Here is a 500,669-nt window from a genome sequence, read left to right as displayed (position 1 = left end):
CTGCTCACGATTTGACTGTGCCATCAAGTCTTGGGGACTAGGAGGGGCATCATGTGTACAGACGTTGCTTTGTTTTCAGTAGTAGGGCATGGACAAGGGACTTAATTTTCCTGGGTTTTACCATTTATTATGCAGTGATAAGGAAACACTTCCCTTTCCTACCCTCCAGGAATATTGAAAGAAACTAATTAAGCAGAAATTCAGTTTGAAATCCATGAAAGAAAAATAGTATGTAAATGTATATTAAAATGGTATTGATTATATCATTGTTAGAGCATACCTGCCAAGTTCTTGATATAAAACATAAGTTCTGAAAGAGAAATGATTAAAAATTAGTAAAGCAAATTTTATCTCTGAGATTCTGTTAGCTACAGCTCTTTGATCCTTTTCTCAAACCAAGATATTGTACTTGGAATTATCATTCACAGCGACATAGAGAAGACATTCGAGAAGAGAAGCAGAGTGAGGTCAGCAAGCCCCAGGAACCTCACAGCAATTACTCGAAGTGTCCATCTTCTGTAATTAAACCAGAGCTGTTATGACTTCTCAATCTTAAGTCTTACCTTTTCATAAGTTATCAACTATAAGGACTTAACCAAAGTTTAGATTTTTCTTTTTTCGAAAACAGTTAATGATCTTGACGCTTCACCTCCCTTAAAGACTGACTCCAATCACAGGTCAAGGTATGCATCATGGCTGGCGGCAGTGGTATTAATGGTTTTCAGGGGCTCACTTCGGCTAGACGTGCCAGCCTGATGGTAACTACAGTAAACTGAGATTTTAACTTCTGTGTTGGATTCACTTAGGACATGCAAGCATAGCATATCACAAAATATGCCATGTCAAATGCCTACCTTTAGGGTTTCTCAAACCTGTGTTCTGATGGCCGTTGAAGTCGTCTTCACTTTGGAGACTGAAGAGTGACCTATTAAAGGTGCCATTAAAGTCCCCATATGCAAAAAAATAAATAAATAAAGTCCCCATACGCGGCCTTATTACATTTCTGTTTAAGATTCTTAGAGGCTCCAGGAAATGGACTGAGTGTGGAGAAGAAAATATCACTTGGGAATATGGATCTTCAAATAACTGAAGGAATGTTCTATGGATGCTATTAAGAAAACAAGAGCAAAGCAAGTGGGTTTGTACTGTAGAATGATTTAAGTTAGGTTTTTATGAAATCTTGTAGTGGGCTAAAGAAATGGAAAAGTTGTTCCTGGGGGAGAACAGAGTCTTGAGTAGAGATCTGAAAAGGAAAGGTACTTTCAATATTTATTTTACAGATGTGTATTTCCTTTAAAATCTTTTGTGTATGGATTCTATTTTTTCTGTCAGCTTTTGCCTTTGTAGATGTAACGGATATGGAAAGCGTCTTGCTGATTTAACAGTTTCTAGGTCTTATACTGGTAGATGATTTGAGATTTTATCTTTGAAATACACTGAGGGTTTTAAAATGTAGGCAAGGACTTGAAGTTCAAAGAGACATCTTGTTTCAGTACAGTAGTTTTACTAAGATGTTTAAGGGAGGATATAGAGAGGCAAAATTGTAAGCAGTTCCTTAAACCCACTTATTTTCAAATCTAGATTTCTAGTTTTCCCTTTCAATTTGGAATTTTCTATTTTAAAGTTTTAGATGACTGAATATTAAAAATTCACAAAACTAAAGATTAAAGAAATTTAAAGAATTAAACTTTGTCATTTTGGGGGTAAGTTTGTAGCACTTATACTATTAAAGCTAAGACTGCATCAAGTATTTCAGGACACTATTTAAGAATGGAAAAAAACACTGGCTTTACAGAATAGTTTTCAATACCTGACACAGTCTGGGCCACTCTCTAGACTAAGAGTTGGATCTCTGAGGACTCTTCCTGCAATTTGATCTTGTTAGCTATGCTTCAAGTTGTATTATACAAATTCAGGAATGAAGGTATCATGCCATCATGATACCATTAAAATACCCAGGTTACCATGCCACCATTAAAATACCCAGGTTAATCTAATGTGCGAGGCAGAAAACATAGCTATTATAAAAATTATAAAAATACATACATTCTAAGCTGTTAGAATCGATGATCTTTGTTGAAATGCATTGTGATCTAAATTCTTTGATGAATAAGTAAAGTGTGAAGTTCATCTGCCAATGCAGGATTCAGACGACAAGCCTTCAAATTCAGAGAAAGTTATTTAGACATATTTTGGACTGTTGAACCTTTTGTTTTTAAGAAGTAGAGTACAGTGATTTAAGGGAATTTTGTAATTGAAATACATTTCTACTCTAATTGCTTAATTAGGGGAATTCAAGATAACCTACGCAAAATAGATCATACTAAAAATAACCATGCTATTATCATTTGGGGGAGAGAGAATTTTCAGTGCCCAAAATAATGAATTTACACATTGATGTGAATTATTAAAGTAATTAAACTAGAAAGCATTACTATTTGACCTCAAACTTGCTATCTCATGTGAATAGCAGCATGGATAATTTTTAAATATATGGTTTTGTTATGCCTAAATCAGTGATAAGGTGCATAATGTCATAGTATGTCAAACTTTGAAAGACAGAAGGCACCTTGCCCAAACCTCACTCCCTGCAGAAACTGTCTCCTTAGTCCCCTCAACAGTGGGTCACTGGGCACCTGCTTGCTGCCCTCCCCTTCCCATAACTGCCTGGGCTGTAAGCCTCTCCCCACTGTGCCTCTCTTCTAGGACAGCCTCACAGTCTGCTGAAGACCACCACTGAAGCCCCTCAAGTCCTTTTTCTCAGAGTAAAATGCTTAGAATTTCCCTTATTGTGCCTCATCTGATGTGATTCCAGACCCTTCACGAGTATACTTTTAAAATGCAGAAAATTTAGAGGAAGTATCTCCCATAAAATCCAGTGACCAAAACTGAGTAATGGGTCTGTCTTATCTCCCAACCTAAGGAAAACAGTTTTACAGTTGTACCTGTTCATTATGCTGTTTTGTTTAGGATGAACATGTACCACATTTCTGGATATTTTTCACCCAGAGTTCTCTTTGCTTATGTCTACTTGGAAAGGATACCTAGTACAGAATCTAAAACTGACTTGGTTTGGAAACTGGTATAATAAAAGAATATTTAGATTTTAAAAAAGACAGCTGTTACTCATACTGATAGAATGGTGTAATGGTAGATATCTCAAAGGTTAGTTGTATTTTTGTACCATATTCTGATATTTGTGTTGATATGGGTTTAATACTGTGGACATTTAATTTCCAACAAAATAATTTAGGGTTCCAAACTTGCTGACATATTTCAACCTCCTGGGGAACTTAAATCTGCCCATGTCCACTCTAGGACATTAAATTGTTCTGAAATAAGGCCTAGGTTTTGGGATTCTTAAGAGATCCCCATGTGATTTTAACATGCAAATAATTTTGAGAACCACTGCTATAACATAATCAGATTTTTAGGCAAGGGACTTAGAAAATTCTTCTTTGCTCTGTTCTCCTGCTCCAGCTGAACAATTTGTGTATTATGCAAATGTTTATGATCTACTTCCAGTTTGGACTTATGGATGTCATGGACCTAAAGTGTGCAATTTTTTGCTTTCTTTTTATTAAAAAATGAACTTGCAGTTACTATTCATAATGACTGCCTTTCTCACTTCCTCTACAGTTTTTAACAGTTGCGTTTAAATGTGAAATCTATTTGGTATAAATAAACTGATCACATGGATTAAAACATGAAAAGGCTTATTTTAACTGGTTGTAGTAGATGTCATGCATAAAGAAACCTTAATGAAATGTACTCTAATGTATACAGAAGGAAAATAGAGATGCACACTTTTTCTGGGTGAACTAAGGCATGCTTGTGCAGGCCTTAAGGTCTTAGTGCTGAGCCTTAGGCTGCAGACAGTGAAATAGAATAATTTGCATCAATAGAAATTTTACCATCTGAGCTTAATTATGTTAAAAAAAGAATGAGAAAATTGTCTGCAAACAAGCTGCATGTCTGACAACTTCTGGGTAGACAGAGGTTATCTGCATAGTAAGTAAGAAAACACTATAAAAAACATTTTATAAATGTTTTATAAAAGTCTCAACTAAAAACCTAGAAGTTCTAATTGAGTCCATTTATGTTTATGATAGGGCTTACTTTAGAATAATAGCGTTTAGCTGTCGCCTCATCCTTTGTGACCCCCAAGCCGAGCTGCAGACAGCGTGCGTGGTAGAAGGAGGCCAGGGCCATGCCTCTGATGATGAATTCCGGGAGACAGTCCGTGACCTGGGCTATCATGGGGATGTCGTGAACCTCATCATAGTCAGCGATCCTGGAACACCCAGTTGTCAGATTTAAAGACACTATCACTTATGGTTTACATTTTTATAAATGCATCCAGAAATTGTCCTTGTGCCCCAAGTGGTTTCCCTAGCATTTCTACAAGTTTTAGAACTGCTGTGTGGGGAAGGGTAAATACAGTCAACTAACACGAGTGGAAGAGGAACTAACCACAGTGGTTACTTTACAGCCCCTCTAGGATTACACTTGTCAGGCTTAATAACCACTAGAAAATATTAAATTTAAAATATTACTACAAAAACTCTTACCACTTTGCAGATTTAAACAATGGAAAGAAAAGCAGTCTTCTATCTCTCTGGGTATTTATACATCAGCCTTGAATTTGGACTTCAGTCACAGAGGACCAGAAAACACATTGAGAAACTTGCACATCTATGTTAGTGGGCAATAAAAAGCCATTCTTTATAACCCAGATACAGAGATGGACAATTATATGGAAGAGTCCATTCCATATCAGCTGTGATACTGTAGGAAACAGGAACATGGACAATAATGGAAAGTTCCAAAGATTTTTAAAGGACTATTTGAAGTCTTAGTTTTACCCAGGTGGGCACTTGGGAGATTTGAGACACTGGAGACCACACTGTCAAGTGGCCTGCTGCCGGAGCCCATGATGCTGGGGAGGTGAGGGCAAAAGGCGTTGCTTCATCCTCCAGTGTAGATGTCCACTTCACACTAGGTGCCTGTGGGCTCTGTGGGAGGGCGTGTGGGGAGGAAGATGTCAGCATGGCCTTACAGCCATTCTAGAGGACACCACGGTCTCTTTCTCCTGGCGTGTTGCACTTGTGCATTGTGGATAAAGACGGGAAAGTACACGGCCTCAAAACAAATTTCCATATCCTTTATGTTAGTGTTGAGTCTTTTAACCATTCTCATTTTGCTGTCCTCATCAAGCTACAGTGTAACTGCAGTTACAGAACCTGGGGCTGAGGGTGTAGGAAGAAAAAAAATTTCTCATGTGCCAAGCTATGTTACATGCTTTATATTCACTATTATTTTGAATCAAGAAGAAAATACTTCTGCAAGATTGCAAAACAACAACTGGTGCCCTCAGAAGTAAGATTTGCTTAAGATCACTTAGCCGGCATATAAAGCAAAGAGCACTGAAATCATGCAGACTGATGGCACAGATGTTTCATCAATCACTATCTGATACGGTAGCCATGGGCTGTGTGTGTCTGTTTAAATTAAAATCCAATGAAAGTTACAAGTTAAGTCCTCAGCTGCACTGGCCACTTTGCAAGTGCCAACAGCCATCATTTCCAATACTGCAGTGAGTTCTATTAAATAGACCAGGCACAGAACATGTAGTAAGTTTTGTAAATACTTTTATCCAGCTTACTCACCTTTTGGAAAATGCAACACACTTTGTAAAGAACTTCATCTTATAGTAATATTCCACAAGATTCCCTTGAGCATAGACGTTGCCACGCTCCGCTGCTTCCCTCAGGCAGTGCAGGGCGGCCTCAGTATCCTGGCGAATACCTTGTCCATAGAAGTACATGAGCCCCAGGGCACCCTGGGACTCTAGGTTTCCATTGCCACAAGCTTCTGAATGCCAATAAAATGCCTAAGAAAAAGCACAATTCCATAGTATTCACCAGGTGGAATTTAATTCATCTCTAGGACACAGCTCCAGCCTCTTGAACACAAATCAGGCTGGCACCAGTTTCACAGGCCTCAGAGAGGGTGCTGAGGGAGGCTCCCCTTTTCTCTCCCCACAGTTCAGGCCAGGTCACTGGCTTGAGCTCAGCTATTCAGGTTTGGGGATTTTCAAGTTTTCCAGAGGAAGCACAGAGAAGGTGGGAAACAGGAGCCAAGTGTCTGAAAGGCTTTGTGAAGCGGCACAGCAAGGAGACCAGCTGATGACGTTAGATGGCGGCCATCTCTCAGGCTCACCTGGAGCTCTGACAGGACCAAAAACAACCAAGGACACAAACCTGCATGTGGCACATCCGCCCTGTGAGTCTGAGTTCACAGGGATTTCCAGGTAGCTGTTCAGCTAACTGCCAAGGATCTGGGGGGGGTGGGGTGGGCCCAGGGAGCGGGTGGTGGTGGTTACGTGCCTCCTACAAGCTTGCCTTGAACGCCTCATTTCCTCCTCCCTGTAAGATTTCTTGGCAACAGCTCCCATCACTGATGATTAAGAGACTGTACTAACTCACCCTCCTCTTAACCTTTTATGATAGAGTATATTGTAGGTGTGTTTTCCACAGCACAGAAAGTGCTCATATCTGTGGTCTCCTTTGGTAGAAGGAGGCAGCATTCATGGTTGAGGAAAGGGCAAGATGAGCTTGGAGATCCTAATATGTAAGTTTCCTTTACATTTTAAAGAATTATGAGCTATACAGGACTACGTACTTATTCCTCACCATCCTCCATTCACAGAAGGAATAGTGAACCAAATATTAATCTACACATGATACTACAGTTTATCAAATGCACCGCTGTTACCTTCTCCAGCTCTCTGGGCTCCTTTGTTGAGTAATACAATCCTAGGATACTCTGAGCCTTCACACTAGCTTTTGGGTTTCCATTGTCTGCAGCAAAAAGCCACAGTCTAGAAGAGAAGGAGAAGGTGAGTTATTCTTTGTTTAGAACATTTGATTGAAACAAAATCTTGTTCTTAGGCCAGATTACCTTTCAGCTTCCTTGTCCGATCGTTTAACACCTTTTCCTTCATAATAAGCTCTTCCAAGGTTGTAAGCTGCTGCAAATTTTAAGTGTCTTGCTTTGGGGCATGGAGAATCAACAATTTTCTTCATATACTCCACTCCTTTTTCCTTCCACAAAGGAAAAGAACAAGACAGAAAGTCTCAGTTTAGTTTTACCCAAATTCCAGTTTAGTTTTACCAAAACTAAGTTTTCTGACAATGCCATGAAGCGTTCCCGCTCTGACATGATGCAGAGTCTCGAGTCTGTACCTAACAGTATGGTTGTCCTGGAGTTTGCAGAACTAGAAGTAAAATAAAAGTCCATCTCCCAAGTCAGCGTTCCTAGGAGCTCTGGGATGTAAGGCATTCCTCCCATATTACAGCTTCCACAATTGCATCATGTCTCAATGAGTGCCTTTGTCTCTTCTCATGGTCCTTATTTTGAATCAGCACAGTTCTTAGAACTTGTCAAAATGTACGAATAACCAGACACTTTCAAATTTTTAACCCTTACAGGATGCATGTGAGCCCTAAACCCTGTCTTCTTTAAGCACACTTTCCCTAGCCGTGCTCAGTGATAAATTTATATCTACTACACTCATCTTCATATATGTCTGTGTAGTTACAAAACACAGACGACATCCTCAGTTCAGTTCAGTCGCTCACTCATGTGACTCTTTGCGACCCCATGAATTGCAGCACGCCAGGCCTCCCTGTCCATCACCAACTCCCGGAGTTCACTCAAACTCACGTCCATCAAGTCGGTGATGCCATCCAGCCATCTCATCCTCTATCATCCCCTTCTCTTCCTGCCCCTAAATCCCTCCCAGCATCAGAGTCTTTTCCAATGAGTCAACTCCTCGCACGAGATGGCCAAAGTACTGGAGTTTCAGCTTTAGCATCATTCCTTCCAAAGAACACCCAGGACTGATCTCCTTCAGAATGGACTGGTTGGATCTCCTTGCAGTCCAAGGGACTCTCAAGAGTCTTCTCCAACACCACATTTCAAAAGCATCGATTCTTTGGCACTCAGCCTTCTTCACAGTACAACTCTCACATCCATACATGACTACTGGAAGAACCATAGCCTTGACTAGATGGACCTTTGTTGGCAAAGTAATGTCTGCTTTTGAATATGCTATCTAGGTTGGTCATAACTTTCCTTCCAAGGAGTGTCTTTTAATTTCATGGCTGCAATCACCATCTGCAGTGATTTTGGAGCCCCCCAAAATAAAGTTTTTGACACTGTTTCCCATCCTAACTGCTAATAAAAGGCTTGCCCTGCCTCCAAAAACCCAGACACTAACTGTTTACCAAACCAGGTTCCTCTTGCCCAATGCCCAGCAAGCCAAAACACTGAGACACCAAGGTTTGCAGCAAGGAGGGTTTACAAGGCAGCCAAGTAGATGGGAGAACAAATCTCAGATTCCTGCATACAAGAGGTTTTGAGTATTTATGGGATGAAGAAAGCAGCCACTGGAGGCCTGGGGCGCATGGGGAAAAGTGACTGGAAAAAGGTGTGGGAGTCTTTGTTCTGTGCAAGTTTACCTAAGCTGTAGGGCTCCGCATGTTCAAAAGGTCACCAAGCAATGGATACTTGGGCATGCCCAGATGAAGGGCCAATGGTTCCATCCCATCTGAACTAGCTCAGCTCGAAGGAGACATACCTGACTCCAGGTTCCTAAAAGGAGCTCGGGCAAGCATCTTGTTTAGGCTACATGCTGCCTGGGGGACATACCAGTCTTCAAAGCACCTGGATTAGTGAAGGCAATCGAAATGGATTTGAACATGGTTTCAGTCGCCGCCTTACCTTTTGACCATTTCTCACTCTTGAGGAAAAGGGGCAAGGACAGCTCTGGCTAATTCCTGCTGAAAAGGCCTAACATGGGCTTGAATCAATCTCTTAAGCACTTATTTGAGAATATGTTCCTGGTTTCAAGTGAACATCTTTTTTAATGTGGATGATTTTTAAAATCTTTATTGAATTTGTCATGACATTGCTTCCGTTTTATGCTTTGGCTTTTGGGCTGGGAGGCATGTGGGGTCTTAGCTCCCCAACCAGGAATCAGATCCACACCCCCAACACTCGGAGGTGGAAATCTCAACTGGATCACCAGGCAAGTCCCTCAAGTTAACATTGTGATCCCAAACAAATATCACTTATGCACCAGCTGTCAGGGTATTCACAGGCCCAACACTAGTAATAAAAATTGTAGATAAATATGTAGCAGGTTGGAATGGGGACAACTATGTACCCTCTGAGGGCACACAGAATACCAGACATGTTAAAACTTAAGACTCTCATCCTTGGGGATTTTAACTGGGACACAGCGAGCCAGGGATCTCTGTCTAATAATACTTTTTACCTATTGGAGTGTCTTGATCATTATCAGTTGATGGAAACACTCAGATAATATGGAAGGGACACAGGCTGGTAAAGTGAAGTGTGGTTTCTGAAATATCCTCACCAAACAGAACCTTGGCAAGGGGAGATGCCAAAGGTTTGGTTTTGTTTTTTTATTCTGAGGACAAGAGGAGAAGACCAAATTTTCACTTAGTCAAGAAAATACAAAGGATAGGAAATTTACTGATTATTCTAATTCAACAGTCACACCTAAGTCACAGTGAAGTTAGGGATGGTCAACAATTAATGACAGACACAACTAAGGGGTCAACATGATCAAATACAGAAGGTTTTGGATGACAGCCAAAAGGTAGAGAAATTACCTACTTTTGCCAAAGACTGAAAAATTCTGATCACTGAACTATCCTTCTGAGCCTGGAAGGTTATAAACAAAGAGAAAGCGGAACAAATAACAATCCGATAACTAATGAGTTATTTAAATTGCTCTCTGAATTTTACTTTCTCAAGCCCACCACCGCAGCAACCCCATTCACCTTTCTTTCCTCTTAAGTTCCTCAATAGAAACTTAAGATCTGTTGGGGGTTCACTGGCCCCCTGGGAGCAGCTGGGGTTGATATTCCTGCTGCAGCGTGGTTTCCCTCTCCTGGCCAGTTCCCCATAAGGTCCCGGTTGTTGAAGATGGAGCTGGGCTTCACAATGTTTATTCTCCACAACTTCAGTCTAGAGGTTCATTATCTCCTCCTTTAAGAACTTCTGAAAGGGGTTTTGCTGTGCATCCAAAGCTGAGGACCCAAATATGCAGAAGCCGGCTACTCCCAGAGATTCCTGCAGCAGTCTCTTGGTGGGGGCTGCAGCTCTGCCTAGAGCTCCCTTTCTGTCAGAGGGCAAGTCTCTGTCCTTATGAGACAAATATCAAAATCCAAATATTTACCAGAGGGCTGAGAACTCTGCTTTTTCTTGGATACCTGATAGCCTTGTTCAACCAAAAAGGCTGAAATCAAAATCATGTTCTGTCAACTTCCCTGGTGGTACAATGGATAGGAACCTGCCTGCCAGCGTAGAGCACACAGGTTGGATCCCTGGTCTCGGAGCAACTAAGCCCATGTGCCAACAACTATTGAGCTTGTGCTCTAGAGCCTGGGAGCTGCAACTACTGAAGGCCGCACGCCTAGAGCCCATGCCCAGCAATGGGAGAAGCCACTGCAATGAGAAGCTCAAGCACTACAACGAAGAGGAGCCCCTGCTCACCGCCAGCAACAAAGACCTAGCATAGCCAAAAAAATAAAGAAATAAAAATCATATTCTGGTCTCAAGTGTCCTTTGTCTTACTGGTAATCTGAATACCATCCTACCTCCCTCATTTAGTTGAGGGTCCCTTAATCTTTTGCCACAATTTCTCCAAATATGATGGCTGAAGTTTTAAATCCTTGAGGTAGTACTGTCTGGCAGTACTGTTGTTTACCTTAGTATCAGATCTTCCCACTTGAAAGCAAACAACTCTTGGGATTTAAAACAAGGACATGCAAGAAAAGTCATCTGTCACCTCTCATACAGTAGACCCACACTTTGCGGACAGATCAGTGACAGTGCATGGCTTAGGGACTGCCCCATGAGCCTCTTTTACAATCTGACTGCTCTTAAATCTTGTACAAGCTGACTTCAGGTGATGCCCTAACTTATATAGGCCTAGCTCTCTGCTCTTGCTGATCTCTTGTCCACCCAGGCCTCTGGACTCTTCTTTGCAATCTCTCCTGGAATAGCTGCAGGCTCTTCTCTTTGGGGTACAGCCTGCAATTTGCAAGCCTGCTCTGGTGGCACTTTAATGCCCGTTTGCCCAGGTGCAAAGGTAACCCTGGTATTTAGTAAATCTCTCAGATGGGGAATGGGACATTCAGGTATATATATAAAGTTATGCTTTTTCCCCATCTGACAGTCTAGCTCCTGGGGAAAAAAAAAAAAAAAGGCATTTTCAAGGCTTGTTTGGACACCTCAGCTCAATCCCCAGTAGCCAATTCCTAACATTTAGATAGTCAGACACACACATACATGGACAAGCAAGACTAAAACAAAACTATGGCCCTGGGCCTGTGACCCAGATACAGAGGCCTGTAACTGTCTGTACTGCCTGCCAAAGTCCCTCCAAGTAGGCCTCTGGTCCATGATCCATTCAGGGTTGCAAAGACAATCCAGGCATAGTTGAGTTTCTTTAACAAAGTTACTCACCCAAAGAAATCTTCCAAAGCCCAAAACCTCCAAAATATGTTACTGAAAATCAGGTCTGACTGCTCACTGCTCAGAAGCCAATACTTGACAGACAAGTCTGGTGGAAAGGAAAGTTTTTTTTTTATTCTGGAGGCCAGCAGTAGGAGAGAACGGTGGTCTCAAGTCTGAAAGCCAACTCCTCACTGACAATCAGTGGGCAAGAACTTTTATAGTTGGAGAGTGGGCCGCATGCAGAACAGCACCGTCAGTTCTGACAGTCATCTTGAAATTGGTCGTGAAGTGGTCTGGTCAGTGTCATCTTGATTGTTTTAAGTACACTTAATCTTCAGTTCCAGGGTTTGTTTGTTCCCATTTCTTTGGGGCCAGTTCTTATGGCTAGTCTGGTCATCATGTATTTAACTTCTTCCACCTGGTGGCAGTTTCAGTGGCTACAAAACAGCTCAAAGGCTGTGGTTTAGAATATTACCTGTAGCCCTTGAGGAGGAACTAAAGGGCCTTGGCTTCGTTTAATGACTGAAGTAGTGTAATTTGGTCTTGTTTTCCTTTGCTTCAACACTTTCATTTCTCTGAATTCATTCTTTGACTGAAGTTTTTCTCCACACAAAAGGCAGGCAAAGGATGCGGGGATGGGGAGCAAGGGCCATAGGGTCTGCTCGTCCCCAGGTCCTCAGCGCCTGCAAGGGGCTAACGAGCCACAGGTGAAAGGTTTATTTTTACTTACCTCTTGGCTGGCTCACCACATATGTTACCAAGCTAGATTTGTCTTGCCAGACACACTGCAAGGCAAACGCTGAGACACCAAGGTCTGCAGCAAAAAGAGGGTTTATTTGCAAGGCAGTCAAACCAGAAGACAGGAAGAACAAACCTCAAACCAGCTTCCCAAGGCAAGTGGCTCCAGGTAGTCACAGGATAATGAATAACACAGCATGGCAGTTGGAGGTGTGGGGAGCGTGGAGGCTATCGGGAAAGGTGCGGTGACTGGTGGATAATTTTCGCTCTGTGCAGGTGTAACTAAGCTACAGGCTTCGGCACATTTAAAAGATCACCAAGCAATGGACACCTGTGGATGCCTAGCTGGAGGGTGGGCCCGATCCAGTCTCAACCAGCTGCTCAAACTAGATGCAGCTGACTCCCAGTTTCTAGACAACCATTTGGGTAATGGTTTATGGTTTATGCTCATGCTGCCTGGAGGGCGTGTTAGCTTTAAAACAACCTTGACAAATGAAGGCAGGTGAAATGGACTTAATCCTCAGTTTCAAAACCTTCAAAAGTCACTCCAAAGAAAACAATTATATTTAACAGGCATGTACAGTTGTGTACACTTCATTCTAACTTTTACCCCTCACTGCTCTCTCAAAATGCTGTTCTTGGCTAAACACCACAGTAAAAGGTGAGAAAATAAAGTGTTTTACTGAGTCCCAGATCACATGGATCTATTTCTGTGAGTGTGTGAAGTAGATGTCTACTATCCCCCCCTAGCTTGTTAGTAAAAGAGAACTTTGGGTACAACTACAGTGGAGTGACAGGTTTGTGCAAATCCTCCCACAGATGGCAGTGATTGAACTGGGACCAACATAGAGAACCACTTATTAAAGGCACTAGGAAGTTTACCAAAGCAAACATTAACTGGAAAAGGAATAACTCTTGAAAACTGCAACTGAAAGGGATCCTTGAAATTCAGTAAACCCCAGAGAGGATATACAAAAACCCTCTCCAAGGCACACATCATAGTCAAACTGCTGAAAGCTACAGACACCTTGCAAGCAGCCAGAGAAAAAGGCCACAGTACATACAGGAAACATAATACAGAGCTTCCCTGGTGGTTCAGATGGTAAGGTATCTGCCTGCAATGCAGGAGACAGGGGTTTGATCCCTGGGTTGGGAAGATCCCCTAGAGAAGGGAATGGCAACCCACTCCAGTATTCTTGCCTGGAGAACTCCATGGACAGAGGAGCCTGATGGGCTATAGTATATGGAGTCACAAACAATCGGACATGACTGAGCGACTAACACACAATACTAACACACAAACAGACTGACTTCTCATGAGAAGCCAGGAGATTTTAGAATGGCATTTTTAAAGTGGAGTAAGAAAGACCTCAACACCAAAACAATTCATTAGAAATGAAGGTAGATTGAAGACATTTTCAGGTACTCACAATTGGAGATAACTCATCACCTGCACATTATACAAAAGATGCTCTTTAAAGGAAGTTTTTCAGGTGGAAAAGAAATGGAATACAGTGCCAAACAGGAACCCACCTTGATAGGAAGGACTGAAGAGCCCCAGAAATGGTAAATATGTACAAATATAAAAGATAAACAGGCACATCTATACATCAGTTCAGTTCAGTTCAGTCACTCAGTCGTGTCCGACTCTTTACGACCCCATGAATCACAGCACACCAGGCCTCCCTGTCCATCACCAACTCCCGGAGTTCACTCAGATTCACGTCCATCGAGTCAGTGATGCCATCCAGCCATCTCATCCTAGGTCGTCCCCTTCTCCTCCTGCCCCCAATCCCTCCCAGCATCAGAGTCTTTTCCAATGAGTCAACTCTTCGCATGAGGTGGCCAAAGTACTGGAGTTTCAGCTTTAGCATCATTCCTTCCAAAGAAATCCCAAGCCTGATCTCCTTCAGAATGGACTGGTTGGATCTCCTTGCAGTCCAAGAGACTCTCAAGAGTCTTCTCCAACACCACAGTTCAAAAGCATCAATTCTTTGGCGCTCAGCCTTCTTCACAGTCCAACTCTCACATCCATACATGACCACTGGAAAAACCATAGCCTTGACTAGACGGACCTTAGTCGGCAATGTCTCTGCTTTTGAATATGCTATCTAGGTTGGTCATGACTTTTCTTCCAAGGAGTAAGCGTCTTTTAATTTCATGACTGCAATCACCATCTGCAGTGATTTTGGAGCCCAAAGAAATAAAGTCTGACACTGTTTCCACTGTTTCTCCATCTGTTTCCCATGAAGTGATGGGACCGGATGCCATGATCTTAATTTTTTGAATATTGAGCTTTAAGCCAACTTTTTCACTCCCCTCTTTCACTTTCATCAAGAGGCTTTTCAGTTCCTCTTCACTTTCTGCCATCATGGTGGTGTCATCTGCATATCTGAGGTTATTGATATTTCTCCCAGGAATCTTGATTCCACCTTGTGTTTCTTCCAGTCCAGCACTTCTTATGATGTACTCTGCATATAAGTTAAATAAGCAGGGTGACAATATACAGCCTTGACGTACTCCTTTTCCTATTTGGAACCAGTCTGTTGTTCCATGTCCAGTTCTAACTGTTGCTTCCTGACCTGCATACAGATTTCTCAAGAGGCAGGTCAGGTGGTTAGGTATTCCCATCTCTCTCCGATTTTTCTACAGTTTATTGTGATCCACACAGTCAAAGGCTTTGGCATAGTCAATAAAGCAGAAATAGATGTTTTTCTGGAACTCTCTTGCTTTTTCCATGATCCAGCAGATGTTGGCAATTTGATCTCTGGTTCCTCTGCGTTTTCTAAAACCAGCTTGAACATCACGAAGTTCACGGTTCACGTATTGCTGAAGCCTGGCTTGGAGAATTTTGAGCATTACTTTACCAGCACGTGAGATGAGTGCAATTGTGCAGTAGTTTGAGCATTCTTTGGCATTGCCTTTCTTTGGGATTGGAATGAAAACTGACGTTTTCCAGTCCTGTGGCCACTGCTGAGTTTTCCAAATTTGCTGGCATGTTGAGTGCAGCACTTTCACAGCATCATCTTTCAGGATTTGAAATAGCTCAACTGGAATGCCATCACCTCTACTAGCTTTGTTCATAGTGATGCTTTCTAAGGCCCACTTGACTTCACATTCCAGGATGTCTGGCTCTAGATGAGTGATCACACCATCGTGATTATCTGGGTCACTTGTGTGTATTTATTTTTTCCTCTCAATTTCTTTCCAAAGATATATGATTAAAGTAAACATAACTATTTTGTATTTGGGGATTTATAATGTAAATTTCAAGACATTTCAGGTCTACCACACAAAGCACATTTGCTTCAACCAGACTCTGGGCCAAATTAGTCTCAAGAACAACTCAGTAAATTTATAAAGTGATAAAAATTAAAAGAATTTGCTCTTTGTTCCTTTACCTTGGGGTTAACTGAAGAGACCTACAGAAGCCATCTTCCTTTTTGCTCCTCTGGTCTCCATATGTAATCACATTGAAGTCATTCTACTTTGTGGAGTTGCCATATCCCAACCCACTGAATCTACCCATTTTCCTTATCTTTCCACACCTTCATGTTCTTCCCACATTACCAGCTTATTCATTATCTGTCACTGTACTCATTCCTTTGTCCCTCTTTCCCTCCATGACACTCACTCATGAGGCACATACCCTATTTCTCCCTACTCTGCTGTACTTAAACCATTGAACATGGCTGGAAAAAAAATAACCATGCTAACAGGTCCTTCTTAAGATTTATGACTATAAATTTTAGAGCAAGCTCTCAGCCCTCACAAGTAATACTATCAATTTGTTTCAACAATAGTCTCTCCCACTTATCTTAAAGAGAGGATACTATTTCAAACCTTCTTTCTCTTCAAACTTCTGCTCTCCCTGCTCCCACTCCTCAGCCTCAGCTCATGGCTTTGATTTTTTAAATATTTTTTTTTATAAAAAGTATGGAACAGTTCATGAGTTTGTGTGTCATCTTTGCACAGGCTCTGCATACATGCTGCTAAAGCAAACACATGGCCTCACTTTTATTTCACTGAGAAAACAGAAAGAATGGAAAGTAACACCAAATCTATGAATTTGATTCATAGATTCAAATCTGATTCATCATTTAGGGAAAGGCAGGCAGCAGGCTATGTGGATCTCAGAATTAGTTTCTGCTATGAAGACAGTGATCAGAAAGTTTTTAAAAGTGTCAGCCATGGGACTGGATGAGCCTACTCAAGGAGAGCATGAAAGGAGAAGGAGTCAGGAAGGGCTGAGGCCAAGGTTCTGACATATTTCAACATTAGATGGGAGAGAAGCAGCTAGCACAAGGGTCTGAGGAGCGGCTGTGAAGAGGCAAACAGAAAAAACTGTATTTCAGATATACAAACAATGGTAGAATGATGTGTGCGAAGTATGAGGGAGAATCAGATGAACTAAAGATATCTCAGATGCTAAGGGGGGAGGGTGTTGCAAGGAGGGTGTGGTCAGCTGTATTAAATTTGGGAATGCAGGCAATGTAGTAATGGATAATGTAGGTTACTAAACTTTCAAAAATTAAACTATACATAGGTTACAATGAGTATCTTACAATTAATGCAAATATTTATTTTTACCATTCATTTCATCATAGGGTACAATGATTATAAATATGGAAAAAAAAAGAATTTCAGGAATTAGAGTATGGTCCTCATTATTAGCTTTATACAAGATAAAGTCAGGGAGGAAAATGCTTCTTGGACACTTACTCCATGTGCCTTGTGTTAGTTATTTTTATGTGTTGTCATCCAATCTCATTAACAACTATGTGAGTTAGGTTAATGAGTTTTAATTTTTATGCTGCCTCCAATGGATTAACCTGGTAATGTATCCTTAAAGCTTTGTACTGATAAAAGTTCTGAGACCATGTCTGGACTTAGTTACTCTTTGTAGCTGATTGGGTTGTACTCAGTCATCAAGGCTGACCATGACCAAAGCCTAGGGGAAAATGACAGATGTATCTCTGAGGTTATTTATCTTCATTTTACAAATAAGGACACTAAAGCTAGAAAAGTTGGCTTCAAGCTCAACATTCAGAAAATTAAGATCATGGCATCTGGTCCCATCACTTCATGGGAAATAGATGGGGAAACAGTGGAAACAGTGTCAGACTTTATTTTGGGGGGCTCTAAAATCACTGCAGATGGTGACTGCAGCCATGAAATTAAAAGATGCTTACTCCTTGGAAGAAAAGTTATGACCAACCTAGATAGCATATTCAAAAGCAGAGACATTACTTTGTTGACTAAGGTCCATCTAGTCAAGGCTATGGTGTTTCCAGTGGTCATGTATGGATGTGAGAGTTGGACTGTAAAGAAGGCTGAGCACCGAAGAATTGATGCTTCTGAACTGTAGTGTTGGAAAAGACTCTTGAGAGTCCCTTGGACTGCAAGGAGATCCAACCAGTCCATTCTGAAGGAGATCAGCCCTGGGATTTCTTTGGAAGGAATGATGCTAAAGCTGAAACTCCAGTACTTTGGCCACCTCATGCGAAGAGTTGACTCATTGGAAAAGACTCTGATGCTGGGAGGGATTGGGGGCAGGAGAAGAAGGGGACGACCGAGGATGAGATGGCTGGATGGCATCACTGACTCGATGGACGTGAATCTAAGTGAACTCTGGGAGTTGGTGATGGACAGGGAGGCCTGGTGTGCTGTGATTCATGGGGTCGCAAAGACTCTGACACAACTGAGTGACTGAACTGAACTGAAAGCTAGAAATAAGTTTCCCAAGATTGTACTGCTAATAGGTGGCGAAACCAAGATTTGAAACCAGTCATAAAGACAAAATTTGAAAGCCTGATGTACTTTCACATTTTAGAATTTGTAATAGACCTGTATAGACAGGACACCTTTGCAAGTGAATACAGGGAAATTAAATTCTAAGTATCTTTGAAAATTTTTAAAATAAATTTCATAGGAAATTTCTTTGTAAGATGAGGCAAAAAAAGGGGAAAGAATTTAAAAATGAAAACCATAAAGCATACAGAAAATTGTATTACTGATCTCCAAATCTCATAATTTAACTTATTCTTTCATCTTTGAGCATGACAAAAATATGAGGCCTAAAAATACTATTGATATACAATAGATTATTAGACAAGTATTTAAATGAAAATGTAGACTATTATCTATTGACAATGAAGGACATTCAAAACACAGGTGGAAAAAAAAGATTACAATACAGTATGTATACTTGGTCTTATATTTAAAAATGTAGGTGTGTATACACATAATTTTTTTCTGCATAGGGTAATACATGAAAGAATATACTCTAAAATAATAACTATAATAACTTCATATTTGATAGGAAAATTTGGAGTGATCTTAATTTTGCTTATTTTTTAACTTCTCTCCATGTTCATGTAGCTTTAAAGTAACCTTTAAGAAGAAAGGAAAACATTTTAAAACATAAATGTTATTGATGGCTAATGGTAGCAAGGAGGGGGCAAAAAGAAATTTTGTTTTCATGTAAATGCTGAAAGAACAGATAATTATTTAAATATGAGTACTGCTGCTGCTGCTGCTAAGTCGCTTCAGTTGTGTCTGACTCTGTGTGACCCCATAGACGGCAGCCCATCAGGCTTCCCCGTCCCTGGGATTCTCTAGGCAAGAACACTGGAGTGGGTTGCCATTTCCTTCTCTAATGCATGAAAGTGAAAAGTGAAAGTGAAGTCGCTCAGTCATGTCCGACTCTTAGCGACCCCATGGACTGTAGCCTACCAGGCTCCTGCATCAAGAGTATTGGAATGGGGTGCCATTGCCTTCTCCGAAATATGAGTACAGATATGTATTATTAAAATATAAATAATTTTAAATATTACAAATAATCCAGAAACCATGAAATCTTAAACACTGAACAAAACAATCACTTACAGAGTCTGTGGCTGTCCCCAGGCCATCATAATACATCACTCCTAGCTGGTAAGTTGCCTGATGATCCTTTTCCTTGATTTCTTCAAACTGTTCTAATGCTTCTTCATACCATCCCTGTAAGCTCCCAGGAAATATCGAATTATTTTCTTTATTATCTTAAAGTAATCACAGATACTTAGTTCCCACCTAAATCTAGCTAGCAGCACCAAATAAAACAAAAAAAGACAGAAAGAAAATTATAGAATTTACAAGTGAGCCATTGACAACAACCAACACACTATAAAAATCAGTAAAATAAACCTAAGCATGGGAACTGAGGGAAGTAATGAGGAGGAACCTAGGAGGGGCTTTCTTTGACTTTCACTGTTATTCTTGGCTATTACTGAACTACCCTCTAATGATAGCCTAGCTCGGTACTCATCCCAGCCTGCCATATCACTCATCACTCCCAGAATCTGAGAAACTTCAGAGTTGGGGCCAAAGTACCTGAGAAAAGATAAGCATCAGGACATCTATTATTATTAAATATCCACTCTACTATGGCTTTTCCAGTTTTGCCATTTTCTAGCTAAAGAAGACACAGAAAAGCAAATGTGTGATTCTCAAAAATTATTCTTCCTCCCATATGTCCTATAGAAATCTCCATGTCACAAGTCATTCATTTAAGTCTCCTTAGCATCATAGGATATAATAAGAAATATGCTAACGTGTAAGGAACAAACATGGAGCTTGTATCTTAATCCTCCATGGAAAATGCCTTAAAGAATAAATCATTTGAAACAATGGAAAAAGAGTCTCTGAGTTGAAAGGTCAATATTAGGATGAGAAGGCCTGACAAAAACTTTTGGAAAACACAGAAACTACTGAATTTCTCTTTTCCTAAACTGTAATTAATCAACAAATTGATAAAATTAATAAAAATTGCACCAAAATGCTAACAATAAGTAAATGACTTGTAAAGTCATTCTCTTTTCTGGCTAATGTTTGGCCAAGATACGAAGGCTGGAAAACTCAGAATACTCTATACAGAGAAAGAGAAGAGAGGCCCTTACAGTTTTTGTGATTTTAAATGTCATATACATGCTGGAAAAATCTCAGATATATATTTACTTTCTGACTTTTCTTTTGAGATCTAGAGTATTACATGTAGTTTCTACTTTGAAACCTTATAGTTGGATGACGATGGGGAATCTTAAACATAAAATGTCCAAAAACTGAACTCTTGATGGTTTCCTCAAAACTCACCCACTTCTCCATTTTTCAGTCCATGCCACCATTCCTCGTATCTCCAAAATAAATCCAGGACCCAGTTCCACTGCCACCACTCTGGTCAAGACCACCATCTTCTCTTGCCCCAACTAGTATAATTTCTCTCTAAAACTGGTCTTGGTTCTATGCTTCCCTTCCAGTCCATTCATCACAGTCTCAAAACACTTTCAACAGCTTCTCACTACTTTTGAAACAAAGTTTGTCTAGAGCCCTTCAGTTCAGTCGCTCAGTCGTGTCCAACTTTTTGCAACCCCATGGACTGCAGCATGCCAGGCTTCCCTGTCTATCACCCACTCCTGGAGCTTGCTCAAATGCATGTCCATTGAGTCAGTGATGCCATCCAACCATCTCGTCCTCTACCGTCCCCTTCTCCTCCCGCCTTCAATCTTTCCTAGCATCAGGGTGTTTTCCAGTGAGTTAGTTTTTCACATCAGGTGGCCAAAGTATTGGAGTTTCAGCTTCAGCATCAATCCTTCTAATGAATATTCAGGACTGATTTCCTTTACGATGGACTGGTTGGATCTCCTTGCAGTCCAAGGGACTCTCAAGAGTCTTCTCCAACACCACAGCTCAAAAGCATCAATTCTTTGCGCTCAGCTTTCTTTATAGTCCAACTCTCACATCCATACGTGACTACTGGAAAAACCATATCTATAACAAGATGGAGCTTGTTGGCAAAGTATTGGAGTTTCAGCTTCAGCATCAATCGTTCTAGTGAATATTCAGGACTGATTTCCTTTAGCATGGACTGGTTGGATCTCCTTACAGTCCAAGGGACTCTCAAGAGTCTTCTCCAACACCAGAGTTCAAAAGCATCAATTCTTCCACATTCAGCAGTCTATGGGATTGCACAGAGTTGGACACGACTGAAGTGACTTAGCAGCAGCAGCTTTCTTTATAGTCCAACTCTCACATCCATACATGACCACTGGAAAAACAATAGCCTTGACTAGATGGACCTTTGTGGGCAAAGTAATGTCTCTGCTTTTTAATATGCTCTCTAGGTTGGTCATAAGTTTTCTTCCAAGGAGCAAGCATCTTTTAATTTTATGGCTGCAGTCACCATCTGCAGTCATTTTGGAGCCCCAGAAAATAAAGTCTGTTACTGTTTCCATTGTTTCCCATCTATTGGCCATGAAGTGATGGGACCGGATGCCATGATCTTAATTTTCTGAATGTTGACCTTTAAGCCAACTTTTTCACTCCCCTCTTTCACTTTCATCAAGAGGCTCTTTAGCTCTTCTTTGCTTTCTGCCATAAGGGTAGTGTCATCTACATATCTGAGTTATTGATATTTCTCCCGGCAATCTTGATTCCAGCTTGTGCTTCATCCAGCCCAGCATTTCTCATGATGTACTCTGCATATAAGTTAAATAAACAGGGTGACAATATACAGCCTTAATGTACTCCTTTTCCTATTTGGAACCAGTCTGTTGTTCCATGTACAGTTCTAACTATTGCTTTTTGACCTGCAGACAGATTTCTCAAGAGGCAGGTCAGGCGGTCTGTTTTTCCCATCTCTTTCAGAATTTTCCACAGTTTGTTGTGATCCACACAGTCAAAGGCTTTGGCATAGTCAATAAAGCCATAGTAGACGTTTTTCTGGAACTCTCTTGCTTTTTCCATGATCCAGCGGATGTTGGCAATTTGATCTCTGGTTCCTCTGCCTTTTCTAAAACCAGCTTGATCATCTGGAAGTTCACGGTTCATGTACTATTGAAGCCTGGCTTGGAGAATTTTGAGCATTACTTTGCTAATGTGTGAGATGAGTACAATTGTGCAGTAGTTTGAGCATTCTTTGGCATTGCCTTTCTTTGGGATTGGAATGAAAACTCACCTTTCCAGTCCTGTGGCCACTGCTGAGTTTTCCAAATTTGCTGGCATATTGAGTGCAGCACTTTCACAGCATCATCTTTTAGGATTTGAAATGGCTCAACTGGAATTCCATCACCTCCACTACCTTTGTTCGTAGTGATGCTTCCGAAGGCCCACTTGACTTTGTATTCTGTTCACATTGTAGAGTTCACCAAAGTCTTCATCTCAGAAATGTTGCATTTGTTTCCTCTTCTACCTGGGATGTACTTTCCTGTGGCTGTTTGCATTGCCTGTTTCCTTAAGTTTCAGTTTCAACAACAGGTCTTTCTTCCCTACCCCTAAGTTATTCTCTATCAGAGTAGCCAGTTAATTGCTTTCATAGTATTTTTAATTTATTTGTAATCATATATTAACTTGTTATCCTCCTCTTGACTATAAGCTCCATAAAATGGGGACCATTCTAATTCCCTCACCACTGTATAGTTAGTACCTAGCATAATAGTAGCAAATACTTATAAAGCACTTATCAAGTGGCAGGCCTTATTAGTCAGTATTTTTACAATTAATATATCCTCATAATAGCTCTATGGCACACATATTATTACCCTTCCTTTAGAGATGAGGAAACTGAGGCACTAAGAGGTTAAGCCTTTGTGTCCAAGGGTATAGTTAACAAGCAATAGAACCGCAATTGAACCCATGCTCAAAGCTGAAAAATCATTCTCTTAAACATTATGCTACGTGATCCTCAGAGTGACAGGTACATGATGAGTCCTCAACAAATATTTGTTGTCAGAATGAAGGAAGGAGCCATAAAAAGATTAGTAAGTGGGATATAGGTGAAGGGTGCCCAAGCATTCAAGAGATAGTGAAGGGCTGGGGACAGCTGCTCCCTTTTTGCATCTTCCCTTGGGGTTCAATGAACAATTGAAGCTATCTTGCTGAAGCTGGAGTGTTATCTTGCACAGGTGTACCTAGACCTACTTTGTAAATCTCACCATAATGTGGATAAAGAGGGAAATTCTCTCCTTAATCCATAGAGAAACTTACTTAAAGCTACCTTTAAGTACTATTAACTGATAAGAATCAGGATTTTTAATTGTTAATAATAAGAAAATATTTTACAAATGACACTGAATATTTTAGCAAAATATAAAAATTAGACTTTTTATTTATTATGTGCAAATGGATTTCATAACAAAATGACTCCCATAAATGACATTTATTAGAATGACTTATGGAGAAAGGTTGAATAGCTCTGTAAGCTGGGACCAACATATCATGCTCAAAGCCACAAACACAATCTAGGGAATTTGACAGAACTTCCCTAGCTTAACAATGGTAAGGAACTCTATAGGAAACTTTGCTATGAAGATCTAACAATGGCTTTATATGAAATGAAAACAAATCCACAATAACTGGTACCTCTTCAAAATACAGTTGACCTCGTAGAAAATATGCCATAGTATCCCCTCTTCTTATCCTTTCCTTCAAGAGCTGCAAGGCCTTATCCACCAAATTAGCATGGCTGTAATGATCTGGTTTTTAAAAAAGTAAAGAATTCCATTTTTACCCATACAATGTGAATTTTTTCTCTTAAAGTAATAAAGTATATAGAATTCATCTGACACTGTTTATACTGGTTTCCTTCCTAGTTCTCATTCCTAAAACTGACCTCCTTAGTTCAAGGAAAAAGCACCACCTTAGAAAAAAGAAAGTGCTATCACAATACCAGACATTGTACCTTATATAATTAAGAAGTGTATGGTGGGCTGTCAAACTAACCCTCTTTCCTACTAGGCAAGAGCTCTAGCAATGTACTCTGTGTGGAATTCTTTAGACAAAGCTGGCCTCTGTGTGAAATTCTTAATTTCAGTCTTAATTAGAGCTACTCTAACTAAATGAGCTAACCATCCCCAATTTTTTTTAGGTCTATAGAAAAAGAAATGGTAGCTTTAAATGCCTATTTCAAATAAAGTATGGTACCGTCCTCTCTAACAGAAGTGACATCTGGCTTCTTTTTTCAAGAAGGGTGTTCTAAAGTCCTGAGAGTAAAACCAGGAGCAGGATCTCATGATGAAACTTCTTCATTGATGATCTGCTACCAGATAAGCTGGGTAGCAATTCCACAAATTCATACAGAAAAGCTAGTAAGGACTGTAAACCACTTCCTTGCCAGGAATAAGACTCATATTTCCTGTCTCTTTTGCTCTGGTGTACGTAATTAACTTTAAGTGAAAATACTATCAGGACTTGTACCAGTCTTTTCCTTTCTCCACTGGAAGATTTTTGCATTCTTAGCAGCGAAGTGGGATAGGGAAGTATAAGAGGGGTTCTTGGGCAACTTTTCACTGGTCAACTTCATCCTGTCTCCACAGTGGGTATTCTGTAAAAGAGAATAAAATAATAATATGGTAGAAATATCTTCCTCCAGGAAAATGCACCAAGAGATTCCATTTCCACTTGACAGAAAGAGCATCCTCCCCGCATCACTGAGGGATAGGGCACCAAACTAATAGCTCTGGTATATGAGCATTCCTTCTTAGGAAACTAGGACCTTTCACAGCTACGAGAAGCACAGCCCTTGTCCATGTCTGTTCCCACCGCATGGAGTCAATGATCAGAGCTATCTGCAAGTCCTCTCTGGCTGTGAAATCACATGCTCTAGCAAATCCTGTCACCCACCACAGCTGCTGCCACTAGTAGGAATTGGTGACACTGCTCATAGGTACAGTTCTTGTGCACCAGTATCTTCCCATTAACGGAAGCTCATCAAACTAATCCATTTTAAATAAAAGCACCTGTCTATTTTACCTGGGAATACACTTTATTTCAACTGTGTTGTTCAGTTTTATCTTTCCATCTGTATTGGGTTTCCATGTTATAAGGTGGATCACAGTTGAACGGAAAATCAGAGCCTTCATATAAAATGTAGAGGCCACCTCATGTGGGATGAAGGAGTCCAGGTTGGTCTAGGCTGAGGATAGTGAGACCGCAAACTCAGTTGTTGCTACGCTTTTTTGTTTACTCCATGGAATTCCACTGTTACAGCATGCTCTCACCAATCAGGAACAAGCTTCCGGTAAAGCTTCCTGATTGGTGGTGAACTCAATAGATCTTTAGCATGACTGGAAAGCCACAATCATACAATTTTATGATACTATTTTGGACAATAAATTGCTTTATGAGAAGGGAATGGCAACCCACTCCACTATGCTTGCCTGGAGAATTCCATGAAGAGAAGAGCCTGGTGAGCTACAGTCTACAGGGTCGCAAAGAGTCAGACATGACTGAATGACTAACACACACAATGAGAATGAAGTGCAGAAAGGGAGATAAATCAGTATACCAGAGGAAAAAATCACCAAAGTATCTGTGATTTTAATTTTTTTTAAGAGTTAATTTTCTCATCTGTAGTTTGGATTATAAATAGTTTGAACTAGAGGATTTCAAAATATCTGTTCCTAGATTTGTAAACTGCTTGGATTATATGATTCCAAAAACCTATGGTTGTACTAGTAAATATAGAAGTTTCCAAAGAACTTTAGGGTGAAGCAGTTACAAGGTACAAGTCCTGATAATATTTTCACTAAATGTTAATTAGGTGAAGTGTTTAGAAGAACTAAGACAATCCAAATACGAGTATGTTCACAGCATGTTTCTGTTATCTCTGAATTGCCAATATCTCGACTCTTGTGCTTTGGGGCCATCAGTAAGTAAATAAGGCTTATTAGAATACAAGTAAATTTGATAACCCAGGTGGCTACTAGGTGACTAACCTGGACAAAAGGGGTGATTCACCTCCCAGGAGGGATGGAGTGCAATTTCATCACACTACTCAGAGCAGCATGCAATTTAAAATTTATGAATTGCTTATTTCTGTAATTTTCCATTTACTATTTCCGGATGATGATGGGCCTGAAACCACAGGAATTGAAAATGCAGGTAACAGGGGACTACTGTTATTTCGTCTTTCTGTTCCAGGATCCCATAGTCATCATGTCTCCTTAGCCTCCTCTGGTCTATGACAGATTCTCAGGTTTTCCTTGTTTTAACAACTTTGACAGTTTTGTACTGGCCAGATATCCTGTAGAATGTTTCCCAATCAGGGTTTACCTGATATTTTACTCATGGTTAGACTTGGGTTATGGACTTTTGGGAAGATGCAGAGGTGAAGTATCTTTTCGGCAGACCATATCAAGGGTGCATGACTTATCACTGATGATAAACAAACACCTGGCCAGGGCAGTGTTTCACAGGTTCCCCCACTGTGAAGTCACTTCCCCTCACTTCCCATACTCTACTTTTTGGAAGCAAGTCATTATGCAGAGCCCACACTCAGAGGAGGATGGGGTGAGGTAGGGATTAACCTCTACTTTCTGGAGTGAGGAATGTCTAAATGATGTGTTTGGAATGCTTTTGTAAAGAAGAGCTGTCTTTTTCCTTACTTCTTTCCTTACTATCTATCCATCTTTATCAGTTATCTATTGAGTTGGCCAAAAAATCCATTTGGGTTTTTCCATAAGATGTTACAGAAAAACCTGAACGAACTTTCTCACCAACCCAGTATCTATTCTTTGTGCCATAATATCCTGGAGCAGTAGTTGTTTAGAATAACTATATAATTTATCATCTTTTCCCAGAAGTTTGAGTAAGCAAGGCTGGAAGGATTTATACAGTATAAACTAGGCACAAGAAGAATTTTTTTGTGGGAAATCCTTTTGCTTTTACATGTGCTAGTCATTCAGTGGTGTCCAACTCTTTGCAACCCCATGGACTCTTAACTCTCCAGGCTCCTCTGTCCATGTGATTTTCCAGGCAAGAACAGTGGAGTGTGCTCCCAGTTCCTTCTCCATTTATAATCATACTAGGATCATATATGGATTTCCTGACTGCCTATGCCAATGAAGGTCATAATTATATTGATTAGTTCAAGTTATTTTCAATCTGTGGATTAAAAAAAAACTTAAAAATAAAAAAAACAGTTATTGAAATTCCATCTCTGACTATCATCTTCTGTCTTTGAAAAGTTTTCCTATTTGCAGTGATATATTATCTTCAGTGTATGAGCTATAGAAATATATCTGCCACACATGTTTATTAATAATTAATATCTAGTTACTTTTAAGGCTCACTGGAATCTGGTCAACATTAATATAAATAACAGGGCACCTAGCTGGCAATAAATAATTGAAACATCATGTTCAGAAATGTCTGAGGAATATTACTTGAATATGTTTGGGGGTTATACAATTCTCAAGAGATCTAAATAATACATGTGAAACCAAGTAAACTATTGAGATTTTTAGTTTTACTTTATATTTCTTCATTTGCTTTAGAGCTAAAGTTCTCTATAGCATTATTGCTAAATGTATACAATGTAATTAAATATTACATAATGGTGATAAATGGGGATTAGAAGCTATTCCCAATTACTCCTCCTTTCAATGCTATGCATTTAGGGAATGTTTTCTAGTCATCTTTTTGGCCAATAAAGGCAAACAGGAAATAGATGAAATTAGCCTAATCTAATTAATTAGCCTGTCCACCAAATACTTTAATAATTTTCACCAACTGGCACGTATTCATTCATTCATTAAAAAGGAACTCCTTGAATAGAAGGCATTGGACTAAGCACTGTGGGAGATTCAGTTCTAGAAACAAGGCTACATTAAGTCATCATTAAGAGTGTTTTTCAATGGATTGTAGTAATCTTCTCTGAGGACTTCATTTTGCTTTAAAGCAGTCAATCTTAGTAGCTTTGAACTACCAAAGATGACCACAATTCTTTAAAATATAGGTATAAGAATGTGGGCTCTGCAGTCAAATTGCCTGAGTTCCAGCTCCACTCCTTAATAGTGATATGATCTTAGATAAGTTATAGAAATCTCCCTAAGTATCAGTTTCCTTTCCTATCTGTATTAACCATGGGGCATAATAAGTGCCCAATTAATGTCAATGTACCTCAACACAATAACATATTGGAATAGACATTAGTGGTCACTTAATATAACTTCCCATTTGTATATCTTTATTTCACATCACTGCTATATGTGTAACATATATTGCAACCAGGCTGAATTACACACAGTTCTCAACACTGGAAGATATTTAACACTTCTTATAAATTCTCTTCCTCTTCTGGATGACCTAGCAAACTCTTACCCTTCAAGTCTTAGTCCACACATCTTTCGCTCATTTGGTCACTTAGTCATCATTCAACCTTTTTTTTTTTTTTAAACTCACTCTAAATGACATCCTTCTGGAAACACAACTACCAGCAAACTACACATAAGTAGAATTGGCGATGCTTAGAAGAGTGACTACTCCATATGCTTCTTAGACCATCTACCACTTTAGAAAATTGATCCCACCTGCTATATGTTCTGTAAAATCTCCAGTCCCTTGCCAGTAAGATACTGTCCCCTAGTCACACACACACACACACACACACACACACACACACACACACACACACACACACACAAAGGTATAAATGAACTTAATTGACAAAACAGAAGTAGAGTAACAGATTTAGAAAACAGACTTATGGTTACCAAGGGATAAGTGAGGAAGGGATAAATTGGGAGATGGGGCTTATAGTATACACACACTACTCTATATAAAATAGATAATAAAGAACCTACTACATAGAACAGGGAACTCTACTCAATACTCTTTAATAGCCCATGTGGACAAAGAAACAAAGAGTGGATATCTGTATATGTATAACTGATTTACTTTGCTGTATACCTGAGACTAACACAATATTGTGAATCAACTATACTCTAATAAAAATTTAAAAATAAAGAAAAAACAACAAAAAAGAAAAACAAAAGAAAAAAAGATATTGTTCTCCAAATGTATTTATTCTGTATACTTCCACCAGCTCTATTCAGTTTTCAGAAAGCTTTTAGGCCCATTTCTAAGAGTAAATCAGATACTTAGCTGAGACATAGCTGAGACATAAAGAGTTGTCTGGAAACATTATGAGCGATGGACAAGTATGCAGTGATTAAAGGGACAAAAGCTTTAAAAACTACTCACAAAATTCCCTTTCCTTGTGAAATTTAAATATGTCACAGGAAGTTAACAATAAGTACCAGATTTAATGCATGCTGAACAGAATCTTGTTTTCAAGAAAAAGGATGTAATGTGGAGGTGCATGTATCACACAAATACTCCATTTTATATGTTAACTGCAAAACGTATGTTTTAGAACTCTAAGAACTTCTTTGATGACACCCTGTATTAGTTAGGAATTCTTGAAAATGAACATCGTGCAAACTTGAAGCTTAATTATATGCTTTGAAAAATAGTGCTTATCTAGATGAAAAACACGAGAAAAGGAAAACTGGCAATATGGACATGCGTTCTCATATATCTCTGACAGTCTTTAAACAGCACAAAAAGCACTGCGAATAGTTTAAATTTAAAAAAAGAACACAAGCATGATTCTATACATGTTTGAATATAAGTGTGTGTGTGTATATGCTTAAGTACACATATAAACAAAGATGTTTAAAATTACCCCTATGCAAACAAAAGAGAAGAGAATTTTGCTCACCAAGTCTTTTAGGCAGCAAGGCACTGGATACTTCAGATAAAGAGACTAAGGTGATAACAGGAGGTGCACTCAGTGCTTCAGACAGAGGAAATAAAAGATGAAAAGGGGATGCTCTGTGCTTTGGACAACCAGGCCCTTAGTTAAATGCATTTCCTGAAGAATTTTAATGAACTCTGCTTCCCATACATAGAAAAGCACTATAATCATTAACTTGGAATATTTGTTCTTTGTAATTAGCAGAGATCTTTTACCAAGATACATGTTGACTGTAGGTACTCCCTAACATCAAAAAAATCACATATAAGCTAGCTTCCCCACTCCCACCGCTTCGGCGCCGTTCCTCAGCGCTGTCTGAAGGCTGTCTCCGGGGCTACAGTCCGCAGGAAAACCCTGAATAAACTTTAGCTCACACCTCTCGTGCTGCACATTTTTCTCTCAGTCGACACCTTGGATCAACTGCATAAATCTGGTAATATAAATGACTGCAAAATTAGTTTATGGCTCTTATTACAAAATAAACAAGAAACTGTAACCAAAATTAGAACAAAAAGGCCACCCATCTATCTTCAGAGGACACTGAGCTTGTTCTCCAAAAACAGAATAAACTCAGTCTGGCCCTCAAAAGGTACCAGCACATAGAGGGGAACAGATTAAGATATCAGGGAAAACAAACACATGGTTGGAACTTTAGCTTTTAGCTAGATTAACCTGGGGAAGAAAAAAAAAGTGCTTGGGAACTGTCCAGACATAAAAATACACGGTCAATGGCTATGGCTTTGAAGTCAGATGTCTTGTTTCTACAATTTTCTGAGGTACGGTCAGCCCTGCCCACGGGGAAGAGCCCCAGTGGTCATAAACATCCATGGCCTGAGTGCGGGGCTCCAGGCTCAGCGAGCTCAGGACTAAGAGCTGGCACCACCATTTCCCCAGGCCACAAGTCCAGCACTGTACCTGACCTGTCTCTGAGGGGCCACATTACAATGGCAGGCTCACTTTACGTCACTCCCGGAAAGGGCACGGTGTCATTTTGGGGTGTGGGTGAAGCCGTCCTGTGGGAAAACCTAGCCCCTTGGCTCATGTTAACCGCCCCTCCACCATCACCCGCTCTAGCTTTCCTAAATGTCTGAGGGCCTGAGGGACAGAGGCAAGTCTGGGGCGGCTTTGAACACGATGACTCAGAAAGAGCTTTCTTTCCTCAGGAGCCAGAGGCTGGGGCCCCGGGGGTCCAGCACCAAGCGCAGTAGCAGCTTCTAAAGGTTGCGTTGCCGCCCAACATCAAGATCCTGGTAGCTCCCTCATTTCCTGGTTACGTGCGCGCTAGCAGAAACCAAAACCTCCACCCGCGACTTCCGCTTCCCCAAAGGGCCTAATGAGCTAGGCACAAGCAGCGTGAGACGTGCCGAACTCTGAGCGCCTCATGGCGGCGGGTGAAACCCAGCATTCCTGACTCCGGTCCTTCATGGCGCACGCGTAACGAGGCCTGGGAGGGAACGGCCTCAGGGCTCCGCCCCAAGGTGGGCGGGCCTGACAACTCCCCTTGGCCAATCAGCTGGCGCATCCTCGCTGCCTCCTCCTCAACCCTGCCCCAGCCAGCCTCACTGGGCTCCAGGTTACACGTGCTACTGTTTGTGTACGTGCGGCTACTGCTGGGCGGAGAAAGGCTGACAGCCTAGGGTTGGGCTGCTCAGGTCGAGCCGCAGCTGGGGCACGGCGGGGAGGGGCTGGCTCCCTGGCTCTGGTGATCTTTTAAATTCTCCGGCTCTCGGGCTGCCTGTCCACTCTTAACCTGTCCGTCTGCAGCGAGCGCTGCACTGCTCAGCTCTCCCAAGGACGCCTGTCCTCTACTTTAGGCGGGAGATGCTGCTGCTCGATTGCAACCCAGAGGTGAGACTCAGGCTGCTTTTGTCCGGCAGGCTTAAGCGTCCAGATGTCTGTCTTCTAGAGAGGGCTAGATAGGGTGAGGGTGTACTGACCACTTGGCGCTGCCAAGTCAAGCCTCTTCAGAGTTGGAGGGTTTTTGGAGTAGCTGAGGATTTCAATCCCCGGAGGGCAGGAGCCTGGACAAAAGCGAGAAGGGGTGCTGGAGCTGTTCTTTTCTCGCAGGTGGATAGTCTGAAGCATCTGCTGGAGACCGGGGCCTCCGTTAACGCACCCCCGGATTCCTGCGAGCAGTCGCCTGTCCACTTGGCTGCAGGTGGCGGCCTTGCTTGCTTTCTTCTCTGGCAGCTGCAGACGGGCGCTGACCTCAACCAGCAGGTAACTAGGTAACTGATTGTTGCCGTTTGCAACCCTCCCCTTCACCCCAAATCCACACAAACATTTCTTAGACATCAAGATATTGTCGTTTCAGTTGTTAGAAACATGATTAGTACAGCGATGCCCACAGAAGTGTGAGACACTATGTAATTTAACAATTTTCCAGTAGCCACATTAATGAAGCGAAACATTTTAGTAAACTGACCCAATTAATCAAAAATATTATCATTTCATGTGTAATCAATATAAAACATAACTGATATATATATAGGACATGCCTTCTCACCCTCCGTGTATTTTACATTGACAGCACATTTCAGTTCAGACTAGCCACATTTTAGGTGCTCATTAGCTGGATGGATGGCTGCTGGCTACTACATCGGACATTTCCAGGGTCTACCATTTATTGCCAAAGGAACTGCTCCGTTACAAAATTAAGTCTCAGGGTAGCACAACTTGTAAGACATGCTCACAATCAATATAATTCCTTATAGAACTTAGGGTAGTTTGCATCTTCCATTGAATGTTAAATTTTAAATTGTAATTTTTACTTCTGTAGGATTCTATTTTGCTTTTAATCACTTAAAATTTAATGTATGTAGCTATGACTGCACATGCTTTTATTAGTGACAATTCTATATTTAATAGGGCACCAAGTGAACTTTATTTTAAAAAAGAATTAAAAGATTCAGTCCAGTACAATGCAGTTCTAACCCTACTTCCTCAAATAGCTTCGTCAAGCAATAAACCTCACTCATCAACTTCCACAAGAGTGTTTTGGGGAGACTAAAATATGCTGTCTTGTCTGTAAGGATGTTTTTGGAGAAGCTCCACTACACAAAGCAGCAAGAGTTGGAAGCATGGAATGCCTCAGCCTGCTTGTAGCCAGTGATGCCCAAATTGAGTGAGTATGGAATCAGTGACTTCAAATGTTATATTTTCTTGGGTTAATCAGACTCCTGCAGCTCAATTACATATGCTTGCCTAATTGATAATGTAGTGGAACCATTTAAATGTTAACTTAGGCTGTTAATGATTACCTGATACTACTCAAGTAAATTAAAAAATGCATCCTAAGCAATCAGAGGTGCAGTTCTTTTCATATGTCATGGCAGTATTACATCTTAGTTTTAAAAAATCCATTCTGTAGATGTTCTCACTGACTTCCTTTGTGTACTCACTCATTGTGTTGAAAACAGAATACTTATTTGTGCAGAAATGAAGTGCCCATTCTGTGCTGTCCTCTGTGCCAAGTAAGGACAAACAGTGAGCAAACATGGAATTCCTCTGTGCTTCCTTTACCTCTTTTATTCTGCAACCAACATTTGTATGAGCCCAAAGCACCTTTGTTAGAAATATATTTTAAAAAGGCTAAACAACTGTCAACTTTTACTTGAACACTTTTTTTTTTTTGTCTTAGTTTATGTAATAAGAATGGGCAAACAGCTGAAGATCTTGCTTGGTCATGTGGATTTCCAGAATGTGCCAAGTTTCTTACAACAATTAAATGTATGCAGACAATAAAATCAAGGGAACACCCCAATAAAGATCATTGTGTTCAAGTGCTCACACAGAAACGAAGTTTGGGAAGTGAGGAAAATACAAGTGGGAAAAGGAAGTGTTGGTAAGTAATTCAGTTTCTTCGTTCTTCCTCTCTTAAGGATTTCTTATTTAAAACAGAATTTATTGTTTCATTTAAATATTGCCAGTCTTATGTTTTATATATCTTTTCATTCTCATTAACACATTTTAATACTGGATGTAGTAACTACTACTTGACTTTAGAGACCAAAAGTTGTCCTGCATGGTGGAAGATTGGGGAGGAAACCTTTAAAAAAAAAAGTTTTAATGTTAATATGTTTTTCAACAACAGATGTATTGGTCATGAAGAGGTGTGGAGAAGGTCTTCACTTCATGCAGGTTTACCGCTCAGCTAAAAGCTGTGGCTTCAGGCTCATCAAGTGTGTCTAAACTCCTTCTAAGAAGGAGGAAACCTTTCTTCTAAGCGAAGATAACATTCAAGAATACATGTATTTACATGCCTATAATGTTCCAGTTGTGCATGCTTTGTCTCTTAACTTCTTAAAAGAATGTCTAAAGAATAAATTGTTTTCTTCGTGATATTTACAACCTTTGGAAAAACTCATAAAAACCATCAAACTTGAAATTAAAAAACTCGTAAAAACCATCAAATTTGAAATTAAATTTATTCTTTATCAACAAAGTTACAAAGTAAAACTTTACTACAGTCTTTGAGTCCAAGATATTTTAAATAGTATTTGGTCGCTGAGGGAGACATAAGTTATAGTAAGCATCCTTGTTCCAAAACTCTGGGCCCTTCCATCCACACCAGCCCTAGATGTGGGAGAAGGGAAAGGAAAACCTTTTAAGAAGTTACAGGACTACTTAATTGAAATTGTAACGTTTGACAACTGAATCTTGCAGTAAGACTGTAAATACCTATACAAAGCAAGTATCTGAATTCCTATTAAGCACAGAAAAGTAGCTTATTTGGGTTCATTTCAGATAGAATTAAAAAATTTTATATTCTATGATATTTAATCATAGGAATCATTTTAAAAAGGAAAACCTTCATTATGGTACTATTACTCAATGTCATATTTTATTGATTTTTAAGATGTATGGTTTTATAATTCTGGTAGTTGATGGCATGTGATAATTTAACTGCCATCTGTCCCATGGAAGACTGTAGAGACAGTGAGAAAGCCTATGAGCCTTTTCATTGAAAGTGCGCCTCCTCAACCACTGATTTCCCAGCAGTGGCATCTCAGCAGTGATACCAGATAGTAAAGGAATCTGAACCTGCCCTTGGGAGTTGCATTCTACATTCTTCATTTTTCTCAGGCCGTAATCACTGCCACTTCCTAGCTTCATGTCAGTATTAATCCTTTTTTCCAGCAGAGAAAATTACTTTCAAACAACATTTCATTGTGAATATAGTTAAATTCATCAAATTTCTTCTAGGGCCATTGATTTATTTTCTTAAAGACCCAGCTAATGACTTGTCTGAGTTTACATCATTCTGAAATGAAACGCTTGCTTACACATACTTGTTCAGTGAGGAGTCAAAATGTCATTGTGTTGAGTGACAGGCAGTGGCCTTGCTCCTTTACCCTACCTAGCTGGGAGTGTATGAGTGCGTGCTCAGTCATGACCTACTCTCGTGACCCCATGGACCCTACCTGGCTCCTCTGTCCATGGGATTTTCCAGGCAAGAGTACTGGAGTGGGTTGCCATTTCCTCCTCCAGGGATCTTCCCAACCCAGAGATGGAACCCAAGTCTCCTGTGTCTCCTGCATTGGTAGGCAGATTCTTTACCACCTGAGTTATCAGGGAAGCCCACCTAACTAGGAGGCTGCTGGGCATTCTGGCAGGGACCTGAAGTCAAAGGTCATAGTTCCTACAGAGGAAGATGGTCTATTAGCCACTTTTTCAGTGTGGAGGAGAGAGGGTTGAGTAGAGATGCTCTTTAGGTCTTTATTATTTTTCTGATTGCAAAAATAAGATACACATAAAAAAATTCAAATGAGGTGAAAGTAAAAATTAAAAAGTCCTCTATCAGTTCTGCTCCCCCTGCCTACAGATACCACCAATTAAGTCTCATTTATTTCCATTGAGAGTTGTTTCTTTACATAAAATTCTTTTCATCATCTCATTTTCTCAGCAAAACTTTCTCTAATGAATTTCATGTCCTAAAATCTGTTTTCCTAACGATAGAAAAAGGCTTATACTTTCTGTTTTAATCTTCCACACATATGGGCCATCTCTAGGTAACTGGTCTCAAATTTTTTTCAAGAAAAGTGGGTAGAGACGGTGCCCAAACCAGCAACTGTGGGGGTAAGGAGAGGAGCTGGACGCCTTTCTTTTGAGGTGACTGGCTTAGGAAACTTACACAGGAAAGCTCCCCAAGTGGGTAGAGAGGTCAGGCAGAGGGAGGATGATCCCTCCGGCCCCTGACATAGACTGAATGTATCTAAGACTTGTATGATGAACCCTAGTCTCCAATGTGCTGGCATCTGAAGTGGCATTAATGACAATAGAGCCATCATTAGAGTGCCCAGAGAGCTCCCTCATCCCTTATACCACGTGGGGACAGTGAGGAAGTCTGCCGTCTTTGAACTAGAAAGTGGGCCTCACCACCCACCAAATCAGCTGCCACCCCCATCCTGGATTTCCCAGCCTCCAGAACTCTGAGAAATAAACCTCCGCTACTGGAAGCTGCTCCCTCTACAGTGTTCCGTTACAGCAGCTGTAAGGCTTCTCAGTGCCTTTAAGATAAAATCTGAACGCGTGTGTCTCAGTGGCCATCCTGACTTAGCTCCTGCAGATCCCTCCAGCCATCAGCCACCCCTCTCCACTAGCTCAAGTCATGTTAAAAATGCCACAGTTCTCAGAAAATGCCCAGCTTTCCTTTCACTTACTTTGAGTGATCCCTTTGCAAGGGCAGCCTTGTAAGCGCCACCAAAGACACCATATTTTGGGGAGGAAGGAATCCTTTATGGTGGAGGAGGAAATATCAACCCACTCCAGTATTCTTGCCTGGAAAATCCCACGGACAGAGCAGCCTGGTAGGCTGTGGTCCATGGGGTCACTAAGAGTCGGACATGACTGAGCATCTTCACTTTCACTTTCATGCATTGGAGAAGGAAAGGGCAACCCACTCCAGTATTCTTGCCTAGAGAATCCCAGGGACGGAAGAGCCTGGTGGCTGCTGTCTATGAGGTCGCACAGAGTCAGACGCGCCTGAAGCGACTAAGCAGCAGCAGCAGCCCTTTATGGACTCTCCTTCTTTGTCCTTCTAAAGATCCATTTTAATAACCCCAGTGCTTAGGACAGTGGATGGTAAATATTAGGTACTTAATGAATGTCCAATGAATGAACACTTTGCTACAGAAATTGCTCCTGCTTTCAGGAAGATATGTATACCAGCCAAGAACATGTCCTAGAAGTCCAAATGCCTTGAAAGAGAAAACTGTGTGTATGTGGCATTTAAAATTTTAAGAATGTGTTTATATTCTGTTAGTACTTATAGATGCTCCAATAATTGGCAAAAGACTTTACTAAAGTGGGGATATAAGAGTTCAGCTACATAAAACACTAAAAACTCTTTACATGAACATCTCATCCATAGGGTTTTACTAATCTCATATAGCTATTCAGTTTTGAAGATCTCTCATAAGTGAATTTCAATGTTAAACCATCCATTTCCCCAGAATTCCCTAGTATTTCTGATTTAAGAAATCTTTTTATTGGTACTAATGACTTATTTGGCAAAAAATATGAAACTTTTAAAAAATTCAAGTTGTGTCGTATAACACTTGCCTCCAAAAGATTTAGTACGGGTTTCATGGAAATTTAGTACTAATTTCTCATTAAAACTCAGTACTAAATCTGAATTAGTTGCCTATAAATTAACATAAATTTATACCTCCTTTAGCTGGTAGTTTGCTGCTGCTGCTGCTGCTGCTGCTGCTGCTGCTAAGTCACTTCAGTCGTGTCCGACTCTGTGTGACCCCATAGATGGCAGCCCACCAGGCTCCCCCGTTCCTGGGATTCTCCAGGTAAGAATGCTGGAGTGGGTTGCCATTTCCTTCTCCAATGCATGAAAGTAAAAAGTGAAAGTGAAGTCGCTCAGTAGTGTCTGACTCTTAGCGACCCCATGGACTGCGGCCTACCAGGCTCCTCTGTCCGTGGGATTTTCCAGGCAAGAGTACTGGAGTAGGGTGCCATTGCCTTCTCCGAGCTGGTAGTTTAAGCATTAACAAATATTCTTAAATTTGTTTCAAATTCAAATCTTTCATAGAATGAGATTAAGTTATATGTAAAAAAAAAAAAAAAAATATATATATATATATATATATAAAAGCAGCCAAGTCTCCATAATGTCCATCATACTGCCAATTTTTGGTTAATTTGAAACTTATAAACATTATATATTTCACTCTCTTTTGAGGCATTGATAAATCTCACTATATTCACAAAATGCTGTAAAGTCTCCAAAGGAATATATTTATGAGTTTCGTATTCTATTACTTTAGTTCCCCCCTGGCCTTCATACCTAGAGAGAGTTACTCATCACAGGCTTAGAGTCCTTCCTTATAGTGAGGATCTCTGTTCTCAGTTTACAATCCATCTTTCTGTTAGCTTCCAGTTCTCCCTCCTGGTTTTGGGTTCTTTTCCTTGTATTTATTTGTTAAACAGACACTTACCTTTTCCAAAATAACCTGCAGATCTTCAGCACCTGTATAATGTGGATCTAAAATCAGAAATTTTATCTTTCCTGTAATTTCATTCCATGCAACTCCTAGTATTGTGTGAGCCAAAACTCCTCCCCCTATAGAAGAGGAAATAAAGAAATGAGAGGGCATATATTAGTCTCAACTTTCCATTCAATTTCAGTTGAAAAAGATTATTTTGCTTATGAATTGATCTAACATAATATTAAAATTGATTGCCCTAAACTGGTAAAGACATAATGTCAAATATACTCCGAAAAGACAAAATCACATCTTTAGGACAGAAAAGGTACAATCACATCTATAATCATATTAGGTTTCTATGTCACTTTAATACTCATGGAATTACCTAAACTGGATTTAAAGAGGGCCAGAGAGGGTCTAAACTCCTCACAGCAGGGTGACAGTCATTGCTGTTGGTGCCTCTCAGCAGACAAGCCACGTTATCTCTGCTTTGAGTGCCTCCAATGGTGCAGCCTGTCTACTCAGCCAGTACTTTCTGTAGTTTGTTGGCATCTGCCTACCTGCATTTTTTCCACACCAGTCTTAGCTTGCCTTCTGTCACCCAGGACAAGTCTTATTTCTCATAGAATTGTGAATCTTCAGATTAGCAAATCCAATTCTCTTATTTTACAAAGAAAGCCCAGAGAGGTTAAGCAATTTGCATAATGTCACATAGCGAGCCAAGTTCCTGACAGCCATGACTTCCGATGCTATACTGAGTGACCACTGTCTCTTTTCCAATCTGCTCTGAAGTCTATTTGAACACAGTTATCAAACCTCTTCTTAGCCTTTACTACTTCTAGTTATTATAATCTTTTTTATAACTTTCCTCCCACCTTGGAAATTTTAAAAAATATCCAGAGGTCAGTATGCATGATGTAAAAGCTAATTTTAATATGTTTACAAAGGACTGATATTATGTGCCATTATGTATTTACATTAATGATAAGTTTCACATACTCTCCATCTACCAAAAGAACACAAGATTCCAAAACATCTTACCAATCATTATTGGAGTTCCTTCACTCTGGAAATGATTAGCCAGTTCCCGTCCCTGAGAGGCCATTTCAGAACCTTGGCTAGAAAGAAACCAGTTTCTATCAGATGAACTATTCTGAAGATCAAATGAGCTTGGGAACTAATGTTTTCTATCTTTTTGGTTATTAAAAATATAGATATAAATTTAAGTAAAATTAAGTGGTAGGGAACTGAGAGCAATTTAAAGCAATACAACCTCTAAATATTTAAGGTCACTAAATGAGCTAGGAAAGAAGATCTTGATTCTTTGCTTCTAGAACTGCATAAAGAAGGTTCTGGATTTCTAACCTAAGATTGAAAGTGGTCATTTTGATACTGAGGGGATTCTTATGGGTGGATTTAATTTCAGAAGGATAGGTTTTAAATCCTGAGATTTTGTCTTCTTACCATCAAACTCTGAGCCTGTAATTCCTCATCTTTAATCTGGGACCAAAAATACCTGCCGTTCTATGTGACAGGAGATTCCAGGACTAAAACAGACAATGTCTATGAAGCCAGTGTGAAAACTGCAAAACGTTTTCAAGTACAACCTATTTTTAGGGAATCTTTCAATATCATACAATTTTTACTTCTGAGAATAGAAAAGATGAATAGATGAATTTTTGTTTCTTTTTAGAATGGAGGTGCCAGGTGGTGCTAACTAACCCTTAGCTCTTGCTTCGTAAGGAATATATGAAGCAACATTTTCATGTGTCAAAACTTTCACTTTTTAATCACCATCTACTTCACTACTTAATCTATTATTTATTTGTTAGCACTGATTTCCACATCCAATCCAAATTGCAACTGTGAAATCAGATGTACTAAAGTACTTGGACAATAAGGATTATGACATTATAGTTATCAAGGTTGTCATAATAAATGTATTAAAAACATAAGCTCATATATAAGGAGTAAGCTAGAGATGGTCATAGAATTCAATCTTATCTAATATTTGCTCATATTTAATACTAGAAGTGTGATTAGAATAGTAATATTCTATTTTTAATAGATAAGGAAAAGAAAATTTCCTATTATAAATTTCCTATTTATAAATTTTATATTTCTATATTATAAATTTCCTATTTCCTATATAAAATTTCCTATTGTAATAGATAAGGAAAAGATAAAATTATATTTGGATACATGATTAGTTTCTTAAGATCTCAGGAAGCAAAAGAGTAGGAATAAACAAAAAGGTAGGTAATAGATCAATATGTGATTTTTCCCTTCCAAGAATTCAATGACTTCTGCATTAAAAAACCAGATCTTCTGTAACTACTCAAAGTTGACATATTTCCAATTTTTCCTCTTCTAGACTAAGACTAGGCCTAGATCGTACAAGTACATATCACAAAGTTTACTCACCAACATCTTCTAAAAAATAACAGCAAAAAAATTTAGGACTGGAAAAAATGAGGTTTATAAAGCAAGGGGGCAATGTGGAAGAAGAGAAAAGAGCAAAAACAAATTGGGGGAAAAATGCACTTTTTTCTTTTAATAAAAGTGACAAACTCTCTTTGAAGTGATGTCTCAAATTTCTTAAAGTTTCCTTACCTGACAAACAGTATTTTTGAAGTTACACCAATCAAATGGTTCAGCACCAGCTGTACCTCGACAGATCCAATCCACTGCCGTGATCCGACAAACGCTGCTGGTTTGTCCCCGGCATCAACTAGAGCCTTATTTAAAAATACAAAAAAAAATCATAGACAAGACAGCTATTAAAAATTATGTGTAGGGCATTTCCCTTGATTACCAGTATGTATGTTTTTTCCCTTCAAAACAGAAGTAAGTCTGGACCATGAGGTAGGTATAATTATTTAATGGTATATTAGGGTTCATGAAACGTCCATGTAATTCCCAATGGCATGTTCTGTACCTGCTGGATTTCTCTGTGTGTTGGAATGGATCTCTCTGTGTATCCCTGGTGTTTGAACCAGGAGCAGATGGTCTGCAGAGACCGATAAGCACAGCCCCAGCCATTGTCATCTATTCGATCCTGCATATAATGATGGTAACCATATGTACCCTGGACCACACAAACCTATATAAAAAGAAGAAACACAGTAAAGTATTAACTGTAGATGTATATGTTACATGTATACATATGTATACCATCTATTAAGATAACATATACATACACATGCTCAAGTCACTTACTGTTTTCAGAGCTAGACTGTTACTTTTAGTGCCTTATAAAAAATTAAAAAAAAAAATACTCTCCAACTCTTTCAGTGTATCAGTGTATTACTGATACAAAAGTGAACTAAGAACAGTATGAGAAAATAAAATTATAAGACAGTATCATTACATAAATGCAAAAATCTTAACAAAATATTAGCAACCTAAGTCCTGCCGAGAATAAAAAAATAATTAATCATAATCAAACATCCACTGGGCACAAGCAAAAAACAACTAATGACACTAATGATCAACCAACTTGTATAAATAATTACTAAACTCACCATACCAGTCTCTATGTTAGGTGGATTGAGATAAGTATGTGGATTTCTAATATAACCATCTTTGTATGGTTCATCTGGAAAATGATAAGCATTAGACCTTTTGAAATAAGGTCTGTCATGAGGCAGATTGAAGACATCGTGTAATTCCTAAATAAAACCAGAATCAACAGGAAATAAGAGAAAAAAGGTTAAATGATATAGGTTCCTAGTCAATAAATAAACCCAAACTAGATACAAAACAGAAAATTTACTATATACTGGTTATACAAGTTATCAAACACTTATGATTTAATTCATGAAGGTCAAAGAGGGTGAGATTTAAACTAAAACCAAAAAGGATTTATTTTTGTTTATCTATGTATATGGATAGAAACTGGAAGAGATTATAGAAAATTGAATATAATTTGTTACAGTGAAAGAACTGAGATAATTTAAAATTACTTATTGTAACACAGTCTGCTAAAATAAATCCAGGCTAAAGACTAGTTTTGAAAGTCTTGTAAATGAGTAATTAACAATGATATAACTATACCAAAAAAGTCATGCTTAGGTTTTCAGTTTTAAAAATCATGCTTAAGAGTATTTAACAAATATAAGGGGTAATGATTAGATTACAGAATGGAAATTGGTGGTTTAAAGACCAATATGGCATCAAAATAAAAATACACATATATGTTTAAAAGGTAACATATTCCTAAATGTATAAAAACATGTAATAGTTACTCTGAAAGTCTGACATCTTTTTGATATCTCCTATGTATTGGAGCAGTTTGAATGAGATCATTAGCTTGTGTAACTGTTGCCTCTGCAAATCAATTCATTTGGCACTTACAGAGAGGCACAGAAGGTTACAGTGTTACATCTCTTTTCAGGGACAGAGATTGCGAAGATGTTTCCATGGCATAATTTGATGGGTACTAGGTGGGACACGACTGAGCGACTTCACTTTCACGTTTCACTTTCATGCACTGGAGAAGGAAATGGCAACCCACTCCAGTGTTCTTGCCCGGAGAATCCCAGGGGCGGCGGAGCCTGGTGGGCTGCCGTCTATGGGGTTGCACAGAGCTAGACACGACTGAAGCAACTTAGCAGCAGAAGCAGCAGGCAAGGCCACATATCAAAAATATATACTAACAAAAAATACATACTACCAAAAAAAAAAAATATATATATATATATACACACTATCAAACCAGTCATTTGCCAATAAATCTCATTTCTTTGAATGCTGATCATGTTTTCTTCAAAACGCCTCTAATAAAACCCAAATGACCCTGGGAGGTGGGGGATGGAGTAGTACTAAAAATCTTAATTAGAAACAGAATAAAATGTAATTTCCCTTCTCTAACTGTAATCTTGTATTTTTTATAAATCTGCAAGTAATGGAAAAAAAAAGAAGTTATTAAATAGCACTCATCAGCTACTCTAGGCATGTAAGCATCTTTTCATTCTTAAATTTCACTACAGAAAAATAACATATGAACTTCACTGAATATATGAAATTAAAATGTTATATATAATTTAGCATAATATTTTTTTAAAAGACTTTAAATAGTTACATGAGAATAGACATCAAATAAGATGTAAAGCCAATAGTGTGCATCCACACTTTATAAAATTAAATCACAAAACACTGGCTATTTATTAGAAGCACAAAATTAAATACAAAATGAATGATATTTTTATTTTTCTAAGAATGAATTGGTTTTACCTTTCTATAGGCCTGCAGCTGACCATCTGGAATTCCTGATGGATATGAAATTGTTACAAGATTTTTTTCCCCTGGTAATAAAAAGTGCAGTGGTTCAGGAACCACAATAGATGTTCCTTTCATGTATTTCAAAATGCATTTTTCCATATCAGTTAGTTGATTATGAATTGCATCAACGAGAAGTTTACGAACTCTGTGGGGGGGGAGGCAGAATATACAAGTGCATTAATAAAAGTTATAACAGTTATGATACTTGAAAGTGTAGAGTGAATATATTCCTAATATGCCCTTGATAGGACTGGGTTTATTAAAGTAAGTCTAAATAATAAAAAGTTAATGTTAAATAAACTAAATTTCCTCTGTGCAGATAAATGGAAAATTCTATAGGTTTTGCATATTATCCTATTTCCTCAATAAACACTGAATTACTAGATGACTCTTAGTTTAATAATAAACACGGAGTAAATCATAGTAAAAAAGAACAACCACCACCCTAGATATGCCTCAATGACACTTAAAAATGGGCTTTGATTACTTTGGGGGAGGGTCCTCATTTAAAGGTGACAGTAGTATTAGAAGATACCTACTTTCCCCACGTTTCTTCTGGAGCAACAGATAAAACTGCATCAACTGGTAAAGTCATACTAACATAGTGGTGTCCTCCGCTTTCTCTTTCAATAATGGGCGTTACAGCGGCCAGAGGGGTTGATACTTCCAGCATCAGATCTATATTTACTATTTGATGCTATAAAGATAAACAGTAATAGTTAACTTAAAGCACACTGAACAATAATATAAAAGGTAAGTAAAAGGACTTTTTAAGGACCATATAAACTATATTACTGGAGAAGGCAATGGCACCCCACTCCAGTACTCTTGCCTGGCAAATCCCATGGATGGAGAAGCCTGGTAGGCTGCAGTCCATGGGGTCACTAGGAGTCGGACACAACTGAGCGACTTCACTTTCACTTTTCACTTTCATGCATTGGAGAACAAAACGGCAACCCACTCCAGTGTTCTTGCCTGGAGAATCCCAGGGACGGGGGAGCCTGGTGCGCTGCCATCTCTGGGGTCGCACAGAGTTGGACACGACTGAAGCGACTTAGCAGCAGCAAACTATATTACAGTAAATTATTTAAAAGCACAATTTTTAGCTTAAAGAAAAATTCTTCTCTGCTTCAAAATAATCTGAGGAGAGGCATAGAGTGAGTGGGAAGTGAAGATGAAACCAGACCGATTATGTATCCAGAAGCATTAAAAGTTCACCATGGTTCATTGTACTATATTTGTATAGATTTAAAATTTTCCAAAAAAATGAATAAACAAGATACAATACCACACATCAAGACAACTTTTAAACATATATTATGACTATATACCTCTGCTCTAAAGACATACTAATAATGAACTCTATTAGAAGGTTTGATTTTGATAGTGGTATGGAAAAACAATTCTGAAAATGCTTTCTGTATATTAAACAAATTTAGCAAAATATTAAAGAGTACTGGAAGCCAGGTTTCTCACCAGGAAAAGGTTAGGAATTGTGTGAGACTGAAGTAGAACTGGAGGTATATGATTTACATGGGTAAATATTGATGTGTGCGTTCTATAACTATAGTATGTGTGCATACATGTCTGCCTTCCTTGGGGAAATGGCTGATTCTTGAGATGAAATAGCAAAAGTACGTGAACCTGGAACATCCTTGGAAGAAAGTACGAAGTATTCAAAAGTACAGTATCAAGAGGACACTGGAGCCAGCATAAAGATTCTCTTGGCCAAATTAGAAAATATGAGCATCAAAATAACTGATGACAGTTAACAGACAACTCATTGCATAAAGCAGGAATCCATGCTTCCACACAGTTAATACACAGCAAAGAGGAAAAGCTCTTCCTTACAGTACAAAGTCATCTTGTAAATGTAAAAGGAAACAAGACTTAGAAAAAAATCACCACTATGCAACCATCAGATTAATGCTAGATTCTGACAACAATTATCAATTGATGTTAGAAGTGTTGGGTAAAAACTTGATGAGGAATAGGATATATACATAAACTCAAAGCATCTTCCCACAAGATACCTTCTAGTTATCAGGGCAAAAAATAGGACCCTCACAGTGGAGAAAAGTGGCAGTTACCACATTAAGTGATCAACGTTAACGTCATTGATACGAGAACCAACTAAGTATATGCCTCTTTCATACGGTGTGCTGAGGACATCGTTACTTCTTTGGTATTCCTATCAACAATGACCACCTGAACCTACCATAAGGTGGCCTAGAACAAATTCAAACCCAATCTGAGAAACATTCTACAAAATAACTGACCTGTAACCCTCAAGATGTCAACCTCCTGCTGCTACTGCTACTGCTGCTAAGTCGCTTCAGTCGTGTCCGACTCTGTGCGGCCCCATAGATGGCAGCCCACTAGGCTCCCCTGTCCCTGGGATTCTCCAGGCAAGAACACTAGAGTGGGTTGCCATTTCCTTCTCCAATGCATGAAGGTGAAAAGTGAAAGTGAAGTCGCTCAGTCGTGTCTGACTCTTAGCGACCCCATGGACTGCAGCCTACCAGGCTTTTCCGTCCATGGGATTTTCCAGGCGAGAGTACTGGAGTAGGGTGCCATTGCCTTCCTCCAACGACTGGTAACTCTCAAATCCTTATCCAAAGTCCATAGTTTTTTTGTACATTCCACATTTAAAAATCTCACAGCTCTGGTCGACACCTCACTGGTGTCTCAAACACTGACCTCATGTCTTCCCCATCTCCCATCTTTATCCAAGCAAGAAGCTGGTCCAATTAGTCCAATTAATTGGAAGCTCACATCCAATTAGTCTCCAAGTACAATCCTTCTCATTCCCTAAATATTTCTTGTATCCATTCCCTTCTCTTTATTACTACAGCTACTGGTTTTGTTCAGAGTCCCTGGTCTCCGTCCACATCTCCAGCCTCATGTCCACTCTGGAAAAATGCTACAGTCATATTAAATATTAACTTTCTACAGCTTCCTGCCTTGAAGTAGCTGCTCTGTTTTTCATCTCTAATACCTGGCAAAGTTTGTGGCACGCGGCAGATACTCAAGAGTACTGGTTCAAAAATCAACAGAACCAAAACTGTGAAGAAAAGTAAATCACTTATCATTTACTATTTCATACAGCATAATGTGTCACTGTCAAGTTTCAGAATGATTCCTTTTTAAGTAATTTGTAAACATACTCAAGGACAAAAGTTTAGATATATAAAACAGAGGTATAACCTTGGGCATGTCACTTAATCTTTCTGGATTTGAATCACCTGATCTGTAAAAAAAAAAAAAATAAGAACTTTCTAAGATCTCACTCAACTCCAAATTCAAGGGCTGAAAATTTTTATCACTAAGAAGACAGGTGATTTGCTTACCATATCTGATAACTTTTTATCTTTCTTCTTCATGAACTTTCGTTTTGTATCTTCTTCCTGTTCAAATCTAAAAATTTAATATACAGAGATATTTATAATATGAAATGATATTGTAAAGACATTTCTAGCAATCTTCAAGCATACTCACTGAATAAAGCGCATTATGTTCTTACAGGCAGAACTATCGGTCAGCTCTCCTGGAATGGTGTTCATGTCACTGTTAGGCCATATGTACACTGAACTATGGCAAATTCTGAACACAAGGGCATCTGAAGAAAGCTTGGTTGACAGGTCACTCAGTACATGTTTTAGTGCGTTCTTGATAAAAATTTCTAAATTAGAAGAACACAAATAGAAGTTAATATGAAAAACTGTAAACTTTTCAACATGAAGGCATCCAAGCACACAGATATAGAGCACAGTAAAAGTGACCCCCAAATATCCATTCCTCAGATTCAATAATGTAAAAAAGGTTTGTTTTGTCTTTAAAAAAATGGAGATAAAATTCATAGACCAGAAAATTCATTCTTTTAATGTGTACAATTCAGTTGCTTTTAGTATACCACAAAGTTTACAATCATCACTATCTAATCCCAGAACATTCCGTCACCCCCAAATAAACCCTGGACTTCCCAGCAGTCACTCCCCAAACCCCTGCACTTACTCATGGCAATCACTAACCTACTTTTGGTCTCTACAGACTGGCTTACTCTGGACACTTCATATGAATAAAATCACACATTTTGTGGCCTTTTGTGTCTGGCTTCTTTCACTCAGCCTAATATTTTCAAGATTCAACCAACTGTGAATCCATCCCTAGCATGAATTAGCACTTCACTCTTTTTTATAGCTGAATAATATTCTATTATGTGAACAGAATATACTGTTTATTCATTTGTAAGCTGATACATATTTGGGTTGTGTCTATCTTTTAGCTATCATGAATAATGATTTTACAAATATTTGTGCGGAAGTTAGTGTGTGGATATGTCTTTCATTCTTTTAGGTAATAACCCAGAAGGGACTGCTGGATCATATAGTGACTCTCTTTCTGTGGACCTGTCAAACTGCTTTCTAGAGGAACTGCATCATTTTAGCCTCCTATCAACAATGGATGGATTCCAATTACTCTCAAAATATCATATTACTTACAGAAATAAAACTCGAGTGAGATATGAATTTCTTAGTAGTTCTCTTCCTCAAACTATATCCCACTAAGACTGTACAAAGTATTGGGTTCTTAACTCATGTTCTTTTTCCCTCTATGTGGTATGTCATCAACCTGGTATTTGACTTCATTTTCAATGATTTCATTTTTACTTAATAGAATTTTTTGAATATAAAAACCATTTTCATGGTTCCAGAGTCAAAACTATATAAAAAGATACATCTGAAGAAGACAATATTTAAATATTTGTCCCAGTTTTATACTCCTAAATCCTAAACCTATTTAACTCTGTGGTTAAAATATTTAACTATCACATCAATATCTTGATAAATAAATACCTTGAAGTTGTGGGAGAGAAAGATTACTTATAACAAGTCAGATATAAAGGCAACCTAATATGTTTCAGAGATCCAAATTTAAAGATTTATAGTTTCACTACAAAAGACAAACATAATTCCTGGATTACCTTCTGCCCATCCCTGAAGACCATGAAATATCTAAATAATTGTGATGTCTTTAAAGTTAAGCACCTCCGTTCTCAGTACTTCCTCATTAATGATTCCCTTCAAGGAGTGTTTCAAAGAGTTGGGTACAGCAGGGGGAATACTATAAAGTCAGAAGACAAGCTCAAATACATCAATTATTTGGGTAAAAAGTATGTGCAGTCTGTATTTACATTTGAAATTACATTATTATGTCTGTTGACTGATAGATCAGTTATACTTTGCAGTTAAGTTCATAGCAAAGGATAACTTCAATCTGTAGCGAGCTGTAAAATGTAAGGCTTTATCCACACAAGTAACACACTGTGTGGGAGCTCAGTAGTTAAGTAATATCCGGCTCTTTGTGACACCATGGACTACAGCCTCGCCAGGCTCCTGTCTATGGGATCTTCCAGGCAAGAATACCAGAGTGAGCTGCCATTTCCTTCTCTAGAGGATCTTCCCAACTCAGGGATCCAACCCATGTCTCCTGCACTGGTGGATAGATTCTTCACCACTGAGCCACCAGGGAAGCCCAAGAAACAATACTTTACTGATAAGATAGGCTTAAAAACGAGTTTGACTTAGTTCTTGCAAAATGATTCTCATCTTGATTGCACATTAGAGAATCAACTAAAAAACTTACTGATGCCCAAGTCTCTGTCCTTGAGACTTACTTATTTGGCTGGGGAGTGGGGATCAGGATGTGGACCAACACAGAGAACAATTTTTTAATATGAAGGGATGGGTCAGAAAGACCATCTTACATTCTCTCCCTTCCTCTTTCCAAGGGGCCAGTAAATAATCATCAGCTGGTGATCTTGAAGGAACTCTGACACTGTTTATTCCTCACCTTTCTGAACTTCTCTGTGGCTCCTGACACCCTTGATCATACTTTTCTTGAGTGATTTCATCTAATACAAGGCATTAACTATCATCCTTGGGATATACTAAGTTCTCTATCTCCAATTCTGACCACTCTCCCCCAAGTTTCAGACTTAAATTACCAATTGCCTGCTGCGAATTCACACTTGATGTACTGTGGCATTTCAAATGAAACACATCTCAAACACAGCTCCTTGTCATCCTCCTCTGATATCCTTTAGCTTGGTTTGTGGCAGCAGTCAGAAACAGGAAGACATCCTAGAGTTTGGTTTATACCAACACTGCTGATTTTTCTCCCATAGAACCTGCCTGCCATTCCTAAACCACACGACCTCAAGAGAATGGGTTCTGGAGTCTTAGGATTATATACTATTTAAGTCTGCAAAGTGTAAGTCTAGCTGTCTCATTTACAGTATGCTCAGGGTGGATATTTATATTTATTGTGACAATTTTCTTGGAGAGGGCAGTAAAGCTTCTTAAGTAAGGGGACACCTTAATGTGCAGAGGAGCCCCATGGGCTAGCAGTGGTGGTGAATGCAGCGTCTAAATCCAATTCATATCACTTACTACTTGACTTTAGACAGTTTATTCACCCTCACACTCAGTTTCATTTGCAAAATGGGAAGAATCTCACCATATTTCATTGTCGCTTTTATAGTAAAAAAGGAGAGTATCTTGGAAGACCTACCATTAGGAGTAGCTAGCTGAAAAGCTAGATCAAGGCCACCTCTTATTCTGAAGAGTATATCCATAGTCTCTGAAATAACCTAAGACAAACAAAACCAAAATTTCATTGTAAAACAAAAGAAACTCATCCTTATATAAATTAGACTCTAACTGAATTTAGATTAAGGCATAAATTAACTGTGACTTTTCAAATTATTTTCTGAGTTAATTCCTTGCTTTATGGAGAAAAACACAATACCATAAATTCTGTATTAGAGATTCTCAGCCTTTGTTCCACATTGAAATCACCTGAGAATTTTAAAGTACCCATTCCTAGGCTACACTCCCAGACATTCTGATAAATTGGTCTGGGGAGGATATTTAAAAACTCTTCTATATCAGTGATTCTAAAGGAAAAAGGTTGCGGACCACACTGCTCTGGGACAGTATTTCTAAATTGTAGTCTTCACAATCATAGGGTTTAACAATGCCATGAAAAGATCAACAGTCAAGAAATGGTTTAAGAATGGGACAGGAACACTGAACCTATTATGATAACAACTGGTGGGCAAGACAATGAGAGGAAACTAATATATCACTGATGGTGGAAGTATAAACTCTTAGAATTCATCATAGGGTGATGTAGCAATAAAAATCCAAAGCCTTACATTCACATTCTTGGGCTAGTAATTCTGCATATAGAAATTTAATCTAAGGAAATCTGCAAAACACACAAAGATTAGTGTATACGAATGTTAGCCTGTCAACAAGAGGAAACCAATTAAATAATTACAAACATTATATAGCAATGAAAAATCATGCTTTATGTGAATATTTAATGCTGTAGGAAAATGCGCACAACTTGTAAAGGCGAAAAAAGCACTTGTAAAATGAAATTATTAGCAGTTCTTAATTTGGGTCCATATGTTGAGTTTCATGTAGTTGATGACATATGACAAAAGATATATCATTTTGCTTGGGGAGAAGGGTGGGAAAGAGAAAGGCAACCTCTGGGAAAAGGTTTCAAAGATTTCATCAGATTCTCAAAATATGCCCCGAACAAGATGAAGAACCATACTACACAGTAAGAGTCCTATTTTTAACTAAATCAGTAAGTAGTACATTTACTGAGGTCTTAAAAAAGTAGAAGGCACTATGCTAAATGACTGGACATATACTAACTTTGATACTCAAAATAGGTACCATTACTATTTTTCTCATTTATAATCTCTGTCGCATTGTTCCAAAGGCGACTGCTTCTATTTTCCAAATTATAACCTATTTAAAGGCCATACCCTTTGCCCCAGTTATACTTCTTGGAATTTATCCTAAAGAAATAATCAAGAAAGTTCAGGACAAAGTTAGCTTGAATGCTGTCCACTTCTCATACTGTTGTTCATCACAGCAAAAAACAAACAAAATTCCACCTAAATTGCTATCAATAAGAATCTATTAAGTATAAGAAGTTGGTTAAATACTATGTACCTATTTGAATAAAAAATATTTAATGGCACTGAAAGATACTGACAATAAAAGTTAACAGCAGCAACCCTTAACTGTGACTTTCTGTATGACCTTGTAACTAATCACTCAAGTGTGTCTTTTCTGTAATACTGGAAAAATATACATCACAGGGTTGTTCTGAAGGCTCCATAGAGATCTTATGTGAACACACTAGAATCTCCTTACGCTTCTGAATTGACTCTCTCTCTGTGGAAATAATATTTAAACTGAGATCTGAGGGGTAAGTAGATAAGAGTATTCCAAAGGAAACACTCCAAAGAACATTCCAAATTCTAAAGTAAAGATAGGGGTGAAGGTGGCCAAGCCTTTCCCAGGCAGAGGCTCTGACTGTGAAAGCCTGCTTAAAAGACCACTTAAGAGACCAAAGCAGAGGGTTAGATCTCATGATGCCAAGGACAAGAATAACTGGAGACTGTGACGACTGACAACCATTTAGGTGTCAGTTGTGTCCGACTCTTCGTGACCCCATGGACTATACAGTCAGGCCAGAATGCTGGAGCAGGTAGCTGTTCCCTTCTCCAGGGGATCTTCCCAACCCAGGTCTCCCGCGTTGCAGGCGGATTCTTAACCAGCTGAGCCACAAGGGAAGCCCAAGAATACTGGAGTGGGTAGCCTATCCCTTCTCCAGGGGATCTTCCCAACCCAGGGATTGAACCGGGGTCTCCTGCATTGCAGGCGGAGTCTTTACCAACTGAGCTATCAGGGAATCCCCTGTAGATTTCATAGGATCTGGTCACGGAACAGATGTTCAGGAGCTGCGAAGAGGGCGATGTCAAGGATGATTTCCAGGTGTTTGGCATGAACAACGGTGCGGTGAGTGGTGGCGCAATGACCCGAGACAGGGTCACTGGAGGAAGAGCAGGATGAGGTGGGTATGGTTAAGTCAGTTTTGAACTTGCTGAGTTTAAAATATATATGGGCCAACTAAGTGGAGGTACAGTTAGTAGATATGCGGCTCTGGAGCTCATAATACATCTCTAAGCTAGAGATACAAATTCTGGAGAAAGCACAGGGTGTAAAGAAAAGTACTGAACACACATCCAGGGATACCGGACTGCAGCAGAACCTGCCTGAGCAGTCAGGGGGAAACCAGGGAAGTGTTACCACCACACTGCCGAGAGAACAAGAGTTACGTGGAAAGTTACTCTTCTCTTTTCCATGTCCACTCTTTCTTCGAAACCTTCAAAAACGTCTCATGATTCCCTCGTTCTCAAAATGCACGCGCAAGGGAAAGGTGCAGGGAGCGCAGTGGAGCCGGGCAGCCGAAGGTCGTCCGGAGGCGGCTTCCCTCCGGCCCTATCGGGAAGGCCCAGACCAAGGCCCGGACCACCGGTCCGCGGCAGTCTCAGTTCTTTCAAGGGCCGCAGAGCGCCACTCGCAGGCAGCTAGTGAGGTCGGAAGTGACCACACAGGAGTCGGTGGCGGGCTAGGGGGGTAATACTCACCATATCAGCTACGCGGCACCGACAGCAACACCGAGGTACACCCACCGCTCAGGAGGCTGGCTCGGAAGTGGTTCCGCCGGGGGGCGGGATTTGGGAGGGCCGACTACCGTTCCCAACATGCCCTGCGGCGTGCGTCACGGGGCGTACCACCACTCCAGATCTCGCGGGGGGATAACGGGGCGGGGAGCGGAAGTCCAAACGAATGATGGACGCAGGTCCTCCGCATCCTCTTGGCGTCTTTCTGTCTGTGTCTTCCTCGACCGTATGCGAACCCTCCACCTAGCCTCCCTCTACGTTCGTTCTCGGAATGGATTCTCCCGTAGCCGGGGCAACGCGGGGCGGAAGGTCTCCGCCGCTCGGCTAGCGTGCAGACCCGCTGCGTGGCTAAGTCCAGCGCGGGAATCGTTCGCGCGGGGGCAGCTTCGTGGCGCTGGTCGCTCTTGCAGCTTGGGTCGGACTGAAGCTGAAACAGTCTGATCTCTGATCTTTGTACCCTTCTCCGAGGTGACTTGGTACTCGCAGCTATCAGGTACTGTCTTTTAGATACCTGAACCTCCGTTTCCCTAATGGGACATCATTTTCCCCAGAAGTTTTCTGTCCCTCCTTCATCCCCTAAGACACTTTATCCATAACTTTGGAAGGGTACTTGCCGTGTTCCACTATGTTATACTTTATTGTCTTGTCTAAGAGTATAAGCTCTCTAACAGCAGTATCTATGCCTTTTAAAATCTCAGTTTTATAACTTCTACCAGCAAGCCCTACTCAGAGGAGGGTTTTGCAAAACGTTAAATAAGTGAATGAAAAATTTTGCCAATGCTGCTCAAGAAGAGTTAAGTAGTGGAAAAATTCAAGGCAAAAACTCTCCTTTTGTTCCCTTTCCTTTCTTCCCTCTGTGTCACACTGGAGCCCACAGTTTAGTGAGGGAAAACAGCAGTTAATTCAAGATCCCCCCGGACGGTAAAGTGTCTGCCTGCAGTGCGGGAAACCCGTGTTCGATCCCTGGGTTGGGAAGATCCTCTGGAGAAGGAAATGGCAACCCACTCCAGTACTCTTGCCTGGAAAATTCCATGGACTGGGGAGCCTGGTGGGCTAACGTCCATGGGGTCGCAAAGAGTCGGACACGACTGAGCTACTTCACTTTCACTTTTCACAGTTCAGTTCAGTTCAGTTCAGTCGCTCAATAGTGTCCGACTCTTTGCGACCCCATGAACTGCAGCACGCCAGGCCTCCCTGCCATCACCAACTCCCGGAGTCCACCCAAACCCATGTCCATCGAGTCGATGATGCCATCCAACCATCTCATCCTCTGCTGTCCCCTTCTCATCCAGCCCTCAGTCTTTCCCAGCATCAGGGTCTTTTTCAGTTAGTCAGCTCTTCGCATCAGGTGGCCAAAGTATTGGAGTTTGAGGCTCAACATCAGTCCTTCCTATGAACACCCAGGACTGATCTCCTTTAGGATGGACAGGTTGGATTTCCTTGCAGTCCAAGGGACTCTCAAGAGTCCTCTCCAACACCACAGTTCAAAAGCATCAATTCTTCACTGCTCAGCTTTCTTTATAGTCCAACTCTCACATCCATACATGACCACTGGAAAAACCAAGTGAGGGAAAACAGCAGTTAATTCAAGATCCCTACAAGGTGAATGTAAAATAACCCAATATAAAATAAGCATCCATGATCAGGGCTTGGAGAGGGAAGTACATGGCGCTATGATGAAGTGAATTAAGGAAGTGAAGAATGAGCTAATCAGAAGGATCAGTATTTATTGAGGAAAGAATGGAGTAGGCACAGTGAAGTACCTGGCGAAAGTGAGACAGCATGTGCTAGTGTCCTGTGGTTGGAGAGGCTGACTTGAGAACTGAAAGACAATTGGCGCTTAGGTTCCAGGGAGAGGGGTTGCCATGGTGACAGATGAGGGTGATAGTGGCCTTATGAGCCATTTAAAGGATTTGAGTCCCTGTAGCAGCACAGGAAGGCTTTAGGTTGCGGTGGAGATGGAGCCTTGAAACATGAAACAAATCGAATTAGTGCCCTCCAACTGACTGACGTTTAGTTTTAAAGCATAGGTGATGAGAGGTAGGATGGCAAGGAGGAGGAGAGTATGAGCCACAGATTCAAATAGGCAATCCTGTCATTGAAACAGCTTGCTATAAATTCAAAGCAGAAGTTTCTTGCCTTGGATTATAAACTGGGAAGTGTAAGCCGAAGTTTGTTTTATTCATCACCTTACGTGTCCAGTACCTAGATCTAGTTGGTGCTTCAAAAATATTACCATGAAATGGAGGCAAGCATTCTTAGTTCTTTGGTCCAACTTTTTAGAACGTGTCTAGTTAAAGGAAACATCCAAATATGTAGTTGCATATTTAGAGTGATATTTCAAGAACTCATAGTTGCAGTCTGCTCTTTAACAAATACTCTGAATTCTTTGTGGATTTTTGTTTTGCTCTTCTTTGTGTTTATCTTGCTTAGTCAGTTGTCCTCTCTTCCTATCTATCCCCGTTGTGAACTGATTTCGCCAAGTGGCACATTTGTTATATACATTTAAACTTGAAAAAATTCAAGAATTATAGGGTAATGCCCTAGGTGTGTTGTGCATTCTGTAAAAGTAAGTTGTAATTTTTAATACAAGGGACAATGTAGTATGTTTAGATAGAAGGGTTTAAACTAAAAATGACTGCCTTATATAATTAAGATCTTACAGTCAACTTTGAACTTCTCAAAAGAAGGATGTTGTTTATACAGTAATTATACCACACTGTAGAGTGCCTGATGAACTAAGGAATGAGGTTAGTGACATTGTACAGGAGACAGGGATCAAGACCATCCCCATGGAAAAGAAATGCAAAAAGGCAAAGTGGCTGTCTGGGGAGGCCTTACAAATAGCTGTGAAAAGAAGAGAGGCGAAAAGCAAAGGAGAAAAGGAAAGATATAAGCATCTGAATGCAGAGTTCCAAAGAATAGCAAGAAGAGATAAGAAAACCTTCTTCAGCAATCAATGCAAAGAAATAGAGGAAAAGAACAGAATGGGAAAGACTAGAGATCTCTTCAAGAAAATTAGAGATACCAAGGGAATATTTCATGCAAAGATGGGCTCGATAAAGGACAGAAATGGTATGGACCTAACAGAAGCAGAAGATATTAAGAAGAGGTGGCAAGAATACATGGAAGAACTGTGCAAAAAGGATCTTCACAACCCAGATAATCATGATGATGTGATCACTAATCTAGAGCCAGACATCTTGGAAAGTGAAGTCAAGTGGGCCTTAGAAAGCATCACTACAAACAAAGCTAGTGGAGGTGATGGAATTCCAGTTGAGCTGTTTCAAATCCTAAAAGATGATGCTGTGAAAGGGCTGCACTCAGTATGCCAGCACATTTGGAAAACTCAGCAGTGGCCACAGGACTGGAAAAGGTCAGTTTTCATTCCAATCCCAAAGAAAGGCAATGCCAAAGAATGCTCAAACTACTGCACAGTTGTACTCATCTCACATGCTAGTGAAGTAATGCTTAAAATTCTCCAAGCCAGGCTTCAGCAATATGTGAACCATGAACTCCCTGATGTTCAAGCTGGTTTTAGAAAAGGCAGAGGAACCAGAGATCAAATTGCCAACATCCACTGGATCATGAAAAAAGCAGAAGAGTTTCAGAAAAACATCTATTTCTGCTTTATTGACTATGCCAAAGCCTTTGACTGTGTGGATCACAATAAACTGTGGAAAATTCTGAAAGAGATGGGAATACCAGACCGCCTAACCTGCCTCTTGAGAAATCTGTATGCGGGTCAGGAAGCAATAGTTAGAACTGGGCATGGAACAACGGACTGGTTCCAAATAGGAAAAGGAGTACGTCAAGGCTGTATATTGTCACCCTGCTTATTTAACTTATATGCAGAGTACATCATGAGAAACGCTGGACTGGAAGAAACACAAGCTGGAATCAAGATTGCTGGGAGAGATATCAATAACCTCAGATATGCAGATGACACCACCCTTATGGCACAAAGTGAAGAGGAACTAAAAAGCCTCTTGATGAAAGTGAAAGAGGAGAGTGAAAAAGTTGACTTAAAGCTCAATATTCAGAAAACAAAGATCATGGCATCTGGTCCCATCACTTCATGGGAAAATAGATGGGGAAACAGTGGAAACAGTGGCAGACTTTATTTTGGGGGGCTCCAAAATCACTGCAGATGGTGATTGCAGCCATGAAATTAAAAGACGCTTACTCCTTGGAAGAAAAGTTATGACCAACCTAGATAGCATATTCAAAAGCAGAGACATTACTTTGCCGACTAAGGTCCGTCTAGTCAAGGCTATGGTTTTTCCAGTGGTCATGTATGGATGTGAGAGTTGGACTGTGAAGAAGGCTGAGCGCCAAAGAATTGATGCTTTTGAACTGTGGTGTTGGAGAAGACTCTTGAGAGTCCCTTGGACTGCAAGGAGATCCAACCAGTCCATTCTAAATGAGATCAACCCTGGGATTTCTTTGGAAGGAATGATGCTAAAGCTGAAACTCCAGTACTTTGACCACCTCATGAGAAGAATTGACTCATTGGAAAAGACTCTGATGCTGGGAGGGATTGGGGGCAGGAGGAGAAGGGGACGACCGAGGATGAGATGGCTGGATGGTATCACGGACTCGATGGACGTGAGTCTGAGTGAACTCTGGGAGATGGTGATGAGCAGGGAGGCCTGGCGTGCTGCGATTCATGGGGTCGCAAAGAGTCAGACACAACTGAGAGACTGAACTGAACTGAACTGTACCGTCATAATATTACTGTTTGTGACAGATGAATGGCAGTGCCACAGGTAAACATTCCTTTGTAGTTTGTGGATATTTCAGCTGGAGACTCAAGGGGAGAGTTCGTGGTGATAATTTTGAATCTCCATTATTCCCCCCAGCCCCACAAAGTAGATTCTTTCCCCATATATAGCTTGGGACTATTGTTTTATGATGTAACTATGTGCATGTTAACTCTCAGACTGAAACTATTTGCGACTGAAAGTTAGAATCACATTTTCCCTACATTTTCTCCTGTATTTTTCAGTGTGGAGTAGAATTTTGCTATAGAAGTAGCACTAAGAAACCCGCTGAAGTCACCAACATAGAGCACACGGCCAGCAGGGAGCAGCCATGCCTGTGGAAGGAGGGAAGACTGACATGGAGAGGATTGGCCTCTTCAGTGAGATGGAATATATCACTGTGGGGGATAAATATGTGTCACAGTTTAATCGTAAGTATAATTTGGTTTTCTTTACAGCCTGAGTGGATGTTCCCTCTATAAAATTCTGATTTTAATGTTTGTTAAATGATCTTTTTGAATGGTCTGTATTTTAAAGCTTTAGGTATAAAGTTGAAAATACCTGTGAAACTTCAGTATCGGTAAGAGATAACTTTTTTAAGCTAGATCAGGAAGCTCGTTTTCTTGGACTATCCTACCTTCATATATTCTCCTCATAGGTATTTGTATTTTATTCTCAAGGTGCATGGCAGTTTTCTCCCAGAATATTTTGTTTGTTGTCTAGTCGCTAGGTTGTGTTTGGCTCTTTTGCAAGCCCATGGACTGTAGCCCTCCAGGCTCCTCTGTCTGTGGGATTTCTCAGACAAGAATACTAGAGTGAGTTGCCATTTCCTTCTCCAAGGAATCTTCTGGACCCAGGAATCTCCCCAATGCCCTGTCGCTCCTGCATTGGCAGGCAGACTCTTTACCACTGGCACCCCTCCTGGAAAGCCCAAAAAGGGAATCACAGCCATGAAGGGACTGAACCGTTGGCTTTTTTTTTTTCCCCTTAGTTGGGACACTCTACTATACAAATAGCGTTTACATTTACATCTAAAATGGCCATCCACGATCACTTTCTTGAAAATGAAGTGCCAAATAAATACCTGAGAGATTTTTAGAAGTCATAAATAAAACAATAAAAAAGAATATGCTGAGTTTTTTAGAAGTCATAAATAAAACAATAAAAAAGAATATGCTGATATGGAACATCTCTAAGATAAATTGTTAAAAAGGCAAGATGCAAAACAGTTTTCTATGGGAAAGCATTGGATTCAGTGACCTGTAAGGCTTCTTCCAGCTCTCAGATTCAGAGTTTAAGAGAATCTCAATCTAATTATTAAACTGTTTTATGGCAATGCCTTAGTTCTTATTGTCAGTGAAGCCTTTGATATGGATCTTTCAGTGACCATTTTGAAACAGCATTTAAGAGCTCAAAACTCATCAGCTCAAATCATGTTTTGAAACTTTTCTCTGTTGCCCTGGTGTTCTAGTGGCAAGGATCAGGAAAGTTTTCTATTATTTTTCATTTCCTTTTATTAATGAGCTCAAAATTGTCATATTCCTATTTTATCTTTAAAGGACCTTTTAATGAAGCTGCAAGCAAAAATAGACAGATGCTACCTGGGGGATCCAAAGAAATGTCCAATCTCCAGGCAGGTTATTTTGATCCCCATTTTGCAAGGATTTTTGAAGGTGAAAGCTATGTCAATCCAAATCAAGTGAGGAGACGGTACATGATGGAGGAAGCCAAAAAAAATCTAAGCAAAGCTTTCCTCCCCAGCAGTGGAGAGAAAAAGCCGTAAGTATTGGGGAGAAAATCTTAAATCTATCTCCTGCATCACTCTCTCTGCTGCAGCCTAAATTGTTGATTTTTCTGTAGGACTGACTTTTGTATGACTCATTTTTTAAAGTGTGACTTTTAGGTTAAGTTTGTCTTAGATGGAGACAGTTATATTGGGTGATTTAAGTTGCAGGGTAATTGATTAAGTAGATTCTCATTGTCACATTAAATTTTTAGTCATCTATGTCACTATTTTCTATCAATTTATACTAATAAAGCCAACTAAATAATGAAAATGAGTTTTAGTTGAAAATCTTGCAATAGTCAGACTAGAAAAAAAATTGCCTTGGGTCATCATGTCTGTGGCCTTGACTATTTTTTCTGCTTTTTAAAACTTTAAAAAAGTATAAATAAAAAATGTGAAATTAGGAGAAATCTTTTTTGGGTAAAAAGGATAATTTATCAAAGGTACATTGTTTAAAAATCATGATGAAGTTACATGTAGGGGCTTAACAGTATTTTAGTTGTAAAAATTGTCAGTATAAGTTTCCTTTGTTTTTACCCTTTAAATCCTTAAACTGATAAAATCATATAATCTATGTGATATACTATAGCTGAGTTTTATAATATGATGTTAATTCACACTCAGTAACATTGACTTTCAATCTAGAGTTTATGACAGATGAGGATTGGTTGAAAAATAATTTTGTGCTTATTTGTGATTTTGAGATTAGTAAAGCTTCAGTCTTCCAAGTTAAATTGTCTTTATTAAGAGTAGAGAATGTCTTCTTTTCTGTTATTATAGTTTTATCTTTTCCTACCTTTGTACACTTTGGAGAAGTGTGAACTATTTATTATTATTATTACTACTTTTTTGGGGTTTCTTACTTTTCTTCTTAGATGTAAATTCCAATGTGTATTTTTGGGGCTACTACTTTATTTCTTTTTCATGTAACATATGTATTTTATCCTTAAAACAACTTTTCCTGTTCAACTTTCCCATCCCCTGGAACTAATATAATATTGTCAATAAACTATGCTTAAACAAAAAATGATTTTAGAAAAAACACAGCAGAAGAACACACAAAGGGTCTGTTTATCCTTGTGGTTAACTGAACTAATGTAAACTCTTCTAACCTCCTAGAGATTGCTAAAGCTTTGCTTATGTAGAACATTTAAAATGGAATTTTTGACTTTGAATAATAGGGAAAATTAGATTAAAAAAATAACAAGAGTTTTTTTTTTTTCTTACTGAAGTTAAGCAAGTCAAATCTACTGCGTATATTTTGCTCCTCTTTCAATAATATTTTATAAATTTTGGTAAAATACATATAACACAAAGTTCACTATTTGAACTTGCTTCTTTTTGTTCTTGTTACACTGTATTTAAGCTGTGGATTAGGAAGTTACTATGGAACCATAGGGGGACCAGTCCCGTTTTTCAGTGCTCAGTCTAAACCCAAAGACAAATATGAGCCACCTGGAAAGAATTTATACACAAACCCAGGAAAGAAAGGAACTGGATATGGGTAAGATATTTCAATACTTTCATATCATTTGTTTTGAATTTTAAAAATTTAATTTCTGAACCCTGAAGTCATCATCATTATTTTCCTTCCTTAGCTATGCAAATATTACCATAGGTAAGCAGTTTCCACACTCTTCTGATCTCTATGATGCAGCAAAACTAAATAACAAGGTAAAGGAATCTCTTGTAACTTATTTCACTCTTTCTCTTATTTAGTTGACTTACAGAATTCACTTGTGATCCAATTAGGGTTTATTTTATCTATTTGTATTATGTTGGCAATGGCAGATTGATGTTTAGGAATTGTAATAATTTTACCGTTTTGATTTTAGATTCCCTGGATGAGCTTTAATTTCTGCTATAGTTTATCTTCCATCTCTCTAAACTGGCTGTGAGACTTCTGTCAGCATGGCCTGATCAACTCTTCTCTATTTTGATTCTAAGCATTGTATCCTAATCCTTAGCTGTATTCCCAACACACCTAATATTTTGTGCCTAAGAAAGTAGTGGTAGTCCTTTTGGGCTGATCAGGCCATTATGGTGAGTGAACAGAATGGAAGAGTACTGGGGAGAAGGGAAGAAGTGGAGACTAGAAAAGGATATAAGTTTTTAAATTTTTGTTTTTTTTTCAGCATGCAATCTTCAATAATTTTGGCTGTGGTGACTTTAAATGGCAGTGAGATAGATGGAGGAGGGCATGGCAACCCACTCCAGTATTCTTGCCTGAAGAATCCCCATGGACAGAGGAGCCTAGCGGGCTATAATCCATAGGGTCACACTGAGTCAGACACGACTGAAGTGACTTAGCACGCATGCACGCATGAGATAGAAGAATAGTGGCCAATTTTGCAAATGGGCATGTCCAAACCCAGGAAAGGTTTTCTATTAAATTGAGCAGAAACCTTGGTCATTTGAAAATAGTCATCTCTTGTTTCTGTGTATGGACTCTTCACTTTATATAAAATTCAATGTTAACTACTTTTTACATAGAATAGAATAATATATTCTGTAGGAATGTTAATACCTAATATATAAATACATACAAGGCAGTTTTATCAATAGCTTAGTAATTAGTCTTTCATCCTACGTTTATGGATATAAGATACTTTTCTCTCTTTAGAATAAAACTCTTTCATTCCACATTTAGAACTTACTATTCCTAAGTCAGAAATTTTATGTCCCTGAATTTCCTAAAATAATATTGTAACATAAAAGTGTTGTAATGTAAAAAGTAAGTATTCCTTATTCTTAGGAGAAAAGCTGACATTTCTTTGAAGGCCTACCATGTGCCAGGTACTTTGAACACATAATCGCATTTAATCTTTATCATAGCATTAAGGGTCAGGGGGATGTTATAATCGTCATTTATAGTTGAAGAAAATGTGACACTAAAAGGGTCAGTAGTTTTCCCAGTGTTCCTGGGAAATGCTAGAAAGCGGGAAGGAGTTAGGGTTTGAACTAGAAACTGACTTTTATTTTTAACGTATTATATCATATTATAGATAGTTAATAAAGATTTGCTCAAGTGATATATCTATATACATCAAATAAATTTATATTCAAGATGAACCATCATAGCTGTGCTTCTTCCTAAGCAAGCATATCTTTTGTATCATAAAAATAGAACATAGCAAAGGAATGTTTCAAAAAAGTGAACCTAGAAGTATATACTTAAAAAATCTGCACGCTTATATTAAAATTTAAAGTTAAGTTAACTTTACGTTACTTGCAGTGTTGAGTAATTTTTGCTACCTAATGTAATTTCAGACTCCTTAATTTACAGAAAGAGAATGAAGAACATCATCGTTTACTTAAAGGGACAGCTTTCAAATTAAATCTTTACCCAAGGGAATATTTTGATACCAATCCTTACATGTCTGACAAACCTTTACCACCAATTAAAAAAGCAGAGAAGAAAGAAACAGTTGGAAACCCTTTTAAGCCCTCTTCTCCTGGTAAAAAGGTAAGTTAAATTTTTTAGAATGAAAAAATATTAAGCATCGTAAAGAAATGTTGCCTCTTGCTGTCATATTATTTTATTTCCCATTTGTTTATATTCTTGCCATGAATCATGAAACCCGTTTTGATGAAATTATGAAGTCATAGAATGTGGATACCATAAGGAATAATGATGCCCTTATGAAATAATTATTACTCATCTCTAAAGTATTTTAATTTACAATGAATTTTCTAAGTACCTGTCTAGATCTTAGGTATAGTTTTTCTCAAAACCATAAAAAGTCAGACCATCTTTAGTTTTTGAAGGGTGATTAAATGAACTGTCTTCCTTCTGCTGAGGTTTACAAGTGTGAATAAAAATAAAAATCTCCCTTACAGTTTATAGACTTAGTTTATACCTTAGTTTTTTTTTTTTTTTTGGTGAATTGTGTGTTCCTTTTACTTGCAAATGTTCTATTAAGACATTTGTCTTTTTCATATTGATCTGTAAGATCTTTTCATATATTAAGGATATTGTTTTATCATTTGTGTTGAAAATAATTTTTCTAGTCTATTGAATCTTTGACTTTGGTTATAGTATTCTGTGCTATTCAGAAATAGCAATAATGATTTATCATTATAAAATATAAACTTTATAATGATAAAATCATATAAAATAATGATTTTATGAGTCCTCTGTGCTGAGTTTATGTCATTCTCAGAATGACTTTCCTTCCCAGCAACATTAGTGAAATATGCATTCTTGATTTCTTAACTAGTCTTATCCTTTTGCATTTAAATTTTCATCTGGAATATATTTTGATGGAAAGAACAAGGTAAGGATCCAGCTTTTATCTTTTTCAAAATTCAGTTTTATGGACAGAAGGATGCTTTGAGGGGAGGATATGTTCCATATCTTGATTGCCTTTGTGGTTTCAAGGGTGTATCAGTCAGTCAGTTCAGTCACTCAGTCATGTCTGACTCTTTGCAACCCCATGGACTGCAGCATGCCAGGCCTTCCTGTCCATCACCAACTCCTGAAGTTTACCCAAACTCATGTCCATTGAGTCAGTGATGCCATCCAACCATCTCATCCTCTGTTGTCCCCTTCTCCGCCTGCCCTCAATCTTTCCCAGCATCAGGGTCTTTTCAAATGAGTCAGCTCTTCACATCAGGCAGCCAAAATATTGGAGTTTCAGCTTCAGCATCAGTCCTTCCAATGAACACCAGCCCTGATCTCCTTTAGGATGGACTGGTTGGATCTCCTTGCAGTCCAAGGGACTCTCAAGAGTCTTCTCCAACACTACAGTTCAAAAGCATCAATTCTTCAGCACTCAGCTTTCTTTATAGTCCAATTCTCACATCCATACATGACTACTGGAAAAATCACATCTGTCAAAACTCACAGAATCTGTAAACTTAAAATGGGTGCAGCTTATTATACTGAGACTTAAATTTTTTTTAAAGAGCCAATTGTTCCTGATCTCACGGATAGAATAATTAACACCCCTGTTTTGAAATGCCACTTTATCCAATCAAAATTCCCATTTTTAGTGTTTTTTTCCCCTGAATTTTCATTCTATTTAATTGATGTTTATTTCTACCAGTACCAAACTATTTTTAATTATTATTGCATTTTAATATTGGGTGGTCTAGTTTCTTATTTATATGACTGTTTCCCAGTAGTTATTATTTAGAACTTTGGAATTATTTTGTGAAGTTCTGGGGAAAAAAGACCTTTGGTGTTTTGCTCTAAAATGAGATCTTTAGATTTTAGCTTGTATTAGCATTTTTATACTTTGAATCTTCTTATCTAGAAATAAGCTACTTACAGAAACCTTTATTTGTCTTATAGATGTTTATATTTTGTTTCACATAGATTTATGTATCATATTTATTCTTATTTTAAGGTCCTGGTCAATAGTTTCTTTTCCCCATCAATCCACTTATATTATTTGCTCTTATTAAAACATCTGATTTTTTTAAAGTAACTGGCACTTTATTAAATTTTATATTCTAGTAGGTATTTCATTGATTCTCTTTGGATCTTTAGATATATGATTATATTATCTGCAAATAATTTTGCTCCTTCCTTGCCAATATTTCTCTCTCTCATGTCATGCTTGTGCCCAATGTTTAGACATGATATGGGGATCATGGGAATACCTCTAGCGTTCATGTTTAAATAAATAAGACTAAATCAGGAATGTTTGTAGAATTATGTTGAATGTTTTGGTATAATCTATCTAGACCATCTTGTTTTTCTCCATTAACTTATTATAAGGTGAGTAAAAATAATAGATTTCTTGAAATGATTCTCACTTGACTGTGTTGTATTAATCTTTAAGTGTAATACTGTGTTTTATTTGCTAATATTTTATTAAGTATTTTTGCATCAATTATTATAAATGTTGTGACTGGTCTATATTTTTACATTTCTTGTTCTATTTTGATATAAGTAGATGCTAGCATCTTAAAGTAAGAGTTTAATAGCATCAAATATATCTTTTCCTTGAAAATTTAAAACACTTCTCATAGTAAGTGTTCTGATCTTAATTTCTTACATGATGTCCACCTATTTTCTGTAGGTGTCCTCTCTTTGAGTCACTTTGACAATATTTTTCTTTGAGAACCATTCATTTAATTCAGGTTTTCAAATTTGTCAATGTAGAGGTGTAAAAAAATATTATCTTACAGTTTTTGATATTCCATATATGTATAGGTTTCTTCCACCTGCTTCTCAATCTTTATAATGTAGATTTACCTGTTAATTTTTTAAGCATCATCTGGTGAGTTGGTTTACTTACCATATATATTTTTCTATTTTCTATTCATCTGTTTTGCTTTTACATTAATTAATCAATTGTATTTTCTTTAGAATCCTTATTATTTATTGCTTTTAAACTAATCCATATGTCTCAATCTTGATAACTTGAAAAATTACAACTATATCTTTCAAATAAGTCACATTTTCTTATATATCTGGCTTAGACACTATAAGAGAAAGGATAACTAATTAAATGGATTATTGTGATTGAATAGAGTTTTCTTGGTGACCATATATGATGAAAATCCTGTTGATATGTATCAGTTTAAAAAGTCAAAGCAAATGTTTGTTTTGCATATAGGTCAAAAATGATTGACTTCTCTTAATAGATTATAAGAAAAGTACAATGTATGGTACAGTTATTCCTCAGTATCAATGGGGGATTGGTTTCAAGACCACTACCCCCTACCCCCAGAATACCAAAATTCAAGGATGCTCAGGTCCCTTACATAAAATGGCCTAGTATTTGCATGTAACCTTTGCACATCCTCCTGTATAATGTAAATCATCTCTAGACTACTTACAATATCTAATACAATGCAAATGCTATGTAAATAGTTTCCCGTGCATGTCAAGTTCAATTTTTCTTTTGGGGAACTTTCTGGAATTCTTCGTTTAAAAAATATTTTCACCCTGAGATTGGATGAATCTGAGGATGCAGACCTTGCTGGTGTGGAGGACTGTTGTGGATTATGTTTGCCTCTCACTCTCTTTTTCTATGTACTGTTCCTTTATTTTTATTAAAAACTTTTTTTCAATATCTTCCCCATCATTTACTGATGTTTACTGAATTCATGTTGTGCCAGGCTTCCTTTTGGATAAACCTTACCTTTGGCCTCATCTCTTGTCCTCTGGTTCTGAACCCTAACTTCTTCCTGTATCAAAATACATGTGACCTGGGTCTCACTCCCTCAGGAATGGACTCACATCCTGTGTAGTTCATAGCCTGATCTGATAAACTCACTAGTATATTAACTGTTGGCAATAGTTGAGAATATTACCTTCTTATAACTATATGCATTTTAATAGAGAACTTTTGGAGTTATAGTGTCTTAACCCATAAACTTGGTGGTAGGAAGACCCTTTGTTGGTATTTGAATTAAACAGAAGAAACAGTTTTCTTTAAAACCAGCTCCATGTACAGTACACAAATATGTATGACCTTTTTCACATCTAATTTTTGTTAGAAGCATTTTGACAGAACCACATTAAACTGTCTCATTTTTACTTGTAGGCTGGTGGAATGAAGGCAGGAACATTTGATCCTTACCCTTCACATTCTGCTGACCCTTACGTGGCTAAATTGAAAAGCCCATCCAGCAAAAGTGCTAAGGTTTTCCATCCACCAAGTGGACCAAAAAGCAGACCAGTTGAAAGTATAATGGCTTTGAATGTCAAAAGGTGGTAATGTTAGCTCATAAATTATTTCCAGCTTTTGGATTTCTTCAGAGTAATATCTTTTATTTACATACACTTTCAAAAGTTGACAAATCTGAGTGACTGTAGAAATCTCAGCTTCTTCTTTATACCTGCCCTCCCCTATAGAAGTTCTTTCCCATCTTCTGAAATTCTCAATTGAAAAAGCTTAATTTATCTGTACCAAACAGACAAAGGTTCAATCCCTGGGTTGGGAAGATCCCCTGGAGAAGGAAATGGCAATCTACTCCAGTATTCTTGCCTGGAGAATCCCATAAATAGAGGAGCCTGGTGGGCTACAGTCCATAGGGTCACAAAGAGTTGGATACAACTGAAGTGACTTAGCATGCATATATATATATATATATATATATATATATTTCACTTAGTAGTACATATTAACATTGTCTGTTTCTTAAAAGGATCTTTTGACTCATTAAATTATTATCTCTGTATAGGCCCCAGACTCTCAGTAATTGTGTGAACTCTTAATGATACTTATTCTGTCTTAAACTTTAAATAACCCTCTATGAGAACTGGAAATATTCTGATTAATTAAAAATACTTGGAGGAAAAGTATATATTATTCATGTATCATAAAACTCGAATCTTTCGTAGGTTTTGAGCACTCTCAAAACTGAAAAGTTCTTAGAAGTTCAGAATATAATTTAGAAAAGGACAGCCTGTCATTCTTTTGTTATATGTGAAAGATCATAATTACTAAGAATTCATTTGATTCCCTTTCTGCCTATTCACTGAAAAAGTTTTAATGCCAATTTGACTAACTTACATATTTCTAACTTAATTGTAATCATACTATGGATTAGGAAAAGGACATCAAATTAATATGCCTTTTGTAGAAACACTAGTACATCTTTATTACTTGTGGATAGTGATTGCAAAAACATCATTATTATAATCACAAAAGTAAGGCTGCCCCTTCATTATTTATATAGTTTAACTGTTGTCTATAGGAATATTTTTTTGCAGGCTAGTTGGTAGAGGATTCATTTGGGAAACAAACATGTGGAGCCTTTTTTCCATGTCCTTTGACCTTTATCCTTTGACAACCGAACTGACAGTAAAGTTAGAATTTTCCTCAACACACTCACACTCAAATAAATGGAATTTTGTGTGGGGTGGGGAGGAGTGTGGTTTCAAGTTTTCTGGCTTTCCAGAGAACAGATTTGAGGAAATTCTATGATGCTCTAGCACATATGTTTAAAGCAAAGGAAAAAAAGTATCTGACTGTTCAGAAGTTTATCATTTATTTAGTATTTTGAGTTTATTGAAATATCTTTTTTTTACATTATCACAAATATTATCCTAAATCAAGTTATAGCTTCTTTTAGCCTAATTTTAAAACTCTGAGAAGTAGTATTTAAAATTGGTCTCATAAACCAGTTTTTCCTCTTAAATTACATTTTAAAAGTATATCTGATATACATGAAGCTTTTTCTTTAGTGAGAAAGTTTGGTTTTGTTTGGATTGTTAACTATTAATTGCAAAATGTTTTTTTCTGTATATTTTTTAGAATATACAGATCTATTACCTGTACCTATCAAATTAAATGTGCATTTATTTTCCAATTTTAGGGCACTAAATACGAAGAACTACAAGACTGCTTCAGTACAGTCCTATTAGCATCTGAAAGACAAATAACCTTACAGGTCATGACTACCAAAAATATACTACCAAGTACTCATTATCTGAAAAAATATGTAAGATGTGTGGAGCAAATAGCTCAAACATTTAGAAGAAATTTAAGGCTGAGACTCTAATGCTCTTCCTTCTTTTCATACTATTATATCAATAAATGACTAATATTTGTTAATAATTGCTCTGTTTCTTGATCTGTGTTTCTGAGGAGATGTTTAGGAATGTTTGAAACTGTTATAAGATCTCAAAGTGTACTCTTTCATTTGACATATTTTGCTCCTAACATTAAAAATATTGCCGAGTTGGAGGGTAGGGATGAAAATGGGGACTGGAGGGGTAGAACGTGGACAACGAATGCTTATTTTTCTATTAAGTGTTATTGTTTTTCTGGTTGGTTTTTTTTTAAGATTAATTTTTATTGGAGTATAGTTGCTTTACAGTAAATTCTTAATTTGCTGTTTCTTCTTGGAGGTATCTGGAGGTTGAATTGACAGCTATCCAAGTGTCTCGGTCCATTAAAGCATTCTTAACATCAGGGAAGTACTGATCCAATCTTATTTAATAGATTCTCATATACATACGTTGTATAGTGAAGCAGATAGCTCAGTTAATATGGTATGGTGCCTTCTAGGTATATCCCGTGTAAAGCGTCAGATCTGCCAGTGGCAGCCCCAGGCTGAGCAGGGTTGGTGAGGGTCTAGGGTGTGTGTGGGAGATGAGAGACTGTGGAATGCACTTTCAGTTCAGTATCTTATAAAAAATGGCCAGGTTTCAAGATGGATGAAGTTGGTCCTTGTGTTCTCTCATTCTCCTCTGTAGCTGCCTCTCTAGGTCTTATCCTCTTCCTTCCCATGTTACCTCTTCACTGGCCCTATCACTTTAAAGAAGTCTGTTCTCAAAAGTTATGATTTAAATACATTCCCGTAATTCATAGTGAGGTATCTCTCAATAGTTCTCATTCAGTTGGGGTGGGGTAGTGGTGGTATTTAAAAGGGAAGTTTACAGTATCTATTAATTAAACTGTGGTGTTGGAGAAGACTCTTGAGAGTTCCTTGGATTGCAAGGAGGCCAAACCAGTCAATCCTAAAGGAAATCAGTCCTGAATATTCTTTGGAAGGACTGATGCTGAAGCTGAAGCCCCAATACTTTGGTCACCTGATGTGAAGAACTGACTCATTTGAAAAGACCCTAATGCTGGGAAAGACTGAAGGCAGGAAGAGAGGGGAGGACAGAGGATGAGATGGTTGGATGGCATCACTGACTTGATGAACATGAGTTTGGGTAAGCTCCGGGAGTTGGTGATAGACAGGGAAGCCTGGCATGCTGCAGTCCATGGGGTCGCAAAGAGTCAGATACGACTGAGCGACTGAACTGAACTGATTAGTACAATGTGTTGGGGGAGTTATTTTTGATTCATGGTTTTTTTCTTAGTACTCGTCCCTCTGCCATTCTAGGCCTCCCAGAGCTGAAAATCAGAATGTGTAGAGGCTGCAGTGCTCTGCTTCAAGACCTAATTTTTTCCAATGGTGGAGAAGCCTGGTCAATCCAGATACACATGTGACTTTTGAAGGGATTCAGAGGGTACAGAGAAGTTTTCCTGTTGTCAAATGTGTATTTTTATTTCATGCCTCATCACTGTTTACTTTTTTTCTAAAAGAATAAATTTTTAAAGAAAACTGGAAGATGTTTTCTAAAGGAATATTTAAGATTTTTATTTCCTATCCAAAGGACAGTGTGGAATGAACATCTCAAAGACAGTATCAGGGATATCATGAGCCTCAGAAGGGAATATGTTTGTCTCAGAGTAGCTAAGCTTTTTCCGGGTAGACATAAATGAATAAAAATTCATTTAGTTACATAGTGATAAATGTCACCAAACAAGCCAAGGCTAGGTTGTTCCCACCTCTGCATTCGGCGGTGGCTCCAGAGCTGCTAGGGTAGGCTAGAGGCTACTCTGCACCCACCCTAATGAAAGTCTAAAAAACCAGGCTCAAAAGGATCTGACTGAAAGAGAAGTAAGTACAACCAGTTCCAACAGAAGTAAGCACAACCCAGCACAACCAGGTCCAACAATCTGTGAAGGAAGACACCAAATTCAGATGCTCAACAACGGAAAATTCACAAAAATCCTGGTTTCGCTGGTGGCTCAGTGGTGAAGAATCCACCTGGCAATACAGGAGACACAGTTTTGCACTCTGATCCGGGAAGATCTCACATGCCATGGAGCTACTAAGCCTGTGTGTGTCACAACTACTGAGCCTGTGCCCTAGAGCCCACGAGCAGCAACTGCCGAAGCCTACCTGCCAGGGCTGCCTGCACACCGCAGCTGGAGAAAAGCCTGCGCAGCAACAAAGACCCAGCGCGGCCAAAAATAAACAAGTAAATACAATTATTAAAAAAAAAATCCATCTTCCAGTTTAAAAACAAAAACAAAACACAACTACTAGACTTGCCAGGAAGCAGGAAAACGTAACTCACAACGGGGAGAAAAATCAGTCAATAGAAATGAACCCCATAATGGTAGAGAAGATGGAATTAGCAAATAAAGACATTAAAATGGCTATTTGACATATTATTGTATTTAAAGGAAAAGCTCAGAGTTCTCTCTTGTAATAACTACTGTGTGACTTTTTTCATGTTGCCTGTCGGAATTGGAAGAACCCATGGGAAACTGCTGTTACTCTGCCTTGCTGTTGCTGTGAGCAACAAGCTCCTTTGTCTCTGATCCAGGATTCTCATGTCTTCCACTGGAACTCACAACACTGCGTCAGGCTATAACACATTATTAGCTTACAAACTGGATAAAGTTTCAAGGTGTTTATAGTTCTTGACAGCATGAGAATATATACCTAATTCCAATTTCTAATTAAAAAATTAGCCCAATCAATTATAAGGTAATCGTGATCATATGTGGAGGTAAATTTAAAGCTTTTTGTTGAAAAAAGTACCCGGATGAAAGATTTTGAAATGTTGTTTTCAGAAATTTATTTACATGTCTTGGATGGAAGCAGTTGATACAGTTTACTTGGAGTTCCTGGGGGGGAAAAAAAGAATTTTTGAAAAGATGGGACTGCTAAGTGTACTGTAGAAAAATAATAATTAACAAAATTTCCTGCTTGCTACCAAAGTTGCTTTAGCCATATACAATATATAGAAGTAGTATAAATAACACATCTCATCAAAGGACCAAAATCTCTAAGTAATTCAATTGTGTAATGATTTGGATACAAATCTTACAAAAATAATGTTTGCCTTCTTATTACTGTCCTCTGGCTAATGCCTGATAAACAAAAGAAATCTTAAACACATTTCTATGAATCCACCAAGATACACATACCTTTCAAACCAAGGGCTAAAGGCCTATTCCCAGGACTAGAGGTGTCTTCATAAATATCATAGATGTCAAAATGGAATTTATCTTTCCTTGAAACGTGACCCATTTTTGAGAGGTCAATATGGTGACTGCAGATTTTTTCACTTAGATTTGAATATTCTCTTTGAAGATTCCGCATCTCAAATTCCAAGGTGTCCCTTTCATTCTCTATACTTCTTACATAGTTTTCTAGGAGTATTTTGTCTTCCTCAAGTCTACTGATGCTATTTTCAAATTTTATACTTTCTTGACTATTTTTTTTTAGTTCTTCTTTTAGAAGCTGATTATCGGTCTTAATTTCCATTACCATTTTTGATAACAGTTCACATTCGTTGCCCATTTCTGACAAACTATTCTTATAAATACTTGCTTCTGACTTTGCATTTTTTATCTCTTGCAGAAAATTCTCTTCTGCGGTAGACTGGTATGTTTGAATATCCTCAATTTCTCTTGCCATCATCTCTCTCGCAGCAGTAGATTCTTGTAAGGTGGTTTCAAGATGAAGCTTTTCATTCTTAACTGTTTCTACTATTTGAAGAAGTGTCTCTTGTTCGATTTTTGCCAGTCTGTCTTTCTCTTTCAGCTGTGCTGTCTCTAGGTGGGTTTCTTTCAGTTCATTTTCCAGTGCACCTTTTTCCTTTAGAAGCTGATGCGTTTTTTTCTCTAACATTTCTTTTTCCTCTTGTATCAATAGAATATTTGTTTTCATTGATTCCATTTCTATGCTCAGTCGTTTGTTTTCATTATTGACAATGGCCATATCACTTTGAGTTTTGTGTTCCTTGCTTTTCAGTTGATCTAATGCTTCTATTATTTGTTGATTCTCCAAAGAAAGTTGACTGTTTTTTTCCTCGAGGGTTTTGTTTTGTCCTTGGAGAACATTATAGTTGCTAACTACTTTTTTCAATTCTTTAAGACATTCTTTGCCATCTTCTTCTGTTTTAGTTAACTTGGACTGGAGAGTATTCTTTTCTTCAACCAATGTCTTAAGTTGCTTTTCATACATTTCAATTTTCTGTATCAGAGATTGTGTGGTAAAGACAAGAGGTTTAATTTTTGTTTTAAGGGTTAGGTTTTCATTCTCTAGTTTCATTACTTTTTTCTGTATTTGCATAGATTCTTTCAAATAATTCTGTAAGTACTGAATTTTTGCTACACATTGCTCAGTAACAGAATTGACTTTGGATGTTTTCTCATTTTCAAATATTATTGATCCTCGTTTTACTGTAAATGGTTGTTTTTCTTTGTCTTTCATTTCATATTTTGTTGGGTCAAAGAATGCCAATGTATGTCTCGGGACTCTGGAATGGAGTTTTAAATCTCCAATATTCTTGTCAGTGATAGGAATTTCTTTATTGTTTTTCTCATTCCTTTTTCCCCTGTGTATTTCACTCCGAGATAATTTTTTACATTTCCTACAAAAATTCACATGGAATTTTGACACAGTTTCCCTAAGTGGGAGCAATTTGTTTACTAATGCCTCTAATTCCAAAATTCTCTTTGATTTTATATCTTCACTTAAGTTACTTTCAATATTTTCTTCCTTAATGAAATTGTTTTTTTCCTTGTGAACCGGGGGCAGGTCATAATTCCCATGCCTTGGAACAGCTTTTAAAGTCTGCAGTTCGTTTGTAAGTGCCAGTTCCCTATTATGTGACTTTTGAAGCTCTTCCTTCATTTGTTTGATGGAATGGCAAATATCATCTAAATTTTCACAAAATGCATTCTTGACAAAAGGCATTGTCATTCTGGACTTATCCAGAATTAATGTCTCAGCTTGAGACATCCCATTTTGAGGTGCATTAGGTAGAAAATTATAAAAGTTATTATAATCCTTCAACCTGTCAGAATTTTCTGAAGCTGAATTATCTGTTGAAGTTCTCAGAGTTAATATGTCCTTGAAATGTATCTGGCATGGAACATCTATACTTTGAGGAAGACTGTCAATACTGTCACTACTGAATTTTTCTTCTGCTGAATGAAGAGTCCTGGAATCCTCAAAATGGTGAATTTTCTCCGTAGAAAGGGTTTCTTCTTGATTCTCTACAGGCTAGTAAAAATAAAAATCACACTGTAAATGTACTATCATTTGCTACATGACCAACAAATTAAGACAATATTTGGGGAGGATATATTTTTACAACCAGAATGAACATTTTATCCATTTCTTCAGCAGAGAAGCCTAACAAGTATGATTCATTTTCTGCAGGAAAATCTACCTTTATTTTGAGGTCTGTAACTCTGGTCTTCACAGGTTGCTTAGAAATTATACTTATTTTCTCAAGTAGTGAGATAGCAGGGTCAACCCCTCAATTTCAGAAATAGAAATCTAGCATTTCTCAAGAGACCATCATACATTGATGGGGAAGAGAGGAACCGTAGTTCGAAGGGAAGTTTAAAGAAAATGAAAATTTCCATTCCTTCTGTATGTCAACCTTAGCCTGTCTTCCTAGTTTCAAGTGTATCTAGGGCTGTGACTGTTCTGGAAATGTGAGTTCTAATAAGTGGAGACACAGTGACTCTGGTTTGGAGCTGTTCGAGAGAATTCACTCTAGGTCTAAGTCAATCCTAAAAGCAGGAGAACTCATAAGTGGGCAGAAAGGCCATAAAAGTTGCCTTGCATTTCCGTTTACTTGGGACTCTTTAGATATCTGGACTAAGTCAAATGCCCCTCGTCTGCTCTTCTAAGAGAAACAAGAAAACTGTAGAAGGATGGAGGAGGTGAACATACATCTTTCAGGGTTTTCAGGACAGGAGTTTCCTTATTTTCACCTCTGACAATCCAATCATCCTGTAAGAAGGGGAGAACGTAAAGAGGAAGATCAAAGGTTGTACCATTTCTGAAGTACCGAAATGTAGAAATGACTTTATATTGAAGAACATACCAAAGCCGTTTCACTGTGTGTGCTGAATACTAGATTTTTTTCTGGGTTAAATTGTGGGTTTTCTACTTCAATAATACTTTTGTTCAATATTTCACTGATTTCAGACTGTACCTTTAAAAGACAAGAATATCAGACCTTATAAACTTATGAATGCACAAGAATAATAGATATTATAATTAAAAGATATCTTTAAATTTCCTATACATAAAAATTATTGGCCATCATATAAAATATAAATAAGTTAAACTTATTATAATCTCTGTCACTGAAGGAATCTTTAAGAAAAGTATGCCTTTCCTATGTGATTATAAAATCAGAAAGACTTAACTGAGGAAAGTAAAATCTTCTGAATTAAAATAACTTTAGATGTTTGCTTTTTATGTTGTTGAATAAATCAGAGATCCTTGATCTCTGTCATCAGAGTGGAATCTGTTGTGTCAGCCTCAGGAGGATTTTATCTTCTCTTCCCATTTCCCTGCACTTGCTTCTAGTACAGGAATATCAGGATGAAGTTTATAGAGGGTTTACAACCCTCTAGTTGTAAGTTTTGTGTTTTGTATCCCCAGTATCCACACCCTGTCCTCTTAACACTACCCCTTGTTTCTTCTGGATAAAGTCCCTGTGCCTTTGGCAATGGTAGAGAGCCCACCTCCAGCTCCAAGGGGTGAGCATGTGACCAGTTAGAGCGTTGCCTCCCTCTGAACAGGGACTGCTTTCAAGAATACATGTGGGGCCATCAGAATCAGGACAAAGTGCTAAGAGAGAAAAGCACAGTCTCTTCTCTAACTAGAGTCTGGAAAGATAAAAGGCCAGAACTTTTAGCAACCCTTTTGCTACCACCTAGAGTCTGAGAATCCGATACTGTCAAAAGCAGAACCATGATAAGGAGGGAGGCTGGTTCTCAGATGATATAGTCCTGGTCATATGGATAAAGATGTCCCCAAGTGCACTATGCGGAGAAGAAGGCAATGGCACCCCACTCCAGTACTCTTGCCTGGAAAATCCCATGGACAGAGGAGCCTGGTAGGCTGTGGTCCATGGGGTCACAAAGAGTTGGACACGACTGAGCGACTTCACTTTCACTTTTCACTTTCATGCATTGGAGAAGGAAATGGCAACCCACTCCAGTGTTCTTGCCTGGAGAATCCCAGGGACGGGGGAGCCTGGTGGGCTGCCGTCTATGGGGTCGCACAGAGTCGGACACGACTGAAGCGACTTAGCAGCAGCAGCAGCAAGTGCACTATCCCTGGGGTTTTCATTACCAGAGCTAACAAAGTGCACTTTCCCCTTACTTTGAGTTATATTTTCTATCAATTATGACGAGAGTCCCTATTTGTAGACTGTATATGGGTAGCAGTTTAAACATACTTTAAAAAAAAAAATACAGGTATAACAGAATGTAGTTTCCTCCAAATTTGGGGTCTAGAATAGATTGCAGCTCTATTTTATCACGTTTAGTTTCAAGTAATCAAGTGGTTAGGGGTCGTCAGCTTAGACATGTATGATGGTGTCCTCAGTTTGGATATTTTCTATGTAAATTAAAAGAAACATACCATGCTAACATTTTGCAGAGTCTGTATTCGGAGAGCCTGAAACGATTCCAGTTGTTGCTGAAGGGCCTATAACAAAGTTATACAGGGATGCAATTGAACATCTGTAGGTGAACATACACTTTGTTATGGGATTCCCTAGTGGCCCAGATGGTAAAGAATCTGCCTGCAATGCAGGAGACCTGGGTCAGGAAGATCCCCTGGAGAAGGGCATGACAACCCACTCTGGTATTCTTGCCTGGAGAATCCCATGGACAGAAGAGCCTGTCAGGCTACAGTCCATGGGGTCGCACAGAGTCCGACATGACTGAAACGACTTAGCATGCATGAATGCACACTTTGTTAGAATTTTAAAAAGATATCCCTCAAAGTTGCCTATTACAGGGATCATATGGAGAGTCAGGTGGCTGGGTTACATTCTTAATCATTCTTGCTCACTCTCAACTTTTCTAAGAAAGAAAAGACTTTACATAGGTTTTCTGAGAAAATGAAATATACTCACTTTCAATGCTGATTGTGGCTGGATTTGATTTTCTGATTCTGATACACAGCCGTGTTCTAAAAAGTAAATTTGAAAAATGATGTGATTTAATTCTTGTTATTTTTAAACAATGTTAATGGAAAGCAATCTTTTAGCTTTTTGGATGGTGAGGCAAAGAGATAATGAGACAACGGATACTCACATTAGGAAAAACCCAGTGCTACCTATATAACGAATTAAGAAATAATTTTCATCTGACTTAAAATACTCCACCTACTTGAGGTTGTAACAGTTGTTTTACTTTTATAATAAATCATTAACTTGTAACACCAAACTTAGACTACTCTGAAACTTAGATATCTTTGTTTGTTTCAGGGATATAAACTATATATTTTTTGGTATAAAAATGAACAGTTCTCATATGATGGGAGACCCTTGGCAAAGTACTATGTAGGTGTCAGTGTCTATGAAACAGCCATGTGATGTTTTTCTTCCTTAATCTGGAAAACAGTTTGGATTAATAGAACATAGGTCTTATCATGTTCTTAAGCAAAGTGCTATAAAGATCCATGTGTTCCTAAAAAACAGATCATAGATCTGCCGGAGACACTATATAATGTTTTCAAATTTCATGACATATGCAAAATTTTTATTTAAAAAATTTTGGAAAGATGTCCTGAATGAAATGAAAGTTACATTAGAATGTTCCCCCTAGGCTGGCAATTTCTGATGTTTAAGAGAAGGTTTCTGAAGAGTTCAGCATAGCTCCTTTGGAATGGAAGTCTGCCAGATGTTATAGAAACTGGTTGCAAAGCCTCTTCCCTCCCATCCTGTCCCAATCTGGCCCTTATCACTGAGAGAGCAGGTTTGGTTCACAACCTGGAGTCATTTGGCCAACTGAAGAATCCCACCTTCATCAAAGGGCAGGGATGGACAATGAGTCCATCTGATTACTGCTCAGCTTTGCATCTTACTGGGAATAAAATGGTAGTCAGAAATGTTCATTTCAGAGAGGAAAAAAGGCACTCAAGTTAAGGTCTGGACCAGTCCTGTAAGGCATCCCAAAGTTTTTCAAACTCTAAAATAACCACTACAATATTGTAAAGTAATTAGCCTCCAATTAAAATGAATAAATAAAATTTTAAAATAAATAAATAACCTCTTCTGATGAACTCAAATATTAATAGCTCAAAATGCAAATGAAAAAAGAATATATCACCTGCTGCTGCTAAGTCGCTTCAGTCATGTCCGACTCTGTACGACCCCATAGACGGCAGCCCACTAGGCTCCTCTGTCCCTGGGATTCTCCAGGCAAGAATACTGGAGTGGGTTGCCATTTCCTTCTCCAATGCATGAAAGTGAAAAGTGAAAGTGAAGTCACTCAGTCGTGCCCGACTCTTAGGGACCCCATGGACTGCAGCCTACCAGGCTCCTCCATCCATGGGATTTTCCAGGCAAGAGTACTGGAGTGGGTTGCCATTGCCTTCTCCGAATATATCACCTAGAATCTCACCATCCAGAATAAAAGATGCTTGCTCCTTGGAAGGAAAGCTATGACATACCTAAACAGCGTATTAAAAGCAGAGGCATCACTTTGCTGACAAAGGTCCGTATAGTCAAACCTATGTATGGTTTTCCCAGTAGTCATGTACGAGTGAAAGAGTTGGACCGTAAAGAGGACTGAGCACTGAAAAACTGATGCTTTCAAATGGTGGTGCTGGAGAAGACTTTTGAGAGTCCCTTGGACAGCAAGGAGCTCAAACCAGTCAATCCTAAAGGAAATCAACCCTGAATATTCACTGGAAGGACCGATGCTAAAGCTGAAGCTCCAATACTTTGGCCATGTGATACAAAGAGCTGACTCACTGGAAAAGAGCCTGATGCTGGGAAAGAATGATGGCAGGAAGAGAAGGGGGTGACAGAAGATGAGATGGTTAGATAGCATCACTGACTCAATGGCCATGAGTTTGAGCAAACTCCAGGAGGCAGTGAAGGACAGGGAAGCCTGGTGTTCTGCAGTCCATGGGGTCACAAAGAGTCAGACACAACTTAGAGACTGATCAACAACAACAACAAAACTTTAGGTACCTACCCTTTAGTCAGCTGTCTAGATACATATGTGGAAAAAAACAAATGATTTTCAATCAATGAGATCATATTATGCATTCTACTTTTAAATAATAATATTAGACTTTATTTGATAAAATAAAACTGCAGATAGTCAAATTTATTGCTAGTATTCAGATTTTTACTCACTACATGAGAGATTATTTCTTATGCGAGCCCTCTCATAAAATATTGGAAATGGGTCATGAAATAGATTAAGAGATTGGAAGTTTTATGTTTTAAGTGGGGCTTCCCTGATGGCTCAGCAGGTAAAGAAGCCGCCTGCAAATAACATACATTTCTGATGTGAATATTCAGTGTGATTCACTCCATCCATGCCAAAAAAGGGGGTAAATGATGAGAAAATTGGCCTCGTCCTTCCTCCCCAGTTGTCATGATGTTTGATAGTGATATTTTCATGTTTCATGATGTTCACACTTTGTTGTGTAACTATAATTCTCACAAAACTATTTAAACCCGAAGATAAGATATTATTGCTGTAAATATTCCCAGGCTTTAGCTTTATTCTTAATGAATTTCCTATTCACAATTTTATCTCTTCCTGCACCCATAGCAACAGTCTCCCTTTTCTGCACAGATTTCCTTTGTCTTGTTAGGACTTGCAAGCTTACGGCTGAATATAAGGACTCCTTTTGCTAAGATGGAGTAAGAAATGTGGGTCAAAAAGAAATCCAAAGACTTGGTTAAGAGATGAAGCGAATGAAGATCTTAAGGAAAGAGCATGGGCTTTCTAGACGGCTTCTACATGGACCTCCCTCCCTCCATCTCATTCTCCTGTGGAAGGTCCTCATTCTCCTGTGGAAGGTGGAGCCATTTTCTGGCTCTACTGTGGCAGTGGATAAGGTGCCTGGGTGGGCACAGGCATTTGGGGGAAGAGATATGAAGGTCCAAGAAATTTTTTAACTTGAGAGAATCTAATCTACCTGCTTGCTATGGAAACCATGTAGTGGAAATGGAGAAGAAGAATAATTCTGGAGAATGAGGCCAAAGTTAAGAGCTACAGAATTCCAGGAGAGATATGATCTGGAGGAAATGGCCTGTGATGGAGCAGGGACAGTCCTTCCATGGAAGTGGGGGCGGCAGAGAATGTGGGACACAGCCAGGTAGCTTAGCAGAATTTAAGGTTGAGGGTCAGGGTGTTTGGGTCTGACTGCTTCTAATTTTTTCATACAGTATGAGATCATGTTGCCCATTGAGAGGTAGTGGTGAGAGGTGCTAGAGATTTCATGAAACAAGAAAAGTAAAATAGTTATCTTGGAGGGGGCTTGATAAAGTGTTTTCTGGGAAAATAAAGTAACTTTTCCAAATAGCATTGAGATCCACAGTATGACTCAGAAGTGAGTGTTTTTCTCCAGCAAAGTTCCGAGGATTCAGTGAAGAAAGAGGCTAGGCAGACAGAGTCATTTATTTTAAAAAGCTATCAAAAGAACTTTTTATTTTTCTTATGAGTTTCAGAGACACTGGCTGCTCCTTACTCCCAACGGGAAGATGATTTTAAAATTCATCAATACTTAAAGAACCACATAGGATTTTGTGATTCTAGAATTGGAGAGAAGTTATGAATGAAGCACAGGAGAGGGAACAGAATCACACATCACAGTTTATTAAGTCCTTGCTAAACGTACAATATTGGGAAATATTTAGACTAAGGAGAGGATGTGGTGCCAGTCCTGAAGAGGCCTAATCTCTATTCAGATTGAAAGAAATATTATTCAGATTAGATTCAACTTAAATTCTCTAGCTGTTTCATATTTAAATGTCGGAATTTAAAAACAAGATGGTTTGCAACAGGATGCCTTTTGAGATAATTTAGGTAAAGATATGGGGAATTTATTCTAAAGTCTAAAAGGAGCTTATGTCATAGTAGACATATTTTTGTTGTTTAGTCACTAAGTTATGTCTGACCCCTTGGACTATAGCCCACCAGATTTGCCCATAGGACTTCACAGGCAAGAAACTGCAGTGGGTTGCCGTTTCCTTCTCCAGCGCATCTTTCCCACCAAGGAATCAAACTCAAGTCTCCTGCATTGGCAGGTGGATTCTTAACCACTGAGCCACCAGGGCAGCCCATTCAGTGTATAGAGAAAGTTTTAAGGACATAGCTGTAGCTAACGGAGCAGGGAGAACAATCGAATTTTTAAAATGCGATGTGGTAATAATTCTGTACATGATGTTAGATACTCTGTAATTGAAGCTTTTTAATTCTCAGGTTCAAACACTGATTTTTGGTGTGGCAATTCCCATTCACTCCTAGAAGGAATTGTTTTCTGAAGCCTTGTGAGCTGCTCCATCCAAACCTTCATTCATTTATGCAACAACTGTTTTTGAACACCTTGTATCTATCAAGTACTGTCCAAGGTGCTGGCGATCTTACAGTTGAACAAAACACGCAACAGCTCTGCCCATGTGAAGTTCCCCTTCTAGTGAGGAGCACAGAGGATAGAGTGTGTAGGATGGGAGTAACTCCTTTGGGGGAAATGTAGGACACAGGGGAGGGTATGTCCCTGCACAAGGCACTGTCCTGGGAGCTCTGCAGCCAGGCTGCCTGGGCTGGAAGCCTGACTTCGCCAGACGCTTGCTGTGAGGGATAGTGTCTAGTTTCTAGGCAAAGCCTTACACAGTGCATGGCATACAGTAAGTACTCAAGAAAATGTTACTAATATTACTGCAGCAGCAAGGATGTTATCAATATGATGATGGTTTGATAAATTTAAAATTTCTAATTGAGATGGAGAGCAGGGATGATTGCTCCAGTTCTCCACTGCTTCCTGGTTTGCTCAGATCAAGCCCTCTCATCGTACATGGAACTGCAAAGCCCAGTTTCCTCTCTGAACCCTCCTGCCATCCTCCTCCTCCTCGCTCATTCTGTCCCCATCACTATTCCTCAAACATACCAGGCCTCCTCCCACCTCAGGGCCCCTGCATCTGTTCTCCTCTCTTTCCGGAATGTTCTTTCCCCAGAAATCTGCACTGACAACTCCTTGAGCTCCTTCAGGCCTTTGCCCAGATGTCACCTGCTAATGAAGTCTCCTCCCATCCTGTTTGAAATAAAATTGCTCACTCCCCACCCACCTCTGACATTCCATATACTCCACCACTTCATATATTAACTACTTAAAATCAGAGACCTGAGAACTATTGCAGAGCATTGTAATTCGGTGTTATTTATGCAAATCACGTTAATGTTCTGTTGGTCAGTACCCAAAGAACAGATCTCGTGGTGATGACGAAATGTAGCTAAGAGAACAGAAAGAGGGCAGGGCACAGGGTCACACGTCCGAGTTTCGTCTTTAGCTGTAGGCAGAAGATCCCTGCCATCCTTCATCACGCCTGACTTGGAATATTTCTCACTGATTGAGCCCCTACCCTTATACCCACCATGCTCTAGCGAGAAAGACAGGCTCTCTCAGCCAAGCCTATGTGCTATTTTGTATGTAACGTCATTTTCTGTGAATGCTGGCATTTTCCTCCAGAGCCTTACATCTCGCTCACGTTGGAGAACACATCCTTGCCAAATTCAAGGCCCTCAGTCTCTTCTGACCTTAAAACGTGCTCCCTGCGGTATGGAACTGTCTAAACCATCTGTGAGGACTTCTCCCTGGGTCAGGACTTCGGGAACCACCCCCACCCACCCACACATTGCACAGGGGTGCCTGCCTGGCCTCCCCCCAGAAGATGGGCGGTGCTCAGAAGAGCGGAGAAGGGGCAGGTCAGCCCACTGTCCCCTTGGGGGCCACTGAGGTATGGCTTATCCTGGTGGTCACGGGCATCCCGCTGTCTTTGTCTACAGGGGTGTGGCTGTGCCAGCCCTGTTTTCAGAGCCCTTAACAAAGCCTTTGTGAAGGTCCCTGGTCTCTGAAGGTGGACAAACCTGTCCTGACCTCAGATCTCCGGTTACTTCTCCCAGTCCCTCTGCGTGGAGATGGCCCACGTGTCCTGTGTGGCTTAGGGGCAACTGTAGATCCGAACGTGGCCCATTAGTTTAGAGACGGCCTCCCGCCCCCAGCTCTCTGCGCCTCTCCTGACATCTCTCATGAACACCAGGCCCCTGTGAGAGCCCTGGAGCCTCCTGCAGCCTCTCTGGAGGAAGCCAGACTCCAACTTCAGTGTGTTTAGATGCCCCCCCACCCCCGCACATCTTATTCATGGTTTATATGGAGCTTGAAAACTGCGGCTCTAATTATTTCAAACACCCTCCCTATACACCCTTCCAGTAGTCCACAGATATTTACTTTAAAAGCAGTTCTTTTGGAAAGAATTGCTATCTTTTTAGTGATTGTCCAGAAAAATCAGCAATTTCTTATTTGATATTCAGAGAAGCAGTATAGTGTAGCAGGTGTGTTAAGGCCTGGACATTTGCAGCTACCCTGCTGAATGCTGGCTCTATCACTTGCTGTGTGACCTTGGGGAGTTAGTTAACCTCTCTGTGCCTCAGTTCCCTCACCTGTAATATGAGAACAGTCGTACCTACTTCATAAGGTTGTTGTGAAGATTAAGTTGATCCATTTAAGTGCTCAGGACCGCAGTAGCCCAAAGGAAATGTTCTGTGTTAGTTACTGTTAGTACCAGCCGAACAGTTACTGGAAGTACACCAGCTGGGCCAGGGGATTTAGGCGGCGTACTGGTTGCTACGTCATTTATTGTAGTTTTGCTACAGTAAAAAGGCAGAAGCATCACTGTGGGCCAAGCTTGGCCAGTTTTTTTTGTTGTTTGTTTGGTTTTTTTTTTACCTGTTTCACTGCTACCATTTTCCTTTACTCCCTCAGAAGAATTTAGGATCTTGGATGCTGAAAGGAGGACGCAGTCAACCTCATCCTCTTCCTCAGGACGCTTTTCTGTAATAAAACAGCACTGGGCTTCAGCCTTTTGGCTTTGCCGGGAAGAGGGAAACGAGGCCTGGGGAGGAGGGTGACAGGGCCTGGGGATGCGGGGCGCGGGCGCGCTGAGAGGCCACCGGAGGGCGCGCTGGGCCGGAGGCTGGGCCGGAGGCTGGGCGGGCGCCGGGATGCCTTTCTCCTGGCCGACGGAGGTGCGCTGCTGGTCCTGCAGATCCGCACCCCAGACCGGACTCGCTCTGGGGGTAAAGGGGCCGGGGTCGGGGAGGCGGCGCTCTCCAGTACCCGTCCACCTCCCAGGGCGCCCCCTCAAAGGCCAGTCCCACCCCAGCCTGGCTCTTACCCGGGCTCATTTCTGCTACTCAAGGCCTCTTCCCAACTGCCTTCCCTCCTCCCAGGCATTCTGCTCGGTTGCTGCTAGCCCAGGCATCTCGTTGCTTGGCAACGGGGTGGCGGGGACCGCGCGAGGGGCAGTAGGGGCTCGCGCAGCGGTGGAGGTGGGAAGAAGAAAGATGCGCGCTGGGGTCTGGGGTCCCGGGTCCCAAACGCCCTCCCCACCCGAGCGGCGCTTGCAAGGGTCGCGTGTTGGGAACGTCCCACCTTCGCTGCTGCTGCTAAGTCGCTTCAGTCGTGTCCGACTCTGCGACCCCATAGACGGCAGCCCACCAGGCTCCTCTGTTCCTGGGATTCTCCAGGCAAGAATACTGGAGTGGGTTGCCATATCCTTCTCCATTGCATGCATGCATGCTAAGTCGCTTCAGTCGTGTCCGACTCTGTGCGACCCCATGGACAGCAGTCCACCAGGCTCCTCTGTCCAGGGGATACTCTAGGCAAGAATACTGGAGTGGATTGCCATTTCCTTCTCCACCAACCTTCGCTGTGCCCCCCAAATCCAGTGACAAACTCATTAGGGCGCCCCCCTCCCTGCCCCCCGCGTCTCCCCTGCTCATCCAGAAATTGATCAGACTCTGACTTAACGCAGCACCTGTTGAGCCGAAGTTGTGTGGACAGAGCGGGGTGTTTGGAGAGACACAGACACTGGGAACTCCCCTCCTGCTCTGATCTCTGATTGCCATTTCATTGTTTTATTCTGTTCGGTTCCTCTTGTTTCAACCCATCTGTCAGGTCAGTTTCAGCGACTTGAGATTCAAGCTATCCTAGACAGGGACATCTATTGGCTGCGGTCAAAAGGAGACCCCTATTTCCAGTAATGAACTTAAAATAGCAGTGTATTGAAACGTCCGCATTAGAGCTGTCCCAGAGGCGCCAATCTTCATTCGTAGAGCGTGCTGCTTTCCTGAGCAGCTGGGTAAACCACTTGTAAAAGGCGGATGTTGCCTTGGAAGCAGGGGCTTGTTCAAGTAAAGACGGGTTGACCCTGGCCACAGTCAATCCCCTTGCCCATCAGAAAATGGAGCTCTTTAAGTGAAACTATTAAATGAGTATATGTTATTATTTTGTGATAACAGCCATTATAGATGGATTATAAAATAATTGAAAGTTCAGATTTTAAGTCACAGTAAGGAATTTCAAGTCATGATGGAATAATTTATTATGTAATAATTCTGTGCCTCAATTTCATGGAAATGAAGTTCTTTATCATAGTTTCATTGTTTACTAGCTGTAAATTTCTTGTTTCCTAGCCTATAGAAATGGCCTCTGGAAGATTTGGCCATCTTTTTTGTGGTGTTGTAGACAGTTTTGGCAAGCTGTAATTTTGAGAACTTAGGTTCTCCACTGATGACTGATGGTGACAAAGTTAACTTTTTCTGAAGAGCTGCAAACATTTTCGTCAATGTATCTGTCAAATGACTCTTCTGAATAAACTTCAGTATTTTGAAGGGAGAATGTAGACAAAAAAGCATTACATTTTAGGAAGTTAATCACTATACTAATGAAATTTCCATAGGAAATAAGAAATTACTAGAAAATAGTTTATTTTATGCAACATTATATATTAATATCTAATAACACGATAATTAATATAATGTAATATTCTACAATAGCTGCTTTGTCTGTGTCGTGTTTGTGGGTTAGGATGGCAGATGTGTGCACAGAAATTACTTGTAGATTTACATGAGATGATTCAACCAAACCGTTCAGTACAGGATATAAAAAGGAGATGGTAAGAGCTACAGTATCAAAAACCTCAAAGTTGGCCAGTGTGCTAATTTCAGTAGATGTTTACTCTAATTTTAAGATACTTCCCAATCAATTCATCAATGAGAGCAGCAGTTCTTTACTTCGAAGTTCAGTTGATTTTAGATGTTAGGTCAACAAGATCATTTGATTACAAGCTTCATTTCTCTTTTGTAAACTAAAGAATAACTTTTAAAAATGATTTATTTGTCCAAAAATCATTATCATTAATATACAACAAGCCCATCTTTGGAGCCAACAAAGTTATAATACATTTAAAAAATATCTTTAATAATTAAAGTGCCTACGATATGAGTGGTATCCCGTCAGAAGAGGCCCTTTGTGAGGGCCTCACACCAAGAGACACGTGGAGACCCTGTTCTTTGGTGAGAGAGAGAAACTGGATAGTTAAGGAGAGAAACTGTCACCCCCAAAATGGACGTATTTGGTCACTTTGGGGAGTATTTATTGCATTTGTGAATGTATGTCCAGGGAAGTCTTATCTGATTACTCATGGCCCCACCTATCATAGTTCTGGGCCTGTGACACTAAAAAGGTTGATGATCCCAGCTGAAATTGGTGAGCAAAGTTTAGAATCAAAACACTTACTCTGAGGGATGCTCAATTTTTTCCCTCCCTAGTGTAATTATTGCCCCAATAATTAAGTTTTTGGTGAAATATTCTTAGCTTATACTTCATGGTGTTGAGAGGTGTGGAATTTCATGGAAAAATGTTATTTTCCAGATTTGTATGGAAAACACTGAAACATGGGAAGGTTTAGGAACTTTTCAAAAACTCTCCTAACTGGTCAGGGCTAGACTTCTTGATTCTGAAACCCTAGTTTTGCCACAAATCAGTTTATTTTGTTTTGTTTTGTTTTTTACCCATAGCAAATCACAGTTTTATGATATAGGACAACATTTCATTTAAATTTTACCAAAGTATAGAGGAGGTATAAATGTTAGAACTAAAAGTTTGTTTCCCTGATATGGTGTCGCATGCCATCTGTACTATTTTCTCAGTATGGTGAGACTGTTCCTATTTCATTTGACCTCATATCAGGTGGACGGTGGAGAATTTTCTGTCAGGGGATATGCCTTCTCTGGCCATACATGTCAGTCAGTCCGGAAACTGCTGTGAAAATGTCTGTTTGTCTATTTATGGTTTATTGTGAAGCTCATTGCTAAGGGTTGGAATTAAAATCTTTACTGCCAGTTTGTTTGTTTGTTTTTAAATCTGTGAGTCACAATATTTCAGAATCTTCAAATAGTAGCTCTTCTTACAGAATCCATTTTCACCTGTTGACTAACAGCTGCAGAATCAAGAATCTGGAACAAATTCAAGAGCTTGCACAAAAACAAGCTAGTCAAAGCTATTCTTAGCAATTTATTACCAGACTGAAATGCTTCTGGGGTTTTAGCTCCAGAAGATCTTTTTAGAACCCTGAGATCACAAGGCTATCATTAATCATAGCTGAGGTCTATAGTAGTGTGAAAAAGTGACAAGTGAGTGAGTGAGTAAAAGTCGCTCAGTCGTGTCTGACTCTTTGTGACCCCATGGACTATATAGTCCATGGAATTCTCCAGGCCAGAATACTGGAGTGGGTAGCCTTTCCCTTCTCCAGGGGGTCTTCCCAACCCAGGGATCAAACCCAGGTCTCCCACATTGCAGGCGAATTCTTACCAGATGAGCCACGAGGGACATGGTAAATTTGGACAATTGTCATGAGGTTAGTGCTTTGGTCAGGGGAACTCTGTGCTGGTGACTTACGTCTTGTATGCCTACTGGACCATCTCAAAGTCTACTACGTGCAAATGCAAATCCACAGCCATCTTTAGGTATCTTTTGGAGTTAATTTTAACCTGATTTCGTCTATATAGGAGAATAGACCCCACAACTCACTAAGAATAGCCAGTAGCTTTGGCTCTTAGGAAGTTAATTGCTGCCTTAGGGGACTTATAAATAGTGGTGTAGTGGGGAAACTCAGAAAGTGGGGTTGATCTGCCTGGACTAAAGAGATACACAGAGGATTATCAAGGGAGCTTGAGAAGGGATAGATATAAGGGAAAGAGAGAGTTTTAGCATGGTGGAGAGTATGTGAGCATACTTGCAGGCTGAGAAGAGTCCATGACACAGAAAGACTGAGTGGGAAAAATAGGCACCCTCTGTAAGATTCACAAACACAGCCTTATCTAATGGAAGTGCCTCGTTTCCGAGAAAGTGCATTCCATATTGCTTCAGCCTCTGTCAGAGAGCCAAGCTCAGTATCATCATCTCTACAGATCGGACAAACCTTCCTAAGGTCAAAGAGACTGTTGGTCTGAACTTCCCTGGTAATCCAGTGGTTAAGAATCTGTCTGCCAATGCAAGGGACATGGGTGCAATTCCTGGTCCGGGAAGATTCCACATGATTTGGGGCAACTAAGCCCATGTGCCACACTTTAGGGTAGTCTCGCTCGCAGCATCTAGAGAAAGCCCATGTGTAGCAACAAAGACCTAGCACTGTCAAAAAAAAAAGGAGAGAGAGACTTGGTCCTTATTGGTCCAGATCATGCGCATTACTCTATTCCTCAAGTTCTCTTTCCAACTTTTTTTCCCATATATCTAGAATTCCTACCCTTGAAGTCTTCCATATGTCTAGAATTCCTACCCTTGAAGTCTTTTTTTTTTTTTTTTTTAGATTAAAGGGCTGTCTTCAGAACAAGACACAAGTATTTGATTTGACATAAAGGGGGCGTAGAAAATTAATAGTACTTGTTAGTGGCAATTAGTCTTTTCCATTGGCTGGCAGAAGCAGCACTGGAATCAAGGACTGTCTTCATGTGGAGGAGCGACAAGGTTTGAGACATGAAGCAGGGTTCCGGAAGGGTCAAGGCTGAAAGCCTCGGGAACTCAGCAGCATCTGGAGCCCAGATGTGTGAAGGGGTAGGCGGAACAGCATGTGCCCCTGTGTGAGGCATCATGGTATACAAAGCAGGCTCTTTCATGCCACATGAGTAGCGTAACCTTGGTGCGTTAGTGAACCACAGATACACGTGTGCTTTAGCATATATACACATGATAGGTAATTCATGTTGTGTTTTTCAATTCTCTCTACTTCAGGAAAGGAGATAAAATGGGAATTTGATCTCATAAGAGGTAGGTCTGAGACTCTGCAACATATTCTTGCCCTTGGCTCAGAAACAACTTGTATATAATCATTTTATGCCCTTCTGAAGTGTGATGAATAACATTGCTCCAAAATTTGAACAAAAGAAATTATGATAAAGCAACCAGTTCTGATAGGTGCTTTGTTTTAACCTTCACCACATGAAGCATTCTAGCTAGCTTGAAAATGTCAGTTTGTAAATATAGCCAGTGTATTCAAAAATCCATTTCGTTGGGTTCGGTGTCAACATATCTTACTTGGTAAGGGGTCAACTAAGTATTTATTGAGTGCTCTCCAACATGAATAGAAGCTTAAGACAATTATCTTGAAATATTCATGTAGATCAAGTAAATGGTTTATTTGCTTGAATTATCTGAATGCTCTCAATCTTTCTCCAATTTTGTTTTTTATGCTTAAGATTCAGATAGCACAGCATAAGTAAAAAAAAAAGGACATTAGGCCATGATGACATGGTAATAAAGAGTAATGGTTATAAAGTAACAGTTTCTCAAGGCTAAAATCAAATCTGTTTAAAGGACAGCTTGACAAACTTTTGCAACTCAGGTTGTTAGTAGAAGAACCCCCAAGCTCCATCCTGCCTATCTTGGAATGTTCCTGTGATGGACAAACTTTAGATTATCTTATGTAGAGATAAAGAAACTGTTTGCATATCATATTAGCCATTAACTTTACTTTGCTTACACAGGGGCAAATGTATGTGATAACCAGAACTGTTTTTTATTCAAACAGTTGTCCCATTGGTAGAGGGTGTGGCAACTCTATCCGGGGTTTACTCTGAAAAAAGAGCAATTTAGTTAATCATGAGCCTAGAGTTGTTAAACAGAGATGATTTCATTGATCATTGCTGGTTTTAATAAGTTTATAAATATTAAAAACAGTGACTAATCTGTTTTCTCAGAAGATATAGTATTCTGAGAGCCAAATAAAAACCAGTTGGCATTCTTTGTCTGTGGCATGAATATATATAAGCCCAGGTGTGAATTCATTATTGAAAGACAAAGTGCTAGTACAGGGAGAAATATTGCTTTCTTATTTGTTTACTTTTTTAAAAAGTTTTAATTCCTTTCCATTTTAACATTGCTATTTTCACCCTGTACTTTGTATGTTTTAAAATGATTTTTATATTGCATTCATTTCTACTGGTTAAATTGTCATAAATTTATCTTTATGTTCAAATTCTAGGTTTAATGATCAAAAGAATAATTTTAATTAAAAATAATGAACATGCAATTTGAGAATTTGCTTCATAAGCCTAGGGGCTTCCCAGGTAAAGAATCTGTCTGCCAATGTGGGACACATGAGTTGGATCCTGGGTAAGGAAGATCCCCTGGAGGAGGAAACAGCAACTCACTCCTGTATTCTTGCCTGGGAAATCCCATAGACAGAGGAGCCTGATAGGCTACAGTCCAGGGGGTTGCAAAGAGTTGGACATGACCTAGTGACTAAACAACAATAATCACAAACCTTAGTCATATAGACTGAATTATCAGCTTTAAGCCATATGGCTCCTGAATTTCAGATTAGAGCTATACTACTACTATTTTTCAAACTGTACTACTTTTCCCCCTCATTATTGAACATCTGAACTTAAGAATGTCATTATAAAATATGTAAAATATAATTTTAAGGAAAATACTGTCTGATATCTAACATAAAGTATGCATTAATGTATAGCATAATGTCTAATGTACACTTTTCTTCTCATGAGTCTATCATTCTTATTTAACTTCTTTTTAGTATGGTACACGTACCCTCAACTTTGCTTCCTGACTCCAGAGATGCTATTTTACTTTCTCCAGATAATACCAGGCAAACTTCCACTAGGAAAGGCTATGGGTGTGTGAGAGAGGGGCAGAGAGGGGATACAGTGGGGATTAAGTGCTTCTCAAACAGCTTGTCCATGGCCCTCATTATCATTAACCCCACCTTTATCCCCTAGTCTAGAAATGCCTATGTTATCAGTTCCCTTTTCAAGATTCGGGGTTGAGTCTTCAGTTTTCTCCATTGCTGCTTTGGATTTTAACTTTCTCAGCTTTCCTAAGTCAGTTCCCACTCCTTTGCTCTCTAGCTTCCAAACTTTTAAGACGATGTTCTTCCCAGAAAAAAAAAAATTAAAAATAACATCTGAACCAAAAAAGTAATGTGTTTGAACACAATCATTTCTTTGATCACATAGTTTTCTATTTCCTTTGAATTGCTCTGTGGATGAATTTGTGTTTTGGTGCAGGGGTTCCGGTTTCTATCTCAAATGGCCCAGAGGGGTGGGGCAGGTATTCTGTCTTGTGTCACTAGTTCAAAACCCCAGACCGGTCAGAGTCAGAAATAATCAGAGAAGTTTAGGAGAATCCCAGAGCAGTACAACACGGGCCTTAGTTTCCATCTGGGACAATAGGAGGATCCTTGCTCCCAGCCCAGAGGCAGCAGCTGCAGTCGGGTAGACATGGCTTTGTGACAAGGGGGTGAGACCAAGGACCTGAGACAGTCCTCACCTCCCCAGCCTGCTGGTTCCCATGGTTTATACTTGGAGAGGACGGTTTCGTAACTTCTCCTTTGTCCCCAGGGACAAGCTTGGGAAGTAGGTAAGACATGCATGTCAGGGGGCATTGCCATGGCACCACCATGGTGAAGGGCAAGGTGCCCGAGCTGAGCCAGGAGCCAGATGGGGTTTTTGTCTGAGATGCAAAGAAACCATGACTCCAGGGAAAGCTGAGCTGAGGCTTTTGGAGGTGGTGGTAAAGGTGGCTTGTTGCCTGGTTCCAACTATGTTGAGAAAACAGCACAAGTAGAACCATGGATTTTCAGCAGAGAATACAAGCAGGACCCCAGGAACGCAGCAGCCCCCCTCCTCCCCAGAGGGTCCCCTGAATGTCTCCTCTTGGAGCTGCTACCTTTGGGAAGTGAAGATGATGGTGGTGAGCCTTGAGAATAAAGAACTAGCCTTGATGGAGTCTGAACTTTGAATATTTATCTGAAAGAGACATTTAAAATGAAAGAGACTATTTCAAAGCAACAGAAACTGTTTTAATCTGAGACTGTATCACCTTTAACTGGCAAATTTAAAACTGCCCCTCCAATCAGCAGAAATTGTGGGCTCTAAGAAAGAGCAAATGAGTTATAAAAATTAAAGAAACCATATTTTTTTCCTTAAAATATTCGAGTTATCACTCGTGTACAACTCAGGTTGTACACGGCAAGTTAGGACTGGGCTCCCTCATTGGAATGTTGATTTTATCTGAATTCAGCAAGTGCCACTTTGTTAGGTATTTTAAAAATATTTTATGTATTTATTATGTTATGTTGCATCCAGCAGTATGACTGTTGAATATGAAACTAGAGAGATCTAGAAAATTTCTGACATGCACTGTAATTGTTGAAACAGATAACAGACACTGCAGGTTTTGTTAGAATACAAGATTGTCATTTGGTATTTACTAGAATTGCAAAATCAGCTGGTTAAGGAAAGACAATTGGACTCCCCAAATATCTTGATGTTTACATGTTTGATGGTCATAATAATATAAATGGAAACTGTGGAGAATGGCATGAAAAAATTATTGCTTTAAATGCCATTAAGTTATTGCTAAGCTCCCCCCCAAACAGTTGAATGCATGTTTGTGTTACAACAGGCATGTACCTCCAATTCTTTCTCCTAAAAATACAGTAAGTGTCTAAAATCTTGGTTCTAGATTTGGCGTCAACACTTTGCTATAAATCTGCCCCAAAGCCATTAACACCAGCCTGTGTGGACGCGCGTGGGTGTGTGCGTGCTCGTTCTGCCCAAGGCTTAAGCTTTGGGATAAAGGGTGACTGTGTCGTAGCCCTCTGGGGGCCTCATGCGGGCCCGGGCGTGAGTTTCGCAGTACAGCTCCCCCTCCACGAAGAAGTAGCCCTTCTGTTTGAGGTTGAGGTTACAGTCTGCGCACACGAAGCACTCCGGATGCCGGTATTTGTCCCGCGCTTTCACAACCGCACCACTGGTGGGGAAAAAGGAGACCCTCGTGAACACACAAACACACACATACAGCCAAAAATATGACCCAAAGGGAGACAACACTACAGATAAGGCAGGTGTTTCACATTCAGGAAAGAATAGCTGTAAAACTGGGCACAGCTGTGGAACTGATGCAGTTACCAGGGAGAGCCAAGACAACAACAATAAATCTGCATGGGTTTCTCTCTGTTGTTCACGTGTGAATATTTTTCAGATTTTTTTTTTCAAACAAATTTTCTTTTTTTTTTTTTTTTTTTTTAGAGAAATGATAGGATCTTCTTCATGATCTCTCCCCATTGTTTCTTTGGAAGCAGGAGAGATGATGTAGATATCAATCCTCTGCAAAGGAATCGGATTGTGACCAAGGTTGTTGTCTATACAACCAAAGTCCCTCTGCTTAAACTGTCTAGCTTGGTGGTCCAGCGTCCACTCTATGGAACACAGAACACGTCAAAGGGCAGAGATGGAATTTCCATGGGTGGGTACACTTGCATTTCGACAGTAAACTGTTGAGACAGTTTACTCCAACTTGGGAGCAACAATTGTTAGATTGGCCAAAAAAAATCCTTTCGGGTTTGTCCATTTCGGCATATGGAAAAACCCAAACAAACTTTTTGGCCATCCCAATACTTTGGGTAACATCACGACCTGTCGTGTGTTACGAGGTCCTCTCTGCCCCTAGCCCCCTGTCCTGCTAGTTTCTCTGTCTCCCAGCCCCGTCTGTGCTATAAGCAGGCTTATCTCCTTCCCCTACCCTCCTGGGATGCCTCCTGGGTGACTACACTGATAGCTCCTCAGTGTGAGAGCTAGTGACAGGCGAACAGAAAACGGGGATGGAAGATGTGCTCCCACGGGCCAGGAGGTGGAGGGACTGAAATGATCTGGTTCACCTGAAGATCTGAAACTAGCAAGGGTGGGTATTTACACCTAAAGCCCCTTAAAATGGAAGCTGACTGTGTGTCTAAAGATCATATTTCAGTATTTGTGCAACTCTAAGAAACTGACTAAGGATAATGTGCTTTAATGAACAACTGGGTGACCCCCATATTTGTTTTCCTGGGTTTATACAGAAAAGGAAGAATTCAAAGACTGCATCAACAAAGGGAGGGCTTTTTGAAGTGAAGTCATGATTCTCGGAAATGACTTTTAGGATATACTTCTGGGGCATTTTCCTTTTACGAACATATACCTGAAATTATAAGTCAGGATTTCCAGCTCACCTTCTATGCTAATTTGGGGGTACACCTAAAAGGATTTCTGGTCAGACTGCCCTCAGTGTTGTGGACATTTATATTTCAGTTCGCTGAATAGAAATTTGTCTTTTGCAAAACTTCAAGTCTCTTCTAGAGGAAGTAGGGAACTGACGCCAAGACTGATGGTGAATTTGGGGTTGAAAACGAAACTTACACGATGCCACTCCCGCACTTGTCACAGAATGGCATCTTCTGCGTGCCGCCAGCGCCGCCATGGACCTTTGTGACTGGAGCCCTTACGCTCCGAGTTCCAGCAGGACGGTCATCTGAAAAGCAAAGTGCTTCCATTTATGGCCAGGGAGCAGCTGGGTACGGTTGATACTTTGCTTCTATTTTAAGGTGTGCACTTTAACCTGAGGAATTCTTAGCTCTACCCACAATGATCATTTGGAAAGAACCAGGGTTCCTTCAAGCATAATTTATTCTGAAACAGGACCTTAGGAAACAAAATTAGTTAAAAAACTGTTGTTGTAGGAAGCTGTTACCAAATGCCCAAAGGAACAGAGAACATTTTGCATCTTTCTTTTTTTAAATTGTGGTAAAATATACATAGCATAAACTGGACCATCTTTGCCATTTTAAGTGTGTAATTCAGTAGCATTAAGTATGGTCACAATTTTGTGCAGCCATCACTGATACCTATTTCTAGAATATTTTCATCATCTAAAACAGAAACTCTGTAACCAGGAAACATTAACTCTGTATTTCACTCTCCTTCCAGACCCTGGTGTCCTCTATTATACTTTCTGTCCCTATGACTGGACTATTCTAAGGTCCTCATATAAATGGAATCATGCTATATCTGTCTCTATGTCTCTGGTTTATTTTATTTAGCAGAATGTTTTCAAGGTTCATCCATGTTGCAGCATATATCAGAATTTTCATTCCCTTTTAAGGCTGAATAATAGCATACTTTATGGATATATACCACATTATGTTTTTCCATTCATGTGTAAATAGACATTTAGGTTGTTCCCAACTTTTGGCTGTTGTGAATAATGTGGATGTTGTGAATAATTCTGTGGATGCTGGTGCATAAGTTTTGGTTTGAGTCCCTGCTTCCAGTTCTTCTGAGCATACATCTAGGAGCGGAATTGCAGGGTCCTGTGGCAATTCTGTTTCACTTTTTGAGGAACCGCCATACTGTTTTTCCCAGTGGTTGCACCATTTCATATTCCCCATCGGCAGTGCACAAGGGTCCCCATTTCTCCACATCCTCACCAACGCTTATTTTCCATTTTTTTAATAATGGCTATACTAATGGGGCATTTTGCATTTCTGTGCAACTTTTGAAGGACAGTATATATCTTTTGGACACGGAAAATCATTGGTAAGAGCATGAACTCTGAAGACCCCAGGAGTGGGCTGGAAACCCAACTCTGTTTCTTACTGGCTGTGTGGCTTTGCGCAAATCTACCCTCTCTATGCCTCATTTTCTCTTTTGTTAAACAAGGGAAATAACAGCTCCTACCTCACTGAGTTATTGTGGGGATTAAATGATCACATGTGCAAGGCAGCTTGGCACAGGATTTGGGACATAGTGAGTGTTCATTCCAGTGTTATCTAAAAATTTGATGATTATGATAGCCTGGGATATGGGGGAGGCTGAGAAATCTTGCAGTATTTTATGATCGATAAGCTGAACTAGCCCTTGACTACTGAGATAGGATTTATCTTTGATGATCTTTTACCATCAAGTTGATGGCTCCTTAAATATGTTCTGGGTGTTCTCCTCCTAAACCAGGCAACACCAAACCCTTTTACAGCAAAGAGTCATTTGACGACTGATGAAAATAAATTTTTAGACTTTCATTCCCATTATGCTTGCTGCCCTCCCCTCCCCTGACCCTTGCAATAACCTCTGTCAACAACGTCTCAGCAGACATTCACGGACTGCTCACCAGGGCCATCGTTCACTAGTTCCTGGAGCACCCTGAAGGAGCCCGACTGGCGAGGCTGACTAGGTTCATTCCGATTGTCGTGGAGCATCCGGTACACATCCGACTCGGGGGGCACGGAGGCCGTGGGTTCACTGAAACAACATGGCAGGCGAAGCCGCATCAGGAGCGTGCGTATGCGCAGGAAGACACAAGATATCAATAAGCAGTGACTGCTATATTTACAGCAACTCCCGAACAGAGATTCCGTATTCTCAAGTTAATTTCTATTACAGCTAAGTATAATGTGAATTCACACGGGTTGCCTTAAAAATATCATTGATTAACCTGGGGGTCACTTCAGCACTTCTCCATGTGGAAGAATCTTTTGGAGGGCAACTGAAATGTTGTTAGGAAATAGTAATTTAAAAAATAATGCGTGCGTCTGATGGATATATAATTATAATGTGAACAAAATTAACCTTTTAGAAATAAAAAACCACATATGTGTGATAGAAAGTGCATGAGTGAGCCCAGTTTATCTCAGTCATAAAGATGTTAATAAAATTCAGATTCAATTTTGATATTAAACCAAATATCAAATATGGTTTAGTTTTGTTAACTCCTGATTCAAGGTAACATTTTGCTTGTAAATCAAAGAATTCAACTTGTTAGTGTTTGAAAACGCATAATATAGTGACTTTCACACAGAAGTCAGTTGTATAGGCTACTAAATAGCTACATTATAATTCATTTACAAAAATGATAGATGATATATTTTAATAAACTTTCTACAAATATATTCATGATGAACAATAAAAAATACCACAATAAAAATACATGTCAGGCACTGTAATATTTTACTATTTTGTCATTTAATTGCATTATCTAGAAAAGGTAGTTGCTATTTGCACAAATTTTTATTGCCTATATCATATTTGGAAATAATCATCTTACGTATCTGAAGCTCCTTGCAAATGGCTTTGAAATACATTATGCTATTATTATCTCATCCCAAGGGCTACCTTTGGGATATTGTTACATAGCACTTGTAAGCATCATAATACTTTATAATGGTTCTATAATATTGAAAGAAGTAATAAGGTTTTATCTTCTAATAAATCTTTTTAATTGAAAAGTACTTTGAACAAATATGCATAATAAAGAAGAAATTAGTCAAAATAGAGACCAATGGAAATTAGATATCTACATTAGTAGCCTGAGATATTCACTTACAAACCTTTACTCATGGCACAAATAGTAAATGGAAAAATAATTAACTCTTCCACAAGCTGCCATTAGAAGAGACAAAAGGTATCATTTCTTTTAAAACTTCTCTGAACCTCCCATCCCTTCCCCAGTTTTTGATACCCAAAGAAGAAACACAGTATCCCAGATTATAAATCACTTTTGAGAAGTACTGTACCAGAGATTTGTAAAGTACATTGTAGCTTTTCAAAAGACATGTACATTTCATCCTGCCATGATTTCATTTTATTGCTATCTGTCACATAAAACCCTGCTTGCTTAATTTCCCAAATTGCCATTATCACAAGGCCTAGATATCTGCAATAAATCCTTAGTACTTTTTTTTTTCTTGAAAGCTTTCTTTCGATTAAGACAATGTTACAAGATAACAGTAAAGTCGACATTGCCCATGTGTTTAGTTAATATGCCCACGGTTCAGAAAGACTCTTATTACCTCATCGAGGGTGTTTCCCCTAGAGCTGTTGAAACCTGACCCTGAAGTGTTTCCATAATATTGTCATCTGAGTACAACTGCATGGGTGTATTAAATTGAGCATGTACAATCTTCACACCAGGAAGTTCCATTTCCAAAGGAATGTTAGGGGCCATCTTAGCAGCAACTTTCAAGTCACCTGGGCAAATAGTACTAAGAGTACTGAGAGAAGAAGGGGTGCTACGCCCACTGCCGCCGTCAACACCGGACGGAGTACTGCGTCCGCTGTGTTAATGCCCACGCCACACAGAAGACGGCACAGGAACCAGAAAGTCCAGACAGGGGGACACAGAGAACAAGCACAGAGAGGTTAAACGTGAGAGGTGAATTGAACCAAGTGGAAGAGAAATGCTTATTTCTGGCTAGAATTTGTTTTAGAAAGGGAACACTTTAAAAGATTCACGACTGAAAAAAGTTTCACAGAATTAAAAGATACCGGTGATACTGCATTTTTTGGCTCCGCTGTACTATAAAATAGGCTCTGCTAGGTGAAAGCTTCATGGGAAAAGAGTGGTGTAGAAAGGAAGTGGCTCAGGGGAATTGCATTAGCTGGAATCCTTTTACATTTCTGAGCTGCAGTATTTAAAATTAAAATATGAATGAATGATCCTACGCAAATAGTAATATGAATATGCAGCGTGAAGATCCAATCAAATATTTAGGCTAAACATTGCAAAACAAGTATTTTCAGAAATACAGTTGGGCTCAATTCAAAGTAATTGGCAACTTGAGGTTATGTGATAAAGATTCTGTTTTATGACATTTTATAAATATTTTGTTACTATTTTAACTTTTTCTATTTAATTCTCTAATTTTGTGGAGACTACACATTAAGAAATTGTTTGGTGACTTAATATAGGTCCTAGAAATAGCCAATAAATGCTTGTCACCTTGAAATTAATAATTAGAGAGCAAATAAAGTGATCTCAGACTCTTTGGATGCAACTTAGGGCTAAGATATGTATATATATTTCTTTAATGCACAGCTATTTCTTGCAAAATTTTGAAAGCACATATATATTTTCATGCATATTTTTCATTTCCTTTTAAAGTCAAGTTAAAGGAACTTACCAAAACACCAGAAAGGCCAGTCATGCAATTTTAAGAACTACAGAAATTTCATATTCTCTATGAATAGAATTCTCTACAGATATGAGGTTAGTCATAACTGACATGCTGATGACTAAAAGTCATTTTTCTACATGCATTTTAAATGCAGCATGACAAATGCATTTTTTTGAGAAATGGAATATATTGTGTGTTTTTTTTTAAGCATAGTTATTTAAGACAAAGCCAAAGGAAATATTAGTATTGATGTCAGCTTCTATCATGTCTGCAAGTTAGTGTTGCTGTAAACTCAAGGCAGAGAACAGTTTATATGGCGTGTTTATCTCAAAGTCAGTGTTCCCTTAGGGCTCAAGTATGGCCCCTGCCTGCATTTACTCTCTAGGGCTATTAATGTCAATCTCAGGCCCATACAGAGAGGAAAAATTCCAAACCCAATATATTGAGGATTGATTTTGTTGGCTTCATCAGTGTTGCAGCCTGGTTAGTCTGGGCAACCCATGTCGCTAAATAAATTACAAAAAAATTTTTTGTGTGTTGTGTTATCCGATTTGACCTGCACAGACTAAACGAAGCAGGTTAATATGAATGTGCTCCTTCACTTCCTGGCTGTTAAGAACCTGTTTGAAACCCAGTCAGTAAATTGGCTGATCACGCACAAAAATATCAAGTGGTTTATTCACCTTTTTCATAGGGTTAACACTATACTGGTTGCTGAAATTGACTTCAGTTGGTAAAAGAGTAGAAATGAAATTTCAGTTAGAGTGCAGTTCAGTCAGGATCATACCGATTTGACCTCAGTATAATGAAGTTTATTAAATTGTAATTTAGGGATTTGAGACACTGAATTTCAATATTGGGAGACTGGAGCTTAAAATAGTGAACCTTTTCCACAAGCATTTTATAACTACTCTGACCTTACTGTGTTCCCGGCATGGTGTTAGATAGTGAAGATGTAAACTATGGTTAACTCAGAACTAATAGATAGAACTTATTTTGTAGTTGTAATTAATATTATTTTTCCTCTCTTATTAGTGTTCTTATATACATGCATGTCTGTGTACATAATTTTGTTTAAGCAGAGATTGTGTCTTCTATTTCCTAGTTTCTTAATCACTCTATTTAAGGGCACATGTCTATCTATTCACATAGGAAATAAAACCTAAGCAAATGACAATTATCTTTTTATACATTTCTGGAACGATTTTAAATAAGCTCTTGAACTGATGCTTAAAAAATAGTTTTCATGGACTCTAGTCACTGCGGAGATAATCATGGGTCAGCATGACCTATTCCTGTGACTTGGAAAGGTAGATACTGCTGAAATTTCATGACATTGAGCTATTGACTTGGCAACCTGTAAGGCTGATGATACACTCAATTACTCTCATACAACTGGATAGATCATTAGACACAGAACTCATTTCCCTGCTGTGTATATGGACTTTTGGGGACGTGCTTTCGGATGCAGCTTGTCCAAAAACCACTAACCGGATTGTATTTTATCACTTGGATCTATAAACTGCCTTATATGTACTTTTAATGTTAGTTTTGACTTTAAACATTTACATATTTTCATATGAAAACACTTTTCTTTTAATATGGGTCAGTTATGATGAAACCATTAAAAGAACCCTAACTAGTATTAAGACCCAGGGAGATGACTATATTGGTATCTCCAACTTACATTTGATTCAAAAGTCATTTATTAATGGTGTAGTTATTGCTTGGTAAGTAGCCACTCAAAATTCCACCTTGATGAAGAATTATTTGGTAAGAACAAGAAATTCGGAAGCTAGAGCAAATAGTGAGGGGCCACAGGAAGACAGGGAGGATAATAGAAGCAATTTTAGAATTTTTTAAGGTTTGTTTACTGGTACCTGCTTTTTAAGCAAATCCTTTCATATCTGGTTTTCCTCTCCCCTCTTCCAAACTTAGCTAGATTGAAAGGCACCTTACAATGAAAAAATTATGAGTAGCTTATCATTATCACCATGTTTGAATTAAATGAAAATATAAAAGAAGGGCATTACGTACCTGAATCTCTGACTTACCCTGAATTTTGCTATTAGACGTTATTGGTCTTTAGCAGAAGCAAGATCTGTGTTACTCGTATCATTTTACTCAAGCCTTATGGAGTTCTTTAGCTCATGTTAGTGAGCTTACATTTATGTTAACCTCAAAAGAATGCAAGTGTATCTGCTTTACTATGCTTCTTTAGGAAGATGTATGTATATATATTTATTCAATAGTAAAAGAGCATTTTAACTTTTAACCCAATTTTTTTTTTAATGTTATTGAGAGTGGGGTTGGAAAACTGTTGAATGTGGGGAAATAGAGAGGGATGTAGAGGAGAATGAAATATGAAGGAGGAAAAAACTGAAAGAAGCCAAAAAGGATTGTTCAAAGTTGCCAGTATGCAGGAGGAATAACAGCTCCTGATTCTTCTTGCTACTCAGGAAGTCTAATTAGGCACTCTCGAGATTTTGTTCCTTTATCTAATGAACATTTGCTGAGCATTTATGTCCTAGCCTCATTTCTTGGTAGTGGAGATATAATATGTTTACATTCTAGTGGGGTCAGATGTCTTTGGTGGTCATTGCCTTATTATTAATAGCATCTTTCTCCAGCTCTTTTACTCCATTTCCTCTTTCTGAGTCTGATATCACAAAATTGGCTTACTTTGAGGTCATTTTCTGGCCCTGACTCTAGCTCATGGAAAGGTCTGCACATGGAAATCATATATCAAGTGATGACTGACCATCCATGGCAAGCAGCATAAACTCAGATGTCTCCAGGGGCCAGGAGGGTCACACATATATGAAAATGGGCCAGGTGTGATATGCTTGGGAGTTAAGGGTATTTTGCCAAGATGGAGAGTAGATGGTCCATCTTAAGGCACTGACCTAAATTCCGTACGTTTAAACAACGGGAGGGTTAAAGAAAACATTGTCTGTGAATTGACTCCACCTATGGACCACCAATTGGGACACCTGATGTAAATCATTGTTCACTGATCTGTTAGGGTTGATCCAGCCGAACCCCCACTTCCTTCCTCTGGGCTGGTTGATGGAGCTGAGGTCAGAGGACTTCAGGTTTCCTGAAGTCACTGTTTCCTGATGCGGCAATACAGGATGTTCATTTCTTTCCTCGTAGGTTGGAATTTAATTTCTAGAGATTTGTAAAGGATCATCTGACGATGATCTGTTTCTCTGACAGACAAGAAGAGATCTTGCTCATTATTATTCCAGTCTATGCACAGTTATCCATGAGGGTTACCCAGTAAATCTCCCTCCCTCCCAACTCTCTCTTTATATTTATTTTCCCCAAGTGGAAAAATGCCAAGTGGCCTCTCTTTCTTTGCAAGTTTCCATGTATATGTGTGTGTGTGTACGTATGTGTGCTAGTCTCTCAGTTGTGTCCAACTTTGCGGCACCACGGACTGTGGCCTGCCAGGCTCCTCTGTCCATGGATTTCTCCAGGCCAGAATACTGGAGTGGGTAGCCATTTCCTCCTCCAGGGGATCTTCCCAACTCAGGGATTGAACCCAGGTCTCCTGCATTGCAGGCAGGTTCTTTACCAGCTGACCACCAGGGAAGCCACACAAGTATCCATAAGAAGGCAAATTTATTTTTATGTAAGAGCTAGAATGAGTGGGATTACCCAGCAGGCTCTGATGACACAGTGAGAACTAGGTGCTGAGATGGGATGAATGGAGTCCATTAAACACAGAAAGCTGCACCAGCCTTTCCACGTTTGCCTCACCTGCTTCTTTACTCCTGACTGGGGGCTGGTTTTCATGTTTGTTCCTGCTAACTGGGCCATCCTGCCCTAGGACAGGGTATGTCTGCTAACCTCAAAGGTCACTGTGTTCTGGATGGGATTCTCAGAGCAGCCGGCGTATCAGTTATAAATACACACAGCGATTGCATAATATTTCACAGCTCTATAATCTTGTCAATATTTACTCTCAGAAATGGAGGTGAGTTGGCTGCTAGCCTCTTGTTTCTTTTGCTTTTGCAGTAAGCTTCAAAAAAAAAAAAAAGTCACTCCAAACACCTAAGAGTTATGTATCTTGGTGATTAGTAGGATTTATTAAGGAGGCATGCACTCCACACTTCACCATCTTAAAGCTTATGACCTGCTTCGGCCTGGGATTATGAAAGGTTTGGGCCGAACGTTGTGCTTGTGTTCAAAGTAGTTCACATCCTGTAAAAACAAAGCGTTAAAGAGCCCCTCAGTGGAGGATTAATATATATATATATTTTTTAGATAAAATTACATGCACAATTGTACAGAAAGGATTATTTATCACCTGATATTGACATGAGTAAGAAGGGTGATATGGAGCCAGAGCGATTTCTTCCTCTCAACCATTTATTCACTAAACGTTCAGGAACTGGCAGACTGGACCCTAGAACCATGTTCTAGATGCTTGTCTTTAAAAGAAAAATCTGATCCGTGCCTTCAGGAAAGTAAAAATCAAACAGCAAGAGCTGGACTTTGGAAAGGAAAAGCAGCCTTACTATCACCATGGAGAGCATGGCAGCCAGAAACCAGTGGAATACTTACTTTTGAGGCGAGCTAGGAATGAGCCCCCGCAGCTGCCCGTGAAGCGCATCTTGTATGTTGCTGGTTGAATAGAGCCCAATGGGTGAGTTATAGGACGCGCTCACTACCTGTCTTTTGTCATCAATGTTTGCTGCTGCAACAAAAGGCTGGGCCCTTCTGTTGTGCGCGGCACCAATGGGTTTGAACTCCTGTACAATGGCAGACAAAATACACAAAGCCACAGAATGCACAACAAAGCCATTAGCGCGCAAACCAACAGCATCGCTCTTGTTAATCAAGGCTTCTTTATCCACTACGAGATTAATGGCAGGGTTAAAGGAGGACTACGTTTGCCGTGAACTGCATATGTGTTGTGAATGTCACTGTATGTTAAGGTGCAAAGGAGCTGATATTATTTGAAGTATAAAATAATGCAAATATTGTACCATTTGTCTGTTCGCTACTGACTTCATCTAAGAAAGTCTCATAGGACTCATTTCAATCCAGAAATTTTGTGTCAAAAATAAGATTTTTGGCTTAGAAAAATGATTCTATGTCACACTGTCTTAAGTAGAACTTAGATAAAATTTCTCTTTTAACATTTCTCCCATTTTAGGAAATAGGAGACTAAAGCAATCAGAAAGGGAGTGAACATTTATGAATAACTGTCCTGCATCATTGTAACTAATCAAGTCTTTTCTCCTGTTTTTTCTTAATTCCTACAATAAACAAAATTCTTAATTTGCATTAAGATGTAGCCTTAAATTTTGAAAAAATAATAGAAATTAAAGGACTTCCATTATTAAAGCAGGAAAAACATTTACAGAAAACCCTCCCTTTTATTGTGCTGATTTCATGTTGTGGGTTCAAGTTTACAGAGACAGTGAATGTAGGTGATTTACAGAAGCATTTTCACTTTATTGCTCAGGGAAAAAGAACAAACTTCAATCCAAAACTCTGAGTTTGAAACATGCCTGAATGATCTGAAACTCTGTTATTATCTTTCAATGTAGGAATCAAGTTTTCCAATTTTTATACAGATGGATAATTTTGTCAAGTCACTAAACTTTTTCTTCTTGTAAGCAACAGAAGAAAACCAAAAACAAATGCTAAAATACACACAAGCTGATTCTCTTTCAAACCTTCTCATTTGGCAGAATTAGTTAAGATCCGTCTTTACATTATTTTCACTCACACATTCACATCAACCTCCTTTACTTTTGTGACTTCACCGACAGTGTTTCACAGAGATCTCAAATAGTACAAACATTTATGATTACTTGAAATGTTAATGGAGACGATTTTGATTTAAAAACTAAAAGCATCTAGTAATATTCTTATTTGTGTCATTTTCCCCTTGTGATTATAGATGAGTAAGGTGTGAAAGTGTGCTTTTTAGAAAAAAGCTTGTGTTCCTTTCTTAGGGGTGGAATCACAGTTTTGCATGGATTTCAGGGACTGCCAACAACTTACATTAGGGACCCAACCAGAACAATGCTTCTTCTTGGTTCTCCTGAGCAGGCAGTCATCATATACACTCCTGTTCCCCCATTTAGGCCTATTGGAAAAAGCCCACTTACAAAATAGCTATGACAAGGCAAATGGGGTGCAGCTTCAAACACTAGCTCTAACAGAGACTTTGACTCCAACTGCCCCAAGTCTCATGGTACCTGAAAATCTGTAATGTGCTGAATAAGAGCTTTTCTCTTAACTACTTTGGACAGCATATTTTAATAGCCTCTTGAACTTGAAAACAAGGTCTGTGATTCTATAGTATGATTGACTTGACTCATATCTTATTGATTCAATCTTTAATCTCCAGAATAATGGCTCACTGCCTAGGAGTTGGTTGAGTGACAATGTAGTTGCTGATATTAGAGAGAAGAATGATTGAAACAATCAAATATGGCTTTAGAAGAGTGCTGAATCCCAGAAAATGTGAAAACATGTACAAAGATTGATACAGTGGTACCATCTGATTGCTTTGACTGATTTAATAATGAATTTGGATTGGCTGTGTTTTATGATTAACCATTACGATTAGCCGTTATTATGGCATGAAAAAAAGTAAATGGGAAATAATTGTAAATAATGACGATGGACATGATTCAAGCCTTGGTTACTTTGGATGTGAAAGAAGACAGAAGGCTAATTGCCCAGTTTAGTTTTGGTGTATTATAAATCTCTCAGGTTAATTAAACGAGTATATAAAGAAATACTGAAGGACTCAAGCTTTGTGGAATTTAGCTTTTTTTTTTTTTAAGTGAGAGTGATAAGCCTTAAAGATGTTGGTATGTAATACCGATTTTACAAAAAATTAGGTAACATAATGTGATCGCTTTATGAGGGAAAAAAAATCTCTGCCCTTATTTCTTAGTCTTAAAATGATAAATAAACATGGATGGCAACTGACCTATAAATGAGGCATCTGCTCTGAAAATATTTGTGCAATAATAGCCCCTAGTAGTACTTCAAAAAGCAGCACATAAGTTAATTAGCTCCAAGCTTTTCTTTGCTATTTTCAGTTTTAGTTATATATTGCAAATGTCACAAAAATGTAATTTGTTAAAATGAAACAATAAAACCCTCTCTCTTTTTCACTCAGATCCTAAAAGGAAATGTTTCTAATACAGGCTTCAAACATTTGTATTCAGGCTTTGCAAAGCATTAGTTTATGGGTTGCTGGAGTTATTCCAAAAAAGCACAGTGAAGTGTATACACTAAAGGTAAACAAAAAATGTAAATATGGCACAGAGAGGCAACATTCTATCCAAGTCTTACATCACTATCGATGGTCAAACAGAATCAAAAGACAAGACCAATTAGAAGCTTGCTATTCTACTTTAATTCCTTTTTATATTTTCCTGGAAAATCATTAGTAATGGAAAAATACTGTCAAAATTTTATCTAGCAGTTAATATAGTCCAGCTCTTGTGTTTCTGCTACCCAGACAACAGCATCTAAATGACGCTTCTCTCTTAGGAATTCAATAAGTAATTATTGCGATTAATTAGATTTTTCAATGTTATTTTTAAATGGTAGGATCTCATATTAAAGAATAATATTTTGAATTAATGAAATGCTAGAGCTGCCAGATTGAAAGCTAAGAAACGTAACAGAGATCTGCTGACACTGGGAGAATGCAGCTCTTGACAGCAATCTCCCCAGTCCTTGAAATGACCTCAGAGATGTTGTCATTCATAGAGAGCTCACCTTTCAGTTTTTCGCTTGAATAAATATTTGGTCTGAGAACTGAGGCAATGACCAGCTTTGACACAACATGTCTGATACATGTGTGACAGTATGCAGAGCTACTTATAAGAAAAAACAGTGGCAAAATTAGGAAACAAACTATATCAAGCGCTCAGATCAAAGTACACTTAGTAAATGATTATATTTTATCATGGTTGAAATGTATCAACAATCCCTGTCCCATCATCATGCTCACCCCTTAAGTGAAGAACAAAACCACTCATATTTTCACTTCAGTGATATGTTTCAAGTGTTCTCCCATAAGTCAGTGGGGAGGAGTTTGGGGAAACGATTTTATGAAAACTCGTTTTGGGCAGGCTGCCGCCCAGTTATCAGAACATTGCAGAATGAAGTTATTTCATGAAAATCTGACAACTTCAAGCCTACTTCTGCACCCTACTTGACCGTGCAGATAGCATGTTTTTATTGTCAAACCTTTTATGGAAAGGATGCAGTCTTTTCTCATTTAGAAAACAGCATTTTTATTTCTGAAAAGCGTCTTTCCTGTCTTGTGATAACTACATTATAATTTTGAATAGTTCAGCTAATATTAAACAAAGATGAGGGTAATACCTTATTGGAGAATGTAACCTTTGAAGAAGGACAAAGAACTCTAACATATACCTTTTGTCCTTTTCTATACTTTATAAAGAAAAATGCACCCATCTGCTCATAGGCATGTTCAGGATTGTCTAGAAGGAGTTTATCCAATGGCCAGGGGTTGATCTAAACAACCTCTAAGGTTTCTTTTAAGCCTAAGATTGGAGTCTAAATTCATAAAATCAAAATTTAGCTATTTAATAATAGCATGGAAAAATGAAAAAAAATCTAGATGTTAAAATTTAGTATCATTTATTACTATAACTGTGTAAGAAAAAGTCCCCAAAGCTTAAACCTATTCCTAGGGGAAAAGCTGGAAAAAAAAATACACTAACATTTTATTATTTGTGGCTGTACTTGCATGGTAGGGTGTCATGGTTTCCACCACCACCCCTCCAGTAAATATATATTGCCTTTAAAATGAAAAATAGTGTGTTAGTTCAATAGCAAAGGTCACATAACTTACAACAGAAGTTTGACTTGGGTTGAGAAACAAGAACTCAACTATTCTATCACTCAAATGCAACATTTTACCATTCATATACAATGGCGTTTTAAAGACTTACTGGCATTTGTTTTTCAGACTGACACACTTTTATTGCTCAGAAGGGGTTGCTTTAGTTGTGGAGTTCTCATTTGGGGAAAGAAAAGATATCTGTTTGCAAGATGTTTCTTTGCATAGCTTTGTGTTAATTTTTTTTAGAAAAAGAATACAAACATAAGCACAGTTTGGCCAGTTCTTCAGTCTCAGTCTACAAGTTAATTCACTGTTTGATACTTATCCCTACATTTTGTTCCAGTTTGTGCTATGGAATTTTCAGATAGCAGAGGTTATGCTGAAATTTAGCTATATTTTGTAGGGAAGGTCTTTCCTGAAATGCCAAGTTATATGAGCTGGTCATGCAGAAATCTGGCTGAGGGTCATAAGGAGTAGGAATATTTTGGTCCTTTAGGGGAAGAACAGAAATGGTCCTTATCTCTGAGCTCTTCAAACACCAGCCTCTTAGAGAGAGGGTGCAAGTAAGAAGTTAGTCATGACTCAGTCTAATGGAATGTTCAAAGGCTCCATCTGACTGACTTCTGTAGCCCTTAACTCAGTCTTCACCTCTTTTTTTTTTTTTAATAAAAACTATCCCATTCTTTATCTTTTCCCCATGTGTAGTATCATAAATATTTATATTGTCTGACCCCAAAATGCAGGACACATGTGCTAACAAATGATTGACAAGAGGCCAGGGTATTTAACATTTGGATTATCTTTTAAAATTAAGTCTTGGAATAACCATAGTCATAAATTAAAACTCATGGATCTGCAATAAAGAATAAAGGTCAGATAAGCTCCAAGTCTGGTCTGGGGAGATGATAGAAAAACACAGGCTCGCAGCAAGCTCTCAGCTTACCCTGTGCTTAATAAAATCCATACTTGCTGAATCATCCATGTGCCTGAGTAGGTGCTCCAACGTGATCAGGGATCACTGAGGATTTGGTACTTTGGTCAAGCATGTGTAGTTGGTCCCTTGTTTTAATATCAGTGAAATTGGGTTTAAAAAATTAGGAGAAAGTTTGAATAGAAATGTGCAGAAGGGTGCCGTACAATTTTCAATGTGTCCTCTACATGGATCAAGGAAATTCAGAATTCTATCCAGTTTGTCCTAGTGATAATAGGAGATGGGGGTGTCAATATATGCATGTAAATTTCCTTCTTTGTTTGTTTTTCTTTAAAGCACCACATGCTCTCTGTTTTCCTGTGTTGCCTCTGAGTGATGAGGGTTGGAGGAAGCAGGTGGGTTTGGGCATTACTGCCAAGGGCTGTCCACAAGTGACCGCTCTGCCTGGAGGACTTTGCCCTTGCTCCTCCTTCCAACCTTTTCTTCTATCAGAGAAGATGTTGATGACAAGTGTTATTCACCCACCCACCTCTGAGGCCAGGCTAAGCCACCTTCAGCCTCTGTCACAGAGGCAGCCTCCTATGTCACCGACAGGAGGGGCCAGGAGCCCTTCCGGTCGCAGCCTGGCAGGAGGGGGTGGCACACCAGCAATAATGAGAGCGCCCACTGAACTGAGTCTAAGAGCAATGCAATATGCCAAGTTATTTTCCTATCTTATTTTATTTCAATCTTTAGAAGCCCTATGAGACACATGTAGTATGTACTCTCCACATATTTTACCAAGAATAAAATGAATGGGGGCCTAGGCCCTCAAGGGGAAAATGTGAGGCACAAATTCAGGAGTTGATGATCCTGAAAATGGAAACCTTGCTGAAGCACAAATTATAAATATATTTTCAGTTCATTTTCATTAGATATAATCAGTTTAGTAGTGATACTTGTTTAAAAGGGACTATTCAAACTGTCTGTCTGTCTCTCTAAATGGGGGGAGCGTCTAACCAAGCAGAGGTTCCTTTTCTTGATTATACTGTCCACACAGCACAACTGGGGGTCAGTTTAATTTCAGGTTTTTTGTTTGTTTGTTTTGGCGATTTTGAAAGTAGACAGATAAGCATCAGATTATTAGATTAATTTAGCTCATTAGAGTTGCCTGAAGGGAAAATCCTTTTCTTTTGTCATTCAGCTGCATAGGCAGAATATTATTGTGATTACATAATGCAAAACTCTCTTCCTAGAGTAAACTTAATTATAGAATGCCTGAACTGATAATTAAAGAAGGATGTAACCTAAGAGTTGGGTGAAGACTTTGAGGAATTGAAGGTCACAATAACTATTAGATTAGAGACACCTGTTTCAAATGGTCGACCTTTCTTTGTTTTAACATCTTAAATTTTTTGAGTTACCTCATGGTCATTTGGCAGACGTCCATCATGAAAAATGAAAAAATAAGCAGACTATAGATAGATATAGCCTCTTTTTCCCTAATGAGAACATATTTGTCTTTTAACAAGATATTTACCTAAGAATACTTCTCTTCATAATGTGAACATCGTTTAACTCCAAAATTCATACCTGTGGTTCTGATTCTAAGTTGATTTTGAAAGGATGAGCCTTTCCATCTTCAGTTACCTGTGGAGACCATAAGCGAGCTTCCGCCCTGTAAATAAAAATAAAATTTGTAAACCCAAATTCTAATGGGACTTCTACTTTTAATACAGTTTAATTTCCTGTGTTTGTGAATCCCGAAAACCCAACCATGCTGGCTCCCTGATGTTGAACTTTCAGCCTCCATAACTGTGAGAAATAAATGTTTGTTGCTTAAGCCAGCCAGTCTATGGTATTCGATTGTAGCAACTTGGACTAAGGCAAGGACACCACAGAGTTTCTGGAGAAAGCGGGTCTGCCATGCATGGGGGAAGCATACGGGAGAGGGAGATCCTGGTGACCTGCCCTGCAGATGACCACAGGGCAACCCCCCTGGATCTCCTCAACTTCCCTCCTGTCCTATGTAGGGCACCACAGGAGGCAGTGAATGATGTGCCAGGTGGATTTGCTGCTGGCATCAAGGAAATGGGCTCCGTCCAGCTCTTCTCATGTATCTACTCAGGGTCGTGTGGCTCCTGCAGAACTATGTGCTTGGCAGGAACACAGGTGATGCAGAGACAGGGACAGAGTCAGTTTCACCCCATGAAATGGCAGACTGGCTGATGGATTGTGTCCTCTGGACCACAGCAGGGAAAACTGTGGATACAACAGCAGCAGAATAGACACACATGCTAACCACGGCCACAGATCATCCTTTTCACAGTTCAGTTCCAGATCTCGGGTCTGATGGCAAAAGATCAGGTTCGATTTCCTAATATTGTTTTTGATCAGAAATGTCTCCTTGTCTAAAAACCCTCATGTGCCCATGTCCTCTCATACCTTGTGAGATTCTTCCGGGCTGAATTCAGTACAAAACAGAAAACAGCATACAGGACATTAGCAACCAGATTTTAATAGGATCACACTTCGGCAAGCAGAAGATTCTTTTGGGAAATTCCATTCCATTCTCTACCATGTTTAGAACAGCAGTGTAGCTAGACATGCTGTTTGGTGTTTATATGGCCAGTACTATTTTCTCGGTCGACCAACTGGGTTAGTGAAGGAAAAAAAATTCTTTTAGCCTCTTTCATTATTCTGACATTCCAGAGAATTCTTTTTAGAAATCCTTTGTTAACAGCTACCAGACTGACTTCAGTGAAGGACAGACCAAAGTGGCCAACATATAAAAAAGCCAGTTAAAATTCTGGGTCCTGCAATATTCTTCCTCACGGGGAGGATGAAGTCATTTATCATTCTGGTTCAGGTTCTCCTGCAAAACAGATCAAATTTTACCCCCATTAATTAAAGATCACCTGTCAACTTTGAGACAGAGCTGGTGTCCTGCTGCCTTAATCCTGTCCTGTGCATCAGCGTGAGTCATGGACTCTGTCCCGAAGCCATCAATAGCCAGGATGACATCTCCAGGACATAGGTTGGCAGCTGCCGCCTTGCTTCCTGGAGTGATCTGGAAGAAATCATCACATAGCTAAAAATCAACACCCTGTGGCATCTTGAGTTTTGTGCCTGACATTTGTACTTCACCTTGGTAACATTCTAAATGCTTCACTGGGCAGGAACTACTGTGCTCAGTGGCTCAGCCCTGTGTGACTCTTTGTGACCCCATGGACTGCAGCCTGCCAGGCTCCTCTATCCATGGGATTTCCCAGGCAAGAGTACTGGAGTAGGTTGCCATTTCCTCCTCCAGGGGATCTTCCAGACCCAAGAATCAAACCTGAGTCTCCTGCAGCTCCTGCATTGGCAGGTGGATTCTTTACCCCCGAGCCACCTGGGAAATCCCCTGCAGAAAATATTATATCTAGCTTAACTCTTAATTGGCCAATTGTATTCTACTTTCCTGCTATGTGAGATAATTCTATTTCTTACTAACCACATTTTCTCCATCTTGACATTTCTAATTCTCTTTGAAAACATCTTCCATGACTCCCTGTTTGAATCTTATTTTTGCTTTAAATAAAAATTTGCTTTCTTAGAGTCTTTGGTCACCCCAGACTCTCTATTTGGGAATATAACTTTACTATTAATATATTTGGGGTGCTTTTATATTTGAATTGAAACAGCTTTAGCATCCCTATAATGCACTTGGGTGGGATATAGAAAGCTGGAAAGAGAATCACTCTTGTATTAACAAGAAGCCAGATAATATGCAAAATTATAACTTTGCACAGACTCCAGAGAACTGAAGTTGCAGGGCAACCAACTAGCTTGGAATCTAAGGAAAGATGGCCATCTCCATGGAAAGATGAGATGTAAGCACAGGCTCACTTGTACCAGAGCACAAAGGAAGATGGGGCCAAGTGTACAAGCTATTGAGAAGAATTTAGCTAAAATTTTGAACAAATTGCTAAAGGCCAAGTATGAGTTAACCAGTGAGAGTCTAGAACCCCTGGGAACTACAGACACAAGAGAAGTTTGTGTCCACTTAGAGTCTCTTCTCCATAAACGAAGAAGAGATGGAATAAGTAGAAAACAACTAATAAGATGGCAGCTTTCAATTAAACTGTGCCACTGATTACATTGTCATAGCATTCTTCCAAGGAGCAAGCGTAATGATTCTTTTGATTGCTATACCCACTCCCAGCTTTTCTGGGTAAATCCAATTGACAACGAATAGTCCTCACTTGGTGTCACCCTGCCTACTTCTCTAGCGTGATCTCACAACATTCTGCTCCTCTTTGTCCACTGCCCTACGGCCAGTCAGATTTCCTTTGAGCTCCTCAGAGAGGCCAAGCTTGCACCCTCTTCTGGGCTTTCACGCACTGTTCCTTCTGCCTGAAATGCTCCGCATGCTTGTCACCCTGTTGCTCCTTCTCATCCTTTTGGTTTAGGTTTAAACGTCCTGAAGGGACCTCCCCAGACCTCTGATACAGCGTCTCCAGCCCCTCCCCATCGTTCTCCACTGTGACGCCCCATTCTTTCCCTCTGTGAAGACAACTTGTACTTGCATGTCTGTTTATTTACTTGGGTATTGTGTCTTCCCAACCTCAACTTCTTGAAGGACAATACTATATATATTCCTAATGCTTCCCAGTGCATACTCAGTGTTCCCAACTGATGAATAACTACTTGAAAGATAGAGCTTATGAAACGAAAAAGAACTAGTCCGCACATACCCAAAGATGATGGCTATTAATGTCAATCTGTCACTGCTCCTTTTGCAAGTTCCCACTGGTTAGAGCAGGATAATATGTGGAAAGAAAGAAAAGAAAGGTAGTGCTAAGACATGTCCGACTTTTGCGGCCCTGTGGACTGTAGCCTGCCAGGCTCTTCTGTCCATGGGATTCTCCAGGCAATAATACTGGAGTGGGTTGCCATTTCCTTCTCCAGGGGATCTTCCCTACCCAGGAATCAAACCCAGGTCTCCAGCATTGCAGGCGGATTCTTTACCAACTGAGCTACACAGGAAGCCTGGATAATATGTGGAACTTGACTTAAACCTCAAACTGCTCCAGGAATAAATTAGATCATTCCTAATGTTTAACTGAGGATCAGTCATTATTTCATTTTTTCTCCACTTGCTTAATCTAGTCATCGATATAACTAGTCATTGAATTAACTTCATGGCTCTAAGAGAGATCCAAGATTCACATAATTGAATGAAGTGAAGTGAGTCATTCAGTCATGTCCGACTCTTTGCAATCCCATGGACTATACAATCCGTGGAATTCTCCAGCCCAGAATACTGGAGTAGGTAGCTTTGCCCTTCTCCAGGGGATCGTCCCAATCCAGGGATTGAACTCAGGTCTCCCACATTGCAGGAGGATTCTTTACCAGCTGAGCTACAAGGGAAGCCCGAGAATACCCGAGTAGGTAGCCTTTCCCTTCTCCAGAGGATCTTCCCGACCTAGGAATCGAACCAGGGTCTCCTGCATTGCAGGCAGATTCTTTACCAACTGAGCTATGAGGGAAGCCCTGTATAAATGAATAATTCATATAAATTTATATTCATTAGAAGAAAATAAAAAATTCTCATGTGTCCTAGATCTTCAGTCTCATCAATAAAATGTTTATTGTACCCAGTTCATGTCTCTGATCACCTCACAGTAGCAATCATGATTATTTTCCAGTAGGGACACATAATGGGGCTCTGGGTGAAGACAACTGGAGATTATTACATCTCAACTTTCGGGAGGCATGCCATTTTTCCATTTAGAAATTCTCCCAGACTCACAACTGTTAGAAGAATAAGAGTTTCCATTCCCAGTGTGGCTTGTAGAGATAAAAATAACCTCAAACTTTTAATTTTCTCTAGCTATAGTTCATCAAAATCAATACAGTCTATTTTAAAACTTCTAAGACCAGAATGCTTTTCTTTGAGTTAAAACATGAGAAAGCATGGCTCAATGTGTTTACTTTTAAAGACTCAACTAGCTTTTCTAATATACTTAAATTTGGTTTACATATAATACTCAATATTGGTTTAGAAAAGCCTAACGTTATTTCTTAGCTCTGGTTCCAGTGAGTGTAAACATCTGAGGGTAGGCTTGGTGCATATTGCTCTATATAAATTTTAAACAGAGACATCTGGTGTGCTGAACTTAGATACTGAATATTACTAAATGTGGGCCTTCCCAGTGGCTCAGTGGTAAAGAATCAGCCTGCAATGCAGGAGCTGCAGGAGACAATGGTTCTATCCCTGGGTAAGGATGATTCCTGGAGGAGGGCATGGCAACCCACTCCAGTGTTCCTGCCTGGAGAATCCCATGGACAGAGGAGGCTAGTGGGCTACAGTCCATGGGGTCGCACAGAGTCGGATATGACTGCAGTGACTTAGTTTGCACGCATTAGTAAATGTAATTAGCAATGTTAATATGGAAGTTAATAACTATCTTATACTTACCCAAAATATTACATTTACAAAACTCTTTCTAATAACTCTATCATTACAGCTCTAAGACAGGCTGGACAAAGGAGGCTGCTTTTTTTCCATGAGAGGAGGTAAAGTGACTAAGGAACCTATGGCTTCTCACTAAGCTGGGAGCTCTGTCGCCAGTGGTTTCATTAAGTCACATAGGAAAGGTGGCTGATGGCGACGCAGGAACCAGAGTCTGACTTTGCATTCAACCTGGACATTGATTTCCTGGGACCTCCAAGGTGAGAGTTGATAAGAAAGAAAAAAAGTGTGTGGAGAGATGGATGAGAGAGAAGGAGAAAATAGGATCTTCCCTTCTTCCTGGGTCTCAGGTTCAGCGAGGTTAGTGATCAGCAAGTGACCACTAAATTGGCCTGGTTTTAGGAAGTTAAACGATCTGTTTAATCACAAGAATCTATTATTTCCCAGCGTTACTTTATATTATTGCTTTGCATTTCATTTATATTACTGCTTATAGTTTAACATTTCCCCAAATTAGGAGAAGAGAGAGGTAAAATGAGGCAAGAGGTTTTCAATGGATTATTATTCATTTCATTAGTGTCTCAAAAGTCAAAAGCATTCAAGAGATCATTGGAAACAGTACTGCCGCCAGTCACTGAACACGTGGTTTCAAACTTGTCGGATGAGAAGAATCACTGGGTGAGGGGGAGGGGAGGAGGGGGGTCTTTGCTCAACATAAAGATTCCAGTCCAATCCAGAAGCCTAGGTACATCCTCCTGTATACTTGAAATCATCTCTAGATTACTTATAATACCTAATGTGATGTAAATACTATGTAAGTAGTTGCCGAGGGCTATGTGGGAAAAGACCGCATTCAACTGTAAACATTTCTTTCTAAAAGTTCAAATTTCCGATATAGTTTATATTAAAGTACTATTCCGCGTTAAAGCCTAACATTGTCTATGTTGGGACCCGGGTCCGTATACAGCATTCTCAGTCACAGTGATCTTGATCCTGGGTGTGCTCGGTATACAAAGGAGGGAAGAGGAAGTGAGTGGGAAGGGACATACTGGCAGGAGATGTATACAGTCATTTTACATCATGTACACAAAAGAAGCCTGTGCTTTTTTCCAAACTGGACCATTTGTGAAAACAAACTGTCTGTAACTTGGCTGTGATAATAGATCTACCTTCAGGGTGGTCCAAACATTTAAGACAGAGAGAGATTCCTTAGACACTTTTTCCAGAAGAAGAAAAGCTGCTCACTTAGAGACTTGAACCTTCTGTGAAATACCTAGGCCAGCTGTATACAATGTTTGCAGTAACAATGCCCTCTCCCACACTAAACATCCGTAACTTAAATTCACATTGCACCAAGTAAAGAGCACCTTTGCCTAGAAACTGCTGCTACTGCTAAGTCGTGTCAGACTCTGTGCGACCCCATAGACGGCAGCCCACCAGGCTCTCCTATCCCTGGGATTCTCCAGGCAAGAATACTGGAGTGGGTTGCCATTTCCTTCTCCAATGTATGAAACTGAAAAGTCAAATTGAAGTCGCTCAGTCATGTCCGACTCTTAGTGACCCCATGGACTGCAGCCTACCAGCCTCCTCCGTCCATGGGATTTTCCAGGCAAGAGTACTGGAGTGGGGTGCCATTGCCTTCTCCGCCTAGAAACTACTTTCCTACAAATCAGATCACAACCAATTTGCTCAAAAAATTTTTTGAGATTGTTTGATATTTGATTTATCATCTGAGCCATCAGGGAAGCCCCAATTTATCTTACTTCTAATGTTTTTTTTTTTAATGATACAGAGTTTTACCTGGCTGATTAATTGGATGGTAAACAATTATTGGGTGGGGACCCTTTGTCCTAATTTTGTGAACTGTAATTTCAACTGATGGAAAGAGTTATTTTGTAAACCATGCTCCCCAGCAGAGGCTGGAGCAGAGGACCACTGTCTAAGTAGCATTGCTATCATCTGCTTTTGTAGAGTGTGAGGAAGGGAAGGGTGGGCATTGCTTGCAGGATAAAAATTGAATTGTCTTGAGGACCATATCTCATTCATGGGACTCATTCTGGTGTCCAGTACAGGCACTGGTGTTTTAATTCTTTGCATGCTTAAGAACTTACATAAAACAAATCAGTGAACAAAGAAGTTTTCCTTTTTATTTATTGTGGGATATTTCTGAGAACATAACTTGCACCTACTAGGAAAATAAAGTTATGTCAAAAGTGAACAATTTAATAACTCATATTGTGTCTATTTTTATTCTGTAACATATATGAGGTACTAGACGCTGTGCTTGGCACTGAATAGCGCCCCCCTCCCAAATTTGCTGGTTGTTGCCAAGAGGGGGCCATGCAATCTGTGGGATACAGATGTATTCAGACAACTGTGGTACAAGGAGTAATGTAAGGAGATGTAGGTCAAGAGCTACAGTAATTAAGTGGATGAAATGATGGCTACCAGAATCAGGCCGGAGGAATGGTATTTAAATAGGTTTCCAGAGGCACAGAGGACAGTGGAATGGGTGGGGAAGAGAATTCTGGAGAAAAATGATAGCAAGAGCAAAGCTACATTAGACAAAACTATGTTAGAGAAAGCATAAGCGGTCCAGAGTATGGGCCCCACTACATATTTGTGGGGTGAGAGGAAGAAAGGAGAGAGAAGAGAGGGAGGAAACGGAGTTGGACACTTGAGTAGAGAGAAGGTGAAAGCCGTGAATGTCATGCTAAAATCCACACATTTTATTCTCTATAAACTGGGGATACCACTGAAGGACTTTTAAAAATGGGGAAGATAGGATCAACCAGCAACCGTCTCAGAGATGGGGTGAGAATATGCATGGTGAATCGAGAAGGGAGACAACTAGGTTTCAACTTATGAAATCTTGATGGGGGACAGTGGAAGAAAAAGAGGAAAATGGTAGATCTGAAAGACGTAGGATCAACAGGACCTGGTGATGAGTTGCATGGCGCAAAATGCCTCTTTGGAAATATCTGTACAATAAGCAGAATCTTTCATGTGTTTGGAGGATGCAGGCTTTGGAAGCAAGTCGACCTGCATCAAAGTTCATCCCACCACTGTGGTCATCGGCAGGTTATAAAGCTCTTGAAGCCTTACTCCCTTCATCTACAGAAAGGGATATTGCTACTACTACTCTGATAGGATTATTGTGAGATTCAAGTGAGTTAGTGGGTATGAAAGGCTTAGAAGAGTGCATGGCAGGCAAAAGTATACTAATGCACACACAACCTCATCCACTACCTTTTAACACAGTATAAAAATTATGAAATTAATACAATTATTCTACCACCTAATTATAATACTGATAAGTATGTTCATATCTTTTAGTCTTTTTCCCAAATGATTTTTAGTATTCTAATAATTTCAGTGGAAGTACTCTCAATTAGGTGTTCATTAAAGCAAAAAAGTTCAAGTGACTATGTTTTCATTTATTGAATAAGAATCTACTGTGTGAATCGCTTTGGGTACACTTGGATAATAAAGTGTACACCTATTAGAATAATAAAAGGTACACCAATTAGGATAAATTTATAAAGTTATCTCAAAAGTAAGTGACTTAATCACTCATATTGTGTCTACTTTTATTCTGTAACATAAGAGATACTAGACACTGTGCTTGGCACTGATTAGCCCCCTAAATCTGCTGGTTGTTGCCCTAAGCAGGGGAGCATGTAATCTGGGATACAGATGTATTCAAACAATTGTGGTACAAGGTATAATGTAAGAAGAGGTTGTAGGTAAATTAAGTGGATGAAATGAATTAAGTGGATGAAAACAAAGCAGTGTAGCGGTACCTGCTGTCCTTGAGTTAAATTAATTGAAGAGAAAATCAGTCAAATAAAATAATCATATGTGTTCATATGCACTGTTATTGAACCAAGTGTCACTGTGAGTGACACAAATTAATTATGAGTTAAAAATTCAAAGAGAATTGGCTTCCCAAATAATAGTTGTCATTATATCAAATATATTTACTGATAGCTCCGGCAGTCAAGTGCAAAATGTTAAGTTCTGCTTTGAAATAATCATTGTTTATAAAGTCAACAACTCAACATTTCAAGCATGAGATTAATCATATTGATATGTTCCACAGTAATAGCAAGATACTTCTTTTATAAATCACTGAAAGGATTTTTGTGACAAGGTTGTTTCCCTAAGATTTACTATAAAATGATTTGTTAGGATTTATAATATAAATAGAATTTGTTAGGATTCAAAAGCTTATTTCATTTAATATAAACAAATGAACACTATACTTTAGAAACTTTAAAAATATTTCTCTGTAGAGATAATGGAAATTGTTTCCTTTGGTAAATCCATAAAAGGCATTGCTTGGCCCAGATCATTGAACCATTTTCTGCCTAATTTACTTAGGAACATTTTGGGAATATGTTAAGGTCTTACGTCCATATGAAAACACATGTCAGATGTGTTTATGTTTTCAAAAAATGTAAAACAAAGCTTGAAATGTTCCATGCATCCGTATGTTTTGAGGTATTTTTAAAAAGCCATTGGTTCTTAAAACCCATAAGTAGAATTTAGAATTTAGAATTCTTTGTTCAAAGTCTATGTTAGTCAGATTATAAAGTATACATTTATAAAATATAGTACGAGCAATAAGGAAGAAAATAAAGCATAGTAAAGATATAAATATGCTGAAAGTTTATGTTTGAAAATTAGGTTTAATATATATATTCATATGTGATAATTGAAATAATATCAATTTTATGTTAAGACGATGTTAGAAACAAATCAACTAGACCAACTATAAATTTACTGACAGGACAGATCCTGAATTTTTTTCACTTCCTTTTTTCTTAATTGGACAATACTTCAGAAAATTGAAAGTTTAAGGAAAGCTTGATTTTGATAATGAAGTATTATCTTCAGAGTTACTAGTCTGAAAGATGGCTCTCCATCAGATGAAGGAAGCTGTCTGACACGTTTTCTTTGTAGTTTGAGTTATAGGTGATGATATCTAAGCCAAGTTCCAGCTTTGGAAAGTATTTACTCAAAATGCCTGGAAACCTAGTAATACAAATTAGTAACTTTTCCCCTGTCTGGGCTGATATGATAGATTCCAGCTTGGCCAGCCCAGGTGGTGCCCTGCGAACAGCGCCCTGAACTTTTCATCCAGACAAGGAAAGCATTCAGACGCGCATCTCTCTCCAACAAAGCACCACTACCGTCTCCGCGTTTCTGATCCCACCTCGTTTGTTATTGAAAGGAAACCTGGCTTCGAGGGAGAGAAGGCAGCCCACCTCACAGGGAAACCACGCAGCCAGTTCACCCCATCGGAAAACTGTGGGAGGTCAAGAGGCTGCAGAGACCACCAGGACGGACGTGGTTAATTCTTTAAGCCGCTCCGCATCCTCCGAACTTTGTTCGCTGAGATGCTGCCGTCCCTCGACCTGTGAACCCGAAGCCAGGACCCACCCAGCACACCCCAGTGGCTCACTGGCCGCTCTCCTCCCCCGAGGGGGCCCGCGGCACGCCAGAGTCCCCGACTTGCAGCCGAAGGATGGAAAACACATACCCTGGTGATGACCAAAGGCTGGTTGAAGTCTATGCCCCCCGAAAGTCTGAAGCCCCAGGGCGCCGGCCCGGGCAGGACCACGTTTTGGGGCATGGTGCCTCCTGGCACGGCCTTGCTCGGGCGGGGCCGCAGCGAGTGTCCCCGAGCGGCACGGCCCACTCCACTCCCGGGGCAGTGTCCTCGCTGGACCGCGACCCGGGAGCTTTATCCCCGCTCCCGTGTGACGTCACTGGCTTCCCCTCCTCCCCGCCCCCTCCCACCAAGGAGAGCTCCAACTTTGGAAGAAAGAGACGTGCCAGATCCGCGGGAGTTTACAGACGCACCGGCTCGGGCGCAGCCTCCCAGACTTCTTGGGCTTAAGGCTGGAGGAGGCTTCGGGTTACAACTCCCATCCCTCTCTTAAAGTAACACCTGTCCTACTGTTTATCTTCTGCTTGGAGAGCCACAGGGAACTTCATTGGAAGTTAAAAGCAGTTAAACCACAGCCTCTATACTTCAAGTTAAAAGAAGACCAGCATCATCAGTGCAATTGGTTATTGAGCAATTTTGAGTTCTTTGATGGTGGCTTACTAGTGTGTGACCCTGGCTAAGGTACTTTCTTAAGCCTCAGTTTCCCCTGCAGGGAATTATGGTCCTTCTCTGGTAGGGTTGCTGTGAGAATTAAATGAGCTATTTCTGCACATTGCTTCCCACCACATGTGGGTGTGTACCTGTGCACTAAGTCACTTCAGTCAAGTTTGACTCTGTGACTCCATGGACTCTAGCCCACCAGGCTCCTCTGCCCGTGGGATTTCCCAGGCAAGAATAATGGAGTGGGATGCCATTTCCTACTCCAGATCTTTCCCACCCAGGGACAGAACCCGCATCTCCTATGTCTCTTGCCTTGGCAGGCAGTTTTTCTTTTTTACCACTAACGCCACCTGGGAAGCCCTTATGTAATCTATGATAATATAACTATATTAAACTTCTATTTTTTAAAAAACAAAGAAATCTAAAAGTGAAAATATTATGCAAAGGTCCCCAATCCAATGGGTCATCTAAAAGTGTATATGAAAAGATAATTCGTCAGTATACTCAAAGTGTTAGTGAAAGTGTTAGTCCCTCAGTCGTGTCCAGCTCTTTGCGACCCCATGAACTGTAACCTGCACCAAGCTTCTCTGTCCATGGAATTCTCCAGGCAAGAATGCTGAGTGGGTTGCCATGACCTCCTGCAGGGGATCTTGCCCACCCAGGGATCGAACTCAGGTCTCACTCAGGTCTCCTGCATTGCAGGCAGATTCTTTACTGTCTGAGACACCAGGGAACCCCAGTATACCCAAAGTATTGTTTAATTTTGATTGGAGTAATTGTACTTCCCTCAAATTCAGTCTGTAAACTTATGTTTTTGACACACGGGTGGCGAGTGTAACAGAAACCTAGGAGCTGAGACTGTCCTGTGTGAGCTGTGCAAGAGGACCCCTGAACAGGATGAAACTGGGTATAGGAGAAAGAGGGGGGTGGGTGTTCAGTGAACATCTTAATTGTCCAGGTGCTATGGTGAGTGCTTTATCCCTGTCCTTTTCATCCCCGTGGCAAGCCCATCAGATTGCTCTTTTTCTTTCAGATTGCTCTTCTCAATTTTTTTTTTTCTGATAAAGAAGTAATTTCGTAGAAGTTACTTGCATAGATCACATAGCTAATAAGTGATACAGTTGTGATCACAAACCCAGGTCTGCCTGACTCCAGGGTGTGGCTGGTGTAGGTCTGAAGACCAGGATAGTCTGAGAGGGGTCCTGCCTCAGAACCCCCCTCACAAGGAATCAGATATTTCTTGTGTTATATTCCAGGATGCTCTGATTCCCAAGGAGAAGGGGAGGGACAAGGGAGGAGAAGTATGAAATGCTTAAAAAGCCCAAGGATGAGTGTCTTGGACTTCATGCCCTATACGACAGGGCTGTCTCACTTCAGGTAAGAAGAGCTAGAGTATGCCTTATTAGCAGCCTAGTCTATTTGTATGTGGTTTTAAGACTCAGAGAGGGGACAGATTCAGGAAGCAGAAAGCAAAGTTGCCTAGCCCAGAAATCGTATAAATCGCAAAACCTGGGTTGGAACTACTTTGTCCACTGTGGCGGGTTATATAAAATCCTAGAGGATAGGTGTTTTCTGGTCCCAAACAGTTCTTTCATCCTTTCTTCCTTCCCTACTTCTCTTTCTGTCTTTAAAGGAAGAGTATGTGTTTAAGTCTAAGACCCCCTCAGTCAGTGGTTCTGAATTTTGATGCTCATTAAGAGAGCCTGGGGGGCTTCCCTGGTAGCTCAGATGGTAAAGAATCTGCCTGCAACACAGGAGGCCTGGGTTCTACCCCTGGCTTGGGAAGATCTCCTGGAGGAGGGCATGGCAACTCACTCCGGTATTCCTGCCTGGAGAATCCCCATGGACAGAGGAGCCTGGCAGGCTACAGTCCATGGGGTCTCAAAGTGTTGGACATGACTGAACAACTCAGCTGTTGAACTCAGTTGCTCAGTTGTGTCCAACTCAGCACAGCACATTGCACAAGACAGCCTGGGTGCTTATTAGAGATGTGGACTCCTGGGCTCCACTCTACAGAGATCTGAATTCAGTTGCTCAGGCCAAAATCCACTGTGGGTGGTCTGTGGACCACACATTAAGAAAAAGTAAATCAATGCATAGGATTTTAACATCTTATACTGTGGCTTCATATGTGTGGTTCATCCTTTCGGAAATGTCCTCTTTTCTCTATCACAGCCCACTGCCTTTCCACATTTTATGGGAAGACTTGATTGGCCACCAGTATCTACCCCAAACATTTTCTTGACTTAACTCTTATTTCTCGTCAATATATCCTGATTTTGAATTTAGCTCTTCTCCAGTATAACCAAGCACCTGCTAACGTGATGGATGCTGGATTAAACACAGGGACAAGGGATGAGTCTGGATTTTGACAGGCACATAATCTTCCAAGGATGATGTTTTATTTTTATTCTTTACTTTTATTTATTTATTGGCTGCTTGGCATATGGGATCTTAGTTCCCTGACCAGGGATCAAGAATTTCCCTGCATTGGAAGCATAGTCTTAACCACTGGCTCACCAGGGGAGTCCCAAGGTTGACATTTTCCTGAGAGTTATTTTGCATTCCCAACAAGACAATAGGTTCCTCCAGGGCAGGTGTCCTATTTCATTGGAATTTACCAAAACTGCCATCTAGTACTGGGCTTTGAGGAGGTGGTCGGTAATTACCGGTAAGTGTGCCGTGCTGTGCTAAGTCGCTTTAGTCGTCTCCGACTCTTTGTGACCCCATGGACTGTAGCCCGCCAGGCTCTTCTGTCCATGGGATTCTCCAGGCAAGAATACTGGAGTGAGTTGCCGTGCCCTCCTCCAGGGGGTCTTCCATAGGCAGAAGCAGGTTTTGGTCTTGACTGGAATTGGTTGGATTAGGGAAGCTCATTGTTCCTTCTTGACTCTCCCTTCCACAATAGTCCTACCAAGAAGTACCTTTCCTGACAGCTTCTGTTATGCTCATTGTTCACAAGGGTTTCAGCTCCCCCAGCCCTACCTTGCTGGTGCTGTATTTGCGTGTCTTTGCTGGTATGGGCCACACAAACCAACTTATCCAGGGGCCCGGGCAGCCAGCCAGTGCTCCCAAGCCCTTCCCTGCATTGTATCTGACTTCCTCTTTGGTAAGAGCCCGTGTGATTTTCATGCTTTGGAGGATTTGGGCCCTTGTGAAATCTCTTCTGGAGAATTAACCACACTGAATTCCATGCTCTGTGCCTGCCCTCGGTGCTGGCAGGAGCCTCCATTGTTTCATTCCCACGTCGTCACACTCCTTGGGACCATGTGATGGTTCAGCTCAAGTTCATTTGGTATTCCCCTCTGAAATGTCACTGAGTTTTCCCACTGTTTGTACTGAATTAACTAATAACAATCAAGAGACTCATCAGTATGCTGGAAATGAGAACTGAGGCACTGCGGACTGAGCAGCAGATAGGGGCGACTTCTGGGTACCAGCCTCTCTTACTGCTGGTGGCTGCCGTTTGCATGCTAGGCCTTTGCAAATTGCAGTGTCAGAGAGAGAGAGAGTTGGTCAGAGGATGAGAGTTTTTTATCATGTTTTCCCATTGTAGCCGCTTTTCTGGGCTATTTCCATCCTTACTAGATTGTCCTCTGGGTGGACTTCAAGCTGAGTGAGGGCAGGTTGCTTCCTGGCACTGGCAGCTTGAGGAAGAAGCTTCTTTCTTTGTGGACTACTTACCTGTTTCTAGTTCTGCCAAAGTGAACTTGATCTTGACCAGAAGAGCTACTATGGCATGTCAGGCATTGTGCTAAGCATTTAACAGGCTAGTTATTTCTGATTCCTAAGACAATCCTGCAGAATAGATATTATTATGAAATTATTATTCAGAAATAGGGACTGTGAAAAGAAAAGGAAGCTACCTAAGATCTTATACCTGATAAGTGGCAGAGTTGGATTCAAGCTTAGATCTGTCCCTTTCTGCCACTTCCTGCTTCTTCTATTATTTCACAGTGCTTCTTCTTCTTTTTTTTTTCTTTTTGGCTGTGCTGGATTTTTGCTGCAGTGCACAGGCTTTCTCTCTAGCTAGGGAGCCCCTGGCTCTAGAGCATGGGTTCGGTAGTTGTGGTACATGGGCTTAGCTGCCCTGCAGCAGGTGGGATCTTAGTTCCCTGACTAGGGACAAAACCCATGTCTCCTTCGTTTGGAAGGCAGATTCTTAGCCACTGGACCACCAGGGAAGTCCCTTCATGTTGCCTCTTAATGCACATTTGCTAAGGTTTATCCACCCCAGACAGCCTCTAACAACCTCTCCTGGCCATTCAGTGCCATGGTTTGAGGTCTTTTAGAAGCCAGAAGCTTGTTTTCCCTGGGGACCTAGGTGGAGTCACAAATCCCAGTGGAAAAGGACTCCTCAGAAAGTTGGCGTTGATCTTGCTCACCGCAACCTGTTCTTGATGTTTCAGGGTCCCTAGAAGTTCCTGCCTAAATGGGTCTTGGGAAATCAAAGACCTGATCTTCAGTCACATGGTATTTTACTTGGTAGGGTTAACTACCATCAGATTCTATCTAGATTTCTCTTTTAAACATGCTTACGAGCCATTAGAAGAGCCAAGATAATAGTTATAATAGAAATACATTAGAACTCATGCTTCGGTAACAGAGACCATGTGTTTTGGAGCTTTTCTGTTTGGAGACATTTTATCATCACTATAAAAACATTTCAGATGAGAACAGAGTGAGTGGAAACCCTGGGGAAACGTACAGGGAGCTCTAGACTTGGATGGCTGGATGCCTGGCCTGGATTAAGTCACCCAGAAGGTTTGAAGGGAAGCACTAAAGCTAGAATTTAATCTATCACAGACGCCTTGGCCATCTCCTTGAGCGTTTCCACCTGCTTCACCACTGGGCCGCGTGACTGGTGTCTGAACAAATAAAACGTGTGTGTTCTGTACTTGGTATATCAGTTTAGTCCAGATAGAACTGGGTTCCATACACAGTCATCTTAGTGGCCCCATGTTTTCTTTTCTTAAAATTCTTCAAGACTTTTAAGATGAAAAACGAGGACAATAACTGGTGAGTAATTACTATATATAGGCTGTGTTTATATTATTTGGACAATGTTATTGCTGTTCTAGAATAATGGGCTCAGCCTCCACTTGTGTGAGTGGAGGGAAATGAGTACTTCTGTCCCATCTGTCCCAGTTTTCTGGTCACACAAAGAGAATGAACATTTCAGGTTCCAAGTCCTGGCCAAGCAGTTGTAGTTGGAGGAAAGCCTTCTCACTACAGGAAGACCATCTGCAAAGCACACACACTTGCTCTTCCTCCAAGATAATGAAACCTCTAAGTTTTATATGTAGAACTGGATGCTCTTGGTACAAACTAAAACCAATTCAGTGAAGGCTCTGGTCTACTTATTCCATTAAAATTGTGCATCTGTTCAGTTCAGTTCAGTTCAGTCGCCCAGTCATGTCCGATTCTTTGCGACCCCATGAATTGCAGCATGCCAGGCCTCCCTGTCCATCACCAACTCCCGGAGCTCACTCAGACTCACGTCCATCAAGTCCGTGATGCCATCCAGACTCATCCTCAGTCGTCCCCTTCTCCTCCTGCACCCAATCCCTCCCAGCATCAGAGTCTTTTCCAATGAGGCAACTCTTCGCATGAGGTGGCCAAAGTACTGGAGTTTCAGCCTTAGCATCATTCCTTCCAAAGAAATCCCAGGGCTGATCTCCTTCAGAATGGACTGGCTGGATCTCCTTCAGTCCAACGGACTCTCAAGAGTCTTCTCCAACACCACAGTTCAAAAGCATCAGTTCTTCGGTGCTCAGCCTTCTTCACAGTCCAATTCTCACAGCCATACATGACCACAGGAAAAACCATAGCCTTGACTACACAGACCTTAGTCGGCAAAGTAATGTCTCTGCTTTTGAATATGCTATCTAGGTTGGTCATAACTTTTCTTCCAAGGAGTAAGCGTCTTTTAATTTCATGGCTGCAATCACCATCTGCAGTGATTTTGGAGCACCCCAAAATAAAGTCTGACACTGTTTCCACTGTTTCTCCATCTGTTTCCCATGGATCTGTTAGATCCTGTCATGGAATTTTCTGGATTTTTTTCCTGGCACTATCACTGGAAGCTCCTGAGTTTCTTCAAAAGCTCCCTTCCATAATTGCCTCTTAAATGTCAGTGGTTCCAGGATCATCTCATGTTCTGGAATCTCACTGCGAGGTTTCATAAAAGCCTGCAGCTACTTAAAGTCTGGGGACTTCCCTGCGGTCCAGTGGTTAAGACGTCATCTGCCATGCTGGGGGTGTGGGTTCAATCCCTGGTTGGGGAACTAAGATCCTACATGCCAAAAAAACAGGACATAAAACAGAGGCAAGGTTCTAACGAACACAATAAGGGCTTTAAAAATAGCCTATGTTAAAAAAAAAAAACAACACACCTTAAAAAAAATTCTGGATGGCTGTCTGGCTTCCCTTATCAGCCAGCAAGGAGGCAGAGGGCCTGGAGAAGGGCTCCGCAGAGCTGGAAACCTGGGGAAGGGAGTGACCGGAAACCAGAGGCAGAGGAGGAACAGGAGGAACCCAAGAGGCTGTGGCAAGAGACGGATACCCTCTGTGTACATTGCGGCCCCGGACCGCTTCAGGCCTCTGCACATAGGGAAACTTTGGGGACCTTCTCGGCACGCGTGGAAACTTTTCAGCTCTGTGAGGTCGGGCGCAGTAGTTTTCCAGGGAGGCCACGGGTTTGTGAGGTGCTAGAGGGAGGTCGCAGGAGGAAAAAGCAGTCCAGGTGCCGCGAGGCCTGCGCCGAGGGCTGGGTGTGTCCTGACACTCGAGGAGGCTTCAGGCGCAGCCTCTGCTCGAGCAGCCGCCGCGTGGTACCCGGTCCCGCCCCAGCGAGCATCTTGCAGTCTGAGCGCCAGGTGTGCAGGCGGCGCCCGAGGGGTCAGGTTGGCCGGGTCAAGGGTGAAACCGGTGTCTGTCTTCCGGGTGTGGTGCGCGGACAGCATCTCCTCGTGGCAGATGGGGACTCAACCCGCCCGGACGGCTCCTGAGCCTCTGGCCGGGTGACCTCCGAGTAGGAGCTGAGGGCCGGACAGCAGGACGGCCGGGGGGACGCGGACCACTCGCCTGGTAACCGTTCAGGACCCGCCCCGCTCGGTCCCAGGGCTTCTTGTCACCTGGGAGTCGGACACCCTCAGAGACCATGGAGGGCTCCTCACTGGTCAGGAGTTCTTGAGGGGCAGAGAGGGTCCTTGCTAGCCGAGCCTCTCTACTGATAATGGCTATAGCCAGGTGGACGTTCTATGGTGTTTATCAAGCACTGGTGAGTCCTCAGACATTGGTTTTCTAGGCTTCTCCATCTGCCTCCAGCTTCTGTACCTGCCTGAGTGAGCCACCTAGTTCTTAACTAGCATGACTATGACTATTGCAGATGTCTGGGGTTGGTTGGTTGGTTTTACTCATTTTTAGCAGCAGTATCTAATTGAATTTTTAATTCTATTCTATTGTGTTTTTTGGCTGTGCTTGGGGTGTGTGAACTCTCCAGCTGTGGCTTGTGGGCCCCGGAGCTCAGGGGTCTCAGCAGTTGTGGTGCTTAGGTTTAGTTGTCCTGCTGGCGTGTGAGATTTCAGTTCCCTGACTAAGGCTCAAACTTGGGTTCCCTAAGCTCAACCACTGGATCATCAGGGAAGTCCCCTAGATCTCTGTTTTGTCTTTGTTTCTTGACTGCTTTCCTCTTGCCCTCTGCTGCTGCTGCTGCTGCTAAGTTGCTTCAGTCGTGTCCGACTCTGTGCGAGACTCTGGGCTCCTATAGACGGCAGCCCACCAGGCTCCCCCGTCCCTGGGATTCTCCAGGCAAGAACACTGGAGTGGGTTGCCATTTCCTTCTCCAATGCTTGCCTCTGGGCCCCTATAAAAATCTACTTTCAGGCCCCAAGAAGAGTCTTTATTTTGAGCTAGCATGATACTGGCTAGTCCACACAAATGTTTACTAACCATGGTACTGGGAGGTAGCAACATCCTTTTTGTTTAGAGAACATTAACAGGGACAGGGGTTAATGGGCTGGAGTGGCTTGGGAGCCTCCTTCCAAATATTTTTTATAGAAAAGGATATATACTGTATATGCCTTTGTAGTTTATGGTGGGTGGGGATGGTCACTGGATAAGTTCCAACTTCGTCTTTGTCTCATTCATTCACCTTCACTCCTCTCTTGGTCTCAGTCCCCAGTTCAACTTAAACCCTTTCCTATGTATCTAATCAACTTCCCTGGCTTCCCTGGTGCTTCAGTGGTAAGGAATCCTCCTGCAATGCAGGAGATACAGGTTTGATCCCTGGGTTGGGAAGATCCCTTGGGGAAGGAAATGGCAACTCACTCTAGTATTCTTGCCAGAAAATCCCATTAACAGAGGTGACCAGCAGGCTACAGTTCATGGGGTCACAAGAATTGGACATGACTCAGAGACTAAGGAAATAGCAACCCACTCCAGTGTTCTTGCTTAGAGAATCCCAGAGCCTGGTGGGCTGTTGTCTATGGGGTCTCACATAGTGGGACATGACTGAAGTGACTTAGCAGCAGCAGCAGCGACTAAACCACCACCCCCACCACCAGTTTCTTAGGCCATGTTACTAACAGTTATGTGATTAATTACTTTTAGTCACTATATGAGAACATAGAGTGACAATGGGCAATAACACGTGGCTCTTGGTATAAGTCTTGTAGACTACTAAAAAAGATAGATGTTGGGACTTCCCAGGTGGTCTAGTAGTGAAAGACTTTGCCTTCCAATGTAGGGAATGTGAGTTTGATCCCTGGTTGGGGAACCAGGATCCCACATGCCTCCAGGACAAAAAACTGGAACATAAACCACAGAGGCAGTGTTGTAACAGATTCAGTAAAGACTTTAAAATGATCCATGTAAAAAAAAATTTTTTTTTTAAGGTGGATGTTTAAGAGATAAATGTACAGAAGGACTATAGGCATCGTGACCGATGTGTAAGAGGGGAGGAGTGGGGCCATGGGAATCAAGGTTGACTCCTTCTGGGTGGGTAGGTAAGCCATGCTCTCAATGTGGAGGTGACTTCTGATCAGAGGCTTCTGAGATGGGTCAGTTTTTACCAAATCTTTCAGATCATTCCTGAAATCTGAAAGAACCTATGTATGTATGAATGGATACTCCATTGTGTCCAGCTCTTTGCGACCCCATGGACTGTAGCCCATGAGGCTCCTGTGTCCATGGGGTTCTCCAGGAAAGAATACCAGAGTGGGTTGCCATTTCCTCCTCCAGGGGATCTTCCTTATCTAGGGATTGAACCTGCATCTTCTGAGTCTCCTGCATTGCAGGCAGATTCTTTACCCACTGAGCCACTGTGGAAGTCCAAAAGAGCCTAGTGTATGCCTATAATTGCAAACAAAGCTCCCTGGTTATAGAGTGTTGGGTCAAGACCATGGTAAAGGTAGGCAAAGCCTGGGAAGTATTTGTGTACATGTGGTATCCCTGTGGTGCACTTATACATGTTGTCTATGCTTAGACAAGGAGGGGTTCACAGACAGTGTGCAGAGTTGCTCTAGACGTGACAGAGAATGCCTGTAAGCCCCTAAGGGGAGCTGAAAACTGAGGTGTCACCATAAACCAAGACAAGTCTCCATACGGCCTCATAAGAGATTAAAATTCTGGTCAGTACCCAGGCTTTTAAACTTACAGGAAGTGTTAGAGTGATAATATAAATAATTGAGTTTCAAAGCAAAACTGAAAGTCTGTCTCCCCCAATGAGATATATATATTCCGCCATTACTTTCTTTTTCTGGATGCAAGAGCCATATATCGAAGTGTCTGCTAACCTTTTCCCTCAGAGAAAGGCAGGCTCAGATTGTCCAAAATTTGAATCCTCTGCCACTTTCCCTTCCTCTCCCCTCCGTTCTGGTGAGGAGCACCTCCAGTGTTGCTAGTCAAGGCTCAGACCTAGGTGTTGGCTCCCCTTCTCCTCGCAGCCACCTAATGAGCACTCCCCACATGTTGTATGATTCCATTTATCTGAATATTCAGAACAGCCATATCCATAGAGACAGAAAGCAGATTAGTTGTGTCTGGGGCTGGAGACTGTGGGAAATGGGGAGTGACTATTTCATGGGTGCAGGATTTCATTTTGGGGGAGATGAAAAGATTCTGGAACTAAATAGTGGTTCCTGAGAGAGAATGCCCCTACTGCTACTGAATTGCATTCTAGATGAACTTGGAGGACATTATGTTAAGTGACATAAACCGGTCACAAAAGGACAAATACTGTGTAACGTTACTTAGATGTGTGTGTGTGAAAGTCGCTCAGTCATGTCTGACTCTCTTTTGTGACTCTTTTGTGACTCCAGGCCGGAATACTGGAGTGGGTAGCCTTTCCCTTCTCCAGGGGATCTTCCCAACCCAGGGATCAAACCCAGGTCTCACATACTGCAGGAGGATTCTTTACCAGCTGAGCCATGAGGGCATGAGGGAAATTTAGATGAGGTGTCTAAAATAGTCAAACCCACAGAAACTCATAGAAACAGGGGCCTGAGGGAAGGGGAAATGAGGAACTGCTGTTCAGTGGGGGTAACATTTCAGTTATGTAAGGTGAATAAGTTTTGGGTCTGTTGTACAACACTGTGCCTCTAGTTAGCAATTCCGTACTGTACGCTTAAAACTTTGCTAAGAGGGTAGATCTCGTATTAAGTGTCCTTACCACACAAAAAAGTTAACTTGAATCATGAACGAGATCAGATCCATAATTCACATGTCATTACTCAGCTTACCAAAGATGATCAGCGAGGCAACTGGAGTCCTTCCATGCTTTTGATAAACTCTCCACCCTGATACTCAGCCGGAGTCTGTAGTCTTCTTTGAAGGTCTTCTGAATTCCTACATCAGGGAGTACTATCGTCTTGGAGCTGTTTGCTTGGAAGTTAATGAGGCACGTGAACTTGGTGAACATTTTCTGTTCTCAGGATAGTGAATGGTAGCATTATTCTTGGGGTCATCTATATTCTTAGAAATTAGAAGAGGTAGATATAATTATGCATTTCTTTAGGTGAAAAAATGAATTCCTTTCAAGAGGTCAGGTCTTTGGGGAGTTTTCTATCAATGGTTATGCATTTTTGCTGTTCTGTACATACATGCATGCTCAGTCATGTCCGACTCTTTTGTGAGCCCATGGACTGTAGCCCACCAGGCTCATCTGTCCATGGGATTTCCCAGACAAGAATACTGGAGTGCACTGCCTTTTCTTCCTCCAGGGGATCGTTCTGAGCCAAGGATCGAACTTGCATCTCCTGCATTGCAGGCAGATTCTTTACCAACTGCTGAACCATCAGGGAAACTCTCTGCATTTTGTCTAATTTCCCTAATTTTGTCTAAGTTCCCTGTTACTGGGTATGTGCATACTTTAGGTGGTTGACTGGGCTTGTGGAGTGGTCTAAGGGCGTGAAATAGGTTGTAGCCAGCTTGTTAATATGGCAACTGAATCCTTTGATTTATATTTCCCTAAATTCTTGCCTCCAGCTAGCAAATTGACCTACCACAGATTAAAAGCTTCCTGAAAATGAAACCGTGAAAGGATTTAAAAGCTATTTTGAAATGTGTCAAATATTGAAAAATGTTAGTTGATTGTGTATTTCTTAAGATATATACATATATATTTCTTAAGATTGTGTCTTTCTTAAAAATCTCAGTGAAACAGTTTGATTATGCTAGTCTGCAAGTGAAACGTAAATAATGGATTGTACATTTACCTGGCAGTGTGACGTTTAAAAGAACCTAACACGAGAAAGAAAACAGTGCATCTGTGGATGTCACAGAGACTCTACTACAAAGACTGCCTGCCAATCGTATTTTACATGCTCATCTGTTTAGTGGAGACATACCCTTTTGTCCTAGGAAAACACCGTAGGTTTTCTCTCTCTTTCCTGGGTTAAACTTAGCACATCTCCACCCATAGCTTATGGTATACTTTTAAATAACACAGGGCCCCACTGGAAGCAAGATATCCCTTTAGCTAAATATTTTTTGAAGGTGGATGAGATGGTGATTGACTTGAGAGGTTGGTGAGAGGCTTAGCAGGCATTCTTAGAATTGCAGGCATGTCTGATTTCATTTTACCAAGCAGTTTAAAATAGATGACAAAGAATTAGTCTGTCTGGGGGGCTTTCGTATCGCCTGGTCATCCAGCTGTGATGGGGAGTGGGTGGAGCAGTGGCAACCGGGGCGTCCACGTCTGACAGCAGTGTATCTTCTTGTGGGTCTTTCTCTGTGACCCTCAAATTAGAAGAGCACTCTTTATCACAGATTTGTCAAAGAGAGTCCTGTGATCCTTACATTGTGATACCTGGTTATGAAATTTAAATTCCAATTAATTACTGTGGTATTAAATGAATTGTAAGAAATTCAAAACTTCTTTTCTTGATACTAACTTTCTGTACCATATTCTGTTAAGGTTTTGGTGGGTTTTCTCAGAATTAGGACACAGATTTTAACTTCTTTAAAGAAGATCTGAAGTTACTTCTAGAGACACCCACAAAAGAAACAAAGAAAAACAAAATTACCAAGTCGTCAAAACTGAGCTGGTTCAGTTCAGTTCAGTTCAGTTGCTCAGTCATGTCCGACTCTGTGACCCCATGAATCGCAGCACGCCAGGCCTCCCTGTCCATAGCCTATGCTTTTTGGAACTCAAGTTTTGAACTTCTAGGTTTGTCTACCACTTGGCATCAACAAAGATAAGACCATTTCTTATTATCTTTGAAGTAAATACTCCCCAAAAGAGAAAACACATAGTTGTAGCAGGCAGGCCATGGAATTCCAGATTGTCTGGCATATATAAAGGACTCATGAGCTGACCAGGCACTAAAGTGTTAGTTTCTATCTACTAGGTGCAGTGTTGGAGAAGGCGATGGCACCCCACCCCAGTACTCTTGCCTGGAAAATCCCATGGATGGAGGAGCTTGGTGGGCTGCAGTCCATGGGGTCGTGAAGAGTCGGACACAACTGAATGACTTCACTTTCACTTTTCACTTTCATGCATTGGAGAAGGAAATGGCAACTCACTCCAGTGTTCTTGCCTGGAGAATCCCAGGGACTGGGGAGTCTGGTGGGCTTCCATCTATGGGGTCACACCGAGTCAGACACGACTGAAGTGACTTAGCAGCAGCAGCAGCAGCAGCAGTTGCATGTAGTTGGGGCTTCCCTGGTGGCCCAGATTGTAAAGAATCTGTTTTCAATGCAGGAGACCCAGGTTCCATCCCTGGGTTGGGAAGATCCCCTGGAGAAGGGAATGGCTACCCACTCCAGTATTCTGGCCTGGAGAGTTCCATGGACAGAAGAGCCCGGCAGGTAGTTGTGGTGAGTAACCTCTTCTGAAGAAATTGATCCCAGAGCAAGAGAGAATAAGAAATTGGATAATACTCAGAGGTTTGGTATAAGTCCATAAGTTCAGTTCAGTTCAGTTCAGTCACTCAGTCATGTGACCTCATGAACCACAGTACTCCAGGCCTCTCTGTCCATCACCAACTCCTGGAGTCCACCCAAACCCATGTCCATTGAGTCGGTGATGCCATCCAACCATCTCATTCTCTGTCGTCCCCTTCTCCTCCTGCCCTCAATCTTTTCCAGCACCAGGGTCTTTTCAAATGAGTCAGCTCTTTGCATCAGGTGGCCAAAGTATTAGAGTTTCAGCTTCAGCATCAGTCCTTCCAGTGAATATTCAGGACTGATTTCCTTTAGGATGGACTGGTTGGATCTCCTTGCAGTCCAAGGGACTCTCAAGAGTCTTCTCCAACACCACAGTTTAAAAGCATCAATTCTTCAGCGCTCAGCTTTCTTTATAGTCCAACTCTTACATCCATACATGACTACTGGAAAAACCATAGCCTTGACTAGACAGACCTTTGTTGATGAAGTAATGTCTCTGTTTTTCAATATGCTGTCTAGGTTGGCCATAACTTTCCTTGCAGGGAGTAAGCGTCTTTTAATTTCATGGTTGCAGTCACCATCTGCAGTGACTTCTGAGCCCAGAAAAATAAAGTCAGCCACTGTTACCCCATCTATTTGCCATGAAGTGATGGGACTGGATCCCATGATCTTAGTTTTCTGAATGTTGAGCTTTAAGCCAACTTTTTCACTCTCCTCTTTCACTTTCATTAAGAGGCTCTTTAGTTCTTCTTCACTTTCTGCTGTAAGGGTGGTGTTATCTGCATATCTGAGGTTACTGTTATTTCTCCCGGCAATCTTGATTCCAGCTTGTGCTTCCTCCAGCCCAGTATTTCTCATGGTGTACTCTGCATAGAAGTTAAATAAGCAGGGTGACAATATACAGCCTTGACGTACTCCTTTTCCTATTTGTTACCAGTCTGTTGTTCCATGTCCAGTTCTAACTGTTGCTTCCTGACCTGCATACAGGTTTCTCAAGAGGCAGTTCAAGTGGTCTGGTATTCCCATCTTTCAGGATTTTCCACAGTTTACCATGATCCACACAGTCAGAGGCTTTGGCCTAGTCAATAAAGCAGAAATAGATGTCTTTTTGGAACTCTCTTGCTTTTTCGATGATCTGTCGGATGTTGGCAATTTGATCTCTGGTTCCTCTGCCTTTTCTAAAACCAGCTTGAACATCTGGAAGTTCATGGTTTATGTATTACTGAAGCCTGGCTTGGAGAATTTAAAAGGGTGGGGGTGTTGTACTTAGTAGTTATCATTTCAGGTCAGCCACACCAGTCAATATCAAAACATGTATCAATGGGTTTCAAAGCCCTAAGGCAAGAAGTTATAAGAATGAGAAAGAGTGATTTCATGAAAATGTCAATGTGATTTAAGACACATAGTGTCAGTTACAGGCTTCCTCGGTGGCTCAGTGGTAACGAATATGCCTGTCAACGCAGGAGACATGGGTTTGATCTCTGGGTCAGGAAGATCCCCTGGAGAAGGAAATGGCAACCCACTCCAATATTCTTCGCTGGGAAATTCCATAGACAGAGGAGCCTGGCAGGCTACAGTCCATGGAGTCACAAAAGAATCAGACACGACTTAGTGACTAAACAACAACTGACAGTTACTCTAGTGTGAACAAACTGGTAGCTTCAGAGGGCAACTTCGTTAGCCAGCAGTACCCTCAACAGTGGGCATGGTTCACTCCTGGGGATTGGTGGCCCAACAACATAAGTAGACATTAGCAGTAATGTCATTGCTTCTGGGAGGGAGCAGGCACATTTTGGACTTGGTGTAGCTGTATTGTCCACTTTTCTTGGAACTGTTATTTGGATCGGTGACTTCAGTGGGCATAGGCAAGAGTGATAGAAGCTTCTCTGGGCATTGGTGATTTTGACTTCATCATGTTACATTGGCAGAAGCTGTCATTTTTGGTATAAACAGTTCTAGGAACCAGACCATGAAAGAAGGCATCGTGGTGTACAATTGAGGTACTCCTGGGGAGAACAGGGAAGTTGGGAGGACTGCCCAGTCGTGGGGGCAGAGTCAGATAGTAGTCTTCTGCCACTGAGTGTGGCCTTCTTTTTAATCTCAGGTTAAAGCAACCTGAGAATGAGATTTGACCAATTTGGGCAGATAATCAGCTTACATTTTGAAGTTTTGAAGTTTTAGGCATCTAGAGGGAACCAGTGAATAATCGAGAAGGGAGAATTATAAAGCATTCCTTGCTTTCCTGTTTTTTTCCCGTCTTTCTTCTGTTTATGTCAGAAATGTTTAAAAGTTCCTTAATCTCAAGAAACGTTCAATTTAACTTTACACTGAAAGAAACTTTTATTCTAAATATTCTGTTTACATTCTTTACAAACATGTGAAAAGAATATAAATGAGGATGAGATTTACTGAAGCCCTACCGGCCAAAGCCAGCTAGATAGATCCTTTAAAAATACATTATGGCTGTTCCTCTGGAAATTGGGCATCATTATTTTCCATTCTGTCATTTTCTCCTCAGTGGCTCAGCGCCATATTGATAGAATCAAACGTCATCTCCAAGTTTGGCAAACAGCTGCCCTGACTTGGTTTAGGGCTGAGGCCTATTCTGGCAAAGAAGATGGATCTGTTCATTCCAGATGAGAAGATTTGGATGGAAATGGTGGGCCGTCAGCCAGAGCTTCAGGGATCAGAGCAAGGGCCGCAGTCCACGTACAATGTGAGCTGGACCCAGGAGTGCGGATGGAATCTACGGTCTCAGGAGCCTGTGTGCCTGTGAGCAAATGTGGAGCTCTCCAGCCAGCAAAATCCACTCATGGAACAATTGTATGGCCTTGAATCTAGGTATGTTGCATCATCTCTGAAAATACTTACACATGACAAAGGTCAGTCATATTTCAGTTCTCTTAGCAGAGGAAAATTAGCTTGGTTTTTCTTAAAATTCCTTGTCCATATATCATACTTAATTGCAATAGTAGTTTATTATTCCTACTGAAAATATTTTGGATAATACTGTGTTAGATTAGCCTTTAAGCAGCCATTCTGAATCTGCCAGTTTTTCGATTATTCATTTATTTAAAAAACTCCTATGTGTCTTGCATTGGATAATGACAGAAAAAAATGGAACATAAGATGACATTCCCTGGCTTCGAGAAGACAAATATGGTTGTACAAAACAACTTGAGATCAGTAAATGGGTCAAATGAGCGTTAGCAGTTTCAAAAGTTAAAGACAATTCTAAACAACAGTCTCAAGGATGGGAAATAGTCAGGGAAGGATACCTGGGTGTTTTGTACTTTGTGAAGAGTATGTTTGTTATTAGTTGGCAGAGAAGAGAGGATTTGGCTTTGCAGGCTGGTAAACATTAGCAAAAACTATGTAGGTGGAAAAACGCATCTTGTGTGATTGAAGGTAAAGAAGAGGTAGTGGGGAGCTTGGAAAATGGTTGGAGCGGGAGGAGAAAGGCTGAGCAAGAAGAAGACCAGCCTAAAATTTGTCTTGTGAAGGTTATTGGAAGAAAACGTTGGATAGAATGGGTGGATCCATCTGATGGAGGTTCTTACAATGTCTGGCAGGGGCCTTTGAGTTATCATTCATTCATGCATTTGTTCATTTATTTATCACATGTTTGTATGTGAGGCATTGGACAAGACATTGGAGATGAACATACCCATTGCTCGCTCTAATGACTTGACATTAGGGAAAAGAGGCACATAGACAGTCACGGCAACATAATAAAGGTCTGTTGGAAATAGCCTGTAACAATACAGAAGATTCATTTTGCCTGGAATAGAGGCAGGGCTGAAAAATCTTTGGAAAATATATATTCTTAAGCAGGTGGAACTGATGAAGCAGGCTCTGGAAGCTGTTGCAGACTGACAGAAATCAAGATACAATGAGAGGCGTACACACTCTAACATAAAGTGCAGTGGGTGCTAGCAATGAAGGAGGGCAGAAGGAACACCTTAAAGATGTGTGCAGTTTAGGTGTGTAGTTGGCCTGGGGTTGGGCTGCTGGGAAGAGGCAGTGACACAGAGCAGTTTGGTGCTTACAGTTAGAAAGTGCTGACATTGAAGGCAGAGATGAATTCCTGGAATCACTGTGAGCAGCAACATGCTGCGTGGGCTGGCCGCTGAACTGCCACCCAAGTCCCCATTCACAGAGACGGCAGTCTTGGCCGTTTTCTTTGCTGGTCCTCCAGGACTTCAGATATTATTTTGTGCATCTCAGTCTGTGAGTATTTCACTCCTTTCCCCTTCTACCACCTGAAAGCCCTTGTTCTTCTGGAGAAATCTTATTCATGTTTCAAATGTCATTTTTCTGACACCCCAAGGAACTCCTCATTCCTACAGATACGTATCTCTATTTAGTATACAGCTCTGCTTTGGCATTTATATCTTATTATATTTAGTCATTTACTTGTGAACCTTTACTGTAGATTGTTCATTCTTCAAAGACAGAGCTTGTGTTTATAGCAAAAGCAGCATTAAGCTTAGTTTTGACTTCAAGTCCTTGCCTTACCACATATTAGCTCTGTAACCTTACAAAAATATGGTTAATCTGTCTTTATCCATGTTCCTCATTTAAAACACAGGGCAAATCGTATCTACTTAATAAGATCTCTAATAAAAAGTTATTAAGAGAATATATGTAAAACACTATCAGAGTGATTTATTCATGAACACTCAAGAAGCATTCATTTTTTTCTTCCTCCTTTTTTGTCCTCAGCCGTATATAGGAGTTTACCACATCCAGGCACTGTTCTAAGCACTTTAGATATATATTAACTCATTTAATACTCTCTGTAACACCATGAAGAAAACACTTAATATCCTTCTTTTGTTTGTGAGGAATCCAGGACACAAAAATATTAAGTACTTATTGAGGCAAGTCCAGGGAATAAATGGCAGAGGCAAGATATTTTTAAAATATAATTTATTTATTTTTGGCTGTGCTGGGTCTTTGTTGTTGTGTGAGCTTTTCTCTAGTTGTGGCGAGTGGGGGTTTCTCATTGTGGTGCCTTCTCTTGTTGTGGAGCACGGGCTCTCGGGCCCTGGGGCTTCAGCCGTTGCAGCCCCTGGGCTCCATAGTTGAGACGCACGCTCTAGAGTGCTGGCTCTGTAGTTGTGGTACGCGGGCTTAGTTGTTCTACAGCATGTGGGATCTTCCTGGATTGGGCATTGAACCCTTGTCCCCTGGCAGGCAGATTCTTTACCACTGAGCCACCAAGGGACACCCAGAGGCAAGATTTGAATCCAGGGAGATGCAACTCTGAAGTCCATGCTCTTATCTTAACCTTGATTCTATACATAGTTTAAATTTGATGTTGAACCTTCTGGAAAATTTCTCATGGTGATGAGCTGGCCCCCTCAATAGAGTTCCAAAAGTAGGACTGCCCTGTGTTTGAGCAAACCCACTCCTAGTATGCTCTTTCAAGGACTTCTGACTGCTCTTAAATTCTTGAGAAATTATTTCCCAAATAAAAAAGAGTCAGTTCTTTCTTTCATGGGAACTCCCTGACCCACATGGACATCCATTCAGATTAGAATATGAATTAACTGCTTTTGAACTGTGGTGTTGGAGAAGACTCTTGAGAGTCCCTTGGACTGCAAGGAGATCCAACCAGTCCATTCTGAAGGAGATCAGCCCTGGGATTTCTTTGGAAGGAATGATGCTAAAGCTGAAACTCCAGTACTTTGGCCACCTCATGCAAAGAGTTGACTCATTGGAAAAGATTCTGATGCTGGGAGGGATTGGGGGCAGGAGGAGAAGGGGACGACAGAGAATGAGATGGCTGGATGGCATCACTGACTCAATGGACGTGAGTCTGAGTGAGCTCCGGGAGTTGGTGATGGACAGGGAGGCCTGGTGTGCTGCGATTCATGGGGTCACAAAGAGTCGGACACGACTGAGTGACCGAACTGAACTGAATTGAAGTAGCTTATTCATCTGAGTCCTCCTTAGAGGTTGCTTGATTGTTGTTAAGCTACAGAGGTGTAAGACATGGCAGTTGCCCTTGTCTTGGTGTTGGTGTTATGGAAATATTTTGGAGTAAGTTCTGCTATAGCTTCATGTGGCAGCTGAGAAAGTTGAAGCTCACAGAGGTAACTTGTCATGGTCATAGACAGAGCAAATATTTATACCTAGGTTTTCCTGACTCAGGCACTACTGGGAATGCAAAAGCAACATCATTAGAGAAGCTGGGTGATGGTTCTGTAGTGGCTTGTCCATGGTTTGTCTCAAGAGGAAAGAATGCAGTGGATGTTGTCAGTACCCTCCTGGGAAGCTTTCAATATTTGTGTGTCCAAGACATCAGGCAGGATGTCTTGGGTTTGAGCCTGGAATCTCCACTCAAGTCTCCTAACTCCTTGATTTATTTTTAAAAAAAAAGAGTGGAACCGCCATCTTCCAGTGATTCTCCAAGATGACCAACACAAAGGGAAAGAGGCGGGGCACCTGCTGCATGTTCTCCAGGCCTTTCAGAAAACATGGAGTTGTCCCTTTGGCCACATACATGCGAATCTACAGGAAGGGTGATATTGTAGATATCAAGGGAATGGGTACTGCTCAAAAAGGAATGCCCCACAAATGTTACCATGGCAAAACTGGGAGAGTCTACAGTGTTACCCAGCATGCTGTTGGCATCATTGTAAACAAACAAGTTAAGGGCAAGATTCTTGCCAGGAGAATTAATGTGCGTATTGAGCATATTAAGCACCCTAAGAGCCGAGATAGCTTCCTGAAACGTGTGAAGGAAAATGATCAGAAAAAGAAGAAAGCCAAAGAGAAAGGGACTTGGGTTCAGCTGAAGCTCCAGCCTGCTCCACCTAGAGAAGCACACTTTGTGAGGACCAATGGAAAGGAACCCGAACTGTTGGAGCCCATCCCCTATGAATTCATGGCCTGATGGGTGTAAAAATAAAGACCTGGACTGTAAAAAAAAAAAAAAGAGAGAGAGAGAGAATAATAATGACATTCACCCCAAAGGGCTGTTTTGAGGATTAGTTGACGTTACGAAGGTGCTTCAGCAAGGTAAGGCACTTTTGAGGACATTTATTGTTTCGTCTGTCCAGCTTCTACGAAATAGAGACATTCACTTATGAGTGGGAGCATGAGAAAAGATATGTGGGCATGAAGTAGGAGAGTCCTGAAGAAACCATGAGTATGAGGAGTCAAAATGCAGAGAATCAAGGATGTGGGCTGCTTATCACACACAGGTTGGTAGCATTGTCACATTTCTATCCCTGAGTGGCAAGAAGGTAACTAACACATTAATCTTCTATTGTTGAATATCAAATGAGCATAGACTCAGCTGCTTAAGACAAATCTATTTTACCCCAATTTCAAAAGTCTAGGCACAGCTTAGCTGGGTCCTCCGCTCAGGCTCTCACAGGCCGAAGTCAAGGTGTCAGCAGGGCTGTGGTCATATGAGGCTCGGGGTTTTCCAGGCTCATCGGTTGTTGGCAGAATTCAGTTCCCGTGGCTGTGGGACTGAGGCTCTCAGCTCCCAGAGGTTGCCTGTCATTCCCTGCTGCATGGCCATCTCCGCACTTGGCAGGATGCTTCTTCAAGCCCAGCATGGGGATTTCACTCCAGTCTTCTACTCAGCGTCTTATATAACAGTGTAATCATGAGTGACTGTCTTACCATACTCACTGCTCCACATTCAAGAGGAGGCGATTACACAGGGTGTGGACTCCGGGGAGTGGGAGTCTTTGGGGCCACCTTAGGATTTTGCCTACCACGCTCAGTCCAGTCCCAAGGTGCCCCCAGCTGTGCTCTACCTTCCTGGGTTCCCACACAATTCCTGTCTCTCATCACTAAATATTGTAATTCCTTGAGTGAATCAAAAGACCCTATTTAACATATAGGAAGGAAGCATAAGAAAAACTATATCTTCTGAGAAATGATCATTTTTAGTCAAAAAGAAAAAAGTGCACATCAAACATTTTAATTATGCCTGATTTAACTACTAGTTTAATATGAATTTTTATTTCAGCAAAATAGTGATTCTGTGACCTATAGTTCCTCTAAGTCAGACTTTTTCTTGAAGAAAAATAGAAAGCTTCAAAATCAGTTTATTTTCTGACTGTTCAGATGGAAGAATATTTTTCTGCAACAGATTTCACTTTAAAATTAACCAATGGGGCTACAATAGTTTTCTTTGTTTTTTTTTTTTTTTTCTAGCTTACAATATAACTTTTCAATTTGTGGGGAGGCCAGAAGATGAATTTCTTTTTAGGAAATGAAACAAAACATAAATATTTTCTCAAAAGAGGCCTGCACAGACAATATTAATTATTAGTGATGAAATGGTATAACCTTATGACATCTAATTTTGGTTGTGTTTCAGAGTATTGATTGATGGAATTCAATTTCCTTTTTGCTTTATTTAAACCCATTTTATAGTTCCTGAGCAAAAGCTTGAAAGCCAGCAAACATGATAAATAAGACTAATGTACACCAAGTACATATTCCTTTCCAAACTGGAAAGTACATACATTCCTTCTTTTTTTTTTTTTTTTGCTCTTGAGGGGGTTACTTGGCCAGATAAGCACAGACTGTACTTATGACTAAGTCAAGAATAAAGTCATAAACTTATAAACTTCAGGAAAGCAGTGTTGAAAATGAATAGATATATGTGAATTTCCACATATATGAGACTCCATGGGAAGTCAGTTCAGATGCCCAGCACAGAGAGGACTGGGTCTTGCTCCCCTGGCTTGGGTGCCCTGGGGCCCTTCCCTCCTGCTGGCGTTAGTGTGCTGCTGGAGTCAGCGGAGAGCGATGCCCCCAGGCCTCTCTCGCTGGGAGAATGAGGGGCAGACATGCTCCAAGGTTTCTAATGTTATTATTTTTGCAGTGGGCCTGGGTCTCTTTTCTTCGGACACTAACCCTCAACACAGTAGGACCAATCTGGCCAATTTGCTCTTTCTTGGTCTCTTCCTTTCATCGTGAAGGCAGTCCTTATACAGGTGTTGAGAAAACACCTGCTTCTGTTTTGCTCCAGGATGCACTGGTACTTAAGTGATGGAGTTTACATGACAGGTAGACCCATGGGGCTCCTGGGATGATGGAGCCTCTGGGCTGGATGCTAGCACTTCTGGTCCTGGCACCTTCTGGTCTCTGTGGTCACCAGCATCTCTGCCTCCCAAGGGGACTGACTGAACTTTTTACTCCTTGTGGTTGCTTAAGCCTATATTCAGCCAAGAATATCCCACAACAAACCTCCTTGACAACAAAACACCAAAGCCTTATAGCTCCAATGACACATCTCTTTCCATTACCGTGATTACCATTTGCCTTTCAGCATACATATTGTGACAGTGTGGCTGGAGCGTCAGCTACACTCCTGGCTGGGGATCAGCAGTTTTCCTACCTAGGCCCTGCTATTGTGTCTGGGATCCATCCTCCAGACCCCCTTCTCCCATCATGATGATAAATGTCTCTACCATGGTCTTTTGCTGTTCTTGGGACACACATAAGATTATGCTAGTTCAGCAGGCAGATTTTGAAATTCTTTGGCTTTTAAACAGAAAGAATCAGGCCACTAATCAATCAATTGTCTTCTTGGTCCTCTGCCTCTTGGTTGGTCGTGGTTGCAAAATGATACATGGGGAAAGGCAGCACTCCGTAACTTTACCAGCCGAAATGCAGATAGATATTTTGGTGGATGGTGACATCTGTCTCCTCCACCAGTGGTGTCCAGGACTCAAGGTCTTGCCGTGCTCTATGTAATGTGAGGACAGCGAAGGGATTTGAGCTGCCTCCATATGCTGATGAGCAAGTGCTCACAGCATTCGGGGTATGGTGCTGCTTACTTGCAGGTAACAGTGTTTCTGCTCTCAACAGTCCCCTCTGACTAGGTTCCATTTATTTTTCTGTGATGTGCTGAAAACTTCTGTAGTTGCTGAGAGGCTTGGTGTGACTTGTTTATCAAGTGGTGTGATGACAGAGGGATTTATCTCCAAAGCACTGCCATCATAGCTGGGTTCTCTCACTCTCTTGATTCCAGAGCAATGCCTTTGTGTTGAAGTGACATTTCTTCCTGGAACATGTGCTCTTTGTCCCCTTAGATGTGGATCTGTTCCTCTGAATGATAAAATTCAGGTTTGGAGACCTTAACAGCATTTTCTTCAATGTTCCTTTCCCGTATTTCTGAAGCAAACCCCTTCTGGTTTTGAGGGGACCACACACCCCCTCTGCATGCAGAGGGTATTTGCCAGTGCCTGCTCCTTGGGATCAGAGATGAGCTTCTGAAAAAATATAGACATCCTGGGGCCAAGGAGGAGCTTAGTCAGCAGTTACCAGCTAGCTTGAGATAGGAAAAGTCCATTTATCAAGAATAAAATTGTATTACCCTGTAAGTATCTCTCTCTCTCTTCTTTTCTGTCTCTATAGATTAACTTTTCCCAGACATTACACAAATGCAGTCATATTATATATGGTCTTTTTCTCAGTTTTAGAGGAAACAGCATTGTCTTTCACCAATAAGTGTGATGGTAGCTGGAGATTTTTTCAAAGAATCCTTTTATCTAGTTGACAAAATTCTTTCCATCTCTAGTTTTGAGACTTTTTTATCATGACTGAGTGTTAGATATTGACAAATGCTTTTTTTCTATATGTTGAAATGAGCATATGGTTTTTGTCCTATATTGATATGATATTAAAATGATTTTACATTGACTTTTAGATATTAAGTCAACTTTGTACTCATACTCAGTTATGGTATATAATCCTTTTGATATGTTGTTGAATTCAGCTTGCTGACATTTTGTTGAGAATTTTTGCATTTAGACTCAAGAAGACTGTTGGCCTGTAGTTTTCTTGTGATGTCTTTGTCTTTTTAGTATTAGGGGAATACTAGCCCTGAGTGACTAGTTGGGAAGTGTTCTCTCTTGTGTTTTGTGGAAGAGTTTGGAAGGAATGGTGGTGTTTGTCCTTTAGATATTTTATAGCATACGCCTGTGAAGACATCTGGCCCTAGCCTTTTATTTGAAGAAAGATTTTCAATTACTAATTTAAATTCTTTATTTGTCATGGATCTGTTCATATTTTATCCTTTTCACTCAGTTTTGTTACTGTATACCTTTTTTTTGGAATATTATTTCATCTACATTGCCTAATTTGTTAGCAAAGAAGTATTCATAGCATGTCCTTATAATCCTTTTACTTTCTGTAGGATTGGTAGTGATGTCTCATCTTTCATTCCTGAGTTTAGTAATTTGAGTCTTCTCACTTTTTGGTTGGTCAGACTAGCTCAGGTTTCTCAGCCTCAGCACTACTGATATTTGGGCCGAGGGGGCTTTCATACTATGTAAGATGTTTGGCAGCATCTTTCCCTGGCCTTGGGCAACCACTCATCTGCTTTTTGTCTCAATGACTTCGTTCACGTTTTCTAGAATTTTATATAAATGGGCTTATGCAGTGTGGACTCTTGTGTTTGGCTTCTTTCATTTAGCATAATGATTTTAAGATTCACCTATATTTTGTATCAGTTGTCCACTCTTCCTCCTCCTCTGTTATTTTTTTCCTTAGTAGTATTCTGTACTGTGGATATTCCACAGTTTGTGTATCTTTACCTATTGATGAAAAATTGTTTTTTTTCCCCTCAGTTTGGGGTTATTATGAATAAACTGCTTTGAATGCTTATATTTAACTCTGTGTGGACTTATGTTTTCATTTGTGAATTCCTAGGAGTGGACTGACTGGATCCTATGGAAGGTGTATATTTAACTAAAGAGACTGATAAATAGTTTTTCTATGTGGTTGTTCTCTTCTGCATTCCTACTAGCAGTATATGTGACCAGTTACTCTATATCCTTGCTAGCAATTGGTATTGTCAGTATATACCACAGTTTCATAACGTATAAATTCATGTGAGTGAATGGTTGCAAATATAAGTAATTACATGTATTGAAAATCTTGAAGAATTATTGTGTTTTAGTAACTAAAGTGCTTCCCAGGTGGTGCAGGGATGAAATATCTGCCTGCTGGTGCAGGAGATGAAGGAGATGTGGGTTTGGTCTCTGGGTCTGGAATATTCCTTGAATTAGGAAATGGCAACCCACTCCAGTATCCTTGCCATGGACTACGTCCACGGGGTTACAAAGAGTCAGACATGTCTAAGCACACAGGCAACTGAAGTAGTTTATAGATCTCCCTCTTCTTTTGTTCTCTGATGTTGTATTAAGTCAATTTCTTTTCACTAAGGGAAGGAGGTTCATATTCTAGTCACTAGTGGACAGTTAAACCCATTGTAGCTGAGGTTAATGAAAAGCACTGCTATTAGTATCCTGGCAGAAAAAAAAAAAATCTATAAATTACAATTGGGGGAAAATGGAGAAGGAACAACAAGTGATTAAATATTGTACGTGAAACTGAGGGACTAGGTTAGAATATTCACAGTAGTTCTAATCATACACTGTCACATTGCTGTCCCCAGACCAGAGCTCCACCTTTAGATTTCAGAAGCTGGGCAGCCAAATTGCACCACACCTATCTTAACGGTGAGTGTACTTTCCACTCAGTTTTCCATTTCCCACCATCACTCCCTGTCCATGTTAGCAGGGCCTCCTAGGAGACCAGAGGTCATGAGAAATTGGCAATAGCTATGACTGCTTCCCCTGTTTTCCCCGAGGCTGCCCATTTGCTGCCTTCACTATTCAGTTATCAGCAAACAAAGCAGCTGGAGTCAGGCTGGGTGAGGAGGAGGGTGTGGGTGGGGTGGTCACTACTGGCCACAGCCAGTACCCTGGGAAGTCCTGAGTTCATGAGCTTCCTTTTACTCTTGGGGCTCCAGTGTAAGTTGAGTGTGTAAAAGTGGAGAGAGAAAGGAGAAAAGAGGAAGAGGTAGAGGAAGAGAAAAACACAAAGACAAAATTTGTGACCAAGGAAAAGAGCTTTAAAAAAAATACAAACAGTATACAACAAAGTTTCCTGTTTTTACGGGAAAAATGCTCACTATGCCCTCTGCCTGCTCATGCAGTGGCATGCTCTGATGGGAGCAGGACCAGCACTGTAGGAGTGGCTTGTTGTACCCACATGTGTCACTACAGCCTTACCTGAATCACAGTATGTTCAGGATAGAGGCTGGATGAAGGGGAGAGGCAGTCCTGGCTTAGGCTGGAAGCCTGGCTCTGATGCTTACAGACCTCAGCTCCTCTGGGCCTCAGTTTCCTCATGTGTAATGCAGTAGAGATAATATCCTTGTGTGCATGCATGCCTGCTTAGTCGCTTCAGTCATGTCCGACTGTTTGCAACCCCATGAACTGTAGCCCACCAGGCTCCTCTGTCCTTGGGATTCTCCAGCAAGAATACTGAAGTGGGTTGCCATGCCCTCCTCTAGGGGGTCTTTCTGACTCTGGGATCGAACCTGCATTTCCCGCATTGCAGGCGATTTCTTTACTGTTGAGCCACCGGGGAAGCCCAGATAATATCCTTATCAACGAGCTATTGTGGGGATCAAGATGAGCAAGAAAGTTGGCATTCAGTATAAAAACTCTGTTCACAATATTTTTGCTTTTTCCAATTTTGAAACGTTGTTCATGAGTTAGTTCTTAACTATCTCTTAACTGTCATATGTCTTCAAGGACCTAGTGGGAATATAGGATTAAATAATTTCTTCTAGGTGTCCTTTACTTTCATTGCTTTGATGATTAGCATCCCAGATAACTTGCCAACAGGCAGCACTTGAAGGATCATGGCTCACAAAAGTTTAATTCTTGCACTCAATTACTGAAGCTTAGCATATTTTAGTTATTCTCAGTTTAGGTTTCATACTCTCTGGCCTTGCAGTATTGCACCAAACTATCCTTCCCTCTTGAGGATTCTCCACAGTTTTTTCTCCATTAAACCCTGCAATGAGTTTTGTTACCAAGATGCCTGCTGTTTCCATGCCTACAAGTCCTGTTTTCCAAACTGGCTGTTCTCAGGCTGGCGAGAGTGAACTGATTTAACTCCAGAAACATTTTCAACTTCCTGAAAGCTTCAGTGGCCAGGGATGCTCCCACAGATCCTCTGCGGTACTTTTTTTTTTTTTTTAAGTTTCTGCTTTCTTTACAGACATGACGATTTTCTGTAATGCTCTCTAAAATGTAGCATCCATCAAGGCTGTTCTGTGGTTATCAACAAAAACCTCCCAATCTCCTCCCTACTCCTCTGTTCCAGCATCTCTTGAATGCTTTGATCTCCAGCTGCTTTTTCGGTCATTTTGGTTTCCAGAACTTTTACCTGTTCTGGAGGAACATGTCATCCTTGAACTGCCTTGGCCATGACTTCCTGTGGTGTCTGACACCAAAGACTAAAAATAGCAAGATGAAGCCCAAAGCATTCCCCAAGGAAGTAAAATTGAATAACGTAACCAGATTATTCTTGGTTATCTTGCAGATATCCCTGTGACCAGACGTCTACAAATGGCGGTGAGATCATTTCTAGTCGCCCTTTAATCTGTTGGCAGCTGGCTTCTGAAAGCTTCTTGTGAGTTTTTTTCTTTTGTTTTCCCCCAAGCCAAAGGCAGCCAACAGTGTTTGAAACTTTCTGTACTGGATTGTCCTTCTGACTTTCACATGGACCTTGGTCAGGTCCCTTTTCCTTTCTTTCCTCATTTCAGGCTTGTTTTGGGGGTGGGGGAAGGGAGTGTTCTATGTTTTCACAGTGGTTGCTAAGAAAGCATCTTCTCTGTTTATAGGCCCCTAACAAATAGTGACAGCTGAAAGACAAATATGGTATGGTGTTAGCAGGAGGAGGATGGAAGGCGGCCAGCAATTAGCAGCTCCGAGCACCAGCAGTCACAATGAGGCCTTTGAGAGTGGGGGTTGGCATTATGCTTCCACAGATTGCTTGCAATAATTTAAAAAGGTGCTTGCCTCATGCCTTCAATGACAAACTTATTTCCAGAAATCAGCCAGGGTTGTATAACTTGATAGGGTTGTAAAATAACGCAGTCTTTTCTTTCTCAAAGAAGCCTTTGCTTATGAACGGGAGCCAAATCGCCATTCTCCAAATCTCCAATATCCATTTCCAGAACAGGGTTCTTGAACCTTCTAGTCAGAGGCTGGAGTGTCACCAGCCAGAAAAGGAAAGCCAGGTGTAGTTTCATTCATGTTCACCCTTTGTTTGGGAGCCTTTACTCCATTCTGGTGGAGTGGCCAGAGTAGGAGTTTGGAAAAGCATTATGCAAAGAAAAGAGAAGATGAAGTTGTCTTTCTATCTAATACTGATATCTCATAGGTATTTGGGTTCTTCATTTCCTAATTTTACAGTATAAAAGAAACGGTTGTGTGTGTGTTGCTCAGTCGCTCAGTTGTGCCTGACTCTTTGCGACCCTAGGGACTGTAGCCTGCCGGGCTCTTCTCTCCATGGAATTCTCCAGGCAAGAATACTGGAGAGGATTGCCATTTCCTCCTCCAAGGGATTTTTCCGACGCAGGGAACGAACCTGCATCTCCTGCATTGCAGGTGGGTTCTTTACCACTGAGCCACAAGGGAAGCCCCCAAAAGAAATGGTTCAGTTCAGTCTCTCAGTTGTGTCCGACTCTTTGCAGCTCCATGGACTGCAGCACGCCAGGCCTCCCTGTCCATCACCAAGTCCCGGAGCCTGCTCAAACTCATGTCCATTGAGTCGGTGATGCCATCCAACCATTTCACCCTCTGTCATCCCCTTCTCCTCCCGCCTTCAGTCTTTCCCAGCATCAGGGTCTTTTCCAATAAGTCAGTTCTTCATATCAGGTAGCCAAAGTATTGGAGTTTCAGCTTCAGCATCAGTCCTTCCAATGAATATTCAGGACTGATTTCCTTTAGGATGAACTGGTTGGATCTCCTTACTGTCCAAGGGACTCTCAAGAGTCTTCTCCAACACCACAGTTCAAAAGCATCAATTCTTCAGCGTTTAGCTTGATTTATAGTCCAACTCTCACATTTATACATGACTACTGGAAAAACCATAGCTTTGACTAGATGGACCTTTGTTGGCAAATAATGTCTCTGCTTTTTAATTTGCTATCTAGGTTGGTCATAAGTTTTCTTCCAAGGAGCAAGTGTCTTTTAATTTCACGGCTGCAGTCACCATCTGCAGTGATTTTGGAGTTCCCCAAAATAAAACCTGTCACTGTTTCCCCATCTATTTGCCATGAAGTGATGGGACTGGATCCCATGATCTTTGTTTTCTGAATGTTGAGCTTTAAGCCAACTTTTTCACTCTCCTCTTTCACTTTCATCAAGAGGCTTTTTAGTTCCTCTTTACTTTCTGCCATAAGGGTGGTGTCATCTGCATATCTGAGGTTATTGATATGTCTCCCAGCAATCTTGAATCTAGCTTGTACTTCATCCAGTCCAGTATTTCTCATGATGTACTCTGTACATAAGTTAAATAAGCAGAGTGACAATATACAGCCTTGACATACTCCTTACCCAATTTGGAACCAGTCTGTTGTTCCATGTCCAGTTCTAACTGTTGCCTCCTAACTTGCATATAGGTTTCTCAAGACGCGGGTCAGGTGGTCTGGTATTTCCATCTCTTGAAGAATTTTCCACAGTTTGTTGTGATCACACAAAGGCTTTGGCATAGTCAATAAAGCAGAAGTAGATGTTTTCTGGAACTCTGTCATGTTTTTGATGATCCAGTGGATGTTGCAATTAGATCTCTGGTTCCTCTGCCTTTTCTAAAACCAGCTTGAACATCTGGAAATTCACGGTTCACATACTATTGAAGCCTGGCTTGGAGAATTTTGAGCATTACTTTGCTAGCGTGTGAGACGAGTGCAGTTATGTGGTAGTTTGAGTGTTCTTTGGCATTTCCTTTCTTTGGGATTGGAATGAAAAGTGACCTTTCCCAGTCCTGTGGCCACTGCTGAATTTTCCCAATTTTCTGGCATATTGAGTGCAGCACTTTCACAGCAGGAGGGAACACAGCCCCACTATTTAACAGAAAACTGAATTAAAAATTTACTTACTGAGCATGGCCCCGCCCATCAGAACAAGACCCAGTTTTCCCCTCAGTCAGTGTCTCCCGTCAGGAATCTTCTGTAAGCCTCTTATCCTCTGTCAGAGGGCAGACAGACTGAAAACCACAGTCTCAGAAAACTAACCAATCTGATCACATGGACCACAGCCTTGTATAATTCAATGAAACTATGAGCCATGCAGTGTAGGGCCACCCAAGATGGATGGGTCATGGTGGAGAGTTTTGACAAAACATGGTCCACTGGAGAGGGGAATGGCAAACCACTTCAGTATTCTTGCTTTGAGAACCCCATGAACAGTATGAAAAGGCAAAAAGGTAGGACACTGAAAGATCAACTCCCCAGGTTGGTAGGTACCCAAATGCTACTGGAGAAAAGTGGATAAATAATTCCAGAAAGAATGAAGAGATGGAGCCAAAGAGAAAACAACGCCCAGTTGTGGATGTGACTGGTGATGGAAGTAAAGTCCGATTCTGTAAAGAGCAATGTTGCATAGAAACCTGGAATGTTAGGTCCATGAATCAAGACAAATTGAAAGTGGTTAAACGTTGAATATTGACATTTTAGGAGTCAGTGAACTAAAATGGACTGCAATGGGTGAATTTAACTCAGATGACCATTGTATCTACTACTGTGGGCAAGAATCCCTGAGAAGAAATGGAGTAGCCATCACAATCAACAGGAGTCTGAAATGCAGTACTTGGATGCAATCTCAAAAATGACAGAATGATCTTTGTTCATTTCCAAGGCAAAGAAATGGTTACCTGGGATAAAATAGAAGGCTGTGAGATAATACTTATTGGAAAGGAGGCCACAGAAGATAGATGAGGAAAACAGACAGTGATGTGAAGGAACACAGGCAATGATGAGTGATGGAGGGGATGATGACAGGACACATATATCAACTTTACTCTCATTCACACCCCCACCCCCACCCCCAGCCTTAGCCATAGGTCCTGTAATGGTCTCAGTTTACAAGGGAACAGAAGAAGGCATACATTACCTGCCCAGGATATGCAGTGGATGGTGGAGCTGTGGTCTGAATCCAGGCGGCTTGATTCAGAACTAGTGCTCAGAACCATGGCTCTCTGTCGACTCCGTTGGGAGGCCTCCATTCTCCAAGCCTCAGCTTGTGTTCTCCATCTTTTAGTTTGATCAACAGCACTTTTGGTTCTGGGGAAACTGCCCGGAGAAAACTTTTCTGCCGATTTAGTAGGAAGACCACCTAGCTTGCCTGTCTTCTTTTTCCGTAAGCCTCCTCTAAGGGGACATTGTATACGAAAAATTCTGAAGTGACTTTAGAGAAAACAGAGGACATATTGATATGAAAAGAATAATAAAAATCTCAGTGTTCATTCTTTTCCCAACTCAGTGTGCATTCATAATCTGAACGTCTCAGTTCAGTACCACCATCTTCAGATTTTCTTGAACCCACAAATGCCTGGATTTAATTTTTCTGGAAACCAAATTATGTCAGAAACCATCCATAGGCAGGTGCTATCAGGTAATCAGTGGAGAAAAATTCAAGTAACTATTGGAAAGATTTCATTCCGTTGGAGAATTGAGATACATATTTGTTGATAGAACTGATTAGGCAGGGTTTGTCCTTGGCTTCAGGAGGAAATTCAAATTTCTCATTGTCAAGGGCCCTACTTTCCTCTTCATCCTCTGGTGCAGTGCGTGAGTCTGCAAATGCAATTCTTTCTGCCTTTAATCCCTTCTTGGTCTCTTTACTTAGGAACCTCTAGTGTAAATTTTCTCCTTTACTAACTCAGGTTATTAGGCAGTACTTTAAATACTCATTTAAAAAGAAATTTGAAGAGTTTCAATACTGGCTCTTGAAACTATTTGGGGTTGAATGGAGACTTCTTTTCATTTTATACCCATATGATTATTTTGTAAAATTTCCATATTACTATTTTTGAAAAGAAATCTAACTAATTTAAAATGACAGGGCTTTAATTACTTTGAATGTTTATGGAGCATACTTTAAAAAAATATTTCTAACTGAAGGATTTCATGGAGTAAGCGTCTTTTAATTTCATGGCTGCAGTCACCATCTGCAGTGATTTTGGAGCACCAAAAAATAAAGTCTGACACTGTTTCTACTGTTTCCCCATCTATTTCCCATGAAGTGATGGGACCAGATACCATGATCTTCGTTTTCTGAATGTTGAGCTTTAAGCCAACTTTTTCAGTCTTCTCTTTCACTTTCATCAAGAGGCTCTTTAGTTCTTCACTTTCTGCCATAAGGGTGGTGTCATCTGCATATCTGAGATTATTGATATTTCTCCCAGCAATCTTGATTCCAGCTTGTGTTTCTTCCAGTCCAGCGTTTCTCATGATGTACTCTGCATAGAAGTTAAATAAGCAGGGTGACAATATACAGCCTTGACGTACTCCTTTTCCTATTTGGAACCAGTCTGTTGTTCCATGTCCAGTTCTAACTGTTGCTTCCTGACCTGCATACAGATTTCACAAGAGGCAGGTTAGGTGAAATTAAAAGACACTTACTCCTTGGAAGAAAAGTTATGACCAACCTAGATAGTATATTCAAAAGCAGAGACATTACTTTGCCGACTAAGGTCCATCTAGTCAAGGCTATGGTTTTTCCTGTGGTCATGTATGGATGTGAGAGTTGGACTGTGAAGAAGGCTGAGCCCCAAAGAATTGATGCCTTTGAACTGTGGTGTTGGAGAAGATTCTTGAGAGCCCCTTGGACTACAAGGAGATCCAACCAGTCCATTCTGAAGGAGATCAACCCTGGGATTTCTTTGGAAGGAATGATGCTCCAGTACCTTGGCCACCTCATGCGAAGAGTTGACTCATTGGAAAAGACTCTGATGCTGGGAGGGATTGGGGGCAGGAGGAGAAGGGGACGACCCAGGATGAGATGGCTGGATGGTATCACGGACTCGATGGATGGGAGTCTGAGTGAACTCCGGGAGATGGTGATGGACAGGGTGGCCTGGCATGCTGCGATTCATTGGGTTGCAAAGAGTCGGACACGACTGAGCGACTGAACTGAACTGAATTGAACTGAAGGATAATTGCTTTACAGTACTGTGTCGATTTCTATCAAATATCAACGTGAATCAGCCATAGGTTTACCCATGTCCTCTCTCTCCTCCCCTCTCCCTCCCCATCCCACCCCTCTAGGTTGTCACTGAACCCGTGTTTCAGTTCCCTGAGTCATACGACAAATTCCCACTGGCTATCTATTTTGCATATGATAATGTATGTTTCCATGTTAGTCTCTCCATACATCCCACCCTCTCTTTCCTCCCCTGCCAGCTGTGTCCATAAGCCTGTTCTCTATGTCTGTGTCTCCACTGGGGTATGGAGCATATTTTTTATGTGGCAAGGATCTGAGGGCGGCCTTGGGAAGCTCCTCCTCTGGTCAGTGAGGGGCAGTGGAATTTTTATTATGTGAGAGATGATACCCATACAGTGGGTTATGATACAGCCTGCTCCACTGGCAGCAAGATCCGCTTGTTATGGAAGCACAGAACAAGCAATGGAGGGTGAGAAGGGTGGCAGCATTAAAGAAAGGTTTATAGAGGAGATAATATTTTAGTTGGATTTTAAAGGATGTATTCACCCACTCAAACAACATTGTTGAATGCCTGTTCTATGTAGGCTCCATGACAGGCGCAGGGTGTGAAGAGGGGGGAGAAAGGCCCACCCTCTGTGTGGATACAGAAGCCAGGAGTTGGCATTGGCGACTGCCATGGGCAGTGATCTGGGTGGCGGGAGACAGTGTTGGGCTCAGATGTCAGCGACGAGGGAAGCCATCGTCTGCCCAGTCCAGCGTGGACCAGTTGTCCCGAGGGCACAGATCCAGAGTCCAGCCTCATCAGGCTGCTGCCCTGCAGAGGCCAGCGGAGGACGACGTCTGCCCCCACCATTGCTAGGAGGATCCTCAGGTTTCCCTTGGATCCAGAGCAATTTGGGAAGGAAGAGGGAAGGGGAGAAAAAATTGGTTAGCCAGTGTGCTTTGCGCTTAATGAATCTTTACCAAAATTGAATTGTCTTAAACCAGAAATGTCTGAGATGCTAATTACTAAATTTGAGCTAAAGTAAATTTTTACTGCTGCTCAACAGGGTAAGAGTTCTTGCGGTGGTTTGTTTGGCTACACAGCCTATGATCCAATTGGTAAGAAATATCTGAAATAGGCAAATTCATAGAGACAGAAAGTACCATTAGGTACCATCCTAATCTGGTACCATGTTGCTTAACAGACTACAAATAGCTTTACATTATTTCTACCAAAGAATAAACTTCAAAAAAACAAAAACAAACAAAAAAAAACCCCTGGTAATCGTAGATAGCTCTGCAAAAATAAAGCAATCCACAAGGTGTATAAACTCAGTGTGAGATAACACTTATCAATTCAAACACGTTGGGTTAAGTCAGTGTTTTATATTTTTGATTTCTCTTATGCTTCAAAGATAACAAATGACATGTTATGTTGTAAATCAGAGTGCTTCTTACAGCTATTAAGTATACTGATTCAGAACAAATTTTTAAAAATTTTCATTTTTACTTTTACGTCTATAGATATTGTTATCACAGAAAACTTATATGTGGAAAATAAATTACCATCACTCTTTTCTAAGAGCAAGATTGGAAGTGGGCCATTTCTCATATTGCTTTTATTATTCCTGCAGTTGGCTTGGCTTGGAGCCGCATAGTTGTCACAGACCCCACCATTTCCTTTCATCCTTAACCCAGTCATTGGCCAAGTCTTGCTGCTTTTATTTTTCTAACCCCTCTGACACGTTTTCCACTGCTGCGGCCTTACTGTAGACTCTCCTTTCCCCACACCTGGACCAGCATGGCTGCCAGTTTCTTGGCCTCCGTCTTGCTCCCTCTAAAGGCTCCAGGGTCATCTTCTTAAGCTGCGTGTCATGTCGCCCAGCTCACTTCCCACACGCTCTTCACCATGCTTTCCTTGATTGAATCTTCAATTTTTTCTTATTTTGGTCTGTCTTCTTTACACAGCTATATCATCTCCAACATTTCTTTCTGCTTTTTCTGTGTGAACTGGAGAGTTTACACCTTTAAATGCTTCTAAAAAGAAGAAACATTCTTCTCTTTTTTTTGAAGCACCTTAATCCTATGCTATTCATTTTTCCTGTAGGCTGAGAGTTATCCCTGTCAGCTGCTTGGAATCCTTTCTGGAACAAGACAGCAGAGAAATAAACTATGGACATGGGTGTCTTAATTATTTATCCTGGTCTCCAGAAAGTGTCATGCCCGTAGCAGGAAGATTGTGCGTAGCATAATTACTTCTCTGTGAAGCAACATGAGTATGTAGAGAAAGTATACAAAGTACACAGGACATTTTCTTTCTTCTTTTTTTATTTTTTTAGAAGATGGTATTTTATTTTATTTATTTTTTGTCCATGCCACGGGGCATGTGGAATCTGAGTTCCCTGACCAGAGATCAAACACATAACCCCCTGCGCTGGAGGTGCAGAGTCTTCACCACTTGACTTCCAGAGGAATCTCAGACATTTTAGTTTTTATCTCTCACATTTTCTCTATTTTTTGCACTGATTTCTCTTAATTCCCTTTATTAACATCCAGCATCCTCCAAGACTCAGTTCATCCTTTCCTGGCATCTCTCTGTTTTAATCTAGGTATGTAGTAATATTTAGGCTGACTCTTTTTGTTAAATAGCTTTATTATGGAGATGAAGTTTTAAAATATTTAATTTTTTGCTTTCTTCAGTCAAAAACCTTTGCTTCTTCTGATCTCAGTATTCATTTAAATATAATTTCTATAGGAGAAATACCAAGAGAAAGACTAAGGTAATATTCATTATTAATATGATTGAAAAACAGAATGATATAAACTACTGTCTTGCAAGCAGTTTCTTGAGAAAGGCTTCCTACATTCCCATCAGATTAATAACTGAGCATAGAGGCATCAGATTAATAACTGAGCATAGAGGCTTCAGTTCAGAGAGATTTTTAATAGTGTAGAGAAGAGGGCTCAGTTGCTTCAGTCATGTCCGACTCTTTGTGACCCCGTGGACTATAGCCTGCCAGGTTCTTCTGTCCATGGGGATTCTCCAGGCAAGAATACTGGAGTGGGTAGCCCTTTCCTTCTTCTGCAGAGAAGAGACCCCTGCATATTTAGCTGGAGTGGGTAGGGGAGAAGGGGCTGGGTATAAAGGAAGAGAAAGAAAAGCCAGGCCATAGACTGTCCTGGGAAATGAAATGAAAGAAAGATGAAGAAGGAGAGAAAGGATGAAGAAAGTGGGAGGTCTCTTGATTCCCTCCCCCCCACCCTCCTCCGCCACTGGAGGCCTATGTTTTCAGGTGAATTAACTTAGCAATCTGGGCCTTGGGCACATCACAAGTAAGCTGGGCAAAGCAGTGTGGTCAGGCAGACAGGGGGCCCTGGGTTTGAGTTTTGCCATGCTACCATAATTCTTTATCTGATGGGGATGCAGAATTGAGAAGGGAGAGGTCTACAGTGGTGCACACGATGGTTAGGTGAGGTGACCTCCGAGGCAGAGGCTGAAGGAAGGGCATGGCAATTGGTCAGTTAGCCTGCAGAAGCTAACACAAGCCTGAGTCAGCCAGGAAGTGGCCATTTGGAGCAAACCAAGGCAGATCAGATCGCTAGCCACACCATTCTCAGATTTCAGCCCTGGAGGCCAGGGGACACCCAGGGGACAAGGGATGCAGCCCTGGAGACCAGAAGAGGTAGAGGGCATCCTTTCCCAGACCCTGGATCTTGCCCACCATCGTGAGGATGTTAAACGCTTCTTCTTCCCATTCACCTGGGAACTGTCTTGGGAAGGAAGCCTAGGAGGGGAGGCTAGTCTGAAGGTCCAAGCGTTTTCATCCTGATCGATGATTCTTTGGGGGAAAGGTTTTCCCTAAAGACTTCCTGGACAGCTCAGAAATGAAAGGAACTCAATGATTCTGTTGATTTTCTTCATTTTATCAAGGAGGATATTGACCTTCCTGCCATTCCAGTAACTTTCAGTGTCACAGATCACATGAGGACAGAATTCAGGCTCCATAGTGCCCTTCTAGACGTCTAGTCTGGTTGTATGTCCATCACCCCCAGTCCCACTAGGGCTTCTGCAGATGGACTAGATCTCTGTGTTGGAACTGTCTGAATAACTCATGGTTGGTAGCACTTTATCCACATTTCCTCTCTGTTATTTTTTTGTTTCTAGCTTTTAGCTCTGTTTTTATGTCATTTCCTTCTTAACACTTAGCTTTATGAAAAATTTATATAAAATATGTTTTATATAAAACATAAAGGCCAAGGAACTAGCCTTTATTTAGAGTCAACTGTGTGTTCAATTCTACTTGCATATTTTTATCTCATTTACTTCTCAGATAAGCTTTATGTGATTTTTAAAAATTGTATCCATTTACAAGCTAACTGAAGTTGTCACCAGTTCAGGGCAACTTCCTTAGAAACCTAAGCAAGTCTGAATTTGAACAAGGTGCTTTTCATACTGCTTTACTGATTTGTGTTGGCAAAGTGAAAGTGAAAGTGAAGTCAGGTCACTCAGTCGTGTCCGACTCTTTGCAACCCCACGGACTGTAGCCCATCAGGCTCCTCAGTCCATGGAATTTTCCAGGCAAGAGCACTGGAGTGGGTTGCCATTTCCTTCTCCAGCAGATCTTCCCAAACCAGGGGTCGAACCCTGGTCTCCTGCATGGGAGACAGACGCTTTACCATCTGAGCCACCGGGGAGATCCTGTGTTGGCAAAGCAAGGCATTCATTCTCTTATGATTTTTCTTTTGATTAATCTTGAATTCCAGAATGATCCTCAAAAAATATGTCATTATCAGCACCTGCAGAGTCAAAAAGTTGCCATGTTTGAATTTGAAGTTTACACCGTGTTCCTCGTTGCTTCTTTAAATCTTTTCTTGCTGGGCAGAAGAGCTCCTGAGGCAGGAAGATTATTCATGACCCCATTTAGAAAGCAGGTCATCTCATCTATGCATCATCAGTGTTGAGAAGTATGCTGTGGTTTTCAATACAGCTGTCTAGTGATTTATCTTTAATGGCGAAAGAAATACCAAGCCCATTAATCCAGGGGCAGATGTATGCTAAGCTTGTTGTCATATCATCTGACAGCTGACCAAAGGCTGTCTGTTGGGGGTGGTGGTGGTGGTGGTGGTGGGAAGTCTAGATAGCAGCAGCTCAGAGTTCATAAGCATTTTGAGGTTCCTCCATTAGAAGAAAGAAGGACAGGAAAGGGAGAGAAGACGATATTTTAGGGGCTTCATTGTAAATACTTTGGACAAATAGTACCAGTGTTTTTCTTAGGAAGTAGGTCAAAGATCAGCTTGCTAGTTCCAACTCATTTCTGTCCACCAGTAACTATCTTTCTTAGCTGATGAGTTGGGGGAAAATGCCAGTAATTCTAGGCAGAAGACTATGCTATCAGCAAGTCTGATAAGCTATCTAACAGCTGCCTGGTTTGTACAGGAGCAGACTTCCAAGGAGGGATTTTCTTACTAGCAAAGTAAGCCTACAGATGGTCAACAGACACATGAAAAGATGTTCAACATCACTCAACATCAGGGAAATGCAAATCAAAACCACAATGAGGTATCACATCACACCTGTCAGAATGGTTATCATCAAAAAGCCAGGAAATAACAAGCATTGATCAGGGTGTAGAGAAAAGGGAACTTTTGTGCACTGTTGGTGGGAATGTAAATCAGTGCAACCACTGTGGGAAATAGTATGGAAGTTCCTCAAAATTATTAAAAAATAAAATTACCATATGATCCAGCAATTCCATTTCTAGGTATTTACCTGAAGAAAACAACAGTAATTTGGAAAGATATCCACACTCCCATGTTCATTGCAGCATTATTTACAATAACCAAGACATGGAAGCAACCTAGGTGTTCGCCGACAGACAAATGCATAAAGAAGAAATGGTGTATATATGCAATGGAAGACTACTCAGCCATAGCAAGAATGAAATTTGTGCTATTTGTGACGACATGGATGGACCCAGAGGATATTATGCCAAGTAAAATTAGACAGAGGAAGAAGAATACCACAAGATCTCATTTACAATGTAGAATCTAAAAAACAAAACAAATGAACAAACGAAAACCAGGCTTATAGACACAGATGAAGTGTTGCTGATGGGGAGAAGGAGAGGGGACTGGGCGAAATAGGTAAAGGAGATTAATAGGTGCACATTTTCAGTTACGTAAGTCACAAGGATGTAGTATGTAGCAGACAGTAATACTGTAATACAGACAATAATGCCATAATAATTTTGCAGGTGATGAGTAGTTCCTAAGCTTGTTGTGGTCATCTTGTAATGTGTTTTTCAGATTACTAGGTTGTACACCTGAAATGAACATAATACTGCCCATCAACTATGCTTCAGAAAAATTTTAAAAAGTAATCAAGCCTCATGTCCCAGGTCTGGTCTATGGTGACACACAGAGGTTCTGAATAGCTCTACAACTAAGTATGTATTTGTTTTGTTTTGAGTTAAATGTCTTCTATTGGTATCGGTAATGAGTCCCAAAATGAGCCCAGTGGAATGATCGACAGCAGTCGTGTCTGGCCGTGTCGGAGCTCTGGGTCTCAGGCCCCAGGGGAGCTTAGTTGAGATACTGGCAGCTTGCAGTCAGGAATCTTCAAGCCAGGATGCCTTGAATGTGTGGTTTTGATATCCTATTCCTTGTATCAAAGCTCATCTGCAAAAAAAAAAATCCAGGGGCACAGGCTCAGACATAGACTAGTGATTCTGAGCAATGATGGTAGAAAGAGTGCTATGGGTTGACGTTCACTAGAGACCCAATAAAGCCAATATTTATACCAATCTAATTTTGAGACCAGTTTTAGTTGACGTGGTTAAATAGTGAGTGAGTCTTTAGAAAAGGTATGTTGATTCCTTGCCATTTTGTCTAAGGGAATTTCTCTAGGATAAATATTATCTGTAAACTCTTGAGCTCATACCTCATCATGGCTTTATCAGTACTTACACCCTCAGGAGAAACATTGGTATTTCATATCCAGTCAACAACTTATGGAGCCAATAGCACCCCCACTTGTGACAACCAAAAATGTCTTCAGACGTTGCCTGATGTCCCCTGGGAGAGGGACAGAACTGCTCTCAGTGAGAAGCACTGTGCTAGTACATTATGAAAATGTTTTAGATCTAACTTTCCTGGAATATATCTACTTTCCAAATAAATTATTTTCCGTTTTCTCAGTTTTGATTCAAAACTTGTGCACTCAGCTAACTCCCAGGACAGTGTGGATGTCATATCCAACTCCTCTGTAGTTCATACATTTCTCATTTTAATCTCTCTCTTCCTTTAGCCACCCCCTTAGCTATAAAAATGCTTAATGCTAGTGGTGGCTTATGGCAGGGTGATAAATATTATTTCCTCTCTCTCTTGATCTTTTCTTTCTTTCATCTAGCAGATTTTCTGGCCTAGGGGTAATTCTGTAGCTCTTGCCTCTTTGCTTTGTGTTCATTACATTTTCATGAATACTGGGGTTGACTTTGACTTTTTCTCACCGGTTTTGTAAACCTTGGTAATGTTGAATTGAAGCACTGTTTATTTACTATTTCAGAGTCCTGTTCAATGTTAAATGTCAAGTAATATGTTCAGTATGCTTCCATTTTTTTCACACATACACACATATGCACACACACACACAACAGGCTAATACACATGTGCAGAAAAACATTATGGAGGGATATATTCCAAATGATAATCTTTACCCTAAATGAGATCCTTAGTGATTCAGTGTTTTTCCTTTCTGCTCATTTATGTTTTCTAATTTTTCCTACAATACGTGTTTTGCTTGTAAATTACAAAGACGAAAATGTTTGCAAAGTCATTCTCCAGCTTTCTGTCTGATCAGTGCAAGAGTTGACACTTGCCCATGGGTGTTGTTAATGGTAACCAGAGTTTTGTTTTCAGTGGCGATTATTTTTGGAAGACACTAGGACAACTGAGTCACCCGTCGTATTTTAGGGAAAAGGATGAAACAAGAAACCCCAAAGGAACAGGTGAAGATTCGCTAGGCAGATTTCTGCCTTGTACTGAAAGTTTTTTGGGTCAAGATATATGTACGTGCATGAGCTCAGATGGAACTTTCCTGAGCCATGGCGGGGCTGAATTTAGCCGTGAGCTAAGGCTCTCAGTCACTCAGAGTGTCATCCAGCAGAGAATGGCTAGTGTATCCTGGGGCTTTGTTTATTGAAAAGAGGTCCAATAAGCACACCATGTTCTTAGAGCATGCTGGCCTTGCTCTTCTCCAAATGGCTCCACAATACTAAGCATCTCTCTGAGCACCATCAGCTGCTGACGTGACTCACCGTCAACAGCCTCCAGGACCTTCATGAATCACAGCTCATGGGCAGGCTCTTGCCAGAAATCGAAGTTATAACCTCACTGGTTACTGTGTACTTTTAGAAACCCAAATTAGCTTTCCTCAGGGAAACACTATGGTGGTTGGCAAAAGCAGACACCTCTTTCTGTCATCTTGGGCACAGCTTGATGCTGCTATGAGTGGCTGGCCATTGCTGATGGCAGAGTTTGCGAGAGGGAAGTGATAGGGAGGGAACTGGGAGGATGTAGCTGTTTGACTCTGACTCTGACTTTGACTCAGACTTTGATCTGATCAAAGGTGTTTAGCACCAGGCTCAGCTGGCTTAGAAGAAGGAGTACATGCTTGGTGGATAGACCCCAGAGTCTGAATTCAGCTTCCATTGCATATTTTGTATTAACTTCTCATATTCCTCAGCGTCCTCATCTATAAAATGGGCATAGAGATTTCCTCTTAGATCTGTTGTGAGGATGAAAACACAGAATGCTTGTAAATGACAGTCTGGTATATAGCAGATATTCAGCTTTCCTTTCTCTCTAGTTGGTTTCCAGGTTTGTGACTGACAATTCAAATAAATGAGGGGTTCACAGGTTTTTTTTTTTTTAATAAAGGGACAGAGGGCAAGTATTTCAGGTTTTGTGGGCCAGGAGGCAAGATTAAGGATATTATTTACATGGACGGAGGTTCGTGACATTGTCCAGGAGACAGGAATCAAGACCATCCTCGAGAAAAAAATGCAGAAAACAAAATGGCTGTCTGAGGAGGCCTTACAAATAGCTGTGAAAGAAGAGAAGCGAAAAGCAAAGGAGAAAAGGAAAGACGTACCCATTTGAATGCAGAGTTCCAAAGAATAGCAAGGAGAGATAAGAAAGCCTTCCTCAGTGATCAATGCAAAGAAATAGAGGAAAACAATCGAATGGGAAAGACTAGCGATCTCTTCAAGAAAATTAGAGATACCAAGGGAATATTTCATGCAAAGATGGGCTCAATAAAGGACAGATATGGTATGGACCTAACAGAAGCAGAAGATATTAAGAAGAGGTGGCAAGAATACACAGAAGAACTGTACAAAATAGATCTTCAAGACCCAGATGATCACGATGGTGTGATCACTCACACTCACTGAGAGCCAGACATCCTGGAATGTGAAATCAAGTGGGCCTTAGGAAGCATCACTATGAACAAAGCTAGTGGAGGTGATGGAATTCCAGTTGAGCTATTTCAAATCCTAAAAGATGATGCTGTGAAAGTGCTGCACTCAATATGCCAGCACATTTGGAAAACTCAGCAGTGGCCACAGGACTGGAAAAGGTCAGTTTTCATTCCAATCCCAAAGAAAGGCAATGCCAAAGAATGCTCAAACTACTGCACAATGGCACTCATCTCATATGCTAGTAAAGTAATGCTCAAAATTCTCCAAGCCAGGCTTCAACAGTACATGAACCGGGAAATTCCAGATGTTCAAGCTGTTTTTAGAAAAGGCAGAGGAACCAGAGATCAAATTGCCAACATCTGCTGGATCATCGAAAAAGCAAGAGAGTTCCAGAAAAACATCTATTTATGCTTTATCGACTATGCCAAAGCCTTTGACTGTGTGGATCACAGTAAACTGTAGAAAATTCTGAAGGAGATGGGAATACCAGACCGCCTAACCTGCCTCTTGAGAAACCTGTATGCAGGTCAGGAAGCAACAGTTAGAACTAGACATGGAACAACAGACTGGTAACAAATAGGAAAAGGAGTACGTCAAGGCTGTATATTGTCACCCTGCTTATTTAACTTATATGCAGAGTACATCATGAGAAACGCTGGGCTGGAGGAACCACAAGCTGGAATCAAGATTGCCGGGAGAAATAACAATAACCTCAGATATGCAGATGACACCACCCTTATGCAGAAAATGAAGAAGAACTAAAGAGCCTCTTGATGAAAGTGAAAGAGGAGAGTGAAAAAGTTGGCTTAAAGCTCAACATTCAGAAAACTAAGATCATGGGATCCGGTCCCGTCACTTCATGGCAAATAGATGGGGAAACAGTGGCTGACTTTATTTTTGGGGCTCCAAAATCACTACAGATGGTGACTACAGCCATGAAATTAAAAGACCCTTACTCCTTGCAAGGAAAATTATGACCAAACTCAGTTCAATTCAGTTCAGTTCAGTCGCTCAGTCGTGTCCGACTCTTTGCGACCCCATGAATCGCAGCACACCAGGCCTCCCTGTCCATCACCATCTCCCGGAGTTCACTCAGATTCACGTCCATCGAGTCAGTGATGCCATCTCATCCTGGGTCGTCCCCTTCTCCTCCTGCCCCCAATCCCTCCCAGCATCAGAGTCTTTTCCAATGAGTCAACTCTTCACATGAGGTGGCCAAAGTACTGGAGCTTCAGCTTTAGCATCATTCCTTCCAAAGAAATCCCAGGGTTGATCTCCTTCAGAAAGGACTGGTTAGATCTCCTTGCAGTCCAGGTGACTCTCAAGAGTCTTCTCCAACACCACAGTTCAAACGCATCAATTCTTCGGCGCTCAGCCTTCTCCACAGTCCAACTCTCACATCCATACATGACCACAGGAAAAACCATAGCCTTGACTAGACGGACCTTAGTCGGCAAAGTAATGTCTCTGCTTTTGAATATACTATCTAGGTTGGTCATAACTTTTCTTCCAAGGAGTAAGCGTCTTTTAATTTCATGGCTGCAATCACCATCTGCAGTGATTTTGGAGCCCCCAAAAATAAAGTCTGCCACTGTTTCCACTGTTTCCCCATCTATTTCCCATGAAGTGATGGGACTGGATGCATGATCTTCGTTTTCTGAATGCTGAGCTTTAAGCCAACTTTTTCACTCTTCTCTTTCACTTTCATCAAGAGGCTTTTTAGTTCCTCTTCACTTTGTGCCATAAGGGTGGTGTCATCTGCATATCTGAGGGTATTGATATTTCTCCTGGCAATCTTGATTCCAGCTTGTGTTTCTTCCAGTCCAGCGTTTCTCATGATATACTCTGCATATAAGTTAAATAAGCAGGGTGACAATATACAGCCTTGACGTACTCCTTTTCCTATTTGGAACCAGTCCGTTGTTCCATGTCCAGTTCTAACTGTTGCTTCCTGACCTGCATACAGATTTCTGAAGAGGCAGGTTAGGTGGTCTGGTATTCCCATCTCTTTCAGAATTTTCCACAGTTTATTGTGATCCACACAGTCAAAGGCTTTGGCATAGTCAATAAAGCATAAATAGATGTTTTTCTGGAACTCTCTTGCTTTTTTGATGATCCAGCGGATGTTGGCAGTTTGATCTCTGGTTCCTCTGCCTTTTCTAAAAACAGCTTGAACATCAGGGAGTTCACGGTTCACGTGTTGCTGAAGCCTGGCTTGGAGAATTTTGAGCATTACTTTACTAGCATATGAGATGAGTGCAATTGTGCAGTAGTTTGAGCATTCTTTGGCATTGCCTTTCTTTGGGATTGGAATGAAAACTGACCTTTTCCAGTCCTGTGGCCACTGCTGAGTTTTCCAAATGTACTGGCATATTGAGTGCAGCACTTTCACAGCATCATCTTTCAGGATTTGAAATAGCTCAACTGGAATTCGATCACCTCCACTAGCTTTGTTCGTAGTGATGCTTTCTAAGGCCCACTTGACTTCACATTCCAAGATGACCTAGACAGCATATTAAAAAGCAGAGACATTACTTTGCCAACAAAGGTCCGTCTAGTCAAGGCTATGGTTTTTCCAGTAGTCACCTATGGATGTGAGAGTTGGACTATAAAGAAAGCTGAGCGCTGAAGAATTGATGCTTTTGAACTGGTGTTGGAGAAGACTCTTGAGGGTCCCTTGGATTGCAAGGAGATCCAGCCAGTCCATCCTAAAGGAGATCAGTCCTGGGTGTTCATTGAAAGGACTGCTGTTGAAGCTGAAACTCCAATACTTTGGCCATGTTATGCAAAGAGCTGACTTGTTGGAAAAGACCCTGATGCTGGGAAAGATTGAGGGCAGGTGAAGGGGCAACAGATGATGAGATGGTTGGATGGCATCATCAACTCAATGGATATGAGTTTGAGTGGACTCTGGGAGTTGGTGATAGACAGGGAGGCCTGGCGTGCTGCAGTTCATGGGATTGCAAAGCACTGGACACAACTGAGCAACTGAACTGAACTTACATTACAGAGATAAAACTAATTTCTACCAATTTTGAATTTATGAAATCCAAATATAATAACAGGATAACGTTTCTCTAATATAGACCTACCAGTGAAAAGAAAGGGATTCTTTTTCTGGGGAGAAATGTTTGAGTTAATTGGGGCTCAAAGTCAGTGCTCCTTATCATCAGATCGATTGCCCATGTTCATCTGTACAAACCATTCTTAACTTGCAGACCAAATAAACACAGGCAGCAGGCTGAATTTGGTCCACAGGCCATAGTTTACAGTTTCTTGTTGTATACTCTCTACAACTAACACCAGTCTCTGCTTGTGCTCTAACCCAATCATCCATGATGAGTAAATCATTTGAAATCATAATTGCTACATAAACAACAACTGGAGGGCTACCATCTGGAAAGGAAGGTGAAATAATTCAATCTGTAAATAGGCTCTTGGAAGCTGACAAAGTGCTTATTCTATCTGGTCCATTTGTGGCTGAAATCAGGAAAACAGTAGGAAGAAATGATCAGACAACACAAACTGACCACCTACATACAGAGATCAAGCCGTGGGTCATCATGGCAACAGACAGTTACTCTATCAGGTTCTTTCTGCTTCTTATCAAATAAGAAGTAGACATGCATATGTGTATTCATTCCCACCCCCTCTGTGCAAAGGAGGGATTAAAATTTGGCACAGAAAATGTCAGAGGGTCCCTTCCCGCTGCCCCTCCCCTGACCCGGCTGGCTGCTTGGTGCACAGGTGTGAGTCTGCAGCCCACTGAGGCTGATGAGTAGAGACAGTGCTCTACGGGGCTTATTGTGTTGGTTTCACAACAAAATGGATCCTATTCTACCTAGCAAGGCAACCGTTAATGGCGTAAATGAGGAATTTCATTGATGATCGTGCATTGACATAAAATCAAGCAGAATAGGTCACTAAGCATCAATTTTGGAGCAAAAAAAATAATTCAGCATTCAACCCAGAGTTCTGGCATCCACAGTGAGGAAGCATGGCAGGAGGGCTGAACGCTGGTTATGGCTAGTGTGGATCTTACAGCAGTGCCGGGATGGCTGAGTCAGAAGTCTGGGCAAAATGCAAAGCTGTTTAGGAATTCTTTGTACTATTTTCATTCTTTTTTTTTTTTTTTTTCACCTGTGCCATGTGGCATACAGGATCCCGACCAGGGATCAAACCCATGCCTCCTGCACTGAGAGCACGGATATCTATCACTGGTTAAGAATCACTGGACCAGAAGGGAAGTCCCTGTTTAGGCATTCTTGTGCTTGGGCTTTGACAGAGTTGCTGCTGCGTCTCAACAGATTCTGCAGAGGAGCACAGATGATAAAATTCTCCAGTGAGACAAGGAAGTCCAGATCTTGATGCACGTGGTTTATAAAATCCCAGATTTACATATTTAGAGTGCCAATCATTTGGCAGATTCTCTTGCAGAAAGTTCACCAACAGCATCCTGCATTTGATCAGATTCACCTGGTTAAATGACCCATAAATGTTCTCACAAAACCAGGGACTGGAAGAATAATACAGGGTGTATTCTTCATACAATGGGAACATAATCTTTGTGGAAAGCTAATACATGGTGGAAAGTACCCAGTGGAATAGAGGGGATCAGGGTGGATGTTTGGGTGAAGCTACATGATAACTAAATTGCCAACAGAGGAACGTCCGTGTTTCTGAGTATGTGAGTGATAGATATGGAAGAGGGCTGAAGCACATAGAGCCAGAAAGGACTCCAGTTTATTAGAAAGGATCCAAGTGGGAGAGCTAGCTGCTTACTATCTGTTGAGATAAAGGAATGACACCCAATTGCAACACATAATTTGAGATTCATTGAGTGCTTGTGAGTATTAACAGTTTGCCATGCCAATGGTGATAAAGCTTTTTGGGGCAAGGATGTTGAACTGAAGATTGTTGAATTTGTAAAGAGCTTACAACTTCTTATAATTAACTTCTCCTTAGAAAAATAGCTATTTTTGAGGCAGAAATATTTTCAAATGTGTTGTTTTAGCTGAAGAACAATCTTTAGCCAAAGCGTATTTAGCAAAGGAGCTTTGGTGATGGTTTTAAAAAATATTTCTTATCTGAGCTGATCCAAATGCATCTTTTCTCCATTTGTGTGTCAAGAGAACACAGAGCAAATGCATGTTATCTGAGTTTATCTAACAGGTTGGAATAAAATACACAATTCATGTAAGGATAAATGTCAAGAAGAAAAGCTGAAGTATATGTCCAAGCAAAATTTATTAGATGTCTATTCAAGAAAAACACAATGACCTTTGCTTGTAAGAATTTGAAGTCAATTACCTAAAAGCTTGGTATGAATATTTTTCCTTTTAAAATCAGATACAGAGAGTAGAAACATTAATTTTTCTTAAGTATGACAGGCAACAGATATTGAAGTCTTCTCTCATAAATGGCATCAAAGGTAATTATTCATTTATCAGCAAAGCCGCATGCAGTTGACCTAATTTCAAACCCAAAGCCTTTAAAATATAAAGCTGGCTGTGAACTTGACAATAATCAAGGTAGGCTACTCAAAGATGTTTCTTTACCTTCTTCCTAGTGAAATTCCTCTATAATCAGTATTTATATACATTTTAGTTTGGCTGCTAAAATCTTATATTCATAAACTTTTGCATAAGTGCTATCTTACAGAATCGCACTGTCGAGTCATAATAATGATTTGTGGGAGATGTAAAGGATGCTCTGTTGAAGGTGTTTTAGTTTAGTTTAAATGAAGGATAAAGACCAAATTAGGAAATTCCCCTGTCTTCTCAACAACTAAATAGTCTGTACAAAAAAAAGAACAAATGTATGTACAAAATTCTAGAGTCTACGTACATTGTGAAAAGATCAATCACTGTCCACAGAAGAAATGCTGTAAAAAGTTTTATCTATAAGGTGCTAAAGATCCAAATATGAATAGTTCTTATGCAAAGTCATAAGAAATACAAAGCTAGTTCTCGGGGTATGCGTAATTCAGGCACTGTTAACCACATTAAATCTTTCAGGTCCCAATATCATCTCGTAGGCTTCTATTTCAGGGCAGAAAATATAACCTGAATGATTTAACATTGTCTCTAAAAAGTGCCTAATGTATTCCGAGGAAATAGTTTACACACACCAGGAAAATCAGGCTCAACATATTCCTGTCCTCAAATGTAGCCAGGATTCTGAGTTCCAGAGAAGAAAAATAATTGTCATAGTAAAAATAATTGTATTGATCATAATCCTTACTAAAACCAGCCTTAATACTTGTGATGCTTCCAAAGTACTCTATTTCTATAAAATAATGTGTGAGATTCTTCTACATTTCCATAAAACGTACAACATAGCATATGGATTGTCTGTTCTCATACAATCTCAGATGTGTATGTGTACACACAGTGAAATCTTACCTATGAATATTGCTTACACATACTTTCAAGTGTCTATGTTAGAATAATTCATTGCCCCTGTCACTAACACTGCTTTTATTTAACTTTTATCAGATAAATAAAACACTAAGAGCTCATTGTTCATTATGCTGATTATTACATTTTAATATAAAATAGCAATGCAACTTTACAACACAATAGTTATTTTTTTTGTAGTCTAGCTAAACCTCTTATATTCTCATGATTATTACCAAAGGCTCTTATTCACTTATTGTTTGCACTTCTAAAAAGTACAAAAAAAAAAAACCTGCAGGAAAAGACTCCTACTGGAAACTCACATTCAATTCAACAAAATCACACTCATTCGAATTAACTTTCCTACTCTTACTTTAGATTTTGTAATCACTGTGCATATTACAACAGATAAGTGCAGGCAAACAATAGTTGGAGTACAGTTGTCATATTGTGTAAACCAGGACACTAGGCAAACTTGTGAAAGGAAAATATACTGCCAAGCTAAGAAGGTGAAAATGCGAACCACAGCAAGTAGCAAGAAACAATCTTCTGGTTGCCTGAAGGGAGAACAGCTTTCAAAGTGGACCAGGGAGCCTCCTTGAGACACTTATTTTTTTGCCTCAACTGCTCAACTCTTATTAAGCATAGGGTTTTCTTTCTGATGCCACAGATCCACTTTTCCGAGTTTAGAGCAGAAAGCAGGAATATGCACGTTCACACGGAGGCTAATCCGCCCATCTCCCCAAGGCGTGGCAGTTCAGTTGCTGGTGGTTTGGTGGCAGGTGGAGATGGTGACGGTGGGTGACTTCTGTTGGAAATGGAAGGCATGACAGCAGGAGGCCTGCGGGATCTCTCAGGCAAGGTTATGCAGATGTGCTGCTGAAATGCGGCATAAATAACCAGGAGAGTGATTCACAGCCTCTTGACATAGTTTCCGGGAAAAGTACCAAAGAATTTGGTTCTTCTAGAGGTTCCTGAAAATAGAAATGATAAATGAAATTGGGGGGAGGTAACAACCATGAGATATCAGGTCATCAGTTCAAGTGGGCTTGAAACTCACTAAGAGAGCAAGCCCTCAGAGTTTGGAAAAGAACTGAGACCCACTGAAGGGATGGGATGACAGAGTCAGCAGTCTAATCTCTACTGCCCGATGCCTTCATCACTTCTTAAGCTTAAAGGCTGTGCTCCCATCAGTTCAGTAGAGTTCAGTTCAGTTGCTCAGTCGTGTCCGACTCTCTGCGATCCCATGGACTGCAGCATGCTGGGCTTCCCTGTCCATCACCATCTCCTGGAGAGCTTGCTCAAACTCATGTCCATCAAGTTGGTGATGCCATCCAACTGCTCCCATCATACCAGGCTAAAGAGAAAAGCTCAGGTCTGAGGGAAGAGACAATCTCGCCGAGGAGGTGGGTTTTTAAGAACAAGGATACTTGAGTATCATGGGGCTCCATCACTGAGGCTGCTAGACAGGAGTGAGGAGCGGAAGAGGAGATGCATGTGGGTACAATCTTCTCAATAAAGACGGGGCTGGCCGTGGGATAGGATGGACTGGAAAAGGCCCACACCAAGGTTTGATTCTCTGAGCAGGAGGTCTGTCACGGCTCCTTAGCACAGTGTAACATGAAAGCTTTATCAGGAATGCCATCACCACCCAGGTCTGTTATTTCATAGAAGATCATGCTGAATGCCACAGCATTCACTTACAAATAGCCCTGCCAGGGTCCTTCATAAAATGTAGAAAATTTGAACAACTTACCAAATCACTAAAGAAAAAAAGGCAGACCACCGTTAGCAGGTGAGGGTTCTATCATTGGGGAAGTTTCTGATATGAGGAGTAAAACCAAATGCATAAAGGACCATCATGCATGATCGCCTTTGGATTCAAATACTGTAATTCCTTTGAAGCTTTCTGGAAAAGCAAGTGTACCAAATTCTTCCTTAGGTTTTCCAGCTCACGTAGAGTGAACACAGTCTCTGTACTTCCCTTTCTCATTTACCCTCTAGAGCTTACTGTCTTGGTTTGATGACTGATCTTCTTTATCCCTACGCAGGTAAGCCATTTTACCCTTCTTCTCAGTGGGGAATTAATATAAACAGAGGCAGAGGCTTGTGGCTGCTAATGTGGCCTTTGTTCCCTTATTTCCCCACAGCTGGCCTGTCTACAGAAAGCCTTCATACCTCCATCAGCTGTCTCCATCTTCCTACATCTGTTTCCTTTTTATCTCTTTCCTCTGTGACTTAGTGTATGATACTCTTGTCTACAAAAATTTTCTCAGAAAACCTCTAGTTTTCTTTCAAGATGGTAAGAATGGGGCTGTTTTGTATGTGGTAAGAATGGAACCTCTCTCTACTTGGACCACATATTGAAGCTAAGGTGGGTCAGTGGATTCTTAAGAAAAGCTATGACAAACCTAGATAGTGTATTCAAAAGGAGAGACCTCACTTTGCCAACAAAGGTTCCTCTGGTCAAAGTTAAGGTTTTTCCAGTAGGTGTGAGAGTTGGACCATAAAGAAGGCTGAGTGCCTAAGAATTGATGCTTTTGAACTGTGATGCTAGAGAAGTCTCCTGAGAATCCCTTGGACAACAAGAAGATCAAACCAGTCAATCCTAAAGGAAATCAACACTGAGTCTTCATCGGAAAGACTGATGCTGAAGCTGAAGCTCTAATACTTTGGCCACTTGATGTGAAGAGCCGACTCACTGGAAAAGACCCTGATGCTGGGAAAGATTGAGGGCAGGAGGAGAAGGGGGCAACAGAGGATGAGATGGTTGGATGGCATCACCGACTCAATAACATGAGTTTGAGCAAGCTCTGGGAGATACTGAAGGACAGGGAAGCCTGGCGTGCTGTAGTCCACGGGGTCGCAAAGAGTGGGACACAACTGAGTGACTGAACAACAACAAAGGGCACCTCCAGCAGACCTAGTCAAGCATGAGTTGTTTATTTCATCTGTTTTCTCTGATGTGTTTCATCTGATGAGATCCTCACTGCTGATGACCAGCATTCTGTGCTGAACAGAATATTCGTGTTTCTCATTTAGGGGACAGCGCATTGTTATTCTAAGATCTCAGTCTTTACTGGTTGGTGCTATTTAGAGAAATTTTCTTCTTTCAGTTGACTTGGAAATAAAACCAGCAGGAAACCACATATATCTGAAGCAGTAATACTAAACTCTGTTCAAAATGCAGTTGCCCTAGGATTACATAATGCATACGTATGTGTGAAAGATAAAGGCATTATGAAATCAAAGAAAGCTTGACTATCACATCCAGCCATGCCTGGGAGCAAACATAAGCAAATTATAAAATGGTCAAATGCCTGAAAGGAAATGTACACATACCCACAAACCATCCATCATCACATTTTTCCATCACATCAATGACATCACTTTCTCTGAGCTCCAGCTCATCTTCATTCCTAGGAGTATAGTTATACAGAGCCTGAAACCTTAAACAAGACAAATGCATGTGTTAAAAAAACATTTTGCACTTCTATGAAACTACTGAAAGAATATAATATTTATTTTACTTTGAGCCTATCCTTAACATATTAATTAGATAGTATAAGTCTTTGGTAAGGTTGTAAAGTAACTAGAGGTAGTTAAGCTTTCATAAGAATTAGACCACTCTAACAGCATTTCAGAACTCACAATGAGGAAAATTTATGGAAGATTCTAATATTCATGAGTTGTATTAAAACATTTTAACATTTATAAATTCGACCTGCACTTCAATTGTACAGTCATAGATAGCTATCATTTGGACATTAAATAATAATACAGAATATAAAAGAAGTGGTATGTGTACTTTTCAGCTATGCAACGTGAAGTCACTCAGTCGTGTCCGACTCTTTGCGACCCCATGGACTGTAGCCTACCAGGCTCCTCTGTCCACGGGATTTTCCAGGCAATAGTACTGGAGTGGATTGCCATTTCCTTCTCCAAGGAATCTTCCCAACCCAGGGATCGAACCCGAGTCTCCCACATCATAGACAGATACTTTACCGTCTGCAATCTCAGCCAAAAGGCCGAGAAGAACAAGAAGGAATCATAGTTTTAACTAGCCATATTCAGAAGCAAGGAACTGCAACTTGCAAGTGGAATTTTCAAATGATTCTAAATTGAGATGTACCAAATGTCTCAGATAAAGCTTTTATATTGCTGTGTGGAAATTACTATAAAAGAGAAGTGTTTTTTTTTTTTTTTTTTTTTTTACTGGGAGGAAGTCTTTAAAATAGTTTAATTTCGTAGTTTGCATCCGTGTAAGTGGTGATCTCAAGCAGTAGAGTTAGAGACATAAATTCGTTTTTAAAAGGTCCTGGAAAAATTGTGCTTAATGTAAAAACTCTCTCTTGAAATAACTGTATGTAAAAGTATTACTGATAGAGTGCTGCCACTTTTCTTTCTTTCTTTGAATTCTTTGAGAGCATATATTTTGGTGGCATCAGTCAGTAATAAACCCAGAGAATTTGGGGTAATAAAATAGCAGGCATATTAATATGGACTGGCATTTTGGAAGGACACTGATTCTAGCAGTTTAGAGGGTCAGGAAGCATTTGATATGCAGTTAACATGAAAATGTCATATTACTACTAAAATATGGCCAGTATTGTGAGGGGGATTTTTTTTTTTTTAAGTTAATGAATTTGTTTCTGCTGTTCTTCTTAACAGTTAATGTAATTTTGCCAAAGTAGGAAATAAGAACTACATTGCAGGGCACTTTGGATTTTTTCAAGCCAACTTTAAAAGGTTGGTAATATTGGATATTGCTCAGGAACAAGAATGATTTGTTTTGATTACGTCATTCAGTCAAGAGAATCCTGCTCTGGTAGGAACAAAACTGCTCCCTCACCTGAACTCAAATGTCATGTGGCAGATCAGAGGCAGCCGCACTGGCTACTCCCACTTTTCAGGTTGCGGGAGGAGGGAGTCTGGATAGAGCTGGACTGGAGGAAGGTGTACAGCGGGAAGACCTGATAAGATGTGGTGTCGAACAGCCTCACCTAGAAAACACTGTCTTCTCTGGCCTGAGAGCAAAGCCTGGAACTCCAGTGTTAGGGATTTCTTCCCCTGTTAACACTGTTTTCTCTGGGTCAACCTTTTTAGCCACTTGGGGTTTTGAGGTCTTCTACGGAGAAAGGATTCTGGTTGTGGGGAAGGGCTAAGAAAGATACCTAAATCCTAGAGCAGTGGCAAAATAGACAGGGAGGTCTTGAGTACCAACATTCCTTAATTTGGATATTTGCATGGGGCCAGCCCCGGTTGGAGGAGTCAGATTATTTTCTTGTTTGATTTCAAGATGCTCAGGTGGAGGAATGGTATCTTTTGTCCATCCCTGGGGGAAGTTAGTTTCACCACCGTTCCTTTTCTGGTCTCACATTTGAGGGAGATAGGCATTCCTGGGCTGTGAAGTCTATGGATATACACTGCATCTCTCACTTTGGGAAATACTGGATCTCTTCAGGCTTCAGCCTTGACCCAGGCCCATCTCCAACCACTCCCAGAAATAGGCCTATTTAAGGCCATAAATCCCAGCTGCTTGAAGAATCTCAAGGTCCCAAGAGCGGAAAAAAAAAAAAAAAAAAAAAAAGAATTGGCACGAACTCCTACTTCTCTTTAACATGATGAAAACCAGTGTGCTTGTCAAAGTTTACTTACCATTCTGGTTTAATTAGACCACCAAAAAAAAAAAAATTGGAAGTTTCATGGAAACATTAACAAACCTTTCAGAAATCCTCCTGCCTCTGTTGGCTTTCAAAATCAGTGTTGCACGACAGGAAATGCAGTCAAATTACAATAAAAAAAAATGCTGTTTTGAAGGATGTATTGGTGAGATGAATGATGGTGGTGGGGTCAGGATGCCTCAGAAAGAAATTTGTCTTTAAAACAGGAAATGCTCGGCCAATCATGAAACTCTGTCTATAACTTGCAGCTTTTTCTGTAACATATTTTACCATACTTCTGAATTGGAGTGACATGATAACATTTTGTTCCTATTTTCAATCAAAACCTATTTCTTGAATGAAAGAGATTAAGTGATACTCTGCAGTCCATGGGGTCACAAACAGTCGGACATGACTGAGCGACTGAACAACAACAAGCTATACTAGGCATTGTAATCAAATAGAAACTTAATAAAGAATTTTTCTAATGTTCAAAGCAGGGCATTGAAAATGTGCCTTCTCCCGCCTGTGAGCTCATAAACACATGTGAGTATTAACTCCATATGACATGAAACAGAGTAACATCACCTATATCCTAATTCATAAATTGATTGAAAGCTGCTAATATAATGCATTGATGATGCAGTGCAGTAAACCTAATCAGTCTTGGATTTAGTCTCTATGATTCATCTCATAGTCAGCTGTGTAAAAAAGAAAACAAAGTCAACCTTTAGACTTAAGGGTTGTACTTAAATTTTTTTTCCCCAACTAAATGAAAATTTAAATGATTTGTTCCTCCAAACCTTTTCTTTTCATTAACAAAAATTTCTTTCTAGCTGTACCCAGTGAGAGCTAGTTTGGTGTTAGAGATGGTTTCTGAGGCCTGTGCTTTTAGCTAAGCACCAGGTATGTGAGCAGTGAGGAGGGACTAATGGCTGGGAGATCGCCAGGCCCTGCTGGATTGCTCTGCTCCAGCCTGGCGTGCTGAAGTCCGTGGGGTCGCAAAGAGTCGGACTGAGCGACTGAACTGAACTGAACTGAGGGGAGTGGAACTTGGCCAGCCAGCAGGGGGCGCACTATGTATCCTCAGCTCAGCCCGACAAGGTTTAGCCCTGTAACTGCGCCTTCCCCGGGGCTCGCTCCTGACTCAGAGCGGCAACAGCCAACAGAAGTGGATAACCTCTAAATGTCTCCCTTGGGCAAAATGGTACAGAAAGACAACCTTAAGGACAGTATGTGACACCTTCAGGATTGGTTTGACTTAGTATCAGGAGGTGGGGATTTGAAAGAAGGTGTGAAAGGCATTTATTTTCCTGGTCCTTTGTGTAAACATCACATAACTGAATAACAATGCATGTTTTAAGACTGACATTTCCAACATTCTGGAACTTCGGAATTATGTCACTAACTTATCACTGTAGGTCTACTTTGACATTCTCTTGCTTTTCAAATATGTATAAAAACAATGTTAGAACCTTTTCAATGTCTTTAAGGCTGCAGTTACTAGAATCTGCATGCTGAGTAGGACAGGGAGAGAGACAGATTCATGAATCTTAGGAATCACTACAGCATTGGAAGGTTTTTCTAGTGCATAAATCAATCTTTGCAAAATCATGGATTTTTCTCAAAAGTAGCTTCTGTTCTCTGTTGTGAAAGATGGAAGTTATTGCAATTACTCTTAATCTGGGAGGTCTTATCTCGTGTTAGTTACTCTGGTCTCTTTCATGCGCAAAGTTGTATCATCCTCGCTCATGGTACATCAATGGTCCATTTTGCGGGTCAAGGTTAGTCTCAAATTTATAAGATAAGAAGAATACTTACGGTTCCCCCCCACCTTGAATGTTTTCATGAGTAAACACAGGACGCTGTGGCTGAAATGAAATGATTTTCAATGTAATCAGTGCTTAAATTGGTACTAATTAAAAGATAATTTGGATAATGGCATGGCACTTTTCTTGACATTTAATATTTCCTGTTGTAAAAAACCAAGAGGAAGAAAAGAAAAACCAAATAAAGGGTTTCTACAGGATTCATAATTAAAATATTTTGAAGGGTGCTTTAAATTAAGTTGAAATAACCAAAGTTCAAATGTTTGAAACGTATCTGCAATCTCGTCTGCTCAAGCTTTAAGGAAGACTCAGTCCCATTGATTTTTCAAAGGCCAGGAACAATGGCAAGAACATAAGACACCAAATAACTAGACTGGGGAGTTTGGACATCTTCATTCAACCTTATTCTTCAGCATTTTCTCAAACAAGCAAAAAATAAACCACATGTAGTCTTAACAGCAAAGTATCCACATTCATTCTAATATACTTTTCCTTCACAGACAACATTTTCACATACGGTACAGAGGAACATGTCAGGAGGCAGACATGCCATGCTACATTTGAATTAACACTCTCTGTTCTCAGTGTGGAGGAAACACATGCATTTTTAAAAACAGAAAACAGAGAGTTTTAAATTGCATGTAACAAACAATATCCAGGTAACACGTAACATTTTACCTGAGAAGAGAAATATTGGTAGAAATTCCCAGTGCACTGAACTCTCAAAAGAGTTTCCTTTCTTTTTAAACTAAGCATCAAGACCAGTATCTGTAATAGATACTTATAATATTGGAAATGACAAGCCTTTGAATCCCATATATCCACATAAATACTTCAATGAATGAAAGTTAACACGTTTCTTGAATATGTAAACTCGATGTCATTTATACCAACTGTCTAAATGTTACCTTTTAGAGGGGGAAAAAAGCGTCACAGTTCATTTACAACACACTTCAAAACCATTCTCTAATAAATGATGGCTATGTGGTAAAAATGAGATAAATCAGAATCTGAATGACAAATTGCATGGCAATTATAAAAGTGATTCCTTATTGATGATTAGATTTTAGATCCCTGACATTAGACTTCAGGGTCAGTTCCTGGATCCTGGAGTTATAAATGCATAACTGAGAGACTGGGAATTCCCCCCTGCAAACTGTCCATCGAAACCCCACTGGTTCAAGGATGGAGGGTGACTCTGGGGTTTCTTTCAGTCTACAAGTCTATAACCTGCTCCCTTCCTGCATTCTTCATCCATCCCCTTCCCATCCAAGCTGTCTGTCTCACATAGAAGACTAGGTGCTTGTTACTATACTACTAACTCGATGGATGTGAGTCTGAGTGAACTCCAGGGGTTGGTGATGGACAGGGAGGCCTGGTGTGCTGTGATTCATGGGGTCGTGAAGAGTCAGACACGACTGAGCGACTGAACTGAACTACACTACTAAAACGTCAAGCTTTCAGTTAATTGGAACCTAATATTTACCAGCAATATTCTTAGAAATTTCAACAGTCTATGCATGGAATATATAAGTGTTAGATTAAAGAGTGGATAAAAATTGTTGGACACATGTATGGCTTAAGAGTATAATACTTAGCCTGTACATAAATATAAAATAACTAACAATGTATTTATTATTAAAATTATAAAATATACTATTTAAAGATTGATTAAGACTAAATCAATTTAAATAAATGAAGAGGTAAAGTTAAGTCATTCTTAAGACTACATTCCTTCAAGTTTTTGTTCAATCATATATATATGATATATTACATATATATCTTATATAATTTTGTGCAGAAATAAGATTTGTATTTATCAGTTGCTATTTATGTTTTATAATAATTTCCACTCTCCTTTTCTCAGCCTTCTTTTTCATTTTAAATCACTGCAGAATAATGTTCCCTCACATATGTATATATATCTATTTTGATTGTCTTAGTCATCTCTCTCTCTGTTTTGCTTTTGAAATTAAGATTGATCTTGCCTTTTTCACTATCATAAATATCAAAGCTATAAACATTTTTATACAAAGAGTATTTTCTTCTTTTGAGCTATTCCTTAGAACACATTTCCAGGAGTAAGATTTCAGGCCAAAGATTATGCATTCAAGCCACATGATATTGCAAATGCTGGTGTTAGTTTCTCAAAAATACTACATTTAAAAATGCAACTTAAGAACATCTAAAATGCCATGTTTCAAATCTCATACCAAGATAGCTACTAATTCTCTCACACACAAAAAGTCACAGCGCCATTTACAGTGCATAACAAAGTTATAAGAAAATAGTATATGTTCTTGCTTTAAGAGAAAATGTTTTGTAAAATATATTTCATTGTGCTCTAAAAATGGCATGCCTATTTTCACGCTTTTAAACCATTCTGGTATTTTTGAGTTGAGTAAAAGTTTCACTTCTACATCATGGCATCAGTGCTTGGTTAAACTGGTTGGTCTAATTTCATTGCTGCCTCTGTTAAAATGTGAATACAACTTGAAAATCAGATTGTTAACATTAAAAAAATTTACTTATTACATCCCATATAGCACTTTTCCAGTGTTGTCATTATAGTTCTCCTAGTTTAATTTCTTTAATTCAACTCATCTCCTAAATCATTTAAATGAACCATCTCTTTGCTAATTATGAAAGTCAGGCTTTTGCCAGAATCATGTGGCTACCTTAATTCCAGGGGCCTCTGTGTCTTAATAATTCACGTTCCTGGGTGTGTCAGCCAGTAACATCCTTGTTTTTTAACCAATCTTTCCCAATACTTCCTTCATATCCTTTAAAGAACCCACCCCCACTTTTTTTTTTTTCCTGAATCACTAGTTTTCTATACTGTTCACATACTCAGGCCAGGATTTATCACAGCTTTTATTAGCAGAGAAGTTCGGTATCTATTATAATAGAGAGTTTTAGAACTCTTCTGAGGTTACCTTTGATAGGACTCATCTCTATGTGAATGTGGATACCTGGGAACCAGTTTGGATACCTAGGAACCAGTTACACCAACTGAAATAATTTATTTTAAAAGTATTTGGTCAACAGAGGAGTGAGCAGTATAGGTACTTGTGAGGGCACGCTTGTGTCTTTCTGGCGTTGGCAGTGACTAACTGTGTGACCTTGGATATGCACCTCAGTTTCTTTATTGCTGAAATCAAGGAGTCAGACACAGTGATGGTTTAGGTCATGTCCCCCTTAGGGAATCCATAAAGGAATCCCATTTCCACAGATGTCTTTCCCTTGTTACCCGTTAACTATAGTCATCTTTAATCCAATATAGAGAGTCAAAATTATAATTCAGTTCCTTCTTCTTACCTGTTTGTGGTATTAAGAAATTTTCTTTGGGCTTTAGTTTACTGACCTGAAAAATGACGTTTAATTATTGTTTTACAATTAATTGCTATTATGTGATGGAGACACTTGGAAATTAACCAACGTCCGTTGTCACAGCTCTCTGACAACTGAATGGGTAACAAGGGAAAGACATCTGTGGAAATGGGATTCCTTTATGATGGAATAGATAGTGTGGGCTTATTAAAGTCACATCGTAATTTCTTCCTTTAGGCAAGTGTTTATGTTCTGTGTGGATACTCAACTGAACTGTTGTGGGAGGCTGTCTTTTGCTTTCCCCCTCCTGATGTTGAAACTGGGCACAAAGCTTGAGGCAAAGACCTGTGTCTGCACTCTATTGCCACCTAATGGTGAGTAACGGCAGCAACATGTTAAAAAGTGTTAATGCCTTTGGACAGCTCTCGCCAAGTTCCTTCAGCCTGGAGTCATTTTGAAAGGCTATTTTAAAGACCACAGAGCGATGTGGAATAGATATTCATCTCTGTTTCTGACCTGTCTCAGATTTTAAATTCTGAGAAAGGATCGGTCTTTAGCCACCAGTATTTTTGGTCTGTGTTCATTTGTATTTTCACTATCTGCTCAGGCATTTCTATTACTCAAAACTTCTTAGCGGTTTTGTGATAAATATAGAACCAGATACATTAGTGACATTCAAGGCTTCCCTGGTGGCTCAATAGGTAAAGAGTCCGCCTGCAAAGCAGGAGACCTGGGTTCGATCCCTGGGTCAGAAGATCCCCTGGAGAAGGAAATTGCAACCCACTCTAGTATTCTTGCCTGGAGAATTCCATGGACAGAGGAGCCTGGTGGGCTACAGTCCATGGGGTCACAAAGAGTTGGACACAACTAAGTGGCTTTCACTTCACAGTGAGTCTTAAGAGCACAATAAAAATTAGAAAATTCAATGAAACATGATATTTTTGTAGAATCCTAAATATTAGCTTTTTCCTTGACAATGTAGCAATCTTTTTTTTCTCTCCTAGTGTAGCCATTTTTTAGTGATGTCAAAAGCAGATACAAGAGAGAGAGGTTTTAAACACATGCTAATTTCGAAGCCAGAACTAACCACAAACCACTGCTCATAAGAAAGCTGGTTTGAAATATCCTAGAATCTCTGGTATCAGTAAAATATATACTTTTCTAGTTCAGATAATAAGTCTGTCCTAAAATTAGATAATTCTTACATAAATATTGAGCTTTACTTTAAATACTAATGTGGAAAAATCTTGGAAAGAGCTATAAGCAGTTCTAGAGTTCATCCCCCCCACCCCCTCCACCGGAAAATGTTAGGTGTGGTACTTTCCAAGCAGAATTAAAAAAAAAAGAAAAAAAATTCTCTTAATAACAGTACCATGTTTATGTTTATAGATATATTTTTCTTCTTACATTATACAATTGTTTTAATATTTAAATTATTTTTAAATTGCAAAAATACAACTTTTCATAAATCTAAAGAATATAGAATATTTGTGTTTCATACAAACATGTATAATAGAACATATAAGCACATAATGTAAAAATCTGGCAAAGAAAAAACTTAAGGTGACCCAAAGCATACCATCTCACTGACCCAAGGAGGTTTATGGATGGGCCATATTAATTTTGGAAAATGTTTTCTTTTTGTTTTGGCTCTGGAAAGCCCTTCCATGAGACTTTTTTCCTAGTCAACATTCCTCATTCGCTATGGCAACAAAAGAAGCAAAATCAGGTCTTATTATGCAAAGCAGAAAGCACAAAAATGGCCTAAACACAGAGAAGTATCTACATTTCTAAAAAACAGAAAAGGAAATCTTTGCCATCAAGCCCTTAAAAGCCCGCAGAACCACAACTTCATCATGGGATGAAACATGTGAGATTGGACCAGCATCCATTAAAATAGAAATGGGAGAGGACTGACTTACGCAGAGATGAAAATTCTCAAACTCCTCCACTGTCATTCTCAGAACTGATGGCACCAGTTAGAATCAATTTATTTTCAAGGGCTGTTAATGCTACAGAACCAAATAGTCAAAGGGAATGTAATCTGACCTTTAAGTTCATTAAAAGCTCTCAAGAGACTGGGAGACCCTGGAACCCAGAGAAGTAGCATTGGCTTGAAGGGTCATGGAGCGAAGGCAGCACATGCCAGCAAAGCAAGAAGATATTTTACAACAAGGATCATGGATTAAAGGAAATCCAAATAAACTGAACCACCCAGAAGCAGACATGCCCCGAAGGGTGTAAGTTCAGTATGTGATTGGCAGCAGCTTTATTCTTTGCACTAAAAATAGCGGTGGGAGAGCGGTGATTCACACGAGATGGGGGCATTGAAGACAACATGCGCCACGCCCTTTTGTGTACCGAGGAGAATCGGGACACGTCTTTTTGGCTTTTGGCAGGCTTGCACACGCGCATAAAGGAGAAGCACACTGCTCACAGACGCAGGATAGGATTTCCGTGTTGATCTGACTTCGTAGCTTTTCATCAATAGATCATCTCCTTTCAAGGGTACGTCCAGTCCTACTTCCCTGGCAAAGTATGGCAATGACCACTAAGGAAGAGCCAGCCCGCTGAGGGCGGAGGGGTGGCCAGGAGCCTGGCTCAAGGCGGGGCGTTCTGACCCTACCCTGTGGGAACCGCCGAGCCCTCTGACAGGGGAGCCGGAGGTCCTCCTGGACATCACTGGGCTACGCGGAGGCTTACCCAGGACAAATACCTCGCTTTTAAAATCAGCCTGGAAAAGCCATAAGAAGTTGATTAGTTCTCGTCTTCATTATCCAGACTTCAGAGGAGCTTTCTGGTTTCTTTTTTGTTCCCCCCATGCACACACAGCATGCCAAACTCCCGAATAACAGAGCCAGAAGGTTAACGGTCCGCAGACAGCTCGCCTGGTGGCCCAGAGTTTTCACTACACAAGCATCAGTTGCTGCCTTAATAAGGAACTCACGGGCAGAGCAGAGAGACATTTATGGAGGGAAATTGGTATAGATGTCTGAATGCAATATTGCATGGCCATGCAATATGCACCTGTAAGAAGTTTATGTCTATTGAAACGCTTAACGGTTGGTTTCAAGAGACTCTCAGATCTGACCTGTTTTCTTTGTGTTTGTTTGAATAGATCCAAGGTAAGATCCAGGGACATTTCACTTAATATCCATCAGATTTCATAGATGGTGTCAGTCATTTGTCAAAGGCAAACTTTCTAGTAAGACACATACGAATAAAATATGGCTTTTCTGGAGGAAATGGTGAAATATAATTCAGAATGCTGTTCTAACTCCCAACACATTGTAACTGTTTTGATATTCCTTCAAAGTAACATTTTTTAATACAACAGTGAAAAAGCTAACCTTTCTTGTGTGCCTGTCTGATTTTCTGTCCATTCATGGACTGAACCCAGCAGTGTGTTGTCTAGTATTTGATTTGGCTTATGGGAACCTTGGGCTTCCCTGTTGGCTCAGATGGTAAAGAATCTGCCCACAATGCAGGAGACCAGGGTTTGATCCCTGAGTCGGAAAGATCCCCTGGAGATCTTCCCTGGAGAAGGGAATGGCAACCCACTCAAGTATTCTTTCCTGGAGAATTCCATAGACAGAGGAGCCTGAAGGGCTGCAGTCCATGGGGTCACAAAGAGTTGGACATGACCGAGTGATTAACACTGTACTGTACTATGGGAACTTTAGCAGGACTAAAGGACTTTTAAATAAAAGCATGTGGTTTTCTCAAATCTCATAATAGTAATGATTGACCTCCTATCTTCAGTCTCTGGGGATGAAATGCATCAGGCACTTTTCTTTTAAGTCTTGGGGCAGAGAATGCTTCACATTATCCAATATCCATTCTCTTCTTCGTCATCGCAGGAATGGAATCCTGAATGTCGGGTAGGCACACGCCCATTCTGAATAAAGTTTATTTTCCAGCCTTCCTTGTATCTAGATGTGCTCATGTGATAAGTTCTGACAGATGGGATACGTGCAATTACTAGCAAATGTCCTTCAAGAAAGAAAGCATAAGCTCCATAAGCTCCCCCCCCTCTTTTCTTCTTCCTGCTAGCTGGTTTGAGGAAGGGACTGTTGGAGCTGCTGCAGCCACTTTGGACCACCAGCTGGACGGTTTTCATTGAGCATGGTGATTTGCCAAAATAAAATGGAGTCTCCTGATAAATATAGAGCAACATAGCAATCCTGGGTGCCCTACATTTATGCATAAGAAATATATACTTCTACCTAATTATTTTGAGTTTTTTGGCACTGCAGCTGCCCCAATCTTGACTAATACGAGGTTTCTATAAACATCAAGAGTCATAGAAAAAGAAAGTAGCACTGGAATGATGTGGATAAACAGCTGGAAAGATCATTTGAACATATTAGGAAGAATCAGGACTTAATTTCATGTTGGAAACTGTGTTCAAGGGGATCACCTTCTGCTGGGATGGCTTTAAGGTGAGGAGACTTCCTTATGGTACCATAATAACTGAGTTTCTTGGGGAAAAAAAACAAAACAAAGAGTTTTTCTATCTCTTTACAAAGCACCTCCACTGCAGTTTGAATCCATGGGCTACATGGATTTTTACAAAAGAGTTTTACATAGAATTGGAAGTTCAACTTACATCCAAGCTGAGGATTATAATAATTCTTTTTTGCAAAAAAAAGCATTATTTTAAAAAAGATGCTCAAAGACTAGAAAAAATATTGGATTCTGATTTATATATCAAATTCTTATTTTATATGTACATTTCAGTCTTCTATAATCTATAAAGTAGTGGCATCTTTTACAAATGATTTTGCATTGCATGTGACAGACATATTTTCTCAGAAAATACTTTAGAAGAATAAAACTGCATTAAATTAATATGGGTTAGGTAAAATAGTGGTTGATGAGTATTGATAAAAATGTTATAATGATTTCACACATACTATACTATGCCTACTAAAACATTATTGCCATTTTATTTTCTCTTTGTTTTTAGTGCTAGGTTACTTTTCTTCTTTGTAACGAGCATAATTTTTAACATTCTTGAAACAAGAGAACTAGGGAGCCTTCTTAAAGGATTCACATCAATTTTTACTGTGTCAGATGTGGATTAAACCATAATGCTGCTGCTGCTGCTGCTAAGTCGCTTCAGTCGTGTCCAACTCTGTGCGACCCTATAGATGGCAGCCCACCAGGCTCCCCCATCCCTGGGATTCTCCAGGCAAGAATAGTGGAGTGGGTTGCCATTTCCTTCTCCATAATAATGGCCTAAAATTTGTAGTTGATTCAATTTGTATCTACACTTACAAGCATAAATTCAGTTGACTTGTATTCTTTCTATGAATAAAAAAATTGACTTAGAGTCTCAAAAAACTCAATAGGGGATTAAAATTAACATTTGCTCTCAAATATGAGATAAAAGGAGAAAAATAACTTAATTTTTCTGGAATTAATTATTTAAGTATTCTTTGAAAACATAGTTACTATGAATATCTCCATGGTCTCATATCACTTCATGAACTGAGACATACAGCATGTATGAGATGAGCTTGGTTCTTGCAGGAGAATAAACCTGTTTAAATTCTGGTTTTGTCCTTGACACTACAATGGTGAGTGTTCCATCTCTCTAAATTAGAGAACTCCGATTTTCAAGTTACTTGCCCACTTATTGGCTAACCAATTGGCTGAAGAACAGGTAGGGAAAGGCAAGGAATAAATATTTTGGCTCTAAAAGAAAACCACACACACACACACAGAGAAGGCAAATTCTTAGTCTTAGACCTTATCTAAAGAATTATTATTATTTTAAAAATTTCCTAATTATTTCCTGCCAGCTAAGATAAAACCTCAAAGGGCAAAGAACAATTAGTCTTTAAAATATATTACATTCCACCCCCCTCACCTTCCAAAGATTCCTTTTCTAAGTAAGATAAAATTCACATAGATGGACTATTTTGGCAGATAGATTTGGTGATTGGGGTTTGGAAGACTGCATAAACGGCATTTCTTAGGTGTTGGTGCTTTCTATTATTAGTTCAAAAACATGACCCTACCAGAGCCTTCGTTTTGCTTCATTTTTTTCCTTATCTGAAGAGGCTCTCATTCCAAGTGGAGAAGATTGCATGCGAGGATGAGTCATTATCTGAAGTCCTTTTGTGTAAAGGAAAAGGTTTTAAGGATCGTTCTGAACACAGAAGTAAAACTTTTCTGTGATGGATTGATTTCATGCTGTGGTTCTCATTAAATGTCTTTCCAAGGTCAGTTATTAATTGTGTTAAAAATCTTTTATCACGGTGTCCTAAGAGGGAGTTAAACACCAGCAGAGCCGCCCGCTGGCCTGCAAGTCTCAGAGATGGGTGCTTTGTTAACTGCTACAAAAGAAACCTCCTTCCCACATCCTCATTAGTTTCCTGCAATTTTGTGGAAGAACAAGGCTCAAGACAGTCAGTGTCGAAGATCATCCAACCCTCAGGCTCTGCTGAACCTGCTGATTAGTTGGGAAACTTGGGAGGCAACGAGCCCACTAAGATGTAACAGAAGATGACAGGCATATAGCTGATGCCTTTAAACGGGGATGGTTCTCCTGCTGATCCTCAACTTAAAAAAGAAAAAGTCTAACAATCACATTTTATTACTATACAAAGTTTAGCTTGTTTTTCTCCTCACTCTTAAGTATAGCTGCTGTGCAAATATATCTTTCAAATTTTCAGACAGAGGCCATGCTAATGATGTTAAAAGTTAGCAACCAAAATTGAATGACTTTTTAGATCTTGTAAGACAACATGACTCTAAAGACATACATTTAATTAATGAAGTTCATTGAAAGACATGCAATAAACCACACTCAAGATGCAGTTACCTTTAATTGTGGTGAACTTATCTCCTGTTGGTAAGAGTATTTAGGGAGGAGCGGAGATGAGTAGGGCTGGGTAGGCTGAGAGAATGTGGGGACCAGGTCAGAGACAGTGGCGAAGGAGGAATGAAAGGGAGGGGAGGAAAGCAGACAGCTGGGAAAAGATGTAGACGTTCGATGTCCCGAAGAGAATGAAGATGGCTTAAATATTGAGGAAAGACAAGATGCAATTATGCTTGTGTCCAGAATGAGGAGGTTACATGCTTTTCAGAGAATACCGCCCCCCAACACACCTAAATATTTTTAAAGTTACTACATACCCTGGGTGTGTGACATTTATGACAACTTCTTGCTTTGAAAGCACTAACTTCTGAATTTGATTCAAAATTCCCAGTGGGTTTGATCAGTTTCATTTTTCTGATATGAGGGGCTGGAGATCAGCATTCCCATAGTCTACAATTTCATAAGGTATTTGTGAGGTGGGGCCTTCTAACCATGAAGGGAAAAAAGTGTAAAACCCTGCAATGACTGTCTGTAACTTGCTTGTGAAGTAGATCGCAATTTATGAAGAGTAGGTTTGTTACAAAGCTAGTCAAGTTAGGGCCTCTGTGCCTGTGTGTGCTTGTTGGGAACTGGCTGTGAAACTCAGCACCCACTTCCTGAACACCATACCAGTGGTGCTGCCTACAGCCTGCAGTAGCAGTTCCTAGGAACCAAGCCACATATCTAATCCCATCTTAAAACTGATTAAATTGAAGGGAAAATAAGTTATTTAAGTAAGTGACTTAGAAATATTTTTGATTTACTGCAATGAATGATCTCTATTGCTAAAAAGTGTGTTTATTTTATACAAATGCAGGCATGGCTGGGTTCTTTGTCAGGTTGACATTTCCTCACCTGGCTGGGGAACTGCCAAGACTCAGGGTTTTGTGGCTGTCCAGTGACCTAATGGACACTTACCATCGTTTAATCCCAAGAATACCCCATATAGACCAAATACCTCTACATTTGTTATTGGTAAGGTCTTAATAGGAAATTACGAGGTTTTAAAAGTGATTTTCATGATGGAAAAATGTTTCAAATAAATGAAATGCACAAGGAAAAAAACTGTCATTTTAAAAGGTTTCTAAGTTGAGGAGCTATGGGCGAAAGTGACTTGCTTAGCAGCAGAATATGATTCACTGATTTGGTCTCATAATTTTAATATTTGCCAATAGTCACATTTGCTTTTCTAATTCACAGATTAAATATTTGGTATATCAAGTTTTTTGTTTTTGTCTTTTTTAGAAGAGAGAAGCTTGCAAGAAGCTTAAATATTTAGAGCATTTCTCTCTTTATTGATTAAAATCATTGCCCAGGGCTCTTTGTTGGTAAGGTGAATATGCAGGACCCAATTCTTAAGTAGTTACCAACTTAAAAAATTACGTCTTCAGAGAGAATTGAAAGGGAACTGGCATGTATATATATATTTTTCTTTTCTGTCTTTCTCTTTTTTTCCTTCCTTCTTTTTCAGACTGCTGTTATATCAAAGAAATGGTATTTAGTTTTTACACTCTGGAGGTGAACTAATCTCTCTCTCTCTGTGTATCAATTTCCTCATCTGTATAGTGGGGATGAAAATAATATTACCCACCCTTGGAGTTTTGAAAAGTAAAGATGTATTGTTCTTAGAAAACTATTTGAAACTCCATAAGACCTCAAATATTAACTATTATTATTAATATTAAAATTAGACTTTATAAAAATGTTTAAATATGGAATTATAGTAATGAATAGCAGAATAACAATACATACGTATATCATCTTATTAAAATTTGATGTGTTTTTCATCCATCCTTCCACCTTGCCCTTATACTACATGGTGCTGTGTTTATTGTGTGAAAACCATCTAAGACAATGTCAGAATTGATGTTTATTAATATGATTAACTGTCCTAGCTAATTGTAGTAAGACTGGTTAGTTCTTCAGGAATTAGGCAACATGAAAATACCTCATCTCTGGTTTTCGCTGCATTGCTGTCTTCCTTAGGGGCCCTAGGGCCTGTGAGGGTGGCTATCGGATATCTTGGGCAGTCATCTTTTCTCTCCTCATCCTCCTCTTCAATGTGCAGGTGTGACATCACCTCTGTGCCATCACGGCCACAGCACAAGGCATCTGGATCTTGAGATTCCAGCCCTCTTCGGTTGCCTGCCCTGACCCCCTCATAGACTTCCTCATCTTCCTCTCCAATGACAGGGAGGGTTTGGGGCAAGGGACCCAGGCCAGGGTGTGCGGAGGTCACAAACTTATCACCTAGGACCACCAGTACCTTCTCTGGGCCTGCGGAGCCCTCTCTCATTTTGGTCACATTTGCAGACTTGTTCGGAGGTGTCTTTCTAGAATCCGGGAGCATCGTGGCCTCCTGAGGCCGCGCTGCAGCTGAGGTCATAGCCGAGTGGAGCAAAGGCAGCTGAGAGGAGCGGGCTTTGGCAGGTGTGGGTGCTCGCGGCCATGGGGGGAGAGTGGAGGGGTCCTCCTTAATCTCAAGGCTGATCTCCTCTGGGGTATCTGGTTTGGCTGGGTCAGCTGGTAAAGCTAAAGCACCAAGCTTCTCTAATTCATCCAAGAACTTGTCCAGAAAATGAGGCGGTGTTGGGGCTGAAGGATTTACCAGTGCACCCTTGGCTGGCAGGGACAGCCACCCCAGGGTGGTTCCCTGGAGAGCGTCGCTATCTGGGTCACGTGAAGCTTTGTGCAAGAGAGGGGGGCGTGGTTCACTGGAAGCCAGCTTAGAGATGAGCAGGGATTATGACGTTACAGAAAACGTGAAAGTGAAAATGATGCATCAAAACACAGAGACAGAAATGCAGAAAGACAAGGTGGTGAATATAAAAAATACGTTATGCTATGGTGTAGACTGGCCGATAGCTTTTGAATTTAAATACATAAAATCCTTAGCATATTAATTAAAGATTGATCTGAACTATGCTAGCATTTGGAAAGGGTCCATTAAATGTCAAATGACAAGGTAAGACTGTGATAGAGATTATAATACCAGGAAAATTATTTAGAGATTTAACAGACTACTTCTTTGAAAATAGGTTTCTAGATATTGATTTAATATAAACAACTCTGGAATAATGTTAATGTAGGATGAAAACCAACAGTTAAGCCTTTTTTATTCCCAGAATTTGTTTAGTGTTCTTCCTGTGCCAAATCTTTTGAACTTTCATCATTTTCTCACTTACGGTTGCGAGGTAATTATAACATATAGCATAAAATATTTTTACATCATTATACGCTAACACATTTCTAAATGAGTAAGTTCTGAGAAAGATTTTTTTAAGAAGAGAAACTTATGATCAAAATGACACTGAACTTACATAACTACTACTTCAGAGTTTACAAAAATTCACAGTAAATGTTTACACAGAAAGGGAGCATAAGATGTGAACAGGAGTAAATTTCTGGTAGGACTTCCATTCTCTTTTTCAAAAGCTTGACATTTTATGTAAACTAGTGGAGGTCTAATTTACGAAACTTAATCTCCTGAAGTACAAAAAAATACTTCTGTATATCTTAATATTACCACTGCATTTTGGATGTACTGAACAAAACAGAACTTTTATTCATTAAAAGTTGTTCTTGACATGTGCTTAGGAACATTCTAATACATTTATATATTGCTTTTGGAGTAGGAGGAATGTTATATGCTACACATGTGAAGTATTTGAGAGGCTGGCGAAAGACATTTTACTTTGGCTCTTTCCAAGTAGATGATTGGGGTTTGGAAAGAAAAAAATCTTTAGGAGAGATTGCCCTTTCTGGCTGACTGTTTTGAATGTCACTGGTGCACTCAGCACTCTTGGTCCTTGGGCCTTAGTATGGATCAGCGCCCAGTGCATTCTGCACTTAATTTTAACTTCTATCCTATAAGAGGAATGGGGTTTAATGAATTCATCTAGATTTTTTTAAAAAAAGGAAATGTGATGTCACGTCACCGTGGGGTGGGATAAATGAGACAAAGCATCACAAAACATTTATGAGCATCCTTATAGAAGATTCAAGACTAAAGGCTACATAGCACCTTTTAGTGCCAGGAATATGGCATGGCTGAGGAAGAAAGGTCTTTAAATTCCATTATTGTCATGACTACCAACTACACCATTACTACCACCACCATTACCACCTGTTACTACTACCACTCCAATGCCATTACCACCACAGGCACTAATATACTTGTTAATGGGTTCAAAGTGCTTAGCCTTACCATGGGCTTGCTTCAAGTTAAATCGAGTACCCTGAGATAACCTATATCACAAAAAATATACCTGTAGTACAAGTATCATATAATTATCTTATCTTCTAAAAGTATTAAATTGGATTCTACTCTACTAAAAGCAGAAATATCAGAAATAATACCAACTTACATTTGAACCTCTCCTAAATAAAGATAGTATGTCTAAAGAAATGTGATTGGAGTGATTCATAAATCACAATGAATTCCCTTCTCTATTTACCAAGATCAGTTAGAAAATAGGATATTTAACATTTAGTTTATTTTGGGTGTCATGGTTTAGAAGTACATTACAGTTTTTTTTTTTTTTCTGAAAATGATTCGGTTCAAAACTATTAAGGATTTTCCTTCATTTAGCCAGTGACATCATAGTATAGACTCCAGTTGGTGAACTGTTAAATATTTTTTGAAATTTATGGACATAAGCTTTTTAATGTGTTTTTCCCCAGCAGTGAGAATAAAAGACTAATTAGTTATTAGTGAAATTTGTACGTATCTCTACTTATAAAATATAGAATATGATATCCTAAGAAAAACCTAGGAAATTGAAAATACATTTAAATCATATTCACAACAAATATCAAAACGTTGTGATCTAAACTACTACATTGCCAATATTTATTAAGACTTCATGGAAAAATTTCTTCTGATTCTTTCTTATAACCTTTTATTTGAAAGAACGGTCACTTTGAAATTTACCCAGGAATTCTTTTAAGATGACTGAATGCTGGATAAGACAGATACTTAATACAGAGATGAAGATTTTTTTCTTTTTATCAGTAGGAACTACCAAAGGAAGGATATTGCTATCTAAATGCTGAGCTCTGCTAGCGAAGTATACATACTAAAGAAGATTGTGGAAAATTTTGTTACTAGTCAAAATCAGCAAGTATTAAACTGTTTTCACTCTCCAATGCTAAAGGATTGAGAGTAATTGCTCATAAACCCAGTCTTCAAAGAAAAGTAGAATAAATAAAATGCACAGCCTTAGCCCTCTAAAAGAAAATTCTCCTCTTAAGATAGTAGATTCTTTATGTCATTTCCCTTTGTGTAGCTTAACCCATTATGCTAGCACCCATAAGAAAAACTAAATTACACTGACTTGACCTGGCACTCACATTTAGAAATGCAACATGTAAATCTTTCACTTTGCCATAGATACGATGTTGTAGTCTAATCCCCTAATATGTACCAATTATCTTACTCTGAGTTCCCAAGTATTATACTAATATGCTAGAATGTCTTCTTACCTTATTTGAACTTAAGCTGTGGATCCTATCACTGGAATAGCTGTGGGGTATTGGAAGTTCAGGATAGTCCTCAGCACCTTTGGTTGTATTCTTCTTGACAACTTCTACATAGGAAACAGGGAAGATGCCTTGTCTGTTGGTTCCTGGAATTTTACCTTCATACCAGTTTTGATCAACTCTTTTAAGAAGAATAATTCTATCTCCCTGTAATGAATAATAGGAAAATGCGTTAGAAATAGACATGCAATAACATAAAAAGTTATAATTGTCAGTGTTTTGTAATAACAATTTTCTGCCTGGGAAAGTCTTATACTTTGAGCGTTTTGTTTTTGTTAGGAGAATGCAACTAAAGCCTCCAGAGATCACTCCTAAATTATAGGTCATCAACATATATACAGTGTAATCATCCATTTATTAGAATCTTTCCTGAGGATACTTGGGCTTTACACATGTTCAGTTTGGCCCTGTGGGAAATGTCATGTGTGAGTTATTTCAGAAAGTGCAGTAGTTTAACCTGCAGTGTGTCGGTGACAAGACCATCCTCTGATCACTGACAGACTCAAGGGGATGAGCTGCAGTGGGCAGAACTTCAGAATGTGCACCAGAGATTGCGGTGACGGTGTGTCTGAAAAGGGTTACAGAAAGCAACCTCTGGAAGGGATGAAGTTAGACAGTGCACCATTTTTTCTTCTTTATCTAATGCGTTGCATAGTAATGAAAGAGTAAAAGCTAACAGGATGGGGCATAGCTAGCATCCTAAATAATGCATAGCTGTGGCCAGGACTCACGTCCATTTGGTCTGCATCAAGACGGTGTAATACCAGCATCCATTCTGACTGGTGGGTGGCCATGCCATAGTGGTCAGTAATGTTTTTCATAAAACCCCTGGCTTTGGTAATGCTAGGACCTTCTACAGGAGAAGGCAATGGCAACCCACTCCAGTACTCTTGCCTGGAAAACCCCATGGACGGAGGAGCCCGGTGGGCTACAGTCCATGGGGTCGCGAAGAGTTGGACACAACTGAACAACTTCACTTTCACTTTTCACTTTCATGCACTGGAGAAGGAAATGGCAACCCACTCCAGTGTTCTTGCCTGGAGAATCCCAGGGACGGGGCAGCCTGGTGGGCTGCCATCTATGGGGTCGCACAGAGTCAGACATGACTGAAGCGACTTAGCAGTAGCAGCAGCAGGACTTTCTACAGTCACTGTTTCTGTGACTTGAAGGATCAAGCCAATGCTACAAAACTCAGTTTGATATAACCTTTGAATAACAAGGCAGCAGAAGAACAATATTTTGAAGTGTGCTGCTGCTGCTGCTGCTAAGTCGCTTCAGTTGTGTCCGACTCTGTGCGACCCCATAGATGGCAGCCCACTAGGCTCCCCCGTCCCTGGGATTCTCCAGGCAAGAACACTGGAGTGGGTTGCCATTTCCTTCTCCAGTGCATAAAAGTGGAAAGTGAAAGTGAAGTCGCTCAGTCGTGTCCAACTCTTCGCGACCCCATAGACTGTAGCCTACCAGGCTCCTCCGTCCATGGTGCTATTTTCTTTTGATCTTTTTGCTTGTACAGCTCCTGATATTTAGCCCAAGGCACCCCTGGGAGACAATTTGGAGCTCTCCCAGAGGAAAAGTCTCTCTGCAAAGCTTTGCATCTCACAATGACCTCATCAGGAAGCGCACAGGAGAGGTAGGTAGCAGTGACTCAGGGCAGCCTTACAGGGTCCTTTGCAGAAAATGAGGAAGATGCAAAAATTGTCGAAGGAAGAAGATGACCTGTCTTAGTTTTGAAACTATGCAGCCTTTCAAATGCACCAAGGAAAAAAGCCGCTTACCTTTCTCAGCGATAGCTCCACATTGGTGTCAGCACTGAAATTATATTTGGCGATAGCTTCTCCGATTTCACCAGGCTGGGCTGGGGGAGGTGGTCTTGCAGGCTGTGCTTTTTCAGGAGGTGTGAGTTTCTACAAAGGAGAACAGTTCTCTTTATTCTTTGTTTTCTTTTTAAAATTTTATTGGTGTATAGTTGCTTTACAATGTTGTGTTAGTTTCTGCCATACAGCAAAACGAATCAGCTGTATGTATACGTATATCCCCTCTCTTTTGGACTTCCTTACCAGTCAGGGCACCAAAGAGCTCAAAGTAGCGTTCCCTCTGCTGTACAGTAAGGTCTCATTAGTTATCTATTTTATACATAGTATCAATAGTGTATGTGTGTCAATCCCACTTTCCCAATTCCTCCCACGCCATTCCCCACCCCTCGCTGGTGGGAGTGTAAATTGATACAGCCACTATGGAAAACAGTATGGAGGTTCCTTCCAAAATGAAAAATAGAACTAACATATGACCCAGTAATCCCAGTCCTGGTGATAAGCCCAGAGAAAACCATAATTCAAAAGGATACGTGCACCCTAATATTCATAGCAATGCTATTTACAGTAGCCAGGACATGGAAACAACTTAAATGTCCATCAGCAGAGGAATGGATAAGAACATGTGGTGTATGTATAATGGAATATTACTCAGCCACAAAAATGAATGAAACGGGTCATTTGTGGAGATGTGGATGGTCCTAGAGATGGTCATACAGAGTGAGGTAAGAAAGAGAAAAACAGATATCATATATTAACTCATAACTGTGGAGTCTAGAACAATGGTACAGATGAACTTATTTGCAAAGCAGTTATCTATTCTTGACCCATGGTGACTCTAAAAACAATAATCACATAGCGGGGAAGAGGAAGGGCTTACCTCTACATATGAGATTGGGAAAATGCCCACTCTCCCGTGATGCTCTCCCTCATACCAGTTTTGGTCAATTTTCCTGAGGATGTAGACAGTATCTCCTTTCTTAAATGACAGCTCCCTGGAAGAAGAGATACATTTAAATGCTTTTTTTTTTTTTCTGTGATGTACAGCAGTTATTCTTCAGATCAGCATCCTCACTGGATCTGCATTTGGCTGGTTAATGTACTTCAAGTATTAAAAAGAAAATCTGTTGAGCCCAGTTAGCTAAGGATGCTCCTTGAAAGATTTTTAGAATTCATTTGAAACATTATCACTTTAGAAATGATTGAAAAAGAGCAAATATAAACATCATGACTGATTTAAATCACAGGCAGATTAATATGAAATTCAAAGGTGGGGACAGACTATTGCCATCTTGTCTTTGGTTTATGGGAGAAGAGTTGTGATGCTTGCCATAATGCTGGGTTCATTCTGCACTGATTTTAATTTGTCCTGAAATTAGTTAGCTAGTTAGTTACTTCTCTCTCTCTCTTTGTCTCCTCCTGTAAGCTCAAGCTTACAATGAGGAGTCCAATATCATTTCGCCTTAGCACACAAGTGCTTACATGAGAAAAAATTTTATTTGTGGTTCCTTGAAGCTGGTTGACAGGCATTTAAGTAGAGTATCTTGATAATGATTTTATCTTGTGAAGCAGAAAAGATTTTATACTTTGATTTTTCAATGAGGCACAATGAGAAACATTTTTAAAAAGTGGAATATAATTGACATGGAACATTATGTTCGTTTTGGATGTACAACATAATATTTGTATATATTTCAAAATGACCACAACAATAAGTTAACAGTCACCCCATATAGTTATCAGTTTTTTTCTTATGATGAGAACTTTTAAGATTTATTAGAAACTTTCAAATATGCAGTAAAGTATTATGAACTATGGTCACAAAGATAAACTTGTTTCAAGTGCAAAGACAAGCCCAGATTGCTTGTACCCTCCTTTATATTTTTTGTTTTCTAAATATAAAAATAATTTCAAGAAACTAAGTATGCTTTTCCATTTTGGCTGTTTCTAAGGAGACAGTAGGTAGACTGGGGTGTTTAATTTTAAGTTATAAAGACATTACTCATCATGAATAATTCATGCCTAAAGTCTCACCCTCACTGCTTTAGTTTTCATGGCTTCATCTCCCAGGTGATTGCGTCTCTGTGTTATTTTGCCTCCACAATTATCTCTCGTTGAAGGGTACTTATTTCAGATCTTTTGTCAAGAGCCCCACAGTCCCACACATCTGCCTTCCCACTCCCAAATCTTCTGTGTTGTTTTGTTCAGGATCTTGAGTTGGAGCATTTATGTGTGCAGAATATATAATGCAGAGAGGTTTATAGTAAATGTAGAATATTCTGCATTGATTAAAAGAATTAATTGAAAAAGGTTGCATAGTAAAAAGAATTATCACATATTTAGAAGTGCTAAAACCTTCACAGTGCAAGTGTGTTAAACTTTCAGTAACCCTAAAAGCAAAGAAGATTCACAGAGCCTTACATTCAAGCACAGTACTTCTTCCCTCATTATGCATGTGGCTAATATAGAAAATAAAAACCTAAGTATTTTCATGTTTATAATCCAACAGTTTTATTTATACTAAGTACATTTTGTATCTGGAAATGAGATCAGAAAGCTTAGCTTTAAAAAAAGAGTAATTAAGAGACAGCTAATCATTTTTTTTTAATATGAAAAGATATCTTTTCTATGTGTGAAGACTTGTACTTAAATTTTTCAAGTCATCTGGGAAAAAAGGACACTGGTCTCACTTTTCAGTTTTCAAAATTACATTCATCTCATCTCAGAGCTAGAACTTCTAGAAGTCTCATTTTTTAATTTTTTTCTTGAAGGATAATTGCTTTACAGAATTTTGTTGTTTTCTGTATGAATCAGCCATAGTTATACATATTCCCTTCCCTTTTGAACCTCCCTCCCATCTCCCCCCGCCACATCCCACCCCTAGTCTAGGTTGACACAAAGCCCCTGTTTGAGTTTCCTGAGCCATACAGCAAATTCCCATTGGCTATCTATTTTACACACGGTAATGTAAGTTTCCATGTTACTCTTTCCATACATCTCAACCTCTCCTTCCCTCTCCCCATGTCCATAAGTCTATTCTCTATGTCTGTTTCTCCATTGCTGCACTGTAAATAAGTTTTTCAGTACCATTTTTCTAGATTCCATATATATGTGTTGCTGCTGCTGCTAAGTCGCTTCAGTCGTGTCTGACTCTGTATGACCCCATAGACGGCAGCCCACCAGGCTCCCCTGTCCCTGGGATTCTCCAGGCAAGAACACTGGAGTGGATTGCCATTTCCTTCTCCAGTGCATGAAAGTGAAAAGGGAAAGTGAAGTCGCTCAGTCGTGTCCAACTCTTAGCGACCCCACGGACTGCAGCCTACCAGTCTATGTGTGTTAGAATACAATATTTATCTTTCTTTTTCTGACTCACTTCACTCTGTATAATAGGTTCTAGGTTCATCTACCTCATCAGAACTGACTCAAATGTGTTCTTTTTTATGGCTGAGTAATATTCCATTGTGTATATGTACCATCACTTCTTTATCCATTCATCTGTTGATGGACATCTAGGTTGCTTCCATGTTCTAGCTATTGTAAATAGTACTGCAATGAACAATGGGATACATGTGTGTTTTCAATTTTGGTTTCCTCAGGGTATATGCCTAGGAGTAGAATTTCTGGGTCATATGGTGGCTTTATTCCTAGTTTTTAAAGGAATCTCCATACAGTCTTCCATAGTGGCTGTATCAGTTTACATTCCCACCAACAGTGCAAGAGCATTCTCTTTTCTCCACACCCTCTCCAGCATCTATTGTTTGTACACTTTTTGATGATGGCCTTTCTGACCAGTGTGAGGTGATATCTCATTGTAGCTTTGATTTGCATTTCTCTAATAATGAGCAATGTTGAGCATCTTTTCATGTGTTTGTTAGCCATCTGTATGTCTTCTTTGGAGAAATGTCTGTTTAGGTCTTTTCCCCACTTTTTGATTGGGTTGTTTGTTTTTCTGCCATTGAGTTGTATGAGCTGCTTGTATATTTATGAAATTAATGCTTTGTCAGTTGTTTCATTTGCTATTATTTTCTCCCATTCTGAGGGTTGTCTTTTCACCTTGTTATCGTTTCCTTTGCGGTGCAACAGCTTTTAAGTTTAATCAGGTCTCACTTGTTGGTTTTTATTACCATTACTCTAAGAGGTGGGTCATAGAGGATCTTGCTTTGATTTATGTCGTCGAATGTTCTGCCTATGTTTTCCTCTAAGAGCTTTATAGTTTCTGGTCTTACATTTAGGTCTTTGATCTATTTTGAGTTTATCTTTGTGTATGGTGTTAGGAAGCGTTCTAATTTCATTCTTTTACATGTAGCTGTCCTGTTTTTCCAGCAGCGTTTGTTGAAGAGGCTGTCTTTGCCCCTTTATATATTCTTGCCTCCTTTGTGAAAAATAAGGTACCCATAGGCACATGGGTTTATTTCTGGGCTTTCTATCTTGTTCCATTGGTCTACATTTCTGTTTTTTTTTTTTTTTTTGCCAGTACCATACTGTCTTAATGACTGTAGCTTTGTAGTATAATATGAAGTCAAGAGGGTTGATTCCTTCAACTCCATTCTTCTTTCTCAAGACTGCTTTGGCTATTTGGGGTCTTTTGTGTTTCCATATGAATTGTGAAATTTTTTTGTTCTAGTTCTGTGAAAAATGCCATTGGTAATTTGATAGGGATAGCACTGAATCTATAGATTGCATTTGGTAGTATAGTCATTTTCACAATATTGATTCTTCCTACCCAGGAACATGGAATACCTCTTCACCTGTTTATGCTGTCTTTGATTTCTTTCATTAGCATCTTATAATTTTCTGTGTACAGTTCTTTTGTCTCCTTAGGTAAGTTTATTCCTAGATGCTTAATTATTTTTGTTGCAGTGGTGAATGGGATTGATCTCTTAATTTCTTTTTGATTTTTCATTGTGAGTATATAGAAATACAAGTGATTTCTGTGTATTGATTTTATATCTTGCAACTTTGCTAAATTCACTAATAGTAATTTTCTGATACTATCTTTAGGGTTTTCTATGTACAGTATCATGTCATCTGCAAACAGTGAGAGCTTTACTTCTTTTCTAATCTGGATTCCTTTTTATTTCTTTTTCTTCTCTGATTGCTATAGCTAGGACCTCCAGAACTATGTTGAATAATAGTGGTGAAAGTGGACACCCTTGTCTTGTTCCTGATCTTAGGAGGAGTGCTTTCAGTTTTTTGCCATTGAGAATAATGTTTGCTGTAGGCTTATGGTCTTTACTATGTTGAGGTAGGTTCCTTCTATGCCCATTTTTTGAACAGTTTTAATCATAAATGGGTGCTAAATTTCATCAAAGTCTTTTCTGCATCTATTGAGATGATCATATGATTTTTATTTTTCAGTTTAATATAGTGTATCATATTGATCTGTTTGTGTATATTGAAGAATCTTTGCATTCCTGGAATAAACCCAACTAGATCATGGAGTATGAGCTTTTTGATATGTTGCTGAATTCTGTTTGCTAAAATTTTGTTGAGGATTTTCGCATCTGTGTTCATCAGTGATATTGGCCTGTAGTTTTCTTTTTCTGTGTTGTCTTTGTCTGGTTTTGGTATCAGGGTGATGGTGGCCTCATGGAATGAATTTGGATGTGTTCCTTCCTCTACAATTTTTTGAAAGAGTTTTAGAAGGATAAGCATTAGCTCTTCTCTAAAGGTTTGATAGAATTCTCCTGTGAAGCCATCTGGTCCTGGGCTTTTGTTTTTTGGGAGATTTTTGATCACAGCCTCAATTTCAGAGCTTGTAATTGGGTTGATCATAATTTCTATTTCTTCTTGGTTCAGTCTTGGAACATTGAACTTTTATAACAATCTGTACATTTCTTCCAGGTTATCCATTTTATTGCCATATACTTGTTCATAATACTTGTTCTTAAAGTCCTTTGTATTTCTGCATTGTCTGTTGTAACCTCTCCTTTTTCATTTCTAATTCTGTTGATTTGATTCTTCTCTCTTTTTTTCTTGATGAGTCTGGCTAAAGTTTTGTCAATTTTGTTTATCTTCTCAAAGAACCAGCTTTTAGTTTTATTAATCTTTACTATTGTTTCTTTCATTTATTTTTTATTTATTTCTGCTCAGATCTTTATGATTTCTTTCCTTTTGCTAATTTTGGGGGTTTTTTGTTCTTCTTTTCCAGTTGTTTTAGGTGTAAAGTGAGGTTGTTTTTCTTGTGTCTTGAGGTAGGATCGTATTGCTATAAACTTCCCTCTTAGAACGCTTTTGGGACATCCCATAGGTTTTGAGTTGTGTTTCCATTGTCATTTGTTTCTAGAAATTTTTTGATTTTCCTTTTGATTTCTTCAGTAACCTATTGGTTATGCAGAAACATGTTGTTTAATCTCCATGTGTTTGTGTTTCTTACAGGTTTTTTCTTGTAATTGATATCTAGTCTCATAGCATTGTGGTTAGAGAAGATTCTTGATATGATTTTAATTTTCTTAAATTTACTGAGGTTTGATTTGTGACCCAAGATGTGGTCTATCCTGGAGAATATTCCATGTGCACTTGAGAAGAAGGTATATTCTTCTGCATTTGGATGGAATGTCCTGAAGATATCAATGAGATCCATCTCATCTTATGTATCATTTAAGACTTGTGTTTCTTTATTAGTTTTCTGTTTTGATGATCTGTCCATTGGTGTGAGTGGGGGGTGTTAAAGTCTCCTACTATTATTGTGTTACTGTCAACATCTCCTTTTATGTCTGTTAGTGTCTGTCTTATGTATTGAGGTGTTCCTATGTAGGTTGCATAGATATTTACAATTGTTATGTCTTCCTCTTGGACTGATCCCTTGATCATTATGTAGTGTCCTTCCTTATCTCTTGTAATATTCTTTAAGGTCTATTTTGTCTGATATGAGGATTGCTACTCCAGCTTTCTTTTGCTTCCCATTTGTATGGAATATACTTTCCCATCCTCTCATTTTCAGTCTATATGTGTCTTTAAGTCTGAAGTGGGTTTCTCATAGACAGCATATATATGGATCTCATTTTTGTATCCATTCAACCAGTTTGCGTCTTTTGGTTGGAGCATCTAATCCATTTACATTTAAAGTAATTATTGATATATATGTTCCTATTGCCATTTTCTTAATTGTTTGGGGTTGATTTCTGTAGATATTTTTTCATCTGTTGTATTTCTTGACTATGTAAGTCTCTTTAACATTTGTTGTAAATCTGGTTTGGTGGTACTGAATTCTCTTAACTTTTGCTGGTCGGAAAAGCTTTTTATTTCTCCATCAATTTTGAATGAGATCCTTGCCAGGTACAGTATTCTTGGTTGTAGATTTTTCCCTTTCAGTACTTTAAATATATCCTGCCATTCCCTTCTGGCCTGCAGAGTTTCTGCTGAAAGATCAGCTGTTAAGAGTATGGCGTTTCCCTTGTATGTTACCTGTTGCTTCTCCTTTGCTGCTTTTAATATTCTTTCTTTGTGTTTACTCTTTGTTAATTTGATTAGTATGTGTCTTAGTGTGTTTCTCCTTGGGTTTATCCTGTATGAGAATCTTTGTGCCTCTTGGACTTGATTGACTATTGCCTTTTCCATGTTGGGGAAATTTTCAACTATAATCTCTTCAAAAATTTTCTCATACCCTTTCTTTTTCTCTTCTTCTTCTGGGACCCATATAATTTGAATGTTGGTGCATTTGATATTATCCTGAGGTCTCAGAGACTATCCTCAGTTCTTTTTATTCTTTTTACTTTATTCTGCTCTTCAGAAGTTACTTCTACCATTTTATCTTCCAGCTCACTGATTTGTTCTTCTGCTTCAGATATTCTGCTATTGATTCCTTTTACAGTATTTTTTAATTTCCGTAATTGTGTTGTTTGTCTCTGTATGTTTATTCTTAATTCTTCTAGGTCTCTGTTAATTGATTCTTGCATTTCCTACATTTTGTTCTCAAGGTTTTTGATCATCTTTACTGTCATTATTCTGAATTCATTTTCAGGTAGTTTGCCTATTTCCTCTTCATTTATTTAGACTTGTGTTTCTAGTTTGTTCCTTCATTTGTGTAGTATTTCTCTGCCTTTTCATTATTTTTTTAAACTTAATGCGTTTGAGGTCTCCTTTTCCCAGGCTTCACGGTTGAATTCTTTCTTCCTTTTGGTTTCTACCCTCCTAAGTTTTGTCCAGTGGTTTGTGTAAGTATCTCACTCTTCCTATAGGGTGAGATTTGTGCTGAGTTTTTGTTTGTTTTTCCTCTGATGGGCAACACTGAGTGAGGTAGTAATCTTGTCTGCTGATGACTGGGTTTGTATTTTTGTTTGTTGTTTAGATGAGGTGTCCTGCACAGAGTGCTACTGGTGTTTGGGTGATGCCGGGTCTTGTATTCCAGTGGTTTCCTTTGCGGGAGTTCTCACTATTTGATATTCCCTAGGGTTAGTTCTCTGGTAGTCTAGGGTCTTGGAATCAGTGCTCCTGCTCCAAAGGCTCAGGGCTTGTTCTCATGGCATGGGAGGCTCATCTTCCTAGAAGTCTCATTTTGATAAGTTTATTCCACCCCCAAGCCCCACCACCTTTGAATAGTGGCCATTGACAACTTTGGGAATAGCATTTTATCTCTTTTTCTTAGTTAACAATCTAGACATTATGTATTCAGTTAAAAAAAAAAAAAGGCATTTAAAACAGATAATTATTTCAAACAAATATCTGTCTCTTGTTTGTTAAGATGTTAGGCACAAGAAGTACTCACATTTCTTGCAGGACATTTTATCCTGCCCAGAATGTCTGTAAGACATTTGGTTTCTGCCAAAAGGTCCTTGATACATGCTCCTGTCCAAAACCATTTGGCATGGACAAATACACTCATGGATAGTTTGGATAGGACTAGATTTCAAGGACCTCTGGGCCAGATGTCTGCTAACCCTTACATCTAGCTCATGGTTGAAATGACTTCACAATGTGGCCAGTCCTCCTGAAACTTTCAGAGCTGTCTGGATGTGTGAGCCTTTTTTTTCAAGCTGTATGAGTCATCCACAACCATAATTTTGGTGTCAGGTATGTAACTACATTGGGGGTGATGCATAACCACTCTTTTACATTTCCTGAGAATAGAAAGAGAGGAAGGTGATTAAGCTGCAATCAGGTAAATTTATTGATACTATGAGGGAAACATTTTTTTTTTCTTACTAAAGAATGGGAAAGTCTAAGGATCTCTTCAAGAAAATTAGAGATACCAAGGGAATATTTCATGCAGAGATGGGCTCAATAAAGGACAGAAATGGTATGGATCTAACAGAAGCAGAAGATATGGTGAAGATATGCCACCTTAAGAAGAGGTAGCCAGAATATACAGAAGAACTATACAAATAAGATCTTTACAACCCAGATAATCACGACGGTGAGATCCAGACATTCTGGAATGTGAAGTCAAGTGGGCCTTAGGAAGCATCACTATGAACAAAGCTAGTGGAGGTGATGGAATTCTAGTTGAGCTATTTCAAATCCTTAAAGATGATGCTGTGAAAGTGCTACACTTAACATGCCAGCAAATTTGTAACACTCAGCAGTGGCCACAGGACTGAAAAAGGTCAGTTTTCATTTCAATTCAAAAGAAAGGCAATGCCAAAGAATGCTCAAACTACTGCACAGTTGCACTTATCTCACACACTAGTAAAGCAATGCTCAAAATTCTCCAAGCCAGGCTTCAACAGTATGTGAATCATGAACTTCCAGATGTTCAAGCTGGATTTAGAAAAGGCAGAGGAACCAGAGATCAACTTGCCAACATCCGTTGGATCATTGAAAAAGCAAGCGAATTCCAGAAAAATATCTACTTCTGCTTTATTGACTATGCCAAACCTTTGATTGTGTGGACCACAACAAACTGTGGAAAATTTTTAAAGAGATGGGAATTCTAGACCACTTGACCTGCCTCGTATGCAGGTCAAGAAGCAACAGTTAGAACTGGACATGGAACAACAGACTGGTTCCAAATAGGAAAAGGAGTATGTCAAGGCTGTATATTGTCACCCTGCTTATTTAACTTCTATGCAGAGTACATCATGAGAAACGCTGGGCTGGAAGAAGCACAAGCTGGAATCAAGATTGCCATGAGGAAACATCAATAACCTCAGATATGCAGATGACACCACCCTTATGGCAGAAAAAGAAGAAAAACTAAAGAGCCTCTTGATGAAAGTGACAGAGGAGAGTGAAAAAGTTAACTTAAAACTCAATATTCAGAAAACTAAGATCATTGCATCTGGTCTCATCACTTCATGGGACATAGATGGGGAAACAGTGGAAACAGTGACAGGCTTTATTTTCTTGGGCTCCAAAATCATGGCAGATGATGACTGCAACCATGAAATTAAAAGATGCTTACTCCTTGGAAGGAAAGTTATGACCAACCTAGACAGCATATTAAAAAGTGGAAACATTACTTTGCCAACAAAGGTACATCTAGTCAAGGCTATGGTTTTTCCAGTAGTCATGTATGGACGTGAGAGTTGGACTATAAAGAAAGCTGAGTGCTGAAGAATTGATGCTTTTGAACTGTGGTGTTGGAGAAGACTCTTGAGAGTCCCCTGGACTGCAAGGAGATACAACCAGTCCATTCTAAAGGAAATCAGTCCTGAATATTCACTGGAAGGACTGATGTTGAAGCTGAAACTCCAACACTTTGGCCACCTCATGTGAAGAACTGACTCATTTGAAAAGACCCTGATGCTGGGAAAGATTGAAGGCAGGAGGAGAAGAGGACAACAGAGGATGAGATGGTTGGTTGGCATCACCAACTCAATAGATCTGAGTTTCAGTAACCTCCGAGTTGGTGATGGACAGGGAGGCCTGGCGTGCTGCAGTGCAGGGGATTGCGTCAGACACGACTGAAAGACTGAACTGAACTGAAAGTTATGGGATGGCTTCCATGGGCAATTACTCACTCCACTTCTCTAAAGGCGTATAATACAATTAGATTTCGTTGGTTGAGGAAGACCTTGTGAAAGTGGGGGTAGTGCAGGTGCCCTTGAGAACAACTGTGTCATATACACTCCCGTGGGCAGTGTGTGGGAGAGGGGGTTTCTCCGAACCTTTGCCACGCTCACACATTCACAACGAGGACATGGCCATGGAGGAGGGTGAGGGGCTTGGCACTTGGAGCAGGTGAAATCCACTGACACAATCGACACCACAAACGCCTTTCCTCTGCATTGCACTCATCTGTCTTTCGATGCTTGTTTCTAATGAAGATTTCTCAAAAAGCTTCTGAGCCCTTAGCATATGTTATACATCCTGTCATTCCTCAGGGCTTCACACATCTAAGGACACATTTGGTTGTCATAAAGAAGAAATGAAACTTACACGTTTTAAATCATTATTTTATAAAACTGACATGCCTTGTATGAGTGATCACACTACATCCGAAGAATAGCAGTGGAAACAGGGCAGATGTTACTTCTCTCATCAAAAAAAAAAAAGGTTGTAAGCTTTCTTTTGGAATTTTTTTCAACCCCAGATTAAAGTCATGTTCAACATCTTCACCTCTAAATAGCATTTTCTTATTCATTCCCAAATTTTGAGTGGTTTTATTGTTTATATGTCTTCTGCCAGAGATGGATTCTTTATTAATTCATATAATATGCATTTCTATGAACAAATGCTTTGGCTATTATATATATTCCATCTAAACGACATAGTGTAATTTAATGCCAGTATCTTGAATTCTATTGGAGACCACAGTTTCTTAAGTTAGGCATGTGACATGGACCCTAACAGAGCTGGAAGTCTTGCTCCTATTTAAACCTCCTCATGTGCTTACTATTAGCTTTCCCTAACCATGTGCCGATCTGATGAACAAGTTCCTAAAAAAAAAAAAAAAAGTGAAAAATTCCAACACAATTTGTGTTGTGAAAACACAAACATTAAAGACCACAGAATAGGGAATTCCCTGGCAGTCCAGTGGTTAAGACTCCGTCTCCATGCTTCCACTGTGGAGGGTGAAAGGTTGGATCCTTGGTTGAGGAACTAAGATCCCACATGACCCTCACTGTGGCCAAATAAATAGATAAAATGTTAACCTCTTGAAAAAAAAAATGGCACAGGATAAAAATGTACTCAGAGTCTTTAAGCTCTGAGTATTGAGAAGTGGAGATTTTTACTATTGGAGTCTTTGTACATAGTTATAGTCTTTAACCACAAACTATCCTTGATATAGTTGGATAAATAAATGTTATCAAATTCTCTAAGTGTTAATTACTCCCCAACACTTATTTTTACTTCATTCTTGACATGAAAATTCTAGAAACAAAGATCCTAATTTCATTTTGTTTTTCGTATCCTTTTGAACTCATTGTGCTCGAACATATTTAGTGTAATTTAAAACTCAATGTTACTCAAGGAAACTCAATATGAAAATAAAATTACGCCCACATCCCAATTAATTCAAAAGGAACCATTTAATTAGAGTTGATTGCTGAATTGGGAACTAGGTCTTATTTGTAAAACATCACAGTGCAATATTTGTCTTTTAAAGTATTATTTATGTATGTAAAGTCAACTTAAATCATATGATGAATGCTTATACTTACTTGGATGTCTGAGCCTTAAAATCGTAAACAGCTTTTGCAGGCAGTTTCTGAAAAGGAAGGAAATGGTTGATGCTAACTTAAAATTTTGGATTTCCTATTAAAAAATCAGTTTCATATGAATTAAAGAGAAATGAAACTTGAAGGATTGATTAAACATATACAATGTAAATCATATATGCAATTTATAAGCAAATCAATTGGTTCTTTTTAGATAGTTAAACTATAACAGATGACCTATTCACCATAATTGCTGAATATCACATTTCATCTTAGGGACTAAGGTAAATGTATGCCATGAAAGGGGAATAAAATGCCTGCAGAGGATTTGGTCCTATGTATAATTTTGGCTTTTCCTGGGATAACTGTGGAAGATCAATTGTTCTGTGTCCTAAGTATTGACACAGCTTCTGAGCCATAATTAAAGGACTGGAAAAAGTCACGAAGGAAGTCATTACTCCTTTTACCAAACACTTGTTAACATAGTAGCAAAGAAATATAGCCTAGTTATCATGGAGAGGCTAGTTAGTGGCCAAAAGCATGGACTTGGTCATTTTGTATTCCCTGGGGAGTTCAGGAACTCTTCAGCACCCAGTAAACCAGCTGCTCATCTTTGAGTCCTGACCAGATTCGACACGAGCCCACACTCGAGCCCTGGGGCTCACAGATCTGCCTGGCGCACCTGTAGCTACATACCTGAGCTCTTCCTTTCTGATGCCAATCATCCTCTCACCGCTCTTTCCCTGAGACTTTGGTGGACTTTGGGCATCCTGGATCATTCCTGGCTTTGGATCCTGGATCCACAGGCATTGGACTGTGTTAGACACTGGTAGAGAACTTTCTGGAGTGGCTGACAGTCCAGGACTAGCCTTCTGTTTTTATCAAACCTTCATGGCTCCAAGATAGTACAAGCCAGACCATCAGTCCTGGCTCAGGACCACGGACAAGAGCCAGCAGGCTGGGGGTTCCCAGAAACAGCGGGGTTTTTTTCAGGGATCCTCCCCAATAAAAGCAGGGCAGCAAAAATTATTTCCATGGAATTTGTACTGATTTGCAGCACAGCTGATAGGACCATCCCCTTCATCGCTGGGCCAGAAATCTTGATAGGGAAAGCTTTCTTCCTCCAAGGGGTGGCCCAGCTCAAGACTGTTTCAGACAAAGCTATTAATCTATAGGTCAGGTCAAGACTCAGAGAGTCACTCTCAAAACTGGACTACAACTGGGGGAGACATGCTGCTCAGGTTAGAATGCCGTGGCTTCAAATCTTTTGCTTGGGCTCCAGGGAAAACTAATTTCTAGTTTCTCCATCAACACTTTAATGTTTTTAATCAGGGCTCTTAACTGGTTTTACGCTAACTTCAGCTGGCAAATGCTTTCTCAAGTATATTGTTGAAAAAGACTCAAGTGCCACTAAGCAGACTACCTCTTTTTCTGGAGTTCCTCTTCTTTCCCTGGGTGCGGTCCTTCCAAGATCAGTCAGTGTGGCCGAGTAATTCCTAGGGGACTCATGGTCTGTTGGAAAGGACAGGGCCAGAGTGAGTATCCACATAATCAAAAGCAGACTTAATTAGCCATTTTCCCTGGTGGCAACTATATTCCCCTTCAAATGTGGAAAGACACCACAATGGAAAACACAGGCCTAAAACTCATAGGTAATTACAAAGATGTGATATAAGACACAAAAGAGAGCACTTTTAGAGGAAAAGAATCCAAGATTTCAGAAGTATTATAAAGGTTTAATTGTTACACTGCTGATATAATTATGCTGCAGCACCAACTATAGGTAATTCAAAGTTACAGGGATTTTTCATCTCAAAGATGTAATACTTGCTGTTCTTTTTGCCACCAGTTTATAATTACTATGATAGAGCCTGTAGAAGCTGAAGACGGGAGCAACCATTTATAAAAACTGAAGCGTGTTATGGAACAATTTAAGGATGTAGTAATGAAAAACAAAAAAATATGATGGCAGAACTATATTGTGACCATTCTCTTCTCTCTTTCTCTCTGTGTTTAATGACTTATTGAGTCTGAAGATGACATCTTACGGCTTAAGGCTTAATAGGCCATCATCTATTTGCTTCCTTTGTGTTCCAACTATCTGATTAGAAAGTAAATATTTATCCCAAGAAACAAAAGGATAAAAGTTTTCTAAACAGAAAGTGTCGTACTGGTGGCCAATGGCTTATGAACTGTTGCATTGTTTTTGTTTGCCTTAAAATAAAATATACACAGTTAATTGCATTATAAAATAAAGATGCAAGTATCTATCTTATGCTTTTATATGTGGACATGTAAATGATATTGAATAACTGGAAAAGGCAGCTAATTTATGAAAACATTCCATTGTGACAAGTCTCAACCAGTGAAAATTTCAAGCTGTTGACTTTGATTTTAAAAATGTAAATTTACTGTTTTTGAAGCATGTCATATGGTATAAATGAAAACAAACAAATACTAATAAGATAAGAAAATTTGTGCAATAGTTACTAAGAGTTGGGTTATACATTCTGCGCTCAAATTCTGAATTGCATGAATTTGAATCTTGTTTCTACTACCTACTCATTGTGTGACTTTGGTCAGATTTCTCGTCCTCTTTGTGTATTAATTTCCTCATCTGTAAAACAGTGCTTACAATAATATCTATCATCTAAGTTTATGCCGTTACATAGAAAATATGTGTAAGGCACTTTGGAATGTCTGGTGCATAAAAAACTCTGAACAATCCAAGTTTCAGCCCAGAAAATTCATTCCAGCTTCTTAAAATTTACACAGTAAACAAACGCACTTTAAGCATTAATGAAAAGGATTGGAAAAAATATCAAAACATCCTGTGTTTTCCAGTGATGTATACCTGAAAAAATGTCCTCTGTATTTGTTCTTGTGTTCCACTTTAAGAAATCTATGAAAATGAAGTTGAGAGTCACTTTTATCCTAAATAATTCAGATGTCAGTACAGGATTGTTTTAGCAGAAATAGAAAATAAGTTAAATAATGGAGAGGAAGAGAAAATGAATAAATGACTGATGGAAATATGACTTTTACATATACAGCTTAAAGATATATTCACAAAAATTTTATCAGTTGTATCTTTTAAAAGAAGAAAGTTATTAAACAAGTCCTATTTAATCTGTTAATTGCCCATCAATTACTACATTACATATTTTGGTTTTGCTTCCTGAGTGTGCTAATTTTTTATCTTCTATATAAAATGTAAGCAAATTATTTATTGGGCAAGTGACTAGAAAGTTAATAGAATCAAGGAAAAGATGTTAAACTAGTGATTTTGATTCATTTTACACAATGAAAAAAGAGTTAATGCAAAATTGTCAGTTTCTTAAGGATACTGATATTCAATTGTGATTTGTCTTGAAATTCTTATAAACTGGTAAAATAAGCTTAATTTGTCATTTCTATGTAACAGTTATCTCAACCCCAACAACAAGCTGCAAAACTATTTATCCCTTTTGATTCTGAATGAGTAAATTTTTGTGATCACTTTAAGCCACACATCAAGTCCACATATCCCAGGAACAAATGAGAACTGTTTGGTAAGATGTTTGTACAACAAGCATTTGCTTCACAACACATAATGAATTCAGGTGGTCACCGCTCAAGAATGATGAGATGTAGGGATGAAGCATGAAAGAACTGGAGGGTGTGTATGTGAACCACAAGGAAAAGGAAAGAAAAGTTGGTCCACCTTGGAGGTGCAGTGCACTGGTGTGGTCTTGGTGGTGGTAGTTGTTGTTGGTGTCGTCTTGGAAGGAGGCACTGTGAGGCATTCTCCCACAATCGTTCTGGTACGACGGACAATGAATAGCACCTTCTTGAGGCAGTGGGTGAAAAGGCTGGTGCATGGGGCTCCTTTTTAGGGCTCTGAGCGATGAATTCCTTTCAGGAATATCTGGCAGCAGTTCACTGATAAGACGGTGCAATATACTGTTGTCTGGCAAACTTCCCCTTCTCTTTTCAGCCTTAATTTGGTCACAAATGTCTTTAAGGGCAGAGTCCAGAGCCTCAAACACAGACGTCTTACATTTTGCCTTTTCCATCTGTTTTTTGGGAGTCGAATTTTTTTTCCTCCGGAAAGGCACGGGACTGACTAGAAATGCCAATTTAGAAAGGCCAGGGTCCATTTCTTGTCTTCTGGGCTCATCAATGTTTTCGTGTTTGGCTCTTTCGTGTTTTAACATCGTGGTAAATCGAGTGTAGGAGGCAGGGCATCTGCCTTTGCAGGAGCTGATGAGGTGCCGGTGATGGTGGTGGTGATGGTGGTGATGATGGTGGCTGGATCCATAGAAACTCTCAGAGGATGTGAAAGAGAAGTGATCAAAATCACTCTCGCTGCAAAAGGACGATCCTTCAACGTGAATGTAATCACTGTGGTCAGACACAACTCCGTCCTGGTCACTATCAGAAAACTCCACGTGGGTTCTCGGTTGATCGTCACTGGTGACTTCAATGTGGATGGGCACCAGGGCTTTAGACTTGTAGCTTCGCGGTACCTGAGAAGGGTGTCTACCTTGATTCTCTTCCTCCAGCAAAGACTCAATGGAAAACCGCCTTTGGGGACATAAACCATTCTGTTGCGGCTCTAGGGTTACAGGAGATAACATTTCATCTCCCAAATTCGGCATGGACTTTGACTTCTGAATCAGCTTTTCAAATTCAGAAATGCGGGTGGGGACCATGTCCCTGGGCACCTCCTCCGTGGAGGACTGGCTCCATCCGTGGAGCAGCCCTTTGTGTTGCTGTTCCTTCTCATACTGCATTATTCTCGACTTGACGGAGCAGATGACTTCGGAGTTCATCAGATCCTTGCGGTTGATGCGGTGCATTTTCTTGTACATCTTTAGGAAGCCCGGGGCGTCGTGGGCAGACCTGTGTCGGAGCCTTGATCTGCCGTTACTGCGGCCCTCCTGGATGTAGGGGGAAGCCCACGTCACGGGGCAGCTCTCCTTGGGGTCCTCCTCGCATAACAGAGAACCCATACTTTCCGACTTGGTTTTCGGGTCAGGCAAGCTGTCGCAGTCATCATTTAAAAGGTCGTCGCAACTACGGGATTTGATTTTGGGGGAGACGGTTTCTTCAGTGCTGCTCCAGACCTCTGCATTTTGCCGGGCCATCTGCCAGCCGTTTTTGAAAGTAATGGCCCTCTGCGAGTCTTGTGGGACATCTAGATGCTGTCTGTAAGTGTTACAGTAATCTAACTCGTGGGAGGGGTGGCCGTTGAGCCCTGAGAAACTGCAAAGGGATGGACACGTTTGGCTATCGTCCCCACCTTTTAGTCCAAGGCAGCATGGTGGAAGAGAGACGTTGGAGAAGTTAAAAGGCTCGTAAAGAGGACAGCATGTCAGTTAGCATCAGACAGCACAGCAAAGAGAAAGCAGTTAGTGGGGTTCAATCCAGACACCGAATGTCATAGATGTAGCTTTAACTTAGAGGAAAAAGTCTAATTCTAAAGCAATAAGCATAGCTTTGCAGACAATAGTTAACCAAACCGTGTATGAAAAGTAACTGGTATTGCTAAATATATTTATTTCCATTGCGTACTTCATCCATCTTTCTGCGAATATGGTATGTCAAAAATCTAATAGTACCTTGTAAGCCAATAGCATGACCTGGTAGTGATTTAAAGGTTTTGTAATTAATACCAAAAATGTTATAGATTTAATCATCTTAATAGGATCAGAATTTGAGTCTTATTTGATTTATAATAATACGGACGTAAAGAGTAACTTATACATTTACATTTAATTAATACACCAATAATGATATCAAATAATTTTTCATGGGCATTATATAGAAAAAGCTATAAGACAGAATATTTTCCAGAATTGCAAAATTAAGTTCAGTTGCTGTGAACTACTGCTGCTAATATTTTTCTAAGAAATAAACCAAAAAAAATAAAAAAGAAAGAAAGAAACCAACTAGCACCTTTTTAAACAAACAAATTTACCTCTTTGATTTCTCTACCTTCAACCTCTTATTAGCAGGTTCCCATAAGGATAACTGGATATATTATGAAACTTTGATCAGAGGTAAATGCATTTGCTTGTTTCCAGGAAAGGTCTTTTTAAAAAATCATTTGCAGTATAATAATGTAGAGCTAACCCTGATGGAAATAGTACTTATGGAAATAGTCTTTTGTTTTGTGTTGCTGATCTAATTAATAAATGACAGACCACATTACATCTGATGTTCTTAAAAATAAGCCCAGTGGAAGAAAATCCCTCTGTTGACAGCTCCTGCCTTCCCCAAATTCTTCAACAGTACATAAACACATTAAGTAGCTATGTAGTATTTGGGAAAGGAAGTTAACAGCCCCCCTAGGATAAAAGCAAAGATCTGAAGTAATCAGAAAGAATCCTTTTAACTTTTTGGAGGGATCCAAGCATAGTGAGTCAATGGCATTTCATGACCTATTGGTTTCTTTAGGATATTTGTTTGTATAAATCAGTACAATCTGGTAAGCGTGCTTCTGATAATTGAGGAATGGTGTATTGAAAGGGACTTCCTCCCTCTGAAAGCTGGAATCTGAATCTTCCAGCAAGTACAGCTTTACTAGGTCATGGACAAGAGCTAGCACCTCCTGCCTCTCCAGAGCCCAATCATCAGAACCAAAAATCCTTTCTCACAAACCAGCTAACTCTTAGCTTTACTTTTATGTGGCAGCACTTTCAGTGCCTGCCTTTGGTATGTGTAGCTGAATCTCTGCTCCTTTATGGAAACTTCATTTACAGCTCACTTTCTTCCACACTTCAAATTGCTTCTGTCTTCTGTTTCAACCCTAGAGAGTTGGAAAAGACCTTGGGTCCCCAAATTGTAGGTACCTATGGATGCTGGTTCAATCCTGGGTTTCTGTTTTGGGACTATTCTTGTTACAGCTGCAGTAATATGTAACTAAACAGAGATTTGAAGTAGTGACTGCTCCCTTTCAATGCAACTCACTAAACTTCCAGAGAGGAGACAGGCCATATAGAAAAATGACTTGTTGATAAACAAACTTCACAATAATGGACTGTTGTGAATTGAACACTATGTTACATACGGAACATGGATATTCTACTGTATGTATGAATACTGACTAAAATATAAACCAAGTGATTAAAGAAACAACTTTCATAGGTTAGAAAAACTTTTGTCTAGAATTAAATAATTAAAAAAAAACCAACCCAATTTATGTTTTAGGCAACAATGCTCTCTGTTGCTTACTACTAATTTCTATTCTATAACTCTGATTAATTTTACTAGTTGTAGTAACATTAGAACATTTTGACAGTATGCAAATGTTTGTAAATATAATCTTTTAATAGCCTGACCATACATTTTTTGATACTTTAAATTTGTTCCAAATAACACACGTGATATATTTGGAGACAAGAAAGCATTAACAGATGAGAGTCAGAGTCCTTTAAGCCATTCAGAAGGTTCATCGTCCTGACTTAGTCTGTGTATAAGGAAAGCTATGGTTTTGAAACTATAATTTATTAAAATACCAACCCTAACCATCTCTGGGTGGTCATCATTGGACCAGCTCTCCCAAGCTTAAAACTTGAACTAGTAAATTATTTACACGCCATTTATCGCCACTCACCTTTTGCTCTTGACGGAGAAGAAGGAGAAGAACTAATGAAGGACTTTGTCAGGGTGGTGCTTGATCCCGGGAGGTCTGCTCGGCCTGGGCTAGTGCTCCTTGCACTTGGGTCCCCCAGGCCCCTGGGCTGCCCTACCGCGGGCTCGCTCCTCCGCCTTTTCCTGAAGTCGCTGGCCATGCTTGCAGAACTGCAAGAAGGAATCGGCTTCAGTTTGGCTGGTGTTGCAGGGATTCAAACGTGAACCAGAAATACTAGTGGAAGGTGCTGGAGGTGGCCACAGAATGCCTCTCACCCTTCATCCCCCAAATTGCATTTTTAGGAATTCATTCCTTAATATAAAAAACTATTTCTTTACAGTCACCTCTTTGAAAATTAACAGGCTCATCTGCAAAGAGTGACAGATTCATTTCTTCCTTTACCATTTGGATATCTTTTCTTTTTTTTTTTTGTTTTGTTTGATTGCTGTGGTTAGGACTTCCTAGACTTTATTTTTCAGAGCAGTTTTATGTTTATAGAAAAATTGATTGGAAAGTACAGAGAGTTCCCATGTACTCCCTTTCTCTTGCACACGGTTTCGCCTGTTATTATCATCTTTTGTTTCTTGCAGTTGATGAATCATATCAGTATCTTATTGTTAAATGTAATTAAAGCCCATAGTTTACATTAGGGTCCATGTTTTCTGTTGAACAGCCTATGGGTTTGACAAATGTATGACGACATACACACATACATACATCCCTCACTTTTGTATCATATAAAGTAGTGTCATTACCATAAAAATCCCCTGGGCTCAACCCCTTCATCCCTGCCTCCCTATGACACTTGGTGGCCACTGACCTTTTTATTGTTTCTAGTTTTCCCTTTCCCAGAATGTCATGTAGCTGGAATCAAAAGTATATAATGTTTTCAGATTAGCTTCTTTCATTTAGCAGTGTGCTCTTAAGGTACCTCCATGTCCTTTCATTGCTGGATAGCTCATTTCTTCATATCATTGAATAATATTCCATTATATGGATGTACCATTGTTTATCCATTCTCCTATTGAAGGACACCTTGGTCGCTTCCACATTTTGGCAATTATGAATAAAGCTACTGTAAAATCCATGTACAGGTTTTTGTATGAACATAAGTTTATAATCACCATTTAAAGTAAAAATTCTCCTATTAGAGTAGTTTTTTGTTGCTGACAATTCAGTGCTATGATTTGTACCATACATCTTTTCTCTGTGTAGAGGAGTTGCACCAACATGAATATATCCAGAGGAGGGATGCCAAAATGGAAGAGATGATTGGAAAGGAAGGAATCTGATAAGACCAATTTCTCTTACTTCAAGCTTTCCATAAGGCTTTTCCTAATCATCTTAGCTTTAAAAATCTTACACTGCAATTCCAACATTTAATTAATGAATAACCAATAATCTGGTCATCAAATAAACTATTTAGAGTCCTTTCACTTAGTTGTGTTAAAAGATGTTGATAGTCTGTAAGGGCAGGGGAATTTTTTATCATGGTTCTTAGTATAGCATCATTTAAAACAAACATTAATGAATGAATATATACATCATGTAGCATGCTGTCTGTCAAATCATTAGATGACATTCCACCACCACCAGCAGCAACAGTACAACAGGTCCTATGACCAAAGTATGCTGTTTACTTTACTGACATTATTATCTTACACAGCATGCAGGCACAGTAACCTATGAAGTATTTCAGTGTTTTATAAATAAATGGAACCTACAGACTATGCATGTATAGAGGTGGAGCCAGACCTCGGAATTTGTCTGCATTCTTCCAAAGAGGATGCCCATCTTCTATTATTATCCTGTCAGGGTCTGTGTGTCTTTATCGAAGTTAGATTAGAGCTCTAAAATTCAAATATTCCAGGTGCATACATAGTCGCACAAGATGTAAAAGGAGGGGTTTGGTGGGCTCTTTTCTTAGTGACCTTAATGCTGTTAAATGGCACTCGTGAAACCAATGGACAAAGGATCCAGTTTACCAAGCTTTTCATTTATGTTGATAGCAATTTGCAGAAGGGCAAATTATTGTTAACTATTTGTTGCTGATGATATGATAGGGCTGGGAGTCTGCATTTTTCAGTATTGTCACTGAACTGTGTCTGAAGTTCTGTAGACTTTAAGGTAAGTGAGATATTGAAGGCCTACAAACAGAACTTGCCTTCGTGGTCTCTTAGGGCAGTTAGGACCTACAGGTAATTTGGGTTCAGTTATACTTTGTCCCTTGCTGACTGTGTAAACCTGGCATGTTATGAAGCCTGTTTCCATTTGCTAGAGATAAAATGTAGATAACAGTACTTAATTCATAATTAAGGCTTGAGTATATTTTATGTACTTAGAATGCCTGGTATATGGTAAGTCCTCATTTATCAGTTGTAACAGTATTTCTAGGCCTCCCCTGGTGGCTCAGTGGTAAAGAACACGCCTGACAATGCAGTAGACACAGGAGATGTGTGTTCGATCTTTGGGTTGGAAAGATCCCCTGGAGACGGAAATGGCAACCTGCTCCAGTACTCTTGCCTGGGAAATCCCATGGACAAGGGAGCCTGGTAGGCTACAGTCCATGGAGTCGCACGCAACGACTCCATGGTATTTTGAAATGTGTGGTCAGAGTATAATGAACAAATATATGCAGAACATAATTTATAAAATCGTTTATAATTTACTACAGTTTTAAAAAATGTATCCTCATCATATCATCTAACAGTATTAAAAATTAGATGTTTATAATCCTTATCTAAGGAGAAGACAACTTGAGTATGGAGGAGACAGGAAAGGCAAGAGTTTCTCGGCCTGTAAAGTGACCTAGAATTATTTCACTTAAACTTTATACATTCTTGAATATTTCCTCATATAAAATGATGCAGAAACAAAACAATTTCAGAATTATGGTGCTTAAAATAAAGATGAAGGATAAAAATATTATCATTACTATTTCACTGAAAAAGAAACCACTGGCATAAAATATTCTGGTTGCATAATGTAAGAAGATTTAAAAAATTTTTCATTTGGAGAAAATTGCTGTACAATGTTATGTTGGTTTCCGCTGTACAACACTGTGAATCAGCCTCAAGTATACACATATGTCCTCCCTTTTGAGCCTCCCTCCCCCCTCCTCACCGCCTGTAAAGAGATTCTTACCTAGTGGGTCTTTCCAGGCTTCTGTCTATAGAGGATTGATACAATGAGGCCTGTTAAGACAGAAGGATAGTTAACATGAAAATTTTTACCTTGGCAAAATTCTGTGTCCCTGGACGTTAAATTAGGTATCCTAAAAAGAATACTGTCAAAATTGACATTAAAAATACCATTTATTATGGGCATAAAAATGTTTTCCCAAAAAGAAGTCATGCAGCCTAATTTCTACTTTCCTCTTATCTACTTTTTCATCTAATATATAATTTGAGGGGAGTTGGTTCCAGGAGTTCCCCAAGGATACTAAAAATCTGAAGATCTCAAGTCCCTTATGTACAATGGTGTACTATTTGCATATAACTTACCCACATATTTTGTATACTTTAAATCATCTCTAGATTACTTATAATACCTAATGCCATGTAAATGCTATAGAAATAGCTGCTAGCATGACAAATTCAAGTTTTGCTTTTTGGAAATTTCTGGAATTTGTGTGTGTGTGGGGGGGGAATATTTTTGTCCCTAAGTTGGTTGAATCCATGAATGTGGAACCTGCAGATATGGAGGGCCAAGTGTACAACACTACTTTTCTCTGTGTAACTAAAAATATTCATAAACGTTGCCTAGGATGAGAAAAAGAAAAATTACCCCTTCATGTAGAAACAGCCTATAAATAGAAACTTCTCACATAAAGAAATGGTTGATGTTTAAAGAAGTATTTGTAGCCATCATTCAATCCTTATAAAGCATAAACCTTTATAAATTTTTGTCATATTGCCACGTGTAATTTTTATGTAGACATAAAATTTAAGCAGAACTTCTTTCATCTGTCAACATAAACATGACTTTTTAAATAAAAAAACCACAGAATTTGGTTTGAAATTAAACTACCTGGTCCTTGAATCAGGTACAGATTTGTATCTTTGAAATTATTTACATTCAGGGTTAGGTTAAAATAGAAGATTTAATGAATCAAAGTATCAACTTTTCTTTAAAAGTGGACTTTTAATCTTTTAGTCAGAAAATCAGCTTTCAGTTGTCCATGGATATAGGAACAAAGAAAAATAGATACTATAAATTTGATAAATAATTCCAAATGCTTATTGTACACACCATTTTCATACTCCTTCATTCTGAACAATACAATGAAATAGATATTAATATTTTTGTTAGACATGGATTTGAGAGGCAAGTAGTTGTGGTATGATATGATGTCTAGGAAAATGCATACCAAGTATGTGTAGATATATACTGACAAGCCCCATTACACACAACTCTAAAATATCTTCTATTAACTATTATTTTCATTTAATTCTCTCTTAGTGAATGAGAATGGAATTGCCCCAAAACAAACAAAGCATGCCTATGCAAGAGAATACTACTCCCTCTTTTTAGACATAGAAAAAGCATATTAGAATACTTTTAGTTCTTATAAAATATTTAGATTCTGAGGTTCTCAACAAATAAAAGGATAGAAAAAAAATTGGTCTGCTAATTGGGTAAGTTTAATGACTGTTTTAACTTGCTACTCTAAATTGGACACTGGAAGGGTGGAAAGATAAACACAGATAAGAAGGATTGAAAACAAGTAAATAAATAAAACCAGATAATTATATTCTGATTTATAAATATTAGTTCTTCATGTTTGCAGAAAAGCAGCACCAAAGAGCCTCAGAACATCTGTGTGGCTCACAGCTTTCATGGGACACCCAACCACAGTGCCCAGTTGGCAAAAAAAGTGTCCATTTGTAGACACTCTTAGAATACGCTTAAAGTGATCAGAAATTTTGAATCACTAGCTTGAGATGAGCATAAACACTATTGTAATATGATATAAAACATAGTGTAAGAAGTGAAGACTCCATGCTGTTAAATTGTGTTTCAGACTTATGCTAAGAAACTAAAATTATTCCTCCATGTGCTGGTTTCCACAAGGTAAAATAAATTGAAACCAGTATTGTGATGTATGCTCAAAGGAAATGGTTCAGTATTAAATTATAAGGAAGCAATAAGAAGTTTAGATAGATGACTAAGAGAAAACTTTGTATATGATTGGTACTCATTCTGAAATGGAAATTGTCTTCAGAGAGGAGGTACCTGTTTTACCTATTATAATATACTGAGTATTTACATGTTACCATTATTTTAATACACCCAAATGAAGGGCATTTAATAAAGTACAGACATTGAGTCTAAGTGATCATGCGGTTAAACATTGCTTAAAAATCTTTACTTGTTCCTTATTAATGTCAGTTTCTCACTTATACTTATGAATTAAAAATGTGTTATTCATGGCATAATATAATAGGCACTGAATAAAAAATGGTAGCTAGGTTGATGTCCAATCAATTACAAATTTTACCAGAAATGTTTTACATGTACATGAGGTTATTAGAGACAGAATTCAGTACCTTATCAGAGTATTTTTTAACACTGAAAAACTATGATGTGAAATTAATAATAGTTAATATGCTATCAGAACAAATAACACCCTCTTCTCAGTCCCAAAGAGAAGATGAAAATCAGTTTAAATATCCAAGTGCGTCTATATGATATTTTCATCACTATCGTTAACATTACAGAATGCATAGAATTAATTTTCTACTATCTTTACACCAAGTATTATTATGTAATATTAATTACAGAAATGTATTTTATAAAATCTATTATTATTAAGGAATAATATAACTTGTATAATAGTATAAACAAATAAAACAAATAATTTGTATCTAAAAAGTTTTAGTTCTTAGTACATCTCTTGGAAGTGCTAAGAAGTATGGTATAAAGGAAGTTTAGGAGATGTTTTTTATCTTTAATTTGCCATATATTATCATCTGGTTTTGGATGTATTTCTTAAAATAGTTGGACTCTACCTTTCTTGACTGAAAAATGTGTGGGTTAGACATGGTGATCTCTGAATTCCATCTCAGTTCTCAATGAACTGTCTTAATAATATCCTGGAAATATTTGGCCAGGATATCTAAGAGAAATATGTGACCTTATCGAATTCTGAAGTAAATCCTTTGACTGCTCCTATGTTGAAATGATACTCTTTCTTCAGACTCTGTATTACTTTTTATTTAATATATAAATATTTATACACTTTTAACATACACTCTGATGCATACCTCAGGGAAAGTCATTTGGAATTGCAGATTGCTCTAGCTAGTTGGGTATTTTCTCCTGCAGCTGTGCCTGGAATTCCAGTTATCACCTTCGTGTATCAGTAGTATATCCCGCAGCATAGGTGTCCTACTAGCTTTATTTTCTAGTTGAATATATTTAACTGAATTAAGACTTTTTTGATGAAAATATTTATTGCTTTTTTCATTTATTTAGGATCACAGAGAAACTACTATGTAAAAACTACTGCAAAAGCCAGTTTATTCACTTTGCTCTCATCCTAGCTGCATCTATAAATTCCCATAGGGGGTTTTTTGTTTCTTATGAGCTAATGTTTAAACAACCATCACTTTTGCTTATGTCTATTAATGGTCCTAAATCTGCTTTCCAACATAATTTCATTCTTCTTTGCAGAGAAAAAGCTTTTGGCTCTGTATAATTTCTTAGGTTCTTTTTGACTAATTCAAATAATACTTTATATTGCCAGGCATAATATTTTTTATGTATCAGATTATCATGAACATCGTATACAGAGGTGGAAAATACATTTCATCTCATGTGACAGTGATAATCTAATCTATTATAGTGGCTGCCTGGATCACGGCATTGAGAAGGATCCGTAATGTCTGCCAAGGGCGTAGTAATGTTTGCCTAGGAAGTTGTAACATGTGTGCCAGTTATTTGTCAGTCCTATTCTTGATTTTATCTGATGTTAAAATCTAGAAATTGTATCTGTGAAAAGAAAGAATTGAAATAAATTTTAGGAATATATGAGACATAAAAAAATCTGATTATGGGACTTCCCCAGAGGTCCAGTGGTTAAGATTACATGTTTCCACCATAGGGGATGTGATTTTGATCCCTGATTAGGGAATTTCCTTGTGCCACATGGTATGGCCAAAAAAAAAAAAAAAATCTGATCATCTAAGAATCCAAACTGTCATTCTGTACCTCCAAGCATGATGATAAAATGGCTCTGAGGAGATTTCCAGCAGTATTTTATTCAGTATAATCAGATATAAGCAATAATGCTTTTTGATTATCACACTCAGATACCAGGATGCATTGGATAGTTCACCTGAAAGTAATGATTGGCATGACTGTTCACCTAAGAGCCAACAACTGTGATGTAATTAATGTCCAAGCAGTGATGATACTGGATACAACACAATGGTCCAAAGACAGATTTTAAAAAACAGGTTATAGATACTTCAGTGACTCGTAAAACATGGATGTTCAGAATCACAGTAACAGCTCCCAAGAAAGAAATCTGAAAAAGAAAGTAATTTGGTTTTTACCTCATTGGAAACACCAGGAGAGTGATCTTGAACATAGTCCAGAGCCTTTTTGGGAGGCTGGGTGGAGATGCACCACATAAGCAGAAGTGCAGAGATGAAATGGAGGAGAACCAATGGCAGCAAGGAATGACCATGTGGGAAAGGTGACAACAGTTAGAGACCGACCAACAGCATCAGATACACACAAAAGAGCGACGTGAACGGAGCAAAACGGCGAGGCGGGGCCCGGTAGCCCGGGAGGAGGAGTGCAATGCTCATAACTATTTCCAAGCACTGGGCAAAATCACGAGTGATTGGATTAGTATAAACTCATTTCAGCAAATCAAAATCAGCACTCCTAGTCTCTAGCCGCAGAGGAATGCAAGGTACATCAAAGAAACACCGAAGGAGCAGGTGGATAGCATGCTGGTGAGTTTCCATGTGTAGCTGAAAATGATGTTAGAAAAATGGTGATAATTTAGGCTCAGAACAGAAATTGGTTCTAGCCCCTGTGAACTGTCTAATCAACAGTAACAACAACACATTTAAAGCTGGGAAATTTTTTTCTCTAAAGTAAAATGCATTTATGTGAATTGTTGCTGTTTTAGTCCCTATGTTGTGTCCTAATCTTTTGTGATCCCATGGACTGTAGCCCGCCAGGTTCCTCTGTCCATGGAATTTCCCAGGCAAGAATACTGGAGTGGGTCACCATTTCCTTCTCCACGGGATCTTCCCAACTCAGGGATCGAACCCAGGTCTCCTACATTGGCAGGCGGATTCTTTTAGCACTGAGCCACCCGGGAAGCCCGATTTATGTGAATACTTGGATACAAATTAGGGAAAATGTTCTTCCTATTACTTACAGAAATTCTAAAAAATTAGTTGGTTTATATTCATTTACAGTCACTTTTGATCCAGTTCAATAAGATATAATGAATCTAATCAAGTCTCCTTTGCATTTTAATGGATAAAAGGGACTAACCACTATAACCACCTAGTATATAATACATGGTCAGTATATAAGTGTATAAATCAGTACATGATATGATAAAAGAAAGATTTACTAAAACTTCTGTGCAGTGCATTCAGTATGTTCTTCAGGCATTTAAAATTCAGAAACACCAATGAAAGTATAAAAACTGTGACATCAACAGACATCAAATGCACTGCTGTTGGCATCTGCACTTCCCCAATAAAATTTGAGTTGATAGAGGAAATTGTTATTTGAAGCTTGGGTCAACTCTTTATCCCAAACAGACTAAGCAATTCTTATTGGTGGGGTTTTGGGGACCAGAGATGTTGTGATTTTCAGTAGCAGGAGGGGAAATCAAGGTCCACAGGGTTTCCTTGTTTTTCCCTTTCTTTTCATGCCTAAGAGCACAAAGAGCAAATGAGACATTTTATGGTGGTGATATTCTAGCAGTATATTATAGTAGGGCTTTCCCAGGATGTTTGCTTTTTGACAGGTCTGGGATTAACTTCTGACTCTGCCAGTTGCTATCTTGGGCAAATTAATTAACCTCTCTGTCCTCTGGCTTTTTCTTACAGGAGGGATGCTGTGAGGTCTCTCTGAGATCACACAGAACAGGCCCTCTGCAGGTGCTTGGTGATTCCAAACCAAACAGGAGCTATCATCATAGTAATTTTTATTATCGTAAATTTCACAGGGTACTCTTCTGATTGAATTAGACCTAAATGGACTGTAAACAAATACAAATCTTCTGTCAAGAATTGTCTGTCTATGGGAAGACAGATACTGGTTCAACATTTTGAATTTGCAATTAGATATAAAGTAATCCTAATGTATGATTTGGTGGGGGAAAAAAGAACTATATAGTGTCTGAACATGTTTAATTTAACATTTGGTAGAGAAGTGAGTGTGAGCTAAGCTGTACCAAATTTGTGTATATAGAATATACTTTTTTCAGTGGTTTTTGGTGTCTATAGAATTCAGCTCTTATTCTCTAAATGACACCTATCTCTTCTGATAACGATTATGTTTTAAAAATCAAACAACATTCTCCTAATTGTTTTATATTAACAGTCTAGCCTCACTTACCGGGCGTCCAAACTCCAGTTCTGAAAAGAATTTATACCAGGGCTCATTTTCTAAATCTATGTCATCTGGATTTATGCGATCAGTCTGGAGCAGATGTGAAGGAAAAGGGAAGGAAAAGTCACACTGAGCTAAGTGAGGGCAACGCTGTGAGGCATGAAAAACACACGTTCGCACACAAACATGCATCAACTTTCATCCAACAGATCTCAGCCAGAGAGAACAGAGGTGGTAAAGTAAAATGAGTCACATTAGGATATGAAGGCTTAGCTTCGAGGGCATCACTTAGGCCCTAGTTGTTTTCTCTGCCATCATTTCTGGTTTCCTCCTTAGCTGGATGCATAAACTATGACAGACTCTCTGTGACAGTGAGGTTGAGCACTGATAGCCCAGCAAGGTATTAAAACAGGCTCAACTCCCTTCCCAGGTAGCTCTTCTGGGCCTCCGTCGCCCTGCCCTCAGGGGTCCCAGTGAGTGAGCCTGCCTTCTGCTCACAGTTGACTTGGGTGCAGGCACTTGGAGAGCCTCGGGGAGGAAAGGGGGGACGTGGAAGAGATACAAGGTCGGGGGAGGAGTGAGCAGTGCTGGGAGACTGTTAGCGGGTCCCTGGACAAGAGGAACCCGGAAGTCTCGGTGAGAGAGAAAAGGGCAGCAAGGAGGGGGGTGACGGTGAGTAGCCAGCCTCTGATTATCTTCTCAGCTTCTGGGGATCAAGGGCTACACCTGAACTTCCTGACGGCGTGAGTTAAAGAAGGAAGGAGCTCACCCGGATCGGGGAGAGAGCCGGGGCGCACGGGCTTGGTGCGGGGATACTGGTCCTGGGCGGAGGGGAGGGGCTACCAGTTACTTCTCCGCAGGGTGACATAGAAATAGGCTTCCGGCCAGGGTCCCTTGGAACAGGTGTCGGAGTGGTTGGGAGAGGGGGCTGCAAGAAAAAGGGGTGAAGGACAAACTGATTCATTAGATAGAGGTTCTTGGGGGAGCCAACAGGACACCAGCTAGCAGTGCGTTGTGCCCTACCTTAAGTCAGGCAGAAGAAAACGTTCCAGGAAAGTACATTGCCCCAGGGGCCCCCAGATAATTTAGGGCTGATCCGAACACTGAAAACAGTGTGAAGAGCCTTCACAAAGCGAAGAAAGGTCTCATTTTATGATACCCCAAGTACCACCTACCTGTCCACCTTGAGCTAGAGGCATGGATGTGGGTGGGGAGGGGTTTTTCATATGGTTAGTCAAGGGTTGGGGAAGAGAGAAAATCCAACCCTGGTTAACATTCTTGAGAAAAACTAAAAAAAAAATTTGTATAATTGACTTTCACCTCTCCAGTGGTTTCTGAATGTCATATTTAAGGTACAAAACCTAGGACTGTTAATATCAGCAGGTTGAGACAATATATACAATTGTTTTGATAATAGGAAAAAAAAGAGCATTGACTTTACCCAGCAATATCCTTAATGCTTTTAAATAATACATGCCTGACCAGACTGATTCAGGCTACTGATTTTACATTCAAAAGGGATGCTTAGAGTACTACGTATGGGTTATGACTTTTTTGAGAATTCACTGTTTAGTTGCTAAGCTGTGTCTGGCTCTTTTGTGACACCATGAACCATAATCGGCCAGGATCCTCTGTCTGTGGGATTTTCCAGGCAACAGTGCTAGAGTGAGCTGGCATTCCCTGCTCCATTACATGACATTAATTAAATGTGGAGCCGCTGGACGGTAGTATTTTAAGTTGGGGGGAAAAAAAAGCTCCTGTTTTCTAAAAGCCATTCACCTGGTCCAGGAGAAGACATAGTCCAAGAGGTCTGTGATGTGCTCACGGCCTCAAAGTGGATCCTTATACTCTCTTCCAATCCCTAAAGCTCTCAAGGACCTGCACTGAGTAACTGAATGTCAGCTCCAGAAGAAATGCTCTAACAACCTCTGAGGTACGCCATGTTCGAACAGAAGCCATTGTTTGACCCTAGCTTGTCCAAGTGTTTTGTTGGCCTGTTGCATTCCCAATAGTTTGGTTAATAACACACGGTCTGTATTTAATAATCAATTATATCCAAAGTCTTTTAACAGATGTGCTTTTTATTTCAGTATTTTCTGAGATTGTGATAGTAGTTACAGGCAGTGATAGAAAAAGTCTGAGACATCATAACAGAAGGCTGAAATGGCCTACAATACCCGATATATTGTGGTGAACAAAGTGATAAAGCCCATGTAGTAACCTTGTAACACATTTACGATGGGGTGCTGAGTGAGTCAAAACAGACTGTGATACTAGTGATGGCGGTGTCACAAAGCTTGTGCCTCGACAAACACAGTGCTGAGACTTCTTTCTTTTCAAATATTATTATCCTTGACTATTATAACATTATGGAAAACATTGTATGATTACTATGAAAAATGCTGCAGAAATCTTGAGATGTATTCTCCATTTAGTAAGCATTATGTTTGGTTTACATTTCAGAAGTAATGAAATGGATAGAAAATATTCTGGTAACTAATTTACCATTTCCTTAATTAAAAAACTTGTTTCAATTTATTTCTGCATTGATAGTGCAAAAGTAGTCATTGAGATTTTGATTGTACTAAAATATTATTTTTCTCCAATTATCGTTTAGATTATAGCTGCAGCATGTAGGCATTTTGTGGAATAGTTTGGCTGGAGCTGATTTTTAGGGTAAATGATATTAGAATTTTCCAGCAATTTTGTTCTGTGTGTAAGAGGCCCAGTACTGGTTCCAGAGGAGAATAATCTTTAACTTTTTCAAATCTCACTGTTTCTCATGCTACACCTTTAATAATATTGCTAATTCTTGATTTTATAATCTCTGTTTTCATGTACGATACTTTATTTTTGTTAAGGGGAGACAGAAACTTCTCTTAAGAGAAAACATTTGTTTTAAAAACGTTTTGAACAGTAGAGGGCAGCAAATTTACCAAACAAATAAGTATATTTTCCAGTGGTTACAACTTCACTGTTTTCACCTTAAAAGTGTATATATACAGCAAACAAATATACTAAGTTCTGATTTATAGAAATCTATTTCACTGATAGACTAGGGAAAAGGGAGAATACTGTCTACCCTCCTGCATCCCACCTTAGAGCGGCAACTTCCCATGACTTATAATTTTGTAGAATAAAACTTCAATTTACTGTTTCAATTAGAAGAGAACCCCTCCCCCCATCCACCCCCCCAGCCCACAACAATAATCATTAGCAGTTATCCATAACTTTGGGGCTTAATGAAAGGCACAGGCTTGAGCAGAGCCTGCCTGGTAAAGAAATGCTAAGTGGCAGAACTGGAATTTTCTCTTTGCTGCGGTTGACCTTTTGAATCCCTTTAGTCAGGCAACAATTAAATGTATTATGTAGCAACCTAGAGTCACCCTAAGGCACACAGGGGCCTCATGGAAGTCAGTGATACACATTCGGATGGTCAGCCCACAGAGAGACAGACATACTCATGATCTCACAAAACAACGCTTTCCATGAGCAACTCAAGTGTTTTCAATTGTTCAACACAAAGGTTAACAACACAAAGGAAACATTTAGGAGGCACAACCATGCTCAAAAAAGACAACAGAAGACCAGCGGTTCTGCTGCACCTCTTTCTACCTTCCTTGGGTCTCCTCTCATTTTGAAAAACTCGGCACACCTGTGCTCACAGTGAACGCTGGGTCATCAGCGAGAGAGGAAGGTGTGTGAGAAAACCGAAAACTATGAATCACATACGATTCTTAAAGGTAACCTATTTTTCAAGGTTTGTTTTCTACAGTTGAAATGAACTGAGTTGCTTTTCAGATTATAAAAATTCTCCTGTTCTCAGTATTATTGCAGGCATGGGGTTTCTCTTTGCAGTTCTGCACAAAAAGAAATTGCCACTGTCATATGGTCATTAGATTTTTAAGCTTTAAGGATGTTGGCAACTATGTTTTATATTTGCTGAGATTCCACAGTAAATGCTCTACAATTGTTAAGACAATTTTTTATGGTTTAAACCAACAGATGAAACTCTCAGTTTTTATAGCTTAAGCTTCTAGTGACAATCTTCACTGCTGAAGAAGTTTAACTTCACTGGGGATTTAAGTTGCATTTCAACTCTGCATTGTATTTTCAGTGGCTGTTTGCTCACTTTTATGATGTGTGGGTTTAGTTATCGTAGAGAAAGATTACATCTCCACGTTATTTTCTATTTTCAAGCATAAAGGTGTTCTAAACCAGAGCTTAATTGAATTTAATGTGGTTCACCTGTAAATATATCCAAGCCAGAGAGGATGTAGAATTTTTATCAATATAATCCCAGGAGAGAGCTTATATGATTGTCTTGTGGAATAAACTGTGGTTCAAGTCAGTTTAAGATAAATTCCTGGTGATTGCAGAGTACTTTTCTAGATCAAACATTAGGGCCATTTAATCATCATTCCTGAATTTATAGTCGAAGAGTATGCAGGCACCTCCAAAAAACTGTACTCATTTTTACTTTCCTGTTAAAGAATATGAATATACATTATAAGGAAGATTTCTAAGGAAGAGGAGGATCCCTTTGGCCAGGGTCTTGGGGAGGACTTCTGTTCAGATAGCACTGTCTCCTCTCTCCACTTCATGTGCCAGGGAATCAAGGAACCACAGTTACTAACAGCAGTGTGTGGGACCCCTTGTGTGTGCTTTGATGGAGACCGGGGGTGCCTTTCGTCCCTAGAAACATACAGACTTCACAGATAAGCAACATAACAAGGATTCCATCCCACCAACTTGACCACTTACTCCAAGGGGAAAACCTATCCCCATGCCCTTATTATTAATTCAGTGTGTGTTCACTGAGCACCTACCCTGTGCCAGACATTGCTCTAGGTGCTAGGGATTCAACTGCTGCACCAGCTATGGTCTATGCCTTCAAGGAGCTTAAAGTCCAATGAGGGACACAGACAAGTCAGCAGGCTGTTACAATTCAGGGTGGTGAGGGGCAGTGCACCGTGCTTTAGGAGGGCTCCTCACAGCAGGGGAAGCAGGCATCTGGTGTCTAGAAGTTAGGGTGGTGCCCTGGGGGAAGTGAGCCAGGCTGAGCAGGAGATATGGGACTTTCCATGGGAGGAAAGAGGTGGTGGAGAGAGCATTCCTGGCCGAGGGACAGCTGGACAGAGGTTCAGGGAGGAGGGCGTGCAGAGCTCTGTAGAGCTGTAATGTGGTGAGACAGGAAGGGCAGGGAGATACTCAGGGCTGCAGAGGTCAGTGGGGCCAGACCACGAGGCTTTTTGTGTATTATGTTAAGGAACTTGGTTTTGCTCTAAGGACCCTTGAGAGCCAGGAGAAAGTTTTGAGCAGGAGGCTTTCTAAGGTTGTCGTAGCTATGGTGTGGAGACGAGATTGGAGAATTAGGGAAATGAGTTAGTGGCTGACATTCTAATCCAGGTGTGGACAGCGGTGGGCCAGATGGACAGAGAAGGGCAGTGGCCCTTCTCCCACGAGGCAGGACTTTGAGATGGTTGGGGAGAGGGGAATCCAAGATGACAACTTGGGAAGACTGGGCAGATGATGGCATCATCTCGGAATTCAAAAGAGAAGCAGAGAGTACCCTAGCTGCGGTGTATACTTTACAGAAATTAAAGATGAAAAGAGCAAAGGAATGCTCACAAACTGTCTTGGAGTAAAGACATGAGAGTGCTGTCCATTTGCTGTCCCATCCCTCTTATTTAGCAAACCTGCTCCCTATCCTCTATCTCTTCTGTCTAAGACAGTCTCAAATCTTAGGTAAACTCTATCAAAATATCAAGACATAGCCAGTCTCTGCAACCACGCCCTGTGGCACCACCACCGCCCTTTTTTCTTCTGGTTTAGAGAGGCAATTGGAATGGATTCAGGGTTGATGAAAAGAAGATCCTAGACCAGCTGAGCCCTATAATAAAAAGCCTGGCCAAAATGATACAGATGACTGGCTGAGATCATCTTGCATAAGGCTGGCCCTCAGCAAAATTGTTTAGGAGGCATAAACATTTTGGTTCTTTCTGTTTCTTCAGGAGATATCCATTCTCACATTTTTCCAAGTTTCTAGGTTCCTTTCACTGCCCTTTTCCTGTGGCAGCAGAGAGCTATCGATATCCGAATCTTCAACCACACCCACCCTCCAGATCTTTCCATTCCTTTCAGAACTAGTTCAGTATACTGGGTATATTGCTTTTGTGTCTTAACTATAATACTCAGGGCCCAGGTTGCTGGTCAGATAAATCCAGTACACTATTATAAATGAACAAATTAACTTATACTATAAAATAATTAAAAAATCATCTAATTAAGGTGATAATGACTACTAGCTAAATGTGTTTGCAGTTTAGCATTGTGCAGGTGATGAAATGCACCAGGTAGGAGTCTGCCTGGGCTCAGCTCCCAGGTGCAGTGCTAACCGGCCATGGGAAGCTGGGCAAGGTTGCTTAGCAAGTGTTCAGTCTCTCTATCTGTAAAATGGGAATTCCATACATTTACTTCATGGAATTGTTGGGATCATTATATGGTAATGAGGCATGAATTATAAGGCCTGACATCTTAAGTAAGTGCTCAATAAGGAGCTACAACTATTGCTATTGCTTTCGTTGTTGCTGTTTTTAAACTTCGAGTCTTCAAGGCATTAACCCAAAGACATGACTAAAGTGGACATTTCATTCACAATGACAGGGCCTGTGAATAAGCTCTTGAGGGGGGCAAGTTCATTCTGCATGTCTCCGTTTTAACCGCACTGGAGATGGTCTGCTTCTTACAAATGTGGGTCTACTCTGCATATTGGTTAAACGATAGACTCCAGGTTCCTTGAGGTAAAGACTATGTCTTGCTCATTGCCATGTCCCCTGCACCTAATCTAATGTCTGGCACATAGGTTGTGCTTCATAAATTTTGTTGCATGAGTAAATACTAGAAATATCCTGATGGACAGCTTCCAAAATCAGTCCTGTTTCCTGACACCAAAGCTGCAACAGCATTCCAGGACAGTAACAACCCCCATCATCCTAAGGGTCTCAGACATTGTTAGAATGATCATTAATGTTTTGGTAACTACATTTAACTCTGAGACTCATACTGAATGATGATTTTGATCTTTTCCATTTTATGAAATGGTGAATTCACGGTTCTCATCCTAAAAATTTCAAAGATCATGATATTAAATGATATTAAAACTTAGTGAATGAGTTATATGTTTGCAGTGGAACCTGCAGTTCAGTGGTGTTCATTTTTTTTTTCTTTCAGTGTTTCTGGTAAAGTCATGTTACTCTAAAAGATACAAGTTAATTTGAAGAAAGGCAAAGAAGGTTTAGAAAAATATCCTGTATGAATTATGTGATTATAAAGTTTTGGAACATGTTTCTCAAGAACATAACCATAAATACAGGGTTTGAAAACTAAATCAAGGACACTCATATTGGGTGTGGTGTGCAACAGTTTCTAATCAAATTTCAGGGCTGACCTTATATATAATGATGTGGCTTCCTGGGTACTCTTAAAGACACTAACAAAGAAAACTCTATTTCCTGTTCACTGACACCTAACATTCTTTCAAGACAAGGACAAGAGTAAACCGCACAATTGTTTTTCTAGAAGCAGGTTTTGATAGAAATGACGCAGAGGAATTTCAGAATTTCAAAGAGATCCTGAAGGCATTGGTTTAGGAGAGAAAGCAGAGGACTCAGAAAGGAGGATTAGGGGAATTAAGAGGGCCAAGGAAGAGCCTGTTTGTTAAACTGCACTTTGAGGAGACATGCGGTTATTTTCAACTTTATAGATCTTTTCCTTTGCAGATTATTAAAACATATAATTGGAAAAAATGCTGCAAAGTTAAATATAATCTTGATCCATTAGATTGACAATCAGTCAGGAGACTTGAGGCTTGGTAACCTGAGAGAGATTTAATAAGAATCAATTAAAACAACTTTTATAAAAAAGGGCATTTGGAAAATTTCCCTTGAAGTCAAAGAAATACTAAGAAACCAATAATGGAAATGAAGGGATGGAACTGCCTGATCGCTTTGTATCAGAGAGGTCCAAGAATGATTGTTCTCACTGGCAATGTAGATGGGCAATTTAGTGCAGCATTTGAGTGTTCTTTTACTTTAAAAAAAACACATTAAATTCAGGATCATGATTAGGCATAGTTATAGTTCCATGCCAATGAGTCCTATATTTGGTGGGTAGGGACAGTATATTAGTGAGTGCATCTTTGATTCTAAGATAAGATGCACAAGTCATAATGTACAACAAACAAGATTTTTTAAATAATGCCAACTAAATAAATTACCTTGGTGATAAAAATTGCTAAACAATATGAAGTTCAGGTTTATTTGGGAACCCATGAAGCCTAGAGAACTGGCATTCTGTTTAATGACAAGCGCTTACTGGTCTCTCATGCTGCAGAATGGAGGACTTCCCAGGTTCATATTCAAAAATACTCCTCGGCTCAGAACGAAATTTCCTTGTGTCTACTTTTCTGTCTGGAGGATCCCAGTCATGCCTAGAAATCAACAACAAGTTACATATTAAAATCATTCTCTATGCTTAAAGCCATTGTATAAAACCACTGTTTTGAAAACAATATCTGTTTTTAAAGTTAATTCTGATATAGACTGTTTAAAAGTGTCTCAGGATAAAATGTTACCCTGAAAAAAAAAGCACATTTATGTTCTGTTTTACATAAATGATTTAAAGAAAGCGATTTCTTTGTTTTCATGTTGTATGTTCCCTGTTTTTTTCATACAAGGATGTGCCTCCTGCTGGTTCAGTAAGTCACAAGAGGGGTCTGTGCAATAGATATGCAGTCAGTGATGTGCTAGTGAACCCTGGGGTCACAAATGGCAGCTGTGTTTGTTTGTGTTTAGAGTAAGTGGTGGCTACCCGCCATTAAGTCCTGTGAGTTTATCCCATCACTCTGTGACCTGGCGTCCTTGATCTGAAGTGACAGGGAGTAATGTACACGTCGTGTTTGATCTTGTTTATCTTGCAAATGGCATCGTAGTTTGCAAAATGTGCAAAAGTTTCACTTGGGTTGCTGTTCATAGGAGCAAGTTGTGTGACAGGTAGCCCCTCCATGGTTTTACCCTTGAGAAACCAGAGCCTGGCATCTATTCTGTGCATAGGAGACCTTGGAGTCAGCTCTTTTTCCTGAACTAACATCCTTCAAGAGGCAGTCAAAGGGGGACTTCAAAAGTAAAACTCTTCTAGGTAGCTGAGGCTGAAAAAGGCTTCCTTTGGGAGGATCACTTTTGAGGAAGAAGAATTTTCTGCCTATAGATGGGGGCAGTTCTGGCCTATCGAACAGGATGAAATTCTGACTGAGAGGTTGGAGACACTCATATTCTACAAGACAGGAGAGCTAGGGGAAAGCAGGTCCTGGCTTTCTAGTAAATTGATGAGTACTATTCGGCAGAGAAGAAAGCATTCTAGAAAATGTTAAGGGATTCTCATGTTTCTTAAGGAAAGATTAATGTTTACTAGACGTATAGGACAAATAATACATTTTAAGTCTGAGTTAATCTTGGTTCTTTATGGCAGAGATACTGTTTTGTGTCTAGACTATTATTTCTCAAATTTAAGATATCATACCTGTAAACATATAATAATCATGAAGATATGGCATTAAAATAGAATCTCTTCACATATAATGTATGTCTTGTCTTTGTGCTGTCTTATAACCTATCTGATCGTCAATTACTCTTCATGGTACAGTAGGGTGTTGAATATAATTTCTGGGATGGGTCAGATAGATGGATGCTTAATAACTATATTCATACTAAATAATCCTTACATTTTTATTTATTATTGCTAGTATGGAATGAGCTGTGGCTTTAGTCAGAGACAAGTGTGAGTCTGGCTTGGACATACTAGCTGCATGAGTTGAGCAACTTACTTTGGTTTTTGAAACTACAGTTTTTTTCCTCTCTAAAATAGCTTTAAAATAGAGCATGTCTCATTGGGTTGTGTTCAGAATTAAGTGATATTATACAGGAAAAGTACTTAGATGAGTGTTCATAGGGAGGTCTCAATGAAGGTTACCTATAAGTAGGGCTATTAGTCATCATCCTAATAAAAATGGCACAATAAAAGTATGTTTATAAACTTTTTATTTTTGTTTGAATAGTTTCTATAAATATATTTCAATGGGGAAATTAAAATTAGTGTGTGAAATGAGTCGTAGGTGGACACCTGTTAACTAATGCCTTACTTATGAATAACCTTTTCTGTACTTTTGGATATCAGAGGGGAATTTTTAAATCATTAATAGTCCTAACAGTTTGAATCTGAAGAACCTGAAATTTAACTGCATAGTCTCTGACCTGCTATGCCAAAGGGAGTGGGTGTCCATTATTTCTGTTTGTCATATGCATTTATTGGTCAAAGAGTGGAGATGGCGCTCAGTTACTTCAAGTCTGACTAAGGTGACTAGGGTATTATGAGGCAAGAGTATGAAAGTGTTTGCTGCACTCTTGATAGAGGAGGTCAGCATGGCACCTTTACTGATTGATAAGATGATACGTATAAGGTTATGCACAAACTATCTCGTAAGGTAAGCACCGATTCTTCTGCTGAATGCCGTGTGTGGAATTAGTTTTATCCTAAACTCACTGCTGGGCACTTTGAGGGGGAAAGCCTTACTTTTCTGTTGAAGACCGATCTCTTGCTCGAAATGGTGGAACCGGAGGAGGAACAGGCGGGGGAGGGACGGGGGACGAAGCATCCTTAAACGCATTGGTGCCGTTGTCCGAGTGGCTCTTGGAGAGCGGTCTGTAGGTCTGGGTCTTGGCAGCAGGATGTGACTGAGTACTGTAGGGCGAGTTGTATAGGCCTGTCAGGAAGCACAGCACAGCAGAACAAAAAAAGAACAGAGACAAGTAACGTTTTTAAAGTGCATTACACTATTTGTAATAAATAAAAATCCTTTTACTTATTTACAAAATATCCCATGATTTTACCAAGATTATAGTCGGTAAACATATTCATAATGCATGCATTGAATGATATGCTCTTGATTGATTAATGTTGTTAATCATTGTTAATTCATTAATGTACTGTAGGCACAAGCATTGGTTACAGTGAATCTTCATCAATTATTATGGAATTAGTAATAATTCAGACTGGTACTAGAAACAGACTTACAGATACTTAGCAAATTTGCTCCTGGATAATGTAAACTATATAACATGTTTCCAATTATCTTCTGTCACTTTAGAAGCTTTGATTTGTATATAGTAATTGAGATGTTAATTACAATCATATAAAATATTGAGCAAGTTATCTACATGCTGTGCAAGGCATAAGGAAACTTAAACCCTCAATAAGCTCATAGGACATCTCTGGAAAAGAGACATGATTAGAATTATGATTGAAAATAATTGGTAACATACGATAAAGGCCACATGCAGAAACTTATATTGGGAAGTAAGATTTTAGAAGATGGTTGATAGGTTGGAGAAGATATAAAAAACCGAGGGCATGAGTGTGAGCCCTGAAGGATCATTTGGGCAGGTAGGGGAAAAGGTTGTGGAGACAGCAGAGGAAAAAAAGAGGCTCAAAGTGCAATGCATAGAACAGCACCATGCAAGGTTAGTAAATGGGGAAGAGACTGATTAGAGTTGCTTTGTCTGCTGATTAAATGGTAAAGCTCTCTAAAGGGCTCTGTGAGTTGATAGGTAACTGCTCTTCAATTTGTTAATTATGCATGGATACAAACCTCAGTATGAACAATAATTATAAAAATTCTGAATTTCCTGCCACCTCAGTCTTTTGAGCTATTACTAATTTCACTCCTCTCCTTCTCTTGGAAGCCCATGCACATTGGCTATGACAAATAAGATACAGTCTCTACACTTTGTTTTGCCTCAGTTCCACAGTTAGACTTCAACTGTACTGCTTTTTAAGAACAAAACAACAGACCCAAAATGGAGTCACTCATGCTAAGCCCCACGTCATGAAACCGAGACTTAAACTTAGTCACAGTTTTGACTCTCCCAGAAACAGAATCTTAACCAGTCCATCAGAAACTGCCTGGTCAGCATGAGTTAAACACTCTGCCTGACAGACCTCTACCCTCCCCTCAAGGAGAGTGACCTTGAGGCAACATGCTGGCTTTTCTCCTTGGTATGACTTCCTTGTTCCCGCTTCCCTCTGCCTATTTAAATTCTTTCCTTGAGTTCAGCTCCTAGGAGGTCCTTTCTGTCTGCTGGATTGAATGCCACCTGATTCATGAATTGTCATATAAAGTTAATAAGATCTTTGAAATTTTCTCAATTGCATTTTGCATTTTAACAGGCTAAACCCAAGAGGGGAGTTGGGAGGACCTGTGACCAGAATATAAAAGTTGAGGGACTCTTAGGTGACCGCCTGCTATCATCGAGAGGAGTGAGGGCTGAAAGCCAGATTCTTGAAGCTTGTTGAGCTTGTTCTGCTTGTATTTTTTTTTCTTTTTCTCTATTTGTCCTTGGACGCTAGTAGCAAAATCCTCAACAGTTAAAAAGGCCAAAGTGCTGGCCTTCAAGTGTCACGGAGAGGGCAACCTCATCTAGTTCAGGGGCCAGGCTGACCCAGGGGACCCTGACAGGAGGCCGCAGCTGCCAAAGGGGACGTAGGCCTCCAAGCCTGCTCTAAGAAGGGAGTACAGACACAGTGCTGTAGTCCTGAGCCCGGAACTGGCAAGTGACCGGAGGCCCTGTGCAGGATCCCCCGATGTGATATTTAGAAGACAGCTGTAATCAGAAACATTTTTTAGGGGCCCCTCATTCTAGCCTGCAACCATTCCCAAGATACCAGCTCACAGAAACACTAGTGGAAACGCCCGGGGCTGAAGCCGTTCCATCATGACCACTGGCAACTCTGAGTCAGAAAAGTGGTCTGGCAAACTGGGATTTTTGAAAAGCTTTCTGTGAATGGTTGCATTTGGAGCAAAAGCATGGACAGGGTCACAAAATACTTTGCTTGACTTGTTTTACTGTGAAGTGTACTCCGAAAGATCTTAACGCAATTGTAATGATTCTTTACTGATAAAAGGAGACCTTTATCTTACTTTGTACCCCCATTACAGTGTGTTCTTCCCTGCTGTCCTTCCTATTTTGGTTAAACATTCCTGAAGCCGAGAATAAACTAACAGTGGAGGTGAAGCAGATAAAATAGTATTAGTTCTCATTTGCATGAGAAAAGATGCACCTTTTTTTGTTACACATGCTGAGAAAAGAAAGAGACACACACACACACAACAGCATCTTCCTAATTATAGAAACTGAAATCGTGCACTCAGAGTGGTTAAAAAAAAAAAGTGGGAAGTTCTTCCACGCATGGCAAGGCACAGTGTATTCATGGCAAGCAAGGAAACCAGCCTACCTGCATTATATGTATAAGGAGTATTATACATGTCTGTGTCATCATCTAGAAAACGAAACATAAATATTATGGTAATACAGATTGGGTCACCACATCCTATCGAGATGGCAGAAACAACAGATCTGTTAGAAAGCAAACATGGTTTGCCTAGTTCTTAATACCATTTAAAAATTTTCAAATATTACATTTTGGTTTGTTTTGCTGAGCCTCTGCAAACTGACTTCTCTGGGCTGTAACAGCTTTGCTCTGCTGCCCACTTCACAGCATACGGACGTCAGTCCCTTTCCCCTCTTTCCACCTGTTCTGGATCATGAATTTCCTTTGGTAAGTGCTTTAAAGATCTCTTATCAGCTTGGTGAGACCCAGCTATGGCCCACTCTCTTGACACGGGGTGGATCTGTGTGGACAGAGGAATCCTGAGTCTGTTTAAGCAGACAATAGCCAAGCTTGTTTATACTGTGAACAGGGAAGGATGAACGGATAAGGCCAGAACCTCTGGTACTCCTCGAGGGTCATCTTCTAAGAGGCTTTCTGGCAGCTCAGGGGTGAAGAAGAAGCACAGGTGTCTGGGAATTGAGGGGTGATCTAAGAATAAGGGCTTCCCTGGTGGCTCAGATGGTAAGGAATCTGCTTGCAATGCAGGAGACCCTGTGTTTGATCCCTGGGCCGGGAAGATCCTCTGGAGAAGGAAATGGTAACCCACTCCAGTATTCTTGCCTGGAGAATTCCATAGACAGAGGAACATGGCAGGCTACAGTCAATGGGGTCACAAAGAATCGGACAGGACTGAGTGACTAACATTTAACACTAAGAGTAAGGAGGAGTGTTGAAAAGAAGGGAGGGACATTAAGTTTGCTGGAGTCTTGACGTTTTGTGTGAAACACAACTGCACAGAAGAGTACTTATTCTTCCACCCACAAGGACCTGATCAGAAAACAGAGCTACATACCCGGCTTGTGTACCATGTGGATTTGCTTAAACATGGTCTTGTACCAGTCCTTCGGTCTGTCAACTGTCTGTAAAAGAAAATGTCCAAAAGTTACAAAACTGGTCACAAATAGACGTTGCTCTGCTTTCTATATTTTATCTTTTTTCATAGCAGAGTCTGTTCTGTAATACAATTTTCTCTTTATTATTTCATGATGACAATATCACATTATTGACCAGGGGATTTTTGTAGATATCAACACCTGTGGCTGGTGATTTGTTATGTAAGTAAATATTGAAACACTCAGGTCAATACTGTTTGGGTAACAAAAGATGTACTAATACATCTCTGGTCAATAAGCTGATATCACTAGACAGCATATTAAAAAGCAGAGACATTACTTTGCCAACAAAGGTCCATCTAGTCAAGGCTATGGTTTTTCCAGTGGTCATGGATGGATATGAGAGTTGGACTATAAAGAAAGCTGAGTGCGAAAGAATTGATGCTTTTGAACTGTGGTGTTGGAGAAGACTCTTGAGAGTCCCTTGGACTGCAAGGAGATCCAACAAGTCCATCCTAAAGGAGATCAGTCCTGGGTGTTCATTGGAAGGACTGATATTAAAGCTGAAACTCCAATACTTTGGCTACCTGATGCAAAGAGCTAACTCACTGGAAAAGACCCTGATGCTGGGAAATATTGAGTGCAGGAGAAGAAGGGGACGACAGGATGAGATGGTTGGATGGCATCACCGACTCAATGGACATGGGTTTGGGTGGACTCCGGGAGTTGGTGATGGACAGGGAGGCCTGGCATGCTATGGTTCATGGGGTCGCAAAGAGCTGGACATGACTGAGCGACTGAACTGAACTGACCCACAGTTTGTAAACATATTACCCCTTGTTTGAGTTCAGGATGAGGTGGAATATTATATGCTATGTTTTTTTTTCCAGATCACAGCTGTGCCCAACCTGGGGTAGTTGATATTTTTGCAAGCTTATTTATATAAAATTAGCTAAGCTGAGAAAATTCTGAGAGACAGTGAAGGACAGGGAAGCCTGGTGTGCTGCTTTTCATGGGGTTACAAAGAGTTGGACCCAACTTAGTGACTGAACAACAACAAGTTGAATCAAAGCTATAGTTTTGTAATTATAGTTTGTAGTTATAGTTTTTTGTTTCACTCCTTTTGGTGATAATTATCATTATCCATAAAAACTTGTTAGTATACTATTCAATACATTATTTTAAAAATTAACTAGGCAACATTTTGGATGCAAACTGTATTCTGATCATTGGCTTAGAATTAGAGAAATAAAAATTTGATATTTACTAGTCTAAGTTAATAAAATACTGAATATAGTAAATAATTTAGTGTCCTGGAGCGAGTCCAAAAATTTAGCTATTGCTTCAAAACTCCTTTAACATAATAATAAAATGTTGGCAGTACTTGCTGTGCTAAACTGTAAGTTCCTTAAAAGCAGAAGCTTCTTATCCACTCTGCTTTTGACATAATATAAACAGTAGGCTACAGTGGAAAGCTGAGATTAATGTCAGATCAACCTAGATTCAATTCTTGGTTCCTTTAATTACTGTTTAATATTTCCCCAGCAATGTGAATTTGGGCAAATGAGGTAACCTTTTAGAGCCTCAGTTTTCTCTAAGATGAAATAATTATATCCACATCGTAGAATTGTTATGGAAAGTGAAAGAGACAGTGTATGCAAAAAGATCTAAAACAGTGGCTAGAATATAAGAAATGTTCCATAAGTCATATCAGTAGAAAACCTCAAATATTTACAGAATAAAAAAATGAATGACCCAGGGTTTTGGATGGAAGTCTGCCTAATAGTATACCTGTAAATGGGTACATATGCCTTATAATCATACTCAAGATTTTGCTTGGCAAGCTGTTCACCTCAGCTTTTCCAGGGTTATTCTGGTAAGAAACATGACTGTTCTGTATATAGTAACTAAATATACCATTTTTTTAGATAGTTCTCTTCATATAAAATATTCTGTTAGGACAGCCATAAAAGTAGTCATGTGTTTGTTACACTGAGCTTTGGTGTACATTTTGTATCCTGATTCTTCTCTCTAGTGTGGTCATTGTGTTTTTCTTCTGGAAACTGAGAGTTTGTCATACATCTAAATTTCTTTTGCTAAGACTATCTGATTCTGATAATCCCGACAAATACAGAGTACCATCAAGGGCTACCTGACTTTGTTGGAAATCGCTTCTTCATTCATTTTAGGCTCTTTTTACAGGGGAAATATTGGGTGGATTTATACTCAAATGGTGGAAGCTGGTGGGGGAGGTAGTGATAAAGCAAAGTCTAGCTGTTATTTGCTGGTTTAAACAAAGTAGCTAAACTTGTATTTTTAAGGGACATTTAGTTTCATAAAAGATGGGTTTCTTTTTTTTTTTAATTAAGCTTTGATTCCTTTGTAGTCTTTAGCAATAAAAAATAAGACATAACACTGTGTAAACATGTTTCCCAGCCATACCTGAACACCACCGATGGCAACGGGGAAGCTGAATAAGTGAGTTATATCACTGTATATGGCAAGGTATCCTGACAGACGGGATTTTTTTTCCCTTCACTTGCTGGAGGGCACATATCAGGCAGGATCTTCGTTGTGCCATCTGTTAGCTTTATATGGTGAGCACCGAGATGCCAGGAAATGCCCAAGTTGGTTGACAAAGAGGACTATGAACCTGGTAAATGGGAACACTTAACCTCTCCATCTCTTTCTCAAAGAAGTCCTCTAAGCATTTAAAGTTCCTTTTATATACGTCCTCATGTAGGTTGTTATGGCAAATAGTGAGATTAAGTAAACAGAAGTCTACTTGAATTTGAGAAAGTTTACTATCTTATGTGTTCTTCAAAATGGTTTTGCATGGACCGTAGCTATTAGTAAATCACTCTTTGGTTGTTTTCTCTAACTTGGCTGAATAAACCTGAAAATTTACATTCCTGTAGTTTACAAAACATCAGAACTCTACATTGATTTATCAGGCAGAGATTTCCAAAAAGGGGAAAGACACGTATTTTCTACCCACCAGTGTTCATTGTTCTGTTCTGTTTTTTCCTTTCCAGCTTTGAAAAGGCTCTACCGGTGTTATATTTGAGGTAGAAGAAAAGAATCTTGTATTTCACTTAACTAGTTGGCCTTAATTACACAGTCTCGTGGGAGCTGGACCCCAGCGGGTTTTGTTGTTGTCGTTAAGGATGGCAGTAAAAGGCTGGCATAGACACCCCAGGTCACATGAGAGAGGGCAGTCTGGGGAGCTGCTCCCCTTCCTGCAAATAGCTCAAAGGTGCGTTTGTTTACCTCTTGGCTTTCTAGAGCTTCTAGGTGACTTTACAAAATTCTGTGTCCTTGGTCTATGGAAATTGAGAGAAACAATGTATATAAAGAGACCTAGCACAACACCTCGGAGAAGGCAATGGCTATCCCCTCCAGTGTCCTTGCCTGGAGAATCCCAGGGACGGGGGAGCCTGGTGGGCTGCCGTCTATGGGCTCACACAGAGTCGGACACGACTGAAGCGACTTAGCAGCAGCAGCAGCACCACAACATCTAGAATATGTCTACAATGAGCCTACAGTCTAAAATGTCTGAGACCATGAGGCTATAAAATGGTACATTGACACAGCACTGCCTTTGGTGTGCACCCTGAGCGGAAAGCCCGTGTGAAGTAATGTAAGTCAGATAATCATTGCTTTCTATGCAGATGAGAATGGAAAACAGCCTTGGAGATTCTCGGCCTGCTGTGGCTCCGAGATGGCTTGACTCCACATTTATAAACACAGCTATACTTGGGGATGTGCTGTGCGGGGCTGACAAATAAGAAATGTGAATGAGTCTTCAGACCTGTACCTTTTTTGTAAACCTTGAAATGTCTACAGAGGAGCCTGGCTGTACATAAAAATGCTGGTTCCTTATAAGGAACTTCTCAGTTGCTTATATTTTATTTTCTGTTTTATAGAAGGGAAGCTTGCATTGAATGTCTAGTATATGCATTTGTTTATGCACATCTAAACATGCTTTTCATTTGGCAGTAGATAAAATATAAAAATTTTAATATTTTTGGATTTTTCATTAACCATGTCTAACATCTCAGTTTTTTCCTTTTAAAATGTGAAAAGCAAGGCCTTGTTATTTAAGAAAATTATATCTAATGGATAAAAACAGTTCTAACTTTGCAGTGTACTGACTTAAAAACACACCTAGAGGTCTCAGATAAAATAAGAGAGTCTATAACTGCGCAGAATCAGGAATCTCTAATTTGTGTAACTGTTATGTTTCAAGGGTCAATTTAACAAAACCAGTGACACTGTACCTGTCTGACACTGTATCCCTACTCTATTAGGAAAAAAAAAATCTAATTAAAGCATCTGGGGTCAGAAATCTTAAAAAAGAAACATTCAAGGAAGCGCCACCACCAGAAACATGCAGTCACTGTTAAGATTAAAAATGTTAGTCCCGATCACAAACTTTTCCTGTCACTTAAATATGACAACCATTAGTGCCAACAGAGATTGTTTTTAGGTCTTTATAATTAGCCACGTTCAACATTCCCTGAATCTCATGAGTCTAAAGCCCTAGCAATGACTCTACAGACTTACCTTCTGGCTTCCCTTTCTAATACAGATGCTTGGAATAATCAGTTTTTAACTCTTCTCTCAGATCGTGGGATCCATGTAATAAATGCAAATTCAAGGAGAGAAGAATCCCACCCCCCCCCCCCCACTCTCGTTCTTTTTGAGCAGATTCCAATTGCCCCCGATCTCTTTTTCTGATCTAATGCCGCGTCTTTTCCTCTCTGCACTCTCATCTTTGGCCCTGCAGGTTTGCATTCCAAACCAGTAGCCCTCCGCAACCTCCCAGCCAGGTATGCGGACCCTGTGTATGCAGTTGGCCCTGCGGTCCCTCCCCGCCCCCCCAGTTTCACCTGCAGAGGTGCTGCGGCTCTCATCCTGGCGCCCTGTCTTCTTCCCCGCAGGCTAGCACAAACCTCCTCTCCAAGTGGACTGGCTCAGCAAGCAGCTGCCTGCCCGAGCTCGGACTCTGACGCTGCTGAACTTTGCCAGAAGGGGCTGCCCTGACACACTGAGCAATGGTCTGGCAGAGTTTACAGACTGGAGGAAAAAAAAAAACAAAAAACAAAACCCAACCCAAACACTTCCACTGATCGCCCTGGAGAGCTCTCACAGCCGAGGACACTCAAATGTGCTGTGTATTTTCCTCGGACAGCTTTTCCTTTCTCTGACATGAACTCCCTTCCCTCCAATCATCAGGCTTCTCAACTCCCAATCCAGGGCTCCCAATCTCCTGGCGGTAAGGCACATCCATCTCCAGACACAAATCACTGGCTTATTCTCTGTGCACGTGGGAATTCAGTGCAGCCAAAGAATTCACATTTAATTCTCCCTTCTCTCTTCTCTCTCTGTTGCCGTAACACTCCTTGGTAAAAGGTGAAGGCAAACAAAGCTTACTTCTATCATCTCACAGAATCACAATTTTCCTGCTTTTTTAATTGAAATAAACAGATTGGGTCATTATCTTCAATGGACAGTTCCTTTTCTCTGCCACACACAGCATAATATTCATGAGAACTCAGATGGCAGAGAGGGCAATCCTCATTATATAAGAGTGTAGGAATGCACAAAGCCATCGACAATCCATCCTTTGTGGAGATTTGCACAGCCCCGGAGCAAAGCGGGCGCTGGCATTTCCTACCGTTCTGATTGCCGTGGGGATTCCGGATTCATCCACCGGCCCGATCCCTGGGTAGTGGGGCGCCTTGATGACTGTCACTCTCTTCTCCTCCTCAGAGGACCTGTACAGTGGTATCGAGCTGCCCATGCTGCCATCCAGAGACTGGGCATGCTGGGGGTATGCCTCTGAGGAATCTGCAGAGAAGATGTGAAATATATTTGATGCACAGGGTATCAGATTAATGAAGCCTCATATTCATGCCTACTATAATACAGTATAATTATGTGTAATTACAGTTATATGTGATTAATTATGCATAAATATGTAATACTATGGGCTTCCCTGCTGGCTCAGACAGTAAAGAATCTGCCTGTAATGCAGGAGGCCCAGGTTTGATCCCTGGGTTGGGAAAATACCCTGGAGAAGGGAATGGCAACCCACTACACTATTCTTGCCTGGAAAATCCCAGTCCATGGGCTTGCAAAGAGTCGGGCATGACTGAGCGAATAACACACATGTAATACTACATTTATAAATAAATATAGAGTGGATTTCCATCACTATTTCTTTTAACTCATTTATCTTAAATTTGAGCCACTCTTTGTTAACATGTAGGTATATACTGCTTGGACCTCTGAAAACAAGATCTTCATCATTCAGTGACAGGGGTTAAGGGAAGAATAGTATTTGTTGAAAGACCATGTGGCCGTGTAGCCACCACTCTGTTAAGAAAGTGCTTTTAAGATTTTCCTGGTGGGTCCAGTGATGATGACTTCCTAATCACATCAGAAAATCTTCACATCCAAACATATACTTGGATGTTAAGGCATATGGGTAAAGAAATGATCATAGGCTATTAGTATTATTTTTATCTAAGACTCTATGATGGCCATAATAGCTTTGTTTTTACTTTAAAGAAGCAAAAACCATGACTTCCCACCCCTGGGATGTGAAAGTTGCCATAAGCATACAGTTTGGCTAAGATTTATCACATGCTTATTTTCAAGCCATCTTTGTTAACTTTTGGAGTGCTTTTGTAAGAAACAAAGAGGACATAGGTGTACTATATATTCCACTTATAGTATATGGGTATTTATACATTATTATCATTTATTTAGGACAATTGATGATATGACTTTCTGTTTTTCTACAGTAAATTTCAAAGTTTTGCTGACCAAGTATGACTCTCAGCCATGGTTTGCCAGGTCTGTTGCTCATGTAACTTGGGTCTTTTTTTTTAATATGGATAAGGAAGTCTTTATGTCAGGGTAGCAGTCATTGATCACATATAAGTATAGATACAGATATAGCAGATCTTTAAAAAACCTAAAAAGATATGACTGTTTTGTAGCAGAACTTCATAAGATATTTTAAAAATTTGACTCATCATTATAAGGATAAATAAAGATAAGTCCTCTTCAAACTAAAATCCATTGTAACATTTATAACTTCTATACTCTGATTATGTTTTAGTCTGCAACAGAAAGGCTTTTTCAGTCCATTTCAATTCAGGATGAAGGATAAATAAGGCTAAGAATAAAACTGCTTTATGCGCTATTGTATATAAAAGTAATATCTTTCCCAAGCAACTCCAAATTAAGATGCAAAGTGATATTTGCCTCTGATTTTCCATTTAATTATGGAAAGGATTTGAGTGGACACCACGATGCTAGTATTTCTATCAAATATTTTTTGAGCACTGAGTATGTGCAAAGTCCCAGTGTAAATGGTGTTAACTCTATCTTAATATGTGATTCCTAGGATTCTATGAACTAATAGCTTACATAATATAAGTTAGCCTTTTATTTTATTATGCTTTTATATGGTTCACTAACTCTCATTTTCAGTCTTTTTGTCCTCAACTCTATAAAGTTCCTTTAGGGCAGAATAGTTCCTCTAGGCAGAATTTGTTCAATATTTATCTACAGAATTTCTTTCTGTGTAGTATAGTTTTTATGTAAAATTGACCCATTGATATGTTCTAATATAAAAATCTGTCCATTCTCAAGTATTTATGTATTTTATTTGTTGGAGTGGGAGGGACAAAACTGTGTTCATTAAGAGAGACAAAGAGGAGAGTCTAATTTTGATAATAATTATTTGGAAAAATATTATGGCAAGGGTGGGTATGCTCATGCATAGCTCCATAAAGAATCTAAATATGTCAGACTTCTATTATAATACTACACCACAGAGTGCTTACAGTGTTTTGGCACAAAGACGTTTTACTTTCTTATACTCTAAAAGGACATCATTATAAGATTCACAGATGATCCCAGAAGCAGCCTTAGAGAAGGAGCAAGTATATTTAGACTTCTGCTTAATGAGTCTCATGGCTCCATATAAGTCTTATAATTAGAGAGCTTTTGTTGGCCGCAGAAGTTTGAGTTGCATAATCCATAGGCTGGTGTTCCTGGGTAAATTAATAGCCTTATTTTCTTTCAATACAGTTTCAGGGATGAGAAGATACTGTCTAGTGTCAGTGAAGACATGGGAGTTAAAGCCCTGTCTAGTTCCTTTCTCTTTGCTGCTTGGTGGTTTCCAGAGGACTGGTCTCCTGCTTGAGGCCATGTGGCCCTCCGCTGGGTTCCCTGTTTCCGGCTGTCCTGTAGGCCTTCCGGCTGCTAATTAGGGAACCTTTTTCAGCTTCAATTCAGATGATGATTTGATTTGGTCAGTTTCCCAATGTTTGGGGTTTTTTCTTTACCCTTTTCAAAGCCAGTAAATACTTATTACATTATCTTCTAAATTGTCCTAACGTAGTTTGCTGCATAAAAATGTTTCTAGAATTACATAGCATAGCTTCTTTTCCAGGAGGCTCTAAAGAGTTCATTAGCCCCATGAAATTATGTCTTAACATTTATGTGGCTGTTCTAATGTTCATTTCTTTTTCTGGAGGAGAGCTCTATCTTTGACTTAATTCCCCAAAGATTTAGAAATAACTTCCTATAAAATTCTGGAATCATTTAAAGGAACTCACACCCCTGTCTGATGGTCTTCTGGTCTCGGTTCCAACAGCAGTTTACTACTTTGTGAGGGGCATGTCCCCTTGCTAGGCTGCTTTAATTGCTAAACAGTTCTATAATGAAAGCTTTTCCATGAAAGAAAGGGCTGTCTCGAACACAGATGGTATTTGTCCCTCATGGAATGTTCTCCTGGTATATATGCACTCACTTCTCCCTAAATGGCCATCTCTTTCTTTCTATGCCATCACCCCAAATATCTAATAGCCCTCTCCACACACAGACTTTGATGCAGTCATTGTCTTGGAATAGCTGGGTGTCTATTTTCTCCAGTGTTGAATCCTCTGCCTTTAATTCCTCTCCTAGGATAGGATCATTAAAAAAATGGAGTGTTGCATGTTGCTTCTTCCTTTTCCAAAAAATTATTTGGATGCTTTATATATTTCTCATGTGGTTTGTACCTGCTATATTGAAATTGTCATGAAAATCACGACTATCAGATGACTTACCAAGTGACCGGCCATGCTGCATGATCAAGCTTGAATTGAGTGAGCCTGGTAGCGAGTAAGCAGAAGGGGAAAACGGCCTTTGATAGTAACTCATTGGACTCACAGTGCCTCCAGAGTTTCCGTTCACTGTTATCTGGCTCTGAGAAAAGTGCAAAGACATCCTGTTAAAGCACACATTCCCCTATACACCACACTCCTTTAGATGGCAATAAAGACTTCCACTCACATGACGGTAATCAGCTGTCAAGTGTTTATTTACTTTGAAACTGATGTCGAGAAGGGCATGGCACGTTCTTTTCAGTGTCTTTTCTATTTTCCTTTACTTTGAAAATCACTTTCTTTATATGTCAGAGACCATAGGAGGTGATGAGGGAATGCAAGCTGCTGACCACTGGGCACAGCACTCTGCCAACAGTGATGTCCAAAAGTCTCACAGGAGTCAGTTACAATAAACACGAGGGTGAATCTGTTCTTATGCTCAGGACTTAAGTAGTCAGAACACTGTCATACTGCTCTGCGTGTGGGATTTGAAATGAATGTTCTTTGACAAGAAGAAAGGGATTGGCTCTCAGGTTTAATCATGGATGTATATCCTCTTGTGAATCAGTGTCTCCAGGGCAAGGTGACTAACGGAAGGAGGATAATTGTTTGGATTTATATGTCCTGAAGCAATCTATTCTGGAAGAATCAAATACCTCGCAAAGCATCAGAAAGATGTGTTAAATCTCTGGCTACTTCCTGCTCTCATTTCACTTTTTAGCCCTTTATAGTAATACTAATTTGTTGTTTTGATAGCTTTTTATCTGAGTATTTTCATATCCCAATTGCTATTTTTTTTCCCTGTGTAACATGCAACCTGGTGCTAATAGCATAGTAGATATTCAGTAGATACATATTAAAATTGAATTGAATCAGCTCAGTTCAGAGAAGTTGAAGTCACTGCTATTAAGCTTGCCTGTCTGTCCACAATGCAGCGCTGGGCACTGTGCAGATGATATAATGCATGCAAATAAGATAAAACGTTAGCAAGAGCACTTAGTTAAAATACAGCTGAATATAGTATACACACAACACACATATGCATACAGATAAAGAACCATAATTTGTGAACTTAATCTACTTATTTTAAAACAATTAAACTTTTGTTGTACAGGCCTGAAACATAGGTAGTCAATTAATTTCACATTTCCATGATTTCTCACTTTAAAGCAGATGTTTTCAAATCATGTAGAATTAATCTAATTTTGTTACTTTCTAGCCGTGCCACATCTGTCTAAAGTCAGTAAACATTTCATTACACTGATTGTGCTTAACGATGAAGTATTTCTCTGAGCTGTTACAGAAATTACTCTCATATTATAAGCAACTCTGTCTTGAGGGTCTTCTAACTTAGAGCACTGGCCATTCAAATAAGTGTGATGCACAGATCTCCCCAAATGCTTCAGAATGCTTATATACCTTTGATGAATTATTTAAGAATATTTTTGCCTTCTGGCCCAAATCCAGTTTGCTTGGTCTTTGTAAATATATTTTCAATATTATTGTTATAATGTATTTGAATTAACATTAAAGGTCGGAGAATTAAAAACTATCATGTTTTGTAACTAAACTTAGAAAAGCTGCCCTTCCTTCTACATTGATGGTTTCAATAACAATGGCTATGGGTTAAGAAAAAATAAACACTGCAAATAGATTTAGTCTTTCATCATGTTAAATCAATTAGGATTTTACTAATTGAATACTACTATTAGAACTTTAGAATATATTTTATTGTTATATGAAATGATTATTAGGAAAGCCATCTCATGGAGAAGGTATATGCAATTTAAAGTAAGTTCATATAGTGTTGGTTTTTGTATCAGTTAGCTATTGCTGCTTAACAAGCCACCTAAAACTCAGAATCTAAAACAATAAACGTTTATTATTGCACTGCAAAAAAAAAAAAAAGGTAAGTTCAGTTACAACTAGCTCCACAAGGATATATGTATCCCTTCCAGGCATATATGCAGTATACATAATTGAAAATCTGCACCATAAAATTTTGAAGCACTTCAGTCATTCATAAATCATTTATTAGGGGCTGCTTGTCAAATAGACATATGTAAATGACATAAATATGTATGGAAAATATTTATATTTAATCTAAATGGAAGACAAATCATTTATATATAAAACAATAAATATTCATAAATTTCTATACTGGAATGGCTTGGGAAAATGGTTCCAAAAAATTCACAGGGCTAAATTCCTGCAGTGTAGATTATTTACATTATTTACTCCTGTTGGACAAATGTGTTCAAAAGATGTAGCTGCTAATGAAGGAGCAACAAGAATTAACATCATATAGTGATCATGTATGTGATGAATAAGGAGATGTGAACTGCTCACACAGTCAGCACATTCATATGACTCTCTGAAGTAAATTATTATCTACCAGGATTTAGACTTTATAATCTAATCATCATAATATTATATGGATACCTAAATTTTTGAGAAACCTTCTTATTAAGGCACATCACTGTACAACTCACTACAGCAACACAGTGTTAACATAAGTGACTCTAAAATGAATTAAGAGAATATAACTGACTTTTTCAGCCCAAAATAGGCTTATGAGGATGACTCTAATGGAATTTTCCCTAATAGATGATACAGGATTGGTTTAGATGAAATCAACACCTATGCAAGTAAAAATGCTCAGGTGCAAAATCAGGTGGCAGACAAGAAACTGGTCCTTTTGGCTTTTGGAGATCTGTTTTAAAAAATGGTGTCGCAAAGGAAAGAGGAGTAATTCCATGCATGATAGCAGGGGTGGTTAAGGTGATGCCATCTGTCATGGCAGACTGCTGATCCAAGGTTGGGGAAAGTAATTCAGAACAGTCAGTGGTGTCGGAGTCAGCTATCTGCAGTTCATCTGGGGTGGCTGAGGAAGACTCCCTGGAGGAGCAGGAGGAGTGCTCGCCCTGGGAGATGTGGGTTATAAAAAGAGCATGAAAAGGTTGGGGGGTATTTGCAGGTGTGAAGACCCCAAATCAGCGGGTGGTGGCAGGGTAAGTGAGGCTGGACTGGAGCCACCGTCTTGTGAAAAAGGGTTATGAGGTACCCCAGAAGGTGGGCGTGGAGCAGAGGCTTCTGATCAGATTTGTCTGTGAAGCATTTACCTCCAACACATTGGCAGTTAAGTTCTGGTTTCCAAGCTGAGTTTGAGGAAAAAATAATGAGAAGAGAGATAAATTATCCAATTAATAAAAACATCTCTTTTTTTGCAAAGTGACAGAGAAGGCAAAGCACAGATTTATTTGCAAGCACTTTAAGGAAATATATTTAGAAGGATTAGGTGCCAACCACACAGTAGAGGAAAAGCATGAAAACATGCAGAAAATGAATCCAGTGCTTTTTGGAAATAAGAAAGACCAGTTTTCACACAGCTTTCATTTGGGGTAGAGGCTTAAGAGTGTTGGCATAATGGAATTTTTTTTCTCCTAAGTTTTAGTGTTTGTACTGGTGACAGCAAGTTAATACCTGGTTATCCATCAGTTGGCAGAATTAGTTTACCTTCACCAGGAAAATCTTAGAGCAATTTTCTCCTACTGCCTCCTTCTTGGAAAGTGTCCCCCAACTATAAATGGGGGAGGAGTTTTCCTCATGTTATGCTGATTTACAGATATAGAGACTGATCAAATTAAACACAACTAAGTGGAAAGGGAATTTTGTTTCCTTTCCACTCATTGAATCTCTATTTTGATTTCACTGTAAGATGCTAGAGGAATTGAACTTTAAGGTATCCTAGCAGTGAAAATAGTGGCATCTTTGTGTGAAAATGGGAAAAAAAATCAACAACAAAACAAAAACCAGCCATTGATGATGTTAGAGTACATCCTAGTTGGTTAGAACTACTGTTGGCTTTAAATCTTAGGTAAAGGAGAAAGAAACTGAAGACAAAAGAGAAGGTTTAATACCTCCAAGGCTATACAACCCAAGAGGCTAAACATGGTGGGAAGGGTGGTCTGTAAAAGGAAGAGAGTGGATGGCTCATTACAGATAACTGTTTGTCCTAACCTTCTGTTATCTGACCACACAGGTCAAATATGATGATAAATGTATTCACTCAACATGAGTAAATGGAACTCTGAACCAAAATATTTTTTCTTACTCCTCACTCTGAAACCCCTACCTCCAGAATAGAGGCTTTTTGAGTGTTTGGTATGGTGTCAGTTGTAACGTAGATAGCCAAAGTATTATATTAATACAAGGATGGGGAATACAGTAAACAGAACTGTATAAACTTAAAAATCTTGGCTAGTAAAGATTTAAGTGGTTCTTGGCCAGTCGTCATGTTCATAACAGTTGGTCTCATGCAGACTGCTGATCTCATAAAAGGTTAAAATTAATTTTTTCCTCAGATGTTTAATTGAAGAATTTTTAAAAACCCACTATATAAAATGATCTCTTGGGCATAGATGCCTTGAAAATCTGAGAGCTATTGATCCTTCTCAGGAAAAATGCACAAATTCATAAAATTTCATGTCAACTTTAGGAGTTCATGAATACTCAAAAGCATATCTTTAACAGGTTAAGAAACTCCAGCCCTGAATAAAAGTCAGATTTCTCTATTCTATTCTTACCTAGTAAGCTTGTGGTGGTGTTGTTGTTTAAAGACACTCATTTTAGCTTCTTTTCCCATTTAGGTTGTTACATAGTATTAAGCAGAGTTCCCTGTATATACAGTAGGTGTCTGTTGGTTATCCGTTTTAAATACAGCAGTGTGTACATGTCCATCTCAATTTGAAAAAGAATAGATATGTATGTGCATAACTGAATCGCTTTGCTATGTGCCTGAAACTAACACAACATTGTTAATCAATTATAAGCCAAAATAAAATTAAACATTTATAAAGTAAAAAAACCCCAGTCATTTTAAATGATACTTTTATACTTGTGTAGTTTTCAGATTTTATAATTAACTTATAGAAACCGTAAAATAACCCAGAACTTGAAATGTTTTAGAAGGACTGTACCCTTTTTATTAGTAAGTTTTAAATCATAACTTTAGATTTTAATGGAAGTAAAACTGTAACATTATGAAACTATAATAATTACAATCTAATAGGTTAGAATTTTGCTACAAGTCTGAATGGAATTCAGTATAGAACAGTGTTGGGTTGGATAATGTCAATGAAATTCCTCATAATAATGCAGTTTCATTGAAGACATTTTCATATAATGTAAATTTCTTTAGTTCTGTTTATGCTAAATAAAATTTTTTTAATTAAATTATTCAAAAAGATTTGAGTAATCTGCATAAAGCAAGTTTTTTTTTTCCTTTAAAATAAAAAGAAAAATTTAATGATTGTACCCCTCTTGGGACTGGCTTGCCCATTTTCTTTGGATGTGAAACATGTCAAAAGCTGAAGAACATCATCTCTAAAACCACCATACTTATGGGGAATATGATCAGTTTGTTTGTAGAGCATTGTATCTAGGAAAGGTCCTTATTCATTGTTTTTCTAAAGAGAGTGTCTACAGAAAACAGAGCTATCTCACTTCCTGAATTTCTCTCAAGCAGCTGATATGCTTACAATTTTCACGTGTATGTGTGTGTAAATAACAGTAAAATGCCTCTTGTTGACTCATATCACAGTTAAATTTCCAGGGATAAAACTGAAAAGTTCAACAGTCAATTGGGCACACACACACAAACTTTGAAATATCTTGGGATAAAGCTGTAACTTTTCTCTTAGACTAGCTGGAGCTTCTTGAACATAACCCTGATGCCTGCGTTAATGAAATACCCTCTTAGACACAGAGGGAGAAAGAATCACAATACAAATGTTTCCCTGAAGAGAACATAAGAGGAGGAAGATGAAAGTATGAAAAGGGGAGGGAAGTATTTTCTCATTCTGAACTACTCTGACGTAGGAAAAACTAGTTTAAAACAAGAGCAGACTTTTTCCCCCTACGGAGTTGGTGGCAGATAGATGACTGGAGAAAAGCATCATTGTTTTGTATCTCTGTCTTTTCATGACCTAATAGAACACATGAGTGACTGGGGCTGGCATTGATGGGATTGGTCCAGAAAGTATAATCCGTAGTCTCTACCTTTTCTGACATCCCACTTTGCTGGCGTTTATCTGTTATCAGCCTTCCTTCACATTCTACATCTTGACCCCATGGAGCCACAGAGATGAGTTCTCTCCCTCTTCTATATGACACTGAGACAAAGTCCCCTCTGAGTCCCTAACATTTGTGCATCAGCAGCTGTGAAATAAAGCTTTGGCAAATGATTGATAACTTTATTTCATAATAGATTTGTTATATATTATATATATCATAAAGTTTATTCTCCTGAAGCAAAGGACACAGTGGTAAAAAATGCCAGAGAAAATGTATGAGGTGTAGATTTTGCTGTCTTTCAAAGCTTCTAATTTAGACTTGCACTTATCTGACATTGGGAACAATGCAACATTTTTAGCAACAGGGTATCTGTTCACATAGTGACAGAGGGTAACATACCTCATTTTGTGTTCTCTCTATACATAAATGTGTAGGAGGTAAATTATAACATATGCAGCTTATAAAGCAACGTGTTATATTATCAAATATGGAGAGAATGAAAATTCCTAATGGTAGGCTATAGTTTTTTCCTTACACTAATGGTCAGACTTTAATAAAAACAGGAGAAGTATATAAATGAAACTTCTAGAGCACTAAAGTTTCCTTTTTACTCCCAATAGAGCATTTTTATCAGAGAAGGCAATGGCACCCCACTCCAGCACTCTTGCCTGGAAAATCCCATGGATGGAGGAGTCTGGTAGGCTGCAGTCCATGGGGTGGCTAAGAGTTGGACACAACTGAGCGACTTCACTTTCACTTTTCACTTTCATGCATTGGAGAAGGAAATGGCAACCCACTCCAGTATTCTTGCCTGGAGAATCCCAGGGACGGGGGAGGCTGGTGGGCTGCCGTCTATGGGGTCGCACAGAGTCGGACACGACTGAAGCGACTTAGCAGCAGCAGCAGCAGCAGAGCATTTTTGTTTCTTGGGACTGCTATTTTCTTGGGAGGATGATTCTTTATAATAGAGAATATATTTGGCTGATTTACGATATGTAGCTGATAGCTCTTGGCATTTACTGAGACTTTCTTACAAGAATATGGAATGTGGGTATTTAAAACAAATGGTCACTGCTGTGAAAGGCCATTCCATGGCAAATGAGACTTCAAGTATATCACAATAGGCGAGATGTGGAAACGTGTCTAGAGCCTCATCAGTGGATGAATGAATAAAGAAAACGCAGTATATACACGCAAGGGAAGATTATTCAGCCTGAAAAAAAGGAAATCCTGTCCCATGAGATAACGCAGATGACATCCAAAGGCATTATTCTAAATGAAATAAGCCAGTCACAGAAGGAGAAATATTGCATGGCTCCAGTTTTATGAGGGATCTAAAACAGTCAAGCTCATAGAAGCAGACAGTAGAACGGTAGTTGCCAGGAACGGGGGAGACAGGGAAATGGGAGCTGCTGTTCACAGGAGGAGTTTCAGTTATGCGAGATGGTGACGTGCTTACAGTCTAGAGATCTGTTGTACAAAACCGTGCCTGTAGTCAATGATACTATATTGTATACTTTAAAATGTGTTAAGTGGGTGGATCTCAGTTCAGTATTCTTACACAATTAAAACAAGTCAGAACTGCAACAGTTTTATACCACTTTTTGACAAAGTGTTATAAAACAAACTTTAATCCACCCATTCAGAAAATGTATTGTTGAGAATAATATATTTCCTTTTCCCAATCAGATGCACAGGAAAAAGGATATTTAAAAATAACCACAGTTACTCCATACTGAGGGATTATCATGGCAGTCACTGTACCCAGCTCCTTATAGGCAGTGAAACCTCCCAGCAATAGTATGCGATGAATGCTACATAATTATCTCCATTTTATAGATGAAGTAAGGTTTTTATAGATGAAGTAAGATGAGGCTCAGGGAAGGATAATCATTCACTGAAAGGTCTAACATTAATAACTCCTTAAGGAGCTGACTTTCCAACTTTTCTCCTCCCGGTCTCTCTCAAGCTCACGAGAGAGCTTGGGAAAGCCCCCTTCCCCACTTCTAAGTCAGCGCCAGGTTAGCAGGTCTCATCTTACACATACCAGCAGCATCAGTTGTGCAGTTAACCATCTCTTCTTAATGAACTTTCCCCACTTGGTTTTCAGGAGGCCACATTTTCTGGGTTTCCTCCTTCCTTAGTAGACACTGCCTTTAGTCTCCTGAGTTGGTTCCTCCTTACTGTCGGGAGGCCCTTGGGCTCAGTCCTTGGGCCTGCTCCTCTCTTTGCAGCCATGCTCTGGTCATCTCATTCAGTTTCACGGCTGCAAAAGCATCTATAAGCCGATGGCTTATATCTCCAACCCGGGCCTTTCACCGGATCTCTAGACTCCTATATCCAGTTGCATCCTGGACCTCTGCACATGGATGTCTAAAACCCACCTCAAACTTATCAGGTCCCAGATGGAACTTCTGATCTCTCCCCAAACCTGCTCTACCCATGGTTATCCAGTCTCAGGGGGCAATGGGTGGCAAACTCCATCATTTCCCTGTTGCAAAGATGCAAAACTTTGAAGGCAGCCTTGCCTCTTTTCTTTCCCTCACCTCCCACGTGCAATCTGTCAGGAAGTCCTATGTACTGTATTTTCAAAATACATTCAGAATCCGATTTCTCACCACCTCCCCTGCTTCCACCCTGCTCGGAGCCACCGCCATTTCTCACTTAAGCTGTTGCCATTGCCACCTGCTTGGCTTGCCTACTCTCCGTCTTGCCTTCCTGTAGTTTGCTCTCCACAGAGCTGCCGGAATGATTCTGTTAGACTGTAGATCAAATAATGACAGTCGTAGCCTTTAACTCCCCCACTGACTCCCATTTTCATTGAGAGTAGAAGTTGAAATCCTTACAGTAGCTTCTTAGAACTTCTGCCATCTGGCCTCTGTTACCTCGGTCTTGACTTCCTCTTACTCTGAGCCTCACTTGATTCCTTCCTTCCCGCTGGCTTCCCTGATAGTCTTTGAGCAGCCCCAGCATGCTTCAGCCTGAACGCCTTCACACTACTAAATATTCCCTCTGCCTGGAAAGTTCTTCCCCCTTCAAAGCCGCTCTGTCTGCTGCGTGAGGGCTCTTTGACTACCCTATTTAACATGGACTCTGCTCTCCTCACTCCTGGCCAGTGCTGTTTAGTTTATTGACATAACCTCCTTCTAATGTATGCAATCTACTTATATAAGTTTTTATTAATATTTGTTCCCCCTGCCATCGACAAGACTTTAATCATGAATGGTTTCAAATGCAACTCTGTGGCCAGAATAGATAACACACACCCAATAAATATCTGTTGAATGAATTAAGTGTGTGCTAAGTTGCTTCAGTTACGTCCAACTCTTCGTGACACTCTCCAGACAAGAAGACTGGAGTGGGTTGCCATGCCCTTCTCCAGGGGATCCTCCTGACCCAGGGATCAAACTGGCATCTCTTGTGACTCCTGCATTGGCAAGCAGGTTCTTTACCAGTAGCGCCACCTCGGAAGCCCTAAATGAATCAAAGTGACAGCATCTCAAATCCTGATTTGTGGATCATGCTGATTCCCTGGGGACTGTATAATGAAACCAACTGTCTCTGGCCAGCCTGGATGGTGACAAAACCATAGGGAAGAAAGTTCTCAAATTAAGTTTCTAAGCATAATAAAACAAGTTTTAAAAGCCAGACTATGTCAGATGAGTGAACTGAGTTGTGAACATGGTGGTGTCTGCTCTGACTTCTACATCTGCTCCCAGGGACACGTTCTTGGGCACAAATAAGTCTGCTCTCTGACACTAGCCCATCCCTGTCTGTGGTGTCTCCGCGTGATTTTGCTCCCTACTTCATGGGATTGTGGAAGTAGTTAATAAATGTGAGTGGTTTGGAACAGTACCTGCATATAGTGAGCTCTTGGTATTTGTTAGCTGCTCTTGTCATTTTTACTGTTTCTATTATTATTTCATAGGGGCTCTCAGAAGATATTACCCTAATTCAAAGAATTTGCACTGATGAAGGAGGTATTTTGGTAGGAACACCCACTTGTCTTTCTAATCATCTAAGCTTAAGGTTTCTGCTTTATGGGTGGGTGGGTGTGTGTGGGAAGGATGTTGATGTCAATCAGATGTCTGTTGAAGACTTTCTATAAAGACAAAAAATACCTTGCTTCAAGGATATGTCTTGGATGACTTTTAATAGTCCAGCTATAGTAGATACCATTCTTCAAATTATTTACTCAAGTATAAGTGTTTTCTGGACTCCGCTACTGCCGCAGTTGCCAGTATGTCTTTATAAATGGCTACCATTTAAGCAGAACTTGCTGAATCCCAAGTAATGTACCTCTACTGACTTCCTACTCTCATCATAGCCTGTGAATTAAGGGTTAACTAATACTCTCATTTCTTTGTTCAGACTCACAGAGAAGTTAGAATGGTTGTCTTATCACATAGCCAGTGATGGAGTTTGGCTTGGAATCTACAGTTTAGCCTTAAAGCTTATGCTCTTCACATTACATTATTTTGTGAAAAAAGCCAAGAAAAGGAACACATTTCTCTTCTAACTAGATTCATAAATGTCAGCAGAATGACACTATGGGAGAATTTAACATATGAGGAAATATAGATTTACTTCTGAATAGTCTGAGTACTAAAGATTTATTTATATACTTTCTGAAATAATAAACACATAGAAATTTATCGAGTTTCAATGAAAATGAATTTTGAACTACAAGAAAATAAATTCTGCTAGAATTAAGATAACTGTTTCTTTCAAAGTGAATTATAACGGACAATTTTTTAAAGAGATTTTACCCATGTAAATAAAGTAAAATCTAAGTACTCAGAAATCTGGCATGAACAATATTTCTTTAAAACTTAAAAGTACTATTCAGTTTTAATTGTTAACCAATTATCAATGATTTCTAATAAATACCTAGAAGGAAGATGCTTATAAAACATTATTTCTGGGTAAAAGATCTGTAAAGATCCCTAGAAATTTACTGATGAATTTGATGGGGTTTTAAATAGGAAGATGGTTTCTTTCTCCTTTCCTGATTGCAAACTAACAAAGCATCGGGTTATATAAGAAGCCCAAACCAAAGGAGTTAGAGTCTCTACAGAAGGCTGTAAGAAGAGATCGGAAGGTGTAAGGTACCACTTGGCAGTCTGAGGACTGAGAGGCCGCAGCAACTGCAGGTCTTTGTCTCTCTGGCTGAAGAGGTATCTTTGCAGTCTCTGGAGAAAGCTCAGGTGGCTGTTTGTGGCTTTCAGGATTGTGTCCCGAAAGGGGTGCTATCTGGATGGAAAGAGATGCTGTGTGTTTCTCAGGCACTGGGTTAGCGGGTGGTGAGCAAGGCCTTTTGAGCAAGGATGGTACTTCAACAGATTTGGGAAACTGCGGAGGACTAAAGGTGATGCTGCTCCCTGGATCCTGGTTATGGATTAGTTTCAATGTGGAAATTCTCCGAGTTTGAGAATCTTGGGTGTAGTCCTCTTGGAGAAATGGGGTACTCATATCAGCTTTTGGTGGGGGACCTGTGCTGGAAGGTGGTGGTAGTGGATTAGTGATTTTTTGTGTATATGACACGGTTGTGTTAGATTCTTCAGAATATACAATTGTCTGGCTAGAATCATCATTAGAATACATAGTTCCCTGGAGAGGTGTTTTGTTAGTAAAGAACTCTGTACGAGATGGAATTTGTGTGTTAGTTACTGATTGGTCTAAAATGTCACCCTTTGTATGATTGGTTATCAAGGAGCTACAAAAGCTCTCTTTTCTGGGTGGTGGAAGGGGTGCCTGGGTTACCAAAAGCATCCAGAGAAAGAAATAATGTTGAAGGAAAAACAGAGAGAAAGTCAAAGTTAATCATTAAAGAAACCAGTGTTAACTCTACCCTTAAAGAAAGTAAAGCAATGTCACACCTTCTTATTATGCTATACGTTTTGTTGGCCAGGTTGAATGATCATGTTTATTTCATTTAGAATGCATTTTAATTTATTGTCAATAGTTGCCTTCTGGGGGAAAATAGTTTTATGGAGAATATATTATCAAGTTTGTCTCTATCTACTTTCTGGGAAATTAGGTTAAAAGTGAAAATATTTTCTCTTGGTATATTTTTAGACCTTGAGATATATATAAGTATTTACTCACATTGTTTTGGTAACACGTTTCATGCCTGTGACAGTTTTACTAATAACTCATACTTATTCAGTAAATATATTGCTGGCCTCATAACTTTGAAATCCAAATCATCAACTAGCTGTTTTTCTAAGAATTAGAAAATATCCTGAAAATTATATGCTATATCAGAAACTGATGTGCTTTTTTCAGCTGAATCAGAAAAAAAGAAAAATCAATAACCTGTTTTGAACTTAAGACTTGTCTTCCATGTTTTAAATACAAGTCAATACAAATATAAAAGCAACATATTAAGAATAAAACATATCAAAATATGCACGTTACTAGAAAAGAGACCCTAGAGCAGTGGTTTAAATTAACACAGTGGACAGCAGCGTGCAGGATTACCTGAGCTGGTGATTTTTTTTCTTGTAGATTTGGTCGAACGCTTCTAAAACCTTTTGCTGCAAGAGAGGAACATGTAGCATCTCCATTCAGTGTCTCTTGATTTCGATCATTGTAACATCTCCAAGCTTTTATTAAGAGAAAACAAATCGGATACAAAAATATCTACATTCACTTTTAACATATTTTTAAAATAAAATTTATTTTCATTTCCAAAATTGAAATTTTCTTTTTAGATGTTAAAGATGCGTAACTGTGTATGCAATTTAAGTTTACTGTAAGAGTAACGATGTGGCTATGAATATTTTTTATTCATAGTTTTTTAAAAAACTCACAACAAATGTAGTAGTCATTCAGAATAGTGTTTTGGTACCTGAGTCTGGTGACTGAGAATCACGCCCTAAAAGAAAAAGAAATGTCAAAATTAGTTCTCTGGTAAAATGAACAATGCAGTATAGATCATTTGGCAAAAAACCACGTACATTTTGGTTTTGGGGCAAACATTATCTCAGTTCTAAAACTCTGGGTATATAAAATATACTAATGGAAATTTGTGTATTTGTTTTTACGTCAATTAGATTAGAATTAATTAAATATGATATATAATTAAAACATATATCAAACACTTATCTTCCCCTCAGTATTACTGCAAGAATTCAGTTTTATCTTATTACTGCTTAAGGTGAATATATGAGTTTTTAAATATCAGTTTGAAGGATCAAAAGTTTGGTAAACAATGAATGGTTCTCCTAACAATGAATCAAACCACCAGATCCTTAGATTTCAATGCCATCAATTTTTTGTAGCTTTAATTCTTCTTTACTTTAAGAAAGTGTAAAATACACAGCCATATTATGTGATATTTTCAAACTACTCTTAGACTTTGAATTTTCTTCTTATTGCCATTTAAGAGTGATTTTATATTCAACAATGAAAAAGCTGTTTCAAGTATTCTACTGTCTTGCAGTAAGCATTTCAGTACTAATAAATTGCTTTTGATAATACAGCTAGAAAGCAGCCTGATGACATATTTACTCTCAGTTTTATTTGGAATTATACTTTCAAGAATCTCCTATAAATTATGCACAATTTTAGGTACTCAGTTGGTATTGCTTGGTTCTATGATACCACGGGGCCAACTTCACCTAGAATCATAAAGCCTTAATTTTGGAAAGGATCTTAGAGATTATTCAGCCTAATCTTCTGTCCAGGTCCTGGACGTTAATGATTCAGATTTCCTTTTAAGTGGGTGGTCCTTTAGGATTCCTTAGGTGTACAAATATTTCAGTTTCTTTAACATAAATCTAATTTTAGATATATAAAATGCCGAGTGCCAATTTGCTACTTTACTAATATTATAGTTCTTCAGAGGAACTGAAAGTCATACAGCATCCCACATGGACACTGTTCACCATAGCTCTGTTTTTATTTCACCCCTGCCAGGAAAGCTTAGGAAAGGGCGGGCAGGTGTGATTTGGAGTGGATAATAAGAAGCATCCTAGACACATGTCAAGTAAAGAGAATAGAGCTTTTTGGTTATTTTTTAAAGAATTGGCCAGGTAAATAACTTGGCAGATGCTTGGAGAAATTTGGTTTTGTCTAATATTTTGAACACTATGACCATTCACTTGTGGAAAAAAAAACCCAGCTAGAATTCTAGGGATCAGAGCCTTTAATTTTTAGTATTCTTTAGTGGGTGGTCATTGCTTCTTTGAAAATTTAAGAATGAGTAAATGGGATGGATTTAATGTTCCCTGGCTGTTCTGTGCGTGAAAATGTCTTTGAGAACCAAGAACTTTAACTGCTCTTCCCTCTTACAACAAGCACGCCCTGTATGCTGCAGAAGGTAGCAAACACGTCAGAGAAGTAGTCAGGGCCTCCCTGGCTTGGTGTCGGGGACTGGACTTCATGTCCTTAAGCGGTCCTTTCCACCCTTATGATTCAAACATTATTATTTTTATGTAGCTGTGTTTGCAGTACCCCCTACCTCATAGTCTCTATTCTTGGGTTTTACTTAAATTTCTTTATGATATGCTATATTAGAAACTTTTCTTTAAAGCTATGTTGATTTTAATTCTTATAGCCCCTTTCTTTAGAGGGTTCAAGTGGCTTGCAAGAATTAAATGTATTAATTACATTCAAGTTAACTTACTGAATGGCTACTGTCTTTGTCAGTACTATGATAAACCTGTCCATTTATTTTCTTCATTTACCCTCATTTACTTCTGACAAATCCTTATGAGTTTGGGAAATGATTGTTTTTCTAACATTTTCTATGCTCACATCCACGTGAACAAACAGGTACAAATTATATATATATATATAAAGATTTTTTTTCAAACCAAAATGAGATCATTACTACATCTGCTGCAATGCAATTTATATTTTTTAATAAAGGTTATGTATTATGGAACCACCTGGCTTTGTATTTAAACTTAGACATTGAAATCTATTTATTGATTGAAGGTGGTAAGCAGGAATAGGATTCTCCACATGGAAGCTTGATTTTTCCTCAACAAAACTGGATAGTTTAGAGTCAAGTGGCTTCAAAGTCAAGGACATTCTGAATAACTGACTAATAAATGCATGTGTATAAAAGACACTAATACGCACAGTGAGAATTAGAATTATTTAAATATCCTTCATCCCTTTCCCACTTCTGTTCCAAAACCCATGAATATTATTTAAAAAACCAAAGGAAACCCCAACTAACCAAGGAAAAATAAAATTGACCAACCAACTAACCAGTTACCTAGTGATATGGGTATATTTCAGGGTCTAGGGAGACTGGGTTGAAGTCATGAGAGATTATTTATTATAAAAAGACGCACTTCAGTGGATGCTGAAATATCACACTCCCAGTTACTTTCTAGAGTATATTTATACTTGCGAGTTCATGTTAATTTTAATTGGACCAAGATGTTTAAAAATATATATTAGAAAGCTCTTTGTTGATTGGATTAAAGGAAGATTTAAAATCTCTTTCAAAGTTAATATTCTCTCATTTTATTTGCAACCTTTGACAGAGAAGCAAATTAATAAAGATTCAATTTCCTGCAAATCCCACTTCTGACACTCTGTGCCTCCACCCTCAACAGTTTTTAGGTAAAAAACAAGAAAAATACCTATGAGTTATCTTAATTAAATATTATGTTACTTTAGTTCATGCAGTACCAAAACTTAGTTGTTAAAACTTGCAGCTACTTAACACATTTTTGGCAAGTGACTTGTTTTTAATTAGGTTTTTAAAATATTTTCTACAAGATATCAGTTCCCTTTGACATTTTTTATTTTTAGAGCAAAACAGTCATAAGGGATAGGAGCTATTCTTGAGACAAGAAAAATAAGAACTTGTGGGGCATTAGAAAGGTATTTACAGCCACTTTCGTCATCCAAACAGGATAATTCTGGAAAGAGAGAAAGGTCAGAGAAAGCCATTCAAATGTGACATTCTGTGAGTTAGTGATATTATACCTGCAGCCAACAGGTTTGGAGAACTCTGAACTCTCTTCACAGATGTTAATGTAACAGACATGGCGGCACGTTTGCGAGCACACCCACCGATATCTGGAAGCAAAAAAATGACATAGCAGAGGCCACAGCAAAGGAGAAAGCACATGCGTATCATGCATCTCAGTGAAATGCGACAGACATCCACGAGAGAGATGAACAGTCAGCGCTGGTAACCATGGAGGACGTCTGCAAACGTTACACCCACCCCAGACTAAACTGAAGCAAGACAGAAGGAACACACCAGGGCTATGTCTTAGAAATAGATGCCAATGCTTTAGAAAAAAAAAAAATCAGATTTTATACTTAATGTTTTATGGTTTTTCTTTGAGGAACACCACATATAGAACTGAACTTTGCGTATACCATTTGAATTCAATGATTAAATTTACAAGCAGTGTAACTAGTTTTTTTAGTTATGAATATCCTGTATTTCAGGATTAAGAGCTATGGTATAACATACTTTCATATCCATCATTTTAGATGTTACTGTATTCGAGCTATTATGATTCCTGAAGGACCTCTTGGAGTAAAAGTTGTTACCTGTTATAGGCAGAATACATTTGATATATAAGAGTCATAAAGAAAAGCATTCTATGTCTTCCCATAGTTATTATTAGTTATGGGAAATTTTGCCTAATTGAGATAAAACAATATTGATATATACAGTACTGAAATGACCATGTTTAAAAAATTAGTTTTTGTACTTTTGAACAAGAAGTATATGATTTATGTATTTACACTTGATGCAAATCACAACATGAAGCAAAAGAAGTGAAAATGCATCAGCTATTTTAATATGATTTGAGAAGCTTAGCATAACAAGACTTCTAAAATTGGAAGGTTAATGTTCTATTTAGGAACAGATTCCAATTCCATTCCCACATTCCTTTGTAGCTGGAATGTGCAATAAATAGTTTTGCTCATTCCCCTGGAACCAAAAGAACTTAAATTTAATTCTTTTTGAAAGCTATAACAAAAAGATAAATTCTATAACCAGCAACATTTTAATTATTATATTTTGCCACATGCTAGTCTTGCATATTACTTTCCTTTATTTCTTAAGGATTGTATCCACTTCATTTATTGGACATGAGGGAATCGAGTGCTAAAAAGTATGATTTGAATTAATTGTTGGTAAAATCACAAGTAGTAAGGTCAACAGACCTTTAAATTGACAGAATGATTCTCATGTCAAAATATGTTTTTAAATATATACTTAAAATAACAATTTTGTAATGCAAATAATAATTAATACAGAGAAATGGGACAACAAAAGAAAGCAAATCAAATAAACCAAATACCAAATATAGAAAGACATAAATGGTAAAAACATACAACCAAATGTATCTTCAGGAGAGGCACCAACAGGATTTTAGCAAACTCTGCAAACTGAAAATAGCCATGGGGGATGAGTGTTTCTGATAAAATAGAGGCAATATTATTGAATATGCAACATACAGCAGCTATCAATGTCTCAAAGGGTTAAGTATTCCAGGGTGTTGACAGTGTGAATGGAAAGCTCTCATTTACTAGAGATTACATTTTCTAGTTCTTTTAGTTCTGAACATCTGAAGAACAAGCAGAGATTCAAAGGGAAAAATTCAGAATGAGGAGACCCAAGGTCACTGGTTAAACCTTTGGTTTCCAGATCTCTGTATTAAGCACCCACCACAGTGGATTCACAAGGGTTTGGGAACATAGTTCACATTTTTTAGGAAAACACAGTGATGTGTATCAGACAGACACTGCATCCACCACTAGCCTGAGGCAGTTCCCAGTTTCAGCATCAGAGATCCTGTTATCTTCCTTTAGGTGGCGTCACATCTTTTGTAAATCTGGGTTTTTCGTGATTGTTATGGTGGAGCGCAAGTGCCCTGTGAAAGTAATCCGGGCCAGTAATTGAGAGAAGTGAAATACAATCTAATTCTGAGTCTGAGAAATTTTATAGCGCCCAGTACACACAGACATCCCAGTGACAAGTGACTGTGATCGTAGGGAATTGGGTAAATGATTATTTTTCAGTTGAAGTATATGAAATGAAGTGAAGTGTTAGTCCCTCAGTTGTGTCCGATGTGCTGTGAGTCCATGGACTGGGGCTCACAAGGCTCTTCTCGCCATGGGATTCTTCAGGCAAGAATACTGGAACGGGTTGCCATTTCCTCCTCCAGGAGATCTTCCCAACCCAGGGATCGAACCTGGGTCTCCTGCATTGCAGGCAGACTCTTTACCATTTGAGCCACCAGGGAAGCTCTAAAATAACCTCGGCTATTTGGAGATGCCGGGGAAGTATATGATTTTGTTCAGTTTGCTTCTGAGTTGATAGAATATGAGCACTTACTAACCTGTCTGCACCTAAGTGCTTACTAAGCACAACTATCAGGTATTTCTTTTGGCCTGAGGGTGTGTGAAAAATTACTGAGCTCTCTTGGCCCCGTCAACCAAGCAAGTGTGGGAACCTCTGGGTTAAATAATTTTTGTATTCCACGTAACTCTAAGAACTCGGTAAAATGACTGGAGAATTTTTCCTTATTAACAGTTTAATAAAGAGCTTAATTTGAAAAGTTGAGGCATTGGTGAAAGTGCTGGAATGAAGAAATCTATGATATCCTGTTTCTTCTTACTTATGTGTTGATACCTCCTGCAATTTCTTGAAGATATTCTTTTAGATCTCAAAATGAGGATGCTATCTTACGTGCTTAGGTTATCCGAAAGAACACTAATGCTGCCCTCGCCTTCACACTCACTCATAACCTGCTCACGCTTCCAGGTAGTGGCAAGACCCTCGGGAGCTGCTTCTACTGCTGGAAAACACTCACAGGAGTAAACCGTATACAATGGAGCATTTGATGTCTTTCTCTCTCTAGTCCCCGGCAAAGATTTTCCTTTGAAAATAGTGGACCAAAAATTCTAAGAGTACAAATACAGCATGTTTTGTATATTTTATACATTATTTAGATACTTTAGTATGAGAAATGTGTCACAGTTCCCTGGGCAGGTTTATTATGTATTGGGCTAAAAACAAAGAGCTGCTTTGAAAGAATCTTTTTTTTTTTTTTTATAAAAACTTTAGTGACTGACAAATGAACCTTGAAATAGTAATATCTGTCTTTAGTGATTGATAGGTAGATAATGGAGACCTGTTTTATTTATTGGATATTTGGGAACTAATTTCTACTTTGTTTTGAGATACAGTGACAACACTTTCTTCAGCTTCCTACAGTGTTGAAAAACTATGTGTGTGTGTGTGTGTCTATGTGTGTGCATGTAGTTCTCTGTGTCCATGTGCTCAATCACTTCAGTCGTATCCAGCTCTTTGTGACTCTATGGACTGTAGCCTTTCAGGCTCCTCTGACGAGCTCAGTGATGGGCTCTCTGTTCTATTTGCTTTCTTCAGTTTCCTTTGCCTAATAAGATTTATCCTTTCATTTCCCATGTATAATTCTCACCTCTCCAATTGTCCAAATGACTTTACTTGGTTCATTTCCAGGATTACAATTTCTGTTGATTTCTAACCCTTCCCTGTACTTGTTGACTATCTCCAACATCCTCATCTTGCCTGCACACCTGTGAGCTGACTGCATCGCCAAGGGGCCAGCTGACTTCAAACTCTCAGAGGTTGGTTGCAGCCAGTTTCTGCTAAGGGGCAGCTGCAGAATCACGTTCAGAGCGCATGTCTCTACACTTGATCTAGGGATTAGATATTGGTTCTCACCAGTGGTTGTTAATCCTCCCTCGAGGCATTTTGATAACAAGAGACAGCAAACGAGCAACTGGCTTAATGTGAGCAAAATATCTTCCACTATGCTTTCTCCTCTGCTCTGGAGTGATCACTTATGGGTAGGAAGTGGTATTTTCGAAATAAGTTGAAAATTACATAATTTCAACTTGCTTTCCAGAATTATTCAATACTGAATATAAGAATTTCAGAAGGAGAAGGTGAAAATGTAAGCTAAAATAATTATGGGGAAAAATCATATGTATCTAGCAAGTATTACAAAATTTTTTTACAATTAATCTGTATACAGTCTGGGGTTCTGAGCACCAATGTTAAGCTATTTGGAGATACTGTTCTCACATCTAAAAATATAATACTTAGGACTCTAAGTGTATTGTTTCTGTGGATTAATTAAGCTGATTTCCTGTGAAGTTTTGGCACTCTATCTACTCTCGATGTCAATGTAAAATGTTTATAGAATGGAGAACTTTAAATGTTCTCTCACTAGAGCAACCTGCCTATGAATTTAGCCTATTTTAAGTGAGAGTTTTCAAATGTATGCATCGAATGATATACTACCTTTTCTTAGGGTTTATAGGAGTTAATTTCATGATACAATTACAGAAAAACAGGAGTAAAAGACAGCAAAACAGAAAATTCTACTTTTGATGGCTGTAAGATTGAAGTATAAAAACAAAGAAATCAAATAATGAATTTGACTATCTCAGAAACTCAGTATCACATTTAGGATCAGCCAAGTGCTAAACTAATGATTTAGGGCCAAGATGATTTTTAAAGAGTGAGGCTGAAGAGTTTAAAACTAACAGAGACAGCATACCTGTGTTCATTTTGACCTTGGAGGGTTTGTTATTTAAGTCTTCAGTTTTCCTGTAGAAAGAAAATGATGTATTAATTTGTTCACTAGCGTGGGGAGCAAAATATTAAGAAAGTGTTTTTCTTTGGTTTTGGTGTACCTGTGAGCTAATATCACATTATCATTAGTCTTATTTAAATGAGAGTTTAATAAAGTGGGCAGAATTTATAATTCTATTCAAGTTAAACTTCAATTATTATTGGCCTTATTATCATAAACATAAACTCATGTTTTTGTTTAATGGTGATCATTAATGGATGAAAATGGAGTAGGGTTTCCATGGTTAAAAATTAAATTGCTCTCTCAAACATTTATAGTAACAGTGTTGTTCTCTAAGCCAGAAAGGATCATTGATGGTTAAGTGCCTTCTACCAGAATTTTAAAAAACACTCTGATATTTTGAAATCATTAACTTTACATTATTCAGTTTATTGCATTATTTAATTTATTTGAGATTATTACTTTACATTATTTAATTTATTATATTCAATTTATTATTGAGTTAATTTATTGCCAGGAAATATTTAATGTATTTAAGCAATGTACTTGTATTTTGAGCAAGTATTCAAAGGTAAGATTCATCTATTTTTACTAAAGTGCAAGAAATGAATGATGACTACTAAACCCAGTTCTGTTTCAGTATCAGATGTGGTGGTTTTCCCCATTGGAGTGCTTGCTGTATGACAGTTGAGATTAATTTATTGGAAATGGGTTGGAAAAATGGTACTTGTTGTAGAAAACAAGTTTCAAAATATTTATAGTATTTCTTGATGTGTAACATGACTTAGTTCTTTTCCTGGCATATTCTCTGTGCTCATTTTTAGAGTTTCTTACTTCTCTATACCCTGTAACCAAAGTGAAAGGATAGGCTCTTCAGGAAGCAATGCTTCTAAGAGGAAGAGCTCTCTGATAGTTGTTTAACCCTGGTCGCTTTGCCTTAGCTCCTGAGTAGGGCCTATTGTCAATGAACATGAACTTCCCCTATACCACACATTCAGTTTCCATGTGCATTAGCACTCTAATATCTGATAGGTTAAAAAAATTATCTATACCTCATGGTCAGTAAATAATAATAAATTAAAATGTCCAATTGGAAAGACTGGACAGCTACATTAAAAGAATCAGACTGGACTACTTTCTCACATCATGCGTAACAATAGATTCAAAATGGATTAAAGACTTAAATATACAACTTGAAACCATAAAACTTCTATAAGAAAATAGAGGCAATACTCTCTTTGACATTGGCCTTAGTAATGTTATTTTTGGATATGTCTCCTTAGGCGAGGGAAACAAAAGCAAAAATAAACAAGCAGGACTACATCAAACTAAAAAGCTTTTGCACAGCAAAAGAAACTGTCGACAAAACAAAAAGACCACCTACTAAATGGAAAAAGATATTTGCAAATAATTTATCGGATAAAGGGTTAATATCCAAAATATATGAAGAACTCATACAACTCAGCATCAAAAAGTCAAACAACCCATGTAAGAATGGGCAGAGGATTTGAAAAGCCTTTTCCCCCTATAAGACATACAGATGGCCGACAGGCACGTGAAAAGACACACACCATCACTAATCCTCAAGAAAATGCAATATGGGGTGGGAGGTGGGAGCAGGGTTCAGGATGGGGAACTCATGTACACCCGTGGCGGATTCATGTCAATGTATGGCAAAACCAATACAGTATTGTAAAATAAAGTAAAAAAAAAAAAGAAAATGCAAATCAAAACCACAATGAGATATCACCTCACACCCATCAGAATAGCTGTTATCAAAAAGACAACAAGTGCTGGCAAGGATATCGAGGAAAGGGTACCTTGTGCACTACTGGTGAGAATATAAATTGTTGTAGCCACTATGGAAAAGACTATGGAGATTCCTCAGAAAATTAAAAATAGAACTACCATAAGTTCCAGCAATTTCACTCCTGGGTATTTATCCAAAGAAAACAAAAATACTAATTAGTAAAGACATATGCACCCCTATGTTTGTTGCAGTGTTATTTACAACAGCCAAGATATGGAAGCCACCCAAGCATCCATCCATAGATTAATAAAGAAGATGTGGCTTATATGTGCAATGGAATATCACTCAGCCGTAAAAAGAATGAAGTCTTGCCATTTGTGACAATGTGGGTGGACCTAGAGGATATAAGTGAATAAGTCAGGCAGAGAAAGACAAATAGTGTATGATTTCACTTATATGTGAAATCGAAAAAACAAGATAGGGAATTCTCTGGTGGTCCAGCGGTCCACATTTTCACTGCTGAGGGCATAGGGCTAATCCCTGGTCAGGGAACTAAGATCCCACAAATTCACATGGCAAAGCAAAAAAAAATTTTTTTAATAAAAAAGCAAAGCAAATGAACAAAGATAACAAAACAGAAACAGAGTCACAGATAGAGAGAACAAACTGGTGGTTGCCAAAGGGGAGAGGGTGGGTGGAACAGAGAAATAGGTGAGGGCCACGAAGAGGCACAGACTTCCAAGCAGCAAAATCAGGCTGTCAGGGTATGAAACGCGCAGTGTGCAGGATGTAGTCAATAATTATGTAATATCTTTGTATGGGGATAGATTCATAACTAGACTTAATGTAGTGATTATTTTGAATTGTATAGAAATACCGAATCACTATGTGGTGTAACAGAAGCTAGCATACTATATTGTAAGTCAGTTGTACCTCAACAAATAAACTAACAAACAAACTCATAGGAAAAGAGATCAGATTTGAGATTGCCACTGGTAGGAGTAGGAGGAATTGGATGAAGGCTGCTAGAAAGTATAAACTTCCACTTATACGAGAAGTAAGTACCAGGTATGTAATGTACATGATAAATATAATTAACACTACTGTAGTTATCTATGAAAGTTGTTGAGAGAAAGTCCGAAGAGTTCTCAGCACATTGAGAAATATATATTTTTTCTATTTCTTTAATTTTGTATCTATATGAGATGATGGATGTTCACTAAACTTACTGTGGTCATCATTTCATGATGTATGTAAGTCAAATCATTTTGTTGTTTACCTTAAGCTTATACAGTACTGTATGTCAGTTATATCTCAATAAACTGGATTATTTAAACCTGCAAAAAAATTTTAAAATGTGGATACTGACTAAATAAAATGATACCTTCTCCCCCAGGGTAGAGGGAGAATTTGAGACATAAACCGGCATGAAATCAATACACTCAAATGATATGAGATGTACGTATGAAGCAAGAAGAGAAGGACTTTATCTTTTTATGCCTACACTTGAATTACTAATATCCTGGTACTTGTACTAAGTCGCTTCAGTTGTGTCCGAATTGTTGCGACTCATGGACTATAGCCCATCAGGCTCCTCTGTCCATGGGATTCTCCTGGCAAGAATACGGGAGTGGGTTGCCATTTCCTTCTCCAAGGTCCTGGTACTCAATGAATACTACAGCAGTGAATATATAGAATAGAGAAAATGATAGTACTGATGTTCACCCCAATTTATTTTTTAGAGCTATACACTGAAAACAACACAGATGACATCCTCATTACATAGTGTTTAGTGTTACATTCTTGCCCATCCACCCTGAAGAACGCTGCAGCTGCCACAGCCAGGACCGAGAGAGTCACAACATTACACTGAATTTCACCGTAAAATTTCATGCCAATCGACTTTAAATAGTGATTGCAGGACACTTTATTATGATGAGTTGTAACTCTTTTTTTTCAGCTAGTATAAATAAAGAGGCAAGGTTCTATTTTCTTTTTCCGAATACAAAAATAAACGTGGTACATAGCTAAGGAGCTCTACTCTGTAGCCTTAATACCGCCTGGATTGAGGGGATGCCAGTGAAGTCAGGGAAGAAGGCAGTGGTCAGTGCAGGAGCCTTGAGAAAGCCCCAGATGTATTTATTTTAATGTCTCAGTAGCAAAACTCCTAATATGTTAACCTTAAATGGGCAAAATAAATAGAAAAGAGAAGCCTCAGGGGATGTCTGTGACCAAGGCTGAAGCAACTGCTAAAACAAGAAGGAATAAACAAGCCTCCAGAAAAATGAGGACTGGAAAGACATTTCCCCAGTTCTATTTATCACTCCTTTTCAAAACACTTGATGTTTAAAACTGTTTGAAGTTTTTCAAGTGGGAGGGGGCATAGGTAAACCTGTGGCTGGTTAATGTTGATGTTTGGTGGGAACCAACACAATACTGCAAAGTGGTTACCCTTCAAATAAATAAATTAAAAAAAAATGTTTTAAGTTTTAAAACTGAATAGCAAAGACAGTGTTTGACCTGGGATAGTAATAATTGCTACAGAAAACATGAAACTGAAGGAAGGTTAGTTCTCAAAACATGAAACCTGCTACTATAATAATGTTTTGATACCAAGTTTGAGGAACTAATTATCAGCATTTATTGTCTGAATTCAAATGCCGATATTTACAAAGTATCTGACACTCAAAAAAGTAGAATAGGATTATTAGGAACAAAGAAAGGCATCACAAATCCTTGAACTTTTCATCTTTAAAGTGATATATCTTGTTACTTATAAATGTAATTTGTGAAGTTTTTTTTTTTTTTAACTTTGCGTTGTTTTAGATGTCGAAACGTGAAATGACTAACTTCTTAATCAGGAAAGACATTTTCCAAGTTGTTAAAAGAAGTGTCACAGTGATTGAGCTCTGCAGAAGAACCGGAAACCCAAGGCTTCTTTGGTGACTAATAAAAATGCGTGATTTGATTTCCATTATTTGTGCTAAAGCCATTAACAAGTCTACAGCTGAGAAGTCTCTTTGGACAGTTAGAACTAAGGCGAATCTAATCTCTTTTGTTCTGTTTTGAAAAAGTGCCTTTGATGGTACTTACATAACAAGCACAGATTATTCTGGAAAGCATCGAATTCCTGGAGTGTTTACTTGCTACTAGGAGAGACAGTATTTCAAGTATTCTCTTGAACTGGAATTATACTAGGGCCGAGACTATGAAAACTGACCATAAAATGCAGGCTACCTTGAACCTCAGCAGATAATCCACAGGGCAAAGAACTATCTGTGCATTCAAGTGTCAGAAGGATATTCAACAGGTGGTGTGGAGCTATATTTCCTTAAGGTCAGTTCTTGCTGAAGTTTTTATATAAAAGGCAACATAAAGGCTTCCTTGGTGGCTCAGATGATAAAGAATCTGCCTGCAAATGTGGGAGACCTGACTTCAGTCCCTGGATTGGGAAGATCCACTGGAAAAGGAACCCACTCCAGTATTCTTGCCTGGGAAATCCCCTGGACAGAGGAGCCTGGCAGGCTACAGTCCATGGGGTCACAAAAGAGTCCAACATGACTTAGCACTAAACAACAGCAACAATTTTTATATAGCAGTGGGTTTGTTTTTCTCATAGGTCAGAGGGCAATGACATGATTTTGTGGCTATGGTCTCTTAATTTCCCTTGAGTTACTTTCAATGATCAGATCTCTCTTTTTTAATGGATCAGAGTAGTCTTTATTTCCAACATGACAGCAGATTGGGTCATTTAAGTTTTGAATGAGGATCTTAAGATGTTTGATTGCTCATTCATGGACACCAACATAACTTTGTGCCCATAATCTTATAGTTCTGCTTTAATTCTTTTGATTATCGGGCATTCCATTCTGAAGAGGAGCAGGGTCAATGCCTCTCCTCAATTTTGTCCAAGAATTCTGTGTTAGTTATGTTATTTTTGTAGACTTGAATTTAAGCACCAAGGCCAGCTGTACAACTATAGGACTACATTTTAGCTCAGTTAATATGAGGATTTTAAGACTGGAGCCTGAAAGATTTTCCATGGAATAATTTTAATCCAGTAAATTGCTAGGTCATTTTAAAATTATTCTATTCAGAGTTCATATATAATTCAGAAGATAGGACACACAGAGTGGTGGGAAAACATTGAGGAATGTTAGATTTTTTTAAAGAGATATATTCTAAACACAAGAATAAAAAATGGTGCATATTAATTTTATGCACCAGAGTTTAGCCTGAATTTACTTTGAAATGGGGTCATATGTACCATTCTTTCTGCATAAACTACCCTGAGTGGTCAATGCATTTCTCTCTCTCTCTGGTAGGATTAGCAGTATTCATAAATGCCAAATGATTTCACTTTTCAATTATAGCCAAATGACATAATTTAAGTTGTTGACATGTATCCTTTCTACTGTGTTAATAGGCTGCTTTGAAATGTTCACAGAAAATACCCCAGGTTGTTTATTATGTTCTTTACAATCCCTGAGCTTAGATAAATGAGAATCCACATCAACCCCTTTTCTGAATGGTTTCTCTGAGCTGACAGCCAGTCTATGATGCCAGCTCGGGGGCTCCTTTGCCTCTGAGTGGGTGGCACAGATCATCTCAGTCAATAATGAGGGCACAGTTGTCCCTGCTCAGCCTCCATAAAAGAACTTAAATCCCTCTGAACATTCCTGAATGAATGCTGCCTAAAGATTGGTCCTTAATATGCAGAAGTCAAATTACCCATAGCATTCACACATGAATGATGGGGTCAGAACACATTTAGCGTCATTTCATAGGAATAAGACAAAATCATTACTGTGAATAGTGATGAACAAAAGGACATGAGGTCATTGACTATTTTCATAAAAGTACAGTGTTCTTTTTCATTATACCAAATATCATTATATCTGGAAAAATTTCCTGAAGACTATAGAAACACATGTTATAGGTGAACTGAATAGTGTTGGTTCAAGAACAGGTCTTAAAGTCAAGTGGACCTGTATTCAAACCCAGTTTTGCCCATATATTTTTCAAGGAAACTAGCAATTTTATTTCTGAGACTTTACAATGCAAGCTAATCCAAATATGTACAGATTTTCCTTACAAAGAATACTAGTCGATCCTGGTAGATAATTTTCTTTCTGATGCTATTCCAAAGTTCCAAAGTCTGTAATTTACTCTCTTATTTAATGATAAAACAATATTGGTTTCTTTTTGCACTAAATGATCAAGTGATTTAATATTGCTCTAGTATCCTACATTCATAATATCTTTTACTTTCATAGTACTTAAGACTGATTATAGAATACATCTAAGTACTTACAAATGCATTTATTTCTAAGTCAAAGCTATTGATCAACTTGATAGTACAGTACTGGGAAATTTCTGTTGGTTTCTATTCTGTAAATCAAAAGCCAAATATATTCCTAATGAAAATAAGCCAGAACTTTAATGTGGACCTGGTAAGTCAGACACATCATCAAAGAGACATGTAAAGAATTAGACTATAGAAACACATGTTACGGGTGAACTGAATAGTGTTGGAACTATAGGTCTTGAGGTCAAGTGGACCTGGACTCAAACACAGTTGTGCCCATTTGCAGCCATCTAAATAATTTATTCACTCAGTGGTGTCCAACTCTTGTGACCCCATGGACTATAGCCCACCAGACTTCTTTGTCCATGGAACTCTCTAGGCAAGAATACTGGTGTGGGTTGTCATTTCCTTCTCCGGGGGATCTTCCCAATTCAGGGATTGAACCTAGGTCAGTCTCTTGGATTTCAGGCAGATTCTTTACTGTCTGAGCCATCAGGGAAGCCCTTAAAAATGATTTATAGCAACATTATTGTCATCTTCAGCAGCAGCAGCAAGAGCAGGATGAAACACCCTCCCCAACTGTTGTGAACCATCCCCAGATTGGCTAACTGGCATCATTCCCATTAACCAACATTTTGAATATTTTGAGACAGACCTTTACCTTTGATTGAGTCATTTGAATGTAATCAACACTTTCCTGAAAATACACAGACTTTATTTTATTGCTTTAGATTGAACTAAGCCACCACAGTCTATAAAGTTAATTTGTGTGTATTTTCCCATTACTCAATTATTCCATGCTCAACTTAGTGACATATTGGAATTGAAAAGGAATTCTGCTTTCCAGGCAGCTTTTCTTTCTTCCTTAAACAGAGCCTTCTTTTAGCTGAGATTCTCCCCATGCCCTCTGCCCACTGCAGTGAATAAGAGGAGACAGACCCAAAGAAACAGTTGAATCAAACACTAGCCTCTTGCCCCAGTGAAGTTCTTACTACTGAACCTAAGGGGAAGGGACACTTTAAAGGTTGTGACAATTAGCTTTAAAAAAAGACTTTCCATTATCTTTGACAGCTTGTAACCTAAGGTGATGGTTGGAGCAAAGAGATGTCTATTAAATGTCACATAAAGAATTGTGTGGCAGATTGCAGAGTGATAACATCCTGGTGACAGCCATCCTTGTTTATTTCACTAAGTGAATGTGTCTCCCCTGCCATCCACCATTGCAGAGAGTACCATAAATTTCTACTTTGAGAAGAAAATCTATGATCTTTTAAAAGAAACGCTTTCTTTCTGATTTGAAAGAAATAAAACTGTCTCTGTTTGCAGATGACTTGATATCACATACGGAAACCCTATAGATTCTACCACAAAAACTGTGAGAACTAATCAATTAACTTAGTAAAGATGCGGGATATAAAATCAATGTGCAAAAATCAGTTGCGTTTCTATCCACTAATCACTAATATCACTAATCACAAAATATCAGAAAGGAAGATTAAGAAAATAATCCTGCTTACAATTGTGTAAAAAATAGCAAACTACTTGGAATCAGTGAAACCACTTGTACACTAAAAACTGTAAGACATCAGTGGAAGAAAAGGAAGAAGCTATAAATAATGGAAAGATATTTCATGCTCACGGCTTGGAAGAATATTGGTAAAATGTCTGTACTACCCAAAACAATCTATAGGTTCAAAGCAGTCCCTGCCAAAATTTAAATGCCATTTTTCACAAATAGGAAGGACAATTCTAAAACCTGTATGGAATCACAGAAGATCATGACTAGCCAAGGTGATCTTGAGAAAGAAGGACAAAACTGGAGACATCATACTTCCTCATTTCAAACTCTATTACAAAGCTATAAAATAAAAAAATATGGTATTGGCCTTAAAAACAGACACACAGACCAATGGAACATAATATAGAGCCCAGAAATAAACCCATGCAAATATGCTCAGTTTATTTATGACAGAAGAGCCAAGAATATATGATGGGGAAAGGACTGTTCCAAACGGCACGCCTATCTTACCCCATACACAAAAATCCACTCAAAATCCATAAAAGATCTGAATATAAGGTCTAAAACCGTAAAAGTCCCAGAAGAAAATACAAGGCATAAGCTTGCCTTGCTAAGTTGCTTCAGTCGTGTCCGACTCTGTGTGACCCCATAGATGGCAGCCCACCAGGCTCCCCCGTCCCTGGGACTCTCCAGGCAGGAACACTGGAGTGGGTTGCCATTTCCTTCTCCAATGCATGAAAGTGAAAAGTGAAAGTGAAGTCACTCAGTCGTGCCCGACTCTTAGCGACCCCATGGACTGCAGCCCACCAGGCTCCTTCGTCCATGGGATTTTCCAGGCAAGAGTACTGGAGTGGGTGGCCATTGCCTTCTCCGACTTAGGTCTTCGCAATATATATATATATATTTTTACTTGACAACAAAAGTAAAGCAACAAAAGCACAAATACACAAGTAAGAGTATATCAAACTAAAAACTTCTGCACAGCAAAGGAAATCATCACAGAAGGAAAAAACAGCCCACAGAATGGGAGAAAATATCTCCTAGTCATATAGCCGATAAAGGGCTAATATACAAAATATATAAAGAACTCCTATAAATCAACTGCAGAAAGCCAAAACTCAAAAAAGACCAATTTGATTAAAAAATGGACAGAGGAACTGAAGAGACGTTTTTCAAAGAAGGCCATACGATGGCCAACAGGTACATGAGAAAGTGTTTACCATGACTAATCATCACGGAAATGCAAATGAGAACTACAATGAGATTTTACTTCACACCTGTTAGGACAGCTACTATCAAAAAGGCAAAGAGATAACAAGTGTGCTGGTGAAATGTGGGGATAAGGAAACCCTTGTGCGCTGTTTGTTGGTGGGAATACACTGGTGCCGGTACTACAGAGGAAAATATAGAGGTCCCTCAAAAAGTTAAAAACAGAACGACCATATGATCCTGGAATCCCACTTGAGGGAATATATCCAAAGGAAATGAAGACAGAATATTGAAGGGCTGCCTACACTCCCGTGTTCACTGCAGCATTAGTCACAGCAGTCAAAACATGGAAGCAACTTAAGTGTCTGCCAACCGATGAATGAATAAAGATGTGGTGTATTTACACAATAAAACATTATTCAAGTGTGAGAAAGAAGGAAGTATTGTCATTTGTGACAACATGGATGGACCTTGAGGGCATTATGCTAAGCAAAATAAGTAAGACAAATACTGCATGGTGTCGCTTATATGTGGAATCTAAAACAGGGAAAAAAAAAAAAAACCATCAAACTCATAGAAATAGCGAGTAAGAAAGTGGTTGCCAGGGGCTGCGGGTGGGAGCAGGGATATAGGGAGAGGTTGGTAAAACGGTACAAACTTTGAGCTGTCAGAGGAGTAAGGTCTGAGGATGTAATGTATGACATGGTGACCGCAGTTAACACTGTATTGAAGAATTGAAATTTGCTGAAAGTAGAGGGCTTCCCTCGTGGCTCAGTGGTAAAGAACCTGCCTGCCAATGCAGGAGGTCCCTGGGTTGGGAAGTTGCCCTGAAAAAGGACATAGGAACCCACTCCAGTATCCTTGCCTGGGAAATCCCATGGACAGAGGAGTCTGGAGGACTGTAGTCCATGGGGTTGCAAAAGAGTCAGACAGACTTCATGCCTAAACAACAAAAGAGAGAATAGAATTTAAATATTCTCAACAAAAAAAGAAAGGATTAATATATGAAATGATGGATGTGTTAACAAATGGAGAGAATCCTTTCACAGTGTACACGTGTCATCTCTATGTACACTTGCAACATCTTACAATTGTGTATGTCAGTTATAGCTTCCATAAAGTTGAAATTTAAAAATGTTAATTATAGTTGTGTTCGGGATTTCCCTGGTGGTTCAGATGGTAAAGCATCTGTCTACAATTCAGGAGACCTGGGTTTGATCCCTGGGTTGGGAAGATCCCCTGGAGAAGGAAATGGCAACCCACTCCAGGACTGTTGCCTGGAAAATCCCATGGACAGAGGAACCTGGTAGGCTACAGTCCATGGGGTCGCAAAGAGTTGGACACGACTGAGCGACTTCACTTCACAGTTACGTTCAATGTAAAAAAACAAAAGAACCATATTTTTTAAAAATTTGAACTTTGAAAAATTTCCTCCGTTTTCAAAATTAGAAAACATTATTTATCAAAGTATAACTGATTTACAATATAGTGCTAATTTCTGCTGTACAGCAATATGACTGAGTTACATACATATATACATTCTTTTAATATTGTTTTCTATTATGGTTTATCCTGGGGTATTAAATATAATTCCCTCTGCTATCAAGTAGGATCTTGTTGTTTATTCATAAATTTCCCCCTATTTTTATTTTTAAACCTTTCATTTTTATTTTTATACACTGATATCACAAGTTAGCTGATATAAAAGGAAATTAAATAATCTAGTTTAATTTTGTATATATCATATGCAGACTTTAAGTGGAAGCAAACATTAAATGCTGTGGTAGTAGTAAAGAAGTATAATTTTATGTGTTTTATTATTTTTAAAATTTCAACTTCTGAAAAGGACCTGGGATCAGTCATTTCAATTTTTGAGGTTAGGCTTTTGGGGAATAAGAGAAATGACTGCTCCAAGATCAAATAGTAATAAGTTGACAGTCAAAACTGACTTAGCTCTCCTGACAGTGAAGAAAAGGCATCTCCTTTTAAGACATCTTCAAATGTAATTGAAATCAAGCTGCTTCCCCTCAACACATTACAATTAATTATAATAGAGTACATTAGGCATAGTGCCTGAGTCCTGAATCCTACCTACATGGCAGGGGCCACCAGACAGACATACATGTACCTCCTACATCTGAGGAGGTGTGATAGATTCTGTAGGTAAAACACAGACCTGGTTGATGAATAAGTAAGGACTGTTAACAGAGGACCATAGATTTATTCTTCTAGAACTAACATGGAGATAATGCTTGCTTATAACAAGGATTTCTTTCGCCCAACTACTACACAAGCCTAAATAGACAGCTTTATTTAGGCGTAAGCCTAAATCAATAACTATTGCTTTTTTATTTTTTTTTAAGAAAACCTCAGAATTTTAAGTTAATATTTATTTGGACGTATTTCCATGGCAATGTTATTTTATGAAATAACTACCTTTAAATAATCTGCTTATTGTTAATTGACTATTAAAGAGTCACATTTTTTTCTTTTGATTGAACACACCTGCTTCCTGAACACCTGAAATAATGTTTGCATAACTTAGCAAGGGCAAAAAGCCTGCTGTATACCGCCAGCAGTAGTACAAACCTGTGTTGTCCGACACGACTGAAGTGACTTAGCAGCAGCAGATATGACATGGTAAAACTCTATTTGCTACTCTGTCTGGGATTTGAATTTGGGGGGTGCTGGTGGTGGTAAGAACTTTGCTCTAATTTGGTCACTTAACATTTAAATAATATTTCTCTCACAAAGTTTACTTAGAATGAAAATGTATCTCAAATCAGTTCACAACCATCTTAAGATAATTGGACTAATTTGCGAAAATCCAAGGAAAAAAATAAAGAGGCCGCTGAAGGAAAATACTGCCTCTGAAGAAATCCTGAATTTATTAAAAGTTGAAACTTGGTATTTTTGCTGAAGAGTGGGTAGTTTATGACACTATTCATCGGAGCCAAAGAAAATAGATAATAAAGACAGATATCTTCTATTTTCATTGCTAAAATTATTGACTTCTTATATCCAAATGTAATATTCAGAGTGCAAAACTAGTTCACTAGATCTTTAGCAAGAAATCTGGCAAAATGCTTCATGACATCTCTATGTACTAATGTGAAAGTGTTAGATGGAATTACAGATGAATTAAAAATCATTTTCAGGAGCACCCTTCCCCAGCTGTGTGTGTTCAACATTTTTATTTTTTGGGAAAATAACTAGTATGTTTATCAGTTCCACAGAAGGCATATACTCAAGAGAGGACTAGGTAACAAGAAAGACAGATTATCTTAACAGGCTGAGTTAAACTTTAACAGGGATAAATAAAAAGTCTTGCAACTCAGCTACACCAAATTATTTCATGATAAGGTTGAAAAGATTGATTTCTCAAAACTTTATCGGAAATACGTCTGCGAGCTTTAGTGGGCTGCGAGCTCAGTGTGACACAGGGGTTTAAAAATGTGATTGTATCAATATAAAAATGAGCAGTGGTTGTAGAAATCAAGGAAGATTATGATCTCACTTTTACACTCACGTTGGCACCTCATGGCCTCAATTTTTTTAAAAATGTCATTCTTTTGGTTTTGTCCATGAGCCAGCCTGCTGTGGATGTGAGTGTCTCCCCAGATTTTAGAGGCTAGCTCTGAATGCTGAAGGGAAGTGGAGAGGCCTCTGAGTGATTTGGTGGAAAGTGCTGTCATCTGAGTGTTAGCAGCCATAAGAAAATTATCAACAGTGCCCTGATTTGTTTGTTTCATTTTTTCATCTCAGGGAAGTCATCTCAGTGGCTTTTAGGATTAATATGCTTAAATTATTCACACTGAGGCTTTGCACTGACAGGGAGAAGAATAACAGTTGTAACTCAAAGTTTCAGTATCCCTTAGGATGCACCTGAATTTAAGAAACATGATATCCCAGTGTTCCCGGTGGCTCAGACTGTAAAGAATCCTTCTGCAGTGTAGGAGACCCAGGTTTGATCCCTGGGTTGGGAAGATGCCCTGGAGAAGGGAATGGCAACCCACTGCTGTATTATGTCCAAATGCAACTATTTCTCAGTGCTGGGTTTTTAGCGGTTTGGTTTACAACTCTCATCAGGAAGGATATAAATAACCCCATCCTAGAACTAAGGGCTTTAATAATTCTGCATTATACAACAAAACTGGAGTTGATATCTGTTCCTCTTTTGCTCAACAAGATGCCAACTCAAATGACCTCACTTGTAGATCTTAACCAAGTCACATGTTCCCAGCATTCTTCACTTTTTAATACCTAATATAGTCCTTCATACCCTGCCACTATTTAAAGCTAAAACTTTCACTCAACCTACCAAAAATAGGCAAAGAAAACAGCATACAAATTTATACTTAAATTAAACATTGGCAAACAGTGAAAATTATTTGAACAAAGATTGTGCCCTCTCATGACACCTTGGACACGCTCGCTACATCAAGAAATGATTGGAATACTCTTTAAGATGATTGTTGAACATATTTTAACATATACAGTTAAAGCCTTATTTAATCTGCTCCTTGTTAGTCTTCCCTCCCCGCTTTTATCTATGGGGAGAAGTTCTCTACTTTCTTCTTTTTGAGTTTTGGCTGCTCTTTGAAAAGCAGAAAAGACTTCATCTTGGCTTCCCAATGGCCTGAGGATTCAGGGCAGGCTGGGTTCCCCTCCAGGGTAAGCTGTGGCATGGGGTCATGATCTTAAAAACCCACCCTGGGCTTTTTGTGTCCATCATGTGGACTCTGCTGTGAACTCCATCAGGTTCACAGATAGCGACTGTATCTGCAGTGAACATCCCATGACCATAACCTGACACTCCCTGACTTCAGCATCATTTCTTCTCTATTAATGGAGAGCAGAAGCATTCCCTCATTTCTCCTGCAACACTGGAGACCTAAAAACTGTGTTATGATCACATGCTGTCATAGTGATTCTAGCAAATGTAGTTGAGGAGAGCGATCACATTTCTGTTTTCTAATGCAAACTCATTCAGTTGGGATGTTGCCTGTCTGCCCTCCCTATGTCAGGGTGAGAAATGGAGCCCATCATATTATAATTCACGTCAGGTTGTACACCTCAAACTTACAAAATGCTGTATGTTAATTATAACTCAATTTAAAAAAAAGAGAGAAAATATAGCTCATATTCCCTCAAGTCAGGAGAGAGCCAAAGATAATGGGTGGATCAGAAAGTTAGCAACTTTCCACTTTGTGGGAGGGACAACTTTAGAAATATATTAATACATATACTGTCATCAGCAGCTAGGAAGTGGCAGAGTCAGGATTCAACAATCCATGTTTCAGGGAACCTTCAGGTACATGTTCTTTAACATTCCCTCAAGGTCTTCTTGTATGAAAGTGAGTGTCAGTAGTTAGTCTTCTGTGCCTATATGTGCTTGGGTAAATCTCTGCAGTTCTTGTTGCCTGAGTGTTTTAACTTATAAAATGAAAGGCTTGTTTTAAAATGCAAAAGCACATAAGGTCCTTCCGTGGTCTGAAATTTTCCTAAATCCAAAAAAGGTATAGTTAGTTAATTTATATGTATTGAATGGTACAATCCAGTATCCTTACTAACATGATTGTATATGATATAAAGCAGAATCTTCTTGGAAGTCAGTATTTTAATGACTCATTTACACATTAAAATTCAGAAAAAAAGATTTTGAAAGATCTGTATTTCTAGTAGCATCAGTATGTGACAGATACATATTAGTGCGAGTCTGAGCTCGCCCATGGCTGCTGTCCTCTAGCTGCCCTGTTTACGTAAGTCCAGGAATGGGGTCCATAGCACTCTTTCTATATGGCATGTCTTCCCATATTACCTCAAGTGCCTTTCAGTGGAGATGATCAATTTTAAGATTTCATGTGGCCTAAAACAATATCCATTTTATAAATGTACATCCAAAACAATTTGTATAAAAATAAAGTTCAGTCAATAAATTATGATTACCTTTTTAAAGCTTTTTCCATTACGGGTGGTGTGATGGTGTCAGGGACATTGGGAGTGACAAGGATCATTGATTTTGGGGGTTTTCTATTAGAGTTTGCAGTGGAAAAAACAGATAAGTCAAGAATGTGGTTTCAAATTCCAAATGTTACATTATTTTGCATATCTTGTATTTCCAAGAGTAAAGTCTGTTGACCTTTGAGGAAACAAAAGGCTGAAAGATCCCAGCACATTGTGTTCCAAACTAGTATTTTTATTACATTTTCTTAGTGGCTGAATCGGTCATGTCAGCGCTTGCTAAATTATAATAGCATGTGAAATACAGTGTTATTTCACATGATTTTTCATGTGGATGATTGCTATTATATGCTTTGGTTACTGTGGAAGCTTGACATCAGGCTCACAAACAAATTACCAAAGTCTTATGACCCACAGAAATTTCAAATCAGCCTCTTCCTCTTTTCAGAAGCTTTGGAATTAGACTGTTTACTTAGCATAAGTCATGATTTTAGGATATTTGGTTATTTATATGGCAACTGTATGATACACATGTTATTGAGTTACAGTTGACTAAGAAAGAAAATTAACTTAAGGAGAAGGATGAATTAGCAAATGTTTGTGAAGAAACAGTTTATTTCCTTCAAAAATAGATTAACTTTAGGTCCAGGAAATAATGCCAAAAAATGGGTTCTTTATTTTAATAAACACATAAGAATGACTTGTACATGTGACGTCAATTTACATGCACTAAATGTTTCCAAAAAGGCTTATTTTATGTCGAGTAGGTATTTATGCTAGCATTTTCCTTAAGAACCTAGCTTTTAATATCATCGAAAGTAAATGGCAGCCTAGACCCTCATCCAATTATTCTCATTTGTAAATTGATACATCTAAGTTACATTTCAAATATACTTTTATTTCCCACTTCATGCTGGGTTCATGATTATTTCCCTCTCCCCAAACCTCACCCCATTTTTTAGCATTCCTTAACTCAGAGAATGTCTCTATGCATTCATTATTCAATGCATTAATTCATTAATCAAAAAAGCAGTCATTGTATAAGCAGAACTTGGGGGGAACCTTGATCATTCCCTGTCTCTCAACTGTATGTGTTTGAAGTTGAAAAGGAGACATTTAGCCCTGGAAAGGACAGTATGCCCCTGTCGCAGCCCCACAGGGAGAGATTTGGGTATGAGAGGATAAGCATTTTTAGCTCTCTGAACTTTCTGTGGGCCAAATACAGGTAAAGCATATAAAAGCGCCTTTGTGTAACGTCTGCCTTGCTCTTTCTGACTTCAGCCTGTATGACACACTCCAGGCGCATCCACACCTGCAGATTTCGATGCTGAAGGTATCACTGCTTGCCCCGCCAGCCCAGTGGTGGCAGCTCTCAGATGCACTTGTCACATCTCTCCACATCTTTGCATCGCTCTACATGACAGTCAGAGGATACGCATCTTCCCAATCGCCTTGCTCATCTTCATCTGCCTTTAAGGGGCCCATGTGTACACATGCTAAATCGCTTCAGTTGTGTCCAACTCTTTGCGACCCCATGGGCTGTGGCCCGCCAGGCTCCTCTGTCCGTGGAATTCTCTGGGCAGGAATACTGGAGTGGGTTGCCATGCCTTCCTCCAGGGAATCTGCCTGACCCAGGGATCGAACCTGTGTCTCTTACATCTTCTGCATTGGCAGGTGGGTTCTTTACCATTAGCGCCACCTGGGAAGACCCCTTAGATGCCCAGGCTTCCTCTATGCCTTGACACTAAGTGCACAGTCTGGCTCTCAGGGAATCAGATAATGATCTTAAGGGAGAGACAACTTGGATGCTCCCTTCCTAGAGAAGATGTTCCTACATGAAGAGCAAAATGCTCATGGACCAGTAACGCAGCATCCTCAGCAATGTATGGACATTCTGGCACGCAACGTGTCTCATGTCTTCCTTTAAGTTTACATATATCACTGCACAGCAACTCATAATAAATTTACTGGGTCAAGAAAGGCTATTGCCATAAATATACATAAAATATCAGAGACAGGAAGCACAAATAGCATTTGATTCCTTTGCCAGCACCAAAACCATCATCAGAGCCACCCTCCATGGCTCAATTAAGCTCTTGTTCATCCTGATTCTGAAGGTTTATTATCAAGAGGAAGAATGAGCCATCAGATGGATGAGTCATATTTTAGTTATAATCACAGGAACATTCAAAAATGAAATCATTTTATTCAGCTGAACAAATCTTATAAAAAGTAAATTACTTCATTTGCCTTTGGCAAAAAGACTAGTTTAGCTATTTTGAGTTCTCCCTGGAATTATCTCACCCATTCTTTCCACCCTGTGTGACACCTGCTTCCATCCCTCCCCTTTCCCAGTGCTTCCCTGGTCACACCAATAAAACAGGAAAAAAGCAGGAAATGTGGTGCTGAAAACCTTCACATCATCAAGGCAGGAGGGAAAAGGCCCCACAATCAGCAGTCTTTTAAAAGCGTGCATCTTTCAAAGAAGCAAATACTTTCAAGACAGTTTAATATTTTCATCTTTACTGTTGCTTCTTTATGCCATCTTTTAAAATCCGAACTGGAACATTCTTTCTGGATTTCCAAGCTTCAGCTGTCTCTCTGTCTGTCTCTACATGTGTTTGAGTATACATGCTTCTCCCCTCACTCCAAATTCTTCTTACTCCAAATTTTCAAGATGGAGTAAAAGTGTTTTCCCCTTTATTTACTGTTTAAGTTCTTTCCCACACAATGGCATGATGCCTGTATTTTTTAGTATGGCTGTTAGTTTCCAGCACTTGAGTTGTTTTTGTTTCAGTCTTTATTTTCCGTGCGAGACACACAGCTGCTTCTGTGCCGTGGGAGCCCTCGTCTTACGAGTTATGGGCTTTGTGTTGCGCGTTAGCGATGAATGTTAATGGCAAAGTGAGCATCACCAGTCTGCTGCCCACACTGTGTGGGAGGCAAGAAGGTCTGGCAGTGGAGGTGCAGAGAGACCATGTACCTGATGGGGCTGGGAGAAACCAAGCTCTTCGGGTAAATGCTGAGGGACCATAACAGATGCAAAACTGAGTCACAGCTCTATTCGTAAATGGCACAGAAATCTATCCCAAACATAACAAGGATCCTACTAATTAGACATTTGGAACTATTTTAAAACCAATGTAATGCCTTCTACAATGAGATAGAATTATGTAACAGATCTCAACAACTTTTTATTACAGATATTTTGCTTCTCAAGTTCAGGTAGAGCAGTTTGCAGAAATATACAGGTCTGACCAGCGTTTCCGGGCACATGGTCTCTTGCTGTGCAGCCTCGTCCAGGTGAGCCCTAAGGGTCAAACACCTGCTAACGTGGCAGAGTGGGGCAGCGCATCGCTGGTGTCCTTGCACCCTTGCTCTGTGTTTTTACTGCCATCGTCTTTTCGTATTATTTTTTTGTTTGTTTGTTTGTTTCATCACAGTTGGGTTTATACTGAGCCCAAGCAAAATTCCCAAACTTAATGTTGGGCTTTAGGCAGTCATGCTTGAAACAGTGGCAGAGTAAAACATGAATGTGTTTGGAAGAGAGACTGGGTAACTTCAAATTACAACTAGTTGAAGATTCATAAATTGACTTCCCAAGCCCCTGCCTGTCCTCAGCGTGCCAGGCTTGGAACATCACCTGCCTGCTGGCCGTGTCCACCTGGATGTCCACCGGGCACGTCACCCACCCTCTCCTCCCTTCACTTCTCTGTAAACAGCATCACCATTTCGGTTGCTCAGACCAACAGCAGTGCCATGATATCTGACTTAGATTTTCTCTTATATCCCTGCCCCTCATTTATGAGCAGATTCTACTATCTCTGCCTTCAGAGTATGTCCAAAATCCAAATGCTTTCATTGCCTTCTCCACTACGGCCTTTCACTTTAGTCTAAGAACTATTTCAGGAGGCTTGCAACTGGTCTCCTTTCATCTGCATTCTGCTGTCCCCGGAGTGTTCAGAATGATCTCTCTAAAAGCTGAGCGCTATCACTCAGTCCCCTCGTGGAAACCCTTCAGGGCCTCTGGTCTCCCATGCTTACCGTAGTCTACAGGGTCCTCGGGGTCCTGGGCCCTCACTCGACCTCAGGCTTCATGCTGCCCCTCCCTCCCTGCTTGTTCTGCTCCAGGCTTGCAGACCTCCTCCCCGTGAATACATAGGCCAAGCTCACATGGTCCCAGGTCTTTGCCTTTGCCTGGAACACTCCCTTTGTATCTGCAGCTCTCTCCTTTAGCCCTTCGTGTCTAAGTTCAAACACCCCATTGTCAGAGAGAGCTTTCCTAACCATCCGTTACAGAATTCCCCCTCCAGGTTTCCTTTACCCTTTGCAAGCTTTTTTCATCAGAACCCTTCTTATCATCCCTCACCTTATGTTTGTTTATTATCTCTTTCCCACCCCAAGAACGTAAGCTCAGAAGACCAGGGACTTTTCTCAGGAGAATGTGATTCAGAGGCAGGAAGTTCAGTCATGGGGTGGAGCCTCCCGGGCAGTTCCACCGACACACCGGCCTCCTGTGGCTCCACCCAGGGTAGTGCCGGGAAGTGATGAGTGCTACCAATTCCTGAAATCAATACCCCCCACCTCCCTTTATAGTTAATGCAGAGACAGTCAAACGTTACCACTTAGGCAGCAGTGGGAACTTTTGCTGTTATGAACTGGAGTACAAGAAAAAGAGTGGATCAGATCAGTGTTTTATAATTGGATCAATAGAAACTCTAATCATTATGATTTGCTAATTGCTCCACTGTCATGTTGCAGCATCGAACACATCAATACTGCCGTATGTTCATTCTGAGCACCATTATTTGCCTTTGTTGTCTTCTCATGTGAAACTAGACAAACAGTCACCAATCAAGTTTGGACTCTGATCAGGGGCATTGGTTCCAAACAATGCTGACGCAGTTCAGTGAAATTTGGAATCAGTACCACTACTTGTGATCTTAACTTTAAGTCTAAATGGGACAGGTAGCTACCACCTATCGTTAAGTATAATGAAAAAATTACTTCCTTGGTGGGAAGAACCTTCATTATTTAATTGGCTGTATGGTGGATGTTCTATCTTACATTATCAAAACATCAAGTTTTGTTAAGATCTTGAGTGGTGAGGTTTTGACTTCTAAAAAGAACACATTAAAATTTTTAACAGGTTGTCTTTCATTTATTTCTAAAGGAGTATCCCGAATAATGGGAGGGGCCAACAGGCTAGACTGTAGTATATTTTTGGGCAGTGTCTTACAAGTGAGCCTCAAAGAACCCCATAGCTAGACCACAGATTCTATACTTGGTCTAGACATGGTTCATATCAGGTCAGATTGGAGTTTCATGGATACGCTAAGCTGGTGTCATGTGGAATGATGGCAGATTGTACAAGCTTAGTGTTTATTTAAATTTGCTTTAGGTCTTTTCCTCATTTGCACAGAGATATGTTTTATAATAGCAATAAGCAATACTATCTTGCCACCTGTGTATTTTGAATGATTTTAGGTTTTCACTTATGTCAGCTTCAGAACATATCTATGACAAGGTAAGGAGTTGTGTTTCTGGACTACAAGTTAAAGGCTTATAAGCCACTGTCAAAAAAAGAAAATCTACTTTACAGTGGCAGTTTTCAAGGAAGGTTTTAGGAAATAAGGTTTTCTGGTATGTATACATGAATTCTTGGAAATAAAAACAAATGTACTTAATCATTAGCTTTACACTACTTTTGGAAAGCATGTCTAAATAGAACAGTAGTAAAAGGAAGTGTCTATAATATTTATGCTGACATAACAGGCATAAATTGGAATTATCCCAGATAATAAGGCAAAAAAGGGACTTAACAAAATTCATTCTCTTTTAATATTAACATAGTTAATATTATTCTCCAGCAATTTATAGAATTTAATATTATTCTCCAGCAGTTTATAGCTTTTTTCTCTAAGAAATATCCCTGCATTCTAAGAAAAAGATAACGAAGTTAAGAAAAGGCATATAACAAGGTCAAAGGGACAGATGTAAAACAAAATAAAATAACTTTTCAGATTAAATAAGAAAAATTATAATTTAGCCCCCCCCCTCAAAAAATGGGACTGAAATGTTAAAATCAGGAAAAACATTGGTAAAGTTAATTCAACTTTTTCCATAGACCTAACTTAGCAGGATTAAAAGACATTCCTTATACTTCAAAAATCTTTTTGATAAGTGTAGATGAGACACCATTTTATATAATGAGTAGAAAATTTCTGGGGATCAATAATTTGAACTATACTGACTGAAAATGTAGACAGAATTAGAATCCTCACAAGTACGCATGAGTGACAGTCCCATTCATGTTTCCCTCTTGACTTTAAATGGCTTAAAAGACAGAGATCATAAATGATAAATGAAAAATACCCCATGCTCAACAGATAAATAATAAATGCTGACCACCCATTAAATGTTTTTAGAATATCTAACAGAATATTTTAAAAAGAAGGCTGTTCATGCTCACTGCACAGTGTTCCATAATGTAACTTTACTGAAGAGCTTGGGACTAAAGTTGATTACGTATTTTTGTCTGGTCAGAACAGGAATACTTTTCCATACAGAAAGCACAGCAAGAAACCTAAAAGATAACAGTCCTCTTCTTTTTTACCAAATAAAAATGGACCTAATTTCTACATCAGAGGATTTCATGGAAAAGGCTGGAAATAGACATAATTTCTGTATCAGAGGATTTCCTGGAAAAGGCATGTTAGAACTAATGCTTATGATCTGAATTATGGGCATTTTCAAGAACTGTATCATCACCTTTTTCCCTTGGTTTCCAGACAGAGCTGGGATTGGCGAATGAGAATGCCTGCTGCTGGGGCGGCTGGTGCTGTGATCAAGAGTTTGGGGCCAAGCCAGCTGGGTTAAAAGCCCATTCTACCATATCCCCAGATAACTTCAGGAAACTTATTACTTCTCCTCTCCTTGCACCTAATGGAGCTTCCCACTCTTTAAATAGGAGTAATGATAGTGCCAACCTTTTCGAGTTGTTTGAGGGTCCAATGATTAATATACATAAAGCGTGCAGACGTGGGTCTGGCATCCTGCCAGTAATGTTACTACTGACTACCCCTGCTGTGAAAAAGCGAGTGTTTCTCTGGTGTCGATTCCTGTGACTAGTGCCTGGCTGACCCCTTCCAGACGAGGGGCTCTTTCTTGCCAAGGTCATTCATTCAAACAAATTCTCTAGTCAGCTTTCCTCTTTTTATAAATTAAAAATTCTAAAGGAGCCCACTAACTCTTGGTTTGAAGAGCTCAAATGAATTCTCCAAGTCACAGTTGCTTCCTGGAGGCACAGATGGCTGAGTCAAATCTGCTCTGATGGCACCTTCATTTGGCACACGGTGGCTCCCCCAGACTAACGAGGAGCCGATGTTGACTGACTGGTCTCATCAGCACAGCAGACTGTGGGGGCAGAGAACGAAGCCCCCACTGGGAGGAAACACCCGGGAAGGCAAGGCTGCCGTGACGCAGCCCAACCCTAGGCAACAGATGTCCCTTTATACAGGAGAGTCAGGGGACAGGTGTCAGCAAAAGGGGAACCTGGAGCCGCAAAATGATCTTGATGCCTAGTGACACTGCACTGCCATGAGATTTTTTTTAATGACAACAAAAAAGATTATAAAACTCTTTCAGTGTCTTTCACATAAAATTGCTCATGCTTGGGATATTTTAGTGCCTGTTCTTCCTGCAACATCATCAAAAATGAGTTCACTGTATCTGCAAGATACGGAGAAGAGTTAATGGCCAGGGAAGAAGCTCTGTTGGCTTCAAAGTTACGTGCGCTCCGGCTCAGCCACACAAATTATTCCCTGGGAATAATCTTCAGTGAGTTGCTAGGAGATGACCAGTTTATGTTTTCCTTTGATTACAGGGCATAACCACCCCACTGTCAGAATGCCAAAAGTTAAAAAAGAAAAAAAAAAAGGCAGTGATTGCTTAAGGATCATTTTTTCCTGTTACTTGCAGTGAGGTATTGAAGCCCAGACCATTCTGCATAAGGACAGGAGGGTAAGGGAGCCACGGAAATGAATGTAGAATTTTAAGAATTGTTATCTGAGCAGGGCCAGTAACAGTTGGCATGTCCAGTGTGGTTGGCGTGTCACCAATGTTTAATACATATCATTTGTTTAATCAAATGGAATCATAATTTTGAGGAATTGCTTCAAAACCAGTATCATGCATAGGTGCAGTGTGAGGCTTATGTCTTAAAAGAAGTGCTTATACATACATGCAGGAGCTAACATGGGTCAAAAGAGATACACAAACAGAGGAGGACAATTAGCTCAAGCCTCTGGATTGAAATAAAATAAAAAGAGGAAAGACTGTAACCCTTCTGGGCCCAAGACTAGGGCTCATTTCATTATGCCACACCATCCTCGGTACATACTGTATATGTATAGCTATGTATGTTATGAACTCTAGAATTCTTTTTCTATGAGAGCTAATACGTTTTAGTGATTGGAACCGACGACTCAATTTAAACAATAACTCTTACTCTTATTTCCCTGGGGCTCAGACGGTAAAGCATCTACCTGCAATGCAGACCCAGTTTGATCCCTGGGTTGGGAAGAGCCCCTGGCAAAGGGGATGACAGCCCACCCTGATATTTTTGCCTGGAGAATCCCATGGACAGAGGAGCCTGGTGGGCTACAGTCCAAGGGGTCGCAGAGTTGGATGCGACTGAATAACTAACACACACGCTTATTAGCTGTGGGACTTGGGGTGAATTAGTTACCTGCTCTGTACCTTGGTGTCCACAGTCATAAAATGGGGGAAATACTAGTACATACCTCACAAGATCCATGTGAGGATGAAATGAAATAATATATGTAATATACTTAGAAAATAATGTGCTTAAGAAAGTCCCTGGCACTAAGAATGATTCAGGGAATATGAACTGTCAAAGAGCCTCTTGATGAAAGTGAAAGAGGAGAGTGAAAAAGTTGGCTTAAAACTCAGCATTCAGAAAACTAAGATCATGGCATCTGGTCCCATCACTTCATAGCAAATAGACGGGGTAACAATGGAAACAGTGACAGACTTTTTATTTTCTTGGGCTCCAAAATCACTGCAGATGGTGACAACAGCCACAAAATTAAAAGACCCTTGCTCCTTGAAGGAAAAACTATGAACAACCTAGAAAGCAAATTAAAAAGCAGAGATATTACTTTGCCAACAAAGGTTCGTCTAGTCAAAGCTATGTGGTTTTTCCAGCAGTCATGTATGGATGTGAGAGTTGGACCATAAAGAAAGATGAGTGCTGAAGAATTGATGCTTTTGAACTGTGGTGTTGAGAAGACTCTTGAGAGTCCCTTGGACTGCAAGGAGATCCAACCAGTCCATCCTAAAGGAGATCAGTCCTGAATAGTCATTGGAAGGACTGATGCTGAAGCTGAAACTCCAATACTCTGGCCACCTTATGCAAAGAACTGATTCATTGGAAAAGTCCTTGATGCTGGGAAAGATTGAAGGCAGGAGGAGAAGGGGACGACAGAGGATGAGATGGCATCACTGACTCGATGGACATGAGTTTGAGCAAGTTCCGGGAGTTGGTGATAGACAGAGAAGCCTGGCATGCTGCAGTCCATGGGGTCGCAAAGAGTCGGACACAACTGAGTGACTGAACTGAAGATATAATTTTCACTATGTTTATGAGCATTATTTTATTGTTTCTAGAATACAGCTCACCACCACCCAAGAGTTAGAGAATCGCAGGTGTATGAAATCTCAAAAGTTTGGAAAGCCACATGTTCAGATAAAAAGGGTAGACTCACCAAAGTAGGAAAGTGTCAAGGAAGCAAAGAGAAAGCTAAAGTTTTCTTAAATTTCCCGTGTTGGTAGCTGCTGATTCTCACTGTCACAGTGACGTTACAAATTTAGTGTGTAAGTGCTCTAGGCTGCCCAAGGTTAGCTATGTATTAGTTAGATTCTGTGCACAAGGACGTCTGTGTTTATTCCACTTAAAAGTCATGTGGTCCTAGTACAATTCTGTGGGGTTTGAGAGAACCTGGGGTCCAGGTTCTGGTTGCTAACTGTGTGGAATCTTTGTGGATTTCTCTGTGTCCTCATTTGCTAATGCAAGTTGAACTTTTAGACAACGTTTCCTAGATCTCCATAACTCATAATTTTCTGATCCCTCTTCAGAAGAGCAGTCCTGTACAATAATTTCTTTCACAGGTTAACTCTAAGCAAACGTGCCCATGTGGAAACTCAGAGTTATAAATCAGGAACAGTCAGATGATTTATTTTTGCTCTACAAATGAGCAAATGCATGATCATATTCCATTACATAGCATGTTTGCCCAATGCCTTTAAAAGAGAATTGGGTTTTCAAAAAATCAGCTTGTCTGTTGTCTACTGCATCAAGAAAGGTGTGTCATAGAGTTGTTAAATGGTGCATTTTAAAAACTCCTCTGGCAAATCATTTTCTTAGAGAGAGGTTACCAAAAAAAGAAGAGGAGGAAAATTCAGCCTTTCTGATTTGGAAAAGCAGCAGGTGCAAGTCACAGCTCTGGTACTAAATCGAGACAGCTCCTTAGAGAATGACATATCCAGACTTGCCTGTAATATTTTTATAAAGGCTCTCAAACCAGTGTGAAAACCACTGTGATTAATTATTAAATGTGATCCAGGCTGGGAAGTCCATGCTAACACAATGCAGATCTGTTTTGCTCTGCAGCCTTTGGTTATCAGTTGTGGGGATATATAGAGTAATGGTCATAAGGATCAGTTTCTGCAACGCCGTGCCTCAACCTACTTTTATTGTAAATAAACCAGACTGGGGGGCAGGGAAGGCAAAGGGAGAAAGTGCCATGTTTCAAGAACATTTGTCTTGATATTTTAGTGACAAGCTTAATCTAATTAATCGTATTTGGCTCTGACTAGCTTAGCATAAGGTGTGAGCTTTCAGCTGCGAGAGGGCAGCTCTTGACAAGGTGAGAAATCCTCTTTTGATTGTTGAAATCATCCAGGGTGCATCTCATCTGTTTTTGAAAATGAAAGCTCTAATAATACGTGATTTTAAAAAAAGATGCTTTTCTCATACATGACTCTCAGTTCTGCGGTAGGAGGTGGCAGAGACAACTAGCAGTTTTACCAATATCTCCTCCTTACCCTATAATTGAAGTTTTAGCTGGGCACATGGCTTAGGCCAGGTGAGGACTCCATTTCTCAGTTTTCTTTCCTTTGTGGCCAGAGTTTGGCTGGTAAGCATGAGACAAATCATATGTGCGCCCTCTTACAGGGAAGGGGTGCTTTTGGCTTTCTGTCTGTCTGCTCTCAACAGACCTGGTGTTAGGATCTGGAGTGGCCATCTTGATCATGAAAGGGAAGCCATAAGTTGAGTGTGCAAGAGACTGGTTCCCTGATAACGATGCCAGTACCCACCTGCACTGATACACGAGTGGGCAACAAGCATCTGCTTTATTTAAGCCTCTATTATTTTGGATCTCCAGGAGCACTGAGCTTTTATCCCAGTGAATGGACTACCACAGCTGGAATCCAGCAAATCATAATTTCTCATTCAACTTATATGTAGGAATAGTTATAAGGGGAAAATCTCCAACTTTATAGTAAACTTCATTTTCTTTCTGTCACTGGCTGAGTGAAATATTGGCTAGCAAACATATTCCTGGTGGCACTACAACCCTTGTGTCTCTTTTAAAGATCTTGTTTCCTTCCTCCCTCTGTTTTCCCTTCCACTCTTCCCTGAATGTCTTATCATCTCCATTGGATTATAGATTCCTTCAGGTCTAGACCTACATTCCACGTTCCAGAGTTTACTATCCCATTGTCTAAACACAACGTTTTGTACATAAAAAGTTCAGAGTGAGCCTTTGTTTAAAGAGATACTCCAAAGACATGCACAGAGCTGTGTTAATTTTTCACACACCATGCATGTAACTGAATTCCTAAAATGAATTTGAAAACAACTAAATTAAATACAAAATTAGATTTCTAGGTTTTAGACAGATATTATTAGTTGTTAGGGATAACACATTTTTTTAAAAAAATTCAGTGGCATTTTAAGTGATTCAGTGCCTCAAGAATCAGCCCTGGACACAACAAAGAGTAGCGTGACGTATTAAATAAGATGAAACTCTTAAAGCCTTTAAGTGTAAAGCACTTCATGCCCAATATTTATTCCCTTATTATCACTTCCAGTAAAAGTTACTTAAAGGTTAAGGAGGCCAAAAACCATAAAAGGCAAAATATCTATGGAATGTCCTATAGGAAACAAAATGATTTATTCTGAAGTTTAGAAAATAATTTTTTTAAATGCCTTAAATTTCTCATATTGTCCCGAATTCTTCATGTTGCCTGAGTTGATGTTATGACCGTAGATTCTGATTATCCACATGTAATATAAACATTTGAGAGGATTGCTACTGCCAAAAGATGACTCAAGTTACATTTTACCTTGTCTGTGGACTGCATTAGGTACAGAATGTATTCTGTCTTTGCAGTATAGGAACAGGCCCAAAGTTAAGGTTTCTAGATGTCTGGATAAAATTTTCAGAAACATTTCTCAGCCAAGAAAGGCATCACCTTTGCAGTGGGGATGATGCTACAGTTCCTGATCTGTCTCCCTCATGGGGAGACAGAGACTGGGGTTGGTCAGAGACTAAAGTGATACCATTTCGGACACCATACACTGGGGACAAAAGAACAACTATAATGAAAACTAACTTCCTAATAACTTCTCCTCCCTCAGCCCCTGCCCCAACTCTTTTAAGTGTGCTAGAAATGTTTGATCTCTAACCTATTTGTAGATAAAAATCACCATGGTAATTGAATTGGTGCCCTAACTTCCTTAAATAGCAACAGGTAGCAGCTCTTGGTGGAGAAGGCAATGGCAGCCCACTCCAGTACTCTTGCCTGGAAAATCCCATGGACGGAGGAGCCTGGTGGGCTGCAGTCCATGGGGTCGCTAAGAGTTGAACACAACTGAGCGACTTCACTTTCACTCTCTACTTTCCTGCACTGGAGGGAGAAATGGCAACCCACTCCAGTGTTCTTGCCTGGAGAATCCCAGGGATGGGGGAGCCTGGTGGGCTGCCGCCTATGGGGTCGCACAAGAGTTGTACACGACTGAAGTGACTCAGCAGCAGCAGCAGCAGCTCTTGGAAGCTAGTATATACTAAGAAAACTTCCTGGAGCAGCCAGTGAAAATCTTCCTCTCGTCCCTGTTTTGTCACATTTAATGAGAATTTTGATCCAGATGTGACATGCAAACGGGGTTGAGAACCAAACAATTACGAGAAAGAATTCTGGGGTATAGCCAGAAGATGAACCCAAGACCACAGTTTCAAATAAGCCAAGTACCGTAAAGTGAAAGAGAAAAAAAAAAAAACCCAGATCTTTCTGTAAAATATAATGGTTTCTGTATTAATACACACTGAAAAAAATGGGGAAAACAAGAACTTTCTTTAGGAGATGAAATCCGTCACTTGAGGAAAAGCCCTGTTCCAGAGAACTGAGGTCTTCCTCTTAATGATAGGCTTTTGTTCCTGTGTTGCTCAACTTCTAAATAATTTAGGGAAAACTACCATGTGAGATTATAATCTTTATCCAAAACAACCTTCTCAGTGGTAGTAAAGTGTAGTAAGGGAGAAAAATGAGTTGTTCAAATTTTAGCCAGAACAACAGTAGAAGTCTCAGGATATTATATAAATGGGCACCACTGATACCTGTTGAAAGGTCATGAGTTCTGTAACAGCTGTTAGAATAAATCGTACTTCAGAATAATCTGCAAAAAATAAATAGAAAGGAGATCATGTTTTGTCACTGAGCCCAGACGGGTGATGAAAAAGCCATGATCATGTATAAGCTTTATTTGCTTATCTGGAGAACAGTGTTAACGATGGATGTGTTACTTTTGTGTGTGTGTGTGTGTGTGTGTGTGTGTGTGTTACTTTTTGAGTTCTGTTTTTTTTTTTAATGAAAAATATCTATGAAAGTCTAGTCTAATGAGACAGAAAAGTTCCTAATCTTTGAATCTCAAAGTGACTCTTCAGTCCTAATAAGCTATGAACAATTAGATTTCAGTTATTATTATTCACATGGTTATTTAGCTAGAAAGTGGTGTTATTTGGGAAGGACTTCCCAGGTGGCACAGTGGTGAAGAATCCACCTGCCAATGCAGGAGATGCAGGTTTGATCCCTGGGTTGAGAAGATCCCCCGGAGAAGGAAATGGCAGTCCACTCCAGTATTCTTGCCTGGGAAATCCCGTGGACAGAGGAACCTGGTGGGCTACGGTCCCGGGGGTTGCAAAGAGTTGGACACGACTAAGTGGCTGAGCATGCACACACACACACACATTATTTGGAAAACTGTTTCTACAATTTATTCTAATTGAATTTAACATGAAGCAGCTATGTTGCCTTTTTGAATATTTTTAGAGTTGTGAAAATGCTGAATATCACTTCATACTTTGAAGAGCAGAATGACATTCTGCAATGAGTCTGTTTGTGGCATGCAATTGGTGATAAAAAATAATCAGGAATGGGACCTCCTTGGTGGTCCAGTGGCTAAAGACTCCACGTTCCCAATGCAGGCAGCCTGGGTTCAATCCCTGGTCAAGGAACTAGATCCCACATGCTGCAACTAAGAGTTCAAATGTCAAAATGAAGACCCAGGGCAGCCAAATAAGTAAATGCGTTAAAAAAAATCATCAGGCATGGATCATAAGTTATTCTGGGACAGAATTCTGAGAGCTGTTGAAAACACGGGACTTGAAGAGACCATAAGGCTTCTTTTCCTTCATCCCTGTGTTAGGTTTAAGAACTTCATCTCCTTTTTCTAATGGCCAAAGCATTGAGAATAGTATTGATATCAAGTATCTACTAACCAGAAACACCTGAGCTTTTCTTAACACACCTTTACTCTTACCCAAAATACTACCCAAAGTGGGCACCCAAAGTGCCAGGAAAATAGCCAGTTTTCTAAGACTCCATGTAATTTTATTTTGTGTAATAGCTGAAGAGGGCCAGAGATGAATTTCACATCGTCATGGAGGGAAGAAGGAAAACATCTGAGAAATTAATCAGTCTCAGAGCCATTTAAAGGTATATTGTATTTGGAGGCACGACTCTGGCCATAAAGGTGAGCACCTGAAATAACACAGGTGCCTTCTTGCTGGAGGGGAGCGGCAACTTCACCGAAAATACGAAGAAAGGGGACTCTTTTGCTCCATCTCCCTTAAGGAATTCTGAAAACAATTTTATGTTTTGGAGAATAAGACCCAATTTAGTAGAAATACAGATCGTATAGAACATATTGAGTATGTTCCAATAAGCTGAAAGCTAAGCAACAGATGTTAACACAGCAATCTTCTTCTATGAGGATCGTGAGAAAATAATTATGAAGCTTTGCGGGAAGCCAGGAGGCAAAAAAAAAAAAAAAAAAAAAAAGATCCAGGGTACCAGTACCAGTGTGTTCAAATATCCAGAAGGAGAGACGCTGATTTGCTTTAAGAACTACCAAGTCTTAGTCCATTTCACCTTAGAATAATTTCCAGTGTTTGTTAAGGCATACGGAATCTGGAGGCTCAGGGTAGAAAGTGTCTTAATCACACTGGAAATTTCATAGCTTTGGGGAGTTTAGTAATGCTTCTTTTTGAAGCATGCATCTTTCTAGTTCAGTGATCTCTGGAGCTGAGGGAGAAGCAGGAAAGTTCACAGTCACAGAGCAGGGCATTGACCTTGCTTCTGTGACTGTAAAGGCCCTGGGTTCCCAAGGAGTGGGGAGAGAGTACAGTATATTAATCCATAGACTCCAGCTGCATTGAGGCCTCATATTTTTAATCACTTTACTTACTTTAAACTTTTCTCGTATGCTACATACACAAAGGGAAAATACCCAAGAAGTAAGAATTTTCAGTGTTTCTAGCATTTATATGTTAGCAGATTACTTCAACACTCCAGGTAGTTGCACTCCTCCATGCGAAAGGTCAGTTTCTTTACAGTTGGAGAGCAGGAAGCAGTTTTGAGGCTGTAAGTTATCTTTCGTTGTTTCAGCTCTCAAATTAACGATCCAAGAAGCTTTGTATTAAAAAAAAAATAATAAAAGATCTTGGGGGAAAAAATCCTGGGCTTCTTGACTTACATATAGGCATCTCTGACTATTTTTGAGGATGCTTGGGTGTTTTAAAAGGCTTTTTAAAAGATACTGTAAATTCAGGTCTTAAACTGTGCTGGGACCACTTTGGTATGTTTTTCTTGATTCCTTGGCAGTATTTTTTCACGCGCGGAAATTGAACGAGGAATGAGCAGCTAGTTAATGGTCTTCTTGGCTTCTAGAAGGAGCTAGTTATCCTTCAACAGCAACTGTTTGCTGGAGTGCTGTCATATTTGCAGAATTGACCCGAGTTTCCTAATATAGCCTCCAGCGATCAGATCCATGCTTTGCGACGCCAGGTAGGGGCACCTACTTGTCTTCACCATCATTTGCACTGCTGCCCTTCCTAAAACCTAGCCCGAGTATGCCACTCCTCCTGAAGCTTCTCAAGGCTCTGGCTGTCCAAGGTCAACTTCCCACAATTCAGTGTGACCATAAGGCCATCCCCTGATCTGCTGCCATCCTCCGTTCCCAGCCTCCTCTTCCACCACCCCCCTCACTTCAGCCGTGTCTGCCTGTTCTTTCAGAAAGTCCACCATGGATGGTTATGCTCTTTCCCCATCTGGGTATAGAATTTCCTTTTGGAAATCTCTTGGTTTCCTCAAATCTCACCCATTCTTCAAGGCTTCTGTCTCCCTAATTAATTACTCTTTCTGTGCGTTTACAGGTGTTTTTAATCTATTCAAATCCTGTAACATACAATTTATTTTCCCCTAGTCAGGAAATGGTCACCCACTCCAGTGTTCTTGCCTGGGAAATCCCATGGACAGAGAAGCCTGGCAGGGCCACGGTCCACAGAGTTGCGAAGAGTCAGACTCGACTTAGTGACTAAAAACAACGAAACAACCACAAATAAACAGTGAAAAATAGCCTCTGAAATCACACGTGTATTCCTCATAGGCTCCAACACAGAAAGAGGCTCTAAAACCAGCTTGTTCATATGCCTGCTGCATTGACTGTCCTGATTCTTCTTGCAGGTTCTCAAAACACACTCCTCTGGCAATACTGGTATGCTTACCTATTTCGTGTCTGTCTGTTTCATTGACTATAATACACTTGAGATTAAGGCTAACTTCTTTATCACCATTTATCTCGCATTCCATCTAGTTCAGGACCTTGTGCATCTTATGTGCTTAGTAAGTTATTTAAAAGGTGAATCCCATATAAGATTGTTGCTGGTTTGTATTTTAATGGAGCGTTTTTAAGCAATTACAGTAAATCTTTGACTAGTTCCTGAAAAAGATTTAGACATCTATTTTTGAGCATTTCTCCTGTTAATATTTACAGTGAACTTCAGTTTTCTATGGGGTCAGCAGCTATAAACCATCACAGCCAGCTCACATCCAGTAGTTACAAAAGCTTGGAAATTATCCTGCAAAAAAAGCACCATGCTGCAGAGATTCTAGTTTGGAATTATTACCATTGGTGCTGAATATTCGAGCTAATCATTTGTATTCAAAGGAGAAGCTGCATTTGATAAAGCTTTTAAAGGTGGGTTTCTGACACCTATCATAGAATTCTGCTCCAGAGGATCAAACAAAATGTGGCATCCTAATATAGTTTCTAGCATAGCTTCTCTGAGGAAGTTACTTAGTCCCTTCCAGACTCAATGACCTATAAACTTGTGAATTACAACTTTGAAGTTAGAGTCCTAAGAGGTAAATTAATAGACATTCTGACCTTGTGCCTGGATATAGCATTGATCATTAAATATTAGCTTTTGTTATGTTATTTTTGCTATTGTTCATAGAGTTCTTGTAACCATTGCTATTAATTTCAGGATCATTATTTCTGTTATTTTAATTTGATTTTGGCAAACAAATTATCATTTTAATCTTTTGATTCATTTTCCCATCTCTAGTCTCCCCTCTGACCTCTCAGTCTCTCTCTCTTTTGGTTTGATGGTGGAGTGTTGCAAGGTTTATCTTTGACAAGGACCAGTGACTTCACATTATCTATTTATACATTCCAAATCAAGCCCAGCACAATATGTTCCCATCCTAATCTTCAAGATGTTCTATTCTATTTCCCTTCTCATATTCTGTTCTTTAGCCAAACTGGACTTTCTGCTGCTCCTTTTTATACACATTTTATGTTTCAGCCTTCCTATGAGTTTAATTGGCACATTTTAACTGGGCACCTCCCATGTGTCAGGCATAGTTCTGGGTCTCAGGGGTGCCCAGATCATCAAAACCCATCCCTGTCTCCCGGGAACACATGACTGGTGTGGTGAGGCAAACATGATTTTGAACCACCTTTTATGATATCTTTCCTTAATTGGCATTACTCCTAATCACTCTTGAAATCACACTTATTCTTGGAGGTCCACTGAAAAGTTGCCTGCTGTGTATATGACATAAATTGCCCTCTTTCATTTAAGTGAATATAGTTCCTTGTCTGAACCATTTCATCTTGTCTTACTTGTTATCTGTGTTTATGTTCTCTTGAGGGCAAGGACCATGCTTTATTCACTTCTGTGTTCTTCATTGTGCCTTATATATATTAGGCTTTCAGTTAATACTGGTTGACTATCAAATGAACGTATCAGTAGAATTTTATTTTAAATAGAAAAATACCCAAAGTTTTCATGGATCATTCTTTATCGCTCTATCCCCCAAGATACTTCATCTAAAGAAGCTTTGTTTTTGTTCACTAAGTCGTGTCTGACTCTTTGCGATCCCGACCCCATGGACTACCGCATGCCAGGCTCCTCCGTCCCCCACTATCTCCTGGAGTTTGCTCAAACTCTTGTCCACTGAGTCGGTGATACTATCTAACCATCTCATCCTTTGCTTCCCTCTTCTCCTTTTGCCTTCTGTCTTTCCCAGCATCAGGGTCTTTTCCAGTCAGTTAGCTCTTCACATCAGGGGGCCAAAGTATTAGAACCTCAGCTTCAACATCAGTCCTTCCAGTGAATATTCAGGGTTGCTTTTCTTTAGGATTGACTGGTTTTATCTTGCAGTCAAAGGGACTCTCAAGAGTCTTCTCCACACCATAATTCAAAAGCATCCATTCTTTGCTGCTCAGCTTTCTTTAATGGTGCAATTCTCACATTTGTACATGACAACTGGAAAAGCCATACGTGTGTGTGCTCAGTCCGACTCTTTGTGGCCTCATGGACTAGCCCACCAAGCTCCTCTGCCCATGGAAGTTTTCAGGCAAGAATACTGGAGTGGGTTGCCATTTCCTACTTCAGGGAATCTTCTCAACCTAAGGATCAAACCCTCATCTTCTGCATTAGCAGGAAGGTTCTTTACCACTGAGCCACTGAGCTACTGAGCTACCAGGGAAACCCATACATATATATACCCACACACATTTTACTTGACTAGATGTAGGTTAAGCAAATAAGGAGACTGATTGCCCTTTTTTTTTTTTTTGACGTTCTTTTCTTATCCGTTTGTCCTACAAGTATTCACATATTAAAAAATTCTGGAAACAGTTGTAAGATAAATAGAAAGACACAAATATAAAGATAAATATAGTATGGGATCCTGGAGAGGGACCAGGGCTTTCAAAATAGAAGTAGTAGAAATGTGTCTGGGAGGAAGGTCTGTTTTTAGCACATTTGGGCACACGTCTTTAAATATGAGACACACTTCTGGAAAGAACATGGGGTCCTGTGAGTGAAGTATTGGGTTGCCTTGTTTTATATTTACTTGAGGCTCTTCTAGAGGACCAACAAAAGTGGGAAGGGAAAGCAAAACCACACAGTTCTGTGAGACATTAAGTGTGCGTCTCACAGAGCCGGAGCCCTGAACAGATGCCCCCACAAAAGCAGCAGCGTCTGGAAGCCTGCACACACATCACACATTCCTCCCTTCGTACTCCCGGGCGTCATCTCCATGGTGACTAAATGAGTTACTCACTTCAGTCAACCCTGATGTGATAGAAATAGCTTCATCAGAGCAAATTCTCTTCCCCTCTGAAAAGCCGACAGATTTATTGAGGAACTTCCTCAGTTTGCATCAGTGATCCTGTAGCTTTGATGGTCACAATTACACACTCACAGCTAACAGAATAGGTGTGTGAGAGTCAACATGCTGTGTTAAGTACAATACATGTTGCAACTGTTGTGTTAACATGTTGTGTTAATTATTACACTGACAGTGTAACAATGCTCACATACAAGAGGAAGTTAGGAGGATTTTAATAAATTCAGTAACTGACTCTTTCTTATACTCTTGTATGGGGCATTTAAATGAACCAAATCTTGTTTATTTCAATACTTTTTATATTTTTTAAAGTTAATGAAAAATTAATGATTTTGTTACCAGATTACCAAATTAAGCCTTTTATGGGATCATACTTACATTAAGAAAGAAAAGCCTGAAGAGAAATTCATTTCATTTCAATAAGCTCCTTTAACTAAATGTGTTCATTAGGACGCAGGCTTATTTATCGTGGTTATTAAACTTATGCAACAATAAAACTTGATTTCCAAAATAATGTCCCATAATTAAGCTTATTTTATTTTAATAAAACCAGTTTGCTATACCTTTTAAGGTAAAGCAAGGGGAATAGCTTGTTCAGGAAAAATAATTAAACAGAAATAAAACCCCTCAATCCTCAATCACTGTTTTGAATTACTGGTTAGTATTCATACCTGGGCTTCCCAGGTGATGCTAGTGGTAAAGCACCTGACTGCCAATGCAGGAGATGTAAGATATGCAGGTTTGATCCCTGGGTTGGGAAGATCCCCTGGAGCAGGGCATGGCAACACCCTCCAGTATTCTTGCCTGGAGAGTCCCATGGACAGAGGAACCTGGTGGGCTACATATAGTCAATAGGGTCACAAAGAGTCGGACACAACTGAATTGACTTAGCACTCACGCATTCATTCTTGAATCTGCTCCAGATAAGTTTTATGCTTTCTTTGATGACTAACTCTCATGGAAATATGATTTGCTTTTAAGATTAAACACATCCTAGAGGTACAATCCTTGACTAAGGGTTCCAGTATTAAAAAGCACTTGAAATATACATGGTCAATGCTTTCAAATTAGTTTGAGTTTTAGTAAACCTAAGGAGAATAGCTTTTCTGGACATTATTTAAATGTTCAAAAAAAGATTTTTATTCCAAAAACAAAGTGTTTTGAGCTCTGGGTCTGTGGGTTTATCCAGCCAGTCCAAGAATAGGACTCAGATAAGGTTCTGTCTTCCTTTATGGGGACCGGAAGATCTACCATAGTGCCAGTGGCTGCATTCCGTAGGAAAGCCCACTGCATGGTGTATGGAAAGAATGTGGCTGCAAATGGATGCTTTCAAGCTCTGGTTCTTCCATCTGTCACCTAGGCAAATGTTTTCATCTGCTGTGGCTGAGAAGAGCCCTTGGCTTGTCAAATAAAACTGTATTTGTGAATGGGGATCACTTGAAAATATCTTGCTAAGGTCCTGTCTTTGCCATTCTATCTAATTCTGGTCATTGTGATGAACCTCGTGTTCTAGGTAAATACTGGTGGTGCTTCTTTTACTGTAAGCATTCCTTTGTCTTCTGTGGCAATCGATAAGATTCTTTTTGGCAAAGCAGCAAAAGCACAGGGCTTTATTTCTAAATCTGGTTAACCAAACATCTCCCGCCTCAACTCATCATCACAGAATAATGCACGCTCGCACTGGTTACTTTCATTCCAGGTTCTGAAGTTAATCACAGTGATTCTCAACTCAGGAAGAAAATTAATGAAGATGCAGTGCGATTTGCTGGTCTCCTGTGAGACTGCACAGGTTTCTCTATTAAATAGCACTGTCAGTGTTGGGTTCTGTGGTTTGGAGATGGGTTCAGTTCAGTTCAGTTGCTCAGTCGTGTCTGACTCTTTGCGACCCCATGAATCGCAGCACGCCAGGCCTCCCTGTCCATCACCAACTCCCGGAGTTCACTCACCGATGCAAATCCCTGGCTGCTTAGGGAGGAGGCAGAGGTGATGGCCATGCTCCCAACCTCATCTCCTTCATTCAAACCATGCTGGCCACACATTAGGAGCCAAATACATGTTCTGTGAGGGAGTAGGTGGGGAAATGAATGAAGTCAGCCCTCCGGTCTCTCCTACTTTTGCTGTAGAATAAAAATGATTGCATCTGTTTACCACCGATTATGTGAGAATTACGGAGAAGGCAATGGCACCCCACTCCAGTACTCTTGCCTGGAAAATCCCATGGACGGAGGAGCCTGGTGGGCTGCAGTCCATGGGGTGGCTAAGAGTCGGACTCGACTGAGTGACTTCACTTTCACTTTTCACTTTCATGTATTGGAGAAGGAAATGGCAACCCACTCTACTGTTCTTGCCTGGAGAATCCCAGGGATGGGGGAGCCTGGTGGGCTGCCGTCTATGGGGTCGCCCAGAGTCGGACATGACTGAAGCGATTTAGCAGTAGCAGCATGTGAGAATTAAGTGTTGAGCACAGGGGTGCTGCATATGATGAGAATTCTGTGACTGGTAATTGCTGATCTTCCTACACGGAAGTCATGTCTCTGATTCACAGAATTCATTTATTTCTTATTATCCTGTGTTTTCTCATGTGGTAAATTGTAAGTTCTCCCAATATTAAATAAGTATAGTCACGATAAAGCTGCTTTTAAGTCTGTATGCTTGAAAAATGAAAAGACTCTAAGAGGTTTCATTGACTTTCTACCCAGTTCTCTCTGGGCCAGCTGAGCAAATCTCTGCTCTTTCAGAGGACTTCCCCTCTAAGGGACTAGAGGCAGGATGTTCTTCTGCGGTTTCCTCTCTACTTCTAGTTTCTGAATAAGTAGAGAGCAGAGCTAGATGCTTAGTGCTGTCTCCATCTGCCTGGTCCTTATGTTAGACTGATTCGAGGAAAACAACCCTCACATCAGGCTAGCTGATGGCCGTAGTTCTGTAAGCACATGGGTTACAAGTACTCGGGGTGCGTTAATCGTACAAAACCGTCCAATCTAAAGTTCGCCCAGATCCCTAGTTTCCAGCCCGTGAAATACAAGGAATAATACAGATCTTTGGTTTCCTGGAAAAACACCCTATTACTCTTTCTCTTTTTCTACGTACTTAGTCTACTGATTCATATTCCAGGTGGTTCTGGCCCAATTTTAGAATTATCAAGATCTACTTTGTAGGAAAAAACCCCTATCACATTTCATTTACAGTATAACTTATGTAATTTTTTTTTTAGGGAATGAGAAAAATCTAACATTCAATACAGAATTTCTGGCTCCTTTAACATTAAGAGAAAATTTTAGTTTTTATCATTGGGTTGTATTGTATTATATTTATCTATTATGTAACTCCTCGTGTCACTAATTAATTTAGATTTTTCAAAAACATTTCGTGAATGGAAAAATACTCTCAAAACAATGATGTAAAATTGAAGATGCAGACCAACACAGTGTAATTCCAATTTTGGTTTTAAAAAGGTCACTATTAAATTTTTTTAAGAACGGGGAAAAATATCTCCAAATGTTCATCATCTCTTAGATGGGTTGGATTTTTGTAAAAGTCATCTCTCATTTTTGAGAAGCATGCCTTCTTCCACTCAGGGGGACACTTCAGGACAGCCAAGAAACTTTACCATGTCATATTTTAGCTCTTATGAACCTTCACAAATAAAGGCAACATATGTCCGTGATGAATTGTAATAAAATATTAATGACTCAGCATTTCTGACAAGTAGTCCTTGAGCGAGTCCCTTTTAAGTTCCTTTAAGAAAGGACAGAGATTCCTCTTGTGGACTGCTGCAGCCCAGGTTGCAGTAGGCAGTTTACAGCTAGAATGCACAAATAATAGCGCAGCTCAGTGCCCTGCCCTTAGAAGTCACCGGCTGGAGGAGGTCCAGGCTTTAAATGCTGTCCCACTTTTGGAGCTGGGCTCCCAGGCACCTGCCTGCCTGCTGGAACAGGTGAGCAAGTATCAACCATCTTGAAACCCCGAAGGGGCTTTATCCTGACTTAGCTGCAGCGTTCTACCCAGATTCCATCCTTATGGCTAAAATGTCATATAGATATAATTTTTAATTGATGTTATCTGCTTAGTGGATATTTTTCCTATCAAAGTCACCAAACAAGTTATTCCCATCTATTAAGCAACAAATGACTTATGCCACTCATTATTTTGTATCTTTTTCTTATGTGCAAGTATCCATATTCTTTAAAAGGCTGTTTTAAAAACCAAGTCCCATTGGTTAATTTAAATCCTTCCTTGAGGCAGGGAGAGAAGAAGAAAGGAAGAAAGTATGGCCTCACTGTAATGACGGATCAAGTCTAAATTAAAAGTAGAAGCAGCGGTAAAATGAAATAAGATAACTTCTTACTTCATCTCTGATACATAGAACTAACTTGGATACACAGTTTCACCTGGACAGATTAAAATACAGACTCCCCATTACTGCCGTCCTAATATGGGAAGAGCTGGAACTCAGAATAGAACACTTCTCCAAATGGAAAAGAGCTCAGATGGTTAATGCAAATGAGGAATTTCAGTTGGCTTTGGCCATAGCATAATGCAAAATTACCGTCTCACAAACCACTTTCTCCTGTACCTGCGTATCAAAATATTTATAAAATGTCTTGCGTAGTCATACCTAACTAAGCCTCTTGATATTTACCTTTTCAGTAGGATTCTCTTTGTCTTTACACAGAACGCAATGACTAAGCAGTGACTCTTAGAAAGGGGAATGTCTCTCTCATTCTGCTCCTGTCTCTCTCTTCCCAGATATACTTTCAAATCAGTGTGCAGACAAAGGACTAAAAGTATCACACAGATTCTTATTTGTAGATCATGGATAATAAATTCCACAGCCTGATATCTATGCTCTGATATCTGATCTGCTTTCTTGAAAAATATGCACCTTTAAAACCCGGTTTACAATAGAGGAAGTAAAAATTTTCCTTTTAGAAGTAATATACAAGTAGAAAATGGAAAGTTCAATGGAGATGGGTCATTTTATAAATTGTCTGCATAGGAATAAGTAACTCCAGGGTACTCTGCAGCCCTCTAAATTCAGAACAATCAAGGAGACCCATGAAGTCTTAGGAAAACTCATTCCCTTGAAAGATATTCTCAATGTTGTGTATGGATTAGAAGGGCATCAAAGTGTGACAGAAAGACTGTGAAAAAAGAATGATCTATTACATGATGGTCCTAGTATTTAGGAAGAAGTAAGTTGTGAGCATCTGGTCCTATCACTTCATGGGAAATAGATGGGGAAACAGTGGAAATAGTGTCAGACTTTATTTTCGGGGGTTCCAAAATCACTGCAGATGGTGACAGCAGACATGAAATTAAAAGACGCTTACTCCTTAGAAGAAAAGTGATGACCAACCTATTTGCCATTCTAGGTTCGATGCAGGATACAGGATGCTTGGGGCTGGTGCACCTGGATGACCCAGAGAAATGGTATGGGGAGGGAGGTGGGAGGGGGGTTCAGGATTGGGAACACGTGTACACCCATGGTGGATTCATGTGGATGTATGGCAAAACCAATACAATATTGTAAAGTAAAATAAGATAAAAAATAAAAAATAAAGAAAAGTTATGACCAACCTAGACAGCATATTGAAAAGCAGAGACATTACTTTGCCAACAAAGGTCCATCTAGTCAAGGCTATGGTTTTTCCTCTGGTCATGTATGGATGTGAGAGTTAGGCTGTGAAGAAAGCTGAGCGCGAAGAATCGATACTTTTGACCTGTGGTGTTGGAGAAGACTCTTGAGAGTCCCTTGGACTGCAAGGAGATCCAACCAGTCCATTCTGAAGGAGATCAGCCCTGGGATTTCTTTGGAGGGAATGATGCTGAAGCTGCAACTCCAGTACTTTGGCCACCTCATGTGAAGAGTTGCCTCATTGGAAAAGACTCTGATGCTGGGAGGGATTGGGGGCAGGAGGAGAAGGGGACGACAGAGGATGAGATGGCTGGATGGCATCACTGACTTGATGGACGTGAGTCTGAGTGAACTCCCGGAGATGGTGATGGACAGCAAAGAGTCGGACACGACTGAGCGACTGAACTGAACTGAAGTTGTGGGCTTAAGGTTCACTCAGACCAAAGCTCCTAAGTAATGGTGAGGTGATGAGTCCTCCAGGCTCTGATCTCACTCAGGAATCACCTGGACCAGGTGGGCCTGTCCTGCCAGTGAGACACTGGACCACGGCCCTCTGTACTCTCCGTGGAGTAGGTCAGTTGCACAGATGTGGGAGGGGGTGAGTGCTGAGTCTGGGACTGAAGGGTCACCAGCCTGTGATCCACGCTTGAAAGATACTTCTTGTTCGGACATGACCCAGTGCCCAGGAGTGGTGATCCTAGGGTGAACTGGGTCCCCAAAACAATATGGTAAAGTCCTAATCCTGGTACCTACGCAAGTGACCTCACCTGGAAATAGGCTCTTTGCACATGAGGATTAAGGACATCAGTGGCTGGTGTCCTTATAATGGCAGAGATTCAGAGAGAGACAGACGCACAAGGAAAAGGAACACCTCCATGAGACAGTAAAAGGGGAGACTGGAGCGATGCTGCCATCGGCCAAGGGATGCCAAGCATTTCTGGCCACCACCTGGAGCAAGCAAAAGGTCAAGAGGGGTTCTTCTCTAGCGCCTTTAAGGGCAGAGTGACCTTGTTGATCCCTTGACATCCAGTGGTGGCACCTTGCTGTCCTGTCCACTCTTGGAGCCCAGTGGAAAGCCAGGGAAAATTCACTGGTAGGTGGCTTGGAGGGCTTTAGAAGTCCTGCTCTCAGGGGTGTGCATGGTGGTCAGGGCATTCCCGTGCCCTGTCAAGTGTCAGTGAGCAAGAGGCATCCTCTCGCTATAACAAGTAGGACCACGTGGGCGTGACTGTAACTGAGACGCAGCGAGACGGGAGATATTTCAGACAAGGATGGGGCCCGACTGGAGAGGGAAATGGCACTATTCTGCCTGGAAAGTCCCATGGACAGAGGAGCCTGGCAGGCTATAGTCCATGGGGTTGCAAAGTTGGACATAACTGAGCGACTAAGCACAGACACAAAGCACGTGGGGCCTGATTATAGTTTCCTCACAGCATTCCTAAGATTCCTTGTCCCAGCCCCCCCGCCCCCCAGCCTCACCCCTACACAGCACAATATCCTACTGAGAAATAAGGCAGAGTCAAGAATTCCAGAACCATCACTCTGGCCTCCCCTCCGCACCCCCCCCCCGCCACCTCCCAACTTCCTCTGATTTCCCCACTGGCCTCCTTTACATCAATCAAGTTAAACCAAGGGCATCTCTGAAGAATCCCAGCAGAATTTCTGGGGATGAAATCTGGAGGAATGAATATCAGGAGAGGGCGGAGCAGCCTCACAGCCTTTGGTGCCCATCATTTTACGTCCCTCACTTCCCTGGGAAATCTTATTAAAACACACGCACAGAATTTCCTCCCGGCCTTGTCAGCCCCACTCCCGGGCAGCCGCAGTTCCCCATGAGCACAGCATACCTTCTGAAGAAATGCACCCAGATCAGAATGGTATATGAGTCTGTCCTATTCTGGCTCTAGAAAAGAAACGTTACAATAAATAGGTGGGTGGGATCAGCTCGGTGATCGCGAAAGCAACCAAAATAGCAATGAAATCAAGCTCAGGAAAGCTTAACTTTATCGTTGTGTTGTGTATACCCTTGTTCCTTGACCAAGTTTGATACCTTGTTCTCAAGAAACAATAGGAAAGGAAATATTTGGGCCAACACCTGTCGTTATTTTTAGTTTGTGACACACCGCAGCTAGTTGGTCGATCGGGGCTGTTTAACCCACGGTGGTCTCAGGTGGGGGTGAAGCAGGCAGTGTGGCTTTGGCCGCCCTGAGTTGTTTTGCTGATCCATTTCCACGTTCCTCGCCCCATTTATTTAAAACAAACTTTCTCTAACAAAGCTTCATTACCACCGATGAGTATTTTAATAGAATGGAAGTATGCAGGATAGCAAAGACTATAGTGTCAATATATCTTGTATCCACCATTCCCATCTCCTGTTGGCTCTTCCAGAGTCTTTTCCAAATCTGCATGGAGCAGGATAGGAGAGGTGGGAGGCATAAAGGGTAGGAGGGAGGCAACCCCACTTCCTGCAGGATCCAGGCAGTTCTCTGGAGTGTTCTCCCCCACCCCCACCCTCACTCACCACGTGCTTTGCTGTCTGCCCTCCACCCACAGCCAGCTCATCCTGCGAGGAGACCCCATTATGTCCCCTCCTCAAAGGATCTCTCCTCAATTGATTCGTCAGCTCTCAACCCTTTCCTTACAATTCAAAGTTTAAGTTGCCCAGATGCTTTTTTCAAATTGAAAATCACCTTTCTGGGTCTGCTCACTGAATCTTGAAGGGGTACAGTAGTGTATCTCACCATTTAAGGCTCTGTGAGATGCTAACAAGTTGAACACACTCTCCTCTCAGTAAATCCTATCTTAAGTTTATCTGTGTTTTTGAAACATAAGATTGACCCTGTGGGCAAGAATTTCAGACCAGCCAGGAAGCAAGGGTCATGGGAGGTAAGGAGCCACTTGGAGGCCAGTGGGAACTTCTCAGGGGTCCTCCTATCTTGTCAGTCAACCTATTTCTAGGGAAGGCCCTGATTTTCAGGTGAGAAGCAATAACTGTTTCTGCAGATAAACCAGTCTCTCATAGTGATAAATACTCCCTTTTCACATTGTAGGAGATTTGTTTCAAATGAATCATAGTAAGCTGTTTTTTCCCTTCTGGGCAGAATACTATTTGCAGACATCTGCAAATTTGGGAAGAAAGCTTGTTTCCTAAATGGAACCATTCTGACAAGGAAAAAGGCAAACTACACACACACAGTCTCTCTCTCACACACATACTCACATGCAACCTTCCCCCCAAATCTCTCGAAGTCTTCATTTTATCTAAGCTAACTGTTTATAAATAATATCTGATGAAACCTCATTAAAAATGCATCTGCTTTTTTGTTAAACTTTAGTTAAATTGCCATTCCTGGACTGTATCTTTAAAATATTTGTGTGTGTGTATGTGTGTAGTTTTGTCCTCTTCATCACTGGTGGATCAAAATAAATGATTTACCTGCAGAAAACTAAAATCCTGTGTATTGCATGTGCCTTGATGAAGTTAAATTGCAGTGAACAAATTTCTTAGAAAATGCTCAGAATTTGATTTTTCATACAATCCTAATGTTGCTGTATTTCCAGCAACACAGTTATAGTATCTATTGCAGCCAATGTGTTTTGTGTTCAAGCTCTTTCCCAAAGCATTTCTATTAATCCTTCCAAAAATGCGCAAGGCGGAGCCCTGGTCAGGCGCCAAATTACCCAGGTCTAGGTGGGGGGTGGGGAGCTGGGTCTCCCACACAAACAGGGCTTAGATGTACTCTGCTATGGCTGCATTAAAAGTGGCCCATTCTAACGGTCCCAAAGCATTTGCTCATCATGGCTTCTCGAGAGCTTGGGATACCGAGTCAATCAGGAACCATCTCAACAGTTGTGTCAGCCTCAGAAATCACCAGCTTTCATGCAGGCAGGTGCTGTAGTGCAAGTCTGGGTTTGTACTGAACTAAAAGGAGAAGTACGCTTTGCATCGAAGGCAATTACAGCATATAGGTGTTGTCATTTAGAAGTGAAGGCCCGCAGAATATACTGCCCCAAGTTATGCTGCTTAGGTATATTCATTATTTTGAGCTGTGAGCACTTGAAAAACAGCAAATGCAGGGAGAGGCTTTTTTCTGAGTTCCTTATCTGCCTAAAAACAGAAGCTCCAAAAGGAACTCAGTGGTCATGGAGCCCCTCCAGGAGTTTCATCAACGAGGGAAGAGGGACTCATCTTTGGAGACTAGGAATGACACCACAGCACACACACATCGCCACAGACAATCGCACCTCCCACGCACTCTCCTAAGGGCCCACTCATCTTCCTAAAAGTCATTTACCCTCTCCTAAGAGACCTGCATCTTCTTCCCCTTTCTCTGCAAAGATGGCAGTGAAGCCTGAATTCTAAGCCACCCTGGGGAGTTCCTCATTTTTCCCTGTGTACCTCCATGTACACAACACATACAGGTTAATAAACGTGCTTGTTTGTCTCTTGTTTATCTGTCTTCTGTTAGTATTACAGGAGCTGTAGCTAAGAACTCAGGATAGAGGGGAAGTTACGTTCCTCCCCTACCAAAGTCTCCCCTTTTCTGCAGGTGCCCTAGGATCATTAAGATCAATGAAGAAGTCTGTTCATGAAGGAACTGGGTACTCTGGTGGTCACTGAGCAGACCCGGGACCCAGGAGAATAGGGAGGTATGGCGAGCTTTAAGGAGAGGTTGAAGCTGATAACATTCAGTCTTCACAGCACTCAGCTCTGTCTGGGTACTTTAACACAAACTCAGAGGAAGAGGCTTCAGACAAAACGCCTTTTGCAAAGGAGCCAAGGCTGCCTAGTCACAGCTCAGGGTTTGTACTGTGGGTGATCCCCAGCCCCCAAGAGTCTCCAGGTGTTCCTGAGTGACAACCCACTCAGCCCAAGGGTCCTCCAGGACGGGGCTCAACACCCGTTCATTCAGAGATGGGTCATCCCACACAGTGGCCCACTCTCAGCGGTGACTTGCAATCAGGAACTGAGCCCATAGTGAGGTTAACTGGAGGGTTCCCCAACAAGAAAGCCTGATCCATTTGACCTGAGAGTACAAGCTTACCTAGCTGTCCTGCACTTTCTCCCTTGGCCCCTATCGCTAACGTATTCACTTCAAGTTACAAGTTGAGTAAAGCATGTAAGGATGTCTGAGTCCTGGGTCGCCCTTTGCAACACTTATGAATCTGAGCTTCTCCCCTCATTTACTAAAGAACAGGAGCCAGGGTAAGAATGGTCAGTGTTCATTGCTATTGAGATTGCCCACAATTTCTCCCTTTTTAGCAATTATTTCAGGGCTTTCAAACCACTGCTTCTTTCACTGTGTTTCAGGGTGAGCTATAAGGAGAGGTTGATTTTCCAATGATGGTTTGGACTTTGCATTTACAAGTAGGATTTCCACAGTAGATTGGGGCTTAAAGAGGCAGGGCAGGAAGAGCGGTAGCTGTCCAGCCAGACCGTGGCTGACACCTGCCCAGCCAGGGATGAGCGAGGAGGGGAGGACCGAGGGATTGTCCTGCACCTGGGTCTCCCCTTCCCATAATCAGGACCAAGACTTTGTCTGCTCCTTTACAACCTGTGTCTCCCCTCGAATGGCCCTACCATTTAGGGGGACCCGTGCTGACATAAGGTGCAACTCAGAAGAAATGAGGGTTTCTTAGGAGAGGATGGAAGGGAACTCTATCATTCAAACAAACAAACAAACAATGTTAAAACATTGTGTGCTCAAAGATTAGATGGTCTGCAAGACCCTTGACAGTGTGAAGGTTCTGATTCTTGGGTGGGAAGGTGAGGACCTTCTGGTTATCTCCCCAGCCTCAGGGAAAGAAAGTAGGGCATCTTTGTGAGGATTTATGTTTTACATTGTGGGAGGAATTAAAGGACTCTCCCACAGATAAAGCCAAATCTCCCCTCAATCAGGTTCTGTCTGCTGCCTACCTCTTGTTGACCTCTGAGGTAACATGGAAAAAAAAATTAATCATGGGAAAAAAATTAATAATACAGTGAAGTTTCCTTTCAATAAACAAACCTTTCCACTCTCTACTCAGCGGACAGAAACACCCTTTGTTGACTCCAGATACAAGACCAGAAGAGACAGTTTGCTCACCACTTAATCTATCTCAATGAAACTGTTTCAGGGAATACAACACACGAGGGGACAAAAAGATAAAGGAGATGTGAGCTCCGTGCTCTGTTCGCCAGCTTCTGCCTGCACATCTGGTCCAGTCAGGGCAGCTTGTTTGTGAGTGGCTTTCAGCACACACAGAGACTCCACGGATCCGGGAAGAACACGTGATCCATGTTTGAAGCAAATTTTGTATAAAAGATTGTGCTGTTAACCTCCGAGGGTCATTCTCATATTTTCTGAGAAATTGGCTGCTTTGGCTTCTTTCTCAGAATGCCGTGTGTCTCATTCGGGGGGGCAGGACAAATGACAGCTTAGACATTCCAACAAGTGCCGAGTTAACGTGACTAACCCCCATCAGGATAGGGGAAGTGATGGGACTCAGAAGACCATCCCCATTGAGGCTTTTCCTTCTCCCCGAACAGAAAAGCAAAACATGCTGTGTGGTTTTGCAACTGGTCAAATTGGGAAATATTTTTAAGCTTTCTGCTTTGCCAAGTGCTTCAGAAGAAAAAAGTATTTTCTCTCTCTTTCCTGCCAAAACAAGTTCCCCCTTAAATATTTTTTCCCATATCTGGCTACATGTCCAGGATTTCTTCTTTTCTAAGAATAAATAATTTTTCTGGAGTATAAAAATGCCACTTGCTTTATCAGATTAAATGTCTCTTTATATAGAAAAAGCATTTGAAACATTTCATCAGTGGGTCTAAGGAAGGATCCTAGCTTAATGTGATTTTGTTAAATTAATTTTGATTAAATATTTGGTCTCTGAATTCTTTTTGTGATCCTCACTGGAATGTTCAGGCTTGTTTTGTAACATTTTCAATACTACTTTTTCTCTCACTGCCCTCATATGATTCCCTTTTACTAGAGAGCATTAAACATGAATTAATTTCTGTATTTGACCAAAATAAATACCTTGGAAATGATACCAATGCAAGGGAACCCTCTGGGTTCGTTCTCTATTTGCATACTTAGCTGAAGTTAAAAGGGTTCAGCTGTCAGGGTTTTAAGAACTCCAGCATTAAACAAGTGTGAACATGCAAATTAGCTGTCAAGTTTAATACAAAGTGGACAATGCAGCCCGGAGCTGACTAGTTTCCCTTCTTGGTGTCCTACAGATCTTGCTGTTAGGTCGAGCACAGACACACAGGAACACTGAAAAACAGCAGTTCATGTGGGTTGGTTGGATGTTTTTGTTTTTTACCAGCTGAAAATGGCAATAACATTCGCAAAACCAAAAAGCTGAATAGAGTTAGAGTCGAGAATATAGGCCAAAAGAAAAACAAGCTTGAAAAAGCAGTAATAGCTGTATACCTGAAATGTGATAAATATGCATATGGAAATAAAGATCATTAGCTCTCATAAAACCACAAACGACCTGGTGAAATACACTACAGATTTAAAGCTTAATATTGGGCAACAAATACAGTCGTTTATTACTGACATTTAATGAATCATTCTACGTAAATCTAGTGTAAGCCAAAAGCATTCTAAGTTTATATATAATGCTATTACTAGTTAGCTAGTTAATGTTTAAAATCTTTTTATGTTTGTTAGTGTGTGAGGGTATGTGGAGTATTCAATATGGGAAAAGTGGCTTATGGTCCTTTGTAAATGGTCATCTTTAAATTTCCTGGTTTGCAAATCTTTATCACTCTTCGTAGAGAAGTCTAAAAATGCAAGCTTATTCTATTTGGCGAGCATATAAAGATGAGAATATGCAAGCATCTCAGAGAAAGCAGATGACAGTATGATTCTGAAATGTCACAAAGCTGCCTCAGAATAAACTAAGATTCTCTCAGAGGTTAATGACATACTGAGAAACTGGAGGTCGCCACAAATTCTTTTGCTTGTCTTCAAACCCACTGTCATCCTGCCACCAATGGTACCAAATAAAATCCCCATCCCTCTTCCATCTTATCACATGGCCCTTTGCCCCCCACGTGTGGGGAAGTAGATATTTACATTTTGAAAATACCAGGCATCTCAAAACACTTACGTTTTGTTGAACTGAGTCTCCCATGGTAAAGGATAAAAGCTAACTCAGCAAGCCTGCTTCCCAGGAGGGGCAGATCAGCATGGTGATGCACCCGAGCCAGAAAGAATACCCTTCATCTGCTGCAGCCGGTTTAGTATCAGTGCTATAAAAAATAGATGATGGAAAACGGAGCCTTGGACAGAAATACAAGTCTGCCGTGGGTGTCTTCTACGGGACTGGAGCAGAGCAAAGTGCCGGTCTCGCCTGTACATTGAACCTGGACTTGGCCTGCGTTGGCCAGCAGCCACACGTGCACAGGATACTCATCAGGGCGCCAGCCATGCGGGCTCAGCAATGCTGTTTCATTTACATAAGTGACGGAGAGCAAGCACGGGTGAGGAGTCCGCGGGCACAGAGGCTCCAGCCGACGGAGTATCACTAGGGTGGACAGGCCAAGTTATCTGTGCTGCTTGGCTTCTCCTCTTTGCTTGTGCAAAAAGGTGATTTCAAACCCAAGAGTGATCTGTGGCTTTGGCATTAAGGAAAGCTGGCAGGCAGTGAAGTGAAGGCTTGAAGGTCAACTTGCCTGTGCCGTGGCATGGAGGGATGCTGAGAGGGCAGAATTGCCAAAGAAGCACCTCAGACCAGCTCCCACTGCGTGTACTGGTCCCTTGGCAAGAAGAGTTAGAACCCGAAAATTCGTAGGAAAATCTAACTAAAAACTGCCAAGTTAGAACCTGTGGTCCATGCCTTGCCTGAATATGGACAAGGTCTCTGAGTATAAGACATGAAAGAGAAGTGTCAGCTGAAGACCTGATATAAAGAGAGGACGAGAGGAGTCATGAAGGAAAAAGAAGAGGGGACAGAGAAAAGTGCATGATGAATAGTACCTTTCATTCCTCCAGCCCAGTCACTGCTTCAGAGCCAGGCTCAGGCCCCAGACCTCCCCTCCTCCTGACTTCATTACAACTCTTGCTTTTGTGGCCCCGACTGGACACTGTGCTAGACTCTACACAAAGCAAACTAAAAATACATTTTTTGTTTTTGTTATCTGCTTTATCTCTGGTCCTTCATGTTGCACTAACCTAGCCACAAATCATACAGTGGCCAGCGGATGAGAGCAAACTTGAACGCCTGACTTTCAAGGTGGTTATTAAGATGCTCACCGCCTCCCGCCGCCCTCCCCACCCCTGCCCCCGTCCTCCGCCTGACCCTGGTCGGCACTGGCTCCCCTCGTCTCCTGCATCTCAGAATCCTTCTGGTTTGATGCAGCCTCGAGTCCCTTCCACAGTTGGCAGCCCTTCCCAACGCCCCCACTTGCCTTTCTCAGAAATAGGTATCTCAGCTCCCTCGCATTCTTCCTGACTGAACTCGCCCCACTGACTTCTTAATTTTGCTCATTCTTGGTAAAGAAAATAGTGTCTAGTTCTTGAGGATGCATCCCTGGCTCCAGGAGTTTAGCTGTGGGATTCAGACAACCCTTCAGAATCCTATCTTTCAAGCCTGTCAGCTGGCACTTGAGGACAACTCGGTACCTAAAGCAAGCAGTGAATAAAATACAAAATCCACCTTGTGTGAAGTTGGCACCTGTACGCATCAGAAGCACTGTCTGTGGGGACAGACTGCCCGGCTCCGTGTCTTGTTCTCACCACTGACTGGCCACTGTTCATGTCGCAAAATGGGAATGATCATAGGACCCGCTTCATAGGCTGCTCTTTCACTCATTCATCCATTTGGTCATTCCTTCAGCAAGAATTTATGGAGTACTTACTACCCCTGCCCCCAGGCAAAAGGAATTCAGATAAGAGTCCGTGCCCTCATGGAGTTTATACCCCAGGGCACTTTACTTCCAGGATTGAATAAAAGAATCCACCAGAATGGTTCACCATCGTGTCTTTGACATAGGAAATACACAAGAGTTGTTAGCTTTAACAGTAAACTTATAGCCAAAGTTTAAAATTAGAAGTAAAGATGTATCCACTATGGTAAAAAGGACAGAAAATAGAGGGAAGTCAGGAAAGAGAAATAGTTGCTAAAATCATGCATGAATTTGGTATTAAGTGGACTCAGTGTTTCCTAACCCGTGAGCTGAGCTATTGGATGGGCATTACACAGCTGGAAAGGTGTATTTATAAAGCCCTGCAGGGTCGCAGACTGAGTCGGACATGGCTGAAGCGACTTAGTGTGCACGTATACCTGTGTGCTCACGGTCTGACCCCACTCCCAGCCACACAGCTTGCGGCACGTGTCAACAACCCCCACCCCCCAACTCTAAAGGGCCCTGGGGAGAGTGGCGACAAATAGCCCTGAGTCCTTGGGACACAGTTGGTACCAGCTCCAGTTTCCTGAGGAGGCATCTCTTTTACCCCCATCTACAAAGCACCGCAGATCTGAACCTCAGATCTCAAGATTAGACAGTGGGTAAGACTGAGCTTTGGTGCTGTTACTCTTTAGTTGATACACTTTCCTTTTGAAGTGTATCTTAACTGTATTTTTATGATCATGCTCACATTACTCTTTTTGTAGCATCCTTGTGAGCAGGCTTGTTTTATAATCTGCTGCTTAGAGGGAACTTTCGATAAGTTATTTGACTCTCTAAATTTCAGCACAGTGGGAAAGCCTACAGTGGTAACTCGCTGTGTGTTGAGAACCCACTAGATCCTGGATATTGATGCTGACTTTGCACAGGCGGCTCACCTTGCTCCTTGCCTGGTACCCAGGAGGCTAAAGACCAGGACTGGTAACCAGACTATGAGGCTTGTAATTACTTCTTCCCCATCATCCTTTGGTCCTCAGGATGAAGTGAGGACATGGAGCTAAAAAGTGTGATGTGCAATGGTTTATTGCCTCCTTGCAGGGTGTTCCCCCAGTAGCTGAGAGCTCTTTTTTTGTTCACTTCATTATCTACTCAATTACCCTTCCTTCCCCTCTCCCACTCCTGCAAGTTCAGAGAGGCTTCAGATATCAAATGAGTGGTGGGACAAGGCAAACCTAAGATTCTTTGTATCATTTCTCTTCCCTCTCCTAATTCTTCCTCTTCCTCTCTTCCTCCTCGCCTTCTCCTTTTTGCTTTGTTTTTCTGTCTCCCACTTTCTCTTCCTATAAGTTCACATGGCTGGATGCTATTGTAACTATATAGTTACACTATGGTCATGTCAGTGCCGGTGATTTCAAAACAAATAGCCTATCCCATAAGTTCCTGCATTCCTGTGGGATTTGGGAACACAGTAGTTCTCTAAAGCCTTTTCCAAGGCTCCCCAGAATACTTGGTGAATATGGAATCCACTTTCTTGTACCAGTCAATCAGTGTACTAACCTATCTAGAGTAGAACTGTAATATTTAGTAGAATATGATCTTAATACTTGGTGAGAATTTAAATTATATTATTTTCATAGATAAAGAATAAAGTAGCAACAGACAAATAGCATTTCTCTTTCTGGTTCTCTTTAGATGGTACACTTTTATTTTTAAACATATACTACCCCCACCACCTACCACCCACGCACATTTTGAAGATACCAACTTAGGCGCCTGTGATGAAAGCCTGTTTCATTGATCGCTTGGGTTTCTGTCCCCTGGCCACGATGCTGCCATTTTGGCCTTCCTGAAAAGTGGGGCAGCCCCAGCTGTCCCAAATAAGTCTTCCTGGTCATATTTTAGTTGTCGCCACTCATCAGCAATACTTCAACCCTATCTTTCTACAGTATAAGCCGTGGAAAAGATAGCAGAGGGAGAAATCACGGAAGGAAGAGCAAAATGGCAGACACTTGGGGGAGAAACAGCAAGTGACTTTTCATCAGGGTCGCCTTCAGGTAAGATCTATAGGTGAGAATGTTTTCTCTACACTTAAGTGACTCGAAAGGTTATAGAAAGATGATTCCCCTGGTGACATAATTCAAATACACTTTGTTGTTTCTGCAAAGTCTGCCACTGACATCACCGTAAGTCAGTTTTTGGGGGTTTGTTTTTGAGAAATGTGATGGATGTCTATGGATCCACATGGTCTCTTTTACCTCATCCGAGTTGCTTAAGTGAGAACGGAGGCTGTGTTTGAAGGGCGGGAGCAACCATGACAAGCTGTGACAAGCTGAGTTCATCCTAGACTGATGCACAGTTAGGAATGCCTGGTAAAATGTCCCTGTGTGGGGAGATTTTTTTTCCTCATCAACCAGACTGTCTCCTAAACTAGTTGCAGCCTGTAGGCTTTAAGCAGTAAGTAAGGGATGCACTTTTTCCCTGATGCAGTAATTTGAACTTATTGCATATATCTGGCTGTGAGTGCAAACAGGCTTTTGATGATCTGTGTGATAGGAGAACCCTGGAGGCTGGTAGTTAATGGGCTCTGTGTTCAGGATGGCCTGACTTCTCTCGATAAGAGCCCACGGCATCGAAACCATTCTGTCCTCTCTCAGGGACAGCCAGAGGTAGCAGGTTGTGCCATCATTAGTCCCTTCCTGGGCCCCAGACAGTGAGTTAGACTCAGAGGCGATCAGGGCAATGGTGTCCCCTTGTCCTCTCCCAGCATGCACTGCTCCCCGTCTGGAGGAGGAAGATGTGGTCTCTGCCACCTCCTGGACCTGGGATTCTTGCACGTCTCCCCAGGGTTGGTCTAGGATGCTGTAAGAGCTGGTTACAAAGCTGTCTTCCATTCAAGGCACATTTTGTGAATTTTGGGGTGGTGTGCTCTGAGGTAGAGAGGGCTGTTCTTGGTGGTACTGTGTAACTGGGAAATTACATCAACCCTACAAACATCTGGTGAGCTTCCCCAAGGGCTCAGTGGGTGAAGAGATGCAGGAAATGTAGGAGACATGGGTCGGGAAGATGCCCTGGAGGAGGAACTGGCAACCAGCTCCAGTATTCCTGCCTGGAGAGTCCCATGGACAGAGGAACCTGGTGGGCTACAGTCCATGTTGTCGCAAAGGGTCAGACACGACTGAGTGACTAAGCGTGCACACACGACAACATCCAGGCCTGTGGCCTTGGCCTCATCCATGACGACTGGGCTCTAATGAAGCGAGCTGTGGCCTAGGGCCTCAGGGTGTAAAGCAGGGTGACTGAGAATGACAGGCTAGGCTTTCTGGACCTTATACGAATCCTCCACAAATCCCACCCAAGGATGCTTAGTCATTCAGGGAAGCTCTTTTTAATCATGCCGCCTTTGATTCATGCAGTTGGTTCTTGAACATAATTTCAGCATGTGTCTATCAGTCTTACCCCTCTGCTATAGACATCTGCTTCTGGGGTTTGAGGTAAAGGGAAACGGGGAGCAGAGTGCTGAAACCCTCTAAGGGGTGTATCATCTCCTTACACATTAAAGCAAGAACACCCTCCACAGCCTTCCCTGGTGGGCTTCCCAGGTGGCTCAGATGGTAAACAGTCTTCCTGCAGTGCAGAAGACCCGGTTTCAATCTCTGGGTTGGGATAATTCCCCAGAGAAGCGAACAGCTACCCACTCCAGTATTCTTGCCTCAGAAATCCCATGGACACCTCAGTCCATGGGGTCGCATAGAGTCGGACACAGCTGAGCAACTAGCACTTTCTTCACTTTCTTTCACCCTCCACAGCCAGTCGAGGGTATCAAGGGAGGGCCCAGGGCAATTTTAAGGAGCCTGGTGGGCTGCCGTCTATAGGGTCGCACAGAGTCGGACACGACTGAAGTGACTTAGCAGCAGCAGCAATAATGGATGGGAGAGATTTATCATGGGCTTTGTGTCTGTAGTTTTGATATTAGTAACATTTGAAGCATAAAATTGATTTGTTCACCACCTCAAAGTAATCTCTGATGCTATTAGATTTTGCTACTGAGTTGATTTATCAGTTTGTGCTTTTTTTTTTTTTTTTTCGGTAATCCAAGTAACATGTTGAAAAATGATAGCCAAACCTGGCTTATGATTAGAGCCGGTTCACCTTTTACCTTTGGCAACTATAGGATTTCTTTGGGCTGTTTCTGGAGCCTAATTTATTGATGAGCTCCAGTGCCCAAGTGCAAGGAGCAGCAACTTTCCACCTGCAAAAACGAGAGGCTCCACCCTTTGGAACAGAACCTGAGGAAGAATGAGAGAGAATTCCAAGCTAAGATGGTGTTATTTTCTCAGAGGGGAGCAAAGACCAAAACGATGTTTGGAAATAAAGCTCTGCTTGCTATGGTTATGTGTTTTTGTTTTTTTTTTTTTTTTTTTTTAATGCATATATAGGAAACTTTGAGTAAGGCTCTTTTAAAAAAAACTGGTCCTTGATAAAGCCGTGGAATTCCACAGCTGCCACTAGGGACCAGCCACCAGTGCATGAGTCAGCCTCCTGGCGGTGCTGAGGAGACTAAAGTGCCCAGCCTCCCTGGAAGCAGAAGTGGCTTCTGACCATCTGGGGAGGAGAGGAACACTGAGACAATGTAAGTCACTGTTGCAAAAACCAGTGCCTTATGGGAGTGACCCTAGAGCCACAGTCAGGAGGCAAGATGGCATGGTGTTGCCAAGAGCAATCAGCGCCGGGAATTGGCCCTGCTCTGAGCCACCCCTGGGAACGGCAGAGATTGTCAGAGGAGATTTAATTACTTTGAGTTTCCTGCCTTGTTGATACCCCACGGAGAGTCAAGCCTTGAGGGAGATAGAGACACAGCCTTCATGTTGTCTTAAGCAACAACAAGAGAGAAAGAAAAAAACACACACACATTTTTTTTTTTACCTGAAATCTTAGTGGGATTGGATATCAGAACTAATTAGATACCAACTCATTAACACGTGGACCTCTGATTCCTGGCCATCTGGGGCCAGAATTACGGAGACAAATGTGTGAAGCTGTATAACCTCAGAGTAAATGGACTTTTAGGCCAGCGCAGTTTTAGGTCGGGAAGAAACTACACAGATACGTTAGTTAACGTACGTGTTGACGGATGAGGAAATAATTTTGGAGATGTTGCAGAGGCCAAAGCAGAATGGGCCAGAGTGGGCTCGTTTGCCAGGATTTACAAAGCTAATGGAGGACTCTGTGTTGCCCGTGTAGACAAAACAAATACGAAAATGGAGATCAGAGCCTCTGATGCAACCCCAAAAAGAAACGGCATGCCTACTGAGTGTATGCCCATTAAACTCCTTATAAACCAAAAATTAGAAGCTGTTCTTTGGGGAATTGTTGCTCACCTGCAGCCCTAACTGGGTGCTGTGGCTTAATTTTCTGTCTGGTGGGGCTGGTTGCTAAGTGTATTCACTGGGGAAATAGTAAACTGTTCAAATGTAACCATTTATATGGCTACTTGCAAATACCTCCTTTTACCTATCTCCTAATATGGAGAGATTCCCTGCTGTCATGGGCTGACCTGGATACTGGAATGTGACACAAAGCGGGTTTGAATCCCAGCTCTGTAACTCACTAGCCCAGGGACTTTGAGAAAGTTAACACTTCTGAAGCTCTTCCCCATATGTAAATGAAAATGATGATACAAAGCATCATATTAAGAGTCAACTATATGTATCACATATTTACAAGTTATAAACCAGGGGTCTAAATTTCCTCATCATCCCCGCAATGCTGTCTCTTTCCCACTGGAAAATATTAAGAATATAGACAGCATCTGTATTCAGAAACTACACACCTGAAATCACATATTTGAAAAGAATTTAAGCAACAATTCATTGTGGTTAGACTTATACACATTTACTGAGATACTTTTAAAAGACTATATTCAGTTTCATCACCCTTAAAAGAATAAACTGAAACTATTTCCATCAAAATCATGCCAATGGAAAGCAACGATATTCTGAGCTTAGTCCTTTACAGAAAGAATCCAGATGTAATGAGCAGAAAATTGCCTTAAAGAAAAAAATTGAAAGAAGTGACAACTTAATTAAACTCAGCTACTGGTCCGACTTTATATTTGTCTTTCCAAACTGCTAATGAATTCTGACCCATTTAGTTATGAAAAAATGTATATCCTGAAGAATCTGTATCCCTTTTGAGGTAATTAATGTATATCTATTAGACAAAATGCATGTCTGTTATTCATAATATTTGATCTTTAAATTGGCATTAATATGCTACATTTAGACTAGTAGGGGAAACCCCAGCCAAATTATATAAAGCAGCTACGAGATGAAAGACATTCCACAAAGGGGCACCCAATCTCAGAACCAGTTAACATAGTCATGAATACTTTATGGGTTCTACAGCACATTAGCCACAAACAATTTCCATCCTAGGAAATACACTCAGTGTAGCTACTGATGCATAAAAAATATTTGATCCTAATTAGACCTAATGAATGAATTTTAACTCTGTAGCCACTATGCTTTGTAGGACACCGACCCATGAATACCAAAACAAGGTTTTAGAGGAGTGGATATAGAACCACGGCTGTTAAAACACCAGCACTATTGTTCATTTTCCTGTCATTTAATGATGATGAAGAACTGTCTGGAAGTCTTTTTTAAAAAATAGGTTTTGGTAAAAAACACATCAGGGAACTATAAGTTGTATAAAGATGCAATAAGATCTACTACTTTACAATAAGAAAATCTTAAATTCCCTTTGTTTAACTTATTTTAATACATGGAGGAGTTCAAGGTAAAAGATGCCTCCTAAAAATCTAATCTGGAAAATTTTAATTTGGAACTTGACAGGTTCAAATCTGTTTTTAAAGATTATTCATAAAAATACTCTTTTCAGATAAAGTAGAAAGGATAACAGTTTCATTTGGGGGAATTTAAAAAATTAATATCTTGTGGATTTTTCCTTGTGTTAGAATAACTCATATCCTCCTAGAAAGCAGAAATATTTAATGAGCATTGTCCAAAAGACATATATGTAACTTACATACTTTCAAATGAAATTAAAAAATTAAATTCAATATTTTTAAATATTCTTGTAAAATCATAGTACCATTGGACTTGAGTTTTTGAAATTATTCCTGTATCTTTTAATAATACAAAAATTCAGAAATATATCTTCATATGTAATCATTAAGTCTTTTAGGCTATGTTGGCATATTTCACTATGGATTCATGTAGCTATATAGTGTCACCAACTGTGTAAGCTTGGCCAGTGTCTATAATTGACAAGCCCTGTGTTTTAGTGGCTTAACACAGGAGGTTAAATATCCAGTGCAGGTCAGTGGAGGGTGGGAGTGAGAGTGGGAAGGGGAGGTGTCTATTCCACCCAGTCATTTAGGAACAGACCTGGTCAGTTATCATGCCCAGACTATCCTCTTGACCTTGTGAGTAATCATGCTCCTTTCCTTCTGGAAAAAGCAGTCCTGTCCAGTTCAGGGAAAGATCTGATTAGTGTCCCCTGCACCTTTGTCTTAACAGGGGGAAGAGTCACTGTCACCTGGAATGTGACTATCGATTCTGCCATTCATTTGTCATAGTTGTTATTTTTCATTTGCTAAGTCATGCGCAATTCCTTTGCGACCCCATGGACTTCAGCTTGCTAGGCTCCTCTGTCCATGGAATTTTCCAAGCAAGATTTTAACTGGCAGACATTAGCAGAGGAGATAAAACAACAAAAATAGTCACAGAGCTTGGGAGTAGCACCAAGTCGTAAAAGCTGGGTTTGACTACCAAGAGGGGCTAAAGCATTCATTAACTTGGATCACAATGGCTAACGGTCTCATGCGGACCTTCTTGTCACTCATCAAACATCACTGCATAGAACATACCCTCAGTGGCTCACTGAGGTAAAAATCTTTCATTTGTTTATCTCACTGATCCTGATTTCATACCCAGTTGCATGTATTAAAAGATCAAGTTTCACTTCAAATGTTAGAAAATAGTTCTGCAGTAAATATCAGTGTGTATACTATCATATGTGAAACAGATCGCCAGTCCAGGTTCGATGCATGAGACAGGGCGCTCAGGGCTGGTGCACTGGGATGACCCAGAAGGATGGGATGGGGAGGGAGGTGGGAGGGGGGCTTAGGATGCGGGACACATGTACACCCATGGCTGATTCATGTCAATGTATGGCAAAACCCACCACAATATTGTAAAGTAATTAGCCTTCAATTAAAATAAATAAATTTAAAAAATATATCAGCAGTGCATTGGTGTTTAGTGAGAGTCACTCAGTCTGACTTTTTTCGATCCCATGGACTATACAGTTCATGGAATTCTCCAAGCCAGAATACTGGAGGGGGTAGCCTTTCCCTTCTCCCTCTTCTCCAGGGGATCTTCCCAACCAGGGATCGAACCCAGGTTTCCCACATTGCAGGTGGATTATTTACCAGCTGAGCCACCAGGGAAGCCCAAGAACACTGAAGTGGGTGGCCTATCCCTTCTTCAGCGGATCTTCCCAACCCAGGAATTGAACCGGGGTCTCCTCCATTGCAAGCAGAGTCTTCATCATCCAAGCTACCGGGGAAGCCCTATATTGAAATTTGAAGAGCAAAATTCCCTTGCTGCTCTCCAAGTTTTGATTTCTGGGTAGGAAAACACAACTAAACTTTATATCAAATTTTAGTCTTTAACTGTACATTTGAGCTTTTAGAGATTTTTTTGTTAATTTCCCTTTCATTGTTAACCTGATATTTTAAAGACTTCAGAAACTAATGCTGTTATAAAATAATTTCAAGATAGGAAAATAGCATTTACCTTCAATATCATTTGTTACAGTGCAACATCACAATTCTATTTTAATGGTTATTCTGAGTCCTTAGAAATTAAAACACTGTGTTTACCTTTTTCAGGATAACATAATCAAACACAGAAGCACAGTAAAAGTCTAGCAGAGAGAAACCTGTTTGGTATAGGACTGTATTGTATAACACATCACACAGATGAGAGCATACATTAGTTCAGCTGTTTCAAGTCCTTAAAGCATCTGCTTTCTCTCCAGCTAGATCTACACAATGAGATGGTAAAATTCAGGCTTAAGTGTTTTAACAATAATTTCCATAATGGTGGTTTTCTTATTTTACTCTTATTATAGGAGTTATTTGCAAGACAGCTTGTACAAATTGGCTGATTCACACATGTGATTGAGTGTAATAAGTGGAAACTACTATAGATTGTTAACATGAAGGTTGACAACCAGAATATCATGTAATTCTTCACACAATTAGTAAGACTGGTGGTGCAGAAACTCTCAGGTTCTAAACAACAATTCACAGATTGCCATTAAATCTGCATGAATTTGTTTGTGTTATACCTCATTTTTTTGGAGTAAATATGTTTATCGATATCAGTTTTATATAATTCAGTGAAGTAACCTATAAGTATAAAAGCATTTTTATTTTGGGTATCGCCATGGTCCATGTAAACACTCAGCAGTCAGAAAGTGGATCTGCAGGAAGCACACCAAGTCGCATGGTGAAGTTTACCGACCTGAAGACACATATTTCATTAAACACTGGCACCATGGGCTCAAGTGGTCCAGTGACTGTGGAATCTGTGACTGCTGGGCATGTGGAGTAAGAATAATGTGGAAGTTTAAATCGATCAAAAAAGCTATCACGCACCAATAAAAACACTTCAGTTTTTTTAAAGTTAAATGTCATGCCAAGACCTTCCAGAATTACACCACTCCGCCAAATTGCTCTTGTCAGGGTCACTAATCCTCTCCAATTTGTGAAATTCACTAGCCAAGTCTCAGTTGTCATCTTACTTGATCATGCCTCCTCCTCTGATACAATTTCTCCTCTTGGTTTCCGGCACACGGTACCCTCTTGCTTTTCCTCCTGTCTCTCTAGATACGTCTTCTCAAGTCCATTGATTGGTTTCTCCTCTGCCTCCTGACCTCTCAATCTTGGAACGTCCCAGGGATCTAGATACCCATGGAGAACCAGCCACTTCTTGTCACCTCTTCCATTCCCACCCTGTCCAAAGCTGTCATCTTCTCTCACTGGTTATTGCACTAGCTTCCTCCTTAGTTCCCTAGCTTCCACCCTTCCCTTGCAGATTTCTGTCAATAGAGCAGCCAGAGGGTAAGTATAAGTGCCTTCTATAGTGTAAGTGCCTCTCTGATCTCATCTTCCAGGTGCTCTCTCCTCTCTCTTGGCTGCAACTGGGTCAGGCTCCTTGCTGTACCTCGAACAGGGAAGCCTTGGCTCCTTGGAGGCATTAGGGGGGCACATCCTTCTGCCTAGACTACGGTTCCCCCAGAGATCCATATGGACAGCTCCTCACTCCTTCATGTTCTTTGCTCCACATCTAAAATCCTGAGCCACAGTGTCTTCAACACATTTTCCACATCTTGCTTAGTCTGTTGTATTTTAAGAGCACTCTGTTACTTTCTCACCTACTACGTAATTACTTATTATGTTTATCTTCTATTGTTTGTTTCTTTTCATGGGAATGTAAGCTCTTTGGGGGCAGAAATTTTGATCAGTGCTGTTCACTGATGTGTCCCAAGAACTCAGAGCAGCGCTTTCCTCTTAGAAGGTGCTCTGATTGCCTCTGTCTGAGTGAATGGCGGTGCTGTTAATATCTCTAGAGAGACAAGGAACTTGGTCTAAGTCTAGAAATGAAACATGTCCTGTGGTGCACCAAATGCCAGAGGAAAGAACAGTTTCTTGGTTAAGAGATGAAGTAGGAGTTAAAACTATTTATGCCTAATGTAAGGAAAGCACCTTTCAAGTAACAGCAACAAAAGAGTTGATTGTATTTTTTCTCAGTAATTCTCCTAATACCAAGCATTACATGTATTTTGATATATTTGGAAATCAAATAAGATGTGTGTGTGTGTTGGAAGGAAGAGGGATGTCTTTTCCTAAGGGCTGAGCTACATGACTATAGCATAGGACAAATTTACTGACCGTGAGTAAAAAGAACATGGAGAAGGCAATGGCAGCCCAGCCCAGTATTCTTGCCATGGACAGTATTCTAAGTCAGCTTCAGTAATCACGCAAGGTCAAATCTTCAACTTCTATAAAATACTCTATGCCACAGCACTTTCATATTCCTATGAGGCAGATTTCTGTTTTCTACTCAGAGTTGGCTCATTCAGGAATTGCACAGTTTAGGGATTCTAGCAAATATTCTGATTCTCCTTTTTTTGACATATTTCTATTGCCCATGAATGCCCAGGTTTCCCAGTTCTTGGGTTCAAGACTTATATTAGGAATACAATATTCATTGAATTGGAAGTGCTTTGTTTAATACTCTTTAAACTGGAAGTTCATTGTTTATTGCTCTCTCTGATTCCTTTTTGCTACTGTTCATGGTAGCATGAGGAAGGAATAATCTGAAAAATTAACAAAAGATGTCTACACAGATACCCACTTTGTGATTTCAAACAGCAGTTTCTAGAGCAATACTGATCCCTGGAAAAGAAATGTTATAAATGTGCTCAGCTACCTTTTACAAATATAAGTTTATGATTATTTCTGGAAAAATTCCCTGGTGGCTTACTGGTAAAAATCTGCCTGCAATACAGGAGATGTGAGTTTGATCTCTGGGTTGGAAAGATCCCCTGGGGAAGGAAAAGGCAACCCACTCCAGTCTTCTTGCCTGGAAAATGCCATCAACAGAGGAGCCTGGAGGGTTACAGTCCATGGGGTGGCAAAGAGTTGGACACAATCGATCACAGTAAATACCTAAAGTAAATAATACATTAAAAACCATGTTTCTTTCTCTCTCTCTTTTTTTTTTAGTTGCATGCAGGTATTTTTGTTTGAAAACCTTGGAATTCTTAAAATAAATTAGTCTCATTGCTGATTTTGAAAAATGTAAATAAGGGTATATGAAGCAGAAGAAATATTATTATCAGTACTACTCTGAATAATATTATTAAAGCAGAAAATATTTTAAATAGTTGCCATTATAGATACATAATAAAAATTAACAGATATAACCCCAACCATGAGATTTAATTCACATTCATACACATATTTGTGTTGGTCTATGGAGGAAATATGTTTTACGTTGAAAGTATGTATTTCTTTGAAATGTAGTTCAAAGTGAGGAAGAGAACTTTAAACATTTTCTTTCACTTTTAACTCCTTACATGCCTCAAAACAAACACCTGAACATATGTCAAAATACTTGAATTCATAGCTGCAATCAGTAAGGTCTTTATTCATTGAGAAATTGTGTTTCAATATCCCTCTTGTTAGACATTTCCTTGGATGTTTATCTTGAAAATCCTACTCAAAGCTCAAATAAGTTTTACTCAAAGTCACATTCATCTTTCATAAATCATTTCAGAAATCATACTCCTTCAATATTTAAGCAGGAGCAAACACAACACTATATAATCCATGGAGAATTTATATATATATAAGCTAGTGTATATATATATATATAAACTAGTTTGTATGTATATATACACACATACATATAAATTAGTGTGTGTATGTGTGTGTGTGTGTGTATATATATATATATATATATATATATATCAGTTCAGTTAGGAAAAGGATGTACATGATTTAGGCACAAGTGATTTTTAACCTCAATGCTTTTTGTTTAATTTCAATATACAAAATAGGTAAAATATTATAAAGAGGATAAAACTCTCACTGTAATCAAATTTTCTTACCTTAGCATAAATATTATCACTTCGTTTCCAGACAAGTTTTTACACAAACTATGGCTATTAAGTAATGGATCTCACCATGTGAGATAAAGTGCAAATGCCAACTTTAATTTTGGAATATAAAATTCATCCATTCATTTATAAAGTAAAGTAGCTTAAACACTAAAATGAAATATGTTTTATATTGAAAACTAGTAGTCATCTTAAAAAAGTTTTTTGTTTTTTTACAAAGTCAACTTTCATTATTTTTTCTACAAAAAATTGTCTTTTGCCGAATTTACCATTTCACTCAGTTTTTCGGTCTCTTGGTTTTTAAAAGTTTCTCATCATAAGTCACAGTCTTTTGTGATATCAATATAAAGTTTAGAACTTGTTTATATGTACTTTTGGTTGTATCTTGCTTTGAATGAAAAAAGCCGTATTTGATATAAAAAAGAAAATTTCAGGGATTTAATTTTATGCCCCACATCAATAGTAAATTATTGAGTTTTATAGCAAATAATTTATAAAATATTGTTTACATTTTATAAGTAAAATAATTTATATTTCAAATTATAAAACATTTATAAATAAACAGAATGATTTTATTTAAAATTTTATTTAATTAAATAAAAATACTAAAAAATGTATATTTCAAAGATTTTTATTCAAAGCAATTTAATGTTTTTAAAATCTCAATCTCTAAGACGTGATACTCTGTAAGCTGTTTACTTCTTCCCAAAGTTATCATTTTACTGCCCTGTACAGTCAGGGATAATGACCACTTCCTACATCAGAAAGAGGTGTGGATCTCTTAGCTTGACATTTAGCATCCTTCTTGAATTAGTGCAAAACTTCCTCCTTAATCTCCAACACTCCCCTGCTGAATCCTTCAGTACAGACCCACTGTTCTGGGCTATTCACAGATGTCCACGTGAAGGTCAACCAGATGCCAGACAATACCTTCAAACACTTGGCTTTGCTGGTACCACAAGGATGTGGTTTCTAGTCTAACTGCACATTTACTCAGCCATATTTGTTTGGGGATAGATTTCCATGCTTCTCTTTTCTTTTCTCTTTAAGAGAATATTTTGGCTACGCCCTGTGGCTTGTGGGATCTTAGGTCCCCACTCAGAGGTTGAACCCGGGGGGAGCCCAGGCCCTCGGCAATAAAAGTGCAGAGTCCTAACCCCTGGACTGACAGAGAATTCCCAATTTTCTGTCCTTAACCATGATCTTTAATCCCAGTATAATAAAAAAAAAAATTTAAGTGAATACTTTCATAGTAAAACATACAAATGTGGAATAGAAAATAGTTTTGATCTACAGATCAAAACTGTGTTTGTTAACTATATTTGGTTGTTTGCTCATTAAATTTGCAGACAGTGTACCTATACATAACTTTTTCAACATTCTTAGGTATTTTTAATACTAGGAATTTGTTCTAAAGTTGAGTGTTATGTGGTTTTAAAATATTTAAATGGTCAGGTCGAACAAACACAAAAGTTCTGAACACTGCTTGGAGCTAAATTCGAAACCAACCAAATTTCTTAGGTTTGCAAAATTGAACAAGAGAAGTACCACTAAGCTGAATGCATGTCAAGAGCAACGGCTCCACTAGAATTAAACCAATTCAAAGTTGTGCTTGGACCAGGATTTGTATCAGGTCAAAGTAACCAAAACACAGTGCTTTAATAACACAAGCTGTACATGTGTTTTTCCATTAAACTAAATTCACTTTCTTTTTTCAAGTCCAAATTTATCTTCAAAACAAGAGATTAGTGTTTCTGTCCTATCTTTTCTAATACTGGATTGACCTTTCAGTAGCAAGTACATTATTTTATTTCAGCTGTATCAAGTTACTAACATGATTCTTTTCACTGACCTGCGTCTTGTTTTGATCACCAAGTCATAACTTTTGGTTCATTATACCACTGGCACATGCTTGTCTTTCTCTGTAATCTTCATCCTACTTTTGATTATTTGGTTATTTAATTATTTGATTATTATTTCTCAGTGAAGTATAAAAACTCAGAAATTGTTATGATTCCAAATAGCGCTCTCATAGCTTGGACTAACTATTTTCTTATTTTCCTTTGGCTTTTATTTTTAACTTGTTTTATATCTTTGTATTATGTAATGAGATGGAATGGTACACTTTGAAAACTCTTGATATGAGAGCCAACCTACCATTGGCTATTTTCTAGGGATGTAAAATAGATACTGTGGCAACGCTGGGGATCAGTGTCCTCAACTGTACATTGGGAACACACTGCCTGCATGACCAACCCCATATTAGTAGGAATACCACCCTACCTTAAGACAGATGATCCAGGAAGTCAGTTATTGAATGTGAAACAACTATGCATGGGGTGAAATAAAAACACAGTCTATTATCTCTGATAACCCTGAGTATTAAATAGAATTACAGGTGTGGGTATTTTGCAGGTAGAGTTTTAGTTTCCAGGACAAAGTCGAGTTAAAGAAGTCGCTATTGAACGTCCTGATTCCTCAGCCTCTGCACCAGATGGTCTCCTCTTACTTCCAGTGCTCTCATCTTTGTCTCCTTCTTCTCAGTTGTTTCTCGTGTAAATGTAACATTTGCTGAACCAAGTTTACAAATCCCATCTTCCTTTCCAGCCACTCAACACACACACACACCTTCACAACCCAGCCCATTTGGCTGTCACGCAACAGCTCGAGGTCAAGCTTTTCTGAAGAAAATTGACTGCTGAGGATTCCTTTACCCTCAGTATACGTTACAAGTAACGTTACTAAACTTTTCAATGCTTACAATGTTCCCTAGGAGTGTGTCAGTTGAGCAGGCCAAAAAAAAAAAAAATCTGTAAGTTTATTATTTTTCCACCAATATATTTGACACCACCTTTGGAGAACGAACAAAAGGCATACTGTCAAGCAGATAGACCTGGACAAAATGTTACTGTTTGTTCCACATGAGCACAGAAGTATATTTAAGCAAAGAAAGCCACTCCATGACTCTCCTGGGACTGACTTCCTTCAGCTGAATTATACCAACATGTTCACACCACTTGCTTCAGACTGTGTTGGAATTTTAAAATGCAGACTTCTATTTGCCAATTGCTTCAATACCCCAGTGATAAAAATTCACGTTAGGATTGAACCTGGCTTTAAAGTATCACAGAACAAATGGAGGTTTATTGCAAAAATGTGTGTATACATGAAATTATAGTCAGAGATGTGAAAATAAGGGGTGCCCTTGTTTGACAGATTCTATACTTCTACAGGACAGCCTCAAAGTCACCAGAAGTCACTTGACTTGGGATTATGTTTCAAATCCAGGCTCAGTGACATTCATGAAACTTTTGGCAAAACATGGGCCAAGTTTCGAGCAAGGCTGGGTAGAATACTTCTTTCATGTGGAAGCTGTGTGAAACTCAGTGGTTTTGGCTACGTTTATCCTTGAGTTTCACATTCAAACAAGCCAAAGTTTCAAAGTAAAATTAAGAGGCAAAAGGAAACAAAAAAAGAAAACCCTATAGAACAGGAAAAAAATGGCTTGTTCAAGAATGGAATGGGCCCTACCACATTCCAAACACATTTCAGCTATTAGATTCTGCAACTGAACTGCTGCTGCTGCTGCTAAGTCGCTTCAGTCATGTCTGACTGTGCGACCCCATAAACGGTAGCCCACCAGGCTTCCCCGTCCCTGGGATTCTCCAGGCAAGAACACTGGAGTGGGTTGCCATTTAACTAGCATTGCCTTTTTAGCAGCACATTTCTCCTCAGCAATGCCAAATCAAGAATGCCTAGTATTAAAGGGAAGACCCCCACCGAAGGCAGTGAAGGATATGCTCAAAATGACCAAAGGATTTCAAGTTTTGACTATACACACATCACAGAAATGAGATGATTCAAAAGCTCTTATAATGAAGATCGGAAGAGAGAAAGTTAGTAATTAAATGTCCAGCTTTGGGAAATTTAAAAAAAAAAATTAGACTGAACAGCTCTAGGTTTTCTTTCAATCTCAGTCCTAGTTCTAGACATCATGTTGCATCTGCCTCTAATCCAGAGGGACGTCTCCCATAACTTACTCCCTAGCTCCACCCTCTGAACCTGAGTCCGGCGGCCACTGGCTTCCTTTCTTGTCAGCACGATGCAGGGCACAGGGTGTGTCCTGTGTCAGCTCTGAGGAGCCAGGGTTACCCTGCCTGGCACTTAGTCTCCTGACAGGATTAGGCTCGTCCTACTGTTCACCTTCACCAGGACGCAAGGCCAGATTGCCAGGAGACGACAAACTCAGTATCTGGCTGAGGACTTTGCAAACACCCTTTGTTTGCAGTAGAGAAGAAAAGAGTGACAAACAAATGTGATATACCCACGAATTTTCTCTAAAACAAAGAGAACATCTAAAGGGTGACTGAATGGCTAGAAAGTGCTACACTCTGCCTATTTTAGGAAATACATTTTTTTCATTCCTTATCCCTCATTCAGCAGAAGTTTCACTAGCATAACAGACTTCTGGCTACAGAGAATTTTTTTTTCTCCTTTCCTTTTTTTCTAGTTTTCCTTTGTAAAATGTTCTTTTATTTCTTTAAAAAATTATTTTTCTTCTTTTTCTTTCTTTTTTGAAAAAAAAAAAAATTACCTGGAAGATGTGTGTTTAAAATGCTTGCTTTCTTTCGACATATAGTGAGATACCAATAAACTTCTTTGGAAATAAGAATCTCTAAATTCCAAGGATTTCAGTGTCCATGTTAAACAGCAACAGTAAGGCCCCAAGGCATATGGCAATTTAGAGGCACTTACATGAGAGGTTGATAGAGTCTGGTCTGTGCACCATTATTTCCTGCTTGATTTTAGACATCTGCTGAGTGGAGCAGAGAGCTATCATAAACTCTGTGATGGTCAGAGAAACCTGCCATAGAAAAGTCTTTGCTTTTCTGCTGGGGGAGGGGGGTCCCTGTACTAATAAAACCTAACACATATCAGTGAGAGAAAACCAAAACCCAATAGATTATTCCAAGGAAATGACATAAAAGCCTTAAACAAAAAAGAAGACTTTTTACCGAACATAGTAAATACCCACAAATCAAAGTAAATGCCATGTTTGAAGTTAAAGTCCACAGATCAAAGTGCTTTGCAAAATGTTAAGACCAAGCGTAAGGTGGGGGAGGGAGAAAGCACAGAAAGCCCTCCAAACTATTATATTGTCACAGTAGAGAAAGAAAACTTCTAGCCGAAGACCGTCGGCTAGGTAAGGAAACCTCAAAACTGAGTCACTGAATTGTGGTAGGAAGATACAATACAAAAGCAAACAAAAAATTGTTCTAATTCCACAGCAGCAATGAGCAAAGCAGTGGTGAAGGAAGGTAGTAAGATAGAGCCGTCTCATTGTCCTTAAAGGATAAATCACTAATCTAGCTCCTTTACTCAGGTAGTTGCATCTTTTCCCTTAAAAAAAAAAAGCCCTTAGAAAGTTAAAAATAAGTAAACCCCGTCTAAACAAGAAAATGAAGGTGTCTGAAAGGCTTTGGGATGACCCTGGCAAGGAGGCTTAATTAGCGTTCTGCAGCGGCTCAGGCTCAGGCACAGACAGCTCTGTTCTGCAGGTCAGCATCGTACAGAGCGTGTTCAGCACTGTTTAAAGCTGCAGTCGCAGAAAGGCACTCAGGCGGCTGCTGCTGGACTGTGGAACACTGTATCTACCTGGAGGGCGTTCAGCACCCCCAGAACTGTCCCCCCCCCCACCCCCTGCTTATTTTCACCATTGACAAGTTATTTAAAAAACACTGAGTCCATGTGATAACCCAACAAAATAATTCCAGAATTAAAAAAAAAAAAATCTTACCTACAGGCAGCCAGGTTCCAACAGTTGCTCTGAAGAGAGGAAGTAGGAGTCAGTGGCCTTTTACATGTGGAGGTTGTTTATTTAGCCCTTTTTAAAAGGTCTTGAACTCCAGAGGTTTAAGATTAAGTCCAATCCAAGTGTCTGAAAAAAAAAAGGTGGGGGGGTGCAAGAGAGAAAGCAAGTGAGAGAGAGAAAGAATCTCAGCTGCTGGGTGGTGCTACTGTTCTGAAAGCATTTGAGCTATTTTCAGCATTTAACAGCAGCCGGGGTTGTCTGCAAGGGATGAAAAAACCTTGCCTGGATCGCCACATCCCGCCCCCCCCCCCCAGGGGTGTGTGTGGGGGGGCAGGGACACAAACCAGGAAACCCACAACAACTTGCTTCACTGTGCAAATATTCATTTATATTTTGAGGAAAACTGCCAGCATGATTGAAAGCAAGATACACAGTAACAACAACAAAAAAACTTAACTGGAATCTTAAAGAAACATAGTACTTTGCCATAATCCTTGCGTTTTCAAAATGATTCACCTGATTCGTTGAAAATCAGATGTCCTATTTATGCCGTATTGAGAGGAAAGACTTTTCTTCTGATAGTTCCTGGCCAGCTTATATGGGTCTTAAAAAATATTTTACGTTTCTCTCTGGGAGGAATAACTGTTGTCAGCCTGTCCTCCTTAAGACTGAAGACAAATGATTTATTTCTAGCCCACACCCACATTTCCAGTCTCATCAACCATGCTATTTTTGAAAGCTACTGGGTTAAGCTGTTGACATTTCTTATCTCTTGGCAGAGATTGGGGGCCATTCAGTGACAAGATGCAGACAGGCACCCATCCCCTGCTCTCTCCCCGCTCCAAAGGCCAGTGAAGAACTTCAGACTGGGTCACCAGCAATGACTGGCAAACTCTGAGCTTTCATTTTGTTTGTAGAATGATGAATTAAGATCTGGAAATTGTATTCATTCATTCATCAAACATTTTTGTGGCAAAACTTCTGATATGCCAAGCACTCTGCGAATACAATAGTGGACAGAATTAATTTCTTTGCCTCGAAAAGTTTACAGCACACAAACGCAGCAAGAGTAAGGACAGAATTTGTTACAGACGTTTACAGCTTCTTTTCCACAGGCTATTTAAACCATGGCAACTGAAGATGTGGAGATCTCTTACTCTGACCCAGGGAATATATGCGTCATCAGACCGACTCCTGACGGCCATTGCTTCATTAGGCTTTTTGCAACATTCCGAAAAAGGAAAATTAGTTACTTCCTACCAAGGAAACACTTAAGTATTTGTATAAAAGCCTCTGTTCTAGATGAAATCCCTGAAACCTCTGAACTCCCCATTCTTTGTAACAAAGAAAATGCGTATGCAGTCAGGAAGTACTGCTGAGAGATAAAAGGAGATCCCCTGATCTTAGCCCATTATAAAAACCACCTTGATATATTTTATAGTGAATATTATGAAGGCTGGCTACCAGAGGCTCACATCAAATTCAGTTCTTTCCTTGTAACTGATTAAAGAAAATACTGAGGAAAGAAATAGGTGAGGCAGATCGAGGTACAAACTTCCAGTTGCAAAATAAATTGAGTCACAAGGTGTGAAATGGACAGTGTGAGGATTATATATAGTCAATAATTATGTAATATCTTTGTATGGTGACAGATGGTGACTAGACTTACTGTAGTGATCATTTTGAAATGTATAGAAATATCAAATCACTATGCCATGTAACAGGAACTAAACTTTTTAACTGTTTTTCCTTTTTCTCCTTATAGTAGTTTATAATGAAAAGGAAAATGCATTTAAAAATGGACCTTCCTTGAGAAACTGTGGAAGTTAAGGGAACAGATAAAGATTAACTATTTGAGTACTAAGTCAACCATTATTTTTAAATTACAAACTGGGTGTTTTTCACACCAATACTGAGAGAAGCCCATTGCTTCACGTTGAACTATTTTTAGAGTCATTTTATGTCCATCTGCACTTGAATGAACAGGTTATGACCCAACTCCCTGTTCCATTTAGGATGAGTCCTACCCTGCCAAGTAACTCACCCAGGGCTCCCTTGTTCCCCAAAGATCTTGACTGTCCAGACAGCCTGTCCCTAAGAACTTTTCAACAGATTTGGCATCACAGAAGAGTGCAAATTGAGGCATATTTTTAAAGGTTAGAGTACTTACCCAACTACTATGTCTTTTGTAAGTTATTAATAACGTAACAGTTATATCAACTGTACTGTTAATGGTTTTATTTCTCTTTTTTTTTCTCCTTTGTGTTTTTTTTTAACCAAAAAAATTGATTTAAAATCATTCGGAAATGCTTATATTAGAGTGGGCTTCTTATATTGATGAAACATTAAATGGGCCTTTGGCATAACTCTTCTTCTGTATAAGATGGGGTAATAACAACGCCAATCCATAGAGCTGTGGTCTGGTTTATATGATTATGCACATAAAATGCTTAACCAAGTAATGCCTGATACACAGAAAACATAAAAGTTAGTGATATTATCACTGTTAAGCCTTGTTGTTGTTGCTGTTGAGTCGCTAAATCATGTCCAGCACTTTGCAACCCCATGGACTGACTGCAGCACTCCAGGCTCCTCTGTCCATGATTCCCACAGTTTGCTCAAATTCCTGTCCATTGAGTTGGTGATGCTATCTAATCATCTCATCCTCTGTCGTCCCCTTCTCCTCCTGCCCTCAGTCTTTCCCAGCATCAGGGTCTTTTCTAATGAGCCAGCTCTTCGCATCAGATGGCCAAAGTATTGGAGCTTCAGCTTCACCATCAGTCTTTCCAATGAATATTCAGGACTGATTTTATTTAAGTCTAGAGCCTGCCTATCTAATGTGGTGGATACATGTGGCTGTTGAGCCACATGTGGTTTGTCAGAACTGAGATGTCATATAAGTGTAAAATATATACCAGACTTTAAGTATGAAAAACAGATTGTAAGCAGAATTTTTTAAATATCTTGATCATATGTTGAAATAGTATTGCAGATACATTGCATTAAATATTTTGTTAAAATTAATTTCACCTCTTTTTATTTTTTTAAATGACAAAGCCTTTTATATTATAAATATGACTTGTATTATATTTTTATCAGGCAGTGCCATCTAGGCCAGTGGTTCTCAAATTGTAGTAAGCATCAGAGTCACCTGGAAGGCTCATCAAAACACACATTCTTGGGTCCTAGCCCTAGTTTCTGACTTAGTATGTCTGGGGAGGGGCCTTAAATTTTGATCACTAACAAGTCCCCAGGTGATACTTGACCATACTTTGAGAACCACTGCTCTTGATCCTTGCTTGGAGAAGGCAATGGCAACCCACTCCAGTACTCTTGCCTGGAAAATCCCATGGGTGGAGGAACCTGGTAGGCTGTGGTCCATGGGGTTGCTAGGAGTCGGACACGACTGAACGACTTCAGTTTCACTTTTCACTTTCATGCACTGGAGAAGGAAATGGCAACCCACTCCAGTGTTCTTGCCTGGAGAATCCCAGGGACAGAGGATCCTGGTGGGCTGCCATCTATGGGGTCGCACAGAGTCGGACAGGACTGAAGCGACTTAGCAGTAGCAGCAGCTCTTGATCCTTGCTACTTAAAAGAGTGGTCCACAGATCAACATCTAATGCTTGGAGGAATTAGGACATTTCACAAGATTCTGGGCAGTAATTCAGGCTCTGAAGAAAAAGATAAGAACCTAGTTGCCCTGGTGCCAGATATGAGTGGGACTGGCCACCATGTTCACTGAGATTCTGAAACTCTCCAGAAGGACAGGCTTGGTTTCAGAGGCTAGAGCAGGAATAATCTTTCAGAGATGAAGAGGGAACGGGGGAAATGGATGGAAATGTTGAAAGTCAGTTTAGCGTTTCATTTCTTTTTCTCCCTCCTATATAGCACACAAGAAATACTGAGACTGTTTTCAGCTAAGTATTGGTCTCATCGAAACTGTACCTAAGGCACAGTTGATGCAGAACAAACCATCCTAGAAGGTATTTATGTATCAAGGAAGGATCTTATTGACTCAGATAACCCTCCAATTGTTAGAAGCACAAGAGATTGGCATTTTGGAGAAGAGAGGCTTCCGCTGTCCTCTGCCCCACTGTTAAGTACGTGAACACGTTATTTTGAATGCTTTCACCAGTTTGCCAAATGCCTTCTCAACTTTTCAGGTGGCACCAAAGCCTCGTGGGCTCAAAGGGCTTCCTAAAAATGAAATCCTCATTGTAAGAGAAAATGTGGACCCACACCAGTAATATTTAAAACTCCCAGTTCTGTATGCAGCGATCGTCTGTAGCTTTAGGTCTTACTGGTTGGTTGGTTGTTTCAGAAAACTTAAAGAAGTGTGTAATGCTTAAGAGCAGAGTCTGGGACAGTGTGTCTGTTTGAATCCACTTTGGTGTGACCTTGGGCCAGTTGCTTCACTTCCCTGTGCCTCTGTTTCCTCTTCTTTAAATAGGACTCATCTCAGTAGGCTGTTGTGAGGATTAGAAGAGTTGTCATTTCAAAGGAATGTAGAAAAGTCTGCTCAGTCACTTCAGTCGTGTCCGAGTCTGTGCGACCCCACAGACGGCAGCCCACCAGGCTCCCCCGTCCCTGGGATTCTCCAGGGAAGAACACTGGAGAATTTGCCATTTCCTTCTCCATGTCGCAAATGCTATTAATGTTATTGGTTAAATAATTAAAACGTAGTAGAATAACTGTGCAGGTTTCCTTTTATGGCCAAACATAGTATTTTGTTTTCAGAGACCAGGATGATTTCTAGGGACTTTTATGTGCGTGGTTTCTTCAATACATGCGTTTTGAGGGCTTCTTTGAGAGTTGTTTAAGTTTTTTTCCCCCAAGAGAACTCCAAATTCTCATTTGATTCCTCATCGCTTCCTATGATTTGAGAGGATCTCAGTAGGAAGGAAGTGAATGTAGTTTTCCCATGAATATTGTTTTCTAGGTTACACATTCTCCCCCCCGCCCCCACCCTCCTAAGTCCTTTGAAAAGTGAATTGCACTATAAATGTTTGAAGGCTTTCAGGGTCATGTCAGTTGGGTAGCATTGTCTAATTTTCCAGGAGAACAATGCGTCATTCTCTTAGATATTTTAGTGCTTAGGGAGAGGCAGCAGGACTGCCTGAAACACTGGCATGAGTTTCAAAGATGTATTGAAAAGGCGGTCAGATTCTGATCCTATAGAAATGATAGAAATCAGATAACACTGATGAAAGGAAGGGGCAGACCCCCAAAGCAGGCATGCTGGATGCAAAATGAAGACTCAATTAAGTGTACTGACATCTTTTACACTTGTCTGCTTCAACCACATGGAAACAGTGAACCACGTGTGTGTGCAACGAAAACTAGTGATGCTTAGAAGCATCACACACTCAGTAAGTGCCAGCAGCGTCGTCTCCAAGAAGTTCAGTGTGCTGAACAGTGAATAAATGCACCAAGTGGGGAAACCCAAGCCCGTGGGTTGAATGGTTTCAGACCAGTCATACAAGTCCTCTGCGAGGATACCCTAAAAGGCAGAAACATTGAGCTATATAAAGCCCGTTCCTAACTTGAACAGCTCGACTTTTGCTTGGACTGCTAAGAGATCTCATTTGGCCATTCCCGCTCACCCCCATGATCTACATCTGCAGGCATAATTATTTTAAAGTTGTCACATCATATGTCACTGATTTCTGCTTCCTGGTTTACTGACATGAAACGAAATGTGACTTGCCATCCCATTTGCCATTATGCAATCTGGGACTGGATTTTACCAAATAAGGTGAGTGTCTGAATGAACAATCCAGACTAGAGATTCTATCAAGTACTAGAGATTCTATCAAGTGCTAGAGATTCTATAGAAATAACTTCTTAAAACCTTTGTTACAACTCACTTTTCTAGTGAAAACCTTCTTGTTTTTAAACTGACTGTCTGAACTCCATGTGTATTTAGCAAGTGCCTCTGCTGTTTTATATAACTATGACTTAGTTCTTGATATTTATATTCCATTGAAATTGAGCATATGCAACAGTTGCTACATATGGTAGAAAAATCATCAAGATAAGCCTTCATAAAGGGGCCTATTTAAGGCTCTGTGCGATCTGCTGTTTCTCATCCCCACGCACATCTCCCTCCCTCCTCTAGCTCCCTTTCTTCCGGTTTCTCTGGCCTCCCCTCAGTTCCTGGGTTGGACCACGGTAGGGGCCTGTGTGAGCTTTATTCCCTCTCCCTGCCACCTGCCCTGCTTGACGTGGATGCCAGGCACCCTTCAGCTGTCAGCTCAAGTGCATTTTCCTCAGGAAGGGTTTCCCTGCTCTAGCCAAGGTCAAGCTTTTTTTTTTTTTTTTAACTCTTAAAGAATTGTGTTCCTCGCGTTCCCTCCAACATCAAACGTTGCCTTTGTTTGAGTGATTGATTCATGGATTTCTCCTCTGATTCCCATTGAACCCCCGACAGATGTGTTATATTTGTGCCTGGCACTGAGGGAGGGCTCAGTGTGCATTTGTTGAATAAAGAAGCAATTCAGTAAGTTCTGCTCAAGGCATTAAGCAACACATGATGGTATTTTTGTTATATATAAATGAGAGCTTATAAAAGTATCTCATCTTCTAAAAAGCAAAAACTCTGTATTCTGATTAAGCAGCTATTTCCAACCAAGAGGATTCTCTGAACAGTATTGCTTTTTGGTTACATATTTGATTTTAAAAGTTTTTAAAGAATCAGCACTTGTTTTCCTCCTCGGGATAGAATCTATTATCTTAATAACTTGCATTTATCTTCTAAAATAGGCTTGAAATAAATCGATACCTGCATTCTTGCATCATCTCTCCAGATCTTTTTTAAAATCATGTAACACTCCATTAGGGTGTATTAATCACTCAACTGGGATCCCTGATCAAAATTTCTTTTGATTAGGGTTATTGAGAGAATGACGTATTTGTGTGTGGGCTGCCATCTATGGGGTCACCCAGAGTCGGACACGACTGAAGTGACTTAGCAGCAGCAGCAGCAGACAGTTATACTGGAGAAGGCAATGGCAACCCACTCCAGTACTCTTGCCTGGAAAATCCCATGGGTGGAGGAGCCTGGTAGGCTGCTGTCCATGGGGTCGCTAAGAGTCGGACATGACTGAGCGACTTCACTTTCACTTTTCACTTTCATGCATTGGAGAAGGAAATGGCAACCCACTCCAGTGTTCTTGCCTGGAGAATCCCAGGGACGGGGAGCCTGGTGAGCTGCCGTCTATGGGGTCGCACAGAGTCGGACATGACTGAAGCGACTTAGCAGCAGCGCTTCCTGCAAGCCATACCTGATGCTTTTTATAGATACTTGATGAGCAGACAAACAGAAATGAAGTGTCTCACCTACAGCACTGCCTGCTCAGGCCATTGTCATTCTAGCGGCATGAAACCCTTTGTCATGTCCATATAGTGCATTAGTTATAAACAAACCAGGAATTACTGGCTGTCGAAAAACTGGGAGATTTGTGATCTTGTTCTCTGGCAAAGGAGAGGAAAGGGAGCTTTGTGTGGCCTGGAATACAGAGCTGAGTTGGAGACCGGGGGCTGGTCTTTGCCCTATTGCCTGGGAAGAAGCTGTGAGACACTCTCTTCTACCCTGGGCACAAGGACACTGGTTATAGCCTAAGAATGTTTGAAGATGTACTATTTTGTACATGTGTACATGCTTTTTGTACACGTGTAAGACACTTTGAAATCAACACAGTAGAGCATGAAAAATATCTTTTCTGAGGCATTCAAAAAACAAACTAATTAACCCAACCATCTTTGGCATATTTCCATTGTTACTATGACCACAAAAGTTAATTTTGCAAGGACAGGCATACATAAATAATACACAAAATGTTAGAAAAATGTCCTTGAAACCCACAGAGATGAAATATGAGTGAAGAATAATAAGGAAGAGTGGACCAGCATGCAAGGGTTAGAAGGATCTGTATACATTTATTATATCAAGTGCATAAGAAAAACATTTTCCTAAAATGAATGTGTGTTAGAAATGGGAGCTTTCAGATACTGGACATGTTAATGTTTTCTGTGTTATCCGTCCTGCAATCCAGACCTTCCTACCTCTTCATGTGACCTGTTGGTATGTCCCAGGTAGGTTACAGATGTTGCTGCAATATTGATCCCTTCAGTTGTCACCACACTAGGTGACACCCAAGGCACCTGGAGCTTTGGGGCCAGTCACCTCTGGCTGTTAGCAACCTCATCTGTTTACTTCCGTGCCTACAGATATGCTCATTTGTCCATGTGCCAGATATAGACAAGTTTGGGTGGGAATGATCTAACCAGCAAGGTCAGCCTCCTAAAAACAGCAACAATAGTCTTGTTAACAAAGGAAACACAAGAAATGAGATGGTATGGGAGAGGCATGTTAGAAATGTCAAGAAATGAGTAATGATAGCTCAGTTTTACCAAAAACAGGGGGAAAATCATTGTTCAGACTCTGGGCTGAGCCAGGACTGGCCTGGTCTCCAGAGGAAAGTGCTGGACCGTCTGTCCTGTCTGTGGGTAGTGTGTGCTCAGGCAGAGGGGTGGGGAATGGACGTCTGAGCCAAAGTAAATGCATGCATTTTCACCTTCTCGTGAGTTTCCTCTTTTCCTCAGCCAGGGTTTCTTTAAGGGTCACTTTCAAATGGAGTTTCTCTCTGACACATTTCATTTTACAATCAAGTCACTCACTATATCCAGACTCATGGCTCAAAAAGAAATAAATACTGTAACACAGTCGTGGCAGACGCAGCTTTCTACCTAAGGAGGATCCATCTTTGCTTTCAACTCTGCTATAAAATCCTGGTCACAGGTCTATTTAAAAACTTATCTTCTGGGATCCCCTGGTGGTTTGTTCAGGCTGATAAGCTACAGGCAAGACGTCTCACGGGTGCGATGCTAACCCTCCTGAGGAGAGGGTGCTCTACCCTTCGCCCCGTCACCTGGCACTGCTCCTCTGAGCTGATGGAAATGCAGATACCCTTCTGGGAAGCACCTGCTGAGCAGCCTTGAACCCACTCTGGGCACCTTGTCGTTTTGGGGAAACCAGCCCCTCACCTGGTTAAAGATAATCTGGTTGCTGGAAACTAAGAGGCATACCAACACAATCATCTAAGAACAAGTTTCTCAGCTCAGGCTGGCTGAAAGATAGCCGAAGCCTATTAGACTGGCTATGAAGATATCATAATGAACCTGGAGTCTGTCATACAGAGTGCAGTTAACTCAAAGTGAAAACCAAATATCGTCTATTAACGTGTATATGGAATCAAGGAAAATGGTACTGATGAACCCATGTGTAGGGCAGGAATAGAGATGCAGACGTGGAGAATGGTGGTTGCAGAGGGGCAAGGAGAGGGTGGAATGAATTGAGAAAGTAGCATTGATACATATATACTACCATGTGTAAAATATACAGCTAGTGGGAAGCTGCTGTAGCAAGGGGAACTCAGCTGGGTGCTCCGTGATGAACTCTAGGGGTGGGATGGGGTGGGGTGGGAGGGAGGCCCCAGAGGCAGGGCATATATGTAGACATAGCTGATTCGTGCTGCTGTGCAGCAGAAGCTAACAATATTGTACAGCGAGTATGTTCCAATTAAAAAATAATAAAGATAATCACGCACAAAATAGTTTCAGAAGTTCTGAAAGTACTTCTGGACATCAACAGTTAGCCCTCACCTCTTGTGAGTTGCTGTGTTCAGTTTGGGGCCCATTGTCATTTTCTAATGGACTGAAAATTGCTGTGAAAAACAGAGCTGATATGTTTGAAGCCCAAGGAGCTGCAGCGTTGGAACCTTTTCGACTTTAAACAAATAGAGTTGAGTAGTTGGCTCTTTTTTTTTTTCCCCCCTAAAACTAACAATTAGTGATCAGTGATATCAAGAGGAATAAGAACATCATAATAGTCTGCAGGAAATAGAAAACAGGAACCCATTGTTTACCCTGTTCAGTGGACATTGCCAGAGCATTGTTCAGAAAACTCTGAGCAGGGTCACTGAAGTGTAGTTTACCAAGGTTTCAAAAGCTAAACTGAATGATGGAATTTGTCCTTGGTACAGAAAAAAAAATTGATTTTGAGAAGATGGCAAGGGATGTATTTGAGTATTAAATGATCTTAAAATTTTCTACTTAGGATTTCTTAAAATGGTAAATGCTTTCAGTCATAACTGAGGCAAAAGCATGTTGGATTAGGAAGCCAATAATTTTTTCAGTTTCAAATCAAACTAAAGATACACATACAATGTGGAAATTATTTTAAGCATTCTTATCTCATGGCTTCTGGTTGTACCATACATTGAAGAAATGAATATAAAGTATAATACATTCCATTTTGTAACCATCAGTCACGTATAACCATTTGGTCTCTCTGTCTATGTTGGTGAGGAGCTTGATGTTCGACAGGAAGGGTCTGGAGGCTGTCTGCCACCAGTGAATCTGACACCACTGCCTTCAGTAGCACGGTTACCAAATCTCCTTGAAATACAGTTCTTGTGTGAAGAAAGTAAGAATTATTGCAGCCCTTAACGCATCCGATGGGTATGAAGATTGAACGAGCTAATATACGCAAAGGTCTTAAGACAATACCTTGTATACAACAGGCATAAGTGTTGTTTGCTGCTCTTGATGTGATCATTGTCTCAATGAGGCATGACACACACACACAGTTAAAAGCACACGCTTTGAGGATAAATAGTCCTTACTTAACTCTCTGGTTCTGCCCCTTATTTGCTCCTTGGTTTGGGCATGATCTCTGAATCTCAGTTCCCTCAGCTGACAAGTCGCTCAGTTGTATCTGACTCTTTGTGGCCCCATGGACTGTAGCCCACCAGGCTCCTCTACCCATGGAAGTTTCCAGGCAAGAATATTAGAGTGGGTTGCCGTTTCCTACTCTAGGGATCTTCCCGACCCAGCCATGGAACCCACAGCTCTTGCATTTCCTTCATTGGCAGGCAGATTCTTTACCTCTGGTGCCACCTGGGAAGCCCACTTAATTATCATAGAGCATTATTAAGGGGATAGAAGAAGATACTTGGAGAAGGCAACGGCACCCCACTCCAGTACTCTTGCCTGGAGAATCCCATGGACGGAGGAGCCTGGTGGGCTGCAGTCCATGGGCTCCCTACGAGTCGGACACAACTGAGCGACTTCACTTTCACTTTTCACTTTCACACACTGGAGGAGGAAATGGCAACCCACTCCAGTGTTCTTGCCTGGAGAATCCCAGGGACAGGGGAGCCTGGTGGGCTGCTGTCTATGGGGTCGCATAGAGTTGGACACGACTGAAGCGACTTAGCAGCAGCAGCAGAAGATATTGCATGAAAAGCCATACCTGCCACAAAATAATCATCAGTTATTTTAAAAATCAGGTAGAAAAAATTATTTGTCAATGTAATAATTGATCTTTGCAAATGTGTTCTTTTATTAGTTTGCAAATGGGGGAAAATGAAATGGATAGGACACACTGGGGTTCTGAGTTTAATTTCCTTAGAATTCATTTCAGAGGGCTCACATTCAGACTTCTTTGGGATTTAAAAAAATTTTTAATTTTAAATAAGAATTCATAGAATTGTCAAACAGATGGATTAAGAAAATTCCCAATCTTTGATAATGACTTTCTCTATGATTGGTATTTCCCCCTTAAAGTAACAGATCGATGAGGGAATTTATTACCATTAAAAGGAATAAACCAGAAGAAGCAAAAAGAAAAAAAAAAGAGTGGACTTTGTAAGTCCCTTTAAGAGTCTGTCATTCCCTTAGCAAGGGGGAGGAACAGAGTTATAATTCTATCTGTCTTTGCTAAAAACAAATGCACACTAATTATATCCATTGACTACAATTTTGATAAGTGATTAATTGAAATATAAGTACCCCTATTTTAGCAATAAGTACATTGCTGGGAAAAAGATTCAAGGTTTGGGATCAGACTTAGCAAGCCCTGTCACTTTTAGCAAGTTACTTAGTCTGAGCCTTGATTTTCTGGATCTGTAAAACACAAACAATGTTCCCTACCTTTGGGGGAGCCTTTTGAGAGGATGGCATGAGGCTGTGGGGAGCCAGTGAGTCAAGCACCTGCAGTGGAGGAGTGATGTGCTGTTGCTGCTGTTTGCTGTCGTTTTTCTACTAGAGTGTAGGCTCCTTGAGGACTGGCCTCTCTTTAGAAACGCAAGTATCAGGACCCTCCTGGCAATCCAGTGGCTGAGACCCTGCACTGCTAATGCAGGGGCCTTGGGTTTGATCCTTGGTCAGGAACTAAGATCTCACAGGCCATGTGTGCCCTGAGGTGTGGCCAAAAGATTAAAAAAAAAAATTTTTTTTTGAAGCCCCATAAATATTGCCAGTTCCCAGCACAGTGTCTGGGCCCCAGAATCTTCTGTGTGAATATTTATCTAATGAAAGGGATACCCTGCATGGGGGACTGAAACAACCATGGTGATTTCTGGTAAGCTCGACTTGCTTAAGTGAGAGAGACAGGCACTGCCCAACTGAACCACTGTTCTGGGGAACAGATTTAAGTAAAAAAGTAAATCGCTTCCCTGGTGACTCAGCGGTAAAGATCGTCTTGCCAAGCAGGGGACATGGGTTCAGTCCCTGGGTCAGGAAGATCCCCTGGAGAAGGAAATGGCAATCCACTCCAGTATTCTTGCCTGGAAAATCCCATGAACAGAGGAACCTGGTGGGCTGCAGTCCAAAGACTAGGACATAACTTAGTAACTGAACAACAACAACAAAAAAGTAATTGAAAGACAGCCTCTTCCTCACACATTTAGAAGGGAAAGGCAAACTGTAAGGGACAGAGAAAGGTTGTTACAGGGATCCCTTTGCTCGCTGAGGGAATGATAAATAACGTTTTTAAGTGAAACTGTCTATGTATCACCTATATTTTCTTTCTTTATTAGTTCATGATTTCTGTGAGCATTGTCTGATTTCTTCTTTGATTCATAGGCGTTTTTATATAAAACTCAGATCTCCTGATTTCTCTTTGATCCCCAACAGCATTGCTAAACAGCTATACTCCAATATAAAATTAAAAAGTTAAAAAAAAAGAACACTGGGGTACAGAGGATCACTTTATAGAAAATCACTGGGGCCAGAGTCTGAGAAACCTTGTCGTTGTGAGGCTGAAAGGTCAAGCACAGCATCAACAGCAGATTTGAGACCCGAGTTGGGATGAGCAGCCCCACTGGGTCCTGTCGGTCTGTACCATGAGCTCCAGGGCTCCTTCATCACTAACTGCTGTTTTCTTTTGCTGGGAGCCGCTTTGATCGAAACTTCGATTCAACCCCTCAGTGAACTAAATTAGAGTGAATGCTATCCACAGTAGTAGACTCATTAAAGTATCAAGTGATGGCTTCAACTTCAACCAAAAGAGGTTTTCAGAGAGATAAGAAAACAGACACAAACAGTAGAGAAGTAGAATTATTTGCAATAATTCTAATGAGAAGGGATTCAGTGGGGGAAAGGAGTTAATAGACCATCTCATAAAACAGAAGTAAAATTTGGAGCTTCAGAGTTCAGTACTAGGTCTATTTTAATTGAAGCATAGTCAGACACGCAAGCAGAATAAAGTGATCTTGGAATCAATCATCAAAGGAGAAGAATACCATTTAAGATAATTAGAAAAATGGCTTGAAAAATGAGGTAATTCTCAACAAGTAATTATTTTTATGAATGCAGGGCTCACTTAGTAAAACTCTTCTAAAAAACAGAACCCTGAGTTCATTTAATAGCATTACATTAGGGTGCTTATTTGCCCAGTTTTACAATTCTACTCTGTAATGAATCCTACCCGCAAAGACAGATAAAGAGGGCTAAAACCAGGTTGCCTTTAGATTTGCATATACAACGTTGAGTAAGAGAAGAAAGAATTGGGAAGGTCTTAACAAACGCTGCCCATCACCTGTGGCCAAACCAAACCTGAGCTATAAATTGCAATGGCTCTAACATTCGGTAACACGAACTCTGTTTTCTTGTTCCTGATTAAGATCTATCCACTTGGCCTCTTTTTAAAGGCTTGTGCACATTTGAACACACCTTTGAGACTCCAAACTGGACTTCTGTACCATGTTCTATTTTGGGTAACCACAAAGGTGCTGGAAATTTCAAGTAGTAACAAACACCACCACCTACAAACTGAAGAACGGGATCTGGTGAAAACCTGGTCCCCTGGGCTGTGGGCCCCAATTATTCGTTGGAGTGTCTGACTTAGACATTTAGACCAGGTTAGGTCATCTTTGCTGTGATGATTTTATTCTTCCAGCTAACGTATTATTGCTCTTTCATTCCCCCTATAACCACAATTCAGCTTAAGGCCATTTTTAAAGCTTGCTTTTGTGTGCCCTGAGATGAGTACTAGGTCCTTTCTCTGTTCATATCGAATGATGCTGTCTCCATGGAGAACTCGTTCCTATTCATAGGCGGAGCTCATCTTATCTGGATTTTAATTGAACACAAGGTTATCAGAGCCTTCATGTTTCACGCATAACTTGTTCAGAATGTAGTCAGAATTGATTTATCAAAATATAATTTATCAAGTCAGTGATAAATTACATTTATAATTTATATATAATATAGTTATATAAGTCAATATATTTATAGAAGGAAGCCTTTGTGTGGTGCCTTCAGAATATATGTTTCTTACAACAGAATCATTCGAGACAGACATAACATTGAATTCGTCTTGATTTTTAATGCAATATTTCATGCATCTCCTTCTTAAATAGTAAAGAATCTTGAACGCATACAAGGTGAGGAATGGTTATGTAAGTTTGCTGCTATTCTTGCTTCTCAACTGTCTTCTCACTGTCTTAGTATATTTAGAAGTTTTGAGTTTGAAGTGTCTTCCTACACATGTAAATTCTTGCACAGTTTCCAAATCAAAGTGAGCAGTGCCTCAAGGGCTGTGTTTGCCATTTCTGTTTCAACAAAAAATGATATACTACAGTCATGAAAAGGTTTATAAACGGCCCTTGCTAACTTCTAGGTTGATGAAACAGGGCTCTCGTTTCACACACTTCAGCAGGCAGGATATGCAGGGTCTTGTTTCTTATTACTTATCTCCACTGTCTGCTTCAGTGGTTTTGTTAACTTTGTTCTCAGAGGAGCAAGCATTGGGTTAAGATATGAAACACCAGAACAATGAAGTGAGTAAATCAGTCTATTAACACATACCGATTAGTGCCCACACCTGTACACAAAAACACACTTAAAACTAAAACGTTCCTGATTCTCACTTACATGATAATCTCTGAGGCTCTACAAGTAAAATAAGTGTATCTCCGTCGTTTCATCTGTTGGATATCTACTAATGGTTTCCTCCAAATGGATAAGGGGTATAAACTTTGGAAATTATTACAAGATACCTGAGTAGCTGCGTGACTCGAAAATTGGAATGGTTTCCACCTTTAAAGAGTCAAGAAATATATGGACTCGTATTTCACTCCATTTATCTGGATAGCCAGTCACAGTTACAGATGGTCTCTTCACGTAAAATAAACTTTAACATTTTTTAAAACTGAAGTATAGTTGATTTACAATATTGTATTTGTTTTGAGCATACAGCAAAGTGATTCATTTATATGTATATATAATCTGTACATATTGCTGCTGTTGTTTAGTGGCTAAGTTGTGTCCAACTTCTCCAGGCTCCTCGGTCCTTGGGATTGTCTGTATATATTAATATACCTATACAGGGCTTCCCCGATGTCTCAGTGGTAAAGAATCTGCCCGCAATGCAGGAGATGCAGGTTGAATCCCAGGGTAGGGAAGATCCCTTGGAGAATGAAATGGCAACCTGCTCCAGTATTCTTGTCTGGGAAATCCCATGGACAGAGGAGCCTGGTGGGCTACTGTCCATGGGTTTGCAAAAGAGTCGGAAACAACTTAGCAACTAAATAACAACAGTATATACCTGCGTGCGTGTGTGTGTGTGTGTGTGTGTAAAATCTTTCTACCATAGGTTTTTACAAGATGTTAAATATAGTCCCCTGTGCTACACAGTAAATCCTGTTGTCTGTTTTGTACATGGTAGTGTGTATCTGTTGATCACATACTCCTGACTTGTCCTTCCCCTCTCCTTTCACCTTTGGTAACCATAAGTTTGTTTTCTACGTCTGTATGTTGGCTTCTGTTTGGTAAATAAATTAATTTGTTGTTTTTTTTTTTTAGATTCTACATATAAGTGGTATCATATAGTATTTGTCTCTGTCTGACTTACTTCACTCAGTGTGATAACCTCTAGGTCCACCCATGTCATTGCAAATGGCTGAGTAGCAGTCCATACCACGTCTTCTTTATCAGCTCATCTGTGGATGGACACTTAGTCAGCTTCTGTGTCTTGGCTACTGTAGTTTGTGTTGCTATGAACACTGGTGTGCATGTACCTTTTCCAATTAGAATTCTCGTCTTTTCCAGATATATGCCCAGGCGTGGGACTGCTGGATCATATGGTAGCTCTATTTTTAGCTTTTAAAGAAAACTCTATACTGAGAAGCTTTCACATTTTAATGTCATGAGTGTTAACTTCCTTATTCTTATAATAGTCCTCTGGGTGGGTAGAAAGCATCTCTCATTTCACATATAATAACTCTAAATTTTATTTATTACTTAACAGCTGGCTTTATTAATTTAGGGCAGAATTCGAGATTCCCTGGTCACATTTTCCTGAAATGAATGACTTTCGTAACTCAGCATTGATTCTGTATCATTGAAACTGCTTTCCTCTTTTACATCACATAAATGGAAAGAAGAGCTGATTCTGGTGTTTGGTTATAAATATTCCATAATGTTTATAATGTTTCCTCTGAAAAAGTTTGAACATTGAGTTGGAGACCATTAATGTGGGGAAAAGCAATAAAAGATGTCAGTGTGATTTAAAAGCATAGTAATATACTGTTTTTAATGATGCTTATTAAAATGGCATTTTTAATAAACAACTTTAAAGATTTTCCTAAGTACTAATTCTGAAAAGTATGCTTATTTTCAATGCAACTTAAAAATGACATCTATTTAAATTAGAATGAGTATAGTTTGCCAAGGTACCATTTAATCACCACTCAATGGGATGCATACATTCACCATCTACATTAGAAAAAAAATTGGGAAATATATTTATGAATACAGTAATTGTTTAAGAAAATTTTCCACACTTCATATCATCATATGTTTTGTGTGTATAAGCTCACACATTCATGAATTAGGCCATTCAGCTTCATATACAAAGTATAAATAAACCTTAAGACTGTAAGCTCCACAGGGACAAGAACGTCTGTTTTGTTCACGTCAGTACAGTACTAATACAGTACTCACAGGAATAAGCTTACTTAATGCTGGTGGGAAGTGAATGACAGAATAATGGAAGAACCAAAGCACTGAGACAGGCCATGTGATGTATATTGAACAAATGCTTTGGAAATGATCTTTGGAATTTGAAATGATCTTTTTTCCATCTTATTTTTATTTTAAATGTTCTGGATCTATTTCACCTAGTGTGTTAGTGCTTACAGGTTAGGAGTCTCAATGGCTATTTATGGTTCTAGTTCCTATCTTAAAAATGTGAACGAGATAAGATTGTTTTCCCTCAAAGTATCCATACATGCTCTCAGAGTGGCCACTTCTCCTTTAGATCACAGGGCCCTGGTTAACAAAGGGAAACTGTTCCACGTGCACATAGCCACAAGACGCTTAATTCTTTTCGAACTCCAGTTGAACTGTATTTGATTCCAAAGTAGAACTAATCATTCTTAATCCGGAGGTAAAACCATCACTACCAGTAAACAGGCCCACTGACACTGAGCACAAAAAATCAAGCTGGCAGTGATCAATTTCTAGTGGTTCATCTTCCAAATAGTCTCCCAAATTAAAGTGGAGGCAAACTGTGGCAATAAAAGGAAATTGATAAAATATGTATAACCAGAGATTCATTTTGTTTTTAATTTCTATTGCTTCGCCTTGCAACATCAGATTGGGATGTCTAAGCGCCTTTGGTGCCCCACAGATTTCCTTCGGCCCTCACCACTGTGCATCTCCTTATTTTGAAATTTTCAAAACTCAAGGTTGATTTAGAAAATATGAGCAAGCGAAAGAAGAAAAGAAAATTTCATCTGCAATCTCACCACAGAGAGATAATCCTTATTTGCCCTCTAGATTGATTTTTCCCCTCTCCTTAATTCTATTGTTGTGTTGATTCTCATCTCTGAGAATAAAGATACTTGGTATAGTCTGGTAAATAAATATTTCTATAGAGTCCACAAAGAAAAAATATAGAGAGGAGGATAACATGGGAATTATAATATTTTGGGGGGAGCTCGTCAGAAGTTCCCACAAAGAATCAACCTAGAAGAACGTTAGAGCACCGGTTTGGAATCTGGCCGGCCCAAGTTTGATTCCTCCCTTCCCCTCAAGTGTGACCCTGTACAAGATGTTTAACTTCTCAGACCCTGTTTCCTCTTCCGTAAAATGAGAATAATACCCTCATCAGAGTGTTTCTGTGAATAGTCAGTGAGAGGTATTTGAAGAATTTGGCAAGCTGCCCAACACAGTATGCATTCAGTGAATGATAGCTAACATTTACAAGAAAACTTACTGTTATTTTACATTCCTAACTAACAGTTGCAGGTCACCAAGCTCAGCACCACGTGACTTGAAGATTAGTTTTAGACCAGCTCAAGAAAAACATAATTAAGCAGGTAAATCTATTGGCAAAAGACCCTATAAGGCATTCTGGAGCAAGTCCTTTGGGATTGTAGGGCTCATTAAAATTCTTCTCTATTAGCTCAGTTAATGGTGGGATGGCTATTTGGAATTAGGATCTTTAAAAACAATGATCTCCCCCATTCTATCTTAACATGGTGTTTTCACTTAATAACTGTGAAGTTTGCCTTGGCATGAAATAATTCGGTGATAACCAGAAGATACAAAAGTACGTGGGTTAGATTCTTCTAAAAGCTTCTTTGAGTTTTAAAGGTCAAGTTTAAGAACTATGTGATCACTGAAAGTCTGGTGGGTTTTATACTAAGATGCTTTACATTATCTATTATGGAAATTCATGTAGATAATTTTGCAGTATATAGTTTTTGCCCTGGGCCCAATCCAGGTCTATCATGTCAAGACCTCTCTGCTAGATCCCCATTTCTCTTTCATCCCAGAAGACTTTTGATGGCAGAGTTGTCATTTATTGAGAGCCAGTTATGTGCTAGGCACTATTGTGGGTACTTTGGCGTGAATTATTTCATGTACTAGAACTAACAGGCCTATGACCCAGGCATAATATCCTCATTTACCTGGTTCCAGACCTGTGGTTGAAAGATGTTCACTCACACGCCTGCACTTACATCCTTTGAAGGCCATGCCCATGACTGGACCTTACTCTACCCTGCAGGCTCCTCCCTGCCTGCCCCTGCTGCTGCTGCTAAGTCGCTTCAGTTGTGTCTGACTCTGTGCGACCCCATAGACGGCAGCCCACCAGGCTCCCCCATACCTGGGATTCTCCAGGCAAGAACACTGGAGTGGGTTGCCATTTCCTTCTCCAATGCATGAAAGTGAAAAGTGAAAGTGAAGTCGCTCAGTCCTATCAGACTCTTCGTGACCCCATGGACTACAGCCTTCCAGGCTCCTCTGTCCATGGGATTTTCCAGGCAAGAGTCCTGGAGTGGGGTGCCATTGCCTTCTCCGACATTATAACATGAGCAGATTTATTACTCATCTGATAATCTTCTTCATGTAATTTAACCAACCAAATAAATACAGTTTAATATCTCTCTTTGGAATGTTTCAGGGGCCCTCTGAAGCACCCCAATATTAGCTAGAAGTCAAAAGAACTTCAAAAGAATTCTATTTAGGAAATTTTATCGAAAAGATCAATTAAAAGGGTTTAGAACATTTGATCAGATTTAGTCAATGTTAATGGGTGTATCATTTAGCTTGCTGATATGTCACAATAGGCATAAATACCAAGACTCCAGGTCTAGTGAAAGTCAGCTCCACCATCTTGGACCTAGTTGACTCTAACCAGTTCTCTTATGGCTGTGTCATTTCTAACAAAATCCATTTATCTAACTAATTGTAATCCAATTTTACAAAATCCTGATCATGCATAACTCTTTTTAGTATTTTTTCATACCTTTTTCTATTCTTTTTTATTGAAAACACACTTCCTACTTTCCTTTAGCAACCTAGAACTAACTTTTATATTAGCAGGTTATAGATTGGTGAGCATAAATACCAGTGATAATTTCTAAAACCCTTGCTTTCTTAGAACATTTTAGGATGGCACCAAACATTATTCATTTATAGTCCCAAATCTCTTGAGTTTCTCTGTAAAAGGAAATTAGTGTTTAGTAGTAAATGTTTCAAAATCTCATTTTATTTGGAAATGACCTAACTATTCAATAGACTACCAACACTTAACACACTTGGCTCTTTCTTTAAAAAAATCTGCAGGGACTTTGATGCAGAATTAGAGAAAATTTGTCTTTGACAAGGCTCATACAAAGGGAAAAGAAGTTATGGGCTATTGAAACTTAAAAAGTACTTAATTCATACTGTAATTTACTGACCTTTAAAAATCAGCAACCAACAATAATGAGCATAAAATTGTTTATTAAATACAATTAACTGGGACTTCAAACTGTAATTTGGATTTTTACAACAACCACATGAATAAATGACATCAGACGGAAGGAGAATGGAGACAGATGGAGGAGGAGGAAGGGCAAAGCGGGATCAGGGTAGGGGATTTTGGGGGGCACACACACATTCCTGAGTGTCTGGGGCCCTCTTGGCACCTGGTGCTATTCAGTGAGGGCGATTCCATTTGTGATGTACTACAGGGAAAGTCTGAAACTGATCAGTATGTTGACACTGTTAGGGTCGAGGACCTTCCATTCACAGAAATCCATAAATACAAAAATCCAAATGCATCTTCAAGCATTGGCCTGGACATAGAACTGCAGGCACACAGTCCACCCCAAACTCTCAAGCTATTTGGCTTATCTGAGAGAGTTCCAGATTATGCTTCCTTGACCCAGTTCTTCTTCCCCCATCCTCTGGGAAGGCTCAATCTTCCCACTTCCATGTTGGAATGCCCTCTTACCACTGGAAAGGTGGGGAGAGAGGGTTTTCTAGAAGGTAGAAGAGAAACGAGGGTTTTTAGAAGGTAGAAGAGAAATGAGATGCCTCCCGCATTGGGAACTTTAAGGGCCCCCTTGACATGATGCAGGGGTCCAGGTGATGATGTTCTGATGACCTTTCCCTACCTATCCCTACCATGTGGAATATGGGAAGGGTATGGCAGGACTCACGCATCCCAAGGGCCCCAGCCAGGGGAGAAGCTGATTTTCCTCCAACCAGGAAAAGTGGCTGCCAGTAGTGGTAGTCAAATTCATTACTCATTAAGTCCATTGAGTTTGATGCACAAAAGGTAAGCGTGTTCACATCTGATGAATAAAAATGCAAGTTGTGTGCAGGGTTGGCTTTATGGACCTGCGGTGCCTCGGAAGTAAAGAATCCACCTGCCAGTGAAGGAGCTGCTGCTGTTCCTGCTAAGTCGCTTCCGTCGTGTCCGACTCTGTGCGACCCCATAGACGGCAGCCCACCAGGCTCCCCCGTCCCTGGGATTCTCCAGGCAAGAACACTGGAGTGGGTTGCTATTTCCTTCTCCAACGCATGAAAGTGAAAAGGGAAAGTGAAGTCGCTCAGTCGTGTCTGACTCTAGCGACCCCATGGACTGCAGCCTACCAGGCTCCTCCGTCCATGAGATTTTCCAGGCAAAAGTACTGGAGTGGGGCCAATGAAGGAGATGTGGGTTCAATCCCTGGTCCAGGAAGATCCCCTGGAGAAGGAAATGGCAACCCACTCCACTATTCTTGCCTGGGAAATCCCATGAACAAAGGAGTCTCGGCGGGCTACAGTCCATGGGGTCACAGTGAGTCAGACACAACTTAGCAACTGAACAACCACCACCACCTGAGCATTTATACCTGGTGCTGTGCTTAGAAAGGGCAGATGCTGGGTTTAATACTTTATGGTCTTCATCTCAAAATTATCAATAATTTTTGAATAAGGAGTCTCATAGTTTCATTTTGCATTAGGCTTTGCCTATTACATGGCAATTCCCGTTTGTATGAAATTTCAACACAGATAATCAAAGTTTCCTGAAGTTTCTGAAACTCCAATCTCATGTCCCACATCCTTAAAAGATAAAAGATCAAGGTCCAGGGCAGTGTTCTTCCCGTAATTTGCACCATCCTCTGTGAAATCCTTGAATTTAGTCTCACCACCTGCCCCCACCCTCGTTGTACTTTATACTGGAATAAAGGTTTTATAATGGAAATCGTATTACAGTAGTTCACCTTCCTGTTTGAACTCTTCCAAAGCCTTCTCATCTACCTGAGCGTGACACATGGTGCCACTGTCTGGCTCTGCTGTTCTTGTCCATGTTACCTTCTCTCTGTCCATGTAAAGCACCCTGCATTCCAACCACACCCAGTGACTTGACTTTCAGTCCTTAGAACACCTCCTTCTGGCTCCTGTGCTTCAGCACATGCTGTTTGTCAATCACGGAGCTCAGTGCGTTCCAAGACAAGAGCCCACTTATTCTTTATGCCGCAAATGTTTCCTTGTTGATACCTCGGGAGCACCACCCCAACAAGCACGGTAGGTCCTCTGGACGCCCTACATTTCTGTGCGTACCATACCACTCTGAGTGAGAATCACCTATTTTTAAGACTGCTGAGCAGTCCTTGTTTGAGATGTAGCCCAAACACTTAGAAGAGTTGACCTGAGTGTTCCCTCACCTCTGTGTTGGTATTTGTGATACTTTTTGGTCATTCTTAGCATCCTTTCCCTCATCCCTGAAGACTGTGAACTGTTCTCAAGAACTGAGTCTGGCAAGTCACCACTGAACTTGCAGAGCCTGCACAGCACATGCCTCTCTACTTAACTCGTTTATATATACATGACTGCTAATAATATTGGGTTGCCCAAAAAGTTCATTCAGGTTTGTCTCTAAGATGGTACCCAAAACCTCAATGAACTTTTTGGCCAATGCAATATTGCTAGCACTTCATGAGCATCTTCCACATGCTGGGGCCCATTCTACACACTTAACCTTTATAATCCAGTTAAGCCTCAAAAACCCTTTGGGATAATTTATTTTTTTTAATCCTTATTTATTTTTCCCAGCAAAATCGAACTAGTAGTGCTCATAACTTCAATAGGAAAAATAACTTTTGCTCAGTACCAAACTACACAAAGGCATGTCTTTTGAAGAAATACATAAATGCATGATTATACTTCCCTTATAATAGTTATCACTCTTCATCTTCTAATTATAAAAATTAGTGCTCCTATCTTATCTCTATTACTAAACTATAAGCTTTTTAAGTGTCTTTCAGTTTCATTTTCTTATCGTTTTATCCATGCTAAACACACTGTAGTTCCTTGAGGATGCAATGAATGAAAAAGATGAATGATATGAAAATTCAAGAATGATTTTTAAATATGCAGTTAAAATTGGTATCTGTATTTGAGTCTGGTCTTTCCTTACATTGTTCTCAGAACTTAGCATCTCTCTCATCCTCTATTTTCCCTATCAAAGCCTTTTCAATATCAGATAAAATCAGATGCCAACTAATGGATGTGAACATACCAGCAATTGAGACAACAATCCTCAGAAGTCTGGGAAGAAAAGGGAGTTAGAGACTCTTGTCAGTGTGTGGTCAAGGGAGGCTGCAGGAACAGGGAACTCTAGATATTCTAGTCTACTTAGCAGTTATGGACTCACAGTTCTGATGTGTTTGCTGGGCAAATCTAGTTTGAGGATAGTCTTCAAATTGTCTGTCCCTGACATTCTACTTGTCAGATGCAATTCTGATTTTATTTCTCTACAGAACGCACTGACCAACTATATAGTAATCTGACCTTTTGGGAAGTGACATTTCTTAATGTGAGTCAACAACAAACCATTCTGTTTTGTTGGCCAGATAAAATACTGTCACTCTGTGAGATGCATTACATAAGAGTGTGCACTGATTTCTCAAAAAATGCTTTACTTTTCTCATAACACAAAATAATATACAGGGAGCCAAACAACAAAATGTTGGTTCTGTATATGAACTGTGCAAGTGTTTCATTAAAGAAGACTGAGTAAGTTGTCATGGAAATTGTTCTAACTTGAAACTTATTGGATACATCAATATTTCATTTCTGTACCTGCCATATCTCCCAAAAATGTAAGACATGGAGCTTCATAGGAACTCAGATTTTGTTGTAAAAGGGAATAGTGTTGGTATAGGTCTTTTTCCACTAGTCATGTATGGACGTGAAAGTTGGACTGTGAAGAAAGAATTGATGCTTTTGAACTGTGCTATTGGAGAAGACTCTTGAGAGTCCCTTGGACTGCAAGGAGATCCAACCAGTCCATTCTAAAGGAGATCAGTCCTGGGTGTTCATTGGAAGGACTGATGCTGAAGCTGAAACTCCAATACTTTGGCCACCTCATGCGAAGAGACTCATTGGAAAAGACCCTGATGATGGGAAGGAGTTGGGGCAGGAGGAGAAGGAGATGACAGAGGATGAGATGGCTGGATGGCATCACCAACTCGATGGACATGAGTTTGAGTGAACTCCAGGAGTTGGTGATGGACAGGGAGGCCTGGCGTGCTGCTGTTCATGGGATTGCGGAGAGTCGGACACGACTGAGCGACTGAACTGAGCTGAACTGAGGTCTTTGTAATAGTTAGAAGAGGAAAAGAGCATAAATTGTATTTCAGCTTCTGTCATTAAAATTAGAACTTGAATTTTCAAAAGAAATGCTTTACTTCTGGTTGGAAATCAGAACATGTGATTTTTCTAATTTCTACTGAACTCCTAGCTCTTTCAGTTGAATGACCTCATCCAATAGCAAATACCTTGGAGTACTGGGATCCTCCTGGGCCCTCATTGTTAAGCTCCTGTCCTCTCCTCCCCGCTGAGCTTTCTTTGGACCATGGAAGTCAGCACTTCCTCTCGCAGACTGGGTTATAAACAGAATGCAGAGGAGTCTGGGAGCAAGGCAGTTCCTGAATGGAACACTCCCCAGGAAGCTTAATTTTATGATTGTAATCTTTCAGTTCTTGACAGTTGCAAAGTTAAATGTTAGTGCCAGGAGGAGTGAACAAGAGTTTCAGGGGTATGCTTTCCCAGTTCATCCCAAAGGAAGCAAAAGTTTAGGGTTCAAAATGATTATGATGTGTTAATACATCACATAAAAATACATACACCAGGTGCAATTATTTTACCAGAGAACTGTCAATATGAGAGGACATTTGGGACTTTGGGTCAAAAGGAAGGAGATCTTCCAATTAAATTAGAGTATTCATGGCTTTTTCATTTACTTTTATTTATAAAATGAGAATGACGAAACGCCTCTCTGCTGCCAATAAATCTAAAAGTTAATTTAAAATGTATTAAAAGCATGTTGTTCACTTCAGAAGGAAGGTTTTTTAAATTCAAGAAAAAAGTCATATTAATTATATAAATCAGTTATGTTAGTCTTCTAAATTTAAATTTATGTTTGAAAGGAAGTCGAACTACATATAGTAGACTGCATACAATATAAAAAGTCATGTTTCTAAGTAAAGTCAGTGTCAAAGAATTCAGAATATATTAGCAGTCATCTGAAGTTTTGATCTAAGAAAAAACCCTTTTCCCAAAACAGATTTTCAACAAACGAATAACAGTTTTTCTGGTAAAGGAGATAACGTGCTTTCCCACAGTTTTATTGTTTCCTTGATTGTCAGAGATACAAACGTATAGTTAACTTGTTCAGGAGATTAAATTCTGGGGGAAAAGTCTAAAGTGGTTTAAGTGAGCAGGAACATTTTTGGTCCTGTCATGATTTCCTCTGTTGAGGAGGTCCCATGAATTAAGAAGACTGGCTCTGACATTTAACTTAGTGCTTTAAATGAAGAGCATACTAACCAAAAACAAACAAACAGTAAAACCATAGCAAAGAACAACAAACATTTAAAGATATGTAAACTGAATTCATTCTCATGATGGTTACATGGAATCACATACAGTTTTTATTACCTTGACTCCATCTCTTTTCCCTGGTGTCAATTTTATTTGTTGAAATTGATTTAGCAGACTACTTGGGCTAATCATCCAAACTCATCTACTCTTGGCCATTCCCATGACAAGTTGATTGAGGTAAAATGGACATAAAACACCATCACTCCCTCATGGAATTCACTTTCATATGGAAAGATGAGACACTTATAGGGAAAACACATATAGGGAAAATTAAGATAAAAATAATATAATTTACAAACTGATATGAAAGCATCTTAAAAGGAGCAACTAAATGTGCTATTCATTCAGTCCCTCTTTGGGGACTAATTTAAGATCCCATTATGGAAAATTCCAGTTAAAATACGCTTAAAAGCTTCATGAATTCTCAGATCCTTCATTAAAAGTTAATATGTGTTAAGTTCTTGGGGTAGTAGCTGCTGCTGCTGCTGCTAAGTCACTTCAGTCGTGTCCAGCTCTGTGCGACCCCATAGACGGCAGCCTACTAGGCTCCCCCGTCCCTGGGATTCTCCAGGCAAGAACACTGGAGTGGGTTGCCATTTCCTTCTCCAATGCATGAAAGTGAAAAGTGAAAGTGAAGTTGCTCAGTCGTGTCCGACTCTTAGCGACCCCATGGACTATAGCCTTCCAGGCTTCTCCGTCCATGGGATTTGCCAGGCAAGAGTACTGGAGTGGGGTGCCATTGCCCTCTCTAGCACAGAGTAAACTCCACACACAGTAGCCAGATACAGTAGCAACCTAAATGTCCATCACAAGATGAATGGATAAACATGTGGAATGTGTGTACATATATATGTACACACACACACACACACATACACACACACACACAAAGTAATATATGGAATATTACTCAGCCCTAAGAAAGAATTGAATGTTGCCATTTGTGACACCTTTGAACGGGCCTAGAAGGTCTAAGTGAAATAAATCAGACACAGAAAGACTAATACTATATGACCACTTTTATGTGGAATCTAAAAAAACAAATGAGTAAACTTCACAAAGCAGAAACAGACGTCATAGATACAGAGAACCAACAGGTGGCTGCCAGAGGGAGGAGCTGAGGGGAGGCAAAAAACAAGTGAGCGAACCTAAGTGGTATAAACTTGCAAAATAAATGAGTCATGGGCATGAAGCGTACAGAGTGGGAAATACAGTCAGTAACTATGTAAAATCTTTGTATGGTGACAACAACAACAAAAAGCTAATATATGTAAAGCTCTTCAGATAGCAGCTAGCATGGAGTAAAGTCCATGTAACTTTTTATTAGTAGTAGTATCTTTTGGATTGAAAAAACTGAGCAATTTTTTCTGCAGTTTATTGAAATCATGTCATTCAGTTTTCATTGTTTTCTTGAGTTTAAACAGAGCAATTTTCTTTGGCCATGGAAGGTCTCCCAGTTCCTATGGTTTTTAACTTGAAAAAATCTCCCAGATGGATGCCTTCTTCTGTCTTGAATTCTCTGTTTAACTATATTCTAAAGCCTTAAAATAAACCTTTTAATTTTTGTAACTCTAGGTTTTAACATTTTTATCTTGTGCTAAAAAGCACAAGATACCTTTACTCTTTGGTGTTGATCACATTTTGATGAATGTGATGGTAACCAGAGATTTTAAGAAAGTTAAAAGAGTGGAAATCAATTTGAATTATTGACTAAATGATGTGTGTCCTTTGAGTTTTATCCAAGCTTCTGGTTATATTTCTGCTCTATATCATTGTTAAAATATATGTCTTCTCATCAGAAAGACTATATTTTATTTTTTAAAATAACAGCATTAAAAATTTTTTCCATCTTTTTTTCTGTCTCAAGTTTCATGATTTCCAAAAAAAAAACAAACCTCAGAAAATCTTGTCAGTGACCTTTTAATCTTTAAATTGAAGCAACATCTTCTGATCAACATTTGCCATTAGCACAACATCAAGGGAAAAACTGATCCATTCATTCAGTCCACAAATACTGACTTAATATTTAATAAATTGACTTGTTTGCTACGTGCCTACAAGTTTCCAGCTGCCCTTGCAAAGCAAGCTGAGTTGTCCCTGGAACTTTAATTCTGTGCAAGCAATCTGTACCTTTTCCTGTTCTTGCTACAGTCAGCATCTTCCTTTACCTAAACTGGTTCAAGCCGGTGCTCGAGGTGTATCAGCCAACACAAGTCTATTCACTCTGTTCCAGAACAATTAAGTTATAAAATTTTTATCTTCACTACTAGTAATGCTATGCTATTGATTTATACATCTCCACATTTGGATACTGAGGCAAGTTCTTTCAAAAGTTATTTATCCCCACAGGATACAACAGTACTTATTCTACTGCAATTATATACCTCACAGATTACGTGTGCTTGTTTCAGAAAGTGCTCGGACACTTCACCAGATGACATGGTTAGCACAAGAACAGCTGAAACTGTTATCTAATCTCTTTCCCTTTGTTAACTGTAGCGCAGAAATTTGAAATCTTTTGATGTGTGAAGGCATCTTGATAATCTGTGAAAAAGCTCGCTTGCAAACAACCAAGCGTTGCTTTCTTAATTTTTTTTTTGGTTAACGTATAAAGCGAAGGAAAACCTTATTAAACATTAAGATCTGATCGCAAAAGAATCCAAAGAGGCAGAAGTAGCTGATGTGTCCACAGGTGGAGGATGAGACCTCAACATAGTCAAAAGCTTAAGCAAGTTTCTTTCGATCCGCCACCTCCGCACAGGACTAAATGTTTCCGAAGAAGATAACTACCTCCGACTAGAAGTAGCGACAGCGACTTTATAGAGGCAGATAGAATGAACGTTTATACTAATACATTTTCTGCAACTTGGCCAGTGTTTCCTTAGAATGTCTCATTTGCATATATTTGTGTAGATACATTAAAGAAGTTTCCATTCTTTATACTATTCCCTGCCTGGACTCAGGGATTTTTGTAACAAGTGCTCTTGATTAGAAACCTATTTTTGGTACAGTTTGTTTGGATTCCTTTTGGCTGATCCTTAAAGCCACATTTGTCTCTAGAAGATACCAAATTCAGTAGAAGGTCAGAAGGCTTGGAGCTTGAGAGGTTTATTCTGCCCCTCACATTCAGCCATTCCTGAAAAATTGATCAGGAAAGGACATCTAAAAAGTATTTCTAATTGGTTGGATTAACTTTCCTACTTAAAGCAGAGGATAGGATTCATTATAAGAAAGTCTTTTTGGCGTGTAATTTACACCAGCTGTTGAGAAGACATCTCAAAGGAAAGTTAGAAGAATTGAATGTCTAGGTTACTGAAAAAGTAAAAAAATTTAAAAGTAAGCAACTGTGCACATTAAAAACCCAAAATATAACTAAAACTTTAAAATAATGTTCTTATTAAAAATAAAATTTTCTTAAATTCTAACATGGATAGAAAAAGTTAGGAAATATAGTGAGAGAATGGCTAGATTTTTTTTTTTTTTGAGGTAGGAAATTTTTCTTTGAAAGTGAGACTTTTGCTTAGAGTTAGGAAAAGTGAAAGATTTCTGGATTTTGGCTCAAATAATGCTTTTCAAAGGTGCAAAGTTAATCCTGGATCTATATCATACCAGACCTGTATGGGGAAGAAGAAACCACTGTATTTTTGACTAAATTCTTGGTTGACAAAACTTCTGTTTTGAAGACTAGGGTAAAGTATAATACAGTTCCATATGGATATATCATGTTGTTGAAACTCAAAATAAAACTCTCTTTTTGATGATTCTCTGTCATATATCAAATAAGATCATCTTAAATGAGCTTAATCTGGAATGAGGGTTCTTATCCATCAATATTTAGAACTCAATTAATTATAGAAGTGTTCCCTAATAGCTAAATGTATGTCTTAACTTTCTCAGAAATGTAGATAAAGGGATCTTGAAAATCTCCATATAATTCTTTGCAGTAACAAGTCAGAATTTAACAGACATCTATTATTAAATTATTTGAGGAACTTTTAGAAAATTATCTAATACAATTATATATTACATTACTTCATTATAAAATGCAAGGAGCACCTTCATTTCATTTGAATGTCAACATACTTATATGTCATACATATATATAAGTATGTTGATATTCAACTTAGTTATTTAAATAAGAAAATCTTAAAAATGATACAGAAGTACTATGGAATCATGTTTCCCGAAATCTAATTACTATATACAATATAAAGTAATTAATTAAGCATGGTTAGTCTTTAAGACTACTAGAACCAATTTCAACTTTAACTATTATTTAATCAGCATGCTATACATTAATAACAGCTAGAAGATAGTAAAAATAAGCCTTTAAAGGACAGCAAGATACTTAAAGAGTTACTATATATCTTATGTTGATTATAAAGTTCAATGCTGGAAAACAGTGTAAAAAATATGAAATATGAATTTAGGTGGTTTCCTAAATATTTGGCTTAGTAATTACAAACATTTAGATATTTTAAATTCCCTAATCTTTGCTACTTTATGTACAGGAATTCATATTAATTCCAACATTTGTTTTTTAGGTGAGTATCTTAGAGATGAGGGATTATATATTTATTCATTCTAAATGTAACTTTTGATGCATTCTTATTTTTATTACAACATTGTGATAAATTTTCCATAAAAAGTCTGTAAAATTTAGGCTTTAAAAAATAACAATCATGCCATCTAATATAGAAGAAAGAGTGGGACGTCTCTATAACCAAATGCATACCTATACAAGAGTATAACAATTCTCTCCATCACCCAGGAACTCAAGTTATGGAAAAGTGTAATGTAACTAGTTATTATCTGTAACCTTTCAGGTTTACATGGAAAATCAAAAGAAATTCTGCTATTGTAGGCATTAATCCTTTGGTTTTTTCCCAGTTCATGGCCTTTACTTTCCTCTGACTTTTATGGAAAACAATTCCGTAACTAACATTTTTATAATCAACTACTAATCATCATCAATTCAATGTTAATTTTAAGTGACCTGATTTTAGAGCATATTTCTAATAGGGATATTTAATGTGCTCATTTCCCCCTGCAAATTCTGTAATAGCTACAAGTAGAAAAACAGTATCTTCTAGATATTAAAGCTTTTAAGTTGGTTTTATTTAAAACTTACATATTGTAAAATTTTCCTTGAGAAAATTCAGATGTATTACAGGACATGTATTCTATTAAATTGTGATGTTGAAGCTACAGTTTGAAATCAGGGAAATTAAAGGCTCATTGCTGTTTTTAGATGTTTTGAGTTTCTCTGATCAAATGCAGTATAATTGATAATAGGACTTCCATTTCAAGATTAAGCCCATATTTATGGTAACTAACAGGAAAACAGTGAAGTCGAGGTTACCAGTACAATGTCAGAATGCCAAGTTCTAGACACTCGACCAAGTACGTTCAGAGGTCAGTAATACTCTGGAAGCCCTTGAGCAGAGCCAAGTGCAATTTGGTGTAGTGGGCAGCACTACGGATGTAAGATCAGCTGGAGCTGAAGCAGAAGGTGAGGAAGTGTCAGGGGAGACATTCTAGCTGGATTTTGAAGGGTGCCTGGCAGGTGGCTGCCACTGTGGGGGTGATTTAAAGAAAAAATCTATACAGAGGAGACGGGCTTTGCCGAAGTTTGGTATAGTGCATTTGGGAAATTACAAAGTATTTGCTATTGCTAGCGGGTGACTTGGGAAGTAGCAGAAAACAGTCAAAGCTGCAGAGTCTTGAAAGATAGGGATTTACATCTCTGAGTCTGCTTCTCAAAATTGTTACATTCATAACTATGAAGATGTGCTGTGCAGTAGCGGACCGAGACTGCTAATCTTTCAGAGCACATCACCTCAAAGGTTATTAACGCAGGGGAAGAAAGCACAGGTATAAAGTCTGTGCATCCCTCTTCCCAGAGTCTGACTCCGGTCACATATGGTGCCATGCAAAAGCAACAGCAGACAGCCTTCGGTATGTCACACCTGGTTCTTCTAAAAACTTCCCCAAGAAAATCTAATACAAGCGCTCTTGCTGCAGCGCTTTTCACTGTGTTAATTCTAAAAATTCCTTTCGCCATGCAAAGCTTCAACAAGAATTAAGTTGATGAAAGACCTCCCCCACCTTTCTTTTTGCTATAGCAGACTCACTTTCTTGGCTGATGTTATTTATAAGATTGAACTCAAAACTGAGTCTGTTAGTTCAACTTTGCTTTGAAAGTTAAACCTAAGTACAACGCTATCACCTCACTATTATAGCCTATACATTGTCTCTCACACACAAACAAACAATATTCCTAGTTAGAGCTCTTATCGTTAAATGTTTGGAGATGATTTTCTGGACTGAGATTGCTTATATCTTGAATTTTTTTGAATATTTCTGTTTCTTGATTATTGGTGACATTTAGAACAGAAGTTTCTAAACTATTCTCCTTGTGCTCTATAACTCTCTTATCTGCGGGCATGATGACATTGCTATATTTGTGAAACAGGTGATGTACACTCATACATAACTATGAAAATTATATTATCATACTTAAAAGGTGTATCCTATGTCATTCACATGTTGGGTAAAAGAACAGCAAATAAAGATATATTTCTTAGAAGTAGATCTCAGATCCTATTTCTTTTACACTTCATGGTAGATTTCATCTTTAGCATTTACAGGTTTTTATTCAACATTTTCAACACAATATTTTTCCTTAAATATTTTCTATAGCATTGTAAATGATCTGACATTTTCCGATACACCAACAACAGAAGTGATTTACCTAAAACTGAAATGTTGCTGAAATAGAACTTAATCATTATTTGATCATTTCCTTACCAGGAATTTCGATTTGACTGACCAATTTCAACCCACAGCAGCAGCTTTGTTCCTAAGAGATTATACTCGGTAAGGAGCAATTCCTACTGCAACTCAAAATCTGTGCTATTATCATGTAGCAATGGATAGCAAACATCCTCTGCAAATATTAGTACATCTGTCAGAGGAGTGTTGTGTTTTTGGTTCCACTCTCTCTCTCTCTGAAACCTATCTGCTTGTGAGAAAAGTTGTCCAATAAAAGAAGTTTTACTGACACATAGTAATGCTGTGCTTGAACTCAATGCAGCGATTCACTTCCTTTCTTGGCCTGGATTCCAAGCTAAGGCACACAATGAGGGTGTTGTGTTCTGGGCTGGCGTGGCATGCATGATACTCAGGGAGGACGTGTGAGCAGCTTCCAATACCTACACTATTTGCTTTGCAACTACCCCCAGCTAAATCAAACAGTACACCAAGAGTCTGCTCAGAGTAAGCAGGGGACATGATCCACTGGCTGTTATGACCTACATAGGGAACAGACTTCCTTAATGTAAATGTATATAGAGGTGTGTTAAGAGTTAAATACATCATTTCAGAGGCTTAAAAATAAATGCTTCACAGTTTTCCAGCCCTGATTTTCAATGTAATTGTCTTAATGTATGTCAAAGTGCAGGTTATAAAAGCCTCCATTGTTTCCAAAGGAGAAAGGTTGTTGATTATGAAGGTTGTCCAAAAGGACAAGCCATCATGGTGTGTTAGAACAGCAAATTTTTATCTGAAACCCCAAGGCATATATATTAGGATTTTTTTTAATCGCTATGATTTCTAGAACCTGAACTTACTAAAAAAATTCTGTCTCTGACATTATTGTGTGTGTGTGTGTGTGTGTGTGTGTGTGTGTCTGTGTCTGTGTCTGTGTCTGTGTCTGTCTGTGTGTGTTGCCTTGGTAAAGCCAAAGAACCAACAATGAATGTAAACGTCTAGGTGAAGTTTTGCCCGGAGTTATTGTTATGCTGTGCTGGAGAAAGGACAAAAAGGCTTACCTCTGTCAGTCAAGTGGCTACACGGGGACCCTCCTCAGCCTCGGCCTCAGTGTGCAGGCAGATGCTCTCTGAGCCAACAATCTGTTAACAGGAAGCAGGTAAACCCGAGCGCGTCCGCCCGCGTTACAGTCCAGTGCCCATCGGAGCACGCACCTGCTTCTTCAGACCTGCCACTCATACGCAACAGCCACGCAGCGGACCGGTGTTTGCAGCCGGAAACACCTCCTGCGGGGTCAGTAGTTTTCAGGGTAAGCAGCCAGAGAGCTGCCGAGATAACACTGCAGGCCAGGCGAGCCTTCCCAAGACAAAAACCTTTCCTGCTGTGTGATAGCAGATAGGCAGCGTTATCTCCTTGCATTCCACGTTCTCAGATCAGCTACTAGGAAAAGCAGTCAGCAGCTTGTCCAAACGGCAGCTGGCAGGCATGCCTGGCTGTGCTAATTGTATACTAACATGCCCACCGCTTCTCTCTTCCCTCAAATAGATTTTTTTAAAAAATGCTCCTTCCAGGGTAAAGCTCGGCAGAATATGCCACCCTGTTTTCCATAAGTAAAATGGCTGGTCCTCCCAGCAACTGCTTGCAGACAGCTCATTGGGTTCCACTGGCTTTTCGTAGCCATAGCAACAACCAACAGACAGACTTAGCTAGCACGGCTGATCACGTGCGGCGCCCCGACACAGCTTGTTAATTTCTTTTCATCGAACTCATCATTTGGGGAGGAGGGTAGCTTCTGTGATCATTCTCAATATTTCACCCATCGTACGAGTGCTCTTGAGTTTTCAGCTTTCAGGAGGAACTTCTGTTATCTGAGCCATGTGAAATTGAGCCAGGGAAGCCCTTCTCAATACATAGATTTGTGTCTTTCCAGGTTAATAACATGCAAATCACCTAGCAACGGTAATTGAAACCATTGTCAAAACGGGGTCTACCTTCCTCATAGCCTCAAGGAGACTGGCAAATATGGGCAGTTATATCAGTACTTTCTGTTTTTCAATGATAATCTTTTAGCCCCTCAGCTGAAACAGAGCCCTTTGACTCATTATATGTGGCCAAAATAACCAAACCAGTTAGGATATTTTAATGAGGTGTTACTTATGGATTCCATGTATTTAATTACTTTAATACACTTTTCGGTACTACAAACTTTAAAATAAAATTCTAAAAATTCCTATTGTCTCCTGCTGTGGAAAAGGACTCTTTAACTAACTTATGATTTATTTGTAGTATTAAAATACTTTAGAAAATCAAGACCAAGTTAAGACTCTTTTGCTTTAAAACTACCTTCAAAGCAGGAATAGTTTTACTTCCTCAGTTAGATGGATCTCATCCCACACTTCCTTAAAATTTCACCTCTTCCCGGGAAGTTCCCGTAATCCATACCATTAACCATTTATACTTTCTGCAAAATCCCCACCCTTCAATACTGTCACCAGTCATATTCTATTTGACATACTTTCAAGACACCATCCTGGTTTTTTTTGTTTGTTTGTTCCTAGCAACTTGATTGGAATAGTTGTATTAATACTTTGCACTTATAAGCACAGATACTTCCTTCACTTGCTGGTAGTCATCGGTTTACCGTTTTGTAAGTATTATAATACATTTCTTCCCTTCCCACTTTAGGATTCCTGCTTCAGAAGTAATTGCCAACTTTACTGTGCATAAGAGTCCTGTGCATGCAGATTTGGGGGTCCCATTTTCATTCTGTCTCCAAGCATATTCCCATTCGGTCGGTGTGAGCCTGCTCAAGTTATCACATCTGCTGAAGAAAAGTCGGTGGGTTGTTCCTACTTCACATTGTTTTCAGCCTGCTCTGATCTGAGTTACTTTCCCTTAAGTTGTTTTGAGTGTTCTACTCCTGAACTTGCCTCTGCCTTCCACTTCAGCCTCAGGTTCTGTTCTTCCCCACATTTCAGCATTTTTGAATGACATCCCATTTCTTGCTTCCTGGCCTTGCAGGTGTTCCAAAAGCTTCTCCATCAAGTCCATCCCCCCAGCATCTTCCGCCTGCATCCCAGTCTGCTTCCTACTGTGTCTTTCCACACCTCGCTCAAATAGACCCCCTCCCTAAAGACAGTCCTGGATTTGCAGTGGTCTTCTCTGTGCCCCCACTGTACCTGGAATCTGCCTCTACTGTCACATCCTTGTCATGTGCTCTAGGTTATTAGCAGTTTCCCTTTCTTGTCTGACGCTTCTACTGCTCCATCAACACTCTGAGGCCAACCTGGTCCACGTCTTATTGATCATACTTCAGTCAGTTCAGTTCAGTCGCTCAGTCATGTCCGACTCTTTGCAACCCCATGGACTGCAGCACACCAGGCCTCCATGTCCATCACCAACTCCTGGAGTTCACTCAAACTCATGTCCATTGAGTTTGTGATGCCATCCAACCATCTTATCCTCTGTCGTCCCCTTCTCCCACCTTCAATCTTTCCCAGCATCAGGGTCTTTTCAAATGAGTCAGTTCTTCACATTAGGTGGGCAAAGTATTGGAGTTTCAGCTTCAACATCAGTCCTTCCAATGAACATTCAGGACTGATCTCCTTTAGAATGGACTGGTTGGATCTCTTTGCAGTCCAAGGGGCTTTCAAAAGTCTTTTCCAATACCACAGTTTAAAAGCATCAGTTCTTCAGCACTCAGCTTTCTTTATAGTAGGACTCTCATATCCATACATGACACTGGAAAAACCATAGCCTTGACTAGATGGACCTTTTTTGGCAAAGTAATGTCTCTGCTTTTTAATATGCTGTCTAGGCTGGTCATAACTTTCCTTCCAAGGAGTAAGTGTCTTAATTTCATGGCTGCAATCACCATCTACAGTGATTTTGGAGCCCCCAAAATAATGTCTGCCATTGTTTCCACTGTTTCCCCATCTATTTGCCATGAAGTGATGGGACCGGATCCCATGATCTTAGTTTTCTGAATGTTGAGCTTTAAGCCAACTTTTTCACACTCCTCTTTCACTTTCAAGAGACTCTTTAGTTCTTTTTCACTTTCTGCTTATAAGGGTGGTGTCGTCTGCATATCTGAGGTTATTGATATTTCTCTTGGCAGTCTTGAATCCAGCTTGTGCTTCATCCAGCCAAGCTTTTCTCATGATGTACTCTGCATAGAAGTTAAATAAGCAGGGTGACAATATACAGCCTTGACATACTCCTTACCCAATTTGGAACCAGTCTGTTGTTCCATGTCCAGTTCTAACTGTTGCTTCCTGACCTGCATACAGGTTTCTCAAGAGACAGGTCAGGTGGTCTGGTATGCCCATCTCTTTCAGAATTTTCCACAGTTTGTTTTCCTTTCCTGTCTGACTCTTATACTGCTCCTTCAACACCCGGAGGCCAACCTGGTCCACATCTTATTTATCATACTTAGAATATTCTAATTTTTCAATATACTTTTAGTGACAGCCTAGAACAGTGTCTGAACAGATGTTGAAAGACTGGCTAGTGTAAAGTCTGGGTTTTAATTCATCTTTTCAATACCAGGCATTACTGACTAGGTATGACTTCAGAAAAATTTAAGTTATTTTGATTAAATGTTGGCATTAAAAAAAATTATCAAGAAGCATCCTGAATTCATCTGGTATTTTAGGGTGGATTCTCACTACCTGTTTAAGAATGTCTTTATTCTCCCTTCACATGTGATTGATTGTTTAGCTAAGTTTAAGCATCTTTGAAGTCATTTTCCTTTTAAATTATCAGTCTTTTGTCTTGTCTTCTTGCCCCAGTACACCCCCACTATACTCCACTGAAGGAGAGAGCTAGAGAATACCCAAAGCTGCACAGGATGAGGAGCTGGGAAGCTGGCAGGAACTGGGATGAATCATTTTGCTCCCATGGTGTCCGTCATGGCCCCTCTGTTAGTTGTTATAAATCACTCTGTGCAGCGGGGGATAGGGAGGTGGGTGGTGGGGTGCTGTGTTCTTTGCAGAATCAGGCTTCACCACCTGCCCCAGGTCTCTCCTCTCATCGCTCTGACTGCCGGATGCATCATTCTGGCCCTCTGGCTCTGCTCTGCCTCATCTGACTTTTATTCTCCTTTCTCACTTGCTCATTGCTAAATACAGAGTCCCAAGAAACAAATAGGATTTTCCCAGCTCATCTTTCTGAGCCAGATGAGATACATCATAAGTTGCTAGTAACTGTATACCTGGCCTGCCCTAAATGCCAGCTAGAGTAGAGACCCTTGGCATTGTATGGCTTTCAAAATGTTGCCAATATAATAGGTATAAAGTAGTCACTTATTATTGTCTTAATGTGCATTACTTTAGTTACTTATGAAATCGAACTTCTCTTCATGTCCAGTGGTCTTTTGAGTCATCTCTTCCATTAATTTCCTGTTCATAGGTCTTGCCTATTTTCTCTATTGAGATTTGTTGTCTTAGTGTAGAATTTTAAACAAAATGTCTGTGAAACTATTTTTTAAATTTTTATATATTTAAACATTATAATTAAATTTGGTACCTAATTAACAGTTAATAAGTTATCCTTTATAAAGGGAAACCAGTAATTCACTGCCAATTGTTTTGGTTTTTATTATGAAGAATGTGGGTAAAAATCCACGTTTCTAATTTTGAAATTTTTTTCAGTATAAATGTATATACTGCCACACTACAATATGAAGAATGATTTTCTAAAACAAAATCTAAAATCATATAAATCACATTCCCCTTTTAAAATGTTGTCAGCAAAAGTGCCTTTCAAAATTGCTATTACTTTTATCTCTAAAATAGCAAGTATCATTAAAGAAAAAGAAATGGTGAGGAACTGTTGTCTGCAACAAACATATATTGCTTGTAAAATTAGAAAGAAAACGATAAGTGTCTTTAAAAATGAAAATAAAAGGCCTGAGGAGCTGATGCAGATACAAGGAGCCTTAGGAGACTGACTGAAAGCCGCGTGTGATCCTGGATTGGGCACTGGATCAGGAAGAAAGAGTCCATGAAGTCTGCTCTGGAGACAATTCGTGCATTAGAAAATGGGCTCTGTGATATTTAATAGTGTCGTTCCCATTCTGTATTATAGTATGATTTTAAAAATAGATGTCTTTGTTCTTAGGGAACATATGTTGAAGTATTTAGGGTAAAGGGCCATGGACTCTGCAACGTACTTTCAAATGGTTCAGCAGAAAGAATAATAATGCATAATAGTTAATATATTTATCTTTTTTTTTAAGTATCCATCTTATGCGTGCATGTTCATGGTACAATTTACCACTTATAAGAATAGATAGGGACATATGTATACTCATGGCTGATTAACATTGTTGTATGGTGGAAACCAACCTTACATTGTAAAGCAATTATTCTCTAATTAAAAATAAAAATTGGAACTTCCCTAGTGGTCCAGTGGCTAAGACTCTGAGCTCCCAATGCAGGGGGCCCAGGTTCGAACCCTAGTCAGGGAACTAGATCCTACATGCTGCAACTAAGACCCAGCACAGCCAAATAAAAAAATAAATACTAAAAATAAAAACTAAAGAAAATAGATGACGACTAGATTTATGTAAACCTATGTACACATCTATCCATCAATCTATCGAAGGCTAACACAGATGTGGCAAAATACTAACACCTAGTGAATCTTAGGTGAAGGGTATTCCAGGTTATTTTTTTTATTCTTTGCACTTTTCTGTAAGTTTGAAGTTATTTGTTTTTAAGATAAAAAGTTTTTATAAATGAAATAAAACAAGTGTTTAGAACAAAAACAGATTTAAGGTAAGATTACTTGATGGGAGACAAAGTTAAAACTAAAGTTATTAAGTTCGAGACTAAGATGATACTGATTAGTGTTATGAAGAGGCTACTTTGGTAGAGAGTATTAGAAACATTCTGTACTTTCAGAGAAGTTTGTTGTTTCCCTACATTTACTGCTTTCCTATATCCTGATAGTAAGCCACGTATCCCTTGTTTCCCATTTAGAAATCCTTCTTAATCTGGTTCCTTCACTGCTGTAAAAATTCAGCAAGATCACTGCTGATTGAAGCAGTATTCTGCAGTCACACTGAGCCCTACAGCCTCTGCAGCTGGGTTACAGTCTTCCAAGGGACCCCATCCCTGTTGTAACAAAGAAGCTCTTTGTACAACTAAGAGAACAGAACTTGAGCATGGTTTGTTTAATGGGATAGTACAGACTGTTATAAAGCTTAGACTGAAATTTCTAATTCCTAGCAATACAGAGAATATGCCAAAGAATCTTTCTAAATTTTGCATAATTAGATATGTTAGCAATAACATGAAAAATGTGCTTTTAAGTGGGACCAAGATGGGAAGTGTGACAGCTACCCTGGATGGGATTAGAAAGAGGCTTGGGGTACCTCTGTTAAGCAAATGGGATTTATTTCTAAACTTCCATCCTCCAAGAAATATATGCTGGGAAGCCAACTGACTCACAGGCTATTAGTCAATGCCTTCATATCCTCTGAGGAAGTCTAAGCTTGATAAGGATCCAGAATGACCTTGATAAATCAGAGGTACCTGAAACCAAAACAAACCCAGCAGAGTGAAGGCTTTATGGACATCCACTTACTGACTGAATTACAAATGAGAAAATGATTACAGAAGAACAAAACCTTACTAGAGGGCAAATGATAAGAATATAAATATCAGCTACATAAAAATGTTTTTAAAAGCTGAATATAAAGTGAAATCTGTTAACACAAAAATACCATATGTGTACCACAGAAGTAAATTCCATTGGTAGTTCTGAGAACCCACTAGAAATTCGGTATCCCCTCTGGATGAAGAGGAAAGAGGAAACTGTAACAGAAGTTACAGAAAGATTTGGCCAGGCTTAAATACAGAGAACCTGGTCCTGACTGGCTAATAATAACAATGTTGTTTTAAGCATTTCGGGTTTCTCAAAGCTCTGGGCTTGCAGATACCTTGAATTGCAGGTGCTTTCAAGTGTGACTTTATCTGAAAATGTCCATTAATATGTGTTAGTACCAGGTGGGGGGAAGAAATAGTGTTAGCCAATAGCAAAAGGGAAAACCTAATCTACAGTGAACTTTCCACACCCACCAGTCCCTCAGCCCTGGTAACCCCCACCCCAAGCAAATACATCTTGCTTGCTCCCCCTTCCTGCCTTTCCTCACCCGCAAAGAAAAGCACCCTTGGCTTTTATTAATATTAAGCCCACAGGGTGAGAGATTCTTCGAGCCCCGTATAGCAAAGGCTGCACTTGATCCCAAGGAATTTGACTGTTTGTACTTCATATTGATAAGCTTGAAAAGCTACCTAGAAAGAGGCGGCTGGTGGCTTTTGCTCTCCTACAAGGGGCCGGGCTTTGTTCTCTGAGAGGCACTCTGACCAGATGAACAGTGTCTCTCGAGGGAGCGTTTCCACCTCCCGTTGTTTCCTTGTGGAGACAGCGGCTCCCGGGTACCTACAGGCTACGTGGCACAGCGCCTGACCCCACAGCAAACCACAGGCTCAGGCGTCACCACATTATTGAATTAGTAACGAAGCCCCATCAGCCTGGGCAAACAACTCCCGGAGAGAAGCACTCTAAAACAAATGCCGCTGGTTTCACCTGAGCCACCGAAACAAATCATGAGGCACGAGGTGAAACTTGGCAGGCTCTGCGAGCTCTGAAGAGGCAGTTGCCAAAGCTCTCAGCCACCAAACACACAAATCTCAGAGGAATGCAAATTAGCAGGGGTCGCCCTTTGCCCTTTAGACGTTTTTTCTGATGTAACTGTTCAGTAAGATTTATTCATCAAAGTGAACAAATAATGAGGTCTGAGTAATACATGATTTAGTACATATTTTAGGATCCAAGTGTTTGATACCAAATGAGAAAAATGTTGAAAACAAACTAAAAACCGTAGGGACAAAATGTGCTAGATTTAGGAGATGCATAGCTGAAAGCCTCCCAGGGACGGCATACACAGCTAGAAGAAACGAGCAGCCTGTGTGCCCTTGCAGGGGCTTCCTGGGTGGCTCGGTGATAAAGAATCCACCTGCAACGCAGGAGCCACAGGAGACACGTGTTCTATCCCTGGGCCGGGGAGATTCCCTGGAGGAGGGCATGGCAACCCGCTCCAGTATTCTTGCCTGGAGAATCCCATGGACAGAGGAGCCTGGTGGGCTGCAGTCCATGGCGTTACATGACTGAAGTGGCTTAGCAAGCATGCACGCAGAATACTGAATGGGAGCTCCCTTTTTTCAGGGTAGAATTGTAATCCAGAATGGTAATTATTCTACTGAATCTACCCAGAGCAGAATTCATTTCTCATGCTGTCTAAAGTCCTAATTGCCAGATAGTTCCATTGAAATGATAGTTGGATAGAATATTCTCCTTTTAGGCCTTTTCTACATCAAAAGGAAGATGATTAACTCTGTAAACAGTCCTTGTGGGTTTAAATTAGCACAGAATATCATTTCATACCAGCTTTACCAGAGGAGGGATAAAGAGTTGATACCTAAACTATATTTTGAAAGATATGGAGGCCTTGATGAGGGAAAGACAAAAAAAATAAAATCTATAAACCAAGGGAATGACAGAGCCAAGTGTAAGGTATATGAGGGACCTTGGTGGATTTTCTTTCACAAATTGGGTGGAGTGACTGTATTCCCTGAGTGTCTCATAGGACTTTGATGAGGATCAAATAAGATAGTATGACCCAGCTCAGGGTGGCCCTTTCAAGAAAGAGTCACATTTTCCTTCAAGGCTTCTACAACTGGGCTTTTGAAAGTGATGCTGCTCACAGACAGGGCCCTGGGGCACCCCAGTTCCTACGGGATGATAAACTTCATCGGAACAGGAATCATGTCTGTTTCATCATCACCCTGTTTTGATTGCTTAGCATAGCACCTGGCACGCAGAAACAGACACGATGGCTGAACAGATGAATGAATGAACGGGCTGGGGAAATCCTGGGTTTATTGTATCTTCCTTCATGGCCGCCCCTCTATGCAATGCAACAAACATCCCCCTAACCTATACTACCTGCCAAGAACCTCATCCGGTGTCAGGTTACTCAATTACAGCTCTCCTTCTGAGAGCGGAAAATACAAGTGACTCAAGGAGCTACGTTACAATGGGACTTGCTCTTAGGTACAATTATGCCCAGGGAGCCAGAGAGAAATGACTACGGGCTGTACTCGACCTGGGCTAAGAGGACTAGGAGGGGTTTTTCATTCTGGGCACTGGGGGACAGGGCAGCCAGCAGAGCTCAGGGACAGGAGAGCAAGTGTGAGGTTTGTAGGACCTCAGTTGAGTGTGGTGGAAATACGGGCCGGGGCAGGCGTGAAAGATGAGACCGAAAAGGCAGACGTGGGGCAGTTTGTGAAATACCTTGTTCTACTTGTTAAGGACTTTGGACTTTCAGGAAATGGGAAGCCATAACAGAGTTTTTAAAAGACCAAAGATGTGACCATATTTGTACTTTAGGAAGATAACTCTGGGACACATTTACCGAGGCAATACATTTTAGTGGAGCAACTCCTTGAGCTGGGTGTTTTGATGGCTTTTTTTTTTAATCAGACCTTTACTGAACATCTTCTTTATGTGAGGTGTTAGATCAGGTGCCAAAGACTTGCCAGCAAAATGAAGGACTCATAAATCATAAGACATATCCTTATCTTACATTCCTCTAAAGATTAAAAAAAAAGCTTGCCAATAAACTGGTGACACAATGTTCCATTTTATGTTTGAATACTATTTGTTGGAAGAGTTCTTTTAAATGGATGTGGAGTGAATCTCATCATCCCTCACTCTGGGCACACAAAAGAGAAAGAAAGAAAAAGTAGTTAAGATATTCCTAAAATTCCTCATGTTCAGTGTTCAACTCCTCTGAATATTTAGATGCCCTCTTTCCTCATGACACACACAGTATTGTCACCTGTTTAGTGGTCATTTTTAAAAATTGGCCTTTAACCTTGAACCTGGCAGGTCCCCACTTGCCCTCTGCCAGGAGCTGGGCTAGGAGAGCCGGTTTAGGACTGCTGGCCCAACCCCGCCCCGGAGCCCCTTCTCACCCTCACTGCAGGCTCACCACCTTGCCTCTCTGCCGAGGTAGGTTTCCTTTCTTTTGTGTGTGTCTCTATGTTCTTGCTCCCCAACCCCTCCTGCCACCTTTGTGGATCAAGACCAGGTCCCAGCCACAGTCAGAAAACACCGCGATGTACCGCGGCATGCCTTGACCAGTCTCTGATTTTCACTGTTGTGAAAGTGATTGGGTTTAGAATGAAACAAATGGTTTTACATTTAAAAAAAAATGTTGGCCAAAAAAAAAAAACACACACAAAAAACAAAACTCGGCCAGTTTTAGAATCACTTAGAAAAGTGGTAAAGTTAGAGCCCCAAGTCATGCTTCATTCTGAAAAGCCTGGGCTTCCACGTTCTTTGCTGGTATTCTAGGAGATTCTAGGGCATCTGACGTTTGCAAGCCACTGCTCTGTGCCACCAGGAGGGCTGTTGGCACCGGAGCACTGCTAGAAGTGGTGTGCCTCCTCTGTGTTCAGGACGCTCCCTGCCGTCCGCCGAGGGTCCATGTCCACACCCGTGGCGAGAGTGTCAAGGCTGCTGCTGCCTGGCTGAGAAGCATATGGCTTTCTCAAATGTTTCAGTGGCAGAAAGCATTATCTCAGAATTATTGAAAGACGCTTATTTCCTTTTAGAAACAGAATGGGAACTTTACGAAGTAGGCAGGGAATTCATTAAAGATAAAGATTACCTGAATTCTGTCATAGGGAAGTGATTAAATCGATTATGGTTCTTCTACACCTAGGAAGCTTTCCAGGTGGCTCAGTGTTAAAGAATCCACCTGCCGATGGAGACGCAGGTTTGATCCCTGGCTTGGGGAGATTCCCTGGGATAGGGAATGGCAACCCACTCCAGTATTCTTGCCTGGAAAATTCCATGGACAGAGGAGCCTGCCGGGCTACTGTCCATGGGGTCGCAAAAGAGCTGGATGTGACTGAGTGGCTGAGCACTCTACTCCTTTACAGCCAGGATATGTTTAGTGTTTTAACAGTAATTAGGTAGTATGATATCTACGGAATGTGTTCTATGAGAGGCTGTTCAAAAAGGGCACCACAGGCCAAAACAGTGTGGGAAACCCTGTGAACTGTGTCTCTTTGGTAGTTTCATGGTGTACTTGAGCATTTTGAAAGACATGAAAGAGCAATCAAGATCCTATTTGACTTTTAATATAGAATTGTCCTATTTATAGCACAGAAGATGTTCATATTAGATTTACATAAATAGCAACAGCAATAAACCCATAAAAATAATGCAGTGGCACAATTTCATTTTTGTAAGTACGATTTGGAATATATTTTCATGGAAGAAATATTGGATTTATACTAAACATTACCCATATTTAATAATAAGTGATTGGATTATATACAAATTGTCTTTATTTGTGTTGAATTGTATACTCTTCAATAAATGGACATATTTTCTGCAAGAAAACAGTTATTAAGATAGTAATAATGAACTGACTATATGAAAACATCAAAGAAAAATTTGAGTTTTACTGATCTGTTCTCCATGGGAAGCTTTGATGAATGTAATTTCAATGAGAAGGTGGAAACCTGTTTTATGAGACACTGTCAATTCACATCAGGCTGGGAGGGGAGTGTTAGTCGTAAATTATAGTGAAAGGAGAGAGGAGCAGAATAAATGTAGGCATTGGGTGTGATTCTCATCTGTCTTTTTCAAGGTCATATATTTATGGAATCGAGATTTTGAAACAAATGAGTCAGACTTTGTCTATAGGTTGGTATAAAGGCCAAGTAGAGAATTCAGTGTATTGGACCTCAAAATTTTGTTCGGCTGTTGAAGAGAAATATCCTGAAATGAATAGTCTGCAGCTGACGCTGCTACTGTGTGTGTGCTCAGCCATGACTGAGCGAGTGAGCGTGCAACACATACCTGTTTGGGGAACACAGTTCAACCCATAACAGTTATGGTGTTGTAACTATCATTTCTTTTGGAGCAAAAAGTTGTAGCTCTCAATCCAGAGTTGGGGCTGCAGAGAACTGAAACATGGATAATATCAAACAGGATGTTTATTTAGATGCCCTTTTTCTTTCCCTCCACTGAATTGCCTAGAAGATTCTTCTACCAGATACAGACTGAATCTACCATGATAAAATTGAAGCAGCGACAACACAAAGGGATATAATTGATATGTTGAAGAGATCCTACCAAATCTCTTCCAGACTGAATGCTTTTTTCCAGAAGAATCTTCCAAAGCAAAATTCTCCAAGCCTATATATTCTCACTTCAAAATGTGTTCTCCTCCCATGTGGCTGTGGACAGTCTGATGCCCATGTGTGGATTCTGAGATCCGCCTGTAGCCTTCCATATTCTCTTTAACCATCAATTTCTGAGAAAACATGTATGATTTCATTGCATCTTCAAAGGCAAGCATTGCTTGTGAATCCAGACTCTCTCAGACTTTACGTCATTGTCTGGTTATAGGTCAAGTATGGCAGCATCGGACACCAGTCCTCTAAAGCAGTTATTGCACCTTTCAAATGTACCTAAAATCTCAGAGAATTATTAGGCACATGGAGAACATCTTTTTGTTGTTCATTTTGTTCGGTGGGTGGTTTTTTTTTCACTGTGTTGAAAATCATTTGCAATTTCAGAGCATAGTGTAATGGTCCCATTGCTGTGTCAATGTAATTTATTGAGCAGATTACCATGTGCCAGGCACTATGCTACAAGTTTTATAAATATTAAATCAGTTCCTCATAGAGACCTGCCAAGTAGGAATTATTTTTATGTGAGAGATGAGAAATTAGGTTTCAAAAATCATGATGTCCAAAGTCAGAGAATTACATGATATTTTTGCCATATGAAATTTCTTATTGAAACACTTTGGAAATTAATTTTCTGTAAATGTAGAGGCTCCTGTGGTTTGTTTGGATCAGATTACTGGAAGTCAGCTATAGAGAAATGGTGATGTTTTCAGCGATTTTTTTTGGCCATTTATCTAGGATAAATCATTTTGATTGTTCTCATTATAGTTTCTGCATCATAAAATATAAAGTATTATATTTTTTCAATGCTTTAAGGCACTGCACATAGGACTGTGGTGAGGGAGAAAGCATTATTAGACTTTAAATGCTAAGTTATTTTACCAGCAACGGTTATGACTTTAATATCAAACTACAGAGTTTCTCCTGACATGAATGAAACAATTTCTGCTTCCAGCTGTTCTATACACAGGGTCTAAGTCCACTGTGAAGAAAGAGGAATAATGGTTTTGATTTTCTCTCAGCTGCAGTGACTTCACTTGCTTAAGATTTATTCTCTCTGCTATAGAACATCTTCCTCTAAAACTCCTACAAAGTGAAATAACTTAGGTCACCACAGGGAGTCTTTCTGCAGTTAATGAAACAAGCTAGCCTGAAAGCATTTCAAGTCCATGGCTTAAGAAGCCAAACAAGAACTTAATTCAAGCAGAATCAAAGTAGGGGAGCAACATTTAGTCAGCAATATTTAAGTCAGTGACACCTCATCAAATGTGGACTCAAATTCTTGTAAATTCTTTCACCACATTCATGCATGTACAATGGGTTTCCCTGGTGGCTCAGAGGGTAAAGAATCTGCCTGCAATGCAGGCGACCTGGATTCCATCCCTGGGTTGGGAAGATCCCCTGGAGAAGGAAATGGCAACCCTCTCCAGTATTCTTGTATGCAGAATTTCACGCATTCTCCATGTGGTGCTAGAGGACTCTTGAGAGTCCCTTGAACAGCAAGGAGATCAAGCCAGTCTATGCTAAAGGAAATAACCTCTGACTATTCATTAGAAGGATTGATGCTGAAGCTGCAGCTCCAATACTTTGACCACCTGATGCAAAGAGCTGACTTATCGGAAAAGACTCTGATGCTGGGAAAGATTTAGGGCAGGATGAAAAGGGCGTGACAGAGATAAGATGGTTGGATAGCATCGCCGACTCAATGAATATGAGTTTGAGCAAACTCTGGGAGATAGTGAAGGACGGGGATGCCTGGTGTACTGCAGTCCATGGGGTCGCAGAGAGTCACAGACGACTTAGAGACTGAACAACAGTGTGTGTGTATCCTAAGAAACATCTTTTAGCACTCAGATGCTCTACAGAACTAGGGGAATTTTCTCTACTGTTTTCCTTTACATCCAGGACTTGGTAGAAAATTTTTTAATCAGAGTGACCCATAAGGTACACTCACCTAGCTGAAGTTTGCGCATTTACTGATTATTAATACCTGTTATTCAAGTTATACTGGTTTATGATAGGCATCAGCGCAGAAAAACAGCACAGTACATCCACATGTTGTGGAAATATTTCTTGAGTTTCCTTTTGAAAATTTTCGTTTTCTTTGCCTTTTTACATTATTCTTATACAAGTCATATTTTCTGAACAAAATAAATTGGTTCTCTTAGCTGGTGAGTATAAGCAGATTTTTGAAAACAGAATTCAGAATACTTGAAATTACAATTGTCTTGCAAAATCAGATAACATTCTACCTTTCCCGGATTTGCAGGGTGAGTGGGAGAAAAGGAAGGATAAAAAGTCAGTGGAATCACACTAATTTACCCAAAAAATAGTTCCTTGAGTTCTATGAAGTGTCAGGCACTAAAATTAGGTGAAATAACATTAAAATGAGAACCAGAAGGCAAGATTTACTGTAAAATTTATCCCTAATTCTGGGATCTTGGACACGTCACTGACTTTATGTTTCTCAGTCTCCTTATTTGTAGATTGGGGATTATTTGGGTTCCTACCCGTTCCATGTTATTATGAGGATCTGAAGGGTCTTTGTATTTGCTAGCATAAGGGATAATGCAAATGAAATGCAGTTGGTTTCCCTTCTCCACTGCTACCACTACCTGCCCGTCCCCCACCAGCACCATCTTTGTCGCCATCATCATCATTAGCGCTGTGGTTGGTTCTCTAGAAATGGATGGTGAGGAGGGGCTTTACTCAACAAGGTTACTGGGGAGTACCCTTAGTTATAATACCTGTAGGAGAGTGGAAGAAAGAAAACTGAACAAAGAGAGAAGGTGAACTCTGATGAAGTGTCTGCAGAGGACACAGGAAGCTGTGGCGCTAAGATTATGCTTCCAGTGTGTCCCAAGTAAAGCCAAGGTGGACTGGGCCTTTTTACACCTTCATCCACTCATTGCATGCAGGCCGCCTACATGTGTGCGTGCTAAGTCACTTCAGTTGTGTCTGACTCTTTGTGACCCCATGGACCATAACCCACCAGGATCCCCTGTCCATGGGATTCTCCAGGCAAGAATACTGGAGTGGGTTGCCAAGCCCTCCTCCAGGGGAGCTTCCTGACTCAGGGATTGAACCCACATCTCTGATATTTCTTTCATTGGCAAGGGGATTGTTTACCACTGATGCCTACATGAAGGGGGCATAACTTTGGGTAAAAGCACTTGTGGAAGGAGACTCAGTTGTAAGCCTTCAACAGTACACACTCCTGGGGTAGGGATGGAGGGCTGGGTGGGTGAGCACTTGGTCCTGAAGGGGAGATAGGAGGGATTTTAGCATCCTCTAAAATTATTGTCATCATTATCATCTGGAGCTTGAAATGACCTTTAAGAAATCCTTGAGAGGCACTGTCATTTCATTTTCCTTCTATAACATAACAAGGAAAGAAAAGATAAAGCTGCTCTGATAGCAGTTAGGCACCACATGATAGCTGAACCTCAAGAGCATCCTAGAACAGCAAGGAACCCACAGTCATGGCAAGATCAGGTCCCACACGGCCCAAAAAGCAGACACATAACAGGGTACATCGACTCCATATTAAATATCTCTTGTCTCCGCATTGATCATCCTTCAATTTCCATTTTTTTCATCGAATGATAGATTCTCAGGGTGGGAGAGGGCTTTGCAGGTCAATTGACTGAAGTACCGCCTTGTGCTTGAGCTCTGCTTAGAACCTTGACAAGCCCTGCCAGCCTTTATTGGCTGGACCGACTCCTGTGATGAGGGCTCCCTGCATCCCCAAGCAGCCTCTTCTGTTGTCAGGGACTTCCTGTGTGAGTGGGGTCTGCTTTCCCAGTTCCTATCGACAGTCCCATTGCTGTGGTGTGAAACAACAGAACAGGTCTAATCTATCCACTTTCTGTTCTATAAACATACTTTTTTTGAACTAACTGTGCCTAGTCCCTAAAACTTGTCCCCAGTTTATAGTAATTTTACAATCATTTCAACTGTCCTTTGAATATCTTCTTTTTCCTCTTAAACTGTGAAGATTACTCTAACTTTTCTCTAACCCGTGCAAAGGATGAGACAGCCATAGTTCTTGCTACTGCCTCTGTTCATGTGGCCTAATATTAACATACTAGATGCTAAGCTTCACACATAAACTGTGTGTTACGGTTGCTAAATACAGCTCTCTTTTAAAGCCATTTGTCTCTTAGCATTGTACAGTGCAGCTGGGTTTCTTTGAATGTTAGTGTATAACACTGCATAGACCTTGGTAAAACTTAATTTTGTCTCTCATTCCAACTCTTGGAGATCTTGGTGGACCCTAACTTTGTTCAGGCACAATTGTAACTGCATATCTCTGATTACACATTTATACTCGCAATTTTGCAAGTCAAGTTGGATTCTTTCCACTTCTTCACATTTTTTAAAAATTTGCATTTCTCTGATTACTATTATTAATTTGTCATTGTTGTTTTAGTTGCTAAGTAGTGTCTGACTCTTTGCGACCCCCTCCACTGTCCATGGGATTTCCCAGGTAAGAATACTGGAGTGGGTTGCCATTTCCTTCTCCAGGGAATCTTCCTAACCCAGGGATCGAACCCACGTTTCCTGCACTGGCAGGCGAATTCTTTACCACCATGGAAGTCTTTCACTTCTTTTTCACATTTTTGGTCATTTCAATTTTTCTAATTACTATTATTAATTTAGATGTAGAAAATTGAAAGAAAAATAGTGAGAAAATTCACCTTCTGGTTGGCCATCTAGATGCTCTCAGACCATAGTTTGGAGAATGAGACACTGAGCTATTGGAAGTTTCCTGATTAATAAATCTGCCAGATAATCCTATAAAGGCAGGAACTCCAGCATACATGTTGAGGGACTATGAGATGATAAAGCACATTTTTGCTGAATCGTTCTTTGAATTACCCAGTATCTAATTTTGAGTCTGCAAACAGAATAGAGTTATGGGAGGAAACAGCTGAACAAACACGATCATAAACATGGAAGAAATAAGAGCATATCTAGTGTGTTGGAAAGATTTCCTTTTGATCTCTGAAAGGCAATCTCGTCCAGTTTAAGAAGAGTGGCTTCTGTAGTAAAAGTAAAGACGCTGAGGTCCACAGGATAAAGAAAAAAGCTTCTCAGGATAGAGTCTTGCTGGTACTAATGCTTCCTTTTTCAAGGTATCACCTGAATAACTCAGATTCCTGCTGTTTGTCTCAGTAACATAGTTAATTATTTACCTTTCTCATCATTGGTTCAGATTCTTTTCTTATCAAATTGCTATGCCCAAACCTCAAACAAACAACCTCCCTAGAACAGTTAGTGATCATGTTAAACTGGGTTGGTGTGACAGTGACGGAACATTCTTCTATTCTTTATCTCCTGGTTTCTCTCTTTTCCCACAACAATTCTGCTAGTGAAGGTCAGGGATAATTTGTGTTCCTAAGTTGAGGGTACTTAGGATTTGCTGTGACTTGGTTCTTTCTGATCTTTTAAATCTGTCCTTTAGACCTCACCCCTAAGTTTTGAGCTAGTCCAGTGTCTCCATTCATTGCCCCTTGTAGCTCAGAAGATGAATTCTCCTGGAATGCAGGAGACCTGGGTTCGATCCCTGGATCAGGAAGATCCCCTCTCCATTCAGCAGAGTATCTCACATTTCACTAGAGAAAGCCCATTTGACTATGCAAGGCTTTTCTGCTGTTCGGACTTTTGATCATATGCTCTAAAACAGACCTAACATGATCATCTAGAATTGGAATGATTTAATGATTGAAAATAATTAGACAGCAAAGCAGCTATTTGGGGCCTTTTCTTTTCTCCAAGAATCCTTTCAGGTGCAGAACGCTCTGCCCAAATTGTGGCAGAAGAGCTGGCAGGTGAGGTGATTGCAAGCAGATGCTCCTTTTCTGTTGCAACTTTCAGTCTAAATTTCATGCTCAAATGAAGCAGTTATTTTTATCCTTGACTTTAGGTATGATTTTTTCCTACTTAAGGTATATCACTCTTGATCTTTTCACGTTACTTTAAAGGTCTTATGCAGTTGTATCTTTTATTATGACATCTGAAATCATTTGTGGAAGCAAGGAAGATACAAAATAGGAAAGAAATAAAAAAGAGGGGAGCCCAAAGAGATTAAACAACTTGGCCAAGATTATATACCAAGTTAGTGACCCATTCAATTGTTCAGTCATTCTAGAATGGCTCATTAAGTATTCATTATGTCACAGGTATTGGGATAGGTGTGGGCATAGAATGGTAACCAAGATAGAGGCCTTAGGGAGCTTACAGTCTAGAACAGAATGCAGGTCTCTTGACTCTCAGAGTTCTGCTCTTTCCACTGTACTCTGCCATGTTATTGGTGCTGAAAAAAAATGCATTCCCTGTGTGCCTACCCGGGGCTGAACAGAAACAAAACCGTGAAGCTATAAAGACCTCAATTTCCTCATCTCTAAATTGGTACTACTAATACCATCTAACTAGCAGGGCTATGGAGAAGGCAATGGCAACCCACTCCAGTACTCTTGCCTGGAAAATCCCATGGGCGGAGGAGCCTGGTAGGCTGCAGTCCATGGGATCACAAAGAGTCAGATATGACTGAGCGACTTCCCTTTCACTTTTCACTTTTATGCATTGGAGAAGGAAATGGCAACCCACTCCAGTGTTCTTGCCTGGAGAATCCCAGGGACGGGAGAGCCTGGTGGGCTGCCATCTATGGGGTTGCACAGAGTTGGCCATGACTGAAGCGACTTAGCAGCAGCAGCAGCAGGGCTACAGATTAAATGAAATAATTCCTATGAAGGGCTTAGCACAGTGTTTGGAAAAGACTTGAGAGTCCCTTGGACTGCAAGGAGATCCAACCAGTCCATCCTAAAGGAGATCAGTCCTGGGTGTTCATTGGAAGGACTGATGTTGAAGCTGAAACTCCAATATTTTGGCCACCTGATGCGAAGAGCTGACTCATTTGAAAAGACCCTGATGTTGGGAAAGATTGAAGGCGGTAGGAGAAGGGGACAACAGAGGATGAGATGGTTAGATGGCATCACCAATTCAATGGACATGAGTTTGGGTAAACTCTGGGAGTTGGTGATGGACAGGGAGGCCTGGCTTGCTGCGGTTCATGGGGTCTCAAAGAGTCGTACACGACTGAGCGACTGAACTGAACTGAACTGTGCAATACGTGTTAAATATTATTACCACTACTGCTGATGTTCTCTGGCTAGCTAGTCTTACCATTATCAGCACCCATTTTCAAACTCTAAGTTGGAAATCGTTGCTGAACCAAATGGAACTCTTCATCATTAATCATTAGTCAAGTGTAATGGTTGAGGTTTAAATATTTTCTGAAACTTGTCTTCACTTCTTTGAAAAATTCTTTTCTTCTCATAATAGCAGAGTTTAGCAGGTTTGATATTTCTAAGATCTCACCTTTCTAGTTGTTACAGAGTGTTAAAACCGTTACAGTACAACCTGGAACATTTTTCTGAATTATGTTGTTCTCATACATGGTCTTAAAATGGCTAATTCCAAAGAACAAAGGCTAAGTTATCCCTGGAGAATGAAGTCATAATTTTATTTTTATCTCTCCTGTCTGAGTATAACTACCATAGCACATCATGTCCAAGTAATGCGAACATGTCTGGTTGGCACAGCTACAATAGCAGGACTGATAAGTAACTGATCAGCTTATTCACAGCATTCTTTTCATGGGGAGGTCACTGTCCCCTTTGTTCCTGAAAGTTCCAACAAAGCTTAAACATTCCAGAAACTGGTCATTGAAATTAATTAAATGGCTTCATGTACACTGCTCCTGGATTATCTGCTTGTAATACGGTAGCTTCTGTGCTTTTAAGTTTGCCTAATTTAATTAAATCCTTTCAAATGTGAGGAGTTAAGCAATTAGCACTACTAAACCACATAATTAATACATGCCTTAAACACACTTTTAAAAATAAAATGGTTTGGGAAAGAACTATTTTGAGTAACAGATCACTACTGCATATGAAATACAAAAGAATTATCCGTGTCTATAACTATGACTGTGGAATAGTATCTTAATGTTTCTTCATATAAAAAATGAATTACAGCACCTAATTCACAGGCTTTTATAAGGATTTTCACAGGGCAGTCCATTCAATTAATATTTAATCTTGATGTTAATTTTCATTTAATGTTAATTCTCAACTAATTTTTCTTTCAATTAATACAAAGCTAAAATGTAGTGAAATTCAGTACTATAGTTCTAATGGAAATAACTATTCTTCAGTTTTGGTTCAGAAGGCACTTGATGTTTTTGTATCACATAGATGGTATCTAACTCTAAGACATTATCTTCGATGTCTAAGCCTGTACCATGTAGCATAGTTCCTGGCACATAACACATGCTCAACAGATAGTTCTAGAATTAATCAATGGATAATATGAATATAAAGTTATGACATTGGAAATGTCAATTAATAGATATTCAGATGATAAAATAATGAGTAAACCAACTTCTACACTCTGCTGCTGCTGCTGCTAAGTCGCTTCAGTCGTGTCCGACTCTGTGCGACTCCATAGACGGCAGCTCACCAGGCTCCCCCGTCCCTGGGATTCTCCAGGCAAGAACACTGGAGTGGGTTGGCATTTCCTTCTCTGGTGCATGAAAGTGAAAAGTGAAGTTGCTCAGTCGTGTCCGACTCTTAGTGACCCCATGGACTGTAGCCCACCAGGCTCCTCCATCCATCTAAGTAAACACAAAATATAAAGGTATATACATGAGACCCTAATTAGATAGACATATGTATCTTACAGTGTACTTTTAGCTTATGTCCACTTCTATGAGATGTTTATGAGTAAAATATGCCCCCTTGCTTTTGAAAAGTTTATTCATGAATTGAAGAAAAGTACACACACTATTATTTTCGAATCAGACAGCATTTGAGCAATGTTAAATGTGTACACCATTCTACTAGGGGTATATGCTACCCCTCTATATGCTACTAGACCCTAAAATGAGAATTACTCTTCATTTTACCAAAATAGTGAATATAAATATTTCTATGTAAAATAATTTCAGTGTTAGGCCTTATAAATTTTAACACCCAAAATGACTTAATTTGGATATTATGGAATGTCAGTATACATTTTATTTGTTTTGGACATGATAAAAAATAATCATTTTTGCTAGCAACTGTACTACTGTTTTTCAAACATACTCCCAAAGTAAAAATGTTTATAAGTTATAAAATAGCCTAACCATGGAAGTTATTATAAAACATCAAAAATATCTTCAAAAATAGTTGGCAAGCAGTAGCAGTAGCAGTTATGGGAAAAAGTAGAATGAAATAAAACATGTAAGTGACTATCAAATGTTGCTAGTACAAGGAAAATAAAAGAATATTTCCATTCCAGTGAAGCTTAAAACTTTATTGACTTGTTTAGTAGGAAAAGGAATAAAACCATGTTATCTTATATTTGGTGACCCATAGACATTTTCCCCTGAGATATATAGGCTATGCTAGAAAAAAGAATCTGTCAACAGAACATTAGAATATGCTTACATAAGTAAAAATTTTATATGAGCATTGCTCAAAATAATAAAAACAGATTTAAAATATGTGTGTGTGCGTGTACGTGTGTGTGTTTGCAATATTCAGCTAACAGGTTCTAAGTAATAGAAAAACACTTCCGTCAGTTCTCCTCCACCCAGAAACCAACACGATGGCACCGGATTCAAATTTGAAAGCCCTCACTTAAAGTTGGAAGACTCGCTTTCTTCACAAGACAAGGGATTTTGGAGGAGACTGAGCCTGACCCGTGGCTTTGAAGCTCCATAAACAATCTATTACAGACTCAAGGGAAAATATGAAGCCTCTTGACATTTTCATAGTTGAGGTTTCTAACTATGATAGTGAAATTTAATTCTGGGAAACTTAAGCAAGGATGTAATACACGATGACCTAAAAGGTTCAGGTGAAGGGTTACAGCTGCCTACCTGGAATGCTAACACAAATCCATGTCTAATTAAAGCATAACCCTAGATCATCCTAAAATGCTTGGGAAACTAATGCATTAAAATCTATACTGAGCCAATGAAATGAACTGAACGATCATGCCCTGTGGGTTTCCCCATTTTACATCCTCTTAGCATATCCTTCTACACAAGCTTTATTTTCCACTTTGAAGCAGCAACTACACAGCCAGGGTTCTTCCTGATCCGGGCAGATAAAAGTCAACTTAGAGAAGAGGCCATGCGATGCACAGAGGGATTCTAAAATTATCTCACAATTGAAACAATAATAATTTTAAAATCAATATTTATTAAGTGCTATGTAGTCATCACTGAGTGCTTTATAGAAGTCACTCATTTAATCTTTACAATGAATCTATGAGGTAGGCATGGTGTTTATCCCCATTTTATAGACCAGGACACAAAACCTCAGAAAGTTATAAAACTAGTAAGTGGCAGAGCCTTGATTCAAATGTAGTTCAGAGCCTGACACTAGAATGTCAGTAACACTCAAGGGTTAAGCTCTTCTTAGCCAAATAATGCCATGGGGGGTGGGAGGGGAATCTTATTTTGAATCTTAATGTCTGAAAGCACAGAGATAAGAAATTATGTGAATAGTCAGAAGTTTGAAAAGATGCATGTTTGCCTAAAAGTGGGTCTGTGACCTAAGACATTCATTCAGGATCTCTTGACTCCAGTGTACTCGATTTAAAAACATGGCTATGCTCCTAATTCTAAAAGTGTATGGTGTTTATGTCCACATAGCACCTGAAATAAACACCAGTCACCACCTCTTAGTAATGGATATTTGACTATGAGTCTACATTACCCACAAGGTGTTAAAAAGAGATCTCAAGTTACTCCTATTATATCTCTTGCTTATGCATATAGGGTTGTTGATGAATTCATATATTATATATATGCACACATAAATATGTAAGAAATAAAATTTATAACTCTATCTTGCTTATATGCAGAATTTGTTAAATTTACATGAATTTTTTGAATTTTACATAAAACAGAATTCATCAACTCTTTATGCCCAAAGAAATGCTGGCCCAAACACAGATAAAGGCCAAAATATTCTCTGAAGGTTGCCATACCATTTACTCCTGAGCCAGGGGACCTCAACCCAAAAAATGTTTTAAAAATTGTTGATTTTTGGCTCTAGTGTTCTCCACATGTTATAAACAGGGAAGCTATTGCTTTCAAAGCTCTTATAATAAATACTTTTTTCCCTCAAGCATTTCAAAAACCTCAGAAGAAAAGCCAAGTGTGAGGAAAGTTCTCATACCATCTTTAATCAAACACAACTAGGTTGAAAGAAGATATATACTGCTTTGCTGAAGTGGCTTTCATCCTAATTAAGTTGAGGTAGATCATTCTTCTTCAGACTTATGAACATAACCCCTAATATAATTGTTAACATTCCTGCAGTCAGATTGTTTCATGTAAATATAACTCCTGGAGATATGTTGAGATATTGTTTTTGAAAGCTTATAAATCTCTATGTAGTTAATCATCATAAAAGTATTAAAATATACAATCATAAATATGAAAAGGATCTAAGAGAAAAATTATCTAAATTACTCAGACTATCCCCAAAATGTACAGCTTTTTTAATTAAAAAAAAAAAAACTAAACTAAACTAAAAACAAAAACCAGCATTGCTTTGAGGAAAGGATGGATGCTGGATTCTTTTGTGTTCTGTCTGGGCAAGTCATCTAACCTCTTCCATCTGAAGAGTTTTTTAACCTGGAGATGGTCTCTAACAGCTCCTCCACTGATCCCAGTCTAGGAGTCTCTATCCCTGCTGAAATTTTGCTTCTTCCTTTATGATGCTTCCCAGTTGATGCTGATTTCTGGCACCCTGGAAGGTGCACAGGACACCTCCCATAGTCACCCCAGGTCTGGTTGGCCCCACCCACCCTATCCGCCTCAGTTGGCTTCCTCCTTCCCGGCTGCAGCAGTCCAGCCATCAGTCACGCCATTCCTGTGGATGTAAAGCCACAGCCGCGGCCTCTGCCGTCTCATCTCCTAACTCAGACTGCCTCCGCCTCCCCCGGGGGCTTAAGCAAAGCTTCCCTCATAGCCAGTAGGGTTGCTGGTCACAGCAACTCACCACCCAGGTCTGCCCCCACTCAACCACAGACACCGTGGTTTCCCCTGAGGCTCAGGTAGGAGAACCCGAGAGCACGGAGAGGTTAACACTGACGAAGTGAGAAAAGAGAGAGGGAGGAGCCAGCAGAGATGCATGCAGGCCTCACTCCACATAACCTAAGAACCACTGGTGTTTCCTTGAGAAACTCTGCCCCCGCTCAGTAATGCACCACCTCCTATTTGCTTTGCCTCTTTCCCTGCCTTGCTTTCAGTTTTCCCTCCATCTTCCGACTTGGGTTTGCATATCGTCATCCCTTCCCCATAAAGTAATAGCGTAGCACGTAAGCACTGCTGGGCTCTGGGTTCTAGAAAAACTGATTAAGCCCTAGTGATAGCAACCATCCAGATTTCTCTGTCGTCACCTGACATACGCCCCCTTATCGCTTAGAGCTCACCATGAGGACCTGCAGCTCCCAAAGAGGCATCTCATATCTGCTCACAGACAGGTCTGCTCAGCTGCCATGGGGCTCCTGGGGGTGTTGATTTATATGATAAACATTCGTCCTTCCAGCAGGTCCCACTGTCTTTCTTGGGCCATCAACTGGGTATCCCTTTCTTGCCCTGACTTTGAGGCACTAAAACTTTAAGGTCCAAGTGCTAACTGGTGTTATTTTGCAACCGAAGAGAAAACATTTGTCTTTTTTTATTTTGCGCTGTCTGTCTTTAGAGAGACCCAATGACAGCAGGGCTCATGCTCTGTTATGAAAAAAAAAAAAAGTTTTAGGGGGACTTCCCCGGTGGTCCAGTGGTTAAGACTCCATGCTTCTTCTGAAGGGGAAATGGGTTTGATGATCCCTGGTCAGGAAGTTAAGATCCTGCATGCCCAAGACATGGCAAAAAAGAAAAACAAAACCTTTTTTTAACTTTCAGAAGGGAACTGAGTCAGAAGATAAATTCAAAAGGCAGATGTCCAGGGTAGCTCAGATAAGCCCTGGGATTCAGTCTCTGTCACTGGCTCCAGGCAGAGAAAGAGGGCGTATAGAAGATGAATTAGTTTCTGAGAATTTCCAAATGAGTCTCTAGACAAGGATGGAAGCAGATCTGGGAAAGTCAGGATATTTTACCCAAGATTCATGCCCCTAATGCTCTTCTGGGGATGCTGGCAGTGGCCCCAGGGGTCAGGTTAGGAGAGCTGCAAGAGACGGTTTTTATTTTTATTTCCTGGTGATATTTACAATATCCATGCGTCCTGCAGTCCCTATTCCAAAGAAAAAACTCTAGAGCACTAGGTGTTCCTCAGGGGAGAGGCTAGGAGAAAAACGAAATTTCTTCTCATGCACAGCAGTGCTTCAGTGCGCTTTGACTTGTTTGCAGTGTTGTCAGGAGCTGTTTTTTGATGGGACTGTCTTCCAAGTCTTGGCCCATGAAGGGTGCACTTCTGAAACTCTTAAGAAGCCAGTGCACCATAAAATAAAGGCAGTTTGTACAAATTAAAATGCTGTGTGCTTTGAGTCTGGGGAGGTAAAACAAAAGATTCTTAAGTTACTACCTAGGATCATTAGGCATTTGGCTTGATCACAGAAGGGCCTTCAGAGGGGCAGAGTCATAAAGGCAGGGGGCATGGCACCAAAGAGTGGAGAGCATCAGTGAGCGGGTAGAGAAATGAAGCATCGTGAAATGTGTCTATTAGGTAGGGCATAACCTGGTGCTCCCCAGGTAGCACTAGTGGTAAAGAACCCACCTCCCAATGCAGAAGACATGAGACTCAGGTTCCATCCCTGAGTTGGGGAAGGTCCCTTGAAGGAGGGCATGGCAACCCACTCCAGTATTCTTGCCTGGAGAATCCCACGGACAGAGGAGCCTGGTGGGCTACAGTCCATGGGATCTCAGAGCCAGACACGACTGAAATGATTTAGCACATAACAACCTGGGGCTCACCATGAATCATTTCCCATGGAAGAAATGGAAAGAGTGGAGAAGAGCAGCTGTGAGCACTTCCTGTAAGTATGGACGTAGCTGCTGGACACAGCCCAGGAACACAGGTGTGTTCACCAGTTGTGAAGATCAATAAGGAGGTTCTGTGCTGTGTAGCTTATTGGTAGAGTCAGGGTATTTTGTGGATGAACAGGGCCTACCCGTTTTAAGCATATTGTTGAGATAAACAAAGAAAGGTCAGATCTTCCTGTATTACAGAAATGCTCTAAGGAGAGGCAACTTCACATGAATGGGTCATAAAGAATGTCAAAGTATTAAATGCCTATGTATTTGTAGACCGAAAACACCTCTCATTCAGGCTAGATGGAATCTGGCTGGATTTTGCCGTGGTTCTTTTCTAAGCATCTCTTTTGTGTGGCTGACTGCTTGTGCTCAGAAGAATAGGAATGCTGCTATCTTGCGTATCTGATCGGCCACCCCTGCTATTAATTTCCTCCAAGCATGTCTGTCAGCTCTCTGAGCATACAAAAGCCTTTTAGTTCCTTTCCAATCTTCTTTTTCCATCAAATACAAGTAGGCAGGAGGAAAGAAAACATGTTACTCTTGGAAAAGAAATCAGAGATGGTCTTTGAGAAGTATGATGTCCTTGTCCCTTTTTATGTGCAACTCTATTTCACTTCTCTGAATTCTTTCTTTGTAAATACTCAGTCCTTGAAAATCATTAAAGGGACCAGATGCATGTAGTACTTACGCATTCATTCATTCGACCATTCATCAGATGCCTTCTGTGTGCTCTGAATCGTCAGGCACTCGGTGCTGAGACAGGTGGCAGAATCCATCCTTGGAAGATGCTCACTGTCTTGCAGGGAAGACTGATCCATAAACTGACTTGATCATTTGAACAGAGCATCAAGAAGGTGCTCCTAACTCAGATGGGGTGTGAATGACAGCAGAGGGGGATGGGAGGGGGGAAGCAAGGCATCCTGGGGAAGGTGACGCCTCAGCAATGTCTTAAAGGAGAAGCATGCACAAAGTGGAAGAGGCTAGGAAGCACAACCAGACAAAGTAGATGAGATGAAGAAAGGCCAAGAAGTGAAGAAATGGGTGATATGCACAGTGTTGCAGAAGAATGAGGGAGGTCGAAAGACCAGGCCTTCCTCCCCCTGTTATCCAACTTGAGTTTACCTTCTAGGTGATGCCCAGCATCTAAGATGTTTGCTTTCGGAATAATACAGAACTGTATTTTAGACAGATTAGTTTAAGAAAACAAGGCTGAAGAAAGGAACATCAATTAAGCTGTTGCAAAAGACAGTGAGGGCCTGGAAGGAGGCAAGACGCTGAGAAACGTGAGGGAAGTGCAGCCGCGAAGTCTCTAGCAGCTTCCACTATGTGTTGCAGGTGGTTGAGCTCATGGCTGGATTGTTGGTGTCTCAATGCTGTTCTTTCCTTCTGTTTTCTTCCCCTAGATTGGAGGTGTCAGAGCCCTACCTTTTGGTCATTCTTTGGCCATCAGAGTCTCCTGTTAGGTTTCCACAAATAGTACTCAGGAAAGATCAGAAGGCAGAAGAGAAGGAAAACCTCCTATTATCCCAGCACTGGTGGGTAGGAGCATGTGCTTTGGCAGATGACAGAATGAGGTTTTGAGAGTCGTTTCTGGGTCATTTCCTGAGGACCACTCCCTTTGGTGTTGTAGACAGCTGAGATCTTAGGTGGAAGTTCTTTGAGATTCTTATTATCTGTTTTCTTAAAAGCTAGCAGTGACTTCTCTGACCTTTTCTTCTGTGGAGCTTCTAATTGATTCTTTAGTTTCCTAGTTTCCAGTATTAAATCCTTTCCTGCTTAAACTATCCAGAGTGCTTTCTGTTTTACTAAGCTAACTTTTATGGATGATACCCAGGTTTCTGTCTCACATAACCAGGTGGATGGACGACTGAATTATAGAATTCATCCATCCATTTAGTCCTTCAGTTTCATTCCACCCAGGCATTGGTATAGATACTACAGATACAGTCACTACTATCAAAATGATTAATGAGCCTGCCCTCATGGAGCTTACCTTTTACAGGCAGAAACAAAAGGGTGCAGAAAACAAATAATTAGGCAATGTCATTTCAGATGGTACTAACTATTATAAAATAAAAGGATCATAGGAAAGAGAATGTGTAGCCAGTGGAGTGACTAGGCTGAATAGAGAAAGATGTCACTAAGGAGGTCACATTTCAGCCTGCATGACCTAAATGACCACAAGCATCTGTGTTGCCAAGATTTATTTCTGGCATAAGTAACAACAAACTTGACTGGCACAAGGAAGAGAACGGGGGGCCACGTGGCTGAATTGGGCCCTGGTGAGGAGGAGAATATTAGGAGAGGAAGCCTGAGAATTAGGCAAGTCAGGTCACGTAGGGGCTTCCCAAGTGGTGCTACTGGTAAAGAACCTACCTGTCCATGCAACAAATATAAGAGACGGAAATTCAGTCCCTGGGTTGGGAAGACCCCCTGGAGGAGGGCATGGCAACCCACTCCAGTATTCTTGCCTGGAGAATCCCATGGACAGAGAAGCCTGGCGGGCTGCAGTCCACAGAGTCACAAAGAGTCGGACACGACTGAAGCAACTTACCATGCACGCACACGCAGGCCACGTAGGGCCTTCTAAGCCCTTGTGAGTTGTTTGGAGCCAGCCTTCAAAAGGTTTAAGCAAAGGAGCAGCACAATCAGATTTGTGTTTAAAAAAATATACCATTAGAGAAAACAGTTTGTAGAAGCATATGGAAAGAGTAGGATTAATGGAGTAAATATTGGAAATATTAAATCTGACATGCCTCTGGGACATGTAATTGGCATGCAGTTGGATAAATAAGTGTGCTAGAAAAGGTCTGGTATTGAGTATGGAATTAGGAGTCATCAGCACATAAGGGACATTGGATACTTCAAGAGTATGTGAGGTAACATGGGGAGTGTGTGTAGAGAGAACAGAGCACCTGATTAGACAGACTTTGTGGAATCTCTAAGGGTAGCTGGAGGAAAAAGTTCCTACCAAAGAGACAAAGGAAGAAGACCCAAAAGGTGCAGGGTCACAGATGTCAGGAGTTTCAATAAAGGGAGTGACTGCTCAGTGGCATGGGGTTTCCTTTAGGAGTGGAGAAAATGCTTAGAACTAGATTATAGTGATGGTTGAGTAACACTGTGAGTTTACTAAATGTCACTGAAATTATATACCTAATGTGGCTAAAATGGTAAGTTTTATATTTTATGTAGGCGCTAGTGGAAAAGAACCAGCCAGACAGTGCAGGAGCCATGAGACGCAAGTTTGGTCCATGTATCAGGGAAGATTCCCCGGGAGAAGGAAAGGCAGCCCACTCCAGTGTTCTTGCCTGGAGAATCCCATGGACAGAGGAGTCTGGTGGGCTAAAGCCCATAGAATCACAAAGAGACACAACTGAAGCGACTTGCTGCTGCTGCTGCTTCTAAGTCACTTCAGTCGCGTCCGACTCTGTGTGACCCCACAGACAGCAGCCCACCAGGCTCCCCCGTCCCTGGAATTCTCCAGGCAAGAACACTGGAGTGGGTTGCCATTTCCTTCTCCAGTGCATGAAAGTGAAAAGTTAAAGTGAAGTCGCTCAGTCGTGTCCGACTCTTCGCCAGCCTCCTCCGTCCATGGGGTTTCCCAGGCAAGAATACTGGAGTAGGGTGCCATTGCCTTCTCCGGAAGCGGAAGCGACTTAGCGCACCACAATTTAAAAAAGAAAAAAAGAAAGAAACTACAGAAGAAAACAAAGGGGAAAAAAACTTTGTAGTAATAAATGTGCATTAGAGAAAAAATTTCTTAGGTAGCACACAAAATACACAAGCCAGAAAAGGAAAATTTTATATACTGAACTTAATAAAAACTAAAAGCCTTTGTGTTTTCTACTGCTATGAAAACTAATTTTCGCAATACATGTATGATAACAGGCTGGTATCTAGAACATATAAAGAACTTTCTTTTATTTTTTTTTTATTTTATTATTTTTAAATGTAAATTTATTTATTTTAATTGGAGGTTAATTACTTTACAGTATTGTATTGGTTTTGCCATACATCAACATGAATCCGCCACAGGTATACACATGGCAGGATGGGGAACACGTGTATAAAGAACTTTCATAACAGAAAAATTATGAGATAACCTAATTATTTTTAAAAAATAAGCAAAAGTTTTGAACAGAAATTTTACCAAAGATGAGCTACAAATGGAAAATAAAGCATGATAATATACTCAATATTATTAGTCATTAGGAAACTACAAATGAAAACAAGATATCACCACACACTTTCAAAATGGCTAAAATGTTATAAAACACAAAAAATGTAATACCAAAGGCTGGCATGGATATAGTAGAGCAGTAACTCTCAGTCTCTGCTAATGGGAATCCTAAATGGTACAGCCACTTTGGAAGACAGTTTGGCAGTTTCAGATATAGTGAAATTATAAATTCAGGTAACCCAGTAATTCTACTCCTAGGTATTTATCTAAGAGAAATGAAAACTTTTGTTCACACAAAAACCCATATATAAATGTTTCTAGAGGCTTCATTTATAATCCCACTAAAACCTGGAAATAACACACGTATCCATTAGCTGGAGAATGGATAAATCAACTGTGGTACATCCATACAATAAAATGCTACTCTGCAATAAAAAGTAAAAACTACTTGGTGTATCCAACCACAGGGACAAGCCTCATATGCGTGATGCTAGTGAAAGAAGCCAGACACAAAAGGCTCCATATTATATGTTTCCATTAACAGGACATTCTGGAAAAGACAAAGCTGTACAGACAGAAAATAGATTAGGAGTTGCCAGGGGCTGGAGGGTGGGAAGACACTGGATACAGAGGAACGCAAGGAACTTTTCTGGGGTGATGGGAAATTTCTGTATCTTGATGTGAAGAGAGTTACGTGACTTGCATGCCTTTTTCAAAATTCATATCACTGGGCACCTAAAAGGGTGAAATTATACTTTTATAAGCCTGACTTTGAAAAACGATTGGGAATACCAGTTGGTTAAACCAAATGAAAGGGTATTGGCAGTTCTGTTTAGAGCAGTTTCATTGGTTGAGTCTGAAGCCAAGATTGAGATCAGAGCATCCAGTTATTCAGCGAGGTAGAGAGCAAGACGTTCTGTGGAGAATGAGAGTGGGCCTCTCCTGAATGCTACATTAATCAGTTAAATTGCCATGTGTCTTTTCCTCTAGGCTTGTAATTCAAAACCAGTAAAGTGTGAGTGGTTGGCAGAAGGAGGGGCACATGGGGTTATGATTCAGAATCTCCAAGGGCATTTGTGTTTGAAAAAAATCTTATGATATTAATTTGGAGAAAGAACTCTATTCGTCCAATAAAAACTAGGGAAAGTCAAGCTTGACAAAATCTGTTTGTTTGATGAGACTACTCAGAAAACAAACAAAAATGGCTCACTGTGGGGTCATGCCTGCGATGAGGATTCTTCAGTGTGGCTTGCGTGGGATGGAGATGAGATATTTTATGACAGAAGGGAGCAGAGGCTAAGACAACTAGAGAAATTCTGCCTCACAATAGACACAATACTGATATTATTTTAGTTCTTCTCACCACCTCATATTTAAGCCTTAACTAACAAGAAACATCTTGTTTTACAATAAGAAAAAAAAAAAGCCCTAATTTTCTTTCTGCCTACTGAGTAAATGGTGAAGTAAGTCAGTTTCTTTGGGGTTGGAAGAAATGACCTGATCTGATTTCCCTGTGAAAACCCCTGCCATATCTTTTGGATCAAGGCACCAAATTCTCACCCTGCCCAGCCATGGAGGTGATGTCTGAGTGCTGAAATGCTGGTACCATAAAATCAACCCCAACGAGTGAGTCATGGTGACCAATTATAGCTCAGGGCCCATCCTCGAAGGATCGGGGGTCCCCATGTGTGGATCGTCCACTCACTCACCCCCTCCTCCCAACGGCAGCAGGCTCCAGCCAGACCTTGCAAGATGAGTAAGCGACACTTGGCATGTGTGAAATTCCTCCCCGCTCTGTGGCCCTTCCCAGAACTGCTGTAGTGACGATTATAGTAACCTTGACTCCGTAAGGAATGTGACAACTTAAACCCCGTAGACTACTTAGCAACGTGTTTTTCCGGAGCAGTAAGTTGTACCCTAGGGACCTGGAATGATGACTAAAATGTGGAAACTCACGTCTAAGGAGACATGTTCATCAGGCCTAAGAAACAGTGACTGAAATGTCTAGAACAGGTGGTATCTCTGACACAATGGGAAGGATTTTTTTACTATCGTTTTTGATGGCTAGTCTCATCAAAGCATAGTTGACTTGGCTTTCGCATTAGAACTAACTGGTTCTTTGCAGGCTTCTCATATTCATCCTGGGATGCAGGGCTGACCTGGTCTGTACTCTAAGATCTGAACCATCCAGAAATTTCAGAATGACAAATTTTGCCCCTAAGTCAGGGCTTGGGATTGGGCAGTCTAGAGAATTTGATTAGCCTCAGAGACCCCTGGGTACGATGCTTTGAGCTCTAGCCTCACATACCTCCAAATTATACAGGTACAGTAAAATGGAGGTATCTTTAGCAACATAGCAATATAGGGTGTTGCTATGGCAATTTTTCCATAAGGGCTGTAGGATTCAGGTCAAGTTTAATGGTCTCCATGGTGATTCAGGACTTCAAGGGCATTCCTGGGAAGTCATGTGTCATATGGGTAACAGTCAACCTATATTTCAACACAGATCCTCTAATATCATGAAATGAAAATGGAAGTGAAAGTCACTGCGCTGGGAGGTGAGGGTGAGTGGTTTTTAACCCCATGAAATCCCACTGTGACACACAATCTTAAGTTTTGCTTTAGTGATTTATATTTTCATATCAGTGACTTCTGTGACTCTATGATTCTGAAACTGGGAAATCAACCTGAATGCAAAGGGAAATTCAAACAAACACAAATTTATAAGAAGAGAGCTTTTAAAAGTATTAGGAAAGTTGTTGCAGAAATGAAGATTCTCATGGCTCATGATAAAACACAAGTTTTGAAGGTCCTTTATATAAGGACATCTGTATCTATAACTTTTTACAAGCTTCTCTTGTGCTTCAGATGCTAAAGAGTCTGCCTGCAATGCAGGAGACCTGGGTTCAATCCCTGGGTTGGGAAGATCCCCTGGAGGAGGGCATGGCAACCCACTCCAGTATTCTTGCCTGGAGAATCCCATGGGCCAAGAAGCTTGGTGGGCTACAGTCCATGAAGTCGCATAGAGCTGGACATGGCTGAGCAACTTTTAACACCTTTTACAAGAGTTTGGGTCTCCCTCCTCTATTAAATCCAGTGGGTGCAGTTCCAGGCTTCATTCCTATAGGTAACATATTCTAAACATTTTCAAGTTTTTTGAGATCATTAGATACCCCAGATGAAGCAAATTGAAATATATACTGTGGCATTTTTACCACGGTGACTTATCTATATCAAAGAAGCAGATAATAGTGCCATACTCATGTCATAGTGACTTTGCTGCTAGCTGGCCTGGAAAAGTTTTGTTCCTTTGGATAATGCCCTTTGATCATGAGAGTGGTATCTGAACCTTAGTACAGTGATCACTGGTGTTCCATTTGTCCGCTTTACAGAGCTGTTCCTTTCTACACAGGATCGTATAGATCCTTCCCCTTGGCATACACTGGTTGAGCCTGTTGCCAGATTCTGGTAGATTCTTGACAGATTCTGGTAGCGTTCCCATGATAAAATATGTCATCTCCAGTGCGAGGATAATTCTTCATTCATTTACTCAGAAATTCTTGTTCCTATATGAGCCCTTTCCTGCCTCCAAGATTACTCTTTTAGATGCAATCTTTGATGCTTCAGCCCCCACTGAAGAGTAAGGCAGTAGCCCAGCACAGCGTGCTCTCACAGGGCAGGCCTGGGTCTTTGCCTGTAAAATGGAACATTAGCAGCCCATTGTTTCAATTCCAGTAAGTGTGGCAGGACTATAAAAGGTCTTATTTCATCTGGTCCTCTTCACAGGAGACTGAAAGAAGACAGGCAGAATGTTGATGTCCAAAATCATTTAATTTCTATTGGGATGAAAAGATAAAGAACAGATCTAGGTTGCCAGAAACATAAGTTAGGCATATGGTTGTTAAAATTACACAAAAAACTGGAGTAGAGAAGGCTGTCTGCTCTTGCAGCATCAGGGTTTCTACGCTGCCTTTTGATCCACACTTACCCTGGCGACTCCTGCCCTGTATAAGCCTTCAAGTCTTCAAGATTGTGTAGATACTAATTTACACTTGATCTCTGGTTTGTTATCACATGAAGCTTGTTCATGGTATAAGAAGAGAATCTGCTTTGAAGATGCCTAGACTTTTCTTCTCATCCTGACTCTCAGGCATGAGTCACCATTTCCTCCTAAAATAAGGAGAGGGACTAAATTTGGCTTGCATGTGGGTCGTACCACTGGTAATGAGTTGGGAAAAGCACACAGCTCCCTAACTGTCCATGTGTCGTGGGTTCTCATCGCAATCTTGAGAGATGCTGAGCTGTCTCAGGAAGTTTAAGATTCTGTTCCACTGACTTATCCCATATGTCACGTCTAACATCTTTGTGAGAAAGTTGCTGGAGAGAAAGAGGACCGTTTCTTCATGGTTGTCAGAGAAACACAAGCATAGGACAGTGTGTAGCTCTTTAATATCCTGGCATCACTGGTTTTAAAAAACTCTTTATTCTCAGTCATAGATGACAATAGTTACCCAATTCAAAACCAACCCCAAAAATGGAGTTTCGGATAAACATGTCAAAATACTACCACCATCCATTTGGCAGGTATTATATAGCTGGTTTTATGGGAGAAGAAATCAAAGCTAAAAGAAATAGTATCACTTCTCCAGAGTTTCATAGGATGAAGTATTTATCCTCTCTAAACACATAATGCCTAACCAGAGAGTATGCTATCCTGGTATTCTTTGAGGCATGATCTTGGCTTTATTCATAGATAGGATTCCTACCACACCCCAAATGTGTGCAGTGGGATGGGCTTGAGATCACTGTCCAGTGGTGACAGATGAAAGCAGCTGTATAATTCTTTCTTGTGCATATAATAAGGATAAGATACAGGGGTACATTAATAAGGTATATTTCCTGCCCACCTTTGGGGAGAAATATGCAAGCATATAATTTTTCAACATGAGATGTAAAGTAGCTGTCAGGATTTTTTTCTCTGTACTATACTTGTAAAAATTCTCAAACACTCTTCTGGCTATATGCATATGGTACTGTCACGTCATCAGATGAGGAACAGAAACAGAGAGTGTGCCAGTAGGCTTCTTTTTGATGGAGTTGAAACCTAGAAACTGAATAAGGTCTAAGGAGGAAATGGAAGGAAAATCAGGTTTGTGTTTTCTCTGCTGAAGGCAAGATTATGGAGCCTTTGATTTGTGTTTTGGATTTTTTTCATGCTCTCAATGACTTGATTATTTTTTTAACTGAGATATAAATGACATGTATCTAGGACTTTTAGTTAGGCTTTCAGTCAGCACCAAATAGGTGAAAAAAAAAAGAGAGAGAGAGATGTTATTCATGTTATTCTTAAGTTTCTTGTAGAAGTCAGCCATCTGTACTACTGAGGCTTATCTTTACACAAGAGTTTAAGAAAATAGTCTCTGGAATGAAATATTCAACACAGAAATTATCCATTACAGTCTTTAAGTGTGTGTGTGTGTGTGTTAGTCGCTCAGTGGTGTCTGAGCGACCCCATGGAATGTAGCCTACCAGGCTCCTCTGTCTATGGGATTCTCCAGGCAAGAATACTGGAGTGGGTTGCCATGCCCTCCTCCAGAGGATCATCCCAACCCGGGGATCAAACCTGGGTCTCCTGCATTGTAGGCAGATTCTTTACCATGTCAGCCACCAAGGAAGCCCACAGTCTTTAAACAGGTGACTATACTAAAGAGTGTGATAAGTGCTTTATTCGAGTATGAACAAGTACGAATGTTACTAAGAGGAAGGAATGGAGGAAGGCGTCCCAAAGAGAGCAGAAACCCAAGCTGAGTTTTGAAGCTGAGCAGTAGCTGGTTGGCAAGGGTTGGCGGGTGGGAGAATGGAGGGCAGACCCAGATTCACAGGAAACGTGAAAAAGAGTAATGGCAATGATTTCTTGGTTTGAAGTTTTCCTGTGAAATGCCGTGGTCCCGTTTGAATTGAAATCTTAATTACATAAGGTCATTGAGATAGGTATATTGAATTTTCTTTACCTCATCCTCCTTGATGGTGGGGGAACCTGTTACCCTTCTAAAAGCTTATTGTTGTAACAGTAGCACAGCATATTCCCGCCACTGTGAACCTGATCGCCTGGCTCTGGCTGACTGCTTCAGGGAACAGCAGCTGTCCTAGGCGAGGCAGGAACGCGATTGTTGCGGTAATTAACATCTGGGATTCTACTTTAGCATTCAGATTTATTGTAATCACTTGAGGTAGACTTGGCTCCGTCATCAAAATATGACAAGGCACTGTCTTGGCTGTCCATTTTGCGGAACAAATCACTGTGTTTTAAAGAAACAAAATGTGGCTGTTGTGAATCTAAATTTGGAGCTGAAAGAATGCGTTCTCCAAATGATTCTCTTGATGAGAGAGAGGCACAACTAGACATTCTTGTGGTGGCCGGAGAACTGCACAGGAAGGAAGAGGAATGAAGAAGCAGCTCAGAGAGAGAGAGAGAAGCAGAGATACGAGAGGGAGAATGAGAGATAGAATTTGAGTCTCTAATTCCAAAAACATCCTTGCTCTTGGGTACCACGAACCTTTCCCCACAACATTAAAATGCTTTCTGCTAGTTTCAAACTATATAGTACTAGCAGGTTTCTCATTCTTAAAATCACAGCATTTTATAAGCACACATTTGTATGAAGCCATCTTAAAGATTGTAACCTATAAATTAATAAGTGTATTTAAGTGATGGCAGGATAAAAATGGACACAATAAAGGATAGAAATGGTATGGACCTAACAAAAGCAGAAGTTAAGAAGAGGTGGCAGAATACACAGAACTGTACAAAAAAGATCCTCACAACCCAGATAATCACGATGGTGTGATCACTCACCTAGAGCCAGACATCCTGGAAAGCAAAGTCCAGTGTGCCTTAGGAAGCATCACTATGACCAAAGCTAGTGGAAGTAGTGGAATTCCAGTTGAGTTATTTCAAATCCTAAAAGATGATGCTGTGAAAGTGCTACACTCAATATGCCAGCAAATTTGGAAAACTCAACAGTGGCCACAGGACTGGGAAAGGTCAGTTTTCATTCCAATCCTGAAGAAAGGCAATGCCAAAGAATGCTCAAACTACCGCACAGTTGCACTCATCTCACATGCTAGCAACGTGATGCTCAAAATTCTCCAAGCCAGGCTTCAACAGTATGTGAACTGTGAACTTCCAGATGTTCAAGCTGTATTTACAAAAGGCAGAGGAATCAGAGATCAAACTGCCAGCATCCGCTGGATCATCGAAAAAGCAAGAGAGTTCCAAAAATCATATACTTCTGCTTTACTGACTATGCCAAAGTTTGACTGTGTGGATCACAATAAACTGTGGAAAATTCTGAGAGAGATGGGAATACCAGACCACCTGACCTGCCTCTTGAGAAACCTGTATGCAGGTCAGGAAGCAACAGTTAGAACTGGACATGGAACAACAGACTGGTTCCAAATAGGAAAAGGAGTATGTCAGGGCTGTATATTGTCACCCTGCTAATTTTATGCAGAGTGCATCGTGAGAAATGCTGGGCTGGATGAAGCACAAGCTGGATTCAAGATTGCCAGGAGAAATATCGATAACCTCAGATATGCAGATGACACCACCCTTATAAGCAGAAAGTGAAAAAGAACTAAAGAGCCTCTTGATGAAAGTAAAAGAGAGTGAAAAAGTTGGCTTGAACATTGTTGGCTCAACATTCAGAAAACGAAGATCATGGCATCTGGTCCCATCACTTCATGGCAAATAGATGGAGAAACAGTGAAAACAGTGACAGACTTTATTTTGGGGGGTTCCAAAATCACTAGAGATGGTGACTGCAGCCATGAAATTAAAAGACACTTGCTCCTTGGAAGAAAAGTTATGACCAACCTAGACAGCATATTTAAAAGCAGAGATATTACTTTGCCAACAAAGTTCTATCTAGTCAAAGCTATGGTTTTTCCAATAATCATGTATGGATGTGAGAGTTGGGCCATAAAACTGAGTGCTGAAGAATTGGTGATTTTGAACTGTGGTGTTGGCAGAAGCCTCCTGAGAGCCCCTTGGACTGCAAGGAGATCCAATCAGTCCATCCTAAAGGAAATTGGTCCTGAATATCCACTGGAAGGACTGATGCTGAAATTGAAACTCTAATACTTTGGCCACCTGATGCAAGAAACTGACTCATTGGAAAAGACCCTGATGCTGGGAAAGATTGAAGGCAGGAAGAGAAGGGGTCGACAAAGGATGAGATGGTTACAGTCCATGGGGTTGCAAAGAGTTGGACACAACTGAGTGACTGAACTGAACTGAACTGAGAATAAAGACCACAGTCCAATAGTTTACTCTTCCCTGCAAAAATGATCATAGCTGATCAGTTTCTCTATAAATTAACTATTTTATTTGGGGCATAACTTTTCCTCACGTTACCTTTTGACATTCTCGCCTCCGTTTTAGGAACTAAAGTGAAAACTTTTTAGTTCTTTTTGGGTTCACTAGGATGGCATTTCCTCTCTGAAGCCCTCAGACTTTTGAAGAGTTCATTTAGGGATGTGCACATGGTATATTTAGCTTTATCTACACAGTCCAAGTGGAGGATGTCCATAAAGCTTTTGCTTCAGTACTTTTTGTGGACATGCAAATGCATCTATTTTGGGGGCCATCTTTATCCTTGTAGCAACATTTATGAAGTGTACCTCGGAACACATAAAACAACAATAAGCACTTTTCAGAGAAAGCACTAGATTTTATTAACCACTTGAAATCCCTGGGGGGAAATGTCATTTCATTAGGAGGCTTCTTGGCGGCTAATCAAGGACTTTTCATTTCCTTAAGCACATTGCTGCTGCTGCTGCTGCTGCTGCTAAGTCGCCTCAGTCGTGTCTGACTCTCTGCGACCCCATAGACGGCAGCCCACCAGGTTCCCCTGTCCCTGGGATTCTCCGGGCAAGAGTACTGGAGTGGGTTGCCATTTCCTTCTCCAATGCATGAAAGTGAAAAGTGAAAGTGAAGTTGCTCAGTCGTGTCTGACTCTTAGCGACCCCATGGACTGCAGCCCACCAGGCTCCTCCATCCATGGGATTTTTCCAAGCAAGAGTACTGGATGGGGTGCCATTGCCTTCTCCATTAAGCACATTGATCTGGTAGCAACTTTCCTTCTCTGAAAAACAAGCCATTCAGGGAAAGCACTTCCTGAGAGGTCTGTTTGTGTTTGGTAAATATAAACACTGAAGAATCATCAGGAATCAAAGCAGAATAAAAACCCAGCATCCGTGCCCTGATTAGATGTCAGTATTCACACCACATCCTTCCCCAGTCTCACTGCCCACCGCGGTGCTACCTGTGATGTGAGTTGTTGTCGTTTATACCTGGGATCCTCGTTTGGCATGAAGATGCCATTGTCTCCCAGGCCCGTGACATAAACCTTGGTTGGTTGTCAAAAGCTGATGAGGCACCGCCTTGGTCACTGGGCTTGTGAAATGAGCCACTTTTTTAAATGAGAAAAATATGCCATTGTGATTCTCAGCACATACTCAGCACTCAATAAATGTAAGTCAAATATACGTTTGCATGGTAGATTACAATACTCTACTGCCACTCAAATTGCCATTGATTAGAAAGTACAAAAGTCAAACACATGAACACTAGGATACTAATCAGTGCATTTCTTACATTCCTTTCTGTTACTCATTGAGTCCAAAGTCCAGGGTAAATCGTGCATCCAAACTAGGATGTTCCTCATTTAGAATCAGAAGCAGTGTCATAAGGCAGAAAGATCACAGGCTTCTGGACCAAGCTGGAATCCAACTGCATCTCCCACACTGCTGTGGGACCAGCTCAGGTTACTGACTCCTTGACTTTTATTCATAGCTTTCTTATTGGTAAAATCCCAATCGTACTATCAGACTGTGGTTCAAAATCATGGCAAATAATAAAGAGGATTATGAATCAATATGCCGAGGTCACTGCTGACATGAAGACACACAGCAGAGTTACTTCCTCTTTCCTCCCACCTCCTGCCTTTTAACTAACCTCTTATCTAGCTCAGACCTTTGTGAAGTTCATAATCCTCTAGATTTTTCACTGCTGGCACCACTAGCCACTCTTTTTGTCTAGCAGCACAAGTTAAAATACTGTTTTTCTTTGCTACTTATTTTCATATTTCCTATTCTCACCCTTCCTCCACATTCTCCTTACACAGCAGAAATGAAAAGGCTTTGGTAAAAATAAGGCACTCTGGATTTCTTGGGGGTTGCAGGTTGCTATTTGACACATTTTCTTTCCAGCAGGTCCATAAATTGCACTTTTTTTTTTTTTTTTGCTGAGGTTGCCCTAAGCACTGGTTTCTCTCAGGCAAACCTGCATATCGGAGCATGCTGCTGAAAGGGGAGGCAGAGGAAAGATTTTAAAGGAGCTCACATCACGCACCATGTGTAATAAGATCAAATCTCCCTTTATGCAGAAAACTGAATACATTTTTATCCAAAGAATTAATTGGATTAATTGGCTTCGTGAACTTACTCTGTGTAATAATTGGAGAAAATCCAAAACAAAAACGTATGGGCAACATGTGACAACTTTCCGATTTCTTTCCTTGTGACAATGTCATCTATTTTTACGATAAAGTAAATGCTGCTGCTGCTAAGTCGCTTCAGCCCTGTGAAGATTCGACAATCAATCAAAAGGAGTCTACATATATACAATAGTTTCCAATGATGCCTTGAAATTACTAACTATTTATTGATTTCTGTAAAACCTTTAAAATTTTCTCAATATTGGGACTGGTCCATTTATGCATTATAAGGCATGTGTACTAGCTTTAAGCTAAGTCACTTCAGCCGTGTCTGACTCTGTGCAACCCCATAGACAGCAGCCCACCAGGCTCCCCTGTCCCTGGGATTCTCCAGGCAAGAACACTGGAGTGGGTTGCCATTTCCTTCTCCAATGCATGAAAGTGAACGTGAAAGTGAAATCGCTCAGTCATGTCCGACTCTTAGCGACCCCATGGACTGCAGCCTACCAGGCTCCTCCGTCCACGGGATTTTCCAGGCAAGAGTACTGGAGTGGGGTGCCATTGCCTTCTCCTGTGTACTAGCTTTAGGCAAATGCAAAAGGCTGGTGGAAAACAAAGACAGGGGGAAAACTGCAGGAAATTGCAAACCAAACAACCGTCAGCACCTTGGCTTATTTTGTTGCCTGTAAAGGAGGTTCTGGGGCTTCCCTGGTGAGGCAGTGGTAAAGAATTTCCTGCCACTGCAGGAGATGCAAGTTCGATCCCTGGGTCAGGAAGATGCCCTGGAGGAGGAAATGGCAACCCACTCCAGTGTTCTTGCCTGGGACATGCCATGAACGAGGAGCCTGGCAGGCTACAGTCCATGGGGTCACAAAGAATTGGACATAAGGAGGTTTCTACCAAGTCTTAAAAAAAAATACAGTATTGGCCTTAGTAGGATGTATTTTAGTCAAAAAGACTGAGTAAATAGAACTCATTCTAAAAATAGACAATGGTTTTCTCAGAATTTCTTGGGGTGGAAAATAAACACCTTCGCTGGCCATGTTTTCCACGGGATAAAGCTCAGGTATTTCTGCACAGTACATCTCATCTTCCTCACGGCTCTGCCCCTGCCTTCTCTGTCTACCATCCCCATGCCCTCCACCCCAAGTCCTTGCGGTTCCTGCAAGCGCTTACAGCTCCTACTCTTACTGGCCTTGCTTCCTTGCTAGGAATGCCTGTTTCTGCGCTGTGAGGTTGCTCCATGGGCCCCTCGTTGCCATGGAAAACTGGTCTCTCCCTCATGTTTTGCCCCACTATTTCCTGCATATACATGATTCCTAGGCCTTATGACACATATTGCTCTTGCTGGTTTCCATAGCATACCAGCCCTCTCTAGCAGACTGTAAGCTTCCTGAGGCTGGGCCATTTATTTTTTTTTTCTCTGTTTTTTATTTATTTATTTATTTATTTTATATATATATATATATATATATATTTAATTTTATTTATTTTTTTATTTTTTAAATTTTAAAATCTTTAATACTTACATGCGTTCCCAAACATGAACCCCCCTCCCACCTCCCTCCCCATAACATCTCTCTGGGTCATCCCCATGAGCTAATCAATGAATATAGTAAAGTTGCAGGATATAAAATCAACACACAGAAATCCCTTGCATTCCTATACACGAATAATGAGAAAGTAGAAAAAGAAATTAAGGAAACAATTCCATTCACCATTGCAATGAAAAGAATAAAATACTTAGGAATATATCTACCTAAAGAAACTAAAGACCTATATATAGAAAACTATAAAACACTCATGAAAGAAATCAAAGACGACACTAATAGATGGAGAAATATACCATGTTCATGGATCAGAAGAATCAATATAGTGAAAATGAGTATACTACCCAAAGCAATTTACAAATTCAATGCAATCCCTATCAAGCTACCAGCCACATTTTTCACAGAACTAGAACAAATAATTTCAAGATTTGTATGAGGCTGGGCCATTTAAAAGCCACCTTTCTATTCTCAGTGCCTGGTGACCAATAAAAGATGGTGAATAAATGTTAAGATAGTGTGGGATAAAAACTTGAAGCCAGAGCTATGTGAATAATGAATAAAAACCTAAGGGGCCAGTGGCTATTACTTCCAAGAACAGGTGCCTGGAAAGAATGAACTGGTAAAGAAATCAATACTACGAGTCACTTAGATGAATGGCAGGTAAAAATGGCACTGAGTCTTTACCATTTTTACTATATGCAAAAGATCCTTCCATACTTTATGAATTTGTTTTTTTCCTGTTTAACAGTGGAAGTGGCTTGAAGGTGGCCCACAAATAAAAGGTCGCTGGTAATTACACAAGCAGCTGGGGTTCTGGGAAACTTTCCACTAGAGATGAAATAGAATTACACAGAATTATAATGAGCAACTGAAAACAGAGAAGAGTGAGAGAAAGAAGATTTGCTCATTAAATCAGGAAACAGTGGTTAAACCTTTATAAATCACCAGCCTCATAGGCACTGGATAAACAAGACAGTCAAGATAAAGTCAAGGTTCTTTATCTTGACGAGCTTGCATCCCAGTGCAGGGGGAGATGGACGAGTAAACAAATAAATCAGTGGTCAATCATTTCAGATAATGAGGAGTGGGAGGAAGATAATACAGAGCTCCTTGTGTTAGGAACAGAACTGAAGGGCTACTTTCATTGGGCTGATTAGAAAAAGGCCTTTCCAAGGAGTTGGCATTTGTGCTGAAACCCCGGTAAACAGAAAAACCATCAGAACATCTGGGAGAAGAATGTTCCAGGCAGATGGGGTGTGTGTGGGTCCCTGAGATCAGACCAAGTTCAGAGAGCTTGAGAAACCAAGAGAAGGCTTGTGTGGGCAGAGCGCAGTCAGAGGGAAACTGTGATTCATGTAGCGGGGCTGGAGAAACAGAGAAGGCGGCTCACGCGGTGCCTTGGGGTCACGGAGAGGAATCTGGCTTTGATTATGGCAGAATTTTAATTAAAGAAGTGAAAAGAGCTGTGATTTTTATTATAAAAATAAAGAGCACTCTGCCTGTGGTGGAAAATCCTGATAACTGGGAAGCAATTGGATATGGGGCAGTGACAGCCATAGTCTAGATAAGAGGTTGCAGCTTAAGCAGGGTCGTGATGGCAGAGAGAACATTGAAAGGGCAGGATTAACTGGGTACCGAGGGTGGAGAGGAGCATGACTCCCAGAAATATTGTACAAATGGAATAGAAAACTGTGTACGTGTGTGTGTATGTGTGTGTGTGTGTGTGTGTGTGTGTGTGTGTGTGTGTGTAAGAGAGAGAGAGAGAGACAAAGGAATTAAGATTAAGTACATAATAGGCTCTAGGTTCATCCACCTCATTAGAACTGACTCAAAGGTATTCCTTTTTAGAACTCAAACTGGGGCTCTGTAACAGGTTAGAGGGGTAGGATGGGGAGGGAGGTGGTGGGAGGTTCAAGAGAGAGGGAACATAGTTATGCCTATGGCTGATTCATGCTGATGTTTGGCAGAAACCAACACAATATCATAGAGAAATTGCCCTTCAATTAAAAATCAATAAACATAAATTTAAAAAGATTAAGTGCCGTTGAAACCTAGAAATGCAGCTGTGGCTGGGCAGTGACTACAGATTAGATCCATGGAGCCCAGCTTATGCAGAGCCTTGAGGTTTACAGGTCGTGGTACAGGGTTTAACTCATATGAGAATAAGTGAAGAATGGCCACGTGGTTTTCAGCAGGAGCCGGACTCGAAAAATTTGACTGTGAACAAGGCTTGCATTTCTGTGACTCCAGGGGAGAGAAGGGTGGGAAGGTCACCAGGCCTGAGCTCAGCACAAAGGTGGGAGAGCTTTCCGAGCTCTTTGCTCCTGAACCTTGAGCCTTGAGTCCCTCACGTGGCAGAGATCACCGCCTGCCCTGCTGTGTGATTATTGAGACATGGCCCTTGCCTCTCAAACTAAATTCTTTGTGCATTGAGGGTAGCAGCTTATGTGACTCATTCCCAAAGTATTTGACAATAATATTCAAGAAAACATATTTCTTGAATGAATGTTCCAGTTACAGGGTCCTTCTTGCTCTGAGGTGAAGCTTGGCGACTCTGCCTCTTCTTTCTCTGTCCCTGATTCCCAGGTCCCCCTTGTGTTTCCCTTGCTCTGGAAGTGGTAACAGGGGTGTCTTCCCTCCTCACATGCACCTGCCACCTTCTGGACAGGTGGCTAAGCCTGGATGTATTGCCGTTGGGCAGCTGCTGAAACTCATCTTTGTACCCTCCCAGCCTGTTAGAACCCTTACACCTTTGCAGCTCAGCACCCCAGTGGTCCAGTGCTATCCTCTGCATCCTGTCATCCCTGCCAGGGTCCACCCCTGCACCCCAGACCAGTGGAGAGATGGGCCAGGGAGGGGGTGATGGAAACCTCTCAAATAGCATCCATTATCTGTTATTCTAACATGCTCAGTGCTGAGGAGACTAAATGCATGATCCCCGCCTCCCACATGGCATTTGCATTTTTATAATAGGAGAGGCACAATATTAAAATTTTTTCAGAATTATAGGATCTGCCTTCTTTCACCAATGTCTATAATCTGAATAACAATAAACGTTTATCCAGTGCCTTTATATGCCAGGCAATGTGCTGGATACTGAGGTTGAAAACAAAAAAGAGATTAAAGAAAAAAACTATGTAGTCCTATGAGACTACAAACTCTATTTTCATTTAGTCAGGGAGACAGATAGGTGAATAGACAATTGCAATCCCTTGCAAAGCCCTGTCCTCGTTTCATGAGGGAATTTATCACCATTTACCATCCACCATCATTGCAGCTTTAACTCATCATCAAAAGAACACATGTTAAATGTACCATTATCATATCCATTGGGATTAAGTCATTTCATAAATTAGTTTATAAATATCAGTGCTACTGCATACAATCATTATAATTATTCAGTCTCCAGGTTTCTTATTTAGTCAGGCACCTTAATTTCATTTATTATTCTTCCTTTTGTTTGGGATTGAAATTCCAAACAGCCTTAATGGTATTCTTGTAATTTTTAAACAGAATAGGGTCCCTCAGGAAATGTGGAAATAATATGTCATCTTCACAGGGAAAGAGCAGCTTGCCAATTATCACATTTTTATTAACATATCAAATGTTTATGATTATGAATTCAGCGTGACCACTTCATTATAGGATTTATTTGCTCTTCATTTTAGGGTTATTCAGAAAGAACTATATTCAGAAAAACTGTGTTCTTTGTTTAATTTTTTGGCTGTGAAATACAGCATAAAAGGAAGATAAAAGTCCCTACAGGAACACAGATTATCATTTACAAAGACTTAACAGCAAGTTCACATGTTTTCCACCCTATTTATTTTGCTCCATGAGATAGGGGAGGCATGCAATGGCTAACTCTTACGTTATAGTTAATTTTAACTCCCATATCAATAAGCAGATGCCTTTTCAAGTTATAAAAAGTATGTCATTATTATCAACTGGAGAGAATGAGATCATTGTGCTTATCATACTATAAAAAGCCAGAAGGGTGAAAACATACCTCAGGAAAAAAAAATCTCATCTAACCAACGAAATACCTTTGAGGCAAAGAATATCACACTGAATTTTCCCCACAAGAAAGGGTTCAATTCAAAGAAAGAGATTAAAAGCCCCGAATGAGTCACAGGAGTGTAATGTACAACTTAGGGAATGTAGTCAATATTTTATAATAACTTGGTCTGATGTTTAATCTATAAAAGTATAGAATCATTATGTTGTATACCTGAAAGTCAACTATACCTCAGTAAATAAAAATAAATAAAAGCCCCGAATGAAAATGATCTCTCAGAAACGAAAGGATTGTTGTATGTAAGCTTATTTCATGATGCTGTGTTTGTTTCTTGTATGGTAAGGCTTTCTCCCTATTGATTTATGAGCTCTTCTACAAAGCGGAAAGATTAGGATAGAAATATCCAGTTGACATTTGGATGATTATCACGTTTGAAGACTGAAATCATCACCCCCATCACTAGATTGGTTCCATTGGATTAAGCTCTACGGATTTGGGAGAGGGAAGCAGGAAGGAAATTATTTAACGATTTACCAAAAGAAAGTAGTGTGATGGAGACAAAGCAGACATCCTGTGGAAAGTGGGTTGTATGTAATGAGGGTGGGAGGTAAAGATTAATAGAAGCTGGCACACAAGAGAAGTTCGGGTGGGCGCTTTAGGATAAACCTTCTCCTTGCCTTGCCCAGTCCATGTTCTTGTAGCCCTGCTATCTCCTCAAATAAATGCTTAGTTTAGACATTACCTAAGGCATCTTTCTGGTCTGTATTTTTCTGTCTTTGATGTGGCTGCCAAGGTGGAATAATTTAGAATTGCCTTTCATAGTAAAAGAGAATAATTCACATCAGTTTAATTATCAACCTCCAACTCAAGTGACTGCAACGTCAGCCACGGAAACAATGGCACAGTGGCCGGGCCTGCCCAGGAGCAAAGCAGCCCAGGGCCCGCGTGACCCAGGACCTCTGCAGCGTCTTTCCTGCTGCCCCTCACTCCCTGCCCTTGGCACCCCTGCCCTCACCAAGGCCCACTAATTAGCTTAACGATGCTGGAAATAATCCTCTTTGCTGAAGTGCTGTATACAAATCTCAGACCTAAAGTCAGATTAACTATTTCCTATTTCTATTTACTATTTCTAGTTATAGTAAATGGTTAACTATTTACTCTTTCTCCCCGAGACCCAGAAAAAAGTAAAACTCTGAGGGATTTAGAATACACACACACACACACACACACACACACACACACACAGGCTTTGAAGAATATTTTATATACTTTTATTTATGTATTTGTATATATGTATATATATATATGTGAGTGTTTGTATAGATAGATAGATAGGCTTTGAAGGTTATCACAGTCTAGCTAGGCTGTTGTTGTTCAGTTGCTCAGTCATGTCTGACTCTGCGACCCTGTGGACTGCATCACACCAGGCTTCCCTGTCCTTCCCTACCTCCCAGAGTTTGCTCAAACTCGTATGCACCAAGTTGATGATACCATCCAAGCATCTCATCCTCTGTCACCTCTTTCTTCTCCTGCTTTCAATCTTTCCCAGCATCAGGGGCTTTTCCCATGAGTTAGGTTGGAGGCATTGAAAATCACACCATACCTATCCAAGAGTATCCAATTATTCACCAACTCAGAAAATATTCATCTTATTCCTACCTTCACCCTTAAGAGTTTCCTTCTATTTCAAACACTGCATTTGTGTCTAGTTCTTTTTGATGTAAGCTCTGGTTCTAGTCTCAAAGAACCCTAGTCAGGCTGTAGCATCATCAGATTTTAAATCCTGCTCCCAACTTTTATCAGATACCTAATACAAAAATTCTAGCTCTTCCTTCTTCTTTTTCTGCCACACAGCATGGGGGTCTTGGTTCCATGACCAAGGATCAGATCCACGCCCCTGCAGTGAAGCACAGAGTCTCAACCACTGGATTACCAGGGAAGTCCCTCCAGCTCTTTCTGGATAAACGTAACTTAGTTTCTTTTGCCCATGGTGCTGAGATTTTTATTTTAGCAATGAAACAGCTTTGGCTCTGAGCTACAGACTGTCTACAAGCTAGTCTCAAACAACATGATTTAACTAGGACTTTTGCCAAGTGTCATCTTGAACTCTCACCCAGGAAATGCAGATCATGATTCGGACAGATTTCTAAGGGACATTCTAGGTTTAGAAAGTCTCAGAACTGTAGTCACGTTTGAGAGGGTTTTGATAGTTGTTGATCTGTGCATTGGTTTCTGTAGTTACCAGCCGGTGGGCATCATAAGACACAGATCACTATTACTAAAGAGCAGCTGAAGGAAGTTGGTATTGGGTGGGTACCAGGAGAGACAAAATGGGCCAGTATTTCCAGCCACACAGCAAACAAACCAAGTACATCAAACAAGCCAAAAAGGAAGACTTGCTCCAAATCAAATTTCATGTCACTTCTAATTCAATTAATTTGTTAGCAACAACACTTCATTAAAATAAAACATTTTACAGTGGAAATGAGATCAAGTTAATTGGATGCACACAGTTAAACCCACACGCAAATACACAACATTTAATGCACATTCAGTTTTTAAAAGGCCATGAACTTGATTCTAGAGGCCTAATTTTTTTTCTTCCTCTTTCTTGTCCTATCATATATGTGAAATAATAACAGATACAATGGACATTGTTTTATATGCTACCAAATGCATTTAGTTCAAATCACTTTAAAAAAATTTCCAGATGAGGCAGAGTCAGTTTTTTTCTCATTTCCCCTTCTTTCTTCATCTCAAGATTCTTAATTCTAATCTGTGAAACAAATCATATTTTATGACCAATGTATCTGTTTTCCATCCTGATAGCTGGCTAGAAATCTCAATAAAAGACATAGATTTGTAAGATTTGTATTTGCAGATCTTTCATTTCCTCCAGAGAAGATATAGTAGGTGAGAATCTCTGTCTAAGAAGTCAGGTAAGACGGAATTGTGGTGACCCAAGGATGAAAGAGCAGATAAAACCAAGGAGGGTCTTGGAATTTGTAGGAGGGGAGACCATACGGTTATTGTCCTTCCCTCCCCCATGTTGTAACTATAAATGGAACAGTACAACCTGTCTCCCCTCTGACCCCAGAGGGAGAAGGGATTTTCCCTACTCTTCCCCCACCCAGTATAAGTGCCTCATCCAATCAGCAAATGACCCATAGGCCCCCTATCCCACTCCTTGTACCCTGCGTATAAAAGTGGACTAAGGACCCCTGTTCAATGTCGGTTCTCCCTTGAGCTGGCCCGCTGTTCTAAGAGCGTCTCCCACTCAAATAAGCTTTATTTCCCTCTCATTCTCTCTCATGTCTGGAAATTCTTTTCCAACCCGTGCCCAGACCATGACAGGAATGTTTGGTTTAAGTCAACTTATATTTGACTTCAACCACTGGTCTGGCAAGAATTAAAACCTTAGTCATTTTGAGAGTTTTTTTCCTTGAGCCCCATCCTCGCCTTGGAAAGATGCTGGTGTCTTTATTGTGTCATAAATAGAGGGGAGGTCCCTGTCCTGAGTACAAATGTATCCATCATCTAGCCTCACTGTATCACCTCCATGTCTGGGGACTCTACCGCTTATGGCCACACGTGGCTCAGGAACTCCCCGGTGGAGCTGTGGTATCTTTGCTGTGAGGTCCAACTACTCATCAGGTTACTCACAGGACAGATACACCCATCTTTATCTTACCTGTTGGGAAATCTCTCCCTCTGGAGGACTTCAAAGGCCAAATCCTTTCTCCATTCTCTTTGGGTGTTTGGTGTTTAATCGCTAAGTTATGTCTGACTCTTTTGAGACCCCATGAACTGTAGCCCACCAGGCTCTTCTGTCCATGGGATTTCCCAGACAAGAATACTGGAGTGGGTTGCCATTTCCTCCTCCAGGAGATCTTCCCAACCCAGGGATCAAACCCATGTCTCCTTCATTGGCAGGCAGAGTGTTTTACCACTGAGCCACAGGGAAGCCCCCTCTCTTTGGGATACCCACCTACTTTCAACTCATTTACACTTCTATAAAAGACAGGAAGTGCCTCTATTGTTCAACAGGAAGTCAGCAAAGTGGCAGAGAAGACAGTAGCATTGAGTAATAGAGCAGAAATAAAATGCTTCCACTTTCTACAGAGCAAAACTTTCAAATCTCAGAAAAAAGGGATTTGTATTGAGGGGAGGTGCAAGGAGTAAAAAAACAGAAAGAAGACAGACACATTTAATATTTCAATAAATTACCTCACCACTATTTAAGATCTTGATTGTTGGCTAAGGACCAACCATCTTTTTTGTTCTGTCTCTTCTTGTGATGTTTTCCCATTGACCCCTTTCTATAGAGCCTCATTAGTGTAAGAGAGGAAAAACCAAAAGTATGGGGCAAAATTCTGAGGCAAGGAAACTGTCTCCATGATCAGGAGGATGTCACATGGTATCCGATTCCCACCAAAAAGTATTGCTTCTGAACCAGTATGCCAGATCCCTTGTCTTGGGCAGTGGTTGGACAACTTGTCAGATAGAAATCTGATGTTCATTCTAGATAGGCTGGAATGTTCTGCTATGAGTACACAGTGATAAAGACAAACAGAATCTTCTGGAGTTAAATCTAGAGGCAAAACAATGGTGACTTTCTGAAGCATAACATAAATACACAATCACCTCAAGGTTCTGAATGCTCAGGAGGTTGGGAAAGAATTTGCCTCTGGTGGTGAATGAGATTTAGAAAACACAGTGGACAAGGATTTGGGGGAAGGATGGAGACCACGTCAAAGATGCTGAGACAGTGCTAGGCAGGCAGTTTTCTATTCTGAGCAGCAAAATTTAAGAACAAAGCTGATATAAATAATTGATTAAAATGCTGTTTTTCAAACTTTTTGATTTACTAAAGACTGCATTGGGATATGCTTTCAATTAGGATAGCTACTCAATTGATTAAAAAAAAAAAAAACCCTGAAAAACTACTGCTTAAACAAAGTAAGAGTTTATTTTTTTCCTATCAAAAATGGTAGGTAGGCAAGTCAAGATTCATAGGAAGAATCTGCTACATTATTACTGTTGCAGGCTCCTTTGTTTTTGCGTTTTGCCATCCTCAGTTTTATGGCCTCGTACTTGGCTCATACAGGATGGCTCCTCCAACCTCACCTATCAAAGCAAGAAGGAGAAACAGGAAGCTAAGGCACATACCAACATTCATGAAACCCAGGCAGTAGCTGCAGCTCCCATTTCATTGACTCAAATTGGCTGCAATGGATGCTGGGAAATGTAGTCTTCACTCAGTCATGTTTTCACTTCAAATGCAACTGGGGTTCTCTTAGTAGGAAAGGAGATCAGATATTGAGTAGACAACTTGGGGTACATGCCAGAGTCACCAGGCCTGGAATAAAGTCTCATGGTCCATTTCAGGAACTTGGAGATGGAGCTTCATTTCTGCTTTTGACTCTGCATATTAGCAAATTTCCCAGCTATAAAATGAAGGGTATTTTTTTTTTTCTGGTTCCTGAGAGAATGAGTTTCTTTGAGGGATCATTTAAATGTGACAGTTATTTTAATAATATTTTCTTCAAATAAAAGATAACCATGATGATAAATAATGCTATTGAAAAGTATTTAATCATGTGGAAACTGTAGCTATATTATAAGTATAAAATATTCACATCATGGTTTAACTTTTGTGAAGAAATACATACATAAATGCAAAGAGAAAAGAAAAAAACAGTTAAAGCCCAAACTATAAATTTTAGTTCTGTGTAAGTGGTGAAATTATGGAGAATCTGTTCATTAGAACATAAGCCTCCTGAGGGCAAGGATTTGGGTCAGTTTTTTCCACTATTTTGTTCAACTCCTGGGACAGGGTCTGGTACAGTGTAAGAACCCAATAAATGCATGTTGAATGACTTCATATTCTGTTCTCCATATTTATATTTTTAATTTTCTATTGCTTATTATAGTTAAAATGCATTTTCAGGAGCCTGCTAATGTTAGGCATAAGCTTTAGGGCCACATCATTCTCAAATACCATCTCCCCACACACTTTCAACTCCCTATTGCTATTTTTAGATAGTTTTCATAGAGGACCTAAGTATAAATTAATTTTGCATATCTTTAAGTATTCTACCAATTGTCTTCAGTTACTGTTGACCTCAAACTTCCATTGGTTGCCCTTGACTATAACTGTGTGAATGACCTTGCTACTAATACAGGGACAAGGCCATTTATTTGATTCCAAAGTTAAATAGTTATTATCACATTTTACCCTACTTTGTTTTTTTGCACGTTACAGAATAATATTGTGTTTAGTGTAGCACTTCACACGAATGAACATTCGTGTATTTTAAACTTCTGGATCTTTTTTATGACTGAATATCTGCTTGAATGGAATCAGATTTCATCATAAAAATGTAGGGGTGATTTAAGGAATGTGCTAGAGGGGCAGTGTTTTGGTGATCCCCTGTAAGTTCTCACACCAGAAGTCAGTGCTGAGTCTCTTGTTTTATAATCTACCCAACTCTGAGGTTAAAACTCTGCTAGATAAAAACCAACCGAACAAACAAAAACAACAACAAAACAGAAACCTCTCTTGGAGCCTTCGGAGGCTTTGGAAGTCCCTTTGTGGTCAATCCATGTTGCTGAACCTGAGTGATACTTCATGTTAAGAACATTTGTTGATGACTATGGTTAGTAGCTTCCCAAGTGGAGCTAGCGTAAAGAACCCACCTGCCAATGCGAAGACATAAGAGACGTGAGTTCAGTCCCTGGGTGGGGAAGATCCCCTGGAGAAGGGCATGACAACCCACTCCAGTATTCTTTCCTGGAGAATCCCACGGACATAGGAGCCTGGCGGGCTACAACAGAGTCAGACATGACTGAAGCAACTTAGAACACTCGCAAAGAGTGGCTTTTATTTATTCTGTGTTTAGTTTTTAAAGACCATACACAATAGATGTGATTCTATTTTCTCTGTTAATATCTCAAACAACATAGCTACAGAAAGAGTAAATATAGATGTCAGCTCCTTGGCTTCCGCCTTCCATTCATTTCTCTCTCTAAAGGTCAAAGCCAGTTGTGCCTGGCTGCTTCCAGGAGTTTATCTGTGAGATGCTTACATATACATATCACATGTACACACTGACACATGTATACAATTGTTGCTTTTTTCATCATAAATATTCTAGAATCTATATTGCTTTTTGCTGACTTGCTTTTTTTTCATTTAATAACATAACTTGCAAGATTTTTTTTTCTTACCTCAGTATATACAAATATAGTTGTTTCTAGAAGTTTCATAGTGTGGTATAATACGGAACTTATGTACTTGAAAAACTGCAACCCACCCTCTGATGTTCGATCATATTCTCAGGTTTTCTTCATGAGAAATGTTCTCTATATTTGTCCCTCTTCTCCAGACGCCTTTTGGTCTGAGTCTAAAGTACTTATGTGTAACAGAATCGTAGAAGAATTGCAATAACTTATTTTAAGGTTTAAATATTTCATGCATTTTAGACTTTGACCTTTACTGGTTGAATGCCATAACAAAAGGGGGTTTCCTACTTCATACTTCCACTAAGACTAGAAGGCATTATCTCCCCCTGGCTGCTTATGTACCCCATGCATTTCATCATGGAGTACCCTTCATTCTATATTTGAGAGGGATTGATTTTAATATGGTGAAGAGTTTTTCTAAGAGACAGAAAGGTTGTCAGTGGTCTGCTTTCAGGTTTAGTCCCTTTCTAAATAAATCCTCTTTTTCTGCTAGTATATCTTACACGTGAACAGACCAGACCATGGCCGAACCTAGAAGAATACAGAATATAATAGTAAGTATTATACTATGGGCTTATTTAAATGAAAATACTAATAACAAATGTGATTGCAGTGCAAATACTAATGCACTGTGATGTTAACAACAACAACAAAAATAACAGTTCTGTTGAAATGAAAATTCCAGGACAAATGCTAAACCAGTTGGGATGCTGGATTAATAGACAGAAGTTTGTACTAGGTAGACTAGAGTGTTATCAAACTCTTCATGTCTCTCTAAAACCAAACTTTAAGAGTCAGAGAGCATGCTGATGACGTTAAAATAACGTGGTATCTTTTAAGTCGATTAATACTTTATAGTCATGGTTGTGTTTTAGGATTGTTTTCAGTTTTGAAATGCAGTTTCTCTTGGATGATGAGACCATAAGTCAAAGATCTGCTTCAAGAAAAGATAAAATTTTTTGTAATAACCTCTGGATCATGAAGGATAGAAACATAATTACATTTCCTTTAAAAATGGTCTCCTGGGGGCACAAATAAACAACAGCCATAGTAATGTCATATATATAACTATCCGCCAAAGAGCCAGAAAGATAAAACCTATTATTACAATTTGCAATCTGTTAAACCATTAGCTATAAAATTAAAGGCTGGTTTTTAAAAAACTTAAAATTTATTTTTTATAAAAGAGCCAAGATAAACATAAAAGAGAGATTTGTTTAATAAGTTGCTTTTTAAGGAAATTACTTCAGTTACATAACAATTCAAATGCATTTACAAACCATATTAAACTCTCTAACTAGTCAGTGTAACCCAGGAGTCAGCATCGCATATATTTGATTTGATAATTTTAAAAGTACAACTCTCTCTCCTAAAAATCATAGAATTTTTAAAATTAGATAATCAATAAAAAGGCAGAATTCAACAGTCAATGCTCATTAAAAATAGAAATAAATGGAGACAACCAAACACAGCAACTCTTTACCAAAAATCAAAAATACATATTATCCAAAAAGGCATGACATTAAAATATTTTTAACTAAAATAAAGAACTAGACAGGAATATTTCCTACTTCTATTATCACCCTTGAAGGTTTCAGTATATATCATTAAGTTATAATGTAACTGCATAAGCATTGAAAAGAAAAAGATCAAACTTCCTCTTATTCCTGGTGATATTATTTTATATCTAGAAAAGCCAAATGATTCTCCCAAAAAGAAAAATATGAATTTGTATGTATGTCAATAAATAATAAAAAATAATATTTGGTCTACTTGAGTGATTGTGAAAGTGGGGATGTAGAAAAAACTATTAATATAATTTGAAAAGCTGTAAAATTTTCAGGAAATCCATATGTGAAGATCACTATAAAAGTTTGTGATGAAATTTAAAAGCAAAGCATTTGCTCCAAGCCCATTCTCTTCCCACCCCACCCTGTCCCTTCCTCCTTTATTCCCTTCCTGGTAAATAACACCTCCTTCTACCCAAATTCTTAGGCCAAAAATCCAGGAGCCACACCTGGTTGCTGCCCTTTTTCTCATCCCCACATCCAAGCCTTCAGCCAGTTTTATTGATTTCCTCTCTAACTACTTGCTGAAAATAACTACTTCCCATCGCCTCCAATGTCAAGATTTTAACTTCAGCCATTTTGCTCTCTCCTGGATCCTGGCACCCACCTCCTAGCGGGCATTTTTGCCAACACTCTTTCCTTTTTGCAGTACATTTTCCACCCAGCAGCCATAGTAATCTAGAGCTCAAACCTGACTCTATTGCTCCCCAGTGAAGACCCCACTGTAATGGAATGAAATTCCAGCTTCTTATCTTCGTCCGCACAGTCTGGCCTCTGCTTCCTTCCTTGACGTCATCTCTTGCCCCACCCTCCACTCGTGGAAGCCACTGCAGCGGCACCCGTGTTTCTGTCCCTTGACCAGGCCAAGTTCACGTCTGTGTCGGGTCTTTCTACAACTGCGGCAGCTACTTTAATACCGACTCTCCAGTTTCTTTTTGTTTTCTTCATGAGTACTTACAACCAACCGTCTGAAATTAGTCATTTATTTGATTTTGGTTAAAATGCCTCACACCAACACTAGAAAGTAAGCACCAGAAATGGAGGATGTTCAGGTAGCTGTCTCGTTTCCTGCTTTACCCTGGTGTCTAGATGCACTGTGGCATGCAGTGGGCTTTCAGTGTATACCAGCTATATGACTTGAAAGAAAGAATAAGAGAAAACTGGAAATGTTCCCGTTTTACAGACTGAAAACTCGGGACTTGGCAAGATATGTCAATTGCACATGATTCAGTAGCTAAGATTTGGCCAAGTTCAGACTCAAGATCAGTCCTGTCCAATTCCAGTTACTGTGCAGTTTCCCCTATGCCTGCTACCTCCCCACTCTACCACATTGCCATCTCTATCTTGATTTTTCAGATTCAACCCCTCTAGAATCAGACATCTTATTGTTTAGTGAACCCAGTTGCACTTAATGATTTTAGGAGCCAGTTGTACTTTGAATCTTCAAATCAAACATGGAGTATGCTGACTCTGTGTAGTTGGAGGGCATGTGAAGTTTGATATGCTTTGCAAATGCATTTGAATTGTTCTATAATTGCATTGATTTCTTGAGAAAAGCAATCTTATTAAAATAAAATGAGGAATATTATGCCCTGTCAAAACTGATCTATCATATTATAACAAGAATAAAGTAATGAATGATGTCTTGAGGAAAAGAACATTGTTTGATTATTGTGGCAGTTGTCCCTAAAGACAAAGAATGTCTTGAAAACATATTTTTACACAAAGAACTCTAGGTTCTGGAAACAAACCTTCTACAAAAATAGCAATTTGTTATTTATAAACAACAAGGATAAATGCAAATTTCTCATTGATGTTTTCTAAAAAACATTGTGCTTAGGGCCACTTGGCACTTTCATTTCTTGCCAGACTCTCAAACTACAGGCAACGAAATAGAACACAATTGCCAATTTCAGCTGATAGCCTAGAGGAAAATAGACTTTGGAGATAAGGTTCGGGATCTGGAAAGTATTGCCTATGGTCAGCATAAGCATCGTGAGAATTGGGATGATAGCTGTGCAAACACAGCACTGAGAAGAAGAAAGAGACAGAGGAAGGGGTGGAGAGATAAAAGATGGGGGGAAAGAAAAGGAAAGAAGAAAAAAAGAGAAAAAAGATAAGGAACTGGAAAGGAAAGCAAACAAGGAATCAGTGAGTATAAGTCTGAATTTGGAAACTAGTAAAATTTAAGTGCTCTTGCACAATGAGACGCCTTTCAAATTCTTAGCACTATAGAGGGATCTAACATAACCTCAGTAAAAGAGTTTGCTGCTGCTGCTGCTGCTGCTGCCAAGTCGCTTCAGTCGTGTCCAACTCTGTGCAACCCCATAGACGGCAGCCCACTAGGCTCCTCTGTCCCTGGGATTCTCCAGGCAAGAACACTGGAGTGAGTTGCCATTTCCTTCTCCAATGCGTGAAAGTGAAAAGTGAAAGTGAAGTCACTCAGTCATGTCCAACTCCTAGCGACCCCATGGACTGCAGCCCACCAGGCTCCTCCATCCATGGGATTTTCCAGGCAAGAGTACTGGAGTGGGGTGCCATTGCCTTCTCCAAAACAAAGTTTAGATGGTCATATAACAAAACTATGATATAAAAAGGGATATTGCAAGTTAAGGAAATTGAGAAACCAAATAATAGCCTTCTACAGAACAGTGCGTTAGAGACAGCAATAAACAGATAATGAGAGCAGAAGTGCAGGAAAAGAGATTAAACGCAAATGGAGAGAAGATAATAGGTTTGCAGACTAGTCAACGGTGATCAGAAGAAAGAGTATTGGGTTGGCCAAAAGGTTCGTTTGGGTTTTTCCGTAAGATGTTTCCAATACTTTGGAAGAAAGAAGCTATCATAGCACCCAACATTTCTTTTCTGGTTTTTTTTGTCTGTTTGTTTTTGTTTTTCCTTTCTAGAGTTTGTTACCCCGCCACAAAAATGCTTTTGTTTTACGTTTTGGTTTTCTGGTTAAGACTCATGTGCGATCTGAGCTTCCCAACCAGGGACCAAACTTGCTCTCCGTGCATTGTAAGTCAAAGTGCTAGCCACTGGACTGCCAGGGAAGCCCCTCAACATTTCTTTCTCGAAGAATGTTGTATTCTTTATGCTGATCACCATTGTCTAGAAAATTCTCTGAAATTAGGGACAGAAACTCTGTTCCTGGGAAAATGCATATAGAACAACTCATACCAAAATACATTCTTTTAAAATTATTTAACATCAAACGTTAAAAAAAAAAAAGAATTTTTTAGACATCCAGATAGGGAAAAAGGAAGTTATCTACAAGTGATGAGAAATTTGGGCAAGTCACAGACCTCTTCAGAATTCAGGGAATATGGAACAAATGAATTCTTCTTGAAAAAAAGTGCCAATGACTTTTGACTGTGATATCTGACAAAATATGTTATTAATCAAAGAGAAAATGTCAGGAATAGAAAAACAGTTATGAGAGGATGGGTGTGGGGATGAATTTTTTTCTTATAATAACACTAAGGTTAAATTATTGTGACAATTTTGGTTATTACAGAATTTAAAGTATATTAACCTTTTGCAAAATGAATATAATAATATAACCAAAGAGCAGTATGTAAGCAAAGCAAAAAAAGAAGGTATGAAATTGTTAATTTCCTTAGTCTTTCACATGATTGAGTTCATTGATAATATCTAAATTTAAAACAAAAGTATAAAACACTAAATGAACCTAATTGCTTAATGATTTTCAAAATATTTTTTCATCTTGATGTGGTCTTTTATACACTAATATTTCATTTGACAAAGAAATATTTATCTGCATTTCTACAATTCATTCAGCTTTATGTAATTTCTTGCTTCCATTAGTGCAAAGTAACTTTTAGTACCTTTTGAAAGTTCAACTGGTGAAAAAGAAATGAAAATCATACTGATTGGAAAGGAAGAAAAAACTGTCTTTATTCAAAGACAAATATGATTGTGTGCATAAAAATTCCAGAATAATCTACCAGAGACTACTATATTCATGGATAACAAGACTCAATATTGTGAAGATATCAGATCTTCCCAAACTCATCTAGAGATTGAATGCAATCTCAACAAAAATTCTTTATTATATATTTATATATAATATAAAGAACTTTCAGAATTCACTAAGAAAACAAGTAAAAAACAAAAACCCAAGAAAACTCAGCTTGAAAAATGGATAAAAGCTTTGAATAGATACTTCACCAAAAAAGGCATATTAATAATAAATGAAGCATGCTTAATGTAAGTCATCAGGAAAATGCAAATTAAAGCCATCATGAAGCACAACTATACACCCATTAGATGGCTCAAGTTACTTTACAGCTTGAGAGTACCAGTGCTGCTGGGAATGCAGAGAACTATAGCCCTCATACATTGCTAGTGAGATTGCAATATGGTTCAGCCTCTTTGGGAAACAGTTTGCCAGTTTCTCATGGCATTGAACATCTGCTGACAAGAGCAATTCCACTTCTAGGTTTTTGCCCAAGAGAAATTAAAATATTTAAGCAAAGTCCTGAGTACAAATGTTCAAAGAAGCTGTATTTATAGTAGCCCAAACTCAAATATCCTTTGACTGGAACTTTGAGTTTGAATAGATAAACAAAATGTGCTACATTGATACAATTCAGCAATAAAAATTAAGGTACAAGCTATTATTACATCCGTGTTGAGGTAGAATGTCAGAAGCACTATGCTAAATGAAAGAAATCAGACACAAAAAACTGCATACTATGTGATCTCATTTAAAAGACTTCCTGGAAAAGCAAAACTGTAGTGTCAGAAATCAAATTAGTTTTTCCAGGATCTGGGAGAGGGAGAAGGTGATTGACTAGAAAGGGGCACGAGGGAATTTATGGGGTGACTCTGATATTCTATATTTTGATTATGGTGCAGCTTACAGGACTGAATTTGCCAGAACTCATAAAACTGTACATTTAAAAAGAGTGAATTTTATTGAATGTAATTATTCCTCAGTAAACCTGACTGTAAAAACTAATTTGACATGTTTGTAGCTCCTATATATGGAAATTGTTCCCATTTATCTTTTCTATCTGGATGCCCTTATAGAGAGATAAATATTAATACTAACACTAATAATGATTATATATCAAGCTGATGGGACTTCAGGCGACATTTTGCATTCTTTATACACTTCTATACTGCTCAATTTTTTAATATGAATATATATTATTTTTAATAAAACAATAGTCATCTGTCTTTTGTTAAAAGTTCAAAATAAAGGCTCAAAAAATAGAAAGGATCAATAAGATCTGAACAAAGGGGATCCAGACCATCACTGAGGTTCCCAAGAGAGAAGATATATTTTCACTGCGGGATGAAGTCACTCTTCTTTCTGGGTTTCACGTCATGAGATGGGCAGGTATTTTGTAGATGAGTCAACATATAGATTGTTACATCTTCACAAGATGACCCACTTCCTCTGTTATCTCTCAACATTCTTTAGTTCTAAACATACTCCTGACTCAGAAGTTTCTAACATTTAGTCTTTTTTGAAGTCAGTGTATTTCTGGAATGCTCATATAATGGAGAGTTTCTTTAGTATTTTTATGTTGTCTACACAATCTTTCCTCAGTCTTTGGGAGAAATAATTACACATTATACATATATATTAAATATGTAACAATAAATAAATATATATACAGTTATATGTACAATTGTACTTGTACTTATGTTAGTCACTCAGTCAAGTCTGACTCTCTGCGACTCCATGGACTGTAGCCCACCAGGCTCCTCTGTCCATGGAATTTTCCAGGCAAGAATATTGGAGTGGGTTGCCATTCCCTTCTCCAGGGAAGCTTCTTTACCCACATAGCGAACCCAGGTCTCCCACATTGCAGGTCAGTTCTTTACCATCTGACCCATCTGGGAAGTCAATAATTACAGTAATAAAGCTATATTCATGCTACTGACTTCCCTACAGAAAAGCCAGCAGCTAACCTAGTAGCACTGGATAAATTGATACATCAAATCCACCATCTGTTCCCAACCTGTGTGTCAGCTCTTCCACACCTGTCCTACAGTTACCTTGGGAATGATATCAATAGGAAGAAAAAGAAAAACCAAAATGTTCAAGTAATGTTGCTAGAAACGATGGTACCAGTTAGTAAAGCTGAACATCACAATCATTGGAACCAGTTCACAGGTTTCTCCTTAAAGTTCTCAAGACTTGAGCTAGAAGTAAAAGATTCATAGTTCTTGTCTGTGGCCTTCTGATGGCATGCTGCGGATACGTAAGTGCTCCTATGTGAATTACATAATCTGAGAGTGAGGCCAAAGCCCACTCCTGCCCTTTCACATTCCTGCCTCTGAAATAAGATGCAGCCCCCTGTGGCACTTGCTGCTTTGGCTTATGTAAGCCGTTCAGAGTGGTCAAGACCATAATGAAGGCTTAGTTCAGAGTACTGGAGCGTTCTACGGCCGCCCACTAAGTTTCAGGGGCCAAATCTTACCCCAGATCCCTTCTAGTCTCATGGATCCCATTCAGCTTATGAGATTATCTCCATTGCCAAATACACTTCAAAAGGCTAGCATTTCGTAGTTTACTTTTCAAGTTCTTTAGGCCTACCATCTACATTACCATATATAAACTCAAAAAAGAACTAACCAGTTATTTTTATCACTTCTCATCATGCGCTTCAAAATTTTTAGGAAAGGATAAAACGTGTAATAATGTAGGCATGAACTTGAACACTTGGCTCTTTGTTTAGAATTCCTCTAGAATATCCTTGGCATCTCTGTAGAGAAAAAAAAGGGTAGCATGATAAGTGCCAAATCGTGCTTCACACACACCCACTCCATTTTCCATTACACTTTTCGGGGATATCATTTTTGGAGGAAAATAATTTGGTCTTATTCATATAAGTTTCCATAAAGATGCTTAACCTTAAAACTTTATATTTTTAAATTGCAGTATAGTTGATTTACAATATTGCATTAGTTTCAGCTGTGCAGTAAAGTTATTCATCTTATATATATATTTTTTTTCATCTTCTTTATCATTTTGGTTTATTACAAGATATTGAGGATACTTCCCTATGCATTTGTGTTCAGTCGCTCAGTTCTGTCCAACTCCTTATGACACCATGGACTGTAACCCACTAGGCTCCTCTGTCTATGAGATTTTCCAGGGAATAATACTGAAGTGGGTTGCCATTTCCTCCTCCAGAGGGTCTTCCGCACCCAGGGATCAAACCCACGTCTCCTGCATTAGCAGGAGGATTCTTTACTACTGAGCCACCAGGGAAGCCCCATAGTTCCCTGTGCTATAGAGTAAATCCTTGTTGTTTATCTATTTTATGTGTCATTTATCTATTTTATATATCTGTTCATCCCATACTCCTAATTTATCCCTCCTACTCTTCCCTTTTGTAACCATAAGTTGTTTCCTATGTCTGTGAGCCTGTTTCTGCTTTGTAAATAAATTCATTAGGGTTATTTTTTAGATTCCACATAAATTATATCATATGATATTTGTCTTTCTCTGTCTGACTTTCTTCATTTGGTATGATCATCTCTAGGTGTATCCGTATTCCTGCAAATGGCATGATTTCATTCTTATTTATGGCTGAGTACTATTCTATTGTATATGTATCCCACATCTTCTTTATCCATTCATTTGTCAATGTAAATTTAGGTTGCTTCCATATCTTAGCTATTGTAAATAGTGCTGCTATGAACATTGGGGTGTGTGTATCTTTTCAAATTAGAGTTTTCCTCTTTTATGAATATATGTCTAGGAGTGGGATTGCTGGGTCATACGGTAGGTTTATTTTTGTTTTTTAAGGAAATTCCATCCTGTTTCCCATGGTGGTCTAATTTACATTCCCACCAACAGTATAAAAGGGTTCCCTTTTCTCTACACCCTCTCTAGCCTTTACTATTTGTAGACATTTTGATAATGGCCATTCTGACCAAAATGAGGGGGTTTTGATTTGCATTTCTCTAATAATTAGTGATGTTGAGCATCTTTTCATGTGCCTCTTGGGTATCTGTATTTATTTTTGGGGGAAATGTCTATTTAGGCCTTCTGCCCATGGTTTGGATTGGGTTGCATTTTTTTTTTTTTTTTATTGAGCTGTATAAGTTGTTTGTATATTTTGGAAAGTAACCCCTTGTTGCATCATTTGCAAGTAATTTCTCCAAATCCATAGGCTGTCTTTTCATTTTGATGATAGTTTCCTTTTCTTTGCAAAAGATTTAAGTTTGATTGGGTCCCATTTGTTTATTTTTACTTTTATTTCTTTTACCTTGGGAGACTGATCTAAGAAAATGTTGCTACAGTTGATGTTAGATAAAACTTTTTATTTTAACATAAAAGGACAAAAGGGCGGCTCTCTCAACTTAGCATTCCTGTTTAAAAGTTCTGAGTCAATCTATGGCACTTAACATTCCTTTTCTTATAAGTAACTGTTGTCCTTGGTAAACCATCTGACAAGCTGGTAAACACAAGTGTTTACAAGCAAATGCAATGTGTTACAAGTGGACCCAGCAAGTCCATGGGCAAGGATGGAAAATTATGAACTGAGAAAGCATTTAGGCTGACTGATGACTTGCTCCCTGACTATGCCTAAAGAGTTTTAAACCCCTGCTAGAAACTCTTTTGAAAGAAAAAATGAGGTGGACAGCAAAAAGGTAGGGTATTTTAGGCTGTACTGAGAGATGTATACTATTAATGTGGTGCCGTCTGGTTCTGCCCCACCAGCAACTGCTCAGGCCAAAGCTGGGACATGGGATTCGGTGCAGGGAAGCACACACTCAAAGGGACTTAGAACATCTGTAACAAGGACAGGAAACATCATGATGAGAGGACTGGGACTCATGAGGCATAAAGGATGCTCAGCGCAATCTGGGTCACTTAGCCTGGAACAAACTCAGCATGGCAGGAAGGGACATTGTCACCATCTTCAAGCATCCGATGAACTGTGGTTTGATGGGAGGTGCATATTGTTCAGAGTGCCCCATATGGTATAACTTAGACCAAAGGGTTGAAAACTGCAGAGAAACAGATTTCAACTCAAGAACAACTAAAGGTAGAGGGACAACCTTCCAGCCAGTCTCAAGACAGAAAGAACTGCTTGGGAGGTGCGAGCTGGGTTTGTGGGTACCCTGGGGTCACTTTAGTAAAGACAGGCTAGCCATGCAGTGGGAGCAGTAGGCAGCATTAGCGGAGCAAGGAGATAGAGTTCATGGAACAAAGTGTGATTGTTGAGTGAGAGCGTGGGTGTACTCCCGTGCTTAAAGACTCCCAGTTCAAGTGATGCAAAAAGGAAACACGAAAACATTTCTTTCTGCTAGTAGAACGCTGTATGGGCTGGGAAGAAAAGGTGCTGTGTGTACTGAGGAAGTCTTTGAGCAAACCAAATCACAGTATTTGAAGGAACACACTTCCCTCTTTCACACAGTTCTGAGGCTGTTATAAAGATTTGATTATTTGAAGAGTTGAAAAACTACTGCTTAATGAACAACCACAGTCTGGCTTCAGGAAGGGGAAATCACAACTTAGGGGCCATCCTAGACTGTGATTTTTGCTATTTAAGAGTTTGACACTGTAAACTCATGCCAGGCGGTGTGCACATTTATGGACTAGAAACATTGTGGTTTGTTAAAAAATATTTTTCTTGCAAGTGATTTGACAAAATGTTATTTTTGATATTTTAGCAAAATGAGCTACTATAACCTAAGTAAAACAGGTTAGCATTCTTAACACAGGGAACTGTAACCTGACAAGTTTTGGAAAGCCTGAGGAGTGGCAAATCCTTCTAATTTAGGAAAATATTCTTTGGGTATTTTTATTATTGTTGCTAGCATCATTTTTATCTTCTAGAGAGTTACCAATAAGATGTGATTACTGACCTTAATAACAAATAATCCACTATGTATCTGTGATTTTTTTCCCTCAAAAATTTTATCCATAAGGATAAACAACAGTGGGGTAGAAAGAGTTACTTTTTTTTGTTTGTTTGTTTTACTAAATTATCGTGGTTAAATCATACACACACATATACATACACATACACACACACTTTTTCACTATAATTTTGATAAGCACAAATTTTATGAAACCTACCATTCTAGATTTTTTTGTCCTCCAGCATCCAACATGTTGCTTGTCCCGATTTCTTAATTCTGAATTCTTATTGTGTTAATCTTACTCTGTAAAATGTTTTGCTGAGTGTCAGTGACTTGCAGAGATAGGTCCTTGTACAGAGTCCCAGAATCTGCAACTGTTAATTTATTTGGAAGAAGAGCATGTGCAGATGTGATTCTCTGGGTGGATCCCAGCAGTTGTATGTATCCTTATGAGAGAGGCAGAGGGAGTTTTGAAAAAGACACAGAAAGGAGAAGGTGATGAAAATGAAGGCAGAGGTTAGAGTGATGCCGTCACCAACCAAGGAATGGTGGCAGTCACCAGGAGCTGGAGGAGGAAGGAGCTGGCTCTCCCCTATACCCTCCAGAGGGAGTGTGCCCTGCTGACACCTTGACTTTGGACTTCTGGCTCCCCAGACTGGCAGAGAACTCGTTTCCTATGCTTTACTGCCTCTCCGTGAGACATACTGAAGTTTTCGTTACTCACTTGTCACCTGGGCTATCACAATTACTGCCTAACACAGATTCTACCACCTGCTTTCCTTCTTTTCCACCCCTAACCCTGGCAGGTTAATTTTTTTTTAAGTTCTCTTGCCTGGAAAATCCCATGGATGGAGGAGCCTGGTAGGCTGCAGTCCATGGGGTCACTAAGAGTTGGGCACGACTGAGCGACTTCACTTTCGCTTTTCACTTTCATGCACTGGAGAAGGAAATGGCAACCCACTCCGGTATTCTTGCCCGGAGAATACCAGGGACAGAGGAGCCTGGTGGGCTGCCGTCTGTGGGGTTGCACAGAGTCGGACACGACTGAAGCGACTCAGCAGCAGCAGCAGCAGCATTCATTTATACAAAATCCGCTAATGGCTATCCATTTTCTATTGGATTCGGTGTATTCAATTCACTTTACTTCAACTGACATTGAAATGCTCTTTGCAGGCTCGCGTTTACAGAGTGTCCCTGTGTTCCAGGCACCACGAAGCACTCCACAGAGGCGGCCTCCTTGTCTCCTTTGATCTCCACAACCACCCAGTGTGGCAGGAACCGTTAACATTTGATGGTTCTAAATAAGGATCCCAAGGGTGAGCCAGAATTAGACCTAATCCTTCTAGCTCTGCAGCCTAAGGAGAGAGTCCAGCAAAGAGACTCCTCCACACATGCTCCCTTCCTGAGTCTGCTTGTCCCTGGCCCCAGAAGCCTCCCTGTTTCCTGACTTCCTGTCCTGATCACGTCCTCAGCTTTCTCACCTCTGCCTATTCAGCTCATCCGCATCCTCTGAAGTCTGTGATGGGTACTAACTCTCTCAGAAATGGTACTGATGAGCCTGTTTGCAAGGCAGAAATAGAGATGCAGATGTGAGGGGCAGACTTGTGAACATGGGGGTGGTGGGGAGGGAGAGGATGGGGTGAACTCAGAGTGGCATTGATGTGTATGCAACTATCATGTGAAATAACTAGTGGGAAGCTGCCATCTAGCCCAGGGAGCTCAGCTCAGGGCTCTGTGATGACCTGGAGGGTGGAATGGGGGACTGAGGTGGGAAGGAAGTCCAAGAGGGAGGGGCTGTAACTATTGTTGCTGTCGCTCAGTGACCCAGTCATGTCCGACTTTGTGACCCCATGGACGGCAGCCTGCCAAGCCTCCCTGTCCCTTACCATCTCCCCAAGTTTGCCCAAGTTCATGTCCTCTGTATCAGATATATCCATGCATATAGCTGACTCAAGTTGTACAGCAGAAAACTAATCCACCATTGTAAAGCAATTATACTCCAATTAAAAAATATAATAATAAATAAAAATATTTTTTTAGGGTCGCTTATTTTCCCCTAGTGTATTCCCACCTCCTTCAAGTCCTCGTGTACCCCAAGGTCTCACCTGGCCCTTCCTAACAGTCCAGAGTTTGGTTACGTTGGCTCACTGTTGGCTTCCACGCTCACTGACTGGCTCTGCCTTGTTATATCTTCTTCAGTACAGGGCACCCTGGCCTGAACATAATAGTGACTCTGTAATGATGAACTTCAATGCCTAGCATGTCTGTCCTGCTAGAGGTAAGACTCTTTAAGGATAGGAACAAAACTATAAGCACTTTGGTATGTTTTATAGTCTTAGAGACAGTGCATCATATATAGTTGACTCTCAAATATTGAGTGAATGATGAATAAAAGAATAGAGTGAAAAAAGGAATCACATAAGCTCTCTGGATTTGGTCAACTATGAAATAAGGGAATTGAGATAGACTGTCTCTAAAATTCCTTCAGATCTCAAATGTTATGAGTTGAAGATTCTGTCTATTCTAGTATTTCTCTTTTGCAGCAGGCAACAAAAAAATTAAATGGAAGTATACAAAAGTACCTCCCAGAATTTAATCTAAGAAACCATTTTTTAAAAACCTATTTTCATACTTTATGTTAAATTTGATACCAAGTTAATTTCTTTACTCTCGTTTATACCAGAAATCCTTAACATCAAAGTGAACTAGAACATTTCAATTGTCTTAGAAGATTATCCTGAGTGTACAGAAGGATAATGATTAAAAGCCTTATTATAAGAAAATATACATCTATGAAAGAACTTTGAAGTTGCTAATGTTTTAGAATCAAGTCATGTATCCTTAAGGGGCAAAGGTTGGGCATAATCTAAAATATCCACTCAGGAAGTTCTACAGAATTTCCTTTTCACAAACACCAAGCAATCAGCGTCAGTTATTCCTCAAAGCAGTGGCAGATTTCCAAAATTTTTGTTTTATTAATGAGGACACTGATTGTAGACCTGTGTTCATAGGATCAGTATACACAACAGCCAAAATGTGGAAGCAACCCAAATATCCATGACTAGGTAAGCAAAGTATGCTGTATTCGTACAATAGAATATCATTCAGCCTTAAAAAGGAGATTCTGATGTGCGCCAAAAGGTGGATGAGCCTTGGAGACACTGTGCTGATTGAAAGAAGTCACAAGGGATGAATATTGTATGATTATATGAGATATCTAGACTTGTTGCATTCGCAGAGACAGACAATAGAATGATGGTTCTGGGGGTGGGGTAGGGAAGAAGAGTTAATATTTTGTTGGGGGCAGACTCTCTGTTTTGGAAGAGGAAAGAGATCTGGAGATGGATGGCAGTGATGGTTTGCACGATAATGTGAATGTACTTAATGCCGCTGAAGAACTATATATTTAAAAATCGCTAAAATGGTAAATAAAATATTATTTATAGTTTACCACACACAAAAAAAAGAACAGCAGGGAAAAGGGCAACTATATCAAGACACAAGAATGAGGGACGTATAGAACGTATCCTTCTCTGGTCCATATGCTCTGACCAGACATCATCTAGATCAGTGGAGAGACTCATCTCGTTTGGGTTTGCTCAGGTTGCTGTTTCTTAAAGGCAGGAATAAAGAGACAGTTCCGCATGAAATGAGGGAAAGTATTCAATACAATGATTTCTGTTGCATCATGAGGAAGAAGGAGAAGAGGCAGGTCCCATTAGCCTTTGGCCATGGGCTGTCTTGTGCCATCCTCGACTATTATGGACGGCAGTGTATACCCCCGCCACCCCCACCACTCATAGGCTGAAGCTTTAAACAGCGATGAAATGGTGTTTTGAGATGAGGCCTTTGGGAGGCAATCAGGGCTAGGTTAGAGTGTAGGGATGGAGCCCTCCTGATGGGATTCACTAACTGTTCTCCTTCCTCACCCCATCCCTAAGTGCACACACCAAAGAAAGACCATGTGAGGAAAGAGCCAGAAGTGACCTTCCATAAGCCAGAAGAGCCAGCACCTTGATTCTGGATGTCCAACCTGCAGAATTGTCGGAGAGAAGGTTCTATTGTTAGGACAGCCTCTCTCTGGTATTTTGTTCTGGCAACTCGAGCTGATTCAGGCATGTACTAGAGACACGTGTGTGGTAGGAGGTTTGATGTAAGGTGCTGACATTTGCACCCTCGAGCCTGGTTGAAGCAGGTTGTTGTTGCTGTTTTTGTTGTTTAGCCACTAAGTCATGTCTGACTTTTTTGGCAACCCATGGAGTAGTCCTCCAAGCTCTTGGGTCCATGGGATTTCCCAGGTAAGAATACTGAAACAGGATGCCATTTCCTTCTCCAGGGGATCTTCCCAACCCAGGGATCAAACCAGTGTCTCCTGCATTGGCAGGCGGATTCTTTACCACTGAGCCACTAGGGTTGAAGCAGGGTGGACAGGTTTAAATACAGGAAACACCACACCCTTTGCCACATCCAGGGTGAGATGCGGGGACTGAAGGCTGGTGCTGAAACACACCCAATAGAAGGGCTTGTGTTTGTAAAACTTCATCCTTTGGTGTGATCCTGAGACATCTGGGCCCCTCGGCACTTCATTTATGGATATTATGAAAGTCTGCAAGGGAGAGAATATACATGTGCATATTTCTAAAGAGTGAAAATAGTGTGGGAACACATTAAAGGAGGAAAGATGAAAAAGAATAGAGCAAAAGGATCAAACGTGGAAGAAAATGTTGGCAGGGCATGTGGGGTGTGGAAAGTGGGAGTACGATCTCCCAAATGCTTCGTGGCCCCCGGCATAGTCACATAACATTAAAATTAGATTTTGACTAATTTTCCAACATACGACTTGGCTGCAGAAGTAAGAAACATAAAGAGATAGTCATTTCTGTTATTGGAAGTCTTCAAAAATAAAAATAGATTTGAAAATCTCACTGCATCCTTCCAGTTCCCCAGACATCGTCTCCAGCCCCTTTGAGATTGGTCTTAACCCAGGGCAGCTCCGTCCTTTCCAATTAAGCCACACGTTCCCCTGGAGACTCGGTCAAGGGTATCAGAGGCACACAGATGTCTTATCCACAAGGCACCAATTTCCCCCTTTAATTGTTTGCCTGTCAGAATCAATATCTCTCTGGGGTCTGCTTTTGGGGCCCAGCCAATCCGCTCCACACTGCTGATACAGCTCAGCTTATACCAAACGGAGCTACCACCTCAGTCCCCATTAAGGGGACAAAGCACGCCATCATCCCAGACGTCACACCCCATGGCTACGGCAGACACTGTGACTTGAAAATCATAGACTGTCAGAGAAGGAAGGGGGTCTGGAGACTGTCTCATCCCAGCCTGGCATCTTCCTGAAAAAGAGACCGAGGGGAGCCCTCACACGCACTGTGAGTTCCTGCCAGAGCCTGGCCTACGCGTACCTTCTGATTCTCAGGCCGGTTCTGTTTCTACCCTGCCTAGCACCTCCAGAGCATCAGGTTTTAAATGATCTCTCTCCCTCTGATCACATGGCACATTTACCTTTGATTTTAGACCTAATAAAATATGATCGGGCTTCCCTGATGGCTCAGATGGTAAAGAATTTGCCTGCAATGCAGGAGACCCAGTTTTGATCACTGGCTTGGTAAGATCCCTTGGAGGAGGGCATGGCTACTTACTCCAGTATTCTTGCCTGGAGAATCCCCATAGACAGAGGAGTCTGGCAGGTGGTAGTCCATGGGGTCGCAAAGAGTCAAACATGACTGAAGTGACTTAGCACATGCACACTACAAAATATGATTTACCAGTTGCATGCTTCCAAGAACCCAAGACGTAGAAAAGAAAGAAGAGTGGATTAGGGCACACTGGAGACCAAAATTCTGACCATGATCCAATCTCTTATGAGTGACTGGCCGAAAAGGTGATGTCACTGAAGCAAAGGCAGCTGATTATATTAAGGTCAAGGTGTAAAGGACATTGTTTTGACCATGCAGCATCTTCTGAACTCAGTGCCCGTTTGAGCAATTTCCTACTGTTGGAACACCTAACTCTACTAAACCATTCCAATAAAGATTTTAGAAAAGAAACATAGGGGACTTCCCTGGTGGTTCAGTGGTTAAGAATCCACCTGCCAATGTAGGGGACACAGGTTCGATCCCTGGTCCAGGAAGATCCCATAAGCCACGGAGCAACTAAGCCCAGGCACCTCAGCTCCTGAGCCCGCGCATCCTAGAGCTGTGCTCTGCAACAAGAGAAGCCACCGCAGTGAGAGGCCCACACACCACAACGAGAGAGGAGGCCCTGTGCAGCAACGAAGACCCAGCGAGGCCGAAAATATTAAAAAAAGAACTGAATGAAAGCCAGGTTCACATTTGCTCTGGCCCCGTATCCCAGCTCAGCCTATGCTGCAGCCTCAGACATGAAGTAGGGGCCAGATAACCAGAGAGGCGAGGTCTGTGGAGGACAGGACAGTAATGGGCATCTGTGCCCCAGGCTGCAGGGGTCCTGGGGCCAGGGGTGGTATCATGGTGATGGCTCCACACCAGTCAGGAGCCCTGACAATGTCATCCCAGCGCCTGGCAGCCCTCTTGCTCAGGGTCCAGGTCTCAGGTTCTTGGCCCCAGACAGCACTTTGTGACTGGCCCAGACAAGGCAGCTGAGAGGGAAGGACTATGGACCTTCTCTGAGAACTTGGCCGTAACAATAAGAAATTTGAATATTGTGACTTCAGCACACTGTAACATTAATAATTTTTTTCAGAGAAGTCAAATATAGGCAGACTGTAGTTTTTCTTGTCCTTTCAAAAGTATTCTTAATGAAAAATTTGATCACTAATTTGTAGCACAAACCTTCACCTGGATTGTAAATAGTAAGGGTTGATGAAAAGACTGTATGGGAGTGATTTTGAAATCTCAACAAAAGGTATGGCCATAATTATTCATCTCTGGAGAAGGATCAAATGATCATCAGCTCTCCCCGCTAAAAGTTCTGAATTAGTCAGAGTGATCTCATTTAATGAAATTGGGTAAAACAAAGACTCTAATGGGTTCCATAGTGATTTCCTTGTGAAATTTGTTATGGGAAGCAGGTGGAAAAGAAAGATTCCCCTGAACTCATGCATAAGGAAATACACTTAAAGAAAATGGGTAATTTTATGCATCAGTGGGTTCTGAGTTCAATACAAACTCTGAGAAGAGATTTAGTCACCTTTGCTGCTATTAGTATATTCAGCAGGTGTCAAGAATAAACAGGCTGCTGGATTAAAGGGAATAATGGTAGTTAATGATGACTGTATGAACACCTTCCCACGGAGCAAGGATTGCGTCTTGAAGTGGTTTTCACAGGAAGAACAGGCTGTAATGGGGGCTGACCTCCGAGAGGCTGGAGACAAAGCTCAGGGTAAAGGAAATGCCAGGGATGTTCTGCTTTCATTTAATCGTGGACATTAACATCGCAAGTTAATTTGGAAAGCAAGGGGAAAGTTCTGACAATGGGCTTTGTACCTTCTCAAACAATTACAAGAATGAGAACTCTAAAAAGGGAAGAATACCAGAGTAATAGAAATATTTGAGGTATTATTTATGCTGAGATTAACTAGAACCTTAGTATGCTGATAAGGTAAAACCTGCAACAGTGGAATTTTCCTGAGCTAGCTTCTTTCAGAAATACAAGTAAAGTTTAACTTGGAGGATAATATTTATGTCAGTTGCACTGAGGTTACACATTATAGAATAATTTTCTTTGAACAGTTAATAACTGATTTTTGAGATATGGAAATTCCTTAGTTCTGACTTCCATTTACTGCTGTTTCTGTAAACACAGAACTACCATGTGGTGTAATAAAACGATGGATAAAGGGTGTTGTGTGACCCCCTCCGGGTGTTTTTGTACCCTTTTCCTAGGCACATGTGCCTTCAGTGTGTGCTCAGTTACAGAGTCATGTCTTCTGCAGATGCTGCTGCCAGGAGGTTCTTATTTGAAGGATGACTTCACGGGAAAGTAGTATCAGTGTATTGGTGAATTTCACTCAACAGTTTCCAGCTACTCTGATGATACCTGTCCTCCGTTACATGAACACATGGGAAAAAGAGTTACCACATGCCACTGATTAGTATGTATTACTGAACCACTGGAAAAGGTGTAGTCATCTGTAGCAACCATAAACATTGATGGTTGAAAAGGATATGCCCCACAACCTCTTCCATGTAGCCATGAGTAAAAAAAAAAGTCATGGAACACCGATGGATATGGTTTCAAGCCAAGAAATAAAGAGAATTCAAAAGTTTAAAGGGTTTGACAGTTCCATAGCTGAGGTTAACATTCTACCTAAGCACAATGACTATAATACTTTGACTTTTTGACATATAAATAGACTCTGAATCTTTAATGAATATGTTCTTATTAACACACTATTCCTGAAAGAAGACAGAACAAAGAATCTGATAATACATCTAGTTGTGTGATATTCAGGAATCTCATAAATATCCTATGCCATCGAAAGTTTTAAAATTTATATTGTACATAGGTCATTCTGGCAATGAAAGAGAGGGAATATAAGAAGGGAGATTGGAAAGGAAAATATTTCAGTAGTCTGTGTCAAAGAGTCTTGGAGAATACCCTTGAGAGTCCCTTGGACTGCAAGGGGATCCAACCGGTCCATCCTAAAGGAAATCAGTCCTGAATATTCACTGGAAGGACTGATGCTGAAGCTGAAACTCCAATACTTTGGCCACCTGATGCAAAGAGCTGACTTGTTGGAAAAGACCCTGGTGCTGGGAAAGATTGAGGGCAGGAGGAGAAGGGGATGACAGAGGATGAGATGGTTGGATGGCATCACTGACTCAATGGACATGGGTTTGGGTGGACTCCAGGAGTTGGTGATGGACAGGGAGGCCTGGAGTACTGTGGTTCATGAGGTCATAAAGAGTCAAACATGAATGAGCGAATGAACTGAACTGAACTGTGTCAAAGATAAGAAAGGTCTGAACAAGTACTATGTGCATAAGGAAGGTGAGACAGGGAGTTGTTTTAATTTAGAAGTTAAATCTGTCACACTCAATGATTCACTGAATGATGGGCTGGATAAGAGAAACAGAAGAATCAAGAATAATTCCTGGGTATTTCAGAGACAGTATTGCTTAGGCTTAGTCAGAGACTTGTGGCAAAATAAATATAAAATAAAGACTACAAAAAAATCATTAAACTAACTTGTGGCTTCATCAATTGGCATGTTGGCCTTGTTGCATAGTCATTATCCCTGGGACAAAATCAAAGATGAAGTAGGAATAAAATGAGCAGTGACATGGAAAAGGTGTCAGTTCCAAGTCTTTAGAAAAAGCAAAGAAGATTGTTTGAATGCTGTGAGCTTCAGTATAGAGGCCAAGGCATCCTGTGATTTAATTAAGGTGCATTGATCATAAATCTAAAAACCAACTGTCTACAATATTCCACACATTGTTGTGCTGATATGATCAGAGAGTAATATCCGGAGAGACTCTTGCCTAGGGATTTATTTCATTTTTAATTTGTGTTGTTTAATGAAGACACGCAGAGTGCCAGGCTTTGGGTCAGTTTGGTACAATATTCTGTATGTGTGTGTATGTGTGTGTGTGTGCATGTATGCTGAGAGAGACAGAGAGAAGAAACATTGCAATCGTTCAGACTAAGCATCTGATTCAGTAACTAAAAGCAAGGACTAAATTTAATCCAGAGTCCAAGGATAGTCCAGTGAAAGCAGTGCAATAACCAAGTTGTCTAACACCATTGATAGACATCTGTTTTTTTCTGGGTCAAGGCTGACCTAATTTGGTACAAATCCAACATCTGCAATCTCAACCAAATGAAACAAGATAGAAAAATTAGGTTTGCATTTATTTCCTAAATAATTAGCCCTGGAATTCCCTTGTTCAGTCTAAAATGATGAAGCGATTTATAAAATTTAACGCCTAGCCATCTTTTCAGAATACACATATTATGCAGAATGGTCCCAAACCAGATTTTTCCCCTTGCTTTACCCAAAAATTTGAAGAGAAAAATTTCAGTAAAATTATTTGTGGCAGAAATGTTTTAAAAATATTGAGGGACTATTTGGGGGTAATTATATGTTCTTATCAATTACTCACATCCTCATACATAGTTTTCTAGCATTTTTTGGTTAACACGCAAAGATAAATTTCTGTTTTCTAAATTATTCTTATTAAGGCAAATGTTGAAATATTTATTAGGTTTCAAATAATGAATTTAAAGCTCCTTAGCATGGAAAGAAATATGTCTTTACTGGACAGTTCTTATGAGGCAGGCATTGAAACAAAGTCTCAAGGTTAAAGTTTAATTGTTCAGAAAATACATGTAACCAAACCATTGGAAACCTGAATTTTGTGATTAAAAGAGCATCCTGCTTTCTTGCTATTTTAAGTCCTCAGTTTTACAGAATATGAAACAGTTACCTCTTAATAAAAATGTAAGTATGATAAGAAAGATCTATTGTGAAAAGGGCTGTTGTGTGGATTATCTGTCAATCAGAATTATTATGAGTAGTTTGCCCTATTCTTTGTAAATACTATCAGGAAGTAATCTTTTTCCTGGAAATAATATCTTCAATGAGCATATTAGATATTCTTCTGTCTATTCTTCAAAATCTGGGTTAAAAATATTACTTGATATAGCAGTGTTGAATAATATGCCACTTTGCAATAATATTACTTTTGCAAAGCTCAATTTTCTGAGTGTCTCTTTGAGAAATGCAAAAAGATAAATTATTTTTAAATCCCTTGTTTACATTTTTTCTACTATATTAAGGTAACAATGATAATATCAGAGGCTACAGGGTCTCAGTTATTAAAGACAATATAAAAAGACCATCTTTGGTAAGGCTGAGATTAAAAAGAAAGAAATTCTACCTGGATAGTTGGAATTATGAATATATAATTAATATATAAACAGCATATATATTAATATTATATAATGATTCATGTCTATAAATCAATTATACATATGCACCATGTATGTTCAATCCTAATTGCTTTCTGTATCTTACTAAAAATGCTGTAGTAAAGCACCTCCTAAGGTGCTGGTTTTGTGTTCTCTAAATTACTTCAGTTCACCTCTATTGAGAGCAAATGGTTTAGCTGTTCTGGGCTTTATGCATCATTCCCAAATGGGATATTAATTCTTTACTTTTAAAGTAATTAAAAGTTCCTGCTCTGAAACTGGCTTTACCATTAGCGAGTTGCACACTTTCAGAGAGGCTACTTAACCTCACTAAGCCTCAGGTTCCTCATCTGTGACTTGAGAATAACAATAGCACTGATTCCACGGGGTGTTTTGAGCTTTACATCCATGGAAACTTCTGTGTGATAACTGCCTGGCGCACAGTAGGCATGAGATAAATATCAGCCATCATCACCATTATTACTAAGAACTAAGGCTTCCCTGGTGGCTGAGGTTAAAGCGTTTGCCTCCAATGCGGGAGACCTGGGTTCGATCCCTGGGTTGGGAAGATCCCCTGGAGAAGGAAATGGCAACCCACTCCAGTATTCTTGCCTGGAGAATCCCATGGACGGAGGAGCCTGATAGGCTACAGTCCACGGAGTCGCAAAGAGTCGGACACGACTGAGCGACTTCACCATCACCATCACCATCACCATCACCAAGGAGAATACAGAGAAGCCTATGGTCCATGGGGCCACAAAAGAGGCAGATTTGACTGAGCAACTAAACAACAACTGTATCAGTTAACTATGAGCAGGACTTCTCAGGGGAAAAGACCTGCGTAAATATCTACTGCCCCTTCCATATAAGAATAGCAGGGTCTCTGTTCATATACAAGAAGGGATGCCACGACACTGGGAGACTGTATTTTGTGCATGAGAAGTCAGAGATTGAGAGGGCTGTCGAAGCTTGTAGGCACTGATGACGTGAGTGTGCCCCACCTCCCTGCAGACGTGCCAGACGGAATCCAGAGGGGGACGGAGGAAGAGGCTTCTTGCTAACAGTGGTTTCCTCAGCCTCAGGACTGTGTGGAGCAGCTGTCTCTCTCTGAAGAAGTAAAAAGCCTTCCCTTGGGTGACTGTAGGTAATACCCAGAGGCAGGTAGGAATGAAAAAGAATGTTCCAGGGACTTCTCTGGTGGTCCAGTGGTTAAGACTTTGCCTTCCAAGGCAGGGGGTACAGGTTTGATTTCCTGGACGGGAAGCTAAGACCCCACAGGCATGTGTGTGTGCTAAGTCACTTCAGTCGTGTCTGACTCTTCGCGGCCGCATGGACTGTAGCCAGCCAGGCTCGTCTGTCCATGAGATCCTCCAGGCAAGAATACTGGAGTGGGTTTCCATGCCCGCCTCCAGGGGATCTTCCCCGCCCAGGGATCGAACCTGTATCTCTTACGTCTCACCCATTGGCAGGCAGGTTCTTTACCACTAGTGCCACCTGGGAAGCCCAAGATCCCACGTGCCCTGCGGCCAAAAAACATAAAACAGAAGCAATATTGTAACAAATTTATTAAAGACTTTAAAAATGGTCCACATTAAAAAAACACAAAAACTTAAAAAAAAAATTTTTTTTAAAAAGATCGTTCCTCTGACTTAGTATTTCTCTGAAATTTCTGATTAAATAGATAACAGTACACACAGCCCAAAGACAGAAGCAATTTGTCAACATCTCATGCTGACATGTGTGAGATAATCTCAAATCCGATTTTGATATTGTGGAGTGAACTTGATGTTTCATTGGACCGAGAGGAGGAAAAGCAAAATAACATGCAGTTTCCCACGGAGTTAAGGCAAAGCTCAGGCCTCTAAACAGAGACATAGCCACCTGAGACACCCAGCGTCATGTAGGGGCAAAGCAATAACGCCAGCTGCTGGGTGATCCAACAGTGACTGTGTCATGCCCGTAAATCAGCTGTCCCCAATCCGTAGGCTTCAAGCCCCTGGGGATAAAGGGTAATTTCAAGGAGTTCATAAAACATATCTAAATTGAGCTTGTTGATAAATGATATATATGTATATATACCTATACATACACAAAACGTACATAACACAAATGCATATACGTAATACTTTTATTGTGTGTAGCAGGTACATAAATATACTGTCAATGTTAGCGTTTTATTTTCTCAATCAAGAGATACTAAAAATTTTTCATTACAGAGATCTGTAGAATGTTTTGGCTCAGAAAAATGACTCTCATGTGGAAATGCTGGAATACACAGCAAAACCATATTCCATTCCTAAGACATAACACTCTTCCGTCTCTGAAGCATGATGACGCACCTGTGAGAATGGTTAAACACTCGAGTTTGCATCAGGTTTTAATTGTCCTCTCTTTTTGTATGTGTTTGCACATACTAAGTCATGACCTCATATGTATATATGTGCTAGTGTGCTCAGTCTGACTCTTTGTGACCCCATGGACGGTAGCCCACCAGGCTCCTCTGTCCATGGGATTTTCCAGGCAAGAATTCTGGAGCCGGTTTCCAGTTCCTTCTCCAGAGGATCTTCGCAGCCCAGGGACTGAATCCACATTCCTGCAGTTCTTGTACTGAGGGTGGATTCTTCACCCACTGAGCCATCAGGGAAGCCTGACCTCATGTAAGTCACCAGGTCCAAGACCACAAGGGCAAGACGGATAGCATAGTCAGGGGTCGTTAAACAAAAATCAGTGTTCTCCACTGTCAGAAGAGTAAACACAGGCTCACCTGGGCCCAGCAGAGGGAGAATGGCCCTCTGCCTCAGCTGCATATTCTTTCTGAGCCCAGGGTAATAGTCCAAGTGATTTCAGGACAAGGCTAATTTAGAACAAGTCTCACTGGCCTCACCACTCTCACTCTGTTTTACTCTCAGGTAAGAACAGAGCAAAGTAAATATCAAAGTTATTCCAGGAAAAAGCTGGGAGACTTGATTTAAAATGCTCAGACATCTCAAGGTCAAGAGCACGTGTAGAAACTGGAGTGAAGCTGTATCATCTGCACTGTGATGGCTGAGTGTGGACCATGGCCGTTATCCTCAAACAAATGCTTTGGAGGAAAGGCCCCTGAAGGGGAGACAGGAAGATGTCAGCTTAGTTTACGGCCAGTGTCCACACGCAGAATATAAAAGCGATGTCATCTGTATAGATGCAAGAAATTATTGCTGTTTGCTCTCAGAAGCAATGATTTGTTTTATACATCTCCAGAATTATTCACTACTATTGAATTGGAACTCCATCCAAAATTGAAACAACTTTTGTTATTTATTTATTGATGCTTATTTGAACCAACCCCTTTAAAGACATTGGAAAGTTAATTATAAATATTTGTGAAGATATTTGAGTCTGAACCAGAAAATTTTAAATCATTTTTGGCAAGGCTATTTTTTGGCCTGAAATAAATATTGCAGTTATTTATAAAGTTGTCATTCATAAACCATTGCTTAAGAATATGCCTACTATAGCAAGCTATAAAGAAATAACCATCAATGAATCAATGAATGAAATATGCCCATTCTTCATATGATTCTACACATATCTGGGATTGTATGCAGAACTCTGATTCATATGAATATGATAATATTATATCTGTATTGATATGAAAAGGCAAAATCTTTCTTCTAATAAATAATTTTTATTATTATTATACCCCAAATCCCCACTTGAAAGGAAAAATTTACATAGAATTATGGAATATGTGGAATTTATGTGGAGGATTTATGGTTCAGCCATTCCTTTAGACTCGTCATTGTTGGTTGAAACCAGACCATGGGATAGTGGAGATTCAGATCAAATTTCCTTTGTAGTCTGTTTCCCAGCATTGCCTTTTGGTGTTATAATGTTAATTTTTGTGGTGAGAAACTATAAGAAGTAGTATATGTGTACATACATAGTTTTGGAAGTTTCTAAACTTCATATGTAAAGATATACACTACATGACTATATATAAGTATATACAATTAAACATAGAGATCTCCACCAGTGTATGCTAATGCCAGTATATACCTACTCTTTCACTGAGAGCCCTGTGATCTAAAATTCCATGCAAGAAAAACATTTTACTCAATTAATGAAAGAGTAAAATATTGAGTGACATCACATATAAGATTTTACTTGCTATGAAATGCTTAGAGTGTGGCTGTGTAATACAGCCTAATTCAATAGAGTCCATATGTCTCAGCACTTAGTTGAGCTGATGAAAGATTTAACAGTCTTTAGTGAAAGTTGGGGTGACTAACATCCACTAATACCACACTGTTTAATTTATTGTTGCTCTAGAACACATTTTAAAATCTGGGCTAATCCTCTTTCATTTTGTTCTTTTCTTCTCTCAAAATATTTTTTCCTATCATTTTATCTCACCCTTTAAGCTTACTCATGGCTGAAATGACCTGTTCTATTATCTCTGTGTATGGTTTCTTTCAGTCTGCTTTGCCCAGGGAAGTCCAGTTTATGCCTGTTGTCCCAGCATATTATTTCATTCTCAGAAGTGTCCAGATTCAGATGATGAAGTATATACAGAAAGTCCCCTACATACGAACCTTCAAGTTGGGAACTTTCAAAGATGTGACTCTGTGGCCAGCCCCTGGGTGCCAGCCATTGAACTGCACTACTGTACTTTTCAAGGTCCTGTACTATAAGGTCAAACATGCTTATTTTCTGTGTTTTTATGTATTATTTGTGTCAAAAGTATTATAAACCTATCACAGTACTATGTACCTGTAATATATACGAACTAGGTCTACTCTGAGTGTGTTCATAAATCCAACTTGTAAGTTCAACTAATTTAGCTAGGTACCCAACCAACACAATACCTAGTTCGTATGGAGGGAACTTACTGTAGTGCCCAGTTCTGTCCATTTTGTTCTCGCCCACAGCGCTCGCCATCCCCTGACTCTCCTGCCTCCCGGGTGTCCATCCAGCTTCATCGCCTATTCTGTTCTATCCTCCTGTATCCGTTCTTCCTCTGCCACCGTCTCTGCTGTACAGTCCCAGTGAATGTCCCCCTTCTGCTTTAAATGGCCTAAAACATGCATACTGAATAAATTAGCTAATCAGTTCTCATATGTTTTCCCCAAAATGTTTTACATTTATTTTGTCAAAATTCAAGAAACATCTCTATTGAGATTTTCTGCTTCATTGGTTGAGATATTAGTATTATTGTTGGTTTTGGCCCAATAATAAAAATGTCTATAGTGGAACTTTTGTCTTGATTTCTAGTCCTATTAATGTCTTTGTGAGGCAAAATAAATTAATAAAGAACTAAAATTTGACATAATTAATGATATAAATTATCTGTTTAATTCTCAAAAAGTCTTTTTTTTTGAATAACTGATTTCGTTTCTACTTGGAGATCAAGTATATCCCTTTAAAAAAATTGGTAGTAATATGGTCATAAAAACATTTGCTATACTTTATCTTTTCTCAACTGAAGTAAATAAAAGTTTGGTTCAAGTGGGACAAACCCTTTAGGTTATGCAGAGTGTTAAAATATAACTCCTATCCATATGTCTTAATAGTCTGGAGTGCTATTTATTTGATATGCTTTATAATCATCTAAAGATGGCCACTTTCCATCTTTAAGAGTTTCTACTTAGTCAAAGTAGGAGAGGATGGAGTGTATCCAAAATGAGAAGCTGAACCTAGATGGAAAAAACCATGATTACCACTGAGATCCTAGCAGCTGCTTTTTTTTTTTTTTTTAAGTCCTCCCTTTCACCATGTTGATTTTAAAGAAAAATAAACTTAGGGCTTTTTTTGCTCTGGAGATTAGCAAGAAAAAAACTTGACCCACTGACTAAGCACTTGATAGCATGAACACTTTGAAATGTTAGACAACACATAAAAGCATCAAGCACTAACCTTTCAGGATTGAATGTTACCAAATAAACAGCCGGATACTGCTGGCATTAACACCTATTATTGTGTTGCATTAGTTTTATGGATACAATAAACACTCCTGGATGATGAACATTTTGTAATTCAAAGAATGACTCATGGAAAAATATAGCTTTCATTTACTAAAGTGCTGTAGGATTGGATTTAGAAATGTCTTGCTGTGTTGAAATTGATTCAATTTGAATGGCAATCCAAAAACTACAATAAACGTTAAAAATGCACGAGTATGTTTTGCTTCCTTTGTCTATTTGGGAAAACAGAAGCAAACAAATATAATTATGTTCCTGGGACCCACTACATAGTTATATCTTATTACATAAGCAAGCATTATCTAAAACAGTCATGATATCACTTCTGTTTGTGCAACAAATAAACATAAATAAAATAAAGTCAGTTTCTAAAAGGTGTTAGATGGCATCCAATAAAGCATTGCAACTAAAGTTCATTCTGTCAAAAACTTTTTTGAATGTTTGTATATCTTGATTTGGGTTTCCCTGGCGGCTCAGTGGTAAAGAATCCACCTGCCGGTGCGAAAGATGCAGATTTGATCCCTAGGTTGGGAAGATCCCCTGGAAAAGGAAATGGCAATCTGCTCCAGTATTCTTGCCTGGGAAATCCGATAGACAGAGGAGCCTGGTGGGTTATGGCCCATGGGTTTACAAAGAGTTGGACACGACTTAGCAACTAAACAGCACCAACACCTAATGGGACAACATCTGGATTTTTTGTTGTGTTTAGTCACTAAGTCATGTCCGACTCTTTGTGACCCCATGGACTGCAGCATACAAGGCTCCTCTGTCCTTCACCATCTCTTGGAGCTTGCTCAAACTCCATGTCCATTGAGTCAGTGAAGCCATCCAACCATCTCATCCTCTGTCACCCCCTTCTCCTCCTTCCCTCAATCTTTCCCAGCATCAGGATCTTTATCTCTTTGCTATCCAGGGGACTCTCAAGAGTCTTCTTCAGCACCACAGTTTCAAAGCATCAGTTCTTCAGCACTCAGCCTTCTTTATGGTCCAGCTCTCACATCTGCACATGACTTCTGGAAAAACCATAGCTTTGACCATACAGATCTTTGTTGGCAAAGTGATGTCTCTGCTTTTTAATATGCTGTCTAGGTTTACCCACTGCAGATGGTGACTGCAGCTATGAAATTAAAAGACGCTTGCTCCTTGGAAGAAAAGCTATGACCAACCTAGACAGCGTATATGGATGTAAGAGTTGGACCATAAAGAAAGCTGAGCGCCAAAGAATTGGTGCTTTTGAACTGTGATGTTGGAGAAATTTCTTGAGAGTCCCTTGGACTGCAAGGAGATCAAACCAGTCAATCCTAAAGGAAATCAGTCCTGAATATTCATTGGAAGGACTGATGCTGAAGCTGAAACTCCAATACTTAGGCCACCTGATGTGAAAGACTGACTCCTTGGAAAAGACCCTGATGCTGGGAAAGATTGAAGGCAGAAGGAGAAGGGGAAGGCAGAAGGAGAAGGGGATGACAGAGGATGGGATGATTGGATGGCATCACCGACTCGATGGACATGTGTTTGAGCAAGCTCTGGGGGTTGGTAGTGGACAGGGAAACCTGGCATGCTGCAATCCACAGGGCTGCAAAGAGTTGGACCCAACTGAGCAACTGAACTGACTTATTAGGTTTCTTATTAGGTTCTTCCAAGGAGCAAGCATCTTTTAATTTTGTAGATGCAGTCACCATCCACAATGATTTTGGAGCCTAAAAAAATAAAATCTGCCACTGTTTCCACTTTTCCCCCATCTATTTGCCATGAAGTAATGGGACTGTTGGGCTTCCCTTGTGGCTTAGCTAGTAAAGAATCTGCCTGCAATGTGGAAGACCTGGGTTCAATCCTTGGGTTGGGAAGATCCCCTGGAGAAGAGAAAGGTTACCCACTCCAGAAATCTGGCCTAGAGAATTCCATAGTCCATGGGGTTGCAAAGAGTCAGACACAACTGAATGACTTTCACTTCACCTCAATGGAACTGTATGCCATGATCTTAGTTTTCTGAATGTTGAGTTTCAAGCCACCTTTTTCACTCTCCTCTTTCACCCTCATCAAAAGGCTCTTTAGTTTCTCTTCATTTTCTGCGTTAGAGGAGTTCTTTAAAGTATCTGATAAAGTCATATCTAAGGATTCACCAAGTGATTCTTTGAAGATAATTCTAAATCAATACAGTTAGACAGAATCAGTTTAAACTCAGAATCTGTACTTTGCTTTTATCTGATCTCAAGAATGGAATTAAAAGCCTTAAGCAATCACCTACCACTAATGGTTTTCTCATTTCTTCTTGAGGATTTAATTAGATCAGACTCTAAGGAGCATAAAGACTTGTTGGTCATCCCAGCAAGGCAGCAGTTAGAGGAAATGATTTCTTAACAGCAAGAAATCTTTCTTTGGGATCTTAAAACTAGAGTAGATTCTCATCATTCTGGATTTTAGGATGCATGAATGACTTTTCAAAGACTCATTCATTGCAGTGGTTTACTTTGAATGCATTCCCAGAAAAATATTTTTTTGAGTTCTGAAGGTTAAATTTTTAAAAAGTTCACACAGCAAACATTACTTAATCTTCCCCTATGGGAGATGGTTAACTCTAAATCACACTGAATTTAATTGTAGCAGGTCCTCATAAAACCATACACCTTTTTCAAGGTTTTCAACATACATACCTTCCAATATGTATAACTGTTTATATACAGAAATTAAGGAAGAAAGCAAAAGAAAATTTTGAGTGCCAAAATAGATACATCTTAAAGTATTCTCTTTTTAGTCTGAAATTCCATGATCCTGTGACTGGGTTGTTTTTACAGCAACCTTGATCTTTTTACAGCAAGCTTGATCTAATCTTTGCCAAAGTTGCAACATCCAGCTATAAGCAAAGAAACACAAGAAATACAAAGATTAGAAAACCGAACTAGAGTGTCCCTTTTTCTCTGGGCAATTTAAAACTCAGTACATTTTCTCTCCCTTTAACTTTGGGAAAACAAAAATAATACTGTATCATTGCATTTGGTTGCAACACTAAATCTCAGTTGAAAAAAAAGTGGTATAGTACCATTTTCCCTTTCCAGTGTAATATCTATATATAGATCATCTTCAATATTCCACTCTTTCTTGAAAGTATGCTTTGATAATCCGGTCAACAGAGGTGCCATTCTAATATGTTACCTTAGAGAAGCCACAGGTAACTTTGCTGTATAACAAGTTACATAGTCACACAGCGGAATGTTATTCAGCAGCTGGTTCAGAGTTTGATGGTTTATAAATTGTGCAAATATCTGAGATTTGGAGATGAAAGATACTATTATGTTATTACCATGAATGTACCATTATTTAAAATACTGTGGTGTAACCCAGGCCTGCAAGAATCTATTAAGTTAACATTATGCATTCTTTGGGTTTTGAGGTTTCTGAAACTCATCCATCATTCAGTGCCAATTGACATTTATAAATACCACAAAGGCCAACGATCAGGCGGCTTTGTTTCATTTCTCTGCCGCTCCCTCTCCCTCTTCCTTTTCCACCATCTTCCTGACCTCTGGAACCAATCATGACTTCTTTACAGTCATTTGAAAAACAGTGTTGAAATGTTTATACACAATCGATCTGTAATTAATTGGAAATGACTTTATGGGGCTGTCTGATGCCCGCTGGTAAAGGAAAGCCTGGGTTATATCTAATGGGTTTTTTTCCACCTCGTTCAGCTACAATGTGCGATGAAAAGATTGTAAATGAAGATGGACTGTGTAATGAATTATGGCTCTCCAGATGGACATGAAGGACAGGGGAACAGAAGGCTTTCGTCTGAAAGGATGCTCCGTAGAACAAAGTCACAGGTACCACTTTTCAATTTTTCATGATTTTGAAAGGTTCTTTGGCCTTTATACCACTTTCAACAAAAATTTTATGTAATCAAGAGAACCAAACGAATGACAGTTTTAAGAGAGATCTGAATGGAGGGTTTATTTTCCAAGCAACTTTAGCTGTGTTCAGTTTCATCTCCCATGAGTCTGCTTCTAAGAACCTTCCCATGTGTTCCATACGTGTTTTATCTAACACCTTGCAAAGCATTTTCTTAAAATGTAAGTCTTGGCAATATTTTGCCTATTGACTCAAAGCCTAAAGTGATAATTAACTCAAAAGACCATTATGATGCATGGAAAAATCATTGTGCATTGGAAAAAAGCCAACAAAGAGACATTATTTAGTGAGACAGTGTAGAACCAGGAGAGTAAAGATAGATGGGTTGGACTGCAATCTCACACTGACATTTGATGTCTATTTATTTGCTTTTCATTTTTACATTTCTTTCTTTGCCCTTCCTTCCTGCCTCCCTCCCTTTTGCTCCTTCTTTTAGAAATATTTATTAAGAATTTCCTACGTGCTAGACTTATACTTTCATACATTGGAGAAGGAAATGGCAACCCACTTCAGTATTCTTGCCTGGAGAATCCCAGGGACGGGGGAGCCTGGTGGGCTGCCGTCTATGGGGTCACACAGAGTTGGACACGACTGAAGTGACTTAGCAGCAGCAGACTTATACCAGAGAGAAAAAATTAATAGGTCCTGATGAACAGGCTTTAGGGTCTATTGGAGAGAGACATTAATCAAATAATTGTTTCATTGAAAATGTATGATTGCAGTTCAAAATATATATTCCAAATGAAAAGAACATAGCTCTATAATAGGGTTAAACAAACAAAAACAAACAAATCTAACGCTGATAGCTTAGAATGTTTGACATCTGGAAGTCTTGTATGAGGAGCAGCATTTGCTCTGGAATATGAAATACGTGGAATTAGCTCAATGAAAGGAGGATGGAGGAAGAAGTAGCATAGGCAAAGACCCTGTGATGGGAGGCTTATATGAATTGTGTACCAGAGAGCAGAGTGAAATGGTCAGTGGTTTAAAACGAGATTGGATAAGGAGTGTGAAAAGGTGCTCAATATAGTCGTAAAGAAAATGCAGATCAAAATGACAATGAAGTATAACCTTATGGCTGTTATAACAAAATTAGGTAAGTTTTGGTGAGGATGTAGGGAAATTGCAGCCGCTGTGCACTGCAGGAAGGTATAATGGTATAGGCACTCTGGAAAAGAGTACAGGAGTTCCTCAGAAATTAAAAATTGAACTATCATATGATCCAGCAATCCCACTTCTGCATGTAAATCCAAAAGGATAAAAATCAAGATACCAAGGTGATATCTACCTACCTATGTCATTTGCAGCACGATTCACAACAGCCAAGATATGGAAACAACCTCACTGTTGATAAAGATGATGAAGAAAAGATAGCATGTATGTATAATGGAATGCATGCATGCTCAGTCGCCCAGTCACGCCTGACTCTTTGTGACCCCATGGGCTGTAGCCCGCCAGAGCTTCTCTGTCCATGGAATGTATTCAGTCTTAACAAAGAAGGAAATCCTACCATTTGCAACAGCATGGATGAAGCTAGAGTACATTATGCAGATGAAAGAAGCTAGTCATAGAAGGACAAATGTTGCCTGATTTCGCTTATATACGATATCTAAAGTAGAGAATGGAATGGTGGTTACCAGGGACCTGGGGGGATGGGAAGAGAAATGGGGAATATTTGCTCAATGGGTATAAAGCTTCTCATATGCAAGATGAATATGGTCTAAAGACCTGCTGTGCAACACAGTGCCTATAGTTAATACTGCACTGTGCACGTTAAAATATCATAACGGGGACTTCCTGGTAGTCCAGTTGTTAGCACTCCATGCTTCCACTACAGGGTGCAACAGGTCCAATCCCTGATTGGGGAATTAAGATCACACCAGCTGTGCAGTGCAGCCAAAATATAAAAATAAAAAAAAATGTATATATTGAGGCTAGAACTCATGTTAAATGTTCTTACTACAGTGAAACACAGAAGAACACACAGTTTTGGAGGTGATACATGTATTTAGTGTCTTGATTGGGCGATGGTGTCATAGATGTAGACATATGTCCAGACTCATCAAAACTTATGCATTAAATATGTGCAGATTTGTGTTTATCAATTTATATCTCAATGAAGCTAAAAAAGTTAATTAAATGAGGCTGGATAAATAAGGGGAGATCAGATCTCATAAGGGTCTAAAGGGTCATCAAACTGCTGAAGGGTTTCGAATTAGAGAATGCCAAGACTCAAGTTTTTCACTGTAAAAGGGCCATTAAGTTGCAGTATGAAGAGTGGATGAGATGGAAACAAGAGTGAATGCGGAATAACTAAATACGGAGGTTATTTCCGAGTCTAAGCAGAACGAGGTGGACTCCTATCCCTAATTATTGAAACTAAATTAGAAAAATAGGGTCATCACAATGGTCTTTGGTCTGTTTCCATCTAGGAAATGTTTGCATAGATGTGGCTTCCCCTCTAGGAATTGACCAGAAATCATAGCAGGGAGAATGACTGGCAGAGTTATACTGAACACTTCAGGCTTAGTGCCTGTCATACCCAACATCACTTTCCAGTTAAAGCCACCCAGTCACCTGCTCAGAGAAGTACAGGGAGGCAATTCTTTAGTAATGACTATCAGAGTTGATCAGATTAACCTCCCAATTAAAGGTAGTTCTGTTTATGGGCTGATTCTTGAAGTGATCTGGTATGTGAATAGAGTGTTTGATGCCCAAGATATGACACTCCAAGCACATCTTCCTTCGAATAGTGATTCTCGATTGGAGCAACTATACTTTCCAGGAGGTATTTTCAGTATCTGGAGACATTCTTTTTAGTCCTAGGCTAGAGGTATCGGGTATGTAAAGAACAGTTGTTGTTGTTCAGTCGCCCAGTCTTTGTGACCCCATGGACTGAAGCATGGACAGGGATACTAGTAAACATCCTCCAAAACGCAGGACAGCCCCACAGCAAAGAATTTTCTGGCCCCAAATATTAACAGTATGGAGGTTGAGAAATGCTGACTTCCAAGAACTGATGGAGACATCCATATTCAGCAATGTGTTCGTGCATGCTTAGTCATGTCTGACTCTTTGCAACCCCACCAGGCTCCTCTGTCCAGGGGATTTTCCAGGCAAGAATACTGGAGTGGGTTGCCATTTCCTTCTCCAGGGGATCTTCCTGACCCAAGGACTGAACCCACATCTCTTGAATCTCCCGCACTGGCAGGCAGGTCCTTTACCACTGGTGCCACCTGAAAGTAACATATCATGAATATGGCAGACAAAAAACAACTCCTCATTTAGCCATGGAAACTCCATGAGAAATGTGATGATTAAGGAAAACAGCCTAGACATGATCTAGCAGGGTAGCAGTTATCCGCAGCACCTTGGATATTTATCCAGGCTTGTAACTGATGCATGAGTGGTATGGATAGCCTGTCCAAGTAAGTCCGAATGAACCCACAGAAGCAGCATCTCATCCACAAGCCTCTAAACGAAATCGAAGCAGAAGCTGGAAGAAAACCTTTGTAGCTCTTAAGATGGTTCCAGGTGTCAGCAGAGCATTTGTGGTGTTCTCTGAGAACAAGGGATGTTGGGGGAAGCATGAAGAATGAATTCTTCCGTGAACTTATTTAGCAACATCAAGTCCTTTCTCTTATGGCCCAACGCAGTCAACCGGTCTCCTAAGGCAGGAGCTTATTATTATTTAGTTCAAGCTCCAACTTCCTTGGGAGATTGAAAACTATCTCTCAGATATTTGAGTACAAGAGCATTCTCCCTAGAAGTCTGTCTCGAGTCTTCCTTTCTCCACTCTCCCATCTGTTGTGCTGAAAGCAGATGCTGGCCAGCTCCCTAAAGTGAGACGAGCACAGGCTCTTCATCCAGACAAAATTTTGTTCAAATCCCAGCTCAGCCACTAGTTAGATCTGTGGCTGGGAACACACTCGTTAGTCTTTCTGAGCCTTAGTTTCATGGTCTGTGCAATGTAGTTAATATCCCATCCTAAGCACTTGATAATTAAATGACATAATAGAAAATGCATGGGCCTTTTGCCTGTATAATTTAAAAAAAAATTTTTTTATCCTAATTTCTGATTTGGAAAAGCAGTCAAGGTGAGAAAAGTAAAATACATATTGTACTAGGAGCATTTGGACACAAATAGGCTATTTAACCACTTTACACAGACACGACATTAAATCGAGATAACTTGTAAGACATGATACAGTGATCTAGCTTCACTGCTTACTGGCAGTCTTTTTATCATCTTTTTCATTTTTATTTCAAAGATGTCTTATTCCCTTCCTGTCCTCTTTCCATATCATGCATCTCTGGGAAACCCAGCCCAAGGTGACACATATCTGATGCTCAAAATTGCATGTTGAATTACATAAGTAAAGCGTCCTCTTTGCTTTTCCTATGACTTACCTTTCTTATATAATCACAGCAACATCAACTACTTCTGTCACAATGCTCCTAGGGTCATTCCCAATGCCTTTTACATACATGATTTCCTCAGAAATAGGGTAAATAATTTCTGGCCGTATGAATATTTATTTCAGATTCTACTAACAAGCAAAAAACAACTGACTACTATTCTGAACTATTATTCAAAGAAATGAAAACTTTAGATGTCCTCATTAGTGTCCTTCCTCATTAATCTTCCTCAATAATATGAATAGTATTAGCATTTCCATTTAAGGAAATGTAGACTGTATGTCATTCGCATTGGATTAAAAGCAATTCTAAGAAAAATATTATAAAATCAGATAAAAATTATGATGTCGTATGTCACATTCTTTTAAATATTAAAGTAGCAAAATCTTCCTAGTTCTAAATTCAGGATGTTCAGGATATTTAAATTGGTTTTCATAGTTTCTGTAAAAGAAAACTTTTAAATTCACTTCTTTTATAGATCTTGAATGGCCAGATAAAAATCAGAACTCACACCAATTCCCACCATCTCTGATGTAAGCTCCCATTCTGTGAGCTGGATGACTTAATGGAAGGCTGGGGCAGATCAGTTTACTGTAGTACAAGGTGTCTCTGTCCCACGATTTTTGTCCCTGCATTCGCAGCAAGTCCAGTCATATATCACACACCTACTTTGGCTGTAACTGGAGACAGCTGATGTACAATAGGGCTGAAAGAAAGGTATGTTTTCAGCCAGGGAACTTTGTAACAGATCCTGCTTCGTCTAGTGTTGCCACACAAAGTACCCCCATTCCATCCTTCCGAAAAGGGCTTGAGTGATTGAAAGGGGAAAAAACAGAGCAGAATAGGGTGGGAATGTCTGAGAGAGTCTGGCCACTCAACATTCCAAGTGTGATGTAACTTAAATCTTGGACTATTCTAATTTTATTTTTTAACTGGCAAAAGAAATTTACAAGAAAATTGTGTGTGTGTGTGTGTGTGTGTGTGTGCGTGTGTGTGAATTTTCACTAGTTTCCCTCAAGAAGCTAGGATGTTTCAAAGACTCAAGATGTTAAAACTTGGAACTTAATACAATTAATTTTGAATTTTGAATCAATTCAAAATGTTGACTTATGAATCAAGGCAACATTTGGAATATTGAATCTTGATTAAAATGAAAGGAAAGAATGTTACTATTTTTTTTCTGATAAGAAAAGTATAAGAAAAGTCATCTGCACAAATTCACAAAATATGTTAGTGCTAAAGATGGGTCATCAAAATGCTTTTTTTTTTTTTTTTTAGATTTCTTGATTTCCTTTATTTTTTTTTTATTTTTTATTTTTTTTAAATTTTAAAATCTTTAATTCTTACATGCGTTCCCAAACATGACCCCCCCTCCCACCTCCCTCCCCATAACATCTCTCTGGGTCATCCCCATGCACCAGCTCCAAGCATGCTGTATCCTGCATCAGACATAGACTGGCGATTCAATTCTTACATGATAGTATACATGTTTTGAATGACCCATTTAATGAGACTTGCTGTCACGGCGGTTTGAGTATTGAATATGAAAGAAAGCTAGGAGACTTCTACTTTTGTTGAGAGTCCCTCAGCCCATGGAAAGCAGACTTGGGTGAAAATGCTGACATGTTCCTTGGCAGTTATATCTGACTTCCTCTTCACTGAGGATACAGAAGATCAGAGAGGCAGAAAGCAGGTAAACCAGATAGCTCTTGGCTTAAGTAGTACTTTCGTGATATTTGTGGGTTTCAATTTTCTGTGGCTCTCTTTCTCAGAGACATTAGACAGCTACCCTTTAATCTTTTCCTGGGCAGCTTTAATCTTTCTCCACTTAGCCATTTCTAAATTGGGGATAACACCAATACCATGAGGATTAGCTAAGCATATTTGTAGGTACTTAACAATCAGTGTAGGATTTTTTTTTTTTAACTTTTCGAAATGTCCCTTGAACATTGAATCTCATCTCTTTCGGAGCTGATCAAGCTAACTATCTCCTAAGAGTGAATTGTTCATGAAGTGAAGATGAAAAACTCAAATACTTCAGAATGATGGCTTTGAAAAAAAGATTTCATTACATGGCTCCCTATTATCCTGGGAGAGTATGTCTAACAACAAAGTTTGGAGAGAGGGAAAGAAAAAAAGAATGGGATCTATTTTAACTGGCACAGTAAGAAATAGTGAGACTATCCATGAGAAGTCACAGGTCTATAAGATCCTGAGCTCATAGGCTACCACAAAGAAATTGACATGTATTCTTTTATCAGCCTGCCACTAAGCTGGTTGCTATTTTTAGCCAATTCTTTAATGCAGGATGCTTACAAGCCTGCTAGGATTTCACAGGGACACTGGGGGCCTTCTTGAAAATAAATAGTCCTGCATTCCTCAGCACTTCGAGTATCAACAGACTTCAGAAGCTTTCACACCTAGATATTAGTTTATTCAGATATTCTACTACAGTATCCACCTGTTACAGGAACATGACTGATTGCATTAAGCCACTCTATGGCCCCAAACACTAGTTAACATGGGGAAAATAGGAGTTGTTCACATCATGTAAAGCATTCTTCATCTTATGAACAGATTCAGTTGGTAACACAGCCCCTTAATAAGTGAGCTCTTGGTTTAGTTACCAGTCACCACAGCCTTAATCAGGCACATAGTAGCTACATATCATGAACTTTCCTTACAGGTTTGACCTCTCTGGAGGTCATGGACTTAGCATTAAAGATCATGGTTAGCTCACCACATGATCCTGCACTCCCTCTGCTGGCAACATATCTGGGGAAAAGCATGATCTGAAAGGATACACGCACTCCAGTGTTCACTGAAGCACTCTTTATAATATCCAAGACATGGAAGCAACCGAAATATTAGCCCACAGACAGAGGAATGGATAAAGAAGATGTAATACATATATACAATGGAATATTACTCAGCCAATAAAAAGAATGTAAGACTTCTGTGATGGAAAAAATAGCAATGATCTGCATAAGAAATTTTGTGAATTTCTGCCTCTCTCTTCATTAATTCATGAATGCAACATATTTTTATAAAAGTTCAAGTGCCTGAAAAATGTATGTCTCTAAAAACTCAATGCATTAATATATCCACCCTATTGAAACATAATTTCCTTAGTAGCTAAGTTAGGGACATACTGATTAAATGAAGAATAACACATAAATATATTTAAATTGATAAATCATGTACAATTTCATGATATAATTAAGTGAAGACGTCTATGTAAAATTGCACAATCATATTAAAGACAGTATTATGATATTTCATTCTTATTCAGAATAGAGAAGGAAAAAGGAAGAAGGAGGAAATGAGGAAAGTGGGAAAAGAGAAAGGAAATTGGGAAAAGAGAAAAGAATCAATCTAGCAATAAACGTTAGTTGAGCAACTACTATATATACAGCACTGTTTCAGGAGCTAGGGAGAAAGTTTTTGTCCTGAAAAAGTTTATAGTCTGATTATGGTAAAAAGTATTAGACAAAAAATAAAGCAAAGAAGAGAGCGACACAGAGAGAGAAGAAAATCATAAATAACAAGGATATGTAAACAAACGGTTTGGTCTCAGTATACAGGTTTTCAGAATACAGGAATAAAAATGGGAGAAAAACAATTCCTTTATGAGCTTTCTCCAAGGTGCCTCTTAGGGAGGAAAACTTATTTCATATTAAAACCTTGACAAAACACCATAGGAAGCCAACTGGACTTTGGGGCCCCCAACATCAAGAGGCAAAGAGATTACCTAGAAACAGCTGCACAACTCTGCTTATGGGATGAAATGGAATCTGTGTGAGGGAGAGCAGAGAAGGCAGTGGATACAGGGGAAGAAGGGGATTGATCCCCTAAAACCTGGAGAAATCAGATTGAGGACATCAGAGGGTTCAGGAGGTGGTGCTCGGTCATCCTGTTGTAACCCACGCCTGGTTTTACAGTGCCGGCGGCTACAGCCAGCAAAAAGGCAGGGCTGTGAGCTAGACTCCTCTAAACTCTGTAGGTGAGGATGATGACGTATGTACTTCTGCCAGTGACTCCTGTTGCCATGAAAAAAGGATCCTCTCATGGTGTGTTAGGTCACCTAAATATAGCCCTATAAACCTTTGCCAAACCAATGCCATTAAGGATCTAAGCCAACTGCATGGCTTGTTCTCTTTATCCAAAGCCAAGTTTTTATTAGAAAATGTGAAAAGAACAGACAGTCTCCCCAAAGCACTTTTCTTGCGTTGCAGGGCTGCGTTCACTGGGAGTGTCTGAGACCAGCGTCTGTGCAGACTCCCTGGAACAGACGGGCCACCCTGTGCTCAGGTCTTGCCATTCCTGACTTATCCTCTGAAGGGAACACGCCCTTTCCCAGCTGCTCATGAAGAGTTTTGCCATCCATTTTAAATGCAGATGTTTAGGAGTCACTTGTAAATTATCCCTCTGTGATGGGTTCAGCTCTCTGTAATCAATACCTTGGCATTCATGGGGAAAGCAGAATTCTTCTTAAGCCTTCTACTTTAAAATGCTCCTCCTGAAAATGCCTTCCTCTGCTAATTCAGCGTGTGTGTGTGATTACAGCATGGAGGAAGCATGTAGATTCCATGCACTCAACGCTCTGATGGCTGTTTTTAGCCACTCAGTCAGAAAGACGAGATGGTGAAACACCGTGGTGACTAATAATGGCCAATTTCCTGAAGGAACATCTGAAACACTAGCACCCATACTGCCTTCAAAGGCAGCACAGAGCGTGTGGATAATTACATTTTCATGTTGGTGGCAGCACTATCCACCCAGTGATTTATGTCTCCTCTAGCATGACAGCGCTTCTACAGTGTTATTGCAGACTCACTATGATGTGTGATGTTTAGCAGTAACCACTGAAGTAGCAGGCAGGGCTGCGATTGAATGATCTCTATGGGTCTATTAGCTTCCCAGAGCTGCTCTAACAAATCCTGTGACTCAAACAATAGTAATTTATTCTCTCCAAGTTCGGGAAGCTAGAAGTCCAAGATCAAGGTGTCAGTGGTGTTAGCTGCGGTTGTTCCCTTCTGAGGGCTGGCAGGGAGACTGTCCCAGGCCTCTCCCCTGGTGTCCAGTGGTTTGCTAGCCATCCTTGGCATCCCTTGGCTTCTTGATGAGTCACCCGGTCTTTGCCTTCATCTTCACATGGTGCTTTCCATATGGGTCTATGGCCAGGTTTCCCCTTTTTATAAGGACAGCTGATGGGAACAGCAAACAGTCGACTCATTGGAAAAGAACCTGATGCTGGGAAAGACTGAAGGCAGAAGGAGAACAGGATAACAGGGGATGAGATGTTTGGATGGCATCACTGCCTCAATGGACATGAGTCTGAGCAAACCCCAGGAGACAGTGAGGGACAGGGAGGCCTGGCGTGCCGCAGGCCATGGGGTCACAAAGAGTTGTACATGAATTGGCGACTCAACAATAAGGACACCAGTCATATTGGATTAAGTGTCCACCCTCCTCCTAGCATGACCTCATCTTAACTAAGTTAACAACAACCTATTTCCAAATAAAGTCACATTCTGAGTCCTGGGAGTTAGAACTTCAAAATATGAACTTGGTGTAGGGAGCGCAATTTAACCGAGAACAGTGGTATTATGGTAAAAGTAGGCCACCTGAAATTGGAAACCTTCTTGAAAAGATCATAAAGCTTAGGTATAGGAGCTCACCTCTGGCTGGCTGTTCACTCTCTCTAGCCTGCTGTGGTGCATGCTGTCCAAAGATTCTAGTTTTATTCTATATTGAAGAGTTCTTCTTCAAAGCAATTTTCTCCAGAGGTTAAAAAAAAATTAAGTCTTTAGGGAAGATACGTCCTCAAACTTTGCCCAGTAAGTTTCACTGGAGGCCTTCTCTCCAGCTGGCAGTTTTGCTGATTTTTCCTTTAACCCTCACACCCTCATTGGATAACTTGCTGTTGTTGTTGTTCAGTTGCTAAGTCGTGTCACTCTTTGAGACTCCATGGACTGTAGCCCACTAGGCTCCTCTGTCCATGGGATCCTCCAGACAAGAATACTGGAGTGGGTTGTCATTTCCTTCTCTAGGGGAGCTTCCCAGATCAGGGACCAAACCCGTGTCTCCTACATTGGCAGGTGGATTGTTTAACACTGAGCCCCAGGGAAGCCTCATTGGCTAATATCGTAACTCAAAAACTGTTTGAATAAGCATCTAGCGGATGAAGGGACTTTCCTTCTTTTCTTCATGTATTCATTCCACAAATGGCTCTGAGGACCTCTCTTGATGATATGACCTCTTCAGACCCTTAAGGATAAAAACGTAAATAAGAGACTCTCCTCGCTATGAGGACTTATACTCTAGTAAAGCCACTAGAGCCCTACGTTCTTCTCATTCAAGAGCCCATCAAGTGATGCCTATTTAAAACCATGAGACATAAGCCACCACTTCACTTTAGTAAGAAAACGAAGAGGTAGCAGGGAGGGGAAGCGTGGAGTACAGTGTGATGTGAAAACACGATGCTGCCCCGGTGTCGCTGGAAGTCAGTCCCAGACAGGGGTTCTTACAGTCAGCCCCCGCGCCTCCCACTTTCCGCGCAGTGTTAGTGGAGACTTGTTCATCTCTTCTTCTGTACAACATCTCCTATTCTCTCTACCCTTTCAAACTCAGCCCCATTTTTTTTTCTGAATAGCATGTTCATTATCTTACTCCTGCTCAGATGCCCACTTCTTAGAGTCTAGACAAGTAGTTATTAACATTTTGCAGTTCAGATACGGTTTTGATCATCTGAGAGAAACTTGCACACACGCACACACCCTCATTCTGACTCAGTGCTCATTGGTCCATCAACTCCAAGTTAAACCATTTGCTAAAGAAGATAAGAGCCCATAATTCTTGCCCCCAAAGTCAAAGTTCTCTCTCACCTACCATTCATTTCCAATGACTTGGCCATTGCTGAAATCTCAGTTGTAACTCTCCACTCTGATAATTATCTCCTTTCTGCCGCTCCAAGCATTATTTATTTCCTTGAGAATTCCAGGGCAGGCTCTACTAAGTTCTCACTGTCCTTCAGCTCTGCTTCCCATATGCTGCTTTTCTTTCCTTTATAATTTATTTAAACTTTTTATTTTATGTTGGAGTATAGCTATTAACAATGTTGTGATAGTTTCAGATGCACAAGGAAGCAACTCAGCCACACATGTGAATGTATCCATTCTCTCTCAAGCTCCTCTCCTGCCCAGGTTGCCACCCATGTGCTACTTTTCTATTCAACAGCATGGTTGCCATTTCTTGTTCATGCAATCACCCCCTTGTATTCTCCCTTAATTCCTTTGTCCTTCAGTTTTCCCTCTGTATACTTATCTGACAATATACCAGTCTGGTTAAGCCCAACTCTCTAACTACTTTATATCTGATTGAAATAACAAATGCAACTAAGGAAATACACGCAAGCACGCTTATGGGTCTTACTTTAAGTATATGACTACACATTTCAACATAGGTCTTTCAACATAGGTCAACTACATACTGACATAGATCTTAATATTGCCTGGCAATTGTAACAAATTTTGCAATCAATATTCTTGTTCACAATCCCAGAGAACTTTTTACTGATATCTTCTTTTAAAATTTTCATCCTGTACCCTCCAGCCACATGATATTAGCTGATCATCTTACTTTCTGCTTTTTTGAGAAAGCAGAAGTATTCTGACGAGAATTGCTTCGTTTTCTACCCCCAGTACACCACTTGACCTAGATTTCTCTCCTCTTCCATTTTATTGTGGAGAAGGAAATGGCAACCCACCCCAGTATTCTTCCCTGGAGAATTCCATGGACAGAGGAGCCTGGCGGGCCATCCATGCAGTCGCTAGGAGTCGGGCACGACTGAACGACTGCCACTCACACTCACTCCCTGGTATTGAACAGTCTCTCCTTCCGTCTGTAGAAGACAAGCCATTCCGCTGCATGCTGGAGGTTTTACCCCTTTCACTGCTCAGGACATTCTGCCATGCGATTGTTTCTAATGTCTCTCGGGATCACTCATTTCTTCCTCTTCACGTTAATGGTTCCATCAGTGTTCGTATATGCTGTATCGTTTCCTGTCTTCAGAACAAGACAGTGCCTCTCCTGGCCCACATTCTCCGTATCTGCTGCTGCCCCATCTCCTTATTCCCCTTCCCAGCGGCAGTACCTGCACTCTCTACCTCCCTTTTCCAACCTCCCATTCTCTTCAGCATCCTCTCCACCCTTTCTTCCCCATCATGTCAACAAAACCATTCCCGTCATAGTCACCAAATCCGTCCGTCTTGTCAAATCCAAATGGAAAGACAATGCCCTCTTCTTCCTTGACCTTGCAGAAGCATTTGGCCCAGATGACATTCTTTTTTTTTTAACTTTTCATTTTATATTGGCGTGTAGCCGACTAACAACGTTGTGATAGTTTCAGATGGACAGCAAAGGGACTCAGCCATACATATCCATGTGTCCATCCTCTCCCAAACTTCCTCCCATCCAGGCTGCAACATAGCATTGAGCAGAATTCCATTTTCTATACACTAGGTCCTCGCTGGTTATCCGTTTTAAATGGAGTAGTGTGTGCACGGATGACAGTTTTTTTCTTGAAGCGTTTCTTGTCTTCCAGGACACCCCACCCCCTGGGATTTTCTCCTGTGTCACTGATGGCTCTGCATTCTCTATATCTACACGTAGGAATGCTTCAGAACTTGGGCCTTGGTTTCCCACCTTTTCCTCTCTGGTGAGCTCACGTGGTTCCAAGGTTCAAATGTCACTAAACACAGATGACTCCTAAACATATATCTCCAGCCTCAGCCTCTAGTTTTATCTCCATTAGAGTCAACAGTCCAGTTGCCACCAGGATGACTAATGGGAGCTCAAACTTTATAGAGCCTGGGCAGAACAACTGATTTATTAAACTCCTTCCCTACACACTTGCTCCTTGCTGGTCTGCCCTTTAATCCTCAAACACTTGACCCATTCTATAGGTTCTTCCACCAGAACATATCAGTGTCCTGTTACATTTTGCCATGTCTACAACCAGGTCCTGTAACTACCCCATCCAGTCCCCTCCCTTCTCACTGGACCCTGCCTTCGTCTCATTGCTGTTTTCCCTGCTTCCACGGTTGCCCTCTTGCTGTCCAAGAATAAACTTAGGCATCAATTCATATTATTCTTCTGCTTAAAATCCTCTAATGTCTTCTCAGCACATATAGAATAAAATCCAAATTTATTACCATGGTCTTCGTTGACTTTTATACTCTGACCCAACCTACTTCTCTGACATTTTCTGTACCCTTTTCCAGCCAAGCCCGCCCCACCAGCTTGTTCCTGCCTGGGGCCTTTATCCTGCAGAGTTTTCTATTGGGACACTCTCCCCCATGGTTTTACCTGTTTCTTTCCCATCATTTGGGATTCTGTTCTTGTTCTTCTGCAAAGAACTCTTCTACATCACCTTATCTGAAAACGTTACACCTGGTTTATTCTCTAGTCTGGTAGTTCTCAACCAGGGGTGATTTTGCCTGCCAGGGGACCTTTAACAATGGCTCAAGACAGTTTTGACTGATGCTACTAGAAGGGTGCTCCTCACATCTAGTGGGTAGAAACCAAGGATGCTGCTAAACATCCTCAAATGCACAGGACTGCCCCCTACAACAAAGAATTATCTGGCTCCAAATGTCAATCATGATGATGTTGAAAACCTAAGCCATTGCTCTGCTTCATTATTATCACAGCACTTACCAGTGTAATAGTAATAGCCTCCATGGGTTTCAGATTTACCCTGTGCCAGGCACTGTCCTATACATACAATAAAAACTATAAAGCTTTTCATGTGTTTTTCTCATTGATCCTCACACCAACCCTATGAGGCAGGTACTATTATTATCTTCATTATATAGATAAGACACCGAAGCATGGAAAGCTTGAATATCTTGCTTGAGGTCAAACTGGGGAACTGGGATTTGAGTCCAGACTGTCTGGCTCCAAATCCTAGTACTTTCACCATTACATTATAGGGCTGTGAGATTACGTTTTTGACTCTGTGTCTATTATCTGTCTTCTCCCCCTGGTATATAATCTCTACAAGAATGGAGGCCTTGTCTGTCTTATCTCTGGACCCTATCTAGACATATAATAAGCACTCAAAAATCTTGAATGAGTGATGGGTCCCAAGTAGTCTTCTAACATTATTTCTCATGATTTTCTGGAACAAAGTCAATTTCCCAGGTAATGACACCCTTCTTCTCTATCCTTGAGGCATTCCACTTTCTTTCCTTCTCTGTGGCTCAGCCCACACTCTCTCCCAGGTCTCGTTTGTCCTCCTTACCTCTTTCCTCAATCTTTGCACAGTGAGGACACTTTTCTCCAGCCTCACCTCAAACCTTACATAACACGCTCCTAGATCCTTATTGTCTTTTGGTGGAAAGAATTTTAGAGATCATAAACAATCCAAATTATTTTGCATTTGGGAAGAACAAAATTCAGAAAAATCTAAATATGATACTGACACAAAGCCCCCTTTCTCTTTCTTCTCTTTGGAATCAGTATGTAACTGAACTGCTGGTGGCAGGAGGTAATTTGTAGAAGCTTCTGGGACAGTATGTCCCCTATAACTTAGCAAAGTACTTTTCTCTTCCTCAAGTCAAGAACTGCATTTACTTAGCTGACTACACTTCCCCTGTTTCAAATTTTCTTTACTCCTAACCTTCTGGACAATGTGTCCTCATGTTCTTATTTAAAATAATTTCCTCCTGTGCCCCTGATTTTTTTTGTTTCTAAATCAGAATTATGGTTCTTGCCCTTAGGGAGTTTAGAATAGACAGGCAAGAGACAATATGTGTTCTCATCTGAGATCTTCCTTTGTGATTCATGCTGGTTCATAATCTGAGGGATTTACTGGAAGAACAGGTCATGACACTCCAAATTGTTCTGATTATTTCTGGGAGTGTAACAGAAGAAATGTGGCTTTGATTTGCACCTAGATGACGAACAGATGTTGGCATACTTAATACATAGGACAAGAGAAAAGAAATTCCGCAGTTAACCTGTGTAATATCATCAATATATCCTACGACACACATGGTTCAATTCAGCAATAATTTATAGGAGACTTTGGCACTTCCTCTGATGGAATGGAATTGGATAAATGGTGTTTCTAGAGAAATACTCTCTTCTTAGGTCATAACACACGTTCAGGAAAGATGTACCCAGAAAAGCTTTCCAAGTTGCTTAAGGGCATTTCAGCGTGGACAAACCTGGTAGTTATTTAGGAAACAAGACAGTCCACATGGGACAAATAACCATCCTTTGGACTACCTAAGGAATCAAAGAGGAAAGTCTTTCTTTAGAGTAGGAAGATCTGGCAGTCACCACCTTAACCAAGAGATCAAATGCAGCATGGCTGAAGTTTGACATCATTAGAGTGTGACGCCATATAAAGCGTCACTCAGGACTCTGCCTTCCCCCAAATTGACAGACAGGATCTGCTCAAGCTGAAAGAACTAGCTTCCAGCTTAGAGGAGACAAAAAGAATGAACAATACCATGAACATCATTGCAAAGCGGCACCCACGCAAATCCTGATTGTGGGACATTTTACAAGACAGCTGGTTTGCTCTCTTCAAAAGTCAGTGTCATGGGGTAAAACAGTGGAGGGAAGTATACTTGATTAATGGAGACTAAATGCATGCCTCAAATATAACCTGGTTGAAGAACAAGAAAATAAAATCATTAATAAGGAATAAAGAAGTTTGAAAATGAAATATTAGAGGGTATTAGGAAAATACTAATTTTCTTGGTTATATGTTAATATTAAGGTTAGGTAGATAATGTCTTTATTCTCAGGGCATTCATATCAAGGAAAGAAGGGTGTCATAATGTCTGCAGCTGAATTTCAAACACTTCTTCCAGACACACACGTGGGGATGTAGCAATACGACAAATATAATTGCTTTACAATGCTGTATTAGTTCCTGCTGTACAACAGCATGAATCAGCTATATATACATGCATATCCTCTCCTTCTCAAGCCTCCCTCCCACCCCACCCCATCCCACCCCTCCAGATCCTCACAGAGCACCGAGCTGAGCCTCCTGTGCTTTACTGCAGTTTCCCAATAGCTAGCTATTTTATACATGATAGTGCATGATACATGTTAATGATTGCATCTAGGTGGTGGATATCTTTCAGCTCTTCTGTTTGTTTGAATATTGAGTGCCAAAATGTCGAAACAAAGCTAATAGTGATGGTTCTGGAAAATTGCCTGCCATCTATTAGTTTTCTTTATTTCTTAGAAAGCATTTTATGAAAATTCTCTACCCTGTGAAATTACTTAAATAGCTATCTACTTTCCTTTCCTAAATCTGCTGCCAATTCTAATTAGCAGTTGTCAAAAAAGTATCAGGGGGCCCCAGGCAGAGGTATTAAGTACAAGATTAGAGCCATTATATAGATGCTGGCTTGGGAGTATCAAGATCTGGATTCCAACAGTAACATTTCTATTAACGTGTATGTTGTTGGCCAAACCACTTAAATACCTACATAAATTGAGCCCCAATTTCATTTTATTTCAAAGGATCTGGATTTCATGGTCTTCCATTCCTAACAGCTGATTCCAGGCTGTGAATGTATTAATACAGTAAAATTAGATACCATAAAGACATAGCATGTCTAGAATTTGGATCTGCAACGCGTAGTGCAGAAGTCTCATGGCCCTTTGATGCATTTACACTTTTCACACTGTGGAAAATTTCAATGTGGCACAGAGTCATAAATATTTAACAAGGGAAACCTGGCATACAAAAAGCATTCAGTAACACATGTGTGAAGCTTTGCTGAAAGCGGTCACTGGGCAGGTAGAGCAGGTGACCTTATGTCCTGGAAAATGAAGAAAGTATAAAGGAGTATGAGTGTGAATTTTATAAAAGTCATTGGTAGGCCAATAAATATTATGGTGCGTCCAGCGATCACTAACCGTGGTTTCCCTTTCGTCCTATGGCGCAGGTGAATGTGGGACTAGAAGCGCCATCCACAGCAGAGGCATTTAGTATTGAATATCTGCTACAAACCCCCTTCTTACTGAATTCCTCAAATGTAGCAATTGATAGTTCATGACTTCCCTCATAGCTCAGTCAGTAAAGAATCTGCCTGCAATACAGGAGACCTGGGTTCGATTCCTGGGTCGGAAAGATCCCCTGGAGAAGGAAATGGCAACCCACTCCAGCATTCTTGCCTAGAGAATCCCATGGACAGAGGAGCCTGGCGGGAAACAGTCCATGGGGTTGCAGAAGAGTTGGACACGACTGAGCCCAAGCACAGCTAAAACTAACTAGAGCTCTGGGGACCTTGGGGCTTATGAATCACCTTAAACTAAATACTTATATATGTCATTGTGTTCCACACTGTACTCAAAAGTTAGTGTTGATTTGGGAAAGGGCCCTGAACATTAAATAGAGTATTGAGGGAATTCCCTGGCAATCCAGTGGTTAGGACGCTATGTTTTCATTGCCAAAGGCCAGGGTTTGACCCTAGTCAGGGAACTAAAATCCCATAAGACACACAGTACAGTCAAAAAAATAAGAATATTGACCTTTAGCAGTTATTAAAATAAACATCAGAGCAGCACTTGTGAGATTGCTTGGAAGCTTATTTCACCTATTTGATTCTGTCTGCTAGTTAATACAGTGACAGTTACAATGATAGGTTGACCATTTACAGAGTGTTTATCAGCTCTCTGCAAACAGAATCATGTTGCATAAATGAGGAAGCCAGACCAAATGTAGAGAGAATTATCAACATGTAAAAGTGTGCCATGTTAATTAGCAACAGTTTAAACTATCCCCTCAAAACTTGTGACTCAAGTCAAAAGGAAGCACATTGAATGGGCCGCATTTTACATCACAAATGAAAAATGATGATAAATCCCAAGCTGTATCCTGATTGTTGCACAATTTTGGTGAATCTTTGAGAAGGATATTTTATTTCACATGCAGCTTCTCTTATGGCGTTCCACTTATCACGTTTTTACAGGAAAAGTGTTTTTCATCACCACTTTCATTACATAGTATTCTTGTTTTTCTCATCAGCTATTTATTTATTCGTTCAGCAGTTATGGAGAAGCAGGGAAGTGTAAGTAAACATGGTTCATGTATTAGAAATGTGAACAGGGGGCTAAATGAGATTGAAGAAGGACATGTAATCCACGCTGGGGGTGTGTGTAAGCTGTGGACAGAGTGAACGGGGATGGCTGTAGGATCTGACGTGCCAAGACCGAGGTGTTAGGGGTAGAAGTAAGGAAGTGACTGGATGGAGGCGATGCAGGACAGTGAGCCAGGTAGAAGCAGCAGCGCTCAGAAAAGCTGGAGGAGCTGTAACAACAGCCTACAAGTACTTCCAAATGAATGAAATATAGAGGGTGGGCACAGAGGCAATTAGGAGAGAATCGCACATATTGAGAGGTGAACAGGAAAGACTTTGCAGTCTACAAGGGAGCTGGGCTTTATTCTGAGAGCATAGAGCTGTCTAGGACATTATTAATACTAACATGAGTAAAATGGGTTTCAGAATGAGAATGCTGGCTTTTATGTACAGGTTGAATGGGGTAGGGCTAGGGATCTGTCCAAGGTCATTGCTGTAACCTGAACAAAGAAATCTGAAAAATGTGAATTAAGATAGTTGTGAAGATGAAGGGGAAAAGAGGTGGTTTGTAAAGAGCAATAAATGCACAATGATGTTTTTAAGTTTAGTTCTCTGAAAAAATCCACAGAGTGTGAAGCATAAAAGTCATGATGAGAGTTAGCTGTAGATATGAATTCCAGAAAAATCAATGTGTGACATTTATTGAGCAGTCATGTTTCAAAATATTTTCCCTTGGTAGACAATGTTCTAATCAAAATGTCAGCAAAGGGAATACAAACTAAACCAAACCAAATAAAAAACAAAACAAACTTCCATCTCCTCGTCTACCTTGTTTTCTCTCCTAAATCACAGATTCATTCTTTTAAAAATATATCAATGGAAGAAGTTCAACACAATGTCCATCTGAGCCTGGTTTGTGAAATGTAAAGGACTGAATAAGCTGATAAAACCTTCTCCAAAATGTCAGTTAGCTTTTTATTTTATCAAGCAGATAAAAGATAATTCAGTAACAGAAAATGAAAAATTATGACCCATTGGACTGCTCCCTGACTCCAGAACTTACCCTTCGTCCATGTATCACGGTGATAAAACCAGACACCTGCCCCTGGGCAGTAACCCAAAGCTGGGCCCCTGGGCTAGAACTAGATGCTGCCACTCCCCAGTTTCTACCCCATCCTCCAACACAGACACCCTGGGCAAGGATGGGATCAAAGGAGAAAGAAGAACGTTTGCCTCCACAATTCACACTCCTGGTGTCTACAGCTTTCCCCCTTCCCAGTTTTCTTGAATTCTCTCCTCATCCTTTCCCTGTTCCCTCAGCAGACAGGTGCAGTCCACATATGCGGTCAGTCGAAATTTTGCAGCCCTCAGTTAGTTTAGCCTGGAATGAAAAGTTTTGTCTCCTCTAATATCTAAGTCCCCTTTGCTTTCAATTTCCTGATTTTCCTCCAGTTCCAAACCTTGGGAATGAGTTTATGTTTTTTCTTCCAACGTAATTCACCTTTCCTCTGGCCTGAGCCATCTCCCACCGTTTAAGAGCCAAAACAGCAGAGTGAGAAAGGGTGTGAGCTCTAGAGTTAGAGAAACAGGTTCCAACCCAAGCCTCCCCATTTCAGGTTCTACAATCTTAGACAAGTATGACCACCTCTCTGTTCTCTCATCTATAAAATAGAGGTTGCAAAATCCTTTCTCCCTTGGGGTTTTTTAAGTACGTTTAAATGAATCAATTCACGTAATATACTGAACATATGGTCCAGCACCAAGGAAGTGCTAATCTGAATACATTATATTAATTCTGGAAGCAGTTGCTTCTTTTTCTGTCTTTCTAGACCTCTATGGTTAGTGTTTTGGGGGGTCAGGAACTCACATTAATGCAGTCTGAGACTCCTTCCTGATCTAGCTTCTCCGCTGTTCTCATTTTTAATGTATGTAAGTATGTATGTAAGTATGAGACCAGCTCTACTTACCTGAACCTCACTCAATCAGTCCATTCTGGTTTGTTTTGTTTTTTACTTATTCACATAGTATCTTCTCTGAAACCTCTGGGCTTCGTTATCATTTTCTCCCTAAATTTAGGCCCATCTCAGGGAACAGTTTCACATCTTGTAACACACAGCAGTGTTCCCTTCCTTTTCTGCCCATCTGTCTTGCTGTTCATTCATTCATGCAAACGATGATAATCATTTTTTCCTACATTCAAGAAGTGCAAAGTGTAATGGGAGGATGGATGATATATTGTGATGAATAGAATGATGAATTTCAACTTTAATGAGATAGCATGTGTAACATACTTAGCTAAGCGAGCACCCGGCAGATAGTAAGGATCCCACGTATTAGCTATCTTATTATAAGGCATAAAGAATATCATTGAAAAGAAGCACATAACTCGTGAGTTACATGTTCAGTGATGAACAGGAGATTTCTGGGAAATAGGAGGAGGAGAAAATTCTGCCTTCCTTGTCGAGGAAACAACGCATATAAAGGCAAACATGTTGGAACACAGACTAAAACAGCACTTAGTGTTTGCGAATTTCAAGTATTTCTAGAAGATAAAGGGAGGAAGCAGGTAGAGGACTGGTGGAGAGATGAGGCTGCTAAGGCAGGTAGATGTCAGATAGTAAGAGTTCCTTTATACTTTTCCAGGAATCATGTTTGAACTGGAGTCTAGAGCAGAAAGAATTGTTCCAAATTATTAAATGCCTACTCTGCAGCAGATGGCATCAGAGATATTTGACATTCATTATCCTATTTAAACTTCCTGTGAAATACAAGGTAGATAGATAATCAGTCTGGTTTCATTGATATAGAAATCAAAGGTCAATTGAAAAAAATAGTACAGACAGGATTTGAATGAAGGTCACTGGATTGAAAGTTCATATTTTATTATCCCACATTTTGGAAGAGACTGGACTAAGTTAGTGGGAAGTGAGGAGTTGTATTAAGAAAATGAATAATGCGAATACATTTGCTTTTTAAAATTGTAACTTTGCAGCAGTGGAGAATAGATTAGAGAAGGGAGAACCTAGAAACAGAAAAACCCATTAAAATCTGAAGCAGTAAGTTGGTGAGAGGTACAGGAGTCTAAACAAAAATGATGGAAAATTCAAAGAAAATGCCAAATCTGAGATCTATTAGGGAAAAATAACTGACAACGTCTCATTCTCAAAATATTCACTGACATTTTATCACATGAGGCCCATATTATGGAGGGTCAACCATCCCACCATGGTGATCAGAGGACAAAAAGAGGGGAAGGAAAGGACAAAGAGTTTTTGCTATAACTGGTAACTGGTCACATAAAGAATATTTTGGGCTGGGACTTCCCTGGTGGTCTAAGTGTTAAGACTCCATGCTTCCTTTGCAGGGGGCATGAGTTCGATCCCTAGTCGAGGAAATAAGATCCCACATGCCACGTGGCCAAAAAATGAGAGAATATTTTGGAAGCTCCCTGGTGGCCTAGTGTTTGGGCTTTGGGGCTTTCACTGCCATGGCCCAGGTTCAATCCCTGGAGGTGTGCATCACAGCACACACAAAAAAAAATAATAATTAAGAATAAAGTTTTCAGCATTAGGCTACAGCTCAAAATTCAACCTATTTTTTTTAATAACAAATAAGGACACACTCCCAGATCTGATGAATAAAATGAAATTATAGGCAGATAAAGGATCAATTCTTAGAGAGACTCTAACCAAGGGAGAAAGTTACAATTTTGCTACAGTTAGTAAAAGGGAGACCAACGTGGGTTGTAGAAACTCTGTACTGATGTGCAGGCTGAGAGTTTTGAGGCAGTTTTTATGAGTTATTTCACACAGATTCTTTATTCAACTCAAATATTAATATTTACCTGGTGCTTCTGTGTGCCCAGCAGTGTGACTGGCAGTGGTAAGTGTCCCTGCCAGGATTCCAGTGATGGGTTTTTTTTTAAATGCATATTTGGAATCTTAAGAAATACAAGACCGTGCTAGGAATAATATTTTTAATTTTTAATACACATTTTGACATGCTGAGAATTTCTTATTTTTTTAATTAGCATTGCATGTTTTTCCACTATGAACAAGCAGAGTGTGCTTTAGAGAGAGACTCTTCAGGAGTTGTCTAGGGACCTTTACAAGGGGTGATCAGATCTTACCGTGAGGACTGTAGGGAGCTCAAAAGTCCCCATGAATGAATTATGAATGGATCAGAGTCCCAGATAGTTCAAGAAGAATCTGGATGTCCACCGAACGAACATACAAATGTTTCCCTATAACTGCCAGGAGGAAGGTGTCTAATGGTACAGTTTAAAGAGAGTAAGGAAGGATGGATAGTGCCTTAGAATGACCGATCTGCAGGTCATAAATCCAGACTCCCCCTTCAGATAAGCCTGAAGCATCACACTAGCAAAAAGCAAGACTACATTTTTGGGTAGCGCTCCAGCAGACTCACTCCCTTGTTTTCCATGACCTGCATCAGAGGGATCTGACATTATAGTAACACAGTGCTAGTTGTTCACAGGCAGGCCCATCACATCACCACTCAGGCATAGTATGGAAAACTTACACTTGGCTTCCTTCTCAGTCCATGACAAGGATTTTGAAAAGCCCTGAGAAGGGTTTACAACATCATGAGGGATGAAACTGGACTGCTCATACAATGCCTGAAACTGGGTTTCTATGTTTCTAATGACGAGTGGGTGGATCACCCGGGCTCATTCCAGACATCTCCATCTGACTTGAGAAGCCCAGCTCACTGCCTGGCTGGTGTCCTGAGGTCACCAGGTCTCTGCCTTTTACCCCTCTTCTGGAAATCAACCTTACCTACTGGCTGGTGTCCTTTTATGGCTATTCCCACCAGCCCTCCCTGACATGGAACATTCTGGACTTGGCTCCTCCACTAATGAGAGCAACCTCTTATGGAACACTTTATCAGAGCAGACTTATCAGATCTGCTTGGGCAGTTCCCAGGTATCAGCCATACCACGAGAGTGCCAGAACACATTGACCTGAGGCTTCCGAGAGATGCCGAACAAAAGTAAATTCTTGCTAATTCACAGATTTTATTGCAAGGGCCAGTTGAGGCTATGAATTCAACCACTTTACTCCTCGTGTAACTTAGGTAGCTTGGTAGTTCAACATACATGCATCGAGGAGCGTCTTGGGAAATAGATTGTGTTAATAAGCTGAATAAACACTTATGTAATATTTTCTATGAGACAGGCCTTTTGCCAGGCAATGGTAAGTTTGAAGTCAGCCTCTGTCCTTTCCCTGGAAGAACTCCAATCTGGGTAAGGAAACAAACAAACATCTCCAAAGCTCTAAAAAGAAGGCAGAGAATTAAAAATGGTAGAAGAGAAAAGTTAAAACAGCTTTTCATATTGTCACTTTATTGGGAGGTGTTTGCATTTCAGTGGTAGTAAAGGTAGCATTTAAGACACTAGGCAGTGGGCGGGGTTGACCTTGGAACCACCAGGACCCTCCTGTCAGCAAACCACCTGGCCAGTGCCCTAAAGTTTCAAGTAGCCGGCAGGCTCCTCTCCGCATTCCCTAACAGGTAGGGGTGGGGAAGTGAATGGGAGTTATTTTAAGAAAATCAAGGAGGTGCAGTTGATTTACCGCGAATGGGAAGAGTTTTGAGGGTTTCAGAAATGTGAAGACCATTCCTTTTCAGAGGCTGTATTGACGTTCAAAGACCTGTTTAGGTCTAAGTTGAGTGCGCCTACAAGCCAGCGTTAGTTTTCAACAAAGCTACATGTCACATTATCTCCTCGCATGCATCCTGGCAAAAATAATTGTCATAAAAAAGTAAACATTTTGCTCTGTCCCTTAGATTTTATTTTCCGTCCTCTTGTTTATCCCCCTTCAAGGCAGTAAATAAGTGCTTCCCAAGAACAGCATGAGGTCACTCCCTGCAAGCAAGCATCTTCCTAGGTGACCGAGGAAAAAAAAGTGTGCGTGTATCACGTTTTCTCACCACATTGCTGCCCACCGAGGCTTTCTACTTTACTTAGGACCCACAGCCCAATTTTATGTTCCCAGTCAACCCATTGTCTCTGTGTTTATTAAGTTATCTTGGTGTGGTAAGATGTGTCCCAGCCTTCAATGGGTGCCTCTTCTCTCAACAGCATCCCCTTTCGCCTGCACTCTCCACCTCCCCACTGCTCAGCATTATCCCATCAGCATCTGCTCCCAGGTGCTGCCCAAAGACCAAGGTGTAACACTATCTTCAGGTAGTCTTGCCAAGGCTATTTGCACTTAAATAGGATTCAGAGCATCACACTGAAGGCATTGCTCTCACAAGGCAGAAATTTAGACATTACTGGGGAGATGGAAGAGAATGGAAGGGGTGGAGGACAGTGATGAGCTAACAAGGGCCCTTCTGCTTCAATCCCCTCGTCTAAGTGTAAAGAATAATCACGTCTATGCCCAGTCAACCCCAAGGAGGTCAGACTTGACTTTGATATCATATCTTCTTAATTACACCCTTCTCCTATTTACATAAACTCCCAATAATTATGTGGATTCCTCTAACTCTCACAAGCCAGCCAGGAGGGGCTAATCTACCTATGTTTTCAGGTAGCTGGCAACGCCAGGACGAAAGCCAGGTCTGTCTGGAGCCAAAGGCCAGTCTCCGCTCATTATTTCATCCCCACACAGCTTCAGGGGAAAACACTCCTTCTTTCACTTCGATTCAGTCCCTTTGACCTGTCTCTTGCTGACTTAAAATGCTTTATTGACTCCAACCTTATTTTTTAAAATTACATCTTGCCTGTTCCTTTTATTCTTCCACTAGTAGAAATCCATGTTACATCATCTCAGGTGTAAGGACACTTCTTACAGTTCAAGTACAAGACATCACCTTTCCATATTCTTCTCTGCAAAACAACACTAATTCCTGTATTCCCATTACCATTCATCAAAGTCGCTAATGAATTCTCTATGGTCATCCAGTTAAGTGGCTACTTTTATGTTCTCCAAAGCCATGTCTTTTAAACAGAGAAATAAAAAAGCAATAATTTATATATATATGAAAAATATTTTATTGTATAGCTGATTTTTAAATTTTAAAACTTAAAATTATAACTTTTATTATGATGAATGTATTGTATTACATATAACTAGTGACTTTTAAAGTTTAAATAGCGGTTTTGAAACATTAGCTATACATAATTACCTTTATTTTTTATATGCTAGTCTATAAATAAAATCATACATCTTATAAATATTTATAGAGCCTGAAAGTCACAAAGTGTGTCATAATAAATAATTGATGATGTTACAGAGGCAAAGTGTATTTAGCTCCACAAACCATAATGAATAAATAAATGAATAAAAACAAGGATAAGAAAATACCACAGGCCTTGAAATTCAGAAACTATAATCAATGCCTTAATATCCCCCTTCTTTTAAAAGCTACACAAAGAATCTGCACTACTTAAGAGAGCTTGCAGATACATAATATGAAAATGTTAGTCCTGACAATTAGCTATGGAGATTAAAATGTTAATGGGCCATGCTTTTCCAAGATAAGAAAATGAAGCAAAGCACTTCTTGTATTCATTTCTGCTCCCTAAGACAACAGTTTATCTCAACTTCATTCAGGCCACCATTGATAATCCACCAATGTGTAATTTCAAATGTCCCACAGAGGATAATGGACACTTGCCATAATGTCTCAGCCATAAATTAAATCTTGCTTAATGTATGGTACATGATGGAAAGCCTCTGTTCTATCCATTTCTGCCAACAGATAATTGATGCGGAGGAGAAACAAAAGAAGGGGCTCCCTCTAAAAAATAAATGCTCCACAAAGCAATTGCCTGCCTCACCTAATGCAATACGTTTCTCATGGGTCTTTTGTTACCCTGTAACATATTAAATTATCCTGCCAATTACCTTGGCGACTAAAACAAGAGCTTCTAATATGCTGATGACTTTTGGACAATTACACCAGCTGTCAGTAAGAAATGATAATTAAGGTATCTAAATTATTAAGCATGATGAGAATATGCAAAATGTGTGTGTGTGTTTTAATAAAACTTGTGTCTAAAGCACAGAGGAATGCTCATACTGACAAAATTCTCTTTCTCTGCCTGAGATCATCTACGTGGCCCCTTTTCTCTCTGAGACTAGCAGACAGCTGGATAAATTTCAACCGTTGAGATATGTAGTCTTGCCCTCACCTCAGCCTCCCAGTTATTTCCCTGGGTCTCTTTTAGTTATAAATGTAGCAGACTGTGATGATTTAAAAGCTACGTTTTTGGCCAGCTTACCTTCAGAACAATAGCAACAATAACAAAAGAGTCAGTCCTCATAAAGGGTCTTTGAACAGTCAGTTTAAACCACCTAAAAGTGTTCTTTTATGCTGCTTATTACTGTCCCCCCCGGAGGTTCACTGTCTTAAAAGGCTGACATTTAGACTGAGACTAGGAACAAAGCATCACTAGAAAGCAGAGAGCTCTTCCTCTGGCACCAACGTCTGCACTTCCCGAAATTGTCAAGAAATATAACGACTCAACGAAAAAGAACCGATACCTTTGAGTGAGAACATTCCAGCACAGGGGTACCGTCTTGCTGGCTGCTGTGTAGAATGAGCTGCTTGGGCATGTATCTCTCTCTTCTTAGCTACGGTGTCTGCTTGGTGGCCGCTGCCAACATAGGCAGCGTTACAACATGTATGTGGTGTTCGTCCGCAATAAAAGCCGACTAACCAGCCCAGCTTGGTGCGGCTTGCCGGAGGCATCAGATCTTTAGACCCTCGCCATCTGATTGGCTGCTTCCTAGTCTCACTGTACTCGGCTGCCTTTACCTTCCACCGTGTTCAATTTATTTTCCCCGGGGATACAGTCCGAGAATTGCTGGTTAGGGAATCAGAGGCAGGTTAAACTGAGTTGGTTTAAAAAAAAAAGCAGCGACATGATTTTCTATGAACACGTCTAATGTTTAATTTTCCAAAGTTCTACATAGCCTATCCTGGAGAAGCCTAAAAAGATGGATATAATTTAACCATCACAATTTTATGTTTCCTCTCTGAAAATACCCCCGGTTTAATGCATGAATAGCACAGCACTGAAATGATCAGGTGGCATCTTGCAATGTGGCATGTCTGTATAATCAACATTAAATCAAAACAGATGGGGATGACAGAATATATTAAGAGGGTTATTAGAAATGCCAGACGATGCTGTTGGATAAGGCTGTTGAAGCCATCTAAAGAAAGTGTTATAAATCACTTACACAAAACACTCTTACAATATTTATGGTTGACTTTATAGAGCTATGATAATGAAAACCTAAAGATCAATGACAAACAATAAAGGCTTTGTTACCATCTCTAGAAGAAAAGTGCCAGGAAGAAATATCAAATCTGGTATTCCATGAAAACAGGCCAAACTAGAGAAGGAGTAAAAAAATACACTCTTATCATCTCCTATCCACATATTAGGTTCAATTTTATATAGGACTTTGGCCAAAGATTTAGCGTATAGATGCTTTACTGTCTGAGCCACCTGGGAAGCCCCAAAATAACCACTGGTATTATATTATTTTTTAAAAATAATCAAATTATTCATATCTTCAAATTAAAGATAGTACATTGATGGCATATATTTAATCTTTTCTCCTTCACAAGACCTCACTAAAATGACAGTTAAGTTTTTATTTTAAAAGCCATAAACCCATAAAGACAAAGAAGTAGGTGAAGTTTGCAACCAAATTTAGAGAACTAGAAAGCAGATGGAGTGGTGATAAGTGAACGGGGAAAGCTGAATCCCAAACTAACAACGTACATAGTCAAGAAATGACAAAATTTGCAACACACCAACCTGAATAATCTCTGGAATTGGTGACATAATGAATATTTGGAAGCGGAAATAAGGCGGGGCTAAAAGCGGCAGGTGCTCTGACCACCCATGTTTCATCTTAGCAGAACACTGGAGGGTTATTCTCTGGAGAGACTAAAAGGATCTCTCTGGACTGGCATGGTTTAAAAAAAAAAGTACAAAGAAAATATGAGAATTAGTGAGAAATAGGTCTCCTTTCCTGCACTTAGCTCCTGTGAGACAAGTAACAGTATGTAGACTCTTCAAAAACAACATCTGAAGAGTGCTCTCTGGGAACTTGACCTTCCCAAAACGTTAAGACTTCAAGGCGCTAATATTGGAACTTGTTGTTCAGTCACTCGGTCGTGTCCGACTTGTTGCAATCTCATGGACTGTAGCCTGTCAGCCTCCTCTGTCCGTGGGATTCTCCAGGGGAGAATACTGGAGTGGGTTGCCATTCCCTACTCCAGGGGATCTTCCCGACCCAGGGATCAAACCTGAGTCTCCTGTGTCTCTCGGATTGGCCGGCCGATTCTTTACCACTGGTGCCACTGGGAGCCCTCCGTTTCCCTGAGTTTGCTCAGATTCCTGTGCATTCAGTTGGTGATGCCACCCAACCATCTCATCCTCTGTTGTCACCTTCTCCTTTTTCCTTCAATCTTTCCCAGCATCAGGGTCTTTTCCAGTGAGTCAGTTCTTTGCATCAGGTATTGCCAAAGTATTGGAGCTTCAGCTTCAGCATCAATCCTTCCGAAGAATACTCAGAGTTGATTTCCTTTAGGATTAACTGGTTTGAGAGTCCAGGGGACTCTTAAGACACTCCCTAACAAATTACCCAACTAGGTGACCCAGCAATGAAATCACATTGATAACCTCCACACATGAGATTTATTGATTTATTTATTCATTTATTTATTTGTTGATTTATTGGCCATGCAACTTGTGGGATCGAACCAATGCTCTCCACAGTGAGAGTACCCAGTCCTAACAGCAGGGAATTCCCTACACATGAGATTTAGTGCCCCACTCTTGTGTATGTGTGCATGCATGCTAAATTGTTTCAGTCACGTCTGACTCTTTGTGACCCCGTGGACTATAGTCCGCCAGGCTCCTCTGTCCATGGGGATTCTCCAGGCAAGAATACTGGAGTGGGTTGCCAGGCCCTCCTCCAGGGGATCATCCCAGCCCAGGGATTGAACCTGTGTGACTCCTGCATTGCAGGGAAATTCTTTACTGATGAGCCACCAGGGAAGCCCCACTCTTAAGTATAACAATTATCTAATATCAAAGCAGAGACCAGAGCAAAAGAAACAGGCAATAAACAGGCAGACAAATAAATACAGAAAAAGTAAACTGGAGGAGGAAACAATGGGTGTATAGGAAGAACAGTTAAATGCTATCATTAATGCCCTTGTCAAAATGAAAGATGTGCAAGCAGCTCTCACTCTGCATGGCCCCAGCGAGCGTGACTATCAGTTACACAGTGCAGTTCATAGTACAGACCCCTGGTAACGCAGCTCAGATTTCAGTTACCATGGCATATTAACTAACGGTAATTGCACAGTGTACAAACTTTTCTGTTGGCTCTTGTACCCTGACTGTGGAGTCTCTCGTAGTAATAGGGGCACATCGTGCTCAGGGACCAATCACATCACTTCCTTCAGCCACTCTTGGTGATTGGGCACTGCCCATCTGTTAGTTCACTCCCAGACAGCAGAGTGTGTAGTCATGTCACCATGTTGTGTCCCAACGATAAACCCATGTGAATTTTCCAGAATTGATAATGGAAAGAGGAAATTGGCTAACAGAGATGAAAGCACAGCAGTGAAATGAAGAAATGGTTATGGTGATATTGCCCTGCACTTTTCGTTTTTGTGTGATGTCCTTATCTGCTTTTGGTATCAAGGTGATGGTGGCCTTGTGGAATGAGTTTGGGAATGTTCCCCTCTCTGTAATTTTTTGGATGAATCGGAGGAAGATAGGTATTAGCTCTTCTCTAAACATTTGATAGACTTCGACTGTGAAGCCATCTGGCCCTGGGCTTTTGTTTGTTGAAAGATTTTTAATCACAGTTTCAATTTCAGTGCTTGTGATTGGTCTGTTCATATTTTCTATTTCTTCCTGGTTCCCACCTTTCTCAAACTGTGGTTCTCTCATGCATTGCCTTTTTAATCTCAAGCAAATGTGATAGTTGGTTACATAATATCTATTTCGGGGGTACGATACGTGAGAAGTATGCTCACCATCCCAAACTCAAAGAATGCATTTGGAGACAGAGGTCCAGCAGGAAGCTTTCATGACGGTCTTGCAAGATTGGGTGTCTGGTGGGCACACACCCAGAGTTGTTACATGGAGCAAGTTATCCCTCGCATGCAGGTCCCTCCCCCAGTTCCTCATTGACTGAGTACTATGGGGTGAACAGTCTTCTTGGACATCACCTAGGTTTGTTCCCTCCCTCTTTGTGGGCTGGCCCCTCCCTGACATCCTGTTTCCTCCTTTCCTGTGCACCTATTCCCCTTCTTATGCCTTGAATTCATCAACTGAATGAACCCATGCAAAAAAAAAAAAAAAGGGGCATCCCACCCTCCCTTTGTTTGCCCGACTTTCCAGTTTTGTAAGCCGTATGGTTATCACACACGCTAGCAATGTCATGCTCAAAATTCTCCAAGCCAGGCTTCAACCTTATGTGAACCTTGAACTTCTAGATGTTCAAGATGGATTTAGAAAAGGCAGAGGAACCAGAGGTCAAATTGCCAACATCCGTTAGATCATAGAAAAATCAAGAGAATTCCAGAAAAACATCTACTTCTGCTTCATTGAATGCACTAAAGCCTTTGACTGTGGGGATCACAACAAACTGTGCAAAATTCTTTAAGAGATGGGAATACCAGAGCACCTTACCTGCCTCCTGAGAAATCCGTATGCGGGTCAAGAAGCAATGGTTAGAACCAGACATGGAACAATGGACTTGTTCAAAATTGGGGAAGGCGTGCATCAAAGCTGTATATTGTCACCCTCCTTATTTAACTTCTATGCAGAGTACATCATGTGACATTCTGGGCTGGATGATGCATAAGCTGGAATCAAGATTGCCAGGAGAAATATCAATAACCTCACATATACAGATGACACCACCCTTATGGCAGAATGTGAAGAGGAACTAAAGAACCTCTTGATGAAAGCAAAAGAGGAGAGTGAAAAAGCTGGCTTAAAACTCAACATTCAGAAAACGAAGATCATGGCATCTGGTCTCATCACTTCGTGGCAAATAAATGGGGAAACAATGGAAACAGTGACAGACTTTATTTTCTTAGGCTCCAAAATCACTGCAGATGGTGACTGCAGCCATGAAATTAAAAGATGCTTGCTCCTTGGAAGAAAAACTATGACCAAAATAGACAGCATATTAAAAAACAGAGACATTACTTTGCCAACCGAGGTCCACATAGTCAAAGCTACGGTTTTTTCCAGCAGTCAAGTATGGATATGAGAGTTGGACCATAAAGAAGGCTGAGCACTGAAAGAATTGATGCTTTTGAACTGTGGTGCTGGAGAAGATTCTTCTGAGTCCCTTGGACTGCAAGGAGATCAAATCAGTCAATCCTAAAGGAAATCAGTCCTGAATATTCATTGGAAGGACTGATGCTGGAGCTGAAGCTTCAATAATTTGGCCAAAGAACTGACTCATTGGAAAAGAATCTGATGCTGGGAAAGACTGAAGGCAGGAGGAGAAGGGCACGACAGAGGATGAGATGGTTGGATGGCATCACTGACTCGATGGACATGAGTTTAAGTAAGCTCCAGGAGCTGGTGGTGGGCAGGGAAGCCTGGCGTGCTGCAGCCCATGGGGTTCGCTAAGAGTCAGCCACAATTAAGCGACTGAACTAACTGAACTGAACTATGGCTATTATATCAGCAAGCTGTCACTCAAAGTTAGCTATTCTTGAACATGGACCACTTTAAGTGTTTTATTTCTTAAAGATACTTTGCTTGATATTGCAAACTATGTAAACTAATACAGATGCTCAATATCTAAGCACTTTATTACTCAGTTCCTGCTTCATTTCCAAGATTATCTCTTAGTGGCAAAAATTGTGAATTCTACTTGGAATCTTCCACCAAATATAATGTTTGTTGGCAGCACTTTCTGTTTCAGATACGTCAATTTCAATCACTTTCTTGTTAAGGGAGTTTCAGAAAAAATAACACATCTTAAAATCAATGTTAGGACATGCACGTGGCATGTTCAAAAGAAGTGATAAAAAAGTGAAATAAAATTAAGCAGCATTTGAGAGAAATATGCAAATATGTTCAGGCTATTTTTCTCCAAAATATTTATAATTATTCTAAAATAAATGAAAAACTAATTTACAAACGAGAATCTATAAAATAAGTTATACTACTGCTTTAATATGAGGTGAATTTTATAAAATTATACACATAATTTCAGTTACAAATTTTACCTCTTAATGATTTTTAAGCAAATGAAAGCAAAGTTCGTATAAAATTTTAAATACCTATTTGATGATTATTGAGGAATTTTAAGAAGGTCAAGGATACTTGCTCCAGTTGCAACGGATTTGGCCACCACGGAAGATACCTGTTTAAATCAACCTTTTTGGTTAGAAATAAAATAAGCATTCCTTTAGTTTTACCTAAAACTAAAAGTTTACCTAAAACTTTTTTTTACCATTACCTTCAGAATGTAATCTGTAAGACTAACTTATTATAAAAGATGGCTCTTCACAGCTGACATTTCATGCAATCATATATTCATTCATTTAGTTATTCATCAAACATTGTATGCCTCCTTCATGTTGGCACCAGCATTTGTGTGGAACTGTGGATTTCAAGGTAAAGAAAGGGAGGAAAACTGGAGGAAATAGTACCGGAAGGAACAGACCGACCCATCCTGTATGCCATCCATCTGGTCCACCCTACGCCTTCTATTTCACGTGTAGGATGTTGCCTGCTCAGAGATGCCCTTTAAATTTACTTTTCCTATGCCTGTGTAGTCCATATAAGCAGACACTTTTCATGTCTTGCCAGGTTTAATGGGGGCTTGCCATGAGTGATGGCAGACTTCCTATTCAGATGTAGAAAAATGACTTGCGGACACTGCAGAAGGAGGAGAGGGTAGGATGAGTTGAGAGAGTACCTATAAACTCCCATGTGTAAAATAAAAAATGTGTAAAATAGATAGCCAGTGGGAAGCTGCCATATAGCACAGGGAACTCAGCTCGGTGCTCTGTGACAACCTAGAGGGGTGGGAGGGAGGCTCAGGAAGAAGGGGAGATGCATTGCACAGCAGAAACCAACACAACATTGTAAAGCAATTACACTACAATTTTTAAGAAATAAGATGTGGCCTATAAAAAAGAGAGAATTGAATAATAAAGTAGCTTCTACCATATGGAAGTGAAATAACTACCTTAACATGGCAGGCTGCCTATTTCACTGATTGAATTTGTATTAATACATTTTTAACAGAAGCTTTACCATAACCTATGGGAGTCTCTAAAGTTTTGAAATAGAAATGTTAACTGCCAGTTCCAAATCTCAAAACAAGGCTACAGAACAGCCTTTTGGTAATTAAAGGGCACCAAAAAGCAGCCCCTTTCCTTTCCCCACACACACCCTCTGTTTACAGTGGTTTAGTTCTTTCAACTCTATCACCGCTTTTGTCTGCTCACTTCAAAGCCATATTCAGCTGCAGGTCTCAAACCACACGCAGAAGGCTGGTGTCTGCTTACGAGAGCCGCAATGCTTTGTTTCAGAATTGCCTTAACATCTAAACTTATTGGTCTAGATTTACTACCTTGACCTACTTCATTCATTTATTTTCATGAAAATGGAGACTTCTGATGCTGATTCATTCACATGAAAGGCATCTTTTAGACGAGTGCACAGATAAAACTAATTATTCTTCTGATAAATTGCTCCACTCACACTTGCTCTTCTGGGCAATAAGCAGCAGAAATAAAATACTTACATCTCTATAAGCAAGTCTGGGGGACACTGAGGTTTCTACTTAAAACATGTTTAAAAGCATCAATTTAGTCCCTGATAAAAATAAATCATCCCTCAGCTAAACCCTACTGACTCCATCCCCTTCGGATCCATTTACATCCTAACCATGTCCACTACAGATCAGCCCTTGCCGTCTACTTCTACAAAGAGTAAATCATGTGCTGCTGCAGCTGCTGGTTTTCAACACCCTCTGAAAGGAGTTCAGGGTGGACACGGCAGAAAAGAGGCACTCTGTGCTCGGGTGGGGGATGGACGAGCTGGCAGGAGAGGTCTTCAGAGAGTTAGATACTTTCAGGGGCCGATTTTAAGAGTCTGATTCTTGTATCTCCGCATATCTAGAAAAGCACTTAAATCGTTCCTGGTGACAACTGTTCCTTGTGACTAGCAAACGTTTCAGAAGACTAGCAGAAACCTTCTGGAAAAACATGTGTCTCATTGCACGTAATCCCCCTTTACCAAAATCACATATACATTGACCTCTCCACTCTGCGTCTTTGGAACAGTTTCTCAGAGCTACCTGAGGTGCTGTCTCCTGGGCTGCAGTCCTCATTTTTCCCCCAGTAAAACTTAACTCACAACTCTCATGCTGTGCATTTTTTTAAAGTCAGCAACCACCTGCTGTTAACACTTGGCCCCCCATGAAAACAAAGGAAGGTGAAGATAAGAGGATTTTTTAGAAATAGTGGAAGACATGATTATTTATATAGAAGACACATTGAATTCCAAGCAGGATGAATAAATATATGCAAACCTACACTTACGTTAAAACTACATAAAGTCAAAAATAAAATTGTAAAGATAGAAAGGACAGTTTACCTACCCAGGTAAAAACAATTGTAAAAACAGCATCAGTTCAGTCCCTCCGTCGTGTTCGACTCTTTGTGACCCCATGGACTGCAGCATGCCAGGCTTCCCTGTCCATCACCAACTCCTGGAGCTTGCTCAAATTCATGTCCATCAAGTCAGTAATGCCATCCAACCATCTCATCCTCTGTCATCCCCTTCTTCTCCTGCCCTCAATCTTTCCCAGCATCAGGGTCTTTTTCCAAGGAATCAGTTCTTCGCATCAGGTGGCCGAAGTGTTGGAGTTTCAGCATCAGCATCAGTCCTTCCAGTGAATATTCAGGACAGATTTCCTTTAGGATTGACTGGTTTGATCTCCTTGCGGTCCAAGGGACTCTCAAGAGTTTTCTCCAACAGCACAGTTCAAAATTTCCAAATTGGTTCCAAAATGAGTAAACAGCATACTTCTCATTAACAAAAAGAAATGTGGAAATATTATAGAATAACATCTTCAAACTGATGAGAGGGGAAAAAGCACCTCTCAGAGTTAAAATTCTAAATACTGCTGCAATATTAATTAAAATAGAAGGGAGTAAACAGAAGTGAGGATTAATACCAAAAAGGACACCAAGAGCTCAAAGTAGAAATTCATGGCCATGGTGCTAATTGTTGAACACCTACCAAATTCCATGATCTATATCATTAAAGGCAGTTAAGCATTTGAGAAGCTTCGAATTTAACAATCTTTCGATTTGTATGTGTGAGTCTATGTCCAGAAATAGCCTTTGAAAAATGTGGTATTCTAATTATACTTCATGCTCATACCAGCTATTCATTATTTTAATTATGATTTTATTGTAAAACCCCATAAGGGACGAGACCAGGGCTGTCTTAGTCATCATTTTATTCCCAGTTGCTAACACATTGCTTGGCACCTTGTAGGAACTCAGCAAACAGTTACGGGCTAAATACATGAATTGTGTGTCTAAACCTACCTCTGCAACTTTCAACTCTCCCTGTCAATATTCTTCCTGAAGGTTAGAAAAAAAAATATTCTGTTTTTCTTAATCTGCTACTCTTTTGCATATGGTATGGAATCTGTTTTTTCTTAAAAAATGCAAGAAGTGACCGTTTATTTTTTCTTCCTGGAAAGAAGGATAAGAAATTAAGAAACTGTAGAGTTGGAATTAAGAATTCCAGACTATATTTAAATAAGACACAAATTTATTACTCACCCTCTCATTGAAAGCAAGAGTCTTGAAGTCAAATTTTTTAAAGCGCTAGACAGATAATAGCTATAAATGTTTAGGACTTCCCTGGTGGTCCAGCGCTTCAGACTGCAGTTCCACTGTAGGGGGTCACAGATTTCAGCCTTGGTAGGGGAACTAAGATCCTGCATGCCACTTGGCACAGATCCAAAAAAAAAATTATAAATGTTTAAGAAGAACAGATAGAAAGCAATAGAGAGGGCTGTGACCCATGAAAATACAATAAAATATATTGAAATTTACTTCCCCCACTACTATGGATTAAGTATTCTGGAATGCACCTCTTAAAAATCTTTTTAAATACCAGAAAAAAAAATGCAACAAATATTTAAATCCTCCATTGAACTTTAGCTGAAGGAGCTGATTCTATTTCTAGGTGTTTAAACAAGGGCTAATATATTGAGGCTCTGGAATTGCTTGCTGACACCAGAGGGCCTGGGGTTAGAGGTGAAGCTTTATTTAGGTCAGCACATGGTGGAGTGCCAGAACTGAGATTTCTTCATAAATCTAAAGTCTGTAAGATATTAGACCTTTCATGATGAAAGAATGGGTTAGGAGAAATATCCTCTGTGTCAAAGGGAAAGATGCGTCTTTCTCAGTTTCAGATCTGAGTCAGGAAAAAGTATATATTTTACTTTTAGGCATGGCCATATGACTGTGTGCTTCCCCTATGACTTTTCAAACCTCCAAATGAGAAATTGGAATATTGGTTCAGGATTGAGGATGCCCTCAGGGATACGGTAGAAGCAAGTTCTTTCTGGAGTCATGGTCCTTCAACCCAGGTCTCCTGGAGACACCCTTGATTTCAGTTAGTCAAGTAAACTAGGCTGTTGTGTTGGTACCAAAAGACTGATGTATAGATAGATCTTTCTAGGTGTGAGTAAGAATAAAAGTACATTTAAAAAAGCAGATTCAACTCATACATGGTTTGAATTAATGTATGTAGGATTAATGTTAGATTATTTTCAAAATGAATGGTAAAATGACAAAGAATGTACCATTGCAGTAAAGGCTTTGCATGTGGTTTTGGCTCCATGAAAGGAAAGAGAGATATTCAGCTATAAAGAGCAGTTTATGACTTTACCAGAGGACACATACAAAAGCCTCAGAAATTAAAGCTTTGTATCATTTCCAATAGCCTTTCAGAGGGTATTACTTACAAGTTATACAGTTGACTCATTCACTCTTACAATATTTACTTAATAAAGAAAATTTAATCTCAAAAAGTGAAATAGTCAAGTGGGCTAAAAATGGCTCTCTTCCTCTTCAAACCTTCTGGAGAGTCCTACTCTATCAAATGAAGTTGTAGGACTGAAATGTTTCTTAAGGTCACTTCCAACTAGGGCTTTCTGTCTGTCCAGTGTGGCTTGTACCAGAAATCTAAGGTTTTTGCAAGCTGATGTCATAGTAATTTCAAGTCACTGGAAAACACTTAAAGTGAATTTTCCAATTCTGTTTTCCTATAATGTTGCAAATTATCTTGGTGCTTGATAACACTGAAATTAACATGATAGAAATAGAAAAAAATATTTATTTGATAAATTTCAAACTATAGGCAACCTTTGTCCATATTATTAGAAATCTTACCTGATTAACGAGACGGGCAACAGCTTAACTAAAGAATTAGCAACCAAATCAGCAGGAAATTTTACTTGAAGCATTTTATGTAAGCAATCTGGTTCTCAATTCTGCAGAAAATGAAAGCGAACATGTTTTGGAGGTTGTTTTGAATTGAATAGAATGGCGCTCACATCTATATATACCAATCCTCGCCAAGCTGTGGAAACCACTCTAGTTAATGTGATTGAAAACCTCAGTAGTGGAATTCCTTTCGCTTCAGTTTCACTAGAGCTTTACAGGAAGAAAAATATTTCCAAATGGATGGAAATTTCATTTAGCACTGACTACTTTTGGCCCTATATTCCTAGAAAATCCATATCGAATTGTCTAAGGCATTCCTGGCACTGTTAACAGGCAAACTGCGAGCAAGTCATTTATGTCCCCAAAGCGAACTTTGAAAGTGAAGCTGGGCTGAAAGTAGGCAAAAGGAACCATAGACTTTTTTTTTTTTTTTTTTGATGAAAAACACACAAAACTCAAACCATTTTTAGAAATTCAAGTTTAAAGAGGAAGAATCAGCAGAGAGAGCGCGATTGTTTGCATCTATTCTAGGAAAGACTGGAACATAATTCTTCACTAATTGCTTACAACAGGACAGGTCACTCACTCCCATGATTCATTAAAAAAAAAAAAAAAAACCACAAACTTAATAATTTATTCCTGCCGGTCTGTAAAGGCATGTTGCTTTGCACTTAGAGCATTCTCTGAGTTCTAATTAGGTTATGGAATGAACTCAGGTCTAAAGCTTATTGCGGCCTTGGGAAGCTGGGAGGGGGGCATGAATGTTTAGGACACCAAGAAGAAGAATCATTCTTTCTAATATATACAATCCTCAAAGAAGTTTTGTTAGGTTTGAGTTGAATATCACAGAGTTGAGTCAAGTTGAAGTCAACCTAAATGAATCGATCGTAGATCACACTGTTGATTTTTAGAGTAAAAAAATTTTTTTTTTCTGAAAGTGTCCTTGAAGCCTGTCCTTCGACAAGAGCCGAGAACGTCTATTGTAAGTTTTTCCTGAGAACAGTTAACCGATTTGACTTAGGAATAGGTGGTTTCCTCTTACTATAATGAAAATTTAAAATTGAAATCAATAAATCAGGATAAAAAAGGAACGGTTTCCTCAATATCTTTATTATGCAATGTTAGTTATCTTTCACAATCATTTCTTTCTGCAGTTAGAGCCACAAATAAAATAATGTTTCTTGCTGTGTTTCTCGTTAGCATCTGACTCTGTGCGGTGCTGTGCTTAGTCGCTCAGTTGTGTCCGACTCTGTGCAGCTGGACTGTTAAGATCCGGGAGGATAGGGACTGTGTCTGTTTTGTTCAACCTTCCATCCCAGGACTGGCTTAGTGCCTGGCATACAATAGCTACGTCATAACTACACAGTAATGGACATTGAATTGCATTCTGACCCCTCCAATTCCCACTTTCCCACCTTCCTCGTCTGGATCACAGGATTCACCACATAAACTACTTGTCTGATTATGTTTAAGGGGAACCCAGTTCAGACAGGACGTGTCTTCATGGACTGCCTGTCGCTTCTCTCCTAGCAGGTTCAAACTTCTCTTCACAGTAATATCACCGCTTCCTGTATCCTAAGGTGGTACCACTGCTTTGGGAGAAAGTACCTTGCAAGTTATGCTTGGACCATAGTAGAGCCTCCATTGGAAGCTTACATCGCCATTTCTGAACGCTTACCCAATTACCATCCATCCCTGTGTCAATAGATATTTGCTCTGTGAATCGTATGCTCCCTGCTGCTTCTCTTTGGATCTTGCTGTCACTTTTCATGTTCCCACTGCCTGCCTTGTTCTTGTGGCCCTCACCCCTGCCTAGAGATGCCAAACTGAATGCCATCTGAAGTCAGGCAGTAGCTCAGAGGGTATTCAAGAGAGCCAGGAAACCTTGTACCAAGCGGCCCTCCAGATTAAAAACCCATCATGGAAAACTCAGACCATAGATACACCATGGAGAGAAGCACCAAACAACTGCCTGGCAGGCAAATCTGGAAGGCACCAAGAACCAGGCTGGACACAGGTGGGATCACATTTTAGACAAAATGAGGATCTAAAGACTTTCCCAGACTTCCCTAGTGGCCCAGATGGTAAAGAATCTGCCTGCAATCAGGAGACCCAGGTTCAGTCACTGGGTTGGGAAGATCCTCTGGAGAAGGGAATGGAAACCCACTCCTGTATTCTTGCCTGGAAAACCCCTGACAGAGGAGCTTGCTGGGCTACAGTCCATGGGGTCGCAAAGAGTCGGACAGGACTGAGTGACTAACACACACACATACACACAGAAACTTTCCTGGTGGTCCAATTCCTGGTGGTCCAGTTGTTAAGAACCTGCCTGCAGGGGACACGGATTCGATCCCTGGTCTAGAAAGATTCCGCATGCCTCGGGGCACCTGAGCCTGTGCTCCACAGCTACTGAAGCTGAGCTTCAGAGCCCACAAGCCACAACGAGTGAGCCCTGTGCCCTAGAGGCTGTGCTCCATAGCAAGTGAGGCCACCACAATGAGAGGCCAGTGCGCTGCCCCTGGAAAGGAGCCCCTGCTCGCCACAATGGAAGGAAGCCCACGAAGCCAAGAATAAATACATTTTTTTAAAATGAGGATCTAAGGGAGTGATTTCCCTAGCTTCCCTTATGACAGTGAGAATTTCCAAAAAGAGGCACCTAGTTCCTTGCATAGCCTATTCAGCATTACTTACAAAGACACCCATGACCCTAAAAGATAAAATAAGAACCAACATTAACCAATACTAATTATAAAAAGCGATCTAATCTTCTGACTAGCACAATGCCAATATAAAGAAAACCGCCTTGTCCAGCTTTTTCCCTCCATAGAGAAATTATAAGCATATGTAATAAGATTTTAGGTAACCAGGTGGATTTTAGCAAGATGAATCAAAGAATATGCCTTCTGAAGAATATATTCTAAAGTTATTC

At 39.9% G+C, this 500,669-nt stretch overlaps 8 protein-coding genes across 21 annotated transcripts; 3 read left to right on the top strand and 5 right to left on the bottom strand.

Moving 5' to 3' along the window:
• Positions 1,660-24,646, bottom strand: LRP2BP (LRP2 binding protein). Its single transcript, XM_005701129.3, has 8 exons — positions 24,526-24,646; positions 23,692-23,804; positions 19,183-19,296; positions 6,964-7,106; positions 6,778-6,883; positions 5,670-5,893; positions 4,120-4,294; positions 1,660-2,159 (listed from the first exon to the last, which is right to left on the bottom strand). Exons 1-8 carry the CDS (start codon positions 24,629-24,631, stop codon positions 2,094-2,096), a joined length of 1,047 nt encoding a protein of 348 aa, XP_005701186.1. The 5' UTR covers positions 24,632-24,646; the 3' UTR covers positions 1,660-2,093.
• ANKRD37 (ankyrin repeat domain 37) lies at positions 31,464-48,137 on the top strand. Of its 5 annotated transcripts, none has more exons than XM_018042018.1 (5): positions 31,464-31,717; positions 31,937-32,089; positions 32,821-32,993; positions 33,510-33,713; positions 47,950-48,137. In XM_018042018.1, the coding sequence occupies exons 1-5, from the start codon at positions 31,691-31,693 to the stop codon at positions 47,951-47,953; spliced, it is 561 nt and encodes a 186-aa protein (XP_017897507.1). In that variant the 5' UTR covers positions 31,464-31,690; the 3' UTR covers positions 47,954-48,137. The 5 variants fall into 5 exon arrangements, with proteins under 5 accessions (XP_017897507.1, XP_017897505.1, XP_017897508.1 ...); XM_018042016.1 differs by lacking the exon at positions 47,950-48,137 and adding an exon at positions 37,548-37,586; XM_018042019.1 differs by lacking the exon at positions 47,950-48,137 and adding an exon at positions 33,963-34,260 and having other exon boundaries at positions 31,469-31,717.
• On the bottom strand, positions 34,278-53,208 carry UFSP2 (UFM1 specific peptidase 2). The gene is made up of 12 exons (XM_005701130.3): positions 53,114-53,208; positions 50,167-50,245; positions 47,092-47,275; positions 46,944-47,010; positions 44,133-44,290; positions 43,546-43,738; positions 41,835-41,981; positions 41,249-41,413; positions 40,924-41,048; positions 39,352-39,428; positions 38,320-38,444; positions 34,278-34,444 (listed from the first exon to the last, which is right to left on the bottom strand). The coding sequence occupies exons 1-12, from the start codon at positions 53,114-53,116 to the stop codon at positions 34,358-34,360; spliced, it is 1,410 nt and encodes a 469-aa protein (XP_005701187.1). The 5' UTR covers positions 53,117-53,208; the 3' UTR covers positions 34,278-34,357.
• C27H4orf47 (chromosome 27 C4orf47 homolog) lies at positions 53,298-69,219 on the top strand. Of its 2 annotated transcripts, XM_018042135.1 has the most exons (8): positions 53,298-53,642; positions 58,158-58,343; positions 59,472-59,691; positions 61,065-61,202; positions 61,297-61,372; positions 62,985-63,164; positions 67,201-67,367; positions 68,978-69,219. In XM_018042135.1, exons 2-8 carry the CDS (start codon positions 58,244-58,246, stop codon positions 69,024-69,026), a joined length of 930 nt encoding a protein of 309 aa, XP_017897624.1. In that variant the 5' UTR covers positions 53,298-53,642; positions 58,158-58,243; the 3' UTR covers positions 69,027-69,219. The 2 variants fall into 2 exon arrangements, with proteins under 2 accessions (XP_017897624.1, XP_017897625.1); XM_018042136.1 differs by lacking the exon at positions 67,201-67,367.
• CCDC110 (coiled-coil domain containing 110) lies at positions 72,353-84,645 on the bottom strand. Its single transcript, XM_005698757.2, has 6 exons — positions 84,636-84,645; positions 84,188-84,292; positions 77,352-77,407; positions 76,853-76,918; positions 75,300-75,410; positions 72,353-74,464 (listed from the first exon to the last, which is right to left on the bottom strand). Exons 1-6 carry the CDS (start codon positions 84,643-84,645, stop codon positions 72,353-72,355), a joined length of 2,460 nt encoding a protein of 819 aa, XP_005698814.2.
• On the bottom strand, positions 92,600-121,486 carry PDLIM3 (PDZ and LIM domain 3). 3 transcript variants are annotated; one of them, XM_005698725.3, is made up of 8 exons: positions 121,300-121,486; positions 112,216-112,367; positions 110,891-110,975; positions 103,669-103,736; positions 98,424-98,687; positions 96,746-96,876; positions 94,999-95,110; positions 92,600-93,574 (listed from the first exon to the last, which is right to left on the bottom strand). In XM_005698725.3, the coding sequence occupies exons 1-8, from the start codon at positions 121,390-121,392 to the stop codon at positions 93,385-93,387; spliced, it is 1,095 nt and encodes a 364-aa protein (XP_005698782.1). In that variant the 5' UTR covers positions 121,393-121,486; the 3' UTR covers positions 92,600-93,384. The 3 variants fall into 3 exon arrangements, with proteins under 3 accessions (XP_005698782.1, XP_005698783.1, XP_005698784.1); XM_005698726.3 differs by lacking the exons at positions 98,424-98,687; positions 103,669-103,736 and adding an exon at positions 104,100-104,287; XM_005698727.3 differs by lacking the exon at positions 98,424-98,687 and having other exon boundaries at positions 121,300-121,485.
• Positions 141,656-142,204, top strand: LOC102181096 (60S ribosomal protein L21-like). Its single transcript, XM_005698729.2, has one exon. It carries the CDS (start codon positions 141,680-141,682, stop codon positions 142,160-142,162), a length of 483 nt encoding a protein of 160 aa, XP_005698786.2. The 5' UTR covers positions 141,656-141,679; the 3' UTR covers positions 142,163-142,204.
• On the bottom strand, positions 169,960-374,309 carry SORBS2 (sorbin and SH3 domain containing 2). 7 transcript variants are annotated; one of them, XM_018041889.1, is made up of 30 exons: positions 373,741-374,309; positions 339,896-340,036; positions 270,050-270,099; positions 265,458-265,550; positions 262,357-262,383; positions 261,987-262,111; positions 260,616-261,257; positions 252,551-252,586; positions 249,390-249,528; positions 245,939-246,111; positions 240,219-240,285; positions 239,270-239,314; positions 236,552-236,741; positions 234,299-234,413; positions 226,692-226,850; positions 225,929-226,012; positions 223,891-223,947; positions 219,476-219,525; positions 216,314-216,501; positions 212,417-213,997; positions 210,137-210,225; positions 208,717-208,763; positions 197,052-197,166; positions 196,136-196,264; positions 194,304-194,507; positions 190,768-191,544; positions 188,784-188,978; positions 178,614-178,663; positions 174,472-174,578; positions 169,960-172,103 (listed from the first exon to the last, which is right to left on the bottom strand). In XM_018041889.1, exons 3-30 carry the CDS (start codon positions 270,057-270,059, stop codon positions 172,042-172,044), a joined length of 5,556 nt encoding a protein of 1,851 aa, XP_017897378.1. In that variant the 5' UTR covers positions 270,060-270,099; positions 339,896-340,036; positions 373,741-374,309; the 3' UTR covers positions 169,960-172,041. The 7 variants fall into 7 exon arrangements, with proteins under 7 accessions (XP_017897378.1, XP_017897379.1, XP_017897380.1 ...); XM_018041890.1 differs by lacking the exons at positions 188,784-188,978; positions 190,768-191,544; positions 212,417-213,997 and having other exon boundaries at positions 373,741-374,300; XM_018041891.1 differs by lacking the exons at positions 188,784-188,978; positions 190,768-191,544; positions 212,417-213,997; positions 225,929-226,012 and having other exon boundaries at positions 373,741-374,300.

Source organism: Capra hircus, chromosome 27 (assembly GCF_001704415.2).
Source record: "Capra hircus breed San Clemente chromosome 27, ASM170441v1, whole genome shotgun sequence".
Lineage (NCBI taxonomy): Eukaryota > Metazoa > Chordata > Mammalia > Artiodactyla > Bovidae > Capra > Capra hircus.
Note: the sequence above shows the minus strand (reverse complement) of the source record. Positions and strands in the feature narration are given on the sequence as shown.

What these genes read in the sequence shown, in the direction of transcription:
- LRP2BP (XM_005701129.3), bottom strand. Translation starts at nt 24,631, where the DNA reads ATGAAGTTGACCAGTGAAAAGTTGCCCAAGAACCCCTCTTATACTTCC. An exon ending in GTCAACTGTATTTTGAAGAG is followed by an intron (nt 19,297 to 23,691) that starts GTACCAGTTATT and finishes GGGAGCTTACAG; the next exon opens with GGATGGTATGAAGAAGCATT. An exon ending in TCGGACAAGGAAGCTGAAAG is followed by an intron (nt 6,884 to 6,963) that starts GTAATCTGGCCT and finishes CTTCTCTTCTAG; the next exon opens with ACTGTGGCTTTTTGCTGCAG.
- ANKRD37 (XM_018042016.1), top strand. Translation starts at nt 31,691, where the DNA reads ATGCTGCTGCTCGATTGCAACCCAGAG. An exon ending in GCGCTGACCTCAACCAGCAG is followed by an intron (nt 32,090 to 32,820) that starts GTAACTAGGTAA and finishes TTCCTCAAATAG; the next exon opens with CTTCGTCAAGCAATAAACCT. An exon ending in GCCAGTGATGCCCAAATTGA is followed by an intron (nt 32,994 to 33,509) that starts GTGAGTATGGAA and finishes TTTTTGTCTTAG; the next exon opens with TTTATGTAATAAGAATGGGC.
- UFSP2 (XM_005701130.3), bottom strand. An exon ending in CACACAGAGAAATCCAGCAG is followed by an intron (nt 41,049 to 41,248) that starts GTACAGAACATG and finishes TTTTTAAATAAG; the next exon opens with GCTCTAGTTGATGCCGGGGA. An exon ending in TCAAAAATACTGTTTGTCAG is followed by an intron (nt 39,429 to 40,923) that starts GTAAGGAAACTT and finishes GTTTCTTTCTAG; the next exon opens with CCAAGGTTCTGAAATGGCCT.
- C27H4orf47 (XM_018042135.1), top strand. Translation starts at nt 58,244, where the DNA reads ATGCCTGTGGAAGGAGGGAAGACTGACATGGAGAGGATTGGCCTCTTC. An exon ending in ATATGTGTCACAGTTTAATC is followed by an intron (nt 58,344 to 59,471) that starts GTAAGTATAATT and finishes TTATCTTTAAAG; the next exon opens with GACCTTTTAATGAAGCTGCA. An exon ending in ATGGCTTTGAATGTCAAAAG is followed by an intron (nt 67,368 to 68,977) that starts GTGGTAATGTTA and finishes TTCCAATTTTAG; the next exon opens with GGCACTAAATACGAAGAACT.
- CCDC110 (XM_005698757.2), bottom strand. An exon ending in AGCCACAATCAGCATTGAAA is followed by an intron (nt 76,919 to 77,351) that starts GTGAGTATATTT and finishes ACTTTGTTATAG; the next exon opens with GCCCTTCAGCAACAACTGGA. An exon ending in CACACAGTGAAACGGCTTTG is followed by an intron (nt 74,465 to 75,299) that starts GTATGTTCTTCA and finishes TATTTTTACTAG; the next exon opens with CCTGTAGAGAATCAAGAAGA.
- PDLIM3 (XM_005698725.3), bottom strand. Translation starts at nt 121,392, where the DNA reads ATGCCCCAAAACGTGGTCCTGCCCGGGCCGGCGCCCTGGGGCTTCAGA. An exon ending in CTCTGTCTCAAAGTTGACAG is followed by an intron (nt 110,976 to 112,215) that starts GTGATCTTTAAT and finishes TTTTATTTACAG; the next exon opens with GGCGGAAGCTCGCTTATGGT. An exon ending in GGGGAAACACCCTCGATGAG is followed by an intron (nt 96,877 to 98,423) that starts GTAATAAGAGTC and finishes ATGTTGTTTCAG; the next exon opens with TGAACCCACGGCCTCCGTGC.
- LOC102181096 (XM_005698729.2), top strand. Translation starts at nt 141,680, where the DNA reads ATGACCAACACAAAGGGAAAGAGGCGGGGCACCTGCTGCATGTTCTCC.
- SORBS2 (XM_018041889.1), bottom strand. An exon ending in AAAAAAAATCACCAGCTCAG is followed by an intron (nt 261,258 to 261,986) that starts GTAATCCTGCAC and finishes TTGGTAACCCAG; the next exon opens with GCACCCCTTCCACCACCCAG. An exon ending in TTTAAGGCTCAGACATCCAA is followed by an intron (nt 197,167 to 208,716) that starts GTAAGTATAAGC and finishes CTCTTCTTCCAG; the next exon opens with GGAGCTGTCATTTAAGAAAG.